At 38.6% G+C, this 576,716-nt stretch overlaps 8 protein-coding genes, 1 non-coding gene and 2 pseudogenes across 25 annotated transcripts; 8 read left to right on the forward strand and 3 right to left on the reverse strand.

The window, feature by feature from the left end:
- The first annotated feature begins 7,774 nt into the window (after positions 1-7,774).
- On the forward strand, positions 7,775-38,757 carry HBP1 (HMG-box transcription factor 1). 7 transcript variants are annotated; one of them, XM_089917817.1, is made up of 12 exons: positions 7,775-7,823; positions 13,825-13,951; positions 17,125-17,308; positions 19,434-19,662; positions 22,468-22,606; positions 23,151-23,262; positions 23,351-23,463; positions 25,902-26,058; positions 26,734-26,878; positions 34,002-34,319; positions 36,433-36,574; positions 37,649-38,757. In XM_089917817.1, exons 2-12 carry the CDS (start codon positions 13,874-13,876, stop codon positions 37,664-37,666), a joined length of 1,635 nt encoding a protein of 544 aa, XP_089773943.1. In that variant the 5' UTR covers positions 7,775-7,823; positions 13,825-13,873; the 3' UTR covers positions 37,667-38,757. The 7 variants fall into 7 exon arrangements, with proteins under 7 accessions (XP_089773943.1, XP_022410181.1, XP_089773944.1 ...); XM_089917818.1 differs by lacking the exon at positions 7,775-7,823 and adding an exon at positions 7,898-7,980; XM_089917820.1 differs by lacking the exon at positions 7,775-7,823 and adding an exon at positions 14,932-15,008 and having other exon boundaries at positions 11,623-13,951.
- Positions 38,758-39,033: 276 nt separating this feature from the next.
- Positions 39,034-323,101, reverse strand: COG5 (component of oligomeric golgi complex 5). 6 transcript variants are annotated; one of them, XR_004023181.2, is made up of 23 exons: positions 322,978-323,101; positions 317,523-317,662; positions 313,888-313,945; positions 309,120-309,174; positions 308,951-309,020; positions 279,689-279,809; positions 192,393-192,523; positions 170,716-170,881; positions 163,787-163,899; positions 163,456-163,533; positions 146,116-146,197; positions 120,277-120,481; positions 113,159-113,320; positions 111,083-111,182; positions 77,784-77,894; positions 76,296-76,358; positions 67,588-67,691; positions 63,606-63,843; positions 58,142-58,218; positions 48,062-48,188; positions 47,315-47,394; positions 44,332-45,341; positions 39,719-39,817 (listed from the first exon to the last, which is right to left on the reverse strand). XR_004023181.2 is itself a non-coding variant. In XM_030761468.2 (22 exons), exons 1-22 carry the CDS (start codon positions 323,069-323,071, stop codon positions 39,703-39,705), a joined length of 2,490 nt encoding a protein of 829 aa, XP_030617328.1. In that variant the 5' UTR covers positions 323,072-323,099; the 3' UTR covers positions 39,034-39,702. The 6 variants fall into 6 exon arrangements, 4 of the variants coding, with proteins under 4 accessions (XP_030617328.1, XP_089773939.1, XP_089773940.1 ...); XM_030761468.2 differs by lacking the exon at positions 44,332-45,341 and having other exon boundaries at positions 39,034-39,817; positions 322,978-323,099; XM_089917813.1 differs by lacking the exon at positions 39,719-39,817 and having other exon boundaries at positions 42,093-45,341.
- GPR22 (G protein-coupled receptor 22) lies at positions 249,246-252,141 on the forward strand. Its single transcript, XM_022592988.3, has one exon. The coding sequence runs from the start codon at positions 249,591-249,593 to the stop codon at positions 250,890-250,892; it is 1,302 nt and encodes a 433-aa protein (XP_022448696.1). The 5' UTR covers positions 249,246-249,590; the 3' UTR covers positions 250,893-252,141.
- LOC149748454 (syntaxin-11-like) lies at positions 256,061-279,557 on the reverse strand (annotated as a pseudogene).
- Positions 323,102-323,139: 38 nt separating the features above from the next.
- DUS4L (dihydrouridine synthase 4 like) lies at positions 323,140-340,858 on the forward strand. Its single transcript, XM_089917822.1, has 7 exons — positions 323,140-323,348; positions 328,658-328,794; positions 332,261-332,382; positions 334,873-334,990; positions 336,045-336,167; positions 336,948-337,174; positions 337,874-340,858. Exons 2-7 carry the CDS (start codon positions 328,679-328,681, stop codon positions 338,131-338,133), a joined length of 966 nt encoding a protein of 321 aa, XP_089773948.1. The 5' UTR covers positions 323,140-323,348; positions 328,658-328,678; the 3' UTR covers positions 338,134-340,858.
- Positions 340,859-340,933: 75 nt separating this feature from the next.
- BCAP29 (B cell receptor associated protein 29) lies at positions 340,934-381,012 on the forward strand. Of its 3 annotated transcripts, none has more exons than XM_089917824.1 (9): positions 340,934-341,008; positions 341,464-341,570; positions 344,748-344,848; positions 350,855-351,005; positions 352,126-352,261; positions 356,950-357,058; positions 357,987-358,064; positions 376,457-376,557; positions 380,796-381,012. In XM_089917824.1, the coding sequence occupies exons 2-9, from the start codon at positions 341,479-341,481 to the stop codon at positions 380,829-380,831; spliced, it is 804 nt and encodes a 267-aa protein (XP_089773950.1). In that variant the 5' UTR covers positions 340,934-341,008; positions 341,464-341,478; the 3' UTR covers positions 380,832-381,012. The 3 variants fall into 3 exon arrangements, with proteins under 3 accessions (XP_089773950.1, XP_089773952.1, XP_089773951.1); XM_089917825.1 differs by having other exon boundaries at positions 340,997-341,013; XM_089917826.1 differs by lacking the exon at positions 357,987-358,064.
- Positions 360,785-360,914, forward strand: LOC115802688 (small nucleolar RNA U109). Its single transcript, XR_004023212.1, has one exon. It is a non-coding gene; the product is annotated as a small nucleolar RNA U109 (small nucleolar RNA).
- On the forward strand, positions 369,729-369,850 carry LOC115802691 (U5 spliceosomal RNA; annotated as a pseudogene).
- A 26,779-nt stretch (positions 381,013-407,791) lies between the features above and the next one.
- On the forward strand, positions 407,792-458,761 carry SLC26A4 (solute carrier family 26 member 4). The gene is made up of 20 exons (XM_030761470.2): positions 407,792-408,036; positions 409,562-409,701; positions 416,822-416,932; positions 418,613-418,797; positions 419,405-419,569; positions 424,753-424,905; positions 425,013-425,095; positions 429,112-429,259; positions 431,323-431,436; positions 435,453-435,530; positions 435,672-435,767; positions 436,902-437,008; positions 439,241-439,310; positions 443,831-443,923; positions 444,839-444,934; positions 445,563-445,793; positions 447,803-447,857; positions 451,317-451,462; positions 453,878-453,961; positions 456,260-458,761. The coding sequence occupies exons 1-20, from the start codon at positions 407,873-407,875 to the stop codon at positions 456,281-456,283; spliced, it is 2,343 nt and encodes a 780-aa protein (XP_030617330.1). The 5' UTR covers positions 407,792-407,872; the 3' UTR covers positions 456,284-458,761.
- A 25,195-nt stretch (positions 458,762-483,956) lies between these two features.
- Positions 483,957-498,883, forward strand: CBLL1 (Cbl proto-oncogene like 1). Of its 4 annotated transcripts, none has more exons than XM_022592999.3 (6): positions 483,957-484,277; positions 489,058-489,225; positions 492,249-492,346; positions 492,721-492,804; positions 494,094-494,167; positions 496,763-498,883. In XM_022592999.3, the coding sequence occupies exons 1-6, from the start codon at positions 484,265-484,267 to the stop codon at positions 497,796-497,798; spliced, it is 1,473 nt and encodes a 490-aa protein (XP_022448707.1). In that variant the 5' UTR covers positions 483,957-484,264; the 3' UTR covers positions 497,799-498,883. The 4 variants fall into 4 exon arrangements, with proteins under 4 accessions (XP_022448707.1, XP_022448705.1, XP_089773953.1 ...); XM_022592997.3 differs by having other exon boundaries at positions 483,959-484,277; positions 492,246-492,346; XM_089917828.1 differs by lacking the exon at positions 483,957-484,277 and adding an exon at positions 484,588-484,929 and having other exon boundaries at positions 492,246-492,346.
- Positions 498,884-507,275: 8,392 nt separating this feature from the next.
- On the reverse strand, positions 507,276-535,481 carry SLC26A3 (solute carrier family 26 member 3). Its single transcript, XM_089917829.1, has 19 exons — positions 535,287-535,481; positions 534,543-534,682; positions 533,036-533,146; positions 532,610-532,782; positions 531,079-531,243; positions 529,521-529,673; positions 528,984-529,066; positions 524,910-525,057; positions 524,686-524,799; positions 524,502-524,579; positions 520,458-520,553; positions 519,362-519,468; positions 517,994-518,063; positions 517,809-517,901; positions 516,179-516,274; positions 512,490-512,723; positions 510,997-511,051; positions 508,204-508,346; positions 507,276-508,080 (listed from the first exon to the last, which is right to left on the reverse strand). Exons 1-19 carry the CDS (start codon positions 535,409-535,411, stop codon positions 507,982-507,984), a joined length of 2,283 nt encoding a protein of 760 aa, XP_089773955.1. The 5' UTR covers positions 535,412-535,481; the 3' UTR covers positions 507,276-507,981.
- Positions 535,482-576,716: the final 41,235 nt, after the last annotated feature.

Genomic DNA, 576,716 nt, shown 5'->3' on the forward strand with positions numbered 1-576,716 from the left:
CATTCTTAAAGAATATGAATAATGTATAAGCCTAGCATGGTAAGTAATACATCTGGATAAGCTGTATTATCAAGCTTAAACAACTGAAAAAGGGATTCTCCTATCTAAATAAAATGTTAATGCCTAAGAGAGAAATAGAACTATTAATACGTAAGGGAGAAACAGGATTATTAATATATAAGGGAGAAATAGAATGATAAGGAATGCTGCCTTCTAAAATAAAAGTGTGAGGTACAGCCTCATGTTGAATATCAGAAAGAATTTTGATGAGAAGAAATTGGAGGAAAAAAAGAGAAAGAAAGAAGGAAATTGGAGAAAGAGTTGAGACCTTACCTCTTCCACGATACTTTTCAAGGCAGCAAAACTGGTTGAGCAACTGAAACTATGTAGTTGTTAGTCTTTACGAGTATTTAAAAAAAAACACCTTGAAAATAAAATGAATAATGGAAATGTTAGCAATAAGGTAAACCAGGTGTTTGTGGAGGACTTGTGTGCCCAACAATAATTATGAGAGGTTAACAATCCCATTTGTATAAGTGAGAAAAATCAATGATTCCATCAAAATCATTTACTTTGTTCATCCATGGCAGAACTCATGGGCAATCGAGATCTCTTGCTTCCTTCTGCAATTCTTGGTCTGTCACTTCAACAGGAAAAAAACCCCACACAGCCTAAAAGTTGTGAGATATTAATATATTTGTTTGGGGACCTTACTGAGGGCTACAGCCCAGGCAACAGCCTCTCAGATAGCTCTGAGGGACTGTTCCAAAGAGGTAAGGGAGGGGCCAGGATATATAGGAGTTTTTGCTGAAAAAACAAAAATGTAGTCAGACATCAAAAGATTACTGCTAATCACACACACAAAAAAAGATCTCAGTGATTTTAGTGCTTTTCTATGTATGGGGAGATGCAAGAGTCTGGGCTCATTGAAATTATTCCTCTGATATATATCTTAATTATCTAGGGCCAGTATCCTGTTTTTCTCCATCCTGAATTCCCCTTAGGGCGCACTGGTATGGATGGCACCGTGGCTACTGGCTTGAGGGCAGGCAACATTCTTTGTTTACTGGAATGGTAGGTAATGTTTTTTTGTCCACACTCATATTCTCTTAATGATGTTTGAGTCTAGTATATAGAGAAATGTGTACAAAGTTTCCAAGGAAAACTATTTGACCAACAGATCTGGGTCTTCCTGTCCCTTTTTTATGCTCTAGGTTTGTAAATTTAAAGTTGCCTAGGAAATCCTGAAGAAGCATGTAACGTATATAAGGGAAGATATGATGGTGGATGATACGGAGGTAATTGTCTCCACCTTAAAAATGAAAGGCCACCTGTTAGGTGTTGTTCCCAGATTCTGATTTAACCACAGCTGGGTCTTGCCGTTTTCCAAAAAGATTAAAACGTCACTGCAAAATGTAATATGTGAAATGTTGTTAGTACCAATTATAACTGAGTCTTTAAAGTAGATGCATTTATTACTCTAAATTGTGCAACAAGCAGGACCTGTGGGGTACACAACAAAAGCCTTTCCTGTCCCGTTTCTTGTTTGTAGGAAAAGGCTTCAGCCTCCTAGACTTTCCCTGAGTTCCAGAGGGCAGATTCAATGTTACTAATTAGGGAAGTGAGGGAATGGGAAGAAAGAAAAAGCAGTAACGAAACAACAGTGCAGAGAAGGGGCAGGGTCGTGGTTCCTCTTGGAGAGATACACATAACAATCTGGTACATCTCTGAGTTCTTCTACAGGAACTAAGGTCCCCAAGCAGGTGGAGGATGGTAACTTCAGGCTGAGCTTAAGACTCCTGAAGCCCCGCCCTATTACCTCACCACCAACCAATCAGAAGAAAGTCACACCCTGTGCCCTCACCTCAAATTTTGACTTTAAAAACTCTTCCCTGACACCCAGCGGGGAGTTTGGGTTTTTTTTTTTTATTTAACACGAGCCCCCCATTCTCTTTGCTTGGCCTGCAGTAAACCTTTTCCTGCTCCAAACTCCGACATGTTTGGCCTCAATGTACATCAGGCACTTGGCTTTGGTCACAATTGGAAAAACAAAAATGGCCTTTTTTCCAAGCAGGTTAAGAGTGAGCTGGAAATGGTCTCTGAAAGAACAAAAGCAGCCTTGACGCTTGACTGTAACAAACCAGAAGTGAAACCCTCTATGTTTTCTATTTCACATAAAAAAATCTTACAAAGTAGAACCCTTGAGTGAGTTTATGAGCAGTAAATATGCCCAGGCAAAATCTCGGATAGAGTTGCTTCTAACTGCTGATTTTCCATCTCTGCCTTGAAACCTACCACAGTCCCTGCTGAGGAACAAGAGAGTGAGCCATGTATCACTAGAACTGCGCTGCATCTTTTAGGCCGAAAGCTGACATTTAATACAAGTGGAACTCTCTTTACAAAATGACTGTATTCTTGAAATGTATATGAATGACATTTTTTAAAGCCAAATAATATCTTAATTATCTTAGGAGAGGTGTTCCCTGTAAAGACATCTTTGGCAAATCTTTTAATTGCCCTTTAAAGCTGAACTGAAATTTTATCTTCCATATTTTTATTACTATAGCACACATTTTGATATGCTTTGTAACTTGAAGGAGTTGGCATGTATTAATGAGACAAATACTGTCTGCCTTTGTGTGACTGGCACCGTGAGGGAATCAAAATGAATTATAAGATAGTGCTTATACGCATAAGAAGATGAGATCTGTTCTCAAAAAATAGTGATGAATCTACACAGCAAGTGACACATAAAGCACATGGAAGCTTTTTAACGGGGTCAACATTCAAAACAACATATAACCTACAGCATAACATATGATACACTATATACTAACAAGAAAATTCATGCTGCTTATTTTCTCCTTTTATTCACCTGTTCAGCAGGTATCTATGCCTGGACAAAACGATGCATACGATATGGACCAGACAGAAAGATGCATAAGAAATATGGAAGGATGAAATAATGTGAATTTCGGGGGAGCTAAATGTAAGCAAAAATGTTGTGTAGCACATTTAAATATGTATTACTCCTATGATCTTAATTGCTTTTTATCAGAGTTGTCTCTAAAATGAGCTACATCTTACTGGCAACTAAAAGAAAATATCAATACATAGAGAAAGGCCTAGGATACCAAACAGACATAAAAGAAAATGTGTGGAAGTTTGTGTTAAACAGTTCAGATACAGGAATGATCTATTCTAGAAAATTTGCAATGAAAGACCTGAGAACTGTCCTTTGAGCAGATGAAAACCGTTACATTTCTGCTTCTTGATTTTATAAAGTGGAAGTGGGATTAAATAGAATTGTTGCAGGACTTCCCTGGTGGTCCAGTGGCTAAGACTTCGCCTTCCAATGCAGGGAGTGCGGGTTCAATCCCTGGTTGGGGAGCTAAGATCCCACATACCTCTTGGCCAATAAACCAAAACATTAAAAAAAAAAATATATATATATATATATAGTAACAAATTCAATAAAGACTTTAAAAATGGTCCACATCAAAAAAAATTTTTTTAAATAGAATTGTTGCCTTCTCTAATACATTTTCAGTAATACTAAATTGCACAACTTACAAAAACTTTCTGAGGGCCGAGGACACCCACGTTTATTTCTCTAGACTTGGCTGTCCTTTAGCCAGACAAATACGTTCAGCTGCTTACAGGAACTGGGTACAAAAATTTCCTGCCTGCACAGGGAGCTCATCATCTGAACTTGACCCCATCCTTTCCCCTTCTCCCAGTGCCCATCTCTGTTTTTTCCAACATTCCCTATCTCTGTCAACAGCATTGACAATAGCACTGACACACCACAGGTATCCCAGCCAGAAATCCTACCTATCTCAGAAACCCAACAATTCTTCTTTTTAAATTTTTTATTGCGGTAACATTGGTTTATAACATTATATGTTTCATATGTACAACATATTTCTACTTCGGAATACACTACAGCGTGCTCACCACCAAAAATTTAGTTTCCATCTGTCACCATACAGTTGATCCGCTTAACCCATTTTTCCCTCCCCCCACTGCGCCCCTTTCCCTCTAGTAGCCACTACTCTGTTCTCTGTATCTGTGTGTTCCAACAATCCTTGATTCTTCCTCCTAATGGTGATTGCGTTATGTCACCCACATATCAACCACTGAAGAAAGGTCTTGCTTTATGGTCATGTGAGGAAAATCTAAACTTTTAATTGCATCAAAAATTACAAACACAAAAGACATATTTCTCAGTCCTGAAAGGGCCCTCATCATTTAATTCCCAGGCAATTCCTTACAATTTGAGTTTACCTGAGTACTTTGAACTAAGATAATTATAAAATTAGCTCATTTTATAAAGTATACTAAGATATATGGAAGGATATTTGTATAAGAGTTTAAATAATCTGCCAAGAAAGATACTACCTGAAAAGTTTGGGCACTTAACTACTTTAGTCCATCTATGTGCTCCATTTTCTAATTTGAGTACTTGATTTGAATGATTTCATTACCTTTTAACATTTTGAAGAGCGATTTTTTTTTTTTGGCCGCACCGAGAGGCTTGGGGAAGAGGGAGGGGCATGGAGTGCGGGGTAGTGCAAAGCGCAGACCTAACCACTGCGCAACCAGGGTATTCCCCCAACAGCAATATTTTAAATATTTAAGCAGTGCCATGTGCTTTATCTCCTACCTTTCTTAGTCCAGCACAGTAGTCATTGGTGTACCAAATGTGGTGGAATCCAGGGAAATACATTGTTTAATTTCACCCCTAAATAGGATTTATCTAGTTATTTTTTTAACTAACAAACTAGAACTTGATGTTTCTTTATAAAGACAGAAGTATTTTACAAACTGCTGAAAAGACATTTGGATGTTAGTAGACAACTTCTTGACCTATCTGGGCATAGTTTATGTGTAATATGTGTGTGTGTATATCATATCTGTCTAACCAAAAGTAGGTGCTATTTAAAGAAACTAATTTTTTAATGTCAGTTTTATCATGGAAGTATCTTATGAACAGATGTTCTTTATATATATATAAAGATTTTATATCCATTATATAAAATATAAACCTCATTTTATATTTTATTATATATAAATAATATATTAGTGATAAAAAATTCTTTATATCTGTTTTAGTGAAAGAGTAGAATTTACATATGTAAAGATTTCTAAAGAGATCTTACTGGTTTTGTACTTTGATCTTTGTTCTGGCTTAGGAGTCGGCTGGTTTTGTTAGCCATCCAAGAATGAATGATGATGTTCCTGTTAAATATACATAAGGTACTAATCTAGGCATTTAGTTTCCCAGGAGAGTCAGAAGACAGGACTAATTGTCCACCTAGAGGTATAGAGATTCTAACACTGATATTTAATCAGTTGTGACTGAACTATGAGAATTTTACTCTTCTATTTAATGACTTGGACAAAAACCAGAGTATGTGAAAATATTTTATATCTTTGTATCCTTATCAACTAGCACAGTGGTCAACCAATAGTAGGCACTGAATAAATATTTTTGAATGAATGGATAGAAAAACCTTTACAGGGCTATTAAAAGATAATCATTTCTAATAATGTACAACAGCTTGATCTGTAGGTGAAGTTATTCTTGCCATCTTCTGTAGGTGAAGTTATTCTTCACATCATCCCATTTATTCCACAAATAAAAATATCTCCACTAAGGCTTTTAGTAAACGCTTTCAATTAAAAAACCTTTTAAAATAAGTTAAGGTTCAGCCAAAAGTAGATCTCATGGTTTATACAGTGAAGGGGAGAAAGGAGTGGCACCAGCTCTTGAGAGTTCATTTTTCAGGGAGGGAAAGCTTTTTAGTTTCCTGGAGGGAGTTACTCATAAATAGCTCAGATTTTAGTTTTCAGTAATCAGGTGAATTCCATGGATTTTTCTTTCTGTCAAGAAATTAAACACTGGAGTTCATATTTTCAATTTTTCAATTCTGGGGCACAATGACCCTCCACTGTTAAAAAAAAAGGAAGAAAATAAAAATACACAGAATAGCAGGGCCACATTCGAGTCCTGGGGTCACTCCATTAATCTCTGAATGACTGTAAATACAAATCTTGTCCTTTTTACTCAGGGAAAAATTTAGGCATTTTATTGGTCCTCTGAATTACAAAAAAATGTTTGATTACTATTTGTGAATACAGAAAGTGAATCTTTGATCACATGGTTGGGAGGACTATTCCATAATTTCCATTTAAGGATTCGAACAGGGAATCCCTAAGAGAATTTGGAAACTTGTTGCAATATGGGAAAGTTATTTTGGATTTCCAGATTTGTTATGTGGGTTTCAGATAGATTTAAAAATTCAGGAAATGTAGGGGGTTTAAAGGAATAACCAGCTAGGATTTAAGGCTCCCTTCCAAAAGTTTGACTTTATAGATTTCTCACTAATATGTTTCCTGCCCTTAATTTTAAGCATACATATAGTGATCTAAAGATATAAAACCTAAAGCATAGCTTAAAAGGTTAAACACTAAAGGTTCAAAGGAAAAAAGGTGAATAATGCCTTTGTAATGGGAATGGTAAAAACATCAATTATAGACTAGGGACTGGACAGCCTTATTTAAAGTGAAGGTAACTATAAAGCCAGAGAAGCCATCCTCCTCGGGTGAGTCAGAGCATTAGTAACTTGAGGAACTCCTAGTGAAAACGAAGTGGGAAGACATTCTTCTTACATCAATGGGAAGACCTCTGGAGAAAAAAACTGGTTAACAAAAACTCACCAGAGAAATTCAGATAACAATTCACAAATTAAATCAGTTTAAGTCACACATTATACCCCTCTGATTACCTTAAACAACGAGCAAGCTGGTCAATATGGAAAACATCGCTTTGACTTCCCTTAATTCCAAAGTCAGTAGTAATCGCCCCTCGCCCCTCCCGTCCCGAGCTTTGTAAATTCTCCAGACCCCGAGCTTCTCTCTCACAGTTCATCCCCAAGCCTCTCGGTGCCTGGCACGTAGACGGCATTCAAAAAATCTCGGGTGAACTGAACAGAGTTGGCAGAGAAATCTCAAGCTGCTGTCCCGGGAGGGGCGAGGCCAGGCTCAGGATAAAATAATGCTAAGTCTTCCCACTGGAGCCCAGCACCACCTTTATTATCCCCACTATGCCTGGGGCCGTGATTTGTGGGTGACTGGGTCCCCCAAGAGGCAGCGCTGCTTCCGCTTGTGCAGTCATCTCCTTCCCCTCGCACTAAAACAATACCTTGGCCTCCTGCCAAACTTTGAGCAGCGAGCGACTCTGGCTGTTTATGGCCCGGAATGGGTGCTGCGAGAGGTTTGGGGCGGCTCTCAAGTGCTACCAGAGGAAGAGAAAAGGCCAAAGCTCTAAAACACTCACTTCCTCCGCCCCCTCCCTTTTGTCCCAGACACCAAAACAAACGAGCTGATACACGTGTCCCTATGACTCTTGTTTACTATCAAGCCTGTACTGTGCACGCGCTTCTGGGATATGTAGTCCAATCGGTTCCTCCGACGTGCAGTTCCTAAGAGGAACGCAGCTAGGCCGAGACTACGAACCCACAATCCATTTCGCGGGCAAAGTTTGGCTCGGGTCCCGGCAGTCTCGGCAGCAATCCAATCCGAAGCGCTCACCCTAGTGATTGACACGCCATCTTCTCCACTAAACACAACACAAAAGTCAATACAAGCCCGCCCCCCGAGACGGAACACGGTATCACCCAATGGGAAAGGAGAAGAATTGAATGGCAGTCCCAAAGACCAATAAGAGGGCGAAGGAGCTGGGAGGAGGCTCAACCTCCGGGGGTTTGAGGGGAGGGGGAAGACGAAGCTTGAAAGACTTGGTAATGGCGACGGGTTTGGTAAGTAGGAAAGTTTCGGTTGAGGACTAAGAGTGGCGGCGGGAGCATTAACGTGCGCCGGGGAAGCCGGCGTCAGTCGGAGAGGGGTACACGAGTTGCTGGTGGTGTTGTCGCGGCCAGGGCGGCCCGCGCCGGGGCTGCCCGCACTCCGCGACGGGTTTGTTGTCTTTCTGTTCGGGAAGGGGTGGGGGTGGGGAAGGGAGGGGCAGGATCCCGAGGGTATCGGGCGGCCGGGCGAGCTCGGGTCGGCGCTCCCCTTTCTCACGGCGGGGGCAGTTAACCGTCCGATATCTGCCCGAGGCGAACCCACCGGACCGGCGCTTCCCGCAAGCTCACCTGGGCTTCGCGGCGGCGCGGCCCGTGGGGGTCTCGGGGCGGGGCTGGGAGGCGTAGGCGAGGACGGTGCTCCGGGCAGGGTGGCGCGGTGGGTGGCCGAGCCGGGTGCGGAGATGGGGCGGGCCTGGGCGGGGGAAGGGGGCCGACGCGGCGCCGGGGCTGCCCCGGAAAGTTTGACTTCAACTCCTAGCGAGTGGGCGGAGGGTCGGAGGTTGGCCCGGGGTGGGCGGCCGGCCGCGGGTGGGGGACTGCCGTGAGGCGCCGCCTCTTTAGGGGCCGAGAGGGGCTCGGGTCGAGCTGGGAAGCTCGCGGAGCCGCTGGGCCCTGGGGCTCATTGTTACGCAGTTCGAATGAATGGGCTCCTTGGCGCCTGCGCGGTGGGGCTGAGCTGAGGGGAAAAACAAGCCTGGAGTCCAGGCTGCGGTCACATGATGGGGGGAGGGGAGGGGAACGCGATGAATGGCGAAAGAGGGTGGGGGATGGACTTGGCGTGAACCGGGAGGCATTGCCTCTGTGTGACCGAGAGCGAGGCTTGGCAGGCGATTCCAGTCTCCGCCTTCCAACCTATACTGCTGCCCCAGGCAGATTAAAACAAGAACAAATAATCCAGGCGAAATCGACAGTCGGGGCCCGGTTTTTGTAGCTGCTTCTAACGCTGCACGCAGTCTAGGGGATTTCACTTTCCGCGGTGCGTTCTACAGCATCTAGAGTTCATTCTTTAGGAGTTTTCAGCAAGAATCTTTTGTAAAAGGAGCTGTGGCTGCAGGGAGATAACTCAAAGACTCTTTAGCTCTGGGAGCCAGTGATGCTAAGAAGGGAGGAGGGTAAAAGGGAGTTGTGTATATACTACAAAGTGTTGGCGTCCTACCAACAATTTAGACTAAGTGCTTTAGATTTATTTCCCTGTAACTAGCAATAACAGGTGATTCCCAGCAGTGGTCTTGAAATTAAAGTTACCTTTTGAGAATTAAAATAATTTTAACATTTGTAAATACTTTTCTATTGTTTAACTATTGATAATGATCTACATTTGTGATGTACTTCTAGTTCTTTCCGTCGTTCCTTTTTGTTATTGTTTTTGATATTTTCTGCTTTAGCTTGCTAACGAGAGTGTTAGGGTCAACTGTTGAGTTTCCATGATTAAACTACTTAGTTCTTGCTGAGCAGGTAATTGTTGACAAAGTTTTAAGGAAATTTGAATTATATTCAAAAGAATTAAATACACTCATTAAGTTTTTGAGCTACTTTATACTTTTGAGGAAGCCGTTTAGCCACTTTATAGCAAAGTACTTTAAAACAATAGTTTTTGTTTATTCTAACTTGACTAATATATTATTTATAGAATGAAATTTTGATTTCACTTTCTAGTTTCCATTTTATTTAATTTCATAAGCCCCATTACCTTTTTCAGCCTGGAAAACTCTTACCCCTTGTTCACTTCTCAAGCTTCTACTGCATATGTTATTTTAAAAGTTACTCTCTCCCGGGATTTCCCAAGATTTCCCATGTTTCACAGTGCTTGCTTCCCAGACTTCAAACATGGTGCTGTCGCTTTAAGAGTTGTCTCCTCCACTGTATTTTAATTTCTTTGGAAGTTTTCCTCACTATCCGAATGCTCCGTGATGAAGGCTAACGGGCTTTATGAATGAATAAACTGCTAGGCCTTGAAGGCCCTTGAGGGAGAATTGCTAGCTGGTCTGCTGTATTTCTGTTTGAAATGAAAATATTAGTACTTTTTTTGCCATAAATTATGATAAGTTAGTACCATGTTAATGAGACAATGCCAGGTATTTTACATGTATTATCTTTTGAGTATGAAGGCGAACTTTTATCTAGAATGAGAAAATAAATCACAACAAAATTTTTTAAGCTGACAAATACGTTTGTATATCACAAAATTGAGGAAAAGTGATATTCTTTATTAACAATGATATTCTTGTATATTCTTGTTTATGCCTGACCCATCAGTAATAGTCATATACCTTCATATTTTGATCTGCATTTACTTTGGTATTTCATATCATAGTTTACACTGTCATTTTCTGTAGACAAAATAGAAAAATAATTTTCTTCTATAATATAGTTGATTGAATTTTTAGAAGTTATTGGTAGTAGTTTAGAAAAGCTTCTTCCACAAGTTGTTATACGTAATGTGAAGTTTTTTATGGTTACAATCAAGTTTGGGAAAATAAATTTCTTTCATGTAAGAATTCTTTCATATATGATTTAAAGGTTTTTTCATACAGTGACTCATCTTAAGTACTATGTGAATTGACAGTACTCTTTTTAACAGGTTTGTGGATAGCTTGTAGTGGTGTGTTAGGGGTTTGCTGTTATCTTCATCAATTTCAGTATTTTGTGTCAAGTCAGCACAAAATTAATAAGAGCTTATATAGATGTATTTGGCACTGGGCGACTGATTGGTAGGAGAATGCTTTGGAACCAGGTAAGGGTGTGTGATGTAGTGTCTTATATACTTCCAATAACTATGAAGGGTAGACAGGCGCTGGTCCCATTTAGAAAGAAGAAAACTGAGGCATAGAAGTTAAACTGTTCAGAGTCATATAGATGGTAAGTGATGCTCTACAGTAATATATTTTATGGAAAGAATACCACCCACTGTTGGGGTGTGGATTTTTTTTTTTTTTTTTTTTTAACCTCAGCACTGTGGCAAACTAGAGTTGTAGAAACATTTCTCTGAAATCTTTTGTTTGAAGTTTCATTGAAAATATGCTAAAAGAACTACATTAAGGCTTCAACTGCTTTTGGTGTAGAAAGTTATGTTTAATATAGTTTGTTATGGAGGCTTATTTTAGCTTGGAATTATGTAATGCATTTTAAATACCACTTCAATTCCTCATGTTAGAGTTATAAAGTAATTGCAAATTACTGTCTCTTCACCTTCTCCCCACAAACAGTTTGAGCTTGATATAGAAGTTCTTCAGGGTTAAGGGAGGGCATGTAGAAGATCCTTTCCTTGATGTCCATAATGAGGATGGAAAGATAAGGAATCAGGGAAGAATTGGCACTTGAACGTAGTTGAAATTAGATGTCTAACTTACGTTGGTCTATCCCTTTTGTCCTTTTTCTCAGTTTCTTTTTTTTTTTTTTTTTGAAGAGAAAATGGTCCCATTCAGTCATTAGAGCCCTGTTTTTCTCATCCAGAATATTATTATTATATATATACTTTTTCTTGGCTGTGCTGCACGGCATGCGGGATCTTAGTTCCCTGCCTGACCCAGGGATCAAACCCGTGCCCCCTGCAGTGGGAGGGCAGAATCTTAACCACTGGACCTCCAGGGAAGTGCTTCCTCATCCAGAGTAATACTTTGTTCAGAGCTGTTTTGAAGTTTATACAAAATTAAATGAAGTATGTGGAAATGCTTGGCACATAGTAGATAGACATTTAGTAAAACCTAATTTCCTTCTTTTTCATTCAGTGAGACTTGGCTATTTTTAGGCATCTCTTCCTAAGATTTTGTGGATATTTACTTCTGAAAGCTTGCAAAACAAATGCAGTAGGGCCTTCTCATCCCCACTCAATAAAATAAAAATTTGTAATATTGAACATGACATTTCAAAGTACAACTGCTGGAGAATTTTACTCTTCCTTTTTGAGAATTCACAGATCTAGTGAAGAGTTGATGTGTACAGAGTTAACTAAACACAAGATGAGATATGTCCAATCCTGTAATACCAGAGTGGTATACAAAAGCATGAATGAACAATAGCGTTAGCTCTACCAGGAGAAATTTGAAAGAGGAGCTTGTTTATCATAATGAATATCTAAATTGGTGTATGTGGGGAGTTATTTTTGAGTACGGACTCTTCTGGTGTTCCTTTACGGTATCAGAGGCCTTGTTTCAGAACCCAATACTATAGTTTGACAGAAAACTGAGAGACAAAAAGCTTACGTTTGTCTATGGGCTTGAATTTTGGTTTCATGTATTTTATTTAATTCTCACAATAGCCCTGTGAGATAAGTAGAGGCACCTTGAGATTAAGCGACCTGCCCCAGGTTACCTGGCTAGCAGGTGAACTTCAAGTCTGTTGACTTGAAGTCTAGGCTCCCGTTTACTGTACAGGAGGTTTACAGAAGGAAAACTTCCACTATCTCAAGACCAGACTTTTGATAGTCTTGAGCAATGAGAGGTGAAAACACATAGAACTCAAGTTCAACAAATATTTATTTGGTCCCTTTTGTTTTTGTTTTTGCGGTACGCGGGCCTCTCACCGCTGTGGCCTCTCCCGTTGTGGAGCACAGGCTCCGGACGCGCAGGCTCAGCGGCCATGGCTCACGGGCCCACCCGCTCCGCGGCATGTGGGATCCTCCCAGACCGGGGCACGAACCCGCGTCCCCTGCATGGGCAGGCGGACTCCCAACCACTGCACCACCAGGGAAGCCCTATTTGGTCCCTTTTGTTAGTTGCTTTGAAACTAAAATGTTTTTTTCCAAGTTCATTTAAAGAGGATTGTGATGAGATGTTGGTAGCTTACTAAGACAGAGTGCTGAAGAAATGCTAGAAGTTGCAAGGAGATATGAGTGCAGAGTGAATGGTGACCGGGCACCCGGGACCTGCTGAGGCAGAGAGCGAACCTATCTGGGAAGAATGAGAAAACCAAAGGGCTCTGCAGAGGGAGGGGGAGGACACCACAAACTAACTGCAGCTCTGCTTCCTACCCGTAAGGAGAGCTCTGAGGACAGGTATACATGAATATCGCAACTCTGAATTTCGTAATAAAGAGGAAAAGTGAGAAATTTTTCAAGTTTAAGATTGCAACTTGGGCTGACTTAGGCCGATCACATCTGTATATGAGGCATGTACAGATGTTGATACGGAGTTTGAGTCACTAAGTCAGGATGATGAATTGTGTTCTCCGTACTTAAGATGTTGAAAAGTTTTCTATGGGAAGGGTTAAAATCTGCCATCTAAACTTAATATTGATTGTTCCAAGAACTTACACAGAATAACTAGTTTCTCTCATGTTTGGGGCATTACTAAACAAGGAGTCTGCACTGATACTACCAATTACCGTTTCTTTCATGAGGACTTTCTGGCCACAAGGCAGGGCATGCGGGATCTTCCTGTTGACGGGCCCCCTGCAGTGGAAGCTCAGAGTCTTAACCACTGGGCCACCAGGGAAGTCCCTCATGAGAACTCTCAAAGGAGGCTGGGAGCAAGTGGCATAGACAGAAATTGGGAATGTGAATATACTCTACTCTTAATACAGTCTCCCTTAAATATTTTTTATAGATGTTCCTGCATACTCATACCATGTTTCAGTATGGTTTTTTAAATAGACTCAAAAAAATGTTTAAAGTGTGGTTCTGATCATGTTAGGCCTCTGTTCAAAAGTATGCAGTGGTTCCCATTGTCTGCTAGTTGCTAATAATAATACTGGCCAGTCTACATTGAGAATTTGCTCTGTTAGGCACTACTGTAAGCTTTTGACATTTATGAGTTCACTGAGTTTTTACAACAACCTATACAGATGCTTTTATTATTTACATTTTACAAACAAGTCATAAAGATTTTAAATAAATTGTCCAGGGCACATAGCTGGCAAGTAGCAAATATAGTATGAACTCAGTAGTCTACTGTCAAAGTCCTTACTTATCCTTGTCTACAAAAAACAAACCAACTAACCAGTTTTCCTAAATTAGGATTGAAGATTCTGATCCCAGTCTACCTTTCCAGCCTTAGTATTGATGGATGACCAGGAGACACAAAGGCCATCCTGCCTTCTGGCATCTATGTTCTTCTGATTTCATCCAGTCCTTTGCTAACTGTGTGAGTTTGCTCGTGTGAGTTTCTCTCATTGGGAGCCTCCCATCCTTCTTTTTTACCCATTCATAGCCAAGCCCTGGCTTTGTAGAACTATGGTCATTTGCTTATATCGTTCCACTAAAGTGAAGATTCCTTGAGATTCATGATCAGCTGTTCATCGATGCACCTAGTATAGTGCCTTGTACATAATATGTATTAAATAAATGAATATATATACACACACACATATATTTACATAAAAAGGAATGTGGCAGTCATTTTTAGCCTGCTGGTTCTCACAACACACCAGGGGTTCTTTTGAAAGAAAACAAGTAAAAACCAGTGCGCCAGGGTTGTACCCCAGACCAAATAAACCACTTGCTTCGGAAGGAAGGTGGGGCCTGGGCATCATTGGTTTGAAGCAGACATGGTTCTGTGTGCCACTAGGGTCGAGAATCTCAGATCAAGCTAAGTTTGCTTGGCTTTTGCAATGAGAAGGTGGAGGCTCAGAATCAGGATTTGGCTACTTAGGCTTGAGAAGTCGATTTGTGTTACCACATCTCTTGTAGCCACCAATTTTGTAGGGAATTATTTGTTATACCCTAGCAGATTTGCTGTAACTATATCATAAGACTGTGATTAATCACTACATAATAGCTTGCACCTACTGGAAAAGCGTTCATTTGTTGGGAATGCTTCAAACATCTTTTAGATAAACTGTTATTTGCTTAAAGCAGTGGTATGATCTGTGACTTTTTATTGAGATGTGTTGGATAACTTGTCAGATTTCCCAGGGAGGAAATTACCGAAGCTGAATAGCTAGTTGTCTGGTCTCCTGTTGTTAACTGTTTTCAATAACTATCCTGTTTAGAACATGAAGTGCCCATAGTATGCATAATATTGCCCTATGTCAGTCTAGGGATAAAAAACTTTTTTAAAGTCATTTTACATTTTTTTTTTTTTTTTACTCACTTTGTTTCATTTCATCCTCACAACTGCTCTAGGAAGAAAAGAGCAGGAGTCATTAGCCCTGTTTTCAGATGGAGATATTGAAGCTCAGTCACTTTAGTTCATAGATTTAGTAAGTGATTAAGCTGGTATCAAACCTGTTTCCTTCCACCTACCCCAGTGCCCTTTTCACTACTCCATACTACATCTCACAGTCGGTATTGTGTAAGGCTCTAAGTGCCCAAGAAATGGGTAATATTTGAGGAGTACAGGCAGAAAGCATCTGAAATAAAATATTAGAAATAAAGTAAGGCAGTGGTCAGTTTGGCTGTATGTGTCAAAAGCCTTAAGAAGATGTTTAATTGCCATCCGACTACTAATCTGTCTCTGGGAATCTAAAGAAATAACCAGATATAAGCAAATACTTAAAAAAAAAGAATGTAAATTCACTGTTATTTAGAAGATTGGAAAAACTGGGAATATGTTTAGCAATAGGAGGGATAAATAAATTTTGGTACATCCTGATGATGTATATTATTTAACTATTTAAAATAGATCTTTGAAAAAGTTAATGACATAGGAAAGTGCTTATGAACTTATGTTAAGGAAAAGGTCTCAACTATTAATATATATAATATGAAGTATGAAGAAAAATAAATGATTTTATTTAGGTAAAACGTAGGTCTGTGCATGAAAAAGAGATTGGATTGTAAGATAGTACATCAAAATGTCACAGTATCTAACTCGGGTTGGTGGGATTAGAAATAATTATTATAGGGGCTCCCCCGGTGGCACAGTGGTTAAGAATCTACCTGCCAATGCAGGGGACACGGGTTCGAGCCCTGGTCCGGGAAGATCCCACATACCACAGAGCAGCTAAGTCCGTGAGCCACAACTACCGAAGCCTGCGTGCCTAGAGCCCGTGCTCTGCAGCAAGAGAAGCCACCGCAATGAGAAGCCCGCTCGCCGCAACTAGAGAAAGCCCACGCTCAGCAACGAAGACCCAACGCGGCCATAAATAAATAAATAATAAGTAAATTTTTTAAAAGAGAGATAATTATTATATTCCTTTTATTTTTTAAGAAAAGCTGTTTTCATTTTTTCCACAGTGGTCATATATTTTATAGTCAGGATAACATTTCATGATTTAAAAGTTCATTGGAAAAGCCTTTGTAGAAAAAAATCTGTCAGTGTTTGTTGGTGATTATGACATGGCTTAGAAAGCTCTGGTATAAATGTCTTTTCACTGCATTTTTTGATCAGCCTGGGCTAGGGTACCTGACTTTTATGGTACTTTTTTTTTTTTGGTCACACCACGGGATCTTAGTTTCCTGACCAGGGATGGAACTCGGGCCTCGGCTAACCCCGGTAGTAGTTAGCGCCATATCCAAACCACTTGACTGCCAGGGAGTTCCTGACTTTTGTTGACTTTTAAGAGCAGTATATTCTGTTTTATTTTGAGAAAAAAAAAACTATATGTTAGAATTTTTTGTGTATTTCATATTAACTCATTAGAACTTCTAAAAAATGAGATTTGGAGTAGTGAGAAATCAGGAAATCTTGCTGCTTCTGTCACCCATGTTAAATAACAAATTTGATCATCGTCCAAAGGCAAGAGTGTAAAAGGTATAACCACATTTTATATTATTAATCTTTGTAAAAATTGTAGCCTATTCAGAAGGTCAGGTATCTTTTTAGTATGGTTAGGTCCCAAAATCTCATTAAGAATTATAAGAAGTGTAGTATATGGCCATTTTAAGAAACTCTTTTCTATTTTATTTTTTTGTCTGTTTTGTTTTTTGTGTTTTGTTTTGTTTTGGCCCTGCCACGCGGCTTGAGGGATTTTAGTTCCCTCGCCAGGGATCGAACCCGCGACCGCTGCAGTGGAAGTCCGGAGTCTTAACCACTGGACTGCCGGGGAAGTCCCAAGAAACTTTTAAAAATATTCATTAGAGACTGTAATTTTAAGTTCGTTAAACTTGTTCACTTTCAGAAGATGAGAAAACAAAATAATGAACATAGTTGATAAATACTAGAGAAATTAAAATAGAATCTTCCAAAAAATGTGCAAAATAGAATAGACCTTCAGTCATCCATGTCTAAAGGTTTTGAGGGGGATACAGATAGCAGTGTGTGATTAAAGATACAACATTGTGATGTCTCTGATTGACTTTATACTTACATTATTTTATACTTACATTATTTCCAAATCACATGACTTGACATTTTTTTCTTATATTATTTTTAAGTCGGAGCACCATAACATGGTGTGGGAAGTGAAGACAAATCAGGTGCCTAATGCAGTACAGAAACTCCTGCTAGTAATGGACAAGAGAGCTTCAGGAATGAATGACTCATTGGAGTTGCTGCAGTGTAATGAAAATTTGCCATCCTCACCTGGATACAACTCTTGTGATGAGCACATGGAGCTTGGTAAACAAAATGAAGTTCTTAGGAATCTCACTGAGATTCAGATTAATTTTCATGTTTAGCTAGCTTTTCCACCTACCTTGAACTGATAAAAAGTATGTCAAGTTTTTGTACATCAGAAGTTTTCAGTGTTCTCTTATTATTGCTTGTGAAGTATTACTTAAAACCAACCTAACTTGAGGCTATTTATGGTTATCATAGAGACTCATTTACAAATTTTCAAACTAAACTGCCTTTGTGGATAAAGATGAGCCTTTGAACACCTTATGAAAACCTTACTGTGTGGCTTTTCAAAAGATGTTACTTTTGAAATATCCATGTGAGCTCAGCAAACTATGCTGGCCACTATTCACGCCTGGTTTGTTGGTATGATGGGGAAATTACAGTGGACCCTTGAAATATGAGGATCTGACATTTGTGATTATCACTACTGCTGAGCTACTCCAAAGATACGTGACCTGTAGAAGTGTGTAGGTTTGTTGAGGTATGACTTTGAATCGTATTGCTTTGCGCTCGCTGTTGGAGACAGTGAACTGGTGAAGAGTGATCTTGGCTTACTGCCAACTTTTCATCTTGGCTTTGTTCCCATTTAATATGTATTTCTCTCTGATGTTCCCAAAAACCTGAGATGTGAATGTCCTCATTTTATAAATGATGAAGTAGAGGAGGTTATATGCTGGAGTCTTCTTTGAGAATTTGGAGATCTTAAAGGTCTTGGGACATAACCTGTTTGAATGCTAAGAGATTGCTGGGCCTGAATATTCATTGAGGAGTGGTTACTATTGAGCAAGAAGCCCCAGTTCAATCAGGTAGTTGATTCCTCCATTGTCACATTTTAGGTTTCAGGAGGAAATCAGGAACCTAGGGCTCCGGGGGTCAAAAACTTGTACCACCCCTCATGACTTCAGTTTAGAAGTAGTTTCTGTAACTTGAAAGACAGAAATGAACCCTTTACAGTAAATAAAGATAGTCAAAGAACAGTGTTGGCAGTGAGGGAAGGGAAACGGCTCCACCACCATGAGAATTACAGAGTGGAATTGTCTTAAGTTGGTGTGATATTTTAGCTGCTCTGTGAAGGGGGGGATACCTTCTAGTCACTTTTATGAATAGGTGTCTTGAATCAGTACTTGTAAGACATTTCTGTTTTAGTGAGCTATTCTGGGATATTCCCCTGAATAGGAATTAGGAGTATGTACTTTTATAGTGACAGTTTAGGAGAACTCTCAAGACTGGAAGAGTTTTTTGACATATATTGAAGAGACCCAGTGGATCTGTAGAGTTTGTAGGTATGTGTTTCAAAGAGGGTTGTTTTGGTGGTGGTTTTTCTTTTTTAAGGCCTGCAAGATGCTTTTTCTCCCCTCCTTTCTTTTTCTTTAATTTTTAATTCAATTTTTTAGAATTCAGTCTACCTTACAGTGTTCATAGCCTTGGCATGTACATGAGTGGTCCTTGGGTACTATTTCTAGTTTTCTTTCTTGGGTAGCTGAGAGTCTGTCATGAACTACCTTTCGGGAACACACTTTCTGGAAAGAAATAAGTAATAGTACTGAGTTCAGACTTTCTCATTAAAAAGAAATAATTTAGCATAGATAAAGTCTAACAAGTAGTACCTGAAAATATATAATATGATCTAGGTTTCATCTTTGAAAATTGTTTTCATTTATTGCAGTAATCTTGTTGAACAGGTTCAAGTGTGTGAACAATAAGTACATCTGTGTACCCATAAAACGCCTTTTTCCTCTAACATGTTAACATAAAAATGTCTCAGTGGTATATGGATTATTCCCAGGTGAGCTATAAAAAACTGGGGGGAAAAGTCAGAAAACACAAACAGAACAGTTGGTGAACAGTTGTGGTAGTTACATGGTTTGAGTAGTGAAGTCATTAATCCATTTACATTTGCTAGGTTTACTTTTCTGTCAGACTCTGTTGGCCCTTAAATGTATAAGATGTCATTTTTTTTTTCAGTTGAAACTTGTTTTCATTCAAGAAAACATTTAGAATTTACACGTTTCCTCTCACAAAATTAATTAGCTAAATTTGAGGACCTCTCTTCCAGGTGTGATTGTAGAATTGTTCCCTGTATTAGTAATTTCCTTCTTATAATTTCGAGTGTGCTTATTTGCAGATGATCTTCCTGAACTTCAGGCTGTTCAGAGTGATCCTACTCAATCTGCCATATACCAGCTAAGTTCAGATGTGTCACATCAAGAATATCCAAGACCATCTTGGAACCAAAATACCTCAGAAATATCAGAAAACACTTACCGTGAAAATGAGGTGGATTGGCTAACAGAATTAGCAAATATCGCCACCAGTCCACAAAGTCCACTTATGCAGTGCTCATTTTACAACAGGTGGGAACATTGGCTGTATTTTAATTGAAAACTTTTATCATGACAAAATGCTTTTTTTTTCTAGAGTTAAAAGTAATCTTGACCATCTCGTGAGTGGTTTATCAAAGTCATTAGAATTAAGCTCTTTGTCTTAAAATAATCAAAGAGCTGTTTCACCCAATGTCATGGTTTCATATTTTGAGAATTAGATAAAAGTGATAAGAGAACAGCAGAGTCAAAAATATTTGTAAATGGTTTAAAGTCATCAAAAAAATACATCAGACCAAGAATACTTTTATTATATATTTCTACTTAGATGAAAATTATATATGTCTAAGGAATCATAATTAAAATAGACATATTTTAAACTTTTATCAACCTTGAGTTTGGTTCCTTTTGGTCTAGGTTTATTTTTTTCCACAGTGTATGTGGCCTTATGTTATTTATATGTTTGCTAATATTAAAATGTTGAACTTACAAAAGTAGACTCCCATTGGTAGAAACCACTGTTTCATATAACCAGACCAGAGTTTAAGAAAATGAATTAATGGTGCTATGAAATTATGGAAGCTTCCAACTAATATTCCTAGAGATACCTAAATGGATAATATTTTATTAATTATCCCCCAAATTATAAAATTGGCTATGTAAAAAGACATAGATAAATATGATAGTTTGTAGGGAAGAGAAATACCCAGGTTTGCACTCATGTGAGAGACCAGAGTCCATAATAGGTGATGTAGGAATAACTGAATTTTGGTAGTGTTCCTAAGTTAGTATAGTTCTTTGCTAAAGAATAAACTTGTTAGGTGTGAAGCCCAGCAAGTTATGCTGTTTTTCTTCTATTCAGCAAGGTCATTGGTTTTGATTAGAGCAAATTCAATTTAATTAACTTCAGTTTAACCCATGAAGAGTTCCACAAGAATGAAAAGTTGCCTTTCAAAGTATTACTTCCTTTATTGTCCCAGTTTTCATTGTAATCTTAATAGTCAAAAAGTGAAAAATTGCTTTACAATTAAAAAAAAAACCCTGATTTTACTATTGGACTTTCTTTTTTCCCCGATTTTAGTTTAGAGATAGTACTTTTCATTTTTCACAGTAAGCTCATGAGGATTAATAATTTAGTTCATGGAAAGTTGAGTAAAACCCTCAGAAGAAAATTAATATTAAAAAAAAAAACAAGTAAAGGAGTAGCTCCCTAAAGATGTAGATTACTCTCTGGCATTTTCTATGCTTCCCTTCTCCCTAGGGAACAAGAGCAAGGGTCGCACTCTACCGTCTTGCCTGCCTTCTGACAGTCAGTGCTGTTCTCGTGACTTCTTGTAGAGTGTTAAACTGTGTTAGTTATTGAACTTGGGATGTCTGAAGTTGTAACTGTACAGTACCAAGGGCTTGAGGACAGGTAAAATTTGTGTTATCCCTGCATAGATAGAGGGATGAAGAGACCATGGTGTTAGTGATTCAGGCACATGCAGCATATTAATTTTTACAGAACATTTAGGCCATATACATTTTAGAACATTACATTGTTATTTGTCTTTTAAATGGTTAAACAGAAGAACTGATAAACCCATTTTCTTTTACTAGTCACGAAGGCAGGAATGAGTTTAAGGAATTTTTAGCAGTTTGGCCATCCTCTTATACTTCATAAAGATGTAAATGTGTAATAAAAGGAAGAAATTGGGCAAAGATGAAATATTATTTGTATTTTGAAATCCAAAGTTGATTGGAGAGTAAGCTAAAATGCATGGAAATTTGAGGGCTTTTTACTTAAGAAGTGTTATGAACGTGAAAGCAACGTACAGTTTTATATATGGATCCTCGTTTAAAAATTGATTTCTGCGAAGGTATAATAAAAAATGTTAAGTTTAAAAAAATGAGGGCTAATCAGATTTCTCAGAGAATAAGGGAAGAATTGGAAAGTAAGATGTCCCTCCTCTTTTTAGAAAGAGGATTAGTACAGATACGTGTAAACATTTTTCTGTTAAGGACCAAATCCTTAGTTGGCATCTCAGAATTGTCCTGATTTGGGACAATTCAGATTTACTTCTTAGACCCCGAAATTTTCCTTTCTGATGCTTTCCAGACTCCCGAGTCAGTATACCTTACTGGCCGTCCTTTATGGGCTTGCTGCTGTTACCCCTCTTATATGTTTGTGGGGGAAAGATCTTAGTGTGTTCTGGGGAGCCCCGTGTACTCTGAAGGGAGCACTGCCTGGTAAAGAGACTTTTGACAGGAAAGCGGGGCAAGAGGTAACTTACTTTTTTAAGGTGATCCTGGTGCAGAAGTAGCTGACTTTATGTGTAGACGCTTTGCAAATAGGCTGTTTTCTACTATAATAAGTTTAAACATTTTAGCTTCAGGTAGTTCACTGTATCTGCCCAGTGATACAGGTGGTTGGTAGATAAAGAGTTCCGTGTTGGTCACGTTGAGCTTGGAGGGCCGAGATTTGGTGTCCACATCACAGTAGGAGAGAGAAAGGGATCGGGAGCCCTGCATAAGGGGGTATCATCCTTCATGAATGAAACTGCACACTTGTATGTGCTTAGTGATATAAAAATGAGTGAATGAGTAAATGAAACAGTAGTTTGGAATTTAAAGTATATTATCTAATCTGAAAAAAACAGTGTTTAAAATGTGTGAAGAGGGTTTGGGTAAGATGTTAAGGAACAACATACTATAGACGAAACCCTGATGTCTTTATTAGTGTTTCCCATAGGTGTCTTATATGTAATAACATTGGTGTTATGAATATGAAGTTCACCAAAAGGAAAGCTTTACTTTAAGGACCTTTGCTTTGTGGTTAAAACAGTTTCTTTCTTTTAGATCATCTCCTGTACACATCATAGCTACTAGCAAAAGTTTACATTCCTATGCGCGCCCTCCACCGGTGTCCTCTTCTAAGGGTGGGCCAGCCTTCGCTCATCACCACTGGAAGGAGCAAACACCAGTCAGACATGAAAGGGTAAGTTTATTCATGAGGTTAAACTTTATGAAATCTGTACAGCAGCTGAAAAAAATGAACTTTCCCTCTCTAAGCAGTTCTTCTGAAGCACATGCAGATGGGAAATAGTCTCTCTCGCTGTTCTCCTGCTGATCTGGATTCAGTTATATGTACAGCTCTATTAACTGTTAGGAAAGTTTGTTACCAGTGGGAACATGCATTTAACTAAAACTTCCCAGAGCTTCAGTTTTCGAAGGCGATTTTTCTCCCTAAGTTTAGAATGATTAAGTTATCCACTAATAAGAAAGTCTCAGGACTTCCCTGGCCATCCAGCGGTTAAGACTGTGCTCCCAATGCAGGAAGCCTGGGTTCGATCTCTGGTCGGGGAGCTAGATCCAGCATGCTACAGCTAAGACCCGGCATAGCTAACCAGCTAGCTAGGTAGCTAGGTAGGTAGGTAGCTAGGTAGGTAGGTAGCTAGATAGATAGATAGTCTGAAGACACAGATTTAAAAAATACATCTTACAAAAGAAAACCTAGAAAGTTTGCAATATTTTTTCCACAGGCAAGCAGTGAGTCAGAATCTGGCATTTTCTGCATGTCCTCCCTCTCGGATGATGACGACTTGGGGTGGTGCAATTCCTGGCCTTCGACTGCTTGGCACTGTTTTTTGAAAGGTAAAAAATGCTTGAATTCTTTACAGTTTATTTGTGTAGCAAGCACAGTAGTCACATATCTAATACTTGTTTTTTACTTAAACTGTAGGCACACGACTGTGTTTTCATAAGGGAAGCAATAAGGAATGGCAGGATGTGGAAGATTTTGCTAGAACCGAAGGCTGCGATAATGAGGAAGATCTCCAGATGGGCACTCACAAGGTTGATTTAAAATCCTTAAAACTTTTACAAGTCTTTCAAAAGGGAACATAGGTTTGTTATTAATCTGCAGGTGTATCCTCCCATTTGCTTCCATGTTTAAATGACATTTGACATTTTGGGAGGAGCTCCTGTGACTCCTCTGTTGCTTAGCCCGATGGAGAGGAGAAGCGACTTTAGGTTTTACCTTTATAATGAAGCTTTCTTAGATGGAAACAAGAGTGTATTTCTTAGCACTTTTTACACATTTTATTTTGGGGAAAATTAAACTGGCATTAAACACAAAATGAATAAATAAACCAAAGCCTTACCTTAGGTAATCTACAAAGTGGTTAATTCTCCTATGGATAAGTGAGAATTGATTGAGTTACATTTAAAATGACCCATTAAAATGCTGGTGTTTTCTAAGTCGATAAGCAAAGGCAGTAGTGGGCAGCAAGCAGTAGGATAAATGTTGGATGAAACCTTTATCTTTGAAATCTTCAATTTCTCCATCTCCATTGTGGGCAGAGAAATTGGGCATGTGAAGTGTGCTTGTGTAAAATTCCTGTTCTGCGCCTGCTGTCCCCTACTAGTGAGTCTCTTGAGAACAGCAGTCCTGACTTGGCGGCCTTCAGTCTCCCCTTCTTGCTGTAAGCATTACATAGTGAAGTTCACCGTAGTCCGACTTCAGCCTCTGCTGCTCTACTAAAATCGTCTCAAAGGTTACTAGTTTTATTTTGATTGCTAAAGAGACTTCTGCTTGTTCTTTTTGACATTTCTGCAGTGTTTGACATAGTGGATTGTCTACCCTTGATTTGCGTAGCATGGCAGTGCCCTGCTTCTCCTTCTGATGTCTTGTCTGTTTGGACTGGTGGCTTGTCTGCCCAAGATGTTGAATGTTAATAAGGTTCTACCCTTCCTCACTCTCTTCACCACTTTTTCTCTGATGATAATGTCGACAGCAGCTCCTTGGTGGTCTGTGGAAACTGCTTTGGTCTTTCTTGGAGTCAGGAAAGCTGGGCTGTTTCTGGCTCTGCCAGCAGCTATTTGTATGACTGCCCTTGGGCAGTCTATCAACCGCACTGGGTATTGCCTTCCTGATCTGTAAGACGGAACTGGGATTAGCTTTAAATTCTTACAGCTCTAAGAATTAGAAGATTCTGTAATCTAGTTACTAGTATAGCCAACACTGGATTCACCTTTTTCTTCCCCATCCAGGTCCATTTTTCCCCTTTTAAGAGTATTACTACCCTTTCTTGATTGCCAGATTCAAGACCTTTCTTTCTTTCTTTCTTTCTTTTTTTTTTAATATTTATGTATTTATTTGGCTGTGTTGCAGCACGTGGGCTCTTCGTTGCATCGCGCGGGCTTCTCTCTAGTTGTGGCGCGTGGGCTCCAGAGCGCGCGGGCTTAGTTGCACTGCAGGATGTGGGATCTTAGTTCCCTGACCAGGGATCGAACGCGTGTTCCCTGCATTGGAAGGCAGATTCATAACCACTGGACCACCAGGGAAGTCCTCAAAACCTTTTCTTGATTGCTTCATTCAAAACATGAATGAAGTTGACTGTTTCCTCTCTTTGTATTCAGTTGATCCATTCTGTTTCCTTAAAGATTTTTTACATTTATCCTTTTCTTTCATTAGTTACTTTGACTGGACACTGTAGCTAGCTGTTGGCATGTCTGTCTCCTTTGTTTTTCTGTGAATTTAAGGGTAGGGATCATGTGTTTTCAGAGGCTAGCACCTGGCATGTACTAAGTGCTCAATAAATATTGATTGAATTTAAATTCAGCCCAGTTCTACCACCACTGCACTTGTCAGTTCAAGACTGTAATGGGGTTCTCTCGTTATATCTTCAAATAAGTTGAATACTAGAGGTACCTTTCATCTGTAGTCTTTGTCATCATCTTAAAATCAACAATTATATTAATAAAAATATTTTCATTGACTTCCCAGTACCTTCTCAAAGGAAAGTTTAAGCATTTTGCCTGTCTTTAAGACCCCTTTACTTACTTACTAACTGGGCCCTCCTTTGCAGTCTTATTTGCCCCAACTCTGAACTAATCTTGTATTTTTAGCAGATACTCAGCACTCTCCAAAGAAGTTATTAGTCACAACTATTCCTGGTGTAAGGCAGGTTCTTGTACCTTTCTAAATTGCATTCTCCTTTTAGATTCCAGTTCAAATGGGAATTGAAAGCCCCCCCCAATCTTTTTCTCTTGGAGTTAATATCTCCCTTTATTAAACTCCATTAGCATTATTTGTACTTGGATTAAAGCACTTATTCCAGTCAGCTTTATATTGTAGTAATATCTGCCTTTCTTCGCTACTGGATCGAAAGCTGCTTAATGGGAAGGATCCTGTGTTTATTTTTACCTTTTCCACAAAGTCTTACACATAATAGGAACTTCATGTTGAGTTGAACATTGCCAATTTATTTACTCTATGCATGTATTTCCAGGGCTATGGTTCTGATGGTCTAAAGTTGTTATCACATGAAGAAAGTATATCATTTGGCGAGTCTGTACTGAAGTTGACTTTTGATCCTGGTACAGTCGAAGATGGCTTACTTACTGTAGAGTGTAAACTGGACCACCCTTTCTATGTTAAAAATAAAGGTAGGGCTTCAATTTTCAATTTGTAGTAACTTTTTAAAGAAAGCTTCTTAAATCTATACTTATGTCTTGTGGCATAATTATTTGATGATTAAGAAAAAACGTTTTGAAGGGAAAACTTCTTTCAAACTAAATAAAACTACCATAGGAAATGCCTTATAATAATACCTAATGATGTTTAAATGTCTTAGCAGTAGTCAGGTGGAGCTCTACTTCCTGTGGGTATGAACTTGTAGATTCATGTAGCATACTATAATAAGCTCTCTGTTGTTTTGATATAGTTTGGGGAATGGAGTATTCTGGTAATTGAAGTTTGGTTGAGGCCAAATATGCTTTACACCTGAATCACATTAACACTGTCAAACGTAATGATTCAGAGACTATTTCATGGTCTCCATCATCATTTATCATTTACTATCTTGTAGGTCAATGGAAGTGCTGATTGATAGAATTTGATATACTAGTAAAATGCTGAGTTAAACTAGTTTTGGAGCGCTTTTGCATTGTTTAAATAAAACACTTGGATTTGCTTTGTGGCAAAGATATATGACTTGTGTTATAAATCTATGACATACTTTTTTAAGACTCAGAAGTGACATAGCTATCATATAATAAATAATTTGGATGCTTTCTGTCAATCTCCATCCTTTATGTAACAATAGTTTGCTTTAACTTTAGGTTGGTCATCATTTTATCCAAGCTTGACTGTGGTACAGCATGGCATTCCATGTTGTGAAATTCATGTTGGTGATGTATGTCTACCTCCTGGACACCCCGATGCCATTAATTTTGATGATTCAGGTGTTTTTGATACATTTAAAAGGTAATATTGAATTCCTTTTTTTCTCTCTCTGAAAAAAAAATTAAAGTTTACTCTTAATCTCCCTAATGATTGCTGTTTAGGAGGTTAAACCTTTAAAGATCTGAGAATTATAAAAGGACTACTTAGAAGAGGGATGTACAGTTGACCCTTGAACAACACAGGGGTTAGGGGCACTGACCCCTCTACACAGTTGAAAATCCACATATAACTTACAGCCAGCCCTTTGTGTAGGCAGATTCAACCAACCGTGGACTGAGTAGTATTTACTATTGAAAAAAATCCATGTGTAAGTGGACCCATGCAGTTCAAACGCACAGTGTTCAAGGGTCAATTGTATATGAATAAATGAAAAAAAAACTTGGTAATTAAAGTAAAATAATATAGTTCGAGTTTTTTAATTAATTTATTTTTGGCTGAGTTGGGTCTTCGTTGCTGCATGTGGACTTTCTCTCGTTGTGGCGAGCAGGGGCTACCCTTCCTTGTGGTGCATGGGCTTCTCATTGTGGTGGCTTCTCTTGTTGTGGAGCACGGGCTGTAGGTGCGTGGGCTCAGTAGTTGTGGCTTGCGGGCTCTAGAGCGCAGGCTCAGTAGTTGTGGCACGCAGGTTCAGTAGTTGTGGCTCGCAGGCTCTAGAGCGCAGGTTCAGTAGTAGTGGCGCACGGGCTTAGTTGCTCCTCGGCATGTGAGATCTTCCCAGACCAGGGCTCGAACCTGTGTCCCCTGCATTGGCAGGCAGATTCTTAACCACTGCACCACCAGGGAAGTCCCTCGAGGAGTTTTACGAAGAATGAAATAATGCCATTTGCAGCAACATGGATGGACCTAGAGATTATCATACTAAGTGGGGTGAGTCAGAGAAAGACAAATACCATATATCATCACTTATATGTGGAATCTAAAAAATGATGCAAATGAACTTATTTACAAAACAGAATTAGACTCACAGAAATAGAAAACAGACTTATAGTTACCTAAGGGGAAAGGGGGAGTAGGGAGGGATAAATTAGGAGTTTGGGATTAACAGATACTAATATATAAATTACTATATATATAATAGATAAACAACAAGGTCCTGCTGTATAGTACAGGGTAGTATGTAATAAACTATAAAGGACAGAAATCTGAAAAAGAATATGTATATTAAATATATATATATATAAGTGAATCGCTTTGCTGTATACCAGTAACTAACACAATATTGTAAATCAACTATACTTCAAAAAAAAAAAAAGACTTTTACATGGAGTAGTCATGTAGGAAAAGTGACTTCATAAAACATTTAAGATTAGGAAAATACCACATTATATGTCTAGGAATTAAATAGATCATCTTTGATAGTTAAGAAAAGAAAAATTTGCTAAATCTGGCCAGTTGTTTTGAACCAGACCGTAAGTCTGTTAATTGTATCTTTCTTTTTATTTAGCTAACTGTGTCTTCGTTTACTATTCATTTTGACCAAGGGCATTAGTTGCATGGATTAAAAATTGTAAAAACAGCAAAAAGTTGACATTTGGAAAGACTTAAAGAGGAAAGTGATTTTTCCTGAGATCACCCTATTAGTAAGTGGTAGAATAGGACAAGGACCCATGTGTGCTGACATTCAAGAAAGTTGACCAACTGTCTGAATTTGTGCAGAACTTTTCTGGTTTTAGCACTGAAAGTCCTGCACCACTGGAAACCCTTCAGTCCTGGGAAAATAGGGGCAGTTGGTCACCCTCCTCCCAGAAGGAACCCAGGGAAAGTATATGATATCTGGGATTTTAAGACCCATTCTTTCTTCTTTTTGAAAAAAAGTTAGCTTTTATTTATTTAGTTTTGGCTGCGTTGGGTCTTTGTTGCTGTGCGTGGGCATTCTCTAGTTGCAGCGAGCAGGGGCTACTCTTCATTGCGGTGCAGTGGCTTCTCTTGTTGCGGAGCATGGGCTCTAGGCATGCAGCCTTCAGTAGTTGTAGCACACGGGCTCAGTAGTTGTGGCTCACAGGCTCTAGAGCGCAGGCTCAGTAGTTGTGGCGCACGGGCTTAGTTGCTCCGCGGCATGTGGGATCTTCCCAGACCAGCACTCAAACCCGTGTCCCCTGTATTGGTAGGCGGATTCTTAACCACTGCGCCCAGGAAAGCCCCAAGACCCATTCTTTAAGATAATTATCAAATCCATAGGCGTTTAAGTAGAGAATTTTCAAGAATTTCTGCTGGCCTGAAGATTTTAAATAAATTCAGTTTAATATAATAAAATAAAAGGTTAATATGTTTTTTTATTTTGAAAGCACAAGTGAGACTTTTTTTTTTTTTTTTTTTTTTTTTTGCGGTACGCGGGCCTCTCACTGTTGTGGCCTCTCCCCGTTGCGGAGCGCAGGCTCAGTGGCCATGGCTCATGGGCCCAGCCGCTCCGCGGCATGTGGGATCTTCCCGGACCGGGGCACGAACCCGTGTCGCCTGCATCGGCAGGCGGACTCTCAACCACTGCGCCACCAGGGAAGCCCAAGTGAGACTATTTTTTAAAAACATTAAAAAAAATCAACCAGCACAGGGCCTGGCACAGGCTATATGCTCAACAAACATCTGCAAGATTGGAATCTAAATGCTGTTTGACTCTCTTTTATACAGTCTTTTTTGAAAAACAACATTGTTAAGGTCCAGTACTCAGAGTATTCTTAGGATTTAGATCCGTGATACCTCTAATGTTTGGTGAGAGTGTAAATGGATAAAAAAATTTTGGAAGATACCTTTATTGTCTACCAGTGAATATCGGCAGTTCCATTCCTCTGTATGTACACCATAGAGAAGTAAATGCTTGTAGACATGCACTAGGCGATGTGTAAAGTTCAAGCTGTGTTGCTTATGACGTGGAAACAGTATCAGTACTCATTCACTGGAGACTGAATGCATATAGTGTGGTACAATCATACAGTAGAATTCTTTTTGTCAGTGGAAGTTGAATGAACCGTAGCCATACATTTTAAAACATGGATCTTTAGAAATAATGTTAAGTAAAAATTAGTCTGGAATCAGATGTTCTTTGGAAATATATCTAATAAAATTATAAATCTAATTACATTTATATAATCTTTCTATAGTATGTAAAATACACATTATACAGTTACGCCAGGGACCCTTAAGGTCACCCCCAGGTTCAGTGATTTACTGGGAGGGCTCACAGGATTTAGTAGTCATATGCACAGCTATGATATCTTACATTGAAAAGATATGAAGCAAAGTCGTGAACAGGAAAGACGTGGGCTTAAGTCGGGGGAAGCCAGGCTTCCAGTGAGTCCTCTCCCGGTGGAGTCACACAGGACAAGCTTATTTCCCCCAGCAGTGAGCTACAACACGTGTGAATCATTATCTACCGGGAGGCTTATTAGACACGCAGCACCAGGGGTTTTATTGGGAGCTGGTTGCATAGGCTGCCTCTGCCTGGCATATACCAAAAGCTTCCAAAAGGAAAGCAGGTGTTTAGGGTAAACCGTATTTTTTGTACATACAGTTTAGGAACAGTGAGCCACTCTTATCAGTTGTGGGTATGATGGGAACCCTCCCGAAATCCAAGTTCCAGATGCTAGTCAAGGGCCAGCCTGTAAGTAACCCTTTGAAAGGACAGCAAGCCTGCAACGTTAATTCATTTCTGCACAATGAAACATTATGTAACATGTTAATATAATTGCTATTTTAACATAATTAATGTCACTGTAGTTTCTATCGTGTTTATGAATGAGTTTTATAATAAAATTGTTGGGAAATTAAGGGAATGATTAACAGTTCAGGAGAATGGTTACCTCTGGGGGTGACAAATGTAGAACTTTAGTGATATTAGAAATATCGTTTCCTTGTTATTTTAAAATTTTTATTATACATATATTCTTTTTCATATTCTTTTCCATTATGGTTTATCACAGGATATTGAATATAGTTCCCTGTGCTGTACAGTAGGACCTTGTGTCTATCCATCCTGTGTATATCATCAGTAGTTTGCATCTGCTCATCCCACACTGCCACTCACTCCCTCCCCCACTCTTCCTCTTCCCTGGCAACCACAGGTCTGTTCTCTGTGTCTTTGAGTCTGTTTCTGTTTCATAGATATGTTCATTTGTGTCATATTTTATCTTATTTTAGTATTATTTTTTATTTATTTATTTTGGCTGCATCACGTGGCTTGCAGGATCTTAGTTCCCCGATCAGGGATTGAACTCAGGCCCTTGATAGTGAAATCACGGAGTCCTAACCACTGGACCACCAGGGAATTCCCTGTCACATTTTAGATCATATGGTTGTCTTTTTGACTTACTTTGCTTAGTAAGATAATCTCTAGGCCCATCCATGTTGCTGCAAATGCAAGCCTCAGTGTTTTAACTGTAAAATGGAGGTGATAACACCTGCCTAACTCTGCTCCTTGTTGTGAGGACTAGAAATTATAGTATCCAGCTGGCACACAGTAGGTGATCTTGGGTCATGCTGGTCTAGGAAGGGCACTGGAGTAGATGTTAGCTTGCTGAGGACCAGAAGAAGTCAGCAATAAACTGATGGATGAGCTCTTAAACACAGTAGGTGGCTCTATTGTAGAAAGGAAGCTTCCAGGTGAGAGCTTGAGTTGAAGAAGCCCATTTGAGACATTGGGTATTGAGGCCAATCTTCTAGGCATCAGGCAGGTTTAGGACAGTCACTTTACCAATCTAGACTACTTCTACAATAATAATTGATACCCCAGTTGAGTACCTGCTGTGTGCTCGCCTCTGCCTTAAGTGTTTTATACAGTCTGTTCTGCCAGCTGTGCAACACTGCATAGCAAATATTATCTTCTTTTCAGAGCTAAGTAAACTGAGGCTAGAGGGTTACCTGCCCAAGCTCATACCATTAGTAAGTGGCAGAGACGGGCTATGAGCCCAATTAAAATTTTATATTATTACGTTCTCCAGAGTGATTTATTTTACCCTCTCGGTCAGTTGTCAGTCATGTTGAGAGCCTAATATGTGCTGGCACTGGGGATTGAAGATCAGTTAAGACATAGGCCTGCCTCTTTGCTTCCAGCCTAGAGAAGGGAATGGATGAGGCCGTGTGTACCATGTGTAGGTGCTGGTTGGGAGGCAGTGTAGCCTGGTAAGCAACACAGCTCTGCAGCAGACTGCCTGGATTCACAGCCGGGCTCTGTGATAGCTTTGCTGCGGAAACTGGGGTAAGTTAATTTTTCCATGGTCTTCAAAACAAAGAAAAAAGCTGTAAAATGAGGATCATATCGAAGGGAGGGTTAAGTGAGTTAGTATTTCTGATTCAGTTAATAGACACTAAACTATTGTACTTTTTCTTTAAGAGCAATAGACAATGACGGTGGAAAGGGGCATCCTAAGCTCGAGGAATGGCATGTAGAAAAAAAGTGAGGTGAAATAAGGCACATTTTAGGAACAGATAGCAAAGAGAGCGAATGCTCAGTATAGCAAAAAATTAAGCTCTTTTAAAAAGATATTTTATGTAATATAATGCTGTAGTCATGTCAAAAATCTGAATTCTGTGATTGAATATTTCAAGCTACTTTAAATTGTATCCATAATGGAAATGGATGACGGTTATATTTGTACCACTAGATGGTGGAGTTTTCAAATTTCAGTAGGCAATTAGCTTACCCTATTTTTAAATCTTTCGGTATTTCAAATTATAATTATTTTCCTGCAGTAGAAATTAATAATTTTGTGTCAGGTTCATTTACAAATGCTTAAGTTTGCTATTTTTCTAAATTACATATGAGAGGGGCTTAAGATAGCAAAAATTATTTCTCTGGCATAATACTGATTGCTAAGCATTTATTGGATGATTTTGGAGTCATACTTGTAAGTACACTTATTTCATGTAATACCTGTAAAAAAGCAGATGTTGTGTGGTTGATAATTGGTAAAAGTCATTTTTACTGTGTGCAGTGAATGGCGTGCACCTCACTCAGGTAGCTCTCTGTATGTCAGAATCATTCATAATCGCACATTGCTTCACCTGTAGGCGGATACTATTCCTGTAGCTATTATCAACCTGTTGATGGACTGCCAGAATCTCTGTTTCAGGGAGAGAAAGAGGAGTTGGGGTGAAGTAAAAGATTTTCTGCTGAGATTACCAGTGTAAGCAGTGAAGTTAACAGAGTTGGAACAAGAGAATTCTCTTGACAGGTATATTTTTAGGCTGTGGTCTACGTTATTTCTAATTTTCAGATGATGTTTTCAATTAATCTGATGGTTATTCACCTTGAGGTTTGCCAACAGCAGTGCAGAGTACCATGGTACTCATGAGGAAACCTGGGGCTTTGGAGCTGGACAAACAGATCTGGGTTGAGAGCTAGTAGATGTGAGGCCTTGGGTGAACAATACTTTTTTAGCTTGTTTCTTCATATAAAGAGAGGATAATGATAATCGCCACGCAGGCTTGTTGAGAAAAGGAGATGATATGGAAAGCTTATATACCTATATAAACTGAACATACCTAACAAAATGTGGCCTTTCCTGATCAATGTGGGGTTTTAAGTTATTAGGCTATGTTATAATATATGGATAGCCTTGAGGGGAGACTAATGCATGTATGACTGTATTCACATGTCATTGTAAACAGATGACCCAGGCTACTGTGCATTTAAAGTTTCTTTAGCTACATTTAACCACTTCTATCTGTCCTTACCCAACATCTTGTCTTATGTAGTAGTTAGTCCTTAGGCCTGGTATACGCTTGCTACTCTGTTTTAATTTTGTAGTTTCAGGCTTCTAGAGGTCAACAAATTAGATTATCAAATTTGTCAAAAAATGAATCTAAAGTAGGAATGAGTTGTATGGGATCTGAAGAAGGTGTTTGCTATGAATAAAGTATGTGGATTGTAACAGATTCCTTTGAAGTGGGGAGGCTTGGAAGTCTTTTATAAAAACATTTTGTATTAAGATTAAAAAAATAAATTTAGTAAATGCATACATAAGCTTTCATCTTACAAGCAACTATCAATGGTGAAGTTGCTAAAGTAGTGTTGGTAACATTATTTAAGGTAAAATACATTGAAATTTCCAATCAGATCTTAAGGGTCTTTTTTTTTTTAATCCTGTTTTCACAAATCAGATAACTATACTGAATTAAAATCCTGTTAATGAATTTATATATTTATTTACAGCTATGACTTCACGCCTATGGATTCCTCTGCAGTCTATGTGTTAAGTAGTATGGCTCGTCAGCGTCGTGCATCTTTGTCTTGTGGAGGACCTGGAGGTCAAGACTTTGAAAGATCTGGATTCAGTAAAAACTGTGGCTCCCCGGGATCCTCACAGCTCTCTTCCAATTCCTTGTATGCTAAAGCTGTCAAAACCCACAGCTCAGGGACTGTGAGTGCCACTTCTCCTAACAAGTGCAAAAGACCAATGAATGCCTTCATGCTTTTTGCCAAAAAATACAGAGTTGAATATACTCAGATGTATCCAGGGAAAGATAACAGGTAAAAATAGTGATAATTCTGACTATAACAATTCAGTAACACTTCTGTGCAGTTCAGAGGAGCTGGGACAGTTAAGTTATTCAATAGCTTTCATTATTGAATTCTGTTTTCCAGGTTGATTTTAAAGTAAAATGTTTAAGTGGAATTTTTAGGGTCATGTGTAACTGTTTCATAATACCTAGACAGATAATTAGGTTAGCTAAGAGGTAAGGATCTGCCTTCTAAAATAATATTAAATGTCACTTGCCTGTTAGATGACACAGTTCTAACAATTGACTGTTCCATCTTTACAGAAAAGACTAGCACCTTCTTGTGTCAGATCTCAAGGATGTACTTGTTTTACAACTGTGTCATGCTATGGGATGTGCAGGCATTGGCAGTTTGTAATGACTGCTAGATTTGTCAAAAGACCACGAGGGGTCCTCACTAGAGCCCAGGGATAAAAGTTAACAGTGCGAGTCCTTCCTACTGTTTGCTTGTGCCCATACCTCATCTCTTAGAATCCTCTACTGCTCGCTTCCTCTCAAACCAACCAAGCTCTCCACGAATTAAAATTATCTTCTCCATTCTTCTTAGTTCCCTTAATCCTTGATATTCTGAGAAAAGTCAAATGATTATGCACATAAAATAATTCAGCTTTGAATTCCGGTTTTAATGACTCATGATCTTTTTATATATATACACATATATATATACATGAGATATAATTGACATATGACATTATATTAGTTTCAGGTGCACAACATAATGATTTACTATTTGTACATATTAAGAAATGATCACAACTAGTCTAATATCCATCACCATACATAGTAATTTTTTTTCTTGTGATAGGAACTTTTAAGATCTATGTTCTTAGCAATTTTCAAATATACCACAGTATTATTCACTGTACTCACCCTGCTGTACATTACAGCTCCATCACTTAAAACTGGAAGTTTGTACCTGTTGACCATCTTCACCCATTCTGCCCACCCCAAATACTTCCATTTTAAAAAGAGAAGCTTCTTGTACCAGATGCATCTGTGACTTGGAAATTGATACATATGTGAATACTTTTTAATCAATTTCACTAGTAAATGTGTCAACCATTATATAGTACCTTTAACTCGGAGACTATAAAAACTGGTTTTTATTTTACTAAAAGAAGATGCAGTGCAATGTTGAATTGCATCGACTTACTGGATTAAAAAATACATTTACTACATTTTAAATTTCTTTTCAAGTAGAGCTTCTGTGGCGACTGTTCTAAAGCTCAGATGCCTGTTTTCTAGCTTCCATGTCAGCCATTGTGAAATCTTTTGTATGTACTTCATGCAGTCATTCCAGACCACCTGTTTCGTATGAGTGTCATGAAATTAAGGGTTAATGAGGGTTAAGCTCTTCACAAAAGGGTAACAGTTTGTGTCTGCCTGTTCTGGATGAGACCATTTTAGTAGTTTTGGGAGCAAATTAATAAATAGGGAACAGCTTCAAATTTCTATCATGATGGGTCTTACCAGTTTGACTTTTTCCCCTTTGAGTTTATCCGGTTTTCTTAAGTAGTAAGTGTAAATGTGGCCTAAGGTTTATTTGGTGGTGTTTTTGGAGATAAGTGCTAAGTGTGCATAGTTAGCGCCACCACATTTTCACGGCGGTTGCATGAATGAAAAAAGGCTATCGTGATTATTTGATGGGTTATGGGCACAAACAGAAAGTAAGAATACCTTTCAATACAAGGTGAATACTTTATGCTGCTGATATTAAACACTGTCTGCCTTAATCATCTTAAACATCTTTGGAAGACCGATGTACCCAATGGTAATTCAAACAAACCATTTCGTTGAAATATTTAACTTTTTTCTTCAAATCTAAGCTGTGTAAAATATCCAGTTTTTAGCCCTTTTAGATATTGGCCCTATTCTAGGCGGCTTTAATTGCCAAGATTACGATGAATGGACCATGACTTCAGATTTTACTGGAAATGAGTGCAGTAGTCTTGACCTTTCTCCTTCTCTATGTTGGACGAGATTTTTGTCTTTCAACTTTCTACTTCTTCCTAAAGTAGCAGCACTTGACATGAGTTTTCTGAAAAATTCTTGCTTTCAACACTGTGTAAATGTTTCTTTTACAGAGCCATAAGTGTGATCCTTGGTGACAGGTGGAAGAAAATGAAGAATGAAGAGAGGAGAATGTATACATTAGAAGCAAAGGCTTTGGCTGAAGAACAAAAACGTTTAAATCCTGACTGTTGGAAAAGGAAAAGAACCAATTCAGTATGTTTCAACAAGTAGTTGCTTAAAGTGATCTTGACTTAACTCCAAAATTGTACTAGCGTATTGGAGCGGTTGTTAGAAGCTTTAAAAGGGCGTTGATGCTGTTTCTCAGCCTTCTTACCTTTCAGAACCTAAGTAATGTTTGCACACCATCATATAAGGCAGGCTGCCTTTCGTCATTAGTGCCATTTACTCTCATAGCTTGGAAAGTAGGAATGTTTGCTAGAGATGCTAAAGTAGAAGAATCTGAAATGAGTATTTCTGGTTGGGTTGAAAGATGGGGCTTATTAACTCATTACTATCACAGGAGAGGAATTTTCTGATTTGGGGTGGTATGTCTCAACAGCCTTCTTTTCTTAATTGGTGATGGGCTGTGGAGGTGGGGACTTCTGACATTTGCACAGAATTTCTAGGTTAAAAATCTCAGCAAGGAGAAGAAATAGAAAGGCCCGGGAAGGCTAGTAAACAAGTTTGCACCATAATAATGCTGTATTGGATAGACCTGATTGTTAAAACTTTTCCATTACTAGACTAGCATCTTTTAAGTGTTTTCGGTTAATTACAAGAAAACATCACATGATTGATAGAACAGAATGAGCTCAATTTGAAATACCATTTAAAGACAAAGGGAGAGCATCAGTACTTCGCAGCAGGAGGGCTGGCCAAGGATGTTCTAATTCATTCTCTGTATTTGTCTATTTCTGCATAGTAACATGTGGTTCTCATCTGTGTAAGAATTTCTTATAAAGCAGCAGTCAGCAGTCAGATTCCAGTATGAGGGTGACTGAACTAGATTTTTGAAGTTCTTTAGGATTCCATGTGGTAGGACTTGGCCTGGATCCCCTTTCCTGTCTGCTCATCCTAGTCGATCTCTCTTGTCTCAGCATTTTCATAAATTTTCTGGATGCTTGGACCATCAGGTATTATCAGACTTTAAAAAAATCACCACCTTTGAGAAAGCAATCTTTTTTTAATAGTATGGTTGTTAACATTATATTATCCATCTTAGCTTTCATTTGTAGAATTGCTATGTATTGATGTGTAAACATTCACTGAGTTATTTTATCTCCACAGGGCTCACAACAACATTAAACCAGGATGCTAATGTTCTTAAGTCTGTATTTGCATAAACACTGACTGTTGATGGAAAGACTTAAGAAGATCAAGGTCTCACCATTTGTCCTGAATCCGTGTGACCGTAAGATACTGATAGCATTGAGTCTTGAAATGATTGATTTAATAATATGAGTGAGGATTTGCTTTCTCCATTAGAGCATTAAGTAAGCTAAAACTATCAACATTGTAAACCAAATTGCCTTATTTTCTTCCAAACTTCATATATGTCTATCAGGTAATATAGGCTTGAAAATTGATATCCTGTGGTGCTAAAGTACAGTAGAAAGAGAGGAGAAGTGTATACATGTTTTATTTTAAATTGTACAAAGGGGGAATTTAAAAATATGTAACTGCTGTTTATACATTGGCTCCTTACTGCTTATTAATCTGTATTGTATACGTAATGGAGTGAAGCAGAAGCCGGGAGTTGGCCTTTCCTTGAGCAACCACCATATGGCTCAGCATCTGTGCCAAACACGGGGGGCTCCTAGTCTGGCCAGTGCCAAGAGGTTGCCGGAACAGGGGGCAGGTGGATGGTGTCAGTGTCACAGCCTGAGAGCCACCTGCCACGGCTCCCGGAGCATGCTGAGTGGACGCGCCAGGTGGCAGCACCCACCCCTTGTTCGATGGAGACAGCCCAGGCCAAGGTAAAGTTAGTGAATAGCATTGGGGTATAGTCACTGTAATGGTGCTGTTAACGGTTGACACCATTGTATTTTTAACTTTTGTGTCCTGTATCTCCTCAGCCACATATCTTAATATCGTATTTGTCATCGTATCTCTATGGTGGGGGCAGACTTTGCACTTATGCAGTGCAACACGTGCACTTTACTTTCCTCCAAACTGTCTACAGTGAGAGCAAACACAATGGCAATACAGCTGCTTATGCTCTGAGCTACAATCATGGCTTTTCATGTTACTTACCCAGTGGTGTTTCTGGTTAGGAATCACAGCTGTAAAATTGAATTTCAGTTCATTACACTTCTTCATGATGTTGCCCCTAAATTTTGCACACTATATTCTTGTATATTATTTCAAATAAAATGAAAAAAATTGTTTATCTCTGACTTCCACCGATTGATCCTGACTGAACTTTACCAATGAGTCATCAGAATAACAGGTTCAGGAGATGGAAAATATTTTAGAAGTGGCTTATGGGATTTTAAACATTAAATTTAAAATAAAATGTTAATGACAGCAAGGGCAATAGAAAGCTAAGGCCCTAGATTACCTACTATTTATAAGAAATCTTGTAGAGTAAAAGTTATTTTTAACTTGGCATCTCTGTTACAAAGTTGAACAGCCCCAAAAGTCTGTTTTTAATAAAATGACACACACGAGTGTAAAGACAGCCTTGCTCTATCTTTATTAAAGATACAGTAAGACACAGTTAAACAACATTTAGCCCTACATCTTAGCTTTGGGATATGCCAGTGGTTCCCAAGCTTTGTTGCACGTTGGAAACACTTCAGGATATATATATTTTTAAATACTAATGCTTGGCTTCTACCCCCATACGTGTTAATAAGGGGTACAAATTGGGCATCAGGGTTTTTTAAAGCTTCTACCAGTGAGTCTAATATGCAGCCAAATATGGAAACCACTGGGCTACCTACTTATCCAGTGAGGAGGGATGCCAGTTGGGGAGAAGCAGTGTACTTACTATAAGTTGGTCGAATCCCTTAAGAAGCAGCGGGGACTCTGTGATGGGAAAGAAGTTTTAGATAGCCTCACAGAAAAGCCTGAGAGGAGACACAAGAGTTTGGTACCTTTCTGGAAAAAATCAGGTCCACAGAGTTGGAAGGTGGTGATGATGAATCAGTTTTGACATTTTATGCTACGTAAGGTAGAAGGGCTTCAGAGGTAAACAGCAAAGATCAACAGGAAATACAAAAAATTCAATTACATTCTTAAAATAGTAGATGGCAGCTGTCCTTTAGAGTGTGTGTTAGTTTAATTGCCAACCTTGGATGGGTTAGCACAAAATGGACATTAAGAAATACTTCACATTATTACTGAAGAGCAGACATAGCTTTTTGAAGCAGCTGAACCATTATGGGATAAACTGGTGCAAATTCTTTGCCTTCTCTGCTTTTAACTGATTGAACATAAGCTTCCAGGGCACCCCTGAAAACCAAAAGAAAACAAGGATCAGAAGATTATACAAATGAAATTAAAAGAGCTCGGAGGATGCCAACACCTAAAAGCAGCCCATTTCTGGAACTGCTTTGCCCAGTCGACCAGCCCTCAAACACTTGTTGGTCGCGTTCCTGTGGTTAAGGTGCAGAGCTGTGCACGGTTTTCAGCCTGCGTTGCACTTAGTGGTCTCATCACCCAATCGGAGGCTCTCTGGCGGCTAAGATTTCTTTCCTACTGAAGAGACTTCTGCGGAGCCAAGCGCAGCCTGTGTCGACGCACCGAGCTCACGAGGGGGCGCCCTGCACTGTGCAGCGTGCACGGCACTGCCGGAGGCGGGACCCTCGCTCAGCACACACTGACACTGGCAGGGCTTTGTATTCCTGTTACCACAAGTAGGATCAATTGTTCTTAGGCTCCAACTGTTGGCCTGTTAGGCGACGAGGAGGCAGGCAGTCTGAATTCAGCCAAGGGTATGATGATGATGTTCTCATGAATTAGATCCGGGGCTCAGCAAACCAGCCCACAGGTCAAGTCCAGCCCTGTCCTTGTTCGTTTATGCATATTTTTCATTATTGGTCTATTTAAGTTCCAAGTAGAACAGTTTTTTGTCATAGCCATGAAGTTTCACACTCTTGAGAGTAGAGCATTTCCATAAAGATGTAAGTTAATACCATAACTCGGCTCACATACTGTCTCAAGTCCCATCTAATGTGTAATTTTTCACTTTTATTTGCTCCCAAACACTGAAAATATGCATCCTCTGTCAGGCTTGGCCGTTATTTTCATTTCACTGCAGGGGATATACTTGCCAGGCGCGTGTCCAGCTGTGCTCACACCACAGCGCCCTGCAACCCCACTAGCCACTGTCATGGTTTCATACACAACTGAATCTCCAATCTCTCATTTCCAGCCCTGACCTCCCTCCTGATCTCTGTGTTCTGGACATCTTTATCTGATTCCTTCCAGGTCTCCCTCAAACTCACCTGTCAGAAACCCAGGGCTGTCCGAACCCATGGAACGTGTAACACTGAGAGTGAGCCCCGGTGTAAGCTGTGGACGCTGGGTGACCATGATGTCCATGTGGGTTTCCCAGCTGTAACAAATGGGGCCACTGTGGAGGAGGGGGTGTTGATAATGGGGGCGGCTGTGCAGTGGGGGCAGGGGACATAGGGAAAAATCTGTGCCTTCTCAAATCTGCTGTGAACCTAAATCTGGTCTAAAAAATATCAAAGAAAAAGGAAAAAACAAACCTAGAATAAAAAAACCCAGGCGAAGGGTAGCGTTCTGTCCCTTCCCCTATTTCAGCAAAGGACACCATCATCTCCCCAAGGTCTGTATCTAAAATTCTTTTAGTCCTACACCTGACCACCACTTTTAACTTACCCCACGTTACCACATCCGGTCCCTCCTCTCCCCTTTAGCTTCAGTCTCAACCCTGCCATCTTGTTCCCTAATTGCTGCTGTAGCCTCGTAGGTGGTGGTCACCCTGGTGCCATCAGCCCTGCACTAGAGGACCTGCCACACTACAGCCAGAGACGGCCACCTGAGGTCCGTGACCTGCCATGCCCTCTCGCCATCGGGGCAGTGTCTCCACTCACAACCCCACCGAACACCAGCTTCATCAACAACCTCCCCCAACGCTGTGCGACTGCTGGGTTCCAAACCGTTTGCTGTGCCCTAAAAAGACCCTCAAATCATTAGTTTCCGTTGTTCGCGTTACCGACACAGGCAGAGCAGCTCCATCCAGCTCACTGGTGACTCTCAGCCCAACCCTGAGAGACCTGGGTGCTCGTGCAAATACCACTCTGAAAGAAAGATGTCTCTGCCTAACAAGGTCGGGCTCCAAAAAGGGCCTGTTTCCCTTCAACCACACTGGCTTGTCTCATTATTAGCAAGACACAGCTTCTTCATTAACCATTCTTATCTTTGGAACGCCCCTCCCCGCTTTCTTCCTCGTAGAGCTTTTACACAGGACCAGCCCAAATGCCTTTAGATAAAGCCTTTCCTAACTCGAGGCAGCACAAAGCTGAATCCACCGTGGAGTCACATAAAGTGGAAAGGTCTGGGACTTCTGCACCAATAACGTGGCTTAGCCAGACCCCAGCATTTGGGGACGGATCCTTGAAGGCTGGCTTCAAGTGAAGTAATACTTTACTACTCATGCTAAAGTAATCAAACTAGAAACCAGCTCTGCGGGGGCCTGGCAGGCTCTTAGTTAAGAAGCACCACTGGTACATCAGGCTCTGCGCGCCACCCGCCCCCCCCCCCCCCCCCCCGCCCCACACCGAACTAGCTGTGTGATCTGGGCTACATTTTGAGCCTATTTGCTCATCTGCAAAGTGGGGAGAATACCTACATGATTTAGTTTTGAGAGTTAAAGGATCGTACTGTGAAGAACCTGGCTCTCTTCCAAGTACATCTGTGAACCTATGAAGCACTCAAATACGGTTTTCCCCACCGTGCTTCTGATGGCCTCAGATTCTCCATGTAAGGAGCAAGTTGTTTACGCTTCTACCATGCATGACCACATTGCTGTGAAAGGATCTGTGTGTTGGTTAGTTTCCCTCTTAATATGTAACAACTCTGAGGCTTGGGGCTGTTTTCTGCATTTATGTAGCCCCAGGACCTAAATGCTTGCCAAATGCAGGGTGAACGAATTAAAAAAGTGAATTAGATACAGGAAGACAGAGAATTGTAATGAAAAAGACAAAAGCAATGAAGAAAGGAAATAAAAGAGAAGCATGAGTGCAGGGATCCTCAAAAGTACAGGCAAGCAAAATGGAATTTAATGCCCTTAAAGAACAATGTCCTGTGAGATGCCTTATTCATGTCAGGGCTGAGCCTTAGATGAAGCTGTTTCTCTGTGAAAAAACTTGTTTCTTTTAGTAATGCTATTTAAGTTGCTATGGCATCCTGGGCAAACGCCCCACTCCCAACATGTAGTCCCTCCAGATTCACACAAGGTAGAGAAACCCCCAAGGGCTCCAACTGTCTTTGAGACAATGGTGTATATGTATCAGTCTAAGAAATTAATGCACCGAAATTCACAGAAACTGTAATTCTGCAATGAATGGGTTAGAGTCATTTTTATCTAATCAATGGACAAAAATTCACTTAGCAGTTTCATCTGCTTTCAGAAGGTTAAGATATTACATAAAACTAGACAATATGTGGAAGAAAGTTCAGAAATGAGTTTGGTTAGTGTTTTTGGTTTTCATCAAAAACACCATCAGAACTAGGGAGAGAAAAAAGATTAAAGCTGCCCTCCCACGTAAAATCAGAGCAAGATTTTCAAGCAATTATTACTTCATTTGCTTGAGCAAAACATCAGCTTTCTTGGAAGTCGGGCCAAGCATTATGTAAGAGTCTCAACTCTGGTTTGTATCCAAAATAGGAAGATTATTAAAGTTACCCTTATTGAAAAAAGAAATTAGTATAGGAATTGTGCAAACAATTAGCAGAAGGGAGGGTTTGTGGTAACATGGCAACACTGCCCAATGTGATATAAACTAACCAAGTGGAGGATTTTACGGAACACACAAAATTGATTTTTGTCAGGCAGGACCTATCAGTGTGCTTAGTACAGAGATACCTAAATGACTTAAAAAACTACCATGTGCCTTCGCAGGCCTTCCCCTGACTCCATCCTCCCCTGGGTCTCACCTCAGGCACCCAGTTCCCAGAACTGGAAGGGATCTCACACCATAGGAACACCTGAAAGATGTTCCTATGTGGAGACCAAACCCCCACCTCCAACAACAGGGATCCCGTGGTTCTGCAGAAGTGGAGCAGCTGAGGGAATGGTTCCCAGCCCGTGGGCCCTGGACGCCAGGAGGAGGGCAAGGGGTCCAAGGATGCACGGGGCACTGAGAACTGTCTGACGATTGTACAGGTGAAAAGTACCAATAAGCAAATAAAGTCTGTATATAGTTGTGACACCATAAAGGTGTTCCCCTACTGAGACTCAGGAAAAACAAAGGAGAAGAGGCCACAGTCAGAAGAGTTGCTGTCCTACTGCCAATATCGAGTCGGTATGTATGCTGCCAATCCTACCTCTTGTGCAGAACTTGAGAAATCTTTCCATCACAACCTCAGTCTTCATCTTTGCCGAGAACGTAGTCAATACCTGCAGACCCCCAGGAGTTCCCCAGGCTGCCGCCCCGCCCCCAAGGGCGCACATGCCTGCCTGGCAGGGGCCGGGAGGTACCATCTTCCCCACTTACCCCACTCGGCCCCAGGAGTCACTGATGACTCCACTTTTAAAATTAACTTGACTAGGATCCATTCAAGCTCTAGAGAAATGTCTGGTGTCAAAAGGAAGCAGAAAGGAAGGCAGAGGAGAGGTCATTACTTGCCGTTTGTTCCGCAGCAGTAGCTGCTGTACCCTCGATCTGCCCTACTTCTGACGACTTAACACACTGCGCCGGGAGGAGATGAGTCTACAACAAGGTTTGCCCCCAAAGCTAAAACAAATTTACTGACATTTAAAGGGCAATACTCACCCTAGGTTTATCTACAGGGGCAAGAAATTCATCCAGTGGTGCTTCAGTATGCAGGGATGAAATCAGTTTTGCAATAACAGGTAAGAAAGGACGTTCTCTAGGACAGAGCTTCCTGCTTTGTTAGCAGCCTGGGCCGGAGCAGGAGCACAGGGTTTGGAGCCCCCGAGGAGGGCTTCATTCCCTGCTCAGGACCGAAGGCTCTGGTATCAGCCATGCGTGGCGTGATGCGCAGGCCTGATTCAAAAAGCTTGACAGCATTTCTGAGCACGGTTTTCGGTTGCTAAATATAGGCTCAGCAACAGCACTGCCGATGAAATCACTCGGGAGACATTTTTAAAAAGAAGCAAAAGGAAGCAGATTTGTGATGTGCCCATAGCAGGACAACTGTTGTAGATGAGCTCAGTGCAACTCGTTAGAGGACAAAGGTGCGCCCTGTTCCATCAACTGAGCCCTGCGCACTCCTGTACTAGCCAGTGGGCTGCAGCTGGCAAGTCAACGGGACTCGGGGAGGGCACCGCAAAGCCCCACACCAGCCCCGGCGGAGTCCCCCGTCCACACCTGGGGCCTCTTCTGAGGGCCGTTTAACCAGAAGCCGCACTGGCGGTGACAGCTTCACCACGCGTCCCACCCCACTCTTCGCTCAGATACTCAGAGCTGAGAGGACAAGCGGCCAGCACGGAAGAAGAGCAGGGGCGCGGGCCACCCTCCTCTTTATCCACTGGCAGGGCCGGGCGCTCCCCCTGGGCGCCGGTCGCCACACTTGAGGACTCGGCGCCGCTCCCGGATCTGGCAGGCTGAGGCTTCCTCCACGACCCCCACAGCTTCCTTCCTCGGCGGCAGGGGGAGTGGAGTGGGGTGGGCTCGCACTTGACGACTGTGCTGTGAAGCCCCAGCTGTGCTGCGGAGCCGCGGGCCACTTTAAGAAATCCCGATGCTGGCTCCCAGGGAGATTCCGAGGCAGTCAGGGTGTGGCCTTGACACGTGGATTTTTCAAAGCTCCATAAGTGACTCTTGGGTGCAAACACAGCCGAGAACCACTTCAGCACACGAGCCCCAGGCTGGCTCTGGAGAACCCAACTCATCCCCTGCTCTTAGACTCAAGCAAAGGCTGGTTTGGTGCCCTGGTCCCCAGGCTAAGAGCATTAGGGTCCCTTGGAAGAGTCGAGAATGGCTTCCAAAGTGATTTTAAGAGGTACAACTGCCTGGCTTTGGAGAATGAGGGTGACAGAGCAGTTGAATGATGGCTTAAATGTTTTCTAGCTTGGCTGGATATAGGTGATAGTGACACCCCAACCAAGACAGGGAGTCTACATCGACAGAGGAATGGATAAATAAGATGTGGTACGTATATACAATGGAATATTACTCAGCCATTAAAAAGAATGAAATAATGCAATTTACAACAACATGGATGGACCCAGAGATTGTCATACTGAGTGAAATAAATCAGACAGAGAAAGAGAAATATCGTATGACATCCCTTACATGCGGAATCTAAAAAAAAAATGATACAAATAAACTTATTTACAAAACAGAAGCAGACTCACAGACTTAGAGAATGAACTTATGGTTACGGGGCTGGCAGGGGAAGGATGGGGGTATATTTAGGGAGTTTGGGATCGACATGTACACACTGCTATATTCAAAACAGATAACCAACAAGGACCTACTATATAGCACAGGGAACTCTGCTCAATGTTATGTGGCAGCCTGGATGGGAGGGGAGTTTTGGGGGAGAATGGATACATGTCTATGTATGGCTGAGTCCCTTTGCTGTGCACCTGAAACTATCACAACATTGTTAATTGGCTATACTCCAATATAAGATAAAAAGTTTACAAAAACAAAAAAGACAGTGAGTCTAAGAGAATGAGCAGGTTTGAAAGGAAAGATGATTTACTTTCAGCATTTTGGGGTTGAGATTTCTGTGGGGCTTTGAGTGATGACATGTGACAGCAAGTTTGCTGGCCTGAGGCCCCTGGGCAACCAAGATGAACCACAGACCCGGAGCCACAAGACAGACGAGGTCACTAGAGTCATGCGTCTGGGTGAGCTCACCTGGGAACCAAAGTACAGATCGAACGTGAAGGGAAAAGAGCCAGGAACACACTGTGGGAAATGATGGCCTTTAAGGAGTGGACAGAAGAAGACAGTTCAGCAAACGAGACTGAGGGAAAATATGGCCACAGAGATGAGAAGAGAAACAGATGACGGAGGTGCCATGGAAGATCCAAGAAGGCAGGGCCTGTCTTGGTTTGCTTTGTGTCCTCAGGGCCTGGCACATGGTGAGTATCAATAAAAATAAGTGGAATCGGTCAGCTGATGAGCAGTTTCAAGAAGGAAGCGGTGGTCACTTCTAGCTAAAGCCGCAGAGTGATAAAGTGAGAACAGAAACATCTGCATTTGGCGGCTAAGAGGTCTCTGGAGATTTTGGTGAGGGAAATTTCAAAGGGGAGTGCTGATGGAAGAGAGATGCTTAGTAAGTCGTATGTGACAGTGCAAGCATCCCACCCTGGGCATGGCGGGGGTGTACGGGGGGTGGTGGGTGTGTCTGCATGTGTGCACACACGTGCATAAACACACCTGAGAGGCACTAGGCTGCTGGGTGTCCTTGTTTTCTACTAATAACAGTATCACGTTTACTCCCATCTGCGTTCCACGACTTCAGTAACTGCCCCACGTGGAAATGAAGCAGAAAATGGAGCCAAGGCAAGGAGTCGTTTCATAGTTGAGGTTGGTTTTCAAAACAGAAGCGCATGGTTCTTAGGGCTGCATCAGGCACGGGACAGCACAAGAGGGGATGTGGAGGACACGGAAAGCAAAACCTGACATGCCCCCCAGCAACGTGCCCCGGCAGCACTCCAGCAGGTGAGGCGCCTGCCCCGGGGGAGCACAACGTGCACACACCCGCCGGGGCCCTCTCCTTCCTCCTCCCCTACATCCCCCACGCCCTGGGCGGTGCCCCTGCAGCGCACAGCTCTACCTGACGAGGAGGAGCCTGTCCTTTTCAGAGGGATGGTCATCCAGCCACTGGGAGAAGCGTGCGTGGGACCACTCGGCCCTCTGCAGGGTGGAAACACAATCAGAGGAGAGAGGGTGAATCCCATCCTGCGACAGCACGTGCGGGTTCAGAGAGGATAGCAGGGATTCCCGGGGTCAAATGACGCCAGACACCTGCCCAACGGCAGGCGGCACAGCCCCTGGGGCACCTTCCTGACTCCCAAAGAGCCTTTTGGGTTTGCCAACTGAAGGTAGGTCAGAAAAGTAAATGGAGCCTCTGTCAAAAAAGCTTTATGGGGCTTCCCTGGTGGCGCAGTGGTTGGGAGTCCGCCTGCCGATGCAGGGAACGCAGGTTCATGCCCAGGTCCGGGAAGATCCCTCGTGCCGCGAAGCGGCTGGGCCCGTGAGCCATGGCCGCTGAGCCTGCCCGTCCGGAGCCTGTGCTCCGCAACGGGAGAGGCCACAACGGTGAGAGGCCCGCGTACCGCAAAAAAAAAAAAAGCTTTACGAACATAAATGACTTGTGTCACTATTATTTAAAGGGCTAATTCTAGATGCAGCAGGCAATTTTTACACTGCTGAGAAAGTAGGGGCTGGGCAGTGGGAATCTTTCTTCCTTCCTTAGGCATTTGCTCAAGACAGGAATCCTTGATTATGTAAGGCAGGAGAAGGTCGGGCACCTTCAGTTGGGGGGAGGGGGGCGGCAGCGGCACATTCTTCACTTCCTTACCTGGAAGGGGGATCTCAGCTCAGGGGGTGCTCTTGTGAACAAAAACTGAATAATGATGCTGAATGGAATAATGTCCCCCAGTGCAGGGCTACTGGCCACGTGTTCACTTGTCTGGAAGAGCAGTGGTCTAAAAGAGGGAAACGCAGAAGTTATTTAATACTATTCGATACAGAAAGAGGTGACTTGGTAGAAGAATCACAATAGCATACTAGCAGAATATAACCGCACAGTAGCGTGATAGCATAATACGCAGTAGAAGACTGAATAACAGCAGTCTTCCTACACTGGCTAATTCCTAACCATTTCTTAACCCCCTGTTTAGCCGGGAGACACACACACCCACCCCACACTCTGGCAGGTGGACCTGCCCTTCAGCTCCTTCCTTGACCCCCAGCTCACTGCCTTTGGGTCTGACTTTACTTCAAGGTGACTCAGCAAAATCCCCTCTTAGAGCTCATCTGATGAACAGGCTAAAATCAAAGCACTTAGCTGAAGCTGTCAAGTAGTTATAACTAATAGGTTTGGTCAAAATTTTCAGTTTTTATTTTATATAAAATCCTTCCTTGGGCTATAATCTAATGTGGATAAATTCAAAATTTCAATAAATTCAAAATTCAGTTTTCCATACAACTTTTCAAAGGGCAATTACGTCCTTGTATATACAAAATTATTACCTCACTGACCATCCCTCCCTTCTGACACACTGTGTGTCTGGGCGTCACCATCCACGAAGGGCCTCCCTCATTTTACTGTACTTCACAGATTTGGTGTTTTTTACCAAACTGAAGGTTTGTGGCAACCCTGTGTTGTTAGATGATGGTTAGCATTTTTAGCAATAAAGTATCTTTAGTTAAGATACGTACAATTTTTTTAGACATAATGCTACTACATACTTAATAAACTATAGTATAAACGTAACTTTTATATGCACTGGGAAACCAAACAATTTGTGTGGCTGGCTTTACTGTGACAGTTGCTTTACGGCAGTGGTCTGGAACCGAACCCGTAATATGTCCGGGGTACCCCTGCATTTTACAGGAGCCTGCAAGAAAATCTATCCCGTTACCCAAGCACCTACCCCCTTGTCAAAGGCTGGCAAAAATAATTTGAAACTTTTACTGACTCTTCCTTGGCTTTGGGCTCTGATAGATAAGAGTTAATTAAAGGCCAAGCTGTAGAGGCTGAATCTCAAGAGGAAAGATGGCAGCAACATCTCCTGACTCAGCAGCGATTCTGAAGTATGTAAAATAGCTCTGTACCTGGGCTCTTTCTTCACCCCACGTAATTTACTCCAATCTACAGCTGAAGGCCTGGACGAACCAGAGACATAAGCTTCTTCACCACACTGATGATACACTCAAGAGTCAGCAGTGCTCTCAAAAGACAGTTGGTTCTGGTTGGATCCAGAATATATTGGAAAAAATGTCTTTATAGTAGCTATTCTATAAAATTTATCCCTGGCAGGGATTCTTCTAATTTCAACTGTTTTGTAAAACAACATTATTCTATAATTTATTGTCTTTAACTACTGTGGAAACTTTTTAGTTCATCTGTGTTGCCTGTCTCCAGACTTCCACAAAGCTCTGAACCAGGTCCTCTGTGGGAGCAGGGCTAGGGTCTTCCCACAGCTGTGGGTGGTACACTTGCCTTGAACACTTCCAAGGGCAGTCACCTCACAGAGCTCCACGCTGCAGAGCCTTAGGCAATGAGTCCAGCACCTACTCGGGTATGAAAACGTTGCTGAGGGAATTCTGGTTTTCCTGGAGGCATCCCTGTTTAAGTCCTTCTCTGTGTGTCGAAGACTCTGTCTCCATCTAGGCAAAGCTCCTAGTTTTAACAGCAGCAGCAATGGCTACCACACAGAACACTTATTTAAAGCTTTAGAAACGTGAACTCATTTATTCCTCCAAACGACCCTATGAGGTAGGCACTGTTACATCCCCATTTTACAGACAGGTAAACTGAGAGGAAGAGAAATCAAGTAAAAGCTAGGAAAGGGCAGAACACAGACTCAAACCTGTGCAGCCTGGCTCTTCATCTTGCCAGGCAGCCTCTTTTAGGATATCAACTGTAGCAACTACTCGTCACGTTTTTAGAACAGACAGACTTATTCTCAGGGAGAAACAAAGACCCCTGGAGAAAGTACAGCTTCAAACTGTTAACAACTCCCATATGGTAACCTGAGCAAAGTAATGTTTCCAGGACAGCATTTGAAGGCCATGCAGTTATTACCTCTTTAGGTATCCCCAAATTCTCTCCATGGGTCAAGGACCTCCAGTCACCCACATAATTGAACCATATCATCACAGTCTCTCTTGGAATTATTTTCACCCGGCACGACCTGAAGTCCTTCGGGGGGTGGAGGGCGGCGATGAGCACTACGGTCTCAGAAGCCTCTGGAAGCTGACTCTGGGTGGGAGGGGAGGAAACTGTGCCCCAGCTCCACTTCCCGTAGCCTGGAGAACCCTTGTCCCAGCAGAGGAAGCTGAAACATCTCACAGCCCAAGGTCACCGGGTGCTGAGCAGCTGACATTCCCAGACTCAAAGCCAGCCTGGGGCCAAGCGCGTGTTTGAGCTGTAACAGGGCAAAGAGCCAATGGGGAGGCAGCTCCTCCACTGGGTCACGGGCTCATCCTGCTGGCACTCCTGAGAGGCCACCCTGAGGATGTGGGCAGACAGGGGAGCTTGTGCCTTCACTTCTCTCCCGGCTGCCCCTGGTCTGGTGAGAGTCCTCCCCTGCCCCAGTAAAGCCCAGTCTTTGCCTACAGCATGTGACATGGTAGGATTCATCCTGAACCCTAGCTCATGACATGAAGAGACCCGGGGGGGAGAGGCCAGTCCTGTATGACAGTCCTCCACTTACTGAAGGGCAGCCACATGGAATCCTTTCTGCCTCTATGACAAAAAGATGACCAAGAATTTTGGTCCCCGCTCTCTCTCAGTGTTCCCTATATGAAGTCCCACGTACAAATGCTTTAGAATTAAGTACTAAGAAACAATGAACTTTTTCCTAAGAATTGATATACTTCTTTCCTCCCGAAAGTGAGAATTACATAGCTGATTCTGTTCCTCTTTTATCTTTGGCTTCAGGAAGTTTAAAGTCAAATTTGAAACTTATCTACCACAATTAAATTAGTTTTATGGTTTGAATATTTGTGTTTTTGTTTTCCTTCTATATTCTTGAGGCAAACTGCAAACAATCCAAGGGCAGGGAGGGAAGAAGGATGAGAAAGGGAGAGGGAGGGAGACGGTGAGGGAGGAACGATCGGTAACGTGCCACGGCCGGCAGCCCAGCCGAGCCACACACGAGGCTGCTGACTGCAACACCTGCACAGGGCAGGCCTGATAGAAACCAGCTCACTTTGAAACAGCATCTTCTGGTCAATCACTTGTCCCTTTGGAGCTCTGAGTCACAGCTGTAATTTTTCTGCCAAGACCAAATCTTCCACTCTAGCCACTAACAGGACTGCCAAAAAAGCCATGGAAAGCACAACTGGATTTGATTTCGTATTATGCATCACTGACATAATTACCTGTAAACACTGAATGCAGACATTTTGTTTCCGGTGCTTGTTTTAAGAAGCTGAAAGAACACAGAATGAGAACCTCCCTTCTCCCTGATTCCAGGTGGAATCTGAAATACCGGCAAGTTCAAAAAATACATCACCATCTGAGGTGATAAAAGGAACAAAAGGAAATTAATTAAGGTGTTATAAAACACAGGTACCCCAAATGCCACAAAATCACTCTTAGAGAAAAATACTCTAAGTAGCAGTGTTTTTCAAGGTTAAACTTTACAGGCAGCTGGTATTTCTTTTTTAATTTATTTAATTAATTTATTTACTTTTGGCTGCGATGGGTCTTTGTTGCTATGCCCGCGCTTTCTCTAGTTGCGGCGAGCAGGGGCTACTCTTCATTGCAGTTTGCAGGCTTCTCATCGCGGGGGCTTCTCTTGTTGCAGAGCACGGGCTCTAGGTGCGCAGGCTTCAGTAGCTGTGGCTCGCGGGCTCTAAGCGCAGCCTCAGTAGCTGTGGCGCGTGGGCTTAGTTGCTCCGTGGCATGTGGGATCTTCCCGGACCAGGGCTCGAACCTGTGTCCCCTGCATTAGCAGGCGGATTCCTAACCACTGCGCCACCAGGGAAGTCCCCAGCTGGTAGTCTTAATTAATCAAGTATTAGATCCCATTAGAAAAAAACTGTACTTCTAGTAGATCTCCACATTTAAGTGATCCAGAGCTGTGTAGCTGTCAGTCTTCTGTTAAGGCCAATTACAGAGCGGAACAAGACTCGAGTCCTGCTGTCCCGCGTCCACAGCCAGCATCCGGGGTTCCTGGGCTGCCTGCCGCCACCCGCACCGCAAAGCCCCTTTTGGTGAGGGCAGCCCAGACCACTGAGAATGTGCACTGAGATGCGGAATCAGCAGAGAAATGAGTGGGGCAGGAGGGGAGGACACGGGACTCCTCCCTGCACTAGACATAGTGAGGGCTTCGGAGAGATGGGAAGAGGCCCAGATATGGTGGCAGGAGGGACTGTGTGTGTCCCAGGAGAGAACGGAGCAGGAGGCTGATGACTGGGGGGTGAGTCAGGGCTCAGAGCAGAGAGGTGAGAGGCCCCCCAGGTTCCTGTCTTGGAGTCTAAGGCTGTCAGTCCCAGGGGACCAGGACAGAAAGGAGGCAGGGGTTTCAAGCAGGCGTTCTCTGAGAATAAAAGCCCACATCTGGTTCAAGTTTCCTGCAGCATCTCCCGGAAGGCTGTCTGCAGCAGAAGATGGGAGATGCGGCATTTCAGAGCAGGAGGTCACCGCCAAAGTGGGGAGTTTAGATTCTCTTTAACACTCTCTGACTTCTCCTGGATGAATCATATAAGCGTGCACATATTGCTCTAGGACCCTCTGGAGTGCAAACAAGCACAGACTTCTGGGATAAGACGCGGGGCTCGGTGGTTGCGAGCACAGGCAGTCCTGGGTCTGAAATGCAGCCCTGCGGCTCACACACAGTTCTCACATGTGCAGCCCCAAAAGCTTACACCCCTCAGCCTTGACTGCTGCCTGGGAGTTGTCCCTAACTCTCATCTATTGTGGTAAGGGTGGAAGGAGAAAGTACCAGGACAACGCTCAGCACAGGCTTAGCATATAATAATCAAATAATGACTATTAGAATAAAAACGACAATAAATGAACTATCCAGTCCTCCACATTTACCCGGCTGCTCCTAGCACTGCCGAAGTATTGGCAGACAGCAAAGCGAAGCAAGCCCCAGATGTGGCTGCCTTCTGTCTTCAACGCTGACATCAGAAGCTTGGCATTAAGAATCCAGAAACCTTGGGGAAATCGTGATTGCAGAGGATGGACTGAGTGGAAGGAAGGAACAGAACACATCTGGGGCTGGAAGCGCTCGTCACGGCGGCTGCAGAGACGGCCACCGTCAGGTCTGCAGACCCGCAGGCAGGGGCCTGCGCGGAACCTCAAGTGGCAGATGATCACGGAGGTAACTGCAGACACGGGAACCCTCAGCACTCCTCCAGCTGAAAACTGCTGGTGTGAACACCACACTCTAGAGTTACTAATGCTCTTCCTTCTCCGGGCCCCTCATGCTAAGAGATCCATCAGAACACCCCTTATCTCCTGGCAGCTCTCAATGCTCTTCCACTAAACCCAAGGAAGCTTCCAGCAGAGCAGGCTGTTCCCTGGGAGCAGGCCTGCCTGAAGGCAGGGTCTGTGTCCCGGGCGGTGAGAGGCCTGTGGCTCTTTCTGTCCTTTGTCTCACAACGATCTGCACTGACAGGCCCCTGGCCAGGTGGAGCAAAGGTAACCTCCCTCACGGACACCTCTTGGGGGACACCGTCATGCTGCGGAGGGGTGGACAGGGACAGCGCCTCGTGTGTCTTGTGTACAAACACAAACCACCCAGGGGCAAGTCCCTAATGTCCGCAGCTTTCTGAGGCAGCATTCGCTCCAGAGTAAAAGATTGCCGCTGCCTGGGAAATTCTCATGTAGACAGTAAAAGGTAAATGCCTGGAAGAGGCTTGCCAGCCTAATTAAAGAGTCCACTGACATTACGTCCAAGAGAAGTGCCCTGTGGCAGATGGCTGCCTGATGAGGGGAGGGTGCGCCTGCCAAAGCCAGGGTGTCTGGGGAGGGGGGAGGGGAGGCTGCACCGGGGTCCGGGCTGGAGATGCCCTGCCTGGCACCGTCACCCTCCCTTGCACTGGGCCTGCTGCCCCCTCCTGCAGCCCCTGCCTCTAAACCTGCTGGGCTTTTGGTAGTTTGGCTGCCTGTTTTTCTCGCCCCCCCGACCCTTACCGTATAACGTTTTAGTATATTTTATATTATTTTTAGGCTCCCTTGTTATTTTTAAATGGATGAAACACTGCAAGAGGGATTGTTAAATATATCTGTTGACTTTTCTAACTACAAATATAAAACAACCAAAGCAAAAAGTTTGAATAATATAGGAAACCTCTAAAGGAAAAATCACTAGTAACAATGCTACTCACCCAAGGTAACATTTTGATGTTTAGCCTTGATTTTTCCTCTCCAAACACACATGCTATTATTTTAAAAATAGTAGGGATCTATACCATATATACTGTTCAGTAGCCTTTTTCATTTCGTGATGCATTAGGAAGTATTTTTCATATTCTTAGATATTAACTAACAACATAACTTGTTAACGGCTGCATATATTTGATCCTATGAATGTGGCATGTTTTATTTAGCCAATCTCCTACTGACTGCCACTGGGCTGGTGCTGATGTGACTCGGAACCTTTAGGGAGGAGACCCATGAACAAGAGCCCAGGTCAATTACGTACACGACCACTGGACGACGCCTTTTCCTTGTCACAGCACACAGCACACAGCACAGACGGCAGGGTTCACAAGAATGGGCCCTGCCACTGCAACTGCTCAGGACTAATTTTAGAGAAGAGACAGATGTCTTAACAAGTTTTTGCAGGTAGCAAATAAAGTGCCTAGAACTGGGTTACTAGAATAAAGACGACTCTGTATTGACTCACTCCCCTCTAGGAAGGGACTCTGTAGGACCTCCACATGGGGAAGCTGTCCTAAGTCAATCACGACAACTGCAGAGAAGCTGGCGGAGCCGGGGCCTTTCCTGGACATGTACACAGGCAGAGGCAGGGGCACTGACATCCCTTTTCTCCAAAGATGGGACCTGAAACCTTCTTTTCAGACTAGGGCTAGATTTGAACCCCAGAATATACTATGCTTTCATTTTATTTCCTGATCCACTTAATCTTAAAATCTTTATCATATGGTGTCCAAGACCTCTCAAACAACTGAGAAAGCTCTAGAATCAATCTGAGAGATTTCTGTACATTCAATATATCTTTAGGAATATACTGATAGATATAAATCTCTGTTAGAATTTTTCACTGAATTCAAGATATGGAGAAGTCTTCATAGGCAAAGTACAATTACTCTTATTACGTATGTGCCAAGGCCTTAGGAGCTGAGGGGTGTGCTGGAGGAAGCTCAGGGCTACCAGAATCCCAGGAGAAAAGGGCATAAATCTTTATAGATGGAGAAAGGGACAAAACTCAGCCCCTATCACTAGAGCAGCTGAAGTTCAACAATAGAGGGCCCTGTGAAAAAGGTGAGAAACCATGGGATGCAAAACATTAGTGGGTCATGAAACCAATTAAATGGGTTAAAATAACCAACCAAATGAAAAAGAAATGTCACAGAATATCACATGAAGTGAGAGTAACTACTGTTTCATGGCACACATGTGTGTGCGTGTGTGTGTGCCTGGGTTTGAGTGTACTTGCATGCAAGTGTATGCCAGATGGTAACATAAAATCTCTCTTAATGTGAGTCAGGGTCAAATTTCAGAAACACATCTAGATTGACCATTGCCCCATGAGAGAAGCTAGCTATAAAAAACATAGGATTTTGGGCCTCCCTGGTGGCGCAGTGGTTGAGAGTCCGCCTGCCAATGCAGAGGACACGGGTTCGTGCCCCGGTCCGGGAAGATCCCACATGCCGCAGAGCGGCTGGGCCCGTGAGCCATGGCCGCTGAGCCTGCGCGTCCGGAGCCTGTGCTCCGCAACAGAAGAGGCCACAACAGTGAGAGGCCCGCGTAACGCGAAAAAAAACCAAAAAAAAAACCCCATAGGATTTTAAAAAAGTATCCACTAACCAATCATTAATTTTTTATTCCATAAATAGATACTAGAAGGTGACACTACTATTCAAACTTTAAACGCTCCTTTAAAGAGTCCTTCTTTCATGTGAAAACTGGGAGGGTTGACAGAAAACCTTAAATGAATTAAAACAGAACTGTTCTTATGTGAAACCTTAGAATGTGTATCTCCATACTGTGACACAACTTTAAAAGCACTTGGATAAAGGCCGTCTTGCCTCAGCAAATAAGATAAGCACTATTTTAATACATACATGTGGAATAAACAACTAAACATGGGAGCCAGCACTATCAAAAATAATAGTCTAATCTTAAAATAGCAAACCCCTAATCACAGCTTTTCCCATGCCTTTTAAAATACCTAATTTGTTGATATCCCTCAACATGCTAAGATTCTGTTACTCAGGGCAGCATTTGATCATCCAACCGGGATTGCCGTGTCACCATCATACTCAAAGTAAGTGACTTTACAGGAGTTTTATTAAGGTTATTTTTATGGTACATACAGATGACTGGTGGATCGGGTACTCAGTATCTCTTAATCTTTCGACTTGTCCATATTTGGTAGTGCCAAACCCTAAGGCTTCCAAAATATTTAAATACTTTATAAAAGGTTTGAGCTAATCCAAAGAAGGTATCTGAAAACACTTGTGATCCCACTTTAAGTTTTTTTGAAATCCAACTCAGATGGGCATCTGAGAAAAATATTTCAGGCTCTTGTGTTGCCATTAAAAAAAATCACTGCCAATTACTCACAGGCAAAGTAAAGGATAAGCCTTCCCTTTCAATCAACAACCTTGGGTTCATTACACTTGAATTTTCTACCAAAAGCTTGGATGACATAAGAGAGTGAAGTAATCTTTTAAAGAACATACTGCTTATTGATTACTCTAGTTTCTAGTACTGAGTCAGTTTATAGAAAGCCACATGCCTGGACTCTCTTACCTATCTTTATAAAGAAAGATTCAAAAACCATTATGCTTTTGGATATTATGGAGAGCTGATATCAAGGTTTCCCATCTGGTATGCTGTGGTCAGAAAATGGTCATAAGTATTATGTTGATCCCCTTGGCCCTCAGGGTTGGTCGTTTTATATGTATATATTTTCTATGTGTGCCACGATGTGAAAAAGTTTGGCTTACTGAATAAACAGCCGTATGAACAACATCTTTTTATCTTCTAAAATCTGATACTTAAGACCTAGTCATTAAGCTATTCAAGTCTTTAAAATCTGAGTTGGCAAAAGGTCTATCTAAGCATTCAGCACTGAAAACGAGTTTCCTGTTCAATTGGTATATTCTTAGATTATGAGTTTGAATTAACTCATTGTTTTTCTTTTTGAACTGGTTTCAAGTAAGCTCAATCCCAAATTTTGTGCTCAACTGCATTAGCCATCTTTAGCCTAAATTATCTACTACATTTACAGTCATTCCCTGCATTTCACCACTAAACTCAGTTCTTCTAATACTCTATCTAATAGTTTTGTTAGGGAATACAACTTATGACCTTTTTAGAAGTAAACTGGATTGGAAATGATAAATGAACCAGTAATACTTTCAGAAAAAGACATCTATAAATTATGAACTGCCTTGTATTACTACTCAATATATTTCTGTAAGAATGGAGAGTAAAAAATAAATAAATCCCCCTAGAAAGAGCATAATAAAAAATTTACCAGCTCAATCTTATGAACTGCAACTCAAAACTAACACATACACAGACATACATACATACACTAGTCATCGCATATAACACTATATAAATTTCTGGTTTGAAGAATAACTTTCAAATGCCACTGTTGTACATCACAAAACGGTTGAATAATGGCAATTTCATACAGATGGACATGAACAGGGGAGGATTTATCTGCTAACAGGATATGGCTATATTAACAGCGATAACAGAATTATGTCTCACCTGAATGACCTCAGCATTCGATAGGACTTTCCTAAATCAGATACTCTTCTGCAGAACGGACCCACAGCCAACTCCATCTGAAATATTAAAAGATATCCCCAGCTTTTTACCTCAGAATCTTGAAGTGAACTGGGGACACGCTTGGATCACAGAAGGTTGTAGCTTGCAGTAAACTTAAATTTTATCTTCCCTGTGAGGCAGGTTTTGAAAGTCAAATTTATTAAAAGGCAAGAGCTTAGATAACTTCTGCATTTATTTACTAAAGAGGCATAATTCCTTCAAGAAGAGAAAAGCATTTTTTGTTATGTAAGAGGAGAAAGTTTAGATTGTTTTTCTCCACTGAAAAATCAGAAAAAGGAACGTTTTCAAGCCTGCCTCTGTGGCTATACTTTAAGCAGACATCACGAGCCTTTGTACATTAACATAAATGATGTCCGTTTTCACCAGGCTGGCTCAGGGGGTTAAAAGCACTGACTCTGGAGGCAGCGCACTTGTGTCAGAATTTCTGCTCTACAACGACTAGTTGTGTGGCCCTGGACTTAACCTCTTTACGTTCCAACTTCCTCAACTGTCAAATGAAGGTAATGCCTATCGTAAAATTATGCAAGTAAAATAGATAATTTCACAAAGCACTATGAGCACAGCATATAGTAAGTGCTTGTTAAATGTCAGCACTTACTATCAGTATTTTAAAAACTTCCCCCTTTTAAACGTTAGTGAATTAATTTGTTTCCTGACTGAAGAACTTAGCAACTACTACTTTCACTTCTCTTTATTTTCCTCCTTTGACTGGAAATTTTGTCATTAATTGAGTTTTAGGCTACCTGTTCTTTATCCACCAAGCGCATATGCAAAATTTTTGCATATGTGGTACTCAGATGATAAACCATCTCTCTATACTCGCTATAAACAGGACCCTGGTAAAGAATAATTTAGAAAATGACTGAGAAAAGGCTGCTCCCTGGTAAATCAACATCTTTCTTCAGGAAAAACATATGAAAGAAAAATGGGGTTTCTGTCTTGCTGGCCATCTTTCTGAAAAACTGTTCAAATCTCCTTGACGTTGGAAGACCATGGAGACCTAATCACTCACTCATTTGAGAAACATTTTTGACTCCAGGCACCAAGCTAGACACGGGGATAAGAAGATGAATTAGATGGTCTTGCCTCTGAGGAGCTCTCTCAAATTTATCAAAGAAGGGAATAAATATTTATTTAAACAATGTAATTTTTATTCATCTAAATTTTAAGAGAGGTATGTGTGTGTATACATAGACACACATACACACATACTGATTACTATTAAGAGAAATGACAAGTGTGAAACCAAATGTACGAACTGAGTGTCAGGGAGAATTGCAGGGCAGCTTTCTTTCTTCAGATGTCTCAAGGGTGAGTCGTGACTGGTGAATTTGTCTCCTAGCATACAGAAGACACAGTATATACCCTGTAGGTTCTAGAGGGAAACCAACCTCACATGATTAGCAAACTCTCTAAAATACAAAAGAATAAGTAAATAAAAAGAGAAATCTGAGGAAGAAAAGTCAGACTCTTGCCAACAATGCAAAAGAGAGCGGCCTTGACCCAGTGTTCTAGAAGACACTGAGTGATGGGCTGTTCCTTGGGACCTGTTTATTCACTCAATGGGAGTTTCTGGTTTCCTACAGAATGTGGCATTTATTTTATAGTCAGCGCAAAGTACAAATGTGGTATCATGTACCTATGACTGTGTGTGTGTCTGTACATGTGTGCATATAATGGTTTCTTACACACTGAAATTAGGTGAAGTATTTTTCAAGAAATGTTTTTGTCAATTTTTTTTCAGTTACCCTAGTGGGCTTCATCATTTTCAAAGATTAAACCAAACAACCTTTGCCTTAGCACTTGAGCAAGATTGAATGTTAAAACAAATAAGTGGCTAGGAAAAAATTACAGTATGAGAGAATATGACCTCGAATGGCTGGGTCACCTATGATGACTGCAGATTTCTATGCCATAGGACAATTTCAAAACGTTAAATGTTCAAAATAAATTTTTCATCCATCAAGGACCTCTAGGGTACTAAAAACCATCTTCTGTCAGAGTTCCATTAAACAATAAAGGCCATGTTTCTGAAGGGCAGGAATGTTCCTTTTAGAGGAGGTGACTCTGCAATTAGCTGTGGATACAAAAATGGCATCTGCAACCGCCTCTCTCCAGCTCCCCTGTTTGGAGGGAACGAACAGTCAGCTGCAGGCGTGGTGAACTAATTACATAGCTGCTCCATGCCCACCGCAGACATTTGGTTAACCACAGGGCATCTATGGATACTCCCAGGGCATTCCTGCCCTGATACTGTTCAGGAGAAAAGGCAATAGGAATTAGAATCTTGATTATCTGGGGTTCTTCCCTAAATTTATATTTCCAGGCAAAAAGCAAAACAGATATAAATGTATAGTATTTAAAGGGCACCAGAAATAAAGAGAAACTGCTCAGAGTGCCACTGAGTAAATGATTTAATGCCAATGTCAAAAGCCGTCCTTTCCCTCAGGAAAGAAACACAGTTGAGGGGCAGAGGGGAATGTGTGGTTCAGAGGGCAGTATGGACAAGTCCCCAGAGAGATTCTGAATCAGCAGAACCCCAGTGGCCTTGGACCAGCTTAGTACTTTACAAGTGCTGTGTGATTAGTGTAAACACAGAGACCATGTGGTCACAGTAGGGAATTAATTACCAGGAGGAAAGCGCCTCATGCCCGTGACCTGATTCCTAGGGGGTGTGCGTTGGGCACCTCCCTCATCGTGAGCCCCCCCAGATGGCTCCCTGCAAATACATACTCTTTCACCTGTGCAACGCCGCCAGTGGGGAGAAGTTAGGATTCCTACAGAAATCTTTAAAACATATCATTATCTGTCTTTGCAGCTGGACTTTATGCCAAATAATCAGTATTCCCAAACCTACCCTACTGGAGCCTTCTGAGCTCTTTCTCTTTCTGTTATTTATGCCAGAAAAGCAGGCACTTTTATCACAAGAACTCTTTTCAAACCCACAGAGGACTTGTGTGGTCTTGATTCCAATGGCCTCAATGGCTTTGTTTAATTTTGAATACAAATCGGTAGAACTTTCAGTAATGAGGCAGCCAAAAGGCTTTCTAGTCCCAGGTGATGCCCGTCGTGAATATAAAAGTCAGGGCAATGCCATCTCAGGGTTTTGATTCACCCCAGACAAATGCAACCAAGTACGAAACCCAAGGTACAATGCCACATAACTGCAGTTGTGGGAAGAAACCACATCAAATGAAACAAAAGCCTTCAATTCACTTTAATGTTTTTAAAATATGGGGGGAAGATATAACAGCTGGATAATACTTGCCAAAGCTACTGGTCACAACCATGACTGACTTCAGAAGTGCTGGCACCTGTCTTTCCTGCACCCACGACCCACAGGGCCAGGGAAGCAGCCACAGAGTGAGTGGCACGAGGTTCTGAAACAGGGACACTATCCCGAAGTGAACCAAGGAATCAGCCCCACGGAGGCTGCAGCAACCAGTGTCACTGCCGGCCTGGAAAGTATATTTCTTAACATCGAGTAAGAAATGGAAAACGGAGGCTGCCCTGGAGCATAAGTTAGTAATAATGATTGATGAGTTTCATTTATCTTAACGGAAGGGACCTGGGGAAAGGTTTGGTTTATAGGCAACATGTCTTCAGAAAGAAGGAATGCCAAATAAAATTCTGAATGTGCAGTTTTAAGGAAGGTGGGAGCTCAACCCTGCCCCTGGATGCTACGCATTTTGAACAGGTGCCAGCTGTGGTAGCAAGGGTCACAGGACAATGCTCTCCAGCTTTCAAAACTCACAAGGTCACATAGCATTAAAATAAAAACAAAAACAAAAAGCCTTCTTCCCACAGAACTCTCATTTTGGCCATCTCCTGCTTGGCTGCCACTCTAATTGGACTTGAAGTGCTGCCTCCAGGAAAGTGACTCAAGAACCAGCTGGAGCAGAATGCAAATAAACGGGTGGGGGAGGGAGAGCCCAGGGAAAGAAGAGGATAGGAAAAGAAAAACAAAATGAAGGAGGAAAGGGGGAAAGAAGAACAGACACCCATTTGAGTTCAGCTCACAGTGTTTTTAACAAGTAAGAGCAGGTCTTGGTACATCACTGTGTTTTCACTTTGATAAGCAGCCTGTAATCCCAGAAAGGGACAAGTACGACAATATACAGAATTTACCTGTAACAACAGAACGTACAGGTGCCTGAGAATTAAGTTGATAAAAACAGGAAGGGTAAAAGGAGCCACACGAATGGTAGCATTTACTTTCAATTTTCATGCTGAGGTTACTAAGGGCATATTTCACAAAGGAAGGCTCTTTACTCTGACCTAGTGGTGTCAGGCATATCATTTGGGGATGAAAATGACTAATTCGAGACCAGTTAATATGCAAAGAGCCTGGCTCTTGAAACATTATGATATGTACCTGTTCCTTATTGTAACTGTCAGGTATGAGGGTGAGTCTACAACCACCGTCTGGTACAAGCAGCCCGCCACATCCTTTCCTCGGAGTAGGAATAATGAACCAAGACTTGCTCCCAGATACACACAGGAATAAAGAGGGACATTACAATTTGTCTATCTGTATAAACAGGGAGGATCTGGCACACCGCTAGGAATAATCCATTCGAATAACTATTTAGACTAGTAAAGCTAACAGCTTTCAAAGGCTTAAAAAATAAGTTCACCTTTGACGTGCTATGTAAATACGAATTGTTTCTGAATCTTTTTTTAATGAAAGTGCATGTATGAGGTGTTTTTTCTCTGCCTCTGATACTATATTTATAAGGCTTTTAAAAAAGTCTGTCTAAAGGACAAAGAAAAAAACCTTTCTATAAGAGCTGATTATGGTTCTGCTATTTTAATGTGACTCTACCTCATTCACATCAGATAGTGTGGAATGACTTCAAGGTGGCCACGCACAGGAAAGGTACTCTTATTTAACAGAGGGGGATCAAATAATTCACCTGGTCCTCTGTGCTTCTAAATGAATTAGAACACCGCCCTGGAGAACCATGCATGTGTCAGAGATCTTTCTCTTTACGTGACAACAGACAGCCTTTTTCTACTGTTTGAAGGATAAATTTCATTGTCTATATTAGTTTCCAACAAGGTTAATCCATTATTCTTATCAGTACTGACCTGGTGGGATAATAAAATAGTGAGAAAGCCCCATGTTATGTAAAAATGGGAAATGCTGCTCTACTGTGGGACAAACGACTTAGCTTAACCTTGAAATATCAAAGATGACTGATGATCCTTTTGTTAAAGACAAAGTAAAAAAAGCTGGTATGAAAGTATCTTTAAATTCTTTCCTTTTTTCACATTAAAAACTTTCTTCAGTTAAAAAACTGAAGACCACAGATGGTCTTTTATTTAATGGATAATACTGAGGCTGAAACATTTTCCCCTTTGTAGCTATGCATCAATTTACCTGCGCAAAATCAGCAGCAAGACGCATTTTCCCACCTTCACCAAGAGGTCTTATGAGACTGGCATTTCGGATAAAGAGTTCAATGGCTCTTTGGGCAATAGCTTCAGTGTTGTCAAAGACAAAATCCAAGCATTCAAAGTGTTTAAAGTAGTCACTCATAACTCTGGCGATAAAACCTTGAAGCTCCTTCATGTAGAGAGAACAGGGAACATCAGGCTTTCCTGAACTGGGTAATGACCTGCAAAAGAAAAAATCAGCCAGTACACTAAAAGGCACTATTTGATATTTGTCTCCCCACTCTGCCTGCTATTTCACTCCTAAGCAATTTTTTACTTTAAAAAATTGGTATGAAAGGCATTGTTTATTTTTGCTAAAAGTTAAAGAGCATAAAACAATGTTTAGATTATATTCTAAAGACTGTTTTAGGATGCTAGGAAGATGACTGAAAGAATCTTGGAATCCATTTACCAAAAGACTATTAAAAATGAAACAGACAACCATCTGTCTTGGATGATTCACAGAAGTGCCTTATGCACTCTGACCTTTCAAGGTCTCTTCCAGCTTTACGACTTTCCATCCACTCACGTGGTTTGCCTGGTTAGTGAATAAATCAGTATTAGATACTGAAATAGGATTTTACACTTGGTGGCAACAGAAAATGCTGCCTTCCCCAAACAGATTCTTGGCAAAGATATCTCTGCTCTTGTGCTATTTAATCCGATCAGTCCAATAGTAGAATTCTGACTGTGGAACTGGTTATGTAACAATACACATGGTATGCAATTTTTTCCTCCCAGATGATGTTTGGAAAGGCTTTAATTTGGATCAACAGATGATGCCAGCTGATGCTCCACGAGATACTATTTATAATTTATAAGTGTTTATAATTGCTCTTTAAAGAATATATGAAAAGAATGTGCAATATTTATAGGAAAGAAGTTATGCCAAAATTAGAAATCACCTGATATTAATTAGCGGGCCAGTGAGATCACTGGCTATATAATGCTGAATCTTTTTTTCAAAAGATAAATCATACTCTGAGAATGATGCAGAGAAATTGGCAATGGTCTAGGGAAGAACAACAGATATGATTCAAATGCCTAGAGCAAGAGAATGAGGTGGACTTAATTATTTTAAAATACAGCAATGGTTATTATAAATGGGATGCTAACCAAAGGTCTTCCACATCCAGAGAGCAGATAGAAATAGAGAAAGCATGCTATGTTCCAGCAGGAAGAGACTTTGTTCAGGTGTAATAAAGAATGTCCTAACTATGGCAAGGCCATTGAGGGGGCATGGTGGAACACTGCTGTTTGCAATATCATAGGGTGGAATGCTGCTTGGTACAGAGTACAGGGACAGCCTTAGTAAGAGATGGCAATCTTCACGTGGGGTTTGGTTTTGCCAGATTCAGACCATCATGGCCTATCTTTATTCAGGTTTTGTCAGTCCAAAAGGCTAGGTTAAAAAAAAAAAAAAAAAGGGAACAAATCTCTTTCTAATCTTATGCTTTATCAAAAGCACTGTCATTATCTTGGTACTACTCTGGAGGATTGTTTCAAGAATTCTAATCTGGTTAGGTGATATGATTTCCTTGATGATTAGAAAATGATATACTAGACCAGGTTCTGTAAGCATGTGTCAATGTAAGTAAAATAAAATGATCTATTAGAAAAATTCTGAAATATGTATTATCAATTCTCAGCATGGATTAGAAGTTTGACTTAAATTTACTAGAATATAAACCTTGCTTGGCAATTGCTAAAGCTCAGTCTTCCCAGTTATGTCAAACCTTTTAGTAAGAGGTTCTCAACTGATAAAGTGAGCAGAAATATCACGGTCTTTGTAATGAGAGCCCGCATACAGAGGCAGAAGGCAGAAAGACTGAACAAACACACGCCTGAGAAGCGGCACCAGTTGTTCTGGGGTCAGTGTGTGTTCTCCCCTCCTCAGAGATGCTCATCCACCACTTCAAGGATCTAGGGTCCTCCTACTGTTACTGACTTCCCTCTCCCATTCAAAGCTGATATCAAGACACGAGTCATTTTACATTAAATAACAGAATTTCAATCAATGTACTATGTCAGACATTTACAATTTAAGCTTTATCTAATTTGGAAAGAAACACACAGGTCCCACTAAATACATTTAAAATACCAGGAAACTGTGTTGAGGATTACTTTTTAATTAGCAGGGGATTCTGTAATCATACTACAAATAAGGTTGGCCGAGAAGGTAAACCTGATTTATTCCTTTTACCGTGAGAAGGTGTGAAGGGCTTGAAGGGGCAGGTATTCATTATTATTTTTCCAAGTGTGATCCCGGAAGATGGCCCTACTATAAAAGTGATTCCACTTGCTGAATAGTTTCATCCAATGTCATCTTATATTTCATATAAGCCATACATATATGAAATGATATGACAGAATTACTAATAACAAGGTTCTAGAAAGTGGGAAAATTCCTGCCATGAATGCTCCACACTCCTGTACGGCCATGTATGGAAAATAACTTTCAGTGGAACCTCAAATGTCTGCTGCACAGAGAGAGTGAGCTGAAATGGAGCCATTAATGGCCATTTGGGGAAAAAAATTGAGGACAATGTTATACATCTTAAAATAATGCTGCATACCTGTGGCAACCTATCAGTTAAAGAACCAATCTGGCTCACTAGTATTTAAGCAAACTAATAAAAACATATCTACTTGGGAAACCAACTTTTAATGTCTAATGTGTTATCTGCAGGCACCAGCTGTGGCTCATCAATACAGTTACTCAAGTAAGCACCTGACCACTCTTATTAGAACAAGCCTTCAAAAATTACTCCAGTTTTGCTTCCTTTTCAGAGGCATTGATGATTGGTCTAACCGGGACATTTCAGATCATTTCTGAACAAAATTCATTTCCTCCCAAATACTGGTAATCAGCAGTTTTATATTCCTGTCTCCAAATACTACAGCATTTTTGTGTAGAATCCACTTTGCCCTCCTGTGCTTCATACCATTATTAAAAATAGAGACTGACCTTTTCACCTTTCAAAAGATACTTTGTAAATGAAATAATAAATGATTTGAAAAATTAAAATACAGTGTAATAATCACATAATTTTTCTACGAACAGCTAGACTAGTGGCTAGAAATTTAATAAAGTAGATACACTATTAAACAACATGAACATAAAGAAACAGGGCAGTTAAAAAATAGTAACTAACTATGAACTAGGAATAAAAAACCTATCTACACTAATATATGAATATTTAGCTCTAGAGTATGGTTAAGGTTTTTTTAGAAATCACACTAAGCATGTGCACATAACTATTTCAAATTCTCCACAGTTCTCTAATACACTAAGTCAAAACCATTTTACTTAAAAAGACTTCAGCAAACAGTAAGCGAGGAACTATGATTCTTATTCTCAAGACACACATGATATGGATAAGCAGTATACATATGAAAGAGCTGTGGAATAATACCAAATTGCTTATGGCTAGGAGTGACATGACCAGATTAGACTGCCACAAGACTCTGACAAGGAAAATCATCTTTGCAGGGGGTTGGGCAGGACCTTGCCCTCAAAACCAGAGCGGGAATCGGACTAGCAGAGTGACAGAGGCAGGACGTTTTATACAAGGAATACCATGCCAATACCAGAGGCTCAAGTACAGCCTATTTGTGAGAAGTAAGGAAAAAGATATAATTGCAAAGAGGAGATAGTACCAAATGTCCTGAAGTGCTAAGCTGAGTCCCGCAGATATTAATGGTTCCATGTTTCAATGACAGGAGAGAAATGATGACAAGAAGAACTGAAAAAATTTAATCTGCTAATGGTGCTCAATGAATAAAGTAGGATAAGGATGGAGGCCAATCCCATCACAAGAGGAACAAGGTTCTAGATTGGTAGAGACTTAGGGAGTAGAGGTGGAGGTGGGAATGAAAAACAAATGTACTGAAGCTTAGTGAAAACTTTGGTTGGAAGTCATTACCCAGAAAAATCTTCTTGATGCATAGTGATGATGATGGCCTCTATAGCATCTCCCACGGAAGTCAGCAAGGGCTGCACAGCATTTCCCATAAGAACATGGACCACCTGAAAAGAAGATTAAATTAAGGAGAGGCAAACTTTAAATAGATCAAACACAGAATCTGAAATATGAGAAGCATTTTGACTAAAAGTTTTCACGTTATATCAAATTCAAACTATATGCAGTTTAACTATAATACCCAACAGAAGTCTGCTCTTCTCCTAACTGCTGTCAGTAATGATGTTTAAAGCTTAAAATATGTGGAACATGGCACTGAAAACTTTCAACTCCACCACTTTTCTCTTATTTTCAAAAAGTTGAACGCTCAAATGAACCCCTGGAGAAAGAAGAAGAGACGGGTAGTGCCACTTAGGCAGCAAAGATCACATGAACACACTTCTTTTTTTCTAATTTCCACTCATTTATTCTTTATATTATTTTTGTAACATCTTTATTGGAGTATAGCTGCTTTACAACGTTGTGTTAGTTTCTGCTGTATAACAAAGTGAATCAGCTATACGTACACATATATCCCCATATCCCTTCCCTCTTGCAGAACACATTTTTTAAAGTTTCTGAAAAGACTGAGGCAAGACCAAAAGTAATTCTTCAAAATTGGAACATCATATGCTTTTGACCAGACTGAATATAATAAATATATCAGTGATTCTTAGAGGGCAGAACAGTTAGCCTTTTCATGGATTAGATTTCTATTTAGAGTTCTACAGCAGTGAGTCTCAACTGGGGGCAATTTTGCTCCCCAGAGGACATCTGGCAATGTTTCAAGACACTTCTGATTGTCACGACCGGGGTGGAGTAAGGGTTTGCTACTAGCATCTAGTGGACAGAGCACAGAGACGCTGCTAAACACCCCGCAGTGCACAAGACAGTCCCCCACGACAGAGAACTACCAAGCCTAAAACATCAATAGTGCTAAGGTTCAGAAACTGTTCTCCTGTGAGGTATAATTATCAATTAGGTTATATAAGACCCTAGGCCTTAGTTATAAGTTTTTAGTGTGAAAATATGACTGGGCCTCAGTAAACATTCAAAATCTAAATTTTAAGTATATTATATGTGCTTCAGTCATGATTACATACAATGAAGATGGATGACTCTGGCTCATACAAATGACTGAAATCAGTGAGAAAAGGTTAAATAGGACCCTTATTCATGAAATTCCTAAACATCATCTCCAGCCCTTAATCTCCGATAAAAATAAACATGTATACAGGATTGAGAGAGACATGCGCTCCGCATTTTCTCTCTAAGCCCTCTCCCCTCAATCCCTTAGCTCTCCTTACTGAAATAAAGGATGAAGACAAACAAAAACAAACAAACAAAAAAAAAAGAGAGAAAGAGTGTGTATGTGTGTGTGTGTGCACTTACAGTTTGCCCTCAGGGAGCTCACAATCTAGTGACAAAAGGTAACAAGTTGTAGTGATATCAGTGCTCTACAGAGTGCTATGGGAAGATGGGAGAGACACCCAACTTATATTGAAAGGATTTAAAAAACAAAAGGTGTTGTGTGAACTGAATTTCAAAGATCAAAATGGGTTAAGAACCAAGTGTGTGTGTTGGGGGAGGGTGGGAGGCTGGTGGGGGCCATATGCCAAAGGCACAGGAGCCTAGGGAAGTTGACACATTTGGGGAACTGCAGGTGTTCAACACAGGGTATGAGGTGGCTGCCTATGTGGAAGAGAGACAGAGAGCAGATGTACTCTGCGTAGGCTGCTAAGGAGATGGGAATATATCCTGAAGGGACTAGGAAACCAACAATGAGTTTTAAGCAATGAAAAGAAAAACGTGGTTAAAGCTTTGAATTGGGGAAAAATCATGCTGGACAGCAGAGTAGATAAATTAGACTAAAGTCGGGAGGATACAGTAGGAGTATAGATGCAAAGTGGTGAGTGCCTGAACCAAATCAGAGGCAGCAGGAACAGAGATGAGGAGACAGGGTGGAGACACCGGGAAAGGAAACAGAGGACTTGGGAATCAGATGTGAGAAATATGGAATGTAAAGACTGAAGGGTACACTCAGATTTTTTTTTCTTTAATGACTTGGTGGCATTATCAACTGAATGCGTAAATGCAGACGCAGCTGGCTGATTTAGGGACGGAGGGAGAAAATAATGAGTTCAGTTTTGGACACGAGTTTGAAGGACTTACAGGGAAATCCACATGGGCTATCTAGTAGGTGCTGAGATCTTTACAGCTGTAGTTTCTGGCAAGTTTTGACTAGATATGGTTGTCTTTAGCTTTTAAGAGGGGAGATGAAGCCAAAAGAGTCAATGAGATCCCAGAGGATGATTTGTAGAATAAGGCCAAATGCCATTTTAAGGTCATCCAGAAGAGGAACCTTTGACGGATTAAGAAGGGTAATAGCATGTATTTAGTATAGGTCACGTGCTGGATACTGTGCTATGGGCTTCGCAAGTAATCATCCCACTGAAAACTCAATTATTCCTTCCTCTAAGAATTACAAAAATCTCTAACTTACAGATGTGGAACCTAAAGTAATTTGTAGATAGGGAAACTAAAGTCAAGTTAAGGAGGTGTCCAAAGCCATCCAGTGGAAGAGCTGGGATTTTCTAGGTGCATTTGACTCCAATGAGCTTTTGGTTATATCAATGTGTATATACTGGGCAGAGAAGTTAAGAAGAGATCCTGGAATACGGTGAAAATAAATAGGAGATTTCAAGAAGGAAGGGCAAGTCTTCTACACTAGTATGAAGGAGTGAGTACCTAACTACAGATCCTCCTACAAATAATCATGGAAAAATACCAAAAACAAAACAAAAAAACCTACTGGAGGCTTCTGGAGATGGAAAAATGCAATTAGTTTTAGAGGGCTGTGTAAATATACAGCAAGCAGAAGAGACTGAGTTTTCCCTTTTTTGTGATTCTGCTCTGAGAGTGACTATAGTCATGGTAGTGGCAAGGCTGGGTGGCTAAAACTCTGAGAGAAAAACCAAACCAAACCAAACCAAACCAAACCAAACCAAACCTACAGTCTTTCAGGTCAAAGGAACAAGGGGAAGGAGGCCTGGTTCAACCAGGGCTGCTGGAGAGTGAGAGGGGAACCTCAGAAAGGAGAGAGCCAGAGAAGAAGAAAGCCTATTTTTCTATGTGTGAACTCAGCACTAGTCTTCAGCTGACTTGACCATGCGTGTACAAGGCAAACTACAAATGGCTTGCAACTAAGGCTTAAAGAACTATACTGAGATCTGAGACACGGCCAACTGCAGGTTTGACAATGCACAATTTGAGTCTAAACAAGCTAATTAACTGCTAAAGCAATGGTCAACACTTTTAGGAGCAATATATAAAAATACTGAGTCTATACAACACAACGTTCACATTGTCTAGGATATATTAAAATGACTACACACAAAAAGCTAGGAGATGTTGTCAATTCTAAAGGGAAAAGACAATCAATAGCTGCCAACTGTGAAATGATCCATACTCTACAATTATCAGGCAAGAACCTCAGTGAGGTAGAGAAAAAAATGCCCGTAATAAATAAAGTAATAGGAAATCTCAGCAGAGTGACTGAAAGCGTAAAGAAGAACCAAAATGGAAATGTTAAGCTAAAAAAATTATACTACATGCAGTGAGATGTAAATGTACTTCAGTAAATGCAAAGTTTCTATATTTTATGTGATACAGTACAATATTAACTCTAAAAGACTGTGGAAAGTTAAGGATGCATGTATCCATAGAAGAGCAACTAAAAAGAAAATGAAGAAGAGGTATAGGTAAAAATCTAAGAAATAAATTAAAATGAAATTTTAAAAAATAACTAATAATCAAATAATCCAAAAGGTGGCAGAAAAGGTGGAAAAGAGGAAATAAAACAGAGGAGACAAACAAAAAACAAATAATAAAACTATATACCTAAATAAAACCTTATTGATAATTATACTATGTTAATGGATTAAACACTCCAATTAAAAGGCAGGGATTATCAGAAGAGAAAAGAGGCAAGACCCACTGTATACTGTCTTCAAGAGGCGTATTGAAAAAAATAAAGACACAGGAGTTGAAAGTAAATGAACAGAAGATAGAGTAGTTAAATTAATATCAGATAAAACAATGCATGACAATAAGTATTAAAGCTAAAGAAGGATATGTCATAATGACAAAGGGTGTTCAACAGAAGGCATAAAAATGATAAATACTTATATAACAGAGCTTCAACGCAACTAGTAATAGAGCTTCAAAACGGAGGAGTCAAGAATCAACAGAATGAAAAGGAGATATAAACAAGTTCACAATCATAGAAAATTCTAACTCCCATCTTTCAGCAATTGATAGAACTACATAAAATACCAGTAGAGGCATATAAAATCTGAACACATCACTACACCTTAACTGATATTTACAGAATGATACTAAACAACTGAAGATTATATGTTTTTGTCAAGTACACATGGTTCATTCATCAAGACAGACCACATGCTAGACCATAATACTCAATACATTTAAAAGGACTGAAATCATACAGAATATGTTTTCTGATGGTAAGAGAATTAAATTAGAAATTAATATCACAACACTGTAAATCAACTATACTTCAATAAAAGAGTGATTAAAAAAAAGAAAACAGGGCTTCCCTGGTGGCACAGTGGTTGAGAGTCCACTTGCCGATGCAAGGGACACAGGTTTGTGCCCTGGTCCGGGAAGATCCCACATGCCGCGGAGCGGCTGGGCCCATGAGCCATGGTCGCTGAGCCTGCGTGTCCGGAGCCTGTGCTCCCCAACAGGAGAGGCCACAACAGTGAGAGGCCCGCGTAGCGCAAAAAAAAAAAGAAAACAATAAGGTATTTAGAAATACCACAAAAAATTAGAAATTAGAAGAAAAAACCATGAATCAAAGAAGAAATCACAAAGGAAATAGAAAATATTTCAAACTGAATGAAGATAAAAGTGCAACATAAGAAAATTGGAGGAAAATTTACAACTTTAAATTTTTTGGGGGGGCGGGGTCTAAAAATCAATGGTATAGGGTCTCAAAAAAACAAACAAAAAAAGGCAAAGAAAATCCAAAATAAGTAAAAAAAAAAAAAAAGACAAAAGCAGAAATCAGTGAAATAGAAAGACAAACAGCAGAGAAAATTAATAAAGCCAAAAGTTGGTTCTCTGAAAAGAGCAATGAAATTGATAAACCCACAGCTAGACTGATAAAGAAAAAAAAAAGAGAACACAAATCATCAGTATAAAAAATGAAGAGGTTATCACTATAGGTCCTATAGACATTAAATGGAAAGTTAAAGAATATTATGTACATTATTCTGACAAATTAGATAACTTAGATGAATAGACAAGTACCTTAAGTCACAAAGTATCAAAGCTCACTCCAGAAAAAAGATAACCTGAATAGTCCTGCATCTATTAAACAAATTAAATTTGTAGTTATAAACATCCTACAAAAAAACTACAGGCCCAGATGGCTTCACTGGTGAATTCTACTAAGCATTTAAGGAGAAAACAATACAAATTCTACACAGATTCTTTCAGAACATGGAAAAGGAGGACACATTTCCAAAACCAGACAAAGAATTACAAAAGAGAAAACTATATACCAATATCCTTATGACCACTTTAACAAAAATTAAGTAAATCAAATCCAATAATACATAAAAAGGCTAATACATCATGATCAAGGTTGGTTTGATATTTGAAAATAAATTCCTGTATTTTATTAACAGAATAAAGAGGTAAAACTGTATGATCATTTTATACAGAAAAAGTTATTTGATGAAACACCACCATTTACAATTTTAAAAAGTCTCAGTAAACCAGGAATAGAAAAGAACTTGTTTAAAATAGCCTCCTTTAAGTAGTAAAATAAACACTGAGTGCTTTCCCCCAGGTCAGGAACAAGTAGACAAGTCCACTCTCACCTGCTCTAGGCAACATAGTAGTGGAGGTCCTAGCAGGTGAAACAAGGCATGGAAAACAGGCATCAAGACGAGAAAGGAAGAAATAAAACTGCCTCTATCTGTATTATGATATGATGGTGTACACAGAGAACTTTACAGTTGGGTGAGGTTTCCCACTTAATGGAAAATATAAAACAGAGAAGAGAGCATTGTGGGGAATGCCTTCATGTAAAGGATGGGTAGAGGATTAATAACTACCACAGGAAACTGAGAAAGGATACTAGATTATATTTCATAAGCTCTTTACAAAGCAGGGAAGTGCTTGCCTAAAATAGCAAAGATTACAAAAATACTGAAGCCTCAACAATGCAGAATATTCCCGTATATAGAACATCAAACCCACACAATAAGGGAGAACTGTCATATATAAACTTTGTAATATACTATCTGCACAAGATGATCTCAGTAACAAATGGATCAGAATTATTGGGCTAAGGTGTTTAAATGCTACTTATAGCTGAGGTGGTTATAATGAAATGACTCTAAATGTAAAATCATTAATATTAATTATGTCATCCATGACATAGGAGATAATGCTTGTAATATGAGATGATGAACTTTGAACCTAAAGTAACATTTAAGTTTGGATAAAATCTCAACAAGGTAGAGGAGACTATTATGTGTCTACCTATATTTTTTAGTAAGTAAAAAAGTATGTTTAACATTTTTTCCATCAAATAATAAAAGCATACAGATTTTTGGTTCTTGGGTTGCACTTATGCATTGTAACATCCTAATTCAAAGTGATGCAGTAAGTTTCCTACAATTTTATGAAAATTCAAGATTCTCTTTTTTTTCTTTGAGTCAGAGGATTCTGTTTGTTCTTCACTTATTATGCCATAAAGATTTTTAATGAAATTTAATTAAAAAGCAAGGCCAAAACTGTTTCACTGAGGTCTGTTAACATAAGAAATTCAGTCTCTAATTGACAGGGTCACTGCAGGAGGAGGGCCGTGAACAGACCGGTAGTCGTCTCTTACCCAGTTCTCAAAGGCAAAACTGGCGAAGCCTCAGCAAACTGTGGTGCCCAGCAACATCAGACACCAGTCCTGGTGAGCAAACCTCAGAGTGAAGGCCACAGCTCAAGATGAGGGCAATTTCCCCTGCACTGGCCTCAACCCCCAGCCTAAAGTGACTAATACGAAGAATAACCTTTATTGTAAGTTAAAAATACAGATACAGAAAGTCTACCCAACACTGAATTACAGTGTCTGAAGAACTATTTTTGACTTGTCCAGGAGACTTTCATCATCAGGCAAAGTGTAGGCAACTCTCTCTTAACCTACAGAATGGACTTTCTCAAACCACGTGTATAAGTGCATATTCTATATATATACAATTATATATGTGTATATATTTATAAATGATTATATAGTATGTACAGGGTACAATGTAAAATGTTACTTATCTTGGGTAGTGATCAAAAAATGTTTGACAGCTATGGCCAGAGGATAAAGACAAATGAGTAACTACATATTGAAAAAAAAAAGACTACATGTATTCCCTGCCTGGAAGCAAGAATAAAACAAACCTTTTGGTTTGTGTTATTGGCCCGATTTTACAGTATTTTTTGATTATCAATAAACTGGACAACTCTTACTAAAAACAATTATTTTTATTATGGCAGCTCTAATACTACTTCATCATAATGAGATAAGTACATTGGGAAAAAGAAAAGGATTCAGAGAAAACATCCAAGCGTACTTTTTCTATGTTGGAGGAAAACAGACTGTCTCCTCCTACCTCATATATGAATTTAGTGTCCTTAAGTTTTGCAGCCTTAAATCCCCATCCATGTCACCCATGGACAGCACTTGACCTCGGAATTTCCCTTCTCCTTCAGGACTTGTGACACTGTCCTCTCCCAATTTTCTTCCTCAATGATTGTTCTTTCTTTGTATCCTCTTTACTCTCTGAATATTTCTCCTTGGAGTTTACTGGTGGTAGACCATCTCTCTTTCTCCTTCCCTCTTTCTCTCTCTTAACTCTACCCAAGTGATCTAAATTCAATCTAACAGTTGACATTTACTACCTTTGTGTAGGTATACTGTGCCATTTTATATCAATAGATGCAGAAACTAAGGCAAGAGAAAACTTATTAACTTGTCTGAGGTCATACAGCTAGTTAAATAGTTGAGATGGGATTCATACACAGGCAGTTGAGCTCCAGAGTCTTTATTTTACTATGTGGCCTTAGCAGAGTTTCCAGGCCTTGGCATAAATGACATTTTTGGGCCTGATAATTCTGTGCTGTGGGGAGCTGGCTTGTACACTGCAGGATGCTTGACAGGATTCCTGGCGCTAGATGCCAGGAGCACCCCACTCCAAGTCATGACAATCATAAATGTTTCCAGATATTGTTAAATGTCCCATAGGTGACAAAAATCGCCCTGGTGGAGAACCACTGCTTTACTGGGATAATACTGGGCTGCACTGCCCTGAGACACAGTGCATACTTATAACTCTCTTGCTTCTCTTGCTTATGATACAATTATCATAAATGCAACACAGTCTGTAGACACCAACAGGGTCTATTTTTAAATTCTAGAAAAATATAAACACACATGTAGCCTCTCCCTTTAGGATAATCATCAACATGCTACTCTGGCATATGGAGAAGATTCTGAATTATTTTTAAAATGTGACATCTCCTACTCATCCAAACAAATAATTCTAAAACCTATTCCAATCTATAGAGTCAAAGATTAAATTACATTCTTTTACCTTTAGGGCTGAAATTATAGTTTGCTCAGCTGCTGGTGGGAATGAGCTCTGACTGGAAACCACCTAGAACAAATCCAGTTATAGTTTTGCTTAAGTTATTTATTTTTATAAATACTAATTTTGATCATCACATGATAAAACTGTTTCCACAAGCCACATATAAAATATTATCATTACTTTAGAGTAGTATCTCATACATGTTTTAAAAATCCATTAGTGTTTAGTAGTTAGGATAGGTTTAAAAATGTTTTCCTGTATAAGGCAAATATCTACTTCAAATAACTGAAACATTAAGAATTCTAATAGCTAGCTTTCCTTAATTATAAAGTTTTAACTTGAAAAAGTCAGTTTAAAGCCATATTTACTTATTTCTTAAAAAAAATCACCCTTTGTAGGCTGACTATAATGTTTAACAAGTAAATGTCAAATGTTTCCCTTTTTACAAATCAATACCAACATTATGAAAATTCTGAAATGATCAATAAAGACATTTAAATCAGGCTAAATAAATACAACTTTGCATTGCTTTTGGTTCTTTAGAGTAATAATTAAAGGAAATGGAAACTATATCATATATTCTTTTCATTTACTTTTGTTATTTACTTTTCTGAGATTTACCTGTTAATAACCCTTTAAATATATTTTGTTTAGTGTGCAAAATACAAATTTTGGAAACCCCTAATTGATAAAAGGACTTGTTAAAAAATTTAAGTAAATGAAAAACTGTCACTTATAATTATTCTAAAATACAATCTAGCATATAAAAGCTCATATTAGAGGTCAAGGTTTTAAAAACATCATCTAACCTTTGGCTTTTTCAGGTCTTCTAACTATCTCTCTACTTACCAAATATTTTGAAAATCATTAATAGAGAGTAAATACAAGCAACTCAAGAATCAAAGAAGGGGTTGAAAGTGTTGCTTTCCTAATAATTATGTTTACAGTTCATCTTAGACATAATATACAAAGGCAAACAAGTTAAAATTCAGTCACTTTTTAAACAAGTATTAGAGCAATAGCAAAAAAACTATTTTTTACTCATAAATAGTCTTCAATGATTATAACATACGAGTTCACTGTTTTTAATGCATCTCCTCCCCCACTTTTTTGTACAAAGGTAGAACCTTTCTGACATGTTAGAGGGCTTACGAGTTCTTACTATTACTAGATTTGCTATAATTTACTACCACCCATATGATACCAAATTATGTGGTTTAATGGGTATAAAACACAAGTAATTTACCTTTAAATCATCTGTTCAATAAACTTAACTATACCAAGCAATCTTGAGGATCTACAGTTCATGTGTTTTAAACTAGCTGTACAGACAAAAAGTCATACAAACAACAGAGGCCAGGTTTACAATCACATTTTCATTGTATTCTTCTGCAAAAAATTAAATAATAACTCATTATTGTCTAAATTTAAGGCAAGAAGAAAGAAGAACTTGAAATTAAGTCAAAAGAACTTAATTAAAATAAAGGTTACCTTTGTTACCGATTGGTGCAACTTATATAGTGAATTCACTACTGCCACATTTCTTCTCTGCCCTTCGGTAAGAGGTCCAATCACCTGACTTGCATCTCCTTGGGTGGAGAGCTGTAAGAATTCAACACAAAAAGAAATTACCAAAATGATAGTTCATATTTACTGGGGGGAAGTTCATGGTCCCCTGAAAAAGAAAATGTTAATTGGAAATATTCAGGTCAAGCTTTGGACTTTAGGCATAGCCAGGTACCTCTGTAGATTTAACACCATGGACCTGGAAGCCTAATTAGTCTTGCATAGCAAGAACATCCTTCATCAGTACTTCATAGCTGGTGGACTCCTGAGGTAAGTGCAACCTAAAAGCCCAGGATGTGCTGTTATTTTGATACATCAGCATAGTATTTCTAGGGAATACCTTCTGCCAACAATTTTTCTATTAAAAAACTGAGAAATAAGCCATCCAAAAAAAGAAAGCAGAGAAGGAAGGAAAAAAGAAGGAAGGGAGGGAGGAAGGAATAAAAGTAAACCTACATCCTATGTACATTTGACAGCCATCATAATAGCCTAATGAAATGAGTGGTAAAAAGAGGGTATTACACTCATTTTTTCGTAGATTAAAAAGGAAGTTGCTTAGGATTATACCGTGTATGGATGATCAGTAGGAGTGGTACTAATGCATTTTAGGGAAAAGGACATGGAATTTTTACTGAATTAATCTAAAACTATTATAGTTCCATTTAAGAAAAAAATCCACCTACAAACGATTCTCATATTAATCAGGTTTTAATCCAATCCTCTGTAACAATTATTATTTAAAGGTCAATTAAACTTGATCAGGAAAATAAAACATGAGGCAAGTAACTATACATATGGATGCACATCTCAAACATGAAAAATTGGCCTTTTACGGAAGAGGTGAAAATAAGAGCATCTTCCCTTTGTTATAGTGATAAAAATAAAATATGAGAGAAAGAAATACTGTTTTTCTTTCTACTCTCCTTTGATACACATAAATTTTCAAAATTAAATTCCCACTTTATCCTACTTACGGCAACAAAATACAATTTAAAAACATAAAAAACTGCATTTAAAATAAAGAGAATAATCCTTCATTGAAGTTATAATCCATGATGATGGCTTTAAGTCAACATGCAGTTTTCTGACATTAGGTTAAATAACTCCAACTTATTTTGCCTTTCCTCATGGACAGATAGTTACCAAATTACAGTCAGGTTGTGTCCTAAGTGGTCACTTATAAGTTAGTAGGCTGAAAAAAAAAAAGCCGTATTTTTCCTGTAGAAACTATGTTAAAAATCAATGGTTAGACCTCAGATGAGCCCATATAGCCCAATTTAATCTATAATGTGGTAAACTAATACTAATAGAAGCTCTGAGCTCCCAGGAGACAGCAGATGATGGGCTCCGAGCTATGGTGAGGGTGGGGAAAAGCTCCTGAAGCCACTTTGGAGACTGTAGTGGCAATGGTCAGTGGCATCAATGGTTATCGTAGACTCAGGGGTTAGATGCTAAATATGTACCTGTTTATAATAGGCATTTAAAAACTATGAGTTCTAGCTGTACAATTTTTAAAAATCCAATCTCTCTTCTCTTGAGATTCTCTCCAAATAATTTTGAAGTGATAACAAAGAAATGGGAAAAGAACCTTTCTGATGCTATCTTATTTCCACTTATTTTATGTATTCCATATTTAATAAAGAGACAGGCTCACTGCTACAAAAGGATGGAGATTATTTTATTGATAATAATTGATCATAGTTTTAGGGTTTAAAAGTATAGAAAGGCCCATCTTACACCTATTAGGATAGGTGTAAGAAAAAAGACAGCTATAAGAAAAAAGACAGATAATAACAAATGTTGGCCATGATGCAGAGTAACTGGAACTCTTGTGCATTGCTGGTGGGATTTTAAAATGGAGTAGACACTCTGGAAAACAGCCTGGCAGTTCCTCAAAGGTAAACAGAGTGAAAATACACCCAGCAATTCGACTCTTAGATGTATACACAAAAGAAATAAAAACATGTATACAACTATTCACAGAAGCATTATTCCATAGCATAACAGCCTCAAAATTGAAACAACCCAAATGTCAACCAACTGATGGATGGATAAATAAAAATAAGATGTAGTATATCCATACAATGCAATGTTCCTCAGCAAAAAGAAAGGAATGAAGTTCTGATACATGCTACAACATGGAAGTACCTTGAAAGTAAAAAGAAGCCACTTACAAAAGGCCACATATTAAATGATTATATTTACATGAAATATCCAGAATAAGCAAGTCCACAGAGACAAAAAGTAGATTAGTAATTGGAAGAGGGGTAAATGGGGAGTGATTGCTAATGGGTAGGAGGTTTCTTTTTGGGGTGATGAAATGTTCTAAAGTTGATTGTGAATATACTAAAAAACAATGATTTCTACACTTGAAATGGGTGAATTATATTTTAATAAAGCTGGTTTTTAAAAAGTATAAAAATAAAAATTCCCACACTACAAGGGTTATCAATGAATACCTCGAGAGCCTAGTGAAAACTAAGGTTAAGATTAGATGGCTCAGTTAAATAAATCTACAAAGTTCAATGAAGAAAATACTATAGTTACAGGAGCAAAACAATGATAATATAAAAGAACTAAAAATGAAATATCACTGTGCCAAAACCAAAGAACAAAATTTAAACATCAAAGTGAAAATATAACACTAGAAGATTGGAAACAAAAATAATATGCTGCTTATCTTGGCCTGACAGCACAGAATAGAATCAGTCCAACACCTCAGCTAAGTGGATCACCCTGTTTCTCTCCAGCACCACTCCTGTCATAAACTTTTTGGGGAAAATAATTTCAAACTTACAAAATGTTACAAAAATAAAAATAGTGCAAGGAACACCCATTTATGCTTTACTCAGATCTACCTATTGCTAACATTTTATCTCATTTGCTTTATTATTCATAGTCTTTCCTTCTCTTTCACACACACACACACATGTATATGCATATATTTTTTTCTGAATCATACATACATTATGGACCTTTGTCCCATTTCAGTGGATATTTCCTAAGCATAGCACTACTCTTTTACGAAACCTCAGTTCAGTCATCGACTTCATAAATTTACATTGTTAACAATACTTTTATCTGGCATCTGCCATGTTTCCAAAAAGTTCTGCTTTCTTTTAGTGGGAAGTGGTATTAGAGACCAAGATCTGGGCCCTAGGTGTGTTCACTGCTACTTACTCCTGTAAAAACTCTTAATCAATTCAATATTTATATAGATGATTGCTTCAATACCCTGGACTCTTACTTAGTTCCTTGTCTTCTTCCCCTTCAAGTTATAAAAACTATATAGTGAATTCCCATATACTGATAACCTGGACTTCACAATTAACACTCTATAATTTGTTTTATATCACATACCTATCACCTATGTTCAACTCATTTTATATTTTTGATTCATTTCAAAATAAGTTTTAGAGATCAGTATACTTAACCCCAAAACAGTTAAGCATGTGTATAATTAACTGGAATTCAATATTTACTTCCGTTTTTTTTTTTTACTTTTAAGGTAAAATTTTTATGTGATGAAATGCAGACATTTAGTGTACAATTCATTGAGATTTGGTAAACTGCTTTACTTGTGTAATGCTAACCACATCACTCCAGAAAGGTCCTCCATCCCACTTCCCACTCAACCCCACTCTTCTGGTTTGATAAGTCTTGGCTTTTAAGTGGGGCTACATTCACAGACAATATGGAAAGATATTTTTAACGAGTTCCAAAGACAGTATTTCACATATTATTCAGTCTTTTACCAGCTCCTGCTGCCTCCTGCTGTGTTCTTCTTGGGAAAAAATTTTTATTTTTGCTCACACATATTTTCAAAACCACTAAAAGTAAGGTACAATTTATTTTTTCTAACATTTTATTATGAACACTTAAAGACTTGCACAGTGAACACCCACATACTGACCACCTAGATTCTACAACATTTTGTAACACTTGCTTATGTTATCCATCCCTCTATCCATTTTATTTTATTTATTTTTTTAATATAAATTTATTTTATTTATTTATTTTTGGCTGTGTTGGGTCTTCATTGCTGCGCGCGGGCTTTCTCTAGTTGTGGTGAGCAGGGGCTACTTTTCATTGCGGTGCACGAGCTTCTCATTGCAGTGGCTTCTCCTGTTGCAGAGCACAGGTTCTAGGCACGGGGGCTTCACTAGTTGTGGCAGGTGGGCTTAGTAGTTGTGGCTCACAGGCTCTAGAGCACAGGCTCAGTAGTTGTGGTGCACGGGCTTAGCTGCTCTGCAGCATGTGGGATCTTCCCAGACCAGGGGTCGAACCCACGTCCCCTGCATTGGCAGGTGGATTCTCAACCACTGCTCCACCAGGGAAGCCCCCATTTTATATTTTTGATGCATCTCAAAATAACTTGAAGACATCACTATATTTGTTACCACTGACTTCATCTCACTGATTAGTTTAATCTATTCTATATCTTTACATAAAGTTTTTTTGGGTATATGAATGTAAAGCTTTTTCCACTCAGCATAATGTTACTGGTTTTCACCCATGTTTGTTCCTTTTTATTGCAGTGTGATATTCCATTGTATGAATTTATCTGAGTTTGTTTTACCCATTCTCCTATTGTTCCTAGAATGTCTGCAATAAAATGAACACTAGACTTGGGAATCTAGACTTTTCTCTACCACTTGCTGAGTAACGTGTGGCTTCGATTTCTTTATCTGTAACAGGAAACTAACAATATAGTCAAGACCAAAGTATGCTTTGTAAACTGTAAAATGCCTTAGCAATGTAAGGCACTACCTTTTTTTTTGGCTACGCGGCTTGCGGGATCTTAATTCCCCAACCAAGGATGGAACCTGTACCCCCTGCAGTGGAAGCGCAGAGTCTTAACCACTGGACCACCAGGAAAGTCCCAAGGCATTACCATTTTTATCTCCAGACAATTCTATGTCTGGTTCTCATTTTCTTCTCACTTATCCTTTGCTTAGTCCTTTCCCCTACAATCCACTCCTCCAAGCTCTACCTCGCTCAGTACTGGTGAGGGACTTACAGGCACAGACTAGGGCTGAGGAACTGGAAACAAAAGCCACTGAAACTATCTAGAGGTACAGACTAAATTATTTTGGCTCCTTTTTGGTTATGGTAAGAAAGCATCTTGTCCAGAGTAGGCATTCTCTATTTCAGAAGCCTCCAGCCATCTTCAGCCATTTTAACTTTTACTTTTTCAAGCTATTTCCTTCATTTGATCTCCTTAAAACTTACTTTTCACGAATTCACGTGTACGTTCAGCAAGTAGAAGATGCTCATTAGGTATCTGTTGAATAACTGAAGGGCCAGAATAATGGTTCCTCATTGCTGCTTTTTCAAAGTTCACCTTATTTGAGACGAATAAAGTTGTATGGAGGTGCAAAAACACAGTTTTGGCTGTGAAGCATTAGGAACTAGGGAACTAGAAAGGTAAAAGCAGTAAGAGATTCAATATTCTAAACTATGAGAAATGTACATACTGGTGCATCATGCTACACTATTTAATAATATAGCCTGGAAAGATGTCAGAAAGCAAAAGAGCAGCATTTGAGTTTTCAAACACACACACACACACGAAAAGAAAGGGACTCCCAAGGCTAAAGGAATCCTTAATAATTAAAATGGTTCCTATGTGCAAACAACAAGACTTACTATTCCTTTTTAAGTTTAATTATCTGAAGAAAGTATTTTTCACAAATTCTAATTCTGTACACCTGCTCACTAGGAACTTTGTGTGAATTCAATGCATGAGAAACAACTGAGATTAAAGTCCTGAAATGATGATAAGTTATACTGTTAACATGAAGAATGTTTTTATATAATTTTTAATTTGTAGATGAAATGACCCCAAGATCGCCCTAACATCACAGCTGAGGGCTACAAGTAAAAGAAATAAAACTGACGATTCAAGAGATGAGTTGGATGAGAGCTTTAAATTTCTATTCAGATAATCTACTGAAAATTACTTTTGGGGAAATTATAAAGTTTGTGATTTAGAAGAATGTCTAAAAAGAACAAGAAAATATATTACGGATTAGTTATGAGTTACATACGGTTAAGTTACTTTCCAGGTATTATGGAAATACCACTAGTATTCTATTTATCCGTAATTTCCATTACTGCTAAGAAATGTCAACGGTACAGGATAACTCCTTTTTATATGGATTTGGTCACAATTCTTCTAAACATTTCTTTGCAATCATATGTAAAACAAATGAGGAAAAACGTATGTATTAGAATTTCATAGGTTTAAAACAGAACAATGTGAAATGTATACTAATCTACAATGCTTCCTGAATAAAAACAAGTCAAAACATTTTTATATTAAATCAGATATTTTAACAAAAACTTTGAAATAAGCTCTGATCAACCTTCAGTTATGGTTGTATCTATGCTTATTTTTCTGAAAGTGGTGAGTGTATTTGGATTACAATTACCAAATTTTAAAATGTAATGTCATATTTATATTAGAACAAATTCTTTTGACCTAATGCATGCTTTTTATCCAATTTTGGAGTTCACAGCAAAAAAAAAAATTACACACAAAAGGCACAGTATTATTAATGTTCTTATTCTAATGGAGTGTATAAAGGGCAAATAGCTAACTCTCCAGTTGCACCCCCCACCCCCACACACAGAAGACATCAGTAATCAACTGTGGCCCTGTTATGGCCTCGCAACACAGTGCTCCAGGTAGCGACTACAAATCTCTTAGACACAGGACATGAAATCTATTTGTAATCCCTGAGTGATGTCATATGAGTTTTCCTGGACATCTGGGCCAATGATTCTAAGGGTATTCTATGGTTCACCTAAATGCTTTCTAGGTCAAGAGACGCTGATAAGCAATATATTCCAAGAGCCTCAAAACTGCTATATCCTTTCATAGCCCGCTATCAGAAATGTATCCTAAGAAAATAGTAAAGCTATATGCACAAGGATAATGTTATTTATAAAACAGAGAAATTGGAAAATACTACATGTCTAAGAATAAGAGAATAGTTGGGTATATGAAACAATTCACATGCTGGAACAAACAACAATGGGAGGTGCTTACGGTATAGTGTTAACTGTAAAAAAACAAAAAAAAGCAGATTTGTCTGTGCAGCAGTTTTGTCTCAGAAAAAAAACTGGAAAGGAATAAAGCAAAAATATTAAAAAATAGTATGAAGCATTACATAATGTGCAAAATTACCAGAATACTACTAAAAAGCACTGTAGAATTAAAAGGTTCATTTGCAGAACACACTTAGAAAGTGTTATACAAGATAATTTCCTCCATTATAAAAATGAAAGATGTACAATTCCATCCCTGAAAGATTTAAGATAATATAAGAAAATAAACTGCTTTGGTTACTGTTTACTTCCCCAAAAGAAGATTTCTGGAAAAGATAATCTCTTTTGATCTACTAATCTGTGACACAGATCAAAATAATTTTTATTTATATTTACTTATCAAATGCTTTCATCATAGATTACCTGGTTTAGAGTAAAAAATAAAAGAATTATAATTAAATATCACTTAGCTTATTATAACATGCCAATTAATCGCATTAAAAATATATACACACACACAGTCACAATTAAATTACTATCTAACATCCCTGACACTAAATACAGTCTGTAATACATTAGAAATTGAATTGTACTTGAAATTCAGACATAGGCATGTTTCTGCAAATCTATATAGCAGAGGACAAATCCACAGGTTTACACAGCAATTCTTCATTTTCCTGGCATGTCAACCTAACTAAACTTCCCTGACAAGTAAAGTTAATTTTCTTAGGTGCTAAAACTATCAGAAAATATTTTTACGAAAATCTCGCTACACTGTATGTCAATACTTTTCTGGTTTCATAAATAAGACACATTGAACTTATACCTTAAGAAGTCAAATTCTACTTAACCTTTGTATATGTTCACTAGTGAGTGGTGTTTTTGCACATCTTTATTTTAAAAGTAATTCTATCAGAGCTTCGTAGGGTATCTATGGCTGCTTGCCCCTTCACTCATTAAACAGCTTTAGGTTACCATAACTCTTGAAATTTTGTGTTTCCTTTTCCTTTTTCTTTAAATTTTGATGATTTCAAGAATCCTAATCTTATTTTTAAGGTGTCAGTTTCCTCTTTTTGATCTTATCTCCCCTCATCTTGGTCTAACTTGCTGCAAAGTGGGAAGCTAGAGGACTAACTACATGCAAGCTAGGAGACTTCCCCATACATTAAGTTTACATTTTAGTGCATGGACACTGTGACATCAATTCTAGAAGTTCAAAGGATGTTTTTAGTTCTTTTCTGGTTCTTATTTATATTTCAGACAGTTGAATTTGTCAAATATTTGACTACTTGATTAAAAAAAGAGGTGTTACTACATATTTGTCTAACTGAAAATAAGGACAGGTACATTCAACTACAGAATAGATTCAATGGTAATGCTACATCTTGACATCAGACTAAACCTTCACACAGATCTAATATCAAAGAGATGACAACTTGAGATGGGTTCCCTTTTGGACAATTAACATATAACTAAAAAGCTTGAAATCAAATGTTGTTTACAGACAAGAGGTAAGTAAACCCAGCACACAGGAATCAAATATAACTTTGTAATTCAAAGCTGTATTGCTGAGACACCCTGTATTACTGTTAGAAGACCCTTTTACCAACCTACCTTTCTCATCAACCTCCCTTTCTCATCAACCTCCTCTATATCTTTTCCCAAGCTCCTGTCCTTTATGTCAAAAACTCCACCTGGCACATGGGATTTGATAACTACAGTGGGTAGGGAAGGCAAACACAATTTGCTAGGAATGGATCACTTGGAGTTTTTACTTTTTTTTTTCTTCAAAGAACCTTACACTTTTGAACAACAGATGGAGTTTCCACCTACCCATGACTGATCACTGGCTCCTAAAACACTGGCCTTGTTAATTTAACTTAGAATCATAAGTCTGTATATTAATACTTTGAAGAAGAGAAAACGGTTCGTTGTCAGGTATACTGACCTTTTCCATTTTCCAATAATGAATACTAAGACTAATTTACTAATCAACAGGAAAACTCTTTTCATATACATATATTATAGAGAATAAGACCCCTTTGATTCAAGGTAATTTAGGTTTCATACACATTGAATTTCAAACCACAGAATTTCCAAAAGAAATAAGTTTATTACCCTTAGGGATACAGACAAACTAAAATCTCAGAATCCCACTATTAAGGCCTAAGCTAGTCAAAAATTTTTTAAAAAATAATTAGTAGTTTATACATTTGTATATAGACTAGTACTTTCACAGTTTTTGAGATATAAATTCTAATGCAATTAAACCTACAATCTTGTATGCATTATTAATTTTCATAGCAAAGAAGTTCTTTATATATAGTCTAAAGGTAACTTTCAATTTAACTAGTCTTAATAATATAAAATTATTGGTTGGCCAAAAAGTTCCTTTGGGTTTTTCTGTAACATCTGATGGAAAAACCTGAACGAACTTTTTGGCCAACCCAATACATTATTGAGCGCCAAGCTAATGAGGCTCTCTCTAAATATTAATCTTAATAGCATTGTTTATAATGTCAAACTAGAAAAAAAAAGGTTAATTACCTGATTGAGAGCAATGATTATCTAAACTACAAATTTATTTTGCAAAATCTGGTGATGTCATTCTATGTTTGTGTTTGCCACAAATGACTATGACTGTCTGAGAAGTCTTTTTCTTTTTTTAACATCTTTATTGGAGTATAATTGCTTTACAACGGTGTGTTAGTTTCTGCTGTATCACAAAATGAATCAGCTATACATATACGTACATCCCCATATCTCTTCCTTCCTGCGTCTTGAGAAGTCTTAAGGAAGTAGCTCTGCTATTCTGCAGTGGCCTGATTGACCTCCTTAACCCCATAACTTCCCATTCTGATAGTGGATTTGTCAATTTCTCTGTGAAATTCCATCCACTTTGTCTTATTAGTCTGAGGCTGTGTCGTAAGGTGTATCATAATTCTTATACCCTCCTAGTAAATTATTCTTGTTCTCATTTTATGACCACCCTCTCCCCAACCCCTAATAATGCTTTTTGCTTTAGAGTCTATTTTGCCTAATTTATATCAGCTTTTGTCTAATTACTATTTGCCTGAAATATTTTTTCTCCAGTCTTTTACTTTCATTCTTTATATGTCCTTAGGTTCTAGGTACATCACACAAAACTAAATTTAATTATTAGTTCTATCCAACTTGAGAAATGTCACTGGCCAGTTTAGTCTATTTACATTTACTGTGATCAATGATATATTTGGAATCCATCTTACTATGAACTTTTTTATGATTTTTTTTTGCTTCTTTTTATTCTGTTTACTTTTCAACTTTTTACTGAACTGGTACCTTTTTTTTTTTTTACCCATTTTCCCCATCAATTAACTTAGAATTTATACATTCTATTTCTCTTCTTTCAGTGGCATAATTAAATTGTTAAAATTCATACTCAACTTAAGTCAAAGTATCTATGGCTTTACAGTCCTCCTGAATAACACAAGCATTTTAGAATGGTTTCAAATTCATTATCCCTTCCTCATTGTAAGCTTTGATGTGGACTTGTATTTTAGGGGGTTTTTTTTGTTTGCATGTCCCAAACTAGTCACTATTATTTCTTATTTTATGCAACTAAGGCTTAGAATTACCTACATATTTACCAATTGTTTGTGCTTACTATTCCTTTTTGCATTTCAATCCTTCCTTTAGAGTTAGATTTCCTCCTTTGGTGTTCAACCATGAAAGGGCTTCCCTCTCACTGAGAGTGAAGGCCAAAGCCCTCACTACATCCTGCAAGGGCTGGCATGATCTAGAGTTGAGGTTAGAGTTTTTAGTCAGTCTCTAGTCTCCCAGTATCCAGGAATCCGGGCATATAAGCAAGGCTGAAAAGGCAGAGTGCTTAGAACTAGAGGCCCTGGGCAGAAGGTGCCATTTTCCCGGTGATATAACCAAAGTCTGCAACTAAAACTGCTTCAAACATCTACCAGACTTCTGTTGGCTTTTAAGCCACTTGCACCTGCCTCCTCAGCCCCACTGATTGTGATCAATCCCTTTGGCTGCTAATTAAATTCTTTCTTCTGTTTAAAACCTGCGTATCGTAAAAAGTGAAACAGAGCTAACTGGAAAGTATAAACTGAAAAACAAAAGTTCTCCCTGCACATCCTTAGTCCAATCCTCCAAGGTCATACACTAACACTTTCTTGTGGTCTTCTATTTAAAAAAGGAAAAGGAAATAGAAAAGCCTTTATAAAACAGCATTTATTTTATATATCTATCTTATTTACAGGTGGGACTACTAAATGTAGTATTTTCACCTTCTTTTTCTAGCCTAATAACATACCTTGAGACTTTTCCAAATGAGCACACAGAAATCTTCACAAGACGACAAAGTATTTCTCTCACTGATTTGTAACTAAACCCCAAACTATTAATATTTTCTTGAAGCATTTTATTTGTACGCTTAAGAAAGGAAGGAAGAGGATCTAAACTTCCCGGAGTGCAATATTCCTTGTCATTGCTGTTACTCTTTTAAGGTTATTAGAATGATTACAGTTAGAAATTAGATTTCCCAACTAAATAGGGTTCTTGGCAAAGATAGGGTTTATATACGTTTTGAATTAACAGAAATGAAACATCTATATGCTAAGTGAAATAAATCAAAGACAAATACTGTATGATATAATTTATATGTGGAATCTAAAAAATATAACAAACTAGTGAATGTAACAAAAAAGAAGCAGACTAACAGATACAGAGAACAAATAAATAGTAACCAGTGGGGGTGAGGGGCAAGATAGGCGTAGGGGATTAGGAGGTACAAACTCTAAGGTATAAAATAATCTACAAGGATATATTGTACAACATGGGGAATAGGCTTCCTTATTATGAGGGTATAGAAGCTCTCAAATTTCATCCCTTTTTGGGAATTCACTTTTTTTATACTGTGATGCCCTAATGCACGTACACAATATTAAAAAGTAATAAATCTGTATTCTTTTTCTCCTGTTAACTTGCCTATTGTCAGTTTATTTCATAGACCCAGCCATCAAACCTAGAAGGGTGGAGGGAAAGTCTTTCTTCCCCTACATGTACATTGATTTTACAGAAGCCACATATAATTCTAGAACAGGCTTTTGCTTTCATTGATTTTTCTCTATTGGTTTTGTTTTCAACTCTTTGATTTCTGCTCTCATCTTTATTATTTCCTTCTGTTAACTGCTACGGGGGGGGGGGGGAGTGGGTGGCTTCCCTGGTGGCACAGTGCTTAAGAATTTGCCTGCCAATGCAGAGGACATGGGTTTGAGCCCTGGTCTGGGAAGATCCCACATTCCACGAGCAACTAAGCTCGTGCGCCACAAATATTGAGCCTGAGCTCTAGAGCCTGCGAGTCAAACTACCAAGCCCGCGTGCCACAACTACTGAAGCCCACGTGCCTAGCGGCCGTGCTCTGCAACAAGAGAAGCCACCACAGTGAGAAGCCCGTGCACCGCAACAAAGACCCAACGCAGCCATAAATTAATTACTTAAATAATTAATTAAATTAGGGGGAAAAAAAAGAATCCGCCTGCAGGGGACACAGGTTCAAGCCCTGGTCTGGGAAGATCCCACATGCCACGGAGCAACTAAGCCTGTGCGCCACAACTACTGAGCCTGTGCTCTAGAGCCCCCGAGCCCCAACTGCCTGAGCCCACAGGCCACAACTACTGAACCCGCGTGCCTAGAGCCCGCGCTCCACAACAAGAGAAGCCACCACAATGAGAAGCCTGTGCACTGCAACAAAGAGTAGCCCCCGCTCACCGCAACTAGAGAAAGCTCGCGTGCAGCAACGAAGACCCAACTCAGCCAAAAAAAATTATAAAGAAAATTTAAAAAGAAAATTAAACTGCTACGGATTTAATTTGTCTTCTTTTGCCCTAGTTTCTTGAGGTGGAATATTTGAACAGTAATTTGGGACCTTTTTTTTTTTGGCCCCCATATAAGCATTTAATGCTATGTATTTCCCTAAATTAACTGCATCCCAGGAAGTTTGATATGGTATATTCTCATGTTTATTTAATTCAAAATATATTTTTATATTTCCCTTTTGACCCAGAGATTATCTGAAAGTATGTTATTTAATTTCCAAATATTTGAGAGATTTTCCAGATATTTTTCGGTTACTTTGAGGGGAGGGGTCACAAACCTCTTTGAAACCTGTTACAACATTTTTCCAGAAAAAACTCACATAAAATAACATTTTGTAATTTCCTGGGGTTCACAGATCCCCTGAAAACCCTTCACAGAACTCCTAGATTAGCAATTCCTACCCTAAGACATTGAAAAATGATTTTTTAAAAAGGCTGTCCACAAAGGAGAAACATTTTCTGTAGCCCTATCACAGACAGAACACTTTCCATATGTACCATTTTTTTAGGTATGTCTCAGAAAATAATCTAAATTGGCACAAGTTCATACTAGTGAGTTTAGTAAAAGTTGGCTGCCCAAAAGTTAGCTGCTATGTGCTTGATATAGTAAAGGGAAAAGACAATCAATAATTTCTAAGATGCAAATGAGTTCTTTTATACTCAAATGCAGTGAATTTTAGTTTGCATCCTAACTTTTAAAAGAAAGTGTCTTTTTGTTTTGTCATTTTTTTCAAATTAAGACTGCTGTTTTTCTGCTGATAAGAGAGAGCAGGAGCACACAAGCTACAGGTAGACAGCAATACATTTTCAGCTTTTCAGCACCTTGAAGTTACAAATATGTCATAAAATTCAGAAGAAATATGAGAACTAGCCTAGTACCTTGAAAGCTCTCAGAGGCTCCTCTGTGAAAACCGTCTTCCTCTATGGGTACTCCATTTGTCCCTGTTGTCTGGGGGTTTTATAGTTGCCCTTTCAACCCTCCCGACCACTACCACCACAGCTCTGCAATTTAAAATCACGTCTAACGCTGGTGGCTCAGAGATCCCATCACACTGGATATTGCAAGAGCCAATCCCTGAGCGTGTTTTGGCTTTGGTTCCATTTGCAAGGCCATCTTGCCTCGTGTCACGCTAGGCTGATACCTATGGCAGCCCGAGGAGGTAAATATAGGTTTTCTTTCTATCTTATTTGTAAGTGTAGCTATATCTTTGTCATTATAAGTATTTGTATGACATTATAAGTATTTGTATACTAGGGAATAGGGTACTCTGAGTGAATCACAGCCTAACCCTGACTAAATGCTGACAACTTTCTCTCCCAGAAACATACTTTAAAATAGTATAATTTGAAGTATACATTAGAGAATTAAATTATATTCCTATACCTTGAAACAGGGATAAGATTATACCTCCTTGATCACTAAGATGCTTGAAAAGATATAAAAGCTCTATAGTTTTAAGATCACTTCCAATTCCGGTAAAAATGGACCAGGTAATTCAGACTAATCCTGTCAATGGCAACACCTAGAAAAGCTGAATTATATATTTAAAAAACCCTCATGGTATCAAAGTGCTAACATGGCAGTGAAAACTCATGGGGGCCTGATCCAAATGCCCAGTTTCTTTTCAAGTCTCTTATTACTTCTTGTACTTTCTGGAGTTGACATGGAAAATTCTATTTGTTTTATTTGTTCACATTCTGAAATAAAGGAAGAGATAAATGAAAGTATATTTTGTAATGAAAGACATAAGGAAAAATAGGAGAGGGGAAAAATTAATATTATATGCTTGTGGTAATGTAAACAAGTTTAGGACAACAAAGATTCGAGAATACAATATATGATAAGGGAATAAATATATGTCATCAAATAAGGCCATACAGAAAAAAGCTCATAATTTTTAAAAGTAAATTAACATTAATTAAAATCATTAAGTAAATTATCATAGTAATGAATTTCTATCTTCTTTGGGCTATGAAGCTGATAGTCATATGCCATAAAAATTTCATACACACTTAGGAGTAAATATTTGCAAATCATGTATCCATACAACTCAACAGCCAAAAACCAGTCTGACTGAAAGATGGGCAGAGGATCTGAAAAGACGTTTTTCAAAGAAGATACCCAGATGGCAAACAGGTACATAAAAAAGTGCTCAACATCACTAATCATCAGAGAAATGCAAATCAAAACCATAAAGAGGCATCACTTCACACCTGTTAAAATGGCTGGTAAGAAAAAGATAAGAAATAACAAGCACTGGAGAGGATGTGGAGAAAAGGGAACCCTGTGCACTGATGGTGAGAATGTAAACTGCTACAGCCACTGTGGAAAACAGTATGGAGGTTCCTCACGAAATTAAAAACAGAACTACCATATGATTCAGCAATCTGAAGAAAATGCAATCACTATCTGGAAAAGATATATGCACCCCTATGTTCACTGAAGCATTATTTACACTAGCCAAGATGTGGAAACAACCTAAGGGTCCATGGCAAATGAATGGATAAAGAAAATGTGGTGTATATGTATAATGGAATATTATTCAGCTACAAAAAAAGAAAGAAATCCTGCCATTTGTGACAACATGGATGGACCTTGAGGGCATTATGCTAAGTAAAATAAGTCAGATAGAGGAAAACAAAAGCCTTTGATTTCACTTATATGTAGAATCTAAAAAACAAAACTAAACAAACTCATAGATACAAGAGAACAGATTGGTGGCTGCTAGAGGTGAGGGGTAAGGGGTGGGAGAAATGGGTGAAGATGGTGAAAAGGTACAAACTTCCAGTTATAAGACAGTAAGTCCAGGGGTGTAATGTACAGCAGGGGGACTACAGCTAACAATACCGTATTGTATATTTGAAAGTTGCTAAAAGAGAAAATCTTAAAAGTTCTCATCACAAGAAAAGAAAAAGTTAGGCTGTGCACCTGAAACTAATATAATGTTATGTGTCAATTATATCCCAATACAAACAAATATTTTAAAAATTTAATACACACTATTAGGATTCAAGAAGGGAGATTAGGCCATTGGGAATTAAAAAGAAAAGCTCATTAACTCTTTTTTTCTGTTGCCAAGTTCGCAACTTGGCTTTGTGATAGATGGCGTAATCGGCCCCAATCCTTCATCCCTTTCTGCAGCCATATCCTTTGCTATTTAGTATCACATTGTGGCTGGGTTGCTTTGGTGAGCCACACTTACGGGGCTATTTTCTCTCTTGTGCCTCTGCCTTCACTGTGAAACCAAGCTCAGAATAGCCTGCTGCAGGATTAGAGACATGAAGAACAGAGTATTAACTATGGTTAAAGCCAGCCTAGATCAGCAGCTAGCCTTGTGTGGAGTAAACCCAGCCAAAGTCAGCAAAGTCACCTAGCTGCCCCTCACAGGACCCAAGATGTATAAGCAATAAACGCTTATTGCATGCAACTCAGATTTTGTAGCTATTATACAACGATTTTGTGGCAACAGTTAAACAGACTTTTGAGCAGACTTTAACTGACGACTGCATTTTTAAATTTCTGCTGAAAATATTTGCTAATTACAACACCATTATTTGACATTTCTCTCTATCTTCACTATGGCCTACTGAATCTTAGACAGCATGACTACTTACTACTGACCTGAAACAGCCCCCAGAAAATCAAGCTCTTACGAGCCTGGGAAGCAAGTCAGAGAGCTGTCTTAATGAAAACAAGGAGTGATCCTAAAATACACCAACATAAGAAGAGAGGTAACAAAGAGTGGAAAGCTGTCTGAAGAATCAAGAGGGTAGGTAACCCAAAGGATCAGTGTATTAGTATTACAGCTAAAGTGCGTTTGGTTCAAGAGAATCTACCAATACGTTTCCTCTCCTTGCGCCTAACATAAAAACTCTTCCAAGTGATTTCGTATTTTTTAAAAAATCTTCTACTTGAATGTTAATAACACAGGCTATTACCATATGATATTATATGGAGCAGTATCCAAGTAGACGACATTTAAACCTGCATTAAACAATCCTTTTAAAACTAAAAAAGTTAAACTCCTATGTTTCTATATCATCATTTAAATATCACACATGCAGGTTTTCTTCCATTATAAGAATGTCAAGTCTCTAAACTACTTGTTAATTATACAAAGAATAAAGTGTATATTTACAAAGCTTTTAAAAAACCCGACTGTCGTCTAGAGCTACTGACCTCATCATACACAGCTACTGACCTGCTCAGAAGCTGAAACCTCCCCTTAAATGTCATCCTTATTATTGTTTCAAATGCTCTGCAATCTAATTAAATGCCAATCCACTTTTTCACAATTTATAACATTTGACATTTATATTGGGATTCTATATGTCATGCCCAGAAACCATCAGATAATAGTTATTATTAGAAAATGCCCTAACAATTTACCTTTTAAAAGGAATACTTTCTAGTCTTATTTGCCTATAATTTTGTTATCACAGTAGTTTGTAAGCCTATATATTACCAAGGTATCGCAATAATTCCCTTATATAATAATACTTTAATTTTCTTTTAACATATAGAGAACAAGGAAAACACTGATTCAAACTTGTGGTAGCAAGGTCTAGTGACATGTTCTACTAAAGTTCACATTTCAGAACTATACAAATTACCAATATATCACCATTATATAATCAATTTGTTCAATCATAAAATATTATGATATATACATCTATAGGTGTGTGTGTGTGCATTTGGAATATAAAATTCTACTTAGTAAATTAATTATAACTTCACAGCTGCTGTCAAGACAAACGAGTAAGAATTCTTAAATGAAGACAGTCTAAAAAAACACTGATCTCATTTTCACAAAAGAGCACCTTGGAGACATACTCAATTAAATACATGTTAAGGAAGTAAACCCTAAGACTTATAACTCACATGTGCGAATTCAAGGCTAAACCCCTGTTATTTCTAAATTAAATCACTAAACCATCTAACCATCTGCTACCATCTGAATGTTCGTACTCTCCGCCCACCAGTTCATACGTTGAAACCTAATGCCCCAGGTGGCGGGAGTCTTTGGCAGCTGATTAGGTTATGAGGGCAGAGCACTCATGAATGGGATTTGTGCCCTTATAAGAGAGGCTTGAGAAGGCCCCCTTGCCCCTTCTACACTGTGAGCTTACAGAATAAAGACAGCTATCTATGAGCCAAGAAAGGGGCTCTCACCAAATACCTAATCTGCTGATGCCTTGATCTCGGACTTGCCAGCCTCCAGAACTGTGAGAAATAAATTGCTGTTGTTTATAAGTCACCCAGTTTAGGGCATTTTGTTACAGTAGCCCGAATGGACTAAGACAATATCCGTTAAGAATAAAGAAGTAAACTATGATACGTAAGTATACTATGCATGTATTAAAATAGCAGATATAGATCTCTATGTTATATTGTAAAGTGGGTAAGTAAATCACAAAACAATACTACTTAAGTAAAAAAAGAAAGATGTATTTGTGTTGTGGTACAAGAGAGTTTTTTTGTTTGTTTGTTTGTTTTTGTACGCAGGCCTCTCACTGTTGTGGCCTCTCCCGTTGCAGAGCACAGGCTCCGGACGCGCCACCAGGGAAGCCCAACAAGAGAGTTTTAAAGCTTGGTCTAGACTCAAATCGGAGTCTGAATGCTAGTTTCAAGACTTGCCTGCCGGCATTGCACTTTTAGGAGTCTATATCGGCCAGGCTACTAAGCTTTCTCAGCCTGAATTCCCACACTTTGTAGTGGCGGATATTGATACTTCCATTTCAAGGGTTGTTGTGAGATAAATGAGATAATACATTTTAATGCCTTGGCACAATCCAAGCAACTACAGATGTTTAATAATGGTAGTTATTTTTACGACCCTGTCCTAACCTTAAAAAATGAATTCTCAGGCTTCCCTGGTGGCACAGTGGTTGGGAGTCCGCCTGCCGATGCAGGGGACGTGGGTTTGTGCCCCGGTCCGGGAAGATCCCATATGCCGCGGAGCGGCTGGGCCCGTGAGCCATGGCCACTGGGCCGGTGCGTCCAGAGCCTGTGCTCCGCAACGGGAGAGGCTGCGGCAGTGAGAGGGCCGCATACCATAAAAAAAAAAAAAAAAGAATTCTCTGGTACCATTTAAGAGTCAGAAAGAAGGATGTAAGGATTTGTCCCTATAGAGCTTTAGGTTTTTATGACATAACTCTGGTGATTAATAACAAAGAAGACCTAGAAAAACAAATACATGTGTAATGATAAAATAATTTCAGATTATTATAAGCAAATATATGTACTATGTATATAACTCATATATGTTATATTCTACTATATCCTAAGACATTCAAATAATAAGGTTGAAAAGAAAAACATACAGCTTTTTTAGGCATATGAAAGAATATACCCAAAAACACACAGTGAGTTTAGATGGTCATAAAGATGGTCTACACAAAGGATCAACTTGAGAAATTCTTTTACCATCCTTTCTCCTGATGTGAACTAAAGCTATAGTTAAGCACGTTAAATGTTTCGATAGCCAAGAAACTTCCACAACTAACCTCTAGGAAAATAAATTTAGGATTCTGGAAAGCTACTCATTCTACATTTCAAGTTTTGTATTTTCAAGTTGCCCTTTTAAAAAACACACTGTTGTTAAAATTCTAGCTTTCCTTTATTTCACAGCTTAAACATTCATTAATGATATGATTTCTGTTACTTTTCAACCTTGTGGACTTGAGACTTAAATATCTCACCTACAGAAAGAACTGTCCCTTTATAGACTTATACCAAATTTCAAGTAAACATTTCCACTTACATATAGAGTAGATATTCTACTTTAAAACATGTTTCAGGGCTTCCCTGGTGGCGCAGTGGTTGGGGGTCCACCTGCCGATGCAGGGGACACGGGTTCGTGCCCCAGTCCGGGAGGATGCCACGTGCCGTGGAGCGGCTGGGCCCGTGAGCCATGGCCGCTGGGCCAGCGCGTCTGGAGCCTGTGCTCCGCAGCGGGAGAGGCCACAGCAGTGAGAGGCCCGCGTACGGCAAAAAAAAAAAGAAAAACATCTTTCAATCTTTCTCTCACTAAAGATTTAACACTTGGCTATTTTCTTCTAAATGTTTTCAGTGAAATAATTATAAAGGAAGAGGAATATGGTAAGATCAAAGAACAAAACGTGTCAAATTTAAAAACACAGAGGAGGGGCAGAAAGTGTTATTAATAGCCAAAACACAAGAGATGAACATTAAAAGTTACTTGTCATTACTCAATAATATTTAAAATAATAAACATATGATGCTGTTTGAACTGTTATTTAACGCTTAGGCTTTCTTTAAACACTAAAATGAAAGCAGAAAAGTAAAACGACCTTAAAAAAATTCACTTAAAAAAATTAAAAAAAAAAAATTTTAAGAAACTGTGAACCAAGATGGCGGAGTAGAAGGACATGCTCTCACTCCCCCTTGTGAGAACACCAGAATCACAAATAGCTGCTGGACAATCATCGACAGGAAGACACTGGAACTCATCAAAAAAGATACCCCACATCCAAAGACAAAGGAGAAGCCACAATGAGACGGTATGAGGGGCACAATCACAGTAAAATCAAATCCCATAACTGCTGGGTGGGTGACTCACAGACCGGAGAACACTTCTACCACGGAAGTCCACCCACTGGAGGGAAGGTTCTGAGCCCCACGTCAGGCTTCCCAACCTGGGGGTCTGGCAATGGGAAGAGGAATTCGTAGAGAATCAGACTTTGAAGCTGTAAGGCCAACTGGCCCGTGGCAGGGGAACACAATCAGATTCACAGGTTGCATCAGGACGAAATTCTCCGGACCACCCAGTTCCAGAAACTGCCCTGGAGACATTCTGGACCACCCAGTTCCAGAAACTGACCTGGGGACTTTGAAACCAGCCCAGCCTTCCCGCCTTTCGAGGGGCAGGACTAACGGTCCCCCAGGATACCCGAAAAGACCACCAAATAAGGAATACCCTGCGCCCTCCCAGATTCACCACACCCCTTTCCCTTCTTCCCCTATAAAATCTTGCCCAACCCTCGCCCGGGCGCGACTTCTCTGGCCCCCTTTCTCTCGGACCAGTGAAACTCGCCCGGGAGCGCTCCCTAATAAAGCTCACTTGAAGCTTTCCTCTGTTTCGTGGTGCCGTTTGTTAAGATCCGACCTTACATTTGGTGCCGAAACCCGGGAGGGGTACCAAGCCCCGCGGGTTACCGTGCCGGCCGCTCCTCCCCTCCCCCAGGAGACAACCAGGGAACCTCTACTCATCCACCTGATCCGGCAGAAAACGGGGTAAGTCCCCCTCCCTTGTTCCCTCAGACCCTCAGAGTCCCTGCCCACTGGACTCCCTGTCCTTAATCGCGGCCGCGTCAGGGATTCCTCCGTCCTCTCTCCGGGCCTCGGGCAACTGTGGAGACGTCCCAATTGCCTGACTGCTCTCCAACCCGCCGGGCCTCGGGTGATTGTGGAGACGTCCCAATCGCCTGACCGCCCTCCGACCTGCCGTGAATTGGAGACTGAGACCAGGGACGCCTCTCTCCCTCTCCATTCACTCAGGGACAGACTGGGGGTCATGGGAACCTCACAATCGAAACCAGATTCTAAGACGCCCCTGGGGTGTCTACTAAGCCAATTTTACAGCCCTCGGTTTCTCCCAAGATCTCCGTCGCCGACGGCTTATTTTCTATTCCACTGTGGCCTGGCCACAATATCCTCTAGACAATCAATCCAAATGGTCTCCTGAAGGGACTTTAGATTTTAACATCCTCCGTGATCTAGATAATTACTGCCACAGGACGGGCAAATGGTCCGAGGTCCCCTATGTTCAGGCCTTCTGGTATTTGCGCTCCCGCCCTTCCCTCTGCGTCGATTGTTCCACTTCCCAGATCCTTCTTGCCAAACAGACATCTCCTACATTCAAGCCCTTAATTTCCTTTGACAATGACCCCTCTCCACTAGCCGACCCTCCCGAATCTCTCGCCTCTCCCCCCTCCAGAGCTCCTCTCCAACCTCCACCCTACCCTGAGGCGGTCCCTCCTCCTCCCGAACCCGCTCTGTCCCCTCCAACTGTTCCCCCCACCTCCCTCGAAGGTTTCTCCTCCCACGCCCCTTGCTTCGCCAATTAGTGCACATTCATGCTCTGACGACTCCCAAGATTCAAATCTCCTCTGCCCTCTGAGGGAGGTAGCAGGAGCGGAAGGATTAGTTAGAGTTCATGCTCCCTTTTCTCTCCAAGATCTCCCTCAAATAGAAAAGCGATTAGGCTCCTTTTCTGCCGACTCTTCCCGCTACATCAAAGAATTTCGCTATCTCCCTCAAGCTTACGATCTAACCTGGCACGATATCTTTGTGATCCTATCTTCTACTCTGACCCCTGACGAGAGGGAAAGAATTCAAACTGCTGCCCGAAACCATGCAGATCAGGTTTACCTCACTGACAACTCCATGCCTGTCGGAGCGACTGCCGTACCTGGCACCGATCCAGGCTGGACTTAACAGGATGGCCAAGATGGCCGTCGTAAACGCAACCTCACGATCCAATGCCTCCTGGCTGGCATGCAGGCCGCCGCTCATAAGGTAGTCAATTTTGAAAAACTAAAAGAGATAACCCAAGAACCTAACGAAAATCCAGCTATCTTTCTCAATCGCCTTACAGAGGCCTTAACTCTCTACACCCGGCTGGACCCCGACACCCCGGCAGGGGCAGCGGTCCTAGCCACCCATTTTATCACCCAATCAGCCCCGGACATCTGAAAGAAATTAAAAGGGGCAGAAGACGGCCCTCAAACCCCTATTCGAGATCTGGTAAAAATGGCCTTTAAAGTCTATAATGGCCGTGAGGATCTGGCAGAATCCAGCCGACAGGCTCGGATGCACCAGAAGGTGGCCCTCCAAACCCAAGCTCTTGTAGCCGCCCTAAGGCCGGCCATCTCCCATGGATCACAGCATCCACGGGGTCCGCAAAAGGCAACCCCGCCGGGGGCCTGCTTCAAATGCGGAAAAGAAGGCCACTGGGCTCGCCAACGTCCCAATCTCCGACCTCCTTCTAAGCCCTGTCCCAGCTGTGGGCTAACGGGCCACTGGAAGAGTGACTGCCCTACGACTGGCCCCTCCCTCAGCGTCTCCACGCGGGGGGGCAGGCCGACCCAACGGCATTACCACTCGAACTACTGGGATTGGCTGACGACTGACGGCACCCGGACTCGAAGACCCCCATCACCCTCGCCGAGCCCAGGGTAAAACTACAGGTTGCGGGTAAGTCCATCTCATTTCTGGTGGACACGGGGGCTACCTATTCGGTCCTGCCTACTTATTCCGGGCCAGTTTCTCCTTCCCAGATCTCGGTCATGGGTATTGATGGCAAACCATCCTTCCCACTCCAGACCAGTCCACTCCCATGTCATATCGAAGGACTCCCTTTTACTCATTCCTTCTTAGTCATACCATCCTGCCCAGTTCCTTGCTAGGCCGAGATGTCCTTTTCCAGTTAGGGGCCTCCCTCCAGCTGGTTAGACTTGACCCTAAGGTCCCCTCCTCCCAACTCCTGCTTCCTCTTCTCGGCCAGTCTCTAGAACCCTCCCCCTCCTATCCCCCTCTTCCAATCACACGGAACCCAATCAATCCCCAAGTCTGGGATACTTCTAAGCCCATAATAGCAACACACCATTCCCCCCGTCCTCATCCGCCTAAAGGACCCCTGCAAATTTCCATCAAGGCCCCAATTTCCCATCTCTGAGACTCACCTTAGGGGCCTACAACCTATTATCACCAGACTCCTAAACCAGGGACTCCTCATCCCCACGGACTCTCCCTGCAACACTCCCATCCTGCCTGTCCGCAAGGCCTCTGGGGATTATCGCCTGGTCCAGGACCTCCGACTACTTAATGAGGCCATAATTCCTCTCCACCCAGTAGTACCAAACCCATACACCTTGCTCTCCCATATCCCCCCATCCACAACCCACTTTACGGTTCTGGATCTCAAAGATGCCTTTTTCACTATCCCCCCCACATCCCGACTCCTATTTCCTCTTCGCCTTTACCTGGACGGATCCGGACACTCATACTTCCAGTCAGCTCACCTGGACAGTTCTTCCCCAGGGCTTCCGCGACAGTCCTCACCTCTTCAGTCAGGCGCTGGCACGGGACCTCACTTCCTGCTCCCTTACCCCCAGCACACTCCTTCAATATGTAGATGACCTCCTCCTTTGTAGCCCGTCTCTCAGCCTCTCAAGACAACATACTGCAGATCTCCTCAATTACCTTGGCTCTCGAGGTTATTGGGTCTCCCCAGCCAAGGCTCAGTTATCTGTATCTTCTGTAACCTACCTGGGGGCTCCACCTTACCCCTACCACAAAAGGTCTAACAGCCGACCGCACCCGGATTATCCGTGAACTCCAGCCTCTGGAAACAGCAGAACAAATTCTCTCCTTTTTGGGCCTTATAGGGTTTTTCCAACACTGGATCCCTAACTTTGCTCTCCTCGCTAAACCCTTACATCTAGCCACTAAAGAAACCCCTCAAGGACCCCTCACCTCTCCTTCCGCCGTTCGACAGGCCTTTCTCACTCTCTGTAACGCTCTGATATCTTCTCCCCTTTCTCTGCCCAACCCAAACCAACCTTTTCACCTTTTTGTGGATGAACAGGCCGGAATAGCCACTGGACTCCTTGCCCAGCCTTTAGGGGCTTCCTACCGCCCCGTGGCTTACCTCTCCAAACAGCTAGACCCAACCATTCGGGGATGGCAACCATGCCTTCGGAACATAGCAGCGGCAGCCGAACTGACCAAACAAACACTCAGACTGACTCTGGCCCACCCACTAAGCGTGTTTTCCTCCCACCAGCTGGTCGACCTCCTAGGCCACAAGTCTCTCTCCCTCCTGGGCCCCTACCACATCCAGGAGTTCCACCTACTATTCATTGAAAACCCAGCTATTTCCCTCGACCTCTTCCCCCCTGCCTAAACCCGGCCTCCCTCTTGCCTATCTCCAATACCGATACCGGGACCTCCCCTTCCCACTCCTGTTCCCAAGTCACAGAGGCCCTCAGCCCGCCGAGAGAGGGACTCTTTGACACCCCTCTTTCAAAACCGGACCGCACCCTCTTCGTAGCATGCTTGCTCCGTTTTCTTAGGTTCCTTCGCAGGCGCATGGAGGAAGTCTCTCGGGTGGCCACAAACCAAATGCTCCTCGGTCCTTACACCTTGCTTCCTACAGAACCCCCCACTGGTCTCCCTCCCCTAAGCCTCGGACCTCTGGTCGCCCGTCTCCCCTTTCGACGCCCCCATTCAGCATGAAGTAGCCAGAGATCAGAACGCCACCCCATTACACCAAAGATGTCGGGATGTAAGGCCAACTGGCCCGAGGCAGGGGAACACAATCAGATTCACAGGTTGCATCAGGACGAAATTCTCCGGACCACCCAGTTCCAGAAACTGCCCTGGAGACATTCTGGACCACCCAGTTCCAGAAACTGACCTGGGGACTTTGAAACCAGCCCAGCCTTCCCACCTTTCGAGGGGCGGGACTAACGGTCCCCCAGGATACCCGAAAAGACCACCAAATAAGGAATACCCTGCGCCCTCCCAGATTCACCACACCCCTTTCCCTTCTTCTCCTATAAAATCTTGCCCAACCCTCGCCCGGGCGCGACTTCTCTGGCCCCCTTTCTCTCGGACCAGTGAACCTCGCCCAGGAGCGCTCCCTAATAAAGCTCACTTGAAGCTTTCCTCTGTTTCCTGGTGCCGTTTGTTAAGATCCGATCTTACAGAAGCCTAGTGGGATTTGACTGCAGGACTTCCGACAGGACTGGAGGAAACAGAGACTCTAAGAGGGCACACACAAAGTAGTGTGCGCATTGGGACCCAGGGGAAGGAGCAATGACCCCAGGGGAGACTGAACCAGACCTACCTGCTAGTGTTGGAGGGTCTCCTGCAGAGGCAGGGGGTGGCTGTGGCTCACTGTGGGGACAAGGACACTGGCAGCAGAAGTTCTGGGAAGTACTCCTTGGCGTGAGCTCTCCCAGAGTCTGCCATTAGCCCCACCAAAGAGCCCAGGTAGGCTCCACTGTTGGGTTGCCTCAGGCCAAACAACCAAGAGGGAGGGAACTCAGCCCCACCCATCAGTAGTCAAGTGGATTAAAGTTTTACCGAGCTCTGCCCACCAGAGCAACACACAGCTCTACCCACCACCATTCCCTCGCATCAGGAAACCTGCACAAGCCTCTTAGACAGCCTCATCCACCAGAGGGCAGACAGCGGAAGCAAGAACTACAGTCCTGCAGCCTGTGGAACAAAAACCACATTCACAGAAAGACAGACAAGATGAAAAGGCAGAGGGCTATGTACCAGATGAAGGAACAAGATAAAACCCCAGAAAAACAACTAAATGAAGTGGAGATAGGCAACCTCCCAGAAAAAGAATTCAGAATAACAATAGTGAAGATGATCCAGGACCTCAGAAATACAAAGGAGGCAAAGATCGAGAAGATGCAGAAATGTTTAACAAAGACCTAGAAGAATTAAAGAGCAAACAAACAGAGATGAACAATACAATAACTGAAATAAAAACTACACTAGAAGGAATCAATAGCAGAATAACTGAGGCAGAAGAATGGATAAGTGACCTGAAAGCCTGAATGGTGGAATTCACTGCTGCGGAACAGAATAAAGAAAAAAGAATGAAAAGAAATGAAGACAGCATAAGAGACCTCTGGGACAACATTAAAGGCAACAACGTTCACATTATAGGGGTCCCAGAAGTAGAAGAGAGAGAGAAAGGACTCGAGAAAATATCTGAAGAGACGATAGTTGAAAACTTCCCTAACATAGGAAAGGAAATAGCCACCCAAGTCCAGGAAGCACAGAGAGTCCCATACAGGATAAACCCAAGGAGAAACAAACCAAGACACATAGTAATCAAACTGGCAAAAATTAAAGACAAAGAAAAATTATTGAAAGCAGCAAGGGAAAAATGACAAATAACATACAAGGGAACTCCCATAAGATTAACAGCTGATTTCTCAGCCAGAAGCGAGTGGCGTGATATACTTAAAGTGATGAAAGGCAAGAACCTACAGCCAAGATTACTCTACTCAGCAAGGATCTCATTCAGATTCGATGGAGAAATCAAAAGCTTTACAGAAAAGCAAAAGCTAAGAGAATTCAGCACCACCAAACCAGCTCTACAACAAATGCTAAAGGAACTTCTCTAAGTGGGAACACAAGAAAAGAACCTAGAAAAACAAACCCCAAACAATTAAGAAAACGGTAATAGGAACATATATATCAATAATTACCTTAAATGTGAATGGATTAAATGCTCCAACCAAAAGACACAGGCTTGCTGAATGGATTCAAAAACAAGACCCATATATATGCTGTCTACAAGAGACCCACTTCAGACCTAGGGACACATACAGACGTAAAGGGAGGGGATGGAAAAACATCCCATGCAAATGGAAATCAAAAGAAAGCTGGAGGAGCAATACTCATATCAGATAAAATAGACTTTAAAGTAAAGAATGTTACAAGAGACAAGGAAGGACACTACATAATGATCAACGGATCAATCCAAGAAGAAGATATAACAATTATAAATATGTACGCACCCACCACAGGAGCACCTCAATACATAAGGTAACTGCTAACAGCTGTAAATCACGAAATCGACAGTAACACAATAATAGTGGGGGACTTTAACACCTCACTTACACCAATGGACAGATCCATCAAAATGAAAATAAATAAGGAAACAGAAGCTTTAAATGACACAACAGACCAGGTAGATTTAATTGATATTTATAGGACATTCCATCCAAAAACAGCAGATTACACTTTCTTCTCAAGTGTGCACAGAACATTCTCCAGGATAGACCACATCTTGGGTCACAAATCAAGCCTCAGTAAATTTAAGAAAACTGAAATCATATCAAGCATCTTTTCTGACCACAACGCTATGAGATTAGAAATGAATTACAGGGGAAAAAACAAAAAAACCACAAACACATGGAGGCTAAACACTACGTTACTAAATAACCAAGAGATCACTGAAGAAATCAAAGAGGAAATCAAAAAATACCTAAAGACAAATGACAATGAAAACGTGACAATCTAAAACCTACGGGATACAGCAAAAGCAGTTCTAAGAGGGAAGTTTATAGCTATACAGGCCTACCTCAAAAAACAAGAAAAATCTCAAATAAATAATCTAACCTTACACCTAAAGGAACTAGAGAAAAAAGAACAAACAAAACACAAAGTTAGAAGAAGGAAAGAAATCATAAAGATCAGAGCAGAAATAACTGAAATAGAAACAAAGAAAACAATAGCAAAGATCAATAAAACTAAAAGCTGGTTCTTTGAGAAGATAAACAAAATTGATAAACCGTTAGCCAGGCTCATCAAGAAAAAGAGGGAGAGGACTCAAATCAATAAAATTGGAAATGAAAAAGGAGAGGTTACAACAGACACCGCAGAAATACAAAGCATCCTAAGAGACTACTAGAGGCAACTCTATGCCAATAAAATGGACAACCGGGAAGAAATGGAAAAATTCTTAGAAAGGTATAACCTTCTAAGACTGAACCAGGAAGAAACAGAAAATATGAGCAGACCAATCACAAGTAGTGAAGTTGAAACTGTGATTAAAAATCTTCCAACAAACAAAAGTCCAGGACCAGATGGCTTCACAGGTGAATCCTATCAAACATTTAGAGAGGAGCTAACACCCGTCTTTCTCAAACTCTTCCAAAAAATTGCAGAGGAAGGAACACTCCCAAACTCATTCTATGAGGCCACCACCACCCTGATACCAAAACCAGACAAAGATACTGCAAAAAAAGAAAATTACAGACCAATATCACTGATGAATATAGATGCAAAAATCCTCAACAAAATACTAGCAAACAGAATCCAACAACACATTAAAAGGATCATACACCATGATCAAGTGGATTTATCCCAGGGATGCAAGGATTCTTCAATACATGCAAATCAATCAGTGTGATATACCATATTAACAAATTGAAGAATAAAAACCATATGATCATCTCAATAGATGCAGAAAAGCTTTAGACAAAATTCAACACCCACTTATGATAAAAACTCTCCAGAAAGTGGGCAAAGAGGGAACCTACCTCAACATAATAAAGGCCATATACGACAAACCCACAGCAAACATCATTCTCAATGGTGAAAAACTGAAAGCATTTCCACTAAGATCAGGAACAAGACAAGGATGTCCACTCTCACAACTATTATTCAATACAGTTTTGGAAGTCCTAGCCTCAGCAATCAGACAAGAAAAAGAAATAAAAGGAATACAAATTGGAAAAGAAGAAGTAAAACTGTCACTGTTTGCAGATGACATGATACTATACATAGAGAATCCTAAAGATGCCACCCGAAAACTACTAGAGTTAATCAGTGAATCTGGTAAAGTTGCAGGATACAAAATTAATGCACAGAAATCCCTTGCATTCCTATACACTAATGATGAAAAATCTGAAAGAGAAATTAAGGAAACAGTCCCATTTACCACTGCAACAAGAAGAATAAAATACCTAGGAATAAACCTACCTAGGGAGACAAAAGACCTGTATGCAGAAAACTATAAGACACTGATGAAAGAAATCAAAGATGATACCAACAGATGGAGAGATATACCATGTTCTTGGATTGGTAGAATCAATATTGTGAAAATGACTATACTACCCAAAGCAATCTACAGATTCAATGCAATCCCTATCAAATTACCAATGGCATTTTTTTTATGGAAGCAGAACAAAAAATCTTAAAATTTGTATGGAGACACAAAGACCCCGAAGAGCCAAATTAGTCTTGAGGGAAAAGAATGGAGCTGGAGGAATCAGACTCCCTGACTTCAGACTACACTACAAAGCTACAGTAATCAAGAGAATATGATACTTGCACAAAAACAGAAACATAGATCAATGGAACAAGATAGAAAGCTCAGAGGTAATAAACCCATGCACCTATGGTCAACTAATCTATGACAAAGGAGGCAAGGATATACAACGGAGAAAAGACAGTCTCTTCAATAAGTGGTGCTGGGAAAACTGGACAGCTACATGTAAAAGAATGAAATTAGAACACTCCCTAACACCATACACAAAAATAAATTCAAAATGGATTAGAGACCTAAATGTACGACCAGACACTATAAAACTCTTAGAGGAAAACACAGGAAGAACACTCTTTGACATAAAGCACAGCAAGATCTTTTTTGATCCACCTCCTAGAGTAATGGAAATAAAAACAAAAATAAACAAATGGGACCTAATGAAACTTAAAAGCTTTTTTTTGCACAGCAAAGGAAACCATAAACAAGACGAAAAGACAACCCTCAGAATGGGTGAAAATATTTGCAAACGATTCAATGGACAAACAATTTATCTCCAAAATATATAAATATCTCATGCAGCTCAATATTAAAAAAACAAACAACCCAATCCAAAAATGGGCAGAAGACCTAAACAGACCTTTCTCCAAAGAAGACATACAGATGGCCAAGAAGCACATGAAAAGCTGCTCAACATCACTAATTATGAGAGAAATGCAAATCAAAACTACAAAGAGGTATCACCTCACACCAGTTAGAATAGGCATCATCAGAAAATCTACAAACAACAAATACTGGAGAGGGTGTGGAGAAAAGGGAACCCTCTTGCACTGTTGGTGGGCATGTAAACTGATACAGCCACTATGGAGAACAGTATGGAGGTTCCTTAAAAAACTGAAAATAGAATTACCATATGATCCAGCAATCCCACTACTAGGCATATACCCAGCGAAAACAATAATTCAAAAAGACTCATGCGGGCTTCCCTGGTGGTGCAGTGGTTGAGAGTCTGCCTGCCGATGCAGGGGACATGGGTTCGTGCCCCGGTCCGGGAAGATCCCACATGCTGTGGAGCGGCTAGGCCTGTGAGCCATGGCCGCTGAGCCTGCACGTCCAGAGCCTGTGCTCTGCAACGGGAGAGGCCACAACAGTGAGAGGCCTGCGTATCGAAAAAGAGAAAAAAAAAAAAGACTCATGCACCCCAATGTTCATTGCAGCAGTATTTACAACAGCCAGGTCATGGAAGTAAACTAAATGCCAATCAACAGAAGAATGGATAAAGAAGATGTGGTACATATATACAATGGAATATTACCCAGCCATAAAAAGGAACGAAATTGGGTCATTTGTTGAGACGTGAATGGATCTAGAGACTGTCATACAGAGTGAAACAAGTCAGAAAGAGAAAAACAAATATCGTATATTAACGCATATATGTGGAACCTAGAAAAATGGTACAGATGAACCGGTTTGCAGGGCAGAAATTGAGACACAGTTGTAGAGAACAAATGTATGGACACCAAAGGGGGAAAGTGGCTGAGGGGTGGTGGTGGTGGTGTGATGAATTGGGCAACTGGGATTGACATGTATACAGTGATGTGTGTAAAATGGATGACTAATAAGAACCTGCTGTGTAAAAAAAAAAAAAATGTGATCAAATGTATTCTATTGGAATGAATCAAACGTAGACCATGTTTGCTGTCTAAAAAAAAAAATTTTAAGTCCAGAACTTTCTGTTACCCTTTAGCATTGTAGGATGGTAGTCCTGAGTAATTTAGGGTCACAGACTATTTGACCAACAGCATCAATTCAATCCAATGTTTTTGATATATTTTAATTTTGTTAAAGCCTTTTGCCACCACTGCCTTAACTGAAGTCACATGTTACATTTCCCACTGCCCCTGCCTGACACAGAAGAGTGATATATTTTCCATACATATGCTGGCTCTTCTTTATAATGCTGTTTTCAGGTGGGACCATCTCATAAGGATATTTTTTTCCTGACACTTCCAGTAATTACACTGAACTCTACTGGATATAATACCGAATTTCATTTATAGCAATAAACCATGTTTTTAAAAGTAATAAGTATCATAATAAAGCTTCTATAAAAAAAAGTTTGAGAGAAAAATTAGTCATCTTATTATCTACAAAGAGCTTCCATGGTCTCTGTAGGGCCAGTTTTCAATAAACAAAGTTAAAAAAAAAAGATGCTTCTAAATTATTTGTCAAGACTGCAAGAATAATTGAGTAGAAAATAGCACCATATTAATATGCAAACACAATGGAGCCATCCATTGGAAGTGAAAGCAGGAAGTCTCATGAAATGATTGTTAGCACCAAGGATCATTTTATGCAAATTCCTTAAGTTCAATTTGTTACCAACCTACTCTAAAAATTATTCCAGAACCAACTAGAACTACCAGGATATAGGTAAAGCCAGATTACAACTGACCCTTGAACACATGGGTTTGAACTGGGAGGGTCCACTTACCTGCAGATATTTTTCAGTGGTAAATACTACAGTACTACATGATCCGCAGTTGGTTGAATCCACCGACACGGAAGGGATGACAAGGAGAAACTACGAATACGGAGAGCTGACTATCAATTATACATGGATTTTTGACTGCAGGGAGGGTAGGTACCCAACCCCCAAGTTGTTCAAGAGTCAACTGTACTTCATTTTACAATGTTTCAATTGGAGCAGTCAGGGAAGCCAAACAACAACAACAAAAAAACATGGTCAGCTATCCGTATAATGACAGTAGAGATACCACATTTTGGCACATTCTCTAAAATTAGTCCATCAATGACAGTTAAAGATGTACTAAAGCCCTACTCCTTGGATTTCAGTTAGCATACATATCTACTAGCTAAATATGCATGCTTAACTTTAAAACATTAATGTAGAGAATTAAAATTATGATTCAGGCATGCATCTATTATTTTAAATATATGCAAACAGCTGTTTCAAAAAGAGTAATTTTGGAGCTAAACGTCCACAGTCTAGGGCTCGAACCTTTAGAAAGTAAATCAACATTTTTCTTTTACAGTTTTAAGCACTTCACTTCCTCCAATCATTTTCTAATGGTTCAAGTCAATTTCACACTAAGTAACAGCACATGAATGATATCTGGGGTGAGGGGTCTCATGACAGGAAATTTGATCAATCTGAAATAATTACACTTAAAAATATACATAATTTAGCCCATAAAGTGGCACATGCATTTTTTAAAAAGTCTTATAAAACCTGCCTGCATTTTTTAAGTGTAGCAATGGTAGGAGGGCCAATTTTTAAGAGGTAACATTTTTTTCTGGTTTAAATTCATAAGAAAGTTTCAAAAATTCACTATAAAATTTTCCAGTAAATTAGTATTCAGTCAATTCAATATTTATAGTTAGTCAAGTACTGTATAATTAGTAATTTTAAACAAAATCATTAAAGTTTACAGAAGGGATTATCACTTACCAGCTGCTCTGATTTTACACCATACAACTGGATGGTCTTTGCCACGTTTTTTGACACAGCTAATGTGAGGTCTGCATCAACAGCAGCTACATTTAGTTCACTGGAGAAAACAAAAACAGACTTTAATTATTAGCAACACAGTTCATCAACAAAGTAAAGAGCAACATATAAACCTAATCCCAATAAACAATGTGGTGATTTTTTTTTTATAGATTTCACTGGTTGCCTCCAAGAACTGATTGATTGCACTGTTTCATTTTCACTCCTAAATTCACCATTAGGAAAAAGTGCTCTAAGACTGTCTGGTTAATGACCAGTTTCTCATTAATAAAAGCATGTCATGTGTGAGTTCAGGCTGTGATTAAGAGAGTAAATTGTGTGCATATTTTTCAAGTAGCACTCTTGTTAATACTGGTAAGTGCAATTAGAGACACTGCATGTCACAGACATCTGCAAGGAAATGACAGCTCTTGAATGGAAATGGTAACCTTGGAAGGACAAAGGCTAAAAATATAAATTACACGATACATAAAGATACTCAGTTTCTGTAGAAATTATGCCAATTCATGCTATTTTGATTAAATAGCTTTTTAAATATATCAAAAGCATAACAAGGATTTAACTTGATATTTTAAAAATTTGGATTCTTAAAGTATTTCTCTGTCATGCTTATTTTCAATTTAACATTGGATTAATTGGGACATTTGAGGTAATTGCAAAAAAAAAGTATTTACAAAGACCATGGAAAGTTAACTTCTTTAAAGTTAATTTTTAATTAAGAGTTAAAAATTGCATGAAAATGCATATACAAGTAGAAAAGCAAGAAAAGTAATTATTGTCTCTCAAGTAGCAGAATAAATCTTGGCACTTACCAGGTTGCCTTTATGAAGAAAGTGAAGGACTTTAAAACAACATTAGTGCTTACTATGTGTGACAAAAATGCCCTTTCATATACCAGTGAGACATAATTTTATTAAAGTTCACTTTCACATTCTATTAAACAATGGCATAAGTATGCTTCTTCAAGTCCCACCTTACAATTGATCACAGCATTGTCAAAATGCACCGGGGAATGGGTGCAGTCCATAAACAGGTAACATGTCCATAAACAGGTAAAGAGATCAAGTTCAATCCATGACCAGTTTTGTCACTACCATATGAAACAAATAACGGAGACATTAGGGTATAAACGTCTTCAGTCAGGACTTTGGAAAGTCAAGATAACTGTGGAAAGATTTAGGATCAAGATGCTGGGCAATTTCGATGCTGTATTTAGATAGATACGCATATTATACCTGTGGCTTTTTAATTGTTCTCTCACATGCCTCAGAATCACCATCTTCAAATTTGTAATCTAAAAGAATCTAGACTTTTATACCTTGGTTCTATATTGCCTAACTACTAATTTTACTCCTCAAAATGTTCACCTATAAATAAATGTATAGACCTACTGTTATGACAACTTGTTATTATGACAGGAACTGAGACAGTCTCAACTGCAGATTAACCTGGGGGGTCCGTAAAATGTCTAAAAGCAACAGTACAATACATTGTCCGCAACCATTCAGGTTGCACAACCTGCTAGGATATCTTCCCTTTTGAGAGTTTTAAAAGCTGTCACATTCACTTAGAAAGCTTAAAATAGCAAACACAAGTAGACTAATCAGGATTATAATCCTTGTACGCCATGAAGTACTTTCTGGATTTAAGATAAAAAAAAGTTGATGTCCATGCTTTAGCTTCTCAATTTGTAAAATTATTTTTATATTAACTTTCCTACGTAATATTAGAAATTTACTATGGCATAAAGAATTAGGTTGTTTTACTTTGTATCCTTGACAAGACACAGAATAATGATAATTGACTATTTTTAGACTGTATTTAAATGGTTTTATTAATTGGAATCTCAAGTGCTGATGCTTACTACATGTGCACTCACTCAATGCAAAACGCTTGATTTAATTTCCAGACTAATTCTTTGAATGATTTGAGATAAATTAAAGATGTACTGCCATTATACATCGCTAACAAATGTGGCAGGCATTTTACGGCATGCCACTATATGAAAATACATACCTTGCTATAGTTTTAATGATACCTTCAAGTTCATCGGCAGAAGGAGGATTACGACCACCAGGGGGAAAAACCAAGTTGATCGGATCAAAGAGTCGAGATAAGGATTTTGATAGATAAGCAGCCTCATAGGGTTGTAGTGAGTCTTTCAAAGCCTTTCCGGGACTGTGGGAACAAAGTTTATTAAAAATGAACTTAAATGATACAAAACTAAGTGCTAGTGTATCAGGTTGTAAATGCCTTTCTTAAAAACGTATCTCCTATATAAAATGTAACTCTATATGAAGAAAAGAAAAAATTTTGTTTAAAAATGTATAAATATATTTACATAATCAAATGCTTATTAAGAACTAAACATTTTAATTTATACATAATTCCTGGGCATAAATGTTATATAATATGCACTAGTACCTACTGTAGTAAGTTTGTCGCTTGAAACTAAGAGTAACACTGTAAAATCTTATTAATTCTAATGGGGCCATGCCTTCACTTAGCACGTTTCTATAGAGCATACAAGAGAGGCAAGTCTGCAGAGACCTGCTCCCACAAGCTCAACCCTTTTCACACACAACAGCTGCCCTCTCATAAGCTCAGTGCCTAAAAGGGAAGTATACAGGTGTAGGTTTTTATCAGCCTTCTGATGCCAAAACTGATACTAACAAGAATGAGGACAAAGTAAAAAGTGCTTGTGCAAGTCCCACAATCACCCAAATACTCCTAATTGTAGTTCTAAGTTAATTTGTTTTACAACATTCTTCACAAACTAAAATTTAGCCTACTAAACACTTCTTTCCTCCTCAGTCCTCCTATGTCTTCAGTTATTTCTGTTGATTTTCATTTACTTGTCCAACTACTGGATCTTATATTTTACCTCTGACAATTACTATCAAATACCTATAACCATATAATTAACTCTGTATCTTCTCACATCACCCCTGTTTATGATCCTTCTACTGGCCTTTCCATTATCTTAAACAAACAAACAAAAACAAATCCCCCTTAATCCTAAATGTTCATTTTGCAAACATCTGACCTACTCCTTCAGGTATAGGAAACTTGGCTTTCTCCTTTTCCACCTTTGCTGGTCAACTGACAAGACCTAGAGGTCAGAACGCTCTTGGCTCCTACATCACAATTCCATACTTATCTTAACACTTTCTCATTCAATAAGTATTTCACTCAACACATAGTTCCTGAGAATACTATGTGCCAGCCCTCACTGAGTGCTGGGAGGATAGAGATGAAATTCGCTTTACAGTCCAGTGAAGAAATGTGCAGGTAAAGTGTGAACTATGATAACTTCCATAACAGATGATGAGAGAAAGACCACAATGGGAACAGGGAAGAACTAGTGTCTAAATGTGTCTGAGGCAATCCTCTACTGAAGTCCACGCCAGCTATTTAAATGTCTTCCCTATTTTTGCTCTGGTCATTTACTGACCTTAAGAAGCCTCTTCTCTCTTCTGCAGAAATTTCAGCACTAAATTATAAGTACTAACATTCTTCTTCTCCAAGGATCCTTCCAGAAGGTCCTGCAGCTCTACTCCAACACCAAAGCTGCCAAGGCCCAGCTGGCTATCTGCCAGCAGCCACTCCTCAAGCAGCTCGCACGGGAGAAGCAGCTCTATGCCAACATGTTTGAGAGGCTGGCTGAAGAGGAGAGCAAGACCAAGGCTGCGGTCGTCGCAGGAGAGCAGCCTGCTGACACAGAGATGGAGGACAAGCGAACGACGACCCGGCAGGGGGCCGGCCGCAGGTGGGGGCAGAGCACAGCCTCCCTCAGCCCTGCCCCAGTGGCTGCCTGCCTCCCCTGCTCCCTACCTTACTCCACCCTGTTAGTTTTGGAAAACCTGAAGAATCTGGGGGGTGCGGAGGGGGGAAGGATCCTTGGTGATTACAATGTCAAAACAAACAACTTTTCTAAAACCTGTCCTGTACTAGAAGTCTACTTTCATTTTAGCTTTACTATGGAGCTTCCATGTTTGAGTCATCGTTTTGAACTGCTCTAACTGTGACGTCTCCAAGCTCGAAGACAACTTTCCACGCCCCCACTTGCCGCCATCTCCTTCCCGCCTACAAATTCTCTTAAATGTCTACAATTTGCCAGGTACTTCCTAGATGCGGGAAATGTAGCAATGAAGTCAGTTAAAAAAAACTCCCTGTCCCCTTAAAGAGACTTCTGAGAACACAATATTGTAAATCAACTCTACTGCAATAAAAACTAATAAAAAAAAAAGACTTCTGAGAAACACACAAAAAAAGAAATAAAATTTTTAAATGAGTTAACTACGGAATACAATGGAGAGTAAAAAATTCTAAGAGAAAAAGGAAGTAAGGAAGCCAGAGACCGTTTTTGTTTTTAATCCAATTTTACATAGGGTGAGGAAAGGGAAAGCTTCCTGAGAAGATGTGAGGGAAAAGAGGGAGCAAGTTATATAGATTTCCAGGGTAGGCGCTTTCTGTAGGAAGAGAACAAGCTCAAAGGCCCTGAGAAGAGACTTAGACCTGGCTGCATTTGACAAAAAGTTAGAGAAACAGAGCACTTAAGTGACAGGAGAACAGTACAAGATGAGGTCTAAGAGAAAACAGACAGAACAAATCATGCTGGGCTTTGTATATCAATAAAAGTGCTAGATTTTACTCAAAAGAACTTGCTCTTTGACCTTACAGTGATCAGTGCTACGAAACCCTACGCTCATCCTCCACCGTTTCAAGGTGCTCTCATTAGCATCTTGATTTTTCTAATTTACCTTCCTTTCAAAGCTCTTACGAAGAAAATCTCAGTTAGATGGTCTCTGTATCTGCTGCTAAGCGTTCCACGTATTGCAGAGAAAAAGTAAATTGTTTCTATTAAATGTTTATGCAAACCTCTTAATTTCAAGAGACCTGAAGCTCCAGGTATTAAAATTCTACTTCTGCAGCCCTTTACTCTCCACAGCTGACCATCTGCCTCAACTTTACACTAAGACCAAAACCAGTGGCAATGATCTTACTAGCTTATTTTTTCCTTTGTAACTTCACCTACCCTCAGCGATTTTCCTCTTATCCCAAAGAAAAAGTAGCTTTATTCCTTTGTTCATATCAAAACCTCTCAGAAGAATTACCTACCTCCTTCTTTCCCGTTCTCTCTTTTTTTAAAACTTCTTTATCAAGATTTAATTTACATTCAATTCAACCATTTAAAGTGTATAATTCAATGGCTTTCAGTATATTCAATATATATTCAGTATATTCATGGTGATGTGCAACCATCACCATGCTCAATCCCAGAACATTTTTATCACCTTCAAAAGAAACCTCATAGCCTTTAGCTTTAATCTTTTACCCCCCCCACCCCATCCCCAGCCCTAAGCAACCACTAACATGCTTTATATCTCTATAGATTTCCCTATTCTTAACTTTCATAGGAATAGGATCATACAGCATATGGGCTTTATATCTGGCTTTCTTCACTTAGCATTAATTTTTTCAAGGTTCAGTCATGTTGTAACATGTGTCAGTTCTTCATTCCTTCATTCATGTGTGGATATATCACATGTGGTTACCCATCTGTCTGCTGATGGACATTTTGGGTGTTTCTATCTTTTGGTGATTATGAATGCTGCTATAAACATTCATTACAAATTTGTGTGTGAACACATTAAAAATTTTTTTTTAATTTGCTTAATATGTTTTGTTTTTATTGTGATAACATATACATAACAGATGGGTGTTGTGCACAATAAGGAAGCACCCACCTATTGATCTCATCTGTCTGAGGCTTCTGCTAACTGGCAGCTGAGGGCAGGATGAGAAATGCTGCGGTTCTGCTCTTCTTAGGAAGAAAGCCCTCCAGTTAGGAGTGGTGGGGGAGGGAGCCCTTTGTTCTTGGCTGTCACAGTCCTGAGTGGAGCCTATGCCTTGATGAGCTGGGAAGAGGGAGGGAGGAACAACAGTCTTGGTTCTAATATCACAGGCTCTTATGGAATTCTTTCTACTGAATTTTCATAGACTTTCTTGAGTCGATGATTTTTCATTTGCTGTTTGCTTTTAAAACCATTTCCAGACACGTTAAATTGTTTGGTTTTTAATAGTTTTCACCAGATTCACTGTGGGGTGGGTCAGCGGAGTGGGGACGGCTGTCATCCCAGAAGTCAATCTCCTCCCATTCTGTCTTTCATCAATTCTAATAATGCTTTGTATCCACCATTCCACACCTAGGCCTTGAACAACCTTATTTTGCTATATCTAGAGGTCACTTCTCAGTCCTAAGCTTCTTCAGGTTTTCAACAGCATGTGACACAGTTAACCATTCCTCTTCTGACTGAAATGAACTCACTCTTTGGGGTTCCACATAAGTTTCAGTTTTCCTCCTATCTCACCATTTTTTTTCCTCTTAGTCTTGCAGGCTGCCACTCCTCTGCACAATCTATAAATTTTGGAGTGCATATTTTGGGCCAAAGTTCCCTTTTCTCTTTATATATATCTTCCCTATGGAATCTCCTCCAGTCCCATGATTTTTAAAGATCTGCATAGTGATGACTCTCAAATATGTATTTCTAGCCCTGATTCACATTCAACTACCTTTTCAACAACACAATTTGCATCTTTGATTCAACAGTTTCAAAAGAAAAACCTTAACACTACTCGATGGGGAATTCCCTGGCAGTACAGTGGTCAGGACTCCATGCTCTCAACGTGGAGGGCCTGGGTTCGATCCCTGGTCAGGGAACTAAAATCCCACAAGCCGTGTAGCATGGCCAAAAGACAAAAAAAAACCCACAAAGAAACAAAAAAGAAACAAAACAAAAACCCACTACTCGATGAAACAATGTCTTCCAATCATTAGGCTTCTCCCAACTTGTCCACACATATCCTTGATTCTTCTTTTCCTCTCAAATGTGATCTACCAGCAAGTTCTACTAGCTTGCCCTCTAAGCTATATCTCGAATCAATTCGACCAGTTCTCACCATCTCATCCACTCATCCTACTTCAAGCCATTATCATTTCTTGTCTGGATAAACAAAACAGCTTCTCTTTCCCTGTGGTGACACTCCCCCTCAGTTGTCCACAAAGAAGCCGGCATGCTAATTTTTAAATGTTTATCAGTTCATCTCATTCCTCTGTTTAAAAGCAAAGGTTTCCAGTGTTTTGAATAAACTCTAAACCCCATATCATGGTGAATAAAGCCCTACATGACCTTACGTTTCCCCTCCTCGCCGACCCAATTTTTTATCCCCCACTCTCCCTCATTCATTGTGTTCAGCTTTCTATTCCTCAACCTCCCCATCTTAATTTTCTCAGGCTCTAAATCTGCTCTTCTCTCTACCTGCAAAAATCTTACTCCGAATCTTCCACAGTTGATTTCTTCACATTATCTCGATCTTGGGTCAAATGTTACCTTTTCATAGAGGTCTTCTCTGACCACCCTATATAAAACACTGTCACATTATCTTGTTTTATTTTCTTCATAGTAAGAACAGCTTTCAAAAATTCAGCATAAATACTCAATGATGAAAAACGTTAACCTGGTTATTTGTGCCTTGATTCTATTCAGATTATTCTAAGGTCTCGTTCCATTCATTATCTCTTTTCTTCACTTTCTCTCTCCAATGGCTACTTCTATCTATAAAAACTCTCAGCTTTCCCTCTATCATTAAAAACAACAACAAAAAACTTTCCTTTGGCTCAGCTAGCATGGTCAAATTTATGTTTGTTTCTTGCCTCACTTCTCAAAAGAAAATATAAATCATATTGTCATTGTTTCCTTATTATATCGTCATTATTTTTTGGTTTCTTAGAAGAATACAGGTCATAAGTCTTCTTCCCCACCTCACTGAAGTCAGTCTCCAAAAGGTGAAGAGGATGTCCCAAAACACAGTGGTTTTTTTTCATTCTGATTTTTTTTTCTACATTGCATTTACTGCCTTTCCTCTATCCCCACGAGTAACATATGCTCATTTTAAGTAAAAGCAGAAAATACAGAATAAAAACTCTACCTCTTGGACATAAAACACTATTACCTTGTGCTATGTATATTTTCCAGAGCTTTTCAGTGCCAACATATGAATTTAAAAATAAAACTAAACCAGAAATACAATGATACTATGTATGCTATTTTGTATACTTAAAAAAACCTTAATACATTACAAGATTTTTCAAGATCAACAGATAACTTTTCAGTCTTCTTGTCCCCTCTTTCCATTAGTCCTCACCTAATCTCCATGTTTAGCATCAAAGAGTAACTGAAGAGAACAACAGCGTCTCCTTCTATCATACCAGCCTACCCTTACGCCACTTGTTTTCCCAGTCAAAACTTCTACGTCCTGTATTTTACCAGTCAGAACTTCTTACTACAGTGGATACAATTCAGCTATAAGTATTCAGAATAAAAATTTTTTAAGATAAACATTAAAATAGCACTCATAAATCTAACCTTTTTCTTACAAGGTCAGTGATCAGAATCTACTGTTACTTGAGTCAGTCTCATCACAATAAATGATTCTAGTGTTTAAAGATGGTGTGCAAGCCAATCAATTGATTTGGTGCTCAAAGAGAAATCTGAAAACAATACTCTTTTTCAATTTAGGAGGAAAGCTGGCTGGTTTAAGCTTATTGAGGTGGTATTATTTTTCTGATGTGGCTTATAAATATGACTTCATGAATAATCTAAGAGATTTTCAGGTTTAATTTTGACTGTACTTAGGTTTTTCCCACCAGATGGAGAATCTATCCCAGCATAAGATTTATTTCCGCTATAGTTCCTGAACACACCATTTCCTTTTATATCACATTTATGCCAGTGGTCCATCAATGATGATGCTGTCTGATGTAATTACAGGTTATCTTATAATATCAATTAAACGATAATGACCACATATGCTCATCTCTTAGCTTCTATTCACCTTAATTGGTGATATACTTTAAAATGAATCTTAATCAGGAACCAGGCTGCTCAACTAAGGATAAATTTCGACTTCTTCAGTTAAAAGTGTTGTGAAGTCTTTTAAAGTAAATAAGTGAATAGTAATCATTACAAGTATTCACAAAGATTTGCGTTTTCCCATTTTCTAACTTACAATAAAAATAAAAGACAAAATCCTTAACAGGCCAACAAACAGGTTTGATTAAACAAACATACTCATAATCTGGCTTCTTTGGTATGAATATGTCTTGTGTATCATCTTCCATGTGTTGTAAGTCAGCATAGAGGTCTGCAGTTCCACTGGAATTAAAATTTCCTTGAATACTTTGGCTGTATTGTTGAAGACGCTTCCATAAGTCATTATAAAGACGCAATAATTTAGGGTATTCTCCTTCAAATGCCTGTTTCAAAAACATAGAAGCTGCCAAGCAAAACAATACAATGATTAGATAAATGATAAAAAATAAAATGTAGCAAATAAAAATTTCTTTTGTATGTGAAGATGGTGCCAGAAATAGCCTATACTATAGGACAAACCAAAGATGTGTTCTAATAAGGTCTTTCAAAATAATGCCAGTAACAGTAATTTTCCTCCCAGACTACTTACTGCACGTGATATGTGGACCATATATTTTGAAACTTAATCTATAAGGAAATAGACAAATCAACAATTACAGTTGAGGAGTTTCTTTCTCTCAGTAAATGATAAAACAAGTACACAGAAAATCAGTAATTGACATCTATAGAATACTTTATCCAAAACAGCAAAGTAGCCATTATTTTCAAGTACACATGAAACATTTACCAAGATCAACAATTTCTGATAGAAACAGTCTAAATAAATTTAAAAGGTTCCAAGTCATACAAAGTATAAAAACCAAAACAGTTTTAGATTAGAAATCAGTAACAGAAATATTTTTAAAATCCTGGATAAATACCTGGAAGTGGAATTGCTGGGTCATTTCTGTTTTTAATTTTTTTGGAGGAACCTCCATACTCTTTCCTCGCAGCTGCATCAGTTTACATTCCCAGCCTTTTCTCCACAACCTCATCAACACTTGTTATTTCTTGTCTTTTTGATACTAGCCATTCTAACAGGTTTGAGATTATACCTCATTGTGGTTTTGATTTCCATTTTGCTGATGATTAGTGATGCTGAGCATCTTTTCACGTACCTGTTAGCCATCTATCTGTTGTCTTTGGAAAAATGTCTACTCAGATCCTTTGCCCATTTTTTAATGGGATAATTTGATGTTTTGCTATGAGTTGTATGGGTTCTATGTATATATTAGATATAAACCCATATACCTGCAAATCAGGTATATGATTTGCAAATATTTTTTCCCATTCAGTAGGCTGCCCTTTCATTTTGTTGATGATTTCTTTTGCTGTACAGAAGCTTTTTTGTTTGATATAGTCCCACTTGTTTATTTTTCCTTTTGTTGCCTTTGCTTTTGGAGTCAAATTCGAAAGAAAATCACAATGAGATATGACTATATACCTGTTAGAATGGCAAAAATTTAAAAAAAATCAAATGGTGAGGATAGAGGAACTGAAACTCTTGGCAGAATGGAAAAACTGTATTATCATTCTGCAAAACAGCCTAGCATTTTCTTAAACAGTTAAAGATATACCCACCACATGGTCAAACTATTCCTCTTCTACATGTTTATCCAACAGAAAAAAAAGTATATGTCCATATACAGACTTCTATATGAACATTCAAAGCACCTTTATTTGTAATAGCCCCAAACTGGAAACAACCCAAATGTCCATCAACAAGTGAATGCATACACAAACTATAGTATATCTGCACAATGGAATACTATCCAGAAGTAAATACATAATACAATATGGATGAATCTAAAAACAATCATGCTGCATGAAAGACAAATAAGAATACACAATACATGCTGTATCATTCAATCTGTACACAGCTCTAGGAAAGGTAAACCAATAGATAGTGACAAAACCTGGTCAGAATTTGCCTGGGGAAGAAGAAAGGAGATGGCGGGGAGAGGAATTACAAAGGGGTACATGGAAACTTTTGCGGGTGAGAAATACATTCACTGATCTTGACTCGTGATGCTTTCATGGGTGTGCATATATGTCAAAACTTACCAAACTGTACACTTTATGTTCAGTTTACTGTATACCGATTATACTCTAGTAAAGCTGTTTAAAAAAAAAATCTTGGAGAGGACTTCTGTGAAATCTCTCCTTGCTGATGAAGAGGCCATTCACCATGGCCTGAGTGTCCCCACACATTCTTGCAAGTTATGTCAATGCGAGGCCCTGGTTGCTCTTCATCCAGGCCATTTATCAGGTTTGCATTTGTAGCAAGCAACCTTGAAACATGAGGTAACTTTGCCCTGCACGCAAAGAGCAGGCTTGCTTACTGCTTATGGCAAAAGCTGTAGATTGTCCAAGCTTAAAGTTCTCACCTGTGACACAAACTCACAGCATACGTACCATTCACATGGGCCCAAACTGTGTCTCCCCAGGAGGCCTGGAGGCACGGGGAACCAACATACAAATATGCCCATGCTCACGTGGCTTGCTATGCTGTGAGTAATAAAGTTCTGCTCTGACCCAGGAGTCTCATGTCTTCTGACAATATTCAGAACACTTTGGCAGGCTAGCCTTTTTAAGTGGGGTTAAAAATCTCAGATCCTTCACGGTTCTTGAACTCCTCTAATCTAAATCATATTCCTTTTGTTATATTCTCATAACAATCTGTTCTTTGTCTTCTTTGCATTTACCACAATTTCTAATTTTACTTGTTTAAAGTATGTTTCCCCTACTTGACCGTAAACTCCATGAGGACAAGGACAATACTTGTTTTCTTCAATGCATATTTGGTACTTAACACAGTGCCTGAAATAGCAGAAATTAAATCAATATTTCTTAATGATAAACTAAGTTTTGCTTTTTAAAGGACAGTATACTCACTTTCACTTTCACAGAAATCTTATCTGTATAGAACAAATCACTGCTGAGGGTTTCAGAGAGCTGAACTTTGACTATGCTGTCTCAGTAAATGTGACTCACTAATCAATTCTAAGATACTTAAGTCAAACATATTTAAAGCTTACAAATATATATTGTGGTAAATCCCAAAGCTAAATTCTACCTTACTTTCTTCTATAAGTGGTTATCAAGTATTCATATCAATTACCTATAAAACTGATTATAATCAATTATTTTTTTGATAAATGTAGAACACACACTGCACATCTTAATAATCTAAGAAATCATTTATAGATAGAAAATGACAGTTACTAATTCCCAGTTACTTAGTAATTCATTACTCAGAGCATGCCCTGTGTGAGCAACTCTTCTTTTTGAGTAATAACTAGTGATTCCAACACAGCACTAACATGAAGATGAAATTCATCTTTATTCCAGTACCTTCTTTTATGATGATTTCTCCATAGCAATGAACACTATAAGAAATTATTTATTAGTCTGTGTTGACCATGTTCCTCCTTTAGAATGCAAGGTTAATGAAAACAGGGATATTACTTGACTTGTCTCTGTATTTCCTTTACCTAGAGTAACACCAGGCACTGAATTATTGCATGAACAAATGAACTGAAAAAAGAATGAAGAGGGGTCTAGGTATGGAATTAAATCATTTCTCCAGATTCTAACAGTCTAGACTTAATTGCCTCACTACCCCCAGACCCTCTGGTTCAACTCTGATGTTTGCGTAATCCCAGAGTTGCAGCACACACAGCTCTTGCCTTAGTCTTGAGCAGCTGTGCTAAATATCAGCCTGTATATATGCTTCTGCCACTGCATCTCCCTGTGTGAAGACTGAATACCTCATCTCTCAGCCACTAACCGGGGTCCTGACCAAGAATAGGCATCACTCCTTAAAACTCCCACCAACCTTCAGACAACCAAATTCTGGTCAATGTAAAAACTGGAAGGTAGGGCTTCCCTGGTGGCGCAGTGGTTGAGAGTCCACCTGCCGATGCAGGGGATGCGGGTTCGTGCCCTGGTCCGGGAAGATCCCACATGCCGCGGAGCGGCTGGGCCACAACCTGTGGCCATTAATTTTTGCCATTCTAACAGGTATATAGTCATATCTCATTGTGAGTTTCTTTCAAATTTGACTCCAAAAGCAAAGGCAACAAAAGGAAAAATAAACAAGTGGGGCTATATCAAACAAAAAAGCTTCTGTACAGCAAAAGAAATCTCCCTGTACTCCGCAACGGGAGAGGCCACAACAGTGAGAGGCCTGCGTACCTCAAAAAAAAAAAAAAAAACTGGAAAGTAGATTTATCCACTCAAAACATATTTGCTGAACATTTACTATATGACAAGTACTGTTGTAAATGTTGCATATGCAGCAGTGAACAAAATAAGCAGAGTTCCTACCCATGAGGAGTTTATATTCTAGTGAAGGAGAAGACAATAAACAAATCAGTATGTAACATCATGTCAGGCAGTGTTAAGTGCTTTAAAGAATAATAAAGCAAGGTTAGAGAACAGATAGTGATAGGGAGTCATAGTCTATTTACTGCAGACAGGGAGGGCCTCTCTAAGTGAAGCAAGGATATGACCCATCTGGATATCTGGGGAAAGAATGATTCAGATGGAAGAAACAGCAAATGCAAAGGACTTTAGGTAGGTTATCCCAGTAGAGGCCGCTGCTCTTATTTTAGCAACTTGCCAAGCTCTTTAGATACCTTGGCCTGAGAGGGTCAGCCTCCACACCTAGGTTGAGTCCCTCTTTTTTAAGTACATTGCTACTCATTTCTAGTTCACTCCTTTCCTAACTGGCTCAATTCCCAATAAAAACTGTCAGCCTTGCACATAAATCACCTAGCACTATGAAAGTAAAGGAGGCTAGTAATATACTGGGTTTAGTATGTCTTGGAAAATATTATCTGCTTCATAATTGAATTATATATCTATTGCTACATAAGAACTTGCCACATATGTAGCTGTTTATTTTTAAAAACACTCATTTATTATTTCATAGTTTCTGTGGGTCAGAGGTACTGGGTCCTCTGCTTCAGGGTCTCTAACAAGGCTGTAATCAAATTGCCAGCCATGACTGGAGTCTCATCTGAAGGTTCAACTGGGGAAGGATATGATGCCAAGCTCATGTGGTTGTTGCCAGGATTCAATTCCCTATGAACTGAACTGGATTTAGGGTCTCAGTTCCTAGCTTGCTGTTGGCAAGGGGTCAATCTTAGTTCCTCGCAAAGTGGACCTCCCCAATATTGCTGATCTCATCAAAGTTTGTAATCCATGAAGGAAATAGAGAGAGCTTGCTAGCAACATGGAAGTTATGATCTTATGTTACCTAATCACACAGGGACATCCCCTTTGCATATTCTATACCTATAGAAGGTATACCTAAGCAAGTTGTACCTGTACTCAAGGGGAAGAGATTATAGAAGGGTGTAAATGCCAGGAGGCAGGGATCACTGGGGACCATCTTAGAATCTAGCTGCTCCAATAAAATGAACCATACTTTATTCACATCAACAAAAATTATATAAAAGTCAAATATTGAGGGCCATACAGCAGTCTGATAAACAGCTACTTTTCAAATACTGATATATTATAGACTATATTACTCCTTCCTAATTAAGACAGTTTCATATTTTAAAAAAACCTGTTTAAAATATTGTTGAAAAAACAGCCCAAACACACTATACAGAAATAGTTCAGAAGTAAATTAAAGTACCAGAGTGAAATATGGGTAAGTCAGTTGTACCCAAGTTAATGAGTTTTTCCTATTACTCATAAAAAGAACTTTTCCTATTGAGTCCCAGAAATCTACTATGGTCCAAGACATATGTTAAAAGCAAATGAATATTTATATGAACTAAAACTGACTGTAAATAATTTTATTGAGGATTAATATGCCTTCTGATTTAATTTTTTAATTATGATTTAATAAAACTAAAATCAGAATAGAAAAGAGACCTTTTTAAAACTCAAAGAAATCCCATTTAAGATGAACAGATATTAAAATTCAAGTTTTAAATGGAAAATCTGATCAAAGCCTAAAGCATTAAACTTTGAATGAAGAATCTGAGTTAAAACATACACACACACAAAACCTAAGATTAGCCACTTGCAAACTATATACACAAATTATACATACACACACACATAATTAGGATGGAATAACTGTCTGAAAATAACTGGCTATGGTCCCTAGGAAGTTTCTTAGGTTTTGTTTTTGTTTTGTTTTTTCATAATAGCAGCAGCACAAAGTCATGGAATCCAATACCAACTGGGTAGGCTATGGTGGTATTCTATACCACAACCTTTCCATTTAGCAGGAATATAAAGCATACACATTCTCCTCCAACTTCTTAACTAGTTAACCTTGAATGCACTTATGATATGAAGATGACCACCCTCGTTATCTCACAATAAAAATAACAGTCACAACAAAAATAAAGGTCACCTTCAACTTCTTACCCTCGATTCCCCTATAAATGTTTCTAGTCGTCAACTTTCTTCACAGGAACAACTGTCCATTATATACAAGACTAACTCTTCAACTTCCACGCTTAATCTCATCCCATTTCATCTCCTCCAAGACTATTATTCTCTTCTGTATTTTCAGCTTCCAATCAATTAAAAAAAAAGATCGAACATGCTCTCATTGTATTAAAAAAAACAAAAATACAAATAACATGGCAAATGCTTCCCCTTGATCCTTTAACAGTTTACTTGTAGCCACTGCCTTGTCACCCCTTGCAAGTGTAGTCTACACACACCTCCTTGCCTCCTCCAGGCTGCAACCAGACTTCCAACTGCCACAGTGCTATGGAAACTGTCTTGGGAAAAGTTACAGTATCATTCTGACTGCCAAAAACAGTGGGTACTTTTCTAATCTCCTCTCACTGGATCGCTGTTGATGACTCTCTCCTTTGTGAAACTCTCCATAATCCCATTCTCTCCGGTTTTCTCTACTCTACTGATTTGTTTTTCTTACTCTTTGTTGACTTCTTTCCTCTGCCTTAAATATTTTCCTTGAAACTTAAAAAAACTGTTACTATAGAATTCAAACATATAATATGAAGAGAACCTCTACGTATCCATAACTTATCAACTTGATCTTATTTCATCTATAACCCTACCCAATCCTCCTCCACTACTGCCAGCTATTTTGAAGCAAATTACAAACATCATGTCATCCATAAATATTTCAGCATGTATCTCTGATAGTAAAGACTATTTTAAAAAAAATAACCATAGTTCTCCTATCACACTTTACAAAATTAACAATCAGCGATCGCATATGCATGATAGACCTGTGATTTTTTGTTTTTGGTTTGTATGATTTAGGACCCATAAATAGTCCATATATTATAATTAGTTGATATATCATCAAGCCCCATCTATCGTTCCTCTCTTTCCTTTTATTCCTTTTAATTCTTTATTTAAGAAACTGGGTCATATATCCTATACAGCTTCCCACAGTGTGGATTCTGCTGATTGCACCCTCTGATCCCTGTATTTACTGTAGATTATCAGCTGGATCTAAAACAGTACATTTCAACCTTGGCTGCATATTGAAACAACTTTGGAAGCTTAAAAAGATCCTGGTGCTTGGGTTTCACCCCAGAGACTTTAATGTAATTGCAGTCTAGGCTTTGAGATTTTTAAACATACTCCAAGTGATTCTAATGTGCAACCAAGTTGAAAACCACTGCAATAGATAAGAGATTTGATCTGATTCCAGGGTCAATAATTTCTGGTAAGCCTACTGCATATGTAGCATATGAACTGGTGTACCATTTACCTTTTTTATATTAACAGTCTATTAATAATCATTGCCCAGATCTACTAAGAGACTGCAAAATGAAGATACTGTAACATTCTTTGTACATTTATTACAGGTGATATTTTTATAAATAAAAACTTATGAAATCAATTATTCAGTTTCTCTGAGATACCGTTTGTAGGAAAGGCAGGAAAAATGTTTTTCTTTCCCCTTTATTTACCACTTTTCAAAGTAAGGAGTAGTATCATCAAGGGTAAGCAATAAGTATTTCTTCACTTACATCATTATGAATTCATGGATTTAGATGTACATGATGGATTTAAATCACTTGTGATTGTTATCCTTATTGATGTTAAATTTATTCCTTCTCTGGTAGATTATCCATTCAAATTGCTTCCTGAGTCCTATTAACTTAATCCTAATAGGCTTGGTCTTCATATCTTCCTTGCTTTCTAGTATATGGGGTTACAAATTATCCTGCACATTTCTTGCCCCAGACCGAAAATCAGTCATTTCTCCAAGGACCTTTAATTTCTTTTAATGGGAAATCAACTTTTAAAACCACAGCATCGGTGTCAGAAGGGTTCAGTACTAATGAAATGGTCACTATTTCTACGGCTTTTCAGTAGACAGAGCTATGAAATGTATGCAAATCAAATAATATATATATGTATTTTAATATCTTTATTGGAGTATACTGCTTTACAATGTTGTGTTAGTTTCTGTTGCATAACAAAGTGAATCAGCTATACGTATACACATATATCCCCATATCCCCTCCGGCTTGTGTCTCCCTCCCACCCTCCCTATCCCACCCCTCTAGGTGGTCACAAAGCACAGAGCTGATCTCCCTGTGCTATGCAGCTGCTTCCCATTAGCTATCTATTTTACGTTTGGTAGTGTATATATGTCAGTGCTACTCTCTCACTTTGTCCCAGCTTACCCTTCCCCCTCCCCGTGTCCCCAAGCCCTTTCTCTACGTCTGTGTCTCTATTCCTGTACTGACCCTAGGTTCGTCAGAACCATTTTTTTTTTAGATTCCATATATATGTGTTAGCATACGGTATTGGTTTTACTCTTTCTGACTTACTTCACTCTGTATGACACACTCTTGGTCCATACGCTTCACTACAAAAAACTCAATTTCGTTTCTTTTTATGGCTGAATAATATTCCATTGTATATATGTGCCACATCTTCTTTACACAATCGTCTGTCGATGGACACTTCGGTGGCTTCCATGTCCTGGCTATTGTAAATAGAGCTGCAATGAACATTGTGGTACATAACTCTTTTGGAATTAGGGTTTTCTCAGGGTATATGCCCAGTAGTGGGATTGCTGGGCCGTACAGCAGTTCTGTTTTTAGTTTCTAAGGAACCTCCATACAGTTCTCCATAGTGGCTGTGTAAATTTACATTCCTACCAAAATGGCAAGAGGGTTCCATTTTCTCCACACCCTCTCCAGCATTTATTGTTTGTAGATTTTTTGATGATGGCCATTCTGACAGATGTGAGGTGATACCTCATTGTAGTTTTGATTTGCATTTCTCTAATGATTAGTGATGTTGAGCACCCTTTCATGTGTTTGTTGGCAGTCTGTATATCTTCTCTGGAGAAATGTCTATTTAGGTCTTCTGTCCATTTTTGATTGCATTGTTTGTTTTTTGGATATTGAGCTGCATGAGCTGCTTGTATATTTTGCAGAGTAATCCTTTGCCAGTTGCCTCATTTACAACTATTTTCTCCCATACTGAGGGTTGTCTTTTCGTCTTGTTTATGGTTTCCTTTGCTGTGCAAAAGCTCTTACATTTTGTTAGGTCCCATTTGTTTGTTTTCATTTCCATTTCTCTAGGAGGTGGGTCAAAAAGGATCTTGCTGTGATTTATGTCACAGAGTGTTCTGCCTACGTTTTCCTCTAGGAGTTTTATAGTGTCTGGCATTACAATAAGGTCTTTAATTCATTTTGAGTTTATTTTTGTGTATGCTGTTAAGGAGTGTTCTAATTTCATTCTTTACACATAGCTGTCCAGTTTTCACAGCACCACTTATTGAAGAGGCTGTCTTTTCTCCACTGTATATTCTTGCCTACTTTATCAAATATAAGGTGACCATATGTGCGTGAGTTTATCTCTGGGCTTTCTATCCTCTTCTGTTGATCTATATTTTTGTTTTTGTGCCAGTACCATATTGTCTTGATTACTGTAGCTTTGTAGTATAGGCTGAAATCAGGAAGCCTGATTCCTCCAGCCTCATTTTTCGTTCTCAAGATTGCTTTGGCTATTCGGGGTCTTTTGTGTTTCCATACAAATTCTGAATTTTTTGTTCTAGTTCTGTGAAAAATGCCATCAGTAGTTTGATAGAGATTGCACTGAATCTGTAGATTACTTTGGGTAGTATAGTCATTTTCACAATGTTGATTCTTTCAATCCAAGAACATGGTATATCTCTCCATGCGTTTGTATCATCTTTAATTTCTTTCATCAGGGTCTTATAGTTTTCTGCATACAGGTCTTTTGTCTCCCTAGGTAGGTTTATTCCTAGGTATTTTATTCTTTGTGTTGCAATGGTAAATGGGAGTGTTTCCTTAATTTCTCTTTCAGATTTTTCTTTACTAGTGTATAGGAATGCAAGAGATTTCTGTGCATTAATTTTGTATCCTGCTACTTTACCAAATTCATTGATTAGTCCTACTAGTTTTCTGGTAGCATCTTTAGGATTCTATATGTATAGTATCATGTCATCTGCAAACACTGACAGTTTTACTTCTCCTTTTCCAATTTGGATTCCTTTTATTTCTTTTTCTTCCCTGATTGCTGTGGCTAAAACTTCCAAAACTATGTTGAATAACAGTGGTGAGAGTGGGCAACCTTGTCTTGTTCCTGATCTTAGTGGAAGTGGCTTCAGTTTTTCACCATTGAGAACGATGTTGGCTGTGGGTTTGTCATATATGGCCTTTATTATGTTGAGGCAAGTTCCCTCTATGCCTACTTTCTGGAGGGTTTTTTTTTATCATAAATCAGTGTTGAATTTTGTCAAAAGCTTTTTCTGCACCTACTGAGATGATCATATGGTTTTTCTCATTCAATCTGTTAATATGGTATATCACATTGATTGATGTGCATATATTGAAGAATCCTTGCATTCCTGGGATAAACCCCACTTGATCATGGTACATGATCCTTTTAATGTGCTGTTGGATTCTGTTTGCTAGTATTTTGTTGAGGATTTTTGCATCTATGTTCATCAGTGATATTAGCCTGTAGTTTTCTTTTTTGTGACATCTTTGTCTGGTTTTGGTATCAGGGTGATGGTGGCCTCGTAGGATGAGTTTGGGAGTGTTCCTCCCTCTGCTATATTTTGGAAGAGTTTGAGAAGGATAGGTGTTAACTCTTCTCTAAATGTTTGACAGATTCGCCTGTGAAGCCATCTGGTCCTGGGCTTTTGTTTGTTGGAAGATTTTTAATCACAGTTTCAATTTCAGTGCTTGTGACTGGTCTCTTTATATTTTCTATTTCTTCCTGGTTCAGTCTCAGAAGGTTGTGCTTTTCTAAAATTTGTCCATTTCTTCCAGGTTGTCCATTTTACTGGCATATAGGTGCTTGCAGTGATCTCTCATGAGCCTTTGTATTTCTGCAGTGTCAGCTGTTACTCCTCCTTTTTCATTTCTAATTCTGGTGATTTGAGTCTTTTCCCTATTTTTCTTGATGAGTCTACCTAACGGTTTATCAAATTTTGTTTATCTTCTCAAAGAACCAGCTTTTAGTTTTATTGATCTTCGTTATTGTTTCCTTCATTTCTTTTTCATTTATTTCTGATCTGGTGTTTATGACTTCTTTCCTTCTGCTAACTTTGGGGGGATTTTTGGTGGTTGTTCTTTCTCTAATTGCTTTAGGTGTAAAGTTAAGTTGTTTGAGATGTTTCTTGCTTCTTGAGGTAGGATTGTATTGCTATAAACTTCCCTCTTAGAACTGCTTTTGCTGTATCCCATAGGTTTTGGATCACCGTGTTTTCACTGTCACTTGTTTCTAGGTATTTTCTGATTTCCTCTTTGATTTCTTCAGTGATCTCTTGGTTATTTAGTAGCGTATTGTTTAGCCTCCATTTGTTTGTATTTTTTACAGTTTTTTTCCTGTAATTGATATCTACTCTCATAGCACTGTGGTTGGAAAAGACACCTGATATGATTTCAATTTTCTTATATTTACGAAGGCCTGATTTGTTACCTAAGATATGATCTATTCTGGAGAATGTTCCATGAGCACTTGAGAAGAAAGTGTATTCTTTTGTTTTTCGATGGAATGTCCTATAAATATCCATTAAGTCCATCTTGTTTAATGTAACATTTAAAGCTTGTGTGCCTTATTTATTTTCCTTTTGGATGATCTGTCCATTGGTGAAAGTGGGGTGTTAAAGCCCCCTATTATTACTGTGTTACTGTCAATTTCCACTTTTATGGTTGTTAGCATTTGCCTTATGTATTGAGGTGCTATGTTGGGTGCATAAATATTTACAATTGTTATATCTTCTTCTTGGATTGATCCCTTGATCATTATGTAGTGTCCTTCTTTATCTCTTGTAATAGTCTTTATTTTTTTTTATTTTTATTTTTTTTGTGGTACGCGGGCCTCTCACCGCTGTGGCCTCTCCCATTGCGGAGCACAGGCTCCGGACGCGCAGGCTCAGCGGCCATGGCTCACGGGCCCAGCCACTCCGCGGCATGTGGGATCTTCCCGGATGGGGCACGAACCCGTGTCCCCTGCATCGGCAGGCAGACTCTCAACCACTGCGCCACCAGGGAAGCCCAATAGTCTTTATTTTAAAGTCTATTTTGTCTGATATGAGAACTGCTACTCCAGCTTTCTTTTTTCATTTGCATGGAGTATCTTGTTCCAACACCTCACTTTCAGTCTGCACATGTCCCTAGGTCTGAAGTGGGTCTCTTGTAGACAGCATATATATGGGTCTTGTTTTGCATCCATTCAGCCAGTCTATGCCTTTTGCTTGGAGCATATTTAATCCATTTACATCTAAGGTAATAATCGTTATGTATGTCCCTATTACCATTTTCTTAATTGTTTTGGGTTTGTTATTGTAGGTCTTTTCCTTGTCTTGTGTTTCCTGTCTAGAGAAGTTCCTTTAGCATTTGTTGTAAAGCTCGTTTGGTGATGCTGAATTCTCTTCATTTTTGCTTGTCTGTAAAGGTTTTAATTTCTCCATCAAATCTGAATGAGATCCTTGCTGGGGAGAGTAATCTTGGTTGTAGGTTTTTCCCTTCATCACTTTAAACATGTCCTGCCACTCCCTTCTGGCTTGCCAAGTTTCTGTTGAAAGATGAGCTGTTAATCTCATGGGGATTCCCTTGTATGTTATTTGTTGCTTTTCCCTTGCTGCTTTTAATATGTTTTCTTTGTATTTAATTTTTGATAGTTTGATTAATATGTGTCTTGGAGTGTTTATCCTTGGATTTAGTCTGTATGGGACTCTCTGTGCTTCCTGGACTTGATTAACTATTTCCTTTCCCATATTAGGGAATTTTTCAAATATAATCTCTTCAAATATTTTCTCAGTCCCTTTCTTTTTCTCTTCTTCTCTGGGACCCCTATAATTCAAATGTTGGTGCGTTTAATGTTGTCCCAGAGGTCTCTGAGACTGTCCTCAATTCTTTTCATTCTTTCTCGTTTACTGCGCTCTGTGGTAGTTACTTCCACTATTTTACCTTCCAGGTCACTTATCTGTTCTTCTGCCTCAGTTATTCTGCTATTAATTCCTTCTTGAGTATTTTTAATTTCATTTACTGTGTTGTTCATCATTGTTTGTTTGCTCTTTAGTTCTTCTAGGTCCTTGTTAAATGTTTCTTGTATTTTCTCCATTCTATTTCCAAGATTTTGGATCATCTTGTCTATCATTAGTCTGAATTCTTTTTCAAGTAGAGTGCCTATTTCCTCTTCATTTGTTTGGTCTGGTGGGTTTTTACTTTGCTCCTTCATCTGCTGTGTATTTCTCTGTCTTCTCATTTTGTTTAACATACTGTGTTTGGGGTCTCCTTTTTGCAGGCTGCAGGTTTATAGGTCCTACTGTATTTGGTGTCTGCCCTCAATGGGTAAGGTTGGTTCAGTGGGTTGTGTAGGTTTCCTGGTAGGGTGGACTGGTGCTTGTGTTCTGGTGGATGAGGCTGGATCTTGTCTTTCTGTAGGCAGGACCACATCTGGTGGTGTGTTTTGGGGTGTCTGTGAACTTAGTATGATTTTAGGCAGCGTCTCGGCTAATGGGTGGGGTTGTGTTCCTGTCTTGCTAGTTGTTTGGCATGGGGTGTCCAGCACTGGAGCCTGCTTGTCGTTGGGTGGAGCTGGGTCTTAGCATTGAGACGAAGATCTCTGGGAGAGCTCTCGCCGATTGATAATACGTGGCGTCCGGAGGTCTCTGGTGGTCCAATGTCCTGAACTTGGCTCTCCCACCTCAGAGGCTCAGGCCTGATACTTGGCCAGAGCACCAAGACCATATCAGCCACACAGCTTACATGTAAGTGGGTTAAATTCTCCAATCCAAAGGCACAGGGTGGCCAGCCTTCTGTGCTCCACTTGGTCTTCCAACCGGGCATTGTCCTCCATGCCTGGTCAATATGGATAGTCTGCTTAGGATCCAGGTCCAGCTGCATTCCCTAGCGTCTAGAAGAAGCAGCTGTCGTCCTCATCCTCTCCTATCCCTGCCGCAACTCATCACCAAATAATATATTTTTAAAGAAAAAATACCTTATCAGTTGATCTCACCCATTTTTATATGTTGTTTCACCTATGCTGAAAATCCAGACTCAGTCTGATACCAACATAATTATTTATTTACACCACACCACACAAACAACTGTCTGAATATAACAATAACAATACTATCGATAACATGGTTATGGAAAAGAGGTAATGTGTTTTGGGGGAAGTTCTTGTTATCCTATAAGTATATCCCAATAGGGCTATAAAAAATCATTACTGTGGGGCTTCCCTGGTGGCGCATTGGTTGAGAGTCTGCCTGCCGATGCGGGGGACACGGGTTCGTGCCCCGGTCCAGGAAGATCTCACATGCTGTGGAGCAGCTGGGCCCGTGAGCTATGGCCGCTGAGCCTGCGCGTCCAGAGTCTGTGCTCCGCAACAGGAGAGGCCACAACAGTGAGAGACCCGCATATCACAAAAAAAATAATAATAATTACTGTGTTTAAAAGTAAAGTAGTCATAAAATAGATAAACAACAAGGACCTACTACTGCTGTATAGCACAGGGAACAATATTCAATACCTTGTAATAACCTATAATGGAAAAGAATCTGAAAAAGAATATATATATTCAGTTATATACATATAACTGAATCACTTTGCTGTAGACCTGAAAGTAACACAACCTTATAATTTAAATATACTTCAATTTAAAAAAGAGGTTTTAAAAAAAAGAAAGTAAAGTAGTCAAATGAGTAAAGTAAAAAGTCAAATGAAAGACTGCCTCTCTGTGTGGTTATGCCACCAACTGGACACATTATTGCATTAATATTTTACTTTTAATTTTTAGTAATTTCTTCTTTCATTTTAATTTTGCTTTATAACTATATAAAATATTTATATAAGTTCAAAACTAAATCTCCACAACAAAGTATACTCATAGAAGTCTAGGTTCCATGCCTGTCCTCTCCTTATGTATTCTTCACACACTCCCTCCCCCAACTACTGGTAACCATTTTGTTCTGGATTTTATGGTTTATCCTTCTATTTCTTAAAAATATGGGCCAAGGGCTTCCCTGGTGGTGCAGTGGCTGGGGTCCGCCTGCCGATGCAGGGGACGTGGGTTCGTGCCCCAGTCCAGGAAGATCCCATGTGCCGCAGAGCGGCTGGGCCCGTGAGCCGTGCCTGCTGAGCCTGCACGTCCAGAGCCTGTGCTCCACAACGGGAGAGGCCACAACAGTGAGAGGCCCACGTGCCGCAAAAAAAAAAAAAAAAATATGGGCCAAAATGTGTATTTACTTATACCACTCCCTTTCTTATATTTCTCTATAACTTGGAGATTGCTCCATAGTAGTATAAAAAGATATTCCTCATTCCTTCTTTTTTCTTTCTCATTCCTTTTTATAGTTGCATGGCATTCCATTCTATGGATGCACCATAGTTTGTTTACCTAATCTCCTAGTGATGAACATTTGGGCTGTTTTTAGTTTTTTTTCCAAATAATGATGCAATGAACAGCCTTGTGAATATATCTCTTCATGCTTTTCCTAGTGCATTTATGGAATAGATCCTTAGAAGTAGAGTTGCCGAGTAAAAAAGCAACTGCTTACATAATTTTGTTAGATACTTATATACTTTGTTAGGTAATTTTGTTAGAAACTCCCCTCTATAAGGTTTGTATGCTAATTAGCATTGCATTAGAGTGACTATTTTCTCATAAGTTTGCCATGTGTTATCAAACTTTTTTTACTTTTTTGCTAGTTTGATAGATGAGAAATGGTGTTTCTGTATACTTTTATTTTGCATCTTTCTATTTATAGGTGACACTGAGCATCTTTTACAAATGCTTAAGAGATAATTACACTTTTTTTGGTAGGGTTGTTGGCCTTTTTCTTCTTATTTTAGAAGCTTTTTATATATTAGTGATACTAACTCCTTTTCTTTGATATAAGTTATAAATATTTTTCTAGTTTGTCATTGTTATTTTATTTTGCTTAAGGGTTTCTTTGCCATGTAAATTTTTTAACATAATCAAATTATCAATCTTTTCATCACTGCTTCTGGACATTAAATCAGAGAAGCTGCTTGTTCACTTGTGTTTCTTCTGGCACTTGAATGGTTCCATATTTCACATTTAATTCTTTGATCCACTTGGAATTTACCCTGCTATGTGAGTAAAGTGGGGATTTTTTTTCTCTTAGCTCTTTTTATCTCAATCTCCTCTTCAACTCTAAGCACTTTATTCATTTCCATAACTACTGGATCACTTTTATCCATTCAACAAATCTCCATGGAAGATTTAATTAAATATCTTAGTCTCATATTTGCTTTCTTCTTTTACCTCAGTGAAAACTGCTTCATAGTTTATAACTAATGATATAAAATGCTCACTGTAAAAAATCAAATAAAGGCATAAGGAAAAAAGTAAACGTTACCTGGTATCCTATTATCCTACAATAATCATGCTAACATTTTTTCACCACGCTTCTGAGTCCCTGTTTATCACATATATATACTGTTGTTTGTGTTCTAAAAGTACTTCATATTTTAGGGTCTCATTTACCTTATAAGTGCTTACTATTTTTTTAATGAGAAGTATTTTTATTTGACAGTTTGGTTTTCTCCTCAGATTTTCTAATACTTAAAGCCTTTAATATTAACACTTTAGGGATCCATTTCAACAGGATGTTTATTTTGTATTAAGCACTGCGCTATGTGATAGGAATGTAATATGGAATATAAGTACACAGAAACGCTTTCTCTAGAGCCTAATGGGAGATACAGCGAGGCAGGGAGGTGAGCCAGTACAATGCAGTGGGGTAAGGACTGAAACTGGGAACATGTCAGAGTTTTGTGGGAGCAGATAGAGGATATCATACCCATATTTGAGTGTGTGTATGGGGAAGGAGGCGTCAAGGAACACTTTATTTCTAAAGTGAGAATGGAAAGATGAGTGTGACTTTTCCAGATGAACAGGGGATATAGACATGTGTTTCAGGTATTTGTAAATACTGAGAAGAAGGAGGATGATTCATTCAGGAACAAAAGCTCAAGGACAGAAATTTAAAAAATTAAAAAGGAAAGAAATGATTGCTAAAGAGAGGAAGGGACCAGAGAAGTCAGGTTGGGACTGTATCCTGAGAGTAACAGGGGTAAGAAGAGTGGAAGAATTGTTAAGACCACTGCTCCCATCTTAACAACTAAAGAAGCCAGAGGTATTGTTTAAAATTCAAGCTTGCCCCATACAGAGAACCTCTGCTGGACAAGAGGGAAACTGGAAAAGCTTTCAGTGGTTCATGGAACTGGAGTGACAATTTTTAAACTTAAAGATTCTCAACCCAAGCATCCTATGGAAGATTTACTTAGTTATGCAGTTGCAGGGAAGCTGGGGAACTAGGTCTAAGCTTCAAAAGGCACAGGTCAAAATATCCTTCATATTTCTGGAAACATATCTTAGGAAACAAAGACCACCTGGGGGGAGAGAACATGCTACCAACAGAGGCAGGTCTTCCTTCCCATGAAGACATTCACCAGATTGTGCAGTTTCATGTGGCGGGAGGCTAAAGAGCTTGTCTGAAAGCCACTGGAGGACAGAGAAAGATAACCTCAATATTTCAGGGCTAAGGCGACAAAGACCCTCCAACTTCTCAATTAAAGGCCTGGGAGAAGCATGCCTTAAAAAGGGGGAGGGGCTTCCCTGGTGGCGCAGTGGTTGAGGGTCCGCCTGCCGATGCGGGGGACGCGGGTTCATGCCCCGGTCCGGGAGGATCCCGCATGCTGCGGAGCGGCTGGGCCCGCGCGTCCGGAGCCTGTGCTCCGCGGCGGGAGAGGCCACAACAGTGAGAGGCCTGCGTACCGCAAAAAACAAAAAAAACAGAAAAAAAAAGGGGGAGAATTAGAGATATACTGAGTCCTATTAAAACTGCAACTACCCCAAACCAACCCAATCCTAGAGTGAACTGAAATGGTCATACAAAGGGAGAGAAAAGAAACCAACAAAATACTTCATAATATGCAAATAAAATCCTATGAATCAGTAAGACATACAATTCTATAGAAAATCAACAGACGTGTAAAAGAGCATATGCCAATGGCCAATATATATATGGAAAAATGAATAATATCATTAATCATAAAGGAAATAAAAATTAAAGCTACAATGTGATTTGACTGAACATCCACCAGAACAGATAGAACAAAAAACAGAAAATAGCAAGTGATGCAAGGCTGTGGACAAACTGGGACTCTCATATACTATCAATGGGAGTTTAAATTGGTACAGTGACACTGGAAAACTTTTTGGCAGTGTCTACTAAAGCTAAACATATGCATACTCTATCACCTACTATATTAATTTCCTATAGCTGCCGTAACAAGTCACCACAAACTTGGTGGCTTAAAACAATATGTGTCTTATCTTGCAGTTCTGGAGGTCAGAAGTACAAATTTGGTCTCACTAAATCAAAATCAAGGTGTCAGCAGAGCTACTTTCCTTCTGGAGGTTCTAAGGGAGTTTCTACTTGACCTTTTCACCTACCTCCATTCCTTGGCTTGTGGTCCCCTTCTAGCAGTTACATCACTCCGATCACTGTTTCCACGATTACATCTCCTCTTCTGACTCTGCTACTGCCCTCTTACCCTTCTAAGGCCCTTGATGACTACACCGGGCCCACTCAGAAGATCCAGGATAATCTCTCCATCTCAAGATCTTTAAATTATATCTGCAAAATCCATTCTGCCATGTAAGGTAACACATGCAAATTTCTGGGAGGGCTATTATTCTGTCTACCACACCTACCTATTTTCCATTCCTGGGTTTATTCCCAATAAAAAAGGACAGAATTGTCACAGGTAGCATTATTTAAAATAGCTCAAAATGGGAAACCACCCAAATACCCATCTATAATATGGTGGATAAAATATAATATGGCATATTGACCGAATGGTTTATTTTACAACATTGGGAATAACCTACAAGGGCATGCAACAACATGGAGAACTCTTAGAAACATGGAGCGAGAGACGTCAGAAAACAAGCACAAGATTAAAACTGGATGATTTTATCTGCATAAAATAGCAATAATTGGGCTTTCCTGGTGGCGCAGTGGTTAAGAATCCACCTGCCAATGCAGGAGACACGGGTTTGAGCCCTGGTACAGGAAGATCCCACATGCTGTGGAGCAACTAAGCCCGTGTGCCACAACTACTGAGCCTGCTCTCTAGAGCCCGTGAGACACAACTACTGTAGCCCACACACCTAGAGCCCGTGCTCCTCAACAAGAGAAGTCACTGCAATAAGAAGCCTGCGCACCACAACGAAAGATTGATTCCTGCTCTCCGCAACTAGAGAAAAGCCCGCATGCAGCAACGAAGACCCACCACAGTCAAAAATAAAATAAATGAATAAAAATAAATAAATGAATTATTGCTCATTTAAATAGCAATAATTAAAGCAAAAAAAAAAAAAAACCCCATCTCTACAATCAGAAATTAGTGGTTACTCTTCTTAGGAGAAGAAGAGGCAGAAACTAGAAGGGGGCATGAGGGGAGCCTCTGGATTCAGGTAATATTCTGTTTCTTGATCTTGATGCTGTTCTTGATCTTGGTAACACAGCTATATTGAGATTTGAAATATTCATTTAGGTATATAAGTATGATACACATACCTTTTCTTTATGAGTACAGTTGGCCCTTGAACAACACGGGTTTGAGCTGTGTGGGTCCACATACATGTGGATTTTTCAATAGTAAATACTACAGTACTACACAATCTGCAGTTGGCTGAATCTGCAGGTGTGGAACCACAGATCTGGAGAGCCAACCATAGTGATACATGGATTTTTGACTGCACAAAACGTCGGTCCTCCTAACCCCCAAACCCGCAAAGGGAGAGGCCACAATAGTGAGAGGCCCATGTACCGCAAAAAAAAATAAAAAAGAATGCTTCAGTTGCAGGGATCAAAGTTCTAAAAGGTACTTAAAATGAGGGTGTGAGATCTATCTCCTAAGTATATATATTTAAGTTGTACATTAACTTTTAGGAAATGCATCACAGGGACTTCCCTGGTGGTGCAGTTTTTAAGAATCTGCCTGCCAACACAGGGGACACAGGTTCAATCCCTGGTCCAGGAAGATCCCACATGCCGCGGAGCAACTAAGCCCTTGTGCCACAACTACTGAGTCTGTGCTCTAGAGCCGGCGAGCCACAACTACTGAGACCACATGCCTCAACTACTGAAGCCCTCACGCCTAGAGCCTGTGCTCTGCAATAAGAGAAGCCACTGCAATGAGGAGCCCATGCACTGCAATGAAGAGTAGTCCCCGCTCACCGCAACTAGAGAAAGCCTGTGCACCACAACGAAGACCCAATGCAGCCAAAAAAAAAAGAAATGCATCACAGTAAAATCTCATTTAACATGGACACCATTCTAACATTTTTTTTAATCTACACTAAAGTATTCATAATTGTATAGCTTGTTTATCTCCCTATTTCAAAGGAAGAGTGGACTCCCAATTTATCACTGTATCTTTCAAAAGGTAAAGATAATGAGTTTTAGCATATATTTTAAGTCTTAAAGCTTTCTATATCTTCTAATGTGCCTATCTCCTAAAGCGTTTCTCTTATTCACACTTGATTTTCTAAAGCACTACAGATACATACCATGTAGCTTTCTTAACTGTATGAATCAACTCCTTGAGTTGCTTAAGAGTTTTGATAGATTAATATTGCACAAAGGGTTTTAAATTTTTAAAACAGATTTACTTGCCAGAACATTTTAAGCATATTTCAAAAAATGTTTTTAAGTGCTTATGCTATTATAAAAGGGCACTGGCATCTTTTCTTCCTTGCTTCCTTCCTCTTTTTCTTTCGTCCTTCCTTTCAGTCAACAAGCATTTATTGAAGCCTTACTGTGTGCTAGGTACACTTTTAGCCATTGAAGATACTACTACCATGACCAATGTCTTATGGGGAATTAAATTCTAGTGGGAGGAGGGAAGAGTTCAGACTAAATAAATAAATAGTGTATTAGTAAGTGATGAGAGCTATGGAGAAAACTAAGGGGGATAAGACATTCTGGGAAAATCACATTATAAAGAAGAATTATGAAGTCATTTCCAAGAGTTCAAAATGGTAATGTTTATTTTGCTTGTTTCTATTGAGACTTGAAAAATATATGTATCATAAGCCAACAGGTTGGTGAACAAACATTATTATCTGGAAACTACGATGAGAAATAACAGACATAAAGCTTAGAAATCACCTTGGAAATAACTATCAGCCACAGATAATTAAAGCAGCACATTTCCTATAGAAGCTATTCTGAATATTCACAGTGACAAGTTCAGGCCCCTTTCCTTTTAAATAAAGTAAATTCACTGTCAAACCCCTAGATTATATTTTATTATATCTAATAGAACTTATTTTTATTAAGCATGAACATTTAAAATCAGAAGGAACATGTTTCTAACTAGGAAATTTTTCCTTTAGATATTTTCTGCCTAATATTACTTACTTAACACAACCTGTTACACTGTATATAATCTTCAACTCTGCAGATGATTGCATCTCCTTTATACTGCCTGTCTATAATTTTAAACAATTACTACAGTACACTCCAGGGACTATATGTGCTATATAAATGGATTCTGTCTCTTTCTCCAGCCTTGAAGCTGGGCAAATGCAGACCTTGTAGGCCTGCAGGGTGCAGCCCAACAGGTTCTCAGGTGTTTATCACTTTATTTTAATTTTGTAGTATTTTTCCTCAAGGAAAAGGATTAGAGAGAATATACCTGTTCCTTACACAAGACTGGGAGGAGTGCCTGTTCCTGAAAGCCAAACTAAAAAACCTCACAATTCACAGAGTATCTGGTAGAGTCTAGCCTCCGTAGTGGGAAATAATTAGCTCTAGACTAAACACTGCTCAGGTTTTGCCAATAAATCTAAAAAGCAAGACTCAAAGGAACCAAATTATTTTTTAGTAACTTGACAGTACCCTAGAGTAAGAATACTTAACAGGAAGACAAAAGTATCTAGTACTAAACAAGGTAAAATTCATGTGTGATACTGAATCACAAATTATTAGACATGCAAAAAAGTAGGAAAAAATATAAATGAGGAAGAAGAAGAAAATTCAATCAACCAGACCCAGAACTGACAGAGAGGACTGAATTAGAGACAAGGGCATTTCCATTCCAGTCGCACTCCCTAGAGTTATACTCTCTTAATATCTGTGTGATTTGCTGGGATGAAGTTTACCTTATACAATTTCTACTAAAAATGTGCTAAATCAACCAATAGTAAACAATATTGGGAGATGTAATGGTTAAAGGTTTGAAATATTTCAAGTATCCTAAGGTTATTTCTTTGGTATGTTCCTACCACATTGAGAGAAAAAAATATTCAAAATGCCAATTAAGTTTACTCATTAAAGAAAGAAAATAAAATACTGTCTACGGGGCTTCCCTGGTGGCGCAGTGGTTAAGAATCCGCCTGCCAACGCAGGGGACATGGGTTCAAGCCCTGGTCCTGGAAGATCCCACATGCCGTGGAGCAACTAAGCCAGTGCGCCACAACTACTGAGCCTGTGCTCTAGAGCTCAGGAGCCACAACTACTGAGCCTGTGTGCCACAACTACTGAAGCCCGTGCACCTCGAGTCCGTGCTCTGCAACAAGAGAAGCCACCGCAATGAGAAGCCCCCGCAATGAGAAGCCCGCACACCGCAACAAAGAGTAGCCCCTGCTCGCTGCAACTAGAGAAAGCACACATGCAGCAACCAAGACCCAACGCAGCCAAAAATAAATTAATTAAATAAAATTTTTTTAAAAAGAGAGTAGGAATATACCAATCTAAAAAAAAAAAATACTGTCTACAACAACTCCAAGGTTTTGTAAAGGCTTTGAAGTGATAAAGTAAAATTTTAATGAATGCTTGAAAACAGCAACAATGAGCTTTTACATTGCTTTCTTTTATTCTAAAAACTGAGGTTTTAATGAATTTTGTAATTATGCTTATATATTTCGTAGGTCAGTTTACATCTTTGTGTTTTCCTACTGGTATGTGAGTAAATGTATTCCACAACTGGCTTATAGTGTGAAAGTTAAATATTAAAGAAAACTTCATCATAACTGGTTTCATGAAAAACCATTACTTTCATACATGGAGTAAGAAACTATTGAAAGGCTGTATTTATATAATACTATATTTGAATATTTGAAAAACTACCTCCTAAAACTGATAAATCAGACATTTTTCAAAACTAAAAACTTTCGTCATTTGGAAGATACTGTAAGAAAATGTAAAGGCAAACCACAGACAGGGGACTATATTTGTAAAACATACATCTGAGAAAGGACTTGGAATCAGATATATAAGGATATTTTAAGACTCAATAATAAGAGGACAAGCAATAAGCTAAAAAAATTAAATAAAACTAAAAAGTCAGTCACTTTGACGAACACTTAACCAAAGAAGATATACAGATGGGAAATAAACCTATGAAAATCTAGTCATTACTAGTCTTTACACTAGTGAAGTTAAAACCACAATGAAATTTCACTGAACACTCACAAGAATGGCTAAAATTAAAATGACAGGGCTTCCCTGGTGGCACAGTGGTTGGGAGTCCACCTGCCGATGCAGGGAACGCGGGTTCGTGTCCCGGTCTGGGAGGATCCCACATGCCGCGGAGCGGCTGGGCCCATGGGCCATGGCCGCTGGGCCCGCGCGTCCGGAGCCTGTGCTCCGCGGCGGGAGGGGCCGCAGCGGTGAGAGGCCCGCGTACCGCAAAAAAAAAAAAAAAAAAAAAAAAAGACAATATCACGGATTGATGAAAATATAGAAGAATTATCATACATTGTTGATGGGGATGAAAAATGGTACATCTATCTTGGGAAACAGTTCAGCAGTTTTTTAAAGTTAAACATATACTTATCAAATGATCAGGAAATTCCACTCTACGTGTTTACCCAAGAGAATTAAGACATATGTCTACAAAAGACCTGTATGTAAATGACTGTAGTAGCTTTATTCATAATAACCCCAAACTGTAATAAACCAGTTATTCCCCCAACTGGAGAATAGATAAATTGTGTATATCTACACAATGAAATTCTAATCAGCAATAAAAAGAAATGGACTACTGGTACATGCAACAACATGAATAAACCTTAAAACCTTAAAATAACTACGTTGCTATACAAGAACTCATACTGCATGATTCCAGTTTTATGAAAATCTAGGAAAAGCTAACTTATACAGACAGAAAGCTTATCATTAGCTGCCAGAGGTAGGAATAGGAGATTAACTATAAGAGTACACTAGGGACATGGGGGTGGGGTGTTGGTGATAGAAATGTTCTATATCTTTTTTTTTTTTTGCGGTACGCGGGCCCCTCACCGCTGTGGCCTCTCCCGTTGCGGAGCACAGGCTCCGGGCGTGCAGGCTCAGCAGCCATGGCTCACGGGCATGGCTCTCCGCGGCATGTGGGATCCACTCCGACCGGGGCACGAACCCGCGTCCCCTGCATCGGCAGGCGGACTCTCAACCACTGCGCCACCAGGGAAGCCCTGTTCTATATCTTAATTGTGATGGTGGTTATAAGGATGTAAACATCTGTCAAAAATTCATAGAATTTTCTGCTCAAAGTTGGTGAATTTTATATATGTAAATTACATCTCAAAAAAGCTGCCCAAAACAGATACCTAAAGCAGGGAGGAGAAGCACAGTATTCTTTGAGTAGGGTGATTTGTAGAAGTAAATAGAATGAATCAGTCCTAAATAAACCCTCTGCTTAAGTTCTGTCTGGGCACACACGAATGAAGACCTTCTCTGTGGTCACTGCCTTGCTGCACACTCCTTTAGAAGTAGAAGTAGGGAAGCAAGGCAGTGTGGTTAATTCATTCTGGAGTTGTCAGGGACTAAATAATGTTTACATTACTAGGTACTTTCAGTAAATGTGAATAACAACTACATACAAACTCTCAAAACACTTTTAAAAGGCCTAGGTACATTCAATGCTCTTACATTCAGTGATTAGACAAAAACACTTATATGATATTAGCTAGTTTGTATACTTCATTGTTTAGAACTACCCTGTGCCATTATTTCATGACAAAAACAAACTAAGAAAAATTTGTTGGATTATATTTGGTTAAGCAACTTTTAATTCATGATGTGGGTATTTCAGCTGTTCATTCATCAAATCTTCATTTTAACAATAAAGGAAAAGCTATAAGGTCTCTGCCTTTTAATATCTCTTTGTTAGGAATTAAAATACTCTACAAGCTTTAACTAAATTCTTCAACATCAATCACCCTTTACATAGGAAAAATTCAGGTTCCTCTGACTGAATTATGGAGAATTAACTTATTCTTCTGGAGCATTTTATTTCACATCCTAAGTATTTTAAAAGTGTAAAAAAAGAATTTATTGCTTATATAACTGAATATATAGGTAACATAAGAAATGACAATTAGCCAGAAGTTTTTAAAAGATGTTTTATAAACTAATAGAGCAAAACTTCTTGATATTAAATTTTAAAGTAACTGAAAAACTGTGAAATCAACTTGCAAAATAAATACTGTACTTACAGTTTGTTGCTGTCTGAAACTGAGAAGAAAGTGCCTGAGTAACTGAATTCCAAAACGTGTATAAAATTTCAGCATGTCCATCCTATGACCCAAAAAAAGGGGATGTATTATTTTTTTTTAATTACAATGGATAAGACATAGCATCGAAAAAGTATTAAAAATGTATTTAAGTGTATCGAACAATGGAATTATTAAGTAACTAAGTAGAAATATATAGATGAGTCAAATCATGTCTCATGTCATCATCCTTCTCTGCTACATACTAGCTGTGTGAGCTTGGGCAAGTTGCTAAATCATTCTGTGCCTCCCTGCCCTCTGTAAAATGGAGATAACAGTACCCACACTGCAGGATTATTACAAGGATTTTAAAAGTTTATTAAAGTAAACTCTTGGGACAGTTCTTGACATATAATAAATCTTCAGTGAATGTTATTATTATTACAATTATTATCATCATCATTTTATATACAGAAGGCAATTTTTGTTACCATAAGAAAATGAAGAACAAGCATGCTTAGACCAAGAGTGACCACCAAGATACAATTCACCAATTACGAAAGAGAACTGCCTGAAGTATAGACACAATTTTGTTTTTGTTTTTTTAAGTCACAGGAATTCCTATTACTCAGCTTAGCAGCATACTGTCACTCAACTATTAATACATATTTTAGAAAGTAATTACTAAAAGGAAAAGATAAATATTAGTTTAAGTGTCATTTGTTAAAACCGGACAAAGTATTTTAATACTGTTAAAAGAAAATGACACTTACAGAAATTTTACCAAGCTCTTTAAGGTACTTCTACATGTGTGATAATATTATATCAAATTGCCGTTATTCTATTTTTGAAGTACAACAATGCCAATTACACATGGTTCACCCTAGTAACATAAATATGTATAATGTTCAAATATGACTACTGTCATAAAAAAGAATAATTAGGAAATTCATTCATTCTGCTTTAGTTTTGTACTTGCAAAGAATGAAATTCTACTTTTCAAGGTTATAAGAAAGACAATGAGCAATGAAAAATACTGATTTCTCATTTTTATGCCTATGCACATATCTATTTTCCTTGTTATTTGTTTCTTTAATAAGTTTTGTTTTGAATTCAAATGGATATTGTGTATCATAAAAAGGCAAATCAAATAATTGCTAATTTCTTATGCAGTGATCACAAAATAGATTCAGATTACCAAGATTTTATGCAATATGTGTATTGTATATCATACACTTTAAAGTGGATGTTTTTCCAACAAGGACCTACAGCACAGAGAACTATATTCAATATCTTGTAATAACTTGCAATGGGAAAGAATCTAAAAAAGAATATATATACATATATAAATAAATGAGTCACTTTGCTGTACTGAATCTAACACAACATTGTTAATCAATTATACTTTAGTAAAAAAAATAAAGTGAATGTTTTTCATCATATTAAAGAACCATTTTAATACATCACATTAACAAAATGAAGGACAAAACCACGATTATCTCAACTGATGCACAAAAATGCATTTGACAAAATTCAACACACTTTCATGATACAACCACTCAACAAGCTAGGAACAAGCTAGGTAATTACCTCAATACATTAAAGGTCATATATGAAAAGTCTACAGATAACAACATAATGGTAAAAATCTGAAAGATGTCTAAGATGCAGGAAATTTGGTGACTATATATGCTTCTACATACACACACATACATACACTTTAAAAAGTAAACTTGGGTCAATCTTGCTTAAGCATACAAATACAAAATTCTCACATATAATAGCAAATTGATTTCAGTATTTGAATTATCTACCTCAACAAGTAGGATTTATGTCAGCAAGGTACCTATCATTAAATATTAGGAAATATATTAATATAAGAGCCCAATGTCTCCAGAAGGAAATCTACAGGATCATTTAGCTGAGTTAATAAAAGGCAATTAATACCCTTTAATTAACAAAATAATACCCAGTCCTCATATGTTTTAAGTTCATAGAAAACAATGCATGAAACGATTCTTATACTTTTAAAATTATGATAAAAATCACAAAATTTACCATCTTTACTGCTTTTAAGTGTACAGCAGTGTTAACTCTATGTACCTTGATGTGCAAAAGATCTCTGGAACTTTCTCATCTTGTAAAACTGAAACTCTAAACCCATTGAGCAACAACTCCCATTTTCTTTCTCCCCCCAGCCCTTGGAAACTACCTATCTACTTTCTGTTTCTAAGAATGTGACTACTTGAGATACCTCATGTGAGTGGAATTATACAATATTTGTTTTTTTGTGTGACTAGATTATTTCATTTAGCATGATGTCCTTAAGTTTCATCCATCTTTAGCATGTAACAGAATTTCCTTCTTTTTTAAAGACTTAATAATATTCCATTGCATGTATGTATATACGTGTGTGTCTGTGTATCACATTTTCTTTATCCCTTCATCCATCGTCAGACACTTGGATCGCTTCTATCACTTGGCTATTATGAATAATGCTGCAATGAACATGGCTGGGCAAATCTCTCTTCAAGATCCTGTTTTCAATTCTTTTGGATATACTGTGTATCTCCAGAAGTGAGATCGCTGGATCATACATTAATTCTGTTTTTAATTTTTTTGAGGAACCTCCACAGTTTTTCTTAGCAACCGCATGATTTCACATTTCTATTAACAATATACAAGGGTTCCAATTTCTCCACGTCCTCACCAACACCTGTTTTCTGTTTTGGAAATAGTCATCCTAATGAGTACAGGGATATCTCTTTATGATTCTGATTTGTACTTCCTGATGATTAGTGGTATTGATCATCTTTTAATATGCTTGTTGGTCATTTGTATGTCTTCTTCAGACAAATATCTATTCAAGTCCTTCACACATTTTTTTAGTTGAGTTGGGTGGTTTGTTGTTGTTGAGTTGTAGGAGTTCTTTGTATATTATGGACATCAACCCCTTACCAGATATATAGTTTGCAAATATTGTCTCTCATTCTGTAGGTTGCCTTTTCATTCTGTTAATTGTTTCCTTTGTCACACAGAAGTTTTGAAGTTTGGTGTAGTCCCATTTGTCAATTTCACTTTTTGTTGCCTGTGATTTTGTGTCATATCCATGAAATCACTGCCAAGTCCAATGTCATGAAGATTTCCCAATTTTCTACTCTGAATTTTATAATTTTAGGTCTTACATTTAGGGCTTTAATTCATTTTGAATTTTTGAATACGGTTTAAGGTAAGGGTCCAATTTCTTTCGTTCACACATGAATATCCAGTTTTTCCAGCATCATTTGTTGAAGAGACTGGTAATATAAAGTTTGTGTGACCCTTTTTATTCTATATACCATTATTTGTCTTATTTTATCTGAAATTAATACTGTCGCTATTGCTTTCACTTGAGAAATGTTTATCAGTCTATTTATTTTTATTCTTGTCATGTCACTGTTTTTTGACTCTTATAAACAAAGTATTCTATTTTTAAACACTGTTTTACCTTTTAATAAGAAATTATAAACCAAATATGTTTAATTAATAGGTTGTTTCTGCTTTTATCATCTCATTTTATGCTTTCTTTGTGTTTTCTTTGTTCTGTGGATGATTTTTGTTAGCTTTTATCTTCTCTAGAGGCTTTTTCTTTTATTTCTTTTGGATGTGTCATTATCTATTCCTACAACTAACCATAAATTCCTTTGATGCAAATCATCTTTGTAATTCACAGAATTACTGAAACAGATTTCTAGAAATAACAGGAATTCTTCAAGGCTTTTTAGAATTGCCAAAGTAAACAAGAAAATTCTAACTCCTAGACATGACCTTTTGAAAGAAAACATAGGGTCCCAGATAATCTGGCTACTTCTTCCTTTTTAGTGACAAGTCACTCAAAACTTCTAAGCCAAGAAGTATGTACTTTTAACTTAATCAGAGAAGAACTCAGACAAAGTGTCCATGCGTTAGAATGTATGTGAATGTTGGCTAGGAAATTAACACTTTCTGAATGTCCATTATATAACAGGCACCACTGAATGTTATCTCATTTAAACACTACAACAACCACCAGAATGTAAGCTCCGTGACAGCAGAGGTCCCACTTTGTCTTTCTTACCACTCTAATTTCAACATCAAGAATGTGACCAGGACATAATAGGCACACAATAAATATTTACTGAAAAAATGAGTGGAATGATCTTATAAGATGACATTTTTAGTCCCTTTCTAGAGTGAAAACAAAGATCAAAGAGAAAAGGTGACTTGCTTAGAATTATACAGAAAGTAGTACAGTAGTACAGAAAGTAGTAGAGCTGGGATTTGATCTAAGGTTTGTTTGACTGATATATTAAAGTATTAGTCCCCTTTAACTTGACTTACAAAGCCTTATATGACATGATTGTCCCAGCCTACTTCTTCTGTTACATACCACTGAGGTCAAAGATCCAACCAGCACAAATTCCTTCAGGTTGCTGAAGGTTCTTCTGTAGTTCCTCCCAGTTACCAGCTTTTAATCCAGCACCTTCATCAGAGTCAGTTTAGGTGTCTCTTCTCTTTGTTCCCCCAGGTTTGGTGCACTCTGTTATATACATCTATAGCATCCCATGTTCCCCACCATAATTATATTTTCCTATTTAAATATAGGAAAAGAGCGGTGGTTAAGAAGAGGAACTCTGAAAGTAGGATATTAAGGTTCAGATCCAGTCTCTACCACTTCTAGAACCTGTGGGGCATCTGAGAGAAGACGATCTAGGCCACTAAATATGTACAAATCTCTGGCTTAAGAACAAGATCTAAGCTGGAGAAAGAGATTTAGGTGTTATCAGCATTTGGAGGTGGTAGAAACTATTAACATGTGTGAGCTTTTCCATAGATTGCATGTGGCATGAGAGGAAAAGAATGTTGAGGATAGGGCCCAGGGGAAAAACACTTCTTAAAGGTTGGGGAAGAAATAATTTAGAGTGGAGAAAGAGAAGTGGTGGAGTTAGTTATTAAAAAAAAAAAAAAGATTGGTCACAAGTTAGTGATTGCTGAAACTGGACAATGGATACACAGAGAATCACTGTCCTATACTTTAGTTCTGTATGTTGGCTTCTGTTTGAAATTTTATGAATAAAATGTTTTAAAAGGAAGGGTAGGTGGAGAAGGAGTGAAATTTTATGAATAAAACGTTTTAAAAGGAAGGGTAGGTGGAGAAGGAGGAATCAGTGAAGGATTCTGAAGAGATGTAGTATCTGTGAAGGAGGAAACCAGTATTAGAAGTAGTTATTACCTCTAAGGAGTGAAGTAAAAGAATCTTAGAAGTGAGTAGAAGGATTTGGTAGTTGGGTCATTAAAATTCCTTTAGTAACAACTGTTTCAGTGGAGCAGAAGCTTGATTTCAGTGGTTTGGAGCAAAACTGAAACAAGAAAGTAGAGACACAAAGTACCTTATGGAAATCTGGGCATGAAGGGTAGAAATACTTTGAGGGAGATACAGGACCAAGGATTCTGTTCTGGTTTTGATTTTAGATGGTAGATCCTTGGGAGGAAGCAACTGGGAAAGGTTGATATTGGAGAAAGCAGAGAATGTCCTAGACAAGGATAAGATGTAGAATGTGAACAAAAGTAGAGGGGTAAGTCTGAGAAAAGAGAAGATACAATCAACCTCTATCTTTGATACAGAAGGGGAAGGTGAGGATCAGTTCAGGTAAAGATTTTATAAGACAGTGAACTTAATGAGACAAGGTCAGAGGGAACCAGACATAACTAAGTTACGATCAAAACAGAAGAGGCAGTAAAAGATTTAGCAACAAGTCTGTGCCAGAGATCTCTGTGGAGAGATCACATTGTGAATGAGAAAGCTTGCAGACTTGATCAAAGAAACCAAACAGATGTGAATTTTATATTAGCTCTTAATCATCTTCTGGATAAAAGCAGAGGGTTCCTGGGGAAGCAAATATAAAGCAAAGAAAAAAGTTATCTTTACTGGAAAATAGCCTTCAGGGAGAACCATTTTGCTGTGTCTGATTAAAAAAGAAGGAAGGTACAGAAATTCAGAAGGGACTTGAAGATGAACATCACAGAACAAAATGAAAAGCCAGAAGAACTTCAGTTAAAATCAAAATGTTGGCTTTTATATGTATATTGTTCAAAGATGAAGGAATATTTACAGTACAATCTACTTGTTGTTTTTTAAAAAATGGGGGCTTAGATAAGGTGGTAGTGGGAGGAAGTGAAAAGTAGTCAGATTTCAGATACCTTTTGATGATAGAACAGATAGGACTTGTTAAAATGCATAGAGCTAAATATTATAGAAAAACCATATACAAAATGTTAACAGAAGTTATCTCGGGCTTCCCTGGTGGCACAGTGGTTAAGAATCCTCCTGCCAAGGCAGGGGACACGGGTTCGAGCCCTGGTCCGGGAAGATCCCACATGCTGCAGAGCAACTAAGCCCGTGCACCACAACTACTGAGCCTGTGCTCTAGAGCCCGTGAGCCAAAACTACTGAAGCCCGCATGCCTAGAGCCCATGCTACGCAACAAGAGAAGGCACCGCAGTGAGAAGCCCGCGCACTGCAACGAAGAGTAGCCCCCACTCACTGCAACTAGAGAAAGCCCTCACGTAGCAATGAAGACCCAATGTAGCTAAAACATAAATAAATAAATAACTTAATTTTTAAAAAAAGAAATTATTTCTGGGCGATAGGATTAAACATGATGCTTCCTTTATTCTTTTTAATTTTTTGGAAGAGTAATTAAGATAATCTAATTTAATTCTAAAGACACGAATAAATTCTTGATGTAAAAAATTCAATACTGAAACACACATGGTAAAAATTTAAAGCTTCTCTTCAAACTCAAATCCCTTATCCCACGCTTTTCCCTAGAGATCACTGTTAAACTACAGTGTTAAAGGGTTTTAAAACCCTTTCTATAGAGTTCTCAACCTTTCTTTTCATATTGCCCCTCCAAAAAGAAAACTAAATAATTAATTATATACATATTATATTATGTAATATGTAATAATTATATAATATGCTTATTATATACATATAATAAGCATATTATATACAATAATTATATACATATAATATGTAATGATACATATTATATACTTTTATAATATAACTGCACTTAATTTAAATTTAACTTAGTTTCTCCCTGATGACAGATGCTAAATACTAAGGAGTACGATTTTGTATGGTAGGACTGAACTCTGGAGACCACAAGCCAATGTAATATATAAGATGTTTTTGTGCCTCCCCTCTCCCTCCAAAAAACAGAACTTTTTCTCCCTCTTGGGGTCAATATTGCCCTTGTTGAGAACGCATGGTGGACTGGTATTTTAAATAGACTGTCACTCAAATTAGATTTAGTATGAACCACGATCTCCTCCAAACTTTTCCCCTGGCTTCCCTCACCATATTCTCTTTGGTTTCATCCTCCTCTTGAGATACTCCTTGTGGCCTCCTCTGTTACGATGTTTCCCAAACTCACTGAATGTAAATATTTTTAAATATACATTCTAATATATGTTTACTTATTTGTTTAAAATTATATACAAATACCACTGTATTCATAAAATATGTGCAATATAAAATGTACGAAAATAGTTTAAAGGAGAAAACTTGTAAAAAGGACAGGCAAAATTTATAACTATCTTCTTACATGTCAAAATGTATACACACTTTGGAAACCAGAGTTCTACATGAGTTTTATATGTTGCATTTTTGAGGTAGATTTCTTTTCTCTCTATAGCCGGTCTTTGCCATTACCATGGCTTTGATTGCCAATATGAGCCGATATCGTCCAAATTTATGTCTCTAGCAGAGGCCTCTCTTCTGAGCTCCAGACTCCCATATTAAACTGCCTAACTGACATCTTCACTTGGATGTCCCATGAGCACCTGAATACAGAGCTTATCTTCCCTCCTAAATGTGCTCTTCGGTTTATGCTCTCAAATGAAGTTACTCCTATCTACCAGAACCCTGTCAAACCTGAACCAATGATATTGTCCTTGATACCTTCTCCTCCATCTCACCACTTTTAATCCATCACTAAGATTTGTCAGTTTTATCTCCTGAGTAATTCTCAAATCACTGCAATTCTCTCCATTTTCATCGGCATCAATGTAAATTACTGTTATAGGCTGAGTTTTGACCCGACACAATTCATATGTTGAAGTCCTAACCCCCCCATACTTGAAAATGTGACCATATTTTGAGATAGGTCTTTAAAGAAGTAATTAAATTAAAATGGGGTCATTAGACGGTCCTTATAAGAAAAAGAAATCTGAAACACAGACACATACAGAAGGAAGATGGTGTGAAGACACAGGGAGAAGACAGCTCTATGGACATTTGTATACAAGTCTTTGTATGGATATATTCTTTCATTTCTCTTGGATTAATTACTAGGGGTATATTGCTAGGTCATATAATATATGTATGTTTAACTCTTTAAGAAACAGCCAAACTGTTTTCCAAAGTGGTTGTAGATTTTACACTTCCCTTCAGCAGTATATGAGAGTTCCAGTTGCTCCATATCCTCACCAACACTTGGTATGGTCAGGTCTTTTAAATTTTAGATATGTGCTTAATTGATATCTATCTCTAAAGTGCCTATTCAAATCTTTGGCCTATTTTTTTTTTTTTTTTTTTTGGTGATACGCAGGCCTTTCACTGTTGTGGCCTCTCCCATTGCGGAGCACAGGCTCCGGACGCGCAGGCTCAGCGGCCATGGCTCACGGGCCCAGCCGCTCCGCGGCATGTGGGATCTTCCCAGACCAGGGCATGAACCCGTGTCCCCTGCATCGGCAGGTGAACTCTCAACCACTGTTCCACCAGGGAAGCCCTGGCCTATTTTTTTAAGCTGGCTTTGTTTTCTTATTGAATTCTGAGAGTTCTTCAGACATAAGTCCTTTATTAGATATGTGATTTGCAAATATTTTCTCCCAGTTTATTCCTTATCTTGTATTCTCTTAATGGAGTATTCTGCAGAACATAAATTCTTCATTTTGAGTAAGTCCAAAATATCAATTTTTTAAATTTATGGACAGAGCTTTTGGTGTTGCATCTAAGAAATCTTTTGCTACCCCTAAGTCACAAAGTTTGTTCTGTTTTCTTCTATAAGTTTTAGAATTTTAGGCTTTACATCTGGATATCCAAATGTTTCAGTATTACCTGTTAAAAAGACTATTGCGTCAAGATAGAATTGCCTTTGTAACTGTTTCTGAAAATCAATTTTCCACATATGTGTCAGTGTATTTTTGGACTCTCTATTCTGCATCAATGATCTATGTCTCTAACTTCATGTCAATTCCACATTTTCTTGAATATGGTAGTTAAGTCTTGAAATTAACAGGTATTGTTAGCCCTCCAATTTCGTTTTTCTTTTTCCAAGTTGTGCTGGGTATCCCAAGTCCTTTGTATTTCTGTTTGAATTTTAGAATCAGCTTGTCAATCACTCCAAAACACCTGTTGAGATTATACGTCAATTTAGGAAGAAGGGACATCTTAACAACAGCAAATCTATCAACACATAAATAAGGTATCTCTATTTCCTTAGGTCTTCTTTAATTTCTCTCAGCAATATTTAGCATTTTCAGCTTCCAGATGTTCAACTTTTGACACATTTACTCCTAAGATTTCATATTCTTTGACGTTACTGTATATGGAATTATTAAATTTCAATTCTCAATAGTACATTGCTAATATATAGAAGTATAACTGATTTTTTTTTTTTTTTGGCGGTACGCGGGCCTCTCACTGTTGTGGCCTCTCCCGTTGCGGAGCACAGGCTCCGGACGCACAGTCTCAGCAGCCATGGCTCACGGGCCCAACCACTCCGCAGCACGTGGGATCTTCCCGGACCGGGGCACGAACCCGTGTCCCCTCTATCGGCAGGCGGACTCTCAACCACTGCTCCACCAGGGAAGCCCTACAACTGATTTTTGTATATTGACCTTCTATTCTGTAATCTTGCAACATATCACTTACGAGCTCTAGTAGCCTTTTTGTAGATTCCATCGAGTTTTTAACATGGATAATCTTATCATTTGTATATAAAGACCATTTTACTTTTTCATTTCCAAACTGGAAGCCTTTTATTTCTTTTTCTTGTTCATTGCACTAGCTAGGAAAATGCTGAACAGAAGTAGTGAGAGCATAAAGAATCCTTGTCCTCTCCCAAATTTTAAGGGGGAAACATTCAGTATTCACCATTGTATATGATTTTACCTGTTCATTGTTCCTAAATGCCTTTTATCAGGTTGAGAAAGTTCTATTCCTAGTCTGCTGAGAATTCATATCAGAAATGGATGTTGGATTCTGTCAAATACTTTTTCTGCATGAATTGAGATGATCATGTGGTTTTTCTTTTTTTGTTTGCTGACTTTCCTTTTCCAATTAGCCTCATACTAAAGCCTCATTCAATCCTCCATCATTTTCAGCCTCTCATTTGTTCCATACTCTTGTCTGTATGCTGCGTTCTAGATAATAACATCAATTCTAACTGCCAGGCTAATTCATTTCCTGGTTTTACGTAACATCTGTTTAACCTATCTGCTGAATTTTTTATTTCAATGATTTAATTTTTAATTTCTAAATGTTCTATTTGGTTCTTCTTTAAACCTACCTGATCAGTTCTTAAGTCGCTTATTTCTCATTTTTTATTCCATTCTTTATTTCAAAAACATATACAGGTATTCTAGATTCTTTGTCAGTTAATTCTAACATCTGAAGTCCATAGTGTCCTTCAGAAGTTCTTTCGGAGTCTAAAACCTGTCTTGAATTGTGTTTATTTTTCCTGCTGACTCTCAATCATGCTTCTAGTTTATTTATAGGACTGGTGATTTTTAACTGTGAGCTCATAGTTGGCTGACCTTAACATGTGGAGAATCCTAATAGCTAAAACTAGAAATGCTTTCCTCTTCAGGGTATCTGCATTTGTTTGTGAGAGTAGGTACTGTTACCAACCAAGGACCATGTCTGCCGCAGTCACAGGTCTCAGCTTAATGCAAGACTATCAGGTTCATTGTTCCACCTTGCTAGAGCCTAGTGAACTGATCCCATCATTGACATGGACATTTGACTGCAGGGCAACTCCAGCTTTTGCAATGACTTAGAGCTCACAAATCTCCACTACAGTTTCAACTACTTTATCTGCTTATGTATATCCGTATATACATATGCCCCTCAGAGATTCTCTTACTTTCTGCAGGGCCAACAGTGCATTACAAATTATGCTTTTCTTGGGGCTTCCCTGGTGGCGCAGTGGTTAAGAATCTGCCTGCCAATGCAGGGGACACGGGTTTGAGCCCTGGTCCAGGAAGATCCCACATGCCACAGAGCAACAAAGCCCGTGTGCCACAGCTACTGAGCCTGAGCTCTAGAACCCACAAGCCACACCTACTGAGCCCGCGTGCCACAACTACTAAAGCCCATGCTCCGCAACGAGAAGCCACCACAAGGACAAGCCTGCACACCGCAACAAAGAGTAGCTCCTGCTCGCTGCAACTAGAAAAAGCCCGCGCGCAGCAACAAAGACCCAGAGCAGCCAAAAAAAAAAAAAATTATGCTTTTCTAACTTATCTAAAATTTGTTTTACTGCAGGGAGAGGGCCTTTAAAAATAACTGGTCCCCATGCTAGTAAAGCAAAAATCTAACCTTTATAGGTAAGAGAATTTATTGACAATACCTGACTTAGACATGTAACTGGCTAACTGCCACTTGATTTTTTAATCAAATTGCGATGCCACTGATAAATGAGTTCAACATTTTTCTCATAATATTAAAAAGATTCCTAATTTGGGTGTCCTACAATTTTTTCTGAGTCTTAAATGCTATAATTAAATCATCTGATACATCTAAAAGGGCAAAAGAAAACATTCTTTTTCGTAGTTAAAATCCTCGTTAGTACTATAGCTGCACAAAATGCTGAACACATTCCAAATATAGCCTAATGCATCCTACACACATGATTAAAAGATTCTGTTCAATGATAAAAAATGCTGGCTTAGAAAATGAAAGTATCATATCTACACTCGCACATATAGCTAAACTGGCTTAATTCTGCAGATGAGAATCTACAACCTGTTTTCCACCGTATGGATCCTGAATAACTTCTCAATAATTTGCTACACTCACTTTCAAAGTGTTACATATAGTATTGATGATTATATAGTGATACTAGAACTTTTAACAGGTTTTAAAAGATGCCAAAATTGAATTTCTCATGTCTAATAAACAGTCTAGAAATCTAATTTAAAATGAGAAGACTTATCCATTCAAGTAATCTTTGGAAATACAATATAAAAAGGGGAAAAAAGTATATCCCACACTTAAATGCCATAAAGAATTAATATGATAGGTATAAAGGTGTCTGCAACTTTATAGTATGAACTGAAAATAACAGGCTAATTTTACAAGTTAGCCAGAACATTTATTAAATTAAGCAGAAGCAGCATTAGTTATCTTAATTAAGGAAAAGTTTTCAGAAGGCTTTATATTAACACTGTATTCTTAAGATTTATTATACTTGATATAATTGGCCCAGTTTTATTTTATACTCAGTGCATTTATGCCCTCTTTACACTATGATGTATTCTTTATAACATGATAAACATCTACTACAAAACCTCCTGAGCTAATAAAGCATTCCAGAAACTATCATCATGTAGGTTTTTTTCTCCTCTTGTACATACCTAAGATTAGACTCTGAATACTAATATGTACAGTTCTCTCTATCATCTGAAATCAGATATCTTAACAAACAGCAAGGCAGATTTGGCAATATTAACCTCAAAACTAAACGTTTTTAAAGTAAACCCATTTTTTTGCCTACTAAAAGAATATAAATGATTTAACAATTCTCACAAGACCTCACAGAATGAAGGAAAACCATCCTCGCTGTTTTTATGACTACAGAATTACCAAATGTTAGATCATAAACCCATGATTCTTTAGTAAAGTGAGACATATAATCATGACACATTCATAGTAAATCCTTGATACTGTCTTATTCAAGGAAACAAGATTTCTTAAATTTCTAATTCTCAGCATGAATATACATGCATATCATGTTATTAGAACTGTTTAAAAAAAAACTGACCTTCTCACACAGTAAGGTTTTTTATTACCATGCACATGGTAACTTTATGACCCCTAAATAAAAGTTTCAAAGTTTAAAAAAAAAGACTGAAATAATAATCATGATAGAAAATTAATGGGCCCATCTCTGAATTAAGTCTACATTATCTAATTTTCCTTCAGAAAACCTCAGCTTATAGGTAGTATTACCACCTCCATTTGATATGTGATGGTCTTAAAGATTATAGGACCTATCCAAGGTTGCATAATCAAGGTAGGAAATCTTAGCTCTGTCTGATACCAGGGCCCAAGGACCCAGCTCTTAATCACTGTACTGTCCTGCCTTTAACACTATTTGAAGAGGTATTCAGAAATGTAACCTTGAAACTATTTGGCTGTCCAAATGCTAAAAAAAACTATACTTAATCCTATAAAAATTACCTTAGAATATTTTAAGATATTTTAAGCACTTGGATTGACTGTAACAGATAAATTTTAAATAATGAGCATGGCAAGGCAGTTCATTTGCCTACAGATAAAGTCTTAGGAACTTAACTAATCAAGTTTCTCCCATAAATATAATTTTTTTTTAAAAAATCCATAAGGAAATATAAATTAAATCAATGAGATACCACTACATACCTATGAGAATAGCTAAAATCCAAAACATTGACAATATCAAATGCTGACAAGGATGTGGAACAACAGGAACTTTGTTTCTTTCTAATGAGAATGCAAAATAATACAGCCACACTGGAAGACAATTTGGCGGTTTCTTACAAAGCTAAACATAGTCTAACTATAAGATACAGCAATCACATGCCTTGGTATTTACTCAAATGAGCTGAAAATTTATATCCACACAAAAATCTGTGCATGAATGTTTGTAACAATTTAAATAATAATTGCCAAAAAATGGAAGCAACAACACGTCCTTCAATAGGTGAATGGGTAAAACAAACTAGGTATATCCACAGAGTAAAATATCAGTCAGTGATTAAAAAAATGAGCAATGAAGCAATGAAGACACGAAGAAACCTTAAATGCATATTACTAAGTGAGAGAAACCAGTATGAAAAGGCAACCTACTGTATGATCCCAATTACATGATATTCTGAAAAAGACAAAACTCTAAAGACAGTAAAAAGATCAGTGGTTGCCAGGGGTTAAGGAGATAAGTGGGAGAAGGATGAACTGGTGGAGCACAGAAGATTTTTAAGGAAGTAAAACTACTGAACCTCTTTTGCATGATACTATAAATGGTGGACGCAGGAAATTATGTATTTGCATAATGCATTATGCATCTTGCACTGGTATAGTACATTTGTTACAACTGATGAACCATGACTGATATATTATTAATAATTAAAGTCCATAGTTTACATTAGGATTAGCTCACTATGTAGTACATTTATAAGTTTTGTATAATGCACAAGAGATGTTATGATAACCTAGCAAGTATCAGATGTATTTTCTGCTCAATTTTTTTGTACACCTAAAGCTGTTCTAAAAATTAAAAATCATTACTTTTTAAAGAAATCTACAGGTATTGAACTACAGCAAAAGAAGAATAAATTACAAAAATTACTTAACAAAGGAAAATGTAAAGTACAGTTTTGTTTTGTTTTTGTAGAAAAGAAACAAGTTGGCAAGAAGTCAAACACGGAAATTCCATCACACTTTATAGTTAATTACAGAAGCATTAGAATCAAGTGGTTTAAAACAAAGAAACCTGGAAAATTAATTCTTAATTTTCCTACTTGACATGAAATTAATAGTGTAATTTCATTTATATTTAAATTATAAACCAAAGAGAAAATATCTATTAATTTAGCTTTCAGTGAATTTCAAAATGTGGACTACAACTTATAAAAATTTAATACAGGGGCCTCCCTGGTGGCACAGTGGTTGAGAGTCCGCCTGCCGATGCAGGGGATATGGGTTCGTGCCCCGGTCCAGGAAGATCCCACATGCCACGAAGCGGCTGGGCCCGTGAGCCATGGCCGCTGAGCCTGCGTGTCCGGAGCCTGTGCTCCGCAACGGGAGAGGCCACAACAGTGAGAGGCCCGCATACCGCAAAAAACAACAAAAAAAATTTAATACATAAATTTTAAAAATCTGTTCTGGTAGATTGCAATCTAAAAAAAAATTACTTGCTAGAAATTATCTTCCTAGGAAAAAAGCATTAATTTCTACATAGATATTGTAGAAAGCATATGACATAAATTCTAAATCATTTCATCTTGAATTATTTACACTGTTTTCATTTTTTAAAAATATATTCAGAGGTTTAAAAGGCTAAACCACTAAATTAAAAAGAACTTTCAATACCAGGATATATCCTTAAAAATCTTGAAGCTGCAAAAAAAACCTAGTAGTGTAAGAACATTCTGTTTATAACATTTTCCTCAAAAACAGATTACAAAATGATTTAGAGATCTTGGTTCAGAAACTGCTCTTCAATGACCCAAGATATATACCATCACCTACTCAAGTTTAAAATTTTATGAAGATTTTAAGGATTATTATTTGGGCCTCAAATCACTGTAAAAATCCTATACTTTTTATAAAGGTTCTACTGCCACTGATAATTATTTTAACTAAATAATACTCTTACATTGTAGTTATATAATTAGCAAAAATATCTGTTTACAGCTTTTTAACGAAGGAAAAGACTAAAGAAATTATAGCAAATATAGTAAATTTTATGTGCTATCTTTGCAATTTATGACATATTTTCCTTAGAGTATTTTTACTTCTCTTTTGTCCTAGAGTTCCCAAAATTGCAAGGTCACAAGTTATTCTGGACTTTCCAAAACAGATTGATCTATTCTGAATATAGATGAGTATACTGAATCCCAAGAGGGACTAAATTTTTATTCATAAATATCACCTTATAAGAAAAAACAACAACTAAACTGTAAAGTTACATTAAAATTTATAATAAATGTAAATATGTATGTGTGTATTGTGTACGACTACTGTCTTAAAAAACGTAAGAAGAATATTTGGAAGAGCAATCTTCTCTGGCTTTAATTAAATAAGAAATATTTTTAAGTAAATGAAAAGGACGAATACAATGAAAGCATATATCCCTATTCCTCATAATCCTTTTTAGTTAGAAATAATTCACATGCATTTAAAACCTCGCCCAGTGTTCATCCAGTATAATAACTGTTGACAAGAACTGATATGTGAGTTTTTATGTAGAAACTTTGCCCAATGCAGCAATATCACAACAACTTTCATATATAACATACAGCAGTCTTAATTATATTAATTAATTATATTCATCATGCTACACATTACATTCCTAGTATTTATTTATCTTGTAACTGGAAGTTTGCACCTTCTGACTACCTTCATCCAATTTCCCCTTCCCGGCTCCCCTCTGGCAACCACCTGCTTGTTCTCTGTATCTGTAACTTAATTTCTATTTTGTTACGTTTGTTCATTTGTTTTTTAGATTCCACAGTATTTGTCTTTCTCTGTCTGACTTGGTTTATATACTGTTACTATAACATATCACAGCCACAAGCAGGACTATGTACTGAGTGCTATGAATCCTCCTAGCAAATCACCAAATTTGGGGGTGGTTTTGGAGATCCCCAACACAGGAAATAAAATATTTAAAATTCTGAACTACAAAGTAAACTACCTACACCACGATGACAGAAACTTAGAGAATCTTTTTCTTTGAAGCACTAGGTGTTAAGATTTAATGAACAGAATATCTAGTTATTCCATTCATCACTATCAAAAACATATCAAAATGAATGAATAAAATGTAGAGTCAGGGATTTCTATGCATGGAAGGAATTCTTGTGGCCCACGAGGCCAGTAGATTGGTAGATGACAGAAGGGAGACTTTAGAATATGAAAAAATAATACATTAAAGTGCTTTATAGGAAAAATTAACAACTGAATGGATTGTACCATCTTCAGAGAAGACTTTATAAGGCATTATAACAACCACTAATTAAATCTCTTATATACCAAAAATTTTTATCTTATTCTCTATTGGGACTTTAAAAAACTTTTACAATAAATCATTTATATTATTAAAAAATGGGAAATTACTATATGCATTTGAGAATTATTCTATAAATAGTATTAGCTAGCATCTACTCAATAAACAAACATGCAAAGAAAATTTGTGGTTGTCAAGAAATATACTTCCCTTTAGCTATCTGACATGTAGCCTCTCTGTCAGACAGGAACACAAATAATCTGGCTCATTATCTTCCTGCATTCTTTTATAAAGAGATAAAAATACTTTAATTTAAACATACCTTAACTATTTCTTCAATGAAACAAATGTGAGAGACAGGGTCTCTCTTCTTGGCTAATATTTTTTGCAGATGTTGTACCTAAAAAGGGGGAAGAGAGGGAGAATGTATATAACTGAGTATTTTCAAATGAAACAACTATTAAGCATAGGCATTAGAAACATTAAGGGAAGGGAAAAGACATTTTGCTAGAGCCCTTACATATATTATAATTAGCTAATGTAGGTATTTTGAACTCTCAGAGATTTTAAGAAACCTGCCCAAGGTCACACAATTTAGAATAACCAGGAATTAACCCATAATTAATGTTATTTTCACTCTCTCAAATATTTACCTGGCCACAAACAGTAAAAATATGATCCACAAGTTTCTCCATATTGGTCCAAAGGGAAGCACGAAACGCTGCAGTGTTTCCTGGGGCTGGCATGGTAGATCGTCCAGGTGCCCCTGGTATGAGCAAGAGAAAAACATGAAAAATAAAAATTTCCAAATATAACAAAATGTACTGATACGTTATTATGAAAAGCACATACAGGCTAAAAGATGAGAAGTTCCTTTTTGAAGAAATTATAATTTCTCATAAGTGACATAAAAAAGAATCTTAACCTTTTGTGTTTAAGAAAGGAAAATACGACCACACACACACACACACACACACCCGCCCAGGAAGGATAATACAGAAAACAGGAATTAATAAGAAAGGTTTCCTAGAAGGAGGAGTTGAAGAGGTGGGAGGTAGTAGCAGGTGAAAGGAACAGGAATAAAAGCGGTGAGTATCTGTGAACCATACAAACGTCTTATATGCTGATGTTTCAAAATAAATTTAAATTTTAAAAGAATGAAAAAGCAAACTCTAAAACTAAATACAAACAAATACAGTAACACATAAAACTAATGGTACTTCAAATTAATAATACAACCACCACACACAGGAAAATAATTAATTCAAGTAATTTTTAATTACAGCATCCTGACTTTAGTAAGATATATTTTAGGGGCAAAAAGAATCACAAAGAAATATTGTATTTTACTTAATAGATGTGTTGCTTGATAGTAATATTGAAACTAAGTCTATTTTAGAATGGTGCAAATGAAGGTTCTCACTATAAACAGAACGAAGATACAAATGAGTAATGGGAATTGGAGGTATCTGTCAATTCTGTTCACTAAAGGACAGAGAGATGACAACTCCTTAATAGAAATGAGCATGCCTGATATCCAAATTTCAATCTCTATGCACCATTCCCCAATAAAAGAAGCCAAGGCTTACTGAAGAAAAAAGTGATTCCGTACCTGGAGCGGTAAAAATAGAAGGTGAACCTGGTACATACTGGGCCAGAGAGCAAAAAAAGCGTTCAAAGTTTGAAGAAAGCAGCATTCCGAAAGTCGACAGAAATAACAAGATGGTGAATTGTTATTCTAGATAATAAAGATATTACAAGCAAATAAAACTAGAGACCACTACCTCATGAACATAGATGTAAAAAGCCTCAACAAAATATTAGCAAATAAAATCTAAAAATGTATAAAAAGAATTTTACGCCATAATCAAATGGGATTTATCCCAGGTATGTAAGCCTGGTTCAACATTCAAAAACCAGTTTACAGGGCTTCCCTGGTGGTGCAGTAGTTAAGAATCAGCCTGCCAATGCAGGGGACACGGGTTCGACCCCTGGTCCAGGAAGATCTCACATGCCGCGGAGCAACTAAGCATGTGCGCCACAACTACTGAGCCTGTGCTCTAGAGCCCGCGAACCACAACTACTGAGCCCTCATGCCATGACTACTGAAGCCCACGCACCTAGAGCCCGTGCTCCAAAACAAAGAGAAGCCACCGCAATGAGAAGCCCGCACACCACAACAAAGAGTAGCCCCTGCTCACCGCAACTAGAGAAAGCCTGCGTGCAGCAACGAGGACCCAACACAGCCAAAAATAAAATTAAATAAATTTAAAAAAAAAAACAGTTTACATAATCCATCACATCAGCAGACTAAAAAAAGAAGAATCACATTAATACATTTGATCATAGTTGACAAACTCCAACAGCCATTAATGGTAAAAACTCTCAATAAACTAAGTATAAAGGGAATTTTCTCAATTTAATAAAGACTATCTATAAGAAGCCTGCAGCTAACATCATACTTAATGATGAGAAATGTTCCCATTAAGATCAGGTACAAGGCAAGAATGTCCCCTTTCACCACCACTTTTCAACATTATACTGGAAGTCCTTGCTAATGCAGTAAGGCAAGAAAAGGAAAGAAAGGTGTATACTGGGAAGTAAGACATAAAACTGTCTTTGTTTGCAGATGGTACAATCATCTGTGTAGAAAATCTGAAAGAACCAATCAAAAAAGTCCTGGAATTAATCAGTGATTATAGCAAAGTTGTAAGATACCAGGTTAATGAACATAAGTCAATTGCTTTCCTATATACCAACAATGAACAAGTGGAATTTGAATTTGATAACAAAATATCATGTGTGTTACCCCCCCGGCCAAATGAAATACTTAGGTATAAATAAATCTAACAAAATAGGTACAAAATCTTTACGAGGAAAGCTACAGAACTCTGATGAACAAAATCGAAGAGGAACTAAGTATATAGAGAAATAGTCCATGTTCATTGATGGAACAATCAATATTGTCAAGATGTCAGTTCTTCCCAATTTGATCTATAGATTCAAGGCAATCCAAATCCAAATTGTAGAAAGTTATTTTTTGGATATCAACAAACGGATTCTAAAGTTTATATCGAGAGGCAAAAGAACCAGAAGAGCCAATACAATATTGACAAAAAAGTATAAAGTTGGAAGACTGACTAGCCAACTTCAAGACATTCTATAAAGCTACAGTGATCAAGACAATGTGGTATTAGCAAAAAAGACAGATAAATGGAACAGAATAGGGAGCTCAGAAATACACCCACATAAATATAGTCAAATTATCTTTGAAAAAGGAGCAAAGGCAATAAATTCGGCAACAGTAGAACCTTCAGCAAATCATGTTGGAATAACTCAATAACCACATGCAAAACAATGAATCTAGACATAGACCTCACATATTTCACCAAAATTAACTCAAAATGGATCACAGACCTAAAAGTAAAGTGCAAAACTGTAACACTCATAGGAGATAACAAAGGAGAAGACCCAGATGACTTTGGGTATGGCAATGACTTTTTAGATACAATACCAAAGACATGTTCTATGAAAGAAATAATTGATAAGCTGGACCTCATTAAAATTAAAAACTTCTATTCTGGAAGAGACAAATAAGAGAATTAGAAGACAATCCTTAGAGTTGGAAAAAAAGATATTTGCAAAAGACACATCTGAAAAAACTGCTACCCAAAATAAAAATTCTTACAACAGTAAGAAACACCCCCAATTAAAAAACGGGCCAAATACCTTAACAGACACCTCCCTCACCAAAGAAGATGTACAGATGGCAAATAAGCATACGAGAAGATGATCCATATCATACAGCATCAGGGAAATGAAAATTAAAACAACACTGAGATACCATAACATATCTATTAGATGGCCAAAATCTGGAACAGTGATTACACCAAATGCTGGTGAGGATAGGGAGCAACAGAAACCCTCATTCACTGACGGCATGAACACAAAATGGTCAAGCTAGTTTGGAAGACAGTTTGGTGGTTTCTCACAATACTAAGCATATTCTTACCGTACAATGCAGCAATTGTGCTCTTTGGTATTTACCCCAAGGAGCTGAAAACTTATGTCCACACAAAAACCTGCACAAAGATGTTTACAGCAGCTTTTGTTCATAACTGCCTAAACTTAAAAGCAACCAGGATGTTTCACTAGGTGGATGGATAAATGAACTGTAGTACATCCATACAATGGAATATTATTCAACACTGAAAAAAAAAGAGCTATCAAGCCATGAAAAGAAATGGAGGAGGGCTTCCCTGGTGGCGCAGTGGCTGGGAGTCCACCTGCCGATGCAGGGGACACGGGTTCATGCCCCGGTCCGGGAAGATCCCACATGCCGCGGAGTGGCTAGGCCCGTGAGCCATGGCCGCTGAGCCTGCGCGTCCGGAGCCTGTGCTCCACAACGGGAGAGGCCACAGCAGTGAGAGGCCCGCGTATCGCAAAAAAAAAAAAAAGAAATGGAGGAAACTTAAATGCTTATTACTAAGTGAAAGAAGCCAATCTGCAAAGGCTACATGATGTAGAATTCCAACTACATAACATTCTGAAAAAGGTAAAACTATGGAGACAATAAAAAGATCAGTGGTTGACAGGGCTGGGAGTGTGGAGATGAATAAGCGAAGCATAGAGGATTTTTAGGGCCATGAAAATATTGTTTGATATTATAATGATGGAAATACGTCATTCATTATAAATTCGTCCAAACTCATAGATGCAGAAACCTAAGAGTAACCCTACTGTAAGCTATGGACTTTGGGTGGTTATGACATGTCAATGCAGGTTCACCAACTGTAACAAATGTATTACTCTGCTGGGGGATGCTGATCATGAGAGAGGCTGTGCACGCGTGGGGGTGAGGGTATATGGGAAATCTCAGTACCTTCCTCTTAATTGTGCTGTGAACGTAAAAATACTCTAAAAAACAGTCTTAAAAAATAAAATTTTTAAAAAGGATGAATGAATAAAGTGAAGGTCCCTAAATATACCTCTTCGTTCCTGGTCTCATTTTCCTTGCTCTCTCCCCAGAGCTCATGTTATTTTGAAATTAATGATTATTATTGGAAGGCATATATTTATACATTCATTACATCTGCATATATGTAAAGCAATACATAGCACCATCTGTCATGTTCTCAGGCTTTAAATACAATATCATACTGTATCTTTTTGCAACTTGCTTTTTCATGTAAGGGAGCTGAGAATTATCTACACTGATAAAATTTATAAATTTAAATATTGTATAGTAGTCTACTTAACAAATAAGCAAGTTTATTCATTTTTCCAATGAAGGAAAGACTGTTTTCAGTGTTTAGCTATTATATAATAGTAATAAAAATTCTTATACATATGTGCCAGAGTTTCTCTAGGGTTTACTCTTAAAAGAGAAATTATAAGATTATAAGGTAAACCCATTTTTAATCTCAGTGAGCAGTTTGATAAAACTGAATAAAATGTTTGAAACATTTTATTCTCCTACAGTCAGAGTATAAGAGTTCCTGCCCTCATCCAACATTTAGTTCTGTTTTAGATTTAGATTTTGCCAGTCTCACGACTGATAAATAGGATCTTGCATCATTTGTTTTTCCCTAATAACTAGTTCATATCCTCTAAAAAGAGGCGGAACATCTTTTCATGTTTACTGGATATGTTCTTCTGTGATCTGCCTATTCATATCCTTTATCTATTTTTTTCAATTGAGTTATTTATATTTTCCTTAGTGATTTATAAACTTTTAGATACATTTTGGGTAACGTGTTCCCATATAATTATAATAATGTTATTTATTTTGTAAGTTTTGAAACAATCTTACACGTATAGAAAATTTTGAAGTATAGTAAAAAATATTTTTCCCTGAATCATTTGGGAATAAGTTACTGACATGAGGCCCCATCACCCCTGAAGGCTTTAATGTGTATTTCCAACAAAAATGACATTCTACTACATTATCTCAATATAACCAACAAGATCAGGCAATTAACATTAATCCTGCCAATGTAACATTTTAAAAAATAAAAATAGCAATGATTATTCTTTTAAAAAATAATAAAGAGTAGGGTTTCTACATTAAATCATGGTATCCACTCCTCAACAGATGATAATAAGGCTTTTAAACTCTTTATTCTTTCAGAAAAAGGGAGCATACATTAGCACTGACAGGATGTGAATAATTGCTTTCATTTTTTTCCTATTCTTGACAACACAAGAGGGAATGAGATTAAACTGCCTCTGGAAATTTAAACATTAGATCAAACTTTTTGAGAATAATTGCTGGGAAAAGCTGAGAGTAAAATCTCCTCTGGCAATTTCTTTCCAAAGCTCTCCTTCTGGGATGGTCTTAATACAGACCTATTCAGAGGCTAGGGTTAACCTTTAAAAATTCCTTTAAGATCTAAGATTCTTTTATCTCTTTTTATCTCGTGCAAATTATTTATGAGGGACATATATTCTGTGTTATTTAAGGTTATGTTTATATAGCAAACATAAAAATAATAATGACTGCAAATATTTTTTAGTATTAGCCCTATATCAAGAACTGTTATTAATTTTACATGTATTATTTGTTCTTAAGGACAACTCGATGGTATTAGAGTATCTTGTTCAATAGAAAAATAAGAAGAGAAAAACTGGAGGCAAGCAGTATAGACAACACTTTGGGTAATTTTTCTATAGTCTAAATAAAATAAGGTGGTAAAACTGAAGAAAGAAACTGAGTCAAGATAGATTTGTTTGTCTTTAAGCAGAAGAAGATACAATAGCACGATTGTATGTGATGGGAAAGAGACATAATAAAGGAAAAACTGATGATGTGGTAGAGAGAGGGGATCTGTGAAAGCAACGCCTTTGAGTGATGGGATCTAATGCAAAAGCAGAGTACTTGGTCTCTGCTAGGAGCAAGTACAGTCCATCCGCATTAACAGGAGAGAGGAAAGATTTTAAGGAGAGAAATGCAGAGTTGGTGTTGCTTAGAAAAATGAGAGGTACACAGAACACGTAGTCTTTCGTGTCTATGAAGTGTGTTATGTATGTGAATGTCATCATCGGGTATCTTTTGGCAGGAAAAGGGTTGGGACTGCTACCTTGAATCTACCTGTTTCTGGTTTTCTTTAGATTGTGCTATAGTTGTAATGTTCCCAAAGCTTTTATCAACTTCTGTCTCCACATTTACCCATTACTGCTCCTGAGTATGAGAGTTATACAAAAGCCCAGAAAGATAAAGTAGAGACTGTATTTCCTTAAAAAATATTTTCTGTCTCAATAAGAAGTACATGTGAGGATAAGGATTTCAGAAAGAAAAATATGTTCCTTTTTTTTTTCTTGCATCTGTTTCCTCTGAACTAAATGAAGCCATAGTTTACAGATTTTATCTAGAAGTTCTGAATATACCAATTGGCCAGTTCAACTCACTGATTAGACAAAAAAAAGTTATAAATAAATTCTAAAACATAATTTCTTCTCTCATTTTCTGTCTACTAAAAAATGAGTCATTAGATTACTTTGAAACTTGAATGCTTCACATACTATTCAAAGGACTTTTCAGTTATAAATAAATAAAGAAGCTAAAGATAAACCACATCCATACCTCTCACAGCTGACTGGGAAGGCTGAGTCAAAACTTTGATGTCTAATGCACTGTGGATATTTTCTTCTATAGCAGCACAATATCCATCCACGACACTGGTAATAGTATCCTTCAAAGTTCCAAGATTATGGAAAACCTGAAGAGCTGTTCCGACCTGGGTTGGATTCTTTAAAAAGGTGGTGGTGGGGTGAGTTGGGAATAGATATAAATAGGAAAATAAACACAGACAACATAACTCTACAACTTTAAGTGGTACTTGAGCAGTTACTACAATATTTTAAAATTATTACAGACAAGAACAAAGACAATGCATTTGGAACAAATATCATTTTTAGTCATTATTTATTTCCTAAAAGACAAAGTTAAATACCATGTGTATGCTTTCCTCCCTTTCCCTTTCCCTCCTCCTTTAAAGGATAATAACAAAATTAAAAATCTGTTATATTATTAGGGCTTACTTAAAATTTACTCCCAATCCCTACGAAGAGAGCCATGCTGGAACTAACAACAACCCTGTATTTGTTTAGAGAATAAATAAATGAATTCTGCAGAGTCAACTAACGGCTGAGCTATGCAGACTGATACTATTATTCATTATATTTCCTTCCTTCCTTCATTCACTGAAACTACAAATATCTATAGAGTGCTTACTATGGGTCTATCTTGCTTCTATGTGCTGGAAATACAGCAGTAAATAAAACCAATTGAGTCTCTGCCCGCATGGATCTTGTATTTACTAAGAAATGTATAAAAGGTAAATGTAAGAGAATATTAGGTAGTATAAATGCTATAAAGGAGGAGGAAGGGAATAAGAACAGAGAATGATGTGGATTATTATGGAGGGAAGAGTCAGAGAACGCATCTCAGGGTGTTATTTAAATGGAGACCTACATATAATGAAATCTATGGAGGGTACGGGGAAATACAGATCTGGGCAGAGGTATCAGTGAAAGTGCAGAGGTAGTAATGTGCTTGGTAGCTAGTGAAAACAGCAATTAGGTCATAATGGTGGCTGGAGCAGAGTGACTGAAGCAGAGAGAGGTAAGCAATGAGGTGGGGAGTAGAAATATCATCTATGAGTAGATTAAGTCCATAGTGATATAAATAGGTTGCTGGATGTGTCACTAAGTAAATGACTGAATTAACAAGGCAGATCTTGTACACCAACATATATGTCCAGGCCCAAATAGCTGAAATTCCTCTTTCATTTATGATTCAGTGTCTGTTATTAAAGGTACATAGTTAAAAAGTTAGATTATTTCATTAACATTTTCTTGACTGTTAAGTTTATAAACAACACAAAATATTATTTCTGAAATCTATTGGTGTTAGTAACAGTACATGCCTCAGATACACACACACACACACACACACACACACACACAGAGGCAGAGCAGAATCAACTTAAAGACGATATCAGGAAACATGGTTGGTGAATACTGATACCCATTTTAGACATTTTTAATATTAAACAAGAAAGAGAAGCAAATGAACATTGTTTCATATTAAAATATGTTTTAATGAAAAAATTTTAACTTGTATGATTATAATAGAATTTTATTCTAATATATACTGTCAATTCTGTATCAATGTACTAACAAAGAAAAGGGGAGAAAATAAACTATTTCATACAAAATTATTAACTGAAAATATGGGGTATAGCACTTTGGTTGTTGTTAGTTCCACTCCATTCATAGTGATTTTTTTTTTCACTTTTTAGTAGATATCAAAAATCAAAATTAGGCAGCTATAAAGAAATTTCCCCTATCACTATTCAAATGTCTATATAATCTAAGAAAGCATTACCTAAGCAATTTCAAATAATATCTTCACCTTATAATACTAGAATATAGACACAGAGTGTAAAATTGTATTTATTGCCTTTATTATCCTCAAAGGATCTGAAAAGCACAGGTTCTCAACATACAGGGTTTCAGTAACTTAACAATAATTCTGTAACTTCAATAGCTTACAGTGAATGTACGCTGGAAGTTGTATGTTAACTGAAAACACTTAAAGTCATGTTTTACTTGAAAGATCTAGCTAAAATGGAGCAGCTTTGTATGTTTCTACTCCAAAAATTATTGACTACCAAAAACTTTCAAAACAGTAACATGTACAGTGCATTATTAAAGAAGCATCCAATATCAGAATGGCTATCATCAAAAAGACAACAAATAAGTGTTGGCAAGGATATGAAAAAAGGGAACCCTCATGCACTGTTGGTGTGAATGTAAATTGGTACAGCTACTGTGCAAAACACTATGGAGGTTTCTCAAAAAATTAAAAATAATACCATACAATCCAGCAATTCCACTTCTGGGTATTTACCCAAAGAGTACAAAAATACTAATTCAAAAAGATATATGTGCCCCTATGTTCAGTGAAGCATTATTTACAACACACAAGATATGGAAGCAACCTAAGTGTCATCAATAGATTAATGGATAAAAAAAATGTGGTATATACAATGGAACATTACTCAACCATAAAAAAGAATGAAATATTGCCATTTGTGACAACATGGATGGACCCAGAGGGTTTATGCTGAGTGAAATAAGTCAAGAGAGAAAAAGACAAAAACTGTATGATCTCATGTATATGTGGCATCTAAAAAACAAAACAAATGAACAAGCCAAACAAAAGACAAACAGACTCACAGAGCAAACTGGTGGTTGCCAGAGGGGAGTGGGATTGAGCGGTTGGGTGAAATAGGTGAAAGGGATAAAGAGTTACAAAATTCCACTCACAAAATAAGTAAGTCACAAGGATGCAATGTATACCATAGGAAATATAGTCGATAATACAGTAATAACTTTGCATGGTGAGAGATGGTAACAAGACCTATTGTGATGATCATTTAGTAATGTATCTGATTATCAAAACATTATGTTGTACACCTGAAACATAATATTACATGTCAACTATACTTCAATAAAAAAAATCTAACATAATATTTATAATAACTATAATTTAAACTACTTATAAAAATTCTAGATGTAATTTTAAGCTTTCTAATTAACATGACCACTTTTTCTATTAATGCCAGTTATTTATATTCATAGTTTAATATAAACTTATCATTTTTTAGTTGGGAAACTACAAAAATGATAATTTTAAATTAAATTCTTTAACATACAGAGGAATATGCACATTATGTAGGCATAGCTTTATGAAATATCACAAAGTGAACAAACCTCTATAACTACCACCTAGACCACAAAACCAAATATTAGCAGAACCTCTGAATCTTTTGTGGCTTCCCCAACTGCATCTTTCCAAATATTATCACTATCATAATTTCTAACACCATTCTTTAGTTTTACCTGTTTTTGAATTTTACATAAATAGAACCATAAAGTATTATTTTGTGTCTGGCTCCTTTTAGTCAATATCTTATTTGTAAAATTCATCCATGTTGTTGTATGTAGCAGGTGTCGTTTTCACCACTGTGGAGTATTCCAGAGTGGAAATTTACTTTGGTTTATGTATCCATCCTTCTGTTAACATACATTTGCATTATTTCCATTTTTCAGGTATTTTAAATAATGCCACCATGAACATTCTAGCGCACAGCTTTTAGTGAACGTATGTATATGCACTTCTGTTGGCTAAGAGTAGAATTGCTGGATCATATGGTATTTGTATGCTTAGTATTTGTAGATACGGCCAATTTTCCAAAGTGATTGTACCAACTTATACCCTGACCAGAAATATGTGCTCCCCAATCCTGCCGAAATTTAGAATTATCATACTCTTTCATTTTATCTGTACTTTTGAGTGAGCACTATTGTTTTAATTTACATTTCCATGATGGCTAAGGAGTTATCCCTTTTTGCTTGTTAACTACCCATTTGGATATATTCTTTTGTGAAGTGCATATTCATCTCTCTTGTCTATTTTTCTCTCTTTTTTTTTTGTCCTTTACATATTTGTACAAGTTGTTCATATATTCTGGGTATAATCACTTTGATGACTGTATATACTGCAAATATGTTCTCCCACTCTTAAGAAGTCTTTTAAGGCAGAGAAGTTCCTAATTTGAATGCAGGCCATTTTATTGACCTTATTCTCCATGGTTAGCACTTTCAGTATCCTGTTTGAAAAAAATTTTTTGTCCCATCCCACATTCATGAAGATGTCTTTCAATCATGAAAATATCTTTCTTTCATGAAGTTATCCTCCAGAACCTCTATCGGTTTACCCTTCACATTTAGATATACAATCCAACTGGAATTAGCTTCTGCATAATGTGAGACAAGAGCCAAGATGAGTGTTTTTCTGTATGAATATCCGATTGACCCAGCATAATTTATTTGAGAAAACAAAGAAGCAAATGATAATCTTTCTCTCCTCAATCTCAAGGGTTACCTCTGCAATAAGTCAAGTTTCCATTTATGTGTTTTTGTTTCTGGACCATCAATTCTGTGCCATTTCTCTGTCCTTACACTAATTCACCTATGTAAATTATTGTAGCCTTAAAGTAAGTTTTGATAGTCCTCTGCCTCTGTTCTTATCAATTTGATATAGGCTACTCTTGGTTCATGGTACATCCATATAAATTTTATAACAGGCTTGACAATTTCCATTTAAAACAAAAAGGCCTGTGGAACTATGGGTTTGCACTAAGTCTACAGATAAAATTAGAAAAAATGGAAATCTCTGTAATATTGAGCTCTCCAATCCATGAATATATTATCTCTCTTCATTTATTCAGGTCTCCTTTAATTCCTCTTAATATTATTATAGTTTCTGTAAAGGGATTTTACGTATCTTTGATTTTTACTATTCCTACACATTTGATGTTTTTTGATATTATAAATAGTAATTTAAAATTTTTGTTTATCTGTTGCTATTATATTAAAAACACCACTGATTTTTCTAAATGGAATTTTACCAAACTTTCAAAACTCAGTCATTAATTACTTTATTTGTAGATTGTTTTGGATTTGCTATACATAAGATCATGTTATCTCTGAATAATCTTTATTTTTTTCCTTTCTAGTCCTTCTACATTTTATTGCCTTTTTTTTTTTTTTTGCTGTACGCGGGCCTCTCACTGTTGTGGCCTCTCCTGTTGTGGAGCACAGGCTCCGGACGCGCAGGCTCAGCGGCCATGGCTCACAGGCCCAGCCGCTCCGCGGCATGTGGCATCTTCCCAGACCGGGGCACAAACCCGTATCCCCTGCATCAGCAGGCGGACTCTCAACCACTGCACCACCAGGGAAGCCCTTATTGCTTTTTCTTATAACCCTGGTTAGGAGAGTCAGTAATCTGCTGAGTAAAAGTGATAAAAATGGATTAATGAAGTTCTATTCTTGGTCTGCTAAGAGTATTTTTACACACAGATTGATGCTGAACTTTATTAAATGCTTTCTCTCTTTGTATGTGTTGAGATCATCAATTTTTTTCCTTTACTGAAGAAATTACATTACACTTCTAAACAAATGCCATTTTGGTCAAGATAAATTACCCTTTTTAGATGTCCCTGACTTACATTTGCTAATAGCTTGTTTAGTATTTTTGCATCAATTTTCAAGAAAGATAGCTATTAAATTTTCTTCCCCATGATATCCTTATCTTGATTTCAACTTTATACTGGCTTTATAAAATAATCATGTAAGCATTGCCTCTTTTTCAATTCTTATATAGAGTTCATGTAACATTAGTTTATTTACATGCATGTGTAGTCAGTTAAGTTGAGATGAGGTCATACTGGATTATGCTGAGCTCTAAATCCAATGACTGATGTCCTTATGAGAGAATAACACACTCAGAGACACACACAGTGCAAAAGGTCTCTTGACAAGAGAAAGAGAATGGAGTGACACAGTTAACAAGCCATGGAACTTCAAGCACTGATTGGAGCCACTAGAAGCTAGGAAAAGACAAGGTATGATTCTTCCTTAGAGCCCTCAGAAGGAGACTGACCCTGCCAACACCTTAATCTGGATTTCTAACCTCCAGAACTATGAGAGAATAAATTTCTGTTGTTTTAAGTTACCTGTTTGTGGTAATTTGATATAGCAGCCCTAGGAAATCAATACAGAGGGTTAAGAGCAACAGGAAAAAAATACATATGCTTGGGCTTCCCTGGTGGCGCAGTGGTTGAGAGTCCGCCTGCCGATGCAGGGGACACGGGTTCGTGCCCCGGTCCGGGAAGATCCCACATGCCGCGGAGCGGCTGGGCCCGTGAGCCATGGCTGCTGGGTCTGCGCGTCCGGAGCCTGTGCTCCGCAATGGGAGAGGCCACAACAGTGAGAGGCCCGCGTACCGCAAAACAAAACAAAACAAAACAAACAAACAAAAAATACATATGCTTGCAACCCAAATATCCATTGAATGAAGAAAATATGTATTCATATGATGAAATATTACTCAGCCTTAAAAAGGAAAGAAATCCTGTCACATGCTACAACATGGATGAACTTTGAGCATATTATGCTACGTGAAAAAAACCAGTCACACAAAAAATTACTGTGTGATTACATTTTATGAAGATAATATTATTTATATATTATTTATATGAAGACTCTACATATGGAGACAAATTCACAGACAGAAAGTAGAACAGTGGTTGCCAGGGGCCGAGGGACAGACAGGAATAGGAGTTGTTTTTCAATGGACACAGAGTTTCAGTCCAGTGAGATGAAGAGACTTCTGGAGACTGGATGAGCATTAATGTAAACGTACTTAACACTAATGAACCCTGATGGTGGTAAATTTCATGTTGTGTATTTTATCACAATTTAAAAAACACATATGCTTGGATTTCATCTTCTTTGATAGGTTTAGGAATGAGGCCAAGGAATCTGGATAACTGTGATAAACCTAATTTTTCTACTGTAGTCATCCAGTAAGGACCTATTATGAACCAGGCATTACTTTAGGGGCTTGATACACGTGAGGTCTAATCCTCCCCAACAAAACATTCAAAATAGTTGTACTGTTCTCTACTGAAAGACAGGGAAACTGAGGAATAGAGAAGTTAGCCGAAGCTCCAAGACAACAAAGAATAAATGGCAGAGCAAGGATTCAAACATTAAAATGTCTGCTTTTAAAGTTCATGCTTTTTCCAAATAACAATGGTTACTTGCAAATAACTGTTAGTACCAATTAAAGTCTGATTTTCTTTAAGCAGTAAAATAAAGTTTAAAAGTAAGTAAGAATGACCAATAAATGCTATCTTTTTACTTTGCTAATAAGTAAGGACATTTTTTAAAACTTCACTATCTGCTATCATCACTTCATAAAAGGAAAGTTATTTAAATAACAAGAAAAATAGGGAGGAAGTTCTCAGAGTAAGTCACTACCTTGTTTTTATTCTGAATTTTAATGAGAACTGATAAAACCTCAGCATGATTGCTACCAACGTACAGGTCAGTGTCGGGAAACCTATACTTATGTTACCTTTCTGTACAAATGAACAGGTTGGCCAATCTTGCTTGCATACAATATCCTCAAGTTTAAAGTCTCTCTGAAAACTGCCCATGAAGAAATTCCTTCTTTCCTAGTACCCTGGGCCACTGTGTTCTCTGGGAAGTTTAATGGTTTTAATTCAGTGACAAATAGTTAATCAATTCCTTGCCTCACTCACCAGGCTCCCCATTCTCTGCTGCAAATCCCAACTTTAGCAGAGTTTAAATCAGTAAAATCATAAATTGCCCTTAACAGGATCCTCTTTCTCATCCCACAGGTAGTCCTTGCAAATACAGTGCGAACACTTCAATTCACTGCTCATCTTGGAACTGCCTGCTTTGTGGGCCTATTTTCTCAGTGCTCCGGGATCAGCTCTAGGACTTCTCTGTTTCCTTACACCACCTACCCAACCGCCCATCTTTACAAAACCAGACCCACTCTCGGTACTTTGTGCCCTTGCGAGGTCTGCATTCATTGCCATGTCCCACCCTGATCTGTGGAAACAGTATACTACATGGAGATGCCTTCTCCCCTAGATAGTAATGCTTAAAATGGCCTTCATATCCATTAATTTTCTTTTGTCAACAGAACATAAGTAGAATAACTATTACAATGCTCATTTCACAGTTAGGTAACTAAGGTACCGAGAGGACAGGCCCATAGCTGGATACTGGCAGGCCAGTTTTAGGCCTCGGCCCCTTCACTCCCTATTCTATACTCTGCAACAGGTCATCCTGTCACCACTTGTCTCTAAATCTCCAGATATACCAGTTTTGCAGGTATTTGTAAGAGATCTCAAAACAAAATAACCACATTTGAAGAAGACCACACTTTCTAGAAAGAGATAAACTACTGAAAAGGTAGCAATGTCTTCTAGACAATGTCTTCTCTTTAAATGAGAGAGTCAATATTCTAGGAGCAATTTTTCTACAAATTGTCACTGTGACCTTCAATAAATCACTTAACCATATATGAAATTTCCCAACTTCAGAAACTGTAATATAAAACGAGATGAAAGACCAGGTAATAGAGTAGATCTACTTCATAAGTAGATCAAGACAGATTTCTACGTCTTCAAAAACATTTCGGGAGATGGCACAACCATTTGCTTTTTAAACTAAAATTATTTCTTTTGCTTTGGAAACAAATATGGATGATGTCATTTTTTTCTTTCTTTTTCAACAACTCTGTAGCATACACGGGAGGAAAATAAAACCGCACAAGAGTACAGTCAGAAAAGAAGCACAGTTGTTTAGGATCCCTAAAAAGCTTGCCAGAACAGGAACACTGGGCTTCCCTGGTGGCACAGTGGTTGAGAGTCCGCCTGCTGATGTGGGGGATGCGGGTTCCTGCCCTGGTCCCGGAAGATCCCACAAGCCGCAGAGCGGCTGGGCCCGTGAGCCATGGCCGCTGAGCCTGCGTGTCTGGAGCCTGTGCTCCGCAACGGGAGAGGCCACAACAGTGAGAGGCCCGCGTACCGCAAAAAAAAAAACCAAAACAGGAACACTGTAACCAAAGCAACAGCTGGCACTCAGCTAACGGAACAGAGAGATAGCAAGACTGCTGTAAATATTGTGCCATAAAATAGCAAGCAATGTTCTCGCGTTAACTAAGCTATAGTTAATAAGAGATGACCTCTGTGAGCATAAATACAGTATTAAATCAAAAGTCTGATAGGATTTTAAAAGCTTCATATAATTGAAATTAGAAATGGAAAAGGTGACAGAATTTGATTTAATTAGAAACAAAATGCAAAAATCACATAAATGTTCAAGACCAGGATGCCACTCTGCAAGGATCAAATAATCCTTGTATCACAAAGACTAATGATCACATTTTACTTTTTCCCCTAATGAACTAATTCTTTAGCAGTTAAATTCTTTTTCTTTAGGTTTCATATACAAAAGAATACAATAAGCCAAGGGAAGGAAAAGGACAAATAAAAGAAGATAAAATTTCCTGCTGCTATTCTGCTATTTTGGTTATTAGGAGGTTTCAGGACTACAGTATTTCTTCAAGGTTTGATTAGTAATCCATTTCATACTCAATTAAAATAAGACAAAAAATAAGTACCCCCAAAATCACATTAAAAAGGGGGGGAGTGATGGAGAAAGGTGGGGAGGGAGATGGAGAGGGAAATGATCTACAAGTCCCCAACCCGGCTTCCCGAAAAACATAGAGGTTATAGTGAGAAAAATGCAAAGTCAGTTCAAGCAAAAATTCAAAGAACAGGTAACTTCCACTATATAGACAATCCTTACTGCTGGGGGGGAAAAATAAAAGCTTATTATTTTATTTTTTTATAGCACAGAAAGGATACAGATCTAAGAATTTTTATCACAAAGAAGATAATTCTTTAAACCACTACCTCCGAAGACTACGTATTTAATAAAATTAGGCTAGCTTTCAGGTAAATTTAAGACAATAAAAAACATAGCACCTTGGGCTTCCCTGGTGGCGCAGCGGTTGAGAGTCCACCTGCCGATGCAGGGGACACGGGTTCGTGCCCCGGTCCGGGAATATCCCACATGCCACCGAGCGGCTAGGCCCGTGAGCCATGGCCGCTGAGCCTGCGCGTCTGGAGCCTGTGCTCCAAAACGGGAGAGGCCACAACAGTGAGAGGCCCGCATACGGCAAAAAAAAAAAAAAAAAAAGCATAGCACCTTAATCATGCACAATAACTGAAGAATTCTAAGATCCAAATATTTTATTTCTCCAAAATGGTGTTAATAAATTCACAACATCTTATACATAACAAGTATATCATAGGCCAAAATACTTAAGGCAGTTTATAGTAACTGTGTGCCCTAACATGATACATACACTGGACACGTTTTTTGAATCTATGACATGTCTAAAACACTGAAGACTTAATGGAGCCCCATGGGAGATTACAAGTACTGAAGGAAGAGAGAATCGCATTAAATAACGTAATTTAAAGGCAAGAATTATATTAGCTACCTCGGTTGTGATCCCGAGCTTACCAGTGGCTTTTCTGATTCAATAGCATGGAGCCCACTAATGCTTGATATGTACTTCTCAGCTAACCTAATAAGATTATATCAGAACCTGTTAACAATCAGCAGTCAACAGTGCAAAACCCAAATGAAATTAAGAAACTAAGAAGAACATTTAATAGCGCAGTATGATCTTATCAACCAAAAATCACCTTTATTCTAGCCCTTTTTGAAAAGCAGCAGAAAAAAAGAAGAGCTATAAAAAGGCACGGGGAAAATGAGAGGAAAAAGAAAAAGAAGGAGACAAAAGAATGAAAGTGAACATGTATTGGAAGAGGAAGGTTCTACAAAAAAAAGAAGTAATAACACAAAGAGCCTAAAAAATGGAGAAGGTAAAGAGATGATCAATATACAGAAAAAGGCTCTTTTAACTTCCAAATTCTTTATAAAATGAACCTTGAGAGCATAGTCTATATGAATCTACAGTTTGGCATTAAGTAAAAGTTTTTAAATGATGCCAATACTTAGAATAATATTCCCATCCTATAAGATAATAGCAGATTAATACTTCAAGGACACTAAAAATGTGTTTAATAATAAAATGAATTTTATAGGAAAATAAAAGTAATCATGAGACATGAATGTTTCAAGCACCCAAATCTCACTCTGTCAATATAAATTTTTAACTTAAATGTATATATGTGGCTTACTTTTTTTTTTTTTTTTTTTTGCGGTATGCGGGCCTCTCATTGTTGTGGCCTCTCCCGTTATGGAGCACAGGCTCCGGACGCGTAGGCTCAGCAGCCATGGCTCACGGGCCCAGCCGCTCCGCGGCATGTGGGATCCCCCTGGACTGGGGCACGAACCCACGTCCCCTGCATCGGCAGGCGGACTCTCAACCATTACACCACCAGGGAAGCCCATAGCTTACTTTTAAATAAAGCAATACAATATAATAATTCTAGTCATTCTGTGCTTTACCAAAGATATTTATGGCAGGCATTATTAGGTATTCCCTAAAATTCATTCCCTCCTTCTTTCTTATTACTAAAATCCTAATTTTCTCCAGGGGTGGCAGTGTGCACTGCAACAGGCAATAGTTCTTGAGTAGCTTAAGCCAATGTTTACAGTTCTGTTCCTCTTTCCAGATACTTGCTTTCATAGTCCTCCTGACAGTTGGGGTTACCATGAGACCCATATCTGGTCAATGAGACATAAGGATAGGTCCACTGGAGCAATTTTGAAAAAGGATTTTGTAATGCTCCCTTTTGGCTGGCAGCTGGCACTGGCCCATCTCCACTCCGTGAACATGGATTAATGTCTGCAGTGTGACAGCTATCTTGTGACCATGACGTGACAAGCAAGGGGACACTAAGGAAGGCAGAATGGAAACAAAGACCTGCATGCTTGTGAAGTAGGCTGAAACAATATTAGCACCACCCACATCCACACAAATCCCTATCTATTTAAGCCACTGTTGGTCTAGCTTGTTGTTATAGCACTAGCAGTCGCATCCAGCACCAAACTGATTAAAACACAATATATAAAAATACATGAGGGACTTCCCTGGTGACTTTGCCTTCCAATGCAGGGGGTGTGGGTTCGATCCCTGGTGGGGGAGCTAAGATCCCACATGCCTCACAGCCAAAAAACCAAAACATAAAACAGAAGCAATATTGTAACAAATTCAGTAAAGACTTTAAAAATGGTCCACATCCAAAAAAAAAAAATTCTAAAAAAAAAGAACGGAAACATGAATCTATAACAATACTTTAAAAAAAAAAAAAAAAAGAAAAACAAAGGAGAACAAAAGTATGCCTCATTTGCTACCTTGGGTAGTGACTTATATAAACTCATTACTCTGTAAATTGGTAATAAAAAATGCAAAATTTAAACATTTATCCATCATTTAAAAAAGGAACTGCAGTTCAGGGTAACCAAATATCCTTAATTAATGAGTGAAAATTCTTCTTTACATAAGAATCACGGCTAGCAAATATAAACTAATAAGAAAAATAGAAAACGACTTTTTCACAATCTCTGTTGAAAAAAATAAAAAGATTTAGGCAAAAATCATCAACAGACATTAAAACCATTAGGAGAAAAACTGACAGAGAATTAATTATTCTCAAGGTGCCAAAATATATGCAAATTCACAATGAAGTAATTCAGTGAAGGAAAAAAATAATCTTTTTCAACAAAAGGTGCTCGAACAACTGAATATGTCTATGAGGAAAAAATGAACCTTACACTGTACATAAAAATTAAACTTAAAACATAAAATTATAAACTTCTAAAGGAAAACATAGGAGGAAAGCTTTCCAACTTTAGGGTAGGCAAAAATTTCTTATATAACATGCATATGAAAACATGGATAAACCGGCCTTTAGCAAAACTAAAAAATTTTGCTCTTCGTAAAAGATGATGTCTTTTGAAAAAAATTAATAAAGTTAACAAAAGCCTAGCAGGACTGATCAAGAAACAAGAAACAGCAACAAAGATACATTGTACAGAATAGGGAAATATAGCCATTATTTTGCAATACATTTAAATAGAGTATAAAAATATTGAATCACTGTGTTGCATGCCTGAAACCAATATATTTTAAATCAACTATACTTCAATTTTTAAAAAATTTTTAAAAAGAAACAAGAAACGATCCAAAATATAAAAATAAAAGACAATTTCAAGGGGGAAAACAAGGCAGCATTATTCCTAATAGCCAAAAACTGTAACCAACTGAATGTCCATCAACCTATCAAGACATAAAAAAAGTGAGTAGATCCATAGGCTGGAACATTACTCAGCAGTAAAAAGGACTATCTGTACTTGCAACAACACAGATGAACCTAAATAAAATACTGTGCTAAATGAAAGAAGCTAAATATGTAAGATTACCTACTGTACGGTTCCATTTATATGACACTTTTAGAAAACAGCAACTCTATAGACAGAAAGCAAATCAGTGATTGCCTGGGTTTGGGGGTGGGAGGAAGAACTGACTGCAAACAGGAAGGAGGGAAATGTTTTGTGGTGATAGCAGTTAAAAAAAAATCTGGGTTGTGAGATGGTTGCACAAATGTATAAATTTAGTAAACTCACCAAACTATATGCTTAAATGCACAAATGTAAATTACACCTCAATAACAATGCTAAAAGAAAAAAAGGCAAGCCATAGGATGGGAGGAAATATTTACAATTCACACTAATAACAAAAGACTGGTACCCAGAATACATTAAGAATTCTTACAAATCAGTAAGAAGACAATAAAGTCTTTAAGTGTTAGGCAAAGACCTTTCACTATTAGGCATTTGAAAAGTTGGTCACATCAGCAATCAAGAAAAGGCAAATTAAAACTACACTGAGAATCTACTATACCCCCATTAAAACGGCTAAAATTTAAAAGACTGACAACATCAAATTTTGGTGAGGATCTAGAGGAACAAAAATTCTAATCTACTGATATGGGAATGTGAAATGACAGAACCATTTTGGAACTAGCAGACTCTATAAAAAGTAAACATATCATTCTTTGCAAAAACCCAACCATTCTTTGCCTTAGGTATTTACTCAAGAAAAAGGAAACATGCTGAGACAAAGCCATGTATCTGCTCATAGCAGCTTTGTCTGCAGTATCCCTAAACTGGAAATAACCCAAATGCCTGTCAACAAGTGAACAGATAAATGTACTTCAATATAATGTAATGCTAACTACCAATAAAAATATGACCAAACTACCAATATACAGAACATGAATCAATCTCAAAATAACTATGTTGAATGGATAGAGCCACACACAAGAAAGAAAACACTGTATGACTCCAATTATATAAAACTATGGACAATGCAAATTAATCCATAGTGATGCAAAGTGGTTGCCTGGTTCTTCATTTTTTTCCAAACTACAAAATAAAAATTTTAGTATTTACTACTCTAATAAAAAGCCAACATAAGATTATCTAAATTGAGTAAAATAAAAGAGTTAACCAAGTACAAAAGTTCTGAATTTTTGAGAAACGGAAAACAACTTACACATAGATTAAAGAGTGATTACCAAATTTTAACCAAAGAGTAGTGACAGAATTCTATATGACATACAATGGAAATTCAGTCAGTTGATGAAAAAATTATTCACAGTTCAGTGACCTGAAAAACTATGGAAAGCAATAACACCAAAAGACCTTAAGGCTGAAAGCAGACAGTTAATTAGATGTGAATCTACACTGCAAGATAGCAATAAAATAACGAAGCAACCAATGTTACTGTGGGTTGTTCATGAAAGAGACTATGTCAAAGAAAAAGAAAATAACACGACTGGGGCTTCCCTGGTGGCACAGTGGTTAAGAATCCGCCTGCCAATGCAGGGGACGCAGGTTCGAGCCCTAGTCCGGGAAGATCTCACATGCCGCAGAGCAACTAAGCCCATGTGCCACAACTACTGAGCTGCGCTCTAGAGCCCGCGAGCCACAACTACTGAGCCCACGAGCCACAACTACTAAGCCCGTGTGCCACAACTACTGAAGCCCACGTGCCTAGAGCCCATGCTCTGCAACAAGAGAAGCCACCGCAATGAGAAGCCCGCGCACCGCAACGAAGAGTAGCCCCCGCTTGCCACAAGTAGAGAAAGCCTGCGCGCAGCAACGAAGACCCAACGTAGCCAAAAATAAAATAAATTAATTTTAAAAAGAGGAAAGAAAATAACATGACTGTATAATATAGAAACAAGAAAAATATTACCACTTTACATTTGGCATAAAACAAAAACACAGAGAAACACCATATGATAATTAAAATATTGCAAAAGAGGAGATGGTGCTGGGAGGAAGAAAAGATGGAAGGAAGGAAAATGGTAAAGCGCCCACCATGAAGAAAATACAACCATTTAAAGCACACATCTAATGTCCTTAAAGGGCAAGATAGCAAATATTTTAGGCTTTGGCGGCCACATAGTATACATATGGTCTCTGCTGTATACTGCTCTTTCGGGTTTTTTTCCCCCAACCATATAAAAATGTAAAAACAATTAGTACTTGAGCCATACAGAAACAGTCCACAGACTGTACTTTTGCCAATCCTTGATTCAGAATGTTAAATAACAGTTCAAATTAATTCCCACTCAAAAAAATATTAAAAAAATAGTAAGCACATGCTAAACAAGACTAATTAAGCTTTAGGGAAAACATTTAGATGATCAGTTTAAAATCTAAGGAAAGCTAACAGTGATAAGAGCAAACAGATGAGGGGCAGGTGGCAAATTATCCACTGAGGCTGGTAAAATAAAGAAAACACATGAAACCTTTAGATCTGTGTAACTTGAAGAGCTCTTACTATAATCACCCTTTACATAATTTTTAATTGAGGTATAATTTACATACAACATTATATTAGTTTCAGGTATATAACATAATGATTTGATATTTGTATATATTTTAAAATGACTACCACAATAAGTCTAGTTAACATCTTTCACCACACATTGCTACAAAAATGTTTTTTCTTGTGGTGAGCACGTTTAAGATCTATTCTCTTAGCAACTTTCAAACATACAACACAGTATTATTAACTATAGTTGCCATGCTGTACATTATATCCTCATGACTTATTTATTTTATAACTAGAAGTTTGTATCTTTTGGCCCCCTTCACCCATCTCACCCATCCCCTCAAAGTATTTATTGCGTGTCAGGAAAAATGCTTCGTACAAGAGTTGAAAAATTACTGGAACTTTATATTTAGTAAATGCAAAAACACTGGGAACAAATATACAAAAGGAGTTTCTGTAGATTCAAATGATGAGATCTGTTGTAGAACTCATGAGACCAGCCAGGAAAACTAGCAGCTAACAATAGGAAAGCTAGACCTCTTAAAGCAGATATTCCGCTTGACAAATCAACTGATATTGAGCCTACTATTGGTGTTTGTTGGGCACATAGAGAAGAAAAGGATCACAAAAGACTTGCTGCATGCTGAACTCTACCATAACTAATCAACAGAGTCAACTTAGCCAGGAAGTTCCTTTTGAAGTTTGAGAAAATGCTTAACTTCCATAAATCTTCAACACAACACATCTGAATTGGTACCCTCTCTGTGCTAAAAACAATTCAGAATTTTTAACTACAAAAGTAAAAAGGGTTCATAACATCATAATCACTTCCTGTATGCTATGCAGACATTTATTTAGTGAACTTCAATTCTACTTTGTCATCTTAGAGAGACTCTGTCTAGATCATGCTATCATGGTACTTTTAGCTGACAACTGATAAGCACCTGTACTCTGTGTGGACCTGACAGAGGAGGCTTTCTGACTTAGGGAAAAGGCAGGTTCGTGGATGTTTGCCTCCCAGTGCTGACAACAATTACAACAGGGGAAATTACAGTCCAGCACAGAGCTGAAAGACCCTCTTCCTTGACTTTTAAAGACATATAAGCACATCATCTTCCTCCATCCTGGAACCTCCAGAAAGCCCAGCACTTGTTTATTGGAAAAGCTTATAATTCACAAGTTAAAGCCATCTTTCTAATTAAAATGTAATCATTTCACTGTGGGGGCCTGGTATCTATGGTGATGCAGGAACTCATCCAGATCAAAATCTCTGTCACCTATTTTTGAAAGCTAGTTACAGCTTGAGGTAATGGAGTCTGTTGCGATCTTGAAAATACTGTAAGGTTCTCTCTTTCGTTGTCTGGCTTCTTTCAATGAAAGATTCTCAGGATCAGCAAAAAAGAGAAATAGGAATCAAGGAAGAGCTGCAGATGGTCCCAATGTTTGGGACAAACACTGCCTGTCGAATTGACAAATGTTTTTCTAATGTGATGATAATGGTATGCTTCACCAGAAGATGAACTCTGGGTCATCAATCCTTCCAAACATTGTGTAAAGAAAGTAGCAGTGGTATCACTACAAACCTTTTCCATATAAACTTAATATGGCTTTGTGAAGTCAGAAGTTTACTTATAATTTTCTACTGTAAGAAGAAAAAACAGTTCCTTAGTATCTAAATAATTATTTAGTTTATGTCTTCCAAGACATAAATTTTGTAAAACTGTAGTGGAGACTTTGTAAGGCTACAAAGCTATTAAAACCTACCAATGAATACAGCACATTTAAGCAATTAACTAGAGAAAAAACAGTAATGATCAAAAACAAGTTATCTGCATTTATTTAAAAATTTTTGGTTTTGGAAAAAGAATGCTACAAAAAGAAATTACACTCATTTTCTTTTAGTAAATTTAAGTTTTACAATTAATTGATATTGAAAATGACGGTCCCAACTATATACTCAGTAAAAGGAGATCACTAATATTTTTGAGAAACCAAATTAATGTCAGAAGTTGATTATTAAATGCAAGTAAGGACATGTTAATTTTTCAAAAGTTCCTTGTGTACTGAACATCTCTATTCAGGTTATGAGCCTATAAACTATGAAACTGTAATATTTCATGAATGCAATATTACTTCAAAATTAAAATGCTATTGTTTTAGTCTATATATATAGTAAATATTAACAATATATTTAACTATTTCAATTATTTCTTATAAATGGGAGAATATATTTCGAGAAGCAAATAGATATAAGCTGCAGCATCTGTTTTAATGGGAAGTGGAAAGAGTATTCCAGGCATAAAAGGAACATGAAAGCCCTAAAGGAGGAAGGAAAATGGGCATGTGAAAAACTAAAAGAAAGCTTGTGAGACTGAGAAATAGAGAACACAGGGGAGAGTGGCATAAAAGGTGTATATTTACATGTTGATGAGAAGAAACAAAGTAAAAGACACAGGATGAAGATATGAGAGACAGAAATATAAACAAGATAAGAAAACGGGATCCAGAGTACAGGTGATGTGAGAGGCACCTCTGTGAAGCAGAAATTAAGGGCATCCGCCTTAGTTGGTATGTGGGGTGAGAGGGTAAGGTTAGTGGAAAGTGGAGAGTCTAAAACAGTCATTTCAGAGAATGGAAAAAAGAAAGTTGGCCAGAGAAACATAAAAATTTTGAGGAACTGGTTAAGATTAGTCATCACATGGAAGCTTCCCAAAGAAATTTTAACACTTTAAAAATTCCTTTTTCAATATAAATTGCTTCACAAATTGTCAAATGATTTAAAATGTAATTATTTAACAAAATTAGAATAAACTGCTTGGTTCTATTGAAGAAAGGGGGGTAGCAAGCACTCCAGACCATGACTCTACTGCTTGCTAGCTGAGTAATCTACAGCTAATTTCTTAACCTTTCCAGGCCTTTGTTTCCTTAACTATAAAAAGTGGATAATTATATCTTCCTCACATATTTGTCACTGTGACTGAGATAACAAATGTAAAGTGACTAACACAAAATCCCGGCAGAGAGGAGGCATTCAGTAAAGGTTAGTTTCATCCTTAATTCCCAAACTGCCTGCTGACACAGCTGGATGACACCTCTGACTTGTTGCTTTCTAAGAGGAAAAGGAAAGAGGCTCCAAAACACAGGCTCTTTCCACTAAAACATCCTGCTTCCCAAGAACATTATCTCAGGGACATCATTACTGATAAGGGTTTAATCTCCTCAGCTCTGCAAAGCCAGAAACCTGACTTTGTGAAAATAACGCAGAGTACCCAGGTCTGAGGGAGACAGACACACATGACTAAAGTCAGAAATAAATGATGTTATAAACACGAATATCAATTTACACATGATAAATATTGTTAAAATTGTGAAATGAACCAGAATGTTAATATTGGCAAATCGGTACATTTTCTCCCTTTCGGAAAATTATGGAGGAAGCCAAATTATACTCAGAAGGTTACGTTATACCTATGGAATTTAACAAGACTAAGGAATTGGAAAACATTAATGGCTAATGTCAACAAACTATGATAAAATAATATATACAGCCTTACAAAGAGACAATATTCCCATCCACTGAGCAGAATCTACCTTCCTCTAAACCAGCCTGAAACATACAACAAAATTAAAGCTCCCTGGTTCTACGCAGACCATTTCACACTTACCCATGTAGACACACAATATTTTAGATTTTTTTCTTCTTTACCTTTCTAACAATTTCATTGATTACATACAGGCCATTGGCTAAACAACAACAGTCACCAACTTAAATAATCTTTTGACTAACTTTAGAGTCTGAAAATATAACAACACTATCAATATTTAGGGAATATTCGTTCCTTAAAAGTTTAACAGTTTAATTTCACTATGAGTTAAAAACTGAAGCAAAGTCATATTTGACAACTATTAAAATGTACACATGGGACTTCCCTGGTAGCCCAGTGGTTAAGAATCTGCCTGCCAATGCAGGGGACACAAGTTCGATCCCTGATCTGGGAAGATCCCACCTGCCACGGAGCACCTAAGCCTGTGCGCCACAACTACTGAGCACGCGTGCCACAACTACTGAAGCCCGCGCACCTAGAGCCCGTGCTCCGCAAAAAGAGAAGCCACCGCAATGAGAAGCCCACACACCACAACGAAGAGTAGCCCCCACTCGCCGCACTAGAGAAAGCCTGCGCACAGCAGCGAAGACCCAACACAGCAAATAAAATAAAATAAAAAAATTTATATTAAAAAAATGTACACAAAATAGCAACATACCTAAAATAAGTTTGCTTAGGCACAACTATCCTAGAAAATATTGTCCCACTTTAAATATATGAGAATACAATAAAAAATAAGCCTTTAAAGGTAACCACTTCTTTGTGTTAAAATCCCCCATCTCTATTAAAAATAGTATTTTAGTTCTACAAACTGTGATATTGTTTCCTTTCTGCCATTATTAGTTTTCATTTCCATGACTCTAAAATACAGTAAATTATTAAGAATTGCATAAATTAAAGATATATGCATACATATACATACATACATAGCAATAAAAACTTCACAGGTAAAAAAATACTAAACAGTATTTATAGTTTTAAATCTCTAATGTAGTGATAATAGGAACATTAGACAAATACAAAAATCTTGTGATGCTGCACTTTCTGAAATGTTACTTGTTTCCTTTCCTGCAACTAAATGAGCTGGGCTAAAGCCATTTTCTATAGAAATATTCATGTTAATTCAAAATTGACTTGGAATTCCTTAAATATTTCTTTGAGAATAAAATTTCCTCTATTATTTGATGTAGACAAGTATCTTATTTTTAAACAGTATAAGCATTTTATCTTCACAGTGAGACTGCGAGTTAAAACATGATTGGCAGCAGATAAAACTAAACTCTAGTGTTAGAATAAACGCTACCTTTAGGAAAGAAGGAGAGAGGAGTGATTGTGAGAGGGAGTGAAGAGACTCCAGGAATGCTGGTAACGTCCTATTTCTTGACCTGGGTTTTAATTTCACAGGTGTGTTCACACTGCGATATTTCATTCTACGTGTATGTCTATAATTTGTTCACTTTTCATTATATATATGATAATCAACTTTAAAAATTCATTCAAAACAGTAACTGACATTCAGTTATTTTTAATTACATCAGTTAAGAACTGGAAGTCAAATAAATACCTTCCTGATTCAGAGACTACTTAAAGAACTGAATATTTATAAAATTGTTTTTGTCCAATACAAATGCACAAAATGAAATTCCTGGTTTAAAGAATATGAATTTTAAAATGGATACTAATAATGGTATTTGGGTCCAGTACAAATGGAGAAAATATCTGGGTGCAATACAAATGTAGAACTGAGATTTATATCTAATTTGTTGATTCTACTACATCAACACCTCTAGGTTTCTTGTAATTCAGAAAATTAAGCATCAGGAAAATGATATCTTAGGAGAAATCTCGAGTCAATTTCTAAAAAGAAAATTCTGGCACAGTGATTATTCAGGGTGCAAGGTTCTGGGGTTAGAGTACTTAATGTTTGCCAGACTACATCATTTATTGGATGTGTGATCTTCGACCAATTATTTAAGCTCTCAGTTTCCCCATTTGTAAAATGGAAATAGCAGTAATACCATCCTTACTGGGTTGCTGAAAAGTTTAAATGAGTACCAGTGACTTGGACAAAGGAAGCCTATGCAACATCTGTTAACTATCTATCTACATATACACATTATATTAAAATATATTTCATATTATATACATTTTACATTAGAAATCTTAGAATCCACTTTCAGTAGAATTAAGTAAATATATATTTAAAAAATTTTCCTTGTACTTATTTTATGCCCTACTCTCCAATTCAAATTGTAGACATAGTTCTTCAGTGATAAAATAAGGATATACATTACTTTTTTCAACACAAAATCAAATGTTCATCTGTATTATGACACATTTTTCACATTAAAAAAGTGACATTATTTGTATTACCTGAGTCTCCACACCCTGCTCCAGGAGGCGCTTAGCTTGATTTTCCACTTCAAGTCGAGCTCTCGCAACAAAAAGTAGATCATTTTCTATTACTTCTATTCCAGCAAGATCTATTCCTTGAGAAAGATAATCTATTTAAAAAAATACACACATTTAAATATTTCAATATTGAATAAATATCAAGGTATCAAAACATCATGTCTAACTTCTTTGAAATATTATCAAATTGCTGTTGAACACTATTCCCTTTCAAAATCTGTATTTTAAAAAACATAGTTACCGAAACATTTTCTACTTAATAAGTAACTTTACTCTGGAGCAAAAAGTTCCAAACATTACAGAGTTGGTAAAGCAAGAGTAGAATTATGATTATTATAAATTCAAAGTAATGTCAACAAGTTACCAAAAAAGTGTGCCAAATTTAATATAAATAAAGATCCTGATGATCTTAGAAATTTCTCAAGTTGCAGGACAGTTTTAAAAATTATTCTATAATAACAAAACTTTTGAAACAAATGTCCACCACTTGGACAATGATAAATTAATTATGAAAAAACTTTAGCACGCTACCACTTTACATGATCACACAATAGACCTAATTTACTTACTTCCATTGAAGGATTTTCATGATATGACTGAATGAAAAAAATTACACAAAGAACTTAACACCATTTATATAACTACATATAAAATATGATTATATACTACATAATTCTATAAACTTTATTTTCTATAAGTAGAATTATAGAATTTAGTTTACAGAATTATAACTCTATTCATGGAATTATACATATTCTACTTAGAGAATTATATACACAGAGCAAGAAGTGTGAAAAGGTATCCACCAAGAAGTTAACAACAGTTGTCTCTGCACATTTAGATTTTGAGAAATGTATTTAATGGCTTAATCTTAGACATATCTGAGGTAACTAAAATGCTACAAATGAAGGTCAAGGTTTCATTATGCATCTTAGACGCAGTTCTAAAAAACGTATTTTCTATTTTAACAAGAAAAATTGTTTCTAAAACACAAAAATGATTTAGATAGAAGATGACTGTTTTCCAGTTACTCAACAGAATATCAAGTGTGTTTTTCACTATATTCTCTAATTAGAATTTTTAAATTTTAAGTCTTAAAATATATCCCTAGCACTTACATATTGTCATATTTTTCTTCAGCTGGGTCACAACGCACTGCCTAGGTGAAACTACATTAAAGCATCCAGTACAATGCTAACTAACCACTTAGCACTCAAATAACTGCTGATTGCACACAGTATAGTTAGTTCTACACTAGAGGACAGAAGGAAACAATGTAAAGGGCACCTAACAGTGGTTATTGCCAACTGTCCTTCAACCATAAGCATTTTTAAATGTGTCTATCTAAAGGGACTTACAGCTTTCTACAGTGGGAAGAGTACTGAAAATGCCTTTAAATCATTTGAGTTTACATTCAGCCTCATAATTTACTCACTAGGTGATCATAATCATGTGATATACCCTGAGTCTCAATTTTTTTCATCTGTAAAATGACAATAATTTATAATTCACACCCTACATAACTCTTATCATCAGAATCAAAATAAATTCATGAATACCGAAGTACTTCATACACCAATCTATCATGTAAATGTAGGGTGGATTATAATCCAGAGAAAATCTTTTTAATCTGATTTTTAAATTTTACTTTTCAGAAAATTTTGAGAAAATTATGTTTAACCTAAGTTGTGGTAATGATCAAGACCTAAACTGACATTTCTCTGAAGACATACACATGGCCAACAGGCACATGAAAAGATGTTCAACACCACTAATTATTAAAGAAATGCAAATCAGCACCACAATGATGTATCACCTCACACCAGTCAGAATAGCTATCATCAAAAAGTCTACAAATATTAAAGGCTGGAGAGGGTGTGGACAAAAGGGAACCCTCCTACACTGTTGGTGGGAATGTAAATTGGTGCAGCCACTATGAAGAACCGTATGGATATTACTTACAAAGCTAAAAACAGACTCATCATATGACCCAGCAATTCCACTCCGGGCATATATCCGGAAAAAACTCTAATTCAAAAAGACAGATGCACCCCAATGTTCAGAGAAGCACTATTTACAATAGCCAAGACATGGAAGCAACCTAAACGTCCGTCAACAGATGAATGGATAAAGAAGGTGTGGTATATATAAACAATTTCAGCCATAAAAAAGAAATAATGCCATTTGCAGTAACATGGATGGACCTAGAGATTATCATACTAAGTGAAGTAAGTCACACAGAGAAAGACAAATATCACATGGTATCACTTATATGTGGAATCTAAAAAAAAGATACAAATGAACTTACTTCCAAAACAAAAATAGACTCACAGACATAGAAAACAAACTTATGGTTACCAAAGGGAAAAGTGGGGGGATAAATTAGGAATTTGGGATTAACAGATACACACTACTGTATATAAAATAGATAAAAAGATGCTACTGTATAGTGCAGGAAACTACATTCACTATCTTGTAATAACCTATAATGGAAAAGAAACTGAAAAAGAATATATATATATATATATATGTATGTGTATAACTGAATCACTATGCTGTACACCTGAACCACTGTAAATCAACTATACTCCAATAAAATGTTTAATACAATTAAATTTAAAAATTAAAAATATTTTTCAAGCGGATGGGTAAGATAAAATTTTTTTTTTTTTTTGGGTCAAATGTACTCCATTTTGAAATTTAAGATACTAAAAAATACATTCTGATTTCCCCCACTGTCACTGCCCTGGTCTCAAATTACTAAAAGTTTAGAATAAACTTCTTACACTTTGCCCCAAGCAGTCACTTGATCTCAGTGATTGATTACTGCATTATTTCCTAGGATTGCCCTTTTTTTTCCCTTTAGTCTTCAAACTAAACCTCAATGGCATAAAAATTATTTATAACTAAAATACATGGGCTTCCCTGGTGGTGCAGTGGTTGAGAATTGCCTGCCAATGCAGTGGACAAGGGTTCGAGCCCTGGTCCGGGAAGATCCCACATGCCGCGGAGCAACTAAGCCCGTGAGCCACAACTACTGAGCCCGCACTCTAGAGCCCACAAGCCACAGCTACTGAAGCCCGCACGCCTAGAGCCCGTGCTCCGCAACAAGAGAAGCCACCGCAATGAGAAGCCCGTGCACCGCAACGAAGAGTAGCCCCGGCTCGCCGCTACTAGAGAAAAGCCCGTGGGCAGCGACGAAGACCCAACGCAGCCAAAAATAAATAAATACATTTATTAAAAATAAAATTAATTAATTAATTTAATTAAATTTAAAAATTACATGGCAATCATTTTCATAGGCTTTCAATGTTCTAGTTGTTACTACACATGGCTACCAGAATAAACGTTCTCATCATATTCATCTCCCATTCATGGAATCTACTGCTTCCTGTTGACTAATGTTATCTCCTTCCACAAATCCTCCTTTGTGATACAAATTCCCCTTAAGATTTCAAAATCCTCACTGCCTCTTCCTTTACTAGCATCCTCCTCTATTTAGAAAAGAAAACAAAAAGAAGAGTAATTATAGTGTGCTAAGTGACTCAGCTATGCATTTACTTTTCACAATAATGTTAGCACTACATTATTTACTGGGGATAAAAGAGATGAGGGAAGAGTACAGGTGTGAAGTTGGGATGGTGCTGGAAGTTGGAAAAAATGAAGGAGACTAAATCTTCATGCTTCAAAGTGGGAAGCCAAAGAAGTTAAAAATTACGAATTGGAAATACAGGCAGGTGATTTAGAGCTATGGAGCTAAATATCAAAAGAATCAGCAAAAATGGTGAAAATGGTGGCCTCTAGGGAAAAGTAAACGGGGCAGAAAAAAGGGCAGGGACTTGCTATTTTTAACAATAAACTTTGGATAACTACTTGAATATGTTATACATGCATACTTTCATAACAAATAAAACCAAGTTAAACAGTACATGGGAAGTCAAAATAATAATATTAAAAATTAAAATAAGGTGGCTAACTAATAAAAAATTTGTATCCTCTAAATCAATGATTCTCTTTCTAAAATAAGTAATATTTAAAAAGAAGAAAAAAGTGAATATATTTGGAAAGATATTTTCTACAATGTTAATTGTAACAGTAAATACATACATACATATAAATATATGTGTGTACATGTATGTATATGTGTATGTTATGTATATGTTGTATGTGTGTGTGTGTGTGTATATATATATATATATATAAAGAGAAACATTGTAAATGAGAAGAAAACACTTTGGAAATCAATTTGGATAATCTAATAAGATTTCATATGAATATCCCTATGACCAAAATATGCCACTCCTAGGCACATAACTCAGAGAAATTCTCATATTTGTATATTGGAAGACATATACAAGAATGTTCATAAAAGCACTGTAAAAAACAAAACAAAGCTGTATATAACTGAAATGACCATCAACTGGAGAACAGATAAACAAAAATATATTCCTTCAAAATACTACTGCAGAAGAGTAAAAACAAACAATGACAAGTATACACATCAATAATGACGTCTCTCAATAACAATGTTAAGGAAGAACAAGTTTCAGAAGAATACACACAGCAAGAGGTAATTTATATTAAGACATGTATAATTAAACAATATATTATTTAGGGACACATACAAACAATAACAACCTTTAGAAAAGTTATAGAGATAGGCGATACCACACACTTATAATATTCTAAAACTTAAACTTGGTAGGTAGTATTTGTAGTTTACACATGTTAAAAATGTTTCTGCATTTTTATATTTTTCCATTAAATATTAAATAAGTATGAACCAATGGCACAGATTATAGTATTATAAACAAGGACATTACAAGAGTTATAACTGTATTTCACGTGTTCAAAACAGAAAAGACTAAACATGTTAGTAAAGACATGGGTAATAAAGTAAGGCACAAATCGAACTTCTAGAGATAAGAAGTACAAACGCTAGATGGGATTAATGGCATATGAGCCACTGTAGGAAAAACAGAATACGCTGTCTAATGAAAAAGAGTTTCATGCTAGGATTATTAACTGGTAACTGAATAAAGGTTTTTCTTTTCCTTTTAAAAATATCATGCTCATTTTTGAAAATCAGAAAAATACTTCAAAGAAGGGAAATTATATAACCCACAACACAGAGGCAACAACTGCCAAGTGGATTATTGGAATATATGTGAATATGTCTGACAAATTTGTGAATCTTCAAATTCTCAAGTAGTTCCAAAACAGCATATATCCTCCCCCTAGATATTTATGTGAGAAGGAGCAGAAAAAGCAAAAATTGACATACAGGGACTGGGCAGCTGGCTACACTGAAGAAAGTGACTCCCTCCTACACACTGACTTTGCAAAGAGCACAATGCAGATAAGTGCCTCAGAGAAATCTCAAGCAACCTTCAGATATTCCTAAAATACTCAAAATCTTGTTTGTATCTACTATATTCCTTTAAATTCTTACCCTACTTTTTAAACTACCCACGAGTTATTTTGTTTATGTTTTTATCTGTAATTATACTTATTTACAATGTCTTCTTTATTAACAATGTTATAAGCGTTCACCCATACTATGATAGTACTTATAAATATGTTTTTGACAGTATTTCATCAAATAAATGAACAAAAAATTACTTAACCATCTGCCTAAATGGAATAATTATTTATCATAAATACATATAAGAATTTTAAATATCTATAATTATTTCCTTGGGAAACAAAGCAGAATTACCAGATCAAAGTAACAATTTTAAGCTTATTGATACAAATTATCAAACTACTTTTCAAAATGACTATACTACTTTAAACATTTTCCTAATAATCTATGGGAGTTACTTAACCATAGATAGCACTGGATGTTATTCCTGTGTTGAATATTTTATACACTGCTAGAAGTATGTTCTTACTGAGGGTCTGACATGAATTTTTAAATGATGAGGCTGAATAACTTTTACTATCTGTATCTCCTTTTGATAATCTCTACATCAGTTTTACTCCCTATCATTTTTATATCACTTTATATTAATTATACGATAATATTCACTGTTTACCTATCATATTTGCTATGAGTATTTTCCCAGTCTGTTGGTTTGTTCATTTTTAGTTATTTATTTATACATTACTTCCTAAGGCCATTTCCAGAATACATTCATACAATTATATTATCTAAAAGCTCCACATCTGATTTTTCTACACAGCCCTTGATTATTTAGAAAGTTCAGACTAAAGCCTGTCTTTTACAAAAGCAAACAGCAAAATGTAAGTCTATGATTTATAAAGGGTTATCTGGCGAACTGATGAATAATAATCTAGAGAGCAAAGCTGTCATTGTAGAATCCATTCAACAAAAAGTTTACCTTAAATCAAAATAAATAATATTGTAAGATCAGGGCTTATCACAACGACTACATTTTAACTTGTTCTGCAACATCAATCTTCCTTGCCACCTTATCATATGTTTTATAAAAACACAGTTCCTAGACAATACTGAGCTCAATAACAAATGTAAATGAAGACAAAACAAACCACCACCACAAAACATCACCAAACAACATGGATGCCACAGAGTTACAATATTGATAAAATTAATTCACCCAATCAACGAGATCTAAGTGTCCAGTTACTGAAGGTATCATCATCACCATCATCATAAAAACAACATCATCATCATCATCACAGAATACTTATTTGTTATTTGTAACAAATGGCTAAGTCTAAGATAGGGTTATTTTAAAAATTCCCCTCCCAGCTCATTAAAAAAAAACGAACAAAAAAACTGTTTCACTAAAGAAACCTTAGAAAACACATAAAGTTAGAGAAAAAGTAAAAGTCAAAAACCCCAAGAAAACTTCAATAATGACAACTACATATACATACTGATTTTCATTTCCTTATTCTAGGTGTAAAATGTTTGTTTATATTTGACATACTTTAATCATATTCAAGTAGATATCTTGAATCTGATGAGAAAACAGCCTATAGGAAAAAATATCTTCAAGAAAAATGTTTCTGTAAAATTGCAGTGCTTTCAATAATGTATAAAATAAATGAAAACATAATGAAATTATAAAGCAAACTTTTTAAAAAGTAATGTGGTATTTGCACAAAAGTAAAAATGACATAGAGAATCGAGAACAAAATAACGGGTTTAAAAGGGGTAAGGTTTTAATATATAATAACCAAAATATAACTAAACAAATACGAAAAATTATTTTTAAAAAGCATCTCACAATATATAAAACCAATCATAGAAAAAAAATTTAAACAATATAAAATACTTATTCCCACTACGGGGGAAAATAATTCCTTAACCAAACAAACTATAAGACAAATTTCAAACTAATTTGAAACAAATTTCAAACTACTAATATATACATTTTCTAACATCTTCTAATGAAAAAATAAAATCAGAAAAAGAATAAAAATAATTTGAAGTAAATTAAACACTTAAAGGTATTACCATTAAAAACATATAAAGAATTTATAGTTATCAGTGGGTAACTAATCATACGAACATTAAAAAACAAGTTCATGTAAGAGAAAATTCAGGATTAAGTCAACGTTTGAAAATCTATTAAAGCTTTCTAATAATCTTTGAAATTTATCCTTACGTAAAATATAATAGTACATGATTACTGGAGCACTTATAACATCGATAAAAATATCATTTACTTAAAGTCAATTCTATTCAAGAAAACAGGTATATCCTTTCAAAGGCAGAATATCACAGAAAGAAGGCTGAGTTAGGAATGAGAATACCTGAACTTTATTCTACTCAATTTTATGACCTGAGAAAAATCACTTAACCTTTCTGAGATTCCATAAGTAAACAATAAAAAACCTGTGTTACAAATCACACAGGGTTGTATGGATCAAATGAGATAATATGTATGAAGAACGTTTTGTAAACCACCAAAAGCATGTAAGTAGTTTCTTATTTTCATAAATGGGGTATTAGTTACTAACCCCCCCCTTTTTTTTAATGGAGGGAGGAAGGGAAAAGGGCCTTGAAAAACATAATCTTTAGGAGTTCAGTATTACAAAAAAAAAAAAAAAACCAAAAAACATAAAGGTAAAATTTGTACTTTTCTAACCAATCCTTAGTTGATACTACTGCTTAAACTATGCACAAAATAAGCCTCAGGCTTAAGTAAACTCCTTTGTGTGAAATCTTTATACTTCAAGTCCAGAGTCTCAGGGCTGAGCTTGTTCTTCAAAGCTTTGTGAAAATTTAGCATCAAAAGCCTTATTTTTTTTTCTGGCTCTCACTTTAGGGTGGGGAAAAACCTTACTATTAAAAAAGGGGATTAGTTTTCCTTTCCTAAGTCTTAATCTTTTTTCCAGCGAGCACAAAAAAATTGCCCAGGGCCATAGATAAATACAGAAAAAAAGAAGAAGACAGTGTATTTTCTATCTTTCCTTTGGGCACAGTTGGGTTTTGTGTTTTTTTCCCCCTTCCCTTGACTTTCTAACCATGGTGCTGTTGCTATGACATTATAATTTTAAAACATGGATTTATATAAAACCAACCTTTTTCCCCTCCAGGAAGATAATTCAGATGCTATATTTAGTGCCTACCTTCCAAACATTATCTAACCAGGAGTCAATACCCCTCCCTCAACAACTGAGAAGCACTAGATAAAATCAACAAGGAATAGAAAAAATGACCACCCAACAAAAACAGAATATACATTCTGTTCAACTACACACGGAACATTAACCAAGACAGAGGATGTCCTAGGTCACAAAACAAACAACTTACATTTAAAAGAAATGAAATCATACAATTCAATTGATCATAATAGAATCAAACTAAGAATCAGCAATAGAAAAATACCTATAAATTTTCTAAACATTTCAAAATTAAACAACACATTTCCAGATAATCAGTGGATCACAAAAGATCTCAAAGGAAATTTTTTTAGAAATATTGAACTGAACGAAGATGAAAAACAACATCGAAATCTGTGGGATTCAACCAAGGCAGGAGTTGGAAGAAATTTAGTAACACTAGATGCATTCTTAGAAAAAGATGTGTTATTAGGGGAAAAAAGGTCTCAATAATGCAAGGTATTGCCTCAAGAAAATAGAAAAAAAGCAAAATAAACCCAAAACAAGCTGAAGAAAGGGACTAAAAAAGATATCAGAAAATCAATGAAATTGAAAACAAAAATAACAGAAAACCAATCAAACCAAAAGTAGACTCTTTGCAAGTATCAATAAAATTAATAAACCCCCAGAAAGACCAAGAAAGAAAAAAGCAAAGAAGACAAATTACCAATTACAGGAGTGAAAAACATGATACCACTACAGAACTCACAGCATTAGAAGTATAATGGAATACTTTGAATAGCTCTACAACTTAGAAGAAATGATCAGAACTCATACAAGATGACCTGAAAATATAACTATTAAAGAAATTGAATTTGTAATTCAAAACATTCTGAATTAGAAATCTACAAACCCAGATGGTCTCACTATCATGGAAAAAAGAAACAATCCAATACTACACAATGGAAGAAGGAACACTTCTCAAAACTAGATCAAAAAAAAAGCTACAAACATTCTCTCTCAAGATCACAGACACAGAAATCCTCAAAATATTAGCAAATCTGATTACCTACTAAAAAAACAAAGACATTAGCAAACAAACAAAACTACAGAACCATCTCCCTTAAAAGCACAGATGCAAAAATCCTCACCAAATTTTAGCAAATAGGATCTAGTAATATATAAAAATAATAATACATCATGACCAAGAGGAGTTTCCTCTTAGAATACATGGAAAATAAACTTTGATAATTTAAATATGTTTATTATAAAAACTTAAAGTAACAAATAAACATAACACAAACAGCTTTACAGCTAATAAGCCAACAATGAGGTAAACCGTAGTCATCAAAAACACTCCAAAAGAAAGCAGAAGAGAAAATGAGAAGCAATGAAAAGATGATACAAACGGAATATAAATAGCAAGATGGTAGCATTAAATATAATCACATCAATAATGCAATGAAATCTAAACTGCCTAAACATCCTAAATATGATGCAGAGAGTATAAAACTGAATTAAAAAAAGGACTATAGATAGTCTATTAAAAAACTCATGAAAAACATGAAGACACAAATAAGTTAAAAGGGAAAAGACAGAAAAAGATATATAAAGCTGGATTATTATCAAGATGGTGGACTAGGAGGACGTGTAGCTCACCACGACCCCTACAAAAACATAGCAAAAATACTATATAGGTGGAACAATTCTCACAGAAAGCTAAGTGGAAACTGGCAAAAAGAGCTCCTATACCACCGAAGCTGCAAGAAAGATCTCCACGTAACTGGGTAGGACAGAAAAAGGCACAGGGCTGAGACTCCCACCCATGAGAGGGATCTGAGAGGAAGAAAAGGTCCACACAGGCACTCACCCACCCTGGGGAGCAAGCAGGACAGGCCACAATCTGGGAATCAGAGTCCCAAGGTCCTGCACAGAGGAGGACAACCCCCCTTGGCTGCTGGGAGGTCCCTGGGACAGATGAAGGGCTGGAGGTGCCTAGACTCTACTCACAAGGGGCAGGCACATGATGGCTTGCCAAGAGTCAGGACAGAGAGAGCCTTGCACTGGAGGCTGCTGCCTTGCCACACCCCCTAATCCAGACGAGGCAAACACCTCAGCCCTACCATACCACAGCTTGGTACAAGATCTCAGCCAACCGGGCCCTGGTCTAGCTACGCACAGACAGGTGGTGGGGCCGGGTGGGGGGGCCTGGGATGTGATCCAGGTGGGGCGGGTGGCAGCTACGGTCAATGCACGCTCAGGTGGTGCTGCAAACATGCCATGGTTCATCTCCCACCAGAGTGAATGCTCCAGTTCCCACCACACTCCACATTGCAGCTTAGCACGGGATCTGGGGCAGATAGGTCTTGGGAGAAGACAGCCACCGAGGCAATCTAGATCTCTGGCAGCAGCACGGCCACCTCAATGCCTGCAGTCACAATGCCTGAAACCCCAGTCCCAGCCTAGAGAACTCTACAGCCCTGCCCACTCCACACCAAAGGCCTGAACTAGATCTGGGACGAATACAACAGGGGAAGGGATGCAAACGTGGGCTGCATGTGAACAGAGCCACAGACACCTACACAGGTGGTACTTAGACTCTCTGTGAGTGAAGGGGCTTTACTTGCTTCACTTGCTCCTTTGGAGCAGGACAGGCACTAAAGGGGAAAGGAACATGATCCAGCCTGATTCTCAGAGCTTCTACTCCAACAACTGGGAAGCAGACCCTGCACCTGACAGGACGGTGAGAGCCACAAAGCAGAGGGGACATCCCACTTCACAGGTTTTAGATCCCCTAACATCAACCACACCCCTTCCCTATCAAGGTGATAACAACCAGCACACCTTGAGGAAGGACACGACTGGTGTCTCTATCAAAACTAGCCCTCGCACCAAAGACACTGGACATACACGTCTACACAGAAAGCTCCCTCATAAAAACACCTCTTCAAGACCACGATAGATAACTGTTTCTCCTAAATTCACTGAGACAGAAAGTTAAGTAAAATGAAAAGGCAAAGGAACTACTCCCAATTAAAAGAGTAAGAGATATACCCTGAAAAAACAGATAATAAAACAGAGCTCACCAGTCTACCAGACCATGAGTTCAAAAAGGTGGTAATAAAAATGTTAACTGAACTAAGAAAGATTATCGACAGAAACGCAGATCACTGTAACAAGGAACTAGAATCTACAAAGGTGAAACAATCAAAGATAGATAATTCAATTTCCAAGATAAAAAGCAATCTAGAAGTAATGAACAGCCAAATAAATGACATAAAAGAACATAAGTGGGGAATTCCCTGGTGGTCCAGTGGTTAGGACATGGCACTTTCACTGCCATGGCCCTTGGGGTTCAAACCCTGGTTGGGGAAGTAAGATCCTACAAGGTATATGGTGCAGACAAAATAAACAAACAAATAAATAAGTGATCTATCTGTAAGATAGAATAATGGAAATCACCCAGTCAGAATAGCAGACAGAAACACAAATGGAAAAAAAAAAGAAAGCAATGTGTGAGATCTACGGGATGACATAAATGCCAAGCTATGCATAATAGGGGTTCCAGAAGAAGAAGGGAGGATCAAAAATGTATTTAAAGAAATTATGGCTGGAAACATCCCAACAGTAAAGAAGGAAACAGATATCCAGGTACAGGAAGTGCAGAGGGTCCCAAACAAGATGAGTCAAAACAGACTCACAACAAGCTGTATCATAATTAAAATGGCAAAAGTGAAAAATAAAGAGAGGATTCTAAAGACAGCAAGAGAAAAAGAGTCCTTTACAAGGGAACCCCCCCATAAGGCTGTCAGCTGATTTCTCTGCAAAAACTTTGCAAGCGAGAAGACAGTGGCATGATATATTCAAAGTCCTGAAAGGGAAAAGCCTTCTACCTAGGATACTCTACCCAGCAAGATTATCTTTTCTTTTCTTTTTTTGCCATGCCATGCACAGCACACGGGATCTTAGTTCCCTGACCAGGGATAGACCTCACGCTCCCTGCAGTGGAAACACAGAGTCTTAACCACTGGACCACCGGGGAAGTCCCAAGATTATCATTTAGAATAAAAGGAGAGACAAAGAATTTCTCAGACGAGCAAAAACTAAGAAAATTCAGCAATACTAAACCTACCCTAAAAGAAATACAAAAGCATCTTCTCTAAATAGAAAATAGACAAGAACCTATAGAAAAGGGAAAATCACAATAGGAAAAGGCAAATATAGTAAGGAATGAAAAATCACTTAAATAAGCCAGTACACAGTAAAAAAAAAAACTGTAAAAGTGATTGTAACTACAATGAAAAGTAAAAGGATAAGCATGAAGACTTAAAAAAAGGACATAAAAGTCACAAAATTTGGGGGAGGGGAATATAAAAATGTAGGTCTTTTAGAATGTGTTTGAACTTGAATGACTATCAGTTTAAAGCAAACTGATTTAGTTACGGATCAACGTACTTGAACTCCATGGTAACAACAAATCAAAAACGTACAAAAGATTCACAAAACAAACAAAAACAAACAAAAAAGGAACTCAAGCATACTACAAAAGAAATCATCAAAAAACAAAAGGAAAAATGAAAAGAAGAAGAAATGAACAAAGAAGAACTACAGAAACAGCTGGAAAACAAGGTTTAAAATGGCAATAAATACATACCTATTAACAATTACTTTAAATATCAATAGAATAAATGCTCTGATCAAAAGTCACAGAGCAGCAGATTGGATTAAAAAAAAAAAAAGAACCTGGAATATTCTGCCTACAAAAGACTCACTTCAGGCGAAAGACATGCACAGACTGAAAGTCAGGGGATGGAAAAAGATATTTCATGCAAATGGAAACAACAAGAAAGTGGGGAAGCAATACTCGTATCAGACAAAACAGACTTTAAAACAAAGGCTATAAAGAAAGACAAAGAAGAGTACTATAGAGTAAGAAAAGGATCAATACAAGAAGAGGATATTACACTCATTGACATATATGCACCCAATATAGAGCCCCTAAATCTATAAGGCAAATACTAACAGACATAAAAGGAGAAACTGACAATAATACAATAATAGTAGGAGACTTTAACACTCCACTGGCATCAATGGATATCCAGGCAGAAAATCAATAAGGCAACAGAGGTCCTAAATGACATAATAGATAAGTTGGATTTCATTGATATGTCCAGGACACAACATCCAAAAAAAGCAGAATATACATTTTTCTCAAGCATGCATAGAACATTCTCTAGGATAGATCACATACTAGGTCAGAAAACAAGCCTCAACAAATTTTAGAGGATAGAAATTATTTCAAGCAACTTTTCTGACCACAATGGTATGAAATTAGAAATCAACTACAGCAAGAAAAACAAGGAAAGAACAAACACGTGGAGACTAAACTGTACATTACTAAAAAAACCAATGGGTCAACGATGAAATCAAAGAAGAAATCAGAAAATACCTTAAGAAAAATGAAAATGAAAACACAATTGTACAAAATCCATGGGACACAGCAAAAGCAGTTCTAAGAGAGAAGTTCAGAGCGATTCAGGCCTTCCTCAAGAAACAAGAAAAATCACAAATAAATAACCTAACTTACCATCTAAAAGAATCAGAAAACAAACAAAGCCCAAATTCAGCAGAAGGAAGGAAATAATAAAGATCAGAAAGGAAATAAAACAGAGATCAAAAAGAGTAGAGGGGCTTCCCTGGTGGCACAGTGGTTGAGAGTCCACCTGCCGATGCAGGGAACGCGGGTTCGTGCCCTGGTCCAGGAAGATCCCACATGCCACAGAGCGGCTAGGCCCGTAAGCCATGGCCACTGAGCCTGCACATCTGGAGCCTGTGCTCCACTACGGGAGAGGCCACAACAGTGAGAGGCCCGCATACCGCAAAAAAAAAAAAAAAAAAAAAAAGAGTAGAAAAGATCAATAAAAACAAGAGCTGGTTTTTTGAAAAGATAAAATTGACAAACCTCTAGCCAGGCTCACCAAGAAGAGAGAGAACCCAAATAAAATAAGAAAGAGGAAAAATAACAACTAATACCACTGATACAAAATATCATAAGAGAATACTATGAACAGCTATATGCCAATAAATTGGACAAGCTGGAAGAAATGGAAAGGTTCTAGAAACATGCAGCCTGCAAACACTGAGTCAAGAAGAAACAGATAATGTGAACAGACCAATCACTAAAAGTGAGACAGAATCTGTAAAAACAAACAAACAAACAAACTCCCTGCAAACAAAGTCCAGGACTGGATGGCTTCACTGGGGAATTCTATCAAACACATAAATAAGAACTTATACCTATCCTTCTCAAAACTATTCCAAAAAATTGAAAGGAGGGAACACTCCCAAAGTTACTGAGGCCACCATCACCCTGATACCAAAACCAGACAAAGACATTCCAAAAAAGTAAAATTACAGGCCTGTATCTCTGATGGATATAGATGCAAAAATCCTCAACAAAATATTAGCAAACCGAATCCAACAATATATAAAAAGGATCATACACCATAATCAAGTTGTTTTTATTCCAGGGTCACAAGAATGTTCACCATATGCAAATCAGGGTGATTCAGAACATTAACAAAAAGACAAAAACCACATGATCATCTCAATAGATGCAGGAAAAGCATTTGACAAAAATCAACATCCATTCATGATAAAAACATTCACCAAAGTGGGAAGAAAGGGAACATATCTCAGCAGAGTAAAGGTCATTTACAACCAACCTACAGCCAACATAATACTCAATGGTGAAAAGCTGAAAGCCTTCCTGCTAAATTCAGGAACAAGACAAAGACATCTATTCTCACTTCTTCTATTCAACATAGTATTGGAAGTCCTAGCCACAGCAATCAGAGAAGAAAAACAAAAGGAATCCAAATTGGAAAGGAAGAAGTAAAACTGTTACTACTTGCAGATGACATGATATTGTATATAGAGAACCCTAAAGTCTCCACACAAAAACTGTTAGAACTAATAAATGAACTCATCAAGGTAGCAGAATACAAGATTAGTATACAGAAATCTGTTGCATTTCTATACACTAAAACTGAAATATCAGAAAGTGAAAGTTAAAAAACACACCCATTTAAAATTGTGAAAAAAAAATCCTAGGAATAAACTTTACCAAGGAAGTGAAAGACCCATACACTGAAAACTATAAAGCACTGATAAAGGAAATTGAAGATGATTCCAAAAAATGGGAAAATATCCCATGCTCTTGGATTGGAAGAATTAATATTGTTAAAAATGGCCATACTACACAAGGCAATCTACAGATTTAATGCAATCCCCACCAAAATAACCAGGACATATTTTTTACAGAACTAGAACAAATAATCCTAAAATTTACATGGAAACACAGAAGACCCAGACTTGCAAAGCAATCCTGAGAAAAAAGAACAAAGGGTGGAATAACGCTTCCAGACTTCAGACTATACTGCAAAGCTACATGATCAAACAGCATGGTACTGGCACAAAAACAGACACATAGATCAAAGGAATAGAATACAGAGCCCAGAAATAAACCCACACACCCACAGTTAATTTATCTATGACAAAAGAAGAAAAATATTCAACAGAGAAGAGTCTCTTCAACAAGTGGTGTTGGCAAAGCTGGACAGCTACATGTAAATCAATGAGATTAGAACATTCCCTCACACCATATACAAAAATAAACTCAAAATGGTTTAAAGACCTAAATGTAAGACATGACACTATAAAACTCCTAGAAAAGAACAGAAAACGTAGGCAAGATATTCTTTGACATAAATCATAGCAATATTTTCATACGTCAGTCCCCCAAGGCAAAAGAAATAAAATAAAAAATAAACAAACGGGACCTAGTCAAACCTAAAAGCTTTTGTACAGCAAAGGAAACAAAATGAAAAGACAACCTACGGACTGGAAGAAAAAACCTGCAAACGATGCAACTGACAAAGGATTAATATCCAAAATATACTAATAGCTCATACAACTCAATATCTAAAAAATCATACAACCCAATCAAAAAATGGGCAGGAGACCTAAAGAGACGTTTCTCCAAAGAAGACATACAGATGGCCAATAGGCAGATGAAAGATGCTCAACATCACTCATTATTAGAGAAATGCAAATCAAAACTGTGATGAGGTATCACCCCACACCAGTCAGAATGGCTATCGTCAAAAAGTCTACAAATAATAAATGCTGGAGAGGATGTGGAGAAAAGGGAACCCTCATAAATCATTCGTGGGAAGGTAAGTTGGTGCAACCATTATGGAAAATAGTATGGAGGTTCCTTAAAAAACTAAAAATAGAACTACCTATGATCCACCTATTCCATTCCTGGGTTTATATCCAGAAAAAACAAAAACTCTAATTCAAAAAGATACATGCACCCCAATATTCATAGCAGCACTATTTATAACAGCCAAGGCATGGAAGCAACCCAAGTGCCCAGCAATAGAAAACCAGCTTAAGAATATGTGGCATATATGTGTATGTGTATAATTTATATATATACATATAAAATATTACTCAGCTATAAAAAGGAATATTGCCATTTGCAGCAACATGGATAGACCTAGAGAAAATTATCCTTAGTGAAATAAATCAAAGACAAATATTATTATGATATCACTAACATACGGATTCTAATAAATAATACAAATGAATCTGTATACAAAATAGTAACACTAAAGACATAGAAAACAAACTTATGGTTACCAAAGGGCAGAGGTAGGGGAGGAGGGACAAATTGAGGAGTATGGGATTAACAGATACACATTACTATACCTAAAATAAGTAAGCAACGAGGATTTACTGCATAGCATAGGAAATTTTACCCAATATCCTGTAATAACCTATAACAGAATATAATCTGAAACATGCAAACAAACAAAATTAATCTCTATGCTGTTCACCTGAATCTAACACAATATTGTAAATCAACTATACTTCAATAAAAGAAAGAAAAAGAGATATATAAAGCTAATACGTAAAGCTAATATAAGCTAACATATATATGTTTATATTTATATACACACCAGATATACAAATCAAAACCACCAGGGTTATATTAATACAACTTTTAAAAAGTAGATTTCAAGGCAAAGGATCATAGCAAGGAGAGGAGGTTTCACTTAATGACAACAAAAGGGTCAAATCATCAAGAGAATATAATCTTAAAATTTATGCACCTAATAAAGGAGATTCAAAATATCTGGCAAGAAACGGACAGAACTGCAAGGAGAAATAGCCAAACTGAAAAATACAGTGAGAGATTACAACACCTCTCTATCAAGAGCTCATAGTACAAGAAGATAATCAAAGAATTAGATCTGAACAAGACTATTAACCAACTTGACCCAATTGATATCTATAGAACAACACACATTCTTTTCAAGGGTACAAAGACTATTTGCCAAATACAACATTCTGGGCCTGAATCAAGTTTCAACAGATTTAAAATGATTCAGTTCATACAAAGTATGTTTTTTGAACAGAGTGGAATAGTTAGAAGTCAAAAACAAAGATTCCTAGAAAATTCTAAATATTCAAAATAAAATAACTTCTTTAAAGAAACTCACGATCAAAGGGGAAATCAAAAAAGAAATGAGAAGCTATATTAAACTAAATGATAATGACAACACAATAAGGCAAGGTTTGCAGGATATAGCCAAAGCAATAATTGGATAGATATTTATAGCAGTAAAGACCTGGATTAGAAAAGAAGAAAGTTTTTAAACAGATGAACTCTGCTTCCAACTTAAAAAACTAGGAAAGTAAGAACAAACAAAACCTCAAACAAGCAGAATAAAGTAACTAATAAAGAACAAAGTAGAAATCTTACTTAAAACTTTAGAGAGTATCAACAAAACCAAAAGCTGGTTCTTTTAGAAGGTAAGTAAAATTGAAAACCTTTAGCTAAAATGAGTAATAAAAAAGAACAGACAAATTGCCAAATATCAGGACTGAGAGAGCTAACATCATTCTAAAGAAACTACCAATATTAAAAGGTTAAAAAAGGAATATTATGAATAACTTCACCCCACAAACAATATAGATGACTGTCAAATAATTATGCTGTGTGAAGGAAACCAGACCAAAAAAGTGTACATACTGTATGATTCTATTTATAAAATGTTAGAAAATGCAAGTTAGAATGGAGGTCAGTGGTTCCCTGGGGATGGGAAGGGATTTCAGAGAGGGTGGGAAGCCTTATAAGGAAACTTTTGAAAGTGACGAATATGATTGTTCCCTTGATTGTATTGATGGCTTCTCAGCATATAAATATGTCAAAATCTATCAAATGGTACACGTTAAACATGCGCAGGTTATTTTATGTCAATTATACCTCAATAAAGCTGTTCTTTTTAGTGAAGAAAAACTATAACAGAAATACATCCAACATAATTATAGGGCTTATTCAATGACAACAACAAAATCATTTTCCCTCTTAATCATACTTATGAAAGACACCAAGAGGATCTGTACAACTTTGGTTTTTTTCCCTCAAACAGCCATCTAAATGCCTCCCATATGCTAGGTACTGCCTGTATACATAGACAACAGACACCAATCCTACCTTCAAAACATTTATATTATAGCTTTGCTGACAAACTACAAAACAGAATTATAATCCAGGCAGTCCTCCTAACCAAAAAGTTTAACAATAAGCTTACAAAGTAAAAGGTTTTTGTCCCAGCTGAAAACAATTATATTGATATAATTCCTAATTATAGATACAAGAGGGACTGCTTCTCTGGGGTCCTGGCACTAGGAAAGATTAAATGTTTAGTAGACATTGACTTCAGTATATTAGTAGGTGTTACGATAAATTTAGGAAATGCTGGGTTAAACACAAAATAAAGTTGGTTTCTTTACTACAGTACTCCTCAGAACTATTAATAAGCACAGAATCATCCAAAAGAGGTATATAATATATCATATCTCCCAAATCTATTTCTCTCTCATTTTTTTCCCCTCAAATTGCAGAAGATCTAATATGACTAGCACTCATGGAACACACTTAGGAAAACACAGTAACTACGCCATGCTGGTTTACGTACAATACTAAAAGAAACAAAACCACCTAAATCCACTGACAGAACTCTTTTGTTTACCCTTTAAAAATCTCAGTAAAGAATCATTTATATAGTATAAAGCAGCAAGAAGCAATAATGTAAAGAACAAGGAAGATATATATCCGTACATCTTATTCTTGTATGAACAGTACCTATTAAATAAATATCTATGACTGTAGAAGCAATAAAATCTCCCTCTCCGTGTCCCTCTCCCTTCTCTCTATACATAGGACATGGATATTGCAATTTCTAGCCACATTAGTTTTTATTCTATATCCAAATTTTACTAAAAAAGCACAAGAAACATCATATGGCTACATGAAAATTTTTTTTAAAAAACATACTATGAAGAGTCCTTATGTGAAGAAACAACATGAAGCTTATCAATGGTAATTACTAAGGTTTACAGAATTAAAGTTTCCACTAAGAATATTTACTCTCTAATCCAGACCAAAAAAAAAAAGTACGTATTGTATGATTCCATTTATTATTTATCTATTAATATGTATCTATTATAGATGCAGCACATTGCAAAGTCATAATACAGCTAGTTAACAGAATAACAACAGTGATTACTAACAGTCACATAGTGCTTAGTATGTGTTAAAGGTTGAATTATGCTCCCCCACTCAAATTCATATATTGAAGTCCTAACCCCCAGTACCTCAGAATATAACCTTGTCTAGTTTCAGAGATAATTATTTAAAATGAAGTCCCTAATCCAACATGATTGATGTTCTTACAAAAAGGGGAAATTCAGACATAGTCACCAACACACAGTGAGAGTGCTATGTGAGAATGAAGGAAAGATCAGGGTGATGCTTCCACAAGCCAAAGAACACTAAGAATTGCCACAAGCCACCATAAGCAGGGGAGAGGCACATAAGATTCTTCCCTCAAAGCCCTCAAAAGAAATGGACCCTACCAACATCTTGATTTTGGACTTGAGAAGGAGCAGAACACGTGACCCCAAAATGTGCCACTAGGCATGTGGATTATTTTAAGCTGAAGGCGATCAAGGCCTAACAGACTAGGGAAGAGTTTATTTTACCGCCTCCCTTAACTGCCTCAAAGAATTTAGTAGGTAGAAAATCTGTACCAGGAAGAGAGCCAATACCAGACATAACTTTTTACGTCAGAAAGACTTACATGCATGGCGTGGCAAACATTTGTTTAGCAAACATTTGCTCTTCCCGTCTTCCTGTGAATTGCCTTCCTCCTGTGAAGTCCTAGACCCCTACCCTCTTCTCCTTAGCTCAGGATGGCATATAACCCTCGACTGCCTGACTGTCTGAGAGCCTCATACCTTTGGGGTTCCCTTACATATGAAATTAAATTTGGTTTTCTCCTGTAAATCTGTTCTATGCCAATTTAATTATTAGACCAGCCAAAGAACCTAAAAGGAAAGAAGGGAAAAGTTTCTCTCTCCAGAACTGTGAGACAATAAATTTCTGTTGTTTAAGTCACCCAATTCGTAGTACTTTGTTACAGCAGCCCTAGCAAACTAATATACTAAGTGTCCAGACACTGTTATAAAAACCTGTATAATATTCATTTAATACAACCCTTTAGTTAGGTATTTTCATCTATTCCACTTTACAGACAAGAAAACTGAGGCACAGAGCAGTTAATTATCTTGCCCAAGTTCACAATTATTAGGTTTCAAAGGCAGGATTTGGGAAGTGACACAAATGGTGGTATGGATAGAACAGTCCTGTAGTGTGGCAGAATATTTCAACTGTCTGGTTTTTCAACATCAAAGTTTGATTCTCTGGCCCTCTAAAGCTTTGTTCTCTTCATACACTCTCTGAAATCTTCTAATTATTCCTTTCTGCTTAAAATACCAGGAGTAGATTCAGTTAGGCTCAACAAGGAATCAAGACTGATAAATAAGGAGATCTCCAGTTAGGAACTGGAGTGTTGGTGAAAGCTGAAGTACTTAAAGAATCTGGCAGCGGTTACAGACCCAGAAAAATATCGAAGTGATCTCTAACTACTACTTGTTATATGGGTTTTGAGTTTTGCAGTGAGGTAGTGAAGGGTCTACCTGACAACCTGGTCACAAAAATTAGTTCCTCTGTTCTTAAAGCGCTTCATCTATTCTGACCATAAACACTTTAAGACCTCTCTCCAAAAGCAAGGCTATATATACATAGACCAACTGAGAGGTTGAGGGTAGAGAGGAATGGAGAATAATGGAGGAGTCCAAACTACCAGGGGCTTCAAAAGAGGCCAGGAGATAGATATCAGAGTTAAGGCTTGGCTTTTCCTATACATCAAAGTTGACAATGGCCCAAAGTTGATAACTGCTTCTCTTTCTTGTCTTTCATTGCTCTTAATCAAGTTCACTCCATGTTAACTCCCTGTGAAAACACTGCAGCCACAGATTATTTCACAACTTGAAAGTCAGGTATATTAAAAACACACACACACACACCCTCTTCTATTATAGATTGAATTGTGTCCCACAAAATGTTAAAGCCTCAGCCCCCAGTACCTGTAACTGTGACCTTATTTGGAAACAGGTTCTTTGTAGATGTAATCAAGTTAAGATAAGGTCACACTGGATTAGGATGGGTCCTACTCCAATGACTGGACTCCTTATAAAATGAGGGGAATTTAATAAACACAGACACACAGAAAGGAGAATGCCATGTAAAGACAGAGACCCACAGGGAAGAAGGCCATGTGAAGACAGAGGCAAAGATTGAAGTGACACATTTATAAACCAGGGAACACAAAGGATTTCCAGCACCAACCAAAAACTAGAAAAGGCAAGGAAGGATTCTTCCCCTAGAATCTTCAGAGACAGTGTGGCCCTGCAAAGAGCCTTGGCTTCAGACCTTTAGCCTCCAGAACTGTGAGAGAATAATTTTCTCTTGTTTTAAGTCACTTGGTTCGTGGTAATTTGTTTGAGTAGCCCTAGGAAAACTAATACATCTTCTCTCCAATAGGTTCACTTTTTTCCATCTTTAATCAACCCCCAATTTAAGCCTGAAGTTATAGACGAAGAGTTAATTGAGAATTGAAGTCACTGAAGGTTCCACAAGCAGAGCAGCTGCAGGATGAGCCATTTAATCTTCTATACAACATTCACTGGCCCATTACCAGCAAGTTCCCGTATTCTCTTAGCTTAAGAGCTCTTGAGCTACTGAATACAATTTTCACAATGAATGAATTATATTTGTAAAAAGGAGTTAGTAGAATCGAACAGAAAACTATTTAGGCTTAAAACACAGGAATCAGATACTTTGCTAAATAAAATGGAGATCATGATGTCAATTCCACCATTAGCATTTCTTATCCATCTGCTCCATATTACAAGAAAATATTTAAGAACTATGCCTGAAAAACCAATTGAACAATCAAAGATACTAAGTACTAGAATATTACTAAGAGTACTGTTCAAAATTTTACCTAAAATATACTAGCTATATATTTAAAAATACAAATACAGATTTTACTACACAGGATTTTTATGGAACTACCACATTTTAGTTAAACTCTCAAAGGGATTAAGTAAACTAAGATCTTGCTAGAGCTCTGGTAAGCACAGTATGAAAGTGATAGCTTTGAATGAGTGGAAAGCTTCTAATTACAAGCCCTGAATTAGCCCTCAAATAGTCCCAGGGAATTCTGGGTGACTAGATGATACATTAAACCATGATCATATCACATAAACTATGTATACAAGTTGTTACCCATTATAAAAGGTAGAAAAAATTCAAAAACCAAAATATTTTAATGATTCCTCTACTTTAAGAATGAGTATAGTGGGACAGGGAGGGTGGGAGGGAGGAAGATGCAAGAGGAAAGAGATATGAGAACATATGTATATGTATAACTGATTCACTTTGTTATAAAGCAGAAACTAACACACCATTGTAAAGCAATTATACCCCAATAAAGATGTTAAAAAAAAAAAAAAGAATGAGTATAATAGTGGCACAGTTTCCAGATGATTTTATAAAATAATCTCTTAGGCATTTTTGTTTTTCCTATTTATTGAGATATATTTCACATACCATCAAATTCACCCATGTAAACTGTATGTATATATGGAGAATATAGAGAGAGAAATATAGAGAATATATATACATATTTAGAGCTGTACAACACCATAATCTAATTTAGAACATTGTTATCACCACCAAAAAACAAAAAAATTCCATGCCTATTAACAGTCCCTTCCTATTTCTGCTTCCCCTCCAACCCACTTGCCCCAGCCCCTGGTAATCATTAATCTACTTTCTGCTCCTATGGATTTACCTACTCTGGATATTTCAAAGAAACAGAATAATTTGGTCTTTTGTGATTGGCTTCTTTCACTTAGCATTGTTTTCAAGGTTTATCCATGATGCAACATGTGTCAGTACTTAATTCCTTTCTATTGCCAAATAATATTCCACATATGAATGTACCATGTTTCTTTATCATTTGATGGACATTTAGGCTGTTTCCAATTTGAGGCCATTATGAATAATGCTGCTATGAATATTCATGTATAAGTTTTTGTGCAGACTTACGTTTTCATTTCTCTTAGGTACTATGAGTGGAATTGATGGGGTGTATGCTTACTTATGTTTAGCATTTTGAGAAACGAGCAAACTCTTTTCCAAGTGGGTGCACCTTTTTACATTCCCATCAGCAGGATATGAGAGTTCCAATTTCTTCACATTCTCACCAACACGTACTATGGTCTGTCTTTTTAATTTTAGCCATTCCAGTGGGTATGAAGTGGTATTTCCGTGTGGTTTTGATTTGCATATCCCTAATGTCTAGTGATGTTGAGCATCTTTTCATGTGCTTATTGGCCATTTGTGTATCTTCTTTCAAGAAACGTCAAGTCCTTTGTCCATTTTTTAGTTGGGTTGTCTTTTTTAATTTTTGAGTTGAGAGAGTTCTTTATATATTCTGCACACAGTACCTTGTCAGACACATGATTTACAAATATTATCTCCCATTTTATGGGTTTTCTCTACTTTCTTGATGGTGTCTTATTTTTACAGTTTCTTGATGATGTCCTTTAATGGACAAAAGTTTTTAAGTTTGATGAAGTATAATTTATCCATTTTTTCTTTTTCACTTATCCTCTTGGTGTCTTACCTAAGCAACCAAGGTCACAAGAATTTACTCCTATGTTTTCTCCTAGGAGTTTTTGTCTTTAGCTCTTATATTTAGGTATCTGATATACTGAGTTCCTTTTTTGCATGGTATAAGAAAGAGATGAAAATTCATTTGTTTGCATATAGATATCCACTTGTCCTAACATCATTTGGTGAAGAGACTATTCATTACGCACTGAATTGTCGTCACAGCATTGTAAGACATCACTATAAATTTGAGAGTATATTTCTGGACTCTAAATTCTATTTCATTGATCTGTAGTTCTATCCTTATGGCAGTGCCAAACTATCTTAATTACTGTAACTCTGTAGTAGGTTTTGGAATCAGAAAGTTTAGGTCCCCCAACTTTGCTCTTTTTCCAAGTTTATTTTGACTATTCTTCTTCAAACTTGTTTTAGCTATTCTGGGTCGCTTGCATTTCAAGACAAATTTCAGGATTATTTTGTCAATTTCTGCAAAAACGCCAGTTAGGAATTTGATAGGGACCGCATTTAATCTGTAGATTAATTTGGGGAGTTTGACCATCAGCGGTGCATCAAGGATATCCATATCTTAATCCTCACAATTTGTAAATATGCTACTTTACATGGTAGTTTACAAGTAGCATTTCTAAATATGCTACTGCACATACTTTACATGGTAAAAGGGGCTGTGCAAGCAAATGTGATAAATTAAGAATCTTGAGATGGGGAGGTTATCCTGATTATCTGAGTGGCCCCAAGGTAAGCACAAGTGTCTTTATAAGAGGGAGGCAAAGGGAGATTTGACTACGGAAGAAGGCAATGTAAGAATGCAACCAAGGGGAGGAAAAGGTGATGGGATGCACTGCCATGAGCCAAGGAATGAAGAGAGCCTCAAGAAACTTGAAAAGGCAAGGAAATGGAGCCTCTCCTTTAGCCTACAGAAAGAACCAGCCAGCTAACACTTCAATTTAAGTCTCAGAACACTCATTTTGGACTTCTAACCTCCAGAATTGTAAGAGAATAAATTTGTGCTGCTTTAAGCAACGAAATTTGTGGTAATTTGTCACAGCAGCCCTAGTAAACCAATACACCTAACATATACTAAGTGTTTTTGCACATGAGTTCAATATACATGTAACAAAAACTAGTAAAAATTAAAGAAACAGAAAAATCTATAGTTACACTTAGATGTTTCTATATTCTTTTCTCAGTAAGTGACAGACCAGGCAGATGGAAAATCAGTATGGATGTCTACAGAGAGAGAGAGAATACAAACATGGCCAAATTTTTACAATTGGTAAATTCAGGTTATGGGTGAAAGGGTACTCATTTCACTATTTTCTCAATTTTTCTCTAGTTTGAAAATTTTGAAAATAGTAAGATGAAAAAAAATTACTGAAGTACACAGAATATAATACATAAAAGAGAGTCTACTTTTATTTTTGGCATAATCAAATTCAATTATCTTACCATTGAGGTACTGTTATTTACTAGAAAAGTCCCATTATTTGCAATACTGATTCTTAAATAAAGGTTAGCCTCCAAACATAAAGTCTGTTATTTTGGACAGCAATTCTGTGGATTTTCTTTAACATTTTATTATGAAAATTTTTAAAAAGAAGAGAAAATGGTATTACATAACGAACCCCCTGTTTCAACAGCTCTCATCATCCAACCAATCTTATTTTGTCTATACCCCACTCCACTGTCTGTTTTGCTGGAGCATTTTAAAGCAAATCTCAGAAATCAAGTTATTTACCCCATATATACTTCAGCATAAGCATTAAGTCTTAAGTACAAAAAGAACTATTATGGAGAACATGTCAAGTGAAAAGCCCAAAGTATGCTATAAAAATAGTTGCTTTTTAGTTAACGGAAGTTGAAAAATTAAGCACAAGAAGAGCAGACAAAACACTGCTAGAATAAAATAAAATTTACGCTGATAAAATACACCAGGCCAGAAAACATTACGGCAATTCAAAACTGACATATCACACACAAACACACGTGTGCATACATGCACAAATGGAGTAAACAAGATGGAACCATCAAATCCATGGGGGTATATTCTTAGAATATTGAAATAATATAACTTCAGGAGAGCCCAGAAGGCAAATACTATAATACATATACTAAGAGGCAACAGTTTCAGTGTTAAGCATCTCAGTTAATCAAGGATTACCCTCAAAAAAGGTATTCAACTAGTCTTGTTAAGAAAAGCTGCCTCTTGATGAAAAAGTCTTTCTTCCTTAAATAACAATTCAAACTAGAAAAACGGGGATTTCTAAAGTCATATAATGTTTATAGAGGCATACCTTGGAGATATTGTGGGTTCAGTCCCAGACCACCACAATAAAGTGAATACCACAATAAAGGGAGTCAAACAATCTTTTTCATTTTCCAGTGCATATAAAGTTATGTACATACCTTAACTAAAAAACAAAACAAAACTTTATTGCTAAAAAAAGCTAACCATCATCTGACAACACAAGGTTGCCACAAAGCTTCAATTTATAAAAAAAACACAGTATCTGCAAAGCACATTAAAGCAAAGCACAATAAAATGAGGTATGCCTTATTACATATACTACCATGTACCAAAAAAGTATAAGAATGCATCATTTTTTGCAGAAGTTCTACAAAAAATTTTCTATTTTTTCTATTCAACACAGTACTAAAGTCCTAGCCAAAACAATTAGGCAAGAAAAAGGAATAAAAGATATCTAAATTGGAAAGGAAGAAGTAAAATCATCTTTGCTCACAAACAACATGATCTTATACATTAAAAAAACCCTGAAGACTTCACACAAAAAACCTGTTAGAACTAATAAATGAATTCATCAAAGTTTCAAAGATACAAAATTCACATACAAAAATCACTGCATTTCTATACACTAACAACAAATAATCTGAAGAGGAAATTTAAAAAACAATCCCATTTAAAATAGCATCGAAAAGAAAATAAATTACTTAAGAATTAACGAAGGAGAAAAAAGATTTATACTCTGAAAACTACAAAACAGTGCTAAAAGAAATTAAAGATGACACAAAATAAATGGAAAGACATCTGGGTGTTCATGACTTGGAAGATTTAACAGTGTTAAGATATAAATACTATGCAAAATGATCTAAAGAGTCAATGCAATCCCTATCAAAATCCTAATGGCACTTTTTACAAAAATAGAAAAGGTCATCTAAAATTCAAATGGAATCTCGAGGGACTCTGAATAGCCAAAACAATCTTGAAAAAGAATTTCAAAGATGGAGTTCTCATACTTCCTGATTTCAAAAATCAAAACAGTGTGGTACTGGCATAAAAACAGAAATACAGATCAGTACAATAAAATAGCCCAAAATAAACCTTTGCATATATGGTCAAATGACTTTTGACAAGGGTAGGGTGCCAAGGCCATTCAGTGGGAAAATAACAGTCTTTACAACAAATGGAACTGGGAACACTGGATATTCACATGCAGAAGAATGAAGCTGGGCCCCTACCTTACATGATACACAAAAATTATCTCAAAATGGATTAAAAACCTAAAAGTAAGAGCTAAAACTATAAAAACTCTTAGAAGAGAACATAGGATAAAGCTTTATGACATTGGATTTGACAATGATTTCCACGATATGGCACCAAAACCACAGGCAAGAATAGTAAAAATAAACGAAATTTGACTACATCAAAATTTAAAACTTCTGTGCATCAAAGGACCAGGCAACTAAGTGAAAAGGCAACCTACAGAATGGGAGGAAAAATCTGTGAATCATATATCTGATAAGGGGTTATTATTCAGAATAGGTAAAGAACTTCTACAACTCAACAACAACAACCAAAAAAAAAAAAAACAATTTTAAAATTGGCAAAAGACTTTAAGCAGACATCTCTCCAAAGATGATATAAATACAAATGGCCAACAAGCATATGAAAAGATGTTCAACATTATTCATCATTAGAGGGATGTAAATCAAAACCACAATGAGCTATATCACCTTGCAGCCATTATGATGGTCACTATCAAAAAACAGAAAATAACAAGTGTTGGCAAGAATATGAAGAAATTGGAACCCTTGTGCACTGTTGGTGGGAATGTAAAATGGGGCTACTGCTATAGAAAAATTAAAAACAGAATTACCATATGATCCAGCAATCTAATTTCTGGAAATATATCCAAAAAACTGAAAACATATTTGCAAACCCAGATTCACTACAGCATTATTCACAATAGCCAAGAGGTGGAAGGAACCCAAATACCCACTGATGGATGAATGGATAAAGAAAATGTGGTATGTACATAGACTAGAATATAATTCAGTCTCAAAAAAAGAAGGAAATCCTGTCACATGCTACAACATGGATGTATCTTGAAGACATTATGCTAAAGTTAAGTCACAAAAAGATAAATGCTATATGATTCCACTTACAGTTCAAAATCATAGAAACAGAAAGAAGAGTGGTGGTTGTCAGGGGTTGGGGGAGAGAGAAATAAGAAGTTGTTTAATGAGTATAGAATTTTATCTTGCACAACACTGTGAACATAGTTAACACTACTAAACTGTAAACTTAAAAATGGTGACGATGATAAATTTTATGTTACATGTTTTTTACCACAGCTTTGAAAAAAACCCAGAAAATAACAAGTGTTGGAGAGGACATGGAAAAAGTGGGACAGCCCCTGTGGAAAATAGTAGGGCAGTTCCTCATATGATTAAACATTAGAATTACCATATGACTGACCAACTATGGCATATACCCAAAAGATTCTAAAGCAAAAACCTGAACGGATATTTGTACACTCATGTTCACAGCAGCATTATTCACAATATTTAAACAGTGGAAGCAACACAAGTGTTCAAAGAGAGATGAATGGATAAAGAAAATGTGCTATATACACAGAATTATTATTCAGCCTTAAAAAGGAAATTCTGAGACATACTACAATGTGGATGAACCTTGAAGACATTATACTAAGTGAAATAAGCTAGTCACAAAAGGACAAATACTGTATCATTCCACACATATGTGGTACCTGGAGTAGTCAAACTCATGGAGACAGGAAGTAGAATGGTGGTTACTAGTGACTAGGGGCAGGGAGAATGGATAGTTAGTGTTGACTGGGTACAGTTTCAGGCTGAGAGATGAAAACGTTCTGGAGATGATGGTGATGGTTACACAACTATGTGAACGGACGTAATTCCACAGAACTATACACTTTAAAATGGTTAAAAAGGCAAATTTTGTTATATATAACTTACCACAAAAAAAACCCTTTCTGTTTTAAACACAGTATTAATATTCAATTTATATTGGTCAAGTATTTTAAATATTGCTTGTTTTTGCTTGCAACTGACAGGAAGAAAACTAAATCTGATTTTTAAAAAGGAGGAGAAAAGAATTCACTGGCTCACATAATGAAACACTGAAAGCAAGAGACAATTAAAGCAGAGCTGAATTACGGGTGGCTCAGCAAACATCAAACTCACTGTTCCTTGTTTAAAGATTTTTAAAAATATATTATTTAATAATTAAATCAAATCATTTAGTATGATATATTTATAATGCAAATATTACCCAAAACTACCTTTTTTAAAAGTGAACGTCCATTTACAATAATATCTGTCTTAATTAAGAGAAGACATTCCAATGACACAATCTGCTCCAACAGCAGTATCACACAAAAACCAGACGGCAAGTCAGGAATCACAGACATCTAATCTCAACTTCACCATTTATAGGCCAATAAACTCTGGACAAGGAAGTTTCTGAGCCTCAGTTTGCTCATTTATTAAATTGGGATCACCTCTCTGGATCAGTATGAGTTTCAAATGAGGTATTTGTGAAATCTCTTAGAAAATATTAATGTTTTATACAAACACAAGTTATTATAATCAGAAATTTTATTAAACATCAGACGCAAAGGGATTTATTGCCGCATGGCAATAAATTTCCTCCTTTACTTTCACCATATTCCTTTTCCTCTACACACTTTGCTCCAAAAATGTGAATATCTAGCCCCTGCTTGACATTAATCTACTGTATCAGGATATGTGCGCACAGCCTGTAGTGTCACTTATTTTAAAACAACTAGCTGAAACCTAAGGTTTGCGTATCTTAAACAGAAGACTATTGTAACTTTTATTCTTGCTTATGTGATATTTTCTACCTTAGAGATCAAAAATGCTGGTGCCTGAACAGAACTGAATATGTCTTCCCTTTTGCTGGACAATTACTATTGAATAGGCACTGTGTGACAGCTGCTCCTCTAGATCTCACTGTTGAAATAGGAATTTTAAGATTTTAACATGATTTTATAGCATATTTACTTTTATTTATTTTGTATTAATATATTATTAGGTTAAAAGCCACATTTTAATATGCATTTTTTTTTTTTAGCAACAACAGAATCAGATATTCCTCATAGCAACAATTCCTGCTTTCCCATAACAGTAGTATACTAAGTATGTTAACTGCAGTCACTGCAAGTTGCCAAACCAATATCCACTTTTCCCTTCTTCATTACTAACAGAACTGCAATTTTGTTCAGGGCAGTTCAGTTACCCAGAGGAATTCTGTGAGAGTTTTACTTCCTCAGATAGATAACACTTCTTCCTTTGTGGGCTTCTTTTTCCTACCTAGAACCTAGATGTGATATTTGGAGGTGCATTCATCTTTTTTTTTTTCAAATTAACTTTTACTGCAGTATAGTTGCTTTACAATGTTGTGTTAGTTTCTGCTGTACAACAAAGTGGATCAGCTATACATATATTCCCTCTTTTTTGGATTTCCTTCCCATTTAGGTCACCACAGAGCACTTAGTAGAGTTCCCTGTGCTATACAGTAGGTTCTCATTAGTAATCTATTTTATACATAGTAGTGTATACATGTCAATCCCTATCTCCCAATTCATCCCATCCCGCCTTCCCCCTTCTCTGGTATCCATACGTCCGTTCTCTATGTCTGTGTCTCTATTTCTGCTTTGGAGGTGCAATAATCTTATTGAGGCCCTAAGAATAAAAATAAGAATGGTGAAGTAGAAAAAGAGAAGAAACTTGGTTCCTTGACATTATCCATAGATCCTTTACACTACCCCTGAACTACTACATGAGAAAGATGCATCTGTTACTTTTTTAAAAAAATATTTTATTACTTTAATGTATTTTTTTTAAATTTATGCCTGCGCTGGGTCTTCGTTGCTGCATGCGGGCTTTCTCTAGTTGCGGCGAGCAGGGGTGCTTTCTCTAGTTGCACGGGCTTCTTGTTGCGGTGGCTTCTCTTGTTGCGGAGCACGGGCTCTAGGCACACGGGCTTCAATAGTTGTGGCTCGCAGGATCTAGAGCGCAGGCTCAGTAGTTGTGGCGCATGGGCTTAGTTGCTCCGCGGCATGTGGGATCTTCCCAGACCAGGGCTCAAACCCGTGTCCCCTGCATTGGCAACCGGATTCTCAACCACTGCGCCACCAGGGAAGCCCTGCACCTGTTACTTTTAAGCCATGGAATGGTAGGGTTTATGTTATCCACAGCTAAACAAAGTGTTGATACAAGGTACTTATAAATAATTATAACTATTATTTAAGTACTTAAAAAGAAAATACCATAAGAGGAAATATAATTTAGATTAGCGAGTCACAAACTATGCAGAAAACAAATTTATACCTTCTTATTCCAACCGAAACCTGGCTCACCTCCCATTTGTTTATAGATATTCCTAATCAGATTAAGGATGTCCCCTACTATTTCTTGCTACCATAATTTTTTTATTTTAAAAAGATGTGAATATATTGAATAGTTTTTCTCCATCTATATAGAATGTTTTGTCATTTAAATTGTCATGTAATTAACCGACTTTTCTAACACTGAATTAAAATCTCAGTTCTCAAACTCCACTTTCCCCTGATGCTACATCCTTTTTAAACATTGCTAGATGCCTCACTATTCCCCCTCTCACTCCCCTCTCAAAGTCACGGTTTCCAAGATTTCTACCCCAAGAACAGAGTTTCCCAGGTTATCAAGTATCCATAAGTAAGTCCTCCAACACAGGCAGAACATTGTTCCTTTCCTTTATCCACAAGGTTTCCAGAAAATTGAGGCTTACAGAGGCTTATAGTGGTGAGACCAGAGAAAATGCCATTCTGAACGCAGGCATTGATTAAATCACCATGGTGGTAACAGACTGGAAATTATGAGGCACAGGAGCATGGATGAGAGTATAGTCAGAATGGGCTGTACTTTACCAGTATCTGAAAAACTGAGCAAAAGAGGAAGTTCTGGGCCAAAATGATTTCAAAATGAAATAGGCTGGAAACAAGGAAGAGATGGAAAGGGGAGGAGGAAGAGGGGCAGAAAGAGGAGGGAGTGGGGAGGAAGAGAGCAGGGGTCTAAGTTTGGTAAAGTGAAGTGCAAAGGGGAGAGACTATGGATGAGGGAACGAGAAAAGAGGCCTCTGCTCTTGCTGGGAAAGAGCTCAGTTTCTAGGGTCATTACCATCCAAACACTATTGATCCCAAATTTATATTCTCAGCCCCAATCTCCCCCATGAATTTCCTGACTAAATCATCTCCTCTTGGGTAGCTAAAAGGTATTCTAAATTTAATATGTCTAAAATGAATTATTATTTTCCCCATAAACCTGCTCCGTCCTCAGTATTCTCCATATCAGTAAATACCACCACATACGTACCTACTTATCAAACCACCCCATACAACATTCTCGTAATCTCCTTGAGAGCAAAAATTTGGCTGTGGCATCCCTAGTACTTAGGGCAATATCTAAGACAAAGGAGAACTTCAATAAATACTTGTTTGAATTAATTAATTCTGGTAAGTCTTAATTCTGAACTCTTCCACAGAAATCAGTAAAAGAATTAAAACTTCTGGCAGCTACAAGACAGATCAGTTTTAGTTCTTCCTTCTTCTTCTTTTGTTTAAAAGAAACAAAGAGAAGTACGTGTATGTATATCCACAGTATGAAGCAGAGAGGAAAACGGGGTAGAAAAGTAGGAAGAAAATAGAAGTTTTTGGACTTCTCTGGTGATGCAGTGGTTAAGAGTCCACCTGCCAATGCAGGGTTCAAGCCCTGGCCCAGGAAGATCCAACATGCTGTGGAGCAACTAAGCCCGTGCCCCACAACTACTAAGCCTGCACTCTAGAGCCCATGAGCCACAACTACTGAAGCCCACGCACCACAACTACTGAAGCCCATGCTCCGAGAGCCCATGCTCCGCAACAAGAGAAGCCACCGCAGTGACAAGCCCGTGCACCACAAAGGAGAGTAGCCCCCGCTCACCGCAACTAGAGAAAAGCCCATGGGCAGTAACGAAGACCCAACACAGCCCCCCCACCCAAAAAAAAAAGAAAAGAAAACAAAGTTTCCCTTATTAAGTAGACACATACACACACACACACACACACACAAAGTGACAAATATATTTGTAGCCATTATCATGACAGATGAGCCAAGAACTGCTTTAACAAGATTACAGTCTTATACCACACAATTGGAGAGGAGACTCACCATGCAAACACTTCATTCAAAGCAGATTCTGGTGAGAAGAGAAAACCCAGGGCTAAAACTAAGAGGGCTTTTCCATTAAGGAGGAGAAAAGATTTACCCACAGGGAACTGAAGAGTGCCAGAATGCTATCTCATTTTCTTCTATCATCCCTAGGTTTAGAGCAACCATCTATTTCACAGTTCTTCCTTATCCGTCCTGTTAACCTCCAAATGACCATATAAATGGATCTTAGGTAGTGCTTAGTTGTTAATAAAGAGCGTATTACCAGTCAATGCACCTATTTTCCAACACCAAACTGATTTCCTCAAAGTTCTAAGTGACAGCTTACATGAAATTCAGCATACCCCCTTCTTTTTAGTCCCATCCCTCACTCCATCTTTGAGATATGACACTTCTAATTCTAAGCCTTTCAGAATTCCGTGGGTTGACATGCTTCTTCCTGGCTTCACCCTTTGCAGGTATTTACGTTTCCACCTTACACACTTTAATAATTCAATTACCCCTCACCTATCTGCTTTTCATATTCCAAAATTCTTTATTCTCTCAGCTACTATCTCTTTTTGCATTCTTTGTCCTTGTGAGTTCATACCTTTTTAGTCCTTTACCGTCATTTTAGTGAATTTTAAGGAGGCAGAAATAAAGGTGCACATTCAATCCACTATATTTAACCAGTAATCTAGAGCTTACATTTTAGTCAAACCACAATAGTAACTACTCCCCTCTAACCCTAAATGTTTGCGCCTTCGCAATTTCCGAAATCCCAGTAAAATCCTGTCTTTAGTGTTAACTACACACATCTTTTCTACTCTCCCAAACTGTAAATAATTTATCTTCTGAATTTTCACGGAGTATTACTTGCATTTCTTCTGGCATTTACTTAAACCATATGTGCTAAATTTTAATGACTAATGCTGAAAAATCTCCCCCACTGCCCAAAGTTATTTACTCCTTAAAAGATTTTAAATTCCATCAATCAGGGCTTTATTTAGTAAAATAAGTGAACTTTTAAAAACTCAAAATACTCCTCAAAATTATAAGCCTACAGTTAGTTATATTAATTTAATAAGATTCCTTCCTTCTATACCAAACTATGACCCATGAACTGAGTAAATGGGATATCCGGTAGGTAAGGAAAGGAAATTTTGCACAATTTCAAGGACTAGGCATCTGGTCTCTGAAAAAGGAATAAGTAGGACACGGATGGTTTAGAATCTCTTCTGACTCCATCTGGGAAAGGTTCTTCACTTTTAAGGGCTCATGTATTAAACTGAGCCCATCCAGATAATCCAGGATAATCTTCCCATCCCAAGGTTCATAATCTTACTCAAATTTGCAAAGTCTCTTTTACTACATAATGTAATGTATTCACAGGTTTTGGGAAATACAACATGAACGTCTTTAGGGGGCTATTATTCTGCCTACCACATCCCCAGAAACAGTGTAATTTAATAACTGTTTGTTGTTTTAAACTTTTAGCTAATTTATAACACAGCAGGTAACAGACATAAAGTGCCCTGAAATTATTAACCAGTATATATCATTACATATAAGGTGTTCAATATATCATGTATTTATATACACACATATACACCTGGTCAGGCATTATGCTAAACACTTTTTCATATATTATTTCACTGAATTTTGTCAATAACCATATATTATCTACAAAATGAAAGCCCTAGTAATTGGTAGACTTAGATTAAACCCCAGTTATTTCAAATCTAAATGTTATTTATGACACCTATTTCTCTCTTTTATAAAGGTTTGAATTCAAGCATTTCAAGAAACAGATTTTTATTCTAAAGTTTTCAAAAATAATTTTCCACAAATTTATTTTATTCCGACAGCGCTCCCCCAAAACATGGAATGCTTTATAACTGCACTTGACAACTGAAATTACTTCTCCATTGAAAGGGTCATATGAAAATTAGGCTTACACCAGTGTTCCCTTGATCTCAGTGCCTGTGCTTGCCAAGGTGTCATCAGCTACTACTTCTGGGCTAAATCCTAAGGTCACTTTTCAACCTTCTCTTATTTGAAGTCTCAACAACATCTAACAACATTGACTACTTCTACCATTAAAACTCTATCTTGGGGGCTTCCCTGGTGGTGCAGTGGTTAAGAATCCACTTGCCAATGCAGCGGACACGGGTTCAAGCCCTGGTCCAGGAACATCCCACATGCTGTGGAGCAACTAAGCCCGTGCACCACAACTACTGAGCCTGCGCTCTAGAGCCCACGAGCCATAACTACTGAGCCCGTGTGCCACGACTACTGAAGCCCGCACACCTAGAGCCTGTGCTCTGCAACAAGAGAAGCCACCGCAATGAGAAGCCCATGCACTGCAGTGAAGAGTGGCCCCCACTCGCCGCAGCTAGGGAGGGCCTGCATGCAGCAACGGAGACCCAACGCAGCCAAAAATAAATAACGTAAATAGATTTATTTTTAAAAAAAACCTCTATCTTGGGACTTCCCTCGAGGTCCAATGGTTAGGACTCTGCATGCCCACAGCCAAGGGCCGATGTTCAATCCCTGGTTGGGAAACTAAGATCCCACAAGTCATGTGGCATGGCCAAAAAAATAATAAATATACATACATAAAACTCTATCTTTTCTTTTCTTCCATCATAGCATACCCTCCCACTCTCCAGCTATTGCCTCTGTTTCCTCTGTGGTCTTCTCTTCCTATACCAACCCCTTACATATTATAATTTCTCAGGGGTTAGTCCTACTTCCACTCCCTTTGGGGGATCCAGCTCCATACTTCTTCATATTCAATCACCATCTATATGTGGAAATAACTTTCAGATCTGTATCTTGTGCCCCTTTTTTTCTCCTGGGCTTCAAATCCACATACATGGTTCCCTATTAGATACCTACACTTGGGTGTCCAACAAGCACCTCAAATTCAATATGTCCCAATGTACACTTAAAATCACCCCTCACAAAACCAAGAGTCATAACTCACTGAGTAGCCCTACTACCCAACTAACTTGTCAAGATAGCCCTACTCCTCCCACCAAATCTCAATGCTTCTATATCTCCTTAAAATGTATCCTACTACTTTGTTCCATCCTCAACACTCCAATAATTCTTACTACCATCAACTCTTGCCTAATATACTAGGTTTCCTTGTCTCTGATTACACTCCCAAACTTCTAATCCATTTGACATTGCATCAAAAATCCAAGTCTGATCATGTTATTCTCTTACTCAAAGGCCTTTACTGGAGTCATCATTGCTCCCCTGTAAAAGTGCAAATTCATGGCTTGCATGACCATTTACTGTCTGGCCTTATCTCTCACAACTTCCCTGTTCCCTTCCTTTGTCTTCTCTTCCTCTAACTTCTTCTAGGAAAGGCTGTCTCTTTTGTCTGGTATACTTTCACCAATCTGGACCAGTAACCATTCCCTTGATCTGGCTAATGCCTGAACATCATTCATATCTCAGCCTATCTACTTCCTCTGGAAAGCTTTCTCTAATCATCTCCCTCTAAATTACTGCCCCTGTTATGACTCCCAGCACCTCATACTTGACCTTTAGCACTGCACTTACTCTATAGTGCCACAGTGTATTTATTTGTCTGTCTCTCTTACTAAACTACAAACTTGTTATTTATCAGTTTCCCTAGCACTTTATGTACTATCTGACACACAGAATGTACTAAATAATATTTGTTAAATGATTGAGTGATCAGACTTTCCTATGGTGATTTTGATATTATTCAAAATGACCTCCTGGGGCTTCCCTGGTGGTGCAGTGATTAAGAATATGGTTGCCAATGCAGGGGACGTGGGTTCGAGCCCTGGTCCGGGAAGATCCCACATGCCAAGGAACAACTAAGCCCGTGCGCCACAACTACTGAGCCTGTGCTCTAGAGCCCGTGAGCCACAACTACTGAAGCCTGCACGCCTAGAGTCCATGCTCTGCAACAAGAGAAGCCACCGCAATGAGAAGCCCACGCACCGCAACGAAGAGTAGCCCCCGCTCGCCACAACTAGAGAAAGCCCACACGCAGCAACGAAGACCCAACGCAGCCAAAAATAAACAAATAAAATAAATTTATAAAAAAAAAATAAAATAACCTCCTGAACAACCTAAAAGTAAGAATTACAGCTGAAAGTACAAGAGTAAAACCTCTCATATTAATATAGTACATTCAAAAGATATAAATGATAAAAACTTTAACAATTCCCTAGTTTTTAAATATGACTGTTAAGAAAGTTACTACAGGGCTTCCCTGGTGGCGCAGTGATTGAGAGTCCGCCTGCCGATGCAGGGGACACGAGTTCGTGCCCCGGTCCGGGAAGATCCCACATGCCGCGGAGTGGCTGGCCCTGTGAGCCATGGCCGCTGAGCCTGCGCGTCCGGAGCCTGTGCTCCACAACGGGAGAGGCCACAACAGTGAGAGGCCCGCGTACCGCAAAAAAAAAAAAAAAAAAAAGAAAAGAAAGTTACTACATATAATATCATTAATGAAAATCAGACAAATATAAAGAACTAAGCAGAATGAGACCGGGTAGGTGGGCAGGGCCAGGCTCACATATTAACTAAATGACTCCCTGAACATCAGCAACTACAACGTGTGTTTCATACACTTGTCTCAATAAATAAACAAATCAGTGTAAGTCAAGGAATCTTCCAAGACAAGTGAAACACATTTAAAACCTGAAGTGTTAAGTCATCTAATGTTTTCACAGAGCAATTTTCCCCAGGTAACACAAGTCATATAATGAACATGTGATGTTCAAAAAAAGAGCGTAACAGCACAGCATAAATTTTGATTCTACTAGTGTAAGAGCTCACCTGTGACTCAACAGATTTAAATATCTGACATATCTATTATGATACCAATAAATTTATGTTTCTTTATTCTAGGCTCAAATACTCTCAAATCCAAGTGTAATGTCAAACATGCATTTAAAAATATTAAATTACTGTATTATAAATCCTCTCAGGTCACTCAACATTTTTCTTCAATTTTTATAACTCTGAGTTATATTTACATACCTAAAACATCCAACTTAAAGCAAATTTTAGAAATTTACTCAAATTGATAAAATGCTCATAAACACTGCTATTGTATATCCATCAAAAAGGGGCGGGGGGGACTTCCTGGTGGCACAGTGGTTAAGAATCCACCTGCCAATGCAGGGGACACAGGTTTGAGCCCTGTTCTGGGAAGATCCCACATGCCACAGAGCAACTAAGCACTTGTACCACAACTACTGAGTCTGAGCTCCAGAGCGCATGAGCCACAACTACTGAGCCTGCGTGCCTAGAGCCCGTGCACCACAAGAGAAGCCACCACAACAAAGAGTAGCCCCCGCTCGCCACAACTAGAGAAAGCCCGTGCGCAGCAATGAACACCCAATGCAGCCGAAAATAAATAAATAAATAAATTTATTTTTTTTAAAAAAAGAGAGGGAGGGAGAGGAAAATTCAAGAGTAAAAGACCATTGTAAAAATAATCAAATAAGACAAAAGCAAGGAATTAAAATTCAAAAGACAAAAAGCATTGCCAAATTGTAGTATATATGACTGAAAAAGATTAATCAATGAATAACTGCATCTAACAAATATGAAGTCTTAATACAGAGTATAAATAACTACTCTATGAGGTAGCCACTTAAGACAACAACCTAACATAAATACAGTCCTTGAAAGCTTAAGATAATTTCAAATTTGAATTTAACTCAGAAAATGACATGAAATTTGAAAAGTAAAATCTACAGATGGAAGTCTAGTACTGTGTGTTTTACCTCTGGAGTTGCAGGCTGAACCACGATTCTATTCTTACATTACAAATCTGTTGTGTGGGGAGCGGGGGAGGAATAACTGTGTTACAGAAAAGAGGATAGAACAAATTGTTGTAAGAACATGTAGTTTTTAAATGTGTCTTTATTCTTTACAAGTAATCTTATTCTTTAAGGTTTATTTTTTTATATAAAAGGACTCATCTATATTTAAAACACCTAATGCCCTTCATGTTTCTTAGTATGAGAATGATCCAGAAGTCACTGCTAATTAACTCACATTATAGCTTTTTTAAAACCCACAGTATCATAAGAAAAATGAGGAAGGGATTCTTCTGCATGTTTTCTTTCCCTACCATAAACCAGAAACACCAATGCAAGCCACTACCAAGAAGAGGAGAGAAGAGAGACTGGTGGGGACAGCAGCTGTGTTGAATCTCAGAAAGGACATGCGTTGGCAGATTTGTGAGGTGATGCTTGCAACACAATGTGCCTAGATCTAGTCTGATTTCAAAATTTTTTTACTTTAAAAAAAATTCTGTACTTGATGTTTTGCTTTTTAGAGAACTATATCCCTACCCATAACAGAACATTTTTGCCTGAGATGTTCTAATTCATTAGTCTTATTATGTTTTCATGGGAGGGATGGGGGAGGAGCTATTAATTTACAAAATGAAGAAAAACATGGCCAAAATCAACTCAGAAATGAGTATGTATCCTAAAAATACCTTATATCTATATACTTTATTACAGTTTAAAAGCATTTTTTTTATATTTGCAATTTAAATTCAACTAAAAGTACCTAAGATAAACTATTCCAGTGGTTTGGAGTTTTTCCTTAAAAATCAACATTTTAAGATATCATAACTATAAAATTCAAAACAGCAGTATAAGTAGCAAATATGCACATATTGATAGAATACAGTTGGAAGAACAAGGGTAGATAATATATATGAGTGCAAAATGGAACAAGGTATAAATGAACTTGCAAGAGGATGAAACAGGAATCCACATAGTAGGTTTAGGCTTAAATGAAAGAATATGTATACATCCTTCACTTGACACAGAATGAAGGGTAGACAAACAACTGAAGATCTAGGTAGGCTTTTACATGGGATATATAGGGAGCAAGAAGTTGACAAAGTTCAAGCCTCTGTCTTTTCAATGAAGAAGTAAGAAGTAAGGTCTTCTGGTAAAAATGAGAAAGAGGGGAAGATTGCCTGAACAAAGTTGTGATGGTCTATGTCTAGGGTGATCAAACTAAGGCCCATGGGCCAAACATTCATGCTAAGAATGGTTTTCACATCTTTAAAGAGTCAGCAAGGAGGGAACTCCCTGGTGGTCCAGTGGTTAAGATTTGGCGCTTTCACTGCCATGGGCCCGGGTTGGATCCCTGGTCAGGGAACTAAGATCCTACAAGCCACGAGGCCAAAGAAAAAGAGTCAGCCAGGAAAAAAAGAAGAAAATGTGATACAGACTGTATGTGGTCCCAAACGCCTAAAATATTTACCATCTGGCCCTTTACAGAAAAAGTCTGTCAATCCCTAGTCTATCAAATAGCACTTGTGAGAGGGGAGAAATGACTAGACGTTAGAAAACATAAATTTGCAAAAGCATCAACCTCAGTAAGCACCAGTGTTATCCTTTTCTCCAACAGGGAGAAAATTAACAGAGACACAAAAGAAAACTGTGCAGGGCAGATAACTTAAATGGAAGGAATCTGAATTACATGATACAAAATATTACCAGCCTATGATTAGACTGTAACTTAAGAAACTAGGCATAAAAAGTAAAATCAAATATTTTAATAATTTTAAGACCATGATAAGAGGAATGCCACAAGATGGTTCATAATCAACTGCTAAAAGAAACTCAATGATAATTTTTACAACAAATTTGGAACTTCTGCTTCCAACCTGAAAGAGTAATTAGTACAGTGCTTACCCTAGCAACTAGAAAACTGGACAAAATTTATGAAAATACCATTTTCAGACACTGGACAACAGCAAATGCAAGACTGTGATCCCTGAAAAACAAATGAAGTGAAATCTGTAATTATCCAGGCTTTCTGCCTAAATACACTTTCCCCTACAACACAAGAGAAAACTCTAGTGAAGCACAATGGTCTGGATGAGTTGAAGGGATGAATGTGAATTAAGGAAGGCTGAGGCAGCCAGAAGCTGAGCAGAAAAAAGTAAGCTAAGCAGAGACACAATTCCAGAAATTTCTATATAGGGTTTCTTGAATATTAAAAGGAATATTATGTTATGAATACATATGTAAGACTCAAAGAGGCCAGGCAAAGAACTACCAGAAAGCCTGCAAACTGATCAACTCTAGGAGCTCACAGAGAGAGCACTGCAAGATGTTCCAGCTTGGAAAGCCGGAATGAAGACACATCATTGAACACAGGGGAATTCATTACAGATCTATGAAGGATTATGCCTTAATGATAAGGCTAAACTAGTCTCAGAGGAAAGGTTCCTATAAAACTGACTCAATACAGCTTAAAAACAAACCTCAAAAGAATCAAGTTGATCCACAAGTAACCTGACTAGCTAAATGAACAAAATACAACATCCACTAAAAGAAGACAACAAAATCCATTTACAGTGTTCAAACACAATGGCCAGCATCCAATCAAAAATTATTAGAAATACAAAGATGCAAAAAAAGATGAAATTAAGTGATAAAGATTTTAAAATATCTATGATAATTATGTCCACAGATTTAAAGAAAAATATGAACACAATGAAGAGAAAATGGAACTATAAAAATTGATCAAATAAAACTTTTAGAGCTGAGAGACTTCCCTGGTGGTCCAGTGGCTAAGACGCCACGCTCCCAATGCAGGGGGCCCGGGTTTGATCCCTGGTCAGGGAACCAGATCCCACATGCCGCAACTAAGAGTTTGCATGCTGCAACTAAAGATCCCACATGCCGCAACTAAAAGATCCCATATGCTGCAACTGAAGACCCCACATGCCGCAACTAAAAGATCCTGCATTCCGCAACGAAGATCCCGCACACAGCAACGAAGATCCTGCGTGCCGCAACTAAGACCCAGCACAGCCAAATAAATAAATTAAATAAATAAATATTTTTTTTAAAACTTTGGAGCTGAAAAAAACAGTATTTGAACTGAAAAATTCACTGGAAGCACTCAATACAGATCAGACACTACAAAAGAGAAGACTGATGAACGTAAAACCAGAGCCAAACTAAAGGTACAAAATATAAGCGAACAGAGACTTAATGATACATGGGACAATACCAAAAGCCAAAAGTACATGTTATCAGAGTCCCAGAAGAAGAGGAAAGATGTGAAAAAGAAAAAGTACTTAAAGAATGGATTTTCTTCAAATTTGATGAGAAAAAACAAACAACAAATTGAAGCAGCAGCAGCAACAACACAAACCCAAGAATATAAGTGAGCCCAAAGGAAGGTAAACACAAAGAAACCACACCAATGTAAACCATAATGAAACTATGGAAACGATGAAATAAAAATCTTAAAAATGGCCAGAGGGAAAAAAGACAAATTATATAGCAATGAACAAAGGTTAAGATCCATCACAGACCTCTCATCAGAAACTATCCCTACAGAAAACAACAAAATAGTTTTTAAATGACAAAAGAAAAAAGTCAATATAGTTCTCTATATTGAGTGAAAATAAGTCAAAAATGAAGACACAAGGAAAACATCTTTGACAAAAGCAGAAAGAACTTGTTGCCAGAAAGCCTGTACTACAAAAAAAAAAAAGAAGTCAAAGTTCTTCAGATTGAAGGAAAATAATACCAGAATCTCTGATGTACAAAAAGAAATAGTGTCAGAAATTATAAATCTATGCATAAATATAAATTTTTTAATCTTTAAAATTTATTTAAAAGATAATTGGCTGTTTAAAACAAAAACAGTAATGATCTATTAAAAAGTTTACAACATAAGTGAAAGTGAACTCTTAAAAAAAGAAAAAACAGCACGAAAGATGGAAGAGGGCCAAAGAAAGTGATATTATAGTAAGTATCTAACATTGTGATATGATCTATTACTTGTAAAAAACAAAAAAACTGTTTTAAGTTAAACATGTATATCATAAAATCTAAAACAACCACTAAAATAAGAAATTTAAAAGATATAGCTAATAAGTCAATAGACTACTTACTATTCCATTTTATTTAATCATTAATTACTAAAAATAGTAATTTTTCCTATTCCATCATTTGGAATAGTAAAAATGGAATAGCAGAAGTTACTTAATCCAAAAGAAGGTAGAAAAGGGAGGAAAAATGAAAAAAGAACACATAAAACAAAACAAATGCCAAGTGGAGGACTTAAACCTAATCACATGGAAAATTATATTAAATGTGAATGTTCTGCACTCCAATTAAAAGAGAGAAATCCGAATGGAAGAAAAGCAAAAACAAACTATTACTATCCACAGAAAACACACCTTAAAAAATAAAGACACAGAAGAGTTGAAAATATATATGATGTAAAGCATATCAAAACAAACCTGAAGTAACTACATTGATATCAGACAAAGCAGACATCAGAACAAGCAGTTACTATTAGGGATAAAGACATATAATTCATAACGCTCTTAAATGTTCATGAATTCAATAAAAATACATGATGCAAAAACTGGAAAAAGTGAAAGGAGAAATAGATAAATTCAGAATTATAGTTGGGAACTTCGTATCTCCTCTTTCAGTAAAAAGTTACCTTCAGTAAAAGGCTAATAATACAAATAAACAGAAAATCAGTAAGGCAAGAAAAGACTTGAACTGTATTATCAATCAAATTGACCTATTTGACATTTATAGAACACTATGCCCAACAATGGGATAAAACACATTATTTTCAAGAGTACATGGAACATTCACTAAGACAGACCATATTCTGGGCCATTACACAAACCAAAACAGATTTTTTAAAACTGAAATTGTACAAAGTATGTTCTCTGATCGTGATGGAATTAAATTTGAAATCACTAACAAAAAAAATTTTTTTTAATCACCAAATATTTGGAAATTGAAAAACTCACTTTTAAATAACCCATGTGTCAACAAAGAAATACAATGGAAATTAGAAAATTAGAGAACATACTGAATGATTACAAATATTTGACAAAAAGAGATTTAAAGTTGTTAAAGAAACTTTCACCAAAGTAGTAGAAGGAAGGAAATACTAAAGAGCAGAAATCAATAAAACAGAAAAAGAACTATAAGAACACTATTAAGACCAATGAAACCAAAAGCTGGTTATTGAAAAGATTAGCAAAACTGATAAACCTCTAGGCAAAGTGACCAAGAAAAAAGAAGATACATATTTCCAATATCAGTAATGAAAGGGAAGGTATCAGTACAATCCTGCTAATATTTGAATATAATGACAAAATGTTAAAAATAAATTAATGCCAATAAATTTGGCAAATTAAATGATATAACAATTTACTTGAAAGATACTTATCACCAAAACAGACAGAAGAAAAATTAAAAATCTGAATCTATTAAATTACTTGAATTTATAATTAAAAGCTTTAACAACATAAAACCTTGTGGCTCACTCATCTTCTCTAGTGAATTCTATCAAACAGTTAAGGAAGGACCAGTACCGATCTTACACAAATGTTTTTAAAACTAAAGGAAGAAGAAACATTTTCAACTCATTATGAATCTGACATTATTGCCCTGATTCGAAAACCAGACCAAAAAAAAAAAAACAATAAAAGAAAATGACAAACCAATATCCCTCATGAACATATAGGCAAAATACTTCATCAAAATAACTGCAAATAAAATCATGCAATATCTAAAAGGGTAATCTACTATGACCAAGTAGGGTCATGAATTTAATCTATATTATCGAGGTAAATAGCTGCCAGGAGACCTGAGGTTACAGGGCAACCAACCAACCCAAACTCTAAAGGAAAACAGGTACCTTGAAGGACAAATGGGGGGCATGAGCACTTGAGTACCTGGGGAAGACAATCCTGGACACCAGGAAGAATAATTCAGCTAAAATTGTTAATGAATTCCTAAAGGCTGAGTTTGTGCTAGCAAGAAAATATAGAACCCATGGAGGCCACAAACACAAGGGAAGGCATACCCATTCACAGGTTCTTCAGAGACCTCACCAGGTTTGCGCGCGCGTGCACGCACGCACGCACGCACACACACACACACACACACAAAGACCAGGTGCAGAGTGAGAGGTCTGAGAAAGCATCCCTCATGCTTGGGGATGAGAAGAGCAACCACTGAGAGAAAGGCATGAAGTTCAGCCTGGATCCTTTCTACCATCTCTAATGCATGGGAGAATAAAACCCTCTGATTCTCTGAACATTGTTGAAAACCCATTCGAGCTACGAAAAGGAAGCAGCAAAAAACCCTATATGCCTAGGGGAGGAAAAGGAATTCCAGTACAAGTGGAAGTGGGTGACACACATTGAGAAGTTCCCTTTCCTAAAACTTAGAACACCACGGTTACCCAGTCTACTATAGTGGGTATCTTGCTGTTTTTGATAATGGATCCAAGTGGAAATGGGAGCAATTGGGATGTACAGGCTTGAGTGACACAAACTGACTGGTGGCTGCGATTTGGTCCATACTTTGCAGCCCCAAAGAGAGATGTTTTTAACCTGTCTTCCAACTGGTACATCTGAAGGCTATGCTATAGGCAACAGCCCAAGACTCAGTAAAAATACAACAACGTTAATCAAGAGGAGTATTGCTCAGAGCTATGAGGATGGAACAGAGGGATCACATCCATTCTCGGTTTTCTGGAGCTGGCACTGAGACTGAACAGCTGCAGCAGCACAATGGATACCATCAGCTTATAACTTGGCCGAACTATCAGTCAACCAGGTCTAGGTATTCACAGGAACTTCTGTGCATCAAGGACCCCAATGAACCAGTGGTTTGCTTCAGGTGATGGAATGAAAGAAAAGGTTTCCCCCAAAAGGGTTCACTTCCATCCCCATCCCTTCATGCAAAACCAAGATTACACTAAGGCGAGGCCAGCTGCACCCTTGAATAAACCATTTTCATTTGTTCATTTGACTTCCAATGAAGCCTATTGGGCCCTTTCCTTGTTAGTCGTCAAGTCCAAGTGACATCAGGCCAGAGAGTCACAAGGCACCTATGGGTCAGGTGACTGGTTTTAACAAGACCATAGCAGTGGGCCTGTTCAAAAGAGGTGCACTTGGCAGCTGGATCAGGCAGGTGGCACTGCTGTGCTAAGAAATGGCCTGAGCACTTTAGTAGCCGCAAAGTCTTTATTTAACTAAAGCTGTGTTTTTTTCTTTCCTCCTGGGATGGTACATTGTGCTAGATCACCGGGGAGGGGACATGCAGGAGCCCGTGAATGGGGCAATCTCCTGTTAATTTATGAACCTTCACAACATAAGCATGTAAAAAACATCAATACCAAATACACATTTGCCAGGGGAAGCCAGAAGAACAGTACATGAATAAGCCCAGAGGCCCCACCCACACTTTAGCTTTTCTTGAATTTGAGTGCCACCCACTGTCCACCCCCCCGCAGGAACACAAACTAAGGACTTTCACACACACATACAAGGGACTAGCCAGCAGACGACATTATTTTCTGACCAGGAGCGTGGGGCGTAGAGTAGTGGGGGGCTGGCTTGTAGAAGAGGGCTGAGGTGGTGGGAGGCTTTTCTCCTGCTGGTTCCTCGCCCCGCGGTCAGCGCCACTTCCTCCCACATGCCTCCAAACTCCTCTGAGCCCCTGGGCCTAGGGGCTGTTGAGCTGCCCACGTGAGTGCTGCAACAGCTCCACCCTGCAGTCCGGTGCCTTCGGCCTCCCTGCCACCTACTGTGCTTTCTCCCCACAGGACCAGGTTGGAGGGTGCTTGGGGACCTCTATCCAACAGAGCTATAAAAGTTTGAATTTCTCCCCTCTCCTTGCGCTCCCCTGCCATACTTGGCTTTTATTTTAAGCAGCTGAGGTTAGAGCAGAGAGGGAGAGGAATCAGAAGGCACAAAGGGAAAAAGAAGCTCTGCACCAATAAGCAAGACTTTGCAGCTACATCCAATTTCAACCAGCTGCCTACTTGGACTCAACAAACGAACTTATAACGTATTAAGTCTATCCAAAGCTCTGTATCCTCATTGCTGAACGCCTTTTATTTTAGCTCCGGGGAGCCCTTGATTCAGTAGCTACAGTCATACTGCCTTCTGCGGAGGCCCAGAGGCTTGCTGCCTCACAGATGTAATTACATTATTTCTTCCTATAGCCTGGAGCCTGAGCAACAACCATAGTACCATTTGGGCAGCTTCATTTAACTGCTTAGCCTCTAAGAACTCATTAACACGTAAGTCAGTAAAAGATCTACTAGCCCACCACTTAAACAAGAGCATTTGCTATTGCATTTCATGCTCTCTAAACCAGCCCACAAGGGCCCTTGTCTTCTCTTTTGTAGGAAGCCATGTATCAGTCAACATCATGTCCTCGTTGCCAATATTGTCAGAAATCGTGAAGGGTCTAGGATTTTACCGTATTTGCAGGCTATGAAGCTAGCTTGTTTCTGTCATGTATACTGGCAGAAGACACAGCAAGCAGTATGAGAGATCATGTCACTCTGACAGTTCACTTTCCTATCCAAGTCCTCCTGGCAGAGGGACCTGCTTGGATACTCTGGATACAGTAGGTTTGCATCACAGCCAAAGAACACTGTGCTGGACAATTTACCATTTTTATAACAAGCAGAAGCAAGTCTGCTCTTTGGGGAGTTATTATTGCATCCCTCCAAGTGGCTAGCTTCCAACACAACCCTGAGAAATGGACCAGGTAAAGAACAGTCAGGTCTTTTCATTCTTAGCATGCCCAGCAATCCCCAGCATGCCCTAGGACCTTCAGGGATGCTCAGGGCCCATGGCAGAATGCTTCTCCCAACACACTTTTATCAAATCTAATACCAGAGGTCCTACACAGTAGCATAAGGCAAGAAAAGAAATAAAAGTTACACATGGTTCAAGAAGAAGTAAACTGTCTCTATTTGCAGACAACGTTAATTGTCTGTACAGAAAATACCATGGTATTCACAAAAAAAATTCCCAAGACTAATATACGAGTTTAGTGAAGTTGCAGGATACAAGGTCAACATACAAAAAATAATTGTATCAATATTTCTCTCTACTAAAAATAAACAAGGATAATAAATAAGCAAAGGACTCATAACAGCACATAAGAAGGGATTTGCCATAGCTTTGTTAAATATAATCTAGTTAATCAGCTGACTTAGTTTCAGAACACAGAAATGAATTTGATCCTGCATAATAACCTACAATAGAAGAATTATAAGAAAAATGAAGCAGCAACAGAAAGAGAAACCAATGTGGAAAAAAAAAGCATAAACATGTGTGTGTAATTCTTTGATGGAAATATGAGAAAAACATCAACAAAATCCGTAATATTTTAAAATGCAAAAAGGGGTATAAGGCAGTCAAAAGAGCATGCCAGTAAATTAGGGTCATGGGTCGTAATAATTTGGACAAGGGCCCCAAACAACATGCCAACAGTAGGACAACAGACGGAGATTAAGAAGTAGTAATAGTCACAGGGTCCAAAATCGAGGTTTGGATGAGAAAAAAGGAAAGAAATGCCATGTATTCATTGCTGTAATAGACGCTGGCAGATGACTTACAATCACATACTGTGAAAAATAAAAATGAAAAATTTTAAATGCCCAACTTAGGTGAGATAGGGAAGGATGGGGAAGAATGCTGGAGTTTTTCGGTTAAGACATACAATTCTTATGCATGTACTTTATCCAATTATAATCAGTTTTCAATTATCCTCTTTTATAGATAATGAATCACCAATATTGTTGACTCTCTGCTACCCTGGCTACTCCCCACTTGAGGGAGGCTTCAGCAGATGGTCCACTTCTATTTTTCTGGTAAAACATTTGTTGTGATAGAAATTTAAAGTTGAGAAGCCAAATGAAATTTTTGAATTGGCTTTAAACTGAAATAATCCTTTCTACCTTGGCCTCTAGTATCAGAGAGAGTTGAGAGTTAGCTATGTTAAGTATTCACTGAAAAAGTACTCTTGAAGCAATATAATTTAAAAAGTGATTTTTCAGCAATTAGAAACTGCTTTCGCATATATACTTTGCAAATAGTTTCAAAGCACTGTCAGTTGTGGTTAATTCCAATATTTCACAAAGTTGAGGATTTTTATTTACAAATTCAAAATCATCAAAAATTCTGTAGCATTAGAGACAGACACAAGCTAGATAAGAATGATCTGATAAGAACAGTACATTTAAATGTGAACAGTAAATTACTCTCTCATACTCAAAGTTGTCCAAACTTAAGGAGGCAAATATATAAAATTAAAAGTCAAGGACTCCCATATCAGGAATTTTAGTTCCTAAACTAAATAAAAATCAAAATGTTTTTAACTTAAAGAAAAACACAGCTTGTGAAGAGGGATTTTAATAGAGATATGTGAGTGTTAGATTCACATCTGTTGCTTAGTTATTATTAGGAAACTTAAACTGCTTTCCCAGGTTATTATTAACTAATTAATAAGTAATCTATAAAATGATTTTGTAACATTTGGTTTTAAATCACTAATTACAGCATTTTTCAAAATTAGTATCCTATATGAATACAAAATATATTAAATGCAAAATTGTGAAAATCTGTTGCTATGGAAGTAAGAATCTGTAAATTCTGATGTTTATAATTCGATATTAATTTTTTTCATGAAAAGAATATAATCTGATTCTCACTCAAGGGGTTTAGATATCTTCTTCTTTGCTAAAAACAAAGGAATTTAGAATTATCCTGCTAAGAGATCAAAGAACCTTATAATCATCAAACCAATTTGTGGTTTTAAAAAAGAAAATTATAGGGGAATTCCCTGGTAGTACTTAGGATTCGGGGATTTCACTGCCATGGCCCAGGTTCAGCCTCTGGTCGGGGAACTGAGACCCTGCAAACTGCGTGGCACGGCCAAAAAATAAAATAAGAAAGAAAAAGAAAAATATACTAAGCATTGTATGCAGTAAGAAGTAACCATAATTTGTAATATCTTGTGTATCCCTAACCACAAGTCACAGGGAATAAAAGGTGTTGTCTAGACCTAAACTTTCTTGCTGTCATTATGTCTTACAGAGATCCCAGAATTTATTTTTTCAAAACAGTCTGAGTATAACTTGGAAATACTGTCTCACAGAGAGCTAAACAAAACACAGAAATATACATCAATTTAAAAAGTCAAAGCTATATCGTGACCCAGAGAATGCTTGACTTTTCAAAAGTCATGTAACTAATAAGTAGTGACTGAACCCAAATCATCCAATTTTAAGTCAAAACTACCCTAAGAATTTTCCAAAGAGAGAGGGCCAGCTATATATAGTTAGAAGGGGGTTTGCAGACTTCTAACTTACCTAGACTGACTAACTTACCCACACCTTCTCATGTCATTAAACTTCTCTTTGCCTTTGTTTCCTCTACTTCATGGTGATATTTTGACAATAAATGTAAGCAAATACTTGAATTCTTTGGGAGAAAAGCACTATATGTATTTCACCATGTTAATAACTTCTCATCTCTACCACAAGTTTCAACTGATATCCTTTCTTTACTTTTAGTTTTAAGCTGCAAACAACACTATATGTGTGCATGTGCACACCTGCGCTACCTTTCAGCATGGCTGGCATTCTAAGATCCTTTTCTCCAATTTTCAAAATGCATGAAAAGTAGCACAGTATTTTAATTTTTATCATTATCAAAGCCCTGCCACCCAAAGCTCTGCAGAAAACTGTAGAAATTCACAGCAAAATTTTCCACCACATTACTCTCAACTTCTGTGGAAATGCAACTCACAGCTCATATACTATTCAGCCAGCCCCCTGTGCAGCTTAAACACTAGCAGTGGAAGATTAAAATGTATACTGATTTTCAAAATTATAAACAGTAACTTCAATTACAAATTAAAAACCTAGCACATATTTTAAAAAATGCACATCACTAACATTCCTAAAATAATGGAAATAGGTAATCAATATTCTAATAATTCAGTGATTTGCAATGTCTTCTGTTTTGTTAAGAGATATAGAATCCAGCCACTTTATATACTCAAGTCTAAGAAAAAGGTTTCCTCAATGTGTTCCTCAATATTGAAAATAGAAAATTATTCATAAGTAACCAAAATTAACAGAAATTTAAATTTAAAGTAATATTTTGTTATCTACACCATTGTTTTTAATTCTTTTGACAGCATATCTTAAAATAATTTAGCTTTGTAACTTATGAAGACATGTAATTAACTTCCTTTTTCCTTTACCAATATATTTACCCAATAACATTAGCATACAGCTGCATACGACATTAGAGTATAGCAATCCACTAAAAGTACCCATGTTAAAAACAGAAACAGCAGTTGAAATAAAATATGATGGCACATGATCGGTACATATCTACTAGCACGGGTTACCAGAGGTGAAGACTGAATAGTAATATCAAAAGTAATGCACATGATTAAATCTTTTCATACTGAGACTCTACTAATAGCAGTGGAATTAAAAAAAAATTGTAGGGTGTAATCACCTTAAATTAAGCTTTTTAATATTTTGAATGAATGAATGAATACCTGAATGAATGACTACTGCAGTCATAATATTTAACACCTTGAGATGTTCACAACAATTTGGAATACACAGAGAAGATGACCTGAATACAAACAAACTAGTTGAAATTCAATGTGGTTCACAGTAAAGATGCAGTCCCCTTCTATTTGTAGAACAAAGAATCTCAACAAAAAAACATATATACAACTAAAATATTTTCAAGTGCAATTATCCGAGGCTTTAAAAAGAATATATACATTTTACTATGTAATTCTTTCTTGCCCCCCCCAACACCACCACCCTATATCTTTTTAATGTTTGGCAAAAGTGAACAACAAACCAGAATACGCATTTTTTTAAAGACTAATTTACTCCTGTTCTATTTAAGAGCAACACACAACCACTTATAACTACAGCCTTTTAAAAAAGCATCCTTATATAAAACAGTGGGGGGGGGGGATCCCTGCTATACATATGAAGCACAATTTAAGCCCAATACAACTGACCAATCAAAATTAGTGAATGCACTGCATCTCTCTGCAGTGGAGAGAAGCCACAAGGTAGGCTGTCATTCTGCAAAAGCTGCCCAGAACAGGCTTTCCTCTGAAAAGCAGTGCCATTCCTTTTTAGAAAGACTGAACCTAAGTGCTGTCTCTGGAGACAAGAAGCCTTCAGTATGTTAAATTACTTTCATTATGTATTTTCAGATGCTTATTGATTCCACAGTAGGAAGAGTGAGAGACTGCAGCAGCCTCCAAGCAGCACTACATGTTCCATACATTAGCAGTACTGCTGAAACAATGGCACAGTACAGACACACATTTTCATTAAGGTCTTTTTCGAAGAGGTGTTTATGACCCTCTTCCCCCAGTCCTCTACTAACCAGTGAACAAAATGAATCAATCAAAACTGGAAATGCTTCAACTACATCAAGAATTTATCAAATCTTTAGCAGAGGTAAGATGTGTTCCTTATTATAGTATTCAGCTGCTTTTAAACCAGCATAGTGGGGTAAAATTACTTTGAAAAATTTCAGCCTAAATTTTAAGAGTTTATTTGCTTAATTTTACTTATTGCTAAACATGTATCTTTTAGATCTATTTATTTTAAGACATGATATGTTTTAAATGTATTTTTTTAGGATGCAACGTTAAATACAAAGAATATTCTTTGTTGAATCACTCTGAAGATAGATATCAGCTTTTTAAGTCACTTCAGATATACTGAATATCCTTAATTTCATCAGTAGTCTTTCTGAAGTGTTCAAAAAATGCTTATATTTCTTGAAAGAATCAGTTTTACTATTTAGCTATTATTTATTACTCAATTTTAGGTTTATTATTGGGCATGCTCATTGAAAATTATTTAATTTGCAGTCACCTTTTACATCACCCTTTACATTTCAATTACATGAACAGTTCATCAATGGAAATTTATAGTGTTTTATCATGGAATCTGTTTTAATCAGTTATAATTCAAACCATGTGCTGATAAGCAAGCGACAATATTTTACAGCAGGAAATACTGTAAAATTTATTATAAAGATAAGAGGGAATGACAGTATGTTTAATGTATGCTAATTGCTCATAATCTCTGAAAATACAGGTTAACTTCTAAAATGAGAGCAGAAATTGGTTTAAAAAATACAGCTTTTCTTTCATGGTAATATTTGTAATGTTAACTCTATTACTAAATATTATACTTACAGTCTTTGTTAGGAAAAGAGAATATTTAAAGAAACCGTTAAATTTATGCATAACCATGGCTCTAATAATACAGTTTGCTTACTTTGATAAAAAATACTGTGTATGGTGTTAAATAAACACAACTAAAGTAACTTTCAATTAATAGGAAATTATTAGGAACCCTATTCCTTAACCATTTTTTTTTCTTTTTCACAAGGGCCCAAAGCAGCTAATTCAGTATTTACAACTGACAATATGAAGAATGCATCTGACCCATCACCTCCCTAGCTGTCTGAATCACAAACTGCAGGATATTCTTGCAACAATGATTTTAAGACATTAAGGAGTTAAAACCAGAGAATATAGGTCTACGTTACTGCTGGGATATAACACATCGACAGTAACCATCCTAAGAAGATGCTATATAAAACAGCCACAAAATGAAAATATAACTGTAAAAGCCTGAAAACAAAATGGTGAGCATTTTTAAAGGGGGAGTTTATAATTTAACATACCAAAATTGTGGAGCCACCAATTCTTGAAGAAACAATGAAACATGGATTGCCAAGAGAATGATATACATTACCAGCAAGCTAAATGAAGCTGTAGCAAGTATTTTTCTGCACTAAATATTCAGATATTCGTATCAATTGATATTACTAAAGGATTTTTCCATCTGAGTTTTATGACCAATTATGTATCCTCTTCTAATGAAAACAAACCAAATTAAATAGCAGATGGTTTTTATCAAGAGAACATGGACTGGACTTATAACCAAGTTATGTGACCAAGAAATCATTTCAAAATAATGAGGACTGCTATAGAAACAGATTTACATTTGTAACAAAAGGATGTCTAAGTACATTTTAGAAGCTAGAAACCTTATGTTTCTTTTGTTTTCACATGTTCTGGAAAATAAAGAGACATCATCACATATTCTCTCAAAGGGAAACAATTCCTATCATTTGAGGAAGTTTCTCTCGGTCGTGACTTTTTAAGGCAAAACAAACACAAGTATTTTGTACTGGTCTTTAGAAATTCATCAGCCAACTAAATCTCACAATTCATGCAGTTGAAGTACTGGAGAGAAAAATGAAAGAATTCCTACAAGACATGAAATAAAACACAGCTACTTCACTGTTGTCAGGTAAAAATTCATGTCCAAATCTGTTAATGACATCATGTATCATATTGTGAAAAACTGCTATAGTGAGCCAAAAGGCCCATAAGGCAACAGCAAACAGGTAGGTCAGAAGATGCATGCACCCCACGACACTGTTTAACATTTACAAGAGAAAAGAATCTTGCTCTAGAGTAGATGCATTTTCCTTAATTATCATCTAAATTGACACTCCTGCTTTATTTAATTCTAAATCTAACTGATGTGACAAAAACCTGATGTTTAATCTGTCAGTTCAGAAAATTTGGCACACTTTAAAATTTTCCATTTTTATAGGATTTCAATGCTGGCTAAGACCTTCACTTACTCAAATATATGCCTTTAGTAAGCTCAAAAGAAATTAATAATGTTAGCATTTGTGTTTCTGAAACACTACCTTTAAAATAATATGCATAAATAAAACTATATTCTAAAACTTGTCAAAGGTTACATCAAGTGAAAGGCTAACATGAGTTCTGAAAATTATTAGCTTTTATAATTTGTTATGATTTTGCAGGCAAAATGCTGTACTTGAAATGTGAAATATAGTTGGTTGTATGATTTTATATTTTAACTAAATATACTAATTACTGACATTTTAGCCCAGCAAATCAGACATTATTTTTATAAATTACTCTAAACTTCTATATATTAAAACATAGATATACATGAGTTAGCAAGAGTTTGGTTTTTTTCTTTTAATTTTCCTCAAAATGATATACACTGGGTGATTTACACAAAAGGTTTCACAGGAAATGTGTAACTTTAATAGATTCCTCAGAAAATGGGCTTCAGACACTCCTTTTCCCTAAAATTTGTTTTTGCTTTAAAAATTCTGTTTAATAAAATCAACTGATGCATTCTTTTAAACCACCTTAAAAATGGCTATTTCTTAATATGATATTAAATTTCAATTTTCTCCTTCTACAAGATATGAAAGGGTGTGGTCACAAAATAAATCATTCATTCATAAGAGTGATTAGTGCTCTTTTACTAAGGTCTGTGGTGTTTTACTTCAAAATAATGTCCTTTTTTTCCAATTTTTATAAGTTTGATTGTTATAAAGTTCAGTGAGCACTTTCACTGAGAAATATTTATCATTTGCCTACTTCAGTGGGAAATAACTCCAGATAACCCCAAACACACTGTTGACTGCTGAATATGAATTTCAATCAAGAACACGGACAAAGTGATTTAAAACAAACTAGTGCTCTGTGCCATTTGTCATTTTAAGTGAACATTTGTCCTGTTCATTTGAAATCTCATGGGAATAATTACACCTACACTAATTGTGCTACAACATGTTAAAATAGCGTTTATTTTCCACCTACTCACAACATTTTAAAATGAAATCTTAAAACACTGGGCTAAAATTAGTTTTGCATACTGGGTAGTTTTATTATACAAAAATATACTGTATCTCAAATAATAACCTTGAAAAACCCAAATAAGGAAAACCTTTTTAGTTTATTAAACAATTTTGAACTATATAAGAGCAATCCCCAGTACAGTTATTTCTTCAAATGGGGAACCCAATTTCCTTTTACATCAAAACAATGCAAACCTTGATGTTTTCTAATTCTACATTTTCCATTAATAGTTTATAAATTTAAAAATTAAACTAAGTACACAATAAAAAAATTTTTTTACAAAGAACACAGGTTTTGTACGTCATTTAAATTGCCAAATATCAAATAGTTTATTCTATTTCACTTTCTAGGGAAAAAACCAACTGCTCCAAAAGAATGTGTTTTTCTCCCATTCTGGAAATCAACATGCAGTCTGAATCTAACATTACAGTGCGAGATGACATTGATGACATCAACACCAATATGTACCAACCACTATCATATCCATTAAGCTTTCAAGTGTCTCTCACCGGATTTCTTATGTTAGAAATTGTGTTGGGACTTGGCAGCAACCTCACCGTATTGGTACTTTACTGCATGAAATCCAACTTAATCAACTCTGTCAGTAACATTATTACGATGAATCTTCATGTACTTGATGTAATCATTTGTGTGGGATGTATTCCTCTAACTATAGTTATTCTTCTGCTTTCACTGGAGAGTAACACTGCTCTCATCTGCTGTTTCCATGAGGCCTGTGTATCTTTTACAAGTGTCTCAACAGCAATCAACGTTTTTGCTATCACTTTGGACAGATATGACATCTCTGTAAAGCCTGCAAACCGAATTCTGACAATGGGCAGAGCTGTAATGCTAATGATATCCATTTGGATTTTTTCATTTTTCTCATTCCTGATTCCCTTTATTGAGGTAGATTTTTTCAGCCTTCAAAGTGGAAATACATGGGAAAACAAGACACTTCTGTGTGTCAGTACGAATGAATACTACACTGAACTGGGAATGTATTATCACCTGCTAGTACAGATCCCAATATTCTTTTTCACTGTCATAGTAATGTTAATCACATACACCAAAATACTTCAGGCCCTCAATATTCGAATAGGCACAAGATTCTCAACAGGGCAGAAGAAGAAAGCAAGAAAGAAAAAGACGATTTCTCTAACCACACAACACGAGACTACAGACATGTCACAAAGCAGTGGTGGGAGAAATGTAGTCTTTGGTGTTAGAACTTCAGTCTCTGTAATAATTGCCCTCCGGCGAGCTATGAAACGACACCGTGAACGACGAGAAAGGCAAAAGAGGGTCTTCAAAATGTCTTTATTGATTATTTCTACATTTCTTCTCTGCTGGACACCAATTTCTGTTTTAAATACCACCATTTTATGTTTAGGCCCAAGTGACCTTTTAGTAAAATTAAGGTTGTGTTTTCTAGTCATGGGTTATGGAACAACTATATTTCATCCTCTATTATATGCATTTACTAGACAAAAATTTCAAAAGGTCTTGAAAAGTAAAATGAAAAAGCGAGTTGTTTCCATAGTAGAAGCTGATCCCATGCCTAATAATGCTGTAATACACAACTCTTGGATAGATCCTAAAAGAAACAAAAAAATTACCTTTGAAGATAGTGAAATTAGAGAAAAATGTTTAGTACCTCAGGTTGTCACAGACTAGGGAAAAGGCTAAGTTTCACCAAACCCACACTCAGAAGTTTTAAATTTAAACTGTAAAAAATTACTGCCAAATATAAGAAAAACATTTTAAGTACTGGTTATGTTGTAAATTTTCAATGTAAATGTCAAGATTAGATTAGGTCATATATATTCAATTTCTTCATTACTTAATGTATTTGTTGCATGGCAGTTTGTTAAGGTAATATCATGTGTATATTTTGTCAATATTATGTCCATCAGAAGATATTTATGTAAGTCATATTTTCTAAAGAATAAATACATAGCCTTAAAACACTGTATAACTTTAAAATATAACTGACACAGGTATCCTTGCTTTTTTTTTTTTTTTTATAAAGTGTATTGTTTCTAAGCCACAAACTATAGATATATCTATATGTTAACAACTGGAATAGCATTTTAACATAAAAACCAAAATTATGGGCTCCAAGCAACCAAAATGACCCAGGATTTTCTATACCACTATATTATGTTTTCTAGCATAGTCTACTTGCTATAATATTTGATTCATCAAAAATAATGAACTATATATGAAACTTTATCCTTTTTGGAATGTAGGAAATTGTAGGATTTATCAGGATTTTAAAATTCAAGAACCAAAAAACAAACAACCGTGTATATGCACATCAAGATAGGGAAACTTTTGAAATTCAAGTTTATTATGAAAAAGAGACTGATTTTCTAAGATCAAGGGCACTATGCCTATAATATACAAATGAACTGACAATAAAAGAAAGGAAGAAAACTAAGGCTTCTTTCCTCCTTCCTCACTTTGGTTGAGTTAACCCAAATGCTCTGGAAATACAGTATACTGGCAAAAAACAGTGCATTAAAATAAACAGACATCCTAACTTTATTCAAGTCAGCCTTTTTGTATAACAGAAGTTAACTACTAAAATCTGAATACAAGGAAGGAAAAAAAAAGACTTTATGTCATTATAGAAAAGCCAACTCTTTCTAACTTTAGAAACATAACAACTTTAGAGTCATACAATTTACACAATGTTCCTACACTCTCAGAGCTCCCAAGTGTTTCCAAATATAGTAGTCCTTTTCAACTCTCGAAGTCATTAAAGTGGCAATAAATCTTGTGAATTTTTTTACTCTACACCACGTAATTAAATTTAAAGCATTTTGCCTCCAATCCCCAATTCATGTTAAAAAACTGTGAAATTACTAATTCTAACTATAGATATCAGGTTTGAGAATCTCATATCACACAAGTATTTTCCAATTGTTATAATCTAATAATCTATTGATGAGTGCTAATTATTACTGTACCTGAAAAACAGCAATAAGTTATTTAAAGTAGGCAAATACTCGCTCCCCTGTAATGGGTTAACTGGACAATTCTTTATTGTTTTTTCATACTGTATTCACTAAATCAAGTAGCAACTCATTTTTAAATAAAAAATTTTTATGTCATGCAATAATAATCTCTCATTGAAAGAAACATGTTTTCATTAGGTGGTCTTCTATAATTAAAAATTAAATGTTGGACTGTGAAGAAAACAACCAATTCAATAATATACCACTTTTATGTAAATAAATGAAATTCATCCAATTTAGTTCACTGAATACCTTATCCCTTGGGGAAATGAGAACCATGCAATAGCAGGAATTCATTGAGGTTTACATGACAAATTTAACAGTGATATATTTCTGATAATAATGTTATGATGACATAATGTCAAATCTTGGCAAAGAAGCGGTTTCCTCCTGCCTTACTTTGTATTCTTTTATGGAATTAAAGAAATGCTTCAATTTGACAAAATGTAGCATAAACAACTAAGACTAATTTTTTGAAAACTTAAAGAGAAATTAGTATTGCATAAAGACATTAAGAAAATTTTCATTCGACAAATATATTTAGCACAGAGTATCTCCTAATATATTCATTTAAAAATTTTTAAATAATTTTGTACTTGGATTTCTGAGCATAAATATTTTAATATTTAGCTTTATAATCTTAATAAAAATTAGACTATTTTTAGAAAAGTCTTCATGTTAAGAAAAATCCATTGTGTTCTAAATATTTTTCATCTTCAAGTCTATAAACATGCCAAAGAACTCAGTTTAAAAACATTCTTCTAATAAATCTGCCTAAACTGCGTTCATGCCCTCTTGTTCTCTGTAATAAGAAATCTAACAAAATAAAGAATAGCAAATATTATAATGTTGCCCTCTAAGCTGTTACTACTTCTACACTTGACACTGGAACTATTAACAAGCATTTCTGCCCACCTGTAATAATCTTTCAGACATACAAAAGTGCACCCACTGGTTTACAACAAAGAATACTCATATTTACCAGATAACCTCTAGTAGCTTTTCAGTGTTAAATAATATGTAAACCAAAATAACATTTATGTTAAAAGTTCAGCTTTTAAAAACAAGTCACAAATATGTTTGCAATTACTGATCTCAGCTTAAAGGAGAGAATGAGAAGCTTAGATAATTTTTTATTTAAATGTTGTTCAATGAAAGGGTGAAATATTTTTATTTTTCTTACGATGGCCCTTAACACAATGTGTAAATTTTTTACTTTATTTCAAATAATTTTACCAAAAAAGCATTAATGCTAATTTTTCATGTTAGAATGAAATTTTTAAATGCAAAAGCAATAGAGGTAACAATACATTCAATATGGGATCTTCTTAAAATCATATTTTTCTATCCATATGCCACAAATAATATCAATTTCTATATAGCTAACGGGGTTAGTTCTTGAAAACTACTAAAAACTATTCTTTTAAAAACTAACCAAAGGTGAGCTCAACAAGATATGGAACTGTTGTTTTCTCTTTTGTTTCCTAATTTAAGGTCATTGTTATTCTACCAACTAGTACCCAACTGATGTTCAGACATAATAAAAATGAATTATTTACAATGATGCTTTATTTAAAAATGTCATTCATAGCAATGAATAATTCTATACTTCTCCCCCATAATAAGTCAATTTTTAATCCCCCAAATAAAATTATAGCAAAATCTCAGCTCTCTGGACATTAAAAAATCAAACTCCTCATTTCACTGAGATTAGACTTAAACGTAAAAACCTAAAAGTATAAGAAAGGAAGTGCTTATTCGTAGGGCTTTATTCAACACAGTAATTTCAAGACTACCTTCCAAAGTCAATAAAACTTTTGGTTTTATTATATTTTATGATTGTACATTTAAGTGAGCTTTGTAATTCAATTAACATTTGAATCCTTACAAGGTAGAAGGCATTGTGGCTGAAACTCATATATTACCCTCAGAGCTTAAAATCTAGAATCGAGGTAGTAAAAAGTATGGTAATACCTATGAAAAAAGCAGAATGTGGCAAATGTAAATTAAAAAGAATAAAGTTCTTAACAAACTTAATAAGAAAAGAAGTATGTTGGATTTAAGAACAATATAAACAAAAGCATTGTTGAGGAAAGCTACTAAAGCATATCCTGGAAACAGTAAATTGTTCTCTTTAGAAGAAAAATAATACAGTAGTGAGAAGTTGATATGGTAAGTTAAATTAGAACCAAAAGACAGAGGCCTTAAATGCCAGCAGAGAAATCTGAGCAGGGGAATAACGCGATAAGAAATGAGCTACAGGGAAAAACAAACAAACAAACAAACAAAAAACAGCAATATGTAGAAAGAGTTGATTAAGACACAGAAATGGGAAGCTGAGAAAGCAAAGAAAACACAGAGGATAGGAAGCTACTACCATCACCTTGATAGGTAATGAAAGGCCTGACAACAAGTGCTGGCAGTAGCTCTACAAAGGAGCATACAGATGCGACAGGCAACATCAATGCAGAATCAATACGGTATCCAACTGACTAGAAAGCCAACTGTTATAAGAGAGTGAAGAATTAAAAATGATGGCCATAAAAAGACCACAAGAAATTAGATTTCCTCAATGATCTAAGAACTTTTTAAATTATGCTTTGAATAAAGTACATGGGTAACAAGGGCAAAAACAAAAAGAATTTCTGGCAAAGCAGAAAATTCAATTAAGTAAAATAAACAACTATTCAAGAATGTTCTCGTTATTACAAATATTCAAAATGAAAATTCCTATTTGATGTTTTAAATTATCTACTTTATATTTCACATATTGGTTTATTCAGTTTTTCCATTAAACGCATTATTTTCTTCTTTGGTACTTTTTTCAATTATAAACAATGGCAAAATTCCAAGGTATACGAAGCAAAAAATATAAATATGATCCTTTGCTTCTTTCCTAATAATTTATTATAAATATCCATCCAACTCATTATATACATATCACCTTCATTCCTTGTTAATGGTTGCATAAGAATAATTTTTAAAAATTAAAAAATCATATAAGCAAAGTTTCTAAAAAATAATATTGATAAAATATCAAATACTTAAACCTTTTTCTATTATAATTAAATAGCTTCAAGTTACACTTCAAAAAGGTAAGAAAGGTAACTTAGCAAACTGTGAAGCAGGTTCTTTTTCTAAATGGAAGTTAAAAGCAAGAGAAAAACCATAAAATAATTTATTTCTTTTCTTCCTTTCCACTCAGTAAGAAATATAAAAACTAGAGAAAACTTTTGACACCTATTTTCTTTACATCTCAGAGACAGACACCTGTGTGAGACCCCTATGGGACTGGCGTGAAGTCAAGGAAAGCTAAATGTGAGATGACTAATAATAAATCTTAGGGAAGAGAGAAGCTCAGATCACAATATAAACAAGAAATATAAGGAGATAATTAAACCCAGATAAGACAGGAAAAAGATCTAAAATAGTCAGAGATGCTCAACTCTTAAGAGAAATACAAAGAGAACACAGAACTGTGGGTTAGAGTTCACAAAAGAAAGCTAATTTGAAGACTTTTGCTAAAAAGCATTCCAAACAATGAAAGGATTAAAATAAAACCCAGACAACAGATAGACTGGACAGATTAGTAATATGATAACATATATTACATCATAAGAAGTAGAATGAAAGAATATTATAACAATTCACAAACATCTGGAACACAGTAGTACTGAGATGTAGAAACAAAAGGAAAATTGGGTTCATCGTTAATACAAAAGCTATCACCTTCGAAAGAATACTCACTTTTATGAGAGAAAAAGAGATGAGCAAATTTAACACAGTAATATTTCTCCCCGGCTCATGATAAAATAAGGTGTGAAAAAAGCCCTAAGTATCTCTACCCTTCTATTCACACTTTTTTTTTTTTTTTTTTTTTTTTTACAGACCTCTATAAGCTGTATCCATGGTTTTCAAGCATGACAGCTTTGTACTTCCACCAGCAAGTGGTAAAAAGCACTGTCATTCCTATCAGGGCCACCAATATCAACTCCATACCATCATCAAACCAGAAGCATCAAGTAAGATAAAAAAGGAGAGCTCAGTCTGTCTGGGATTGAGGTCATTTCCCTCACCCTGCTTCCATGAAAGCAATTATGCCATATTTCTGAGAGACATTAAGCAAGACAGACTACCAAAACACGTCCACCAATTTTTCAGGGAGAAAAGAAAAAGCAGCAAGAGAAGATAATAACGTTATGAGGAATCACTTTCCACTCAGACAGTTTTGGACATATAACACTAATAAGGGATGCAAAATGAAAAATTTTTAATTTAACATAAAAAATTTTAATGCTAACAATGAGAGTTCTGGCCATATGAGACACAGACTGTAGGAATGAGAAATACATATGGGACTGATATATATACACAGCAGCCTTTAATATTATACACAATCCCATATGTCATATGGTATGTGGAATACTGATTGGGTAGAGAAGAACCAAACATATGTATTTCACTCTAATATTGTTAATGCCTCACTCAGAACAGGCTGAAATGTAAAAAATCAAACTACATAATCTACACTTAAACAATTTTCTTCCCAATTCTTAAAAAGCTGCAGTCTTTCTTTTGCTATTGAATTTTTTCCAAGTATCACTTCTTACAAGCAACAAAATGCTAGCAAACTGTAGCTACCTAAATTTATAAAACTGTCTTTAATCCACACAATAAAATAATGGTCTGTAATACTAATATCACCTTTCATAATGCTTCCCAAAAAAAGTGACTGATAAATACTAATGGATGAGTAAATATTTGTGAAATTGAAAGGAACAATTTTTAAACTTCTGACCCTATGGAACCTTGTTTAGGAGAGAGTTCCTCAAACTATAGCCCACCTACATCAGAACCTCTATGGTGTCTGTTTGGAAACTGCAGTTTCTGGGCCCCACCTTTACGTTAGGAGTCAGAACGGCTATGGCTGCAGCCCTGAATAATAAGTTTTAATAAGTACCCTCAGGTGATTTGTGTGCTAAAGCTTAAGAACCATTACTTTATATACCGGAAGACAGACTGTGTATCAAAGTGACAGACATTCAAGTAACTAATAAATGAAAAGATATAGAAGCAGCTCTGAACTCAATTCAGGCCACAGTGCCTTCTTAAGGAAAAAATTTTTAAGCTTACTTCATTTTAACTAATAAAATTTTAATTGAACCATATATACTATAGTTCAGCAGGACATCTGTTTCCTTAAGAAATAAAATTCTATTTTCTAAAAAGAAGTTACCTAGGCAAAAGTTTCCTTTAAAAATCATACACTCAGAAGATAAAATAGTACTAAACATAAAGAAGATGACACTATAAAGTGTTACTTTCACTTCATTCAGCCAAAATATTCTGTCAATTATAAACTGCACAACTACTGTTTGTCATAATGTTATCTTATTCTGACCAGAAGGTAAGCACTACACATATTTTTGCTCATTTCAATACAAAACTTATTACTTCTAAAATAAGTTCGCAGGGAAAATACTAAAAAACTCTATTTTGTGTTTTTTTTTAACAGATGTCACTCAAGTTAGGTAGATGGTTTGAGTCAAACATTTTTCCTTTATTATTGTAATTTCCTTTGTTTGTGCCATCAACACAATTTAGGAAATATTCAGCTACTCTTTGGTAATTTATGATAACTTTAATTTCCTATTCTGTTTTATAACAGTTTAAGTAACAATGGTATTCAGTGTTACTTAAATACTTCAAATGGTATTACAGAACCACTACCCTGGGAACATTTCTTATTAACCCTTTCACTAAGAATTCTTTCCAACAACACTGATATTATTTTCTGTTGTAATTCTTTTGCTTTTTAGCATTTTCACTGAATCACAGAACCAACAGAACCATAGAGTGAGTTAGTATTATTGAAAATGGGCTGCTAGTGAATACGATTTAAATATATAAAGAAAACAGTTTAGGTGATTGAATATAGCCACCTTACAGAAAAACATATGCCAAAAAATACATTTCAGATAAACAATGACTTTGGTGTAGGGCTTCCTGGAGTCTCATAAATTCCCTGAAATTGTGTGCAAAATTTAATGTGTATCTGTATGCGTGCTTTTTCCCTGGAGCAAACATTTACAAATTCAAAAAGATCCTCACAAGAGCATGTCGTCGAAAACTAAAACAAAAACTATTTTTTTTTAATTATTATTATTTTTTTTAACCACGCCACGCGGCATGCGGCATCTTAGTTCCCCACCCGGGGATCGAACCCACACCCCCTGTAGTGGAAGCGCACAGTCTTAACCACTGGACTGCCAAGGAAGTCCCTAAAACAAAAATTATTCTTAGTGTTAGGAAGAAAGTAGGAAAGCAAAATTGGTAAATATTATACATAATTTATTTATAGCCTTCCTCATTCTAAGAAAAATATAAGACAACTTTTAAAAGCATCCAATTTTAGATACAATTAAATTAAATGAGGAAATAAATATAATAAAATCAGATCAAACAGAATGAAAAGAACGAGAAAAGTTAAATTAAAATTAATCCTGGTTGGGCTTCCCTGGTGGCGCAGTGGTTGAGAGTCCGCCTGCCGATGCAGGGGACACAGGTTCACGCCCCGGTCTGGGAAGATCTCACATGCCGCGAAGCAGCTGGGCCCGTTAGCCATGGCCGCTGAGCCTGTGCGTCCGGAGCCTGTGCTCCGCAACGGGAGAGGCCACAACAGCGAGAGGCCCGCGTACCACAAAAAAAAAAAAAAAAAAAGAAAAAAATGCAGGCAGCATCAATGGAGGAGAAGAGGAACCATTACATTAAATTCTTTTTCTCTTCTCTCCCAAGGACTTATTTTTCCTTTTTTTTTTTAAGTGTTAAATGTGATTTTAATAAGTAGAGGAGGTGAGCAGAAAGAAGATATACATCCAGGTGGGAATCACATAGCGTAAACCAGATGAAGAATCAGAAATGGAAGATGTGCAGTTTTTCCCAAGGTCAGTTCACTCGAAAATGAACACAACCGTGGTACTTTCAGGATCGGTTAAATGAAGTCTTGATAAGGAACTCATACTGTGAGCCGATGCAGAACTGACTTCCTCCAAGAGGTCCATGCACAAACAAACATGCCTTGGACATGTATTATAGAGTAAGCTACCACATCTGTTCCTTATTTGGCTTCCTTTAAGAGGCAAGGGTGCTATGTGCCATATAATGACCTCACAATCCAAGTACGAGCCGGACTGGAATTCTGGGACCTCGAGTTTTTTCCTTCTCTAAAGACTGAGGTCCCTAGGGATTAGGGCAACTCACCCCAGTGCAGACAGCCTCAAAATCTTTCCCAGTGTGCTTCCCCCCACCGTTCCGATCGGGGATGGGGTGTGGCGTCCTGGGCCCCCTGCTAGTTGAGGCAGGGGCAGCAGAAGCAGCAGACGGTCCAGCAGGGGTTCTTCTTCTTGTACTGCACGGCCTTGCGCACCTGCACCTTGTCCTGGCCGGTGTAGTCGAGGGTCTTCTTCACGTTGAACTCGATGACGTCCAGGGTATCAGCCTGCTGCTCCACCAGCATGGCCATCTGCAGGAAGAGGTCGTGCAGGTCGCGGATGCGGCTCTCGAAGCCGCAGCATCTCACGGTGGCAGCTCTCGATCTCGTTGAGGGCCGCCCGCACACCCTTCACGTCCGCCAGCAGGTTCTCTGAGAACACGTCCCACTTGCCTTGTTCGAACATGTCCTCGATCTGGTCGCCTGACACGTCCTTGCCCATGATCTCCAGGTGGCGCTGGATGCGGATCTTGCAATTTTCGCGCTGCTTCATCTCGGCCTGGTTGTACTCATGCATGGCGGCCTGGAACGGGTGGGTGAGAGCGCTGTACCGTGCGCGCGTGATGTGCGCCACGGCCGAGTGCGCGCCGCGCTGCGACTCAGCGTCCTCGCTCAGCGCCTTCATGGCGCTCAGCTTGCGGTGGATGCTCTCGCCCTGCGCCTTGATGTCCTTGGCAACAGAGTTGATGTGGCGCTTGATGATACTGAGGCACCGCATGGACGTGAGGAAGCGGGTGTTCTGCTTTCCCAGCCGCTTCACGTCGGCAGTCAGCTGCTGGTTTTCATCCTGAAGGTCCTGGATGTCTCGGTACCAGGGTTCCAGGATGTGGTCCGTCTTGAACATGATATCCTCGGGGGGTGAGTCAAATTCATCGTCCTTTTCTGGGAACTTCTGTTCATATCGCTTGGTTACTCCACAAGTTCTACTAGCCGGTCCTTCATTATGCTTTGGGGTTGAGATGTGGTTTTCTTCTCTTTTTCCTCTTCATCCATTTTGTCCCCTTGCTGCAGCTCTATGTCTTCATTTGTCTTATTTTTCCCTTTAACACACTCTTCAGATGGACTGATTCCTTCCTCAAAGATGGTTTATAATTTCTGTGAGTTCATGGACCACAACCAGCATTCTTTCCTGGCCAGATTCAACAGACAGTCTTTCCTTGAGGATACCTGCTTTGGGGATGATGATCTTGTTGAGAAGACTTTGGAGAGCTGACAGATGTTCCTCTCAGGTCCACAGCTCCTTACCTTACCTATCCCAGTGTGAGCAGGAATCCTTGGTAGGAGCTGACATGGCCTTGCGTCACTAGCTCTGGGTGTTGAAAGCTGGCCGCTCCATCTGATTTCTTGAAACCCTATTTTTTTTTTTAATTTTATTGTATTTATTTTTTATATAGCAGGTTCTTATTAGTTATCTGTTTTATACGTATTAGTGTATATATGTCAATCCCAATCTCCCAATTCATCCCACCACCACCGCCCCCCACCACTTCAACCATTACATTAAAATTTTTTAATTGCTTTTAAGCTGTACAAGTCCTTCAACTTCCACTAACAAATAATATTGTTACAGCCTCTACCCAAAATTTACAAAAGTCCCAACTTCACACAATTCTTTTGCCTTAGAGCACTTTTTGGTTCTCATTAGCACCTCCACCAGAGTACAAGTGGAAGAAATAAATAATAAGTGCAAGGAGAAGTCCTCTTCTTACTAGCTGTGTGATCCTAGGAATGTTACTTGCCTCATCCAGACTCTGTTTCCCCAACTGCAAAATGATAACATCTACCTCAGAGGCTGTTGTGAAACCTCAATGAGATAAAATATATACAGTGTTTAGCACAGTACTTGCCACAAAGCAAACAATGACAGCTTTTATCATTTTTCTGAAATTTTATTTTTTAATGTATTTTCAATTCAATTATGTCATGTAGTTACAAAAAAAATCACTATGTATTGATTACTGTAGTTCCTCAAAAAAGTACTTTTTCTCGTCTCAGTATTTGAGATCTGATTTTCACTTTACTGTGTTTATTCTACATCAGTGCCCAACTTGAACTTGAATATCTTCATAGTAATACTTCAGTACTGTGTTACCAGAAAAAATACACAAGAAATGTATATTATGCGATTTTTTAAGAAAAAACAAAGAAGATGTCATTTTTGTACATATAAGAGTAGAACACACGACCACAGATGATGACGTATAACCACTGTCACCTTCAAAATATATAAATTCATCCTTTAGTTCTATTTCTAAAGAAAGAAGGATAAGAGGAAAGCAATATTGGAGGGACCTACTATATGCTAGACAAGGTTGAAAGCAACCTATAATTTTGTCTCATTAAATCTACCCAACAGTCCTTTGAAATCTGAGAGAATTTACCTTGTCGATATTCACACAGTTAGCAGGAGCGATGCAAATGGGATTTAAATCAAGCTCTAGATGGCTTCAAAGCCTATGTTCTCCTGTCTCTTAATCACAAACTACATAGCAGGAACAATTACATTACTTTATGGTACAATTTTATGACATTCTGAAGTCTCTAAAATGTTAATAAAGTGAATATTACTTTGATGAAAGAAAAGTTTGTGTATACTGTGCTGTTCTAGTTATTACATTAAAATAACTAGCCTGCAAGTGCCCATTCAACAAAATTTGTTCATAAATCATTTATCCTCAGTACAAGTCTTCCCAGCTACTCCTTTTCAGTTTTTATTTTCATTGCTACATTTTAACCTACTCTAGAATATCAATTTCATTACTTTGTTTTAGGTAGAAAGTCTCCACATCAATTAGATGTCTGTTCTTAAGTATCCCCAAACCTTATTTTAAAAAAAACAAACAAACAATACCTTCTCTCTCTCCTCCACCCTCTGTCCAGCAATTACCACTGTTCAGTATTTATGGAGAAGACCAAGCCGAATTTCTCAGAACACAGTTTAAAAACGAACAAGAGGGCTTCCCTGGTGGCGCAGTGGTTGAGAGTCCGCCTGCTGATGCAGGGGACAAGGTTCATGCCCCGGTCCGGGAAGATCCCACATGCCGCGGAGCGGCTGGGCCTGTGAGCCATGGCCGCTGAGCCTGCGCGTCCGGAGCCTGTGCTCCGCAACGGGAGAGGCCACAACAGTGAGAGGCCCGCGTACCGCAAAAACAACAACAGCAAAATAAATAGAAAATAAAAACGAACAAAATTTTGAACTACTAACCTTACTAGGAAATTCTATGAAAAATGTCCTGTTCACATTTTTCTTCCTGTATTGAGATCCTGACTAAATATTATTCTTATTTCTGTTAGAAGTTAAGTAACTATGGCTCATAACCAGGCCCCAACACATGCCTATAACCAGATCTGGAATAACATCCTACAAGTATCCCGAAGACCAAGAATGAACATAACTGTAAAACAGAAACAGTCTTAGAGACAAGCACCCAGTAGGGTTTTAAAACATATGTATCAGCAGAGAATTGAATATGTAAACCTGATTAGAATAAAAAGTAGTTTTCTTGTACTCCCAAATTATTTACCTGTAAAACCTTAAATTGGCCTGAGGCCATTATTTGTTTCTTAAGAGCAACAGGGGAAAAAAATGTATAATTAGCCATGATATCAGAAGAGTATGCAGGATACTGTATAAGCCCTATCCCATTACAGCTGTTTACTTTAAAAATATTAGTTAACATTTCGTATCTGTGTATAAAAAAGGTATGTTTCCTGCCAATAAAAAGACATATAACTCTGGCACTTTCTTCTTGAGGAGAAGCAGGACACATTAAAACACTGTGTGTATTGTATTTGGTTTTGACTCTAATGTCTTTCTAGGGCAGAACTTTACAGATCAGAGAATCCTCCTTCCATGTAGCTGATATGGTATAGATGCATTTGTTTCTTATTTGCTGCCAGAACAAACTACCACAGATTTAAAAGGCCTGAAAGCTACAAATTTATTATCTTCCAGTTTTGGAGGTTAGAAGTCCAAAATGAGTCACAGTGGGCTAAAATCAAGGTGTTGGCATAGCTGCATTCCTTTCTGGAAGTTCTAAGGGAGATACCATCTCCTTGCTCATTCAATTTGTTAGCAGAATTTAATTCCTTCAGGTTGTAGCACTGAGGTCCCCATTTCCTTGCTGCCTGTGAGCTGGGGACAGTTCCCAGCTACTAAAGGACATCTGCATGTCCATGAGTCCCTTCCTTTATCTTCACAGCCATCAATGGAACGTTAAGTACTTTCACGCTTCAAATCTCTCCTGTCTCTTCTTCTACCATTGCAGCTCTCTGGCTCACTCTTCTGCCTTCCTCTTTCACTTTTATAAACTCAAGTATTTAGAATGGTCCCATCTGGATAATCCAGACTAATCTCCGATCTCAAGGTCCATAACCTTAATCACATCTGTGAAGTCCCTTCTGCCACATAAGGTAATATATTCAAAGGTTCCAGTGACTAAGATGAGAATATCCTTGAGGGGGCGCACTATTGTGCTTACCATACAACACCACATGCTGAGCTGCACTGACTTGAAGTGAGGAACAAAAGAGCATGTCACCACCTTTTGGCTAAAGAAGAAAAGTTCTTAGGATAAAACAGAGTTCAAAATGCTAAGCAATCTTCATCAAATACTACTACTATCAGAGAATCCATCAATTTAAGTAGACATTATCATTAAATCCTTACTTCTTTTTAAATGGAAAAACACCTAAATATATTAACAACTTACTCAAAGCTAACTATATTTCTCACTGTAAAATAGCACTGGTTTCTACCATTAGGCTCTCTCTCTGTTCACTTTCTTTATGTTCCACAAATCTTTATCTCGAAGAAAGCTTCTCACAAAGCTAAAGACACACTGGAAGACACACAGGCTTAGATGAGGTCTTCTGAAAACCATGACACTTTTTATATCACAGAAACAAAAATGAATTTGTTAAAATGGTAATAAGACCCATGAGTGCAAGACAGCCAGAATCTTAGAATCCCCATATTAAATATATCTGAAGACTAAAGAAAGGGTGTTGCTGCTTTAAACTAGTTTTGGCAAAGAGAAAGAATAACTTCTATGGGTATAATTTTTCTGTTGCTCTTCTAAGTAAACGAAAGACTTGCCTTAGAGAACAGATGAACAGAGAGAAAAAAGATCCCATAAAACTGATTTTAGTCTTTAAGTAAAAATTTCCACAAAATGTCATCCTTCCAAAACAAAGTAATAACTTTTAATACCAGTAGACTCCAAAAGGCAAAGTAATGATAAAGTGCCTTGGCAAATTTATTGTTCTAAGTCTGTAAGGTTACTTAGACTCTATGAAACGTTCTTGTATCCATTCATTCTTTGGGAATACAGAGATTTTATATACATAAAATTCAAGTCTGCACTGAACATTACCTCTAAGCATGTTTAAAAACTAAAATTAGTTTGGAATCTCAACCTACAGAAATTTTTATCAAAGTGATTCAAATTTACAATGCTCATTTGATTTTATGGACTTTGAGTGCATATGCGCAAAAGGCAAATACAAATTATTTTAGTCTAGTTTCCACTAATGGCAGAGTAAATTGGTCAAGCATAGTTTCCTGCAGATAATTTCTAAACCTAGATAAGCCATTTTTAAGAACACACTTATTTGAAGGCCCTGCAAAGTGATCAAAGGCAGGAACATACGGAAGGAAGGGTTACATTTGAAATATATAAATTTCAATGGGTAAGGATTCCAAGTTTGGCGTTTTTTGCCTAAGGGCACTGACCACCATTACTGCCATCAACTCCCATTCCAATGCCCACAGTTCTTGCAGCAGAAAAATACAGATTTACAGTCCAAAGATGGTAGAGAACACGAATTAAGACAGAGTAACTATAAATTTAGAAAGAAAAATCCTAAAAAGAATAGAGCCACAGCAGGAGCAAGACCCAAATCCCTGGCTTACCATTAAAATACACACATGGGGGAGAAGGGAGGACCCAGGAGGAGGGGGAGAAGGGAGGATCCAGGAGGATGGGAAAAAGCAAGCAAAAGTCAGAGGGGTGTCTACCGGTAAAAGACTGGCAAGCCATGTGAGTTTACTGCTGTTTTTAGACTGATGGTTTTCCCCAAACAGTACACAGCTCAAGCAGCAGAAAGCTGGGGCCTTACTATAACTTGAGGTGTCACAGGACAGAGCTCAGAGCTGAAAGAGCAACTGGAAATTTAGGAAGGAAACTCTAAAGGAAAAAAAGATACACAAAACCTGAGGCCCATGATCTTAGTATCAACTCTGACAAAATTCTTGGTGACATCTAAACTACAGAGGTACAGGGCTGATCTATCTATCAGGTACCAGGTTACTAAAGCAATAGCTATAAACCAGAAGAACTGAGCAGAGATGAAGACCACACAGTACAGGGGAAAGAATGTGTAGCTTGAGATCAGACAACTTAACTGCCAGCTGGAACAATAACAACATAAAACAATCCTCAGAGAACACAGTAGAATCTCAAATGACAAATATATTATCCACAATGTCCAGTTTTCAACCCAAAATTACTCCATATGTTGGATAAACAGTACAGAATAGAGAGCCCAGAAATAAACCCATACACCTACCTTCAACAAAGGTGCCAAGAATACACAATGGAAAAAAGACAGTCTCTTCAGCAAGTGGTTGGGAAAAGCTGGACGGCCACATGTAAATCAATGAAGTTAGAACACACACACCATATACAGAAATAAGTCCAAAGTGGCTTAAAGACTTAAATATAAGACACTACACCATAAAACTCCTAGAAGAGAACACAGGCAAAACATTCTCTAACATAATTCGTATCAATGTTTTCTTAGGTCAGTCTCCCAAAGCAACAGAAATAAAAACAAAAATAAACAAGTGGGACATAATCAAACTTAGAAGCTTCTGCATAGCAAAGGAAACCATAAACAAAACAAAAAGACAACCTATGGATTGGGAGAAAATATTTGCAAACAATGTGACCGACAAGGGCTTAATTTCCAAAATATATGAACAGATCATACAACTCAAAACCAAAAAAAACAAACAACCCACTCAAACAATGGGCAGAAGACCTAAATAGACAATTTTCCAAAGAAGACATACAGATGGCCAACAGGCACATGAAAAGATGCTCAACACTGCTAATTATTAGAGAAATGCAAATCAAAACTACAATGAGGTATCACCTCACACCAGTCAGAATGGCCATCATTAAAAAGCCTACCAATAACAAATGCGGGAGAGGGTGTGGAGAAAAGGGAACCCTCATACACTGTTGGTGGGAATGTAAGTTGGTAACAGCCACTATGGAGAACAGCATGGAGGTTCCTTAAAAAACTATAATAGAGTTACCATAGGATCCAGCAATCCCACTCCTGGGTATATATACGGAGAAAACTATAATTCAAAAAGATACATGCACCCCAATGTTCACAGCAGCACTATTTACAATAGCCGAGACAGGGAAGCAAACTAAATGTCCATTGACAGATGAATGGATAAAGAAGATGTGGTATACAGACACTATGGAATACTATTTGGTAAAAAAGAATGAAATGCCATTTGCAGCAACACGGATGGACCTAAAGAATATCATACTAAGTGAAGTAAATCAGAAAGAGAAAGACAAATGCCATATGATACTTATATGCAGAATCTAAAATATGACACAAATGAACTTATTTATGAAACAGAAACAAACTCACAGAAAACAAACTTATAGTGCCCAAAGAGGAAAGGAAGTGGGGGAGGGATAAATTAGGAGTTTGGGATTAGCAGATACAAACTACGTACTATATATAAAATAAATAAAAAACAAGGTCCTACTATATAGCACAGGGAACCATAGTCAGAATCCTGTAATAAACCATAACAGAAAAGAATATTAAAAAGAATATATATATATATGTATAACTGAATCATTTCTCTGCACACCAGAAACTAACACAATATTGTAAATCAACTATACTTAAATAAAAAATTATTCCACATGCAAAGAAACAGATGTACATAACCCATACTCATGAAAAAAAATTTTAAAGGCAGATCAAAGAAATTGACTCTGCAAGTGGGCTCATACAAGGGATTTAGTAGACAATGACTTCAAAACAGCTAATATTTCACCTGAAGTAATTCAACATAAGCACTAAGTAGATTGTGCTAAATTAAAGATGCATGTGGTAATCCCTAGGAATTCCTGCAAAAATAATATAAACTTATAGCTAAAAAGTTCATAGACAAAATAAAATGGAATACACAGAACTATCTTATTAACACAAAGAAAACAAGAAATTCCAACAAAGAAAAGCCTAGGACCAGATGGCTTCACTGGTGAATTCTACCAGACATCTAAAGAAGAATAAATGCCAAAAACTTCTCAAACTGTTCCAAAAATTGAAGAGAAGGGAACACTTCCTAACTAATTCTATTAGGTCAGCATTACCCTAATATCAAAACCAGACAAAGACACTACAAGAAAAGAAAACTGCAAGCCAATATCTCTTATAAATATAGATGCGGGAATTCCCTGGCAGTCCAGTGATTAGGATTCCATGCTTTTACTGCCAAGGGCGCAGGTTCGATCCCTAGTCAGGGAACTAAGACCCTGCAAGCCATGCGGCAGAGCCAAAAAAACCCCATATATATGTATGCAAAAATCCTCAACAACATACTAACAAACTGAATTCAACAGCATATTAAAAGGATTATAGACTGTGACCTAGTGGGATTTATCCCTGCTATACAAGCATAGGGCAACATACAAAAATCAAACCAAGAGACCACATTACTAGAATGAAGAGGGAAAAAAACCACATGGCCATCCTGATGCAGAAAAAGCATCTGACAAAATTCAACACACTTTTGCAATAAAAACACTAAGTAAATTAGAAATACAAGAGAATTTCCTCAGCATAATAACAGTCATACATGAAAAACACACAGCTAACATCATACTCAATGATTAAAGACTGAATGCTTTTCCCTAAGATCAGAAACAAGGTAAGGATGTCCGCTTTCACCACTTGTATTCAACAAAGTACTGAAAGTTCTAGCCTGCACAAACAGGCAAGAAAAATAAATCAAAGGCATTCAAAGTGGAAAGGAAGAAGTAAAATTATCTCTGTTCACAGATGACAAGATCTTATATGTAGAAAACCCTAAAGACCACACACACACACACAGAGCTAAAAAATGAATTCAGCCAAGTTGCAGGACACAAAATCAACAACACACAAAAATCAGTTGTATTTCTATATACTAGCAATGAACAATTCAAAAATAAAGAAAACAATTCCATTTACAAAAGTATTACAAAGAATAAAATACTTAGGAATAAATTTAATTAAGGAGGCTGAAAGCCTTGTGTATTGAAAACTATAAAAGACTGCCAAAAGAAATTAAAGATCTAAATAAATGGAAAGACATCTGTGTTCATGAACTAAAAGTCTTAATACTTTAAGGTGACAATACCACCCAAAATGATCTACAGACATAATACAATCCCTATAAAAATCCCAAAGGCATTTTTTTTACAGAAATACAAAAACTCATCGAGGGATACTGAATAGTCAAAACACTTTTGAAAACGAAGAACAAAGCGGGAAGACTTGATCTTCTGAATTTTGAAACTTACAACAAAGCTTTAGTAATCATAACAGTATGGTACCAGCATAATGATACATATTCCATACACCAATGGAATAGAAGACAAAGCCCAGAAATAAAGAGTTACATAAATGGTCAATTAAATTTTGACAATGGTGCCAAGTCCATTCAGTGGTGAAAGGATAATGTTTTGAACAAACAGCGTGAGGAAAACTGGATATCCACATGCAAAAAGCATGAAGCTAGATCCCACCTTACACCACATATAAAAATTAACTCAAAATGGATCAAAGATCTAAATTGAAGAGCCAAAACTACAAAACTCTTAGAAGAAAACAAGGGGGAAATCTTCACTGAGCTAGATTTGGCAACCGTTTCTTAAGTATTACACCAAAAGCACACAGAACAAAAGAAAAATTGGATAAACTGGACTTCATCAAAATAAAAAATTCTCCATCAAAGGATACTATCAAGAGAGTGGAAAGACAACTCACAGAATGGGAGAAAATATTTGTGGGAAAAAATATTTTAGCTGACAAGGACTAGTATCCAGAATATATTTAGAACTCAACAACAAAAAACAAATGACTCAGTTTTTAAAATGGATAAAAGACTTAAAAAACGTTTCACCAAATAAGATATAAAATGGTCAATAAGTACATGAAAACATGTTCAACATCACCAGTCTTTAGGAAAATGCAAATCGAAACTTTAAGATGTTACCTTCACACTTATTAGGGTGACAATTATTTAAAAAAACAAAAAGGAAAATAACGGGTTGATGAAGATGTGGAGAAATTCAAATTCTAGTGCACTGTTGGTGGGAATGTAAAAAGGGCACCTACGGTGGAATACTGTTTGGCAGATCCTTAAACTGTTAAACACAGAATTACCATATGACCCAGAAATCCCACACCTAGATATATACCCAAAAGAACTGTAAACAAGGACTCAAACAGATACTCGAACACCAATGTTCATAGCAGCATTATTTATAAAAGCCTTTTCAAAAAGTGGAAACTAGCCAAGTGTCTATCAAGAGATGAATAAACAAAAAGTGATATACAATGCAATATTATTCAGCCATAAAAAATGGAATGAAGTTCTGATACACGCTACAACACAGATGAACCTTGAAAACGTTATGCTAAGTGAAATAAGCCAGACACAAAAGGACAAATACTGTATTATTCCACTTACATTAAGTACCTAAAATAGGCAAATTCATAGAGACAAAAAGTAGAACAGAGGTTACCAAGGATTGGGGAAACAGGAAAATGGTGAGTTACTGGTTGATGAATACAGCGTTTCTCTTTGGGATATGATGGAAAGGTTCTGGAAATAGTGTTGAGGGTGACACAACACTGTGAATGTACTTAATAACACTGAATTTTACACTTAAAAATGGTTTACGAAAAAAGGACAAAAGAAAAAAAGCAGGAAAGACAGGAACAAAAGAAAAAAGATGATAAAAATAGAATATAGCAAAATGGCAAACTCAATCCAACCATATCAGTAACTAGTAAAAATATATATGAACACTCCAAACAAAAGGAAACTGAAATTATAAAAGAACAGATAATAAAGCAAGACTCAAGAACACTCTATCTACAAAGAAATAGACTTTAAATGCAAATTCAAGATGGCTACAGTAATCAAAATATAAAGATGTGTGAAATAAGGACAGACACATAGATAAATGGAACAGAATAGAGTTCAAAAATACACCTACAGATATAGAGTCAATTGATTTTCTAAAAAAGCCCCAAGGTAATTCAGTGGAGAGAGGAAGGTCTTTTCAACAAATGGTACTGGATCAATTAGATATCTTCATGGAAAAAAATAAGCTTCAACCTTTCCCTTGCATTATATCAAAAAGTACCCTGACATGAATCATAGACCTTAACACAAAAATTAAAACTTTAAAACTTCCAGAAAAAAATGTAGAAGAAATTTTTTGCAACTGTAGGATACGAAAAGATTGTCTTACATAGGGCTCCAAAAGTGCAAACTATAAAACAAAACTCACCCCCCTCCCAAAAAAAAGAAAAAGGTACACTGGGCTTCATCAAAATTAAAACGTTCTGCTCAAATCACACCACTAGGAATATTAAAAGACAATGCACATATATTCACAAAAAACATTCACACTCACACACACACACCTGACAAACTTGTATCCAGAATATAAAAAGACCTCTCACAACTCAATAAGAAAACAAACCCAGTTTAAAACAAGGGCAAAAGTCTAGTTACCCTATATTTCACAAGACTGTCTTTTATTGAACCCTCTTATCCATTTTTTATTTTTGTGTAAATCAAATGCACTTCAATCCAAGGCTCAGATCTTATCCCACACATTTGGGTTAGGCACACAAATTTAACCTTCTGTCATCATTAGACATTGTAAGAGACAAGAGTTAATAAAAGGAGATGGGATAGCTTAGTCCCGAAGCACTTAGGGGTGAAAATGCACTCCAGTTTGAATTGAGTAATTTAGTAATATTTGTTCCACAGTTTTAAAGTAAATTCACACTGTCTTTAAAAAAAAAAGACAATAGATCTGGACAGACACTACACAAAGATAAATGAAGTGGGAAATAAATATTCAAAATCAGGTTCAACATGATTTGTAATCATGTATAATGCAAATTAAAATCATAAAGAGATACCTCTACACATCTATGAGACTGGCTAAAATTAAAATGATTTACAATGACAAGCACTGAAGGATGTAAAGCAAATGGGACTCTTATGCATTGCTGGTGGAAATGTTACAACCATTTTAGAAAAGTGTAGCACAGAGGAAAGACCAGTGAAGATACAGAGAGAAAGTGGCAATCTGCAAGTCAAGGAGAGAGGACTCAGAAAATAAAAAACCTATGAACACCTTGATCTTGAACTTCCAGCCGCCAGAACTGTGAAAACATATATTTCTGTTGTTTAAGACACCCGGTCTGTGATAATTTTGTTACGGCAGCCCCAGCAAACTAATACTGTTGCTATATAAGACTACTGTAAAAATAAAATTGCCTATTAGTTTAAAAAGAAAGAAAACAGTGTAGCAAATCTTAAAAAGTTAATCATAACACTTACCAGATGACCCAGCAATTCCACGCCTAGGTATTTACCCAAGGGCACTGAAAATAAATGTTCATGGCAGCTTTATTCACAATAGTCTAAAGTTGAAAACCCAATATGTATCAAAAGCTGAATGGATAAATATATTGTGGCATACACATCCACTGGAATACTACTCATCAAACGAATGTATACTGTATGATTCCACATATATGAAATCCAAGAAAGAGCAAAATGAAATCTCTAGTAACAAAAGTTCGTGCTGGAGGTGGGGGGACTGACTCAGAGAGGCACAAGACAACTTTTGGGGGGTCACCACTGACCTCTGAATATATTCCTAGTTGTGACAATAAAACTGTAACATCAGCATTATCTTCCAATTAGATATGGTAGAAAAACACATTTCTGATATATTGAAACAGATTTCAAGTCCCTAACACAGAAATTAAAACAAATGACTAAAACTGCATCCTATTTTACTGAACATGTCTCTCAAAAGATCATGCCTGCCTACCTGCCCTGTTGTTTACATGGTATTAAAATGTAAAGTTCTATAAGTATACCTATAATCATAAATTTACATTGAACCCTTTTAACTTAGCCTATAGCCAATTCCAATCTACTAAACCAAAGACGGATAAAAACTGTTTAACATATTTAGAATTTTTATACATAAAGTAATCACGTATAATGGCAATAAAAAGTAAAACAGCCCATCTAATGTTCCCCCAAAATATTAGACTTAGAGACTCAAAGCTGTAATTCGCTAGAAGTACGCTGACACCATTTTTTAGGAACAATCAATAAAATAACCAGTAAAAAGTCAATACAATAAGAAGCCTGTATTTGGAGCATTGTTTATATTCATTTAAGATACACTGCAATTTTTAAAACTTACATGTACTGGAATGGAAAAGAGAAGTACTGGCTTAAGCATCCAAATAGAAAATAAAGCCCTTAGAGCCGAGTAATTGAAAATTTGATACATTACTAGATTGAAGAACCTTACACTAAATTAATTTTTCTCAAACAATGATGAATGGTCCAGCAGGGGGTGACAAATAGTAAGGTAAACTACAGACTTTCAATAAACATTACCTGACCATATGGAATAAAATATATACCCAAAAATACTACTGTAACTTTGAAATGTATGAAAAATAATATACTAAAGTTTACAAAAAGCTGCTTGTTTTTATCTGGATATTAATCCTCATTTTCTGACACTATGTGATGAAAGATAAAACCAAAAAAATATGATCATAAATGCTGTATGGGTATTATGTGTTAAATATAAATTTGGATAACACTAAGTTCAATTAGTTTAAAAAAAAGAGGGTTTGTGGGTGTGTAATTTTAATATGCTTATGTCTCCACAACTGGCAATCCCATACCTAAGCATAAACCCATTATTCTGGATTTGAGCACAGCATCACCCTGAGCTGGTGGTAGCTGAATCCAGTCACATATATAAGTAATTTAGAGACTATCTAAATCAAACATAGGTACTGAAGATGTTTATCATCATATATGATTACACTGTAGGTTTAAAAAGGCATACTGGGCTTCCCTGGTGGCGCAGTGGTTGAGTGTCCGCCTGCCGATGCAGGGGACACAGGTTCGCGCCCCGGTCTGGGAAGATCTCACATGCCGCAGAGCGGCTTGGCCCGTAAGCCATGGCCGCTGAGCCTGCGCATCCGGAGCCTGTGCTCCGCAGCAGGAGAGGCCACAACAGTGAGAGGCCCACGTACCGCAAAAAAAAAGAAAAAGGCATACTGAATTTGCTACGCTGAAGTTGTCACAAAAACCTATGTATGTTTTAAATGCATTTAAGACGTCATCTCAACCTAGAGATTATCATACTAGGTGAAGTAAGTCAGAAACAGAAAGATACCATATATCATTTATATGTGGAATCTAAAATATGACACAAATGAACTTAGTTATGAAACAGAAAATGACTCACAGACATAGAAAACAACTTACAGTTACCACAGGGGAAAGGGGGTGGGGGAGGGATAAATTGGGAGTTTGGGATTAGCAGATACAAACTACTATATATAAAATAGATAAACAACAAATGTCCTACTGTGCATAGCACAGGGAACTATATTCAATATCCTGCAATAAACCATAATGGAAAAGAATATTAAAAAGAATATATATATATACACATATATATGTATAACTGAATCACTTTGCTGTATACCAGAAACTAACACAACATTGCAAATCAACTATACTTCAATTAAAAAAGAAATCATCTCAGACCTAATTTAATACTGGTAACGGTTACAAGGCATATTTACAAATTTTCCTATCAATAAACAATTTTTAAAAGCTTGAAATAATACAATGTTCACCAACTACATCATCTTACAGACATCTCAAAAAAAATTCATTAGTTCCTTAATTATCGATCACCTATTACGTGGCAAAGATTATGTAAATCATACTTTTTCCCACCTATGCATAAATCAAAAATGTTTGCATATAAGTATTGTTTTATCAGATTGAGAAAATATCAGTTACAATAAGAACATTAGTGGATAAAACAAACTTAGACTATCCCTTCCTTCTATAAAAAATATTTCATAAAATGCTTCTATGATAAATTTGAAAAATATTTTCTCATGATACATGGTGTTAATGTATCACCATATATCATCAGAAAACATTTTGTTGCAGCTTAGCAACAAAATTATAAAACTCAGAGGACAGGCCATACACAGTAAAAATTAATGGAGGATATACTTTCTTTTTTTTTTGTCACACCACACAACATAAAATACATTCACTATATATAAACCATGGTATAACTTAAATGTGATTTAAGTGTATCATCTTAGCTAATGTTCAAAAAATGTTACAAATTTAGTAAGGCCCATCTAAATTTTCATCTAGTGCCAAGACTTTTCTTGAAGAAAAACCATAAATCAATGTGATATAATTTAATCCTGAAATCTGTACTATGTAGTTTTATTTTTTAATCATACATAATAATATGCATGAAAAATTACACATAAATCTGCACTAAAAAAATTCTGCTTATTCTGTCAGTAAGACACCAGTATGATTTTAATTTTTACTTCCCTAATGCCTAATGATGCTGAATATCATATATGTATATTTGCCATTCACGTATATTCTTTGGTGAAGTGTGTGTTCAAATCTTTTGCCTATTTTTTAATTGGGTTGTTTGTGTTCTTACCAATGTTGAAAGTTTTTTATATATTCTTTTTATATATTTTTATATATTTATATATAAAAAAATTATATATATTTTTATATATATAAGTCCTTTATCAAATATACACTTTGCAAACATTTTCTGTCTATGGCTTGCTTGTCTTTTCATTCTTCTAGCAGCATCGTTCACAGAAGTTTTAAATTTTGATAATGTCTAACTTACCAATTTGTGTGTGGTGGGGAGAATTGTGCTTTGGGTTATATATCTAAGGAATCATTTTCTAATTCAGAGACATAAAAATGTTCTCCTACGTTTCCCCTTAGAAGTTCTATAGTTTTAGGTTTTATATTTAGGACTATGATCCATTTTCAGTTTTCTTTTCTTCTTACATGAAGTAAGGTATAAATACAAGTTCACTGTTATACATATGGATATCCAATTTTCCCAGTACCATCTGTTGAAAAGACTCTCTTTTCTCCACTAAATGTGTCAAAAATCCGTTGTTCTTACATGTGTGTGTCTATTTCTGGGCTCTCTATTCCATTCCATTGACCTATTTGTCTATCTTTTTGTCTTGATTAGTATAAGTCATTGTAACAGGTCTTCAAATCAGGTATGGTTAATGCTCCAACTGTGCCTGTTTCTTGGGTTTTTTTTTTAAGTTTTGGCTATTCTAGATCCTTTGCATTTCCATATGAATTTTAAAATCAGTTTGTCAACTTTAATAAAAGCCTGCTGGGATGCAGGTTGTAACTGTGCTGAATCTATACAAATCAATTTAGGGAAAATGGGCATATTAATAAACACTATAATGTCTTCCAATTCACAATGTTTATTTACTTATTTAGGTCTTTTTAATTGTCCTCAACAATGTTTTCTAGTTGTCAGTATACAACTGTGTATCTTCTGTCAAATTCAACCCTAAGTAGTTCATATTTTCAATGCTATTATGAGTGGTATTTTTGAATTTCAACTTCCAATTGCTTGTTAATATTATACAGAAATAACGGGAATTCCCTGGCAGTCCAGTGGTTAGGACTCCACACTTCCACTGCACGGGGCATGAGTTCGATCCCTGGCTGGGGAACTAAGATGCCCGCAAGCCACGTGGCACAACCAAATAGAAATAAAACTAATTTTTGTATATTGATCATATATCCTGAAATCTTGCTAAACTCCTGTATTAGTTCTACAAACTTTTTTTTGTGAACTCAAAACAAGATACTACTACACACCTATTAGAATGGCTAAAATTAAGATGACTGACTATAACGAGGGTTGACAAGGATGCAGAAAAAGTGCAGTTTTCATACACTTCAGGTAGAACACCAGGGCAATTTCTTTCAAAGTTAAACATACATCTACTATATGATCTGGCCATTCTGTATCTACATACTTATCAAAGAGAAATGAAAGCATATGTCCATAAAAATACCTGTATATGAATGTTCATAACAGCTTGATTTGTAATAGCCAAAAACTAGGAACAACTCAAATATCAATCAACAGGTGAATGAATAAACCAACTGTGGTATACCCATATAATGGAAAACTACTCAGCAATGAAACGGAATGAGCTATTGATACACACAACATAGATGAATCTCAAAATAATTAAGGTGACTGAAAGAAGCCAAACAAAAACACAAACTGTATGATTCCATTTACATAAAGTTCATTAAAATGCCAACCAATCTATAGTAATAGAAAGCAGATCCATAAATGCCTGAGGAGGGATTACCAAGGGGCATAAGGAAACTTTTGGGGGGTGATAGTTATGTATCTTAATATTGGTGATGGTTTCATGTTAAAACTTGCCAAACTGTACGTTTTCAATATGTTGCAGTTTACTGTATATCGCTTAGACCTCAATTTTAAAAAAAAGAAAAGGTACGAGCATAATCGTCACTAGGCACCAGAATATACTTTTTAAATTGATATATAACTTTAAAGTGATATATAATTCACAAAGCATAAAATTCAACCTTTTAAAGCACACAATTCAGAGGCTTTTTTGTACATTGACATGGTTGTGCAACAATCACCACTATTTAACTGCAGAACATTTTCACCACTCTAAAGAGTGGTATCCATTAGCAGTCACTGACATTCCCCTCCAAGTCCCTCAGAATATAATTAACTTTCAGATGACAATGTATTTCATCTGGTCACTACATTTCAAGCCTCAAGACCTTTCAAGTTTGAGAGATTGGTTTTCAGTTAATCTCAGGGGCCTGCTACTCTTCATCATTTTATTCTTTCTAATGAGAGCCAGAACCATACAGATATAGACATTGATAATTTCAGAGATGCTCCAATCATAGAAACAGCATTTAGTGTACATGTGTAACTGTAATAATGATTACCAAATTATTACTTTTATTAAAACATTAATTCCAAATGTAGAAACTTTATCTCCCTCTTGGCTTCTCCTTATTATCAATGCCAGGACTGGCCAAGACTGAACCACAGTGGTGAATGATAAAGACATGATGCCTTTGAAATTTTTGAATATCACATAATCTGCAAAGCTTTAAAAATTTAAATTAACACAATCCATTTTGAGATAACTCCATAATTTACTATACTTTCTCAACAACTTGTCATTGTTTAACATTTATAAAACTTTGGGTAAAGCCAAAGCCTCACTGGAAGGATAATGAGTTTATACTCTGCATTGTACCAACACAGAACATTATGATTAATAATTGTGCCTTTTTAAGAAATGAAACTGAGTTATTTGTAGTGAGGTGGATGGACCTAGAGTCTGTCATACAGAGTGAAGTAAGTCAGAAAGAGAAAAACAAACACCGTATGCTAACACATATATATGGAATCTAAAAACAAAAAAAAGTTCTGAAGAAACTAGGGGCAGGACAGGAATAAAGACGCAGATGTAGAGAATGGACGTGAGGACACGGGGAGGGGGAAGGGTAAGCTGGGACGAAGTGAGAGAGTAGCACTGACATATATATACACTACCAAATGTAAAATAGATAGCTAGTGGGAAGCATCTGCATGGCACAGGGAGATCAGCTGGGTGCTGTGCAACCACCTAGAGGGGTGGCATAAGGAGGGTGGGAGGGAGACACAAGAGGGAGGGGATATGGGGATATATGTATACCTATAGTTGATTCACTTTGTTATACAGCAGAAACTAACACAACACTGTAAAGCAATTATACTCCAATAAAGATGTCAAAATAAATAATAAAATGTGCCTTTTTAAAAAACAAGAAGATATCACCATTTGCATTACAGCACCTGTTATTTCTAGGAGAGATGATAATCATAATCAAAATCTAGCAACTTTTTATTATGGAAGAGTATCAGTGATGACAAGTATACATAATAAACCTTGGAATAATTTGTGTTTGTTTTTCATGATTCTATTATTCGAGAGTTTATTTTTTGGAGCACAGAAATTAAATATGATAAAGCAAAAAATAACAGCTGATACTAAGATTTTTACACTTCTATATTTAGCACATATTGTGAAAAAACAGTGAAGCATTACTCACTGCTTTAAAATTAACTTTTTATATAATATATTCCAAGCACACTAAATCACAAGTTCAATATATTCCCATGATGTGCCTAAGCAATGTATTTGAGCATTATAAATTGAAATGTTGTTGAAGCATGCTTTGTGAAGGATATTACATTTCCTTAGTCAAAACAGGGAATAAGCATTACAGTATGACTATGTAATTGAAATATAGGAAAATTCAGAAAGAACATGTAATGCACATCTTTTATATTCTTTTGGCATAACTACTTTCAAAGCACGTTACTAAGCATTAGGAGACTCTTGATATTTAAGATGGATATAATCAAAGACCTTCTGAACCTAAAAAGGTACAAATTCCACTAAACACAACCACTTCAGAAAAATTACTGGGTACCCAATGAAAAGAAGAAAACCGCAAAGTCTCATTAAAATGCAGGTGTTAGGTAGTTCTTTAAGCACTTGGTAGGTATTCAAAAGTTTGCCTGAAAAATTATGAACTGCTTCATCATGGACCTTGCAACCTGTCAGTACTCAAAGCTGTGACTGCTGACACCCTTGAAGGTCAAGAGGCTGCTCTAAATGTTTAAGAAAAGAATGACGAATGAAGAAATGAATTCAACAGATCTTCTAGGCACCATGCCAACATGAGACTTGTCACCTAAAAAAGAGCATTTCTCCTGGACATTTCTCCTAGGGAAATGAAAACTTAGGTTCACATAAGACCTGTATACAAATGTTAAAGTAGCTCAATTTATAATCACCAAAAACTTGAAACAACCAAATTTCCTTCAACCAGTGAATCAATAAACAAAAGGACTTACCAAGCTCACTGAGACTCTGAGCAGCTTTTGTTATCTCTCTACTTCCCCCCTGCAGTTGTCCCTGGAGTCTCTTACTGAGATACAAGATGCGAATGATTCTCCGAAGCAAATCACAGGCAACCTGTGCAATGTTAAATAAGTAAAGTCAATCCATGAAGTTTTATTACTATGTGAATCTGTCTCTTCTTTCCAGATGCTAAAAATTCACTCATGTATTTTTTGTTTTCCATCAGTCAGAAATCTAAATAATCACAAGTCTTAAAAAGCAGCATTTTACAATAAGCTCCAATTTATCTCAAAGAGAATTTGGGATTGAGGTGCTATGAAACCTAAGCACTTTTCTCCTCAGTCGTAGACCAGTTTTCTCCTCTAGGCCAGTGGCTCTCAGTCTTGACTTCATATTAAATTCAAGTATGTAGGGGGACTTCCCTGGTGGTCCAGTGGTAAAGAATCCGTCTTTCAATGCAGGGGACACCAGTTGGATCCCTCGTCGGGGAACTAAGATCCCACATGCCATGGGGAAACTAAGCCCATGTGCCACAACTAGAGAGAGAAAACCTGCACACCACAACTACAGAGAGAAGCCCGAGCACCACAACTAGAGAGAAGCCTGGGCGATGAAACTAAAGACCCCACATACCGCAACTAAGACCCGATGAGGTCAAAAAAATAAAGAAAAAAAAAAATTTCAAGTGTGTAAGTTCAAAACGTTCCAATGCCCAAGCAAGACAGAGCCCTGACCAATTAAAGCTGAAACAGTATTTCTTTTAATATCCTCATGCAGTCCCTGTGTGTGGCCAAGGTTGACAACCACTGTGCTAGGGCTGCTTAGCTTCCTACTACTGTTTCCTAGTTTCCAGTCCTAGTTTCTCTTTCCTAAGTCCGTAGGGGAACAGACTTAAAATGCCCAGTTTCACTAGATCTTAAAGAATAAGCATGCCCTTACTGATATTTCCTAATTTTTTTATTAATAACAAATTGTAAAAGATAAAGTTATTAAAACAAACCAAAAAAACCCTATCATTTATATGTCACCTCTATTCCCTTTTTTGTTACCAGATCCAATAGTGGGTCTTAACCTATCCAAAAGACTAAGACATGAAATAAAGATTTGTGTATTTCAAGACACTTTATTACAGAGGCAATCCAGGGCAATTGCCTGGGGAGAATGAAAAGGGAGACTGATGGAGTAATGCATATATAATGACCTTCAGCTTCAGTGGTGATAATAAAGAAAAGAGAGACAGTCTATGCTGCTGCATCACCACCATCTTTGAATGGCCCTGAAGCTGGATGAGAAGCAAGAACATCTCCCATGTAAGGAGGAAAATCCTAACTGGTAGCAATAAGAATTAAAAGCCCGGGCTTCCCTGGTGGCGCAGTGGTTGAGAGTCCGCCTGCCGATGCAGGGGATGCAGGTTCGTGCCCCGGTCCGGGAGGATCCCGCATGCTGCGGAGCGGCTGGGCCCGTGAGCCATGGCTGCTGGGCCTGCGCGTCCAGAGCCCGTGCTCCGCAACGGGAGGCCACAGCGGTGAGACGCCCGCGTACCGCAAAAAAAAAAAAAAGCTATTTAAAAGCCCTAGGAAGACAGGGTCCCTGAGGCTTCAACTATAAACATTTTTTCTGAATGAAGTACACATACACCTCAGAGCCAAACACAGCCACACTCATGCACACACAACATACACAAACATATAATCAAATACACACTTACAAACATACGTATATCAAAGGCAGCCAAGTATTAAACATGTTTAGTTTTTACTGACTGCTTTTCTGAGTAACTGTAGTCTGAAGTACTTAAAATAATAAAAGAATGTCAAATAAGAATTTCTCCCTGTAAACTGGAAGATTTAGGCATCTTAATCTTTAATTAAATTTTATTTATTTTCTGAATAGGTAATAGAAGCATATAATTCAAAATTCAAAAGATTAGAAGATAAAAAGTCATCCTCATATTTTTATGTCTCAGCTGTGCACTCACCAAAAACAACCACTGTTATCAGTTTCTTGCTTGTCAGAATTATATTTTTAGATGTACCATTTGGAATGTAGAATCCCAAGCAATCATTCCTCTTGGATTCTAAATACATCACGAGGAGAAATAACAGATCTAATCACCAAGAACTGTCCTTCCAGAATTCCCAGTACCTACCCAATAAAGGATATGTCCTCAAACATGAAAGCCTTGAGCTTATTTCTAATGCTTTTCTGTTTAACCATACTTTATCTGTCACCAAGTCTTACTGATTATTCTTCTGTTGCATAACACAATGGCTATTCTACCTCTATTCCTATAAGCATCACCCTAATTCAAATCTTTATCACCTTCACCTTAACACTGTGGTCTCCTGGCTAGCTTTCCAGTCTCTTACTGAAATCCATCTTGCCAGATTTACCTTCTTAGAAACAGTTTTCAGCACTCCACCCCCTTTTTAATAAACCTCAGGGGCTCTCTAGTAACAGATCATGTTAAATCATCTTAGAATAGCATTTAATAAAATCCTCAGTCAGGCTTCCCTGGTGGTGCAGTGGATAAGAATCTGCCTGCCAATGCAGCAGACACAGGTTCAATCTCTGGTCTGGGAAGATCCCACATGCTGTGGAGCAACTAAGCCCATGCACCACAACTACTGAGCCTGCGTGCCATAACTACTGAAGCCCACGCGCTTAGAGCCCACGCACTGCAACGATGAGAAGCCCCACTCGCCGCAACTAAGACCCAATGCAGCCAAAACAAAATAAATTTATACATATAAAAAAAAATCCTCAGTCAACACGTCTTAGATAATCTTTAAGGCAGCAACTCTCACCATTTCCTAATACAGTTGCTTTCACTCCAATCAATTTCCTTTTCTTCCTTATTTTTCATTTCAGACTTTTATTATCAAATATATTATTCAGCACTAAAAAGAAATGATCTATCAAGCCATGAAAAGACACAGAGGAATTTTAAATGCAGTTTACTAAGGGAAAGAGGCAATCTGAAAAGGCTACATACTATGTGATTCCAACTATATCACATTCTGGAAAAGACACAACTATGGAGACAGTAAACAGATCGGCGGTTGCCAGAAGTTGGGGGGATGAAGAGTCAGAGTACAGAGGATGTTTAGGGCACTGGAAATACTCCATATGATACTATAATGATGGATATATATCATTATATATTTTTCAAAACCCACAGAATGTACACCAAGAGTGAACTATGGAATTTGATAATGATGTGTCAATGTAAGTTCATCCATTGTAACGAATGTGCCACTCTGATGGCAGATGCTGATTAAGGGGGAGGCTATGCATGTGTGGGGCAAGGAATATATGGGAAATCTATATCTTTGTCTCAATTCTGCAGTGAATCTAAACTGCTCTAAAAAATTAAGTCTTTAAAAATATAGATTTAGATATTACAAATACAGTAAACTACATACAGAAATTATAGCAAGGGCTTCCCTGGTGGCACAGTGGTTAAGAATCCGCCTGCCAATGCAAAGGACACGGGTTAGAGCCCTGGTCCGGGAAGATCCCACCTGCCTTGGAGCAACTAAGCCCGTGCGCCACAACTACTGAGCCTGTGCTCTAGAGCCCGTGCTCCATAACAAGAGAAGCCACGGCAAGGAGAAGCCCACGCACCACAATGAAGAGTAGGCCCTGCTCGCCGCAACTAGAGAAAGCCCACATGCAGCAACGAAAATGCAACGCACTCAAAAATAAATAAATAAATAAATGTAAAAAAAAAAAAAGAAATTATAGCTAAATGAACTTGGAACTACCATGCAGATCAGGAAACAAAACCAGGTCTGCCACTACAGAAGCCATCCATGTACCCACTACCAATCACAACACCCTCCAGCCATCCTCCCTACTCCCCCAGCCTAACCAAGAGAAACAACATTCTGGCTTTTGTGGTAATCACTTCCTTACTTTCATTTATGGCTTTATATATACCTAAATGCTGTAGTTTAATTTTGCCCTTTTTATTTTTATTTTTTTAACTTTATTTTTTGCCTTCCTTGGGTCTTCATTGCTGAGTGCAGGCTTTCTCTAGCTGTGGCAAGCAGGGGTTACTCTTCGTTGCAGTGCACAGGCTTCTCATTGTGGTGGCTTCTCTTGCTGCAGAGCGTGGGCTCTACGCGCGCAGGCTTCAGTAGCTGCAGCACATGGGCTTCAGTAGTGGCGGCATGTGGGCTCAGTAGCTGTGGCACACGGGCTCAGTAGTTGTGGCTAGTGGGCTCTACAGCGCAGGCTTAGTAGTTGTGGTACACAGGCTTAGTTGCTCTGTGGCATGTGGGATCTTCCCAGACCAGGGATTGAACCTGTGTCCCCTGCATTGGCAGGCAGATTCTTAACCACTGCGCCACCAGGAAAGTCCTAATTTTGCCCTTTTTAAATCTAAATGGGTTCCTTTAGCATCTCTTTTTTTTCCTTTGCAATCTGTTGAATATACGGGATCATCTATCCTATACAGTTTCCCACAGACTGGTTTTAGTTGATTGCCTTCCCCTAGTTTAACAAGTCCCTCTGTCTTCTACATTCCTTATACCTTAGTAGATGGATGTAGGCAGCTTCATCAGATACAGGTTTAATATTCTGGGCAAATTTATTCATTAGGTAGTAGTGTATTTATAACATATGTATGATTCTCTGTGTTGTTAGCAGCCACTGATAATGTCAAAATCTATTACAGCATAATGAATACAAAATGGTGATACTCTAGTTATGTCATTTTGCCTTTATTTGCTAGCTTATAAAACATCTCTATGAGAACAAACTTTACCTCATCTATATTAGTTTACCCAGTGGTACTGTTCATACAGAATAGTAAGAATAAATGCCAGATTCTTTCTACTGGTTTATCAGTTTTCAAAACTGAGGACTGCTTTCCTAATAGCCACCAAAGATGAACAATTGGTTCATTGTTTTGGATATCATTATGAACTCACAGATTTAAACATAATATAAGATGCCAATCCATTGTAGCTCTTATCCTTATAGATGCTCACAATGTCCCATTTTTGGCCAGTCGGAGCTTCTGAGGGTGATCACCTGTACTGATTTGCCTGAGACTGAGAGGTTTCCTGGGACATGGGACTTGCAGTGCTAAAACTGACATAGTTGGTCACCCTAGGGCCTCTCCAAGTTGGCTCCTAAAGCCTTTTATCATGACTCTAGTTAATAGTTATTGATACTTGCCTTCATATATGGTATAAAAATATTCCAGGATCATTTTGCATATTTCATGCCCCAGATCTGGGATCAAAGATCTATCAAAGAATCCCTGATTTCTTTTAGAAGTCAGCAGCATTTGAAGACCACATTCTGGGAACTAGGCTTGCTCAATTCTGAGACTTTTTGGTAGACATAGTTAGGAAATGTCAAAATTAAAATATCACATAAATATTCATTTGCTTGATTCCACAATACACATAAAACAGTCTCAGATTAACATTATACATACACATATGTATAAAAATATATACATATAATGTATATACCATTATAAGATAAAATTAAAATATCTCATGAGTTCATATTGATAATTGTACTTAAAAATCAGGAGCACAGGGTGTTTACCTAATCTTCTAACTTACATCTACAAATTATCTCTTCCACACAGAGACTCCTGGCTCCAGAGACACAACAGATAACAGAATTAGAGTATTTAAAATTATTCATTTGCTTTGCTACACAATACAAACAAAACATTACCTGAATGCAAAACCAACACTACAGGGCTTCCCGGGTGGCAGAGGGTTAAGAACCCGCCTGCCAATGTCGGGGACTTGGGTTCAAGGCCTGATCTTGGAAGATCCCACATGACGCGGAACAACTAAGCCCATGCGCCACAACTACTGAGCCTGCACTTTAGAGGCCGCAAGCCACAACTATTGAGCCTGCGTGCCACAAGTACTGAGGCCCGAGCACCTAGAGCCCATGCTCCACAACAAGAGAGGCCACCACAATGAGAAGCCCATGCACCACAATGAAGAGCAGCCCCTGCTTGCCACAACTGGAGGAAGCCCGCGCGCAGCAACACAAACCAAAAATGCAGCCAAAAAAAAACACCAATAATAAAAACACAAATATGACTGCTGAAGACAGTTTAAAAAAACTGTTCTGCACATACTCTGCCCACAATGTTCTACAGTTGAATTTTATTTCTTTGTCAAAACATACAGCCATTACACACTACTTTATCTCTCTCATTTAATCCTAGTTCTAATGCTCATCACTACTTTTTACTTTGCTGTTTCTCTACTCATTTTGATTGTCTCAAGTACATTGTCTATCAGATTCCTAAAGAAAGGGTCATAGGGGCAGTAGTCCCTGGATTCTATGAGGATGGCTGTCTCTGTATGTCAAAATCAGTTTGGCTGCTGTATCAATTATCTTTTGCTGCATAAGAAACCAGCCCAAAATGTAGTGATTTTAAATGAATTGTTCTTCCTCACAATTCTGTGAGTCAGGAATTTGGGCAGGGTTCAAGTGTTCCACATGGTATCCCTGGGATTACTCACTCTGCTGCACTCAGCTAACACGAGGCTTCACTCCCATGTCTGGCTGCCTCAGTGCTTCTCTACCTATCATCTACTCACGACCAGCATGGGCTTCCCCACAGCATGACAGTCTCACAATGGCTGGACTTCTTACATGGACAGTGGCTTTCCCAGAGCAGAAACAAAAGCTGCTATGCCCCCTAAACGCTAGCGCCCAAGCTAGCCCAGCATCACTTCCACCAGCAGGGGTTCTCTGGTTTTGCTATCTTAGTTCCTCTATATGTTTTCGCAGTGTTTAGGAACAATGGCAACTTATGCTGGTGTTGTTATCTTTCTTCTTCCTTCCTTCCTAATATATTCACTTGTTTGGTGGATAATCATAAAGCCAGTAAACTAAATCATCATCCCATAGAACAATGTAGATAAAATTATTTGATATCGTAACAACTGAAAACTAAAAAGGACCCTACAAAAGTATATGATGAAAACCACATACATGTAAAACACAAACATAAAAAAAGAGAAAAGGTTATATGAACCATTTCTTCCTTCCTCTTTCCAACATTCTCTCAATCTTTCTTACTTATACAGTTTCAGTTAAAAAACTAAATTAAAAACTTCAAATTGAAGAGGGCAGACAGCAGAAGCAAGAAAAACTACAATCCTGCAGCCTGTGGAACAATAACCACATTCAAAGAAAGACAGACAAGATGAAAAGGCAGAGGGCTATGTACCAGATGAAGGAACAAGATAAAACCCCAGAAAAACACCTAATGAAGTGGAGACAGGCAACCTTCCAGAGAAAGAATTCAGAATAATGATAGTGAAGATGATCCAGGACCTTGGGAAAAGAATGGAGGCAAGGTCAAGAAGATGCAAGAAATGTTTAACAAAGACCTAGAAGAATTAAAGAACAAACAAACAGAGATGAATGCAATAACTGAAATGAAAACTACACTAGAAGGAATCAATAGCAGAATAACTGAGGCAGAAGAACGGATAAGTGACCTGGAAGATAGAATGGTGGAATTAACTGCTGCAGAACAGAATAAAGAAAAAAGAATGCAAAGAAATGCAGACAGCCTTAGAGACCTCTAGGACAACATTAAATGCAACAACATTCGCATTATAGGGGACCCAGAAGGAGAAGAGAGAGAGAAAGGACCTGAGGAAATATTTGAAGAGATTATAGTCAAAAACTTCCCAAACATGGGAAAGGAAATAGCCACCCAAGTCCAGGAAACACAGAGAGTCCCATATAGGAGAAACACACCAAGACACATAGTAATCAAATCGGCAAAAATTAAAGACAAAGAAAAATTATTAAAAGCAGCAAGAGAAAAACAACAAATAACATACAAGGGAACTCCCATAAGGTTAACAGCTGATTTCTTAGCAGAAACTCTACAAGCCAGAAGGGAGTGGCATAATATACTTAAAGTGATGAAAGGGAAGAACCTACAACCAAGATTACTCTACCCAGCAAGGATCTCATTCAGATACGATGGAGAAATCAAAAGCTTTACAGACAAGCAAAAGCTAAGAGAATTCAGCACCACCAAACCAGCTCTACAAAAAATGCTAAAGGAACTTTTCTAAGTGGGAAACACAAGAGAAGAAAAGGATCTACAGAAACAAACCCCAAACAATTAAGAAAATGGTAATAGGAACATACATATCGATCATTACCTTAAACGTGAATGGATTAAATGCTCCAACCAAAAGACACAGGCTTGTTGAATGGATACAAAAACAAGACCCATATATATGCTGTCTACAAGAGACCCACTTCAGACCTAGGGACACGTACAGACTGAAAGTGAGGGGAGGGTAAAAGATATTCCTTGCAAATGGAAATCAAAAGAAAGCTGGAATAGCAGTACTCTATGAGATAAAACAGACTTTAAAATAAAGAATGTCACAAGAGACAAGGAAGGACACTACATAATGATCAACGGATCAATCCAAGAAGAAGATATAACAATTATAAATATATATGCACCCAACATACGAGTACCTCAATACATAAGGCAACTGCTAACAGCTATAAAAGAGGAAATCGACAGTAACACAATAATAGTGGGGAACCTTAACACCTCACTTACACCAATGGACAGATCATGCAAACAGAAAATTAATAAGGAAACACAAGCTTTAAATGACACAATAGACCAGATAGATTTAATTGATATTTATAGGACATTCCAAACAAAACAGCAGATTACACTTTCTGCTCAAGTGTGCATGGAACATTCTCTAGGATAGATCACATCATGGGTCACAAATCAAGCCTCAGTAAATTTAAGAAAATTGAAATCATATCAAGCATCTTTTCTAACCACAATGCTATGAGATTAGAAATCAATTACAGGGGAAAAAATGTAAAAAACACAAACACATGAGGCTAAACAATACGTTACTAAATAACCAAGAGGTCACTGAAGAAATCAAAGAGAAAATCAAAAAATACCTAGAGATAAATGACAATGAAAACACAATGATCCAAAACCTATGGGATGCAGCAAAAGCAGTTCTAAAAGGGAAGCTTACAGCTACACAAGCCTCCCTCAAGAAACAACAAAAATCTCAAATAAACAATCTAACCTTACACCTAAAGGAACTAGAGAAAGAACAAACAAAACCCAAAGCGAGCTGAAAGAAAGAAAACAATAGCAAAGATCAATAAAACTAAAACCTGGTTCTTTGAGAAGATAAACAAAATTGATAAACCATTAGCCAGACTCATCAAGAAAAAGGAGGAGAGGACTCAAATCAATAAAATTAGAAACGAAAAAGGAGAAGTTACAACAGACACCACAAAAATACAAAGCATCCTAAGAGACTACTACAAGCAACTCTATGCCAATAAAATGGACAACCTGGAAGAAATGGACAAACTCTTAGGAAGGTATAACCTTCCAAGACTGAACCAGGAAGAAATAGAAAATATGAACAGACCAATCACAAGTAATGAAAATGAAACTGTGATTAAAAATCTTCCAACAAACAAAACTCCAGGACCAGATGGCTTCACATTTTTGATCCACCTCCTAGAGTAATGGAAATAAAAACAAAAATAAACAAATGGGACCTAATGAAACTTAAAAGCTTTTGCCCAGCAAAGGAAACCATAAACAAGACAAAAGGACAACCCTCAGAATGGGAGAAAATATTTGCTAATGAATCAACAAAGGATTAATCTCCAAAATATATAAACATCTCATGCAGCTCAGTATTAAAAAAACAAACAACCCAATCCAAAAATGGGCAGAAGAGTTAAATAGACATTTCTCCAACGAAGACGTACAGATGGCCAAGAAGCACATGAAAAGCTGCTCAACATCACCAATCATTAGAGAAATGCAAATCAAAACTACAATGAAGTATCACCTCACACCAGTTAGAATGGGCATCATCAGAAAATCTACAAACAACAAATGCTGGAGAGGGTGTGGAGAAAAGGGAACCCTCTTGCACTGTTGGTGGGAATGTAAATTGACACAGCCACTATGGAGAACAGTATGGAGGTTCCTTAAAAATCTAAAAACAGGCCTTCTCTGGTGGCGCAGTGGTTGAGAGTCCGCCTGCCGATGCAGGGGACATGGGTTCGTGCCCTGGTCCGGGAAGATCCCACATGCTGCGGAGCAGCTGGGCCCGTGAGCCATGGCCACTGAGCTTGCGCATCCGGAACCTGTGCTCCGCAACGGGAGAGGCCACAACAGTGAGAGGCCCATGTACCACAAAAAAAAAAAAAAAACTAAAAACAGAACTACCATACAACCCAGCAATCCCACTACGGAGCATATACCCAGAGAAAACCATAATTCAAAAAGACACATGCACCCCAATGTTCACTGCAGCACTATTTACAATAGCCAGGTCATGGAAGCAACCTAAATGCCCATCAACAGATGAACGGATAAAGAAGACGTGGTACATATATACAATGGGATATTACTCAGCCATAAAAAGGAACGAAATTCGGTCATTTGTTGAGACGTGGATAGATCTAGACACTGTCATACAGAGTGAAGTAAGTCAGAAAGATAAAAACAAATATCATATATTAACGCATATATGTGGAACCTAGAAAATGGTACAGATGAACTGGTTTGCAGGGCATAAGTTGAGACACAGATGTAGAGAACAAACGTATGGACACCAAGGGGGAAAGTGGCGGGGGTGGGGTGGTGGTGTGATGTATTGGAAGATCGGGATTGACGTGTATAAAATGGATAACTAATAAGGACCTGCTGCTGTACAATAAATAAAATAAAATTCAAAAAAAAACACTTCAAATTGAAAAGTTAATACGTGTGTGACTTAAAAAATTAAAAAGTGAAATGATAAAAAATACAAAAAATTAAAAAGATAAAAAAACTTATATGTACATATGTGAATTACACCTCAATAAAGCTGTTATATTTTTGAAAACGTGATTAGAAGTGTTAAAAACTTATAAGATTTGAAAGTTTAAAAACTCATTTTCTTATATAATGTTGAAGTTAAAAAAATTTAAATATTCTATGTAAGGGATAATAAGCTCTTAAAAATTTCTTTTTGAAAAACTCTGAGGCAGTTCATAAGCAAACAATGTTACTAAAAAGAGCTAAGATAGAGATGATTCTTGGGGTGATAATTAAATTCAACTCCTGTATTCATGTATATAGATGAAGTCAGAAGCTTCTGCTCAAAGAAAGAAAAGGCCTTCTGCAAAGAGAGTGAAATGGGGATAAAAAGCAAAAGAAATTAAATGTAGAAGTACTTTCTTCTAATTGAGGGTACAATCATAGGGATTTTACGTTCAAGGCAAAAACAACTTCATAGCTATTTCTTTCTTGCTTTCTTATACAACATGCATTTAAATGAAGATCTCAAAGAATGAAAAGATTAAACAGAAACATTAACGTTTCCCCAAAGTTTAAAATGGAAATGTCTAGTCAAAATGAACAGAATAAAAATGGTTAAAACATAAATAAACTTCCAAAGAGCCCTTAGACTTCAAAGCAGTTTGAATGGCAACAAATTTCTAAGATGAACTTCCTTCCTACAGGTAAGACTGCATATGAGTCAATTCAGGAAAAATTAAATACTGGAAATAAAGATATCAAACTGTACCTCGACATTTTTCTTTTTCTTTTCTCTCCCTTCCTTTATAATAATTTGACCAAAGTTATTCAACCTAGTTGCCCCTACACAGTAGTGTAATATTTTTTACAATAAGAGTATAGAAAATTAGGGCTAAAATTAATAATATTTAACAATAATAAATATAAAAAGTGTTTATCTTAAACACAAACAATCCTGACCTCTCATGCTTACATAACCATAAAAAATAAAAGCATTCAAAAAAGAAACTATCACAGTTTCATAGAATCGCAGCATTTTAGAGCTGGAAGAGAATTCACAGATCCAGTCCAAACTTTCACTGTAAAAAGATACTAAACCACCATGACCGCAACAACAAAAATGGTAATTATGTAAAGTGAAATATGTGTTACTAACCTCACTGTGGTAATCATTTCACAGTATATACATGTACCAAATTATCACATTATACATCTTAAATGTACACGTAATATGTCAATTATATCTCAAAGCCGGAAAAAAAGATAACTAAAGCTTGTTCATGACCATGCAGCTAGAGGGATGAAGAGTGAAGTCAGGTCTCATAACTCCTAGTCCAGTGCTTTCATCTGTGCTTCATCAACCTAGATTTGATTTTAATTTTTCTACCTACAAGCAAGTTTCTGAAAAACAGAAATTGTATCTTCTACTTTTTTACGAATCAAAAGCACAGAATACTAAATTTAGAGAAAGAAATTCTGTTTTATCTTAACACTGCTGCATAATGGCTATATGAACTTCAGCAAGTAACTCTTAGAACCTCAGTTTACTCACGCATAAACGTGATGAGATATGTAACTTCTAAACATAATTACTGAATTAGAATACTTGAAATTTTCCATACATTTTAAAGTCCCAAATACACATGAAAAAAAAATTTTATCCTGAATACATACCTAGCTAGGTGGTAAAAATAAATAAGATTCTTAAAACTTACTGTCAAAAGATTGTAGTAAACAAAGGTGAAAAAAAGAAGTGCATGATTCTGACATCTGGAGTTGAACGCAAAGAAGTGAACTTAAATGTTTAATTTAACAAATTAAATTTTAATTTATTGCTTAAAATTAAGCAATAATCTATAATCAAAACATCGTGTGACGCACACGAATACTAATACTCCTGAACAGTTCTGTAACACTCCTATGTCTTCATGTACAAAAATATTTTAAAGTTTACTAAACTAAAAGTTAATTTCCATCTATGTCCAAAAGACCAAAATGTTTATAAAATTTCATTTTATTAGAGAGAAGTCTGTAAAGAAGATATAAGCAGCATAATCACTTTTCTTAGTTAATACCATCCTTACATATTAGTCTATTCTTTCATAAGAAAAAGAATGCCAGGGGCTTCCCTGGTGACGCAGTAGTTGAGAATCTGCCTGCCAATGAAGGGGACACGGGTTCGAGCCCTGGTCCGTGAAGATCCCACATGCCGCGGAGCAACTGGGCCCATGAGCCACAACTACTGAGCCTGCGCGTCTGGAGCTTGTGCTCTGCAACGAGAGGCCGCAACAGTGAGAGGCCCGCGCACCGCGATGAAGAGTGGCCCCTGCTTGCTGCAACTTGAGAAAGCCCTCGCACAGAAACGAAGACCCAACACAGCCAAAAATAAATAATTTAAAAAATAATAATAATAAAAATAAATAAAAGTCAAAATACTGGGGGGGACGAGGGGAAGATGGCGGAAGAGTAAGACGCGGAGATCACCTTCCTCCCCACAGATACACCAGAAATACATCTACACGTTGAACAACTCCTACAGAACACCTACTAAACGCTGGCAGAAGACCTCAGACATCCCAAAAAGCAAGAAAGTCCCCACGTACCTGGGTAGGGCAAAAGAAAAAAGAATAAACAAAGACCAAAAGATAGGGACGGTACCTGCACCAGTGGGAGGGAGCTGTTAAGGAGGAAAGGTTTCCACACACTAGGAAGCCCCTTCGCGGGCAGAGACTGTGGGTGGCAGACGGGGAAAGCTTCGGAGCCGTGGAGGAGAGCACAGCAACACGGGTGCGGAGTGCAAAGCGGAGAGATTCCCGCACAGAGGATCGGTGCTTGTCTGCTCACCCGCTGGGGTGGGCGGGGCTGGGAGCTGAGGCTCGGGCTTCAGTCGGAGCACCAGGAGAGGACTGGGGTTGACGGCGTGAACACAGCCTGCAGGGGGCTAGTGCACCATGGCTAGCGGGGAGGGAGTCCGGGGAAAAGTTTGGACATGCCAAAGAGGCAAGAAACTTTTTCTTCCCTCTTTGTTTCCTGGTGTGCGAGGAGAGGGGATTAAGAGCGCTGCTTAAAGGAGCTCCAGAAACGGGCGCAAGCCGGGGCTAAAAGCGCAGACCCTGGAGACGGGCATGAGACGCTAAGGCTGCTGCTGCCGCCACCAAGAAGCCTGTGTGCAAGCACAGGTCACTATCCACACCCATCTTCCGGGGGCCTGTGCAGCCCGCCACTGCCAGGGTCCCGGGATCCAGGGACAACTTCCCCGGGAGAATGCACGGCGCGCCTCAGGCTGGTGCGACGTCACAACGGCCTCTGCCATCGCAGGCTCGCCCCGCACTCCGTACCCCTCCTTCCCCCCGTCCTGAGTGAGCCAGAGTCCCCTAAGCAGCTGCTCCTTTAACCCCGTCCTGTCTGAGCGAAGAACAAAGACCCTCCAGCGACCTACATGCAGAGGCGGGGCCAAATCCAAAGCTGAGCCCCTGGAGCTGTGAGAACAAAAAAGAGAAAGGGAAATCTCTCCCAGCTGCCTCAGAAGCAGCGGATTAAAGCTCCACAAACGTGCTTCCCTGGTGGCGCAGTGGTTGAGAGTCCACCTGCCGATGCAGGGGACACAGGTTCGTGCCCCAGTCCGGGAAGATCTCACATGCTGCGGAGCAGTTACACCCGTGAGCCGTGGCCGCTGAGCCTGCGCATCCGGAGCCTGTGCTCCGCAATAGGAGAGGCCACAACAGTGAGAGGCCCGTGTACCGCAAAAAAAAAAAAAAAGTTCCACAATCAACTTCATGTACCCTGCATCTCTGAAATACATGAATAGACAACGAACTATCCCAAATTGAGGAGGTAGACTTTGAGAGCAAGATTTATGATTTTCCCCTTTTCCTTTTCGTGAGTGTGTATGTATGTATGCTTCTGTGTGAGATTTTGTCTGTATAGCTTTGCTTCCACCATTTGTCCTAGGGTTCTACCTGTCCGTTTTCTTTAAAAAAAAATTTTTTTCTTAATAATTATTTTTTATTTTAATAACTTTATTTTATTTATCTTACTTTATTTTATCTTCTTTCTTTCCTTCCTTCCCTCTTTCCTTCCTTCCTCCCTCCCTGCTTGATTCCTTCCTTAATTCCTTCCTTCCTTCCTTCCTTTCTTCTTTCTTTCTTTCAACGTTTTCTCCCTTTTATTCTGAGCCGTGTGGATGAAAGGCTCTTGGTGCTGCAGCCAGGAGTCAGTGCTGTGCCTCTGAGGTGGGAGAGCCAACTTCAGGACACTGGTCCACAAGAGACCTCCCAGCTCCACGTAATATAAAACGGCGAAAATCTCCCAGAGATCTCCATCTCAACACCAGCACCCAGCTTCACTCAACAACCAGCAAGCTACAGTGCTGGACACCCTACGCCAAACAACTAGCAAGACAGGAACACAACCCCACCCATTAGCAGAGAGGCTGCCTAAAATCATAATAAGTCCACAGACACCCCAAAACACACCACCAGACGTGGACCTGCCCACCAGAAAGACAAGATCCAGCCTCACCCACCGGAACACAGGCACTAGTCTCCTCCACCAGAAAGCCTACACAACCCACTGAACCAACTTTAGCCACTGGGGACAGACACCAAAAACAACGGGAACTACAAACCTGCAGCCAGCAAAAAGGAGACCCCAAACACAGTAAGATAAGCAAAATGAGAGACAGAAAAACACACTGCAGATGAAGGAGCAAGATAAAAACCCATCAGACCTAACAAATGAAGAGGAAATAGGCAGTCTACCTGAAAAAGAATTCAGAATAATGATAGTAAAGATGATCCAAAATCTTGGAAATGGACAAAATGCAAGAAACATTTAACAAGGACCTAGAAGAACTAAAGATGAAACAAGCAATGATGAACAACACAATAAATGAAATTAAAAATACTCTAGATGGGATCAATAGCAGAATAACTGAGGCAGAAGAACGGATAAGTGACCTGGAAGATAAAATAGTGCAAATAACTACTGCAGAGCAGAATAAAGAAAAAAGAATGAAAAGAACTGAGGACAGTCTCAGAGACCTCTGGGACAACATTAAACGCACCAACATTCGAATTATAGGGGTTCCAGAAGAAGAAGAGAAAAAGAAAGGGACTGAGAAAATAATTGAAGAGATTATAGTTGAAAAGATCCCTAATATGGGAAAGGAAATAGTTAATCAAGTCCAGGAAGCACAGAGAGTCCCATACAGGATAAATCCAAGGAGAAATACGCCAAGACACATATTAATCAAACTGTCAAAAATTAAATACAAAGAAAACATACTAAAAGCAGCAAAGGAACAACAACAAATAACACAAAAGGGAATCCCCATAAGGTTAACAGCTGATCTTTCAGCAGAAACTCTACAAGCCAGAAGGGACTGGCAGGACATATTGAAAGTGATGAAGGAGAAAAACCTGCAAACAAGATTACTCTACCCAGCAAGGATCTCATTCAGATATGATGGAGAAATTAAAACCTTTACAGACAAGCAAAAGCTGAGAGTGTTCAGCACCACCAAACCAGCTTTACAACAAATGCTAAAGGAACTTCTCTAGGCAAGAAACACAAGAGAAGGAAAACACCTACAATAACGAACCCAAAACAATTAAGAAAATGGGAATAGGAACATACATATTGATAATTACCTTAAATGTAAATGGACTAAATGCTCCCACCAAAAGACACAGATTGGCTGAATGGATACAAAAACAAGACCCATATATATGCTGTCTACAAGAGACCCAACTTCAGACCTAGGGACACATACAGACTGAAAGGGGATGGAAAAAGATATTCCATGCAAATGGAAACCAAAAGAAAGCTGGAGTGGCAATTCTCATATCAGACAAAACAGACTTTTAACTAAAGACTATTAGAAGAGACAAAGAAGGACACTACATAATGATCAAGGGATCGATCCAAGAAGAAGATATAACAATTGTAAATATTTATGCACCCAACATAGGAGCACCTCAATACATAAGGCAAATACTAACAGCCATAAAAGGGGAAATCGACAGAAACACATTCACAGTAGGGGAGTTTAACACCCCACTTTCACCAATGAACAGATCATACAAAATGAAAATAAATAAGGAAACACGCTTTAAATGATACATTAAACAAGATGGACTTAATTGATATTTATAGGACATTCCAACCAAAAACAACAGAATACACATTTTTCTCAAGTACTCATGGAACATTCTCCAGGATAGATCATATCTTGGGTCACAAACCAAGCCTTGGTAAATTTAAGAATACTGAAATTGTATCAAGTATCTTTTCCAACCACAATGCTATAAGACTAGATATCAATTACAGGAAAAGATCTGTAAAAAATACAAACACATGGAGGCTAAACAATACACTACTTAATAACGAAGTGATCACTGAAGAAATCAAAGAGAAAATTAAAAAATACCTAGAAACAAATGACAATGGAGACACGACAACCCAAAACCTATGGGATGCAGCAAAAGCAGTTCTAAGAGGGAAGTTTATAGCAATACAATCCTACCTTAAGAAACAGGAAACATCTCGAATAAACAACCTAAACTTGCACCTAAAGCAATTAGAGAAAGAAGAACAAAAAAAACCCCAAAGTTAGCAGAAGGAAAGAAATCATAAAAATCAGATCAGAAATAAATGAAAAAGAAATGAAGGAAACGATAGCAAAGATCAATAAAACTAAAAGCTGGTTCTTTGAAAAGATAAACAAAATTGATAAACCACTAGTCAGGCTCATCAAGAAAAAAAGGGAGAAGACTCAAATCAATAGAATTAGAAATGAAAAAGAAGTAACAACTGACACCCCAGAAATACAAAAGATCATGAGAGATTACTACAAGCAACTCTATGCCAATAAAATGGACAACCTGGAAGAAATGGACAAATTCTTAGAAATGCACAACCTGCCAAGACTGAATCAGGAAGAAATAGAAAATACGAACAGACCAATCACAAGCACTGAAATTGAAACTGTCATTAAAAATCTTCCAACAAACAAAAGCCCAGGACCAGATGGCTTCACAGGCGAATTCTATCAAACATTTAGAGAAGGGCTAACACCTATCCTTCTCAAACTCTTCCAAAATATAGCTGAGGGAGGAACACACCCAAACTCATTCTACGAGGCCACCATCACCTTGATACCAAAACCAGACAAGGATGTCACAAAGAAAGAAAACTGCAGGCCAATATCACTGATGAACATAGATGCAAAAATCCTCAACAAAATACTAGCAAACAGAATCCAACAGCACATTAAAAGGATCATACACCATGATCAAGTGGGGTTTATTCCAGGAATGCAAGGATTCTTCAATATAGGCAAATCAAGCAACATGATATACCATATTAACAAACTGAAGGAGAAAAACCAAATGATCATCTCAATAGATGCAGAGAAAGCTTTCAACAAAATTCAACACCCATTTATGATAAAAAGCCTGCAGAAAGTAGGCACAGAGGAAACTTTTCTCAACATAATAAAGGCCATATATGACAAACCCACAGCCAACATTGTACTCAATGGTGAAAAACTGAAAGCATTTCCACCAAGATCAGGAACAAGACAAGGTTGTCCACTCGCACCACTCTTATACAACATAGTTTTGGAAGTTTTAGCCACAGCAATCAGAGAAGAAAAGGAAATAAAGGGAATCCAAATCAGAAAAGAAGAAGTAAAGCTGTCACTGTTTGCAGATGACATGATACTATATATAGAGAATCCTAAAGATGCTACTAGAAAACTACTAGAGCTAATCAATGAATTTGGTAAAGTAGCAGGATACAAACTTAATGCACAGAAATCTCTGGCATTCCTATACACTAATGATGAAAAATCTGAAAGTGAAATCAAGAAAACACTCCCATTTACCACTGCAACAAAAATAATAAAATACGTAGGAATAAACCTACCTAAGGAGACAAAAGACCTGTATGCAGAAAATTATAAGACACTGAGGAAAGAAATTAAAGATGATACAAATAGATGGAGAGATATACCATGTTCTTGGATGGGAAGAATCAACAATGTGAAAATGACTCTACTACCCAAAGCAATCTACAGATTCAATGCAATCCCTATCAAACTACCAATGGCATTTTTCACAAAACTAGAACAAAAAATTTCACAATTTGTATGGAAACACAAAAGACCCCAAATAGCCAAAGCAATCTTGAGAACGAAAAACGGAGCTGGAGGAATCAGGCTCCCTGACTTCACACTATGCTACAAAGCTACAGTAATCAAGACAGTACGGTATTGGCACAAAAACAGAAATACAGATCAATGGAACCGGATAGAAAACCCAGAGATAAACCCACGCACATATGGTCACCTTATCTTTGATAAAGGAGGCAGGAATGTACAGTGGTGAAAGGACAGCCTCTTCAATAAGTGGTGCTGGGAAAACTGGACAGGTACATGTAAAATTATGAGATTAGATCACTCCCTAACACCATACACAAAAATAAGCTCAAAATGGATTAAAGACCTAAATGTAAGGCCAGAAACTATCTAACTCTTAGAGGAAAGCATAGGCAGAACACTCTATGACATAAATCACAGCAAGATCCTTTTTGACCCACCTCCTAGAGAAATGGAAATAAAAACAAAAATAAACAAATGGGACCTAATGAAATGTAAAAGTTTTTGCACAGCAAAGGAAATCATAAACAAGATCAAAAGACAACCCTCAGAATGGGAGAAAATATTTGCAAATGAAGCAACTGAGAAAGGATTAATCTCCAAAATTTATAAGCAGCTCATGCAGCTCAATAACAAAAAAAACAAACAACCCAATCCAAAAATGGGCAGAAGACCTAAATAGACATTTCTCCAAAGAAGATGTACAGACTGCCAACAAACACATGAAAGAATCCTCAACATCATTAATCACTAGAGAAATGCAAATCAAAACTACAATGAGATATCATCTCATACCAGTCAGAATGGCCATCATCAAAAAATCTAGAAACAATAAATGCTGGAGAGGGTGTGGAGAAAAGGGAACACTCTTGCACTGCTGGTGGGAATGTGAATTGGTACAGCCACTATGGAGAAGAGTATGGAGGTTCCTTAAAAAACTACAAATAGAACTACCATATGACCTAGCAATCCCACTACTGGGCATATATCCTGAGAAAACCATAATTCAAAAAGAGTCATGTACCAAAATGTTCATTGCAGCTCTATTTACAACAGCCCGGAGATGGAAACAACGTAAGTGTCCATCATCGGATGAATGGATAAAGAAGATGTGGCACATATATACAATGGAATATTACTCAGCCATAAAAAGAAACGAAATTGAGCTATTTGTAATGAGGTGGATGGACCTAGAGTCTGTCATACAGAGTGAAGGAAGTCAGAAAGAGAAAGACAAATACCGTATGCTAACACATATATACAGAATTTAAGAAAAAAAAATGTCATGAAGAACCTAGGGGTAACACAGGAATAAAGACACAGACCTACTAGAGAATGGACTTGAGGATATGGGGAGGGGGAAGGGTAAGCTGTGACAAAGCGAGAGAGTGGCATGGACATATATACACTACCAAACATAAAATAGATAGCTAGTGGGAAGCAGCCGCATGGCACAGGGAGATCAGCTTGGTGCTTTGTGACCACCTAGAGGGGTGGGATAGGGAGAGTTGGAGGGAGGGAGATGCAAGAGGGAAGAGATATGGGAACATATGTATATGCGTAACTGATTCACTTTGTTATAAAGCAGAAACTAACACACCATTGTAAAGCAATTATACTCCAATAAAGATGTAAAAAACAAAATAAATAAATAAAGGGAATAATTAGATGGCAAAAAAAAAAGTCAAAATACAGTATTAAAAAAAAAAAAGAATTCCAATTAACTTAAGGCCATGATTTTTAGTACAAAATGAAAAAGTTAATCTCAAAAGCAATATTTAAATCCCAACTTAGCTATGGAAGTAATGTTTTAATGTATATTTCAGCATAAAAGTAAAACATTAGCTCCAACGCTCTGAGCAGGACTTGTAGTGCCCACACCCTTTCTTCAGGAAAGTAGCTTGGGCAGCTCCTTATATGTGGTTCATGGTATTTCAGGTCATATGACCTTGTGACCTTAGCCACAGCTGACTAGATCAGAGAAACAATGCCAGCTCAATGCTATGCCACAAAGTCTATCACCAGTGACCTATCATACTGTCTCGTGCAAGAACTGCCCAAAACTGTTACAAACAGACACTGTTCTCTTTAGGAAAGTGGGTGTACAGGATAGAGCAGAAGCCTTGAGACAAAAAAGCCAAGAGTGAAACAAGGAGCAAGTGAAAAGGAGAATGAGGGTTAATCCATAGTGGCAGTAAGAAAAAGTAGCAGACAGAGATGCAGGACCTGAGTTGCAGGAAAGGGTGATTGTTAGGATATTATTGTAGGCCAAGCCATATTCCACTGTCCCAGGATACCTCTTTGACTGTTAAGACAGGTTTCTATGTATCCTCACTGCCCCACATACCCTTAAGTGGTTACCTCTGAAATAACCTGTATCTCTCATCCTTCTGAAAAAGACACATTCAAACTCTTCTCACATGCTATATTTCTCAGATTGTTATAGGAGACATTTATAAGTCCATTAAAGTTTTTTAGTATTATATATATTGAGTCACATATGCTACATATTTTTTAAAAACATTACAACTAAGGCACAGACCAAGGAACAAATTATTTAACTCATTTCTTAAGCATTTAATATGGTACATAACACTACGCTAAGGCTAGACATTCAAATATTAAAATATTATCATAGCCTTCAAGGAGCTTAGTCTTATAGGAGAGTATGAGGAAGGGAAAAACTATGTAGAAAGTATTATAATGGAAACATCTACAGGATATTAAAAAAATTAAAAAATAAACATTCTGGGACTTCCTGGGCAGTCCAGTGCTTAAAACTCCACGCTTCCCATGCAGGGGGCGCGCGTTTGACCCATGGTCGGGGAACTAAGATCCCACATGCTGCACGCTGCGACCAAAAAAATAAAGTAAATTAAGTAAATATTCTGCTCTGTCAGAAGGGCAGGAGAGGACTTCACAGACGAGTTAACTAGAATCTGCTGAGTGACTAGAACATTCTGAGTTAGGGAAAAAAATGTGCAAAGGAATGAATGTGAGAATCTCCAGCACACTTAGGAACAGTAAGTAGTTCAGTGTGATTAGTATCCAGAATAAATTTTTTTAGAATGACAAAAGGTAAAGTTGATAAAAAGCAAGTAGAGGCAATAACATGAAGGGACTTACATGCCACATTTAGGACTTAAGACTTCATTCTCTTTTGTGTTAAGGAAGTACTGAATAATTTTATCGGGGGAAAAAATAATCTGATGTTTATTTTATAAAAAAGACAAGACACGTAAGTTTCTTATTTTCAATAATGGCAGACTAGGACTTCCCTGGTGGTGCAGTGGTTAAGGACCCGCCTGCCAATGCAGGTGACATGGGTTTGAGCCCCAGTCCGGGAGGATCCCACATGTAATGGAGCAACTGGGCCCATGTGCCACAACTACTGAGCCTGTGCTCTAGAGCCCACGAGCCCCAACTACTGAGCCTGCATGCCACAACTACTGAGGCCCGCGCACCTGGAGCCGTGCTCCACAACAAGAGAAGCCACCGCAATGAGATGCCCACACACTGCAATGAAGAGTAACCCCCGCTTGCCACAACTAGAGAAAGCCCACGCGCAGCAATGAAGACTCAACGCAGACAAAAAATTAATTAATTAACGATAATAATAAAATAATGGCAGACTATGTTTTTAGCTTACCATTAAGAACTAAAACTGTTGTATAAAATGTAAAAATGTCTCAAAAGCATCAAAGAAATGATAGTATGGATACAAACACCAAGCCAAGAGTAAAGCACAGTGAACCCAAAGAGAAAGGAAGCAAATCCACTTGTAATCTGAGATCACTTGCTAGTCCTGGAAAATTAGATCCTACATTTTGATAGCCTCTGAGACAAAGTGGAGGAGGAGAGTTAAAATTGATTAATTTAATGTTGTTCTTGGACTGGTAACGATTTCTGCTGCCACAGAAAAACAAAACAAATCCTCTCTGAAGGACTCAAATATTCTAAAAAATAACTTTTCAAATAAAATGTCCAACAAACAGCAAAAAATAACCAGGCACCCAGGAAAACTGGACTCCATTAGACAGAACCAGCAAGCACCACCAAGATAAACATACCCACAAAGACTACAAATACTATACCTACCAGAGTAAGGCAATAGAATACTTCAGCAGAATATATTCAAAGAAATCAAAATCAGGGAAAAAGAAATAGGTCATATAGCACTTTAGGAAAAGAAACACAGAACTTCTAAGAATAAAACATACAATAACCAAAACTTAGCAAAATAATAATAGACTATTTTAACCACAGGAAGTGGTCAGGAATAAATTAATGAAGTAGATAACCAATCAGAAAAAACTCCAGAGAACAGCAAGGAAAGGAAAAAAAATGTAAAGTAAGGAAAAGAGGGTAAGTGACTTAGATGATAAAGAAAGTTGAGTGTACATTTAATCAGAATCGAAGACAAAGGAGAGAGAGAATGATACATACTTGAAGAAAGCACGGCTCAGAAATGATGAAAGAGATAAACTCACAGATGGAAGAAGAAAAACAAATTGCACATGAAATGAATAAAAAGAAACCATTCTGAAACTGAAGGAAATCAAAGAGAAAAACAAATATCATATGCTAACACATATATATGGAATCTAAAAAAAGAAAAAAAATGGTTCTGAAGAACCTAGGGGCAGTACAGGAATAAAGATGCAGACATAGAGAATGGACATGAGAACACAGTGAGGGGGAAGCATAAGCTGAGATGAAGTAAGAGAGTGGCATTGACATATATACACTACCAAATGTAAAACAGATAGCTAGTGGGAAGCAGCCACATAGCACAGGGTGATCAGCTCGTGCTTTGTGACCACCTACAGGGGTGGGATAGCAAGGGTGGGAGGGAGATGCAAGAGGGAGGGGATATAGGGATATATGTATACGTACAGCTGATTCACTTTGTTATACAGCAGCAACTAACACAACAATGTAAAGCAATTATACTCCAATAAAGATGTTAAAATAAGTAAATAAATAATTTTTAAAAAAGAAACCAGAGGAAACCTGCAGATTACCTTCAAAAGACCAGGTCAGAATGACAGCTTCTCAACAACTAAATTGGAAGCCAAAACACAATATGCCAAGTATAGAAAGGAAGGGAGGGAGAGAGGGAATAGACAAATAATTCATTTTAAAAATGAGCAAAAGATATGAATAGACATTTCTCCAGAGAATATATACAAATGGCCGATAGGCACAATAAAAGATGCTCAGTATCATTAGTCATTGGGGAAATTCATATCAAAACAATGAGATAGTACTTCATAACCAATAGGATAGCTATATTAAAAAGAAAACAAGTCTTGGTGAGAAAGAAATTGAAACCCTCATATATAGCTGACAGGAATGTAAAATGGTACAGCTGCTTTGGAAAACAGTTTGGCACTCCTCAAAAAGTTTTTTCCAGCTCTGTTGAAATATAATTGACATAGAACATTGTTTAAGTTTAAGGTGTTCATATATTGATTCGATACGTCAAAATGTTAAACACAGAGTTAGCATATGACCTAGCATATATATTCTCAGGTATATACCCAAGATAACCGAAAAAAACACGTCACACAAAAACTTGTACACAAATGTTTGTAACAGTTTTTATTCATAATAGCCAGTAAGCGGAAACAAGTATCTATCAACTGATAGGCAAGCAAAATAAATGGATAAACAAAAATGTGGTATATCCGTACAATGGAATATTATTTGGTCATAAAAAGGAATGAAGTACTGACACATGCTACAACATGGATAAACCCTGAAAACATTATGGTAAGTGAAAGAAGCCAGACAAAATAATGCCACACAATGTATGACACATTTATATGAAATATCCAGCATAGGCAAATCCACAGACAGACAGCAGATTAGAAAGCTGGGGAGGGGCGAGGGGTAAGGGGGTAGGAGGAGTGATTACTACTGAGCCTAAGGTTTCTTTCTGGAGTAATGAAAATGTTTTGGCATTAGACAGCAGTGATGATTGCACAACCCTGTGAATATAGTAAAAACCACTCAGTTAACACTTAAACGTGTACTTTAAAGTGGTGAATTTTATAGTATGTGACTTATAATTCAATTTTTTTTAATGAAGGCAATTTCTACTTCTAACAATGATGGAATAATAGGGCAGAATTTACCCTCCCATCTTAAACAACTAGAAAACTGAACAAAATACCTGAAATAAAATTTTCAGACAACAGATACTGAAAAATAGCACAGGAGAAATAAAATAAAGAAAATGAGCTTAGCAACTATCCCAATTTACTGCCGGAAGACAATTTTCTAGCTGAAGCAGAGCAAAGGCAAACAGAACATGACAGTCTCTCTGAAGTGTGGAAACAGATCAGATTTCAGGAAAGCCAAAAGGAGCTAGAGTCTATGGGCAGAGAACTGGCCAGGAAGGAGAGGTTGGGGAGATGTGCAGAAAGATGGCCTCAAGTCTCTGGCTAAGTGCCAATTTGTGTATGTGTAAGAGGAAACACAAGGAAAGAAACACTGAAACAATGCACAGAGCTCATAGTGGAAAGACCTAGTAGTAAACATGGCTAAATTACCCCTAGGCTAAAGGATGCTCTGAACCTGCACTAACAAAGATTTAAAACCAATCCTTGGGGACTTCCCTGGTGGTCCAATGGTTAAGAATCCTCCTGCCAATGCAGGGGACGTGAGATCGATCCCTGGTCAGGGAACTAAGGTCCCACATGCCAGGGGGCAACTAAGCCCACGTGCCGCAACTAGAGAGCCCACGTGCCGCAACTACTGAGCCTATGCACCACAACTAGAGAGAAGCCCGCACACCGCAACAAAAGGTCCCTCATGCTGCAGCAAAGATCCCACGTGCCGCAAAGATCCTGAAAGCCGCAACTAAGACCCAATGCAGCTAAATAAATAAATATTTAAAACCAATCCTCAAAAAGATCAGACTAATTTCAAGTAACTTAACTGTGAACAAGAATAAAGTCCAACACCATTTCAAGGAAATTTTTTAAAATCCAGACCCCTGAACACAAAACACACCTTTCCAGTATAAAATCAAAAATTACCAAGCATGAAAAGAAGCATAAAAATAAAACCCGTAACAAGAAGAAAGGTCAATTGACAAAAACTGACCCAGAAATAGCAAAGATTAAAATACTAAAACATCTGTTATAGCTGGGGTCCCCAGGCCACAGACTGGAACCGGTCCGTGGCCTGTTAGGAACTGGGCCACACAGCAGGAAGTGAGCGGCGGGTGAGTGAGCGAAGCTTCATCTGTATTTACAGCCGCTCCCCATCGCTCACGTTGCCACCTGAGCTCCGCCTCCTGTCAGATCAGTGGCAGCATCAGATTCTCATAGGAGCGCAAACCCTGCTGTGAACTGCGCATGTGAGGGATCTAGGCTGTGCGCTCCTTATGAGAATCTAATGCCTGATGATCTGTAGTGGAGCTGACGCAGTGATGCTAGCTCTGAGGAGTGGCTGCAAATACAGATTATCATTAACAGAGAGGTTTGACTACACAGAGACCGTAATAAATCAACTGCTTGCAGACTCATATCAAAACTCTACCAGTGAGTGGAAAGTGACAATTAAGCTGCATCTGGTGGCAGGCTTTACAGTGGCAAGTGAGTTGATGTACTTCAATTGTACAACTGCATGTGGTGGCAGGCTTTAAGTCAGAAACTGACACTTATTTCAGTCTGCGCGTGGCCTGCCCATTATTTTATTTACCACTTCTGTCCGCACCTCTTTCCTGCTCTGTGCACTTCTCTCAGTCACAGTGTGGGTAAGCCCACAAGCTAACCCTAGCCAAAATGAGGAAAAAACAAATGTCGCTGGAGAGCTTTTTTGAAAGGGGGGAAAGACCCAATGATGAGACAGCAGAAGACTCTAAGAAGAAGCCCTTTACTGGGCTTCCCTGGCGGTCCAGTGGTAAAGAATCCGCCTTACAATGCAGGGGACACAGGATCGATCCCTGGTCGGGGAACTGAGATCCCATATGCTGCAGGGCAACTAAGCCCGCACACTGCAAGTACTGAGCTTGCGCGCCTCAACTAGAGAGCCTATGTGCCGCAAACTACAGAGCCCACACGCCCTGGAGCCTGCGCGCCACAGCTAGAGAATAGAAAACCCGCACGCCACAACTAGAGAGAAAACTGTGCATTGCAACAAAGAGCCGGTGCGCTGCAATGAAAGATCCCGCGTACCTCAATGAAGATCCTGCGTGCTGCGACTAAGACCCGACACAGCCAAAAATAAACTAACTAAATAATAAATAAATAAATCTTTAAGAAAAAGCCCTTTACCATTGGTGAAGAGTTGAGCCTGCCTGCTGCTAAGGACATCTGTCATGAACTTTTAGGAGAGGCTGCAGTTCAAAACATGGCACGTGTTCCTCTTTTGGCTAGTACCATTAACTAGACGAATTGATGAAACAGCAGAGGATACTGAGGCACAATTGTTAGAGAGGATTAATGAGTCACCATGGTATGCAATCCAGGTTGACGAGTCTGCTGGTGTTGACAACAAGGCAACAATGCTTGTTTTTGTGCGTTATGTCTTTCAGGAGGATGTGCATGAGGATACGTTATGTGCACTTTTGTTGACAACCAACACAATAGCTGCAGAACTCTTCAAGTCTTTGAATGATTACATATCAGGAAAAGTGAATTGGTCATTTTGTGTCGATATATGCACGGACAGAGCGGCTGCCATGACTGGATGGCTTTCTGGTTTCACTACTTGGGTCAAAGAGGTTGCTTCTGAATGTGAGTCTACACACTGTGTCATCCATAGGGAAATGCTGGCTAGCTGAAAAATGTCACCTGAACTTAACGTTTTGCAGGATGTGATTAAAATTATCAACCATATTAAAATACATGCCCTTAACTCACGTCTGCTCACGCAGCTCTGTGAGGAGATGGACACAGAGCACACACGTCTTCTCTTATACACAGAAATGAGATGGCTTTCTAAAAGTAGATCACTGGCCAGAGTTTCTGAGTTATGAGAGCCACTCCAGAGATTTCTTTTAGAAAAACAGTCACCCTGGCAGCACATTTCAGTGCCACAGAATGGGGTCACAAAACTTGCTTACTTGTGTGACATATTCAACCTGCTCAACAAACTCAATCGGTCACTTCAGGGGAGAACAACCACTGTGTTCAAGTTGGCAGATAAAATGGCTGCATTCAAAGCCAAACTGGAATTATGGGGGCAATGAGTGAACACTAGGATTTTTGACATGTTTCAAATATTAGCAGAGATTTTGAAAGAGGCTGAGCCAGGGCCTTCTTCCCCCCAGCTGGTGCATGATCACCCATCTCAGCTTTCAAAAGAGTTTGAGCATGACTTCCCAGCCACAAAAGACCCCCGAACTGGGAAGGAGTGGATCTGCGACCCATTTGTGAATAAGTCCAGTGAATCGACTTTGTGCTAGAAGAGGATCAACTGCTTGAGATTGTAAATGACGGTGGCCTTAAAAGTATGCTTGAGACAACTTCAAATCTCCATACATTCTGGATTAAAGTCAAGGTGGGATATCCTGAGATTGCCACGAAAGCACTGAAAAGCCTGTTTCTGTTTCCAACATCCTATCTTTGTGAAGCAGGGTTTTCTGCAGTGACAGCAATCAAAACGAGACTACAGAGTAGACTAGACATAAGCCACACACTTCAGGTGTCACTGTCTCCCATCACCCCCAGACGGGACCAACTAGTTGCAGGCAAACAAGCTCAGGGCTCCCACGGATCCTGCATTATGGTGAGTTGTATAATCATTTCATTATATAGTACAATGTAACAATAGCAGAAATAAAGTGCACAATAAACATAATGCGCTTGAATCATGTGAAACCATCCCCCCACCCCCACCTCCCCGGTCCGCGGAAAAACTGTCTTCCACGAAACCGGTCTCTGGTGCCAAAAAGGTTGGGGACCGCTGTAGTACAGAAGTTATAGGTTTGGGTTCCTTACATTGTATCATAGCAAACTGTAAGGATAAAAGGTTTCTTCCTGTTCTCTATTAAGAGAAATAATTTTGAACTCTAAAAAGTTAGTAATACACTGAAATAATAAGAGTGAAAATAATTCACTTGAATAGTAGTTTAGATTTTTATTTTTTAAACTGAATATCTTCTTTTAAAGCTCTTTAGTATTTTTCCCGTTTTCTCTCATATTCTCTTACTTCCTCAGAATTCATTCTCTTGAAATTTGCTCACTTATAAAGACAAAATGAAGTAAAAGTACAAAGAAATGACAAGTGAGAACCTACCTGAAGTCTTGCTAGTTGAGCAGTACGGGCTACTATTTTATTGTATGGCTCAACAATTTTTGCTTTCATCCTAAAGGAAAAACAGAAAGAGGAGTGACAAAATCATCTTCAAAATATCAATGGATAAAAATCTTTCCATTTCATTCATTTACAAAATGAACAACAGTACCTATCAACAGCTCCCTGTAAAGCCCCAATTCTTGTCTGCATCATCTGAAGGACACCTAGGAAAACATAACAGCTTACATTACTTTACAAATTTACGAGGGTTCAAATTGGGTAAAAAGTTAAAAGAAAAAAATAGAGAAATTTTTCCATATTTTTCTGCCATCATCATAATCCAACCAGTATCTTTTACCTAGACTACTGCAAAAACCTCTAACTAGTCTTCCCCGTCCTAACCTTGCTCCACTAAAGAAGTCTGACAAGGAATGGGGAGTGACGGCTTAATGCGTACAGGGTCTCCATTTGAGGTGATGAAAAAGTTCTGGAACTGGATAGTGATGGCTGCACAACACTGTAAATGTAATTAATAGCACTAAGTTATATAGTTTAAAATGGTTAAAGTGGTAAATTTCATGTTAATGTGTATTGTACTACAATTACAAAAAAAGAAGCGTGGGACTTCGCTGGTGGCGCAGTAGTTAAGAATCCACCTGCCAATGCAGGGGACACAGTTCAAGCCCTGGTCCAGGAAGATCCCACATGCTGCAGAGGAACTAAGCTCGTGCACCACAACTACTGAGCCTGCACTCTAAAGCCCGCGAGCTGCAACTACTGAGCCCGTGAGCCACAACTGCTGAAGCCCACACGCCTAGAGCCCCTGTTCCGTGAGAAGCCACCGCAACGAGAAGCCCACGCACCGCAATGAAGAGTAGCCCCTGCTCGCCTCAACTAGAGAAAGCCCACGCCCAGCAATGAAAACTAAACACAGCCAAAAAATAAAGAAACTTATCTTAAAAATTATATTAAAAAAAAAAAGCCTGAGTGATCTTTGGAAGTGCAAATTATAACACTCATCTGCTAAAACCCTTCTCCAGTCTCCCCTTTGCTCCTATGTTAAAACTAAAGTCCACAGCTTGGTCTACAAGGCCCTGAACGATCTGGAAATGAGGTACTCTCCTCCTGGTATACTCTCTCTAACCCCCAATGCTAGATAAATAATAAATATGGACAGCAAGTATATTATTGCCTTTACTCTCTACTTACATAACATGATGAAGAACTGTTTATAAAATTGTAAAATTATTTTCAGGAAGACAGATCTGAAATTTTACTTTTTTATATGCCTAAAAATGGGCTTTCCAGTATTACAGATTTAATTATTTTGAACTATATTCTTTAAAACTCAGTTTCTATATTCAACTGGCATAGCTGTAGTTTTGAAACATAGTATTCTAAATAAATTTAAGTATAGAATGTTGTCATATTAGATGAAGTAATTTCAGAATTAATTAATACTCCTATCTGCATACAAATGTTTTAATATGGCTCAGTCCAATAGAATCCTTTCTGGACCCAAGGATTTCTGCCAGTATTATGGTTCACTGACCTTAAACCTCCAAGAATGAACTGGCTTTCCTTGTTATCATCACTTCCTCACATCTTATTCTCTCCACAACCCACTCGCAACACCTTTCACACATATGCCACCAAAACAGATCTTGTCAACGTCACCAGAAATCTCCAAGGTGCCGAATTCTATTGTCAGTTCTGTCTTAAACTTGTTCTAACTCTCAGAAATGCATGACACGTTGAACCACTCCCTCCCTAAAACATTTTTTTCTCTAGGCTTCCAAGTCATCACCTCGTGGGCTCCCTCTGATGGCATGAGTTGCTCCCACTCCTTCTCTGTTGGATCTCTACATGCTGGAGTACTCCAAGATTTGATCCTCAGCCATCTTCTCTTCTCCATCTAGAATCTCTCTTAGGGATTTCATTCAATCCCAATGTTTTAAACACTATCTGTTCAATAAAATACTGATTTTATATACACACATATGTACATACATATAGATTTTCTTTATACCTGCCTATCTGTACACACACACACACACACACACACACACACACACACAAATCTCTAGCCCTGAACTTTCTTATGACAAGTTTAAGACACCCAACAAGATAACTTCTGCCCCACCATGATCCTCTCCAGTGTGACGCATCTCAGTTACTCATACCATCATCTATCCAATTTTTCAGACTTAAATCTTAGGAATCACTGTTGGTGACTTTTTTCCCTCAGACTTTTTATTTCCCATCAACAAATCCTATCAGCTCTACCCCCATTTTATCCCATTCACTTCTCTCTCTTTATATCCACCACTAATTCAAGGCACCATCAACATCTACTACTCTAATAGCTTCTAAATTGGTACCCCAGATTCTACTCTTGCCTTCCTATAGAGCCACCAGAGAAAACTTTTTAGAGCATTAATCACATAACATCTCTAATTAAAACCCTCCAATTGTTTACCATTGCATTTAGAATGAAAATCAAAATTCCTTCCCAAGAACCTCATCTGCAATTCTTTCCCTCATTCACTAAACTTTGGTCATACTAGCCTTTTCTTTCTGCCCTTCAAACATGCCACGCTAATTCCATTTATTGGTCCCTCAGCTTACCACACTCTCCTCCCCAGATAGTCACGTGGTAGCTCTTTCTCATCATTCAGATCTCAGTTCAAATGTCATCTTCTCAAAGAAGCATCTCCTGCCCATCCTAGCTAGTAAGGAACTCCCATTCTTCTACCTCATCATCTATTTTATTTTCTTTTAGGACTTAAAAGTACCTGAAGTTCCCTACTTACACATTTTTTTTTTTTTTGGTCTAACTCCCTACCTAGAACATAAATATCATGAGAACAGTGACTCTATTGTTCACAGGTGCCTGGTATCTAACAAGTTCTCAATTACTATTTGACTGAGTGAGCAAATAAATGAAGAAATTAGGCTATCTCTTTTTAATAAAATAGGCTTAATTAAATATACCTCCAAACTCCATAAGGACAGGGACTCTGTATATTGTTACAGCTGCCTGGAATCTAACAAATTCTCAATTAAAATTTAAATGCATAAATAAACAAAAAATGAAGAGAGAGTAAATTTTAATAAAATAGGCTAAATAAATATATCTCCAAATGAATTATATGGCCAAAATTTTACATATATAGGAGAAAAAGCAGATGAAGTACAAGTTGGGGTAATACATTTTCAAATACATAACACACATCTCAAAAAGTTTAATAAATGATTAGAAATCATGCTAAAATGAATACTAACTGATTCATACTTTGACTTATGTTCAAATAATCTGGAGAATATTCTTAGATTATCATAGGAATTCAGAGAAGTCAGCCTTTGTACTGTACACAGTCACCCAATGGATAGTCATTCTAACTCAGTCTAACAGCATATTTTAAATGTTTTAAACACTGAAAAGCACTCTGGGGAAAATCAGCACACTATAGAACTAAACACACATAGGGAATTCCCTGGCTGCCCAGTGGTTAGGACTCGGCACTTTCACTGTGGTGGCCCAGGTTCAATCCCTGGTTGGGGAACTAAGATCCTGCAAGCCATGTGGTGTGGCCAATTTAAAAAAAAGAAAAAGAAAAAGAAAACCACAATGAGAAGTATTTCTGTTGTGATGATTCATCTACACCTAAATACACTCAAAATCAACGTACTACCATGACATCCCTATGGGTTTCTATAAAGGAAAAAAACCTTTATTCGTTTACAAAAATTACCATTAAAAACAAGGTATTATTTACTTGCTTCCAGAAACATATAAAAATATTATGAGATTAAAGAAAATTAATTTTCCATAATAAGTCAGTACCTAGAGCCTCTTAATTTTCCCATGAACATAGTCTGATATCTATCCTAAATATTCAAATAACAAACCGTTATCTCCAAAATACTATGTTCTTCATCAGGATGCCTTAGAAACAGTGCATATGCTGAAAATAACATCTTTGAGTGCACATAAGAAATACTAGAGGAAGCATTAAAGAATATTGCATCACAGAAAGCAATATCCTTCTTCCTTAAGAATTTCATCAACATAGGGAAAAATCACTTAGCTTTCTTTTGATGTGCAATGATTAATAGTAATCACAACACAAGTGATAATGGAAAATACAATATTAACATTTCATATTTATGAGATGTAGTTTAATTTAATATAGAGAGAATGACAAATTCATAAAAGATGTAGTCAAACGAAAATAAGAGAGTTCATAATAAAAATCCAATGTATTATCATTCTACTATACTTTCATTTTTGAAAAGCATTTCAAAGAAATAGGAAAGAATTCAAGCCTATTTCCACTACTTTAGTGGAGTTAATTTTGTTTTTGTTTCTTTTTTTTTTTGTCCACGCCACGCAGCTTGCTGGATCCTAGTTCCCCAACCAGGGATTGAATGTGCGCCCATAGCAGTGAAAGTGCGGAGTCCTAACCACTGTAACCACTGGAATTCCCCTGCTTATTTGTTTCAATTAACTAACAGTTATAAAAGCACTAAATATGTGCCAGGAATTGTTCAAAGCATTTTGTTAACTCATTTAATCCTCTAAATAACGTATTAGTACATATTAATACTCTTCCTTTATAGATAAAACTGAGGCACAGAAAGGTTAAGTAAGTTGTCCAAAGTCACACTTCTAGTAGGTGGGAAAACAAGGATTTAAACCCAGAGAGTTTAGCTCAGGGGTCAGCAAAGTTTTATTAAAGTTTTGTTGGAACACAGCCACACACATTCGTTTCCATATTACCTGGCTGCTTTCACCCTGTAACAGCAGAGTTTAGTAGTTGCAACAGAGACAGTATGGCCTGCAAAGTCTAAACTATTTACTTTCTGACCCTTCACAGAAGTTTCCAAGCCCTGGGCTAGCTCTGTACAATGTATAATAGTTAATGGAACTATACCTTCCAAAGACTCAATCCCAGTTGCTTGTGCCAATAAATCTTCATGTCTTGCAACAACCTGAAAATCAAGAATGAATAATCAGCACTCCAAGTATTAAGTATTTTAATTTGTAACCACAAAGTAGAATTGAAGGGCTCTCTCTTTATGGAAAGTGGGAGAATGCTGGTACAAAAAATACAGGTTATAAAGGTGTGTTTGAGCTGAATGACTGGTGGGAACACAAACACGCTATAGCTCAACACAGAGCCAAAGATGTCTTTTCATTAGCCCCGTGGTTTCCTAGGGGGATGTGCAGGAGGAGTTCTGCCCAAACTGAAAAACAAAAACCAGCTAATTCTTGCCATGCTAATTAATACACGCTTCCCTTTTAAAGAGTGTTTCCAAACATCGGTTCTTTTAGTTCTTGCATTTAATTCAGCATCATCAAGACCACATTCTAATTTGGAAAGATAAAGCAAAGTCAGCGCCTCCCTAAACATCTCTCTGCTTCCAGCTTCCTAATGTCACAGCAAATCCTCTTCCCTGCAGAAGACTGGTATTTTTAAGAAAATTAGGACAGTGTGAATAGTCATATCAAAAAAACCCCATAAAAGTTAAGAGTTAAAGGCTACACACAAGAGAGTCCTAGAAACAACAAGAAATCAAGCAAATCTTTAGAACAATGCAGGAATCCTTATTATTTTGTACCCTTTATTACAATGAATAAGAAGTTTCATGTCTAGTCTGTAAACTGAAGCTCCTAATCAGCAAAGATTCATTCAATGGAATGCCTAAATCCTCTACTTTGTCCTGTTTCACACGTCACTTGTCATTCTACCAAGTTCCTCTATCACATATCTAAAATAAGTGTTACTTTTGGACTCTTATGTCTCTTATCCAGAAGACATCTGAGTTCTCCCCAGTCCACTGATATGGTCATTAATGTGTCCATCCTAACAAGATGAATATTTTTCTAATTCTCTATTCTTTGTCCCTTGTGATACTCTGGAAAGGTTGAAAAGCCTAAAACTACAATTTCATAGACTCCCCTTTCCAACAGATTTAGAAGACAGAAGAAAGAGGAAAACTATCTTCCCATTACTGTTTCAGCTAGTAAGCAAAGTCCTGAGACCTGAGGATTTAGAGACAGTTGAGATAGCCCTATAGATCATTCCAGAGTTCAGTTACCAAGCACCCAGAAGCTGAACTTTAGCAGTTGCATGGGAGGTAACAGTAGGAGCTTCCAGGTCTCTGTGTTGCACCTGTGGTAGATCCTTCAACTCATTCCATTAGCTGTACATCCAATCCTCTGTATTAAATATCTTCCTGCTTTAAATACCTAGAGCAGTTTCTGCTTCCTGTACTAAAGCCCTGACTAATACATACTTCGGTACACGTTTTGTAATTTTAATCAACTCAATGATATATATATATATATATATATTTTTTTTTTTTTTTTTTTTTTTTTGCGGTACGCGGGCCTCTCACTGCCGTGGCCTCTCCCGTTGCGGAGCACAGGCTCCGGACACGCAGGCTCAGCGGCCATGGCTCACGGGCCCAGCCGCTCTGTGGCATGTGGGATCTTCCCAGACCGGGGCACGAACCCGTGTCCCCTGCATTGGCAGGCAGACTCTCAACCACTGCGCCGCCAGGGAAGCCCCAATCTCAATGATATTTTAAATTATTTTTATTATATTTTATTTACTGGTTTGGTTAGCATTATCCCAATTTTGCTTCTGCAGAAAAACAATTGTAGCAGGTTTAGATCTCATACCAGGAATCAGAGACTTCCTCCACCCTACATCCAGAACCACTGTAAGCATAACTTGCCCCCTCTACGAGATGTTAAATGGATTTTAAGTTTTTACTGATTCCTTCAGAGAAGGTACTATATGCAAAGAATAAGGAAAATGCCAACCACAAAAAGGCAGAAAGAATTTCAGGTGGCTCCTGCAAAAAGCTACCCCCTGAGAAACCTAGGCAGAATTAAGTGCATTTTCCCCTGCTCCCACAGACACTTTGTACTATTCTATTTAAAACAGGCATCACTTGCCTGTCATTATTTCTGTCTGTATCTGCCACTGGTCTGTGAATACTTGGAGAGCCAGGAAATGTTTTCATTTTTCTATCCACACAGCCTAAAGCAAAGCCTGACAATTAAAACTGTCCTATAAATGTTTCTCAATAAGTACTGGTCTCTAATTATATAATCAGAATTTTAAACTGACCTTAAAAGTCACCCCAGTCTGAACTAAGCTGTTCTTCTTTTTTTAAAGAACTGTCTATAATATATACTTCTATCTTTTTTTTTAATAAATTTATTTATTTATTTATTTTGCGGTACGTGGGCCTCTCACTGTTGTGGCCTATCCCGTTGCAGAACACAGGCTCCGGACGCACAGGCTTACGGGCCCAGCCGCTCCGCGGCATGTGGGATCTTCCCAGACTGGGGCACGAACCCGTGTCCCCTGCATTGGCAGGCGGACTCTCAACCACTGAATTTATTTATTTTTTATTTATTTTTATTTTTGGCTGCATTGGATCTTAATTGCTGCGCGCAGCCTTTCTCTAGTTCCGAAAAGCAGGGGCTACTCTTCGTTGCAGTGTGCAGGCTTCTCATTGTGGTGGCTTCTCTTGTTGCGGAGCACAGGCTCTAGGCATGCGGGCTTCAGCAGTTGTGGCACGTGGGCTCAGTAGTTGTGGCTCGTGGCCTCTAGAGCGCAGGCTCAGTAGTTGTGGCACACAGGCTTTGTTGCTCCACAGCATGTAGGATCTTCCTGGACCAGGGCTCAAACCCATGTCCCCTGCATTCGCAGATGGACTCCTATCCACTGCGAAACCAGAGAAGCCCCAAACTGCTCTTTTAATTGATAAAGTAAGACACGAAAAACTTAAGGGAACATGTCTCATTATACCAGATCTAGGTTTCCTGGAAAATAGTTCATTTATTCATGCAATTTGTTCATTCATTTAAATATTTAAGTGCCTACTCAGAAAGAAAGGCAACACTAGAAAGTACACCATAAAACCACCCTATAAAAATCACAGAATTGTAGAAGAGGAAGGAACCTTCAAGATTTTCTACTACAATCTCCTCTTCCCCCTTATTCACTCCAACCCATTCCATAGGTTTTTTTCCTTTTAAAAAAAAAAAAAAAAAGCAAGACTCAAAGGCATTACATGATATGAAAGTTAACAGCACAACTGAGATTTGGACCTATCTCCTAACTCCCCATTGTGTTCTATCCACCACAAATTTATCAACTTTCTGTAATTTCATCAAATATTACATTTTGTGCTCATAAAGTGTGAACTGCTGGTGGGAACATCCCAGTTTTTCTTATTCACACTGTTCTGCTTCCAAAATTCTATTATCTTTATCAAAGACATCCTATTTTTTGCCTACCTATACTCTCTCCATATCAGTTAAGATGATGAAAACAAAGTATGAATAAAAGGTTTTGGAGAGATGGGCTTTTCAGTATTTTTCAAATAACAAAAAGTAGTTTACAGAAAACTTTTCAAAGATATACTTGGAAAAATATACATTTGTTCATGTAAATATGCATTTAGATTAAATAATAAAAGGATTATAAAAATGATATATTATCACTCTGCATTGAATAAATTGTATGATCCAGAAAATTGGAATTACCTGTAAGTGCAGTTCTTTATCCAACTGACTGATTCCTTGGGCAAGTTTTGCTAGCTGTTCAGCAATTACAGCTTGATGAATAGATCGAGAAGTATAAGTTTTTACATCAAAGTCTTCATTTAAAAAATCACTATAACACTCTGGGAAAAAAAATAAGAAAAAATCCTTATTAATTACACTGCACCAAACCACAGATATTAAACAACAGAACAATTATAATCATAGTTAACATATTTTGAGGTCTTTCTATACACCAGAAAGTACTGAAAAGGCTTTCTGTTGTAAATGAGAAGAGGCGGTAGCAACAGCAGAAGAGACTGGTAAAATTCACTAAGAACTTACTACACGTCAGGCACTGATATAAGCACTTTATACATACTAACTCATTCAATGTTCACACAACCCTGTTGGAACTATCATTCTCCCCGTTTCACAGGTGAAGAGACAGGCACAGACAGGACATGCAACTTGTGCAACTTCACTGTTTGAACCCAGGCAGTGCAGCTGCAGAGCCCACGCTCTGGACTACTATGCATATTCCTAAAAGCTAGTTTTTAATCAGTGAGTCAAAAGGAAAATATCGAGTAAAAGATTGAAAAAAAAAAAAAACAAACTACTAACCACAGCTTTTAACACAAGAAAACAAGGTCACTGACAATGACAATAGGAAAACTGACTGTATTTGATAATTATGGTCTCCAGCATCTCCAGACTGATGCACAAATACTGTTACAATAAAGTGAATCTGAAATTTTAATAGAAGTAGGCAAATGCAAACTTACAGGTATTACTGAAATTTTGGATTTATGGGTGAAATAAGTAAATGGAAAGAGAAACCATGTTGAAAGTAGACCCGTAAGAGAAAGAAAAAAAGGGACTTCCCTGAAGTCCAGTGGTTAAGAATCTGCGCCTCCATTGCAGGGGGCACAGGTTCAATCCCTGCTTAGGGAACTAAGATCCCACATGCCACGCGGTACAGCCAAAAAATAAATAAATAAAAATTTTAAAACAAGAAGTGATGCTAGATGTTAAGAAGATACCTTTCTGTACACAAATCCACAAATTTGTGGGTGAAAGTGGAGAGAATTGTGAACGAAAAATAGATACACAGAAGTGAAGTCAATGTAGGTATAAACAATTATCTCCTAGCCATATGGTAGATATATGTAAGACTGCCTTGACAGAGATTATGAAACTAACAAGCTATAAAACAGAGTACTTATAAGAAAACTTCAATTGTCTATATCCACTATAATGTACACTCCATGAGTTTGCTTTGTGTACTACCACACCCATAGAGCCTGAACAATGCCTGACACATGGCAGGTGTTCAATACTGGTTGAATGCATGAATTAATCTATGTAGCAGCTGGAAGTAACATTCTGCTAAAAGCAAAGACTCATTCTTGACTACTCTCAAAGTGTAGTGGAGTGAAAGAAGGAAACTGCTACTTTGGCCTTAATTCTGAGAACCCCATTTCCTTCGAGTTTGCCAAGTAGTTCTCAGAATTAAGTATCCCGTCAGGCAGACAAGTGGAGAAGGCTATTCCAAGAGGGAAGGTTTAGAGGCAGCAAATGTAATGGCATATTTTGAGGAATAAGGATAATACTGACTTAAGTATGTCTAGATCACAGTGTGTTTGGGGCAGAAAGGGTAAAGAATGATAGGATTTGAGGTTCCAAAGGAAGGTTGGGGTGCAGTTTGAAAAGAGGCTGGTAAAATATTCAAAATGTTCAGACTATTTCCCATTTAAGGTTTTAAAGCCAAGAAAGAGCTCTGTTAGCCTTGTGTCGTAGAACAGTTTCTGGCAGCTGTACGGAGGATGACTGAAAAGGGATTAGCCATGCGGTGGTGCGCTGGGGCTGGCTCGGATTGGATCCTGAGAGCCAACTGTTAATCTCTCAGGAATTCTGTGAGCCAGTTGACATCACATGTAGGTATCTTAAAACTGACCGTGGGGGCTTCCCTGGTGGTGCAGTGGTTGAGAGTCCGCCTGCCGATGCAGGGGACACGGGTTTGTGCCCCGGTCCGGGAAGATCCCACATGCCGCGGAGCGGCTGGGCCCGTGAGCCATGGCTGCTGGGCCTGCACGTCCAGAGCCTGTGCTCCGCAACGGGAGAGGCCACAGCAGTGAGAGGCCCGCGTACCGCAAAAAAAAAAACTGACCACGGTAAGGGTATTTACACCATGAAAATTAGCATACACTACAAAATCAGGGCTTCTTCTATTTTCCCAGGACGCTAATTTATGAACACACCCATGGAATAGAGCCACAGAGGCCAGTAAGGTGCTATGTTAACAGCCTAAGTGACAGGATGAAGACTAAGATAGTAGCAATAAGACTGTCAAGGAAGTGACAAATTTGACAAATATTCAGACACCATAATGTATAGGACTTAGAGACAAGCTGAAAGATGGGTGATTAGGTAAACCAAGAATTAAAGGATGATTCCCAAGTTTCTTGATTAACTGACATAGGGAATTCAGTTTTGCATAAAGTAGTCCACCAGGAAGCTTCGTATAAAGATGAACATGAATGTACCCCTGCCTCCAAGGAACTGATAACCTACGTGGGAACAAGCACACATCTAACCTACGTGGGAACAAGCACACATCTAACTTACCACATACAATTAATGGTAACAGAGACTACCAAAGGAAAAGGTTAGAGGAGAGGGGTTAAAAAAAAAAAATTCATTTCACTTTTTCATGTGCAGAACCTATACTATTTGTTCATATGTAGATTTTTATATGTAGAATTAGTAGTGCTTGTTCACTGTCAAGAGAGAAATGTCCAGTAGAGAGTGGTTCTATAGCTCAGAAGAGGAGTACGGGCCATATGTGTATATTTGTATACATATTAATTTTCAAACTATGAAAAAAAGACCAGATGATTTAGGAAGACATTTTAGAATGCACAAAAAAGGAAAATGGGACCGGCAGAGCTCAGAAGCAGGAAAACACCAAAATTTGGGGGTAGATAGAAGAAATGAAAGCAATCACAGAAATTAAGTGTTCAGAGAGAAAGAAAAACAGGAGAGAACAGCAAAAAACCAAAAGGGACAGCTTAAAGAAAGTCAGTAGTGTCAAAGATCTTATAAAGATCAAACGCAATGAAGGCTGAATATTGGCCATTGGATTTGGCATCTGAAGACAGACTGTCCTTCGTGCTTCTCTTTTAGCTTTCTCATGCCTATAGGAGGCACATCAGAAACACCTCACAAAATTTCAAACTATGCATCTGCTGACCAACCCTATCAATCCTATCCTCTATCACTGGCAGACCCCTGACACAGTGGATCACTGTTACTGATGGAAATGTTTAATTCCTTAGGAATGTTGTGGGAGGGAAGAGTGGAGTGAACCACTGAATTAGGGGTGAAATGAAGACGACAAGCATCTAAAGAAAGCTGAAAAAGAACACTTAGAGAATTAGGAAATTTTTTAAAAAATGGAACAAGCCACATGAGGCAAGTATTTCAATAAAAGATTCGAACCCTTTCATAAGTTCAAGTAAGATAAAGACCGAAACAGTGTCCATTTGATTTATCCACAAGAAAGTCACTGGAGACCTTGGCAAAGCGATTTCAATGGCATAGAATGAGGGTAACTGGGTCCTTGAGGAGACAGGAAGAAAATCCAGAGCACCAAGGGGAGGGGCTGTCCTTAGGAAGGAATGGAGACTTCACTTCTTTTATAATTGAAAATACAACAGAAAAGAAGGAAGAAAGAATGACTGCAGGTTCAGGCTTAGTTTATAGGTTTAACCGCAAGAAATGGAAGAAGCGCATATCTAATAGATTTTTTTTTTTTTTAGGGAACTTGAAAACCATTTGTTGAGCTTGAAGGGAGTGGTTTGAAAAGAGTAGATTTAAATAATTATTGTGGAAGATGGGAAAGAGAACTAAATAGGAAAATACAGAAAGCAGAATTGAGGACTGTTTACCCTCCAAAAACTGATTACAATTGCTGGAATGCACCCAACTGAAATAAATACCCATGCGCAGCATGTACTGTTTCCTCCACTTCACCTGGGAACATCCTATTTACACCTCGAAACCAACTCCATCTAGAAAGCCTTTCCTGACACTCCTTTAAACCACTCCCAGTTATCATCCTCTTTTGTATTCATGTTTTACTTCGTATACAATTCTACTGCTACCCTTACAACACCATATTACGGTGCCTACCTTTCTAACTCTACAGGGCTATTTCTCCTACCAAAATGGTGAGCTACTTGAGGGTGGGAATTGCATATGTATCAGGAGCTCAAAACTTGGTTAACCTGAATTTAAATTAAGGTACAAAGATGCATTAGCCAGAGATCCTAACCTAGAGAACATGATCTAGTTCAGAAAACATCATTAGTAACTTTTGACAAAAGTATGTAAATTATAATCAGAAGGCAAGGAATTAAGGGCAATAATAAAACATACAACACAGAAAACAAACAGTACTTTAGAATTTTATTTCATTCGTTTAGAACCTATTTGGGTCTACATATGTGTGCATATGCTTCTTTACTGTGATGTTCAATTTTTAAAAACCACTTACTCTGCACCTACTGTAGGCAAGGTACTGTTATTAACTCTGCAGAATATAAAAAGGGGTTTTACAATGAAGTAGAAAAGATTAAGTACACTAATTATTTTAATACAAGGTTGAACGTGATGGAGATTAGGGAAGAAAATTAAGAACAGATGAGAAGGATCTTAGAAATCTGAACTTTATTCTGAAAGAAAAGAAGTTTGGGGCATGTTAACTTCACGAATACAATTTTATGTGCTTCTCAAATATACTACGTCTAACTTATCCTCTTATTTCTAGAAACTTCTATCCAAAACTATCAATAAACTTGATTGCTATATTCAATACGTATAGTTAATCCCAGCCTGAACGAATGCTCCGAACCCTCCCCCACGTATGGCTATGGATAAACGACTTGTAAAAAAAAAAAAAAAAGCGAGCTCGTAAGTGGGGCCACCTGTGCAGTCCAAAAATTTATTAACAGGGTATTAACAGGGGGATGTTTCCAACTCTACCTAAAAATGAGACCCCCTTCATCAAGCGCTTGTAATCTACTCTAGGTCTTACACTTCTCGTGGAATCAAACGCTTCACCTTTTGGTCAAGAACTGCGGTAGCAGTGGGTCACCGGGGGCGGGAACTCGGGACATCAGCGAAACCCCAGGAGCGTGGAGGGCAGAGTTGAAAGGAGGAGCCTCCAGAAATGAGGTGTCCCCAGGACACCCGGAAGGGAAGGGGACAGCAAGTCCCTGGAGAAACAGGTTGGCTAGGCCAGCACCCAGACGCCAGGGGGCCGGGCGGAGGGGAGTGGTCACGCCGAGACAGGAAAACTTTCCGCAAAGCGAAGGGTTGAGTCCACCACTTGGGCCCAGGTGCGGAGCAGGACAATCCCCCAACCCCATGGCCCGTCCAGACCCCGACTCCTTACCGTCCTGCAGGAGCTCCCGGACAGTCGCTGCAGCCGCTCCGGAGCCCAGAGCTGGACGGCCAGGCAGACCGAGGCCGCCGTCGCCTCTTTCCATGTTGGCAGGTGCCGGGGAGATGGCGTCAGCAGCGGCGCGCCCCGCCCAGGTCATGACGCAGAATCCAGGCGCCGCCAGCTCCGCCCACCCGGCTGTCTTGGAGATTCCGCTCTGCTGCAGCTGGCGGGCTGACCCTGGCTGGGAACAGCGCGGGGCCCAGAGTAGGTGGGCGCCGAGGCCCCAGCGCACCAGGGAAGCTGAGGTCGTGGGGCCGGCGCTTTCTCCCGTCTCCCGCCGCGCTCCTGGGGCTGGCGGCGTTCCCTGGGCGGAAGAACAGGTGAGCGCCGGAACGTGGCGGCAGCGCTCACCTCTAAAGCAAGTATTTAACCTGAGAATGGGACCTCTCGATGGAAGCACTAGAAGAGAACGGAGGTTTCTGGTAGCTTCGTGTGCACGCCACAAGCACAGCTGGCGGGCGTTAATAGCTACCCACCTGTATCTATCACAACCCTTGCTTCGCGTTCTTGGGATAAAGGCAGGCGGGAAAAGCTTGGGGAGGAAAGTTGCCAGGGCTGAAAGTGGGGAGAATTAGGGAGAGCCGAGAGTCGGTTAAGTAGGAAGACTGAACCAGGAATAGATAAGTGGGACTCAGTCTCTGCTTACCCTCCCATGAGACAGTGACCTTAGGCTTTTTCTACCGCCTAGTTTCAGTCCTGAGCGACGCCAGACTTTTCCTTGTCACAAATTGATGGATTTTCCATCTCTCAACTAACAGTATTGGAGCTGTAAAATCATCAGGTTAATTCCCGTTATATCTTCTCCGCTGTTAACGTCGGCAGTATTTACCTGTATTTCTCTCACGATAAATACTAGCAAGTTAACAGGTCAACCACACGTGTGCGAGAAGGTTAAGCATTTCTAACGTAAAAAAGAAACGTTAACTTTTCCTTCGTGTACAGTAAGTATGTATGCAGGGAACCTATTTTTCCCAGTGCCAGAGCTAAAGTTTCTCTTGATTCAGCTAACGGATTTTCGAGAATGTGATAGTAGTACCTAGCTGTGCCAAATGCCGTTCGAACATATTAGATGCCTGTAGCAACTCAAGCAAGTATGTCTCACCACACTGCATTATGCTTTCTCTCTGTCACAGAGGTTTTCCCCTAATATACTTTGATTTCAGTCACGGTGTGAATAGGATTGAATGTTCTGAATGGAGGTCTCGCAAATTGCCAAGGGCAGTGTGCTGAGATTCACATTAGGTTTCATTATCTATAATACACAAAATTTGACTTCAGTAAATTTTGAATATTAATGATGAACAAGCATTATCTTTGAATTATGGACTGTTTTTCCTTCCCTGGCTTTTACATTGAAAATTTTTAGAAAAGTTACATAATATTCATTCATTCAATGAAGAGTTTTGAGTCTCTACTATATGTACCAGCATGAGTGTACAAACATTAGACTCAATCCCTGTCTTATCCCAGAGGAGCGAATGGGTAGGTAGAAACCCATTTAAACAAACAGTATTACCAGGTGCCTTGGAGGATGTGGATTTGTTTATTCCCAAGCTTGGCTGCCCATTAAAATCACCTGGAGAGCTTTAACAACCACTGATGCTTGCTTGCATCCTACGCCCTGAGATTCACATGTAATTGCTCTGGGGTATGGTTTGGGCATCCTGCTTCCTAAAATCTCACCAGATCATTCTAATGTACAACCAAGATTAAGAACTACTGATTTATTCATTCAGCAAATATGTATTAAGGGAGGCCTTCTTCGTGCCATGTACTGGGACTACAAGAATGAATTAAGTACCACCTGTTGCACATGGATAAATACCTCTGGAGAGGTAGAAATTCAGTTACACAAGGTCAGGGAACAAGTGCACTGGTTACAACAAATTCCCCTTGATACTCTATGGTCTTTTGATCTATTTAGCTGGCTACCATCATACAAACTGGACTTGTCATATTGCTTTTAACTCTGCCTTGCATAATTACTGTTTTTGCATAATTATTTTTATGCTCTGTACTTGTTGCCTGTTAAACGTTTGTAGAAACAGCTTACTCAATAGGGTGACTCTAGCTCAGTGCTTCAAGATGACCTCCAGTGCTTACAACCTAGATGGAATGTAGACTTTAGATGGGAAATTCCTGAGTGTTCTTCTTCATGCTCCTCCTTGTTACTCAAATGTGGCTTCAGTGGTTTCCAATCGCTATGCACTTTCCCTCTGACGTGGGACATGACAACCAGGAAACGCCCTTCCTGGTACCAAGGGACAAAACCCACTAAATGTGGACAACCTGACTCTTGATCAGCAATGCTTTTGAGGAAAGATCTTGATCAATAGAGGGAAATGTGAAAATAAAGAAAACTTCATTTAAAGTGGAGTCATGAAGCCCTGAAGGGAAAGCTGTCATGTATGCACCACTTGTGGCTGCCTGCATAACCAGCAGGAAGAAGAACAATAAAAATTATTTAACAACAACAACAAAAGAATGAATAAGAGTGAAATTATTCTTGCTAAAGTCACAATGACCTAGTTGCCATTGGACACGTTTTAGTCTTAACTCTTCTGTGATGTTTAAGATGTTTATCCCCTCCCTCCTTCGTAATACTATTCCCTCTCTTTTGAATATCACATTTCAGATTTATTCCTCCCAACTCCAGAGTTCATCTCTCTGTCTCCTTTACATTCTTTTTTTTTCCCCTTTTACTTAAATGTTTGTGCTTCTAAGGATTTCTACAAGATATGGCATCCATAAGTACTTTGTCCATGTTTTTAGTTTCAACATATTACCTAAAGGTTAAAGACTTATCTCTAGCTTTTTCTTTAGTACCATATCTATATAACCAGTTATGAGGCATCACCACCTGGAAATCCCCTGAGCACCTCAACTTCAGTGTGCCCAAGCGTGGACTCGTTTCCCTCCCAAAGCCTGTTTCTCCTTCTGGTTCTCTGTCTCATTGATTGGAATGGCCATCCGCCCAGTCTCTAAAGCCAGAAGTGTACACATCATCCTAGAATTCTTCCTTAATTACACAACACGTGCTGTCCTCAGGTGATTTCCACCTCCTAAATGTCTTGCTAGTTTATTTTTATTTCTAAATAGCTCCTAAATGTGTTCCCTTTCCTCTATCCTCATTCCTGGAGTCCCAGGTCAGATACTCATTACACACGGCTTGGTCTACTACAGTGGCCTCCTTACTGATATTTTACCAACAGCCCTAATCCCTCCATCGAAATCTTTCTGAATCAGAAATCGGACCATGTCATTTCTCTGCTAAAATTTTTCAATTACAACTAGTATACAAGGAGAGACAAACAACTTACACAAAAATATATGCCCATGGAAGTATGTCATTTGCACAAGTTAACATGTTGAGTGCATATGTAAAAATCACCCACAGAGGAGGAAAAATGGCTGAGAACCAAGGCCCTACAGTTTAAAATCTAAAATATCTTAACCTGGTGTATAGGCCCTCTCATGCCCTTTCTAGTCTAGTTACAACTCAAGCAATGCTGAACTGTTGTTAATGGTTCACTGAAAAGATCAAGCATTTTCATGCTGCTGTGGCTTTTTACATGTTCTCTGTAACTGGACACGTCCCCATCTTCCATGTAGTGTCAGCTCAAGATTTCCTTCATCCATTATTTTTTTTTTTTTTTTTGCGGTACGCGGGCCTCTCACTGTTGTGGCCTCTCCCGTTGAGGAGCACAGGCTCCGGACGCGCAGGCTCAGCGGCCATGGCTCACGGGCCCAGCTGCTCCGCAGCATGTGGCATCTTCCCGGACCGGGGCACGAACTTGTGTCCCCTGCATTGGCAGGCGAACTCTCAACCACTGCGCAACCAGGGAAGCCCCCTTCATCCATTATTGACTTCCCTCACTTCTCTAGACAGTTATTTCTACAGTGCTTAAATTGTGTTTGAGTGTATTAGCATTATTGTGTAAGTTTGTCTAATACATTTTCAAGGATACAGAAAATATATTTTCATCTGTGTTCCCAACATGTAGCAGAAACTTGATATTTGTTGAATGAATAAAAATAAGATCAACTGGGATTCCAAGAAGATTGTCAGAGTCATCAGGATGGGGGATTATGAGTACAGAGACTCTGTGAGCCAGTGAAAATGGGCTCAAGGTTTAACTAAAGGTACCACTTAGTTGACACACCTGCAGGAGATGGAGAGTGAAGGACAAGCCCCAAGTTTCTGACTTGAGTGCGTAGGGATGGACTGTGATGGCATAACCAGGATCTGGAATGCAAGGGAGATGAGACAGGTTTGATGCATGAAAAAGCGACTACCTTTTTTTTGCTTTATACTTTACCTATGTAGGTGGCTTACATCTTTCTAATCATGAACTTTTGTTTAAAAAAAAAGCTAGTAACTCTCTAAATATTAAGTTAAACAGTAACAGTGATAAAGTGATGAACAGTGATCAGTAAAACTAGCTTATCTTATTCCACCTGTACATTCTACCTAAGGAAATTGAAATTATTGGTTTATATTTAGGTTATAACAGTACTTTCAGGATTAGCCAAACAAGAAATTGCATGTGGAGCAATTAGACCTTTCTGAAGTTGGCCCATATATGTTTTTAAGTTGGTAAGGCCAAAATTGGAATATGGAAAGCAGCCAACACTATGAAATGATAGGATTTTAAGTACAGTATAGCAACTATAAAACACAGGAATTACCTAATTTAATCACTTCTCCCTCTTTGGGTATAATAGTGATTTACTATGCAATTATGTGATTACAATTGAGATTTTCATGAAACGATGTTCATGAAACATTTAAATGCTTAAAAATAATAATTAAAGGTTTGTTTGCCTTCTGATTCAAATAAAAAGAATAGGATTTGAGAATAAGAGTAAACATATTCTTATATATGGGGAGATCAGCTCGTTGTTTTGTGACCACCTAGATGGGTGGGATAGGGAGGATGGGAGAGAGGGGATATGGGGATATATGTATACATATAGCTGATTCACTTTGTTATACAGCAGAAACTAACACACCATTGTAAAGCAATTATACTCCAATAAAGATGTTAGATAAATAAATAAATAAACCAGTACATCTTTTGAAATGCTGACTACTTAAAGTTGTTCTGTTACTGCCATTTAACTTTCCTGGATAAAACAAGGTATTTCAAAGTGCCAGACATACACAGTACTATATATGAAATGATTCAAATCAAATTTGTTGGTTAATCAATGCCAAACAAAGTAAAATGGAAAATCTAAAAAAGTAACATGGAAAATCGTAATATGTATTCTAGGAAGATATCTTGTGGTTTTCCACATCCTGATCATTTATAAATTTGAGCAGAAAATGTTACAGTAGTGGGTTAAGTATAGAATTCAAAACTGTTAGTGTTTGACTTGAACAACAGTAATTTGTACAGAATATAAATGTCATAATTGCACAGTGTGCTGAAAACTATCTGTGATTTATAAATAGAGGCAGAATTCAGTAGTATCCTATTCGATACTGTGAAAAGAAGCTAAGAAGATTCCTAAGCCCGCAAAACCTGATGAAAAATACGTGTTCTTGGCAATTGAAATTGTAAGAATGATGGGATTCATCAAGTGAAAGTGCCTTTTCTCTACGCAAACTGGTTATCTTTTTCAGGTTTGAAACAAATCTGTATTCATGAAGAGTGACTGCATGCAAACCACAACATGTCAAGAAAGAAAAAATGATCCAATAGAAATGCTTCATTCTGGGCAGCTGGTAAAAGTCTGCGCCCCAATGGTGCGATATTCAAAGTAAGTATTGTTAAATGGTTAATGAGCTTAGGTGTGATTTCCTTTTTATGCTCTGACTTCTTAAAAGTAAGACCACCCCACCACATGGGATCTTCAAACGCCTAGCTTTGGGACCAGGGTCCGGGCTTGAGTCCTCATGCTGCCAACTGCCTGGTATGTGTATGATCTAAGTGGTCAGACAGTATTTGTCTCTTTGAGACTGGCTTATTTCACTGAGCATAATATCCTCAAGGTTCACCCATGTTGTACCATGTATCAGAATTTCCTTTTTTTTTTTTTTTTTGCGGTACGCGGGCCCCTCACCGTTGTGACCCCTCTCGCCGCGGAGCACAGGCTCTGGACGCACAGACTCAGCGGCCACAGCCCACGGGGCCCAGCCGCTCCGCGGCATGCGGGACCTTCCCGGACCAGGGCACGAACCCATGTCCCCCGCATCGGCAGGTGGACTCTCAACCACTGCGCCACCAGGGAAGACCCAGAATTTCCTTCCTTTTTAAGGCTGAATAATATTCCATTGTATGTATATACTACATTTTGTTTATCCATTCATCCCAGCTTGAGTTGCTTCCATCTTTTGACTCTTGGGAATAATGCTTCTGTGAACATGGATATATAAATATCTTTTTGAAACCTTGCTTTCATTCTTTGTGGTATATGCCCAGAGGTGGAATTGCTAGATCATATGACAAATCTATTTTTAATTTTTGAGGAATTGCCCTGCTATTTTCCATAGCAGCTACACCATTTTATATTCCTACCAGCAGTACACAAGAGTTTAGTCTCTCAGCATTCTCATCAACACTTGTTGTCTTCCAGGGTTTTTTTGTTGTTGTTTTAATAGCCATCCTAATGGATGTGACTTACTGTGGTTTTTATTTGTATTTTTCTAGTGATGTTGAGCATCTTTTCATGTGCTCATTGGCTATTTGTATATCTTCTTTGGCACAATGTCTCTTCTAGCCCTTTGCCCATTTTTGAATCAGATTGTTTGGTTTTTTGTTGTTACTGTTGTGTTTACTCTGGAGTTTTGAGAATTCTCTAGACTAGATACTACTCTTGTCAGATATGTGGCTTGCATATATGTTCTCCCAGCATGTTGCTTGTCTTTTCATCCTCTTAACAGGGTCTTTGGCAGAGCAAAAGTTTTTATTTAATGATGAAGTCCATTTTATCAGTTTTTCCTTTTGCAAATTGTGCTTTTGTTGTCAAGTATAAGAAATTTTTATGTAGCTCTAGATATTAAAGATTTTGTCCTATGTTTTTTCTAAAAGTCTTTTAGTTTATGGTTTACATTTAAGTTCATAATTTTTAATTAATTTCTGTCTAAGTGTGAGACTTAGGCTGAGGTTTGTTTGTTTGTTTGTTTTTGCCTGTGGATGTCTAGTTACTCCAGTACTATTTTTTGAAAAGGCTGTCTTTCCACTATTGAATTACTTTTGCATCTTCATCAAAACTCAGTTGAGCATGTTTGTATGGTTCTTTTTCTGCATTCTCTGTTCTAATCCCTTGATCTATGTGTCTGTCCCTCTACCAATACCACAGTCTTGATTACTGTAGCTATATAATGTCCTCAAATTAAGTAAACTTAATAAATCCCACTTTTCTTTTTCAAAATTGTTTTAGCTATTCTAGTTCCTTTGCCTTTCCAAATAACTTTTTAGGATGATCTTTTCTAAACCTACAAAAAAATCCTGCTGGATTTTCCATAAGAATTGTATGAAAATGCATATCAATTTGGGGAGAACTGAATTCCCTACTGTGTTGAGTCTCCTCATGAACACGGTATGTCTCTCCATTTATTTAGATCTTCTTTGATTTCTTTCATCAGTGTCGTATAGTTTTCAACGTACATTTTCTGTACATATTTTGTAAGGCTTACACTCCAGTTATTGTACTTTTAATTTCAGTGTCCATGTGTTCATTGCTGGTGTATAGAAGTAAAATTGCTTTTTGTGTGTTGACCTTACATTATGTGAACTTGCTGTGTTTACTTATTGGTTCTAGGACGTCCCTCTTACAAATTCCTTAGGATTATCTAAGTAGACAATCATGTCATCTGCAAATAGAGATAGTTTTACTTCCTCCTTTCCATCAGATGCCTTTTGTTTCTTTTTCATGCCTTATTGCACTGACTAGAAGTTGCAGCACTGTACTGAATAAGAATGATGAGAGCAGACATCTTTCCCTTGTTCTTGATCTGGAGGGAAAGTATTCTTTCACCTATAATTGGGTTGGCCAAAAAGTTCATTTGGGTTTTTCCATAAGATCTTACGGAAAATATATATAAAGATCCTAATATAATAATAAGTGTAGAATTTTTTGTGGATGTTCTTTATCAGGTTGAGAAAGTTCCCTCTATTCCTGTTTTCCTGAGAGGCTTTTTTTTTAAATCATGAATACTGTTTTGTCCAGTGCTTTTTCTGCATCAATTGATACAATCATGTGGTTTTTTTTTCTTTAGCCTGTTAATGTGATGGATTACAGTGATTGATTCTGAATATTGAAACTTCTGTTTTAACTAGCTTTTTCTGACACCACCACAGCAGGGGAAGGATGAGAAAGCACCACCTCATTACTCTCAGGTGGAGGTAGAAGCCTAGGTTTTCCACTTGGTCTCCTTTGACACCCCGGGGGCACGAGGCTCCTCATTACTGCTGAGCAGGGGTGAGAGTTCCAGCTCCCCATGCAGGGGGTGGCCTGGTAACTGCTGGGCAATGATGAAAGTCCTGGCTCTTCACTAAGCATTCTCTAACACTACTCCCGGAGAAAGGGAGAAGGGCACCTCACTGCTGCAGGGTTGGTGTGGAATTCCAGGCTCCCCAGACGGTCTCCGCTGATACTCTCCTTGTTACTGGCCAGCAGGGATTAAAGTCCCAGCTCCCTACCTGGCCTTCTCTAACACCACCGTGGAGGGGTGTTGGAGAACTTTGTGACAGCTTTGGAACGGTACAAGTGTAAGCTCCCCACTCGACTTTCACTTGTGGAGGTGAGGGCCACAGTTTTTTCGCTGGTGTTGGGCTGGAGTAGAGCCATTATTATTTTAAAGCTTGCTAGGCTGCCCCTTTCTTGGTGCTTTGGCTAGAGAGCAGGCTTTTGCTGGGGCTGTTTTTGTCTGCACCCATTGCTATTTCCAGGTTGCCATCTTCTTCAGCTTCAAATCTGGGATGTTTGAGGCAACGAGAAAACCCAGGGAACTCACCATTGTCGTTCCTTAGGTCCTGCCCGAGGTCACTAGCCTGCCTGCTCTCTTCTCGCCACCTTTCAGAGTTTCCATACATTTGTTTTGTATATGATATCCAGAGCTCTTAGTTATACTAAGCAGGAGGGATAGGGAAGAGTACATCTACTGCACTTTCCCATAGGCAGAACTTTTCTCTAATAAATATTAAATATTTAATAATTAACTAAACTAAACTCTGATTATGGTGCTTTCTAAATGCCTAATTAAAGTTTTATATGCTCTCAGGTTGGCTTTTAGAACACTGGTAAGAAAATACAGTTGCGATCTGTGCTATACGCCAATGATAGTTGCTGCTGATTTTATCAGATCTATAAAAGCCAGAGACAGTGAATTTACCACAAACCAAGGTATGTGAAAGCTAGATTTTGCTGCCTTTGTAAAACTTTAAAAACAAAACAACAAAACTCAACACTCTTGTCTAATCAGAGACAACACAATTCGGAGATTTTATTTTTAAATCTTTCAGTTTCTTATGGTTTTTATAAATTTTTAAAAATATGTTTTTATTCAGTACCTTGTAAACTATGGATAATATATCAAAGTTTTAGTCAGCCCCATTCTCTCACCTAGACTATTGGGTTAGATTCCTATCTCACTGCCTCCAGTCTTATCCCATTTCAAACTACCCTCCAGACAGCCCCAAGTGACCTCTCTAAAATGTAAATTTGATCACTTCTTCCTGCTCGCAACCTTCCTTAGACTTCTCATCACCTAAAAGAGTGGTTCTCAAAGTGTGATTTCCCAGACCAGTTAACATCAGCATTATCTGAAAACTTGTTAGAAATGGAAATTCCAGACTCCACCGCAGGCCTACTGAATCTGAAACTCTGGGTATGTGTCGGGCAATCTGTTTTAAAAAGCCCTCCAGGTGATTCTGAGCTTGTTAATGATTGAGAGCCACTGACCTAAGGAGTAAAATTCCAGCACGTGTGGACAATATACAAAGTTCTTCATGATCTGGCCTCTGAATACGTGTTCTGCAGCTTTATCTTCCATTAGTTTCTCTCCATGGCCCACCAACTTTATTCTTCAAAATACTAAGTTATTGGGGCTTCCCTGGTGGTGCAGTTGTTGAGAGTCTGCCTGCTGATGCAGGGGACACGGGTACGTGCCCCGGTCCGGGAAGATCCCACATGCCGCGGAGCGGCTGGGCCCGTGAGCCATGGCCGCTGAGCCTGTGCGTCTGGAGCCTGTGCTCCGCAACGGGAGAGGCCACAACAGTGAGAGGCCCGCATACCGCAAAATATATATATATATATATACTAAGTTATTTTAAGTCCTTGAACATGCCCTAATCTCTCACACTTCTCTACCTAGAATGTCCTTCTTAGTCAGGCCTATCCCTGCATCCCTATCCCCCTGGGAAAGGACAGTTCATGCTTCTTAATGCTCTAAAACTGTGACCAAGGAACTTGCCTAATCACCCTCCATTCATGTCCTGTCTCGAAAGCCCCGGCTTTTTGTTGTAATCCTACTGTACTGTAATTTCCTCCTCACATGCCTGTCTCTCCCACTAGACTGTGGGCTTCTTAAGGGTTGGAATTCTTTCTTGTTGATTTGTATCCTCAGCTTCTAGCACAGCATTGAAAATATATTTGACCAATAAATGGTCGTTAGATTGAAATTTTATAACTCTCTTGCGTTACAAAGGAGAAAGCACCCTACCTACCTCCTCAGGAAAAAGCAAATTCTCCTATCCCTTAGATAATCCTGTAAATCAGTGGATTGCCATAGAAATTCTGAGTCAGTAGAACTAGAGCGATACCCAGAAATCTGCATTTTGGTAAACACCCAGTGAATCTGATACAGGTAGTCCTCAAAAAAAACTTTAGAAAAATTAAAATACATCTATTCAGAATTTATAACACCCAAAGATGAGAAAAATGTGTCCTTTAAAACCTAGGAAAGCTCTGATACATTTGGCTATGTTAAAATTTAGACTTTTATATAAAAAAAAAGAGCACAGATATTCTCAAAGACAAATGAAAAACTGGGGAAAATATTTATAATATTTTTGATGTTTATGATAGCAGAGCTAATTTCTTTGTTTTATTTTTTTAATTTAAATAATATGAAAAAAGGAGCAACTAAAAGAAAAATTGTACATAGAGAACTACACAAAGAATATGGAGAGAGAGGCTACAAATAAAAAAATATGCTGTTGGGTATACAGTGTAGGATAAGTTGTAAGGAAATCAGAACTGTCATCCACACTGGTGTATATCTATATTGGTAAACTCTTGAAAGAAGATTTTGTAATGTCTTTCAAAATGTTAGATGCCCGCCCAGGAGTTATACATACTCCTAGGAATTTACTTCATGAATATACTCACAAAAGCATGTATATGGAGTATCTTCATTGCAGCATTGTTTGCAAGAGCCGCAAATGAAAAATAATCTATGGTCCACCCATCACAGTGGAATACGCCACTAAAAAGAGGAAAATAGGTCTGAATACAGATCCCAGATACATCCGGGGGAAAACACAATATGGATAGCAACGTACATAGAATGTTTACATTTGCTTAAATTTTATAGGTATTCATAAAATTGTTCTAGAATGCAGTAAGCTAATTCCCACCTTTGGGAAAGGGGTCTGTTTGGCAAGAGTGTTGTACTTTTCATTTTATCAAATTTTTTCCTATTTGAATTTGTACCAAATCTAAATTGCATGTAATTTAAAATATTTTAAATTATTTTAATGCTATCTTGTTTGAACAGATGCTTCTTAGGCTAAAAATTGTTACTTTATCCTGTACAGACATTAGAATTTGGTATCTCGTGTGCATGTGTGTGTGTTTCTGTGAATTTTAATGTTGAGCTATTTGTTTTATCAGGTGATTGCCCATTGATTGTTCAGTTTGCTGCTAATGATGCAAGAATTTTGTCTGATGCTGCTCGTATAGTCTGTCCTTATGCGAATGGAATAGACATTAACTGTGGCTGTCCTCAGAGGTAAAGCTCAAAGAAGTTGGAAGAATTTTCAAAAAGATTAGGAAAAACTATGTGAACATGGTAAACTATCATTCTGGTATTCCAAAAATTAAAAAGTAAGGAAAATAGAGATAAAGAACTTGGGCTCTAAATAAGAAGCAAGAAAAAATAAGGAAATATTATTTAGAAACATACATGCAAAGATATTTTCTGATGGCTACAACAATATATAGACCCTTAACAAGTTTTTGTCTCACCTCACCACTAGAATTTTTTTTATGTGTGGATCTGCCTTGAACCTCATCCATAAGTAATTATGTGAGACTGATGTTTATGGCAATCCCTAAAATGTATTTTTACTGCTCTGTCAGACATACTTGCTCTAAACACTATGATTCTATGATTTGGGAGATCACTTGTTTTCTCTTACTTAATTTCAGTTATAAGAAAACCTTCTTATAATTACCTTTTCTTCCTATACCATAGTTATTTGGTTGAGTCTGAGTAACTGGGTGTTGATAGGATGTACTTATTTTGACGATAACATCCCTACCTTCCTGGCACTATACTAGATTATCTGTCAATAATTCAAAATGTGTTCAAAGAATAAAATCAAGGTTTTATGTATAGCATAATCCAAATCAGATTAGATATATTTGAATACTCATTAGGAGAGTTCAGTAAGCTGTTTAGTGGTATTGGAATGCTGTAAGCCAAAAATATCTTTCCTCTAAAGATTAATAAAACCTCTTGTTATGTACAATAAACATCAAATTTGGAATTTAAAAAATGTGAAGTAATTGCAGTTACAAATACTTAAATCTGTTTTGGTTGAATGAACTTTAATTTTCTCACTTGCCAGTGAAAACCATTTCCCCTAAGTATTTCTTGATCTGGGAACATGTTTTCCTAATCTCAATACACTTAGAAGTGTTGGATCTATGAATTTTAAAAATCTGGTTCCATTCCAGCTTGCTAGGTAGAGAAATAATAAATGCACTTACTGTGCTTTTAGAATTGTATCTTCTCTTCCAGCTGATAACAATTTATTTGTTGTTGTGTTTACTTTATGAAGGTGGGCATTGGCAGAAGGTTATGGAGCTTGCTTAATAAACAATCCAGAGCTTGTTCGAGACATGGTGAAACAAGTAAGAAATCAAGTGGAAAATCCCAGATTTTCAGTATCTATTAAAATAAGGTAAAGATAATATTTTAATCTACTGACAAGATAGTCCATTACTCAGGAAATAAAAGAATATTCCTTTTGTCTGAAGGTGTGGAGATGTCTACTCTTAGTAAGTAGGCATCTAGTATATGAAAATGTTAAAACAAAACATTTAGTAAATGAATAGATACCATAATTTTTATTTATAATCCAAAACAATTTCTTCTTCTCATTTTTAAAGAAAAATTAAAATATCCCTTTATTATTAAAAACTCTCTCCCAAGAGAAACAACTTTTTCCATGTACTATTTAATTAACTAATGCTAAGAGACATTCCTGATACCAAGAGTAGAAAATAGGAATGATATTTGCACTAAAATTTCACAGTGAAAAGAAAATAAACTAAAAATTAGTCTTTTGGTGACAGGTTAAAAACAAATCTCAAGATAAATTATTATAATTCTCCCACTTGCGGATTGGAGCATGCACAGCAAATATTAAGATAGCACCTTTCAATGCATCTGTGACAGTACTTTGATGAATCTTTCAGTTATCAAAGCCAAAAGAGAGGAGCACTGGGTAAAAGTTATTTGTCATCCTATTGTTACCGATAGTGAAATAGCTAAATTCAGGGTCTTGAATGGGAACTGATTCCTGAACAAAACCTCACTGATAGCGGCACGTGGTGATAATATGATATAGCATAGCTAAACTAAATAATGTAACAGATGAAATATTTTTCTATTTAGTTTATTGATGTTAGCATTAAGATTTGTGTGCTGTGAAAAGATAGATATGATTTTGAAATTATAGGATCCATGATGACCTTACAAGAACTGTAGATCTTTGTCGAAAGGCTGAAGCGACAGGGGTTTCCTGGATTACAGTCCATGGCAGAACTGTTGAAGAAAGGCATCAGCCAGTTCACTATGAGGCCATTAAAATAATTAAGGAAAATATGTCTATACCTGTAATTGCTAATGGAGACATCAGAAGCTTAAAAGAAGCAGAAAATGTGTGGCATATTACTGGGACAGATGGTAAGAAATAATTACTTTAGGTTTTTTGTTTTTTAATTAGCAGAAAAATTAAAAAGTGGGGGTGGGAGAATAATGTTAATGTGATTTTCATTATTTTTCTTTCATATGGAGCCATATTTTCCTGTTTTACCAATTTAAGCCAAGCAATTTACTAAAATGATGTTAATCCATCTACTTAGAAACAACAGATTATTTTAATTGGGGTAAATTAGTTCAGTTAATTCTCTGCCACCATCTCATCCAGTTAGTGACCACTAGAGCCTATAGAATTCGTGAATCCAAGAGTGGTCATAGGAGCCAAAGAAACCCCAGACTGCTATGCAGTTTCATTATCCTCTTCAACTTTGGCATACCAAGCCCTGTGATACCTATTGCTGGATGAGAGAATGCAGATAAACTTCAAGCAAACCCAATTTATGACAATCCAGATTTACTCTTAAAAAAATCCGGAAAACTAATTTTTTAATGTAGAAGTCTTTAAAATATAAGAAAAAAAGTCTTGTGAGTTCATTTACACTTAATTGGTTTATAAAAAATACCAAAATGAATCCTTTAATAAGAATTAGTCTAATACAAGGGCATTGTGAAACCTTGTAATAATACTTTATTTTTGAATATTCTCAGTTTGTTTCATAGAGTTTGACCCTATAACCATGAGTTCTTAATGTGTGGACAAACGTGATGTGCTTTAATTTATAGGTGTGATGGTTGCAAGAGGACTCTTAGCCAACCCGGCCATATTTGCTGGATATGAGGAAACCCCACTGAAATGCATCTGGGACTGGGTTGACATTGCTCTTGAACTTGGAACTCCTTATATGTGTTTCCATCAACATTTAATGTACATGATGGAAAAGATAACTTCGAGGCAGGAAAAAAGAATATTTAATGCTTTGTCAAGCACATCAGCAGTCTTAGATTACCTTACAGACCATTATGGGATTGACTGGACTCCCTAAATTATTTTCTATCTTTAGTGAAACCACCCAGGGTCACATCTTGGTTTTCACTTTGAATCAGTGGCTCTCAAACATTAGTATAAAAACAATGCCCTGACAGAATTTTTAAAACTCATTCTTAGACCATATCCTCAGAGATTCTGATTCAGTAAATCTCTAGGGTGGACCCAAAATTTAGTTTTAAAGAAGACCCCAGGTGGTTCAAACATTGACAAACATTGCTCTGAATCCTATTATGAATTTAAAACTGTAAGAATTTTTTTCTTAAAGGAATCATGTTTTTAACATTTTTAAATAAATAAAACTTTTTATTTTGATACTAAAAGTATGACTCATGGTATCTGTAAGTTAACATTAGGTATGTTTTAAATGAAAATAAGAGAAAAGTGTGAACAAATTCCAACATCTGTATAAAATGAAAAGGAACAAGAAATTCTGTATAGAATTGCATTCAGGGCTTAAATTAAAAGTTCAGATTGGAAAATCAAACTGCTACTTCCTAATTCATGAATTACACACCTCAAGGTATTTCTTTAAATTGTATGTAATAGAAGTTAATTAGATGTGATGTTTTCTATAATTTAAAACTACGATTCCATGAAATTCTTTAAATGATATTAAATTTGTTACATTTCGAGCCTTCTAAATCTTTAGAAGATTGAGAGCTTGGTAAATATACCTGTACGTAAAATGATGTTAATTTCTGTCCCCCACATCTTAAATATAAAAAAATTTGGTAGCTAATCTGGAGATGATTACTCAGTCAGCCCTCGGTGCTAGACCACTTTGTATATGGGACTTGAGCATCCACAAATTTTGGTACCCACAAGAGTCCTAGAACCAGTGCCCCACAGATTCCAAGGGACAGCTGTGTATTTGAAATATTATTTCCTGGAGAACAGTAACCAGGTTTTATTTTTAATTTAAAAACCTAATTTTCATACCCTGTTAATAGTAATGTTATTTTTATGCTTCCCAGCAGTTGATGATAATTTTAACTTTAAAGTTCCATGGTTTAGGGAATTCTCTAGCGGTCCAGTGCTTAGGACTCCTTGCTTTCACTGCCAACGGTGCAGGTTCAATTCCTGGTGGGGGAACTAGGACCCCTGGAAGCTGTGTGGCACAGCCAAAAAAACTAAAAAAAATTTTTTAAATAAAGTTCCATGGTTTGGGGATGTCACTAACAGAATTTTGTTGGTGGTTAATGTGCCACTGCAATAATTATCTCAGGGACTTCCCTGGTGGCACAGTGGTTAAGAATCTGCCCGCCAATGCAGGGGACATGGTTTCGAGCCCTGGTCCAGGAAGATCCCACATGCCGCGGAGCAACTAAGCCCATGTACCACAACTACTGAGCCTGTGCTCTAGAGCCCGCGTGCCGCAGCTACTGAGCCCACACGCCGCAACTACTGAAGCCCGCTGGCCTAGAGCCCGTGCTCTGCAACAAGAGAAGCCACTGCAACGAGAAGCAAGTGCACCACACGAAGAGTAGCCCCCGCTGGCTGCAACTAGAGAAGGCCCGCAAGACCCAACACAGCCGCCCCCAAAAAAAAAATTATCTCAGGTTAAGATAAAACAGTTCTGTAATTAAGATATTGGTCTATATTACCAACATAAAAACTGTTATAAGGAGACAATTATCTAAAACTGCTTAATTCAACAGTTTGGGAATATTAAATAAATCCTTTTTAACATAAGCACTATGTTGCCATATTTTTTTTAAGGTACATTCTGTGCTTTCATTTTTCAATTAACGGATCTTTAAAGATAACTGGCTTTTTCATTAAATATGAGTAGTATATTAGCAAATAGGGAGCTATAGTCAAAACTTAGTGATTTTTACGTTTGTAAATTAACTCTGTTACACCAGTGTTCTGAGGACAGCAGCATTATTAAAGTAAGGTGCACAGCCGTTCAAGGAACCAGTGTAGAAAAGCAAGGAGTTCTAAACGCCTTTGATTTTTTTTTTTAAGTTCCTTATGGTTAATTTATGTTGTCTTTTTTTCTTTTCTATGTAATCAAGTATACTTGTGGTAAGAGAAAGCACTGATTTAAATGTGTTTTTATATTCAGTAACCACCTCTTGTTTTCACCATTTGTTTAATCTTCCCAAAATAATCATCTCCAGGAGAATACTTTTATGTGCATTTCTGACACATTGTTAATATTGGGGGGAAAATCTTTAAAATTTTGAGTGTTTTCACGCAGTTTGAAAACCTGTTAAAGAGTAATTGAAAGAATATACCCATACCCACGTTGTTCTCCTTTCCAGTCAGTCCCCAAACATCACCCAAAAGTGTACTGCCTCTTCCCAGCGCATGGACGAGAGTAGAAAACGTCACACGAAGTGTATGTTGGACGCTACCTATCCTCCTATATTCCCCGAACAAAATGCGGCACAACCAGCTTGTTCTGGACAACGAAACTGTGTCTACGGTAAAATACAAACCAGGAAAGGAGTGTTTTAACCACGTTCACTGAGTGTGCAGCACCCTATCTAACCCTGCCGCCCCGGCGCCACTCCTCGCCGCGGACTCCAGCAAGCCCTTTCAGAACGTCGGTTAAGCTCACCCCTCCCACGCAAGCCACACTTCATTAGAAATGTTAAGTCCGCTCCCCAGAAGAAGTTGCACTTGGGAACCCAAGCAGCAGATCTGACCCTCTAATCCACCACCAATTAGAAAACAATTATTGCTAATCATCTTGTTCGCACGCCTGCCACGTCGCCTGGGACCGGCCCCCGAGACCGGAATTGGGAGATGGAGCCTGCGGGGCTGCGGGTGGGGGCGGGGCGCGCTCCCCTCCGCCCGCCGCGGCGTGTGACGTCCCACGCGTCGGCGGCCGCGGAGCAGCGCGGGGAGCCAGGCGGTCTCAGGTGGGGTAAGGCCGGGCGGGACGTCTGGGGGCCTCGGGCCCCGAGGCGGCGTGGAGCGCGGGGTCGCACCGCACTCGCCGCGGTGGGACCGCGGGGTGGGCTCTGCTCCGCGGCGCGTTCGCTGGGCGGGAGGTCCCCCGGGCGCGGAAGTTAGTAGAGGCTGGCGTTAGGCTACTGACGCCGTGGGAAAGCACTTCCGCGGTGCCGCTCAGGCCTCCTGGCCAGTTCTGCAAGGCTCGCTGGGGAGGTGCAGACGCCGGCCTCCGGGCCCACCCTCGACCCGCTCCCTCCCCTCCCCCAACTTCCCGCCCCGGGTCTCTGCCGGGCGCCTCCCGTTGAGGGGAAAGTCTGATCCCATAAACCTTCTGGCCGGAAACCTCGCGCGCCGGGGGCCTTTCCTTAAACTGAATTTTCTTGGAAAGGCGGTAGGGTGAAATAAATGTTTCTCTATTTAGGTGTGAAGAAAAAAAATGACACTTCAATGGGCGGCAGTTGCAACTTTTCTTTACGCTGAAATAGGACTCATTTTAATCTTCTGTCTACCTTTTATTCCTCCTCAGAGGTAGGAAACCTCCCAAGCGTTACAATAATAAATATATGATGAGCTCTTTAGACGGTTTAGTGTGTTAACGGAAAAAGTTTTCTTAAGATTAAAAAGGTTTCAGTGCTGTTTATATAAAAGGCACTGTTCCGAAATAAACTCACAAACCAATTAGATATATGATGACCATATTAAAATATCACATTACATAAAACTTTTTATTATATGTACAAATAACTTTTCCACCTCTCTTCTATAGGAAGGGCCTCGTCTTTTCTGTTCTTTTGATTGCAGATGTAATAAAGCAATGGTCATACTTTTGTCACCTGTCTTGTCGTTAGCTTTCACCTTCGTTTTATTGCCCTGAATTACAGCAGTGAACTTAAATAAAAGTAAATGCATAAGTGCTGTTTACAGCACAGCATGATGCAGAAATGTTTCAGTGAGGCAGTGGAATGACCATTTGGAAACTTAAGCCAATAAATGATTCTTAGTTTTGGCCTTACATAATTCATTAGTGTTCGTTTAATGGCAGTTTTACCACTTTATCCTCACACAGAATTAATATATATTAAACGTACTAAATATGAAAAGTATCAGAACCATATATTCGCATTAGTTCCTTAGTAAAGCACCTTCGAAGGTCTTTCAGTACTATTTCGATCGAAGCCTTGGCTCACTTTACCCCTGTAATAACCCACTTATTAGGAGTTCAGTTTTACCTCGGGACTGAGTAGTGTGAATGATAAAATACACCTGCATAAAAATGTTGCAAGACATTTGTTCACATAAAAGAAAATAAATGAGACCTAGAGATAACCCACTGAAATTTAGTAAGATTCCTCTACTGGAAGAGACCTAAGAAAGTTTTTATCTTGACTCAGGGTCCGGTAGTCTTCTGTTTTTGTCTATCAGCTGTAGCATCACTATTTTCTTTCTTACAGAAAGAAAAATTGAATTGTTATGTAGGAAGCGGCCTTTGAGATGATTTTATTCAACCCATTCATTCTATGGGAAAGTGGCCTGACTGAGGTCATCTAGCTGATCTGTGGCAAATTCTGGACTAGAATCTGCCTTTCAGTCTAGTGCTTTTTCTGTTCCATCACCCTATCTCTTATCCTGTTGATTTTGTTTCAAATCCTTACTAATACCCTGTTAAGCTTTTTGGTAATACTTGCAACAGTAGAATCCTGTATTCAAGAGAAAGATGTTATTTATAAACATCTGAATTATAGATAAGGCTTAAGAATTTGCAAAAAAATTTTCTTTGTCAGTTGATCTCTTCTCCATCAAAATCGTGCATAAATTATGGATTCTTTTCCTGCCAAATATAATTTTTTCCTATCCTGATCAAGTATCTGTTAGATTTGTGTATATGTACATACATTATATAAATATATCCTCATGGACAAATATACTTAAGAAAAATATGTTATATATGCACACAGATAATTTACAATATGTCCTTAACGTGTGTATCCACGTCGTTTTTTACCTTTCATACGTGTAATCACCATAGTCTTCAAGGAAAAGTCTTCAGTCTTCATTTAATTTGGCTGTCCACTTTTTTCTCACATACCCACTGGTTAAAGACACATCTCAGAGATCAGACTGCCTGGGTTTATATCCCAACTCTGCAAGTTACTGTGTGCCCTTGGGCAATTTATTTACCATCTCTGGCCAGTTTCCTCATCTGTAAAATGGAGGTAATACTAGTATCCACCTCATATGGTGGTTGTGGAGATTAAATGAGCTAAAACATGTACAAGTGCTTAGAAGGGAAGTATGGTAAGGACTCTATATAGTAGCTGTTATTAGCTTTACCTTGAATGGAGCCTTATTATAAACTGCTCATTGTTCCGTGTAGGGGGTCTCTTTTGTGTTCCCTTTTATACTGTCAATTTACTTGAAATGTGAATTTACATTTGGACCTAGATCAAGGTATTGCCACTTATGTTCTCTTTCTTAAAATACAAATCTTTGTAATGTAAAATTTGAATAGCATCCTTGGATGGAAGCATAGAGGCAAAAGAAACTGCATTGTATCAATCTCTGTCTCCCCCAAACTTAAGGTTATTAGAGTTGTTTTCAAAACATAATAAAGTAAGACCTTTTTTTTTAAGTTGTAAGAATTTGAAATTTACTTAAGCGCTTATTACCGTTGTATGTCTCCTCTGGACTCAGTTAATGTGTTACTCATTTAAAATGCCCTTGTGCAAAGTTTGTTACCCTTTCAGTTGTGTGATGGATTACTTTGTCACTCTTTGCCATTTATAATCCATGCTTTCTTACCTCTGTGTCTTTGCTTATACTGTTCATTCCATCTAGACTATTTCATTTTTTTTTAATTTCACTTTCTCAGGTATTTATCTGGGTGGTAATTACATAGGTATATACACACATAGAAGTCCATCAAGCTATACATATATTAAATATATATACACATATATAAATTTATATATATTTTTGTTTGTTTGTTTTTTGGCCACGCTGCGCTGCTTGTGGGATCTTAGTTCCCCAACCAGGGATTGAACCCAGGCCCTCAGCAGTGAAAGCTCAGAGTCCGAACCACTGAACCGCCAGGGAATTCCCTTTCACGCTACATATTTAAGATTTTTGCTCTTTACTGTGTATGTGTAATACCTCAATGATTTTTTAAATTTCCTTATGGTAAAAGTAGAGAAACTTTTTTACTTGGAGTAGATGTTGAAAGCACATGTATTTTTTTTCATTATTAAAATAAATAGTGCAGAGTCGGACCTCTTACCCCTGAAATGTTGTTAATTGTTAGAACAATAGATCTTTGTTATTTCTGAGTTACTGTCCTGATTATATATATTATGATATAAAGTGATAACTTCTATCAGCAATTTAATATTTTACTATAAGAATTCCTTTTTAAGGTTTTGATCATGTACATTTGCTTTAAAAGTTATTTTTACTTTAGAATATTTAAGCCACCAGACAGAAGATAATCAAATGTCAGATTATTATTAAATTTGAAAGAGGTTGTTCTTTATTTCATGAGACATTCTTATTGGTAAGAATTGGTAATTCTCTGGTATGACATAAAAAATTAAATTTCTGTAATTCTTTTCACTCGCTGCACAATTACCAAAATGTTAATTCAGTATTTAGAAAGTATCTCAAAATGTCCCTTTGATTTTTTACACCTGATGTAATTATATTGCTTTACAGATGGCAGAAGATTTTTTCATTTAGCGTCTGGGGTAAAATTGCAACTTTCTGGAACAAGGCTTTCCTTACTATTATAGTCCTATTGATTGTTCTGTTTCTAGGTAAGTATTAGATTCCTCCTTTGACGAAGCTTAACTCTAGTTTTTATATTATTATTAATGCATTCATTGATTTTTAATTAATTAAGTTGGTGTTGCCATTAGTATAGAGTTGACTTTATGTTACATAGTATATTGACAGTGTATGGAGTAGATAATTGATACATTGATAAAGAGTTGATAGACATTACTGTTATATACGCACAGGCATAAATTGCAGCAGAGTGCAGTGCTTCTTAATCTCTTTCCTGTTGTTTTAAGATTTCAATGCAGTGATGCATAGCCTAGTTTTCAGAATTACCAGTTATACAGTCATTTGTTATTTTGGTGTCCTAGGCACCCAGGGGCTTAGCTCTTAGGGAGGCAAATAGAGGAGTAGAATCACTAGGACCTCAAAAAGAGTTTTAGATGCAGGCTGTGAATCTTGATTGGATCCTGGTCGAAAAACAACAACAGCACAGATATTTAGGGACTACTGCAAAAATTTGAACATGGACTGGTTGTTAGATAATCCTAGGGAATTTCTGTTAACTTTAGTTGTGATAACAATGTTATTATTATAAACAGAAGGCAGCAACCTACAGCCTGCAGACCAAATGCCTATTTTTGTAAATAAAGTTTTATTAGAATATAACCATGCCCATTTATTTATGTACTGTCTATGCATGAACAACTGCAGAGTGGAGTAGTTGAAACAGAAACGGTGTGGCCTAAAACATTCACTGTTTGCCTTTAGAGAAAAAGTTTCTCTAAAAATTTCACACCTGTGACATAGGAGTATGTCCTTATGCTTAGGAGTTGCATGCTGAAATATTTAGAAGTGTCATGATAGTTACAACTTACTTTCAAATGGTTAAAAGAAAACAAGTAAAGCAAATGTGGCAAAATGTTAATTGTTGAATCTAGATAGTGGAGTATGGATGTTTATTGTACTAGTTTTTCAGCATGTTTGAAATTTTCATGATAACAAGTACCTTAGAAATTAGAAATCAGAAGTAGACTTTTTTTTGTTTGAAGTGGAAAAGAATAGCTTTATTGCTTTGCCAGGCAAAGAGGGCCACAGTGCGCTAATGCCCTCAAAACTGTGTGTCCTGACCTGGATTGGGTCGTAAGGAGTTTTATAGTAATGGTTCAAAGAGGGCATGATCAGCTCGTGGACATTCTTCTGACTGGTTGGTGGTGAGGTAATTGGGTGTCAGCACATCAACGTTCTGGTTCCAACCGGTCTGGGGTCTATGTGCTTGTGGGCAGCATGCAATTAGCTTCTTCCACTTGGTTGGGGTTTCAGTATCTCAAAAACGTGCAGATTTTTCCATCGGTTCCAACCGGTCTGGGGTCTATGTGCTTGTGGGCAGCATGCAATTAGCTTCTTCCACTTGGTTGGGGTTTCAGTATCTCAAAAACGTGCAGATTTTTCCATCATTTCCCCTTTTGATTGTAGGTCTTTCAGTAGGAATCACTGATGAGCAGAATATCTGTCTCTTGATGCCAGGGTGATTCAGCTTCTTGCCGTGGGTGCAGATCATGTCCCTTGGTGGTAGACCTCCTTTATATTTGCCCAGATGCTGGTGGAGGTATTGTGACGTCCAGACAAGACTTTTCTCTAAAAGTAGACCTTTAAGGTTCTTATCAAACTGGAAATTCCATGAATCGAAATAGTTACCATGTTTTTTAGAAGGAGTAGCTGAGCTCAGAGAGATTAAGTAACTTGTCTGAGATCACCCAGCTACTTCTTGGCACTTCAGTTTTTGATACCCATTGCAGAGTGTATTTTCCCTCAGAATTCCCTCTGAGTTGTGTTGTGGGTTAGGTAGGTTTTACAGGGGCCATAACCACCACGTATGCCACTGTCTTATGAGAAAATGTTTTCTCACATTCCATATTACCAACCTCTGGGGTGGAATCCTCTTTATAAACCAGGATTAACTGGTGTGAGAAGGTATGAGTAGGTAATTGTATCAGGGTATGAATGGGTTTATGCCTCATTTCAAAATGTATTTGTCTCATGGTAAGTTATTAATGTTACTGATTGAATCTCCAGCCGTAGAAGAAATAACACCAAGCGAGTAAAAAGCAATAAGGAAAACAGGTACCAACCTTGCCACCAGCTAACTAAATGACCTTTGGAATGGCATTTCATCTCTCAGAGTTTGGTTTATCCATTTGCAAAATAAAGGGAGAGAGGAAATAATCCCTGCAGCTCTTGCTAGCTCTAGAAGTGTATTGTGACCTTCCAACTCTAAAATTATCACAAGAATTTCTACTGAAAACTGCCACATATCCATATAAGGAAGGGGAACTTTAGCCAAGCTTCTTTTGGTTACATATATCAGAAATGAACTTCAGCTCACTTGAGCAAGAAAGGGGAATTTAAAGTAAAATACGGGGTTGTTCCACAGCAGCCCAGGGAAGGAAGGAAGCCAAACTCCTAGGAACTGAAGTGTCCTTTTCGTGTCCCTGCATTTCTCACTGGGTCTACTTCACATCTCTACAGACTCTGATACTCTATTCCCACGTCAGAAAATAGGTACCATACAGCTGCCAAGTTTTGTCAATCCAGCGATATGCAAGGATTAATTAGCCATTTCTTTTTTTTTTTTTTTTTTTTTTTTGTCTGTGCTGCACAGCAAGGCATGTGGGATCTTAGTTCCCCTACCAGGGATGGAACCCACACCCCCTGCATTGGAAGTGCAGAGTCTTAACCACTGGACCGCCAGGGAAATCCCTAACTAGCCATTTCTGAATCCCAATTCCAATTCTAAGGGAAAAAATCTGATCAGCTAGCACCAGGTATCCAATCCTCATCTGAGAAGCTATGGCCAGGGGCAGGGTCACAGAGCAGAATCATGACTGCTGGCTGGAGCCTACATCTGTGGGCAGAGGGAGTAATTAATTCCCAGAGAATAGGAACATCATGGATGGTTAATGCAGGAGCTTTAACCATGGATGGTAAAGACAGGCAGATAGGGACTTATCCGTGAAGCCTCAGTGTTTCCATCTCAGAACAGGGGGATAACACGTACTTCACTGAAGTGTCGGAAGGATAAAATGCAGTTACATAGGTAAAGTACATAGTCCGGTGTTCTCGTCCACTAGAACAACACTGGTGTAAGTAATGTAAACCCAGTAGGTTTGAATTACTCAAGCTTAATTCATCTTTTATTTTGGAATTTTTTTTCTTGTTGGTCTAATAAGGTAATTATTACAAGGTGTTAACATTCCTAGAGCCAATACTAACTGAAAAGTGTGTGTGCATCTGTGTGTGTTTTAGCACGTTGGAATAGGCAGAAAGGAAGTAGGAAACCCAGGAGAATGTGTTTAGTGTCAGCACAAATGCATCTTGGGAATTTGAAAGCGTCCACGAGTGATCCAAAAAAAGACTATCTCTGTGTGCCTTATAGAAAATTGACTTTGTCACACCCTCCCCTTATTGTTGCCCCCATCCCACTTTTCATACATGTTCTCTTCGTTATTATGCAAGCAATTCATTCTACAAATGGGTTTTTATGACTATTTACATTTATTCTTTGATAGTGCTTAATCTTTAGCATTTCTGCATAATGGATCCAGGAGTATTATTCCTGTTTAATTGCCAATGAGTAATGATCTTCACAGTATTATGAATTATTTTTATGAGTTATGTTTGCTTTATTTTTGTTTTGTAGTGATTGGCATGCTCTTACTATATTGAGGCAATCTGAGAAATAACTAAGCCATGAAAAAGAATGAAATCTTGCCAGTTGTGTCAACATGAATGGACCTTGGGGCATTATGCTATGTGAAATAACTCAGACAGAGAAAGACAAATACTGTATGAACTCACTCATATGTGGAATCTTTAAAAAAATAAAATCAAGCTCATAGACGCAGAGAACAGATTGGTGGTTGCCAGGGGTGGGTGGTGGGCAAAATGGGTAAAGGGAGTCAAAAGATACAAGCTTCCAGTTATAAAATAAATAAGTCATGGAGACGTAATGTACAGCATGGTGACTATAGTTAGTAATACTATATTGCATATTTGAAAATTGCTAAGAGAAAAGAAAAAAAATTCTGTAACTATGTATGATGATGGATGTTAACTAGACTTGTGGTATTTTACAATATATACAAACATCGAATCTTTTTTTTTAATTAGCAAATTAGGAATAGAAGGAGACTTCATCATTCTGATGAAGAACATGTACAAAACCTAGAGCTAGCATCATCCTTAGTCAGATGTTGAAAGTTAGCCCCATAAGATTGGGAAGAAAGCAAGGATATTCACTTTCACTATTTTTATTCAATTAAGTAATAGATTTTCTTTTTTTTTTTTAATAGTGTTTATTTTTACTTGTTGATAGTTTGCTTTATTTATTTATTTATGGCTGTGTTGGGTCTTCGTTTCCATACGAGGGCTTTCTCTAGTTGTGGCAAGTGGGGGCCACTCTTCATCGTGGTGCGCGGGTCTCTCACTATCGCGGCCTCTCTTGTTGCGGAGCGCAGGCTCCTGATGCGCAGGCTCAGTAATTGTAGCTCACGGGCCCAGTTGCTCCACGGCATGTGGGATCTTCCCAGACCAGGGCTCGAACCCATGTCCCCTGCATTGGCAGGCAGATTCTCAACCACTGAGCCACCAGGGAAGCCCAAGTAATAGATTTTCTAACCAGGATAATCATGTCAAGAAAAACTAGAAAGCATAAAGATTGCAAGTTAAAAAGTAAAACAGTCATTTGCAGATGACATGATTGTTTATTTAGAAAATCCTAAAGTATCTACGAGAAAGTTACTGTGTCAAAGAAATATAGTGGCATCAAAAAATACAAGGTCAATATACAGAAATGAAGTGTCTTTCTATGCTATAATCAATAATTCAAAAATGAAATTTTTGAAAATTCCTTTTATAAATATACCAAGAAACCTAAAAACCTTACAAAAAAACTTTATAAAAAGATGTACAAGATCACAACGCTGAAAGCTACAGAAACATTGCTGGAAGGAATTAAAGAAAATGGAAAATAAAAATATCAATTGGAAAACTCACTATCATTGCAATGAAATAGCACTTCATACCCACTAGGATGGTTATAATCAAAAAGACAGAAAATAACAAGTGTTGATGAAGATGTGGAGAAATTGGAACCATCATACTCTGCTTGTTGGAATGTAAACTGGTACAGCTGCTTTGGAAGACAGTTTGGCAGTTCCTCAAAAAGTTAAACATAGAGTTACCATATGATCCAGCAATTCCACTCCTAGGTATATACCAAGAGAAATGAAAACTTTTGTCAGTACAAGAACTTGTACATGAATGTTCATGGCAGCATTATTCTTAATAGCCAAAAAGTGGAGAAAATCCAAATCATCTCATGAATGGATAAACCAAATGTGGTGTATCTGTACAATGGAATATTTTTCAGTCATAAAAACTAACAAAGTGGACTTCCCTGGTGGCACAGTGGTTAAGAATCCACCTGCCAGCGCAGGGGACACGGGTTTGAGCCCTGGCCTGGGAAGATCCCACATGCCGCAGAACAACTAAGCCCGTGAGCCACAACTACTGAGCCCGCGTGCCACAACACTGAAGCCCACTGCCTAGAGCCCATGCTCCGCAACAAAAGAAGCCACCGCAATGAGAAGCCTGTGCACCGCAACAAAGAGTAGCCCTCGCTCACCACAACTAGGCAAAGCCTGTGCGCAGCAACAAAGACACAACACAGCCAAAAAAAAAAGTAAAGGATAATAGTTTGCCATGTAGGTAGAGATTAGACAGTGCAGTGATGGTAAGTCCTAGATGACTAATAAAAAAGCAAAATACTGTTAACATTCAAAGTTTACCAGTATCCACTTACAGAGCATCTGTTTCGAGCATGGTACCCTCCCATGTATTGTAGAGGAAAGACAAAAAGAGAGCCCCTAGCTAAAGTCCGCTATCTAACAGTTAGGTCAGTTGTGCTAAAACTGCTTCCCGTTTTAATAATAACCTTATATTCTTAAAAGCCAAAAGTAATATTCCCTCTTTTTCTCTGATAGATGCTGTGAGAGAAGTAAGAAAATATTCCTCAACTCATGCCATTGAAAGCAGCTCAGCCAGCAGACCTGCTGCCTATGAACATACACAGATGAAACTTTTTAGGTCTCAAAGAAATCTTTACATTACTGGATTTTCATTATTTTTCTGGCTGTAAGTTTTTTAAAAAGCACAATTTAAAAACGTGATTTGTGTTTCTCTTTCTCATTTTTTCTACCTATACTATAGTTTGTTTTTTTTTCTGTACTATTTAGCATACTAACGTCTTTATGAAAGCACTCAGATGACAGATCCAAATAACAAATAGTAATTGTGGCTTGTAGGTTCTATAGGCCCATAACACCCTGCATGATCTGGCGCCTGCTGCTCTGACGTGTACACCACGTTCCAACCACACTGCCCTTCGCTGCTCATTCATTCATCCATTCTTGCAACAAATATTTATTGAGTTCCTGTTGTGTACCCAGCTCCTTCCTGCTTCAGGATCTTCCCACCAGCTTTCCCTTCTGCCAGAATACTCTTTCCTTCCGTCTCTCCCTGGCTAATTTCTACTTTAGCCCCTTTCTCAGGAAAGCTGAGACCTCTGACCATCATTCCCCCAAAGTAGGAAGGTCTTCTGTTGTACACTCCCATAGAATGTGTAATGTATATACTTTTCTTTCAAGTGTCATTCGTGATTGTAATTAAATACTGTTTTAATTCTTCCCTTCCCAAGTAGAACCTAAACTCTGAGAGCAGGGCCTCTGTCTTGTTTCCTGCTATGTCCCCAGTGCCTGGCACAGTGTTTAACACTTAGCAGTTCCTGAGGAAATATCTGCTGAATGAATAAATGAAGATAACGATTACTACTACTAACAAAGGAAGTTACCTATAAGTAGAAGTGAATGAGCAGTTTTTAGGTTTGGCCAGCCTCACAAAATGCTCTTTAAATTTTTTGCTGAGGGGGAAAAACTCTTACTGGCCCTGCCACACTGTCTGGAATTCTGTTTCTTCTCGTCCTGGCCAAAGGCCTCTACAGAGAAAATAAGTAAATTAATAAGTAGCACTGAACCTGCATTCCAAATGCTAATCTTCTAACGAAGATTCCAAAGAAATGAGACACAGGCTTGTTTTGACTGGAAGACTTGAATTAAAAATATATCTTCCTTCCGTAAACATCACCTCCCTCCACCACACCCACACCTGAAGGGGAGTCACTGGATAGTTATTACTTAAAGTCACAGTTCCTGGTGATTAGTTGCACACTACTCTGACATTTTTTTCATTTTCTTAGAGTGTTGAGACGTCTGGTTACCCTTATTACTCAGCTGGCAAAAGAGCTGTCAAACAAAGGAGTACTTAAAGTTCAAGCAGAAAATACTAACCAGGCTGCCAAAAAATTCATGGAAGAGAATGAAAGACTAAAACGGGTATTTAAATTTTCTTCTTGAAAACTGGTGTAAGTGTTATTGGTATTCCCAAGGGGCGGTTTATTATTTTTCAGCATCAGAAAGAGCATTTTCATAATATATAAGCAGAAAATGACCATAAATAACAATATTCTACAAAATTATTGTTTCAGAAGTATTTTATTATCTTTAAATTTGTGTGTTCTCACAGTTTCCCTCCATAGTAGATTAATGCCATTGGACCTACTTCCTATGATCCAAGGAGAAAACAGTATTCTGGGAATATGAATTTTAATTCCTTCATTACCATTAATTTTACTTTATAACCTAAAGCAAGTTTTAATAAGTCTCTATTATGTTTCCATTTCCCTTTCAGTTGAATTCCTGTTGGTTTTTTTGGTGTGGTTTTTTTTGTTGTTGTTGTTTTCTTTAAAAAACGAAAATAGTTGATATAGATTGATGACTGCATATAATATTTTCAATTTCTAATTTGGTTATGCTGTTGATAATTCTTCTTTGAGAACCCTATGCTGTCTTTCCCTGGCTACTCAGGGAGAGTGTAAATGAGATACTGATGTTTTTCATGTTAAGTAAAAAGAAGAACGAATGGAAAAATGGAAGATACAAAATCACTTCGGGTATTTTTTTTCTTAGGTTTAAAATTTAGGAGTCAGATCTCATAGCTTGAGTGTTTTCAGTTCATTTTAAGCCCCATAAGTTTTCCTGATTCTGCTTCTTAGAAAGAAATAATCAGTGGAACCTTCAGAAGTGAAACAACTTTTCTTGAAGAAAGAATTCCTAGCATAATGCAATAAGATTATCTCCCTATTATAAATTAATGAATTACAGTCAATTATATATTACATCAAATTATATTTATGTAAAAAGTATTGTGATCCTAAATTCTAAAGCCCAGCCTCTTACAGAAAGAACTATAAGCGTCACCTTTCATCAATGCTAAATGAGTTAGCTGTTACATAGTACAATATAAATCTTTCTAAAACCTATGAAATAAGTCAAACTCATTGCAAAAAAAATTTTTTGATACTACAGTGTCATGGTCACCTATTCAGAAACCCATGTTTTACTTATGACGTCTACCTTATTTTTACTACAAAAACAGGATTCAAAAATGTTTCTTTGGGTAGATTATAACCAACATCTTTTAAGGAAACTTTTAGAGAATAAGCACCGGTTTATATTTTTACTTCATTTTGTTCTGTTTTGAAAAAGCATTGATCCATAGATGCCATGTAACTTTCCCGTTGTCATAAATATAGGTCTGGGAAATCAAGCTGTCGGTATTTCTGTATTCAGAAACAAGCAATATACGTCACTGTAGTGTTTCAGCAGCACAGTCAGCCTTATTTTGTACCTTAATATTATTTGCTTCATTTTCTATCCTTTGATCTCATTTCATAATGGTAAAAACAAAACAAAACCCTCAAGGCTTTTATTAATATATGGTGGCTAAACTCAAAAGCACACAGCCAGTATTTGTAGACTTACCATGTACCGATCTTGATTTACCATGCCTATCATGTTAAAGTAGTGAGTTGTAACTACTAATAGAACACTGCTTTTTTCCTCTTATTCTTGAACTCCAAGAAAATGGAAAGTTGTTGTAGTTTTGGTACTATGATTTTTCTCATATATACCATAATTAATGTACTTAAATTAGTTTTGTCCTTCAGAAAAAGCACGTTCCTCAAAGCATTTCTTTTGGGATTGTTTTCAGAACCAGTTACTAACTTGCAAGGAAATTTACTGATTCTTTGATCTGCCACAGTGTCTCCCTTTTTTTGTTCTCCTCTCCTTTGGTTCCATGCTATCCTGGTTCCCTGCTTCTGCATATCTGTGGCCCAGTCAGTGGCCCTAGATCATAAGTGCATAGACATACTGGGCTAAAGCGAGTACACAGTGGGGAGAAAGTCTGCAAGCTGGATAAAAATACTGTCAGTTGCCCAAAGCGTAACTGATTAACCATAGGTCAGAATGTCAAAGATGACTTCTACTTCAAGATACTTCATGTAGGTTTTGAAATACCAGCTGAGGAAGGATAAAATTGCTAAAACATCTCTTCGTTCTCTATCAGAGATACATTATCTAATGGAAAGTGCATTACCCTGAAGTCCAAAAGACTTGGGTGCCAGTCCCAAATCTACCAGTAATTAGCCTTGTGACCTGGGGCAAGTCACCTCATTTATTCTGGGCCTCAAGTTTATAACTAATAGCTAATGTTGTTCACATGCTTCACAGTAAGGTATTAACTCTTTCAATTGTTGCAACAATGCTATGAGGTTGGTGCTGTTAATATTTGCATTATATAGATGAAGAAATGGAGGCACAGAAAGGTTAAGGGACTTGCCCAAGATCATTCCACTAATAAGAGACAGACCTAAGGATTGAATCCAAGCAGGCTGCCTCTAAAATCCACACTCTTAACCACATTGTTCTGTGCCCTTCAATCGTATGCTAACCTATGAAAGGACTTGCAGATGGTGCCTGGGACGCATTTCTGTTACGATATTCAGTTAATGAAATGAAATAATTATGAAAGACCAATTAACTTTTAATTTAACTGCTTTAGTATAACAACAGTGACAGAGCTTTACTTCTTACTTGTTTTCTTCCCAGCCACTTACCAAGGTGGGATAAGGTGGGTGGGACAGTGAACATGTGTATTATTGTAGCTGGTAGCTATTGAATTTCAGATTCCAGGGCTCTTGGTCTTTCTCCAGCATCAAGTTACACAAAATAAAGTTGAACAAGTTGACAGGTGCAGTAATGAAAGCTTATTTACAAGACTGACACCAAATGCAACTTTTCCAAGTCAGTGGCAATAATAATTCAAGCAGACAGGGTAAACATTCCTGTAACTCAGTCGTTCTCTTCCAATTTGGGTAATCACTGGAGGCTGTGTTAACTGAATTCAGTGAAGTAACAGCTAAGATTGTTTTGAACTTGAAATGGTCAACAAACTTGTAGAGATTTGAAGGGTTTTTTCCCTAGTTCCTGCTCTTAAATATATATATATATATTTTTTTAATTTTGGAGATAAGAGGCTCCTTCGGTTTTAGTAGGTACTTCAGTCCTTTACCTCCTAAAAAACTTTCTTGGATTTATACAATATATTCGTTCAAGTTTTAATTCCTCCTTCGGATCTGCCTAATCTCTGTTATAACACGGTAGTATTGTATACGATCTTGTGCTGCAGTATCTATGCTCTAGTCTCATCCTTTCCACTAGATTGAAGTTACCTGAGAGCAGAGACCATACTTACATTTTTACTCCTTATAGTACATAGCACTGTAAAATATTTGCATGTAGTAGTAGCAGTGCTCAGTAGAACTTTGTTTTGTTTGTTTAATATATCAGCTTACATTAGAAAAGGAATCACCCTGCAGTAGAAATTCTTTACTGTGTCAGTCTGTTTTAAATTGTCCTGAGTTAACTTTTTTACCTGACTACGGAAGCTTTCCGTATCAAATTGCTGCCTTTTACTTGGTCAGATAACTCATGCCAGTATATACATGTTCTGTTTTTCAAACATTAATCTAATTTGCCTTTCTTGGTAACTTAACATCTTACAATTTCTTTTTGATAAGTCGGCGTCTTCATTCTATTAACGATGATTTCCATCCAGACATATAGATTATGAAATTTTTACCCCATGATGTTTTTATTTTAGTCAAATATTTTACTATTCAGATCTTAATTTTTCTTGTCTAGAAGAGATAAGCTACAAACATAAACATTTTAAAAGCCAGAATAGATTTGAAAATAATAAAGAACACTGTAAAGGATTAACCGAATAAAAGTAATTTGGAGACTGTTTAATGAAAATTAGGTAGAATTGTCCAGTTGAAGAGATGGCCCTATTATTCTCCACTTACCCATCTCTATCCTGACACCATTATATTCTTCTCTTATGAATTCGTCTATATAGAACTAGTCTGAGTAGACAGCTCTGCAATTGGAACATAATGGCTTTCCAAGTAGTACTGTCCCCAGAACTATTGTTTTTCCTTAGAGTAACATCACGTAATTAAAGAAAAGACATTGTTTATCTGAATACCTTTGAAAATACAATTTTTTTTTGGCTGCCTTGGGTCTTCGTTGCTGCGCGTGGGCTTTTTTCTAGTTGCAGTGAGCGGGGGCTACTCTTCGTTGCGGTGCACAGACTTCTTGTTGCGGTGGCTTCTTTTGTTGCGGTGCACGAGCTCTAGGCGCGCGGGCTTCAGTAGTTGTGCCACATGGGCCCCAGAGTGCGCAGGCTTCAGTAGTTGTGGCTCGCAGGCTCTAGAGCACAGGCTCAGTAGTTGTGGCACACGGGCTTAGGTGCTCTGCAGCATGTGGGATCTTCCTGGACCAGGGATCGAACCCGGGTCCCCTGCATTGGCAGGCAGATTCTTAACCACTGTGCCACCAGGAAAGTCCCTGAAAATATAATTTTACTTGTAGCCCAACCAGAAACTCTTGTTATTTTCATTTCAGAGATTTCAGTCATAGAAGAAATTTTGTGTGTGTTTGCCAAATATCAAGTTTCTGCTAACAGAAGTTTACATTATAAAAAAGTATAAAATACTGAAAAGGACAAAGAATAAAATAAAGACCAATAATTTAAAATACATTGTTCATCTCTTTTCATGAAAGAATGGCTATTGCAATCTAATGTTACTTCTTTCTATAACTCTCTTTTCTGATAGCTCGTGAAAAACCATGGCAAGGAAGAAGAACACATTTTGGAAGCGGAAAATAAAAAACTAGCAGAAGATAAGGAAAAACTGGAAACTGAATTAAAGAAGGCTTCAGATGGTAACGTTGTATGCATGCACAAAAGTAGGAAAAGTATTGTGATATTTTATGCTGTTACACTTCACTGTTTTTCCTAAAACAAAATCATGGCTAAATGTTCTTCTGGCTAAAATACCAAGAGTGACCTATTTATAAATTCCTGCTCAAATACGGAGATAAAACACTGTTTCAGCCAAGAGAAACATGCTCTGTTATACATACAAACATGTAGGTGTTTCAGATCTGTGTTGTAAATACAGATGTTCCTCCCTTAGCAAAAGAGCTATGTTCCTGAAAAGTTGCTTGTAAACACGTTTGGAAATGAATCACATTTTTCCGTCATAGTATATTGCTTCTTTGAAAGAAGCAATGACGGGGGATTGCTTATTATTATTATTTATCTTATTTATTATTATTTATCTTATTATTATTTATCTTATAATTATTATTATTTATCTTATCTTATTATTTTGGTTATAAGAAAATACGTTGCTGATCTCAAGCCCTAATACTTTCTACCTGCCAGATATAAGGAAAATGTTCCTTGAAAGAGATGGATAGGGATAGAATAAGCCACAGTCTAGGATGCCAGCTGAGAGCTTGAATGTCTCATTCCAAAACACACTGCAATGAGGACTTGGGGTAGGGCGTCCTAACTCCATTTTCCTGAAGGCAGCTATTTCTCCTACATTTTTTGTTTTTTGAAAAATAGCTCTGTTAGTATTTTCTTCTTCTTAGACAAGGAACAAATTATTATTGCCTGTAGCTGCATAGCACAGAAAAGTCCCAAGTCCAGTGTCATCCCAGGAAACTCTGAATAAAAGTTTATGGCTTGACCCCTGAGCAACATTCCTGCATATGACATAGTCCTTGATGTTGTCCAGATACTGGGGAACCTCTCAGTCAGAGTCAAGATAATAACCAATGCATAGACCTTCTCCAATTTCAGATCTCTTCCACTACTTTGGGTTGGGAATAACTTGGAGAACGTTCAGTGACTTAATCAAAGACCTACTTTATGCCATTTGTAAGTTTAGATTTTTTTTTAATAGACCTCAGTATAATAGAAGTTTCTGTACTATAACTTGCTGTTTGATTATCTATGGACATTGTTTGTGTAGAGTTGAGTTCATCAAGATGTATTTGAGCGACTTCCCTGGTGGTGCAGTGGTTAAGAATCCTCCTGCCAGTGCAGGGGACGTGGGTTCTAGCCCTGGTCCAGGAGGATCCCACATGCCACGGAGCAGCTAAGCCCATGTGCCACAACTACTGAGCCTGCCCTCTAGAGCCCGCAAGCCACAACTACTGAAGCTCGCGTGCCAAGAGAAGCCACTGTAACGAGAAGCCTGTGCACCACAACAAAGAGTAGCCCCCGCTCAACACAACTAGAGAAAGCCTGCGTGCAGCAACAAAGACCCAGCATAGCCAAAAATAAATAAATAAACCTATTTAAAAAAAAAAAGTATTTGAATTTGAGATGGAAAGCCTGAAGATAAAAGCTAATTCTGTTTAAAAAAAATCTGTAGGATATTTCATATATGATATAAAATATATAGTTACTTTCCTACTTCTTATTTAAAGTAAAAAAAGAAAAAGAAAATCATTTAGAGGCAGTAAGTTAAAAAGTAAGTTACTCTTCTAGACAAGGTGGTAGATGATGTGATAGGTATAGTATAGCTCAAAATTCTAAATCTTCTCATAGTTGGTGTACTGTTGGCTCTTCTGCAATTCCAGACAATTTGGAACATGATCATGAAGTTTTAACATTTGTATGAAAATAAATTTAGTAATCAGACATTTCAAGTGAGAAATAGTGTTCTTTTTTTACCCAACACAAAATATTGGTGCTAATCCTTCTGAAGAATGCAAGGGACTATTTCCAAAATACCTTTAATTAGTTTAAAAAAATTATTTTAAATTTCTGCTTTTTTTCATATTTGCCAAGGATCCTTTCCCTTATGTTGTAAGCAGAGTAGGACAGAAATAAAAAGACAGACAAGAATAGGTTGTGTGCCATGCTACACCTCTCCTAACCCTGGCCAGCTTAGTTTTTTCCTCCCTTTGCCTTTTAAAAATTCCAACTCTGAGATGTTTTGAGCTTTAACCTCACAAGTCTGATATATAACTTTAAACTCGGGGTTATTTTGAGTAATATAAAGAAACTCAATATTTCTTTAACAGACAATTCAGATGTCTGGAGAAAATGAACTCTTTGATAATACAGGCATTTTGTTTATGATCTGATAACAAGAGTTGCCAAGCTTCTGTGTTTGAAGTGTAGACTGCAAAACTGCTTTCAAAGTGAATCAGTGTTGAGGTAAAAGCAGATTTTACCTGTTTGAGTATGTCCTGTTTGGTTCCTGCAAGGTGTGTAGTATTTTATGAACACATTTTATTTTAGATAACATTGTTACTGACCTTGAGAAGATCAAAGTTCCATTTCTAAAGGAGGTATAACCCTGGCTATGTTCTCTTGACCTATACCAATCAAATTCATTAAGACAAGAACTAAGAAATAAATTAATAGTACAAGATTTGGATGAATTCAGCAGCACAATGCTTTGTACATAGTACCATTCAAATATATTCATAGATTTCTAAAAATTGAGGGTATTAAGGCTGACAGTGCTTAAGAAATGTTTTAGCAAGTTCTTTTATATTTGAAAACTGAGTAGAAAGGCAGTGTGGTTTGTTTCTTAATAGAGGTAGAGTATTTTCCATATGTATGGTCTTACCCTTAGTGTTTCTTTAATCTAAGTGAAACATTTTCTCCAAATGTATTAGCAGAAGTAAAGCATAAATACAAAATGTCTGTTTAAACTGATTCAATCCAAATTGGAAAAGTGCTATTCTGAAGGCAGGTATTAAGAGCACTCACTCTATCAGTAGTGCCAAAATCTCCATCAGTTTTTAACCACCAGCTTAGATTTTTGACCAGTTAGTAAATTACCTGTGCTTCAGTGCAGTAATATGACCCCAGTGAGCCAAACGAGAGCGTGCATGTCCCCAAGCACCCAATTTACACTCAGGACTAACTTAGTCAGGTGTAAGGACCTGATCTGTCATTTTTAATGATTTGTTTAATGGTAACTCTGATGTCCCAGTGTGTGGAGTAATTGGGAAAGGCCAGTGCCGTGAAAAATGAGACCTTAGGCTCTAAAGAATTTACAAAGTTCACAAGCCCTCATAATAAAAATAGACCTTGTATGTAGTGGAAAACCTTCTGATATCCAAGGAGATTGACTTTTAAAGACTCTTCCAGGAGAGCTTCCCAGTATTTATTCTTAATACTTTCCCAATATTTATTCTTTTTTTAAATTAATTTCTTAAATTTATTTATTTTATTTACTTATTTTTTATTTTTGGCTGCGTTGGGTCATTGTTACTGCACACAGGCTTTCTCTAGTGGCGGCGAGCGGGGGCTACTATTTGTTGCGGTATGCGGGCTTTTCATTACTGTGGCTTCTCTTTGTTGCAGAGCATGGTCTCTAGGTGCGGGGGCTTCAGTAGTTGCAGCACATGGGCTCAGTGGTTGTGGCTCACGGGCCCTAGAGCGCAGGCTCAGTAGTTGTGGCACATGGGCTTAGTTGCTCCGCGGCATGTGGGATCTTCCCGGACCAGGGCTCAAACCCATGTGCCCTGCATTGGCAGGTGGATTCTTAACCACTGCGAGGAAATACGTACCGTTCAGTCATTGCGTGCATCCAGGCGGTGGTAAAAGTGGATACAGTTTTGAAAGTGATCGAGTTGCCTGTGGACATGTCACTTCCTCATTCCTTTAGGAGCAATAGTATACCCATAACATGCTACATTGAAAGTTACCAGGGCTGCCATTCTAATAGTAGAGGTTGAGTAGTAGTGTATTTCTCCTACATAAAGGGAAAAGAAAAAGAAGAAAATACAAAAAAATGATTGAGGCAAATTCCTTGACCCTGCCCTTATTCTTTCTTCCTTCCTTCCCTTCCTTTTCTTCCTTCCTTTCTTTTTCTTTCTTTCTATCAGCAATTTTTTAGGAACTATTCATATAACTTATTCATTGTAAGATCATTTAACATGGAGCATAATTAAAACTGTCCTTAAAAAGCATAACTATTGAGGGACTTCCCTGGCATTCCAGTGGTTAAGACTCTGTGCTTCCAGTGCAGGAGATGCGGGTTCCATCCCTTGTCAGGGAACTAAGATACCACATGTCACACTGCACAGCCAAAAAATAAAAACCATACCTATTGAGGATAAGGCAAATTTTTATTTATTTTTCTTCCAGTTTTATTGAAATATAGTTGACATATGGCACTGTATAAGTTTAAGGTGTGCAGAGTAATAATTTGATTTACATGCATCATGAAGCAATTATCACAATAAGTTTAGTGAACATCCTTCATCTCATACAGATACAAAATTAAAGAATAGAAAGTAATTTTTTTTCTTGTAATGAGGATTCTTAGGATTTCCTCTCTTAACAACTTTCATGTATGACATACACCAGTGTTAATTCTATTTATAATGTTGTATATTACATCCCTAGTACTTATCTTATAACTGGAAGTTGGTACCTTTTGACTGCCTTCACCCAATTCCCCCTCCCCCCGCACCTCTGGTAACCACAAATCTGGTCTCTTTTTTATGAGTATGTTTGTTTTTGAAGTATAATTGACCCTACAACACTATGTTAGTTCCTTTTACACAACATAGCGATTTGCTGTTTCTATACATTTCAAACTGATCACCACGATAAGTTTAGTCAAGTCTAGTTACCATAAGTCACCATACAAAGATATTACATAGATACTGACTGTATTCCCCACACTGTACGTTTCATACCTGTGACTCATTTATTTTGCAACTGGAAATCTGTACTTCTTAATCTCCTCACCTATTTCTTTCTTCCCCTTACCTCCCCTCCCCTCTGGCAAACACCTGTTTGTTCTCTCTATATATAAAACTCTGTTTATATTTTGTTATGTTTGTTAACTTTTTTTAATTCCACATATAAGTGAAATAATACATATTGCTCTTTCTCTGTCTGACTTACCTCACTTAGCATAACATTGATCCCTTCTAGGTCCATTCATGTTGTCACAAATGGCAAGATTCCATTCTTTTTTATGGCTGATTAATGTTCCGTTGTGTGTGTGTCTGCATGTGTGCGCGTGCATGTGTTTGTGTGTGTATTACATCTTTTTCATCCATTTATCTTTTGATGGGCAGTGAGGTTGCTTCCATGTCTTGGCTATTGTAAATAATGCTTCAGTGAACATAAGGGTGCATGTATCTTACATTCTCTAATTAATGTTTTAGTTTTCTTTGGATAGATACCCAGGAGTGGTATTGCTGGAGATAAAGCAAATTTTAAATGCTATCTAAACAAAGTATATACAAACAGAACAGAAACTGATTGTAAAGGCCCATTCTGTGTTCCTAAGTATTGGCAGCATATAACAGGGACCTTAGATTTGGACCAGGAAATGGAATCTTCTAATCCTATTTAAACTTCTCCTTTGCCAAATAGAAGATTTATATTTTTCCACTCTCAACTAGTTTATTCAACTCTGTTCCTGGATAAATGCTTCTCTGTCACTGTGGCTTACCTTGAAAAGAACTAGCATTCTAGCATTTCCTTTTACAGACCAACTTCACTACCCTTAAAGATGTTCAAGGGTTTTTTAAAAATCATCACCCTCTAATGCCAGTAATAAACAAATCATACTAACATAGGGACCAGGGAGTGAAAATAGTTGAAGTGCTTTACAAGAGAAATTGAAGATCAAGATAACAGAGAAAATTACAAGGGAATTACTATTCTGTATATCAGTAACCCTAAATTCCTTCTTCTTGAGTTCCTTACAGAGGAACTGTTTGAGCCATCTATCTATCTAAAAATAAATTCTCAAAGTCCAAACTAAGCGTATCTTACAGTTGCAAATTCTTGTGGGTGTAAATTCAGCTATCTTTAACTTGCAGTTATAATCAAAGCCACCATCTTATTTTAAATTTTGCAATGCTTTAAAAAATTTGGTAGTTTTAGTCATATCATGTTTTTTGTTTTATGACCTTTTAATGAGTTTCTATGCTTTGAATAAGAAAAAAACATGTGTTTTCTCCTCTGTTTACTTATCTGGAAGTTTCTGCTTCTTTACCATCTCCTTCCCTTCCTTTGTTAGCTGAAAAATAAAAGTCCATATTTTAAAAGAATAGCATAGTTTATTTGAAGGATGTGGCAATAGACTATATGTAATTAATAATACATCAGTTATTTAAAGCAAATAAAATATATGACCCACCATTTTAGTCAGGTTTTAGCTCTTAGGTTGTTTTTTCATTTTTTAATGAAAGATATATTGCCATTTATTAGTTTATATTATCTCCACATGCAGTTGATGTTACTGTCAAACCAGAAGAAGGAGGCTTTCTGGCTGTGACTGCTTTCCTGGCACTAATATGTCATGGTGATATTTTCTCCTGCTGTTCCCTATTACATTCCCATTTAGTTGTGATGTTTTTCTTTTTGTGAGCTTCCTATCTGTTTGCAGGCCCTATATAAAGTAAACTATTTAAGTGTCATCCAGTGACCAGGAGGAATAGCTACAGGGAAGATAGTAACTGAAGACAGAAATTCAAGGATACCTTTCATAGCATTGACAGTACCAGCAAGCATGACTGATGCTACCTGAGGAAAAGCTTTTATTAGGTCTACAGAGGGGCATTAAAGCAAGAGAAAACAGTTTCTTTCCTGAAGAGCTTTATAACCCAGATGGATGGATCCAACATATATACATAAAGTGACTACAATTTATTTCTTCCCCTGTGTGATACATGAGTTAGTTTACTAAAAAACATGGAGTGGAGAGTGCTAAATGCATACTGAATAACAGAATGTTCCAGGTGATAAGAATATAATCAAGCATAGTTCTCCAAGTATGTTGATGGACATATAGATTGGATCAGCTTGTATCAGGTTTATGTTTACTGCCAAGTGCAGTAACGAAACTAAGCTGGACAACTCTGCTCTAAAAACACTTTTGAAATGGATGGAAAACAATCAGCTAGGAAAATGAGCTGGAAAATTAAAGAAGGAAAAACCTTTTCTTTGTAAAACTAAATCTCATTGCAGCATCCACTGTCTGTATAGTCTTTGTTCTTTCTATAAGCAAAATTGGAAGGGATAAAATGGGGAACTTCTTAAGAGGTTTCTTAAAATTTCCAGTATACTTTGGATCCTCCTCTCCTCTTATGCTCTGATACTTTAATTTATATTTCTTTTCAGTAAATTTATAATCTAAGAGAAAAGTGGTAAGACTTAGAAGTGTGTTTTAGGAGAAGGATCAGAAAACAATGGCCCATGAGCCAAATCTAACCTGCTGCCTTGATTTTAGAAATTAAATTTTATTAGAACAAAGCCATGCTCATTTGTTTACATATTTTCTGTGGCTGTGGAGTTAAGTAAACTGGACAGAGTCTGCCTGGCATAGAAAGCTGAAAATAAGGGAGTTCCCTGGCAGTCCAGTGGTTAAAACTCCAAGCTTTCACTGCGGAGGGCCCAGGTTCAGTCCCTGGTTGGAGAACTAAGATCCCGCAAGCCGAGTGGTGTGGCCAGAGAATAAAAAGAAAGCTACAAATATTTACAGTCTGGCCCTTTACAGAAGTAGTTTGCTGACCCCTATTAAGGATCTTGAAGTAAGGAAGAACACCTTTTTCAGTATAAATAATGGTGTTGAAGAGATTGGTTTCTGCTTAATGTCGTTATAAAATTTGCTGTGCACTTAAGTGCTGGTTGAATGAATGTCGATCAGATAATTTAAGAAATTATATATGCTTATATGTAGTAAAACTACTTCTTTGTTTACAGTCAAAGTAAACTGACTCCTTCAATTCTCATATATGATGGTTTGTAAATTCTTCTAGATTCCACGTGTTGCTTCTGCTTATGCACGAACTTGCTTTGTAAAGCATATCCTTTTCAAAGCAGTTTGTATAAAGCTATACCTACACAGTACTTTGCCTAAAACGTACACCCTGATTTTTAAGTGCAAAGCCAGCATATTAATATAATTTGTAATTATTCTTTGCTAAGTCACAGAGCCAAAATTCTTTTCTTAAATACATTACTTAGCAACCCAGCTAAGATTAATGAAGGAAGTCTTCATGCATTTATTGGTGTTTCATTCGGTAATAGCATAAGAGTGGGGCTGATTTTATTTATTAAATTATAAAGCCTGCTCATCAGTTCCTTGGCCCCGAGTCCCAGTAATCCTTATAAGTATTAGCATGCCTTACATCCCTGTCTTTTCTAAAACCCAAAAGCGCTTCACCCATAAACCTCATTCATGGTCATAGTCCCCCAGAGGGTAGGGGCAGGCACCAATATACCTAGCGATAGGTATAGAAATTAAGACACACACACAAAAAATCACTCATTTCCCCTTTGCTCATGTGACAAATAGAGCTATAATTGGTTTCATGCATTAATGTTTACTCTTTAGTATAATTGTTTGGGCAGCTTTCTTTCCATTCCTTCTAAAGCATGTCCCTGCCATTAGTTTGGCTTCTTCACTTTGCCACTAGAGTGGCAACACCACAGATCTGATTATGCTTCTTCACTTCTTAAAACTCTGTATTGGTTCCTGTGACCTTTATAGCTCTTCAGGATGGCACACGTGGTCTTCTGCAATCTGCACCCCAGCGTCATCTCTAGTTTTGCCTGCCCCACCCTTGTCCAGTCTAAATTTTATACCCCTACTCTATTAAATATGGGAGCTTTTCCTCCTAACAGTGGTGTTTCATCACCTTTCCCCTTTGCCCAGGACTGCAGGCCTGTCTGCCTCTACTGCCCTCTTCCTTCACACTCTGCCAGCTTGTGCTCATCCTTCAGCTCCAGCATCGCCGCCTCTCAGGAGCCTCCCTGAAACTCTCTCCCTTCAAGCTGGGTTGAGTGGCTTCCATCTGGACCTCCATAGTTCTGCATGGATACTAACTTAATAGTGTACTCTGTAGAAATTACTTTTCATTTGTTTATCTTTCTTACTAGATTGTAAGTGCTGTGAAGGCAAGGGCCACGTCTAAGTCAACTCCTTGTCCCCAGCACATACTTAGTGTTCTAGGCCTGTTATCTAATAGATATGAATAAATCTCACCCCCAAACACTGGTTCATCATAATTAGGCTCTTGCAAACTACTTACCTCCTTCTTCTTCCTCCCCTCTTCCTCCCCCCTCCCCCCTTCCTCCTCTACTTCCCTCCTCTCTCAAGGACCGAGCTCTGGTGATAGTCAGGTATCCATAACTTGGTACCTGCACCCAAGCATCTCAGCATTGCTGAAGGAACTAACTTCTTATTTTAAATAAATGGTCACTGCATTCAGATGGTCCCTCAGCACTGTGACAGTCCTATTGAACTTCTCTAAAATCTTCACTTTTTCACTCTTCAGAACTACTTTAGGTCTTCTCATCTCACTTCTAAATTCTAAATCCACCCTACTTCATTGGGCTCAAAGAATTAATCAAAAAAGTCATCTTCTCACCACCAAAACTACTGTCCTCCCTCAGCTGGCCTCAAACTCTACCTGTCCTTGGGTTACTGTGGATTCAGTTTCAATCCCTCTTCTACTGCTTTGGCTGCCAAGCCCACTATCGTTCTCAAGGATGCTGTTTCTGCAATTACTTCCTCACTTTCTATCACCCTACAGACATCTTCTGGCATCTCCTATCCCAAAACATAAAAACAAAAACTTCCTTTTGTCTCATATTCCTTCACTTACTGCCCCATTTCTCTGCTCTACTTCATAGCAATTTATTTTTTTCCTTTTAACTTTTTATTCAGACATAATAAATTCAAATCACAGGAGAGATGCAAAAATAATACCAAAAAAATATGCCCTGTACCCAAATGATAACACCTTACACTTGCCTTATCCTTTCTTTCTCTTCATATTTTCCTCTCACTTATTATTTTTATATTTTCCAAATGGTGATTTTCTAATTCTCTTATTCCTTCTCCATTTATTAGATGCCATTCTATTGTTAAAGGAGAATCTTTCCCTTTTTCCCCCAGTTACTTATTGATTTGCTTGTGTAATATATTCATTGCATTATAATTCATTGTGAGCATTATATTTTAGTGTTCAGATTGTCTCAGATTTGGCCAGTGGAAGTCTTTTCAAGCTGGGTCCCATATCATTTTGTCATGCCCCCATTCTGTAAGCACATACATTCTGGTATAACAAGATAGTCCAAGCTTATCTTGTACTTTTCCTCCTCTAGCCCTTGAATCAACCATTTCTCCAGTGAGCCTTTAGGTAGAGAATGGTATTTAGAAAATAATATCTAGAGCCTAGGTGTGCTCATTGCTACTGGGGTGTCATTACTTCTAGGTGCCCTTAGCAGACAGAACTGATAGTAGCTTAAATTTTACCACTTTAGAGAAACTTTTCCTGAGTACTCCATCTCATGTGGCTGCATAGTCGTTCTTTATCACATCACCCTATTCTAACTTTCTTCATGACACTTGGCACTCACTGTTGGTTGGTTGGTTGCTTTATTGTGCGTCTTCCTCTGACTAGAAAATGAGTATTACGAGAGCTAAGACCCTACCTATCTTTTCATCCTCAACACTTAGTAGAACGCCTGATGCCTAGTTGTCATTCCATACATTGTTGAATGGATAGATGAGTGGATGACTCCCTTGTCTTAGGGCAGTTTCACCTGTGTAACAGCTTCATCTTCTCTAGTCATGAACAGTAGGAATCTTTGGAGGGGCTCTTATGTGTCATGGACTCTCAGTAGTTAGAGACTGAGAAAAACGTTTCCTTCTTCATATTCTTTATGAAAACAGTAAAGATTTCTCATCGCTGTTAAGGAGCTTAATTCTCACAGCCCTTCTGTATTTGTTGTACAAATTGACCCTAATGTAGATTTCATAAAAACTGTTTTTATGAACACTAACTTTAAATATTTTTAAGATATTTATAATCATATTGCCTCTCAACCCTCCTCTTAAATAACTTAAACCTCTTACACATAAGATTTATTCATGAAGGTTAAGGGACGTACACTTTGATATTCTTGAAATGTATTAAGTTCATGCTTCTTTTTTTTTTTTTTTTTTTTTAGTCTATGGCAATATCTAGATCACTTTTCGTGATCTGGCTTACCTCATTTTTATTTTTGAATTTAATTTTATTTATTTTTCTATACAGCAGGTCCTTATTAGTCATCAGTTTTATACACATCAGTGTATTAATGTCAATCCCAATCGCCCAATTCATCACACCACCATGCCCCCCCCGTGGCTTCCCCCCTTGGTGTCCATACGTTTGTTCTCTACATCTGTGTCTCAATTTCTGCCCTGCTAACTGGTTCATCTGTACCATTTTTCTAGGTTCCACATATATGTGTTAATATATGATATCTGTTTTTCTCTTTCTGACTTACTTCACTCTGTATGACAGTCTCTAGATCCATCCACATCTCTACAAATGACCCAATTTCATTCCTTTTTATGGCTGAGTAATATTCCATTGTGTATATGTACCACATCTTCTTTATCCATTCATCTGTTGATGGGCATTTAGGTTGCTTCCATGACCTGGCTATCATAAATAGTGAGGTTCATGCTTCTTTACTAGAATATCTGCTTTTCTTTTATCTACTGCCTCACTCCCTACTCACTGACTTTTTTTAATATTACCACTTTGGTGGGGTTTTAACTACATAATATAATAATTTTAAAACATCAGAAGATTTTACACAAAAGAAAAATTTAATTAAGTTTTTGTTTATTTAAAACAATGGAACTTAAGGGGTCATATTTGACAGGTTCTTACTAAGATAGTACTTATAGCCTAATGAATTTTATTATATCTTGTCCTGTATACATGTGTTTTGTGTGAGGTTTTTTCCCACTGTACTTTTTTAAAATAAACTTTATGTTAGGACAGTTTATATTTATAGAAAAGTAGGCAATATAGTACAGAGAATTATCATATACCCCACACTCAGTGTCTCCTATTATTCATGTCTTACATTAATATGGTTCATTTATACAATTAATGAACCAATATGGATATATTATTATTGACAAAGTCCATAGTTTATTCAGATTTCCTTAGTTTTCACCTCACATCTTTTTTCTGTTCTAGGATCTCATTCAGGATACCGCATTACATTTAGCTTTATGTCTCCTTAGGCTCCCCTAGGCTATAATAATTTCTCAGGCTTTCCTTATTTTTGAAGAGCTTGACAGTTTTGAGAAGTATTGGTTATTTTACAGAATGTTTCTCTATCAGAAGCTGTCTGATATTTTTCACGGTCAGACTGGAGTTATGGGACTGGAGAGGAAAGTCACAGAGGGTAAAGTGCCATTTTCATCACGTTATTCCAGAAATACATACCAGCATGATTTATCACTGTTGATGTTGACCTTGACTGCCTGGCAGATGTTAGTGTTTGTCAGGTTTCTCTATGCAAAGTTACTTTTTTCCCCCTCTTCCCATAGTGTAGTCTTTGGAAGGAAGTCACTATTTGTAGCCCAAGCTTAAGAAGTGGGGGGTTATGCCCTACCTCCTTGAGGTGAGAGTATCTACATAAATTTTTGGAACTCTTCTGCACAAATATGTCTATTTACCCCTAATTATTTATTTATTTAATCATAGGTATTCATTTTATACTGTAGATTATAATGTAGTACTCTTTTAATCCATACTTGTGCTTCTCTTCATAATCAAATGAATCTTTTGCCTTTTCCTAAAGATTCATCTGGGGAGGGATAAAGCATGACTGTTGCTTCAGTTTTTTGAGGCCTTCTGGGAATAAACAAGGCTGTAAAAGAAAAAAGAAAGAAAAAAATACTCTTTTATTTATTTTGTTGCTCAAGTCATTTTTTTAGCATTAGCCATTGGGAGCTCCTTCAGTTGGCTCCTGTGTCTCTTTGACGTGTCCCCATCATTTTGGATTTTTTTTTTTTTTTTGCTTTATCTTTTCTTGAGTACATCCTTCTGACTCTACAAGGTGCTCCAGGCTTATCTTGTATATATCCTGCCCCATAGAATCAGTGTTTTCCTTTTTTTTTTTTAAACTAAACTGGATTCTCTAATAGTATTCGTTTGCTTTTTGTTTTTAATTATGAATTAGCATGAGATATTTGTAACGTGATTATATTTATATCAAAATATCAAGAAAGGTCTGTTTGCTTTGTGACTTTCCAGCTAGCCTGAATTTTTTTCCATTAAAGATATAATTTGGTTTAGTTGCAACCAAGATTCCTATCAAGTGACTAATGTGGTACCTCATTGTTTACCTGACATTTATCATATTTTCAAAAAATGAACTGGCTCCACACAAGTGAATTTTTCAGATGCTTAAAGCTTAGACTTTTCATTTGTCTGTTCTTTCCTTCCTTCAGGGAACATATTTTAGACACCTGCCATGTGCTAGGCACAGTGCTGGGTACCCAGAACAGAGAGACAAGACACAGCTTTGTTTCTTGAGTAGTCCACAGTCCGGTTATAGTTATACCTCAGCATGATAAGTGCTATAATAAAATTAAGCTCAAGATGAAGTAGAAGCCAACAGAAAAGATCAAGGATAATTTCTTGACATTTCAAAGGATAAATATTAATTACCCAGATGAAATGGGAGCGAATGAGTCAGGCAGGGAGGTGAAAGGAGATGGGCAAGGATGTTTTAACAAAATGAGTACCATGTAACTGAAAGAGTATGCCTTTTTGAAGTACTGCAAGGTGCTCACTGTGGCTGGAGCATAAAATAAGGTGGAGGTAGTGGTGAGAGTTGAAAAGTAAGCCTAGGATCCATCATAAAGGGCCTCATGTGCCATGTTTATATGTTAACATTTTGGTGGGGGGAGCACTGCTGGAGGGTTTTTAGGCGGAGGAGCAAGCAATCACTTTGACATTACTATGGACAATGAATTAGAGTAGCCAAGAAACAAGGTGAGGAATCCATTTCAATAATCTAAACTAGAGATGAGGACCGTGATAACAGATTGAGTGAAGTAGATGGATTGGAGAGATAAAAAGGAAGTAGAATCAACACACCTTATCAACATATGGATGTGAGGTTAAAAAAGAGTGGGTGAGGGCTTCCCTGGTGGCGCAGTGGTTGAGAGTCCGCCTGCCGATGCAGGGGACGCGGGTTCGTGCCCCGGTCTGGGAAGATCCCACATGCCGCGGAGCGGCTGGGCCCGTGAGCCATGGCCGCTGAGCCTGCACGTCCAGAGCCTGTGCTCTGCAACGGGAGACGCCACAGCAGTGAGAGGCCCGCGTACCACACACACAAAAAAAGAGTGGGTGATAATTGAAGTGATAAATAAAACAGACCTTACCTGCATGTACCTGACAATATAGGCTTGTACAAAAATAACCACAATATAATTAAAACCACATTTATGTCCCTTACTGAACAGAAGTTTGTGTGTCTACTTTCCAAATATTTTGGAAGCGTTACTGTAGCTTAACGGTCCAGTGATGGTCCCTGTAAAGGAACAGTACATGTGAGGATTAAGTACTGAAGAGCTCTGGTATGTCACACTCTCGAGTTCTCAAAAATAGAACCAAATGAACTGAAAAGAAATCAACACTAGATGTAGGGAAATTTTTCAAATTAAAATTTGAAAAATTTATTTCTCTGGCACAATCCTTATAGCTAGTGTACAGCAGCCAGCTTGAGCTGCCACGCCAATGTGTCTAAAAATTTTCTCTTACATTTCCTGGCAGAGCTTAGCTGATACTGTCTGTTATCCCGCGTAGAAAATACAGTGATACAATACATTTACGCAGTGCATCGGTCTCACCAACTCCTCTTGCTGTGCAAATAGCTCCATAAATGTAAGTTTGGCACTTGGAAAACCACAAATATTTTTGGCCTGCTTACATGGCATTTTACACAAACATTTTGGCTTACTACATGTCACTGTAACGTTAATTGGGGTTATTCTTTATATTAATAAATGATTTTTGCCTCAAAAAGTTCGCAGTGAACATAAATGAATCTGGCCAGTATTCTCATGAAATATCTCAACATTTCTATAACGCTACTGGCAAATGATAGCAGCTCATTTTTGCAGATGAGAAAATTGAAATAGTGACTTAGATGTATCACCTCAAGCATCCTTGTCTGATGTCTTCCATATATATGCTGTTTCCAAAATAACATGGTTCAAAATAAAACAAGCATATTCAAATGTCAGATAACAAGTTTATATAATCCCTTAGTCATGAAGGCAGTTCCAGAAGGAGGTAGAAGACAACCAAAACAGAATATTGTAATTTTTATAAAATGAGAGGTAGAGAAAGGACTAGGAAACAGTCCAAAAGGCTCCTAGACAGTAACATCCTCTCCTAATTAGAGTGAAATCAGTAAAATAGTAATCATTAGGTTTACTAATATCCACTGAAATACAAAATAAAATAAGAAACACAGTTCATGCCTTGGCTCGATAAGTGCAAGAAAAACAGGATTTGCCTGCAGTTGTTTTGTTATAGCTTCGTACCATTCATGATGAGAAGAAACTTCTGGATAGACTGTACAAGTGGTTTTCTAGCTGCTTCTACAGATTTGTAGTTCCACTTGACTCATTCTTTCTCCTAACAGATCATGAGAAAAATAGTACCTTTTAATAAGGAACTAATGAGTTGATATCTAAGAATTTCCTAATTAATTTTTTCATTTCAAAAATTTAAGTATAAATCGTTTTTAACATTAAGATGAACTGTTCAATACAACCTCCTGACCAACATTTTTAAAACCACTGTTACAGACTATTCAGACATTATTAAGTTGTAGAATCTTCTTCTCTTTCTTTCTTTTTTTTTTTTTTTTTTTTTTTTTTTTTGCGGTACGCGGGCCTCTCACTGTTGTGGCCTCTCCCGTTGCAGAACACAGGCTCCGGACACGCAGTCTCAGCGGCCATGGCTCACGGGCCCAGCCGCTCCACAGCATGTGGGATATTCCCGGACCGGGACACGAACCCGTGTCCCCTGCATCGGCAGGCAGACTCTCAACCACTGTGCCACCAGGGAAGCCCCCTTTCTTTCTTTCTTTTTTCTTTTCTTTTCTTTACTTTCTTTTCTTTCCTTCCTTCCTTTCCTTCCTTTCCTTTCTTTCCTTTCTTTCTTTCTTTCTTTCCTTTCTGCATTGGGTCTTTGTTGTTGCATGTGGGCTTCCTCTAGTTGTGGTGAGCGGGGTCTACGCTTCATTGCAGTGCGTGGACTTCTCACTGCGGTGGCTTCTCTTGTTGCAGAGTACCGGCTCTAAGCGCGCGGGCTTCAGTAGTTGTGGCATGCGAGCTCAGTTGTTGTGGCTCACGGGATCTAGAGCACAGGCTCAGTAGTTGTGGTGCACGAGCTTTGTTGCTCCATGGCATGCGGGATCTTCCCGGACCAGGGATGGAAACTGTGTGTGTCCCCTCCATTGGCAGGCGGATTCTTAACCACTGTGCCACGAGGGAAGTCCCTGCTTTTTATATACCAAAGTAAGTCCAGGCTCGTAAACATTTTTAGTAAGGAAGGAACTGAAGATAACACCATGTTTTGTATTTTCAAGTATCATCTAGGGGGCTTCCCTGGTGGCACAGTGGTTAAGAATCTGCCTGCCAATGCAAGGGACATGGGTTCGAGCCCTGGTCCAGGAAGATACCACATGCTGTGGAGCAACTAAGCCCCTGTGCAACAACTATTGAGCCTGAGCTCTAGAGCCCACGAGCCACAGCTACTGAGCCCGTGTGCCACAACTACTGAAGCCTGTGCGCCTAGAGCCCATGCTCCGCAACAAGAGAAGCCACCGCAATGAGAAGCCCGCACACCGCAACGAAGAGTAGCCCCCGCTCGCCGCAACTAGAGAGAGGCCACACACAGCAACAAAGACCCAACGCAGCCAAAAATAAATTTATTAATTAAAAAAAAAGTATCATCTAGGAAAGGCCTTACACACAGATTGAAAAGTAATGTGTAAATCTTTATATTGTGGGTGTGGTCCCTATGAAATCTAACCAACTACCAAAAATCTCTCTTCCACGTCTAACCCATGCCCTTATTTACTAAGTGACACATAAAATTTGTCAAATTCAACTTTTAATACCTAGTTTAGATTTATGGACCTATAGAAGTAATGTGGAGGAAGTTATAAAGCTGCGCTGTCTATTATGGCTAGCCATTAGCTACATATGGCTATTTAAATCAAAACTTAAGGGACTTCCCTGGTGGCGCAGTTGTTATGAATCCACCTGCCGATGCAGGGGACACGGGTTCCATCCCTGGTCCGGGAAGATTCCACATGCCACGGAGCAACTAAGCCCATGTGCCACAACTACTGCAGCCTGTGCGCCTAGCACCTGTGCTCTGCAACAAGAGAAGCCACCGCAATGAGAAGCCCACGCACCACAGCAAAGAGTGGCCCCCGCTCGCCGCAACTAGAGAAAACCCACGCGCAGCAATGAAGACCCAACACAGCCAAAAATAATTCATTAAAAATGAATAAATAAATATTTAAATTTGATTTAATTTAAAACTCAGTTCTTCAGTTGCACTAGCCACATTTAAAGTGTTCAGTAGCCACATGAAGCTAGTGGCTGCCATATTGGACAGCACAGTTGTAGAACATTTATTGGACAATGCAGATGTAGAACAATGCAGAGTTTAATTTGACAAAATAGTCTAGAAAGTATTGATACAGAAGGCACTTCAGTTGATAGTGACTTACATACTTATATATAACATATGATGGCTTCTCAGGAGGGAAGGCAATCAAACTGTTTATAAACAGAACCTGTAATTTCATTTTGCCAAAAAAGTGACGTAAGTTTTATAAATCCCACTTTCTTTCCTAAAATCCTACCCTAAAAAATTTACAAATGCAGAACTTGTGAAGGCTACATGTGCAGAATTGTATGTAGAGCTAGTTCAGGATTCCCAGAATTTCTCCAGTCCATCTTACACTACTCTTCCCTTCTACACATTTGCTCATTAGCTTCTACGCAATATGTTGACTTAAATGTTTATCTCATATATATATATATTTTTTTAACTTCTGCCTAATTTGCTGACTTAGATTGTACCCTTTTGGTAGACAAAGACTAATATGTAGCCATATTTGTGTATCATCTTGAGGTTAAAGTCTTTAAGTGCCACTTATACACCCCATATTTTTCAGCTTTGTATAAGAAAGTGATTGTTCTTAAGGAAATATTGTCACCCAGCCCTTAGTAAAAATGATAAAATATTTTTTCCACCCTCAGTTTTTTCAAAAGTAGACCCTTCTGATAAACTCTGTTCTGTAATGCCTGAGTCCAGCTTGAGCCTGGGAGGTGTTAGGATAAGCCTGGAACATCTTGTGCCAGAAACTGTTGGGGGCATAGTCGAAGGACATGGATGCCAGCCTAAAGTTCCCACTGGCCAAATCTGGGGGAAATTAAGTATAGTAATGAATTATAAGTCATTGAAAAAATAGGAATGTATTAGTTCATACTGATGATGGATGGATGGATGGAGAAGAAAGGAAGGCTCTTCTTTATAGTACAGTGCTGACTGATAAATTTGGATGGAATGATGAAGTTGGAAAATCACCATTCTGCAACCATCACAACAAAGATTGGTTTAGGCAAGAATGATCAGTAGATGCTAAATATAGGGGGGATGTTTTGACAAGGAACAGGATGTTTACATAGTCTTAATTGTCTTCTCACTGCTAGTTACAAGGAGGAAAATAACTATAATATGGAAAAACCAGTGAGAGGCAGATGGGCCTCTGGATATGATACCTTGAGATACATTCAGCATCATTTATGTCATATTTGTATGTAAGTGGGAGGCATAACCTGAATTTAATCATGAGAAGACATCAGACAAAATCAAAGTGGAAATCATTCTATTAAAAAACCAAGTGTCCTGCATTCTTAAAAATGTCAATGTCTTGAAAGATAGGGGAGAAGAAGGCAGGGGGAAGGCTGAGGAACTATTCCAGATTAATGGAAACTAAAGAGACATGACAACTTACTGTTAATCTTTGATATAGGACTGGATCTCTGGACTAGAACTGAAAAAATGATAAAAAGGACATAATTAGGACAGTTGCCAAGACTGGAATATGGATGGTAGATTAGATAAAGGGTATTGTATTGATGTTAAATTTCCTAAATTTGCTAAATATATGATGAATATCTTTGTTCTTAGGAAGTACACAATGACGTACTTAAGGGTAGAGGAGGGTGATGTCTGTAACTTAGTCTCAGATGGTTCAAGAAAATGATTTTGCATGTGTGGAGATAGAGAATACAATTACAAATGTACCATATCGTCAACAGTTGGTGAATTTGAGTAAAGGCTACAAAGAAGTTCTCCAAGTGTTGCAAGTTTTCCATAAATTTGAAATTATTTCAAAATAAAAATTTTACAACTCTATTCGATGTTCTCTAGCCCTTTCTAAGGCACAAAATGACATGACGGTGATGAAGATGCAATCAGAGAGACTTTCGAAAGAATATGACCGGCTCCTGAAAGAACACTCAGAACTTCAGGTGGGTGACATCCATTTTACGAGCCTCAGCTTTTTGAAATAGTAATTAATTACCTAAGTCAATTATTTGGGTTATTTGCCCTTCGCAAGCCAAGAGGATGTATTGATAGTTAATCCTGACTTTGCAAAGTGATTAAATAAGCCAGTTTTTACTTGAAGATTGGGATATTGCATGAAAATAATCATAACAGAGAGAATTACTGACATGCTAACTTACAGCATTCTAGCTGGGGTAAAGTTTTAAGCCAAAGAATTGAGCCATAAAAACAGCAGCATTGGAAACCAGACTGGTTCTGGAAAAATTTAGTTTTGCCATTTAGAATGTTTGCCATATGCATGCCAAAATAAAGCCAAAAATTGAAGACCCACATTACACTACTCCTTCTATCCCACTGTTTGAAATATCTTAGGACAAAGCCTGAGGCATTCAAATATATGTTTTACCTCCAGAGTTGAGTTGAAAGATGGAAATGGAGAAAACCTTTTTATCATTGAAGTCACAAAGTCAGGGGCCATGGTTTTCTTTCTGTTCCCCTTCAGTACAGCAAGAGTCAGTTCCCTACCTTCACCCATGTTGGGTTTGTCTTCCCTTCCTTCTTGGGCTGCCAGCCCCTAGCCTGATTTGATTTCCCAGCCCACTTTGACCACGTGTGGGGAGAATTCAGGGAAGAGACCATTCCAGAGGCAACCCTGGCCCTCGCAATTCCTCCCAAGATGGAGGGTCTCTGCTCTTCTGCTTTCAGATTGGGTTTATCCTTAGAAATTGGCAGCATTTGTGGCCTTCAGTGAGGGCTTTTTAGCAATTACAGCTCTACAGTTATTTCACTGTATTAGAAGCCTTAGTACCAGGACTCATTTCCCTGCATGTCAGCGGTCATCGTATCTTCAGGATCCAGCACTGTGCCTGGCACAAGACAAACAAGCACGATATTCATAGGCTTGGAGTCAGACAGGCCTGGAATAACTATAACTTTCTTACTAGCTTTGTGATCCCAAGTAGGTCATGTCACCCCTCTGGGGCTCACTTTTCTTCATCTGTAAAATCAGAATAGTAATAACACCTGGCTCACTGGCTTGTTGGGAGGATTAAATAAAATGTGTAGGGTGCTTAGCATTGTGCCTGGCTGATAGTAAACACCCAAGTAATGATAGCTGTTATCATAATTATCACTATTACCACTATGCCTCTGTAGAAATTTTACTGAAAGAATGACTTATTCTCATCCAGCCACTTTGGCCTTGACTAGAGCCAGTCAAGAGATAATCTGATGCACATCTGTAATCTGGTATTTCCAGCTGAGTTGCATGTCTGATTTAACTGACCTACTTTGACAGTAGGGCGACCAGAGAAGGATAGATACCCTGTGGGCTCCAGACCCAGGACACCAAGAGCTCAGATCTCATGCTCTGGAGTAGATAGTTAGATTTTCAGCAGGACCACCCTTTCTCCATCTCTACGACAGAGGTCCTGAAATTGCTGACTTCACCATGGTATGATGAGAATTATTCCGTTGCATACTTAAAGATCCACCATGGAAAGTGAAGAAGCGTTTTAGAAGCCTCTCGCCTAGAAATAGAACTATTTTTCCCTCCCATTTGTGAGATCAGGGTGTAGTGAACAAGGATGAGTATCTACACCAGTGGTCCCTGCTCAGGGTATCAGAAACGTTTAGATCCCTGGATGGAGAAAGAAGCAGAGAATGTCCCATTGTGGTAACAGCCAATGATTCTGTTAATCCCTCAAGAATGTATGTGATAGTAAGATACCTTCAACCCATTTTCTTTCCCCAAAAAAAGCTTCAGTTTGAAGCTTATGCATTCCTGATAAAAGATGTTCAAAAGTTTTTATGAGTAATCTCTTCCCAAGAAAGTAGTTTTTATACCTGTCTTTGAAAAAATGTCCTCATCCCAGATATGCCAGGTGCCAGGCTGAGAGTTGGGCCTTGGTGCATTTAAGCCTTGTATCCAGGTTTTTGAAATACTTATGGATGACATTTACTGAGGGTGTGCTCAGGACCAAGCACTTAGCTGATGGCTTCATATATGTTATCTGTGTTCTCTCCTTGATAGCCCATCAAATTATTGATAAAATACATATTTTAATACCCTATTTTGTGAATGAGGGAAAGGAGACCCAAAGATGTTAAATAATGTACCCAAAGTCACTGAACTGAAAAGTGATAGCATTCAAAGTTGGATTTAAAGTCAGGAAATCTTTCTTCAGAACTTCCATCATTAACCATTATGTTCCTTCACCTGTGCTGGTCATTGGACTGTGGGTTCTGGGGTCCGCTGTTTGGATTCTGGGCAGATTCAGCCAAAGGGAGGCACTGGTAGAAGACTGAAGGCAGGAGGAGGGGGAAAGCCAAGAAAGTCTCCTGTTCTCTCCACTTCGGGTGGCATCTGCCACAGCAGCCTCATCTCTTTCCATGGTCCCAGTTCCCACTGGGCGTCTTCCACCTGGTGGGACCTCGTTCCTGGGATCTGTTAACACTGTCTCCTCCATTGCCCTCCAGCCCAAAGAATGGTTTTCTGCCGTTGCTAATACCTGAGGTGTCTTTTACCACCCTGTGTGGTGTGTCTACTCTCACCACCTATAAAACCAATTCCCTATGATAAATATCTGATGAAAAAAACTCTCAGCTCCATGGTTGACCAGTTCTGTAAACCTCGGGTGAATCATTTGACATTCATGCAACTTGGCTTCTTCAGTACTTAGATAAGGATTATAATATTTCATGAGCATTAAATCAGATCCTGGGCAAGAAAGCACTTTAAATATATTTAAACAAGAAAAACTCTCTACAACTGTACGGTGCTATGAGTTATTTCTCGATTGGATACTTCTTTTTCCCATCCACCTACTTAACCCTCCATTGTCCAGTAGGAGAACCTGAATAAGATTCTGAAATATAGGTGTCATTAAATGAGAACCATTTTCTTAAAAGTGACTCTTACACTTTGATACTCATCTTCTGAACCCAGCTGAGAAGCAAAAGATTGCTGTAGACCATCTACAGTAAAAAGCTGTACCAAACTGTTCTTCATGATTTTACTTCAATTGTCAGACCAACCTCAATAATTGAATTACATCATAAAGTTCATTGGGAAACTTAACTTTTCAATTTTATATACTTGATTTACTTTAAATAAAATAATCATAAAATAAAGGACTGTTAAAACATTAAGGAAACAGGTGGAAGAGAGGAAAGCTTGTTTCTTTACTGTAAACAAATCCCACTTTACATCTTTTAAATTTGTTTGGATTTCCCCATCTGATCCCCTTCCTGTTATAGGCACTAAATAAATATTAGAAAATAATTCCTTTGAAATATGTAGTCTTTGCCTTTCCTTGTTTGCCCTGGCTCTCTTCTAGAAAAGAAAACCCAGAATGTACTCAGGATAATTGGCAGCTAGCCATTTTAAAATTTTATTTTGGAAAATCACCCTTCACTTAAGGGACTTATCCAGAATAGCAGATCCATTAAAGCTGTGCTTTTTATCTGAAGTGGTAAGATACATGTAAACACATAAAAGCAGTACCTTGTTACTCGTATACCTCCTCTAATGCTGTCTTCTGACTCGATTGCTTAAAGTTGATGTTACTGAAGTTGCTCTGAAAGCAGAAATGCTCAGCTGCAACGAGAGCTTGGTAGCTTCCCGGGTGCAACAATAACCCCGGAACTCCATTGTTTGTGATATTTTTTCTCAGTGTAGATGTCTGCCTTCTTCGTGCAAATGATCTCTCTGGTTAACTTCTATCCCATTTTCCTCCAGTTTTAAATCATGTATTATAGTCATCTTGAGATCAGCAAAGAGTATAATTGGAGAAGCCAGTTCTATTGGCAAATATCTGAAGAACAAAAAAAAGGCCACCCCATATGGGTTTTTTGGTTCTCTTCTTTCTTTGCCAAAAATCTTCATTAAGTTTGCAAGAGGGAAATTTTAGAAATTTTGTTTTCCTTGTATAAGCTGTGAAATGAAAGTAAAATAGATTACAGCAGAGGAAAAGGTGAACTTATCAAGAGTGTTATTTTTTATCCCTCTAAGCACTTGTTCAAGTAAAACTACTCATTTTGTAGTTTTTTAAAATTTGAGACTTTCTCAATCTATGTTTTAATTTGATATTCTCATAATAACTATACACAGAAAAGGATGTTTTTTAAAAGTCCTTGTCATATTTATGAATGTGTTTCTCACTCTTGCTATAACTACCTGTCACATTTTTTTTTCTTGCAGGATCGTGCAGGGAAAGGCAATAAGAAAGGCCTGTGAACTTTATGAAAGAAGACTGTGATACACCATGTCAAGAGGATAAATTTGTTATCATGTTAGCCTCTAGAAAACTTAAAGTTCAGTTCAGAAAAACAAACTGTCTATGACCAGCCAATATTTTTTTAATGCCACACACATAGGCTATTGTCATAATGGCATTATCACAATATTTGATGATGTTTCAGATATATTGTAAAGTCTGTATTCTAGCTCTCAAGTGAAATATAAGCATGTTAAACACCTTATCTAGATATAGTAACACTGGTGTATGGTGGCTGTTTACCAATAAAAGGAGAAATTCATTAGCCACTTACTTCCAAACTTAGATTTTTAAGTTGCATGAAACCATTAAATAACCTTAAAAGCTTTGATGAATTTCCAATAATAATACTACTCTTACTTAATCAGACGATGGTGTATTTGAAAATAGTATTCAGTATCAGCAAGTTTGTTCATAGGGAGATTAACTAAGGATAAATGATTAGAAGTAGCTACTATATTTATAGGTAAGAGTCATAAAGAGCAAAAAATAAAAACAGTGACCTTAAGTTTTATTTTTTTAAGCCTGATGGTACTGCAGTTGACTGTCATAAAACAACTATATTGATAATTATATTTTCGTTACTGTGCTTCTGCACCTGTTGGGGATTATTTTTGTTGACATTTGTGTTACTAACACATAATTAGTAAAGATTCTGCTTTTTTAAAGTTCATCTGGGAATGGAGTTTACATCTATTTGCATAACTGCCACAGCACTGAACTGAAATTATTTTACAACAACGTGGAATTCTTGACTTGGAAATGTATAATGTATCCAAAAAGCAGTGTTTCCCATTGCTGTGAGAGTTGCTAATTATACAAATATTACCTCAAATATACACACAGTGGCGTCACAGTTTTGCCAAGATGTTTCTGTATTCTGAAAGCTAAATATTAAATAACTGTTTTTCCATTCAAATATTCCATTTAGTTTCCTTTAGGAGAGGATGATTGTATATTAATGCGATTTAGGTTGTTCCAGTGTTTAGACTTGAAAAACCATCTTCCTTGTCTCTAAATATAAAAGAAAATGGAAAATAACTACTGGAGTTTTTACTTTTCTGGTATTTGTTTTATCCTTTGTTATTTATTATCATTTTAGCACCAACTTCATGCATATTTAATTTTTTTCACTGTAAAGTGGGTGAAGTGAGCAAGTACGTATTTTATTTCAGATAAAAGGAGTTACTGCTAGAAAACAGACATGTAGGAGACATTTAGCAGAGTAAGAAATGGGAGTTAGACCATATGGGCTGACAGCACCGTAAATAACAAGGCAAGGGAGCGCTGACAGAGGAGCGAACTGAACAAGTAGCAACTTAGAAATATCGAAGTGCGATCTACCTGGTTAAGGATATAGATACTGTTCGTGATCCTGGCCTGGTGAACAGAAATCAAGTCTAATGACAGAGTAACATACAGAAAGTAGAAAATACACAGCTTTAGAACTGGTAGAACCAAATTATAATCCTAGCTTCAGCACTAATTTAGCCATGGGATTTTGTACAAATTATTCAAACTTGCTAGATTTACATTTCCTCACCTCCGAAATGGGAGTCATAATATTTAGGTCAGGGTTATTATATAAACTAAGATAACACAGTGATTCGCAAAGTTATGCAGACTGTACAGCAAGGGGAAAGCCCAGGTGCTCTTTGAAGAGCATAAGGATTTGAAAGATTCCCAGAAGACACTTTAAAGTATACATTTAAGTATTCTTAGTCCTCAACCCTCTCAGTTGTCCAGGTCTGCAAACTGAGGCCTGAAAAGTGTATGCAGTTTTCCCAAGTTAACATGGATAGTTAGATGCAGGGCTAGGATTTGAGTCTAGAATTTAGGTGTCCTAGTTCCCCAGATATTACTCTAGTTTTTATACACAAATTAGCTATAATTTGCTAAAAAAATACTGCCATGTACTAGCCAAGGTCTGGACTATGGAGTCTGGCTCCCATGTCGTGTATTTTACACTACACTGAAGGCCTCTCGAGCTCTGCTTCTTAGTTCTTATGACTCTCCTTGCCAGTGAGGGTGTTTAGCAAATCCTATTATAAATAAACACGTATTCCATGGATTTAGTTAGACTGCATATTAAGTTATGTTCCTCCTGTCAGTAATGACTTTTTTTTTTTTTAATTATTTTTGGCTGCATTGGGTCTCTGTTGCTGTGCACAGGCTTTCTCTAGTTGCGGCGAGGAGGGGCTACTCTTTGTTGCAGTGCGCAGGCTTCTCATTGCGGTGAATTCTCCTGTTGGCGGAGCACGGCCTCCAGGTGTGCGGGCTTCAGTAGTTGTGGCAGGCAGGCTTCAGTAGTTGTGGCAGGCGGGCTCAGTAGTTGTGGCTCGCGTGCTCTAGAGCACAGGCTCAGTAGTTGCGGTGCATGGGCTTAGTTGCTCCGAGACATGTGGGATCTTCCCAGACCAGGGCTTGAACCCATGTCCCCTGCATTGGCAGGTGGATTCTCAACCACTGCGCCACCAGGGAAGTCCCAGTGATGACTTCTTTATATCTTAGGCTGTATTATAGGTTCAAACACAGAAGTGTTATTCTTGCCCTTTGCTATAAGTTGCTTAAGAGTTTTGTCAGACTCTGTCCTACTTGCAAATGTACCTTGAAGTTCCAGACTCCAGGAAGTTGCACTTAAGAAGTTCTAGCCGAGCATCTAGAATTTGGCGTTAGTCATCCTCATTTCTTGCCGGGCTCTGTCTTGGGCCCCAGTACTGGTAAGTAGATTACCTGGAACCCCAGTCTAGAGCCTGGAATTTAACTGCTTTCTATGGTGCTGTCCTGATGCCACCAACCTGCCTGGATCTGTAAAGACCCATGCTGTGGTCCCGGAGCTGTTCTGCTTGCCTGCTGAGACCTCACAGCCTCCTTGGACCTCAGAGCCACAGCCACTTGGCTGCACCTGCTCCTGTCCTCCTGCCCCGCCTCTGGGGCTTGGTCTGGTTCTGCCTTCCCATCCCGTTGTCCGTCGCCTTCTCACCATCCCTCCCATCTACATCCCACCACAGCGGAACAGCCATGCCCGGACCAACTGACAGGTGACACACCTTACGTTTGAGGGCCCACAATGCAGTGCGTAAATACAGCGGTCCTTTTATGCCTTGACTAATATCTAGAATGAGTTATTTGAAGGCCATGAAGCCCTTTTGAATTTTTTTTATTCTTCAGCCTTCCTTTCCTAGAATTCTTGAAACACCACTAATGAAAATACCATTTTCTTTTTTTAGCATTTCTTTCTCTAAATTTACCAAGTGGCATTTATTTCACAGTATTGCTTTCCACCTTGATCTCTAAACATATGACTTTATTTGTCTTTCCTTGTATAGCCAAAAGTGATTTCCAACACTACAAAACTGAAAACAGCCGCCCAGAAGCTGTCCATGTCCTGATGCCTGGAATCTGAATATTCTCCTCTGGCAAAAAAGTGAATATTACCTGATATGGCGAACCACGTGAAGTTAAGGCTCTTGAGATGGGGAGATTATCCTGAATGATCTGAGTGGGCCCTAAATGCCATCACAGGTCTCTTTAAAAGAGGCAGGGCTTCCCTGGTGGCGCAGTGGTTGGGAGTCCGCCTGCTGATGCAGGGGACACGGGTTCGTGCCCCGGTCCGGGAAGATCCCACATGCCGCGGAGCGGCTGGGCCCGTGAGCCATGGCCGCTGGGCCTGTACGTCCGGAGCCTGTGCTCTGCAACGGGAGAAGCCACAACAGTGAGAGGCCCGCGTACCGCAAAAAAAAAAAAAAAAAAAAGAAAGAAAGAAAGAAAGAGGCGATGGGAGATAATACCACCCGGAAGAGGGGAAGGCTCTGTGACCACAGATGCAGAAAGCAGAGCGCTGCAGCCACCAGAGCTGGAAGCGGCAAGGGATGGGTTCTCCCTGGAGCCCCTCACAGGAGCCGGACCCTGCACACCCCAGCCAAACTGATTTTGGGCTTCTGGCCTTCAGAACTGTGAGACAGTAAACTTGTTCCAAGCCACCAAGTGCGTGGTAATTTGTTACGGCAGCCATAGGAAACTAACGCAGGAACATGCAGGACAAATCTGTAACGAGCTGGAGTGAATTTCACAGCAGGTAGAAAACAGACACTCTTTGACACCAGCTGGGCTTCCCCAAAGATAGCCTTAGCCGTCTCCCCTCTTAGTTCTCTTCCTCCTTCAATTTTGTTTCTCTCCACCCCCACTGCCACTGCCAAACCAAGCCATCATCCCTTCTCACCTGGACTACTGTCACCACCCCCTGCCTGTCTCCTCCCTAGGTCCACACTCTCAGAAACCACAGCATTCCCTGCTTAAAGTCTAGCAGTTATTCCCACTGTACCTCAGATGAGACTCCCGAAACCTCGCCAGGCCCCTACCTCCTCTCCAGCCTCACCTCCATCTACTTGCCCTGCCGACCACAGCGGCATTCAGAGTCCTCTTAGAACAAGCCAAGTTCTTTCCCCTCTCAGTGTTTTTACATACACAGTACCTCCTCCCAGCCCTGTTTTGTTTATCCTATTTTATTTTTATCCTATTTTACTTTCATACTTATCGTTGTCTGAAATGATCTCATTTATGGTTTGGTTTTGTCTCCTGCCCGGAGACTTAAACACAGTTCCTACACACAGTAGAACAGTATTTCTCAACAGGCAGTGGGGAAGATGTTCCCAAGGGACACTTAGCCATGTCTAGAGGTGTTTTGGGTTGTCATAACTGAGGGACTGCTGCGGGTGGGTAGAGGCCAGGGATGCTGCTAAACTCACTCAACAATGCACAGGGTGGCCCGCCACAAGAAGGAGTTCTCTGACCCCAAATGTCAATATTGCCAAGGTTGAGATACCCTGCAGTGATGCTTATGGCGGAGGGTACTCGGTGTGCCCCAACACCAATCTTTAATGCACCTGTGGTGAGAGATACCCCGATGTTTTTACACACAGCTGCCAAGCATAAGGACAGTATTTTCCAGTCTCCTTGTAGGTAGAAACAGGAAGGAAGGTCACGTGGCGGCAGTTTCTTTTTTTTCCTTCTTCCATCCTGCTGCCTGATACACAGGCGCTGCCATCTGAGATCCTGAGATTGAGGCCGTGCAAGCTAAAGCAACAAGACAGAAGGATGCTGTGTCCCTGCCACCACAGAGCACCCACCCCTCCTGAATCACTTCTCACCAAATAGTTCAGTAAATAAATGACAACAGATACGTTTAATGCATTGTCTCTCTTAACAGCCTAGACATAGATAAAGAACCAAAAACACATTTGGCCTTCTAGCACAAAACCATCAACCTTTTTTCCTTTCTCTTTCCTACTCAAAGGGTTTCGACTTCCCTGCCATTTTCATTAGGATCATGATTTTAAATTACATCCTCTACTTTCTCTGCAGTCCAGCTTATTATATTTAACTTAACCATTATTAGTCCATCGACAGCGTGCAGTGTGCCCCCCCACAATGTCTGTGCATTTCACACGGGAAGAATTTACAAGGAAAGATCTCTGGTCTCCTCTGTCTTTACTGTGACTTTCGCCACAAGGAGAACAAAGCACACAAACACAGGCGCATTCGGTTACACTTTGTATAACCACACAGAACATAAAAGCTTGAAGTCTAATTGTGACAAAATTAGAAAAGACTTAAGTCCCTACAGGGTTTTGTTCTTGGTTATCACCCCTTTTCCTAAATTTGGGCAAAGGACGTATTTGAAGTTTTGGCTTTGCCCCCTAAGCCAGATGCCTTCCTGGTCAGCCAAGTTTCTCCAGACTGTGTTATCGCTCCTTCAGAGATCTTTGTTCTCCCTGAAGCAACACCGTGGTAAAGAATTTCATTCTCATTCTTCCAAGGGCTGCCAATTTCCTGGAGCCCAGATGACTTCCTGGCACATCTCAGCCAAGGGCTTCCTGAAATAACCCTCCACGGGGGTTTACTTCTGAAAAGTCTTCTTTAAGTTTGTTTGGTTTTTTCCTCTTGAAAGAAAATTGACACACAACTAACGTAGAAAACATATAAATCACAGAAAAAGAATACAGTTAGCAGTTTGGTTAATGCTCTTACACATACAAATACTTATTATACACATAGGAATATTTACAAAATAGCATGCCATACATGCTATTCTGTGACTTGCTTTTATTCCCTGACATCAATAAAGATTTTTCTAGAACAGGACCTCCAACAGGTCATGGAAACATCACCCATCACCCGAGGGGTCAGGGTTTTTTCAAGCTACGTATAGTCATACCCATGTGCCCCATTCACCACTAACTACACCATTGAGAATTACCCCACCCCCGCCCCGCCCAGACAGCAGGACTGTGCCATAACCATCCAGTATGTGAGGACAGGAAAAGGGGATGAGAGCCACTGTCCTGTGACACACAATATGTGATTTAGCCCCTGTTGGACATTTAATGAGAACCTTTATTGGCAGAAGATGCTCTACAAGCGGTAGAGCATCGTGGTTTATATGCACAGACCACCTGGAATCAAATCCCACTTTGAGTCCTAGTTTCTTCATTTTTAAAGTGTCAGTAAGACTACCTCAGGGACTTGCTGAGAGGATTAAATGAGGTAAAACACTTTGTCTGGCAGAAAGCAACTCTGAACTTTATACAAAAACTGGTACCCAATGGTAAATTGCCTTCAAGAAAGAGAAAGGAAGAGAAAAAAATATAATCTGAAAGGAGAATTTATATGTTTTAAAAATGGACCCCCTAGTTCTACATAATGAAAATGTACAATGAGGCAGTTTTGGATGACTTTTTCTGACAACTCTAGGCTGTCATTCCCATGACACCTCTCCTCCAGCCCCAGGCAAAGCCCAGCATCTAATTTGCATAGGAATGCAATAAATGTTTGTTTATTTGGATTGAATTCAATTCTAATGCATCAGATTCTCTTCAGATGATTCTTCCCATTCCTCGTCTTTAGGGTATGTCCTGTTGTTTTAAGATTATGACAGAATCAACTACCATTTTGACCAACTTTCTTAAGATATTAATTAGTCCCTTTTCCAGGCCAGTAACATATTTCTCTTCAAACCTCATTGGCAGATTTGATGTTGTGGAAGGGCCTGTGTCTGGGGTGTTTCATTAGCCACTTGAACCTTTACTGCAACTCTTATTTTTCCTTTCCCTATGATTAAAGATATATACACACTTGTGTATGTGTGGCTGTGTATGTGTGTGATGTTTCTAACTCTTTGAAAAATAAAAGAGGCAAGGGCAGGGGCAGATCTACAGTTTGCAGTGGAGGGGGGTTACTAGATAAAATTTGTAGAGATCTCTGTAAGAAAAATAATATAAAATTACCAAAGCAAAATTAGGTTTGAACATGAGAATTTCTTCAGAATAAGAACAGAAATGACAACAAATTGCTAGAGACTTGGAGACCCAGATCCCTTTCTTCTAAGGGACTCCTTAACTCCATATAAATCTGCCTCTAGGGAAGAAATAGGAGGGCAAAGTTAATGTAATCAACATGCTGAAAACTTTTTCAAAATCTAACGGAACATGCATCACAATCACGTTTTTATTTCATGGTAAGTATATTAGTTTCCTATTGCTGCTGTAACACATTACCACAAATGTGGCTCACAACAACACAAATGTGTTCTCTTACAATTCTGGAGGTTAGAAGTCTGAAATGAGTGTGATGGGGCTAAAATCCGAGTGTTGGCAGGGCTTGTTTCTTCCGGAGGCCCTAGAGGAGGGTCTGTTTCCCCACCTTTTCCAGCTCTGCATTCCTCTGGCTGCATTGTATCCTCAGAGCCAGCAATGGCCAGTGGAGTCCTTCTCATCACACTCTGACATTGGTCTTCTGCTTCCCTCTTTCACATTAAGGACCCTTGTGATTACATTGTGTCCACCCAGAGAAGCCAGGATAATCTCTTTATCTTAAAGACGATTGATTTGCTACCATTGCTTTTGATATTTAATTCCACCTGCTACCTTAATTCCTCTTTGCCACGTGAGTTAACACACTTAACAGGAACTTTCCTGGTGGTCTAGTGGTAACAACTAAGAGTTCACAGCTAGGACCCGGTACAGCCAAAATAAATAAATAAATATTTTAAAAAACAAAAAGAAACAAAACACTTAACAGTTTCTGGGGATTAGAATATGGTCACCTTTGGGGAGACCATTGTTCCGTCTACCACAGTGAAGAAGCTACTTGAATGCCAAGTACTTTTGAAAATGCTTTTTGCAATCGGATTCCTATAACATTTTATTAGTTCTCCGTTTGGAGAATTTGCAGGGTGGGGCGGTAATAGAGGGAATTTTATTTTATTTAAAGTGAAGTATAGGTGATTTACAATGTTGTGTTACTTAGAGGTGGGTACAGCAAAGTGATTCAATTATACATACATATCTTTTTTTCCAGATTCTTTTCCCTTAGAGGTCATTACAAAATACTGAATATAGTCCCTGGAGAATTTTTATTATTAATAGTCCATCTGTGAGGGAATCCAAAGCATGACTGTACATTTCAGAACTGAAAGGGAGCAGGTATTCCAAGCTGAGCATGCCCAGAGCCTGCTGCCTGTGGTTTTTCCAAATGAAGGCAGCTGCAAAACTCTGCCAACACTTAAAGATATCAGATGTAGGATTTTCACCCAAAGAAAACAAAATTGCAAAAAGATAGCTGATTGAACACACCTTTTTACTCTCTCCTAAATTGCACTAAAACTAAAGGGAGTTTTTAAAGGCATAAACCTATAAGGATAAAGTGAGTATGAGAAGAAACAGCACCAAAGTTCTAGAAGCTGCAAAGCAGGTGAACAAGTGGTACTGACTTGGTGGAACTGAGGAAGAATGAATTCTACTTCCTCCAGGAAGGGCAAGTCAAGAACAAAGTCCATTTAAAGGACCAAATAACTGAGGCTCCGGAAGTGGTGGCACCAGCTACTTCCGGCAAAGGAGTGCGGAAATGAGGCGGCTTGGTTGAAATGCTGTTTGAAAAGCAGATCCCTAGACGCCCCTGTCTTCCTGCAGTGCTCGGTGACCGCCCTCCCTCACCCTAGCAGCGACAGTTCATCTCTCTGAAGAGCTGGTAAAGCAGGTCTTTTTCCGGAACAGAAAACAGGTGAGTTAAGTAAATGACGTATCATACTAATTACAGAACTTCTTCCTCAACCCACCATGACGGCAGCCAGTCCCTCATTTCCAGGCAGAAGACCAAACAAGTCTTCTAGGCGGGGATCTCTCAGACCCAAGAGAAAAGACCTTCTGACACAGCCATGGGTGTTGAAATCAGGAGTTCCCGGCCAGCTCTCCTTACAGGACACCTCACCCTCTCACCCAGAGCTTCCAGGCAGCTCTTGAGGTCCCCTCCTTTTAAATACAAGCAGGCAGTCAAGCCTGAGGAGACCTGAGAAAAAGTTCTAATATGAAAAAATAGAGACCAAAAAACAAACTGGAAAAAAAAGAATGTAGAAAAAACAAAGTGTGCTGGAGGAGGAAAAGTACAGTGAAAAATAACAACTCTTAATGTCTTCAGAGAAACCGTGGATTCTTATTTCAACACACCCATGAAATCAGAACTGGAAGCTATAAAAAAAATTTTTTTTCAGAAAACAAAAATGAGCCCTTAGGAAAAACTAGAAGGAGGGCCCAATCAAATCCCCAGCACAGTGTCTGAAAATAAACTCACATAAATTACCTGGGTTCAAAGAGAAGATTCTCGAGGTTTCCAGTGAGAAAGCACAACACAAAGGTGAAGGGAATCTGAATGAGTTCAGATTTCTCAAAAGGAAATCTGAAAGGTGGAAGACAATGGAGCAAGGCTTTCAAAAGTCTGAGAGGAAATTATTTCCAACCCGGAATTGTGTACTCAATCAAGTTATAAATCAAGTATGAGGGAAGAATAAAGACATTTTCAGGCTCGCAAGTTCTCAAAACTTTTACCTGCCACACACACCTCCTCAGGGAGCTGCAGGTAGAGGATGTGTTCCACCTAAAGGATGAGTAAACGGAGAAGGAGGAAGCCAGGAGCCAGGAAAATGGAGATCCGCGTGGGCAGAGACAGAGGGGGACCAACAGGAGGATGGTAAAGGGAGATTCTTAGCCGCGAAGCGGCTCAGACCACTCTGGGAGAGGCTTTTACAAGAAGACGTAGCTGGGCTTCCCTGGTGGCGCAGTGGTTGAGAGTCCGCCTGCCGATGCAGGGGACATGGGTTCGTGCCCCGGTCCGCGAAGATCCCACATGCCGCGGAGCGGCTGGGCCCGTGAACCATGACCACTGAGTTTGCGCGTCTGGAGCCTGTGCTCCACAACGGGAGAGGCCACAACAGTGAGAGGCCCGCGTACCGCAAAAACAAAAACCAAAACAAACAAAAAAACCAAGAAGACGTAGCTAATCACATTCCTCACGTGAATGAACTGGACATAAGGAACATATGGAAAAGAGATTTCGATTATGCTGGAGGAAGGTTTGAGGTTACATAGAGATAAGTTTCAGTGGTCATGGGAAACTAAGCAAATAACACAAGAGAAAAAACCCAAAAAACCCCCAAGACAATCAAAACTCAAAAGAACATGAAAAAAAAAAAGTCCAGGAAATTAAAAAGTAATAGCTGCTTACCATACAGCTCCATTCTGAATAGAAAACAGAACTATAACAATGGGAATCCTCACTCTTAATCTAACCAAAATTCGGCCCCTGGATTGGGAGATGGAGAAAGGGGGAGTGTGTATGGTTTGGCAGCGGTGGGGACACAGGAAAGAGAGTTAAACTCTCACCTCACAGAGTGAGAAAACTGAAAACAAAAAACAAAAAACCCAAAATGCATGAATATTATTTAGAGATATGGAAATACCTATCAAAGAATCAGCTAAAGGATTTAAAAGTGGTTGTCTCTGGGAAGGGGAAGCTGGGGGAAGGGGCTGCTGTTCTTATTCACCCTTGTAGAAGTAGTCGATTCCTGAAACCATAACATTGATAAAATTAAAATTTTTAAAAAATTTTAAAGAAAACAACATTGCTAAGCTAAGAATCTATTTCACTTTTCTGGAAGTACTGTTCAGGTGAATGAGAGGTTTATAATACATTATGAGCCCTTTGGGATTGACATACGCCCACTACTATATATAAAATACATGACTAATAAGGACGTACTGTATAGCGCAAGGAACTCTACTCAATACTCTGTAATGACCTATATGGGAATAGAATCTAAAAAAGAGTGGATATATGTATATAACTGTTTCACTTTGCTGCACAGCAGAAACTATACAACACTGTAAATCAAATGTACTCCAATAAAAATTAATTTAAAGAAAGAATAATACATTACGAGCTCTTTGGAAGAAAGAAAGCCTTATTTAGATTTCTTTATATTGGTCCTCAGCCCGTATTAGCATCTCCATTTGTTCCTAGTGTAATTAGGTTAACATTACATTAGCATATGACTTTGCCTTTTCCAGAACTCTAATTAAGATTTTAAAGAAGATGTATACCGGTGGGAATCTCTCATTCACCCTCTGTTAAACACCTTTCCTATTTGATTATAATTCCACTTACTAATTCCTTCTGGCTTTTGTCTTCCAAACAATTTTTGATTTTTATTACATGAAGGCAGTTTGAACTGATCCAGCAAATGGTTTACAAGGTCCAGGTGTAAAGTAAATTGGCAACCTAAATAGAAAAGAAGACAGCCATTGGGTAGAAAACGGTGACCAGTGTTACCTCTGCTGATCTGCTTATTAAAAGGACAGTGCTATGAATTTTTTCCCAGTTTATTTTAAGTATTTTTTTTAGGCACCAAATCTACACTGAGCATTATGATAATAATAACAGCCAACACTGGGTGAGTACTCACCGTATGCTGAGTTCTCATTGCTTTACCCACTCTTCATTTAATTATTGCAGGAATACTATGAAGTTAATAGTTTTATTATCCCCAGTTTGCAGACAAGGAAAATGAGTCTTGGAGAGGTTAAGTATATCTACTGAATTTCTCAGGGAATGGCAGAGCAGGGTCTCAAACCCAGACCCCATACTCTGAATCAGTGCTGTGTGTCCCCTCCAGCATGAGCACCATGGAGGGGACCATAAAACAACAGAGGAAAGAGAAGGGAATGAACTATCGTGGTCCAGAAAGTTCTCTTGTATTTAACCATCACAACAATGTGATGAAAGATTATTACTTCCACATGCTTGTGAGACAGGTTAGGAAACTTCCCAGAGTCATAGAGATAAGGTTCAGCCCTCAAGAAACTTATTTCTATTGGGAGTTAACACAAACACAGAAGGAACTGGCACAACTACAGATGATGTCAAATGTGTGGTAGAAATAAAAATACAGTAAGATCTCCAAGAAGGAGTGTTCAATCCAAGGGAGAGGCTGAGAGACTTCCTAGAGCAAGTTGATGAGCAAAAGCTTGATGTGTCGATTTCAGATAGACAGAGAGAAGGGTTGAACAGCATTGTTCTTTTCTCTGCTTGCAGTTTTACTCTTTTTGTAAATGTTCATTATTTTACAAGATATTGGCTTTAGTGTTGACGAAAACTCACTTCCAGATTCCTTTCTTTTTATAGGAATTTCAAAGCAGAGACAAATGCCTAGGCTTAGAAGATGATAAGAAGCATGAGTGGAATAAATTTAAAAATTAAAAAAAAGAAGCATGATCAGATGAGTAGAATATGGAAACTCAAGAGGAGGGAGGTTGTTCTCTTAAGGTTAGAATAAAGGGAGGGAAGGGATAAATGCTGGGAAATGAAAAGAGGGAAGAAAAGAAAATTCAGAGTATAGGAAAAAGAAGTGCAGTTCTCTGAGGGAAATCTATCTTGAGACAGGATTTGGATTCAAAGCCTTCGTGGCCCAGACCACTGACCTGTATGCTCTTGGAGAGATTTTCATAAATAAGATGCTGCCACTTTTTTTTTTAAAAGAATTTCAGAGGTGTATGGGAGAAGAAAGCTTTCTCTCAGCCAAGATGTGTGCAGTTCCTCCAGACCCATGGCACATCCTCTCAATCTAGGGAAGTATTGCCACTGCTTAACATTTGGGATGAAGCCAACAGCGACGTTCAGCAAATATGGGTTTCATCTACTCGAAAATAATTGCCTTTACATCTTGTGACATCTTCCATGGACTCTGCAGTGAAAATCAATTATAATCCCTTTTGGTGGGAGAAACTAAATTAGAAAGAAAAGTGATCAGAAACAGAAGGCAGCTTGACGCTTGTGATGCCAAGTTTGCTCAACGTGTGATTCAAAAGCCGTGGGTAAGTTTTTCTGGCCATTCTCCCAATTAACAACCTTTAGCTTACTTAAAAGCCAAAATCCGTGACTCAAAAGAGTGTGCTAGGAAGAAATTTTTGACAGATAAAATTAGCTATTCCTGGCAACATCAAATAACATATACATACACTCATGTACCTTTTTTTGAAATGAAGCTCAAAATATACCAAGATCTAACTGAAACTGCTCCCCAAGGCTCCAAAACTCAATTATAAGACCTGACGTTTATCACGTGCTCACTATGTGCCAAGCACTGCATTTAATTCTCACACTAATATTATGAATTAGGTAATATTCTCACATAACCTTATTTTTTAAACTATGAGATTCAATCAAGGGGAAGCTAAATAACTGTCCAACGTCACAAAGGTAGAAAACGACAGAGTCAGGGATGAAACTCAGACAATCTGACTCCACTACACTCTGGATAAAGTCCTTACCTTCAGGGAGTTTAGAGTCTAATAGTGAATTCAGATAAGTACCCTTCAGTGTGGTAAGACTGCTAAGGACCTATGCAGGAAGAACATCTAACCTTGCTTTTGGCTCTTAGGGAAGGATCCATGAAAGGGACAGCTAAACCAAGGCAGAAGCTAGGGATGGCCAAAGGGGGAAGGAATTCCAAGCAGAGGAAGAAGCAGGCCTCTAAGCCCAGAGATAAAAGAGAGCTGAGTACCGTGGGTGTATAAAAGGAGAGGGCTAATGGCAATGGGGAGTCATTTTAGAAGACTTTAGCTAAGGATGGACCTGACTGGATTTGCATTTCTAAAACTGTTTTTGGCTGTTTTGGAGAATGACTTTTGAGAAGAGCAAGAAGAGAAACAGGGAGACCTGATAGGAGGCTATTGCCTTGGGGGTAATCCTGGCCTAAGCCCAGGCAGTAGCAGTGGAGATAGAGAGAAGCAGAGGAGCTGGAGAGTAATTCAAAAAGTAGACTTGATGGGGACTTCCCTGGTTTTCCAGTTGTTAAGAATCAGTCTTGCAATGCAGGGAACACTGGTTCAATCCCTGGTTGGGGAGCTAAGATCCCACATGTCGCAGGGCAACTCATGAGCCCTCATGCTTTGGAGCCCTCACCTCACAACTAGAGAGAAGCCCGTGCGCCGCAATGAAAGATCCCACGTGCTGCAACTAAGACCTGACGCAGCCAAAAATAATAAATAAATAATTTTTTAAAAAAAGGTAGACTTGACAGTAGAATGACATCAAAAGTAACAAAGAAGAAGGAATCCAGGATGGCTCCTAAGTTTCTTCTTTGGGCAGCTGGATGGATGAGATGCCATCCACCAAGATGGAAGATGCTGAAAGAGGAACAGGTTCAAGAATGAGGTTGAAAGAAGATAATTAATTCCATTTTGACTGCATGGAGGTCCTCATGCAACGTATGGATAAAAAGGGGATCATTCTTTACTTTACAAAAGAAAAACTCACATAAGTTATTTTAATCACCTAGTTCTAATATATTTTTAAAAGCTTGATTCACAAAATTTTGATTATACAGACCCTTCCAATAGAACTTTTTGTTTTGCATCTAGTAATCCACAACTATTAAGATAGACATATACACAATTTATCTTATCACTAGGAAACTTCAAGCATATTATTATTATTATTATTTGGCCACACCGCATGGTTTGTGGGATCTTAGTTCCCCAACCAGGGATTGAACCCATGACCCCTGCAATGGAAGAGTAGAGTCCTAACTACTGGACCACCAGGGAATTACCATATTATGTCTTTTTAAATGATTGAAAAACTTAAAATATGGACCTAGCGAAAAAGAAAATAAGCTTATCGTGCAAAATACTGTACAATAAAAGTAAATCTCTTCATTAGTATGAACTTACATTAGCTTAACAGAGATACAGATGGTTTCATATAAAAATACTATATATAAGTTTATATACATAATATATTTCATAATATATAATGTTATTTCATAATATACACACATATATTTCTTTGTTATGTCAGCTGAGAGGGCCTATAAGCAATGGCATTCCAGTAGCAAAGAGCACACCTATTGGCCTGCATCTTGGTTTCTAACACCATTTCCCAATAAAAGGAACCAGGGTTCCTTGGAGAAATGGCTGATTTCAGGACTGACACAGAAAATATATAAGATAAGCCTGGAACATCTTGTAGTGCCAGAAAGTAAGGGAATGCTCCAAAAACAAAAAACAAAACCACCCTACATTGATGGGGCATTTCAAAGGGGCACAGGAGCCAATTGAAAGAGCTCCCAATGTCCAAGCTAGAACAATGTGATCAACAAAATAAAGTAGTATCGGGTTATAATGCAAAGTATAAAATAAATACTCATGATTCCATAGTGCCCTAAAGAAATGATTGAATAAATGAATAAATGGGGAAGGGAGAAGACAAATCTCCCTTGCAGAAGAATTCCAAGAAATTTATGTAGATACCCTGTCCTCAAGGAGGTGGAGTTTAACTTCCTTCTCCTTAAGTGTGGGCTTCATGCAGTGAATTTTTTCAAAGAGTACAGCATAGAAAGGGGGATGGGGATGAGGGAGAGTCACTTTATAGTGAAGAAACCTAAAAAACCCTACCTCAGCCAGGTGCTCAAAGTCAATATCAACAATAAGTCATGTTGATACTATGTATCCTTGATATGTAATGAAAATGACTCTTTGCCTCTGTGGTTTTCCTCCCCCCAAAAACATATCACCAGTCAAAGTATGAGAAAAAACAGACAAATTCCAATAGAGGGGCATCCTACAAAATACTTGGCCAGTGACTGGCCAAGTTTTGGTGACTGTCAAGGTCACCAAAAACAAGGGAAGGCTGGGAAACCATCACAACCAAGAGTATTACCAAAGGGAACTTGGGTTCACTTGCTGTGCAACAAAGCCAATCTCCTGACACCAGGTTGTAGTGAAGGAAAGTATAGCATTTATTTGCAGGGCACCAAGCAAGGAGAATGGGTGGTTTGTGCTCAAAAGACCCAAATTCCCTACGGGAAGGGTTTTTTTTTAAATCAACATTTGGCTAGAGAGATGCGGGGTGCATGACTTTCTTCTGATTGGTTGGTGGTGAGGTAACACGAAGGTGTTTCAGGAATCTTAATCATCAACTTTATGGTTCAAACCAGTCTGGGGTCCCCATGTAGTCACCATTCTTCACCTGGGGGGTGGGTGGAGTTGGAGGGTGGTCTTAGTTTCTGCATGACAGCTCAAAGATGTGCATTAAATTGTTGTGCATATCCCTTGAGGAGGATCTAGGACTCTGTTTTATCCTTGAACTATTGTTTCTTGCCTACTTTTTCTTTCTTTCTGTATTCCCTCCCTTCCCTAAGTAGTAACTGCTTGAGTCTGCTCTTTGGAACTCAGGGAAGGCCTAGGAGACCAAAGTCTTTATCTACAAAGAAGAAATGGGGGACACAGAGGTGCTTTTTGTACCTGGGAGGGCCCCACAGTGTCCTGCTTTGTTTCAAGAGGAGCTTAAGGAAACATGACGACTAAATGTAATGTAGTATCCTGGAACAGAAAAAAGGTATTAGGTAAAAACTAAGGAAATCTGAACAAACTATTGACTTTAGTTAATAATAACATATCAATATTGGCTTCTCTTTTTTTGTTTGTTTTTTTTAAGTTTTATTTTTTGGCCACACCGCAGGGCATGTAGGATCTTAGTTCCCTGACCAAGGATCTAACCTGTGCCCCCTGCATTGGAAGCATGGAGTCTTAACCACTGGACCACCAGGAAGTCCCTATATTGGCTTTTTAATTGTGGCAAATATATCATACAAATTTAAGATGTTAATATGGGAGCTCTTCATATTATCTCCTCAAATTTTCTGTAAATCTAAAACTGCGGTGGGACTTCTCTGGTGGTCCAGTGATTAACACTCTGCGCTTCCACTGCAGGGGACACAGGTTTGATGCCTGGTGGGGAAGTTCTGCCTGCCTTGTGGTGCGGCCAAAAATAACAATAAATAAAATAAAATAAAATAGCTCTAAAAATAAAGTATATTTTTAAAAAAGTCCCTTGAGGGAATTCTCTGGTGGTCCAGTATTGAGGACTCAGCACTGCCAGGGCCCAGACTCGATCCCTGGTCTGGAAACTAAGATCCCACAAGCCAAGCGATAAGACAAAAAAAAAACAAAATAAAACCCCTTTCTTCCGTCAGAACCTAGTGTCTTGTGAATTTATCCAGAAATACTCTATGCCTCTATGTAGAGAGTCTCCACTGTCCCCTTCCTGTCCACTCTGCAGCTTTCTCTACTCTGCTCTGTGCCCTGAATACTAACCTTACAGGTAATGCCAACAGGCTTCTCAGCCCTCTGGCTTCTTCCAGTAGATCTTTGGCAATGGAGGAAGGGAGGGTGGGAAAATACTTACCAGCAGGACATCAGATGGCGGGGGAGAAGTAGAGGTACTTATTCCCCCAGTTCCTTCCTCCTTGGGCTTGGAACTAGCAGGCCCCATTCCTGTACTGAAGGCCCAGTTACTGTCTGGAAGCCGTCTCCAACCACACACTGGGTCCTGGTACCAGCTCCCTCCCCCCACCCCCTTAGGCTAGGACTGATGACTGCTCTTTTCTTGGGACCTTTGACACCTCCCTTCAGCCAGCCCCAAGGGGCTTCACCAAACCTTATTGGTTTTCCTTGAGCCTGCCGCACTTTTGTAAACAGTGCCTTCATTAACTCTATCTCAATGTGTTATCTCTCTACCTAGGACTCTGATTAAGATCATATGCAAATGTATATCCCCTTCATTTATGCAAATATGAGCATACTCTACACATTTTTTTGCACCTTGTCTTTTTTCATCTATAATACACTATGGGTTTCTTTCCATGTTCATATACATTGATCTACTTTGTTAGTGTCCCATGGTATCCCATTGTCTGTGTATATCATACTTCTAAATATTATATCAAAAGAGGAGAATTAGAAGCTGAAACTTAGCAGAGGGAACATGAAGCCTGGGCTGGGGCACTAAGACACAAGTAGAAATTCTATGCTATGGTTGGGGGGAGGTGAGCTGTTGTTACTAAAGCCCCGGGTACTCTCACAGAAGTTACGAGAGTGGGCTTAAGGAGTCAAATTGCTTGGGTTCAGATTCCGGCTCAGCCAGACTGTGTGACCCTGGGCAAATTACTTAACCTATCTGTGTGTATCTCCTCATCCATATAATGGGAATAAGAATATCCACTGCAAGGTAATACTTATGCTCAAAAGCAGTTGAGTTTTCAAATCGGACCGCCCTGGGCAATATGGCACATCCAGTGGAAAAAAATGCCATGAGTCTCCCTCTTGGTCTCTCTCCCTGTCCCAGTCCTTTGATTCTTTCTCTTCAGCCTCCCTCAGCTTCATCCTTCCCTCTTTTCTCTCTCCTCATCAACCTGTCTGACCCTTGATAGCTTTCTCTCTGTTGATATTTAAGATTAATTTTTAAATGAAGAATTTGACAGTAGATTCTAGGATTAATTGTGTTGCTACTAATTTGTAGTTCAATAGAGGTGGTATGAACAAATTTAAAAAGCACATTCTTTTTTTGGCCGCACGGCTTGTGGGATCTTAGTTCCCTGACCAGGGATCGAACCTGTGCCTCCTGCAGTGGAAGCATGGAGTCCTAACCACTGGACAACCAGGGAATTCCCCAAAAGCTTATTGTTTATAAAGCAAAGTAGCTGTCAGCCAGCCCTCGCAAAAGAAAAATAAATGGCCTCAGATGATATGCGGTTGTTTTCCACCAAAAGGGTCTAGTGTGATTGCCTGGATCAATTTCTGCTCAGATCTACAGGAGTTACCTTGACTACTTATACTGAGTATAAGGCACTACCAGTACCAAAAAAAGTAAAATTATTAATCACACATGCAATAATTAGAAACAAGAGGATACATTTTAAATAATAAGATTTTTTTCCTTTACTTGACATGTGTCATTAAAAAACATAGCTACCAAAAACATTTTATTCAGAGACTAGTTCTCCAAAGCATTCAAAGTATTTTAGATTTTTTTTTTCCTCTCCACCTGAGCTCAAGGATTATCTGCATTTTATAGAGGAAGAAAGTCTCCTCCCGCTCCTCCAGTGACCTCTCAGGGACTGTGTACTGGCCATGTTTTATCTGTCCATCCTCTCCCCTAAATGTCAGGTTGTAATTGCCACATGCTGCTGAGGTCTCTCAATCTGGTATCTCCAGATCTGCCTTATCTGGATTTCAACCACACTGCCTTCCTTTCAGTTTTTGAAGCACATCAAACTCCTTCCTGACTCAGGGTTTTTGCATTTGCTGTTCCCTCTTCCAGAAGGCCAGTCTCCTTCTCACAGATTTCTCTTACAATGTCAGCTCCTTGGAAAAAGAGAGGTCTTCCCTGACCACCCTATTTAAAGCCTTCCTCCCTCTCTCCCTGCTGTTATTGCCCCCCCCACCCCGGTAATTCTACCTGACATCATTCTGTTTCTCAGTTTATCATCACAGGATATTATCTGATTTAGTTATTTGTGTATATCACTGCCCCCCACTAGACTATAAGTCCTTTTGTAACTGATCAGGACCCTATGGGACCTTCCCAGAACAGACACCCCCCACGCACACCTATGTCCTCTGCCTGCCTTTTGTCTGTAGAAAAACTTTAATCAAAGAATAAATTTAATCAGAGAAGTGAGAAAATGCAGAAAGAAAGGAGAACAGTCATACAAGACAAAATAATAATAGGTTAGCCATTAAACAAAGTCAAGGACCTTTAGTTCCTCCTCAAGGACTATAGATAATATTCTGAGGCACGTCCTTTGAGCTGTTTCGCAGATACTGAAACCCCCACCAGGCAGAAGAAGTTAACTGTATGCTGCCCACAAGCACATAGACCTCAGACCCGTTGGAACCAGAAGGTTGATGGTGTTGACTCACCACCAACCAATCAGAAGAATGTCCATAAGGTGATCACATACCCCACAACGCCCCTCCCTTACCCTCTTTCTAAAATGCTTTCTCTGAAAGCCTTCAGGGAGTTCAGGCCTTTTTAGCTCTAGCTGCCTGGACTCCTTGCTTTGTGCCCTGCAATAAACACTGCACTTCCCTTCACCACAACCCGCATCAGAAGATTGGCTTTACTGTGAGCAGGTGAGCTGACCCAAGTTTGGTTCGATAACACTTAGATGGCAGGAACTTTGTCAGACTTGTTCAATGCTGTAACCCCAAGACCTAAGATGGTGTCTGACACAAGTAGGGGGCTCAATAAGTACTCACCGAATAAATAAATAAATATATTGATGTACATATGGATGAACGAATGGATGGAATACTTAAACATCCAACTCAGGGGACTTCCCTGGTGGTCCAGTGGCTAAAACTCTGTACTCCCAATGCAGTGGCCCCAGGTTTGATCCCTGGTCAGGGAACTAGATCCCACATGAGGCAAAGATGATCGCACATGCTGCAACTAAGACCCGGCACAGCCAGATAAATAAATAAATGTTAAACAAAATAAAACAAAACAAAAACATCCAACTCAGGATAACATAGCACAGCAGTGTTTACTTGAAACATCTCTCAAGTTTCCCTTTTCTCCCTCTATTGACAAACCATGTTCATGGAATAGGTGTACAAAGATAACTTTAAAAGTTAAATACATCAGATAAAGAAGCTGTTGTATATGTATATAAAATGGAATATTAGCCATAAAAGGAATAAAATAATGCCATTTGCAGCAACATGGATGGACCTAGAGATTACCATACTAAGTGAAGTAAGTCAGAGAAAGACAAATATCATATATCACTTATATGTGAAATCTAAAATATGATACAAATGAACTTATTTACAAAACAGAAATAGGCTCACAGACATAGAAGACAAACTTATGGTTACCAAAGGGGAAAAGGTAGGGAGAGGGATAAATTAGGAGTTTGGGATTAACATATACACAGCATTATATATAAAATAGATAACCAACAAGGGCGTACTATATAGCACAGGGAGCTATATTCAATATTTGGAACAACCTATATGGGAAAAGAATCTGAAAAAGTACATATATATATATATATATATATATATATATATATATATATAACTGAATCACCTTGCTGTATACCTGAAACTAACACAGCATTGTAAATCAACTATACTTCAATGTTTTAAAAAAAGGGAAAAAAAAAGACCTTAAAAATTTTTTTTAAAGTTAAATACATTTAAGTAATAAGATAGTTGGGTGGGCCCTCAAATTACAATTTGCCTTAAAAAAGTGCCATTATTTCATTTATCTCATGAGAGATAATTTTACTAAGACAATATCAAATTTGGATTTATATTAAAGAATGTGGTTTTTCCTCTACTATCTGAAACATTTACTGAATTATACTATATAAAAATGAATATTTATTGACACTGAAAGTTGCCTGAAATTGTAATGGACTGCCACACATGTTTGGAAAGAATTCTTTTGTTTAGTGATTTTCTTAAAAAAGAATAAATTCTCATCTTTTAAAACAAGTTTCATTCCTCAAGAGGCAATGATTTCTCAAGATCCCATCATTAAATGATAAAGCAATCAATAATTTGACAAGTATTTCTCCAGTATCTATTACATTGTCATAATTTGCCAAGGTATTGTGTAGAGTTGCAAAACAAGACTAGCATTATACTCTTCCTTGCTTGAAATATATACATTTGTGTGCATAGAAAAAAAAAAACAAGAAGGAAATAAGCAAAAAGCTTAGCAGAGATTATGTGGGTGATAAGAAATGATTGCTATTTCAATTTTAATATATTTTCCAACTTGTTCACTACAGACATATTTAATTTTTTAATACCATAAGAGACATATAACATATTATTTCTGTCTTTAAGGAGCAGATCTTATATCTGGAGAGGGGGGAAAAACAATAGAGTACAAAACTGTATGCTTACTGAAAATAAGCCAAATCAGTTTTCAGAGGAGAGATCAGAAAAAGAGAAAGTTAAAGTTATCTTTTTGTTTAAATATGGCAGAAACTTAGCATCTATTGTCTTGAGAAAATTAACAAACATAATAAAAATAAAGCTCACAGATCAGAGTTGAAATTCCCAGGGAAAATGACTTTCCCTGGCAATTGGTTTTTCATCAATGTCAACGTGAAAAGTAGACAGTGTTTCTGTTTGAAATGTTAACAGTGAGTCAAATGCTGCCTCCAAACAGAAGTGATTCAATTCAATTCTACATTTAAAAAAAAAAAAGCAAGAAATAAGGTACAAACATTACAGTTCAAAGGTAGAAAATGATAAAAATCAGAATCTAGGTTGCTTTTAAAAACAGACTTTTTGGGCATTATTTGCATATTTCTGTTATTTTGCAATTCTACTGATTAGAGAAATTTTTAAGTTGGAAAAAAAAAAAAAGACGAAAAAGAAACTAAGTAAAATTTGCCCTCTAGACCAGAAGAAGGTAGCAAGACTGAATTCTCTCAATTTAAATAAACAGAGGACTCAATTAAATCATTCTTGTAACACACGAAATCACTCAAATATATAGCTACACTTATGATTTTATATATATTCATATTTCATCAATTCTATTATGCCATTAATTGTAAAACTCACAATTATTTTATGAACCACACTAAGAAAGAAAAAAATGCTGCCAATTGAAATATAACACACCATCAATTATGAGTCCTGATAAAATGTGAAAAATCTGCATTTTAGAATCGGTGAAATATAATATACAACTTGTGACCATGTAGTGAATGTTTGCTGCACCTACAGGTATGAGACCAGGGTTCATGCTTCTTTGTTCATCACTGTATCATGGCCAACACTCATAAATTCTTAATAAGTCCTTGAATGAATGAATGAATGAGTGAATGAATGAATGAACAAATAAGTGAGTGTGCAGATCTAATAGTGGACTTTGTCTTACACTCCAAATGCCTAAAGGATATAAATAAGGAAATGCATTTTAATCAGCATTAACTGCTAAATAAGTGCTGGAAGGTAACAATAATATTGTCTGACATTTCTTTTTGAAGTGACACATCTATCTCTTTGGAAAGAAGTCCTGGAAATGATTAAATTCTGGTAAATAAGAACCACCCACCTCTATGTGAAACAGGTGAAGCTTGATTTCTAAAGTGAGTAATTTGAGGTGTTTAATATAACAAGTAAATTGGGTGGGGAGAGTCAGCTGTTATCACCTCCTACTCGTTTCTATTTTTAAAGGATGGCCAAATTCAGACTAGTGAGAAAAGCAGTTCTATACTTTTATAGAAACCTGTAAGGGAGATGCCATTCTGTCCATGCACCATTTATTTCTTCAGTAGAAAAAGCATTTAGGGCTTCCCTGGTGGCGCAGTGGTTGAGAGTCCGCCTGCCGATGCAGGGGACGCGGGTTCGTGCCCTGGTCCGGGAAGATCCCACATGCCGCGGAAAAGCTGGGCCCGTGAGCCATGGCCGCTGAGCCTGAGCGTCCGGAGCCTGTGCTCTGCAACGGGAGAGGCCACAACAGTGAGATGCCCGCGTACCGCAAAAAAAAAAAAAAAAAAAGAAAGAAAAAGAAAATACATTTAACAGAAAGAAAAAAAAAAGGCAATATATTCATCCAGGTACATGTAAGTCTTATTATAATGCGATAATTGTTAAACCGAATCCTTATCTAGAAAGATGCAGTTCAAAGAATTCTGTCTATTCTCCAGGGGAAGTTACACCATTGACTCCTAGTGTTATTTGATAGCTTCTTTTCTCCTCTGTCCTTCTGAGACCTCTAACCCACTCCCTGTTCCTTTGAATTGCTACCATCACCATATGATCACCAAGTTGTGATACAAAGTGGTCCACAGAGCTGACTGGACTAGACTAAAAATGTTCAAAATAGCAAGTGACAGGGAGCAGAAATGCCTATCAGAATGAGAAACAGATTATATTTGCACAGAATGCCTCCAAATTAAATCAGTAAAGAATTGTGAATCGTCTAGGTGAGTTACCGTGGAACTGAGTTATAGTATGAAATCTTAGGCAGCTATTTAAAAAGTTAAGAAAAATCCATATATATTCACCTGGAAAAATATTCCTAACATAGCCTTAACTGAAAAAAAAAAAAGTTGTAGACCAATATACAGCATAATTTTTAGTTTTTTTAAAAAAAACTATGTTTGGGCTATAGCTATATCTTTTTAGAAAACATTATAGAAGGAAATAATGACTGGAGGGAGACATTGTGCTTGCCCTCAAGAAGTTTTTGTCTAGTGAGGGAGATAAGACCTGTATGTAAATCAAATTATGATACTAAGGTAGATAGTGAGAGGTGTCTTAAAGAGAGAGAGGCCCAGATAAGGTGCCAAGACAATCCAGAGAAGTAACTGGATTAATTCTGAGAGACTCAAGCACTGTTCATGCTTGAGACAGTGTTTTAACTGGACGTTGAAGGTGTGTGTGGGGGTGTGATAAGTGGGGACATTCAGAATCTACTTTAAAAAACTTGCCTCTATTTCAGGGTACTGTATATATGGAGAGAGACGCATATATTTAGTACACATAACAACTTATTAATAAATGTACATTCGAATAACATACAGAAACTTAGAGGGACTGAAAACTTCATTGTAGGTTGTTTAGTAGCATCCCTGGCCTCTTTCCACTACATCTCAGTAGCATCCCCCCAGTATGATAACTAAAAATGTCTCTAGAACTACATATGAACTACACATATATATATATGTATGTATTCTCCTCTGCAGATGGATAAAAGTTCTAAACTTCATGACCTGGATTTTTTTTTTTTGGCTGCACAGCATGTGGGATCTTAATTCCCCAACCAGGGATCGAACCCATGTCCCCTGCATTGAAAGCACAGTCTTAAGCAAGGGACGGCGAGGGAAGTCCTTGGATTTCTTTTCAGGTCCTTTCTTCAAGGGTTCTTAACCTTAATAATGGTCAAGTAAGCTTTGGAAGATCTGTTGAAAGCTGTTGACTCATTCATCCCTCAGAAAAACACACACATGTTCACCACACCATGTTGAATACAATTTCAGGGCATTTACACTAGGGTTCTCCTGTGAGGATTCTGTTTCCTGTTGCTTATAGAATGGTCATTGTCTGAATTTTCCAGCTGGGTAACTGAAGGCTGGTGTCCAGAAGGTCCATATTTTAGAGGCTGTTCTGCATTTACTGATAATCAGGAGAGAATCTTCCTGTTTACCAAACTCTCCTTCCCTTCATCTTAACCCGTATTAGTCAGTTTTAGCAAGATTCATCCCAGCAGAAGACAAAACACTGATTAAGTAGGATACATCAGACTCCCCACTCTCTCTCTTCTAGTCTTGATTCCTGTTTAGTCCAGTTTATTCCCTCCTTGACTGTTCAGATGAACGAGAAGAAACATCAAAAGAACCAGAGTCAGTCAGGTAAGAAAAGGGGCCACCTGGGCACTTGATTTTGATTGTGAAGTGAAATACACACAAACACAGAAAAGTTCGTATCTAACATTTACGAGTAAATTATGAACTCTCTATAACCACCACCCACTGGGTACTTCTAAAGAAAGACTTTCTAGAAATCCAAAGTCTTATTAAATGCAAAACTGGCCACTGCTCCTTTCCTCCTCTCCACCTGGTGTGAGAGCTGCGTGCCAGACCTTGGAGCTTCCGGATTCATACAACCTAGGGGTCAAGGCCAGCGTTCCCTGCAATAGCTGACCTCTTCTTCCACGCTGGGCTCTGCTCTCCGTAACAAACTCCCCAGGGGCTTTTCGCCCCTGACCTCGTAACCCACGTTAGTAATTAGGGCGCGAGTGAGGATTCGGGTGGCCCCTGGGTGACAGCCAGTAAGATTCTTAGCCTTCCTGGTTCGGGAAAGGGAAAGAATTCGGGAGGGGTAGGATTTTTTTTTTTTCCCGGTAGGATAGGTGGGGAAAAGACCGCTGCCTGTGTGTCCCTCTTTTGGACTAAGGTGTCTCTGTTGCTCCATAAATAAAACGTCTCACTGCCTTCTGCGAGCGCTATAAAGGCGGCGGAACGGCTGTCCCGGGGGCATTCCGGGCCGGACTTGAGCCGAAGCAGGTGAGATCGTCGCTGAAGATGCAGCGCACCCCACCCCGCCCTGGCTTAACTCCCGGGGAGGCACCGCTGGTTGGGTATGGGACTAGTGGAGGGGGTGGGGTGACACAGAGCCGCCGGGCAGGGGACGGTACAGCCTTCTTTCTGAGAAGCTGAGTGCGAGAAGGAAGCTAGGAAAACAGGCCGAGGGGTGAGACCTGCTCACCCGCCCAAAGTTCTGTCCCCGGGAGAGCGCGCCCGGCTGCTGGAATTTGCCTGCAGCGCGCGCGCAGCCTCGGGACCCGGGGAGCATGGCCTGAGGGTTCCACGCCCGGCCCCGGGGGTTGTGCTTCTTTCCCAGGGCGCGCCTGGTGCTGCGCCCTGGGTTGGATGCGGGGAGAGAGGGACGTTCACAGGGTCCCCCTTCCTGCCCCCTGCGCGCCGCGGGCCCCAGCCCGGGTTTCGGGAGATTTCAGGACGCGGACAGCGCCCTGGCTGCCCATCTGAGGGGACTGGGTCGGGCTCCCGCCGCCCCCCAGCGCCGGGCTCACTCTCTTATTAAAGTCCGGTTGCGCCAGGCGGCAGGTGCAGGCTCGGGACCCAGAGGTCCTCAGGGCCCCCTGCAGGCTGCAGGTGCGCGCCCGGGGACGGCGGGCCCGGGCGCAGGGGGCGGCAGCGCGCGGACCAGGGTCTCGGGGATCGGCTGCAACAGGTGGGGCCGGCCGGGGGCGGCTAACGGGCGGTCTTCACCTCCTCTTCTCTTCCCTCGTTCCATCTCCTCCCTCCTCGTCGTCCTCCGCCTCGCAGGTCATGGCAGCGCCGGGCGGCAGGTTGGAGCCGCCGCCGCTCCCCGAGTACAGCTGCAGCTACGTGGTGTCGCGGCCGGTCTACAGCGAGCTCGCCTTCCAGCAGCAGTACGAGCGGCGCCTGCAGGAGCGCAAGACGCTGCGGGAGAGCCTGGCCAAGGGCTGCAGGTAGCAGCCGCGGCGGGCGGGGCGCGGGGCTCAGTGAAGCCGGGAATCCGGGCGCGCCGACCCGCGGGCGTGCCCGGCGGCGGAGTGTGGGATGCTGCGCCGCCCTGCAGGGTCGACCCGGCTTCGGTCAGCTCACGGACTCTGGCCTTCCCGGTGGGAGAGTGGCTCTATCCTTCTCGGCCCGAATCGACCCTAGTCTCGGAAACTCATCTTTGGAGAGGGTGTGTTCGGGGAGCCGCATCTCCTTTTCCTCTCTTGAGGGCACCTGGAGTGCGCCTTGGGGTACAGAGGGTCCCTACGGCCTTCTCGTGAAGGCTAGGCTGAGGAGAGAGGGAGAGCAAGGTGCTCGATTATAGAGAGGTGATGGGTAACCCGTCACCTGACCAAGAATCCTTGAAAGCCCCAAACTCATCTAGGACGGATGCCACTCAGAGACACGAAGTGAAGGCGAGAACACGGAGCGCGTTGTGCTCCAAGCTGTCCACTGTCAGGCAGTAGGGCCCCCCGAGAAGAACCTCCATCAATCTCTAAACCCAAACGGGACACCCGTAAGTAGATATCACAAACAAAAAGGGAACTATCAGCGCTGCTAGATTTTCTTTCTGTTAAAAAATCTTTTATTATAAAACATTTCAAACACATTCAAAAGTAGGCATAGTAGTGTAATGAACCCCCTCCCATGTTTTTACCCATCACCCAGCTTCAAAGATGATCACCTCAAAGTTAATCTTGTTTCACCACATACTTGCCCCGCTCGACTTTTTTTTTTTAATATAAGTCCCATATGGTGTTTCTTTTTGTTTTTTTGTTTTTTATTTTGTCTGTATATATCTTTAGGGACACTCAAAAAATACAACCACAATTCCATTATCACACACAAAAATTTAAAAATTCCTTAATATAAAAAATTAAGTCCAAAATTTCAAATTGTCTCATAAATATAATTTTTAAAATAATTTATTTGAATCAGGAGTCAAATAGTGTTCACCTACTTTTAATATGTTTCTTCTTTTACCTATAGGTTGTTGAATTTTAAAAACTAGATAGCAAGGTGCAGAAAGATATAGATTCATCATGTTAAGGGTTGTAAAAACTGGCTCCAAGCTCCTATTGCCAAAATATATAGAGTTTGTTTATGTTTCTTGAAAGAAAAAGAGAAAAAGAAGAAAGTGCCTGGGTTAGAAGTCCAAAAATTAATCTCCATTTAAAGACCCTACATTGATCAATCTGGGGCTGGACCAGAAAATGGGTTCTTGCTTAGGGATATTTTCTCAGAGGATTAAGAAGGTGGGAGAGGGGAGGGAACACTTAATCCTGTGTTTTCTAGTACAGTGCATTTAAAAGGGTAAATAGAGTTCTTGCCAAAGACATGGTAAGCACTTCACTGTTAGTATTTTCCATGCAGTTTCTATCCTTTTTTCTAAATAGTTAGAAACATTAGCAGAGTTCAGTTCAAAACTTTGTGATTTGCAGTGGGCTGTGACGCAGATTGGATTGGAAGTCCAGTTTTCTTGCCTTTTGACAGTTGTTCAAGAAAGAGAACCCTTGGTGTGCTGAAGACTCTCCTGCCCATCTTGGACTGGCTCCCCAAATACCGGATCAAGGAATGGCTGCTTAGTGATACCATTTCGGGATTTAGTACTGGGCTAGTAGGGACACTGCAAGGTAAGATGGTGGTGGACTAGCTCCCAAATTATGGAGAACTGCAGTCTCCAGCAGCCGTTCCTAACTCTCCCCCCGCTCCCATGGGTCTGCAACAAAGGCTTGCTCACCCTCCACAGCCTTCATCTTTCCTCCAGAGTCTGCCCCTTAGTGGTGAGATTCCCCTGTTTCTTCTCTTCCTTGGAGTTCTCTTCCGGGGAAGCCCTGCTGCTTCTTTAGCTGCATGGCTCCAACTAGAGTCCTATCACCTAAGCAGCAGCTTCCCAATTTTCACTGATCAGAACTCACAGTAAGAAATCTGTATTACATCATGATCTATACACACATATCTCAAGTTTTGTGAAATAATATTTACCCTCACTACAGGTGATACACTCTGCTATTTTCTATTCTGTCCTATTCTATTCTGCTTATATTTTTAAAATGATGATTGTAGGCCGTTAAATTATTTTACATTGCATACATGGTCTTGACCTGCAGTTTGAAACTGACTTAAGGGAAAGGGAAGGACGTATTTTAGCCTGGACTACACATAAGTGGCTTTTTCTCCCCTTACCTCCCCCTCCCCTTTTTAAATCCATCCCCGTATTTTAATCTTTTGGCAAAATGTCCCAACACAGGACATTTTTTAAACTGCCTTTATGCCACATTTCCATGAACATCTTGGAAATCTATTGCATGGCTGGTGCATAGCAGTATGGGCATTCTCCTTTGTCCTCCACCCGCATCGTCTTGCTTCTGCCCTTGCTTCAACTCTACAAAGCTTCTGGACCATGAAAACAGAAATCTCATTTATTTATTATCATTTTATGGAGTATCTAGTAGGTGCCAGGCACTAGGTATTCTGACATGAATAAGATGCACCACCTGCTTTCAAGGAGCTCATAGTCCAATGAGGAGATAGATAACAATTCAATGGAAGGACCAACCGTAGCAGGGGTAACATTGCTTGGGAAGGGAGTGCACACAGGGGCACTCAACCCAGCCTTCAGAGACTGGGAATGGCTTCCTAGAGGAGGAGTCATCAGAGCTGTTTCCCTGAAGGTTAAGTCTCAGTTTGCCAAGTGATGGGAAGTAGGGTGGGGTAGAAATGTGTGTAGAGATGGCTTGGAAATGGACTATTTCAGAAGTTAGTGATACAGGTTGAGCAATGCCATGAGACAAAATCTGCCTATAGAGCTCTCAGCATTATTCAGATCAGGCCAGGGAGATTCCCACAGAGAAGGAAGATGTTCTGTGGCCCCAGTGCAGAGCCACAGCCTGGCCAACCATGTTTTCAATCACAAAGGTGGATGGGGCAGTGCGGTTCATACGTTAAATGATGCCAAGTGCCGTGTATACAGTGGACTCTAATAACTGTGACATGGCAACGCCCTGTGGCTCCTGGGGGACAGGAACTGTCTAATTCATATTTGTTTAGCCAGTGCCTAGCATGAGACTGGCACAAAATAGGTGGCCCTGGAAACCTTTACTAAAGAGGACTGAATTGCATTCCTGATAATGAATCATCTTTATGTATGAAAAATGGTGTTTCAAGCTGTGTCCCCCAAGTGTTCATAGACAAGTATCTTATAAGAATTAACTTTAGTTTTAGTTTCGTTTATTAAGCATCCTGTCCAAGGTCATGGAGCTGGTAAGTTGTGGAGCTGGGATTTGAACCCAGAGTCTAATTCCTAGGATCTTAATTTATAAACGATGCAGTTCCTCACTTTATGACTGATACGCTTTCCAGAAACATTATCTCTATGAAGTTATCTTTGTAAGGTGAATTTCTGGGAGGTGAACGTGGTTCGTTCATATGTTCATTCATCATCCATCATCATTCATTCATCTAATAACATATGCAGGCCAGCCATGGGGATTCAGTGGTTTACTGACAGACATGGGTGGGTACTGACCTCACGGAGCTCATTTTAAGTGGGAGACAGAGGAATTAAATAAATAAGCAGATAAATAGAAAAATAATTACAGATTGTGATATCTATTATGGTGGATTAAGTAGGCTTGAATAGGGATTAATTTGGGGATGGAGTGTTTATTTTAGTTAGAATGGTCAAGGAAGGCTTCCTGAGGGGGTGAAATTTAATCAGGGTCAGGAGGATGGGAAGGAGACAGCCCTGTAAGGATCAGAAAGAAGGGTGTACCGGGCAAAGGTGCAAAGTCCCTGAGGTCAAAAAGAGCATAGTATTTTCAAGGGAGGAACGGGAAGAATTCCAGTGTGGGTGGAGGAGGGGGCGGGCTGGGGGGAGTGAACAGGAGGAGATAAGGTTAGACAGGGCCAGGATTAAGATGCATAAATGAGTTACTCTCTGGGGGCCTTCTTCAATAATGCGCCCCAGGCACTTCGCTTGCTCGCTTGCCTCTCCCAAATCCCAGCCCTGAGGATAGATGGTTCGGCTTGAAGCCAATCAAGCAGGAGATTAGAGAGAGCTGCACAGATCTGAAATAAATATATACATTGCTTGGCTGCACCCGAGACTGAACCAGCGCCCCCTGCATTGGAAGTGAGAAGTCTTAACCACTGTACCACCAGGGAAGTCCCCTGAAATGTATTTTGGAGCAGGAATCACGGGTAATATACTGATGGATTGGGACTGGCTGAGGACCAGGATTGGGATGGAAAACCAAGCATTTCCTTTTGGACATGCCACATTTGAGACGCCAAACATGGAGTTGGAGATACTAGAAGTGGGAAGGTCATTGGAGAGGTCTGGGCTAGACATAAAAGTCCAGAAAGCATCACTTTAGAGGTGATATTTAAAGGAGTGGGAATGCCTGAAACTACCTAGGGAGAAAGGGCAGATGGGGAGGAGAATGGGGCTGGAGTACTTAAAGGTCGGGGAGTTGAGGAGGGGCCACAAAGAAACATGAGGAGGTTGGGCTCAGGAAGTTAGAGAAAAAGAACAGTCTGAGGAATGTGGGGTCAGAAGCCAAGAGAGGAGTTGTTTTCTTTTCTTTCTTTTTTTTTTTTAAGGATAGAGGGGTCTGTAGTATGGAATGCTCTTGGTGATGGAACACAGACAATACTTTTAAGAAGGTTTGCTGTGAAGCAGAGTAGAGAAATGGCTGTAAACAGAGGCATAAAAGGCAAAGATAAAGTGATGGAAGGATTTATTTTTCTTTTAATATAGGAGGTACTAGAACACAGATGTGACCCAGTGGACCATGAGATCTGTGGTCCATGAGGTAGAGGAGAAACAACTAAAAGTGACAAGAAGGGGCAAGTGTAGATCGGTTCAAGGAGAGAAGTGGGAGGGCTGCTCCTTAAAGATAGGTGGGATATTTTCCCTCCATTTTCAAAGGAGAAAAGACAGACAAAACTGTGCAGATGCAGAGAGATTGGAAATTTTGGTAAAAAGCCAACAGGCATCTCATGGAGTCCATGTTTTGGATGAAGTCTACGATTCATCTCTAAACAGTGTCTGTATAGAGAAGGGGGATGGGGAGTTTGAGGGAAGTAGGGGAAGTCTGAGTAGCTATCTCGGGGTGAGGAAAAGCACACTTCCTGAGGAAATGAAATTGGATGGCCAGGCAGTGTGGAGTTCCCATCTGGGGCTTGCGATCATGAAATTTATGTGAAACTGGCCAGCCCAAATGTAGAGAACTTTAGTTCAGTTATCCAGCTGCTTGAATCCTGGCATGGAATAGGGTGATGCTTGGGTTTGGCCAGACTGGGGCTTTACCAGAGAAGACAGGGGAAGGAGAGAGAGAGTGAAGCCAGGAAGTTCAGAGTACTTGTGAAAATTCTATGGACAAGGAGGCAAGTGAATATGAGAGGCTGCCAAGGATAGTGGATCCGTTCATGGATTAGAAGCCTCCTGAGGACAAAGAAATGTTGCAGTAAGGATTCTGGAGTAGGTGAGCGGAGAGGCTAGGTGGCTGTAGGTGGAGAGCAGGAGGCTCAACGTTGAGATCTCAGAGGTGGCGCTGCAGTTTCTAGGGATGGCAAGGTCCACGATATAACCAATATAACCACTGGCTGGGCAGCTGAGGGGTAGGGAAAAACTCACCGGAGTTACTGAGAAGCCAGAAATGCTAAGGATCATGAAATCTTTTTTACTTTTATTATTAACAAAAAGTTCCCACTAGGCAGCAAGAAATCAATGCAGCCCTTTTAGTGCTATTTTTTTGTGTGTGTGTGTGGTACTCGGGCCTTTCACTGCTGCGGCCTCTCCCGTCGCAGAGCACAGGCTCCGGATGCGCAGGCCCAGCGGCCACGGCTCACGGGCCCAGCCTCTCCGCGGCACGTGGGATCCTCCCAGACCGGGGCACGAACCCGCGTCCCCTGCATCAGCAGGCGGATTCTCAACCACTGTGCCACCAGGGAAGCCCCCTAGTGCTATTTTTAATCGTACCTATGGGGAACCTGCTCTCTACTTTCTATGGATACTTTTGCCTTCTAGATGCTTCCGAATGTTTGCTAGCACCTTTATCAATACATGCCACCATCCTACATAGGAAGGGTGTCAACACAAGAGATTCCATAGTTTAAATCAATGGCTTAGATTTCTTTACAAATTATGTAATTTCAAAATTGTTGTACCAAATTCCCTTATAATATGATTACAGTATATCTGAGTAGCAGTTGTCCTGAAATAGGATACTTTGTGAAAACTGAAAAAGCCCCCATTTTCCAGGCCTGTAAGGACTGCAGAGCCCAGTTTAGGCAAGTGGAAGTTTGAGAAAGACTTGAAAATAATACATAGACTTGAAAAAAATACAAATACTTGAAAAAAACACTCTCAACCACTGCGCCACCAGGGAAGCCCTCTTTTATTTTTTAATATTTAAAAAAAAAATTTTTTTTTTGCTTTTGTTTTTGCTCCTTCTTTTCTTGTCTTCCCTTTGTGGCCTCACCTTTCTACTCTATGCTCTTGGGATGACTGTTTATTGCAATTCCTTGTTGTAATTTATATATGAAAACATTTGCATCAGTAATACAGATTCTTCTAGAATGAAAACTCTCTAAGGGCAGAGACTTTGTTTTGTCCACTCCCATATTCCCCCAAACCTAGAACAGTGCCTGGCACATGGAGGGTACATAATCAATAGTTGCTGAATGAATGAATGAATGTTTATTGTGGGAAACTAGAAAATACATATAAGGAACATGAAAAAAATACCCCTTCAACAAATGAGAAGTCTCCTTTGATCCTAGCATATAGATAACCCACTAAACCCATATTTTAGTAAATATCCTACTAGACACATAAATGCACATCTACGTAAATGTATAAAGAAATGTCTGAGAATGGTAAGCACTAAATTCAGGATAGTGGTTGATTCCTGAGGGCGGAGGGAGGAAAGACAATGTGAATGAGAAAGAGTATATAGAGAGTTTCAACTGTACTGGCAATAATTTATTTCTTAAGCTAGAGGGTGGGTACATGGGTGTTTATTATATTATAGTCTTTGCGTACCTGAATTCTGTTAAATCTTTTCATATTTTTAAATGCATACAACAAACACGTTTACTTTAACAAAAGTGGAAGCATGCATACTGATCACTATTTTGTGGGTTTTTTTTTTTGGCTGCTCTGCTCACTTGTGGGATCTTAGTTCCCTGACCAGGGATTGAACCTGGGCCATGGCAGTGAAAGTGCCAAGTCCTAACCACTGGATAACCAGGAAATTCCCTGATCACTAGTTTGAGTCCTGCCTTTTCTCACTTATTTCTTATATGCACTTTATTGTACTACAGATAGGTAAATTATTAGCAGTAAATTATTTCTATGCAGCACATCAACTTCATTTCATAGAATTACAGTATAATTTAGTTAACCACTTCCCTGTTTTGAAACATTCATTCAATAAATAATTTTGGGTACTCAGAGGCCAAGATATTTAGGTTGTTGCCACTTTTTTTTTTTTTACTGTTATAAATGTAATCCTTTATTAATGACCCAAAGGTCAAAGGGCTTGATTTTCTCTTACTGTGAGTAAAATGTAGGGGGGTAATATAGAGTAAGATGTGCTGACTACCTAAGAAGTATCTAATCAAAAAAAACCCACAGGAGAAGGAAAGGGCTATGGACTGAATGTTTGTGTTCCTCCAAAATTCTTATCTTGAAGCCTTAATCCCCATTGTGATAATATTTGGAGGTGGGAGCCTTTGGGAAGTAATCAGGTAGAGTCCCCTTATAAAAAGAGGAAGAGCCCAGAGCTCACTCTCTCTGTGCCATGTGAGGATACAACAAGAAGGCAGCCATCTGCAAACCAGAAAGAGGGCCCTCACCAGACACTGAAACTGCTGGTACTTTGATCCTGAAGCTCTCAGTCTTCAGAACTGTGAGAAACAGATGTTTGTTGTTTAAGGCAAAAAACAAACAAACAAAAAGCCAACACATTATTGTCCTCCACTGCCATGTACACAGAAAGGTTGAGATTTCTCCATACAGTGTGACATTCATGGACCCAGAAGCCACTTGGGATAGCCTAGCGAAGGTGTTGATCTCCTAGTGGAGAGCCTATGCTATGTACAAAAGTCAGATTTTTTTCTTTGTTTGGATCTAACCTCTGTTCCCCCACAAGAAAGGAGAAAGGGCAGGCAACAATGACTGTGTTCCTCACAACACTGAAACACTGAATTCAGACAAACCCAGCCTGAGCCTTTGAACTGAATTGATCAAGTTTTTTTGTTTGTTTTTTTTTTGCGGTACATGGGCCTCTCACTGTTGTGGTCTCTCCGGTGGCGGAGCACAGGCTCCGGATGCGCAGGCTCAGGGGCCATGGCTCACGGGCCCAGCCGCTCCGCGGCATGTGGGCTCTGCCCGGACCGGGGCACGAACCCATGTCCCCTGCATCGGCAGGCAGACTCTCAACCACTGCGCCACCAGGGAAGCCCTTGATCAAGTTTTTAATCAACAACTGGCTTGACTTTCTTTTTCCGCTCACCTGATGATTGAACTACTGATCAGTTGAGTCGGCTCCTTTGAGCAGGTGATACGTGAGCTGCAATCATTATCCCAGCTGATTTGAATCATGTTCTGCATCCTAGCGTAGTAAGGAAATCACTCAGAATGAGCTGTAAGTTGAAGAGATCTATGAAAAGGCCTTTCTCTGTACCGTAGACATAAAGCATAACTTTTGTTTCTGAATTTGATCATTTTGGATGTACTTTCAGGCATGGCGTATGCTCTACTAGCTGCTGTTCCTGTTGGATATGGTCTCTACTCTGCTTTTTTTCCTATCCTGACATACTTTATCTTCGGAACATCAAGACACATCTCAGTTGGTAATTATAAGCATATACAATTCTATTTGTTCACATTTAACGTGTTTGGGCTATATTATGTGTGTTCTGCTTCCATATCTTTGTTAATGTTTTCTAGGGAGATAGGGCATCAGTGCTTTACCCGCTTTTCCTATTCAATGATGCAATGGTTCTTAAGTGTAAAGTGTAAGCTTTACACTTAATCCCCTTTTTTTTAATGAAGAGGAGAAGATTGAAAGATTGTTAAAAAATTGGAGCCTACCTTCAAATCTTAGCATGTTTTGCTTTTCAAAAATGTAATACATTTGACTCTATATTTAGAAAATGTTCTAAAATTAAAAATGACAAGGGAAAAAAAATCTTCAAGAGGTCTTCAAACCTGCTGTTTTACTAGATTAACTTAGCTTTTACTAAATTATGTTCATCAAATACATATTCATTGTCTTATTAAAGAGCATGCTTATTTTAAGTCACTAATATTGGAAGACTGGCAAAATCGTGCCACAACAATTTAGAAACTGAGCTTGGCTGTCCTTCTTGGTATGGCCCAAAATAGATTTATTTCCTGAACTTCCTAAAATTTGAATTTTCTTCTGCTAAAATGTTCTAGTAAATGAGTGTTTTAATGCTATTTTGCAACGTTGACATTTACACTTGAGATAACTTTTCGCCTACATCCATCTGCTGGCTAGACATGTGTACCTGGGCAATCCTTTTGAAACAAATGCAGCCATCTACTACTATATCCCCAGCCCATATCCTTATCCTTCGTTGTATTTCCCCCAGTGTCTGGCATATTGCCTTGTCTATAAAAGGAGCTCAGAATGAGGTTATTGACTAAAATAACTTTCTCACCTGGGAGAGTAGATCAGTATCAAATGCATGACGAGGTGAGGAACACAGAAGCTGATTTGTTTCTCTTTGGTGTTCTATACATTTAGACACTCCGAGTTACTGGATTTTGGTACTGAGCCCTCCCAGCTGTTAAAGCCTTCCATGATCAAAGGATAGGATCATCATCATCATGGATAAAAACATCAGTAGTGAATGGAGCAGCTGCTGAAAGAAAAGTACCTTTGAAACGTAGAATCTTACAGACTGGCATTTGATTTGAAAAAATTTGTCTTGGAAAGAGAAAAAGAGAAACTCTATACTCCCTTTGCTATTTCTTTAACCTAATTTTGATCAGGTGATATTGATCAAGGTCCTTATCTCCACAGAGATCAGGACGTTGGATGCTCTAGGAAATGAACTTACCTAGAATAAAAATAAGATGGAACAAGTAATGACTCAGCTAGTATGCCATTTCTGCCAGGAAACCTTTCTTGACAACTCCTCCCTCCACCCCCCATGTCCCACCCATATACGTAAAGATCACACACAGATAGGTTAGACACCCTTCCTGTGTGCTTACAAAGCAGTCTGAAAGCTGTATTACAATGACCCACCTACATGTCTCTCTTGCTCATTTCTGGGTCATGAGTGCATTGAAGCATCTACTTTTTAGCTTTTTTTTGTGAACAAACAGTATTTTCCCAATCACAGCTAATTACTTCACACATCTTTCTAATCCTACGTAGACATGTTGAGCCTAAACATTTGCAATTAATAATAATAATTTTTTAAAGTTTTTTTATGGAGGTATAGTTGATTTACAAGTGATTAATAATTATTAGTTGATAAGAGACTTTTTTTCCCCAGGACCTTTCCCAGTGGTCAGTTTAATGGTGGGATCTGTTGTTCTGAGCATGGCCCCCGACGAACACTTTCTCATGTCCAGCAGTAATGGAACTACACTGAATACCACCGTGATAGACTCTGCAGCTAGAGATGCAGCAAGAGTATTGATTGCGAGCACCCTTACTCTTTTGGTTGGAATCATACAGGTAATGGGCTTACAAGGAATATACAGATTGGCATGATTTGTATTTGAAAGAATTAACTGTAGAGCATGTGGACTTAAAGATTCATTTAAAAGCAAAACAAATCAATTTACCGACCCCTCAAAGTTATTTTTTAAGTTATATTGTTTTAGGTCAGATGCTAAAATAGTCAGCAAGCCCCCACTTATTAAGGCTCACTTAATCATCAAAGTCAGAGACAGAAAAAAAAAAAAAAAGGCAGAAGAACATGTGTGATTCAAATGAGAATAAGAGAAGGGAAATGTGCCAGAACCCATAAAGAGAAAAAAAATGTTCTTTTGAGCAGAGCCATGGAAACTGCAAGTCACAGAAATAAGCTACATGAATTTTTCTTTTCTTATTACATATCTAGAAATATTTAATGTTCGTACTACAAATGGTTTTCAAATTTTAGAGTGGTGGAGGAGAGAGGGCATTAAGAAATTCAGATTCCTTTCCTACAAGTATTTTTGTGTTATCGGCAGGCTACCAGAGTTTTAATTGGTGTTAAGTTTAATTCATTAATAGTTCAAAAGGGTTGATCCTTCTCCCAGGCAAACATTTAATTTTTCCTTCCTTCTTCTTGTTCTAGTTGATATTTGGAGGTTTGCAGATTGGATTCATTGTGAGGTACCTGGCAGATCCTTTGGTTGGTGGATTCACAACAGCTGCTGCCTTCCAAGTGTTGGTCTCACAGCTAAAGATTGTCCTCAATGTTTCAACCAAAAACTATAATGGAATTCTCTCCATTATCTATGTAAGTGCTGCTTCTTAATCCAGGGATGGCTCACTTTTCCTCTTGAACTTGAGTCTGGAGAGTGTACGTTCCTCCATGCCATACTTTGGGAGCCACTGAAAACATTCTTCTCTGAAAGAAGCAGTAGAATCAGGGGTAACGTTGAAAAAGGCAGATTTTGCAAAACATTTTTCTCAGTTGATCAAAATGGTTTCAGAAGGATCATTACTCTTAAAAATATTAACGAAAACAAAGTGCTACAGTGAAGACTGGCCTGGGAGGCAGCAGACTTGAACCCCATTCTCAATTTTGCCTCTGCTAAGCTAAGTGACCTTGGACACATGGTGTAGGACAGTGGCTGAAAGCTCAGTTTGGATGAAAGGGATTCATATCCTGACCCTATTGTTTATTATTTGCACTATTACATGAGCAAATCACTATGCCTCAGCTTCCTTCTCCACAAAATGGAGTTGGTAGTAATATCTACCAATTAAGTTAAATAAGGATATATGAGAAGCACTTGGCCTAGGGGCTGGCCTATAACAAGTACTCAAAAAAAAAGTGTTATTTTGAAATTATTATTTCACATCTCAAGGCTTTTCTGTTTTATTTATAAAGTGAAATGATTGGAGATGTATCTCTAAAGCCCTTTTTAACTGTGAGAGTCCATAAAATGCATAATGTAAATGTCTCAGCAATTATAGACGAAGAGGAACATTAGATCCAGAGATGATTCAACATGCAAAAGAGATGCAAAAGAAGGATGTAGATCACACTAATTAGATTTGAAAAAGTTCTTGGATCTAAATCTATGTTCTATATAAAGCATGTTATCAACGCTTGAAAAATGGTGGTAATAGTAACATGATGTCACCCTAGCTTGGGGAGAACGATACAAGGCAAATACAATGTGCCAGCATTAAGAATGAGTTTGAGTCCTTTAATGACCCATGTATTAGCTTCTAAAATGATGTAAGGCCATGCATACATATCTGAAAATTAGTGAGGTGGACAGGAATTTGCTCAGGTTCACAGCAGTGCCATAATCCCACATTACTCTGTCCATTCAACAGACATACCGAGTGCCTACTCCAGGCCAGATACTGTGCTAGGCAGTGGGACTAGGTAGAGGAGGCAATTTAACATAGTGATTAAGATCATAGACTTTGAACTTAAATAGACTTGAGTTGGAGTCTTGGTTCCGCCACCTATGACACATGTGATTCTGGTCATGTCATATTTAACTTTTCTAAGCCTCAGTGTTCTCAGCTGTAAAATGGGAGTAATGAGAGTAGCTGCTTGTTAGCACTCTGAGGATTAAAAATGAAAATTTGTGTAAAGCACTTAGTACAATACCAGGCTCATAGTAACAATTCAGTTCATTATTGTTTTCATTATCATGATGATCAGACCTCATGGAACTTACTGTTCACTTCCCAAGGACCCAGCCTATTAGCAGCTGTTTTTTCATTCATCATTATTTCTGTCATTGTTGATTTTTTTCCTACTAAGACCTTGGTTTGCTTTGAGACCTTCTGACTACCTTTTTCTGAGAGGCTGTCTCACTTTTGCAGTCCCTACACACCATTTTTTTTTTGCTTTCCTACTTTCTCTATCAACTGTTCATTCATTTATTCCTTCATTGTCATTCATTCATCTTTTCAATAAGTATTTATTGAAACCTGCCATGTGCCAGGCACTGTTCACTCCCTGTACAAACCCACTTACTCCTGAATCCACCAAGACACTCCGACTGAGTGTGCTCACCTCCTCGTGTGAACATCGCTAGGCCTGCACCCTCACAGATCACAGGAGGCCTAGGCCGATGGGTGACCTGGGTCTCTGGCCGCTGCTGGACTTCTGCACACAGGGGACAGAAATAGTCCTTCTGGTCTCCTAGGACTATGTTTAAGATGAAGCTTGCTGCAAATAACCCCACTTTCAACAGAGACCAAAGTAACCAGGAAACACTAGAACAAGGTCAAAAATAGTTTTTGAACTATTATGTGACTTATGTCCTGTTGAACATTATTCTTGAAGCCTCAGGTTAGAATGTGTTACAGAATTCTGCAAGCAATTCCTCCCAGGCCAGCCAAGTTGGATAAAGATACTTCAATCATTCTTGTGTGAGGATGAATATAAGCTTGCTCCTCTGGAAAAAAAAAAAAGAATCAGCAGGTCTGGAAATAATTGCCTAAGGGTTGAATGAGCCACTCAGTACCTGAACAGAGAATTCTGCTTATGATATTACCAGTTGCGATTATTCGTGAAAGAATCCTTCAACACATGCAGGGCAGCTGTGGATTCCTCCAGGAAAGACTGTAAGATTGTTGTAAGATGCTGTCTCTGGAATGTAGTTAACATCCCTTTTGTTATAAGCTTGTGCTCTGGATCGCCTGCCTGTTCCTTCCTCCAAAAAAAAAAAAGGAAATAATGAATACAAGTAATGGGAGGAGGAAATATTGGGAAAGAAAGGAAAATAGAAACTTGTTTACAAATGCCAGAGATGCTGGGTACAAGAGACAGAAAGGAAAATTGTCAGAATTCAGAACTAGTAATACTCAAGCTACCAGGTAACTACTCAATCATGTAAGTAAATCACACAGTCCATTTCCAAGTGGTTATGTCTTCCTACCATTCACTCTGAATGGTTTGTCTCAATAGACAAGGGAAGCCTTTCTGCTTGCTGACTAAGTTGACGTTACCTCCCCATTTCTTCCCCTAATGAGGAGGAAAACCACATGGAAAAGTTCTGCCCAGATGGTGGGAGTTTTGAAAGCTACCACTAAGCTCGATCAGATTCATTACTTCGAATCTATTTCAGTATGTAAAAATGAAGCCATTATAAAAGGAAAGTAACATTTTAAGGGTTGATCTTATATATGCAACAGAAGTTCTGGTAGGAGGAAATGCCTGACAGCAAGGGCTGATTATGAGGGATTTGTTATATTCATAGAGATAAGATGAATTAAAATAAATTTGGCACCAAAAGTTAACCAGTGAATTTCCTCATATGTAATATCAGGTATAATTTTTAACTTAAGGCTTCATATACCCAGAAGGAAGAAATTCTGTAAATGAAATGGTTCTAAAATTCTCCAAGCATGGTAGGAAATATAGTAAAATATTACCCATTCTGAAAAGTTTCATTATCTTGATTTGAACTGGTCAGAATACTAGGCTGAAATATGGAATCATAAGTATATCCATATTTTAAACACATTTGAGTAAGTATTTTAATAGTAAACTAAATTAGAATTACTTTACAGTGCTTTCGTAAAGTCTCATTTCTATATCTTTGAGTACAGTCTGACGACTTCAGTTTCTATGGGTGAATTTTATTTCCACATAGATTAAGCTTTCTATTGTAGAACTTTTCATAAGAGATTCTGAGTAAAATCAACTATACTCCAGTATAAAATAAAAATTAAAAAAAAAGATTCTGAATAACTACTCAGTATAGGTAATTAATATATTCATATGCCTTGTTTGATGCAATTGTGTAATATAAACTGATTTTGGTTTTTGCAACTCATATTACATTTTTAATACACCACAGGTGCTTTTTCTTCAAAGGTCTAAGTGACTCTCATAGATTACATGGCAATCCTGTAGTGATCACTTTTGTAAGGTGAAAGTTTTTAGGATCGGGATAGGTATTCTGATTGTTCTTAAGTTTGAATATTTCTGTCTTGCATTGAGAGTAAACCTTTATTGTATAGACAATTAATTGAGGTATTATATCTAGCTCATGAATTAATCAGGGTCATCATCAGAAAATTGATTATGTAAAGGGCCAGACAGCAATACCTTCAAGACTCTGAGTTGTTTGTGTAGGGCTGTTTACTGCTATGGTAAATGCCTTAAATTCTTGAGTTGTTGTGTCCGCTTGTGGTAGTAGTTTTTTTGTTGTTGTTGTTGTTTTTTTCCTTTTTCACGCTGCTATCACTTGCATCATCTTGTTACTATCAATGTATCTGCCTCTAGCAATTTTTACTGACTCTGGAAAGCAGACAAAGTAAATGTGCTAGTATTGTGTTTAAAGCAAGGGCAAAAATAGTCAGTGAAAGTCCAAGAGGCTTCCTACAAGTCAGATTCTCGAACTCTTGTTCAAGCACTTGGTGGCATGTATTTTGCTTGCACAGTAGCTTCTCCTCTCATTCCCTTACTCCTGAATGTTTTCCAGAGCGGTGGACGTTGCTGGCAAGATGACTCGTACATTACTCAGTGAGCACTATACATAACTGTTACCACATTGTTGTTATAATTATTTTAAGTAATATTTTATCTTCATATAAAAATATATCTATAAAAGGACTCATTCAAAGAAAGGTAACCTTCACTGGGAGCTTAGTCGTCTCGAAGAATTGAGGAATACCTTCTAAAGTCATGCCTTCTACAGGACTGAAGTTCCTATAACAAAGATATTAGTGTTCTCCTCCAGGATTCTTCCTTGCTAATCTCCCTTGATTCCCAGAAACCTCCTATTTACAAAACAAAACTAGTTTTTCTTGAGCTGTCTTGTCTGTCCACTTGGAAATAGTTAGTTTTATTTAAGTCACCTTAGTTCAAGTTTGAACTAAGTACCAAATTAATTTCCAGAAATTTATACTTGACCTATATATCAATTCAATAGCTTTTCTTTGCCATAAAGAATGGATCAGTCTGTATGTATGTATATGTCTGTCTGTATGTATGTATATGGATCAGTCAGTCTGTATGTATATGAAGAATTTTAGGGATTTTTATTCTCACCTGTATCACTCAGGTTTAGTGAAGAGCTTTACCTAAAATATTGGTTAACTGGGACTTTTGGTTTATCAGTTTTTAATCTCAATAATACATATCAACATGGTGAAAATTAGGTCACTTAATAGCACCTGTGAAACCACTTAAGGTATAAACTTTTAAAGCTTTTCTGCAAGCAAAAGACAGTATATAATGATATACTTTCTTTTAAAAGATCTCATTCTTATTGTAAAAAATACAGATAAGCAAAAATAAGAAAGCAGAAATCACCCATACTTTTACCACTTCAAGTTAACCATCATTAATAACTTGGTATATATATTGCAAAGATTGGATATCAGTGGTCTGTATATTAACCAACACATTTTTATAATTTTACATGAAATTCTTAAGTGCTCTTTGATGATGATATGATTTTTCATATGGGAACTATATAAAAACATTTTTTTTTACAGACTCTAATTGAGATTTTTCAAAATATTGGTAACACTAATCTTGCTGATTTCATTGCTGGATTACTCACCATTATCATCTGTATGGCAGTTAAGGAATTAAATGATCGATTTAAACACAAAATCCCAGTCCCTATTCCTATAGAAGTGATTGTGGTAAGTAGAATGTGTAATTAGAAAATTCAGCATTAATTAGTTTGATAAGAAAGGACTTGTTAAAACAAATGGACTTTTTTTTTTTAACCTCTTTTGTTTTATTTCAGACAATAATAGCTACTGCCATTTCATATGGAGTTGACCTGGAAAAAAACTATAATGCTGGCATTGTTAAGTCCATCCCAAGTGGGTGAGTATGGAGTCCCTCTTAGGCAATACTAATATATTGTCAGTACTTTCTGTTTAAATGAAACTTAAGCTTCATTTCATTGGTCTTATTTGTGTGTGATCTTAAAGAAATACCCATTTGTGCAAACTATCAGATAAACAGTATGTGTGTAGATAAAGATCAAGCCATTTGTATAAAAGAGACCCGCATATGCTCTCTCTTTTTCTTTTTCTTTTTTTTCTTTTGCGTTACGCGGGCCTCTCACTGTTGTGGCCTCTCGCGTTGCGGAGCACAGGCTCCGGACCCACAGGCTCAGCGGCCATGGCTCACGGGCCCAGCCGCTCCGTGGCACGTGGGATCTTCCGGGACCGGGGCACAAACCCGCGTCCCCTGAATCGGCAGGCGGACTCTCAACCACTGCGCCACCAGGGAAGCCCTCTCTTTTTCTTTATGTTCTTAAAATGTGGCAGGACATGCACTTTTAACGCCAGATTCCTGATTTAAACTCACATATACAATTACAGTATACTATACATACTGTAGAATCATGGTTAGTAACATTTATTGTACTGAGAACAATCTGCTTAAGGAAAAAGGGACATCTGGCCTAAATTCTCCTCCATTTAGTTTAATCCATCTTAGATGATAATTATATCATTTGTGCCTATAAATAAAGTGCATTATCTCTAAGGGAAGTTTGATATATTTGATAGTTTGATGAATTAAAAGAGTAAAGAACTAAGGTTCTTTGTCTACTTCTGTCACCATCTAGTCCTGTGGCCCTGGCAGGTTCTCCTATGACACAAAGAGAATGACAAACCACCGAAATCTCAACTTGAACTTGCTGTAAAGCACCAGTGAGATCGCTCATAAAGTGCAAAGTGGACCAAGGGTCCTACAGTATAATTCGATCATATGACATTGAAAAAGAAACCCAGATGTTTATTACATTTGTAACATAAACTTATAGCATCTATGACTAGACTTGCTGTTAGATAACTAGTAAGTACTGGTTTCCCCTCCCTTAATAATAGCTGAGGGACCGGTAACAGTCTGTTTCTCATGCTCTTAATAGAAACTCCTCAGGCCAGCTCAGTCCCGGGGCTTATTCCACAGGGAACTGCTGCCTTGCCATTGGGTTAATCTTATGATTTCTTCTAATCTGTTCAAAAAAGAAAAAGAAAAAGAAAAATTACAGCTGGCTACATGGGGCTTAACTTACATATCATTCTTTCTGGTGTTTCTCAAACTCACTTTTTCTCAAGAATCACATGAGGCCCTTGTTAACACAGATTCCTAGTTCCAACCCCAAACCTATAGAATCAGGCTTTCCAGAGGAGGGGCCTGGGAATTAATATTTTTCAAATGGGCTTCAAGTGATGCTAATGCTCAGGTAAGTTTGGGAAACTTTACATTAGAGGATCGACATTTTGATAGTGAATCCTAATGCTGGTATAAATTTAGTGATAAAAAGATGCAGTGTTGGCTATTTGAGTTATGGCGTTTTCACCCTAACAGATTATTTGAGTAGTTATAAACAGGTACATAAAAAATATATTTCATAGATCCCTGTTGTCAGGCTTCCTAGGGTGTAACTCTTAGAGGAGGTCCATAGCAAATGCCCTGTCCCATAAGTCCATGTTCCATTAATAGATTTAGGGAACTCATTTTTGCTGCCCTAAGTCAGCAGTCCCCAGCCTTTTTGGCACCAGGGACCGGTGTCATGAAAGGCAGTTTTTGCACGGAGTGGGGTGGGGGTCGGGTGGGGCGGAGGATGGTTCAGGCGGTAAAACAAGCGACGAAGAGCAGCGGATGAAGCTTCGCTCGCTCGTCCGCCGCTCATCTCCGTGCACAGGTACCGGTCCGTGGCGCGGGGGTTGGGGACGCCCGCCCTCAGTGATCCTTTCTGACCCTATCCAGAGCTTTCCTGGCTGCTCTCCTGCTGAGAATGGATCTCTAGCCTCTTGCTCTTGGGTTAGTCAAGTTGCATCCTCTGACAGACCGCCTGGTGTGATTGGTCAGCTGACCTAACCTGCCTGGCCCCCAGGACTCAAAGCTCCTCCCCAAGGGCAGTGATCCCATTTGTCTTGTGCAACTTTTTGGTAGCACTGAAACAAGTCTAATAACGTTAACAAACCTGAAAAAGAAAGGGTGCTGTGGAGAGATTGGAAAAGGGCAAGGAAAGGAGAGAAAGGTGAGTAGGACGAAAGGAAGAGGAACAAAAAGAAACACTGTGCTATCCACCTCTTCATCCCCTCCCCACATCAATCCCCCAATAATGGAGTAAAAGCACAGCCGCCGCCAGCAGCTTCCTTTTGTCCCATTGAGGGCCAATGCCATATGTCAGTATCGCTCAGTGCCCAATGACACTGTCCCCAAAACTGTGACCACTTGCCTTACTTCCCTACTCCCTTGCCTGGCCAAGTACACAATTTCTGCAAGTCCGGTCAGCTTCTGAGTGTCCCACTAGGATTCACCTAAACGAGGAGCCCTGATTCTCTCACTGACCCTTTTTCTTTTTTGTTGTTGTCTTTTGTTTTTTAATTTTTACTTTTTGTCCGCACCGCACGGTATGTGGGATCTTAGTTCCCAGACCAGGGATTGAACCCGTGCCCCCTGCATGGGAAGCCCGGAGTCCTAACAACTGGACTGCCAGGGAAGTCCCATCGCTAACCTTTTTCTTAACCAGCAGGCTCTAAAAGGGTCAGTCAGATCTTGTGACCCAGGAAATCATCTAATATCTAACATTCATACCTGGACCTACTAAATGACCTTGAGCAGATTATTTCACTTTTCTGGGCCTCAGTTCCGGTATCAACAAAAAGAGAGGTAGATTCAACAATTTCTAGGATATTAGATTAGGATATTAATTTGGATAATATTAGGATATTAGCTGGCTCTAGATTTCTATTGTTTTCTATAAGAATCATTTCTACTTTACTACTTCCCTCTAATTATAGGTGGAAAAAAATATAGTTTCCTATTAAAGGAACTTCAGGTGTGAGGTAGGTCAGGGAGATTGCCTTTTGTTTTTGTTTTTTGGCCAGGGACCTCTGGAATTACACCCTACGGATAGTAATCAAGATATAGGTACAAGTGGGCTCCCCTGGTGACGCAGTGGTTGAGAGTCTGCCTGCCGATGCAGGGGACACAGGTTCGTTCCCCGGTCCAGGAAGATCCCACATGCCGCGAAGCGGCTGGGCCCGTGAGCCATGGCCGCTGAGCGTGCGCGTCCGGAGCCTGTGCTCCGCAACGGGAGAGGCCACAACAGTGAGAGGCCCACACACCAAAAAAAAAAAAAAAAAAAAAAAAAGATATAGGTACAAGAAAGGAATCCACCACCACCCCGATTTTCATATTTGGGGACAATTGCAGGCTTATAAACTTGTAGATGTATTTCTTTATACAGTTGGTAGCGTAGCTCTGGTTTTGTCAAACAGCAACTGTTTGATCCCGCAGTTGTTGGGATGTCTTAATCATTGTGACTATGGAGCATTATGATAATTACACACATTTAATCTTTTTCGGACTCAAGAAGATTTAAAATATCATGGCTCTTAGAATGGATTTTCCACTTAGCTCTTTTAGCATCTTACATTCTTTGTCTCTTTAACAGACCTGACCTCACCTTGTACAGGGTAAATCTCATTTTATGGCTAGGATATCTTTTAAATTCAAAGACCTTTAAGATGAAATTGTGTAAGGAGAAACACTAATGTGTGAAATGGCACAGCATGGGATTGTATGGTATTAAAAAATCAGTAATGACAGGCTTATTCTTGTCAGAGCGTAGATAAGGCAGCATCTGTAGCCTCTCAAATAGGGGACAAAGGAATCAGCCAGTGAGATAGCACCAACTTCTGATTGAAACCTGTAAAAACAGATGCTACCACTTATGCATCTCACGTACCTCTTGCCCTCTTGGATCAAGTCCTTTTATTTCTGACTTGTGGCTGGGTTGATAGAGCATTTGATGAGGTGGGGGAAGAGCATTATGGTCAAATTTTCACAGCATTTTTCATTTAAAAACTCACTAGGTTTTTGCCACCGACAATTCCGTCTGTGAGTTTGTTTTCTGAGATGCTGACTGCATCATTTTCCATCGCTGTGGTCGCTTATGCCATTGCAGTGTCTGTAGGAAAAGTATACGCCATCAAGTATGATTACACCATCGATGGGAACCAGGTATGGTCACTCTTTTGCTGAACTGGTGTTGTAGGGCTGAAAATAAGAAGAAAACATAAATGGGAAAGATTTTTCTTGTCTGCTAAAGAAGGGATTGGTTTCTTCCACCCATCTTTATTGAGTTGGTTTCTCTCCTGTGTGTGCTAATTTGAAATTATTTTGAAATATACATGTTGTATCACTTAATTTTTTAAATATATTTTACTGTTTATCCATATTTTATTATATGTCTCTGAAAGATAAGCATGTAAAAAGCAATCATGATACATCATCATATCTAAAAAACTAGCTGTAATTCCCTGATACCATCTAATACCCAGTCAGTTTTCAGGTATAACCACAAGATCATTATCACAACTAAAAAAATTCACAATAATTCCTTGATAATATCAACTATCTAGTCAGTTTTAAGATTATCTTTAAAAGTTTAAAAAAAAGTTTTTTTAAACAGTTGATTTGTCTGGTTAAGTATCCAAACAAGCTCCATGTGTAGTATTAGCTGGATACATCTCTTTTTTGCTTTACATTTTGTAACAAATTATTTTTTTAATTGGGGTATAGTTGATGTACTATATTATGTAAGTTTCAGGTGTACAACATAGCGATTCACAAGCTTTAGAGGTTATACTCCATTTATAGTTCTTAGAAAATATTGGCTATACTCCCTGTACTGTATGCATCACTGTACTTTTTTTAAAATTAATTGTTATTGGAGTCGAGTTGCTTTACAATGTTGTGTTAGTTTCTACTGGACAGCAAAGTGAGTCGGCTATACGAATACATATATCCCTTCTTTTTTGGATTTCCTTCCCATTTAGGTCACCACAGAGCATTAAGTAGAGTTCCCTGTGCTATACTGTATGTTCTCGTTAGTTGTCTATTTTACACATAGTATTAATAGTGTATATGCATCACTTTACTTTTTAAGAAATAAGTTGAAGTAATCCTAATTTTTAAAAAGTTAACTCAGTTAGGTCATAAATAACATTTAAGCTTAACAGATTGGAATAAGAATTCTTCATGTAATCTAGTATCGCCTGGTAATTGTTTTTTTAATGACAGCTATAATACGGCAAAACAGAGCAACAAACGCCAATGATAATAGTTGTGACCACTTTAAATTGAGGTGATTTATTGTGCAATTACAGGTTTCCCCTGCTACCCTAACGTAGAGCGTTCCTATGAAAACTTTCTTAAGCAGAAATGGCAGTAAAGTGAAGAAGCAGTTACCTTAGGACACATCTTGCAAACAGATGCACAAAATCCATTTAGATGAAGCACAGGTGCTCACCAGCACAGTTCAAAGCGATGGCGGCTCGAGGCTGAGATGCTGAGTGTAGTTTCCGGGGGAGGAGCTTGGTGGTGCCTCTCTCCCTACTTGGGGGGCAGGCTGCCTCTATAAGGGCTAGCTACAAAAGAGATGCTTTTCACCCTTTTTTGTAAAAGCAAAAAGCCCCTTGGGATTTCTTTCAGTTAGCAAAAGCAGGTACTAACATAGGTCTTTCGTAAAAGCCAAGTGGCGTAAAGTGAACTTTTGAAAAGCAGGGGATACCTGTGATAGATACAGGACATTTTTTGTAGCACCTGATACATTTACCAGGTGAGCTGATTTTCCACTGCTTGCAAATCTGCAAGTATGGTTGGTTTCTGAAAACAGCATAGCAATTACAGCAGTTAAATGATTAGTACTCAAGAAGAATAATAGCCCTCCTAAGCATAATACACTTCATAGCAAATACCCAACCACAGAGAAAATATTTCATGTGAGAGTTACAGATATGCCAGATACGCCACTCACCAGGAAGTGAAATAAGCATTTGAGCAAAAGATCAGTCAATCTTAAAAACAACTGAAAGCAGTGAAGCCTCTCTTAGGCTCTACGGAGCCAGAAGTCCCCGTGTCTTCCAAGGGTCCCAAGCACCTTTAATGGTAAGAATTAAACTGGGACTCCCAGGCAGGGTGGGCTTGAGAGTTTGCTTTCTTAATGCTCTTCCTTAAACACTTGGCGAGGGTCTTGCAAAGATTTGATATGTAGCAACACTGCCATCCAGTCTCTCTCTTAGGAATTCATTGCCTTTGGGATCAGCAACATCTTCTCTGGATTCTTCTCTTGTTTTGTGGCCACCACTGCCCTGTCCCGCACTGCCGTCCAGGAGAGCACTGGGGGAAAGACACAGGTATGTAACAGCGGTGTCGTAATATCCATCTAGAATGATGGAAAGAATGAGTCAGGGGAATGGTGGCTCAGAAAGGCTTGCACAAGAACTCAGCAGGACGATTAGCCTTTGAGAAAAGAGAAACTTGTACTTCCTGGTCTGATTGCACCTGGGGTCTCTCCATCTCCTTGACGGTGATCCATCCCCTCCCCTAAAAACTCTTCCAGAGCAACATTTATGGTTTTCTGATGCGCCACGTCTCAAACCATTTTGTGTCAGTGCTCAGCTGGTAGATAGCTCCACTTACTTCTTTTCCAGGGACGATAACAGTTGACAAGGAATCAGTCATGAAGAATGCTGATTTTTACCAATTTGTTATCTGGGGATAGAGAAGGCCTAGTAAGAGCACTTTGTGGCTTAGTGAGTTATTCTATTTTCAGGAAAATGAAAAGCTGTCTATTTACATTTCCTTTACAAGGATCAGGAGCTTCGTCCAGAGGCGTTGGGTCCCAGAGAACAAGTTTGCTAGCCAAGGATATTTTTGTTGTAACATTTTGGCATTTCTTCCTGAGCAAGACTTTTGTTCCTAAAGTTCTGAATGTGGGTTTCATCTTGCCTTTTTTTTTTTTTTTTTTTTTTTTTTGCGGTACGCGGGCCACTCACTGTCGTGGCCTCTCCCGTTGCGGAGCACAGGCTCTGGATGCACAGGCTCAGCGGCCATGGCTCATGGGCCTAGCCGCTCCGCGGCATGTGGGATCTTCCTGGACCGGGGAATGAACCCGTGTCCCCTGCCTCGGCAGGCAGACTCTCAACCACTGCGCCACCAGGGAAGCCCTCATCTTGCCTTTTAAATGTGGTTTTTAAGTTGTTGCCGTCCCCCAAACCAGCATCCAAGTTAATCTCTGGAAAACTCCTCCTTTAATGGGCTAGAAAGCTCAGGAGCTGTTCTCTGACCATTCTTTCCAGCAGGACATGAGTCAGCTAAGCCAAACCAAGTAGATGGGGGTGAGGGGCAGCTCAGGAACTGTGTTTCTGTTATGCCTGAAGAGTTTTCTCATCCCAGTACAGAAAGAACTATTATTTAAGAGTAAAAAGTACATTGAGACTATAAAGGAGAACAACAAATCCAAAGTGAATAGGGTAACACACACACACACACACACACACACACACACACACACACAGAGTCTTCAAATAGGGTTTTTTAAGGTAGAGACACTTACAAATAAGTACAAAAGAGAGAAACTGACAAAATGAATGACTCCAACAAGGAAGTTGCCCAGGGGGAGCCTGAACTGTCCCCAAGGTGCCCATGATGCTCCTTTACCATTTATAAAGGATCTTGGTGACAGGGTCAGAAGAACTGGCCTCTTCCAATTTCTTCACTCCCGTTCAACAAAAATTTAGTCTAAATTTTCAGAATTTTTCTGTTTAAAATTGAGTTTTCTTTGCTTTTTTCTGCAAACATTTCCAGCTTTGTGAGAGCAAATAAAACAATACAGCCTCAAACAGGAAGCATAACCAGAGATCTGTGGTCAAGGGGAAGAGGTTGGAGGTGATTGCCAGAGCTGTACCTGCGGTTCAGGGGGTAGCTGTCAGCAGTGAAATTTTCTGCTGCTTCCACTGGAGATGGGGCCCAGACAAGCTCTCCAGGGCACATGGCTGTAAGTGGGTGCAGGCATATCCCCAAGTGCTGATGTCCATTCTCTGCTGTTACTTCCAGACTGAAATGGGCACAGTCCCGTCCATCCTCCCCTCCCCTCCTAAGAATGCCCATGTAAAGTGATTCCTTGGCAGAGGCTTTGGGGATAATGATGTTCTGGTAAGCTAATACCCCTGCCACACACTGGCGTGTATTATATTTAGGAATGAAAGACGCCAGGATTTCAGTACTGAAGAATGAAGCAAGCAGAGAAATAGCTTAATATTTAATTACTGAAATGTACACTAAGTTCTGGGATTAAAAGTCTAAGTGTCTGGACTGAAATCCAGGGACTTGTGACCAACTAAACTGGCAAGTCTTCTCCTGTTGTGTGGCTTCTCATGTTTTTTTTCATGTTGGAGCCTCAGTTTCCGCATCTATGCAATGGGGGTAATAATTGTATCCGCCTCATAGGGATGTTGTGAGGATTAAGTAAGAAATTGTTTATAAAATCCTGGCACTCACTTGTAAATGTTGATGGTTCCGGTCATTAACTTCTCAAGGTAAGAATAGTGCCTTAGTACCTATGATACATATGTTGTACCTGACACATAAGAAGCACCCGGCATGTATTTGCTGAATGAATGAACAGAATCATAAGTATTAGTGGACATCAACTGTTTGCAACACATCTACAGATTGTAGAAGAGCTCAACATTGCAACCTGTTCTTTCCCTCACCCCCATCTGACTCCTACTGATTAATGAAAAAGTAATTCTGATGACAAACTATTCCCTAGCTCTGGTTACCCTCTCACTTAAGAGAAGAATTAATTCTCTAGTAACTGAATCTGCTCATAGATATGAAATCTACAGCATTTCCTGCAAAATAAGTAATTTTCCTTTATAAATTAAGTACAAGCAATGGGTTCCCTCACAGATTTTAAAATAGTAACCAAAATTAGTCTTGGTCTCCATAATCGGAGGCTAATTATTTCCTATCCTCAGTGAGTAGGTGGCCACCCTCCTGGCATGAGTTGGGCAGCTGGCTGTGATCACTGTCCCCAAATCTCCATCCCTCTCACCAATTCACAGAGCCCTACATCCACAGTGAGATGCATGTGGCTCATGATAGACAATGAATGTTGGTTAAGTAATTGCGTAGAAGAAAGGAAGGAAGGAAAGGAGGGAAGGAGGGAGGAAGGATACCAGCTTCTCTGCTTAGATAGGAGAGGGGAAAGCTGACCAAGGTACTGGGAACCCGGAGGTGTGGTGCTGGGAGATAACAAATTGCCTAGAAAGGGGACCTGGCTGGACAGAGCAGACTTTTCTGTATGTCATACACATAATATCGCCTCAGTCTGGCCTAAGTATCCTCTGAACATGACTGAGCAATTTGCCAGCTGGAGTGAATGAGCGTGGATATGAAATTTCCTTAAGTTTTCAGACTTTTAATTTCTATTGGCTTTATGTGTCTCCTTGAAGGCAAACATCTTGCACTAGGCAGTACTTGGGCCCAGGGCAACCTTCTCTGCTGCCTCCTCTCTGGTCGCTTTGCTTCTGGCTCCCTGTCTCCTTCTCTCCTTTGTTTCAGAGCTACTAGGCTTCACCTCGGCCAGGCCCCAGCTGTCTCAGCAGAGAGCCCACTGGTCATCTAATCACAACAGAGAGTAGTCCCCACCCCCTCAGCCTCTCTCCTAACTAGTTACGGATCTTAGGAGAGCTTTTTTGCCAGCGAAGGTAAAGTTTCTGAAGCTTCCTTGACTTCTACTACTGCCCACCCTCACTCGGGCTGCTTGTGGGGCAAAGCTCTGAGCCTGCATCCGTGCAGCTGTGGGAGGATGCGGGAGACATGGTCCCACCACTCAGCAGGCTCGTGTGGCATTCTGAATCTGCAGAAAGACTGGTAAATTTATTTTCTCTGAGATTATCATAGCAACCATGTATACAAAGTGTTATCTGAATTGTTATCAGGTTGCTGACTCAATAATGCAGCAGAATCAGTTATGTGCTATGAGAATTTATTTCCCAAGAACATTACAAGGATCTGTTGTCCGGGAAGGGGGATGGGCCCTGTTTCCTCGAATGGCAAACAACTAGAAGTTTGGCCTCTTGAATTGACACCAAAAGTATATGTCTGCAGTGTATCCAAGTGCAATCCAGGCTTTACTCTAGCAGACTCAGGGCCCACATTTTCTTTAATTTCTCTGCCGTAGCTACTAAATGTATGGTTTTCGCAAATAATTCTCACTTGTCTCAACAGTATTGAGCAGAAGGTGGAAAGTTGGGAAGTGTCACGTGTGCCCATGAACAGGCTCTTGCACGCATGTGTCCAGCAAGCACACATCCAGAGGGGGCAGGACGGACCCTGGTTATGGGACACGTATGTCTTTCAGGTTGCTGGCATGATCTCGGCTGGGATTGTGATGATCGCCATCGTTGCCCTGGGGAAGTTGTTGGAACCCTTGCAAAAGGTATAACACTGCTTCTCGCCACACCGATTACATACTTCCCCTTCACTGCTCTGCCACCTGAGAAGTAACAGGGGATTTAGAAGTCATCACATGGAAAACCATTCCCCTGAATAACTCAGCCTTCCCTGTCTCTCTTGGCAGTCGGTCTTGGCAGCTGTTGTAATCGCCAACCTGAAGGGGATGTTTATGCAAGTGTGTGACATTCCTCGTCTGTGGAGGCAGAATAAGACTGATGCTGTAAGTCACTTACCATCCATTTTTCTCTGAAATAAGAATTGCTTCTTATATGCTTCTTGCCATATTATTACATCCCCTTATCTCCTAAGTCTTACTTGCATTTTGGGAACCAGAGCAGAAATTAGAATTTTGTGGATAAGCCAAAGCTGGGAAGTCTTCCACATGAGCTGTGATTTGTGAAGGTCCTGTATCTCTGGGAAGTTTCATTTCCGGCAAGAATCCCATATGAGCTCCTTCGTATACCCTTGGCCTTCTAAAACCAAAAAACAAACAAATTTTTAAAAAACCCTCTAATTTAGAAAGACAAACAAAACAAAAACAAAGCAAAAACAAAATACGAAACCCCACGTTGATTATAATTTTGATTAAAGTAACCTTTACAAGTCTTCTGAGGGATTGTTAGAAAAAAAAAAAAAGAAGCTAAACCCTTCAGAGTTCTGCCCTAATTTAAACCAGAACAGATAAAAAGAATGGGAAAACTCCCTATATATCTATATGGAAAGATCTCCAAGACAAATTGTGAAGTAAAAAAGAGACCAGTGCAAAATGGAAGAGCGTGTATAACAAACCAAAAGAAGGGAAAATAATATATGCTTTGTAGTCATATTTGCTTGTATTTGCCAAAAGAAATGCTGGAGAAAAGTGTGCACATGTGTGTACACACACAGAAATAAACGAGGACACAAGAAAGGAGCGTCGTTGGGAATGGATGGAGAAAGGAGAGAGTTACAACCAAGATTTTTCACTGCACACTTTTTTTTTTTTTGGCCGTGCCACGCAGCATGCCAGATCTTAGTTCCCCTACCAGTGATCAAACCCCTGGCCCCTGCAGTGGAAGTGCAGAGTCTTAACCACTGGACTGCCAGAGAAGTCCCACTGCACACCTTTTTAATACTAATTTTATTTTGAACCATGTCAATATGCAAAAATTAAATTTAAGAATATTTAAATGGAACAGCTGGCCTTTACTGGAAAGGGCAATTTCCACTTCCACTTAAAGTATGCAATGAAGTCAGAATATTTTACAACGCTGTAATTTGTTCGTGGACAATTGATCTTATTTTTACAGGTAATTGCTCACCTGATGGTACCTGATGAATTAACATAATTCCTTTCATTTCCATGTTTTCCTAGGTTATCTGGGTGTTTACGTGCGTAGCATCCATCATTCTGGGGCTGGACCTCGGTTTACTAGCTGGCCTTATATTTGGATTTCTGACTGTGGTCCTGAGAGTTCAATTGTGAGTAATATAAGATCCAGGTTATCGATAAACAGGACAACACACCCTGAGATTTATTATATTTCTTTATTGTGATAAATACAATAAAAGCACTCCCTTTCATAATAGTTACTATATATTGAGTGCTTCTACAAATTAAGTGTATGGTGCTTTACACACATTATCATATTTAGTCTTCAAAAAAACCCTGTGAATAGGTTTTACTCTCCTCATTCTAGTAAGATAACTGAAGCTCAGAAAGGTTAAGAGCCTTCCCCAAGATCAGCTAGTCAGTGGCAGAGACAGGATTTGAACCCAGATCTCACCCCAAAATCTATGCACTTATTCACATGGTCTACTGCTATGCTCTCCTCCAAGTCATGGTAAGACTAAAAGATACATGATTCAGCAAAAGACTGAAGTTGCTGTGTAGTTTCTTTTTAAAATGAGATGATGTCTGAGAGGCACTGGGCCCAAGCCTTGGGCCCAGACAGCTGCTAAATATATTGTAGCTCATTTTCTTTTGAAGCTAGTAACCCAGAAATTATGTAACAACCCAGAACAGGAGACTTTAAAACAGTTGACTGTAGCCAAAATTCATTCAGATCTGCCAAATAAGGTATGTACCCAATAAGCCATACCAATTATGCGAAGTAGACATAATTAGGTCCTCTGCAGAGTGAAAGCAGCAAAGACACAGTTCAAAGTAATGGAAAACAATCTGTGAGGCAGCCGAAAGGTGTATGGTTTTTCATTTGTTTTGTCTTGACTTCTAAAAAATTTTTTTATTAAAAAAAGTCTTTTTTCTGGCCGCGAGGTTGGCGGGATCTTAGTTCCCCAACTGGGGGTACACAGGCCCTCGGCAGTGAGAGTGCGGAGTCCTAACCACTGGACCGCCAGGGAATTCCCTTGTTTTGACCCTTGAGAGGTCTTTGGTAGATGCCCTTCTGGGTCTATGGAATTGTCTGAACAGAGAGCAGAAGCGTGCTTCTCTCCTTCCTCAAAACTTCTGTTATCTTCCCAGACGTCTGGTCCCTTCTTTGCCTGCACTTGGGCCATGAAGGAATACAAAAGCTGGGGAAACCTCAACACGAATGTCTTCAGCTTAGCATAAGTCCACGTTTCCCGTTCCACCGACCAATTCTCCTTCCCTCCCTCCGTCCCTCCCCTGGCATGTTAGAGCCTGCCCAAAGGCTTGTGTTTACTGCCTCAGCACCCTTAAATGGTTGCCCAAGGGCCCGAAAGAGTTCACAAGCGTCCAAAGTACCCAGTGTGCTACTGGGAAACACCTCAGAAACTCTCCTTGGAAGAGAGTTTTGTGCCCTGGATGCCTCTGTGTTTACTTTTACTTGTGTGAGTGTGACTGGGGGAGAAGGGTTTTGTAAAGAAAGACTATACAGTTTCTAAGGTTTAAGTTAAAAATCAGCACTGCACAGCAAGCTGAGGAAAACCGGTGGCACCGTTTAGCTGCAGATTTGGTAACGAGGCTTTGAGCCAACAAAAAGCAGTACAGTATTTAATTTCCAGTAATTATAAGGCTGATCCAGAGAGCACATTGCTGAGAAGACCCTAAACAGACACTCTTTCTTCAGGAATTGTATTTAGCATATGTCCCTAGTCACACTTGAAGAATCATGGAATTTATGGGATTGCATCAGAAACAGGAAATCAACAGTCTGGTGGATGGGAAGGACTCATGTCTGGTCCTCCCAGGCTCCTATTTCTATGAAATTATACTAATTTGATCAGTGCAGACTCTCCATACTTCATCAGAAAGTTGCTATAACTCACAAGTAAGTTCTAGGCACCACGCCAGGCAACGAAGACCCATGGGTTAAAGATAGAGGCTGTGCTCCTCTTCCCTCCAGGGCCTTTTTGAACTTCTCTAAACAGTTTACTCACCAGTAAAACTGAGGATAATACTGCTGATCTTTCAGGGTTATGGTAGGGCTCAAATAAGATTTAACATGTGTGAAAGCTCTTTGCTTATCCTATAAAGTCGTACACATATGAAAGTATGATGCTCATTACTTCTTGCAGGCATCATAAATGAGGCACACTTCCTTCTTCTCCCCGAATCCTACACAAACACCGGCTGTTCACTTTTAGCTACCGGAAAATGTCATCTGCGATAAAGACAGAGTCCAAAAACACCCAAATTATGGGCTCTTTAGTATCTGTAATTTCTTCTAACTTTTTATTCCAAAATATGCCTGTTCCAAAAAATCCTGACCTTAATTTTTCTTCTTTCAGTCCCTCATGGAACAGCCTTGGAAGTATCCCTAGCACAGACATCTACAAAAGCACAAAGAATTACAAAAACGTAAGTGCCTTTGTGAGACATTGGCTGGACTTGGGTTTGCTAAGCTGGATTTTCAGGGGTTGCATATTTCTCTTTCAGTACGTTAGGGATAAGGTAGCGAAAAAGGGAGGCTACTTCTGTTGGGAAAGTCCAGAAGTCCACTGGGGGGTGTCAGGAAAACTTTCAATCCAATGTGCCCTCTGATATCCTAGGCTTATGTGAATTTTGTCCATGCTAGTTAAAATGTCATTTTAATGTCAAACCATTGTACAGGGAATTTTTTTAAAAATAGGCAATTCAGTTATTTCCAGAAGTTGAACCAAAATTCTATTCCTCCGAGTGAAGGGTGTCAAAAGACACAAACTTCCAGTTATAAATAAGTAAATCATGGGAATGTAATGTACATGTGAAGACCATAGTTAATAATACTGTATTGCATATTTGAAAGTTCCTAAGAGAGTAGATCTTAAAAGTTCTCATCACACAAAAAATTCTGTAACTATGTATGGTGACAGATGTTAACTAGACTTGTAGTGATCATTTTGCAGTGTATACAAATATCAGGTTGTACACCTGAAACTAATATGTCAAGTATAACTAAAAAAAAAAAAAAAAGACAGCACCTCAGAGACCTCTAGGACAAAATAAAACATATGTTGTAACAACATCCCCAAAAGAGAGGAAGAGGAAAAAAAAAAAAGACAAAATATTGAATAAGTATCAAAGCTTTCCCAAATTTGAGGAAAACCACAATGTACGAATCCAAAATGCCCACTGAACTCAATCAATGTACACACAAAAATCCACACCTAGAAACACTACAGTAACACTGCTGAAAGCAAAGATGTTAACAGCAATTTTTCAAGCAGCAAGAGGAAAAAAATTTCTCTTCCTCTGCTATGTTATCCTTATCCTCTATGACACTGTCTGAAATCCCTGTAAGATTTTCTTCATTCAATTCTAAGAAGAGACGTTCATGTTCTCTGTCACAAAGAACCTTATTTGACGTTTTTCTCTATCCTTGGAATTGGAAGAAATAATATATAATACAGAAAATAAAAAACGAAGAAAATAAACATTCCACTGATGGGCTTATGTTCCCTGCAAATAAGAGTGCTTAGTGACCACCAGAAGGAACAAACATGAAAAAGTAGAGAAAGAAAGAAAATTCAAGGGGGCGGTCCAAGATGGATTCTGGAACAGGAAGATTCTGAACTCACCTCCTCCTATGGACACACCAAATCTACAGCTACATATGGAATAATTCTCTCTGAAAAAGAACTGATAACTAGCTGAACAGCTCCTCCACAACAAGGGATAAAAGGGTCACATCGAAACAAGTAGGAGAGGCAGGGATGCAGTCTCGCCAAATCCCACCCCTGGCTCCGCATCCCACAAGAGGGAGGAATGTCCTAAGTTTGGAGCTACTCCCTGAGGAGCAAGGGGTTTGTACTCCACATCCCTTGGGACCTGCACCAAAGCGTCAAGGCCCCCAAAATGTCTGGTTTTGGAAACCAATAGGGCTTACTTTCAGGGGCCCCGAGGGGACTGTGGGAATGTGAGATACTCCTTTGGAGGGGCTCACATGTGGGCTCACTCATCCTGGGACCCAGCACGAAGGCAGCAGTTTGAAAGTCCCTGAACTATATATGAAGGAGATTCATTTGCTAATCTTAAAGCATCTGCCAGAGGGGCAAGGACCACTTGGGACTTGCTTCAGGGATGGAGGCACTGGCAAGTGTCACTTTTGCGCTCTCCCCATACCTTGCTAGTGTAGGCAGGTGCACCCAGGCACAACCTCAATAAAGCCACAGGTCTGCTCCGCTCCCAGCATTCTTCTCTTGCGTCGCTAAAGCTGCAGCATGCCCTACCCTCAGCACTCTCCTGCAGCCATGCTAAAGCTGGTAGGTGAGCACAGTCCGTACAAGGAACACCCCTTGGTTGCCTGGCCCTGGCGGCCCGAGGGCCTTGCATGCCTGGGCCCTACAGGACTGTAACAGTTGGAAAGATAGTTCTGGGCAGGCTACCACACCCAGGGTACTACAGAGATAGCAGACAAAACATACCCCAGTCCACCTGTGAAAAAGGCCCATTATTTACCCTAGAGCTTTAACCTGAGTGACAGGCTTCAGGTTTGCCACACGTATAGAGGCTACAGAAATGCTCTCAGGCAGTGTAGGCGGGGAGACATCATTCTCATACCCTCCCTTGGCCTCGCCACAGCTTGTGGTACCTCCCAGAAAGGAGTTCATCTGAAGCTCCAATTTTTGCAACCATCACCCAGGAGACACCTCCAAGTCTCCTGAGGTCAGTAATTGTGGTTCCACAAGACTGTATGTATTTGCATACTTTAAAAGCTGCTGCCTGAGGATCTGGCTTCCAATCAGCCTGAAACTAGATGCTGAATGAGATCCCTCACCTTGGAATACTGACAGGTCTTGGCACACCCTCAACAACTGGGGCCTATCAAAACTAAACCAGGCTAGGGACTTCCCTGGTGGTGCAGTGGTTAAGAATACACTTGCCAATGCAGGGGACATGGGTTCGAGCCCTGGTCTGGGAAGATCCCAGATGCTGCGGAGCAACTAAGCCCGTGCGCCACAACTACTGAGCCTGCACTTTAAAGCCCATGAGCCACAACTACTGAGCCCGCAAGCCACAGCTACTGAGCCCACATGCCGCAACTACTGAAACCCATGTGCCTAGAGCCCGTGCTTCGCAACAAGAGAAGCCACCGCAATGAGAAGCCCGTGCACCACAATGAAGGTAGCCCTCACTTGCTGCAACTAGAGAAAGCCCGCGCGCAGCAACAAAGACCCAATGCAGCCAAAGAATAAATAAATAAAAATTTTAAAAAAATAAAAAAAATAAACCAGGCTAATTAGACAAGCACAAAGGTTTGAGAGACACCCAAGAGCTAGGGTAAGGCTGAACAATAAGGTTCATCTCCTACATATGCCAGTCCTTCAAGACTAGAAGACTAGAATAGGTAGCCATTTTGCCTAACACATAGAAACAAACATAGAGAATCAAGCAAAATGAGGAAGAAACAGAGGAATATGTTCCCAATGAAAGTACAAGACAAAATTTCAGAAGGAGACTTTAATGAAACAGATAAGTAATGTACCTGATAAAGTGTTCAAAGTAATGGTTATAAAGGTGCTCAATGAATTCTGGAGTAGAATGGATGACCACAGTGAGTAGTTCAACACAGAGATAGAAAATATAATAAGAAAAGTACCTAACAGAAGTCAAGAGCTGAAGAATACACTAACTGAACTGAAAAATACACTAGAGGGGTTCAACAGCAGACTAGATGAAGCAGAAGAATGGATCAGCAACCTAGAAGACAGGACACTGGAACTGACCCAAGCAGAACAGCAAAAAGAAAACAGAATTTTAAAAAGTGAGGATGGCTTAAGGGACCTATGGGACAACACCAAGCAGAATAACATTCACATTTAGGAGTCCCAGAAGGAAAAGAGAGAGACAGAAAGGGGCAGAGAACCTGTTTGAAGAAATAATGGCTGAAAATGTCCCTAAACTGGGGAAGGAAACATTCAGGTCCAGGAAACACAGAGATTTATAAATAAGATGAACCCAAAGAGATCTATATCAAGACATTATAAATAAAATGTCAAAAGTTAAAGATAGAGAATCTTAAAGACAGCAAGAGAAAAATAACTTGTTACGTATAAAGGAACCCCCATAAGATTATCAGCTGATTTTTTAGCAGAAACTTTGCAGGCCAGAAGGAAGTTGCATAATATATTCAAAGTGCTGAAAGGACAAAACTGCCAACCAAGAAAACTCTACCTGGCAAGGTTGTCATTCAGAATTGAAGAAGAGATAAAGTGTTTTCCAGACAAGCAAAAGCTAAAGGAGTTAATCACCACTAAACCGGCTTTACAAAAATGTTAAAGGGATTTCTTTAAACTTAAAGTATAAAAATTCCATCCAAAAGCAGCAGAATACACATTCTTCCCACGTGCACATGAAACATTCTCCAGGATAGATAATATGTTAGGCTAGGTCACAAAACAAGTCCAACCCGTTTAAGAACATTGAAATCATATTAAACATCTTTTCTGACCACTATGATGTTAAACTAGAAATCAATTACAAGAAGAAAACTGAAAAAAATGACAAATACATAGAGATTAAACAACATGCTATGAACAAACAATGGGTCAATGAAGAAATATTTCAAAGGGGAAATAAAAGATTACCTTAAGACAAGTGAAAATGGAGACACAACATTCCAAAATCTGTGGGATGCAGCAAAAGAAGTTCTAAGAGGGAAGTTCATAGCAATTCAGGCCTACCACAGGAAACAAGAAAAATCTCAAATAAACAATCTAACTTTACACCCAAAGGAACTAGAAAAAGAACAAACTCCTGTTAGAGGAAAGTTGAGGACTGCTGCCCAGCTTCTCTGAGCAATTGTCAGTCAGCTCCTAGCTGAATAGCCAAAAACTTAACTGAGTATTTAAGGCATGAAATGATTAACCTCAGAAAAAAAAATTTTTTTTTAATGCTAGATTGAAGAACCTGAAGGAGTGAAGATTCTGAGATTTTCTAGTCCTATTTTTTACGGCAACGTTGATGGTTTAAAAAAATGTATCAAGTCCACAGTAAGTATTTTATCCCTAGAAATCTAGTTTCTAACTTCCTTTGAGACTTCATTCATTCTACAGGTATTTAAGGGGCTCAAACATGGGCATAAGGCCCTATATCCTGTTCCCTTTGTACAGGGCATTAAGAATTATAACATCCTTGCCCTCAAATAACTTTTAATCTATTTGGGAATAGGAACAAACGATAATAACACATATGTTAAAATTCAGGTAGCAATAACTATGCTGGACAAAACCACTAGAGATGTCTCCAGGCAGACTTTGAGTAAGTTCCGAGTAAGTAGTATAGACAGTAAGTGTTAAGATTTCATGGAAGGGAGTCATCCGAGTTAGGTGGACTGATCAAGCTTTGCGTGGCGGTTGGGCAAAAGGAAGGAGATTATGGCAGGTGTTTGGGAACTATATGAGCTGAGAGGAAAATGTGGGAATGTGTATTGGGCAGGGGGTGGGGGAGGGGGGCAGTTGGAATAAAGGCTAAAAAGTATAAGCGGAATAGATAAGCAGGAAATTCTGGTCTTGAATTCCATGCTATGCTTCGAAGTTGGAGTTTGCCTCTAGATCAGTGTTTTCCTGAAGTTCAAAGGAATGTTCATAGACTCTGCAACAACAAGGGCTTTGTCATGTCAAGCAAATTTGGAAAACACAGACTTAAAGCTAAAAAGGTTGTTTTTTGCTTTTTTTTTTTTTTTTTTGTCTTGGAGTCTTCAATATGCTACTGCCTTCCCTGAGTCTCTGGGTGGGTGGGTTAGGGTGGCCCGGTAGTGGAGACCTCCATCGGACCTCAGAATTTCCTTTCTAGCAGGATACATCAGCGAATAATACCACTTGAGAAATAGCCTTTTCAGATAAAAATTGCCATTAATGAGCATCAGGAACCAGACGTTTTAACTAACTTGACATTTTTTTCCAAAGGTTGGATTTGATGCCATTAGAGTGTATAATAAGAGGTTGAAAGCACTGAGGAAAATACAGAAACTCATCAAAAAAGGGCAATTAAGAGCAACAAAGGTGAGGCAACATCATTCTTTCCCCTCTGAAATTCTCTCATTTCTCAGATGAAATAAAAGCAGTTAGACTGTCTAAAGTTAAATATATCCTCTTTGGTACCCAGATGTGTACAAGCAGATGACATATGTATAATGGAGAACAGCTGAGTTGTTCTTTTAGGAGAGAGGGAAGGGGAGAGAATAAAATGAAATCAGCAGGGCTACTGGGAAACAAAGGGTGAGATTTTTTTTTCTCTCTCATGAAATAAACCTTATTTTTACTGAAAGGAACAAAACAAGTGCTAATTCAATGCCAGAAAATTACTCACAACAGAAGGCAGTCGTAAGTTCCTAAACTTTTAGAGCTACAGTAGTTACCTTTTGTTCAAACTCTCTTGTCAATGTTTCTCTTGGCTAAGTTCTACAATCTTCCAGAAATCAAGCATTTCCTCTCTCCACTGTTCTTCTATTTTTCTTCCTAGAGAACATCAGAATTTGGGCTGAGGTAAACCTTATTCCCTAAGAGTTCATACTCTTGATATTTTGCTTACCAAGAAGCAGTTTGTAGAACTTTTAAGTCATTTTAGATTAATTGTTGAAAGACATCCCAAATCATTAGTAATTGAGTTGGCAGTGTTTTCTTTGTTTAGAATGGCATTATAAGTGATGCTGGTTCATCGAATAATGCTTTTGAGCCTGATGAAGACATTGAAAATCCGGAAGAATTTGATATTCCAACCAAGGAAATAGAGATTCAAGTGGATTGGAACGCTGAGCTTCCAGTCAAAGTGAATGTTCCTAAAGTGCCAATCCATAGCCTCGTGCTTGACTGTGGAGCTGTCTCTTTCCTGGATGTTGTTGGAGTGAGATCATTGCGTGTGGTAAGGTTCCGGTGTTTTGAATTACATATTTGGAGCTTTGGCAATAGTAAAATGATATGGGTTTCCTGGTCTTGCAAAAAGGTGATTGATTGCACAGGCAATTGTAATTGTAGTTGTAATTTTTCTAGGGGAATGCTTTTGCAATAGAGTGTATTAGTTTAAAGCACAGTCCTGCGGAGCTGGACTACCTGGGGTTGAATCCTGGCTCTACCACTTACTAGTGGTGTGACTTTGGGCAAGTTGCTTAATCTGTCTGTACCTCAGTTTCTCCATCTGTAATGTGGGGATAATGATGGTACCTACTTCATAGGGTTGTGATGAGGATTAAATGAGAAAAGTGAAGAGTGTCTGGCACATAGTCACACGTCAGCAAATATTAACATTTATTATGTTTTATTGTTCTGAGAATATATATGACATGGAATATGAAAAGAAAGAAAAATGGACAAAATCTTGTGTTCAGTATTATGTTTTTATTTGTTATGCGAAGAGCAGCAGAATGAGAAACATGGTAGGACTGGAAAAGCCAGGCATTATCAAGGTTAGATCAGCAGGAAGCAGGTCAGGCATCTAGGAAGTCAGAGTTGAGGAGCATGCAGGACAGAAGCATTCAATCAGAAACCAGGTATGCAAGCTCAACTTCAATGATTCTTCTAACACATAGATGTGCAGTGCCACACGTGTACCAACCACTTGGCCAGGCACAAGAAACTAATTGTGAAATAGCCATAGTCCCTACCCTCATGGGACTAAGCAGTCTAAGGGGCAAGGCAAGTATTAAGTAATCTTTTTTTTTTAAGTAATCTTTTAAATAACAATTGCAATTAGTCCTCCAAAGCAGACTAACCGGATGTCAACTTCACTGGGAGTGTCAAGTTTAGGTGACGCTTCAGGAAGGTAGGTATCAAGAGGATTTGGCAGAAAAGTAGGCAGGTTCAAGGGAGCAACAATCAGGTATAATAATATCAAACTACCCTCAACTGAGGTTTAGCTTAGCTGGGGCTTCTTGGTACCTCTGCAAGGGGAGGAAATTATTCCAGGGTGCAGGTACTAGGCAGGTCAGGTAGAAGAGTGATTGACAAGCGTGCGAGAATATGCTGATAGGTTCTATTCCAGGTCTCTTAGCGGACCTGGTTATTAGCTCATTTGAGAACACACTCTTGTTCTTCTTTGTGCATTTCACTCTAGGCATTGGCTCAGATCCATCGCAGATTGTGTTGACCAAAGGGTTTAATGAATTACTTTGAGGAAAAGTCAAGATATTTAATGCCAGAATATTTTCTGCACCTAACAAATAGTTGCTTTCAAATGCTATAATGACAATTGTGAAAACTCCAAACTTTATACTTGCATAGAGGTCTTGATCTTTTTTCCCCAGAAACTTCAAGTTCTGTTTTATTATTGTCCATAGGTCTTGTGTCTTGATTCTTTTAAACTTTTCATTTTGTGATAACTGTAGATCCCCATGAAGTTGTAAGAAATAATACAGAGAGATCCTCTGTATCCCTTACTGAGTTTCTTTCAGTGCTAACGTCTTGCAAAACTATAGTACAATATCACAATCAGAATATTGACACTGCTACAGTCAAAGTACAGAGGTCAGTTTTTACCTTTGGCATCTGGTGGCCACAAATCCACACCCGTATCACTTCCACTCAAAGATATAAACTCATACTCTTCTTTCCAACCAGCAGAGGCTGCATTAGGAAGCCTCCTGTACTCCTTTCTTTCTTTCCTTCCACAAATATTTATGGAGCACTTCTGTGCTGTCCAGTGCTGTTGAGCGCTGGATGTTGCCACCTCTTGAGCTATGGTGTTTTCATCCTAATCATCGTCACTGTATGTTGAAAACCTCTATGGTTTTCCAATTTCCAATAATGAACTTGCTTCAAACTCCTGATTCACCGTGAAAGTGCTGGAAGTTTCTCCCGAGCAAGTAATTGAATGCTACTGAATTATGGTCAGATAAAGTTACTCATTGTTACAAATTCTCCTTTTTAAATTTTTAGATTGTCAAAGAATTCCAAAGAATTGATGTAAATGTGTACTTTGCATCACTTCAAGGTAAATGCATATACGTACATATCTATCTATAAGACTTTCCCTTAAGCCCTTTCTCCTACCTTGGAATGTGAGTACATGATGTCCAAAGGCCTTTTTTTCAAAAACAATTTTAATTGTGGTAAAAGATGTATAACATAAAATTTGCCATTTTAGCCACATTCAAGTGTACAATTCAGTGGCATTAAGTAATTCACCATGTTGTGCAATCATCACAACTATCTTTTCTTTCTTTCCTTTGTGTTTTTTTTTTTGGTCAGTATAAAATTTATTACTGAGATATTTTGCACTGCTTGCTTCTGTTCACATCTTTGAGATCCAGTGTGTATTTTACATTTACTGCACATTTTTTGTTGTTGTTGCTGTTGTTAATTTTTGAGTTTTAAAAAATTTTCTTTTTCTTCTTCTTCTTATTTTTTCTTTTTGGCAGTACACGGGCCTCTCACTGTTGTGGCCTCTCCCATCGCGGAGCACAGGCTCTGGACGTGCAGGCCCAGCGGCCATGGCTCACGGGCCCAGCCGCCCCGTGGCATGTGGGATCCTCCCAGACTGGGGCACGAACCCATGTCCCCTGCATTGGCAGGCGGACTCTCAACCACTGCGCCACCAGGGAAGCCCAAAAATTTCTTTTTTTAATTGAAGTTTAGTTAATTTACAACATTTTATTAGTTTCAGGTATATAGCCTAGTGATTTAGTATTTTTGCCGATTATACTCCATAACAGGTTATTACAAGATAATGGCTATAGTTCCCTGTGCTATACAGTATGTCCTTGTTGCTTATCTATTTTACACATAGTAGCTTGTATAAAATAGGTTGATCTATTAATCTCATACCCCTAATTTGTCCCTCCTCCCTTTCCCCTCCCTTTTGGCAACCACAAGTTTTGTTTTCTATATCTGCGGGTCTGTTTCTGTTTTGCGTACACATTCATTTGCATTTTTTTAAGTTTCCACATACAAGTGATATCATAAAGCATTTGTCTTTCTCTGTCTGACTTATTTCACTAAACATAATATTCCCTAGGTCCATTCATGTTGCTGCAAGTGGCAGAATTTCATTCTTTTTTATGGCTGAGTTATATTTCACTTCATATATGCCACATCTTCTTTTTTTTTTATTGGACTATAGTTGCTTTACACTGATGTGTATGACACATCTTAATCTAATCATCTGTTGACGGGCACTTGGGTTTCTTCCATGCTATTGTAAATAAAATAGGACCTAATTAACCTTAAAAGCTTTTGCACAGCAAAGGAAACCATCAACACAATGAAAAGGCAACCTACCAAATGGGAGAAATATTTGCAAATGATGTGACTGACAAGGGGTTAATATCCAAAATATACAGAAAGCTACAAATAACAAATGCTGGAGATGCTGTGGAAAAAAGGGAACCCTCCTACACTGTTGGTGAGAATGTAAGTTGGTGCAGCCACTATGGAAAACTGTGTGGAGGTTCCTCAAAAAACTAGAGTTGCCATATGACCCAGCAATCCCACTCCTGGGCATATATCTGGACAAAACTATAATTCAAAAAGATACATGCACCCTTATGTTCATAGCAGCACCATTCACAATAGCCAAGATATGGAAACAACCTAAATGTCCATTTACAGATGAATGGATAAAGAAGATGTGGTACATATATTCAATGAAATACTACTCAGCCATGAAAAAGAATGAAATAATGCCATTTGCAGCAACACAGATAGACTTACAGATTATCATACTAATTGAAGTAAGTCAGAAAGAGAAAGACAAATACCATATAATATCACTTATATGCAGAATCTAAAATATGACACAAATGAACCTATCTACAAAACAGAAACAGACTCACAGACATAGAGAGCAGATTTGTGGTTGCCAAGCGGGAGAGGGGGTGGGGGAGGGAGGCTTGGGATTGGGAGTTTGGGATTAGCAGATGCGAACTATTACATATAGAATGGATAAACAAGGTCCTACTATATAGCACAGGGAACTATATTCAATATTCTGTGATAAACCATAATGGAAAAAATATAAAAAAAGAATGTATATATATGTATAACTGAATCACTTTACAGCAGAAATTAAAACATTGTAAATCAACTATACTTCAATAAAAAAAGATTTGAAAAAAAAATACAGACAGCTCATAGAACTCAATATCAAAAAACCAAACAACCCAATAAAAAAGTGGGCAAAAGACCTGAACAGACATTTTTCTAAAGAAGACATACAGATGGCTAACAGGCACATGAAAAGATGCTCAACATTGCTAATTATTAGAGAAATGTAAATCAAAACAACAATGAGATACCACCTCACATCTGTCAGAATTTCTATCATTAAAAAGTCTACAATTAAAAATGTTGGTAAGGATGTGGAGAAAAGGGCCCCCTTGTACACTGTTGGTGGGAATGTAAATTGGTGCAGCCACTGTGGAAAACAGTATGCAGGTTTCTCAAAAAACTAAAAATAGAAGTACCATAGGATCCAACAATTCTACTCCTGGGTATATATCTGGAAAAAAACGAAAACACTAATTCAAAAAGATACATGTGCCCCAAAGTTTATCACAGCTATCTATTTTCAAAAATTTCATTGCCACAAACAGAAACTCTACCCATTAAATAATCACTCTGAAGGCCTTTTTGAACCTAGAAAAATTACTTCCAGTTTGTGCCACAGAGCTGGTAATGCATGGAAACCTACGTCCTGACAGCAATGCAGGATCAATGAAGAAAAACTGTCATGGAGAGAGCAGAGCTAGAGATGACTTAGACCCCTTAGAACTAGAGGAACTTCCAGGGTATGAGTCTGTGTCTGTCTATGTACAAGCGTGTGTAGGAAAATACTAGTGCTTAGGCTGAGTTCTCTAGAGCAGAGCCTGAGATAAGGATTCTTGCATAAGTGATTTATTGAGAGAGTACAGTGGAAAATTTATGAAGGATTGAGGGGAACAGCATAGGGCAGTGGGAGAAGACAAAGACATGGCTTCAGAATCTACTTAGTCTGACTTCACTGGGAACACACAGCAAGAAAAGCACCAGATGGTTATCCTTCCTTGAGGGGAAGGGGGCTGGCCGGCCCTTTTACCTCCGGATCAATCAGTCCGTGGCTGCAGGCCACCTGAGGGAGGGGGTGTAACCTCCCAGGCTTTTTCAGGTGAGACAGCTCCCACTGGCCAAAGAAAGTTCTCCAGAGAAGGGCACAGCTGTGAACACCAGCCAGACTCATAGCTGCTGGAGGACAGGAAAAAGGGACGTGGCTGGGAAACACCACCATTTACTACAACCAGTTATGGTATCAGCATTCCATGTGCTACTGGAAAAGAAACTCTGTCTAGAGCAGGATCACATTTTGGAAATGAGAAAAAAGAATTAAAAGGAGGAGGTACAAAAACTTAGAACTGGTTGATGTTATAAAAATAGCTTTTCCTAGAGACTAACTAAACATTATCTCTTTCTTTTGAAGATCATGTGATAGAAAAGCTGGAGAAATGTGGTTTCTTTAATGATAACATCAGAAGGGACATATTCTTTTTGACTGTCCACGATGCTGTCCTCCATCTCCAGAACCAGGTGAAATCCCAAGAGGTTCAAGATTCCATTTTAGAAACGGTAAACAGTGAATCTTTCTACATATGTATCTTTCCTAAACTACCAGGATTTCTGTAAATGGCAAAAATTCCACAAATCTAGGTTTGAATCCCAGCCTGGTGGGATTTTAAGGCATCTACTTAACTTTTCAGAGCCTTAGTTTTCTCATTAGTAAAATGGAGTAAAAACATTTACCTTGCTAGGTACATATGAAGACTAAATGTGAGAGTTTATAGGAAAACACCTGGTATTAGCTAGTACAATTAGTTCTATAATGTGTGGGTTTACTAATAAAAGTAGGCATTAGCCATAGTGACTTTTTAGAATATAGCCACCGAATCTTTGATCTTCTGTGATTTGTGTATAAAATGCAATTTAGGGCTTTCCTGGTGGTGCAGTGGTTAAGAATCCGCCTGCCAATGAAAGGGACATGGGTTCGAGCCCTGGCCCGGGAAGATTCCACATGTCACGGAGCAACTAAGCCCATGCGCCACAACTACTGAGCCTGTGTGCCACAACTACTGAAACTCACCCGCGTAGAGCCCATGCTCCACAACAAGAGAAGCCACCACAATGAGAAGCCTGCCCACCGCAACGAAGTGTAGCCCACATTTGCCGCAACTAGAGGAAGCCCGTGTGCAGCAAGGAAGACCCAATGCAGCCAAAAATAAATAAAAATTTTTTTAAATGCCATTTAAATTCTCAGCAGTCTGGAAACTCTTGATTATCTATATCTGTATCTATATCTATATATATATATTTTTTGGCTGCACTGCACGGCTTGCAGGATCTTAGTTCCTGACCAGGGATCAAACCCGTGGCCCCTGCAGTGGAAGTGTGGAGTCCTAACCACTGGACCAGCAGGGCATTCCCTAGCAGTGTCTTTAAATAGGATCCGTTAGGTCGTAAGTGATTTTTGAAAAAGAAAAGAAAAAAAAAAATGAAAGCCATGCATCAGCCCAGAGTTTATTCCTCACAAAACAGGATAGACCCCGATTTTCCACAGGCCTCCTTATTTTGTCATTTCTCCTGTAAAATACCCAGGAGAGTTGAGCATTCTGATGTGGGTCATTGGGCTGGACCTACTGCCTGGTACAAGAACCTCATCTCTCATGGACCTTCTCACTGTGAATTTGGGAAACTAAAACAAATGCCTATAAAAATAACAGCAATAATAATTATTCTGGTGACACAGACAACTATATTTTATTTTATTTATTTATTGATTTTTTTTGCGGTGCACAGGCCTCTCACTGCTGTGGCCTCTCCCATTGCGGAGCACAGGCTCCAGACGCGCAGGCTCAGCGGCCATGGCTCACGGGCCCAGCCGCTCCGCGGCATGTGGGATCTTCCCGGACCGGGGCACGAACCCGTGTGCCCTGCATCGGCAGGCGGACTCTCAACCACTGCACCACCAGGGAATCCCGACAACTATATTTTAAATTGCTTTCCCTTTTTTCTAAGAATGGGATAAGCAGATTCTTACTGTAGATTGGAAGTTAATATTTGAAGTGAAACTAATTTGGAAAACAATAATACATTATGCTTTTTATCTATTGTTAGTGGAAAGATTGTTCTGCTTAATGCTGCTAGAGAATATACTAGTCCTAAATACCAGGATGTGGATCTTAAATACAAAAAAAAAAAAAAAAAAAAAAGGCGCTACATGCAAGATGCTCAGGTTTGAAAACTCATAAACCTTTTTTAAAAAAATCTAACTTAAAGTTCCTAACTCACAAGTAACAACAAGATCATATAACAAGAACTGGGTTATTTATTTGTGAGATTAAAAGTAGCTAAAAAGCCCTCTGAAATGTCACTCTTGCCTTGATACACATTTAGAGTGGCTTTGGGAATACCCTTTATGCATAAGACAAAGTCCAGATTGTTACTGGTTTCCTCTGTGTGGAAGATTAAATTACATACTACGGCTAAAAAGCAGAACTTTCCTGAACAACTACTTGGTTCATAGATGTTGGTTTCCATCTCCAATAACATTAATTCCCATCCAATTCAACTTGAGACTGTTTATGGCCATCACTCAGGAGCCCTTCACTGGGCATTCATTGCACGCTCAATGCTGTACCCAGTGCGCTTCACTTGGCCATTGAAAGAAAACTGCTATTGACTGCTGAATCATTTAGGCAGACAGGATGACTTGTTAAGAGGCATACACTTCAGAGGTTGGGGAAGAAAGTTGCAAAGGAGGTTAGACAATGGAGAACTATACTAGTTCACACTTGAATGTGAAAAAAATGGTATAGGGAGAATTCTAAGTGGGAAATATAAAAGGACAAGAAAGTGGAAAAGGATTTTGAAGTATGTAGATTATAAATGAGAGGCACCAGCAAAGCTTCAAATCGTTTTCAGTGAAGTATCAGGTGGGTTAATGCTATTACACCTCCAATAAATATTCTCCGTGTTCTCTTTGTCAAGATCACCCTCATCCAAGACTGTAAAGATCCTCTTGAATTAATGGAAGCAGAGCTGATTGAAGAAGGACTTGATGTCCAAGATGAGGTATGATCATTATGTTCATTCCAAGAAAATAATTTGGATTAAATAGAATAATACTTGTAGTATTAAAACTATTTGATAAAAACTATTCAGGGAAAAGAATTTTTTAGAAGTACCAAGAGGATGGCTTGATAGAAAGGGGAAAATGGGAAACAAGGGTTCTCCCTTGAAGACATAGTACCTGAGGGGACCTTTTGTCCCAGGCATACAGGCGTGATCAGCAACTGGAAGCAGACAACACATTGGTCCTGATTTTATACCTAAGCCTCCGCATACCTTCTTTTCCAGAGACCCAAGGCCAGTGAGATAGGAGAAAGGTGAATGGAGGAAATTTTTAAACCAGGAGTTTCATAAGCTTCAGAAATAGAATGTGAGCAGTAGGAACCTCATGACTTTTCTTCATCTGACTGATGACAGCTTAAAAAAGAGACTGATTCTGTGTATTTCTGTTGCCATTGGGGCATCAGACTCTTCTAGGAAACTTGACTGAAACTTACAGTATCTGACCGAACTTTGTGGCTCCATCACTCAGTAAAATTGGACCAACAAAAGAAGATCAAAGAATTTTAAAGTTGAAAGATGTCTAGAAATCAGCCCCACATTCTCGGCCATGCAGAAATCTCTCCTACCCCATCCTTAAGGATGTTGTCTCAGCTTTCGTGTGAACATTTCTAGACATTGCCAACTAGCAGCAAAGGGAGTTTGCTACATAGTTGAAGTCTCCAAGTGTTAGCTGTGCTTACAAACTGGATTCACCCTTTCTCTAATAATCATCCAGTGGACTGAGGTCCTTTTGGTTGCCTTCTCTGCACAGTCCTTAAATATTTGAGAGCAGCTTTCATGTTTCCAACATGCTCTATCCTGGGAGAGACTCCTCCAGTTCCCTTTACTCTTCCTCATAGACATGAAATTTGTTAATCCTTCCCTGGTCAAGAAGGGGACATAAAACCCCAGATGGGGTCAACTATGACCTACCTTGATTTCATCAAGATATTTACATTACTGCAACTTAAGAATGGGTTTATTTTCATAATAGCTACATCAAAATCTTTGCTTTTACTGAGCAGGGGTCAACTAAAGACTTGGGCATTTTCACATGAACTGTGGTCTAGCTGGGCTCCCCATTTATATTTATATAATTGGTTTTGGCCCTAATGCAGAACTACACATTCTTCTGCTAGATTACAGCTTCCTGGTTCCAGTTTACTGACATTGTTTTGAATACTAAATCTATCATCCAGCATATTAACTATGTAACCCCACTGGGTGCCTTATGCAAATCTGGATAAGCAGGACTTGTTTGCTGTATTCCAGGTCCTGATAAAAATGTTGAAAAGAATAACACTCAAACCCCAATGATAAAATCAGGCAGTGAGGATGACAGGCAGAGAAGATTTTTGTGGAAGAAATACACTAAGTAGAGTGAAAATCAGGGGTTCCACATTTTAGCCCATCAGCTTGGTGAGGCCAGGAATTTCATTACTGAGCTGTGAAGTCCTTCCAGCTTTAGTAGTTTATGACTATGGATATAGGGCCAACTGAGTTGAGTGAAAACTCATATATCAAAACTGGAACTTAAGAAGTTGCCACACTATATAGAAGGTTTTTTTTTTTTTTTTTGCGGTACGCGGGCTTCTCACTGTTGTGGCCTCTCCCGCTGCGGAGCACAGGCTCCGGACGCGCAGGCTCAGCGGCCATGGCGCATGGGCCCAGCCGCTCCACGGCATGTGGGATCCTCCCGGACCAGGGCACGAACCCGTGTCCCCTGCATCGACAGGCGGACTCTCAACCACTGCGCCACCAGGGAAGCCCTAGAAGTATTTTTGATGTCACATAAAAGCATCATTCAGGTAGGGTTCCTGTAGATAGGGAAGCAGTTAGAGTGGTTTTCAGGGCCTGGGCTTTAGAACAAACAGACTTGAGTGCTGGCCCTGATTCTGCAACTTACCAGCTGGGTAGCTTAGGGCAATTTACTTATCCTGTCTTCATTTTAGTTTCTTCCTGTAAAATAGAAATAATAATACCTCACAGAGTTGCGACCATTAACGGGTACATGTGCAGGAATAAAACAGTGTCTTGTACATAGTAAGTACTCAAGAAATAGTAATTATTGTTTTTAAAATACATCCAATTAAAGTATGATGAGGTACAAAATTAAGTTTTTACTCTACTTTTATTGTGATGCTATACACCTAAGTAAATGTAAGCAACCAACACTACACAAACATATTTGCAAAAAAGTTAAGGTAGACTTAAGGAGAATTCAGTTGCATCAACACTGTTTCCCCTTTGCCTCCACAGGCTATGCGAAGACTTGCTTCCTGAAACTGGGCTCAGGAGGTCGCTCTAAGCAAGGACTGCAAGGCAAATTTTACCCACCACGTAATTCTATGCAAATATTTTCTGCATTGACTATTTTCTTCAAACTTGAAACACTCATTCTTTTCCATTAGATTTTTTTAAATCTTTGATTTTTTTTTTAACCTCTTAACCACTGAAAGAAAAGCACTAAGATTGTTTCTAGGCTTTATTTATAAAATGAGTAGCTTACTTCTAAAATGTGCAAAATGGTGAAGAAAAAAATTTAGCAATGTCCAGGATCTGAGGATATTATGCTGCTGTTCTCCACAACAGATCTGCTGACAATGTTCATGTGGGTACACGTGTACCTCTGTGCAGCTGGGGCAAGTGTCACCCAACACAGGCTCTGTGGGCAGGCAGGTGAGGCAGGAATGATTATCCTATAGAAAAATCTATTTCTGACTGACCTTGATACCCATGAGCTAAACTGATCACAGTGAGTAAAGGTTGAAATATAATTATTAATGTACTTAACAATAAATGCCTTTAAAAACTCCCTTTGGTAAATGCATCAAAAAAAGGTTTTAAGAATGCAAATTTGGTTAGTACTTAGTAATGTAGTATTACTATATGTGACCAGATATGTAACCAGAATTCAGAATAAAGGAAATGGTTCAGTTAAAAGCTATAGAATTGGGCTGATACATTTTAGAAACACTGACTCAGAGAAGTGAAGTGATAAGATTACTGTGGTTTATAGAAATCACTTTTTGATATAATAATCAAGGATCACAAATAAGATGTAGTAAAACATACGGCACTATCTTTAGTTGAAAAATGCAGTTTTAACTTATCTTAGTTTATAGAAATGGTCATTGTGTAGAGTATATTTAAGTATGGTCTATTTAAAATCTAACATAAAATTTGTGTTATTTTGAACAAAAAATCAATTTTGTTTATAAGACCATGGTGATTAAAACAAGTTTATGTTTTACTTTAAAAATTTAGCATTATGTGAAGTGATCTTTAACTGAATTCTAAATACCTTCCAAAAAACATCTAAAAAGTGAACTGCTTATATATATATGTATATATATACACATGTATATATATACATATATATACTGATTGAGACAAAACATTCTAAATGAACTCAATATCAAACGAAAAAAGTTGGTTTGGAATACACACATTGAAAGTATATGTTTTTAAAAATCCATATGTTAAGCCCAAAATATTTTTTACTTAACCTTTTCTGAGTGCCAACAATTTTCTAGGCATTGTATATAATACTTAGGCTTTGGTCCTGTGGACTAGTCCCGTGTATTTCACGCTGGAGTGAATGAAGTTGTACTTCTAGAGAAAAATACTCAGGTCCTCAACTGAGGCAATGTCTTAAGTTGACAGAGAATGATATCGCACCTTTGGCACAGATGTGTGAAATTCCCAAATGTGTTTGGCTGTCTAAAGGCAGCATGTCTTATCTCTGTTTTTCTTCTTAAATACTATCAGAAATAAAGTCTCTATCTACTTCTGCAGGAATATCATTAGTGATCATATCAAATTGGTTGACTAAAAGCATTATTTTCCTCCCTCCATCCCCATACTACATACCAGAATTTCAGGGAGTTGTAGTGGATTGTGATGTTATAATAGTCTTTTATGCTCGTGGGTTATACTGTCTTTAATAGATGTGGAACAGATTTCTCCCTATGTTTGGTACAGCATAACCAGGATTATAATGTTATCTCATTTTTATAGTAATACCTGCCTATAATGGCAACAAATCATATCTCTAAAGAGTGAATATAATAGTCTTGCAGAAAATGGATGAATACCTCTGTTCAATAGAGGAAATACGCACTGCTCTTTTCTTTTTTTTAATTAGTTGAAGGAAATATCAAAGTTACATTTTAAAGGCTAGAGTTTTGTAAAATCTTGGGTCCATTTGTGGCTGTATAAGACTACAGTCTTTGACTTGTTTCCCGAGCACACTCTAGTAATACTTTCTCTTTCCTGCATTTTGTGAATAGTAAACAGACTTCTAATTCTATATTGTCAATGGAAATTTTACTTGAAATTAAAGCTTTTGTTATGTTTTTAACCTTGAGGATAAAATTCCACTATTGTATATGAAAAGTGAAAAAAATCAAATCATGTACACTTGGAAATATTTGCACATATTTTTTATGAAAAGTAATGTTGCCTTTTAAGCTATTCTGATGTGTCGCTTCCGAACAAACTATTAAATTTTAAAAAAAGGCTAAATTTAAGTGTTCCAGTACTTTTTTTATTAATTGGGGTATAGTTGATTTACAGTATTATATTAGTTTCATGTATATCATATAGTGATTCAAAATTTTTATAGATTATACTCCTTTTAAAGTTATTATAAAATATTGGTTATATTCCCTGTGCTGTACAATATATCCTTGTAGCTTACTTATTTTACTTTATTTATTACTTTTTTTATAATGACACCTTTCTTTCTTTCTTATTTATTTATTTATTTTTGGCTGCATTGGGTCTTTGTTGCTGCACACAGGCTTTCTGTAGTTGAGGCCAGCAGGGGCTGCTCTTCAGTGTAGTGTGCATGCTTCTCATTGTCATGTCTTCTCTTGTTGTGGAGCACGGGCTCTAGGCATGTGGGCTTCAGTAGTTGTGGCACGCAGGCTCAGTAGTTGTGGCTCGTGGGCTCTAAAGCAGAGGCTCAGTAGTTGTGGTGTATGGGCTTAGTTGCTCCGCAGCACTTGGGATCTCCCCAGACCAGGGCTCGAACCTGTGTCCCCTGCATTGGCAGGAGGATTCTTGACCACTGCGCCACCAGGGAAGTCCGCTTATTTATTTTATACATAGTAGTTTGTACCTCTTAAATCCCTGCCCCCATCTTGCCCCTCCCCCCTACCCTTTCCCTACTGGTAACCACTAGTTTGTTCTCTGTATCTATGAGTCTGTTTCTGTTTTGTTATATTTGTTTTATTTTGTATATTCCACATATAAGTGATAACATACAGTTTTTGTGTTTCTCTGACTTATTTCACTAAGCCTAATATCCAGCAGGTCCATCCATGTTGTTGCAAATGGCAAAATGTCATTCTTCTCTATGGCTGAGTAGTACTCCGTTTTATATGTGTGTGTGTGTGTGTGTACACACATACCACATCTTTATCCATTCATCTGTTGATGGACAGGTTGCTTCCACATCTTGGCTATTATAAATAATGCTGCTGTGAACACTGGGGTGCATGTTATCTTTTCAAATTAGTGTTTTCACTTTCTTGGGATATATATTCAGTAGTGGGATTGCTGAATCATATGGTAGTTCTAATTTTAGTTTTTTGAGTAGCCTCCGTAACGCTTTCCACGGTGGCTGCACCAATTTGCATTCCCACCAATAGTGTAAGAGGGTTCTCTTTTCTCCACATCTTCACCAACATTTGTTATTTGTGGTCTTTTTGATGATAGCCATTCTGACAGGTGTGAGGTGATATCTCATTGTGGTTCTGATTTGCAATTTTCTGATGACTTAACGATGTTGAGCATCTTTCCATGTGCCTGTTGGCTATCTGTATGTCTTCTTTAGAAAAATGTCTATTCAGTTCTTCTGCCTATTTTTTGATTGGGTTGTTTGTTTGATATTGAGTTGTATGAGCTGTTTATGTATTTCAAATAACAACTGCTTATCGGTCACATCATTTGCAAATATATTCTCCCATTCAGTAGGTTGTCTTTTCATTTTGTTGATGGTTTCATGTGCTGTGCAGTGTGTCAGTACTCTTTATTAGTCATCATTTTGATGTTTTCTTCATAGCTCTACTTCCATTTCTGTGTAATTTCTTTTTGAAAAGACTTATTCGTGCAATAAACAATGTTACTCACAAATATCTCCATTCAATCTTTTTTTTTTTTTTTTTTTTGCGGTACACGGGCCTCTCACTCTTGTGGCGTCTCCCGTTGCGGAGCACAGGCTCCGGACGCACAGGCTCAGCGGCCATGGCTCACGGGCCCAGCTGCTCCGTGGCATGTGGGATCGTCCCGGACCGGGACACGAACCCGCGTCCCCCGCACCGGCAGGCGGACTCTCAACCACTGCGCCACCAGGGAAGCCCTCCATTCAATCTTATAATTTTACCCAAATATTTCCAGCTTATTTTGTGCAATGATTTTCATTATTTTAAGCAAACTTTTCTTTCTGGTACAACATACACATCAAAATGATACAAAGTATAGTGTACTGCATGAAGAATTTTCACAAAACAAGCACACCAGTGTAGCCAGCACCCAGATCAACAAGCAGGAAATAACCAGCATCCCAGACGCCCTCTCATGCTCCCTTCCAGTAATTGCCCCAATGGATAATTACTGTGCTGATTTCTAACACTTGTTCTTTGAACTTTGTATAAATGGAATCAAAATGGAAAGATTTCTATCAAAGTAGGAAGATTATTTCTCTTTTTTCCCTTTCCCTTTTGTGTCTGTCTCCTTTCACTCAGTATTACAAATGTAAGATTCATCCATGTTATTGCATATTGCAATCATTCATTAATTCCCACTGTTATATGGTATTCCATTGTCTGAATTTACCACCAGTTATTTATCCATCCTACTGTTTATGGATATTTGGGTTGTTTCCAGTTTTTGGCTTTCATGAATGGTGCTGCTATGAACATTCTTGTTATTTATTTATTAATTTGGTAAACATATGCACACAATTCTGTGAAGTATATACCTAAGAGCAGAGTTGCTGGGTCATATACATATGTTCTGTTTCAGTAGACACTGCAGTAGATAACTAGCATCTACGGCAGAATTTTTTCCAAAGCGATTGTACCAACTCATACTTCTATCAGTTGTGAGTTAGCGTTCTAGTTGCTACACATTTTTGTCAACACTTGGTTTGTGTAGCTTTTTCATCTAAGCTGTTCTTGTGGATGTGTAGTAGTATCATACTATGGTTTTTAATTTGCATTTCTCTGATGACTAAAGAAGTTGAACATCTCAGATGTTTATTATCATTTAACATTTAAATATCCTCTTTAGTGAGTCATGGGCCCAAATCATTTGCCTCTTTTTCTTTTCTGGCCATCTGCCTTTTTCTAATTGCCTTGTAAGAGTTTATGTAGTAAGGATACAAATCCTTTTTGAAAAATGTACTGTAAATATCTTATTCTGTGGATTGCCTTTTCACCCTTAATCGTGATGACTTTTGATCGAGAGAAGTTCTTAATTTCAATGTAGTTCCTGTAGTTCCATTTATCACCTTTTACCTTAATGGTTAGACTTTTTTTTTTTTTTTGGTGTCTAGTTTAAGAAATTGTGCCTCCCCAAGATAACGAAGATATTTTCCTGTGTTTTCTTCTAAAAACTTTAATTCTCACATTTAGATATACAGTATATTTGAAGTCAATTTTTATATATGCTGTGACGCAAGGAGTAAAGATACATTTTTTTGTTCCCAAACGAATATCCCATTGATCCAGCAACTTTCATTGAAAATACCATATCTGGTGGTCCAGTGGGTAAGACTCCAAGCTCCCAGTGCTGGGGGCCCAGGTTCGATCCCTGGTCAGGGAACTAGATCCCGCATGCATGCTGCAACTAAGAAGTCTGCAGGCTGCAACTAAAAGATCCTGCGTCCTGCAGCTAAGACCCAGTACAGCCAAAATAAATAAATAAATAAATTAAGATAAAGAGAAAATACCATCCTTTCCCCTTCTTTGATGCAATGTAACCTTTATCATAAATCAGCTAACTCTATATGCTTGTGTCTGTTTCTAGACTCTGTTCCATTGGTCTATTTTTCTGCCCTTGTACCAATACTTTACTGTCTTAATTACTATAGTTTTTAGTAACTCTAGATATTTGGAAGTGTAATTCTTCCAGTTTGTTCTTTTCCTACTATATTTATGCTTAGCCCTCTGCATTCCCATTTACATTTTAGAAGAGCCTATCAATTTGTAACAATTATTATTCTTAATATATTTTCTAGAATTAGCAAAAATTTTCATCAGGAAAGGACCGATGACCCTGAAAAAATTAAATTTAAAAAATTAAATGAAATATATGCTGAAACTCACAAAATTAATCATGATTATGCCTTATTAGATGATACAAAATATGAAAGCAACATGATTTTTGTGTTTGTTTTCTTTTTTAATTAGAGAGAAATATAGATTTCAACTCATGTGCTTCATAAACTTACATGGTGGGACTCCCGGGTTGAGGCCAAGTTGTGTTTAGTTGGAACTGAGATGTGTGCAGGCACTGCCACTGATGGGCCAGGCTAAAGAGAAGTCTGTGTAACGACTGAGGAGCTTCTTGGGATAGAGACATTTATTCCAAAGCAAGAAGGAGCAGACTTAAAGAGCTGACCCAGTAACAAGGCTGAGTTGTTGGTGGACAGGGTGACTGGCGTAATATAGTGTCTGTCATTCTGGGGTATGTTCTAGAGACAGATCCATGAACTCATGTTTGGGTCCTATGAAGAAATGAAGCTGCAAAAATATAATCCAAAAGAGCTGCTTTACTGAAACCCCTATAAAAGGATGGGGCCCATGAAATGCTCTTGACGACCATTATAACAATATAATTTCCAAGGCAGAGGAAGGCATTCTGCCCTGGTCTCCAGGCACACCTGCAGCTCTGGAGACACCTCACGTCTTCTCCTGCAAGAATGCACGGAGGGTAGCAGTCCTTGGTAGGACTGACTTGCTCATGAACACATTTCAGGTCCTCATTGGAACTTCCAGAAATATTTGAGGGGTCTTTTATTTGGGGCTTAGGCCTGTATGAACAGAGGAGATGAGAGTCAGTAAATTATGGCTCTTTTCAATTTGCATCAGGCTGGGTTCCTGAAGAAAGTTTGGTTTCATTTAGAATAGAAAGCCCTTGTCATGCAAACAATATAACAAAAACCACATGAATTTTAATCATACAAACTTCGGTTCCATAAAAAAGCCAAATAAAGACAGATTGCCAGAAGGAATGGGAGAGAGAGAAAAATAAAAAGTGATGAGGGGGAAGGAAAAGAGGGCCAAAGAGGGGAAAGAGAAAGAAAAAGAACCACGATGAGGAAAATGGCATCAGGGAAGGGAGAGAAATAAGAAAGGGGAAATTAACTGAAGAAAGAGAAAGAAAAGGAAGGTTAAAATAAAAGGTGGAGAGAAGAAGAGACAGGACATCAGGGAAAAGTAGAAAGGAAAGATGAGGGAGAGAATTTAGTAGTGAAAAAAGAAAATTCAAATAAAGGATTGACTTCAATACAATCATATCATTTGAGAACTCAGAGAATTTAGCAGCGCTCCCTCTCCCACACGTCACGCCAACCCCTGAGTTCTTGGTCCCCCTTACCTGGCTATATTTTTTTCCTCCATTATAGTTATTAGTCCACCTAATGCAATTTATCTCCTCTCCCTACTTCCTCCCTTATGCTAGAACATAAGCTCCACCAGGGTAGGGATCTTTGTTTTATTCCTGGACAGATTCCAAGCACTAGAGGAGTGAAGAGTGCCAGGCCCACAGAAGGTGCTTAATACTGTTGGAAGACTGAATCACGATGCAGTGATGCTAAATAAGGCCGCCATGGTTTGAGCATAGCAGTCTTCTGAGTATTCAAGACATTCAGAGTTCCCTGGGCTTTCCAGCCTTTTCCTATGGCCTACACAACTGCCTATCTGCCTGCTCTCCCTACTCGTCTCCAGAAAAACAGCTGGGGATTTGCTAGGATACTCACAGAGCTCTAAGGAGCTGAAGGCTCTTCTAGACTCTACACTAATTTTGAATCTGCTGAGGTAGCCCACTTCATCCCTTTCTTCAGGAATATCTTTGGGCCTAGACACAGGGGAACTGTTTTTGTATAAGATCCTGCCCCAGTGCACTGTTTTAGCTCCAGTATTCCGAATCCCTCCCCATTACACTTAAAAAAACAAAAAACCATTTTATTTTGAAATGATCATAGATTCACAAAATGTACAGTAAGGTTCCCATGTACCCTTCGCTCAGCCTCCCCCAATGTCAGCATCTTACACAACTACAGAACAATTCAGAACCCAGGAAATTGGCATTGGTACAAACCATGGAGCTTATTCACATGTCACCACTCATTTGCGTGTGTGTGTGTGTGTGTGTGTGTGTGTGTGTGTGTATGTTCTATGCAATTTTATCCCAAGTATAGATTCATGTAAACACCATCACAATCAAGATGCATGGCTAGGGCTTCCCTGGTGGCGCAGTGGTTGAGAGTCCACCTGCCGATGCAGGGGACACGGGTTCGTGCCCTGGTCTAGGAAGATCCCACATGCCGCAGAGCGGCTGGGCCCGTGAGCCATGGCCGCTGGGCCTGTGCGTCCGGAGCCTGTGCTCCGCAACGGGAGAGGCCATAGCAGTGAGAGGCCTGCGTACCGCAAAAAAAAAAAAAAAAAAAAGATGCATGGCTATACCATCACCACAAGACTCCTGAGGGCCCTTTTTAAAAAGCATGCCAAGTGCAGATACACCTCTCCATATCACACCACTCCCAGACTCATTAAGACTGAACAAAGACATTCTGAGTTGGAGGAACACCTCTGATATTACACTTCCTGTGGCCAGGATAAGTTGACCACCTAATATTCCATTTTAGAATGTGGTTGCAATTTTCTCCATTTAAAAAAAATTTTATTTATTTATTTTTGGCTGCATTCGGTCTGCGTTGCTGCGTGCAGTCTTTCTCTTGTTGTGGTGAGGGGGGGCTACTCTTTGTTGCAGTGCACAGGCTTCTCATTGCGGTGGCTTCCCTTGTTGCGGAGCACAGGCTCTAGGCGCACAGGCTTCAGTAGTTGTGGCACGTGGGCTCAGTAGTTGTGGCTCATGGGCTGTAGAGCACAGGCTCAGTAGTTGTGGCCCACGGGCTTAGTTGCTTCGTGACATGTGGGATCTTCCCAGACCAGGGCTCAAACCCCTGTCCCCTGCATTGGCAGGCGGATTCTTAACCACTGCACCACCAAGGAAGTCCCCAATTTTCTCCATTTTTACTCATTACTATCCCAGTCATGGAGGAGCTCTAGGCCATACAGCAGGAGCATCTAAAGATCACCCTTTGGATGTAAAAGGATGATACAGGTCCTTGACCAACCAGTGCTACAAGTTGGTGGAGACTCTTAAGGATGGAGACCACGTATGGCTCTTGTCCTAGTCAGTTCAGGCTGCTAAGAAGAGGTGGCTTAAACAAAAAAACATTTATTTCTATGTATTTCTTATAGTTCGGGAGGCTAAAAGTCTGAGATCAGTGTGCCAGCACGGTCAACGAATGCCCCCTTCTGGTTTATAGAAGGCACTCAGAGGGTTTTCTTCCTGCTGAATCCTCACATAGCTAGCTCTCTACTTGGAAGGCACTAATCCTGTTGTGAGGGCTCTACTCCCTTGACCTAATTACCTCCCAAAGGCCCCACCCTTCAGATACCATCACTTTGGGATTATGGTTTTCAACATCTGAATTTGGGGGAGGGACACATTCAGTTCATTGCTGCACCCCTCAAGGCACCTGTGAACTAGGTGGCATTGCTATACACCTGAGGATGGGTCCTGATTTCTGCGTGTTAATTAGTCAACCCTACTCCTTCCAGGTGAATTCACTTCTGAGCTCATCAACTGGTGGTGAGTGTAGCATATCAGGATCCTTTAACCCATTCCCCCAAGCTTATACCTTATACAAAAGGAGCCCTGGGCATCCTTCTATTCCCTGGCACAGAAGTATTCAGGTGAATAGGAGCAGTCTGGACCAGTAGAACACACTTGTGCACCCGTGACTTTTCTCCGGTAAGCTCCCCATCAAGTGGGTAAGGGAAGGAAGCGGTGAGAAATGAGGCTGGCAGGTGGGCTGGGACCAGATTACAAGGGGTGTTGTACACCACATTAAGGAGGGTGGATTTTATCCTCTACTCTGGTAAGAGATAAAGACAAAATGGCTGGGTTACATTATCTAGCTAATCCAATCAGCTGACCTGGAAACCTAGAAATCAATTCAGAAGGTAAAATTAAAGTAGAGATGAATGAAGCTTTTGTTGTTTGGTTTCCAAGGACGGAGTAACAGGTGATAAATTAGCTTTTGTGATTTAGAAATAAAAAGCTTGTTCTATGGATGTAATTTTTATTTCCTTAGTTTATTCTTTTAAGACAATTCCAGTATTCTATTATCTCTAATGATATGAGGCATTACGTTTATGATTAGGAAGATATGTGCTATATAAAACATGTAAGGCAGAAGTAGATACTGATTTGATATCGTGGAGTCCATGTTCCCTTATAAACATGTTGCTGTTTCTATGCGGGAGTCGATGTCTTTTCTGGTTTTACCTCCTTGTTTAAAAAACAGAACTTGCGGGCCCCAAACCAAAGGAGGAAGTGATTGCTTAATATTTCTGTTCAAACCAGTTATTAAATGTCTGTGACAAAATACGAGGCCTGGCAAACAAGTCCTCTGTGCTTGCTGTAACCTCCTCCCAATGAACCGAAGGCTTCCAAGCTGCGGGGGTGAAGCCTGCTCTCCTCCGTCCTCACCGCCTCTCCTCTGCACTGGGTGGTTTGCCTAACCAGAGACACAGCCGGCCACGCGGTGTGAGGACGCTCAGGATAAAGACCTACACTCGGGAGAAGCAACATGGAGGCCAGATCTGCCTGCTTAGAAGAGCTGAGGCTACTTTCTCTTTTTAGTTTCATCTACCTTTATTTTCTTCAGGGCACTAGATTTTCCATCAGCTCCTTGTTCATCAAGTGCCTTTCCTGTGACAGGCACGTAACTAGAAGCTGGGTATACAGTCAGTGGTCAACAAAACAGAGCCCATCTCTATTCTCCTGGGACTTAAGAGTCTAATGTGGGAGATGGTCGGTAAACAAGCCAACATCCCAGAAAATACAGGTTGACTACTCTACTTGTGGTAGAGGCTTGGAGGTGACCAAGGGCCTTCTGTCACGGAGGATGACTGGGTGGGAACACTGTGTGTCTCTCCGAGACGGGGATGCTTCAGGAAGGAATTAGCAAGCACAGACCTGGGGGAAAATTGTCCAAGCGGAGGGAACAGGTAGGGAAAAGCCCCAAGGCAGGATTGATCTCAGCTGGGAAGTGGTCATTTGAGACAAAAAGAAGATCAGCAGGTTGGAGGAGGCTGCGGACGCAGGGTCCTAAACACTCGAGAGTTTGTACCTGGAAGGCACTGACAGGCTTTAAACTGGGAAAGATATGGCCAGTTTTGTGTTTTCGGGAGACTTGTTTGTTTCCCTGTGCAGAGAGTATCTCTCTAGGAATACCCAGGATCTGGTCATCTTGGCTGCCTACAGGAAGAGGAAGTGGGAGTGGGTGGGAGGCAAGGGCGGGAGGAAGAAGTTCTGTAGACCCTTTATTCACTTCTGATTTTGAACGTATCATATATACTCTAAGACTGGACGCAGGAACAGGGAGAAAGCTACTGCAGATGTCTAGGACAAATCTGAGACAGACATACAAAAATCTGGTGACCAGACTGTGGGAGCGAGGAAGAGGGAGGAATTAAGATGACCTGTTTTTGGATTTTGGATTGAGCCACTAAGTAGATGGTGATGATAACAAATTAGGGAGAGTTGAAGATGGACAGTTTGGGGGCAGTGGCAGCTCCTGAATTTCTAATTAGAAGAGGCTTAGGGGTGGCCAGCTGGTTGGAAGTAGTGACTGGAAGAGATTTGTCTTAAATAGTGAATTTGCATAGCATTTTTTTATATCAGTCAGGATATGTCTGTTTATACCTAGTAACCTAAGATACACACACGCACACACACCTGAGAACTAAAAAGAAAAGAAAAGAAAAAAGGCAAAACTTCAGGAACTTATATAACAAACTTTTTTCTTGTTTGTTCTTTTTCCTTCTTGTTCAGTTTGCAGGATGTCCAAATGACCCTCTGGGCAATATTCATCCACGAGATGGCTCAGCATTCCAGGCTGCTTTGATCTTAGGCATCTTTATCTCAACAAATGATAACCTGAAAACAAAGAAGGAAAAAAAAACACAGCAAGGAGAATTGTACACCTAATCTTAAATATTTCCACCTGGAAGCAATACGTGTAATCTTCACTCATATTTCAGTGGCCAATGTAAGAGCCAAAGCTAAATCTACCTTCAAGGAGGTGGATAAATATAATCCTCTTATATAAATAAATAAGATCTCTAGGAAAGGAAGGAGGGCTAGAAGTACTGGTGAGTCTAGTAAAGCTTACTATGATATCTTACATAAGAATGAAAACACTTCAAAAATCTGTATCAAAGATTGGGGGTGGAGGTTAGGAGGAGAGGTAGAACGTGGGCCATCAGTGAGCATCCACCACCCTCCACACCCCCTACCCCCTGTTTAGTGCTGTGTTTTGTGTGTGGAGAAGAATACCACACATTCAAGAATCCCATTTCTGGACACATTAAATCAAAAATGCCTCTATCCAAGTGGAAGTGTCAAATAAGCAGCTGAATCAGAAGGTCGGAGGACAGGTCTGGGCTACATCTATAATTTGGGAAATTAAAATATATAAACCTGCAGTTGGATATGAGAGTGTGAAGTCCACGAGAGTGGTCTAGGCTGGTGTGGCTGGGCATGAGAATGTCTAAGGAAGATGTAGAAAGGATGACTGGGAGACAGTTGTGGACAGAACCTTGCTGATGACGAAAATTACAGGGGGGTCTGGAAAGGAGACAGAAGAATCAGAGTGGAAGGGGGAGAATCAAGAGTGACTGTTAAAATTAAGGGAAAAAAGCTTTAAAATGTCTGCATTTCTGCTCTTATCAAAGCAAACCCCTCCACTTGCATGATGGATCCCCACCCCTTCTGCACCTCAATTCCTCTCTATACTGAATTGATTCTGTTAGCACTTAAACATGCTCCAGTGACATCTCCCTTCTGATAAAACAAGGCCCACCTCTTCCAACCTCCTCTCTAGCCACTGTCATATCACAAAGCTCTAGGTACATGGCTCTCCTTTCAGTCCTTCAACATTCCAAGTTCTTCGGTGCCTTTGCACTTACTCTTCCCTCTGCCTGGAGGCTTTCCCCCAGCTTCTTCTAAAGGTTAACTCTTTTTCATCTTTTAAGTTTCAATTTAAATGGCATCTTCTCAAGGAGGCCTTCTGTGACCACACTGTGTAAAGCAGTTCTCCCAGTGCCATAGGTGCTTGTCTTACTGTTTGGGCTGCTATAACAAAAACGCCATAAACTCTGTGACTTATTAACAACACACATTCATTTCTCACAGTTTTGGAAGCTGGGAAGTCAAAGATCATGTCTCTGGCAGATTCACTGTCTGGTGAGGGCTCACTTCCTGGTTCACAGAAGGTGCCTTTTCACTGTGTTATTACATGGAGGAAGGGGCAAGGGAAGTCTTTTATAAGGGCACTAATTCTATTCACAAGGGTACCACCCTAAGACCTAATTACGTCCCAAAGGTCCCACCTCCTAATAATATCACCTTGGGGATAAGGATTTTAACACGTGAATTTGATGGCGGGTTGTGGCGGGGAGGAGGACACACATGGATGATGACACACACGAGCAGTCAGACCACAGTAGTGCTTTATATATCACATTGCCCTGCTCTATTTCCTTCATAGTATTTACAGTTCTCTGAAATTATTGTTTGTTTACATGTATACTGTGAGTTTCATCCCACTAGAAAGCAAGTTACAAGGGGATATAAAGAAATCTTTGTTGGGGGAGGGGGTGTGGGTTGGGAGCATAAGGAGTGGTCATTTCTTCCTAAGGTATCACATTTTCAGCAATTTTAAGATACTGTGTTGATAGGAGGGTTGTTAATAATATGATGAAAATAACATTTGAGCAAGCAGTCTGATATTCAGATTGAGAGGTAAAGAAGAGAAGTGAGTCAAAGGTTGGCACCTTTATAAGAGTTTGCTATCCCACCAATCCAAGTAGTGGGGCTCACCACCACCAGGCCCCGGGCCAGATAACTCTGGTGGATGTTATAACATGGCTACACCCTTGAGACAGGGTCTCATCTAGCTATACGTCACAGTGCTTGGAACAGTGTCAAACGTATAGCAGGTGCTCAATAATTATTAGATAAATGTTAACTGCTGCAAACGTTGCAGCCAGCTTCATTGGATCAGTGCTGAAAACCACCCAATGATTTTATTTTGTTTTATTTTATGTATTTATGTGGCTGTGCCGGGTCTTAGTCGCAGCATGAGGGATCTTTGTTTCAGCATGCGGGCTCCTTTAGTTGCGCCATGTGGGATCTAGTTCCCTGACCAGGGACTGAACCTGGGTCCCCTGCGTTGGGAGCACAGAGTCTTAACCACTGGACCACCAGGGAAGTCCTCACCCGATGATTTTGACATGAGGAACTTCACTGGTAACCTGCGTGCGGGCATTTGCAGTTGGGTGTTAGCAAAATGGCCCGACTGCAGGGAGGGAATAGAGAGAGAAGAGAGAAAGTGGAGCCAGAGAGACTGCTCTTTCTAGAAGTTTCGCAGCAAAGGAAAGAAAGAAGAGGACAGCAACTACAAGGTGCTAAATGAAGAGAGAGTTTTGTTTTGTTTCAACAGGTAGAGACTTGAACATTTGTTTTTTTAATATGTCTAAAGAATAGAGCCAGTAATGAAAGAAGAATTGAAGCTGTATGAAAGGGAACACTTAACTGATGGTGTGTGGACAAGAGAAGATTTAACATACAAAGAATTCCCTTTCCTCCTGGGTAGAAAGGAGGTAAAGATGGGTTGGAAGTGGGGTTCAGGAAGCTGAAGGAGTGGCAACTATTTTCTTTCTAAACAGAAAGCTCAGAAAATTGACTTCCCAAACTGCTTTTTTCCATTTCTCCTCTTCACCAATTTAATTCTGTTCCCCATTTGTTTATGTCTTCTCTTAACTTTTACCCAGTTACGCTTTGTCAGCTCCACCTGTTCTGGATCCACCTACAGCCCCTAGATCTTCAGCTGGTTTAGTATATTACCATGGCCAGTCTTCTGGGATTGCCCTGCTCCTTGATACCCAAACAACAAAACATTCCATCCTAAGAAAGTACAGGGATTCCGGGCTTTTCTCCGATTTCTCTAAGTATTAATGAGGATTCCCACTGAGGGCTTTCATATATCACAATCTTTATCACCTTACTTCCGTAACTCAGTTCCAACTGGGATAATAATTCAGCCCAAAGATGGACACAAACCTCTCTCTTAATTCCCTAAGATATAACAAAGATATTTTAAACAAGATTTCATTTGAGGCTTAGGGATAACAGAAAGGAATAAGAAAGAAAAGTAAGAAAGTTTTGTAACTCAAATGTCCAGCCCATTTTGTTCTTGTTCTACCTTGAGATCATATTCACAGATGTCAGAAAAGCACATCTAATTGCAAAAGCACTGATGATATTCCTTATCACATAGAAAAACTCGCTAAAACCTCCATCTGAACTCTTTCACACTTCCAACCAAGTTTTTGTGCCTTTGTCAGAGGTCTGTTCGCTACAAAAGTTTCCTCCCCAGGCACACAAAAACATCCGGCCTACAGCAGGGTCTTTCTCCAAACCACACCCTACTCAGCCTAACAAAAGCTGGAGAAACAGATTTCTGCAAAACAAAAGCCCCAGGTGCTAGCCAAACTGACCAAGTAACACACCAGCACTCCAGGATACAGAATAGGAAGGTTTCTCTATTCCCCTGCTAATCCCGTGTCAGAATCTCCTGGAGTCTGAGAATCAAAAACCAGAACATGTTTGACTTGTAACTATTTGGGACAAATACTTTAGTAATTATTATGGATCAACTGCTTGGTTTTGGGGCCACAATATGTTTATATCTATATATACACATTGCCTTATTACCATGACAGTTTTATTTCTGGCTCTTCGTAGGACTTCCAAACTTTTGATGAAGACAGTATATATGTGGGAGATTTTATTTACCTGCGGCTAGTGCCACCTAGTGGACATCATCTCTGAAAGAGCTTTGAGTGTAGGATTTTTATCTACCTGGCAAAGGTGGTCATGAAGATGAAGATGGCTGACATTCATTACGTGCTTATTATTTGTCAGGCATGGTATTAGATGTGATGCTAATCTATTTAAATTCATTGGCTAATTTAACCTCGAAAACAAAAACTAAAAGGTGGAAACAGCTGTTCCCATTTTGCAGACTATGGAAACTGAGACAAGGAAAACTTAAGTGAATTGCCTAAGGCTGCTCAGGAAATAAATTCCAGAGTCCACGTGTTAACATACTGGGAGGTGAGCGGATGTTGATGGTGTGATTTAGCACCTGGGAGATGACTGAAGAAGACACCTAGTGACAGGTTCCAAGGAAGCAGCTCAGCTAACCCCTGGGGCAATATGACGAGGCCAAAGAAATGTTCTGCACTGGACACTGGGCAGACAGGATTCATTCTGAACTCCTCTGGTGCCCAAGGCAAGAACACAGGTGGACCAGGCCATCATTTTTATTGCCTTTTGTTGCAAGAGAGAAACAAATATTCACAATAAATGGGATAGCTAAAGTAGGGTAAAGACTGACACTTTCCCTCCCCCAACAACCAATTAGAAAGCTCAGACTCTACCCTACCACCTGGAGTCTTTTTTTTCCTGATGAAGTAAGATTATATCACTCTCTAGTCTCTCAATGAGAAGTTCAGTGCACTTCTCAACTCATTTCAGCATCAGGTCTGGTCTATAGTCCAGAGTCTCATCTAAGTATCATCTAAATCATATATAGGTGAAACTAGGTAGGATTCATCCCGAGGCAAAATTCCTCTCCAGCTGTAAAACCAAACAAGTGCTTCCAAAATAAATCGCGGGACAGGTATAGGATAGACATTCCCATTCCAAAAGGGAGAAATAGTTAAGAAGGAAGGGGTGACAGGTTCCAAGTAGGTCCAAAACTCCACAGGCAAATTCCATTACATCTTAAGGCTGGAGAACCACCTTCTTTGGTTTGATGCTCTGCCCTCCAGGCTCAGTGAGGTGGCAGTGTCAGGCCCACAGCTCAGCGGGGCAGCCCTGCCCACATAGCTCTCTGTGAGGGCCCTGTCCACACAGCTCTGCTGAGCAGCAGTCCTGCCCTTTGAAACCAAGGTGGAGGCAGCCTTGCCCCCTTGCTCAGCCTTGCCTGTGTGCTCTGGACCTGTTGTGGGAGCAGCAGCCTTCATGGCCTCCGAAGTCACCTTAGGGGTCCTTCTTCTCTTTTCTTGAAGGATAGCACATATATTCTCAGCCACATAGCTCTATGGTCCCATCCTTTGAAATCCAAGAAGGCCGAGAGCCTTCCTTCATTCCTTGCCACCGGCTCTATTCCCTTTAGTTCAAACTGGCAGTGTCTCTGCTGTATAATCCCATCTCTCTGCCTGGCTTCTGCTGAGATGGATTAAGTCCGTAAATCTCTTTATCAAATGGTTGTTCAGCCATAGCCTTAGTGTTCTCTTCAGAGCAAGCGTTTTCATTTTTTGCTGTATGGATAGGCTGAAGATTTTCCAAATCTTCAAGTTCTGGCTCCTTTTTGCTTAACAATTCCTTCTTCAATTCGTCTCTCTCCTTTTGCATTTTAGTATATGCAGTCAGGAAGAACGAAGCTGCCTCTTCAACAGTTTGCTTAGAAATCTCCTTAGCTAAATATCCATTTTGTCACTTGCAAGTTCTACCTTCCACAAAACACTAAAACACAGTGCAGCCAAGTTCTTTACCACTTTATAATAAGGACTGCCTTTCCTCCAGTAAACATGTCCCTGCAATAACGTTCTTCATTTCTCTTAATGTCTATATGTCTAGTGTGTACCTCAAAACTCTCTCAGCCTCTTCCAATTACCCACTTCCAAAGCCACTTCACATATTTAGGTATTTGTTACAGCAACACCCCACTTCTTGGTACCAAACTCTGTATTAGTCATCTTGGGCCACCATAGCAAAATACCATAGATGGGGTGGCTTAAACAACAGAAATTTATTTCCTTGCAGTTCTGGAAGCTGAAACTCTGAGATCAGGGTGCCAGCTTGGTTGGGTTCTGGTGAGTGCTCTCGTCCTGGTTGCCTTCTTGCAGTGTGCTCACATGGTCTTTCCTTGGTGTATGCATGTGAAAAGAGAAAGAACAAGTTCTCTGCTGTCTCTTTTTTTTAAATTAATTAATTAATTTTTATTTTTGGCTGTGTTGGGTCTTCGTTTCTGTGTGAGGGCTTTCTCTAGTTGCGGTGAGTGGGGGCCACTCTTCATCGCGGTGCGCGGGCCTCTCACTGTCGTGGCCTCTCTTGTTGCGGAGCACAGGCTCCAGACACGCAGGCTCAGTAGTTGTGGCTCACAGGCCTAGTTGCTCCATGGCATGTGGGATCTTCCCAGACCAGGGCTCGACCCGTGTTCCCTGCATTGGCAGGCAGATTCTTCACCACTGTGCCAACAGGCAAGCCCCTCTGCTGTCTCTTTTGATAAGGGCACTAATCCCATCATGAGGGTCCCACCCTCATGACCTCATCTAATCCAATTACCTTCCAAAGGCCCCATCACATTGGGGTTTAGGGCTCCAACATATGAATTTTGAGATGATGCAAACATTCAGTCCACAGCAGCAGATATTTAATTTCTTTTGTGTACATTTATTTTTATTGCAAATGAGTCTTTCTAGAACTTTTATCCAACTTTTTATTATGTAGTATTTCAAACACCAGAAAAGTTGAAAGGAGACAATAGCATACCACACCTAGATTCATTAATCGTCTCATCTGCCTTATCTATATGTCTATATGCCTATTAGCTATATATTTTCTGTTTAAAATATCTTGCTGACAGCATGATATTCTACCCCCAACTACCTCAGCATGCATCTCCTAACCAAAATACTATAATTACACTTAAGAAAATAATTCCCTTATATCATCTTGAAGCCAATCCATATTAAAATTTCCTCAATATCTTTTAAAAAATATTTTATTTATCTATTTAGCATTTACTTGGCTGCTCTGGGTCTTAGTTGCAGCATGCGGGATCTTTGTTGCCATGTGTGGGGTCTTCCCTGCAGCATGCGGGATCTTTAGTTGCGCCATGCGGGATCTTTAGTTGTGGCATGCGGGATCTAGTTCCCTGACCCGGGATCAAACCCAGGCCCCTTGTATTGGTAGCACGGAGTCTTAACCACTGGACCACCGGGGAAGTTCCCCTCAATATCTTTTATAGCTGTTTCCCCCTGAGTTTGGATCCAATGACGCTGCAAGTATTACATTTAGTTGCTATAGCTCTTTAGTCTTATAAATCTAGAAAAGTCTTCCTACCCTTTTTTCCCCTTGACTCTGACTTTTTGAAGAGACTCAGGTGTGATAATGGCATTGTGACTTTATTACCTCTTAGAATTTATACAGAAATATTTATCAATAGGGGAAATGCTGTTACAAAAATACAGTGCATAATTAATAGGCCTCAGATTTAATTTAAACTTCTTAGTTGAGTGGAATCAGAAAGCTTATCAAGTGCAGTAGTTAACATATTGTGATATGGTGATAATACTGAAGAACACTGTGTGTTCATAATTCTAGAAATCTGCCTAAATTTACCATAGTTTTAAACTTATGTTCATTAATCGTTCAGCTCATCAGACTATATGGATGACAAATTTTTAAAAATCCAACTAAACAATTCTCTAACAATGCAAAAAAAATTACAAGGATAAAAATTTAAGAGTCACTCAAATCAGTCTATACAGAAATAATTAACACCAGGTGAACAGCTTGCCCAACTATCTGGGCAATACTTAATAGGTCGGTAGCAATACTTTTATAAAGACAATACAGTACTCTATATTCAAAGCAAGGCCTGTGTGCCTGGGCATTCCTTACCCTGCCTCTGCTCTATCAACACTGCAGGGGTGGGGGGGGGTTGATCCCTGCATTTCCCTGGCTCCTGTGCCAGCTGACATCCAGCTGGGGTCAATTAATTGGAGACTGGAGACCACTAGAAAGGGAGGAGCCAGGGGTACAGTCTTCACAGCAGTTGTGTTTTTTTCTGGCCCCTGTGTTTCAGGTAACACTGCTTTCTCCCTTTGTCCCTTTAGCCTCAGGCTTCAGTGGCTTCCGGCTCTTGCACTAACCACTGTGTCACCTCATTGCCATACATGGCTTCCTAGCTCTTCCATTCCCTGTATAACAAGTCCCTGCACCAAATTCCCTCATTGAAAATACTTGACGTAGTTTCTGGTTAGACCCTGACTGCTCTACAATAGATGATATTTTTAATTAAAATATTCTAATTTTATTTTAATTTGATACAACAAAAGAAAATGAAGTAGAAAATTTTTTTCTTTAACATGTGGGCATTACTTTCTAAAGGCTCTTTCTAGGTTAAGAAGAGAAATTATGAAAACCTCTCAGAAGTTATGAGTTGTTACTTGTAATACTTTTAACCGCTTTTCAATTTTAGACAGTAAAGGTAGGCAGTTCATGAAAAATTAGTACTCATGTGCTTCCTGTCACCTTTCTCTTCACAATTTTTTAGTTACATTATTTTTATTTTGTTTATAACATTCAAATTTTATTCTGTAACCATAATTTCCATAGTTGCTTAGTATTTGTAAAGTTACATATTTAAACCAGCTATATTTCTCTAGAATGTAAGTTTCACACTGCCAAACTGGGCTATTTGCTTTGTTCATTGATAGATTCAAAGCTACTAGAAGAGTGTCTGGCACTGATAAATACTTGTTGAATAAATTTTTTACCACAGTTATTCACTTTCTTAGTTTAAATTTTAATTTCTCTCCTAACTGGCTGGATTTCATTGTGGTATATGTGTATATGTTTAAACAAGCACACACCTACACAAAGAGTTTTTTTCCTCACTCAAGAAAAGCTCAGGCTTGCTGTGCTGCTTGAGTTCCTTCATGTTGGCAGATATGGGCTGTTGTCTTCTGGCATTAGATGTTCTTTGCTCATTTTATTGAATGAACTATGAATACTGGTGTAATAAATTGTCACTAATTCTTTACAATTCTAGTAGCCAGTGCCCTCCTATTGCAGTTATTTTTTATTGTAAGCTTTTATCCAGTTGTTAGCCACATCCATTTGTTTTTTGTTTATTTTTTTGTGCAGCGCCACACAGCATGTGGGCTCTTAGTTCCCCAATCAGGGATGAGACCGGTGCCCTCTGCAGTGCAAGTGTGGAGTCTTAACCACTGGACTGCCAGGGAAGTCCCGCCACATGCATTTGTGTTCAAAAGTTTTAAACGTTTTTTTGTTTTTTTTTTTTGGCAGGGTCATATTTGTCTCTGATGACATTCTTCAATAAGTCAACAGATATTTTTGTGAGCACCTTCTGCTAAATACTGTGTATTATACAAATATGAATTACTAATGGATACTATCCTCTAGGAGCTTGTCTTGTAGGGTGCATAAAATAAGCATGTTGCTACAATATGAAGTAGAGAGTGATGTCTTAAACATATTTCTGAAGGGGCAGTAATTACCAAGAGGAATGAAGGAAATGCACACTTATTGAAGGCCTGTTATTTGGCAAGGGGTAAAGAGCCTTCACAGATGTTATCTCCTGATCTTCAGACCAACTCTGCAAGGAATGTTATTATTATTCCCATTTTACTGATACAGAAATTGAGCTTGAGTAACCATCCAGTATAACACAGGGAGAGTTGAGATTTGAACCCAGTTCTGCCTGGTTCCAAAGCTCATGCTCTTTCTCTGCTACATATATTACCTACTGTGAGCTTGAGTCAGAGAAGGCTTGATGGGGAAAGCGGCATATGAGCAGGTGCCTTGATGGGTAGGTAGGTTTCCAGGTGGGAGTAAGAACTGCAAATCGATGCCTAGTATTTTTCTCAACTGAGGGACAGATGGGTTTTAAATCTGTCAAAAAACTTTTCGTTCATTTGGAGATCCAGTTCTGAGGGGGTGACTATTACCAAATACCGGAAAGAAACACCACATAGCCCTCGTTCTTGAGTTTCCTAGCATTCTTTTCTTTTTTTTTTGGCTGCACCGTGCAGCATGCGGGATCTTAGTTCCCCGACCAGGGGTTGAATCTGTGCCCCCTGCATTGGAAGCTCGGAGTCATAACCACTGGACCACCAGGGAAGTCCCTTTCCTGGCATTCTCTGATCTTGGATATCTATTTCCTCATCACCCCTCTGAGCAGACACACAAGGATTAATGCTTCCAGGTGCAAAGATTTACCCTTCCTCTTGGACATTTCTAGAATAGTATAAGCTCTTCAAAACAGCATGGGAGATAGAAAGTAGTGGTTTTCAAACTTAAATTCCATGCCATCAGGGCACTTCAACATTTCAGTGAGTCAAAACTACCATTTTTTAAAAAAAATAAATTATTTTATTTATTTATTTATTTTTGGCTGCACTAGGTCTTTGTTGCTGCGCGCGGGCTTTCTCTAGTTGAGGCGAGCGGGGTCTCCTCTTCGTTGCGGTGCACAGGCTTCTCATTGCGGTGCTTCTCTTGTTGCGGAGCACGGGCTCTAGGCGCTCGGGCTTCAGTAGTTGTGGCGCATGGGCTCAGTAGTTGTGGCACATGGGCTTAGTTGCTCCGCGGCATGTGGGATCTTCCCGGACCAGGGCTCGAACCTGTGTCCCCTGCATTGGCAGGTGGATTCTTAACCACTGTGCCACCAGGGAAGCCCTACCATTTTTTTTTTAAAGGGACAGAATAGAATAGAAATAGCAGAAAACATTGCATACAGTAAGGGTGAGTACGGTTTCATGACACATAGTTATGTATATGTGTGTAAGTTTGTGTTTATGTACTGGGCTATGATGTAAAATATATTTCTGATAGTGGCAGACATTTCTTTAACAGTAACAAGTCCTATTTACAAACCTAGTATACCAGGGAGGCCTGAAAGCCCCTTCTAGCTGGCATAGAGTGGCAGCTGGGGATACGGTCAAGTCTAGGAAACAGTATGACAGACGGCTTGCTCACAGCAGTTTAAAACTGCCAAGCATTCTTTCAGAAATGTGGAGAGAAAAGAACAAAACAATGATCTCTTAGCAGAGGAGCTGCAGGGAGGAGCAGGCTTACCCAGCTGAAGGGATACCCACGGCAAAACAGTCCTTCTCAGAAGAGAAGGCAGGCTGCAGGGCCTCTCTAGGTCAAATATATTGCCAGGCCTCAAAAGACAGAGTGGGAAAATGCCTTTAATCAGCAATTTTCAGTCCTTATAGTCTTCCTTCTCATTCCCTGAATCTGTCTCTTGCCCGGTTTTTTTTTTTTTTTTTTTTTTTTTGCGGTACGCGGGCCTCTCACTGCTGTGGCCTCCCCCTTTGCGGAGCACAGGCTCCGGACGCGCAGGCTCAGCGGCCGTGGCTCACGGGCCCAGCCGCTCCGCGGCACGTGGGATCTTCCCGGACCGGGGCACAAACCCGCGTCTCCTGCCTCGGCAGGCGGACTCTCAACCACTGCGCCACCAGGGAAGCCCCCTTGCCCGGTTTTTGACGGTGTTTGGAAAGTTGGCTGCTATACTTGATAAGGTTCAGCTGTGGTAATATGCTGGCGCTTGTTTCAAGAGCTGGTATGGAGGGGAGGAAGCTGGGACTGTGTGAGGCTGGAGTGCTAATCAAGCTTGAAGGCTGATCACACAACTGACTCCAATAACCAGAAGTCAAGAGTCTCGGCTAAACATCAGGCTTGTTCTGTGTGTGCATCAGTATGCTAAGAGGTCCAAAACTGCCTTACTGACCCTATCATCAAATCTCCAACCCATATTTATAGGTAATAATGAAACTGTAGCTAACATTTAATACTCACTTAATAATGGGCCAGCTGCTACGCTGTTATCTCATTTAATCTTTACTATCAACTTAAGAAGCAATGAATATAGTAACTACCCTGGTAATAATAACTACCATTTAATGAGGGCTTACTGTGTGCCAGTAGGTACTAAGTGCTTTAGCTAGCAAATAACATTTAATTCCCACAACGACCCTAAATGTAGGTACTATTATTACCCCCATTTTACAAATGAAGGAAGTCAGCCACAAGATTAGGTAATCTGCCTGAAGTCTCACAACTGTGCTGGGCTTGGAACCCAGAGTTTTTTTTGTGTGTGTGTGGTTTTTTTTTTGCGGTACGCGGGCCTCTCACTGTTGTGGCCTCTCCCGTTGCGGAGCACAGGCGGAGCACAGGCTCTGGACGCGCAGGCACAGCGGGCATGGCTCACAGACCCAGCTGCTCTGCGGCATGTGGGATCTTCGCGGACCGGGACACGAACCCGCGTCCCCTGCATCAGCAGGTGGACTCTCAACCACTGCGCCACCAGGGAAGCCCGGAACCCACAGTTTTTAATGCCGAAGTCCATATATCTAACCACTAGAATCTACTATGTTTCCCATCCATTTCTACTTATCAAACTTGTTCATGTATAGTGGACACTGTCCTGATCAGTTCTCTACAGTTCACTCACACTTGCTGGCATTTTGGCCATCACAGGGGGTCTCTGGCTTCTTGGTCAATTCTTAAGTGTAATAGTATTGATTCCCCCCTACCCAAATGGAAGATCTGCTCATTGTTTTTGAATCTCTCTTGCTGGATTGTGTTGTTTATATAAATACATCATGCTAGGTTTTGTTTATATGCTCTTTCATAACTGTTACTCTGAACTCTTACTTTCCAAGTTTCTCTACAATCATACCTTATTTCTCAGTACTCCCAAACATGGATCAGCAGTACAAAGTGAAGCTGGTCACTGTCCTGTTTAGAGCCATGACAATTCTCACATCTGTGCCCTTGCTCTTTCTTGTTTGATGTGCCTCTTTCTTCGCTCTCCTCATCTTCAAATGCTATCCTGTTCATCGAGGATCACTTTAAATCCCTCTGTAAAGCCTACCTAACTGCCCTCAGCTCTATTGCTCATAATTTTCTCTGAATGTAGGTAGCACTGCATTCTCCTGAAACAGACTGTAATTCTGTGTTTTAATTATTTCTATAAATGCTAGCCTGTATGATCCTGGATGTAGGGACCATTATTTATACAGTTCTTGCCTTCTGCAGTCTCAGGCACTACAGGGTGATAACAACTAAAAGAGTAATAAGGAGGGACTTCCCTGGCAGTCCAGTGGTTAAGACCCAGTGCTTCCACTGCAGGGGTTCGAGTTTGATCCCTGGTCGGGGAACTAAGATCCCACATGCTGCATGGTGTAGCCAAAAAAAAGCATTAAGGAGATGAAGGTTATTGCCCTGATCTGGTATTGAGGAGTCTCATACAAGCTCTCTGATACCCATCCTCTGTTTTTTATAGGTAAACAGTGCTATGTAAATGCAAGGTCATCAAACACCCTGAAGAGCGTTAGCTTATAATTCATAGGCTAGCAGATGTCCATCAGGAAGATGAAAATAGGATGTGCACCTTGGTGCTTCCGATAGTCCACTCTGATGACATTTCATTTTTATAAACCTTAGGACAGTACCAAGCTATAAAATAAGTATAAATGTTGACTTTCAATAAAGAAATTGTGACTGATAACAGTACACAGGTTACCAACAATGGATACCAGAGGGCAGTAATAAAATATAAGTCTTGTGGCTTCCCTGGTGGTGCAGTGGTTGAGAGTCCGCCTGCTGATGCAGGGGACGCGGGTTCGTGCCCCGGTCCGGGAAGATCCCACATGCCGTGGAGCGGCTGGGCCCGTGAGCCATGGCTGCTGAGCCTGCGTATCCGGAGCCTGTGCTCTGCAATGGGAGAGGCCACAACAGTGAGAGGCCCGCGTACCGCAAAAAAATAAAAAATGAAAAAAATAATAAAAAAATTATATATATATATGTCTATATACAGTTTCACTTATAAATTTAGGTGAAGAAATTAATATGCTATGCTGGTACTGCACTGGTACAGTGAGGCAACTACAGTTAAGGGGAAAGTGAATATAGAGCACAGGTGCTTAAAGCAATGCATAAAAGCAGCAGAGGTCAAATCAAATAATTCAACAAATGTTTATCTAACATTTTATCAACAAGAAATCTAAAGTAAGTGAGTTTCCTTTCAGTAAATTTTCATAACTTGATGCACCACAAAATGCTGACACAACTTTTGACTTACATATTATATCACATAAAACAGTTTGCAGGCTCTTTTTTTATTCTAATTCTTTAAATATTAACATCAGCAGATACTAATATTATTATTCTGAACCTGGATTTTCATCATCTGAAGTATGGCTGATAGGCTAAATATGAGGATAGGAAAAAATAAAAAGAGCACTTCCTAGGTGACAACTACCTTCTTTTATACCCAAATTGGTGAAAAATGCCTGATCCTATCAGCGCTGTATTTAGAGAAATAGGGAGGAATGGGAGAAAGGTTAAGCTTCCCCCAACCTGCAAAAGAAAACAAAAAATGCCCAGCAACTGAAAGCATCTTGAAAACCACTTAGTAATACAGAAACTTACATTTTAACAAAAGCAGGAGTAACGTTGATTCACAATTCTCCTTAGTTGTGAACGCACCTAAAAACCTGTTTATAAAGCTGCAGATATAGTGGGAAAGTCTTTAAAAAGATCCCAGTAAAACATTCAGCAGATAACACAGAACACTTATAGTATTACTCATCATATTATTATTCAAAGCTCTTACTGTTTAACTATACAGATAGAGTACATCGCTACACATACTTTATTCGAAATTCAGCACCATGAAACCACTTCTCTAAGAGGTCAATACAATAATCTCTGATTGATCCAGGAACTCTGGCACTGAAAGCGTGCATAACACAAGGTAATGATGTCGTCACCGAGGGACGACAAGAATAGAACCCAAATCCCTTGACTCCCCAGCTTGTGTTTTCCACTAATTGTGCTCCTTTCTACTCATTCGGGAGCATCAAGTGTGAAGGGCTGGAGAAGGGAGTGGACACAGATGCGCCAGGGTCGCTAGGTAGAGACCGCCCTGAAGGTCCTCAGGAATCACTCTTGGGCACTTGCCTTTTGTTTCGGCTGAGGACGATGCAAGCGGCAGCAACCACCGACCCGTGGGACCAAGAACTGGAACTAGGTACTGCCCGTGGCGGTAACTGTCTCTTCCTCATTTTAGGCCTTTCCTCTTTCCACCGCTCCCTCGCGGCCAGCCCTAACGTGCTCTCCCCAAGCTCAGCTCCGCTCTGCACTGGAGTCCCCGCTGTCTCCTAACAAGACGCGGCCACGCTGCATCCGTCCTCCACCTGGCCCCGCGTCCAGTCCTTAGGAGGGGTGTTGTGTGTGTGTGCGCGTGTTTGGTGGGGGAGGGTTTCTAGCGCCACAAGAGCTTGCCCTAGAAAATGAGCGCTAATCAAGCGTCAGAAATGGGCTTCAACTGTTAGCAACTTTAGAGAAGGGAACGGGGGCAGATAGCCGTCAGCTCTGCCTGGGTCTATGCAGCTTGTCACGACAAAGCAAAAAGGGAGACCATATGCACAGAGCCTTCCTCTCTAGCTGGGAGCCTCATACAGCTCAACCATCCCCCGGGCAACCTCCCGCTGGAGGACGCCTTCTAGAGCGCGCGTGTTTACACTTTTCCTGGACCGGGGGGACGGGGACCGTAGCTCGCGGACTCTGGGGGATTCCAAACCGTTACTCCGCCCGCCGAGGTGGGGCCAGCCCAACGGCCGAGCCTGCGCAGTGTGCCTGGCAGGCTCCAGGGTCCCGGCGCACTACAAGTCCCAGAAGGCAATGCTCCGCGGGGCGGGCAGCCGCCTTACCTGCTGCGAGCTTAGTCCTATGGATACTACCGGCTTTCCCCCTCCCCCGTTCCCGTCGATCTCCTCTCCACAGTTAAAGGCTACTTCCTTTGGAAGCACATTTAGAGGAAGCCTTAGCAGCCTCCACATTGAAACTCTCCGCGTACTCGTTCGTTCTTTCTCTGCTCGAATTATGCCTGACTCCCTCACCGGAGTCGGCTAGCGTACGAGAGACAAGGAAGCCTTTGGAGGCCACAACCCGGGAAACCTGGTTGCACTTCCGCCTCCCAGGCTCCGGAAGGTATCGCGCACGCGCTCCCTGCGACTCCGGCGCGGTTGACTTCCGCTCCCACTGTGCCCTGCGAGCCGAATCATGGATCACACTGGTAAGGAGGCGGAGGCAGTGGGGGTCCTGGTTCCATGCCCCCTGGCCGGCCTGGGACTGGTCGCCCAGCGAGCATAGAGGGTTTCCGCTCGCCCTACACCACTGGGGTGTGGCGGCGAGAAAGAGATCTCACAGACCCCTCCGCGTGTCCGACCAGGGCCTGCTACTTCCTGGCCTACCCTCCGGTGTGGTACCTACAGCCTCGGTGCCGGCAACAGCCGTTCCTTCTCTGCTTCTGCCGGTCTCCGAGCAGGGACGGCGGGCGGCGCGGGCTTCGCGGGGAGGAGAGAGCGCCGGCTCTTTTTTCCCTTATTTTGGGCGCTCTGCCCTACGTTATGGGGACTGGCGGGTAGATTCCAGTCTCGGAGTCGGGGAAGCCTCATTACGCTGGGAGTCGATGCGCGAGAGTGGGTTGGAGACTTCCTGCTGTCTCAGTCAGCTTTGGGCGGGTGCTGCGGTGGTCATCGCCTGTCGTTTTTGTCTCTCCGGTCTTTCATGGATTAGAGGTGGGAGAAGGGAGTCAGATATGGTTTTCGGAATCATACCGGGAGCAGCTTTTCTGCTTAAGCCCAAAGCATGCCCCGCGCTTCGGCTGTGGTCCTTAACCATCAATCTTGAGCTTAAAATCAAGATAGTCTCATTCCTTTCTCCAAGTAAGAATGGCTTCACTCTTTGTTATGTGTTTTTTGGCTTTTGCTTTCTTGTGGTTTTTGGATATTGAATGAGTGTATTTGGAGTTAGATACTGCTCCGTTCAGTTATATCAGCCATATTACAAGTAGGGGGAAAAAGGCTTTTTCCAGTATTAAGTATTGTTTAGGATTCCTCATATATATATGAAATCAACTGTCTACTTAATTTCATATATATATGTATACACATATATATAAATACGTTATGTGTGTATGTATACACACATATAGATACATATACAAACTCTTCTAGGCTTGGAAATGGAATGGTAAAGAAGACGGACTGAGTCCCTCTCCACTTGGAGGTTACATTCTATTGGAAAAGACAATAAACAAGTTTTTAAAAAATACTTAAATGTTTACAGATTATGATGAGTGCTTTGAAGAGGGTAAACGGGTGCTCTGGTAAAGACTATTAGGAGGAAGCTTCAGAGAGGGTGGTCAGGGAAGGTCTTTCTGGAAAAGTAACATTTGTAAGCTGAGATCTGATGGATGAGAGGAATCCAGCGTGGAATAAATCACGAGGAAGGCGTTTAGAGCAACTACAAAGACTCTGAGGGAGGAAAGTTTAGAGAAGACCAGTCAGCTGCACCTAGTTAACTAGAGGGAAAGAACCGGAAGATGGGATTGTAAAGGAAGGCATGAGTCAGGTCGTGCAAGACTTTGAAGTCCATGGTAAAGATCTGAATGTTATTTTAAGTGCAGTATGAAGCCATTGAACAGAAGTAGAGGAGGAACATAATCTCTTTTTGAAAACATAATAGGTTTTATGGAGAATGGTGTAAGAGAAGGCAAGAATAATAGAAGAAAACTTAGGAGGTGATTGCAATAGATCAGAAGGGAAGCTTGGCTTAGTGAAGGTGGCTGGTTTAGTGAAAAAGGGAGTGGGCAGATTCAGTGAATCTTTTGGTGATAGAACTCAAACAGGCACTGGTGGATTGGTTTGGAAGCATGTGAGAGAAAGGAAAGGTGCCTAGGGTTCTAGTTTGAGTGGTGTCCATTACTGGAAGACTTGGGAGAAAAACACTTTTTTTTGAGGAGCAGAGGTGAGAAATGGGAATTTGGGAACAAGATTTTGGACTGCTCAGTAAGAGATGTGTGTTGAGATATACAAGGGGAGATGTCAAGTGGAGATCAGAGGGAAGTTTGATTGGGACTTAGTACCACAAATCACTTAAGGCAGAAGAGAAGAGGGCCTAGAGCCAGGCTCTAAGGAACTCTAGTGTTTGGAAATCTTATAGAATTGAAAATCTGGGATCTTGGTGTTAGGGTAGCAAACATGCCACGTTAGCAAATGTTTTTCATTTGAGCATCTTACTGGAATTTTGGGAGTCAAGCAGCTTCCACAGTTTAGAGAATGTTATGTTAGGAAATTGTAATGTGGGTGGGTGTGTATCTCCATATTTATTATCCTAGTTCTCTAAGTTTGCGTAAGTAAGTAAAAGTCATGTGAACATGAAAATACTCACTAATGAACTGACCACTTAAAAAATTGGTTCCTGCTCAGATATCCCTGCTTAACACCAGCTTCTTTTTTGTTCTTTTAGTTAATTTCATTATACGGCAGTGTCCTTAGTGTTTCATATCAGGAAATGGTATAAAATGCTGTACATTGTGATTACAAAAGATTCCGATTTTCATGAAATTCATAAATGTGAATTCGGTAATTATTTGAATCACAAATAAAATCATTGGCAAGTGAGGAAATGCCAGTTAGCCAGTGAATTGAAGACATTATGACAGGATAGGCATCTCAAAAGGATGTTTCTAATATCAAAGGATTAATAGAGGCCCTTGGGGAAATTGATGAAACCCTCTAATGTTATGCAAAAATGACTGGTTTTGTAATCTTGCTGAAAAAGTCAGTCATAAAATAAAGGCTATCCTGTGGTGTTTTTATAATAGAATTTTGCTGGAAAAATTACTCCAGGAAACTCCTACTTAACACTTGATTCGTTCTTTGGCTATTCTAAGAATTAGCACTTAGTTTTAACTATAACCTAAATTTTGTAAAAATATTTCTTGGTTCCTTTAATTCAAGATAAAATTCTACACAAATCTTTTAAAAACCTATATAATATAATATAAAAGTATTATGCTTTTTTAAAGTGGATTTCACTTTATATGGCCAGTTCTATCCTTAATTCTCACTTCGTGTAATATCCAAAGACTTTTGTTGTTAGGGCTTTATGTTTGTAGTTGTCTTTTCAGAAGGAAATTATGCTGTATGTTCTGATTCTTAATAAAACCCCCAAAACCCTAAGACAAACCCAGAGTGATGTCACTATTAACCGCTGTACTTTGCTTATGAACTTGCAGGCTGAGGCAGGCTGCAAGGTGTTAGAGGGCAGCAGGCTCTGGAAAGCCATAATAGGCTAAACAAGCCACAGTAGTGACCACAGGTGTCCAGGGTGGTGTGAAAAGGACTTGTAGTGATGAAATGTTGGTATTTTGATCATTCATCAAGGTGAAACCGTTGAGTCCTTTTACTATCTGAAGGACAGCACTGAACTGTCTACAACAACTTGCTTTTTTTAGTTCAGTGGAAAATCAGGAATATACCTATTGAGCAAAAAAAAAAAAAAAATTCGTTCTGTCTTATCTGTCTTTTTGCTATTACATCGCTTGTAGGTATTTTTACATAAATAAGCAACTAGAGTGGAAGCAGATGAAATACATTATTCAAATTGTTAATACATTTTGTGAAGTGTTGAGAGTTGATCAAGTTGGATTTATCCTAACTTTAACTATCCATGTAATCCCTTTTCCATGAATTGTTTTTTTTGAGGGTTAGCTATTATGAAAGTAATAATAGAAAGTAGACTGAAAGATATTTAAATTAATAATTAAGGACCGATTTTGAATTTTGTTCTATCCTTCAGAAAGAGTGCAAATCGATGTGAGTTCAACATGTGTCTGTAATTCTAGTACCCTTGGAGATCATTAGTACTAATAAGGATAACTACTTCCAAATTTGGCTTTACTGAATTTAATGTGGACAGTTTGGCTATCACTCTGGATTGTACTGTCTAATGCAGTGACAATTACACAGCCTTGTTCACTAATTGTCATGTTTAAAACATTACTATTTAAAAAAATTATTTGCGTTTCCTATTTTAGGGCATTTCCCTTTCTGTCTTTAGTAGGTAAAGGTAAATATTTTCTGGATTGTAATATCTTGTCATGGACTTGAAGAAAAGGTGGCTTTTAACCTTCAAATAGAGTCAGTTCTATGAAATAATGCTCCTGTTACTCATGGGATATGAGTGAATTTAATTCATAAGCTAGTAACAGGCAGGGATGTAGAAAGTTTCAGTTATTTAGGCCAAGTACAGAAAACTTGCATTCTCCTCAACTATAATTTTCCATTACAGTGCTGACCAAGAATAACACAGTCACATGTGTACATCTATAAATGTTATAGCACAAGTACATTAGTGCGTGTTTTTACTACTAAAGGGTGCAATAATTTTTACTATATTCCTGAATGCTTTTTAGAAAAACAACTTTACACTTAAGAGAATAATCACGTCCCTAAAACTAACTTCATTTTCAATGCATTATTTATTTAATTTTACCATTGTCGGTGTTAGTTTTGTGTTTCCAGTATTATTGATTGTCCTGATATCGATGCAGATTACTAAATTTACTGAGTGCCTACTTTGCATACTTGATGGAGACAGTGATGGTTTTCTTTCTTTTTGTTCTTCTTCCTTTACTTTTCTTTTTCTTTTTTTAAAAAACCTCTTATAGTTCCAAGACAGAGGTTCTTATCTTAGGCTCATGAAGGGTTTTACGTTTCTGTAAATCCCTCTGGAAAAATGCAAAATTTTTTTGTCCATTTTTTTAGGGAGAAGTTCTGTAACTTTTGTCAACTCTTTAAAGGTTCCATATCTCAAAAAGCATTGCTTTAAGGGTTTGTCCAAAATAGAGAAAATTAGTACTTGAACTTATTTAGCATAGTATTTAAAATCAGAAACCAGATATTCAGCCCTTGATAATAATGTTGGGTATGTTGCTTTAATACCTGTGGCAGAATAATCTTCAAAAAGAAAAACTAAAAGAAATTGCAACTTTTTTTCTAACATAGACAATGAGTTACAAGGCACTAATAGTTCTGGATCATTGGGTGGTCTTGATGTTCGAAGACGAATTCCTATAAAGCTCATCTCCAAACAAGGGAACAAAGCCAAAGCCTCACCTCGAACTCCAAGGACTATAAACAGGATGCCTGCAAAGGCTCCAGCTGGTGATGAAGGTAATTTGTTTAAACTAATAGGTCCAAAAGTCTCTCTTTTATATCTGATTCCACCAAATAAGCCATGTGATTTTATTTACCTTTAGTCACCTCTTTTTTTATCTTTTATACTCTCTTCCTTCTTCAGTCTTTGACTTCTCATTTTGGCATATTTTACTTTTCTCTCCCTTTATAAATATTTTTGGTTTATTTTCTTGTTGAAAGTAACACTGCCTATTGTTTACAAAAAATCTAAACAGTATTGCAGAAAACATAAAAGTAAAATTGTCCCTCTCCCCCCATAATTATTCTCTTCCCAAATAATCCCTGGTATGACTTTTTCATAGTTACTTTATAACTGCCCTTTTTTCATGCAAGATGCATGTGAGATTTTGCCTTCTCAGTACATACAGTTGTTTCTCATTTAAGAGAATAGGTTTAGGTATTTCACTTACGGACATACCATAATTTATTTAACAATTTTTCTAATTTTTTGCTGTTAAAAACAATTTTGTAGTAAACATCCTTGTATATGTACCTTAGTATGTATATTTTGTAGAATTTAAACTTTGCATGAATTTGGGCATCTTAGAACTTGGTGGATTTTAGAATTTGTACATTTTAGAATTTGACAGATGTTGCCAAATGGCCCTTTAAAAACAGTACATCACTTTATACTCCCACACCAATATTGGTACTATTAACCTTTACAAATTTTTGTTCTGATACACATTTCTTTAATTACGAGTGGGGTTGTATATCTTTTCATAGTACTGGTCATTTCTTTTGCCTAGGATCTACCTGTTCATTTCCTTTTCCCATTTTTTTTTCCTGTTGTCTTTCTCTTGATTTTTATGAGTTCTTTCTTTGTAAATTAATACAATTGTCATATATTGTATATATTCTCCATTTGTCTTTTGAGTTTTATATATAAAATTTTTATTGTAGAAAAGCTTGACGATTCTATGTAGTCAGATATCCAGTCTTTTCTAGTGTGACTTCTGGGTTTTTTGTCATTGTTAGAAAGGCCTTTCCCCATTTCATGAGTATAAAACAGTTTTCCCATCTTGCCCTTTAGTACAGGGTCAGCAAACTATGGCCTATTGGCCAAATCCAGTCCTGTTTTTTTGTAAATAAACTTTTATTGGGACACACATCCATGCCCGTGGCTGCTTTTTTTTTTCTGTACGCGGACCTCTCACTGTTGTGGCCTCTCCCGTTGCGGAGCACAGGCTCCGGACGCGCAGGCTCAGTGGCCATGGCTCACGGGCCCAGCGGCTCCACGGCATGTGGGATCTTCCTGGACCGGGGCACGAACCCGTGTCCCCTGCATCGGCAGGCGGACTCTTAACCACTGCGCCACCAGGGAAGCCCCTCGTGGCTGCTTTTCACACTATATTGGCATAGTTGAGTAATTTCAGGTATGGCCTACAGAGCCTAAAATATTTACTTAACTGACCTTTAAGCAGAAAAAGTTTGCTGACCCCTGCTTTGGAACTTTTAAAGATATGTATTTGGTTATTAAAACAAAAAGGGGGTATGGGCTTGAAGTGGAAGGGAATGAAGAGATAACTGAGAGGAAAAGGATAGAAAGGGGATTTTAGCTTTTTTGCATTGTTTTACTGTTACACAAAAATTTATTTATATATTACTGTGTAGTTTTAAAAAAGTATTTAAAAACCAAAAAGGCCAAAGCGGGGGTACACTAGGTTATTGATAGAGCAGCAGCAGCTGGTATGTTATCTATACAAATATATATATAGCTTAATGATGGGAGTACAAGTTGAACTACTGAAAAATGATAATGTGCTCCTAACTTGCTTGGCTGTTGTTCTGCTCAATAATTTTTTGAGTTTTAGATAAGTAGAAAAGTTAACTTTCCTTATTTTCAGTTTTAGATGACAGCAGCTTTTATAAGGTATAAATGGACCATATAAGAACCTAGGGTCACTCAGATGTAACTTATAAGAACTCTACATTTGTGTTGGAGGTAATTAGATAGCAGTACACTGGTATGTATGTCTGTATCAGGTTCAAAAAATTCTTGCATCTATGCGTGTGTGTCTGTCTCCGTTTGTGTCCGTGTGTCTGTATGCAGATGCTGTAATGTAGCCATGTGGGTAAAGTTAAGACTTATGTGCTTTGGCTACTCTGTTTACCAGTTCTAGGGCCAAAAGAGTCGTGAGAAGGCTGGCACCTTGGAGGGATAGATTTGTCTTCTCAGCTTTACTTTAGGTAATTGGATTCTACCTAGAATCCCCATAAGACTGTTTGCTGGTTTTCTTTTCTTTTGTATAAGATGAGAAGAGTGCCATCAACTTTTTAATTAGGTCAGAGAAATTGAAATTGAGCCCATTTGTTCTTCATATTGTTTTAAGTTTATTGATATTGATATATGCAGTGTAGGGGAGGATACTTGTAAGTAGATATGATATAAATTCTGCTGTTTGCTTGATTAACCAGGGAGAGGTTTCAATGGAAAGGATGAAGTATGAATATGTTGGATGTTTCTAAAATCAGGCTCAGTTTAAAGCTGAAGAAGAGGATACCTAATTTACTAAGTCGTAAGAAGAAAGTCTGCAGAATTCTTTATGTTTTCACTAATCCTTTGGCAATAATATCAGTTTCTTACAGCATAATACCACTTTTATAGATAGATAAGAATAAATGGTGATAAGTATCTTTTATTTGTGTAATAATCATGATGATAATTAGTAGTTTTATACTAGAAATAGTTTGGTGAATTAATAAGAGCACTTGAATGGGAGTGAAGAGATCTGAGATCTTTTCCTAGCTCTGCCACTGATCTTCTCTGTGTTGAGTTATTATGATCTCCAGTACTGCAATATTCTCAGTCATGAGAGTTGGACTACATGATTTCCAAGATCATTTCTAGATGGTGCTTTAAACTAGACTTGATTATCTTGTTCTTAGAAGAGCTTTGAAAGGTGTCAGTGAATAGGTCTATTTGGCCATGTACATGTACTTCCAAAATGAAATTGAGATGTGAAAAGTTAATAGGTAACACTTTCTTCTCTCAGAAGGATTTGATTATAATGAAGAAGAACGGTATGACTGTAAAGGGGGCGAACTGTTTGGAAATCAGCGAAGATTTCCTGGACACCTTTTTTGGGACTTTCAGGTATAACTAAAAATAAAAAATTTTATTAGAACAATAAAATATTTTAAATACTGTATTAGAACAATTCAGACTACGTAAAGAATGGTATGAACTTTTATTATAGTTAATGCCCTATTTCACTGTTTCCAGAAATAATCTGAAGTAATTTTTAGTAAAGTCAAGTAAAATCAATAACCATTAACACTGCTTAAGGGAATAAACCCCCAAGACTGATGGTGGCCCAACTAATGTGGCACATGTGGGGATTATACCAAGAAACCTTCATTTCTAATTGTTTTAATAACTTTTATAAAATACTAACCAATTCATTGTGTAAATTATGGACGTAAGTTTTAGAAATGCTTAAGGAAAATTTAATTATATCATTTCAACAGATAAACATCTTAGGTGAAAAGGATGATACACCAGTTCATTTCTGTGACAAATGTGGATTGCCTATTAAAATCTATGGGCGAATGGTAAGTATAAATTAAATTCTGTTTTTGTAAATTAAATATTCGTGTAGAGGTAGGAATCTGAAATTTAAGTAGATAGATTTATTACTGTTTAGTGATTAAATTTATAACATTTTAAATAAGTATAAAATAGCTAGGGGAAATTTGGGAATAATATTCATTTAATAGAATTATCTTGACAAATTCTTTAATTGCTTGTAAAAATATTAATTACGGAAACTAATTCTGAAAACTAAATAATTTCCTTGGACTGTTTGATACCTGTTAGTTTACATTAATTCTAGTTTATTAGGGAAAAATTTTTATTTTTTCCCTTGTTAACAGAATAAAATCAGTTATTCGTTTCTGAAGGCTATAATTTTTAATATAAAACTGAATTAATAAAGATTATTTATGATTTCTGAGAATTGAATTCTAAACGTTAAAAAAAAATGCAGCCCTAACTGTAATTTAATAGTAATTTTGACGTATAAAAAGATAGTTTTAGGGCTTCCCTGGTGGCGCAGTGTTTGAGAGTCCGCCTGCTGATGCAGGGGACACGGGTTTGTGCCCCGGTCCAGGAGGATCCCACCTGTCACGGAGCTTCTGGGCCTGTGAGCCATGGCCACTGAGCCTGCGCATCCGGAGCCTGTGCTCCGCAACGGGAGAGGCCACAACAGTGAGAGGCCCGCGTAGCACAAAAAAAAAAAAAAAAAAAGATAGTTTTACATTTTTGTTGGAAAAAAATTTGAATTCAGTGATACATCTGTGATGGTGGAGGGTGTGGATTATGCACTGTTGCTTTGCTATATAACACAGCTAAATAATGGTAATGGCCTGTGAGTTTTAAAATGGTATAACATCATTTTACTGTATCCTTCTGATTTATTTTTAAATATTTGTAAGTGTATTAAGACTACCAGGGAAGAAGGCTACTTATATTACATTAGAAGATATTTGTTCTTTTCCTGCCTAGGAATACTTTCAGGAGATACAGGATTAGATAAAACATTATGCAGTATTCTTCAGGACCTTTTAACCTGTAGGGACCATGAATGTGTAAGCAAATATGCATGTATATGTTTTTTGAGGAAAGGGCCAAAGTTTTCATCACATTCTCACAAAGAGCTTTGTGACTGAAAAAGGTTAACTGTTGCTTTTATGTAATTGGTACTTAATAAATGTTCATTTTAACCAAACAGTTCTCAAGTGCCTTCTATATCTAGGTCACTGTGCTTACTGTGTTTTTTTTTTTTATGGAAGTATTTTAATTTGTTCTAGTATGCTTAACTGTAATATGTCTCTGTTCACAGATTCCATGCAAGCATGTTTTTTGCTATGACTGTGCTATTTTACACGAAAAAAAGGGAGATAAGATGTGTCCAGGGTAAGATCATCATTAAATTTTTAAATAATGAAGTTTGTGGTATAATGATTTATAATCTAGGTTAAAGGTCAGGGTGTGCTATAGACCGGTGGCCGGATATCAAATATGTAGACATGGCTCGTGTTTCTCTGTGAGCCTAGAGTTGGCCTTAGCCTTCTCCTTAAGATAGGGCTAATTAGCTATTATCAATCAATTCAAATTGGCCAAAATACGAGTATATTTGCCATCAAAAGTTAGCGTTATATAAACCCAAAATAGTTATTTTCTTGTTTTAATGGGATGCTAGAGAGGTAGTATCACGTAGTGATTGAGAGCAAAGACTCTTGAATTAGAATTCCTGTATTCAAATCTCTATTCTCTTATTTATTAGCTGTGTGACATAGGTGATTTCTTCATCTGTAAAATAGAGCTAATAATAGTACTTACCTCCCTGGGTTATTATTAGAAGTAAATGAGTTAATACATATATAGTATGTAGCATATAGCAAGTACTATGTAAGTATAAACTCTTATTTATTACCTTCAAATCTGATTATTATGTCTTGAGTATATCTTAGAACACCATCATGTTCTAAGATAGACTCAGACAAGTTATGACAATCTAGAGTGTTGGTTGATAGTGATCTATTTGGGGATGGTCTTGAAGGATCCAGAATAAACTATGAATTTTTATATCAATTTAGAACCCCTGATAGAAGGTTTGAGGAAAGCTTTGAGAGAAACTTCTTTGGAACAACTGTAGGCTTCCTAGATTCCTTATAACCTGTCAGAACCTATCCCAAGGGTTGTAGTATTAGTTGATAGCAAAGCTATGGACAGTTGTAAGGGATAATTTTCTTTTATGGTGTAGGAAGATGGGCATCACTGAGAGAGAATGGATGATTCATTGACAAACCAGTGCCAACTAATTCTCTTGGCATATTTTTAATAACCCTTTAAAGTCACAGATTATAAAATTTATAGTGTGAGTTTAAAGAGTATTTCCTTCCTAGAATTATAATTCAGAAGAGTTATGAAATTAAAAGTGCATATTCACTGTTTGCCTTATTTTTTGTAATGCCTGGTTTTCCAACACGGTGTACATCCACTATATAGTAAATTTGATTGCCTCATTGGGATAAGGGATTTTGGATGTTGTACAACACCATGTAGAGGACATTAAAAGGTTTTCTCTTTTATGTAAGTGTTCTAATGTTAATATTTAAAAGGGAATTTAGTTTTCAGGGTGTTCAGTGTAACTTCAGTAAGCATCTCACTGGTTGGCCCTTAGGTATATTAGAGCATAAACCTATTTGTATTAACAGACCCAGGTTAGAAAGTGAAGAAATGGCAATCCAAATTAATGTAAATACTATATACTAATGCTTAAGCATCACCCAAAAGAAGTGCCCCACATCCCGTTACTGTGGAGATATTTCAGAGCTTACAGCAAGTTAGAAGCAAAAAATAAGTGTGCCAAATGGCCACTAAAGGGATGCCTCCTAGTATCAAGAAGGAGTACCAGCCTTCAGTGAGGAAGGAAAAACAGACACCACTCAAAATCAAGAATATAGAGCCAGGTAATATAGTGTCATATGACCTGACACACATATTCAATGATAACAGCTTATACATGTATAGTGCTTAACTAGTCATTAAGTCCTGTCATTTTCACTGTTTCGTTGATGTTACAGATACTCTTTTAAGTAGGGCGAAGTAGATACAAAAACATTGTGAGTTAGGTTAGATGTTTGAACCCCATTTTACACCCATTTTACAAATAAAGAAACAAAGTTTAAATGACTTCACCGAGATCTCAGAGCCAGTAGTAGATCCCAGTTCCAATTCCTAGTTCGGTCCTCTTTCCGCTATTTCAAGAAGACTCTAAAGGCAAGAGTGGATTAAAAATAGTGAGTGAAGAATAGTTACAATTTGACCCTGACTCATTAAGAAAATACTGAGTTAAATTTAGTGGTTATAATTTAGAGAAGCAGGAGTGTATAATACTTTGTAGTAGTAAATTTGTCTGACAGTTCAGAAAGACCCCTTGAAGGGACTCTTGGTGTTCAGGGTTTGAATTTAATTTGTTTATGTTGTTTAATGTTAAGAACCTTGATGATTAGGATGATCCTATTTATTTTTGTAGTTCTTACAGTTCTTCCGCTTGGTGTCTTCCACTTAGTATTATTTGCGCAGGAAATAATACTCAATAAATACGGTACAAGTTTGAATTCCATGATTGTGACAGATCCTTTGGTTTGCCCTTCCTGGATTTTTCTTTGCAACTGGATGCAAAGCATAGAATTGTTTGAGAAAATCAGATAAATTCTAGGTCTTGGGAAGAAGAGGTCTTTTCTTAAAACATACTCTGTTTGATAAACTTTGAATTTTTTTCTTAAGCGTTCTGATGTTGAAAGAAATGCTGTTGCTTAATAGGGAACAGACCACAAAGTGGAAAAGATTAAAGGTTCACTTGCAGTAACTATAACTTTTAATTGTGAACTTCTGTAGTATTTTCCATAACAAAATGTAAAACTAGTCATATCTTTGAAATTAAGTGCATTATTTTCATAGTCTGTTTTTAGTAAATCAAACTTTTTTCCCCTTCTAATTTAGCTGTAGTGATCCTGTGCAGCGAATTGAGCAGTGTACACGAGGTTCTCTCTTCATGTGTAGCATTGTTCAAGGGTGCAAGAGAACCTACTTGTCCCAGAGAGACTTACAGGCTCATATCAACCACCGCCATATGAGAGCTGGAAAACCTGTTACCCGTGCTTCACTTGAAAATGTTCATCCTCCTATTGCCCCACCACCAGCTGAAATCCCAGATCGTTTTATAATGCCGCCAGACAAGCACCATATGAGCCATATTCCGCCAAAGCAGCACATCATGATGCCACCACCTCCTTTGCAACATGTGCCCCACGAGCACTATAATCAGCCACATGAGGATATTCGTGCTCCTCCAGCAGAATTGTCCATGGCTCCACCTCCACCTCGCTCGGTCAGTCAGGAAACCTTTCGTATTTCAACAAGAAAACACAGCAATTTAATAACTGTCCCTATTCAGGATGACTCAAATTCAGGTGCTAGAGAACCACCACCTCCTGCCCCAGCACCTGCTCACCATCATCCTGAATATCAGGGTCAACCAGTGGTCTCGCACCCTCATCATATTATGCCTCCACAGCAACATTACGCACCACCCCCACCTCCTCCACCACCAATAAGCCATCCAATGCCACATCCTCCCCAGGCCGCAGGTACTCCTCACCTGGTGTATAGCCAAGCTCCACCTCCACCAATGACCTCTGCTCCACCACCAATCACCCCTCCCCCTGGACATATTATGGCCCAGATGCCACCTTATATGAATCATCCTCCTCCAGGACCTCCCCCCCCTCAACATGGTGGTCCACCTGTAACTGCACCCCCTCCTCACCATTATAATCCTAACTCTTTACCCCAGTTCACTGAAGATCAAGGAACTCTGAGCCCTCCATTTACACAGCCAGGGGGAATGAGTCCTGGTATATGGCCTGCACCGAGAGGGCCGCCTCCTCCTCCACGAATGCAGGGTCCGCCTTCTCAAACCCCACTTCCTGGACCACATCATCCAGATCAGACAAGATATAGACCGTATTACCAATGATAATAGTATTTTGAACTGAAGATATGATGAGGAAACAAACTTATGTATAGTCAATCTTTTAATTAAGCTTTGACTGTTTGGGGAAGGGAAAGCGCCTCTTCCTGAGGTGGCTGTAAAACACTTAGGGTCTTGTCTCTTAAAATGGTTTTAAATCTTGACCTTAGGAGTGACTTCAAGTACTATACTGTAGTGCAGATAAGTGGCTCAGTTGAGCACAACTATATTTTAACAACTTTCTTCCCCTAGTGTGGTAAATTGACCCAGAGGTGACCATTTGTAAAAAATTTGAAAGAAGTTTTTCGTCGTTCCACTTTCAAAAGTATTGCTTTTGTTAAACCCAATGTTTAGTTTTTCTTGTGATACATTTTGTTAACCTGTGTAAAAGGATTAAATTTCAATATGGTTGTAAAAATGCTATTTTTATGTGAATTAAAGTGCAGCCACATAGTGTTTTTTAAACCATATGTTTTACCACTAATTTCCCAAAGTTATAATAAAATCCTAAAAGTAAAAATCTACTAGAATTTACTGCAAGGCAGACTGTTAAATGGTAGAAAATGATTTCACATGATAGGCACTGAAATTTTGAGGTATATTAGGTGTATAATGCACTTGACTTGGATGCCTTTTCATTTGTAGGCAGCCTCAGGAACACCAAAATACATTGGAATTCCAGTACTAAGAAATATTTATGTTTGTAATATTGAAAGGCAGTGTTCGTTACTTGGAAAGTTATGGCCAAAGTAATCAACTCTGTAGGCTCCAAGCTGTTGGGGATGCTGGCACCCGTTAATGCTTTTTAACTGAATGGTTGGAATCACGTGATGCACCACACTGATTAATCTTAAGTAACGTTATTTTATAGAACTGTTTAAATGGTGTGCTTTAGATGAAGTGTATTCCTCTCTACTCATTGTCTTAAACTAAATATTTAGGGCTGAATAGGCTTTATGTAATTCCTCATTTCTTGGTAGAATTTGATCCCGTGCTTAAGTGGGTTCTTGTTTATTGGGTTTTAAACTATAATTTGAATGCCATGGAGAAATTTGAATAATGTATTAATGAAGGACATTCTTGTAATCACATACTTGTGTTGCTCAGGTTTCATTACTGTGTGATAAGGTTTTTCCTCTAACTTGACATTTAAAAACTATTAATGATTTCCTGTTTCTTTTACTGGTTAAGCATCTAAAACGTGGAACGTTTTAGCTTGGAGTCAACAGTGAAGGCTACCAGATGATTTTGTATTGGAGAAAAGAAAAGTAATCTAAATTGTGAATTTCAGTGCTTTATAAGGTGTCTTTGGAGTCAGCTTTTGCATTATAGGGGCTTCTTACAGTCCAGCTGAGATGACCACTTACAGTTTATACAGAACTCATATGTATAAATCAACACTCTTAGGATATTACTATATATCCTTTGAATAAACCCCTGTGAAGTACTTCCTCCCCCCTAAAATGGTGCATAACATATAAACATGAAATGTGTAGTATGCAGATGCCATTTATTAAATAGTTAGTAGTGTATAAATTTAGAACATTTCTTTTTGACAAAGGGTGAACTGATTGCTAATTTACCATTTAATTCTGTCAGGAACAGGCAAAACAACTTCTCATCTTGGATAATCAGATGCAAAGTTATCTATGAACTTAAAGCTGAAGTTAGAAATAATTATAAATGGCCCTTTCAACCGTGACCAGCTGAAAATAACGAATACACTTTTTTTTAAATGAAAGTACGTGATTTTTCACACCTAGCAATTTGAGAGTCCAGTTGTTAATGCAATATTTCTAGAGAGAAATTGTTATCAGAAGCATGGGAGTGAAATAGTATGAAATGGTGGTGAGTGCATCTATCATATTACTGTAGGTACTTGGACTGTGCAAACTTGATTCCTTTTCATGGCCCTATTTAGGAGCTGTTAAAATACTCTTGTTGAAAATCCAGTACCATTTTTTGGTTTCATGTAATAGGAAATAGCCGAATTCACTTTAAAGCTTCTCAACTATTTATGAAGAGCTCACCTGTTTTAATGAAATTCACTAGAATTGAATGTGGCATGAAACCACTTAGCCTATGTATTGGACAAAAAAAATTAATATCATGATAAAATTCCACATGTTAAGAGAATTCTTGTAGGCTTTTAAAAAATGATTTCTTTTTGGTTAGGTTTAAGAAATATGTGTTATGCAGGAAGGCAGATCAGATGAAATGTGTTGTAACAGACAATTTTTTAAAATGGTGTTAGACTTGAATTCATCCAGTTATTGTTTGAATGAGGGTGGGTGGGTAGAAGGATAACAAAATTACTGTTAGTGTTTCTTTCCTTAAGGAAAAAGATGTGAATCCCAGCCTTATTTCAGGGAAGACTTTGAAGCTATGATGGACATAAGTCTAAATTAAATGTATGTATATTTCATTATATTGCTCTTAAGACTACTGAGGTGGCAGTTTAATTCTTAAAAACAATAAAATGAAAGCATAAATACTATTTTGCCTAGATGAATTTTTACCTAATGATGACACATTTGGGAGAATGCAGAATTTTTCTTGTTCATACAGCTTTTACAGTTAAAATAGATTCACCTTTTTGGAGATTAAACCCAGCAAGTTGAACGTTAACATTTCTAAAGTGGTATGATTGTTCAGAGTATTCTATAGTATTCTGGGGAAATATCAGTTGCAAAGACTAAGAAACTACTTAATATCCATCTTGCCCTGTAAAAACCACTTGCTCAAGTTATCGTATAAATACTACCACTGAAATATAAATGCAAAAGATAATTTGACCATATTTTTAAACTCAAAATAGGTGACTTTACTGTATGAAGTATACAGAGCTGCTTTACGCTTTGTTCTTACTAACATACTGGAAGAGTATCTTTCATACATCTTTCTGGAAAAACTGTATAGACATATCATACAATTCTTGAAAAAGCGTTACAAGTACGTGGAAAAATCTCACAAGTACCTGAAACAAAAATAAACTTTTCTGACTATTAGATCAGCCATCAAATTGGTATATTGATGTTAATTGAGGTTTGACATAATCATACTATATTCTGGCTGAAGTGGATTTATTTTTCTTCACTGGTTTTTGTAACTGTAATCTGTTCAATTGTGGCCTAGACCAAGCCGACTTTTCTTATTACAATATATGCGCAATCTAATAAAGCAATATTGGATATACTAGGTTTAAAGGGGAAAGAGAGGTAAGCCAGTTAAAATACTTGGTAATGATACTAATAAAAACATTTGAATTTTCAAACATGTTTTGATTCATGCCCCTTCAGTTTTCCATCTTTGAGGGGAAAAGTATTAAGGCAGAATTTTTAAAGCAGCATTTTAATATCAAACTTTAATTTTCTCATCTCCCTTAGAATTTGAATTTTTAGGCATTACAGAATCACAGGATTTAAATGAACAATGGTGGGTCATGGGTTTAGCTCTAACACTTGAGTGGAACCATGTCTTTTTAAAAATCTGCCATTTTGAAATGTTAATCTATGTCCTGAGAATGTCTCATTGCTATTCCAAGTAGTTGTTAGCACCAACTTTCATATTGTATTTAAGCTCATTTCCTATTAATCTACCTTTAAAATTGTTCTCCCTTTGTCTTCCTTCAGATTGAAAAATCTTGCTCCCTTTATTTTTCTTCCTATGTGTTACTTTGAAAATCTTTAATTTTTTTGTTTTAAAATTTGCACTCATTTCCATTATACAAGCAATAAGTCTTTTGGGAGAAATATGTCATATTACAAATAAAGATCCCCTTGACCACTACCACAATTAACATTTCCCTTCCAGAGATAACTCATGTTATAACTTTGGTGTATGAATTGTTTTAGTTGCAGAGCTGACAACTAAGTAATAGGCTCCATCCTCCGGTTAAGCACCCTAATCCACGGTAAATGTAGTATTTCATGGCCTAAACTCAAATAGGTACTGAGCACCTACCATGTGAAATATAAATTCATTTATATGCTAGATGCCATTTTTAAAAAATTTTTATTTTATATTGGAGTATTGTTGATTAACAATGTTGTGTTAGTTTCGGGTGTACAGCAAAGTGATTCAGTTATACGTATATCTATTCATTTTCAAATTCTTTTCCCATTTAGGTTATTACAGAATGTTGAGCGGAGTTCCCTGTGCTATACAGTAGGTCCTTGTTGGTTATCTATTTTAAATATAGCAGTGTGTACGTGTCAGTCCCAAACTCCCAATCTGTCCTTCCCCCCACCCTTCCTCCCTGGTAACCAAAAGTTTGTTCTCTAAGTCTGAGTCTGTTTCTGGTTTGTAAATAAGTTCATTTGTATGAATTTTTTTTTAGATTCTGCATATAAGCAATATCATATGATATTTGGCTAGACACCATTCTAATCACTTTGGATGCACAAGTCTTTAGAGACAGATGACCATAAATTTCGTTAAATTGTGTAACATGTTAGAAGTGTGATAAAATCCTAGAGAATAAAGGGAAAGTAAGGATAATGGGGGTGTTGGTAGGTTTGCAGTTTTAAATAGAGCAGTCTGGGTAGAATTCATTGAAAAGATGACATTTGAGCAAAGATTTGAAGTAGGTGACAGTTAGCCACGTATATTGTGTGGGGAAGAACTTTCCAAGCAGAGGACACAGTCTGTAAAGGCCTTAAAGAGGGGGTTGCACCTGGCATATTTGAGAAATAGCAAGGAGATTGGAATGGAATGAGTGAGTAGTAGGAGGTCAGAGAGGTAATGACAGTGGGAATGGGGAGATCACAGGCTTCCTAGGCCATTGTAAAGATTTTGACCTTACTCTGACGTGGAAAACCGTGGTGGGGTTCTGAGCAAAGGAGTGGAATGATCTGGTTCTTTTAAAAGGATTATTCTGGCTGTGTGTTGAGAACAGAAGAGGGAAGCAAAGATTGGAAGTCCAGTCAGAAGGCTGTTTTAATCATTTTCACAAGAGATGATGGTGGTGACATAAGTATCAAGAAGTGGGTGAGGGACTTTCCTGGTGGTCCAGTGGGTAAGACTTCACGCTCCCAATGCAGGGGGCCCAGGTTCGATCCCCGGTCGGGGAACTAGAACCCACATGCATGCCGCAACTAAGAGTTCACGTGCCACAACTAGGAGTCCGCATGCTGCAATTAAAGCCCACACGCTGCGACCAAGTAGCCTGCATGCTGCAATGAAGATCCTGGATGCCACAACTAAAACCCAGTGTGGCATGCATAAATAAATAAATAATAAATATTTAAAAAAAGAAGTGGGTGACTTGTGGAAGGATGGATATATATATATATATATATAATAAAAATTTATGTAAATTAAGCACTTATATATGATGGACATGGGTATATAATTATGAGCCAGCTAGATATGATCCCTGCTAATTAGGAGCTTACATTTCTAACTTACCCAGGAATTGTTCTTGATAGTAACCCCTGAATTTTCCTCGAAAGATTTTATTATGTTCTTTTTCAAAGCATAGCGGCCAGGGTGGGGAAAAATACTAAAAAATGTTTTACAAAAGTATACAGATATACAACCATAATGAGAGAAATAATTTATTTGATTCTGGAATTAATAATATATTTCCTAATAGCTTTTCTGGGTATATTTAATTGTGCAGTGCTAAATAAGTGACTTCGGAACAAATCTGCAGAATGCACCTATATCGTTCCTGAGTTTAGTCCTGCCTTGTGCTAGATCAGTTTTTAGATAGGTTTTTATTTCTTTTTTTTTAGGTTTTTATTTCTCTGAAGAGGTAGTATTTCCTGATGATTAAGAGCCTGGGCTCTGGAGTCAGACCATCTAGACTGAATTCTGGTTCTATACCTATAGAACTAGCAAGTATATATAACTTAGGCTAATTACTTATCCTCTTTGAGCCTTGATTTATTTTGCTTTTCTAAAAAATGAGGATAAACATAGTACCTATCTTAGGGGGGCTGTTTTGAGAGTTAAGTGAGTTGATACTAGACATATTTAAAAGGTAGAGTCAATAGAATTTCCTAACAAAATTTTCAGCCTGAGCAGCTGGAAGGCTGGAGTTGGCATTAACTGAGGTGGAAAGGTGCTAGTAGAACAGATTAGGGGGAGAGGATCAGTAGATCAGTTTTAACATGTAAGTTGTCCAAATGAAGATGGCAGACAAATATGATATATTCCTCTCTCTGCTCTTGTTTATGCAGTGTATGGTCCAGCTTGCATTTAAGACATTTCATTTACATTTCTAACTGGTAAGTCACTGTGTTTAAACAAGAATATGTATCAAATGCATAAATTAGCATTAGAAAATGATTTTGAAGATAAACTGCTCAACATGTATGTATGAGCTCCAACCTTTCTTAATTTCAGTACTATATGTTTCTTCACAAGTGGTTCTGTCTCCCAGTTCATCACTGGATATCCTCTCCCCTTCAGTTTGCTCTGATTTGTGTAAGTTTTATTTTTTTGTAAGTTTTATTTATTTTTTTTATAAATTTATTTATTTTTGGCTGCGTTGGGTCTTCGTTGCTGCGTGCGGGCTTTCTCCTTTTGCGGTGAGCGGGGGCCACTCTTCGTTGCAGTGCGCGGGCTTCTCACTGCGGTGGATCATGGGCTTGTTGCGGATCATGGGCTCTGGGCGCGCTGGCTTCAGTAGTTGTGGCAGACAGGCTCAGTAGTTGTGGCCCACGGGCTCTAGAGCGCAGCCTCTGTAGTTGTGGGGCACAGGCTTAGTTGATCCGTGGCATGTGGGATCTTCCCGGACCAGGGATCGAACCCGTGTCCCCTGCATTGGCAGACGGGTTCTTTACCACTGCACCACCAGGGAAGTCCCATAAGTTTTATTTTTATCTTCCAACGCAATCTCTTAGCCTCTTCCTAAATCAGGGCTCAGAGTCTTTGCCCTGGTCAGTTTCCAATATTTGCTCTGAGGCAGGCAAATAGAGGCCCAGCCCCACGCATGCCCCTTACCCAAAGCATATCCACCTTAGAGGCCTCAGAGAAAAAACATTTAAGGATGAGGATAAGTGAACCTCACTCAAGATGTTAAGGTTGAATGGATTGTGATGGGGGCACGGTAATTGGAGTGCTTCTTCCTGCTCTATGACATTTTGGTTGGCAAGAAGAGGGTAGAGGGCACCTTTGCTTGTGAAGATGCAGACATCAGTGACAATTCTGTGCAAGGCTTTTGCCCCACCCCCAAGCCAAATGACCAATTAAATAGGCTCATGCTTTCAATTTGTACTGGAGCTCTTAACCTGAGATTCATAGGGCATCATATACAAAGGTATATGTGTATGTGTATTTTTTTCCCAAAGTCCATAGGGTACATGAGGCTCTCTAAGGTGTCCATGACTCAAAAAGTTTAAGACACGTTGCTATAAAGAGTGCTGACATTCTAGTCTTTAATTAAGAGTAGCTATGCAAATAAGCCTTTGTTTTATTTTTCTGTAATTGGTTTTAAGTCCAGTAGACAAGCCCTCTCAGTAAAGACATTAACAAAGGTTAGAAGGGTACTTTGACAATAAACATTCAGAGGTGAGATCTAAAACAATTGGGGCAACTTTTCCCATTGACAAAGTGCTTTGATGTTGAACAGAGGCCACTGAATCTTTTTCTGTTGGTGATGATGTTTAATTTCTATTACATAAAATAAATACAAATTTATACCAAGAACAGTTCCAGCAAAAAAGAGAAACATGCTGAATCTCATTCTCCAGCTGAATTGAGCTCTAGAGCTGTTACCCTGTGAGTTACAAATAATGACCAGCAGTGAAGAAAGAGTCAAAAACTAGTTATAGTTACAGATAGGGCATTAGAAGGATTGTATCTAAATCTGGATAGGAGGTTGAGTGCTTTAAAAAGCTATAGTAATCATAAAATCTGGGCAAAGAAGTCTCATTGCAGGGGGTTTAGAAGATTCTCATGTAGCAGTTTTCCAGTCAGATCACTATAAAGAGGACCCACAGCAAGCATGTTTCAGAAAACTAACAAGAAATTTTACAAAGCAAGACACACCCACTGTACAATTGATTTTTTAAAATGGATATATATTAGTATGAACTATACAAATTACAAGATTCAAAGCAGTGGTGCAAATGCACTGCAAAATATGCGCAAAGGTAGTGACTTGGATGGAAATCTGTCAGTGCTATAAAAATACATACAAACAAAATAATTTTCCTTTGATAAATCTACAAGGTATAAAATTAAGAGTATTTACATAATTGCCTACTAGATATGTGAAAAATATACCATGCTAGAACAATCTCGTTCCAAAGTTTGAAACATAATTTCTGTCAAATAAAAATATTCTTCATACAATGTATGAACTTATCAATAACTTTCTGGGTATAAAGTTGTTCTTTATGTGACAGTCAGATGAGGATCCCTCTGAATTATATTTTGATTAGAATTTTGTTTCACTGGGTACCTGGAAGAAGACAGAAAGTTCTTGCTTTAAAAGACTTGTTAAGTTCTATCCCTCTTAATAATCATATCTTGTATTTAAGAAGAGTAAATGTGGTCAATCTGATTAAAATTGGGACCTAGAACTTACCAGAGTCACCAACAAGTTTTTTGTCTTCAATTTTAATGATCAAATAATACCTTCCACGACTACCTGGTTAACGTAGAACCATGTGATACCATGTTGTAATAGAAGTGTATCTTTCAAAGGCCTAATTTAACTTAACCAAAATAAGAATATAATGTGTTGTAGTAATATATTTCTTCACATTTGTTACAGGGGCCATACAAACTCAAAGGGGCCAAGTGTGCTGGTCAGGGACACTCAGCTTTTACATGAATCACCACTGGTGGCCTAACCACGACTGCTGATTTATCTTCCTCTAAGTAATGCAAAGAGCTCCTGTTAAATATTTCTTTTTTTTAAATATAGGGAAACAGGTACAGGATGGTATTGACTACATTCTGTTTGACAGTTGGTTCTAAAGCTATGATTGGACATCAGATTTAAATTCTGTTCCTATACTTGATCCTTTAAAACTTGGTGACAATTCTGAATCCAACAACTGGGCAGAGGGTTTCTGGTAAGGCTCTCTTTGTGGGGGCCTTGGGCAAGGTGCTAGATGTGGGGTTTTCTGGAAAACAGCCCTGGGAAACAGAATCATGGCTCTCCTCTCCCCCACCAGGTCTAATTTTCTGGAATGGCTTTTTCACCTAACCTTTTTCTGTTTGATAAAACTCTTAATAATCATCCAGGCTTATCTTATGCTATACATTGCTTCATTTCTAATTTAAATTCCTTTTTGCTATTCTTCTTAGACCTTTCTTCAAATAAGAGAAATACCACCAGCCACTTCCCGTACTTGAAGACAATCATTAGATTCTTTCCCAGGACCCTCACATCCATTAGTTTTTCACCAAAGGAAACAGCCAGTATATCATAGTGTGCAGAACATAGATCTTGACATCAGACAGATCTTGCTTCAAATCCTGTTGTCAGTTTAGTGTGTGACCTTAAGCAAATTAGTTAAGCTCTCTGAGCCCTTCTAATTTCCTCATTTGTGAAATGAAGATATCTTCTTTGCATATTGTTGTAAAGATTGAGATCATGAATGTAATGCACCTACCATATACTTGCCTTACAGCAGATACCCATTTTGATTTGTAGTTCTGCTTTTCCCAAACTAGAGACAGTCCCTTATAGGAGTGAATATTCTAGAAATGAATATTCTAGAATGAAACGGCACTATCCAGTTAAATGATGATTTGGCAACTCTTTCAAGTAAGGAAGTAAAGGAACCTAACTTTCAGTGCTGGGCTAGGCACTGTCTAGGGGCTTCCCATGCATCTGGGGGTCAGGATGTGTACATTAGCTTCTCAGCTCTATCACAAATTCATCTGTAGATGGAAACAGTAATTCCTTCCCTGCCTCATGGATTGACAAGACCAGAATAAGATCTTTGTTGTAAGTACTTTGAAAACAAAACGTTCTCTCTGTGCTCAATATTGCACTAAGAGATCGAGTATCACTATTTTCCATCCTTTTTTTGTACTGGTCTGAGCTTATTTCCCCCCAGAGTCCCTATGAGATTGATGTTGCTTCAGTTTTCTTTCTTTTTTTTTTTTTTTGTTATTGCTTCAGTTTTGTAGGGATGAGGCACAGAGGCTCAAACAGGTGCTGGACTTTCTGCAGTGTGCTGGAAGAGGCCTCACTATTTTTAAAAGTGTTTTGTCCTAATGTCTAGATACAGGTAAACCTGCTGAGGAATCTTACCTGACATTCCCGATTACGTAATGCTCCATTTGTGTTTATGGTGAAATCAAATTTTGCTTCTTTTTCCTGAAAAACCAGGATGGAAATATGGATTAGGAATATATTTTTTTAATGTTGAAAAATAAAGGGAAATTTAAGAAGCACAGATGGTTGGTTATACAAATGTGAAAGTCGCCAAAAAGCTGGTACCTGACTGGGATTAAACTTCGAAGTACTGTAATCTTTCTTCATCAAAATATGCAAAACAGCATCATGGATTGTTAAGAAGAATATTGAGTCCTTGACTTCATCATCAAAAAATTCACACCGTGCCAGCTTCTCAATGAAGTCATCTGAAGAGAGGAAAGAAAGAATAACAGGAAGAAGTAATTGTTTGGCTATGGGTTTCTCCTTGAGGTTGGGGATTTGAACTTACATTTGCAAATGTGCATTTCACTGATGTTTGGTTAAGTGTTTGGGGGTTGCAATGGTACGATACCAGTGTACCATTAGTACAATGTCTTCTGGAACTAAAGGACACCTTTCTAAGAAAATTACACATATAATGTGTTCATGTAAAAACGAAGGAAAAGGTTCAAATGAGAAAAACTTTTAGGCAGGAGACTTGTGAGTTAATCTCCCTCGTTAATGACTGGAGCATCAAATGTAGCTTATTACTAAAAGCTGAGATTCTGCCAAAATAGAACGTATACTCATGGACCAGTGCCCTGGTTCTGGATTTACTAGTTACTGCTTTAGTCCATTTTCCCAAAGGTGCTGGGTACTATCAGAAAACATCTTCCTTGGCACCGTACATTACCTCTCCAGTCATATTTGAGGAATTCTATTCTTGTAGGCACTAACCAGCATTGTTTGCACAGATAACCAAATATTACATCATGTCTACTATATGCAAAGCTCTGGCTGGGTAATATGAAGGATCAAAACCTAAGTTAGACATGAATCTTGTCCTGGAGTGAAGGTAGAGCACTTATATACTATCTTAATGAAAGGGAAATTGTTGTAGAATCATAAAGGCAGGAAGCAATCTGATTTTTTTCTTTAATTTTTTTGGGGGTCTTAAATAATGCCTAGCACAAGGTAGGTCCTCAGATTTTTGAAGAATGAATAAGAGAGGCACAGATCATGTGCTATGGAAATTCAGAGAAAGAAGGGTAAAGGTTGTTTCCTCTTGGCAGGATTCTGGGAAAACTTGATGAAGCAGTTACCGTTTAAAAGAATGCCTAGGATCTGGAGAAAGAAGGATGAAGAGAAGGTATGAAAGGGTGGAGGTGGGAAAGTCTGTTCACAGGCAAACTTTCAATATCGACAAGACCTAGCAGTGTCTGAGGGAGAGGGAGAGAGGAGGGCATTGTGGTTGCCAGAACCCAGGATGCCGGTGGGTGGTGGTGTGCACTGAGAGGGAAGGTGATGATCTTAGTTAAGGACTAAGAGGGATGCCAGGCAGCAGAGGAAGCAGGAAAGGACAATCTTAAAAAACCTGGGATGATGGAGAAAGAATAAAATTGTTTAAGAGATTAAAGGGTTACTGAGATTAAGAGAATATTTTTAATTATAAGGAAGCCTTGAAACTAGAGTATATCTGTAGATTTTATGGATAGGAGCCAGTAGAGAGCAAAAAATTAAAGATGCCAATTTCACGCCTCCCTCAATTTCACTTGCCCTCCCCCTCCCTAAAATGCTTTCCCCCAAGATACTGTCAAGGTTGACTCCCTCACTTCATTCCAGTTGCTGCTCAAATGTCGCATTACTGGACATCCTTGATCACCTGTCTAATATAGCACTACCCCTGTGGCTCTGTGTCTCTTAACCCTGCTCTTTTCTTCACAGTGCTTATCATTACCTGAAATATCTTTTTATTTGTTTATTATCGGGCTTTCCCACTAGACTATAAGTTTCATGAGAAAGATTAATGGGATGAGTCAGAAAATGGGATGGGAGAATATTCTAGGCATGGGCAAGGACACTGATTAGTTCTTGCAGAGGACTTAGATGAGAACTGATAAGGATCTGGATTAAGACTGTAGAAATGGAGAGGAGGAGTGATTCACTAGGGAATATTTATGGTGACTCACTGAATATAGAGGGATGGGGAGGAGAAATTAAAGACGGCTCCAAGGTTTCTACTTTGGGCAACTGGGTGGGTATGTGGTGATGCAGTGATCAAGATAGAAAAGGAGAAGGAGTAGTTTTGGGAGGGAAGGTAATATATTTAGTTTTCAATACATGTATCTTAGGTACTTGGAGGACATCCAGATGGTTGAATACAGGGTCTGCAGCTCAGAAGAAAGGTCTGGGCTGAAGGTGTAGTTAGCGGATTCATTAACCTGTAGACATGCTTGCAGTCATAAGCATGCTAAGAGATTGACTTAGAAAGAGTTGATAGAATTAGAACCATAGGGTTTAGGTTTGAACCTTGGGGAAGACCGACTGCGGTGTGGAGAGGAAACAATGTCAGACACTGTGGAGCTCTGAGAGTGGTGGGAAAGGACTCAGAAGAATGGTCTTGCAGAAGTCAGGGAGACAGAGGCTAAAGAAAGGTACCTCAATGCTAAAGTAAGCTCCAAGAGAATGAGGCTGGGCTGGGGGTGGTTGATCTTGACAACCTGGACATCATTGATGACCTTGGCAAGGGCAACCTCATCAGTGAGGTGAAGCAGAAACCAAGTAATTATGGGCCGATGAATCGAGGGAGGTGAGGAAAAGAGAAGACAAGCCTACTTTTCTAGGAAGTTTAGGGTAAACAGTGGTTACATATTCACTCCTTTGCTGCCTGTTAAACTAGGATTCAAATTGTAAAGTTAATTACATATTGACACAACTCAAATATAAATATGCTGTTCCCTAGAGATTTCTATTGGAAATCTACAAATTAGATTTCCTTCTTGGTGATCATAAAAAGTGCCTGTTCTTTGGAGAAGCTGTCTAGATTGAGAGTTAGCAGTGAAGAAATTGTCAAAATATAAAAACAAAACAACTTACCATCAGTTCCAACAATATACACATCTACCTGAATCCTGATAAATTCTTGCAAGATCTGTTAAAAAGAAAGTAGATCTTCCTTAGGGAACAGTTTCAGTTGTCAGAATCATAAAGAAAACTATCATAATTATGTCTTAGGGTGATATGTTGCTTTCAGAGCCTTTTACATTTTGAAAAGAGACAATAGTATAGAGATACTAAAGTTAATAACAAGGCTCTATCACAAAAAGAAAGAAATCCAAAGGAAAGAACTCTAAGGAAGGATGATGGGAAAATGTTCTGCCTTGACTCACAAGATGAACTCTGATTTAATTTTAAAAGTTTCTTCTATGGGATGATCTTGACTTAGAGCTTTCATCTATATAAAAGTTAAAAAACCCCATGACCCGTACACATTGTTCTTTTTATTCCTGTCCACAGTGCCTGGAGGTATCTAGCACCAATGAATCTTTATCCGTTTTCCTGGTCTTTAGGCTAAGAACAAAGGCCAGTAGTGATATGAGAAAGGTCATATAAGGTTAAGAAAAGTATCTTGTACTGTTGATCAGTTTAGTGATCATTAATATCACTATTATCATCAGTAAACACTTTTAGAGCCTCTACTGGGCTGAAGTAAGAATTAGGACCTTAAGGAAACCAAGGAAACCTAAGGCAGAGTCCCCGTCCTTTGTGCTATACTGCCAAGATCAAACTTTTTGTGTATTTTCTCCTCCAAAGCTAAAATAGACAGAAGCAAAGAAAAAGAAAAGGCAGGCAGTCTCAAAAGTTATGTGATGTTTAGATTTTTTTTTAAGATAGTTTGAAGGAAATAAAATTGATCCTATTTTTGAATTTTATATCCAGTTCACCTATACTTAACAGATCTTAGGTCAGTTTTTATGTAGGCAGATTTCTATAAAAAAATAATCAAGCAAAAGAGGGAGACTTGGAATTCTTAAATTCTCTTGATATCTGTTTCTGCATTTCTGTCAGAAACTCATTATTTTAGAAATGCTGACGAAACTGTGCAAAGAAAAGAGCCTGCAACCTGATTGTTTTAAAATCACATGTGACATTTATTCTTTTGCATATCTACTTAAAAAAAACCACACATTGTTATATAGTCAAGTGAAATCTCACTGGCTTATGAAAGATGAGGATAAAAACAAAAGGCCACTTTTTTGTTCCACTTTTTCCCAAGACCTCCTCTATTTCAGGACATTTGAGATACAACACCCGCAAGGATTTGAAGGCACTGCAGAATTGGAATTTAATAGGATTATGAGCATTGTTGTCTATAAGCATACATTAGAAATTATATGCAGTCTCATGGGAAATGCACTTTTAAAGAGTTCTCTGAACATGCCCCACCTGCACTCCCTCCATGAAATATTCTAAGATTAAAATTTACTTCTACTTAAGCATGTGTTATCTAAAGGAGCATCCTTCCACAAATACACCTTTTTTACCTTTAGTGACTGATTAGCTGTTTCCATTCAGAAAAAAGAAATTACCATTTTGAGACCCCTCATTGATGAAATGTCAAGAAATGACACTGCTGAAAAGTCAAGAATGAGGCTGTGGAGGTTGATTTTAGGGACCATGATGTTGAAAGGAAGATCAGCGTTCCAGTCTATCTGGAAGGGCAGGTCTGTTGTATTGATGGGCTGATCCAGTTCTTCTATATTATCATTGTCCAGCTCTTCGTCAGAATCTTTAAAGCCATCAACAGTACATATATATCCTTTCTGCAAGAGAGGATACTAATATGCATAAGAACTGTGACCAAGAAAAACACTGTGGGCAAAGATGTCACAAAAAAAGAAAACTACAGGCCAATATCGCTGATGAACATAGATGCAAAAATCCTCAACAAAATACTAGCAAACAGAATCCAACAGCACATTAAAAAGATCATACACCGTGATCAAGTGGGGTTTATCCCAGGAATGCAAGGATATTAACAAATAAATTGAAGGAGAAAAACCATATGATCATCTCAATAGATGCAGAAAAAGCTTTCGACAAAATTCAACACCGATTTATAATAAAAAACCCTCCAGAAAGTAGGCATAGAGGGAACTTACCTCAACATAATAAAGGCCATAGATGACAAACCCACAGCCAACATCATTCTGAATGGTGAAAAACTGAAACCATTTCCACTAAGATCAGGAACAAGACAAGGTTACCCACTCTCACCATGCTTATTCAGCATAGTTTTGGAAGTTTTAGCCAGAGCAATCAGAGAAGAAAAAGAAATAAAAGGAATCCAAGTGGGAAAAGAAGAAGTAAAACTGTCATTGTTTGCAGATGACATGATACTATACGTAGAGAATCCTAAAGATGCTACCAGAAAACTACTAGAGCTAATCAATGAATTTGATGAAGTAGCAGGATACAAAATTAATGCCCAGAAATCTCTTGCATTCCTATACACTAATGATGAAAAATCTGAAAGAGAAATTAAGGAAACACTCCCATTTACCACTGCAACAAAAAGAATAAAATACCTAGGAATAAACCTACCTAAGGAGACAAAAGACCTGTATGCAGAAAACTATAAGATACTCATGAAAGAAATTAAGATGACACAAACAGATGGAGAGATATACCATGTTCTTAGATTGGAAGAATCAACATTGTGAAAATAACTATACTACCGAAAGCAATCTACAGATTCAATGCAATCCCTATCAAACTACCAATGGCATTTTTCACAGAACTAGAACAAAAAATTTCACAATTTGTATGGAAACACAAAAGACCCCAAATAGCCAAAGCAATCTTGAGAAAGAAAAAGGGAGCTGGAGGAATCAGGCTCCCTGACTTCAGACTATACTACAAAGCTACAGTAGTCAAGACAGTATAGTACTGGGCTTCCCTGGTAGCACAGTGGTTAAGAGTCTGCCTACCAATGCAGGGGACATGGTTCGAGCCCTGGTCCGGGAAGCTCCCACATGCCACAGAGCAACTAAGCCCACATGCTGCAACTACTGAAGCCTGCGCGCCTAGAGCCTGTGCTCCGCAACAACAGAAGCCACCACAATGAGAAGCCCGCACACTGCAATGAAGAGTAGCCCCTGCTCGCTGCAGCGGAAGAAAAGCCCGCACGCAGCAACGAAGACCCAACGCAGCCAAAAATAAATAAATAAATAAAATTAAAAGAAAAAAGACAGTATGGTACTGGCACAAAAACAGAAATATAGATTAATGGAACAGGATAGAAAGCCCAGAGATAAACCCATTCACATACGGTCACCTTATCTTTGATACAGGAGGCAAGAATATACAATGGAGAAAACACAGCCTCTTCAATAAATGGTGCTGGGAAAACTGGACAGCTACATGTAAAGGAATGAAATTAGAACACTCCCTAACACCATACACAAAAATAAACTCAAAATGGATTAAAGACTTAAATGTAAGGCCAGACACTATAAAACTGTTAGAGGAAAACAGGCAGAACACTCTGTGACATAAATCACAGCAAGATCCTTTTTGACCCACCTCCTAGAGAAATGGAAATAAAAACAAAAATAAACACATGGGACCTAATGAAACTTAAAAGCTTTTACACAGCAAAGGAAACCATAAACAAGACCAAAAGACAACCCTCAGAGAAAATATTTGCAAATGAAGCAACTGACAAAGGATTATTAATCTCCAAAATATACAAGCAGCTCATGTAGCTCAATATCAAAAAAACCAACAACCCAATCCAAATATGGGCAGAAAACCTAAATAGACATTTCTCCAAAGAAGATATACAGACTGCCAACAAACACATGAAAAAATGCTCAACATCATTAATCATTAGAGAAATGCAAATCAAAACTACAATGAGGTTATCACCTCACACCAGTCAGAATGGGCTTCATCAGAAAATCTACAAACAATAAATGCTGGAGAGGGTGTGGAGAAAAGGGAACCCTCTTGCACTTTGGTGAGAATGTAAATTAATACATTCACTATGGAGAACAGTATGGAGGTTCCTTAAAAAACTAAAAATAGACCTACCATATGACCCAGTAATCCCACTACTGGGCATATATCCTGAGAAAACCATAATTCAAAAAGAGTCATGTACCACAATGTTCATTGCAACTCTATTTACAATAGCCAGGACATGGAAGCAACCTAAGTGTCCATCGACAGATGAATGGCTAAAGAAGATGTGACACATATATACAATGAAATATTATTCAGCCATAAAAAGAAAAGAAATTGAGTTATTTGTAGTGAGGTGGATGGACCTAGAGACTGTCATACAGAGTGAAGTAAGTCAGATAGAGAAAAACAAATACCGTATGCCAACACATATATATGGAATCTAAAAAAAAAAAAAGTTCTGAAGAACCTAGGGGCAGGACAGGAATAAAGATGCAGACATAGAGAATGGACTTGAGGACATGGGGAGGGGGAAGGGTAAGCTGGGAAGAAGTGAGAGAGTGGCATGGACATACATACACTACCAACTGTAAAATAGATAGCTAGTGGGAAGCAGCCGCATAGCACAGGGTGATAAGCTTGGTGCTTTGTGTCCACCTGGCGGGAGGGCAGATAGGGAGGGTGGGAGGATAGGGAGGGTGGGATGGAGACGCAAGAGGGAAGGGGATATGGGGATATATGTATACGTATAGCTGATTCACTTTGTTATAAAGCAACAACTTACACACCGTTGTAAAGCAAATATACTCCACTAAAGATGTTAAACAAAACACTGTATGTCAAGGATAAGTAGTGAATTTCTGAAGCATAGATTCAGAGTTGGGTCAATTGATGGGATTGTAAACTGTTTTATTTGGAGAATAAAAAATTTCTTAGGGGCTTCCCTGGTGGCGCAGTGGTTGAGAGTTCGCCTGCCGATGCAGGGGACACGGGTTCGTTCGTACCCCAGTCTGGGAAGATCTCACATGCTGCTGAGCGGCTGGGTCTGTGAGCCATGGCTGTTGAGCCTGCGCGTCCGGAGCCTGTGCTCCGCAACGGGAGAGGCCACAACAGTGAGAGGCCCACATACCGTAAAAAAAAAATTTCTTAGGAGAATACAATTTTAAGGAGACCCTTAAAAACATGACACTAATGGACACACAAAGTACCTTGTTTATCCGGCATTTCATTTAAAGGAATGGAACCAACCTCTTGAACTACATTTTACTAAGCTTTTAGGTATAATATGCAGAAATGTGGGCAAGAAGCTTACCAGTGTCACTTGCAACAGGCCTTTCTTCTGCAGTTTTCGGATTTTCTTCAAAGCTTTGTTGCGCTTGCGAAGAATTCGAAGTGGACTAAAGCCAATCTGAAAAGCCCATTGCTGTGTTACAAGAATGCTGAATATTCTGCTACTTATATAGCATAATTCTAGTTAATAGCGTAATTCTACTTATATAGCATAATTAAGCGGGATGGGTTGAGGGATTGGGGCACATAAAGCAGATATTTGAAATAAAATTTACAAGTGGTCCAGACATCATCATTGAGAGCATTGTATCCGACCTATGGTCTGCCCAGCCTGTATGCAGTTAACATTCAAAAACCTCTGTACCATCCAGGTTTTATCCCTAAAGTATCCATTAATGGGTCTAAATTCTATTTGAAGTTTTTGTTTTTGTTTTTGGCCCACACAACCCTTAGGGAATTTTATTTTATTTTATTTTTTCTATTTGTTGAATATGAGTGGCATCTAATTAGTATCCTGCTTCTAGATACTTTTTATTCTATTAAAATTTGTATGATTATATTTTGTAATATCTACTATTATATATCTTATTTTATACTTTTAGTATTAGATCTGAGGGTAACGTTCATTTTTCCCCTTTCCAAAACAAATGTGTTCTTATTGTGGTAATATTTAGCTCCAGAGTAATAAGTAAGGAGGATCAAAGTATGTAATAAAAAAATCATTGACAAAAAAATGTAGTGAGATGGAAAGATAAGTGAAAAGGACAGTATCTAAAGCCAGATAGACAGTATGATCCCATTTTTGTAAAAAAAATAAAAATTGTTGGGTAGAAAGATATTTGATGCATAACAAATGAGTAAAAATAGTTAGGGTTTAAGGCAGAAGCTCTGTGCAAGGTACAGAGTGGACCAGAAGGCATGTGAAAGGGTGAGTGCTGAGCTTTTGTTTCTTAACCTTAAAGTCTGCTTCTTTGTCAGCTTCTCTCCAGTCCATCAGGGACACTAGTTGTTATTTAGTGTTAAATATTCATTTATATTTATTCATTTCACTTATAAGTATTCATTTGCTATCCTGAATCTCTTCAAGGATGCAGTCAAATATTAAGGACTCGTGTTGTTTCTGAAGTTGATTCCCAAAGAAAATCTGTAGGAGATCATCTGTTAAAAACCAGCAGCCCAAAATCTTGTGGTAAATCTTTTTACTTTACAGCAGAATTTAATAAAAAGGGTCTCTATATTGGACCTTATACAAAAAGTCTCAGGCTTCCCTGGTGGCGCAGTGGTTGAGAGTCCACCTGCCGATGCAGGGGACACGGGTTCGTGCCCCAGTCCGGGAAGATTCCACATGCCATGGAGCGGCTGGGCCCGTGAGCCATGGCCGCTGAGCCTGCGCGTCCGGAGCCTGTGCTCCGCAACGGGAGAGGCCACAACAGTGAGAGGCCTGCGTACGGCAAAAAAAAAGGTCTCATTTCCCAACATGTTAATGGACCCCTTATAATGTAGTTCCACCTGCCCTGGGACACAGGATACAAAAACACAAACACAACCCAGCCTCAACATATGTGAAATGAATGACACTCCTGTTACAGAACAAGCATTTCTTTCCTAGATATTCAGTGGAATTAAAAAAAATTAATAACCCCAAACCTTACAGCATCGATAAGTTTCTGCTTAAAGAAACTAATGTTTGCAAAGTAAATAGGAGATGGACATCTGAAAATCTTCACACCGTCTGGTTCATACATCTGTAAGGCAGAGAAGTCATAGTAGATGGTGCTCATTAGATTTATATTAATATCATTTAGCCAATCAAAGAGAAAAATTGAGTTTTCCTTACTTCAGAGTAATCTTTTCTATTCTTATAGATGTTGCTCCTGCCAACATTAGCCAGCGTGCTGCACTTAGGACTGTAGGGAAAAATCAACACCAAGTGAATCATTCATGCATATACGTTAGGCCTATGAGGCTAACGTCGATGTTTTCCCAGCATTCCAAAGCAGGCTCACTTTTCCAAATTTTAAAGGTTGGGGAATCCTCACGCCATCATGCCCTGGAGGGCAAATACCTTCTTTGACTGACCCTCCCACAGCTCCTGGAACCGTGCCTCTCCTCCCATTTACCACATCCAGTTTACAAAGCACTTCCATATGCTTTGCCATTTTGATTCTGAATATCAGTTAGTGGGTGAAATAAGGCAGATACAGTCACCTTGTATGGATAAGGACATGGAGAAGTATCATGATTTGCCTATGACCACTCAGTTTGTCTCTGTGTTTGATGGGTCCCCAAGAAATGAATGAAAATATAAGTGAATAAACAAGTGCAGGAACATTTCAATGTAAATGTGTTCCGTCAGTCCAGGATCAACCTTAACTATGATAATACCTTCTGTTCTAGAACACCTTAGATCCCAACAAGCCTTATCTCTCTGTCATGCCATGTAATCCAACATAGGCTGAGTGACCACATGGTGGTGACATTACATGGCAGAGATTTAAGAATCCAAAGATGTTTGGACTGGAATTCTGTTTGGAATTCTGTTAAAAATCAAGAATTCTAAGTAGCTTTTGTGGCATTTTGGGATGAGGGGGGCCTTTGAGAAGTTCTCTAATCCAGCTCCTTGATTTTCAGGTGGGAGTCCAATCTAACAACCCATCCAGAGGAACAACAACACTCCCCCAGACACGGAGAATCTCAGAATCTTCTCAGAAACACTTTCCCATGTTTAACAAGTCTGAGACAAAGACAGTAAACCTGCTCAGAATAGAATTACCACCAGTTTACAGCTGGGCAAACAGACTCAGAGATTTATGATTTCTTTGAATTGGTGTCAAAGCAGGGAGCAGACCAATAACTGGTGGGATCTGGCTGATGCTCTAAGGTTGGGCCATTCTTTCACCCTCAGGCCTTGGGGTGAGGCAGAACAGATTGGCCAATCTTCTCTTCCTTTTTTTTTTTTTTTCTTGCTACACGGCACAGCATGTGGGATCTTAGTTACCCACCAGGGATAAACCCTCGCCCCCTGCAGTGGAAACGCGGAGTCTTAACCACTGGACCACCAGGGAAATCTCAGGCTTAGCCAATCTTGATAGATTTGCATACCTATCAACTAAACTGCTTTTCCCTTAACAAGTGACAGGTTTTTTTCTCCTCCGACCTGGGCAGGTCAAAGCCTGCAAGGATGCAGACCACAATGAGCACTTACAACTGGGTCCTGAAGACGATAGTCAGGAGCTGAAGCGCCACACTAGCAGCCAGGCCTAAACCGAGGCCCAGGACAACGGCAAAGATGAAGGTCATGACCCAAATTAGCTGTCAAAAGAAGGCAACACATACACCACCGTTTACTCTCATTTAAGTACAGTGTCCTAGGTCCAGAGCTATAAGAAAGCATGAACTTCTAGGGCCCAAAGCAGAAGTTGGGAGTGCACAGCAGAAGGGACCTGCCTTGAAGTCATTTCTGCTGGCTCGGGTTCTGAGCTGCAGAAACACAAGCAAATCTTTCCAAAAATCCCAAGCGAGTGTATCCATTTCTAATCCCATCCCTGAGCCAGTTAAGGAAATGATTGAATCTGTCACAGCGAAAATTCCAGAACCAGCTGCTCTTTGTCAAAATCAGCAAATTAATTGGTAGAGCCTGGACTAATCTCTTACTTTTGGTCCTCTGATTTAATTAAAGGCTACTGTCTCTACCAGACTCCTAGCATGCCAAAAAAGTGTTAAAATCCCTAACACTGATCTATCAGCAGCAAAACTAAACCAAGTGTGGTTTATTACTTTATGCTTGTTAAGTACCATAAGCTATGTTAACAAACCTTTTTACACCACAGACTTTGACCCTGATATAATTAGGGACATGGGCTTCTCATTGTAAGGCATGCTGAGAGCGAGGGGAGCCTTTATAGAGTGTTTCCAAAAGGAACGTTCAGAATTTTTCTTCACAGATTCTCTGGAAACTAACATATGATGTAATGAAGAACAGAAGCAATGCATACCCTAAGATTCAGAGAGTTTTTGTGGTGTTAGAGGTGACTTCAAGAAGTTTTAGAACAGATCTAAGAAGTTCTCTCCTTGTGTTTCATGGACCATTGCCTACTTGTAAGTAGCTCATCCTTTTACATTAAAATCCCAGAGAATAATCATTAGAGTATGTAGTTTCAGGATAGCAAATAAACTCAGGTTATTTGAACAGACAGATAGAAACAAAATTTCACTTTGTTTGCAATATAAATATGCATTTTACATCAGCATTAAAATGTCATTCTGATTCCTCTCTTTCAAAGACCATCGCCTCTACTTACACAATCATACTTATCCTTTCGCCACAATCTTCGTATTTCTGTGAACTGCATCAGCATTCCTTTCAAGTTTCCAAGGGCTAAAGCTGCCAGGACAGACTGTGAAAAACATAAAGAGCAGATGTACTTTGAGATAATCCAATAACCATAGAGAAGCAAAGGTGAAGGTTGTAAATAAGTGAGTCCTTTCCAGGGCCTCAAGGCCTATCAAAGGATACACCCTTTTCTGGTGTGCAATGCCATGCACGATACATCAGACCCGGGACTGTGAGCTGTCCCCAGCCATGATTTTGTCCCCACCACAGTGACAGGGACATGCCATAAATGATCTGATAGCATTTACTCACCTGTACCTTGGGTCAGAGAAAGGCAGATCTGAAGACCTATGACCAAAAGAAATTCTTCCCAAGCAGAGGTGGTCTAGTGTATGTCTATTTACTGTAGGTAGGGAGAGGGGGTTGCTCTTTGTTTAAAAAAAAAACTTGGGGGGACTTCCCTGGTGGTCCAGTGGTTAAGACTTTGCCTTCCAATGCAGGGGGTGCGGGTTCCATCCCTGGTCGGGGAGATAAGATCATGCCTCACGGCCAAAAATCCGAAACGTAAAACATAAGCAATATTGTAACGAATTCAATAAAGACTTTAAAAATGGTCCCCATCAAAAAAATCTTTTTTTTAAAAAAAAAGAAACTTGGGGAGCTTGGGGGTCTTGGAATCAGAATTCAAACCTTGGATGATGATCAGTGATCATGTCATTTAGTAAGAGGAAGCCAAAGATCACAGAGAGGTTCGCAAAGATTTGACGCCGACTCTCTGGGACAGTGTGAACCTTATCTGTCTTGTTCCCTACTAGATCCCCAGAACCTACTGTGGTAAATGCACGTGGGGGGGGGCTTCATAATTATTCAGCGAATGAGTGGGTGAACTAGTGAGTGGAAGAGGCAGTAACACAGCCTCCTTTAAGAAGCCTGATTGTGATACTGCTGAACGGTAGAGTCACGAAGAGGCGTCTGGGTGGTCAGCTAAGCTCAAGTTTTTGTTTCGTGGCATGGCAAAATGAGATAATTTGTCTTGCAGGAATTATGATAATTAAGGTGAAAAATGCTGAATGGCACCCTCTCTTCCTTATTTGGGTTTTAACACAATGGTAGGAACAGGCCCCCAACCCCTGCCCCCAATTCAGCTGTTCGATTCTGAGTGGACTATGGAATTTGTATACTGACTACTTTCACACCATAAAAGAAATGTACAAAGAAAAACCAAACACAGTTTGTGTTTTCCTATCTCAAATATAGTTTAACTGATCTAGACATTTTTTATTTTCACAAGTTATGTTTATAATTTAATGCCTGACTAGCTCATTTACTCACTGTGAGAATACAGGTGGTTGTTTAGAAGACTAAATATTGTCTTAAGTGACTTTAAAAAGGAAATTACACACAAATGCACACCAGTTAAAAAATGGGGGAAACTGAATAAAGTCTGTAATCTGGTTAACAGTACTGTACCGATGTCAATGTACTCGTTTTGATATTGTAGTGTAGCTGTGTAGATGCCCTGCCCCCCTGCCATGGTAGCTGCGTGAAAGGTTCGCAGTACTCTGTACAATAAGCCTGCTGCTTTGGGGGACTTTACTATAAAACACGTCAAGTACTACCTGCAGAAGAGACATGTTTTTTCTTTTCATTAGGCATTATTTACCACCTGGTCAGTATTCCATGGAAAAACAACTTGAAAATGGGTAAACAACATATATATGTATAACATATATATGTATAAACAAATCACTTTGCTGTACACTTGAAACTAATACAACGTTATAAATTAACTATACTTCAATTTAAATTTTTTTAAAAATTAAAAAGAAATTGAAACAATTTACAGTGAAATACATACACAATAGAGCCCTTTAAAGAAAAATAAAGATTACAGAGCCCTGAGAAGCCATAGACAGGAAAAGGGGAATCATTTTACCAGGAACCAGGTATCCATACTGTAATTGCTACAAAGGATTAATTGTAAACAAAATGCTTAGAACTCTGCTCATGCTTAGTAAGCGCTCAAGGGACGTTCATTCTTAGCTATCATGAAGGGTTATTTTGTCCTTATATGATAAAAAGAAGTAGACCGGTTATTCAGATGAAACAAAAACATTACAGACACAATGGTCTAAGAAGGAATTGTCACATGGTTCCTTTACAAAGTAGGGCCTTTGATTAGCATCCTGGACAGCGTCACTGGTGTGGTTTATTCACGAAAGAGATAGGATTTTAAACGGCAATTGTTTTTTTAGTTTCTCCCAATTGAAGTGGGTGAGGTAGAGCCCAGGGATACACATGGGAGGAAGCACACGGGGCAGAATTCTCTATTTCGGGGAGCTGTGTATGCATTTATTTTTATTGAGATATACATTCTTACACACATTATTTCTTTGGTGGTGACTTTTTGACCCATTTTATGCCATTCCTCTGGAAATCAGTAGGTTAGCATAGGAAGAACGCATAATTTTAGCAAAGAGTACTGTGCACTGCTTGGCCACATTCGGGATAACTGCACTGGGACTCCAGAAACCTTGGACAAAACTCATGGTCCAGCAACCAACCAACAAGGAAAAAGGCCTAGATAACAACCAACAGACTTTGGTGGGCTGTGTCCTATCTCTATGTCCTTCGTAGTCAGAGGTATAATAGAATGTTTGTAGAATAAGAATAACAAAAACAATAATAATCTTTACAATAAAGGCTAGCATTGGGACTTCCCTGGTGGCGCAGTGGATAGGAATCCGCCTGCCAATGAGGGGAACACGGGTACGATCTTTGGACCGGGAAGATCCCACATGCCGCGGAGCAACTAGGCCTGTGCGCCACAACTACTGAGCCTGCGCTCTAGAGCCTGCGAGCCACAACTACTGAGCCCATATGCCGCAACTACTGAAGCCCACGTGCCTAGATCCCGTGCTCCACAACAAGAGAAGCCACCACAAGAAGAAGCCCGTGCAAGGAGAAGCCCACGCACCACAACGAAGAATAGCCCCTGCTCACCACAAATAGAGAAAGCCCCTGCACTGCAACGAAGACCCAACGCAGCCAAAAATAAATAAATTTTTTTAAAAGGCTATTATTTATTGTTTATCATGTGCCACACCCTGGGCTAAATATTTCACGTGCATTATTTCATTCAATTTTTGCAACAACTCTGTAAGGTGGGGACTATTTCCCTCCCTATTTTACAAATGGGCAACTTGAGGTTCAGAGAGGTTAAGTAATCGGCCCAAAACACACAGGTAATAAGCGGCAGAGCCGCTTAGAAGTACATCTACAGGACTAGAGCCAGTGCCCTCTGTACTCCCTCAAAGTCAAATTAACACCGCAAAGAACAAGGTATTGACCATCATCTGGTTTCCTACAGATCCTGTATTTTCTAGGGCCCGCTGTTATTTTTGTGACCTGCCACGGTGGACAAAGTGTTAAACTACGCCCTCAAAAATTACAGTTCAGGAGAGCTGGAGAGAGGAGCATGAGGTGAAGGTACAAGGTCAAAGTCTAGCTGTTGGCTCCCATCCAGCAATCTGACAGCTTTGGTCTTGGAGTCAAACCAAACTCTGGGAGCTGCAGGGCGTATTCCTAAGAACAGGTTGTGTGGATGATAGCACCATTCTCTGAATTCGATAGAGGCCCTGATGACCTCAACCTTTAAGAAAATCTTCACTTTAGTCAATCCATATCGAAGCTGCAGTGCCAGGATGCCTTCCTATGTAAACATTAATTATATCTGGGGCTACAAACATAGCGGTTGAAGAGGAGAGTTGATAAGGCAGAGTATGAGTTGCAAGGGTAGAGTTGTTGGATATTTGCATTCCTAACATTCATAAGATAGTGCCAGGAGAAAAAGAAATAGTTTTGGCCCATAGAGTATTGGCTAAGAAGAGGATCTGAGAGTTTGTAGATACTCATTTTCCCTAGTTTAGTTTGTGCTTCCTCAGTTTAAGAACCAGGGTCCTTGATTCATCACCCAAAGGAGAGAGATGTCAGTCCAAGAGAGGAGTGCTACCTTTTGCAGAGGCTCCAGGAGAAATCCAATGGCTAGGATGACAATCAGCACGATGACGGCAGAGAGAAGGCCAGCAACCTGTGAAGATGAGAACATTCTCATCACAGACTCAACTTTCCCCCTGGGATCCGCATCCCCAGTGACTCAAGCTAGGACGACCCTCACAGCAAAGATCCTCCAGTACCTGGGTTTTGCCTCCTGTACTCTCCTGGACCCCTGATCTGGAGAGGGCTGTACTTGCTGCAAATCCTCTGAACGATCCACCGAATATGTTACTCACTCCCAAGGCGATTAACTCCTGATGGGAGAACAAGGAAGAATCTTCTTTAGGTGCGACACCATTGATATTATGCATGCAGAATAGTATATAAAGTTGCCTAATTAGACCCAGCGTCGGTTTATACTTACCTGATTGCCATCAATGGGATAATCGTATTTGAGGGAATAGACGCTGGCCACAGAGAAGGCCACTGCAAAGCCAACAATGGCAATGCCAAAGCAGTCTCCGATGGTATCTCGGAAAGTCTGCACATTAGGTGTGATAGGGGTCTGAAACCTGAAATTGAAATTAAACAAGTCAGAATGCCACCAACCTGCTTATAAACCTTCAACAGTATCCATCTGTTCTCAGGAAAAGTGCAAATCCCTTAGCAAGGTCCCAATTACCCCTCCTCCACATCTTGCTTAATTACTACCATTTTCCCAGAATTTATACTACAGCTATACCAAGCTTTCTTTGTTTCTCATCACCCATCATCTCTCACCTTGACAGCTTCTAATTTGCTGTTGCCTTTCCCTGAACCATTCCCCTCATCCCTATCCTTCCCTCCAGAAAGTCTTCTCTCACCCCCAAGGTCAGGGTTAGTCAAGATTCTCTATGCTTCCCCAGTTCTTGATGCCTCCTGTTTCCATCCCTGCCCCTCTCTCCCCCAACTCTCCATCCAGACCCAGAGCAGGGACTGTAACTTCTTCATTATTCTATGACCAGGACCAACAATGGTCCTTCACAGCATATATCAGGTGGTCAGTAATTGTTGGGCAAGTCAGTGAATGAATGAATGCAATCTAGGCTGAGTTGTGCCTTTGGAGTATGAGTAGCAAGAATTTAGCACCACTGAAAACCTTGGAATCTGTTGTCTTACTGTTGAAAAGCAATGCCGCCTGTATTTGATATGAGTGTAAATCTAGTCCAGTGATAGTGATAAATCTGATATGATTTTGCTAGCATAGCCACACTATAGTGTACACTTAGATCAATATAAGCTTTGTGCAAAATGTCTCAGATCCCACTTGTATTGTTACATTGGGTTGCAAAGTATCACCCATTATGCCTCCAATAGCTATCCATGGATGAAGGCTCTTTGAGCAAACACAATTCTGAGAGAAGGAAAGCAAGAAATTCTTCGCTTCATTGAAAATGATAACCTTTCATGGAAAACCCTTAGCAAACAGATGGGCGTTAGACTCTGCCCCGCACTCCACAGAACTTCTAGAGCCAACTGTGGCCCTGACGGAGGGCGGGTTTCCATTTAAAGTGAGATAGTGTCAGGGAAACATTCAAGCCACAGAGGATACTCCTGTGCCTGCGCCTCATGAACTCAGAGCAGTTAAATAATATTTACTAATTGCATTATAAAGTCCAAATATCCCAAACTCAACATCAATTTACTAAAATGCTCAGCTCCTATAAACATCTGTTTCTGACCTAAAACTTATTGGAGGTAAGTTAATTGGGTCCATTCAACTCTTTTTAAATTGCTATTCATGTTTTGTGAATGTTACTAGATTTTTAGCTCTAATTTTGAAGAAGTACTATTATTTCATATTCTGCAGCTTTCGTAAATCAGAAAGTTAGCTTGGAATATTATATATAATCTAAAACCAGTGGTACAATTATAATCTGCATTTTATACCAAAATAACCAGAAGCCTGCTATCATTCTTTTTTTCTAGCCTCTAATCACCATAGGCAGAGTGGTGTGATGGAGATTTACAGTCTGAAAACTTGATTCATTTCCTGGCTCTGCTACTTACCCAGGTTCCTCATTTGTAAAGTGATGATAATAACACTTGTTCTCTTTTCCTCATAATTTTTGTGGGAGGGTCAAATAAATAATGAATGTGACTACTGTTGACACACTGTAAAGTACAAAGTACCTGTAAGCTACTATTACAGGGTCCCTCTGGAATCTGAATATATCCTTTGTGTTTCCTTTACTATTTCAATGATCTCTTTCCTTCAGCCAAGTTATCTGCATTCAGTGTATGTAGCTTCACAAAGTCACTTCTAAGGTGTCATATTCATTAATAACAGATTAGCAATAATTAGCAATAGTTACCTTCCAGTTATCTTCTATTTGCAATCATCAGAAATCTAAAATGCTCACTTGATTATCACTCAGAAAAAATGGGACTGTAAAAAGCATGTAGGGGCTTCCCAGGTGGCACAGTGGTTAAGAATCCACCTGCCAATGTAGGGGACACTGGTTCGCGCCCTGGTCCGAGAAGATCCCACATGCCGCGGAGCAACTAAGCCCGTGCGCCACAACTACTGAAGCCCACGCTCTAGAGCCCATGAGCCACAACTACTGAGCCTGCGTGCCTAAGAGCCCGTGCTCTGCAACAAGAGAAGCCACCGCAATGAGAAGCCCGCACACCGCAAAGAAGAGTAGCACACGTTTGCTGCAACTAGAGAAAGCCCAGGCGCAGCAACAAAGACCCAACACAGCCAAAAATAAAATAAATAAATCAATTAATTAAAAAAAAAAACCGTGTAAAGTGCCTAGTACCTAATTTAGGTGCTAAATTAGGAACAGCAGTAATGCAGTTCGAACACTTACAGTAGGCCAGGCACTTCAGGACATCACACATATTAACTCACTTAATCCTTACAAGAACCCTATGTAATAACCTATGCTATTTTTAGCCCCATTTTTACAGCCAAAGACATTAAGGCACAGAGTTTATTTGCCCAAGATCAGGAAGTGAGTCTGAAGTAAATCCTAGGCACTCTGCCTCTAGAAAGCATGAGTTTGCTTACTGGGCTACACTGCCTCTCTGTAGAGTGTAATGACCTATAAATGTGAGTTACCCCTTTCCCTACCCACACACACTATGGAGGGAGGTCCATTGACATTTAAAATATATTTACTAAGTACTGTCTCTAAGATTGTAACTCAGTGTCCTTACCTTTTATTTCAAAACCTTTCTGGGAAGATCCTCTTTAATTTTGTATCTACTTATCTATCTAGTTTGTGTCTCCCAAGATGTTTAAATAAAGCATAATCGGGCTTCCCTGGTGGCGCAGTGGTTGAGAGTCTGCCTGCCAATGCAGGGGACAAGGGTTCGTGCCCCGGTCCAGGAAGATCCCACATGCCGCGGAGCGGCTGGGCCCGTGAGCCATGGCCGCTGAGCCTGCGCGTCCGGAGCCTGTGCTCCGCAACGGGAGAGGCCACAGCAGTGAGAGGCCCACGTACCGCAAAAAAAAAAAGCATTATCACTTGAAAGTTGCATAGTGGAGAGAAACACTAGAAATAGTCTTTCAGCTTCAGCCTAATTTCTCCCATTTAAGTTAAAAGTGATATTTGTGATCCAAATATTACAAGTGGTAACACAATTTTATCTGATGATAAAAATATTTTTTGCTTAAAAATATATATTTGCTTTTAATAGAATTTAGTTAGTTTTAAGTCAACAATGCAATGCATATAAATGCTGATTCCTGGAATAATTCTCAAATACTCCTAAGCATGGGGAGGGAGGGAGGTTTTTTTTGGCTTTTTTTTTTTACAGGAATACCACCTTCCCTTGGTAAGCAAGTTGGAAGAAATTGATGCTATGGCCAGAGGGCAGAGAGAGGAAAGAGCACAAAACTGGATCTCCCTCCTCAATCCAATAAATGCAATGGAATACGTTTTCAAATTCCTTGTACAAGCTGCGCCTCCCATCCTTCTGCAGCGCTAAGAGTTGCTCTGGGCTTGTCTTGAATTTGATCTTCAGAGAGGACAGAGTGTGCCCATCTGGATTGCTGAAGCAGCGTGTGGCAGGTATTCCTTCAGTGTCTCCTTTGAACTGTCGGAACTTGGCTCCAGTAACCTCAAACAAAACACTACATATTGTTTATAGTAATTTATGGCCAAGGAAATCTGGTTTCCCTTGGTTCCTTTTAAGGGGAGGAGCAAGTTTACTTTGTCTATTTTTCTATTTTCACTATCTCACTTTTCTTGCACGTGAGCCCCTTCTCTTCTGGTTTGTGAGTTCTTCCACACAGAGAAACTTTCTGATGTTAAGAACTGCAGACCCTATGTCCTTTGTGACTCCCCCCTAGAAGGAGGGTAGTGAGCCCTCCTCCTGGATGCATGATGGATGCCAGATACAGGGAGGGTTCTGAGCTGGGTTCATGCATTTCAGCTTGAAGTCGTTCGTCACTACTGCTTACTCTCTAATTAGAGCTTGGAGATGCCATAATAAGAGAGACACTTACCCACTTTTCATCTCCCCAACCACGGCCACGTTAAACCTGTTTTTGAAGTCAAAGCCATATGACACACCTGTTGCGATCACAGTCTGCAAAGTTGCAAATTGCCCAAGTTAGAAATGGGAGATGTAACTAAGAGTGTTGCTTTGAAAAAAAAATACCATTGCCAAAAGCCACCCCTTGACTTATTGAATAAGAATCTCAAGCTCAGGTTTGGCTACTTTTTGAAAAGTCCCGAGGCAATTCTAATGTACCACCAAAGCTGAGAACCACAGCTCCATTCCAATGGGTCTCTCACTAGGATTCTCAGAGGTCTGCTCTCTGCCCCATCCTTGTCTTACATGGAAAGAATAAACCCCAAGTCATCAAAGCAAGTTATTAAATTCTGAATAAAGAGAAAACCATACTAAATATGATACCCAGAAACTGCAGAGAGGTCACCGGTCCCACTAAAGCCTCCTGATCTACAGACGGTGAAGGGCTTTAGACATAAAAACACAAGACTAACGAATTATGAAAGAAAGTCTTGAGACGATCAGTTACCATGATGAGTTCAATTGGAATGGGCACTGGAAGTTTGGCTTTGTAGCGCTGATTTATTTCTTTAACCACAAATACCACCAACAGGATAACCAAGGACGTCACAAGGTCTGCAATATTAGTCTTCTCTATTTGTGAGAATATGGAAATTAGTACCTAGAGTATAAAAGTAAAAAACACCCAAGTGCTACATTAATGTGTAATTTGGATATAACACTTAATTCCAAATAGATAAAAATAAACATAGACGTGAAACGACTAACAGATTGATAGCAATTCCCTGTTCTGCTCATGTTAGCCACGAGTAATTGCAGAGACTAGCATGGAGATATGAGAAGGGTGAGTCAGCACAGCATTGTCACCACACTGGTTTTGGGATGCTCTTCGTCTAGTGTTGAATTTTCTTGGACGTTTTTCACATTTTTATAACTAGTCTCTTCTGCTCTTAGGTCTCGTTGCCATCTTTTTTATTTCACAATCAACACTACTGCTCTGTCCAGGGAATAACATTTGACCTCTGGTAGTTTTTCTTAGCATGTATCCCCTTAATTCCTGGCTTTTTTTTTTTTTTAATGTTCAGACCCCTCATATTTCTTCGTTGACTCTCTCTGTCACTTTTGGAAACTAGTTTCCTGGCTAGCTGTGCAGTTCTCTAAGCCAGTTGGGTGCCGTATCTGTGGGATCCAGACAGCTCAAGCAGGTCCAAACTGGATCCCAAATGGTTCCCAAAAGACTCCACTTCTGGAATAGCTCTGGATGGGAGTGAGAGAGGGCTGGTTCCAATTTGGAGGGAGTTTGTCTCTGATTCCCAAAGACTGTCTTGACAGAAGCACCAACAAGCGCAAAGTCAGTAAAAGGAAGGAAATAACAAAGATCAGAGTGGAAAGAAATGAAACACAGACTAAAAAGACAATAGAAAAGATCGATGGAACTAAAAGCTGGATTTTTGAAAAGTAAAAGAGACAAACCTGTAGCTAGCCTCAGAAAGGAAGAAAGAATGAGGACAAAAATACATAAATTCAGAGGCGCTAAGAATGCTCTCTGTTCTACAGAACATCCTTTAGAGGAGAGAAGAAAGAACCACTGTTCTATTTACATATTGGCCAATTTCCTTTTGTTTTATAAACAGGGATGCATAAGAGTCAGAACTTCAATTCTAGAAGAACAAGACCTGCTTTTTAGAACTAGGGAAGCACTTGCACTCAATCAGCACATTTCTTTCAAAATAAGATTTTGAGAAAGATTTTAAAACTTGGGACAAACTTTTAATAATGGGCATCGATGTTTATTCTTTTTAAAAATACTGAACACTCAAATCTAAGAGAAGTGATAGTTAATTTCTGTTATTCACATCAGCTGATGTGGTATATGGTCGCTGTGGTAGATTTTCAGCGTTGTTCTCCTTGCCACTTTTTCTTAATGTGAATACATTTCACAGCCCATTGATTTCTTGGAAGTTATAGGTAAGTCCTGCAGCAAAGGCATGAAAGGAAAGTTCTCCTGGAAACATGATAGTGAATTTCGTGTATTTCCATATTTTTTAAGCAAAAGGAATACTTACTTTGAAAATTGAAAATGGATCAGCATGTGCTGGGACTGTCAGCTGAAGAATAAATTTGAGCTGGGAAACCAAAACGTGAACAGCGGCAGCTGTGGTGAAGCCACTGATTAAGGATTCGGACAGATAAATCACCACGAAGCCCAGCTGCAGAACCCCCATGAGCAACTGCAAAGAGAGAGAGCAGAGCCTTTGTTAGTGTAGATTCAGAGAACACCTCGGCAGACTGAAGGATCAGCTACTGTAATGATTCAAAATGTGGAGGTCAGCCTCCACCCCTGTGTCTTGAAGAAGCAAGTGTTGTTGCCTCCTGGAAAACCTCCCATGCAAGGTACCACCCTCTGCTTCCCTCCCCCATCCCAACACCCCCCACCCCAAGGTGGAATGTTACATGGTGTTCAAATAGCACATCAGTCCAGTATACCCCCAAGAACTAACAGGTTTCTTCTCTTCCCTCTTTTGAAAGTGCGGTATCTTTAGGAGACTCACCCATAAACCTTTCATAGCAGAATCTTATCTAGCATTAGCCCTCATAAATTTTCCCAGGGAATTTTCAGTTACCTTTTACAGCTGCTGTCGCATGCATGGGCGAACATCCATTCAGATTCCCTCAAACAAGTTGCTTGATTTTTGTTAGGAAATACGTAACTGCTCATGACATCAAAAGTGCTTGATTTTAAATGAGGGCAAAAGTGGTTCATTCCCCCAAAGCTTCAGGATTTTGCAAGAAAGTAAATGGATAGATGCTTGGCCTACCTCTCCACTCCCGTCCCCGGAATGCAAACTGAGCTGTGAGTTTGCAAATGCACTAGGATCAGAGATGCACTCGGACTCCATTGTTGAACTGACCCCATTGTTGGTCAAGAAGACCCACCACTTATGTCTTGGTTTGAATTGACTCTTTTTTTCTTTTTCTTTAAGGAATGGTCTTAACTAATAATATCATTAGCCGTAAACTTAGGCAACATCTTGAGGAGTCTGACATTTTCACTATCTAACATCTTGAGGATAGGGACATTTTCATAATCCAGGCATGGTGACAGGGGTGTGACTTGGGAGTGAGGCTTTAAACCCCTCCATAATCATTTTCAGCTTTCTCCAAATCTTTGACATGGACAATTCAAAGGGCTAAGCGCCCATCCCTTCCAAATAGACTGTAGTCAATGAGGAATTAGAAAGAAAAAAGTTCCCAAGCTGCCAGTTTCTCTATTGCATAGAGTTCTGTTTAGTGAGTATATAAATTTCCAGGTATATTATTGAATTCAGCATTTCACCTGTCACCACATGTGCCTCCCCACTCTTATTTTTTCCTTCTCTCTAGACCCATGTTCAATCATCTTTGCAAAGTAGACCTGCCCTTTCACTTCTGGCTGTGGTAGGTGACTCTTAAATTATTTCCAATGGGCTATTGAAGGAGGCATGTAAACTAACAGGAAGAGTCGGGAGGGGTGGCAGGAAGGAGAAAAACCACAAAGATGTGTACCAGTCAGGACACATAAATTGGGGAGGGTAGATTCTGTGACAGAGTACTCACCTGGATGATTCCAGAAAGAATTGTGACCGTTGCAGCCACCATCACCTTATGATCATCTAGTGATGAATCATTAGCCACTGAGCTATTAGTGACTGTCGGATCAGCTGTATCGGCTATTGGGGTTAATCTCACAACTACTGCTCCCACCATCATACTAAGAACTGGAAATGGACCTAATAAAAGAGAGGGCGAGTTGTAGTCATTATGTCTCCCTATGGCACAGTTGTCTTTCAGCCATAATGTAGCATATGAAAAGACTGCTGTCTGGAGTTCTGGTCTCCTTCCGCAAGCCCCAGTCCTAATTCTTACAAGAAACTATGACTCCTGTCCTGGATTCTGCACAATTTGGAATTGATACAATGTGTGGCTAATGGCATTCATAAAGAAAAGCAATGTAAGGATCAATTAGCCCAGTAGTTCACTTACCCACTGATATGTGTCTAGAAGTGCCCAAGAAAAAGTAGATTATGACTGGGAAAAAGGCTGCATACAACCCATAGCTTGGGGGTATGGTGACCAGCAGAGCAAATGCTAAACCTGTAAATACACAAGCATCAGTGTCCTTATTTCATGCAAAGGGATCATAGAAGTTTTCATTAGGCTCTTCAAGTATTTAAGATTGTACCTTAAAAATTATTTTATTAACTCAAATGTATCAACGATGTAAATGTAAGAGCTAAAGCTATAAAACTCTCAGAAGAAAACTTAGGTGTAAACCTTTGTGACCTTGGATCAGGCACGGGTTTCTTAGAAGTGACACCTATAGCACAAGCAACCAAATTAAAAACAGATAAACAGGGCCCCATCAAAATGTAAAAATGTGTGCTTCAAAGGATACTATCAAAAAAGTGAAATGACAACCTACAGAAAGGGAGAAATTATTTGCAAATCGTATCTTGGATAAGGGTCTATTATCCAGAATTATATAATTAACTTTTGCAATTCAACAATAAAAAGACACATAACCTAATTTTAAAATGTGCAAAAGATTTACACAGACATTTCTCCAAAGATGTACAAATGGTCAGTAAGGACATGAAAAGATGCTCAACATCATTAATCATTGGGAGAATGCAAACCAAAACCGCAAAGAGAGTCCATTTCATGCTCACTAGGATAGCTAAAATAACAAAGGCAGACAATAACAACTGTTCACAAGGATGTGGAGAAATTTGAACCCTCACTATTGCTAGTGGGTTATTATATGACACAGCAATTACACTCCTATATATATACCCAAGAGAAATGAAACATGTTCACACAAAAACTTGTGTACAAGTGTTCATAATAGTATTATTCATAAAAGCCACAGCATGGAAACAACCCAAATGTCCATCAACTCATGAATGGACAAAATGTGGTATATCTATACAGCAGAATATTATTCATCCATAAAATGGAATGAAGTACCTGTACATCATGGATGAAACTTGCAAACGTTATGCTAAGTGAAAGAAACCAGACACAAAAGACGACATATTCTGTGACTCTGTTTGCATGAAATGCTCAGAATAGGTAAATCCATTGAGACAGAAAGTTGTTGCCGAGGGATGGATGGAGAGGGGATGGGAAGTGATTGCAAGAGATTTTGGGGGATGGTTGTAGTGAAAATGTCTTGCAGTTAGTGGTGATAGTTGCACAACCTCGTGAATACACAAAAAACACTGAATTGTGCACATTGCAAGGGTGAATTTGAGCTTCCCTGGTGGCGCAGTGGTTGAGAGTCCGCCTGCTGATGCAGGGGACGCGGGTTCGTGCCCCGGTTCGGGCAGATCCCACATGCTGTGCAGCGGCGGGGCCCGTGAGCCATGGCCGCTGAGCCTGCGCGTCCAGAGCCTGTGCTCCGCAACGGGAGAGGCCCGCGTACCGCTAAAAAAAAAAAAAGGGTGAATTTTATGATACATGAATTATATCTCAAAAAAAAAAAAGTTACCTTGCAGTACAGCCACCAGCCCTGTGCTGATTCCAGAAACAATGTCACTGAGGAGCCATTCCTTTATGCGGTACGCTGGCAACCAAGATGCTATGGGGAACAAAGAGAGGGCAATTCTCTTGGCCTTTTGTGCAGAACAGCTGAAAACATTGAAAGCCACCGTTCAGTTATTAATATCCAATTTTAAGTTTAGTACCTATTGTAAATGGAAAATTGGTAAAGATAATATTATCATTTCACTAACTTTCCCACTAACATTCACCTCCTTACCCATATCAACTGCCCCCAAAGGATTGACCACCACCAAAGGATTTTTTTTTTTTAAGAAAAATGTTGCTTTTCTTTAGCCACAATAGAAATTATCTGTCATCCTCAGCTTGACTTTACAACACTTTGATGGAGAATTTTCCTCTGTCCTCATCTATCAGTTCTCTGGTATGGAGAGATTGTGTTGAGAGCCAAGATTGGTGTTCAATTTCAGAGACTACTTTTCTAGCCCTGGCAGGAAGTAGGAGGTCTGGAAACCAAAGATAAAAAGACTTTGGAGAGGGGGGAAAAATATTTGAAAAAAGAAACATATTAAATCTTTAATAAGTAGCCAATTATAGATATCTGTTTGAAAAAAAAAAGACTTTGGAGACTGTGGGCTATAGCCGAAAGAAGAGCTTGGAAGCTTAAAAATTTCAGAGAAAGTGCTTCATTTACTCCTAATGCCAGTACCTTAAAAAAATATCTTACCGGAACCACTTTTTGAGATGATCCAGAAGTGTCTTATGATGTCTGTGTTTCTTCTTATGTTCTTCCTCAAAAGCCTTTGTGGAATACACTGGCCTGGCCACGACGTACTGATTCCCGATGGGTTCAATCATTGTGCTTTCTCTGACCGTTGTGGTAAGTGGAAGACCTTTGGAACTATGTGGCAAACCCTTCTTGCCTTTAGCAGGTTAAAAATGCCTGAAACCAAACAGAGCTTGCTTCTTAAATAACTCGGAGATAATGTGATGCAATTTACAGATGAGTGAGCTCTGAACTGAATGTTACCACCTTTTGAGATCAAAAGAGGCTGGATTAAGGGACCTAGATTGTATTTTGCGACTGTGATAATCGCTTTTTACTGCAAGGAGCTGGACACAGCTCCTCTGGGTAAGTAAACAAGGGCTTTGATTGATTTATTTTTAAAAGATTGCCAAAAAGCAATAGAAATTGACTCAGTTTACTAACCAGTGAGTGCATTTTTGACTTGTAAAGCGAGATCTCAAGAAAGGAATTTATTAAAAAAATTTTTTTTCAGCAATGTTTCCAAAGTTATGGCACTGGAGGTACTGGGACAGGTTAGATTTAAAGTCTGTTCATTGCCCCTAACTCTAGTCAAGGCTGTTCCATTTGACCCATCAGAATTTTTGTAATACATTATAAAATGTTTTTAATTTGTGAAATTCAAGGATATTGCCCATTTAAGGTATTTTCTTATTATTTCTGGGAATTAAATAGAGTTTTATCATTTGTAGTTGAGGAAACTACTCAATTTACTTAACCTTTTTGAGCTTCATTTGTATACTTGGAATAATAATACTCGTTACAAGGGGATGATGAAAATTAAATGAGAATGTTTTCACAGCATCTAGCATTGCTTCAAAGCATCTAGCATTGCTTCAAAGCATCTAGCACACTACAAGCATTCACTAAATGGTAGTTCTTATTCTAACTATTTGCATTTTCTACACAAGATTGTTAATTTCTTGGTTCTTATCTCAATCCTTTTTACTACAGTTAAAAGGTCAGTTTTGCAAAAGTTTTTTTATGCACATTATTTAGCCCTCACAATTCTTTGAGACAATTACTATTATTATTCTTCTCATCTTCTTACAAATGAGAAGACAATAAATAGCACATAAAAGTCTCCATAAAAATCTAAGAATCTTTTCCTCAGGTCATACAGCTAGTACACTGTCAAAAATGTGACTTCTGTTTTCAGACTTTGCTGTTTCCTCTACAACACGCAGCTTCTCTTTTGTCCAGTGCGAACAGAATTGAAGAACCTTCCAACTAACTGTTAGCATTTTGCCCACTAATCTTGGTTCTGTATCATAGTTATGAATTGAATTATCTCAAACTAGATTGTACCTTGTTACATGGTGCTTTTCCAAAGCTCAAGGGATTTTTAGCATGTTTGCAGAGCTCAAGTTATAACCAGGAATCAGATGCTGGCCTCAATTTCTGACCCCACCTGATCTCTCTTTGACACCCATTTCTTTCCCCACCCCATTCCCTAGCTTCCTCCAATGTCCTTTCTACTGACCTTCTCTGACCACAGTGTGGTGTTTCTGCCCCAGCCTCTGGCTTGACCTCCAGCATTTGAGACCCCGTGAGCCTTGTTATGACTGTGAGACCGCCTTTGCTATTCTTTCTGAGCCTCGTCCAACCCCAAGCTGCTTGTCCTCCTTGCTTCTCATTTCTATTCCCGCTCCCACCTCTCCACACTTAATTCCAGGTGTTATATCCCACTAACTATATAGTACTTTCCATTATCAAAAGAACTTGTACGTGAAGGTGGGGGTTGGCTTACTCATTGCTGTGCATAGCAAGGATTTTTGTCCTTGTTTGCCAACTACCAACCATATGGTTGGGACGTTTACACGAGATCTATCCCACGTTAGTGACTCTTGACACCTTAGGTCTCTTGCAAAGGCTGTCTTCAAGAAGAGCTTTAATCCTTGACGTATGCAACCTAGCCAACATTATTATTATTATTAGGCTGTGCTGAGCAGCTTGCAGGATCTTATTTCCCCAGCCAGGGATTGAACCCTGGCCCCCATAGCAGTGGAAGCATGGAGTCCTAACCACTGGACCGACAGGGAATTCCCCAACCTAACCAATTTAGGATGAAGATGACTCGGGTACTATGCATTCTATTTCTGGCAGATGCTGCCGTGGACAGAAAAAAAAAAAGATGCTGCTATTTTGTTACTTTACTCATATTTTCATCAAGTTGTTCACGGAAACTCATTAGTTCTCTTCCTTAAGAAAGATCCTGAAAGTGCTTTTTTTTTCTTCCTTTTGCTGCTGCACATTTTCTCTCTGCTAAGTCACAGTCTAATTTTTTTGGCCAGTGACAATGATTGCAGATATAACTACAGCTCTATGAAGCTTCCTTCCCTGAGGATGACCGTGCCCTGGCTCTTTAGTGGATCAAAGGCCTGAGCCCTGGCCATCCTGCCACAGCCTGGGAAATGCCACCACCTCATGCCCAAGCGCTGACCACAAGGGGAGTGCTCGAGGGCCGGCGTCAGGGTGGCTTAAGATATCTTTCCAGAATTTAGAGCGAGAGAGTTTGAGGGCCACCATTCCAACCTTGTGGTTTTCCCCTAGCTGCCATCACTTCTCCCAAAAGCTACTGCTTCATATTCCACATGTAACCAGGGACTTCCCTGGCGGCCCAGTAGTTAAGACTCCATGCTTCCAAAGCAGAGGGAACTTAAGATCCCACGTGCCATGTGGCACAGCAAAAAAAAAAACTTTTAAGAAAAAATATTCCACATGTAACCAACCATCTGAGCCACTAAATCGACCACCCCAATGGTGCCTCTGCTGAGAAAAGCTCCAGATACTCATAAATTAATGTCATTCTCCAGTTCATCATTTCTGGGATTCTTGAGAATGACCTACTTTAGTTAGGAATTCAAAAGTGATTTTTCTTAAAAAAAAAAAACAAAACCTGAACATGTTACCTTTTCCCCAGAAATTCTTGGAAAACGTTTTCTTGGTTCCTAGAATGAATTCCACTTTCAAATATTACACCCTCATTAATGTACACCTTTTCATGTTCTGTTTTATCTTCATGCCTCAAATTTTTCTCTGGGTTTCTTAGGGCATCAGTGGCTTTTGAGGGATTGAAATTCATTCTCAGGCACTTTTCCTCCTAATAATTTTTGAAATTTAAGCCTTGTTCATGTACATTTCCAGTCTTGCTTCCTTTCCTATGATGTGTTCTTTTAAATTTTTTGGCCTTTATTACATATAAATTAAATACATAGACACGTGCACATACATACATATACCTACATATCTTGGTCCTGTGACTTAGTCATACACGTTTGTCTTTCTCTGCTTTTTTTTTTTTGTTTTTCTGAGCAGAAATTTAGTCCTGGGATTAATTCCTGAAGTTCAGTTTTTTTCTATTTTAACTATTCTGATTTATTAATAACCTTTTTTTAAAAAATAAATTTATTTATTTATTTTTGGCTGTGTTGGGTCTTCGTTTCTGTGCAAGGGCTTTCTCTAGTTGCAGCAAGCGGGGGCCACTCTTCATTGCGGTGCGCGGGCCTCTCACTGTCGCGGCCTCTCTTGTTGCGGAGCACAGGCTCCAGATGCACAGGCTCAGTAGTTGTGGCTCACGGGCCTAGTTGCTCCGCGGCATGTGGGATCTTCCCAGACCAGGGCTCGAACCCATGTCTCCTGCATTGGCAGGCAGATTCTCAACCACTACGCCACCAGGGAAGCCCTATTAGTAACATTTTGATACTTCTAGGAATTAGGGATAGTCATGCGCATTACCCATCCCCCTAACCCCTCTGAGCTCCACCCATCTGCAACCTGCAGCGCAGCACTGAGTGTCACCACCTGGCTTCCAGCTACCTGGGCACCTCCATTCTGCCTGACCCACTCCCCTGAGAAGTGTCGATGGCCATGACCTTTGCATGTCTCAGCATTTGTCCATTCAGTGTTCTAGTCTTTCAGGGGTCTGCCCCTTCTGTGGGAAACTAATTTGAACCAAGATGCTCATAAGCAATGCTAGTATTTTTCTTTAATTGGTGGTAACTTGAAACCAGGAGGGAAGCAGGTGTGCAGAATATTTCCCAGCCCCTCCCCAGTCACGGCAGGTAACCTCTACCACCCTGGCACAAGGTTGGCTCTCAGTGACTCCACCCCTCCATCAGACCTCAAAATACCCCTGTGCCAGTTGGTGGAAAACCAGAGGTAAGCCAGGCCTATTTCACGAATTGGTCCTTGGACAATGGGAAAAACAGCCGTGTCTTGATAGTTACATCTGGGGGAGAGATGGGAGAACAAGCAGACTAACGGCTCTGGTGAGCACCTTCAGAGGGACCCACTCAGCAGCCAAAAAGAAACCAGAAATCAAGGGCACATAGATCCACATTCTGGATGATGTCAAGCTGAATGGAAGCGGGGAGATAATGGCATCAAAATCGTAGAGGGACAGAGTGGTGGTTAGGAGTCACTGGGCTGGGAATGAGTGGGAAAGATGTGGGTGAAGAGAGCTCGGGGCAGAGGCTGATCGTGATGAAGAAAGGTCAGAAGGGTCAGAGGTGGGGCAGGCTATACTTTCTAGCTAAACGCTGTGGTTCTTGTGTGCTTCAGCCATTTTGGAAACACAGTAAGGTAATTAATTAAGCTATGGTATAGATGTGAAGTTGAACCTGGTAGCTCTTTGGGAGAAATAAATGTGTCCATTATCATTTAGAACATAAAAAGCACTCTTGTTTTCCTTCCACCCTTTAGTCATGATCCTTGGAAAGCTATGAGCATCTCACAAACCCTTCCAGATTGCTTTTGAAGCCAGAGTCTTCCCCTGAAGAGGGGATATGCTGACGTGGAAGGCAATTAAAGGTGGTGGGGCTGGAATGAGAATCCTGAGGGTGTGGGGCAGTATCTCCAAAGAGTCCCAAAGGTTTTTTTTTTTTCCACAATAATATGGATGATTCACACAGCTCTAGTTCAGTGACCATAGTTGGCAAGAACATAACATGTATTTTGTATTGCTTATTCAAGAAATCTGTGTATGTGACACAGATTTATAGTGGTCTTTTAGGAACTTAACTCAGTTTTATCTTAATCTTAGTTCAGGCACTATAGTTATTATTGGCAATTCTTTTTATTGGCAATTATTATTCTTGACCATCTGCTGAAAAACTCAGTCAAACCTAACTGAGTTGGGAGGTGCAACAGAAAAGAGTGGGAACTGGGCAGCTAAGTAGACCTGCCTTCACATCCTTGCTTTGCCATTGCTTCATTGTGTTGCTATGGGCAAGTGCTCCAAGCCTTAGTTTTTCTCATGGTGAAAGGGGATGTCATTACCTCACTGGTAGGACTGTTGTCCAGACTGAAAGTGAGGTATGTAAGGAGAGACTTCTTAGCTTTAATTGCACAGATAATAGTTTCAGGATGGAGTTTAATAACTGGGTAGACCTTACATGACAGTCAGCTGGAAGCTGTCTGAAAATGTTAGTGCTGCCATCTTTTCTATAATTTTGTCTTTATTCTGGACTTCTCCAGAATTCGAGCTTTTCCATTCCCACCCATTTATTTTAACATCATGTTAAAGCATCTCCTATCTAAGCTTCTTAGCATGGTATACAAGGCCCCGCATATCTTGGCTCTGGCCTACCTCAAGACTCTTCATTCCTCCTTCATAATTACAGCAGTTTCTTAACAAACCATGATATTTAACACCCCCTCCCCTCATTCCTTTGCATGCATTGTTTTCTTTATCTGTGTTCTCCTCCAACACCTGGTAAATTCCAATTCATCCTTAAAAATACTCAGCTGTCCCTGACCATTGATTTGTTCCTTTGTTCCTTCAACAAGCGTTTATCATCCTATTGTTTGTTAGGAACCTTGTTCCTAAGACAATGCTGTAAAGGCTTCATGGAATCCCCTAAAAAGAGTTAATCATTTCCTTATTGTACACACCTGGTGTGTATTTCTCTCCCATAGTGTACTGTATTGTCCTTATTTGTTGATAAGTTTCTCTTTCCAGTTCTCAGTTCCTCAAGGACAAGGTCTAAATCTTAATCATATTTTCCCTTTTGCATGGTACCTGTACCATAGTAATTACTCAGAAAGGTCTGTTGAAATAAACTGAACTATAAGCAAAATATATAGAAATGATGTAGTCCTAAATTCCAAAGTTTACTTGCATAGAAGGAGGGCCCAAAATGATTGGTACAGATAACAAATTGTAAGCAGAAGGGATGTGCGTGTGGGTTGGCGTTGAGGAAGATTACATCAAGGGACTGTGGGTCTTGAGTTAGACCTTAAAGAACAGGTAAGTTTGAAAGAGATGATGAGAAAGCAGTGGGGGATGAACACATCATGTTCAAAGGCTAGCGGCCAAATACTGGAACAGAAGATTTTGTTGGCCAAAAGGCTGAACTGCTAGAGAAATGTTAAGGTGTGCCATAGGAAGGAATCTCAGACCCACAAGGCTCTCAAAATAATAAGGAGAATCCCTTGACTTTCTCTAAGGCCTTGAATCTTTCTAAGCACTTTCACTTTTCTCTCTTGACTGTTATCCTGTGAAGTAGGCAGAGAAGGTAGGCGTTATTATCACCAATTTACAGAGCAGGAAATTGAGGTCAGAAAAGATATAAGACTTCCCAAGTCTCACAGCTAGCAAGCTAGGACAAGAAGCCAGGTCTTGTAAATGATTCTCTCCAATCCACACTCTTCTCTGCCTTTTGATGTGGGGATGCCCATGAGCCGTGATCCCCAAGAGAGACAAGAGAACAGAGCTCCAGACGAGGTACCTACAGTGTGCCCTTGTGCAGAAGAGCCCCTCCTGCCAGGCTCCAGCTATCAATATCACATACACAAAATGTGAGCCTGGGTAGCCTGGAGTTCAATCTCACTGAAGTGAACTGGTTTATTCTCCCTTTACTACTCAACAAAGTGAAACAGAGGCTAGAGGAACGCTCTTTTCTCCTTGTTTGGAGAACCGAGGACCTCCATCATGGAGAGAAGCTGGACCAAGTTATTACTCATTTATTCTAGTAATTAAAAAACATCCATTCTCATTTTGTGAACTGTTTTGTTCCTTAGTGAAGTATAAGCTATTTAGTAGCTATTGAGACATTTGTTCATTTATTTATATACCTACTTATTCATTTCTCCAGGTGGAGGAGGCAAGGTGTGTGTTAACCCACTGTAAACTATTTCATACTTTTGTCTGAAATCAAATAGTTGCTTCCTTATTTCTTAGAAGGAATGATCTTTATGTGACCAATTTTCACTACACTGTTTCTCTGAATGACACATTTTCTTTGGAAAAGAGAACTATCTAATCCAAAGATTTAATAAGTTGTTTTTCACACTCACGTTTAAAGAATATTGTGTAATCTTGTGTTTTTGGCCCCACTGCATGGCATCTGGGATCTTAGTTCCCCTACCAGGGATCAAACCCGTGTCCCTTGCAGTGGAAGCACAGAGTCCTAACTACTAGACTGCCAGGGAATTCCCTATAATCTTCTGACATTTTAAAGAATGAAATAAATTTTCCTGTTAGGACTGGTAATCCATAGGAAAAGTACTCTTGCTGGTATGATATTACTCATGGCATGTGACATTCTGCTACTTTCCAGTGGCAACTTTTTTCTCTTTCTTTTTTACTGTCTGTCCTACTTGTTTCTATTCCCTTTTCTCCCCGCTGCCACCCCGCCCCGCTTTCCCTTCTTGGACTTTCTGGAGAGTCTGGCAGCTAAATCCCTCACTTTTGGACCAAAAGTCTTTTCTCAATACCTTCTAACAGATCATTCTATCTCCTGGAAGAAACCTTTCCTAAAATGTTGCTTTATTTGCCAAACTTCAGAACAGATGGTCTACTAATAAAGTCAGGTTTGAGTGCAGAATTAAAGGAATATGTGAATAATGAATGCAAAAAACCCTGCTATCATTGAAAAGGCTATTTAAGCCCTAACAGTGCATACAAACATTTACTTGGTCATATCAAAATCTACTCAGGTATTTACATCACATTGCTAGGGCTCCAGACTAACATTTTTAGCCTACTGTTAGTGGTATCATTCAAAATTTCCTGCTCATGGAATAAACTCAAGAATGCAACCCTAACTTTTGAATTGGCTTTGATCAAAAAATATAACATTTGCCAGAGAAAACCAGTTTGAGTAAAATGATCATACATTTGTTTCCTACCTGATACACACTCATTGAGGTCCTTCAGCAATGGTGGAAAATAGCCCAGTTCTAAGAGGCAGTGTCCATCCACTTAGGTCTATAGGTTCTGCACGCATCCATATGTATAGAGACATCTATATATAGGTTATGTAAAGCAGTGGGGAAATCACCTTTCTGTCAGCTTTAATAATTAACTTTCATTAACTTTTACAACAATGGAAAGACTCCAGTGTGGTCTTGACCTTTGAGACTCTGATCAGCAGATGGGATGATGACAACAGCTTCCTCAAGTTCCTTGTGAGATTATACCTCTCATTGCACTTGTATGTGTGTGTGTGTATTTCACTGGTCTGCAGAGATTTGCACAGACTATGTGTACATAGAAGTAAAAAAAAAATCTCGGGCTTCCCTGGTGGCGCAGTGGTTGAGAGTCCGCCTGCCGATGCAGGGGACACGGGAAGATCCCACATGCCGCGGAGCGGCTAAGGCCCGTGAGCCGTGGCCGCTGAGCCTGCGTGTCCGGAGCCTGTGCTCCGCAACGAGAGAGGCCGTAGCAGTGAGAGGCCCGCGTACCACAAAAAAAAAAAAAAATCTCAGCAAGGGTTATCTTCCTGACATTTTACCTACTAGTTTAGATGGGAGTTGAGAGGTGTTATTTCTTGGCTGGATCACTCCAAAGAACGCTCATGAGATGCAAAAGAGCGGTGCACAGCCTAACTCATGGTGTGATAAAGGCCCTTCTTAGGAAGCTCTCCTAACTCCAGGCCACAGGCCTCTGTTTTCCCTCTAATTTCTGCCCCGACCACAGCTCCTGCTAAGGGCAGCAAACCCTACGTTGCTAACTCCAATGAGTGGTGTTTTTTTTTCTTTTTTTAACATCTTCATTGGAGTATAATTGCTTTACAATGGTGTGTTAGTTTCTGCTTTATAACAAAGTGAATCAGTTATACATATGTTCCCATATCTCTTCCTTCTTGCGTCTCCCTCCCTCCCACTCTCCCTATCCCACCCCTCTAGGTGGTCACAAAGCACCCAGCTGATCTCCCTGTGTTATGCGGCTGCTTCCCACTAGCTATCTGTTTTATCTTTGGTAGTGTATATATGTCCATGCCACTCTCTCACTTTGTCACAGCTTACCCTTCCCCCTCCCCATATCCTCAAGTCCATTCTCTAGTAGGTCTGTGTCTTTATTCCTGTCTTACCCCTAGGTTCTTCATGACATTTTTTTTTTCATCTTACTTAATCTCTTAGCATTTGACTGTGCTGACTACTCATCCTGGAAAACCTCTCTTTTAAAAATGTTAATTTTTTAAATCATACCTCTCCCCATTTTCACCTCATGCTTCTTTGCCAACTCCTCCTCTATCCAGCTCTTTTTTTTTAGGCATTCCCCTCTGTCCTGGACTCCCTTCTTTTCTTGCTACCAGCTTGAGTCCTCGGACTCTTTATTCAATAGAAACTGATGAGGCCAGACGAGAAATTCAGGCAAGGCTTTACTGGGGCCCCTGCTGCAGCAGTGTGAGGGAGCAAAAACAAGCAACAGGTTCCTTTGCTCGCTGCCTGAGGAGGGTGGGCTGGGTCCTTAAGCGGGGCGAGGGCAGGGCTCAGTTGGTGAGTCTGGGTCGGACGGGAGCAGCGGCTTGGGTGGTCAGCCCATCCCCATGGGGGTGCTGTGTGCAGGGATCGTGTGCAGTACCCTGTTTTTATTCCCGGCACCTCAGAAGTGGCAGTTGGTTTGTGGCCTTTTTGTAAGTTATTGTTCATAATTTGCCCCAACTGCGTATGCACGCAGGTATTTTTAGTCCCTTATATTTGCATTCTATTGCTGGAGGAGACGTTCATCTGGGTGCAAATGCAAGCACTCTGGTAGATACGGGTCCCAGTTCCCAGCCTATCTTATTCTCTCTCTTTATCTTCTTGCTCTAAGAGTCCTGTGGTTCCCAGGGACTTTCAGATTTCTAAGTCCAGCCCTCCAGATCCACATATTTAACTGTGTACCCAATATCTCTGCTTAGAGGCCCCACAGGCCTCTCAACCTTGACACGTCCGGATCTGAACTCTTGAGCTTTCCTCCCAAATCTGCTTCATCTCTAGTTTTCCCCATTCTAGTAAAGAACCCCACCCCCCAACTCATGTCAGAAATCTGAGAGTCATTTTGCCACTTTCTCTTACAAACAATCGCCCCACCCCCAGCCAATGCATCATCACCAAGTCCTGCTGAATCTACCTCCAAAATATATCACAAATTTTCATCGTACTTTTGCCTCCCTAGCCTAAGTCACCACCATCCCCCGCAAGAGTTTCTTGCCGCACTTCTCGCTTCCTCTCTTAGCCCTCCCAGTCTCTTTACCACCCAATAGTTAGAATGATCTTTTCGTGCTGGGACTCTTCAGGGAACTAATGATGGTACTTAGGATAAAAGAACTCCGAAGTCTTTCATGATAACCTCTTGCCCAACTCTCCAACCTCATCTGGCTCTGCTTTGCCTATTGTTTTCTTCCTTCCAGCCATAGTGGCATCTTTAGTGCCCTGAATTTGCCCGCCCCTTCCAGGCATAGTTTCCTCTGCTTTAATGCTCTCTTCCTTCCCTGTCTGGCTGTTCAATATCACTTCCTCAGAGAGAAGCACTTTGACTCCCAAATCTAAGTGAATTCCTCTTGTGGTATTTCTCTCATAGCGTCCTGTACTTTCCTAAAGTATCATCATAATTAAAAAATAAACTGTTATTTTTGCAAGTACTTGTTTAATGTTTGGCTCCCTCATTCGAATAAAAGCTCCATACAGGCAGTGACCTTGACTGTCTTATTCACTACTCTGTCCCCAGTACCTAGAATGAATCTACCACACAACTGGTTGAATGACGGTTAAATAAGTGAATTATATTTGGTACAACAAAATTCCAAAAGAATTTGGACAAGTCACTAGAGTTTATTCTAAATTAATCTAACCTGTATTTTAAAATTTGGCTCAAACATGTACTAACTGTGTAACTGAATTAGTTGTGTCATCATTTAAAGTACATAATACTGCTGTTTTTAAAGAAAAATGTACAGTGTACAAACTACTATGTATGAAATAAATAAGCTACAATATATTTTACAATACATATATTGTATGTATATGAAATATAGCCAATATTTTATAGCTATACATGGAATACAGCCTTTAAAAATTGTGAATTACTAAGTTGTACACCTGAAACATATAATATTGTACATCAATTATACCTCAGTAAAGAAAAGTACAGCATTTATTCAGACCTACTGTGCATTGATCAAATTGTGTTTTTAGGTTTCTTGCTGAGAGAACTGGAAAACGTTGCATATAAAGATACAATTTCAGAACCATTGATCAGATGAAAAATTATTTATTTTAGAACAAATAAGAGAGTTTTGAAAGGTTTATGGATACAAGCTGAAAAAAGGCAAATCAAAAGCATTCCTATATATCAACAATAACCAAATTTAAAAATGTAATAGAAAGATACCATTGGTAATAGCAACAAAAGATACAGAGATAAGTAGAAATAAATTGTTTTTTTGAATTTTATTTTATTTATTTTTTATACAGCAGGTTCTTATTAGTTATCCATTTTATACATATTAGTGTATATATGTCAATCCCAATCTCCCAATTCATCCCACCACCACCACCCCTGCCACTTTTCCCGTTTGGTGTCCATATGTTTGTTCTCTATGTCTGTGTCTCAATTTCTGCCCTGCAAACCAGTTCATCGGTACCATTTTTCTAGGTTCCACATACATGCGTTAATATACGATATTTGTTTTTCTCTTTCTGACTTACTTCACTCTGTATGACAGTCTTTAGATTCATCCATGTCTCTACAAATGACCCAATTTCGTTCCTTTTTATGGCTGAGTAATATTCCATTGTATATATGTACCACATCTTCTTTATCCATTCGTCTGTCGATGGGCATTTAGGTTGCTTCCATGACCTGGCTATTGTAAATAGCGCTGCAATGAACATTGGGGTGCATGTGTCTTTTTGAAATATGGTTTTCTCTGGGTATATGCCCAGTAGTGGGATTGCTGGGTCATATGGTAGGTCTATTTTTAGTTTTTTAAGGAACCTCCATACTGTCCTCCATAGTGGCTGTATCAATTTACATTCCCACCAGCAGTGCAAGAGCGTTCCCTTTTCTCCACACCCTCTGCACCATTTGTTGTTTGTAGATTTTCTGATGACGCCCATCCTAACTGGTGTGAGGTGATACCTCATTGTAGTTTTGAGTTGCATTTCTCTAATAATTAGTGATGTTGAGCAGCTTTTCATGTGCTTCTTGGCCATCTGTATGTCTTCTTTGGCGAAATGTTTATTTAGGTCTTCTGACCATTTTTTGATTGGGTTCTTTGTATTTTTAATATTGAGCTGCATGAGCTGTTTATATATTTTGAAGATTAATCCTTTGTCTGTTGATTTGTTTGCAAATATTTTCTCCCATTCTGAGGGTCGTCCTTTTGTCTTGTTTGTAGTTTCCTTTGCTTTGCAAAAGCTTTTACATTTCATTGGGTCCCATTTGTTTATTTTTGTTTTTATTTCCATTACTCTAGGAGGTGGATCAAAAAGGATCTTGCTGTGGTTTATGTCAAAGAGTGTTCTTCTTATGTTTTCCTCTAAGAGTTTTATAGTGTCCGGTCTTACATTTAGGTCTTTAATCCATTTTGAGTTTATTTTTGTGTATGGTGTTAGGAAGTGTTCTAATTTCATTCTTTTACGTGTAGCTATCCAGTTTTCCCAGCACCACTTATTGAAGAGACTGTCTTCTCTCCATTGTATATCCCTGCCTCCTTTGTCATAGATTAGTTGACCATAGGTGCGTGGGTTTACCTCTGGGCTTTCTATCTTGTTCCACTAATCTATGTTTCTGTTTATGTGCCAGTACCATATTGTCTTGATTACTGTAGCTTTGTAGTATAGTCTGAAGTCAGGAAGTTTAATTCCTCCAGCTCTGTTTTTTTCCCTCAAGACTGCTTTGGCTATTCGGGGTCTTTTGTGTCTCCATACAAATTAAAAAATTTTTGTTCTGGTTCTGTAAAAAATGCCACTGGTAATTTGATAGGGATTGCGTTGAATCTGTAGATTGCTTTGGGTAGTATAGTCATTTTCACAATATTGATTCTTCCAATCCAAGAACATGGTATATCTCTCCATCTGCTTGTGTCATCTTTGATTTCTTCATCAGTGTCTTATAGTTTTCTGCATACAGGTCTTTTACCTCCTTAGGTAGGTTTATTCCTAGGTATTTTATTCTGTTTGGTGCAATGGTAAATGGGATTGTTTTCTTAATTTTTCTTTCTGATCTTTTGTTTTTAGTGTATAGGAATGCAAGAGATTTCTGTGTATTAATTTTGTATCCTGCAACTTATCAAATTCATTGACTAGCTCTAGTAATTTTCTGGTGGCATCTTTAGGATTCTCTACGTATAGTATCATGTCATCTGCAAACAGTGACAGTTTTACTTCTTCTTTTCGGATTTGGATTCCTTTTATTTCTTTTTCTTCTCTGATTCCCGTGGCTAGGACTTCCAAAACTATGTTGAATAACAGTGGTGAGGGTGGGCAACCTTGTCTTTTTCCTGATCTTAGAAGAAATGCTTTCAGTTTTTCACCATTGAGAATGATGTTGGCTGTGGGTTTGTCCTATATGGCCTTTATTATGTTGAGGTAGGCTCCCTGTATGTCCACTTTCTGGAGAATTTTCATCATAAATGGGTGTTGAATTTTGTCAAAAGCTTTTTCTGCATCTATTGAGATGATCATACGGTTTTTATTCTTCAGTTTCTTAATATGGTGTATCACATTGATTGATTTGCATATATTGAAGAACTCTTGTATCCCTGGGATAAATCCCACTTGATCATGGTGTATGATCCTTTTTTTTTTTTTCTTTGCAGTGCGCGGGCCTCTCACTGTTGTGGTCTCTCCCGCTGTGGAGCACAGGCTCTGGATGTGCAGGCTCAGCGGCCATGGCTCACGGACCCAGCCACTCCACGGCATGTGGGATCCTCCCAGACCAGGGCACGAACCCGTGTCCCCTGCTTCAGCAGGCAGACTCTCAACCACTGCGCCAACAGGGAAGCCCAGTGTATGATCCTTTTAATGTGTTGTTGGATTTTGTTTGCTAGTATTTTGTTGAGGATTTTTGCATCTATATTCATCAGTGATATTCGTCTGTAATTTCCTTTCTTTGTAGTATCTTTGTCTCGTTTTAGTATCAGGGTGATGGTGGCCTCATAGAATGAGTTTGGGAGTGTTCCTTCCTCTGCAGTGTTTTGGAAGAGTTTGAGAAGGATGGGTGTTAGCTCTTCTCTAAATGTTTTATAGAATTCACCTGTGAAGCCATCTGGTCCTGGACTTTTGTTTGCTGGAAGATTTTTAATCACAGTTTCAATTTCATTACTTGTGATTGGACTGTTCATATTTCCTATTTCTTCCTCGTTCAGTCTTGGAAAGTTATACCTTTCTAAGAATTTGTCCATTTCTTCCAGGTTGTCCATTTTATTGGCATAGAGTTGCTTGTAGTAGTCTCTTAGGATGCTTTGTATTTTTGTGGTGTCTGTTGTAGCTTTTCCTTTATCATTTCTAATTTTATTGATTTGAGTCCTCTCCCTCTTTTTCTTGATGAGTCTGGCTAAAGGTTTGTCAGTTTTGTTTATCTTCTCAAAGAACCAGCTTTTATTTTTATTGATCTTTGCTATTGTTTTCTTTGTTTCTATTTCATTTATTTCTGCTCTGATGTTTATGATTTCTTTCCTTCTCCTAACTTTGGGTTTTCTTTGTTCTTCTTGCTTTAGTTCCTTTAGGTGTAAGGTAGATGGTTTATTTGAGATTTTTCTTGTTTCTTGATGTAGGCTTGTGTTGCTATAAACTTCCCTCTTAGAACTGCTTTTGCTGCATCCCATAGGTTTGGATCATCATGTTTTCGTTGTAATCTGTCTCTTGGTATTTTTTGATTTCCTCTTTGATTTCTTCAGTGATCTCTTGGTTATTTAGTAGTATATTGTTTAGCCTTCATATGTTTGTGTTTTTTACGTTTTTTTCCCCTGTAATTGAGTTCTAATCTCATAGCTCTGTGGTCAGAAAAGATTCTTGTATGATTTCAGTTTTCTTACATTTACTGAGGCTTGATTTGTGACCCAAGATGTGATCTATCCTGGAGAATGTTCCATGTGCACTTGAGAAGAAAGTGTAATGTGTTGCTTTTGGATGGAATGTCCTATAAATATCAATTGAATTTATCTTGTCTATTGTGTCATTGAAAGCTTGCATTTCCTTATGAATTTTCTGTCTGGATGATCTGTCCATTGGTGTAAGTGAGGTGTTAAAGTCCCCCACTATTCTTGTGTTACTGTCGATTTCCTCTTTTATAGCTGTTAGCAGTTGCCTTATGTATTGAGGTGCTCCTATGTTGGGTGCATATATATTTATAATTGTTATATCTTCTTGGATTTATCCCTTGATCATTATGTAGTGTCTTTCCTTGTCTCTTGTAACATTCTCTATTTTAAAGTCTATTTTATCTGATATGAGTATTGCTACTCCAGCTTTCCTTTGATTTCCATTTGCATGGAATATCTATTTCCATCCCCTCACTTTCAGTCTGTATGTGTCCCTAGGTCTCAAGTGGGTCTCTTGTAGACAGCATATATATGGGTCTTGTTTCTGTATCCATTCAGCAAGCTTGTGTCTTTTGGTTGGAGCATTTAATCCATTCACATTTAAGGTAATTATTGATATGTATGTTCCTCTTGCCATTTTCTTAATTTTTTTATTTTTATTTTTTGTGGTATGCGGGCCTCTCCCTGTTGTGGCCTCTCCCATTGCGGAGCACAGGCTCCGGATGCGCAGGCTCAGCGGCCATGGCTCACGGGCCTAGCCGCTCTGTGGCATGTGGAATCTTCCCGGACCAGGGCACGAACCTGTGTCCCCTGCATCGGCAGGCAGACTCTCAACCACTGAGCCACCAGGGAAGCCCTGGGTTTGTTTTTGTAGGTCCTTTTCTTCTCTTGTTTCCCACTTAGAGAAGTTCCTTTAGCATTTGTTGTAGAGCTGGTTTAGTGGTGCTGAATTCTCTTAGCTTTTGCTTGTCTGTAAAGCTTTTGATTTCTCCATCATATCTGAATGAGATCCTTGCAGGGTAGAGTAATCTTGGTTGTGGGTTCTTCCCTTTCATCACTTTAAATATATTGTGCCACTCCCTTCTGGCTTGTAGAGTTTCTGCTGAGAAATCAGCTGTTAACCTTATGGGAGTTCCCTTGTATATTATTTGTTGTTTTTCCCTTGTTGCTTTCAGTGATTTTCTTTGTCTTTAATTTTTGTCAATTTGATTACTATGTGTCTTGGCATGTTTATCCTTGGGTTTATCCTGCTGGTACTCTCTGTGCTTCCTGCACTTGGGTGGCTATTTCCTTTCCCATGTTAGGGAAGTTTTTGACTATAATCTCTTCAAATATTTTCTCTGGTCTTTTTTGTCTCTCTTCTCCTTCTTGGACCCCTATAATGTGAATGTTGTTGCGTTTAATGTTGTCCCAGAGGTCTCTTAGCCTGTCTTCATTTCTTTTAATATTTTTTTCTTTATTCTGTTCTGTGGCAGTGAATTCATCCATTCTGTCTTCCACTTCACTTATCCGTTCTTCTGCCTCAGTTATTCTGCTATTGATTCCTTCTAGTGTATCTTTCATTTCAGTTATTGTATTGTTCATCTCTGTTTGTTTGTTCTTTAATTCTTCTAGGTCTTTGTTAAACATTTCTTGCGTCTTCTCGATCTTTGCCTCCATTGTTTTTCCGAGGTCCTGGATCATCTTCACTATGATTATTATGAATTCTTTTTCTGGAAGGTTGCCTATCTCCACTTCATTTATTTGTTTTTCTGGGGTTTTATCTTGTTCCTTCATCTGGTATAAAGTCCTCTGCCTTTTCATTTTGTCTGTCTTTCTGTGAATGTGGTTTTCCTTCCACAGGCTGCAGAATTGTAGTTCTTCTTGCTTCTGCTTTCTGCCCTCTGCTAGTGTTGGAGGGTGTCCTGCAGAGGCGGGGCGTGGCTGTGGTTCACCATAGGGACAAGGTCACTAGGAATAAATTTTAATCTAAAGACATATAAGAACTTTATGGAGAAAATGGCAAAACATCATTAGGGGATGAAAAGGAAATCTGAGAAAAATATGAAGCCATACATCTTCATGGATGTGAGGACTCAGTGTCATGCAGATGTTTTCCCCAAATTAATTTATTACATTAAATGCTACTGCAATAAAAATCTGAAAGTTTTTTTTATAGGACTGGAAATACTTATCATAAATAATACATGTATGGAAATACTTGTATGGAAGCACAAAGAACCAAGAAAGTCAAGACAATTTTGAAGAAGGAAAAGTGGGGAGACTTACTCTGCCAGATGTAAAGCTTTATTACAAAGTTTTAGTACTTATGACAGTGCTCTATTTGTGCTATGGGAGACAAATATACCAATGGAACAGAACAGAAGGCCCAGAAACATATTGAAATTTGAGATATGATTGATGTTGCATTACAGCTGTGAAAGGATGGACTATTCAATAACTGGTACTGAGAGAACTGGTGATCCACATGGAACAAATCAAACAGACACAACTTCACACCATACACACACAAAAATTTTCACGTTTCCTAAAGATCTCAATGTAAAAAGCAAAATTTTAGAAGACAAAGTAATACCATTATAACCTTAGGCTAACAGTATTTCTTAAACAAGTCACAAAAAATGTGCTCATCATAAAGAAAAAGATTGATAAATTCTACTCCATTAAAATTGAAACATGAAATACACCTATAACAATAGTGAAGACAAGCTCCAAACTGGATATTTGCCCCAATTAAGTCTTAAAGGATTAATGTCCAGAGTATATAAAGAACTCCTACAAGTCAATAAGACAAAAGGCAAAAACTCAATACAAACTGTCAACCTACAGAAAACTTGAAGTGCCAACTAACATCTGAAAAGATGTTCACTAGTAATTTCACTAGTAATCAGACTATTTTTTTATGCAATCACATTTTTAATAACAAAGATATTGTTTTTAATATGGTCACATATACTTGGCTAAGTCCAGATCTTAAAAAACAAAAGTATCTAGCCCAACAGTACAACCATACAGCTTTGTACAGAACATTCCATAAATCAACAGAAAACACATTTGAGCACAAAGATAAATATTTAAAGAGAATCTCTAAGCAGCATTTTATTTCTGCAAAACAGACATATAGTACTGATTAAATATCTACAAGTGCTTTTACTTTACAAAAATACATATAGACTAAGTCATTAACAATGACCTGGTAAACCTTCACTTCAATCTGAATGATTTATAAGCTAAATCTTACAACCACAAAAAGGTTTTTATTTGTATTAAGATGTTACCACTTTTGACCAAAAAAAAAAAGCTTAAAATATTTTATATTTCAAAGGAAAATTAGCAACATAACTGCACAATATAGTCTATGATGGTTTTATTTAATGTGAGGGCTACTCTATTAAAAACTGGTGCTTCCTGTTGTGTTGCCAGAGGCAGGAACACAGCAGAACACTGGTGCTTCTCCCACAAACTCTTGTCGACCACAGCTTCATAAAGACACCTGGGCCCCCATCCCCATTCAAAAAAATACAGCAAAAGAAAACCGACCCCAGACAATGTTAGGCTGATCCCATTCCATTTCTAATGTGCAGAACTCCAACTCTGCTGGACTGATGTGAAGTCCACGGATACATAATCTATTCACTATCTCTGCATTGCCCGGAAATATTTAATCTTCCATTTGTACTAGATTAGTTTCTTATTCCACGAAGCTCTGAAAGATGGAAGAAAACTGGACCCAGCATTTAATATGTTTCACTTGATTCTAGATTTAAAGATAATTAAAATTAAAAAGCATTTCTGAATAATGACTCAAGTTTTGATTCCTAGAAAAAGGAGCATAACAAGTATTCATTCTAATGAGCATTTAAAATTATTTTTGTTTAGTTTCATAACTTTCTTTTTTTTCTTTTTTTAATAATATCTTTATTGGGGTATAACTGCTTTACAATGGTGTGTTAGTTTCTGCTTTATAACAAAGTGAATCAGTTATATATATATATATATATATATATATATATATATATATGTTCCCATATCTCTTCCCTCTTGCATCTCCCTCCCTCCCACCCTCCCCATCCCACCCCTCTAGGTGGTCACAAAGCACCGAGCTGATCTCCCTGGGCTATGCGGCTGCTTCCCACTAGCTATCTACCTTATGTTTGGTAGTGTGTATATGTCCATGCCTCTCTCTCGCTTTGTCACAGCTCACCCTTCCCCCTCCCCATATCATCAAGTCCATTCTCTAGTAGGTCTGTGAAGAGTCATGTACCAAAATGTTCATTGCAGCTCTATTTACAATAGTTTCATAACTTTCTGAAAAGGATGTGCTCAAACATTTTAATTCTATTTGGAAATATAGTAAGGATAGCAAATAAACACACTACTTGTGAAAACTACATTACATTAGGAAGAGGATCACTTTTAAATTATTTGGGAAAATGTCACTGCTTTAAGAAAAAACTATAGGGACTTCCCTGGTGGCACAGTGGTTGAGAGTCCGCCTACCCATGCAGGGGACATGGGTTCGTGCCCCGGTCCAGGAAGATCCCACATGCCGCGGAGCGGCTGGGCCCGTGAGCCATGGCCGCTGAGCCTGCACGTCCGAAGCCTGTGCTCCGCAACGGGAGAGACCACAACAGTGAGAGGCCTGGATACCACAAAAAAAAAAAAAAAAAGGAAAAAACTATGAAAACCCTGTAATGTATATTTGAGTACATTTTAATGAACATTCAATGTTAACTTTTTTCAACAAAATACTACTGAACTAGGTATATCAAGTAAATCCAAAATTAGTTGGTTATTTTGTGCTTTCCAAGGGTTTGAGTTTCTAGTATATTTAATATTTTTCAATTTTTATAAACCGGATCTGGCAGACATGTTATATTCCTTATTGTAGGGATAGGTATATCTCTTAAAATAGTAGCATTTTATGTTTTTATGTTTCTAACCCAGAAAATTAAAGTTATGGCAAACTCACTCATTTTTTTAATTCCCACAACCAATATCCATATCTTACTGGTATAAAGCATAGCCTGCTGGAAAATTCCTTATGGTAAACCAGAGTATGTAATGGAGTGCATCCATATTTATCCTATCCAAGGAGGTTTACCAGGTGGCCTGTCAGGAAGACTTCATAATGTGAGCTTTACTTGAGGTGACCCACAGCATGGGCTCCCCAAAAGATCGGTATGAGAGCAGGGCTTAACCTGGTGTATATGCTCTTCATATGGGGCTTATCTTGCCGCATTTGGCTATATGGCTAGATTCTAATATACAAAGTAATTGCTGAGAAACAAGACAAAGAGTTACTTTAAAAAAAAAAACCACAGGCCTTTAGGAAAATTTTGCTTTTGAATACAGAAAAAGCATTTACTTATGTGAGTCCAGTAGAATGTACTGTTTTCTATACAAGTAAGCATGTCCGCACTTTTACCCAAGTAATTTCACTAGTGATTTCACTAGTAATCAGGGAAAAGTAAATTAAAACCACAATGAGATCCATTTCACACCTGTCAGCAGGTATGAAACTATAACTAGATTTGGTGGACCCTGAGCTTATGCAATTTGTAGGGCTCATTTTAAGAAAAAGAATACAAAATTACAAACACAAAGTTAGCTATGGGCCTTTTGAAGGGGCCCAAGCTAACGAAAGGTCCTTAAGCTTCATTTGCTTCATGGTAAATCTCTTTTGCCTGAAAATGCCAAAGGTCACAGAGGAGCATATGCAGCAACTGGAGCTCATACTGTTGGTGTGAGTGTGAATTGGGGCATCACTTCAGAGAGATGCTTGGCACTGTCTTGTCAAGTTGAAGATACACGTTTTCTAAGACTTGGCAATTCTACTCTTAGGTATACATCCTTAAGAAACGTTGACATGTGTTCCAAGATGTTCATAGCAGCAATGTTTGTAATAGTGGTTAAAAAAAAAAAAGGGTGTGTGTGTGTGTGGGGGAATATCCTAAAAGCCCATTTACAAAACAGTGAATAAAGAAAGTATGCTTTGTTCATACAATGGAATTCCGTACAATGATGAAAATTAATGTATCAGAGCTGCATGTAACAACACGATCTCATCTGACAAGCACAAATCAAGTGAAAAATATTATGAAAGAAAACTTACACATGATTCTGTTTATATAAGGTTTAAAAACATGCGAAATGCTTATGATTCATACATACACAGCAAGTGTATAAAAACAAGCAATAGAATGATAAACAAGAAATTAAGGATAGTGGTTACTTCTATGGTGAGAGGGAGCAAATTAGCTGGGGGGTGGGGACTGTGAAGAGGGCTTCAACTATATCTGTAATATTTTATCTTTCTTACTGCAGATTTCTTTCTCTTTTTCTTTTAAAATATGTATTAGTTTTCCAGCACCACCTTAACGACGTACCACAAACTAGGTGAACTAAAACAACAGAAATTTATTCTCCCACAGTTTTGGAGGCAAAAAGTCCAAAATTAAGGTGTTACAGGGCTGTGTTCTGTGTAAAACGCTGGGTAGAATCCCTCCTTGCCTCTTCCAGCTTCTGGTGGACGGCAATCCTTGGCATTCCTTGTCTTGCAGCTGCTTCACTACAGTCTCTGCCTCTGTCATCCCATGGTGTTCTCACTGTGTGTCTCGGTCTTCTCCTCTTTTTTAAGGATGCTTGTCATTTTGGATTAAGGGCTCATCCTACTTTCTATGACCTCATCATAACTAATTACATCTGCAATAATCCTATTTTCAAATACTGGTCATTCTAAAGTACTGGGAGCTAGGACTTGAACATATCTTTTCAGGAGGCGTGATTCAATCCATCACAAGACATCATTTCCATGCAGTGAAACATACAGATCTAAAATGTATATTTTGATGCGTTTTGACAAATGCGTATACCCATTAGTATTAGTTTTCGACTGATCCTGTAACAAGTTACCACAAACTTAGTAGCTTAAACAGCACAAACTTATTATCTTATACTTCTATAGGTCAGAAGTGTGAGATAGATCTCACTGAACTAAAATCAAGGTGTTGATTGGTCTGTGGTCCTTTCTGGGGCTCTAGAGGAGAATCTATTTCCTTACCTATTCCAGCTTCTAGAGACCACCCACATTCCTTAGCTCATAACTCTTCCCTTCTTCTTCAAAGCCAGCAATGTTACATCTCTCTGCACTTTCTTCTGTTGTCAATCCCAGCCAACACCCAGAGGCAACCTCTGTTCTGATTTCTATCATCTTCAATTAGTTTGGCCTGTTCTAGAACCTCATATAAGTGGTACATACAGTATCTTCTCTTTTGTGTGTGGCTTGTGTCTCATGGCATAATATTTTTAAGGTTCATCTCTGTTGTACATGTATCGGTCACCCATTCTTTCTTCTTGTTCAGTAGTATCCCATTGCATGAATATACCAGCATTTGGTTGTGCATTCTCTTTCTGATAAACATTTGGGTTTTTCCCGTCTGGGACAATTATAAACTTTCTCACACAAGTCTTTTTTGGACACATGTTTTTAATTTCTATCAGGTAAAAATCTAGGCAAATTGGTGACTCAGGGGATAGAAATACATTTAACTTTATATTAAACTGCCAAATTGTTTTCCACAAGTGGTTTGACCAATTTAAATTCCCATCATAAATGTATGAGAATTCCAGTTACTCGTCACCTTTGCCAACATTTGGTATTATTGATCTTTTCAGTTTTAGGTGGGTATTTGTTTTATTTCTTAAAAAAAAAAAAAGAAGCAAAATTTTTTTTCCCCTCAAACAACAAAATAAGAAATATTCCTCAAAAGGTTTGCCCAAGTTTAAAGAGTGAAGCTCTGGTGGTATATGTTAGCAAATTATTTTTATGACCATCATATGATTATAACTTAGAGGCACTCTTAAAAAATTAATAACAGTTGAGCCTGAATATAACAAATGTATTGATTTTTACATATACCTTAGGAAACCAATCTTTTCCCCTCCCATCAGGTTTTATCCTCATAACTGACCTGATGCCTTGAATTAAATACTTCTCTTGGTTTTTCAACATTCTCCCACTTTCTGAAGATGGGCTGTGTTTTATTTATTTGCCTTTCTATCCCTAGTACCTAGCACAGTGCTGGGAACATAGCCAGTGCTCAGTTAAGGCTGCTGAGTGCATAAACAAATAAGCATACTGATATAAAGCATAAATATGAAAGACTAGAGCTACTTATCTCTCTTTTAATAGAAAACCAATTTCAGATTTGTGCTTAAGTCATAATTTGACCTCAGTTACATATTTGGGTTGAGATAAAATCTTTTTTTATTCTAGTTCTAAGTTAAAGAAATTTGCTTAAGAAGAAAATTAGCATTTGTAAAAAAAAAATCAGTGATTTGTTGTTTGTGTTCTCTGAAACCACCAATTTTCTAGCCACAAGGTTGTTTCAGGTGTGATACCTCATGACTCATAACGCTTTTGAGATGGCTATTTTTATATTTAGTAGCCCTGTATCACTCTATTCTACAACACCAGAAGGCATGGCCTTCCAGCTGTACTGAATTCTACTAGAGCTAAAAGCCTCTGGATAAAATTTTCATGAGTCAAACTTAACCTAAATGAAACCAGCAGTGCCTGTCTGGTACCTCTAGATCTGTGGTTGGGATTCAGGGACTCTGTTAAAGTTCTGCAAAAATGTGTATGTGTGTGTGAGTGTACAAGTGTGAATTTTTCAGGGAAGATGGTCCAGTTTTCATCAGATTTTCAAAAGCCAAGAAATATGAAAAAGTATAGAGCAGAGTTCACAGATTTAATAATGTGGCTACATTGATTTGTCAGTTATATCAATTTGTGCTTAACAGTAAGTTGATTCATTAAATTAAATAATTAACTTGATTTTTCTTCTTCTAAGTTGACCAATCAAGTGTTTGCCTGAATAAATCAAACAAATTCCTTGGCATAATGCAGGTGCATCCCCAGTTATCACTGACAAAGTGGGAAGAAATTACACCAGGAGGCAAATCTCTTGGTCATGGAGAGAACAACAAAAGTTCACCTCCCTGAGATTCACCATTATGTGTAGATGTCAAATCATACTGATTTTTCTAATACAACCCAGGCTGCCTTTCCAAAGGTCCAACTGGCCCATCTAGATCATCTGTTTCCTTGAGGAGTTAGGAAATGAGACAGTTATTCTTTTGTATTTCATAGAGACTGACCCCCAAAGGATTCCAATCCATCAAAGAAAATAATTTCTAATTTAATATGAATCAATATATTAATCCCTCTTAGAGTCAAGATGAGACCAGACGCCAGAGGGAAATTCAAATTTTAGAACAGAGAGAAAAGAGTAAAGCAAACTAGTAATTACCAATCAGATTTAGAAAAGAGTACAAAGGGAAAGAAGAAGCCATCCTATAGAATATACTCCTTTGGAAGAGTTTGGATTAGAGTGACCTAGAGGAGGCAAGGTCATCCTCAGATATAAATGGGGGGTGGGGGATGGTTGAGAAAGGGAGTGGGAGGTGATTCTGAGACATCTGCAGGAAGTACACTTTGTACAAACTTGAAAACAGTCACCTAGGGTTCATGACTCTCATTCCAAGCATAAGTTGCATTTCCTTTATTGTTTGTTATTTCAACTCGTTTTATTATGTGTAGTAGTATAAGATTTCTTATAGCAATATTGGAATGGAGGATTGCATTTTATGTGTTTAAATATAACATTACAACCTTCTGTCCTCATCATTCTCTGCCTCCCTCCCAGTCCTGGTCTTCATTTCAGAGGTGGGACTCCAGCAAAAGAATGCGTGTGCAGAGTATACTGGAATGGGATGAGCATACTGGTCATTTGGAAACTACATTCTATTTTATTATCAAGATTATATAACATTTTGGAAGTGAGCCAACTTCATCTTTGGGGAAGTTTAAAGAGCTGGCTGGGTTTTGTACCAGCTTCATCATGGTGATGGTTTTCTAGTAAACAGTCAACGTTTCTAACATGGATGTTGTCCACAAGAGTCCTAACATCTGAATAATAATAAGACTGAATTAATCCATTTTCATTTCTCTGCCAAATCAGAGGGCTCCTACTTGGCCATCTCCCTTGTTCTTCATGTAACATGTTATAATTTTCACTTCCTTCCTGGAACTCTCCTCCTTTGCTGTCTATCATCTTAAATTCTCTTGATTCTCTTGTCTCTTATTAGTCTCCTTATAGCCAGTTCTTCTTTCTGCCACCTTCTTTCTGGTTCCCCAGGGTTTAGTTTTGTTCCTCTTCTTTTCTAACTCTGCCTTCACTCTTTGTTTTTTTTTGTGTGTGTGTGGGGGGGTCTTCCAAATAGTCATTTATTTATTTGTTTATTTATTTAAATAAACCCTAAATATCCATTATATTTTGTTAAACCACATATACAGTTGTCCCTCAGTATCCACGGAGGATTAGTACCCCTACCTCTCTTACAGATACTAAAATCTGTGGATGCTCAAGTCTCTTATATAAAATGATGTAGAATTTGCATATAACCTATGCACATTTTCCTGTATACTTTATTATTTTTTAAATTTAATTTTGTTATAATAACAAAGAAACAGACTCGCAGACAGAGAGAAAAAACTAGTGGTTACCAGTGAGGAAGAGGGAAGGGGAGAGGGAAAAGGTAAGGCTAAAGTATTAAGAGGTACTATGTATAAATAAATAAGCTACCAGGATACACTGTACAGCACAGGGAATATAGCTGATATTTTATAATAACTATAAATAGAGTAAAACTTTAAAAATTGTGGAGCAGTATGCTCTGCATCAAACATATAATCTTGTACATCAGCTATACTTCAATACAGTCACTCTTTGAGAGACGCTTATTCTTTTTTTGTTGTTTTTGTTGTTGTTTGCTGTTTTTTAAAATTGAAGTATACTTGATTTACAATGTTGTACTAATTTCTGATGTACAGCAAAGTGATTCTGTTATACAAATATGTACATTCTTTTTCATATTCTTTTCCTTTATGGTTTATCACAGAATATTGAAAATAATTCCTTGTGCTATACAGTAGGACCTTGTTGTTTATCCATTCTCTATATGACAGTTTGCCTCTGCTAATCCCAAACTCCCAGTCCATCTCTCCCCCACTCCCTCTCCCCCTTGGCAACCACAAGTCTGGAGAGAACTTTATTCTTTCCATGCTTGTGATTCCAAAATCAGCATTTATGCTCCCCACTCAAATGCAGATCCTATACTTGTAGCTGCCTACTTGAATGCTCCCTTTAAGTGAGCCTGCAGTTCCCCAAACTCAGAATGTCTAAAATTGCATGCAGCAACTTAAAACTATAATACAGTCATATTATTCATGTGTCAGTCTGCCAAGACAAGAAGTTTGAAAATATTCATTCTAATGAGAGTGTGGAGAATCAAGGCCGTCTGTGCTCTGTGAGTACAAGACGTTTATTAGTGCATGTGATTTGTTTGGCAATATTTATCAACATTTAAAAGATATTTATTAAAATTTTAAAAACATATTATTGGACTTAACATTTTTAGTCTAAAAATTTAGCTTAGAGATACGTGTCCATAAATATGTAAAAATAATTGCATATAAGAATTTGCATTGCAGTAATGTTTTGTAGTTGTAAACAATAATAGCAGCAATGGGGAGGGTGGGGGAGGGATGGATTGGGAGTTTGGGATTAGCAGATGCAAACTGTCATATAGAGAATGGATAAACAACAAGGTCCTGCTGTATAACACAGGGAACTATTTTCAATATCCTGTGATAAACCACAGTGGAAAGGAATATGAAAAAGAATATATATATGTATAACTGAATTACTTTGCTGTACAGCAGAAATTAACACAACATTGTAAATCAACTATACTTCAATAAAATAAATTTTTAAAAAATAGCAGCAACAACACCCTACCAAAACAATCCCAATAAATACAGCCAAAATACTTATCAGGAAAGACGTGTTAAACATAGTATGTCCAGGGCTTCCCTGGCGGCGCAGTGGTTGAGAGTCCTCCTGCCGATGCAGGGGACTCGGGTTCGTGCCCCCGTCCGGAAGGATCCCACATGCCGCCGAGCGGCTGGGCCCGTGAGCCATGGCCGCTGAGCCTGCGCGTCTGGAGCCTGTGCTCCGCAACGGGAGAGGCCACAGCAGTGAGAGGCCCGCGTACAGCAGAAAAAAACAAAAAAAACAGTATGTCCATTACAGTGAAATACTATATAATACTATGTAGCTTTTACAAAGAATAAGGCATCTCTGGAAAGCTCTGTCTTAAAAATATACTATTCAATGTAATGTAAATAAGAATTGATAGAGTATGGTCATATTTGTGGAAAAAAAAACTTTCAAGAAAGAACACACAAGAAGCAGCTAATAGTCACTATGTTCTGAGGCTATGAGATGGGGAAGAGGAGGAAGAGGATTGTACTTTTCTTTTTTTCTCTTTTTTATAAATTTCTTTGTTTTTTGGCTGCGTTGGGTTTTTGTTGCTGGGCGCGGGCTTACTCTTCATTGTGGTGCGTGGGCTTCTCATTGTGGTGGCTTCTCTTGTTGCAGAGCACAGGCTCTAGGTGCGGAGGCTTCAGTAGTTGTGGCACGCAGGCTCAGTAGTTGTGGCTCACAGGCCCTAGAGTGCAGGCCCAGTAGTTGTGGCACACAGGCTTAGTTGCTCTGCAGCATGTGGGATCTTCCTGGGCCAGGGCTCGAACCCGTGTCCCCTGCATTGGAAGGCGGATTCTTAACCACTGCACCACCAGGGAAGTCCTGAGGATTGTACTTTTCAATATACACCATATTGTTTTGCCGGTTTTTTGAAAATACTTACAGTTTTTTTGATAACAAAAATAAAATGACTTCATTCTTTCTTACAAATTCATCTCCTGGTTTCCCCAACCTTGTCCACATCACTCTCCTTATCAACCTAGCTTGAGGGTTTGGAATCAGCCTTGATTTCTCTTTCATTTTTAACTGTGTTGTAGTGTCTCCAAATCCCCTTCTTTCTCTTCAGTGTCTCAGCTTCATCTTTTCCCATCCATAAGGCAACCTCTGCCCTGGTCCTGATTCTTCACCACTTATTTCCCATGAGGACCTGGGCAAGCCACTTAATCACTCTTTAATTTCCTCATATGTAAAATGGAAATAATAACCCATATACTGGAGGGGAGGGAATATTTTAGTTCTAGGCCAAGCATCTAGCTGGGTGAGGACACAGCCCCACCCACCAGCAGGCCAGTCACCTTGGATTCCTCGAGCCACCCTGGCCACATGGGAATCTGACTTTGCCCACCTGAGGGCCCAGGTCCCAGCCCCACCCACTAGTAGGCCAGCACTAGCCCTGGGACCCCTGGGTCCCCCATAGCCAGCGATCTGACCCAGCCTCTCCCATCACCATTAGTGATGCTCAACATCACTGATCATCGGGAAATGCAAATCAAAACCACAAAGAGATATCACCTCACACCTGTCAGAATGGCTATCATCAAAATGACAACAAGTAAAAAGTGTTGGCAAGGATATGGAGAAAAGGGAACCCTCAGGCCCTCTTCCTGAGAATGTAAATTGGTACAGCCACTATGGGAAAGCATTATGGAGATTGCTCAAAAAAATAAAAATAGAACTACCACACGATCCAGGATTCCATTCCTGGGTATTTATCTGAACAAAATGAAAACAGTAATTTGAAAAGATATATGCACCACTATGTTCATTGCAGCATTATTTACAATAGTCAAGATATAGAAGCAACCTAAGTGGCCATCAGTAGATGAATGGATAAAGAAGATGTGGTACATATATACAATGGAATATTCTTCAGCCGTTAAAAAAATGAAATGTTGACATTGTAACAACATGAAATAAGTCAGACAGAGAAAGACAAATACTGTATGATTTGACTTATATATGGAATCTAAGAAAACAAAACATGAATAAACACAACTAAACAGAAACAGTCAGCGATACAGAGAACAAACAGGTGTTTGCTGGAAGGGAGAGAATTGGTAAGGGGAGAGAAACAGGTGAGGGAGATTAAGAGGTACAAATTTTCAGTTACACAATAAATGAATCACAGGTTTGAAATGTGGGGAATTTAGTCAATAATTATGTAATATTTTTGTATGGTGACAGATGACAACTAGACTTATCATGGTGATCATTTTGAAATGTACATAAATATCAAATTACTATATTATATTATATACCAGAAACTAACATCGTGTTGTAGGTCAATTATGCTTCAAAAACAAACAAGCAAACTCATAGGAAAAGAGATCAGATTTGTGATTACCAGAGGTGGGAGTGGGAGGAGAGTGAATTGGATGAAAGCATTTAAAAGGTACAAGCTTTAATTTGTATGAAAAACTTTCATCATGTATGACAAGACAAATATAAGTAACACTTCTGTCCATTATATATGAAAGTTTTTTAGCGAGTAAATCATAATAGTTCTCATCACAAGGAAAAAAATTTTTTTCTATTTCTTTCATGTTGTATCTACATGAGATGATGAATGTTCACTAAACTTACTGTGGTAATCATTTCATGATGTATGTAAGTCACATCATTTTGCTGCACACCTTATACTTACACAGTGCTGTATGTCAATTACATCTCAATAAAACTAGAAGAAAAAAAGATCTTGCTCTATCATAACTACCTCATGTTCTTTTAATTTTCCCTTAATTTGGCCCAAGTTTCTACACTCTCCTTCCCAGGTTCATTTTCTATTTTTATTTCTTTTGGCACAAAATTTACACATGCTCATTGTAAGAAAAAGGTATTACATTTTATGGAAATATGCACAATAAAAATGCAAGTTGCATTTCACCACACCAATTTTACTTGTCAACGAGCAAAGCCAATCAAGAGATAGTAAAGATGGAATTTTTGGTTTTGTCAATAGATTTAGATAAGAAGAGAAACTATAATAACCTTTTACCTTTTGTATCTGTTTAAATAGCACTGACCTTTGAAGATTTTTAAAGGGTTTCGTGGACGTGATGCAAACATTCCATTTTTCCTCCGCATGTGCTCATGGGACAGGCAGACGTTGCTATTCCTATCGCCCAACAGAGGACCCAGCGAAAACGAGTGAAGCAGAGAAGCCTTGGAGGAGGTTCCCAGAACCAACCAACGCTTGTGTGAAAGGAGATACCATCTGGTGGGACCAGGTATTTATGACCTCAGGTTCTCTCTCCCTTCCTCATGCCCCCCTCACTGGGCACTCCCCATTCTACTGTGTGAGGCTTACCTCACTGGACACAGCTCATTTCCCAGGAGCCTCTTTTCCTCCTGAGTCCCAAGCACAGTCATTTCTAGGCGTGCTCAACTGTTCCATCAGAGCCTCCCTGCTCATCTTGCCAAAATTCTCCATAGGGCTTTGTGAATAAACACAATTCTTATACTTTGGTTATTGGACTTCATTGGCAATTGATTTATGTACACATTAAAAAGTGTATATTGTGTAGCATATAGGCATATAATTCAGAATTGACTACATGCGATACTGTGGTCATTTCTAAAAAAAAAATAGTGTATAACATGAGGCATTTGGTTACAAACATACCCTGCTCTTGCAGCATTGTTCCTATGAGAAAATCAGATTTGATTCACAATCTGCTGATTTATTATACTGTTTTGAATAATGCAACCCATTGTAAGTTTAAGAACTTCTGCTTCTAGTATTATTAGTATTTATAATGATTGGATGTTTTTTGAGTTCATTATGAAGCAATTGAATAGGCAAGTACTGCCAACTTTACTGTGTTCTTTACCATGTAATCAACGTGTTAGAACCAGAGAGGGAAAGAACACATAAATCATGGGCAACTGGGTATGAAAGGGAAGGAAAAATGACTTCCTTTATTGAAAATGGAGGCGTTTTCTTGACAAAATTCACTAGTACTAATTAATAATTGACTTTGCTGCATTGCTCTATTTCTAAAAATAGGAAACACGATTCCTGTAGGCTTTTCTCTTTTGTTCCAGTAACATTAAAATCTATTTTACTGTTGCACTTTTCTGATCCAAGCTAACCCAGCACGTAATGCAACCCCAATCAGAGGACAGGCTATTGTGAACCATAGAGACATAACTGTTGGCTCAAAAATTCATTACCTTACATTTTTTTAATGATATAATTCCATTAATGAAGCAGATCAAAAACAAGACCAAACAATGTATTGTGTAGTTTACATATCTGGTAAAACTGTAGGGAGAACAAGGGGATGATAAACACAAAATCCAGGAGAATGGCTGCCTCTGTGGGTGGAAAGGGTGGAGAGGTGGCCATGGAGGCTGACACAGAGGCCTCCAATAGTGTTGGGAATGCTTCAGCAAGGTGGTGGGTCACAGGGGTTTTACTCTGACATCAGAGTGTCTTACAATTGCTGTCAGCAGGTGGCAATGATGACATAGTTGTTGTTGCCTGGAACGTATCTTTTTTTTTTTTTTTCACATTTTAATTTATTTTTTGGCTGTGCCACACGGCTTGCAGGATCTTAGTTCCCTGACCAGGGATAGAACCCGTGGCCCCTGCAGTGGAAGTGCAGAGTCTTAACCACTGGACTGCCAGAGAAGTCCCCCTGCCTGGAACATACCTTAATGATTTTTTTTCACTTACATTTTCCTTTTGATGTATGCACAGTTACACATGCCATAAATCTAAGCCTGAAAGACCTCTTCCAGCGAGTATAAAAATTAAAAGTCTAAGTGACAAGAAGAACACAAAACAGAGACGAGAAGAGGGGAGCAAAAGCCAGCTGGGCTGGGTGAGAGTAGAGGCCCCGGTTGGGGTGATAAACGCAGAGCCCAGGAAAATCAGGGATGGAATTAGGGAGGAGAGAGAGGAGTCAACAGAGGTACAGCTGGGAATTATAAATTGGATCCTCCTCAATGCCCTTCAAGAGATTTGATTACAAGGTGCAATTCCTCTTCAATTATTTACAGCCCGTTTTTGCACGTGATTCTTCACATGTGCAGCAGCTTCAGGTCAGAACCGCAGGGGTCAAGGAGTCTACAGGGTTGCCATGGGCAGGTGGCTTTTATTTAGTGTTGATTAATTTAATCCACCTGTTTGCAACAACGACAAAAACAACAAAAAAAGCATCATAGGCGAAGCAAGCGAGCAAGTACATTTAATCTCCCTGAATCTCATTTTCTTCATTGGACAAATTGGGCTTTTAATGCCAAGTGTCCAGGTGTCCAGGTGACCAGGTGCGAGGCTTAACTTCTAGGTGGGTGTCTGGGACGGTTGGTCACCTTGTAAAATAAAAATTCTCTCCTCTCAGCAGCTGCCTAGGCCAACCTCTGTTCCTTTACTTCTCTTTCCTCTTGCTGTGGGATTCTCCTTTCGGGGGTCCAATTCTATGTTGGGATTCTTCAAGTTTCCACTCCATTATCTTACATTTAATTTAAATGAGTTATCAAGCCCAAATGTCATCTTCTACTTCTTTGTACATTTATAGAGCCTTGAAAAAAGTCTCCAAATTGTGTTTGGTCTCACTGGATTGTCTTTTCCCTCTCCAACACAATGTTGTCATAAATGAAGTTTTGATTATGTGGTCCCTCTTCCAGAGCATGCTATTAAGATATTAAATGAGACCAGGTTCAGGGATGAAGGCTAAGAACAATTTGTTAACCCCTTCCTGCCTGCAAATGTTCATTTTTGTTCTTATTCTTTCTTTCCTGTTAATTTGAGAAAACTCATATTCTCATATTCAAGTTTTTAGACATTTTCTTCTCTGTCTATAATGGGAAAAGTTTATGTAGCTGCTGGGAGGAGAGAATTTCTATTTTACAAGTGAATTGGACACCCCCGTATCTATAGTGAGTTTCATGGGTACCAGTTGCAAGATCCCTGGTTCACTTACCAGAAATCAGCATCTCACTATTTCGATGCAATTTTCTGATAAGTTTGCTAAGGTTTGGCTCTTATCATCCAATGTGGTTTGACTGCCTAAAGTGTGCCTTCGCCTCAACATTTTCCCATATCTATGGTAATTCAATGTTTTGTTTTATTTACAGCTTTGAGAATGAAACAGTATTTTAAAATTCAAAAGACATTTTGTGAGCCATGACCCTTATCTATGTTCTTATGTATTTTTCAGTAAAATCTAAAGGACTAGTGATAGATGATTTTCCTGGACAAAAATCCATGCCCCTTAGAGGGCCAGCGAATGCTCTTCCTTTCCTTTTTCCTGATGAGACTTCAGATGTGATAGTGAGTTAATTTGCATCACGTGAATACAGGCAACCACTCTAGAGAAGCAGAACAAGATGGAAGAAGCCAGGTTCCTGATACCATGAAGACTCTGTGCCAGCCCCAATAAGATCCCTAGTTTTGTGTTGAATGATGCCACCTTATATTATAGTTCTACGGCTTATCCAGGTAAAAGAGTTTGATTCATTAATCCACAGTGTTCAAGGCTTCTTTAAAAAATTTTATGGTTGGAGTTTTAGCTAATAAGGAGCCTGTGTTACGAGTAGAATTAGTATTAAAACTAGTGACCATCGCACCCCCCACCCCCCAATTTTTTTGCCATGGCTCTAATTTTAAATCACCTGTCTCATTGTCCCTGCAGTGCAAGGGAACTTGTAAAATCCTGTATTCCCACTCTTTGGTTGGGGAAATACTATGTAGTTACTGAAGCAGATAGCTCTTGGCTGCAAATAACAGAAACCCCAAGTCAAAGAGGTTTTAACATAAAGAAAAAAAGTAATAGCCCATGCAATTGAAAAGTTCAAAGGTAGGTTTCACGTAAGGTTTTTCTGGCTTCATTTCTTTGACAGTTTCTTGGCTCTGCTGTCCTCCATCATCAGGTTAGCTTTTCCTCACGAGAACTGAGGTAGAGACTACTCGATTCCAGTAGAATTTTTAGCTGGATCCATGATGGCCCAGCCACGGCTAACTTTCCAAGCCCCTTTGCAGCTGGGTGTGACCACATGGCCAGATCTGGCCAACAGGATATGAGCAGAGGGATGTATGTGATTTCTGAGTCTCGCTTTTAGAAATCAGGGGCCGGGCTCCTTCCACCCTTATCCTCCTTCCTATTAGATAGATTTTTGGGCATGGTAATGAGTCACTGAATTATATAGATGAAGGCAACCCTTTTGAGGACAAAGCCATCTTGAATCCTACATATTAAGGCAGAACAAGAGGAAAGGATTCTGGATCCCTGACACTGGAAATTCCATGACAGTTTTCTTTTGTTTTATTTTTTTGCTGCACCACCAGCATGTGGGATCTTAGTTTCCCAACAAGGGATCGGACCCCAGCCAAGCAGTGAAAGTGCCGAGTCCTAACTACTGGACTGCCAGGGAATTCCAGAACTGCCATGACAGTCTGGAACTGCTTATGCTTTAACTATAATACAGGAAAGAAACACTCCTATTTTGTTTATACCACTATTATTTAGAGCATCCATCCTGAACCCCTGGGGTCCCTGAGACCCTTTTAGGGGATTCCTGAGGTCAAGTCTATTTTTGTAATAATGCTGTTGTAGGCTGAATAATGATCTTCCAAAGATGTTGACATTCTAATTCTCAGAACCAGTGAATATGTTACTTTATATGGCGAAGGGAATTTGCAAACGTGATTAAGGATATTGAGAGGAGAGTACTTTGGATTATCCAGGTGGGACCAATATAATCAGTGAAGGATATAAGAGAGCAGAGTCAGAGGAGAAGCCGTGATGACACAACATTGCCGGCGTTGGAGGTGGGAGGAGAAAGCCACAGAGTCAAGGAATGCTGCGCAGCCTCTAGAAGCTGGCAAAGGCAAGGAACTGGAGTGTCCACTAGAGCCTCAAGAAGGAACCATCCCTGAAGACAACATGTTTTTAGCCCCATGAAGCTGATTTTTGGACTTCTGACTGAGGAATATAAGGTAAAGGTTGTGTCGTTTTAAGCAGCTAAGTTTATTTTTTACAGTAACAACCGGAAACTAATACAAATGCTTAGACATTATTTGCCTTTATCCCAAGCATACAGTGGAGTTTTCCAGAGGATAGATGATGTGTTATCAGCACGGACTGAATGCATCAGCTATAAGAATCCAGCTGTCTTTCATTAAACTGAATACTAAGGAGGTTAACAAAAATATAAAAACAATGCCACTCTTCTCACTAATTTTTTGGGGGGAAATTTTAGTGTTTTGTTTTGGAAATTTTAGTGTTTTTTTCATTTAAAACTATGTTCTTTATATTAAAGAAGACTTTCGTTAAAGAAGAAGTCTTTTTACTGTGATTTCAAATGAGTTAATAGTTTTCAAGTTCTCAGTTTTAATTTCTAATACAGTATATATTGATAAATATAACCCACATCAATAAAAGCTGTTTGTGGTCCTTAGTAATTTTTAAGGATGCAAAACTATCCTTAAACCATAAAAATTTGAGAAACACTAATATATCCTAAATAATATAGTACCAAAATTGGCTGCTGCAATTTTAAATCACAAGGTCGGTCGCTCAGTGTACTATACAAAGGAAAGAGACAGCTTTCCTCCCAAAACATCGGATAGAAGCCCCAGCTTTTATTTTGATTGAACCAATTTAGGATCTCTGCTCCCTCTTACACCAATCACTCTGACAAGGGGCTGGATTACCCTGATTCATGCAGTAATCAGGACTCACGCCTGGGGTTGGGTTTAATCCCAATTAAACTGTGTGCTTGCTACCCAGTGGGAGAAAGGGACACACAGAGGCTAGGGAGTCAGCCAGCAATATCCGTCATGGTTACCATAGAAAGTAATAATGATGATGATAGCAAACATGTAGCGCTTCCCGACAGGCTCTGTTCTAAGCCCTCAATTCTCACAGCTGCTCAATGAGAACGGTATTGTTATTATTTATTATAACACGTTATTTACCCTCTGCCCCCATTTCAGCCCAGAAATATGCTTGGAGAATGTTAAAAGATTTCACTTTCCTAAGATTTTGACCAAAGTTTTACGATTAGTATATGCTAGCAGTAAAATGTGATGGTTTAGAGCACAGGCTGTGAGGTTGGACAAATTTACTCACCTTATGCTCAGGTTTTTTTTTTGTATTTTGTATTTTTTTTACATCTTTATTGGAGTATAATTGCTTTACAATGGTGTGTTAGTTTCTGCTTTATAACAAAGTGAATCAGTTATACATATACATATGTTCTCATATCTCTTTCCTCTTGTGTCTCCCACCCTCCCTATCCCACTCCTCTAGGTGGTCACAAAGCACCGAGCTGCTCTCCCTGTGCTATGCGGCTGCTTCCCACTATATGCTCAGATTGTTGACTATGGACAATGATAGCCTATTTGAGACCCTTTATAACCCCCCATGGTATTTGTTAGTGAGAAAATTCTATTTTGCATTCAGCAAAACTATTTTAGCCTAACTAACTAGTCTCTATAGACTTAACATATTCTGTTTCTTTGGGGACAGTGCCCAGTCTGTCAGATTTCTGGCCCCCCTCTTCCAGTTGGTGCTAAGTGTTTTGGGGGACTGGGCGTGGAGAAGTGTGACGGAGTGTCTGTGGTGGAGAAGGGTGAGGTCCTCAGAGCTACATCCTGGATTGGCAAATGCTAAGGGTGACAGACCAGTCCCCGGGTACTCCACCAGTGACCGCGGCTGAAGGGGTCTGTGGTGGTCTCTCTCGGCTTGGTTAGGCAGCCCTTTCCACCGCCAACACCTGGGCCCTGGCTTGGTCTTCACTGGGCCTGAGGGGTCTTTGCACACCAACACCTTTGGCAAATTCTTCAACCAGTCTCTAAACTCATGTCTGTAACACACACCCCTGTTCCCCCAATCCCAATATTTCGCGTGGGAACTGATACCCTTAGGGGAACTGGAGTGGGGCCCTCCCCCTGCCGAACCGCGCTGCCTCCTGGATTCGCTTCAACATGGCGGCCTCCAGGCAGCTGCAGGGCTGTTCCTAGGCAGTTCTTCCCCAGAGCCCTCGGCAGAGAGCAGGGCAGAAACCCCTCAGATTTGGTCTTTCCCTTCACCCTGTCTGCTAGTACTCTTCTCTCAAGGCCGTTGGCACAGAGAGGGAAGATTGGGACACACATCTCTCCCTGCCACTACAGCTCTGCTCTTCTCACCACAGGCCATTGAGAGAAGGAGAGGAGGCTTTTCTGTTTTACCTACGCCTCTCTGTGAAAGTCCAGCATCAAGTCTTCCAAATAGCGTTTCTTGATATGGCAAAGGAAGAGGTGAGAGAATTTAGAAAAATTCTGTTCTCTATTGACAAAGCCTGACTTTCAAGCCTGTTGTCTTGCTAAGGAATTGAAAATCTGATTTTGAATTTTGGCCGCTGAATATTAACTCTCTCTCTCTCTCTTTTGGTCTTCCTGTTACAACAATCCCAACTCACATTCTCACCCACTCCCTGCCTCATTCATGTCCTTGATATTCCTTAGGCGCTCTAGGAGGAAGGTTGTATACATCTGAGAGAAAAGTATACAACGTGAAAATACATATGTGGGAGGAAGAGAAAGGGCACATTCATACACTTAACAAGGTTACCCCGGGACGTGGACAAAGCTAGCTTAGAATCGTGGCTCTGTTACTTATGAGTTGTGTGCCCTTGGGCAGGTAAAAATCTCTAAGTTTTGACTTCTTTGTTGTGCAGAGAAAACAATAGTATCTACCTGATAGATTTGTTGTGAGGGTAATAATAATAATTTTTATTAGTGCATATGTTTATCACATTTATGGAACTTCGTAGGTGTTCCATAAATGTTAATTATTCTATTATTAGTGCATAGGTTTATCACATGGCCTGCCAATCCCATTTACATACTCACCCGGTATAACACTTACCCTGTGAACATATGTCTTGATGATTCTACACATATTGTTCTTGAATTAGTCATTTAGTCTCTGCTCGGGCTTAGGCTGAACTAAGTCAATACTGTGAGAAAATATTACTCAGTGATTGTTAAAGCATTTTGTCAAGCATTTTACTTTCTAACAGTTCCTTCCAATTCTTACAGACTGTGCAACATAAGATCTCTGTATCTTTGGGAGGTGGAGAAGCTAGATTGGAAAGAAGAGGAAGGAGGAAGGAAAGGAGGGTAGGAGGAAGAGAGGGAGAGAGGGAAGGAGAAAGGGAGGGAGACCCAGGCAGCAGCGTTTATTATAATCTTTGATTGTAGCTTGGCTGACATGTATGAAGGCTGCTGTAATCCTTATGTAGAAACATCCTTCTGCATAAAATGTGAAGCCAGTCTGGTTATTGTGGGTGTCTTTAATGGGCAGTTTAGATTTTTACATAATTCACATAACAGATTTCCTAAGCTTCTGTAAAACAGGCATGATATTATGATTCTGTGACTAACACAGACCTGTTTTGTAGCTCTAAGAAAAGTGTTTTAGATGCACAACTATATACCTATAAGGAGGTGATGTGGGCAATCAGCTATACCAGGGCTCGGCACACTTTTTTTTTTTTTCCTAAAGGAACAGATAGTAAATATTTTAGGCTTTGTGGACCATAGAGTTTCTATTACAAATGCTCAGTTCGGCTGTGGAAGCTGAAAGCAGCCATAGACAGTATGCAAATGAATGAGCATGGCTGTGTGCCAATAAAACTATTGATGAGTACTAACATTTGAATTTCATGTTTTTTTCACTTGTCACGAAATACTCTTCTCTGATTTTTTTCCCCCCAACTATTTAAAAATGTGGGCTGAACAAAAAGGGCAGCATGCAGATTTAGACCCTGGGACTGTAGTTCACTGAAACCTGATCTATACAGTGGAAGTAGAGAAACACTGAGGGATCTTTCTACTTGCTTCTGCCAAAAACCTGTAATTTCACAGTGGATATTTGAATCTTTTAGCTTAGGGTTTTAAATTTTTTCTTTTTAAAGAAGATACAAATTTTCTCTGCGGAGGCAATGCTTCTAGTTGTTGTCAGCCTTTACAGTTGCTTTTTTTTTTTTTTGCGGTACGCGGGCCTCTCACTGTTGTGGCCTCTCCCGTTGCGGAGCACAGGCTCTGGACGCTCAGGCTTAGGGGCCACGGCTCACGGGCCCAGCCTCTCCACGGCACGCGGGATCCTCCTGGACCAGAGCACGAGCCCGTGTCCCCTGCATCGACAGGCGGACTCTCAACCACTGTGCCACCAGGGAAGCCGTACAGTTGTATTTTGATAAATTTCTGATTCTTAGTAGATTTTGACAGAGAGAACATAGGAGGACCCTAAGTTTCCTCAGGAGGAAAGAGGTGAAGTAGAATGTGGTTAAGAGTTGGAAAGCTGGATTCGTGGGAAACTTGTGATGGCATGAAAGACAAGCTCCTCTTGTTCAAAATTTGGCCTGGCATCATAGCTGCTTGGATAGACTTTAGAAAAGGAATTGGTCAAGTATGGAAGCTCCAAAGGCAATGTCAGTAATAAGCATTTGAAGAGAAAATCTAGGCTCTAAGTATCAACTTACACCAGGGCATTGAGGAATCCAGTCTAAAGACATGTTGATCAATAACTTCCAACGCTAACTCCCAGTTGACCTTCACCACACAGACATTGTATTTTGATACAAGAAGAAAACTCCAGGGAATTCCCTGGCGGTCCAGTGGTTAGGACCCCGTGCTTCCACTGCAGGTGGCACAAGTTCAATCCCTGGCTTAAAAAAAAAAAAAAGAAAACTCCATTTAAGAATGCCCACCCCCAAACTTCATGCATTATTTAACTAGCTTGTCCTGTGCAGTATGGGAGCTAGTAGTCCCATGAGGTTACTGAGCACTGGAAATGTGGCTCATCTGAATTGATGAGTGCTGTTGGGTATAAAATACGCACTAGATTTTACAAACTTAATACCAAAAGAGAATGTAATCAGGCTACATAAAATATATTATTAACATTAATTGGGTTAATTTGGCCCAGCCAAATTGACACAAAAAACTAAGCATGGCAATGCTTAACAGTTTTGAGGAGTATTGGTCAGGTACTTTGTAGAATGGTCCTCAACTGGAATTTGGCTGATGTTTTGTCGTGATTGCAGTGGGGGGGTTGTATTTTGGGGTGGACTGTAGTTTATTGGCCAATGGACCAAGGGGTGACTGTGGCAGGGAGGGTTGTTTGGAAATATGTTCCTTAGAAATATTATCTTGGCTCAGGCCTGGCATATCCGGTGTAGTCTTGCTATGGCTTACCATCTGTATTCTGCTGGAATGTTCAATTTGACCTCCTGATGATGACGATAATGATGGTGATGATGATGATTTAAACTTTAAAAAGTTGATGTTGGCATTATAAAGAATTGCAGAAAATAGTGTAGGAGTTCCTGTAGAACATTCCCCCAGCTTCCTCTAAAGTTAACATCTTCCATGACCACGGTACGATCACCCAAACGAAGAAATTGACATTAGTACAATACTATTAACTGAACAATAAACTTTATTGGGATGTCACCGGCTTTTCTACCCTTGTCCTTTACCGTTCCAGGATCCAGTCAGGATGGCATTCATTTAGTTGTCATGTCTCCTTTGTTTCAATCTGTGATAGTTCTTGTCTTTCATGACCTTGAGACTTTTGAAGTGTTCTGGTCAGTTATTCAGAATGTCCCTCGGTTTGGTTTGTCTGATATTTTCTAGTATTGTTTGATATTATTCTTAGATTGAGGTTGTGCATTACTGGGGAGAATACCATAGAAGTAATGTCTTTTAGTGTATCATATTGGGGTACATGAAATAGATATGTCTTATTACTGATGGTGTTAAGCTTGATCATGAGGTTAAGGTATCTGCCAGGTTTCTCCACTGTATAGTTACTATTTAGTTACTATTTTTGCCTTTGTAATTTATAATTGTTTGCAGGGGGATTGGGAAAGAGATAATTTGAGGCTACGTACATATCTTGTTCTTAAACTTGCATCCACTGATTTTAGTATCGGTTTGTGGATCTTGCCTACCGCATTTATTACTCTGGTGTTCTAATGATGATTTTCTATTTCCCTCATTTCTCCTACGATTATTAATTGAAATCTTCTGTAAGGAAGAGCTAGTCCTTCTCCATTTATTTGTTTATCCAAATGTTTATTTATGTCAGTGTAGACTCACATGCTTTTATGCTTTGGGTAATAAACTGATTATTTAAAATAATTTTCTATTGTAATTTTGAAATGGAGAATTTTAATGAATCTTTGAGAAGATACTTTGATTTTCTCATATTTCT

The sequence above is a fragment of the Delphinapterus leucas genome, chromosome 9 (genome assembly GCF_059928025.1).
Source record: "Delphinapterus leucas isolate spDelLeu-1000000601 "Yukka" chromosome 9, BTC_Dleu_Yukka2, whole genome shotgun sequence".
In the NCBI taxonomy this organism is placed as follows: domain Eukaryota; kingdom Metazoa; phylum Chordata; class Mammalia; order Artiodactyla; family Monodontidae; genus Delphinapterus; species Delphinapterus leucas.

Excerpts from the sequence above, each read along its gene's own strand:
- HBP1 (XM_022554471.3), top strand. The coding sequence starts at position 17,032 with ATGTCTCTGATTGACTTTATACTTACATTATTTTATACTTACATTATT. Across the intron at positions 23,464-25,901 it reads TCCAGATGGGCACTCACAAG|GGCTATGGTTCTGATGGTCT; the intron begins GTTGATTTAAAA and ends ATGTATTTCCAG. Across the intron at positions 34,320-36,432 it reads TATCCAGGGAAAGATAACAG|AGCCATAAGTGTGATCCTTG; the intron begins GTAAAAATAGTG and ends TTTCTTTTACAG.
- GPR22 (XM_022592988.3), top strand. The coding sequence starts at position 249,591 with ATGTGTTTTTCTCCCATTCTGGAAATCAACATGCAGTCTGAATCTAAC.
- COG5 (XM_030761468.2), bottom strand. The coding sequence starts at position 323,071 with ATGGAAAGAGGCGACGGCGGCCTCGGTCTGCCTGGCCGTCCAGCTCTG. Across the intron at positions 313,946-317,522 it reads ATAAAGAACTGCACTTACAG|GTTGTTGCAAGACATGAAGA; the intron begins GTAATTCCAATT and ends CTTGATTTTCAG. Across the intron at positions 39,818-47,314 it reads GACAGGCTCCTCCTCGTCAG|GGGTGCCCTGGAAGCTTATG; the intron begins GTAGAGCTGTGC and ends TTTGGTTTTCAG.
- DUS4L (XM_089917822.1), top strand. The coding sequence starts at position 328,679 with ATGAAGAGTGACTGCATGCAAACCACAACATGTCAAGAAAGAAAAAAT. Across the intron at positions 328,795-332,260 it reads CCAATGGTGCGATATTCAAA|GTTGGCTTTTAGAACACTGG; the intron begins GTAAGTATTGTT and ends ATATGCTCTCAG. Across the intron at positions 332,383-334,872 it reads TGAATTTACCACAAACCAAG|GTGATTGCCCATTGATTGTT; the intron begins GTATGTGAAAGC and ends TTGTTTTATCAG.
- BCAP29 (XM_089917824.1), top strand. The coding sequence starts at position 341,479 with ATGACACTTCAATGGGCGGCAGTTGCAACTTTTCTTTACGCTGAAATA. Across the intron at positions 351,006-352,125 it reads TTTTCATTATTTTTCTGGCT|AGTGTTGAGACGTCTGGTTA; the intron begins GTAAGTTTTTTA and ends TCATTTTCTTAG. Across the intron at positions 358,065-376,456 it reads AGACCTACTTTATGCCATTT|CCCTTTCTAAGGCACAAAAT; the intron begins GTAAGTTTAGAT and ends GATGTTCTCTAG.
- SLC26A4 (XM_030761470.2), top strand. The coding sequence starts at position 407,873 with ATGGCAGCGCCGGGCGGCAGGTTGGAGCCGCCGCCGCTCCCCGAGTAC. Across the intron at positions 447,858-451,316 it reads GTACTTTGCATCACTTCAAG|ATCATGTGATAGAAAAGCTG; the intron begins GTAAATGCATAT and ends TTTCTTTTGAAG. Across the intron at positions 451,463-453,877 it reads AAGATTCCATTTTAGAAACG|ATCACCCTCATCCAAGACTG; the intron begins GTAAACAGTGAA and ends CTCTTTGTCAAG.
- CBLL1 (XM_089917828.1), top strand. The coding sequence starts at position 484,674 with ATGCGCGAGAGTGGGTTGGAGACTTCCTGCTGTCTCAGTCAGCTTTGG. Across the intron at positions 489,226-492,245 it reads GGCTCCAGCTGGTGATGAAG|AAGGATTTGATTATAATGAA; the intron begins GTAATTTGTTTA and ends TTCTTCTCTCAG. Across the intron at positions 492,347-492,720 it reads ACCTTTTTTGGGACTTTCAG|ATAAACATCTTAGGTGAAAA; the intron begins GTATAACTAAAA and ends TCATTTCAACAG.
- SLC26A3 (XM_089917829.1), bottom strand. The coding sequence starts at position 535,411 with ATGATTGAACCCATCGGGAATCAGTACGTCGTGGCCAGGCCAGTGTAT. Across the intron at positions 529,674-531,078 it reads ATCCATTTTCAATTTTCAAA|GTACTAATTTCCATATTCTC; the intron begins GTAAGTATTCCT and ends TTTATACTCTAG. Across the intron at positions 516,275-517,808 it reads AGCAGAAACTTATCGATGCT|ATTGGCTTTAGTCCACTTCG; the intron begins GTAAGGTTTGGG and ends TGGGCTTTTCAG.